The sequence below is a fragment of the Netta rufina genome, assembly GCF_964035555.1.
Source record: "Netta rufina genome assembly, chromosome: 19".
Taxonomy (NCBI): Eukaryota; Metazoa; Chordata; class Aves; order Anseriformes; family Anatidae; genus Netta; species Netta rufina.
This window is the reverse complement of record NC_140143.1, coordinates 657,663-1,209,122: the sequence shown is the minus strand read 5'-3', so window position 1 is coordinate 1,209,122 and position 551,460 is coordinate 657,663. Positions and strand designations below refer to the sequence as shown.

Here is a 551,460-nt window from a genome sequence, read left to right as displayed (position 1 = left end):
GGGACAGCTTCTTCTGGATGCGGCCCCCGGGGTTGGGGTCTTTCCGTCGGAAGGGGCTGATGCCGGCGGGCAGCCCCTTGCTCTTCACCTTCTGCTTCAGCTGCGACACCTTGTGGGCCACCTTGCAGGACAGCTTGCTCTGCGAGCCGCTCTTCTTGCACCGCACCTTGTCCTGGGGGGGCACGGCGAGGCTCGCCAAGGAGCCAACCCCCACCCCAAACCCCGACCCCAACCACCACCACCACCCGGCCGCCCGAGGAGGGGGCAGCACTCACCGAAGGGGGGCCCTTGATGCCTCCGTACGCCTCCTGGGCCAGTTTGCTCCGTTTCTTCTTGGGCTGGGGCTCGGCGCGCAGCCCAGCACACAGCAGGGACAGGCTGCTCTTCACCGCCCTGCGGGGAGCGCGGCGTGGGCACGGCGCGGGGCTGCTCCCACCCGCCGCCGGCCACCCCCCCCCCCTCCAGCTCCCCTCTTTTTTATTATTATTTTATTTTTTTCCCTGTAACCTTCACTCGCTCGCTAATGTTTTGTGACATAAAACCTAGAGATTAATTTTTTTTTTCTTTTTTTTTTTTTTTTTTTTTTTTCCTCCTCTCTGTCTTAATTGAAGGAACCATTTAGTGCAGATTTAACTATTATTACCAAATCATCGGGCCTGATGCCGCGCGCGCACACACACTCCAATCGTGTTTGGACTAGCTCGGAGGATTTATGCAAATGGGCCTGTCGGGAGAGGCAATTTGTAGCAGAGAAGGACAATTATACAGGGCCCGTGAGTGTGAAAACGACTGCGCCGGGCGGCTAATGGATAATAATAAAGCGCCAGCAGCAATGAACACCACTGCAGCGTGACCAATGACTTTATACAGCGCGGATAAAGAGGCTTTTATGCAACGCTGCTCCCGCGGCCGGGCACGGGGGGGTAGCCCCGGAACGGAGCCCCCCGCAGCCACCACAACACCGGGGACGCGGCCCAGCCACCCCCAAATCTCTTCCTCCCCCCTACCCCGGGCACGGGGACGGGCGGGCGCGCGCCCCCCGGTCACTCACTTGACCTTGCGGCTCTCGGCCCTGCCCAACGTGCTGGAGTGCTTGCGCTTCCTCGGCCGCCCCGGCCCGCGCCGCGCCGGGCTCCGCGAGCTCTCGTCGCGCCTGCAGCCGCGGCAAGACCGGGGGCAGCCTGAGACCGAGGGCTGAGCACGGCCCCAAACTCAGCGCACCGCTGACCCCCACCCTCGTGCCGACCCCGCAGCCACCCCACACAGCCCCCCTGCACCCCCAAAGCAGGACGGGGACGTACTCGTGGTCGTGCCGCCTCTGCAGCTTCACCAGCTCGCGCTGCTTCTCCTTGTAGCGCCGCTGCAGCTCGGCCAGCCGCATCCGCACCTCCACCTCCTGCGTGTTCAGCTGCTCGATGGCCGCCTTCAGGGGGCACACCTGGGGACAGGGACGGGGACAGGCGGCTCGCACAGGGCACGGCTCGGCCCCTGGCTGGCCACGGTGGCACGGGGACAAGGGGACACTCACGGCCTTGGTTTTGGGCGTCCAGGTGTACTTGCGGCGAGGCACGCGGGCGCGGGGCGGCGGCGAGGCGGGCAGGGGGCTGAGCGCCGGGGGGCTGCCCTCCCTGCTGGCCGCCTCCACCAGTGACCAGGCGGCCGCCACCGTGGCCAGGTTCTGCAGGTTGAAGGCCAGCAGGTCCTCGTCCTCCCCTGCCGAGACCAGAGGTCAGCGGGGGCGCCCCGGGACCCCTGCACCACCCCTGAACCCCGCTGCTCCTGTGCCACGACCCTGCACATGCACACATGAGCAGCACCCCCGGGTGGGGCCGGGCACCCCCGGGGCTATTTGGGGTGAAAAGGGGTCAGCGGGGACGTGCAGGGGGTGCTGCATGAGATGGGGCAGCACGCACAGGGTGCCCATGGGGCGCAGGGACAGCACACAGGGTGCTGCGTGCATGGCACGCCCGCTGTCCCCAGGGTGCCGCGGGGCCGCGGTGGCCAGCGATGAACTCATCGGGGCGCAGAGCCAAGGCCGGGGCGGGGAGGGACGCGGTGACGCGCCCCATCCGCGGGGGCTGTGGCGGGGGGAGCAGGACCCCCCCCCAAAGGGAATGGGGCCCCTCGGCCCCCGCACGGCACCGCCGCACGCAGCGGGGCTCGGCCAGAGGCAGCAGCGAGCACGCGGGGCCCTGCGCCCGCCCGCGGCAGCGCTGGGGAGGCGCCAGGGCCTTCCCTGCCGGGGCCCCCGGGATTCCCTGGGGAAGCCGAGCCGGGAGGGAATCCCGGCGCCTGCCTGGAGCCAGCGCTGGAGCAGAGCCCCGGAGACGGCCCCGGGCTGCGAGCAGGGCCCTGCAGCCGGGCACCGCGCTGCGAACGCGCACAGCCCCGCGCTGCAGGCGCACAGACACACGCTGCATGCCTTCCTGCAGCCCTGCGCTGCAAATACGGGGTGCAAACGTGCACAGCCCTGCAATGCACCTTGTCCACCAACATGCACGGCTCTGCATTGCACCTGCACGTCACAAACATGCTTGCAGCCCTGCACGCACGTGCCACGATCATGCACAGCTCTGCAGTGCAAATATCCGGCGCAAAGGCGCGCAGCCCTGCACTGCAAGCGTGCGGTGCAGACGTGCACCCAGCCCTGTGCTGCAAGGATGTGCTGCAGACGTGCACGCAGCACCGCAGCAGAAGCACGCACTGCAAATATCCACTGGAAACGTGCACAGCCCCTGCATCGGCACCCTGCATGCAGCCCCACGCTGTGACTGTGCTCAGCGCCCTGCGGTGCCGGCGTGCACGCAGCCCTGCACTGCGAACGCGCGCTGCAAGCGTGCACACAGCCCCCCCCCCGCTGCACACAACACGTGCACCGCCCGGCCCAGCCCCTGCGCGCATCGTGCAGCCCCCCCACTGCACCATCTCCGTGTCGCACGCACCGAGGGCACCAAGGGGTGTGACAACGGGGCAGGGAGCACCGCAGCACACGAGCAGGGGATGGGAGGCACCGCGGGGAGGGGGCCACGGGGGCCGCTCACCTTCCAGGGCCAGGTCGCAGCGGCGCCGGCGGAGCTCCAGGTCGGCCAGCTCGCTGAGCAGCGCGATGCCAGGCAGCCCCACGGCGCAGGGGGCGGGCGAAGGGGGAGCCGGGGGGGGCTCCTCGGGGGACCCCAGTGCTGGCAGCTCCCCCAGGTCGATGCCGGCAGCGATGAGAGCCTCCAGCCCGCCCTGGCAGCCCTGCCGCCCGCTGGGCATGTGGCTGGGGCCATCGCCCTCCTCCTCGTCACAGCTGCCCTCCGGCCCTGAGCCTTCGCTGTCGCCCTCCTCCTCCTCCTCTTCCTCCTCCTCCTCCTCCTCCTCGCCGCAGGGGGGGACCAGCGGCGAGGACCCCACCATGGGCACCGGGCGCTGCTGCTCCACCGAGCTCTGCTCCAGCACTGCCGGAGCCGCCTCCCGGCGCACCCCAAAGGGCTCCTCGGTGGCCACCGCAGCCGGGGCCGGCCCCGGGGCGAGGAGGAGGTGGTGGCGGTGCAGCAGCGCGCCGGGACCCTCGGCTGCAGCCCCCCCAGCCGGCGGCTCCCGCACGGGGGGGCCGGGCTCCCTCAGCACATCCTCGGCGGGGCTGAATGTCCGCGACTGCTCGGGCTCAGCCGGGGGGGAGCCCGCGTGCATCGTGTCGGGGTCGGCGGGCTCGGCAGAGTGCGCCTCCGAGAAGCCCATGCTGGCCGCGGGGTAGCTGTAGCCCGGGGGCAGGTCTGCGGGGAAGGGGGTGAGGCTCAGCGGGGGGACCCCAGCACCCCAAATCCACCCTCCTCCTCCTCGCCGCCGCGACCTTACCTGGCTCCAGGGATTTGGGGTAGTCGCGGGGCGGCTGGCCCTCCCCGCGCTTGTCCTCGCCGTCGCTGCCCTTGCTCTGGACGGGGACGGGGCTGTCGGCCGGGGAGCGGGGGGCCACGGCGGAGCTGGCGGCGGGGCAGACGGGTAAAGTGCAGGGGGCCGCGGGGAGAGCCACGGGGCACTTGGCCGGGTGCCGCAGGGCCGGGGAGTGGCAGCAAGGGGACAGCTTGGGGGGTCCGGGGGCTGCCGAGGACATGCCCTTGGCCGGGGGGTTTAAGGCAACTGCTTTGTGGGAGGGTTTGAGGGGCTTCTCGGGGCACACGTCCTCCAGCTCCAGGGGCTGCTCCTCCGGCTTGCGCTGCGGGGGGACACCGGGGTTGGAACACATCAGCACCACAGCACGGCCCCAGCCCCAAATCCAGCCCCAAATCCCACTGCCCCCATCCCCCTGCCCCACATCCTCCTGCCCCCCATCCAGCCCCAAATCCAGCCCCACATCCCACTGCCCCCCATCCCACTGCCCTGCATCCTCCTGCCCCCCTTCCAGCCCCACAATTAGCCCCACATCCCCCTGCCCCACATATCCCAGCCCTGCATCCAGCCCCATATCCCACAGCCCCCCATCCCACCGCCCCCCATCCCCCTGCCCCCCACCCAGCCCCATATCCCCCCCGCCCCGCATCCCACCCAGCATTACCTCGCACCACAGCCCCAGCCCAGCCCCACGGCCCCCCCCACTTTTCATCCCAGCCCCCCTAGTCCTGCCCCCCAACCACCACCCCCAGCCCCGCGGGCACCTGGACGTGCGCCTGCCGCTGGATCTCGAGGGCCTGAGCCGCCCGCTGCTGCTGCAGGGCGTAGAGCTCCTGCTGCCGCAGGAACTGCGAGCGCGAGTACACGGGCAGCTGCCCCGTGTGCTGCAGGTGGGCGCCGGGACCCCGGCCCGGGTACATCGGGGGCCACAGCGACGCCTGGTCCATCACGTCGGCTGTCGGCAGCGGGGGGGGGATCAGCGAGGGATCCGCGGTGGGGTCGCCCCGCAGCCCCCTGCATCCCATCTCCCACCCCTGCAGCCCAGCAGCACCCAAAGGGACCCCCCATCTCCCACCCCAGCACCTTCAGCATCACCTGTAGGGACCTCCCCATCTCACATCCCTGCACCCCAGCACCCCCAGGACCCCATCTCCCTCCCCACCCCCTTAGCACCTCCTGTAGGGCCCCCCCCATCTCCCCCTACCCCTTCATCATCACCTATAAGGAACCCCCATCTCCCCCCTGCACACTCAGCACCACCTGTAGGGCCCCCCCCCATCTCCCTCTACCCCCTCAGCATCACCTTTAGGGTCCCCCCATCTCCCATCCCTGCACCCCAGCACCCCCAAGACCCCATCTTCCCCCCCCCACCCCATCAGCATCACCAGCAGGGACCCCCATTTCCCACCCCAGCAGCACGACAACCCCTGGGTGGCCCCCCAGCCAGCCCCCCCCACCCCCCCCAGCCTCACCCAGCGTGTGGGGGGTGCTGTGGGCGGGGGGCTCGGTGGGCAGGATGACGAGCTGGGCGGGGGGCTCCTGGGAGAGGGGGAAGACGGGCTGCATGGTGCTGGGCATGGAGGCGGGGAAGGCGGGCGGCAGGTTCTGGTGCAGCGCGGGGTGGCCGATGCCTGGGGAGGGGGTAAAGGGGAAGAGGGGGGGGGCCCGTCAGCGCCGGGGCGGGGAGGGGAGGGGGGGACGAGCCCCCCCCTGCTCCCGCAGCCCCCCCCCCCCGCCGCCGGCACCGACCGTAGGAGTGTCCCCCCATCCAGATGGAGGGGCTGCGGGTGCGGGGCAGCCAGTGCGTGTGCGCCGGGTGCGCGTGGGCGGCCGGGTCCCCCCCGAGCTGTCCCGCCGGCAGCGAGGAGCCCCCCGCGATCATCAGGTGGGGGGTGAGGTCCCCGGGGCACCCCCCCGAGGGGTGCATCCGCGCGAACTCCACCAGCTCCTTGTTGTCCCTGCGGAGAGAGGAGCGGCGTGGGGCACCGCAACGTGCCCAAAGCGGCGGCACGGCGACGGGGCCCCCCCCCCCCACATCCATCCCCCCCAAAAAAACACCACCACCACCACGGCACTTACTGGAGAAGGAGCTCTCTCCCCGGCAGCCCCAGGCGCTCCTCGCAGAGCCGGCCCCGCTCCTCCTCTGCCTCCAGGTCGATGACGTGCATGGGCCGTGCCGTGCCGGCTGCGCGGGGCGAGAGGACGGCGCGGTGAGCGCGGCACCGCCGGCACCCCAAGGCCCCCCGCCGCCCCCCGCCGCCCCCAATCACCCCCTTACCTTTGATGCCGGTGGCCACCCGGCCCTGCCGGCCGGAGCCGCTGCCGTAGGAGGGCTCGGGGCGGCTGAGCGTGTCCTTCTGCCGCGCCACGGCCACGGCGATGCCCACGGGGGGCTGCCGCACCTCGCCCTCGCCGTGGCCCAGTTCGTGCTCCCGGCTGCGGGCGCAATCCGGCCGCTCCAGCTCCTGCTGCCCCTTGCCCGGGGGGAACTTGGCGTCCTGGTGGGCGCAGCTGCCCTTGATGCCGCCCAGCCCCACGAAGGGAGCCTTCTGGCCCACGATAAGTGCTTGGTTGCTGTACTTGAGAAGGTTCTTCATGGCCGAGACCTCGTCCGGGGGGGTCGGCATGTCCTGGCTCAGCACCGAGCCCTGAGTCATCAACGCAGCCTGCTGCAGACTCGTGCTGAAGGGGTCCAGGTAGGAACCCTTCCTCTCCTCCGCCATGGCCATGGGGGGGCCCTGGCCCTGCACGCCCCAGGGGGGCAGCGGGGGCCCGTTGTAGCCCAGGGAGTTCAGCTCCAGGGCTTTCCGCTTGCCTTCGGGGCCGCCGCCGGCCGGCTCCGCCTCGGGGCCGCCGTGCTGCTGGTGCCGGATCCGCGCCACCTTCTGCGGGGTCTGCCCGGGGGGCTCCTTGGGGCCCTTCTCTAAAGTGCAGCAGGACGGGCCCACCTTGGCACCCAGCGGGTCGGCGTGCGGGGCGCGGGAGCAGTCCGGGGCCGGCGGCACCTCGAAATAGCCCTTCTCCAGGCCGCCCTTGGGTGGGGGGCCGAGGCTGGCAAACGGGGGCCCCTCGGCCGCCCCGCCGCCCCCCAGGTACTCCAACCCCTTCAACCGGGAGCCGGGGCCGCCCCACTCGAGCCGCCGCTCCGCTTTGCCCTCCGCCTTGGCGTGGTGGTGGAAGGAGGCTCCGTAGGCGGCGGGGGGCTCGGCGCCCACCTCGCCGTGCCGCTCCTTGCCCTCGGCGCGCTCCAGCCCGCAGCTCTCGGCCGCCACCTGGAAGGAGCGGCTCTTGTCCGCCAGGTGTCCCACCGAAGGCACGAACGTGGCCCCGCTCAGCTTCAGCTCCCTCCCGGCTTTGTCCGGCAGCGGGCACAGCACGTCGGGGCCGGCGTGCAGCTGCAGGCAGGGGAAGGAACCGGCGGCGGCGGCGGCGGCAGCGCCGAGCGGGGCCGGCCCGGTGGGCACGGCATAGGAGACGGCGTGGTGCAGCATCTGCCGCCGCTCCAGGCACTCGCCGTAGGGCGGCGGAGCCTCGGGGGCTCCCGGCTCCCTCTCGCCGCGGCACGGCTCCTTGGCGCAGCGGCCGGCGCGGGGCAGGGCGCTGCCGGCACAGCTGGGCAGCGCCGCGCGGCCGCCCTCGCCCTCCAGCCCCTTGGCACCCAGCAGGCAGGAGGCGAGGTGCTTGGGGCGCCCGTCGCCCGCCGCCCGGGGGGGGAGCCCCTCTTTGCAGTGCCCCTCGGGCGGCACCGGCAGCACCGCCCGGTGCCTCTCCTTGGCGTCGTCCTCCGGCGGCCGCTCCTTGCCCTCCGCCTTGCTCGCCTTCTCCTTGGCCGCCAGGAAGCGGTCGTAGTCCTTGGGGGTCTTGGGCAGGGGCCCGGCATCGCGCTCCCGGCTGCAGGAACCGGCGGGGGGCCCGGGGGCGGCGCGGGCGATGCCGGGGAAGCCGTGGCCGGCGGAGAGCAGGGCGGGCTGGGCGGGCAGGTTGCGCAGGTAGAAGTTATCTGGAGGGGAGGGCCAGCGGGTCAGCCCCCACCCCGGGGAGCACCCGGCACCCCCCCCCTCCCGGCCCCGCGCCGAACAAAGGCGCGCGTTCGAGGCGCCCGGGGCCGCGTCCGTGCCAAGCGCCAGCTCCCCGCTAATGAGGGGAGGAGCGCGGGGGAAGGCACGGCCTAATTAGCTCCATTTCCCACCCAAACAATGTTCCCTATTAAGCGCCCGCCACAATATTGTGAAAAGCGACAGCGGCGGCGGCTGGGCCGGGTGCCCGCGACCCCGCTCCATCCCCGGGGACCCGGCACCTGCTCCATCGCCAGCCCCTCGTGCCGGGGACCCACCGCCGGGGATGGGCACCGGGGACGGGCACCGAGCCCCCCAGCAGCACCGCCGTGCCCGGCAGCCTCCCCTCTGCCCCCCCGTGAGCGCTGGGGACGTGCCCCCCAGCACCACCACGGGCACCCGGCGCGGTGCCGGCCCTGGTACCTGCCTTTCTGGCTCTCGTAGAAGCGGTGCTGGCTGTAGAGGACGTTGCTGTTGCCGTGGTGGTCCAGGTGGCTCATGGGCAGGAAGGTGGATGCCAGGCTCCCGGAGAAACGGGGGTACCCCGGGGCTGGGGGGGGGCGCACAGCAATCAGGCTTGCTCGCCCCATCACACCACGCACACGCGTTGTGTGTGCCATACCCCTCCTGGCCATGCAATATCTGCCCTCCTCTCACCACGCCGGGGCCGTGAGCCCCCCCGGTGCACCCCCATGAATGATGAGGGGGGGCTGGGGGGGCTGGGCACAGCGCTCACCGGGCCCCCCAGATGGCAAAACCGTGCGAGCCGCCCGTCGGCAGCGAGCGCTGCGCTGCCGGAGCCGCATGCGCTGCCCGTTCCCCCCCGCCCGTCCCCGTGTCCCCCCCGTCCCCCCCCCCGCCCTCCCCCACCCCCCCGACGCGGCGCGCAGGCCCCGGCACGCCGGGAGCCAACTGGCAGCCGGTCAAACTACCAGCTGGGCCGGCTGCCAGGGCCCCGCGCCAATACCACCGCCCCGCTCCTTAACTCTGTCGGCCCCCGCTCAGGTGGGGACGGGGACGGTGGCGGCGTGCCGTGGGGGCACTGCCGGGGCTGCCCCCCCCCCTCCTGCCACAGCCCAAAGCGATGGGGAAGCGGTGTCTGGTTAACAGGGCACCCTAGGGACACCCCGCACCCTGCAGCATGACCCAAATGGGGGCTGCAGCCCCGCACAGCCCCCCCCCAGCACCCTTTTTGCAGCGGGCTCAGCCTTGTCCTCGTGGATGCCCCCCCGTGCTGGGGATGGGGGGTGTCTGTGGGATGTGCTGCCCACCCCGCTGCCACCCCGAAGCTCTCCATGCGCCACCAGCGTGCCGCGGCCACCCGCGTGCCGTGGACATCCCCCCCCGCAGCCCGGCCACCCCGATGCCGTGGGGGCGGCCGCGACACCCGGCCCTCCTTCCCGGGGGGGGCTCCTGCCCAGCCCTGCCCCGGCGCCCACTCACCTTCGTGGGAGTGCGAGAACCAGATCTGGGAGGTGCCGGAGTGCGGCCCGCGGAACGCCGGCTCCGGGGGGGACGCGGCGGGGCCCGAGGGGTGGCTGGGGGCCCCCGAGCCCAGGCTGCTGCTCAGGAAGCTCCCCATGAAGGACGAGGCGGGCGCGCTCCCCATCAGTCCGCTCCCTGCTGCGGGGCGAGAGGAGAGAGTCAGGGGGAGCCCCCAGCCCCTGCCACGCACGCGCACCCCCGGCCCCCGCAGCACCGGCACGCTCGCTCGCCGTGCGCTCGCACGTTTGTGCACAGACACCTGCAGTGGGGCCGTGCACGCGCTTCCTGAGCACGTGTGCACGCTGCTTGTGCACACTGCTTGTGCGCACACACCACTGGCACGTGCACGCTCGGATACAGGCACACCTCATGGGATCGTGCCCCTCGTGGCCCCCCCAGCCCCATCTGGGGGTGTGCGAGGTGCAGCACAGACGCACGGGGAGCTCCCGTGTCCTGCCCTGACCCCGTGTGCACGTCGTGGGCACACACGTGTGCCAGCGCATGGGAGGCTTTGCACACGCGTGTGCCTCCCCGCACTGCTGCCCGGAGTGGCTGCAGGACACCGGCTGCCCCCGGGGCCTGTGCCGTGCCGTGCCGTGCCATGCTGTGCCATGCCATGCAGCCAGGGCACGCCGGGCCAGCCCGCTGCCAGCAGGGGCAGCTGCCAGCTGCAGCAGCCGGAGCCCTGCCAGTGCCCAGGGGCGGTGGCAGGAGGCTGGGGACATGGGGACAGCCAGCAGTGACCGGGGCAGCGGCTTCCCGGAGCAACGCCCTGCGGGGGCCGGCGCGCCGGGGGGGTGCCGTGCACAAATGTGCACAAAGGTGCACAGCACAGGGAAGGGCACACGACGCAAAGGGCAGGGGAGCAGCTCCCACACGGCCTTTCCCTGCACCTGGTGGGGGGGGGAGAGGGGCACGGAGCTCCTCTTTGGGGACGCCCCCACCCCGCAGGGCCGGGAGGGCTGAGCCGTGAGATCATGGTGGAAACATCGCAGCCGGTAGCCAGCGGCCGGGTGGGAACAGGAGGGGGGAGCGCGGCCGCCCCTCTGCGCTTGGCCTCGCTCCCTGTCTGCATGTGTTTGCCGACGTGGGCTGGCGGGGACCGCGGCCGCCTGGCCCCTCCGTGGCATGGCACGGCACGGCTCGGCACGGCTCGGCATGGCACAGCAGAGCCCAGGGCTGGCCGGCCGCCCGGCCGGGGCAGGAAGTGATGCTTTGCTCTCTAAGCCGGCCCACGCTCCCCGGCTAATCCCGCCGGGATGCCTCTGGGATGAGTGTCGGGGATGTGGTTTCAGGCAGCTCGCTCTCTTCCTGCGCTGGCCGGCTCGGGGGCCGAGCCCGGGCCGGGGCCGCGCGTGGGTTGGGGGCACGGCCGCGCCCTGCCCGCGGCCCTGGGAACCGGCACCGAGCGGGATGGGACCCGGCATCGCCCCCGGGCACCGTGCAGGAGAACGGAGCAGGGGAACCCTGGCACGGGGCGCCCCACGGAGCCGGGAGGCGTGAGCTGGGCAGGAAGCCGAGGTTTCCAGAAGGAGCCTTTTCTGGAAGCCGTGCACCGGGGCTGTACCAAAACCCGCGCGCACACGGCCCCGGGGCAGCGGCCGGGCCCCGCGCCGCTCTCTCGCGCACTCTCCTCTCCCCCCACGTCCCGTCCCAGCCGCTGACTCACGCCCCCTGGCACGGCCGGGTCCCCAGGCGCGCGCTGGCCCCCGCGCCGTTCCCACCCTGCTCGCACGCCCGCACGCACGCTCGCCCCAGCCGCTCGCACGCTCCGGCCCCAGCTCGGCTCCGCGCCCCCTTCCCACGGCCCCGGCTCTCCCCCACCGCGGGGGCTGCGGGCTGCGGGCGGCCCCCCAAGCAGGAGAGGACTTGGGGGGGGGGTCCTGAGGCCGTGCAGAACTCAGCTCATCCCCGAGCACGCGGCGACGGAGGAGCGGCACCGGGGAGGGCACGGTGCCATGGGACCCATCCTGCCCCCCGCAGCCCCTCGGCAGCGTCCGCCTGGGAACTCCCTGGCCCTGCTCCCTGCACCCGGGGGCCAGCGCCGTGACTCAGCCCCGCTGGGCACCGCTCCCGGCTCCAGCACGGCCTGGCCGGGCAGAAAATCCCCCCGCTGGGAGCCAGCACGGAGGGGACCGACCGCAGCCGTGCTTTGGGGAGCGCGGGGCTCCACCAGCGGTCATCGCTCGCGCCTGTGCTGGGAGCTCCCACACGGCCACGTGGGATCCGTGCCGGCCCCACAGCCACTCGTGTCCTGCTTCCCCCTAAGCTGAGCTGGCCTGGAAAGGGAAACTGAGGCACGGGAGGCGGCGGGGCCGTGCGGGTGGATGTGGGCGCTGACAGCACCCCGGGGCTCCCCCAAACGGGGCTGGGAGGAAGGCGCAGGGCTGGAGGAAGGGGTTAAAAGCGAAGCGAGCTGCGTTTTGTTCTGATCCCCTGCCAAACCGCGGGGGCCGGGAAGCCCAGGGTGGGATGTGGGGGGGGCAGGGGGAGCTCGGGGGCTTTTTGCCAGGGCAGCCCCGGCCCCAAACCCACCGGGGTCACGGCAGCGACGACCGCAGTGACGGGCACCGGTGGGACTGGGGGGGGGGCTGCGGGGCAGAGCAGGGCGTGAGCCCCCCCAAGGGCCACGTTTCGCCCCCGCGCCGGGCCCAGCGCGGATGGGAATGTGCTGGGAAGACGGAAAGTTTCCCCCGGCGGCGAGCGGGGCCGCGGGAGCGCTCCGGCCACATCTGCTCGGGCCGAGCTGTGTTCTGGGCGCCCGCCCGGAGCGGGGCGCGGGGCCACGGGCGCCCGACCAAGGCAGCGCTGCCGGGAAAGGGAGGGGGTCCCCGGCCCCGCTCCCACGCAGCATCCTCCCTGCCTCCCTCCCTGCCTCCCTCCCTCCCTCTCCGGGAAGGCCCCGGCTCTTCCCGCGCCCCACGGCCCCGCTGCTCCCAACCCCTGCTGTGCCCCCGCGATTTGGGGGCTCCTTTTTAAGCTCCAGGCTCCCCCCGCCCTGGGGATGCACAACAGGGACCCGGAGCAGCCAGAGCTGGGGGCTGGGAAGAGGGGCGACGGCCCCCCAGGGATGCCGCGGTCCCTGCTCCAAGCTCGGGCACGCGGCCCAGGCCAGGCACAGGGTCCCCACGTCACCACGGCCGTCCCCAGGGCTGTCCCGGGAGGAGCGGGGAGGCGGGCGGCCGGGACGTGCGCGGGGTGCGGGGTAGAGTTACTGCCTCGGCTATTTCGGGGCTGGAACATTCCTAGCGGGGCCGAGGCCGCACGCGGAGCCGCCGGAGCTGGCGGGGACCCTCCTGGCACCGCGGGCCGGCAGCAGCCGGTGGCACGCGGGGCGCACGGCGGTGGCACACAACGGGGACGAGGAGGCAGCAGAGCCCCAGGACCCCCCCCCAGCCCTGCCCGGGGACCCCCACAGCCCTGGGCGCGACCACATCCTCGGCCCGGCACAATAACGACATCCGCGGTCGTTAATAACCTCCCCCCCCCGCGTCCGCCAGCTGCTCCCCTGGATGTGCCACCTCCGGTCCCTGCTCCTCCCAGGCACGGTGCAGGATGCGGCCCCCGGCCCTGGGAACCCCCTCGGGGGAGGCACTGGGGCTGCCGGACCCCCCCCCCGCCAGCTCCCTCCCGGCCCCAGCCCCGCACGCCTCGTGCCGCGCTCCCCTCGGCGCACGGCGCTTTTTAACCCAACGTGGCCCCTTTAAATATTGGGCAAATAGGAAATAAGCGTAATATAATTTCCTCGGTGTTATAATTTAAGATTAATCCATATTGTTATGGCACTAAATAAATGCTGTAATATTGAAACGCAGTTCAAATTAGCTTGACAGAGTGCCAGAAGTACAATTAAAACGTTATCCGATGGGTAATCACCAGCCCGGCTCTCCGCGCTAAGTGCCACTTGCAATCTGTCGGCTGCTGACGGAGGGAAGGGGAGGCTGGAGGGGAGCAGGGGCTGCAGCGGGGCCGCGCGTGCAACACGCTGCTGGCTGCACGCTGCTGGCTGCACGCCGCTCGCACACGGCCGCTGCACGCACACCGCTCGCGTGGCCGCTGCTGAGGGCTCGCTGCGTGCCCCTTGCGCGCCTGACGCCCGCGGCTCCGCACGCAGCCCCCTTGCACGGCTGCTGGGGGCTCTTGTACAGCTTCTGGGGGCTCTTGCACGGCCGCCGGGGGCTCTTGCACAACCGCTGGGGGCTCTTGCACGGCCGGCAGCCGGTGCACGCCGCTCCGGGCACGCCGCTCCGCGCTGCCTGCTTGCACGGCCGCCGCGCGCCCCCGCCACAGGCAGCTTGCACAGCCCAGAGGCCATTTTGGGAGCAGCCGCCGGCCCCGCACAGGACGGGGCCGTGGAGCAGCCAGGAAGGGCCCAGGGGTCCCCCGTCCCTCGCCCCGCAGCCCCATGGGGCCCCCAAATCCCACCCGGCCCCGTGCAAAGCTCCGCACCCCCAAAGCGCCTTCAGCCCTCGCCCCGTGCGCACACGGGGGTCCCCGTGCACCCAACGGGAGGGGAAAGGAGCAAACCCCGAGGGGCTGCGGTGCTGTGCCCCCCCCCCAGGATCCCCCCCAGCACCGGGACACCCCAGTGCTCATCACGGGGACCCCGTTGGGGACCGGGTGCTGCCAGTGCGGCAGGGCTGGGCCGGGAGGCGCGCGCAGCGCTGTGCCCATCTGTTTCGTTTTACGGAGCGGATAAAGAAGAACTCCAAGAATGAGATTATTGGGTGAGTGTTTATTTACCCGCTATCGCGGGCGGGAGGGAGGGGCCGCAGTTCAAAGCCCGTGTGAATCTTTGCAAAGTCACTGAGTAGCCAAATCCTGCTATTTTTATTTTCTGCTATAATTACCAGCTCGGCTGTCGCGTAGCGCTGCCATCAGCGCCCGGCCCCACGCCGGGGAGACGAAGCGGCTGCACGGGGGCAGCTCCGGGGCCAGGGACGGGGCTGAGGAGCCCGGGGAAGCAAAGGGGAAACCGGGGGGGGGCACCCACACAAACCCCTTTGCCATCCTCTCTCCCCCACAGCCCCTCCTGGTGGGGTCAGTGCCAAGACCCCCGTGCGCACCGGTGCTTCGCCCCCGCAGCTCCGCGGAGCCCGGAGGCATCACAACCCACACGTCCCTCCCCGGGGCCGCCCAGCCCCGGCCCCCCCGAGACCCCCAACCCACGGGCGGGGGTCGCAGCCCTGAACACAGGAGGACAAAGGAGGGAAGGGGCCGTGCGGCCGCCCCCGCGTTGGGGCGATCGCGGCGCGGCGGTGCTGCGGCTCTCTGCCTCCCCCGGCACACACGCGCCCGGCCGCGGCTCTGCGCGGCTCCAAATAATAACTAATGAACAGATGAAACCACTCAGCTGTAATTCCACAAGATTTGGGTTTCTCAGCATTCTGCTTTTTTTCTCCCTGACACATGTGCGTTTACCTCCCGCCTCCCCCTCCCCCAGTAATCTGCAGCAGAAGTGTCACTAATAAGGAGTAGACAAGTTAATCTCAAAATCTGTTTTAACTTTGACACCTACTTTTTTTTTTTTTTCCCCCCCCTTTTTTTTTTTTTTTTTTTTTTTTAAATAAAAAACTCGGCGCACGTTGCAGGGAGGCCGGCGAGCCGCGGAGAAGCCCGAGCACCGCGGCCGTGCCGCCGCCGCCTCCCAGCCCCTCACCCGGATTAAATCCTTCGCGAGCACCAAGCCGGCGGCCGAGGTGCAGCGGCGCCAACGCCGGGGCTGGATGGGGAGCACCGCGTCCCCCCCTCCCCGCCAACAACCCCGGGGATGGAAGCCACGAGGCCGAGCGGGAGCCCCCCGAGGCCCCACCTGTTTTATGGCCCGTCCCTGCCCCAGCAACGCCGGGGTGAAAAAATGCAGCGCTGGGCCTGGAATTTAATCCAGCGAGGGAGGAGGACAGCTGCGGGGAGCCCAGCCCGGCTGCGCGCCGAGAGCGGCCGCCAGCGGGGAGCTGCACAGCGGCACCGGGGCCGTGCAGCGGAGGGAACACCGGCACCGTGCCACGGCCGGGCTGCACACCAGCACCGTGCTGCACACCGGCACCGTGCCGCAGAGCTGGAGCGGCACCGGCAGCACCCCGGGGCTCCCGGCGCAGCGCCGTGCCGCTGCGAGCCCCCCCGGTGCCGCGAGCCACCGCGGCGCGCCGAGGGCTCGGCGCGGTGACAAACAGCCCGGCGCGCTCTCAGCTATATTTTACTCCATAAAAACGTCAGGAGGGCAGAAATGGAGGCCCTGGGTAAAGCCGGCAGTCGGCAGAACCTGTTTGGCCGAGTTTCCCACCCTCCGGCCTCCCCCCGGCTCGCCAAACCCCCCCCCCCCTGCTGCGGCACGGGGGGCACCGCAGGCACGCCGGGAACCCCGCTCCCTGCCCTGCGGCACTCCTGGAGCGCGGCACCGGGCAGGGGGGCCCCGGCCTCCCGACCCCTCCAGCAGTGGGGCAGGACCCCCCCGAGCCCCCCGGCACCGGGCAGGGCCGCGGCTCCTCCGCGCTCGGGCCCCCAGCGCCGTCTCGCGCCGTCATTTGCATGGTCCCGGTGCCAAAAACAGATGCAAACCGAAGCATTTGTTTGTAATAACTGCGCAGCCCTGAATTATGGCTTTAATAAAATAAAGCTAAACATTTTTTATCTCCTTTTTTTCTCAGGGCTACTTCCAAGCCCCGAGCGCTCAGCAAAGGCTCCTGGGAGGTGTAGTCCGGCCGGGAGCCATTTGGGGAGCGGGACCGGGGGGCCTCCCCCCCCCACCCCACCCCCCAGAGCCGGCGCCGTGCCCCGGGGCGGCCGCGTGCCGTACGGCCCCGCCGCCGCCGCCCGGCGAACCGCGGGCTGGCTCCCGGTGCTGGGCGGGGTAATTATCAAAATTATCAATCATCGGCGGTAATTACCACCGCACGGCTCCCGGCCCCGTGGCGCGGCCGCCGGGTCCTGGCCCCGTTCGGGTTTGCCCGAGCGCCGTTCCCGTAGGCGCGGGAGCCTCCGAGCGCGGTCGCCGGGAACGTCTCCGGCTGCGGCGGCCCTGCCAAAGCCCGGAATATTTTTAGCTCTTTCTGTTGTTGGGTTTGGCTTCTCCTTTTTTTTTTTTTTTTTTTTTTTTTTAAGAAAAAAAAAAAAAAAAAAAAAGGCGAGTTTCTGCAGGGGTATTTTTAGCCCGATCCATGTTATTTTAACAGCCTCCTTTGCTTTCGGGCTCCCATGTGTCGCCCAGACCCCGGCGGCGGGCGCGAGGGGCCGCCGAGCTGCGGGAACCCGGGCGGCTCCGTCCCCGCCGGGGAGCCCCTCCCGGTTAACGGCAGCCGGGGGGGGGGACCCAGCCAGGGGCTGCCCCCCCCGGGAACCATCGGCACAAAGCGAAACCGCCCCGGTCGCGGGCCCAATCCTGCGCTGCGTCCCGGCACCCCGGTGTCCCCCGTTTTCCATCTCCTCGCGGGAACCCGAGCCGCCCCCCCCCTCGCACCCGACGCGGCCCGGCCGTGCCCCCCGCCCTAATCCATGCACTAATTGTAATCCCATTAAAGCAGATATAATTTTATTAGTATTCACAGCTCATCAAGGCGCTGCCGCCGTGCGACGGAGAGAAAAACGCCGGCGGGGAGCGGGAGGCCCCGGGCGGCACCGGCTGAGCAACGGATCCAGCCCCGGCTCCGTGCTCCCCAAACCCGGCCCCGCTCCACGCACCCCGCTGGGACCCCCCCCTTGCTTTGCAGCCCCCCCCGCAGCACCGCACGGCCGCGGCCGAGCGCTCCTCACCGCACACAAAGCCGCGGCAGCCGGCGGGGCCGCACCGAGGATGCACCGAGCCCAGCTCCGGTACCGGGCACCGGCTGCAGCCGGTAACGGGAAGGTGGGAGCTGCAAAGCCGTCCTCCCCCCGAGACGTGGGTGCAGGACCGGGATTTATTTGATTTTTATTTTTTTCGCTGCGCATAACGGCGCCGTTGTTCGCCCCGAGCGCGCCGCCTCGGCCCGGCGGGGAGCAGCGCTGGCACAGAGGGGGGGGTCCCCAGGAGACGCCGCCGTGCCAGCGACCCCCGTGCCGCCACCCCGAGCCCCTCATGCAGGATGCAACCACCAGGCCCCCCCCACCAGCCCCCCACCAGCCCGGTGCCGCTGACCTGAGTGCGTGGCCATGGAGATGGGCGCGGGGAAGAACTTGGCGGGCTGGAAGTGGCCGGGGGGCTGCACGGTGCTGTGCGCCGAGCCCGAGACGCGCCCCGTGCCGTGCCGGTGCCCGAGGCCGCCCCGCTCCGCCAGCAGCCGCGGCGGGGGCGCGAAGTCACGGCCGTCCATACCGGGGGCCGGGGGCAGGAGCCCACCCGGGGGGGGGCCCGGGGGGGAGCCCGGCGGCTGCTCGGCGATCCTCAGCGCCGCGGCGGGCCGGGCCGGGCGGCGTGCCGCGCTCGGGGCCGGGGCTGCCGGCTCATCCTCCGCTCCTGGAGCACGGGAGAGAGAAAAAAAAGCAAAGCGTGAGAGCACGGCCAGGCCCCCGGTAACCCCCCCCCGCGGTTCCCCAGCACCGCTTTTTTTTTTTTTTAATTTTTTTTTTTAATTTTTTTTGCATCACCCCCGGTGCACGGTTCCCCGGTTTCCCCCCGGTTCCCCGGGCCCTCTGCGCCCGCTCCCCCCCGGCGCTCGCTCCCCTCGGCTCCTCTCCCGTTTCCCCGCTCGGCGCCGCGGTTCCGCCGCCGCCGCCGCTGCTCCCGGTGCGCGGCCGGTTCCCCGGTTCCTCGGCCCCCGCTCCCCCCCGGTGCCCTGCCGCCGACCCACCTCCCCCTCCCGTTTTCCTGCCGCTCCCGGTGCCCGGCCGCTCGTTTCCCCGCCGCAATCCCCCTTCTCCCGGCCCCGTTCTCCCGGTGCGCAGCCGCCGGCATCGCCGCTGTCCCGGCGCACGGGGCCCCGGCCGCCCTCCGCGTCCCGGGCACGGCCCCCGGTGCTCGCCACGATCCCCGGTGCTCGGGTCCCGGCCTCCCTCCTCTTTCTCCCCCCCGCCTCCCGGGCTCCGTTTCCCGTCTCCCCCCGTCGCCTCCTTCCTTTCCCCGGCCTCCGCCACCGGGGCTCGGTTCTCCGGGCCGGCGGAGAGGCCGCACAAAGCGGCGGGGGAGGCCGCCCGGTGCTCCGGGCCCGCCGGGGCATTGTTCTCGGCAGCGCCGGGGCCGGAGGGCCCGATCCGGCGGGGTGCCCGCCGCCGCCTCCGGGGCCGGGGTGAACAAAGGGGAACGGAGCCGCGGAGCTCAACCGGGGGGGGGGGGCCCCGGGGCCCCCCTCCCGGTGCCACCGAGCCGAGCCGGGCCGGCGCCGTGCCGCGGGGCTCCGCGCGGTATTGTCCGCGGGCGGCCCCCGGCCCGAGCACGGCGGGGAGAGGAGCGAGAGCGCAGCCCCCCCCCCCCCCCCCCGGATGGCGAGGGAGGGGGGGGCAGAGGTTTGTTTGTTTTTATTTTTATTATTATTATTTTTTTTTTCAAATTCAAAATAAAAGGGAAAAATTATGAAATTTCAAAAATAAAATAAACGCGAGGGAGAAAAAAAATCGCGATTTTTATTATTTTTTTTCAAGGCGGAAAAAAAAAATAAATCCAAAATAGCGCAAAAAAAAAAAAGGGCAAAAACAATAAAAATTATATATATATAAAAAAAAAAAAAACGCTAAAAGCCGCTCGGCCCCCCCCCCAGCACCATACACACACACACACACACACACACACACAACCCCCCCCCTCCCATCCCATCCCATCCCCTCCCGCCCCGGCAGCAGCGCAAACAAAAAACCGCCCGCGCCCCAAGTGCACGGCACTCACCGGAGGGGCGTTCCGCGCGGCGAGGGCACGGCGAGAGCGGCGCGGGGCGGCCCCGGCGGGGTGCGCACGGTGGCGGTGGCGGCGGCGGCGGAGGCAGCAGCGGCGGAGCTCCGCCGGTCCCCGCGCACTGCCCATGCACCGGCTGCGCCTGCAGAAAGGGAGCGGGGGCCCCGCCGCGCCTCCCCGCCCGCCGCGCACTCCGCCGCGCGACGCGCCCCGCATGCTAATAAGCGCGTGCCGCGCGCGCGCCCCCTGATTGGCCGCCGCGCGGCGCTCGCGCCCCGCCGGCCCCTCTCCCTCTCCCTTCTCCCTCTCTCCCTTCCCTCCTCCTCCTCCTCCTCCCCCCCCCCCCCCTCCTTTCTCTCCCTTTCTCCCTCCTCCTCCTCCTTTCCCGCCCCCGCCCCCGCCGCGCCGGCAGCGCCGCCTCCCAATAGGCTGGCGGGGAGCCAGGCGCCTGCCAATCAGGGCGCGGCGGGGGTTGCTCCGCGGCCCGGCGGCGCCGAATTCAAGCCCGCGGCGGATGAATGGGGGGGAGCCGCTCGCGCGCGCGCGCGCGCGTGCGGGCGGCGCGCCGGCGCGCTCCTCCTCCCGGAGCGCGCGCGCGCGCGCTTTCTCGCTCCTGTCCCTCCCCTCCCCTCCTCGCTTCGTCTCTGCTCCCGCGCGTGCGCCGTGCGGCGCGGCGGGGGGGCTGCGTTGCAGCAGAGGTGCGGTGCGACCCCCCCCCCCACGCACCGCTGCAGAGCCCCCCCCACACCCCAGCACCCTCCTCCCCTCCCCTCCCCGGCCGCCCCCCCCGCGCCCTGCACGGAGCCCGGGGGGGGCGGGGAGCCCCCTCCAACCCCCCTCACCCCCCCCCGCATTGCTCCCCGTGCCCTCCCCAGCACACCCCAAGGCCGCGTGGGGACCCCCCCACGACCCCCCCGACCCCCACGACCCCCCCAAACCCCCCCCCACAGCACAGAGCCCGCCCCCTCCCGTGCCCACCCCCAGCGCCCTGCCCCGCTCCCTTTTTGCTCCGGCACTGCAAGGGTTAACCCCCGCCGCGCTCCCCTCCCCCCCCCCCCGCCCCCTCCCTTCTCCGCTCGGAAGCGCGCGCGCGCGCGCGCTCGGGTGACCGGCGCGCGCGCGCGCTATCCCCCCGCCCCCCCCCCACCTTTCCCCTCCCCGCGCCGTCGGGGTGGGCGCTGATTGGCTGGCCGCCCGCCAGCCCGCTGCCAATCACGCAGTGTAAACAAGGCGCCGATTGGCCGCCCGCCAGCCCGCACCGCGCCGCCCGCCCGCCGCGCTCACTGGCCGCGCCGTTTCAAGGCCCCCCGCGGCCGCGCCATGAAAGGGGAAGGAGGCGGCGGCGGTTTCTAGGCTCCCCCCCTCCCTTCTCACCCCCCCCCCCCCTTCCCCTCCCCGGTTCCGTCCCCGCTCCCCCCCCCCCCTCCCTCCCTCTCCTCCCCCCCCCCCCCCCGGGCGGACCCCGCGGCCCCGGGAGCGGCGCGGGGAGATCAAAGGCGGCGGCAGCGGGGAGCGGGACGGGGCCGTGCCGGGAGCCGCAGGTCTGAAGGGGGGGGGGATACGGGGCTGGGGGGGGGCCGGGGGAGGGCTGGGAGCTGCCGGGCACCGGAGCCGTACCGGGCCGGGAGCGGAGCGGAGCGCTCCGGAGGCGGCGGGGCCGGTGAGCGGCGGTGGGGATGGGTTTGGGGTTTGGGGGGTCTCGGGGATGCTGCTGGGAGTATAAAGGAGAGAGATGGGGGAGAGGGGGTGGGGGGGGGGGAGAGGGCTGGGTGCACCGGGATGTACCGGGAGAGCTCCGGGATGTACCGGGATGTACCGGGATATACTGGGATGTACCGGGAGAGCGCCGGGTTGCCGCGGCTCGGGGCTCCCGGGCGATGATCGCGTCGGGATGGAGCGCGGCACAGCCGGGACACGGGCACCGGCACCGGCACCGGGACCCCCGGACACGGGGACCTCCCCCCCCGGTCGCGGGGCCATGCACCGGAGCCGCAGGGGCGAAACCCACCGGGAGAACGGGCACGGGCACGGGCAGCGCACACAGCCCCGGCAGCCTCCCGGTGCGGGCAGCCCCGGGCTCGCTCCTCCAACCGGGTGGGGGGACGCGCTGGGACCCCCGGGCAAGGCTTTGGTGTCCTTCCCCTTCCCTGCATGCTGCTACCCCATTAAAAAATAATTATTATTATTATTAAAAAAAATAAAAAAAAAGCACAAACCGCAGATTTTTGTTTCCTTCTCGCCTGTTTCTGCCCCGCAGTGCCGCTGCCGGAGCCCCGCAGGATGCTGTAGGATGGGGCCGGGTCGCATCCTGCCGGCCCCGCATGGAGCTGCCACCGGGATCGGCCCCGTCTGGGAAGGAACCGGCACGGAAAGCACCGGGCAGGGCCGGGAGCAGCATGGACAGCACCGGGAGCAGCACCGGGACCAGGTACCGGAGCGCCGGGTGCCCGTGAGCAGCACGGTTGTTCGGGGCCACCCCATTGTTCCCGGCCACCCCTCGGCGTGGGGTGAGTTACCAACAATTTATTGGCTGGGAAGGAATTAAAAATGAAGAAAAAACCCCAAAGCCGACGGCCGGGCTTCCCGCACCGAGGTGGCTGACGCGGGGCCGTGCCGCCGAGCAGCCCCGGTGCTTCCCCGGCACCGGCGTAACGGTGAGGTCAGTGCTGAAACGAACCCGGCCCGGTTAATTAAAGGGGTTTTAATAACAGGCACCGGCCCCGTGCATCCTTCCTGGTGCCTCCTATGCGGCTCAGGGCCTGGGACCCCCCCCTCCTCGCCCTCGCCTTTGTCCGCACCCGGGGCGGCCCCGTGGGCACCGGAGACAAAGGGCGGCGGGAGGGGGTCCTGCGGGGCCGCCCTTTGTTGGGGCCGAGCCGAACCGGGCCAGACCCCGTGCTCCCGGCCCCGGGAACAAAGGCGGCAGCCCTGGGGTGAGCCCCCCGACCCCACTCCGGGTAGGGAAAGCGCGGGGCTGGGGGCTCAGCACCGGCACGGCACGGAGCGGGACGGGATGCACCGGGACCTGGCTCCTTTGTCCTCACTCCCACCCGCAGCACGCGGCGCTGAGCGTCCCGGGGGGCTCAGCACGGCTGGGGGGGGCGCAGGGCTTGGGCTGCTCCCCCGTGCTGTGCATCGCCGTGGCCGTGCGGAGCCGCCCCGAGCACCCAAGGGTGCTGCCTGGGGCTGTGCGGCAGGGGCACCCCGGGGACAGCCATCGGGGGGGGGGCTGCAGCGCCTGCGTTGGCCCCCGGGGTCCCAGCACGGCCTCGTGGCTCCTCTGGCAGCCCCCCCGGCCTCGTGCCCTTCTCCCGGCACGGCAGCGTGCGGCCGGCCTCGCCGTGCGGGCAGCCAGGAGCAGGCGCCTGCTTTGCGTGTTGTGTTTGGTGTTCATTTAAAAAAAAAAAATAAAAATTGTTGTCTTTTGGGTTTATTTATATTTTTTTAATTTTATTTTTGTTGTTTGTATTTTGCTTTTTTTTTTTTTTTTTTTTTTCCTGGAGTTTTTTTTTTCCCGGCTGGACCCCCCCTCAGCTGCCCCGGGGCTTTGCAGCTCTGCATGATTAAAGGGCAGCTTTGTGGACGTGGAGGCCGGGAGCAGCTCCGGGCTGCCGGGCTGCTGCCGTGGGACCGGCCCCGTGCCCGAGGGGGTGCCTGAACCACGCCACCCGTGACGGCACCCACAGTGCCCGCCGCACCCTGCCTGGCTCCGGCCCCATCCCAGGTGAGCGACCCCGGGCACGGGGACATTCCTGCCACCAGCCTGGGGACACCGCCACTGGGGGGACCTTGTCACCGAGCCCCCCGCCCACAGCAGCCCCTGCGGGCTCCCCGTGGCTCTGCAGACTCCTCAGGGGGCTCTGCACAAGCAGCACCCGAGGGTGTCACAGTCGGTGGCAGGGGACACGGGGACACCACGGTGGTGGCACGGCAGCAGCACCGTGAGGGCTGCGGGTTTGGGGTGCGTGGGTGTCCCCTGGCACCACGGGGAGGAGGACAGGAGGACAGGGGGCACCCGCTGGGGCTGGAGCTGCCTGGGACCAGCCCGATGTCCCCATCCCGCAGCCAGGCCGGGTGTCCCCTGTCCCCACCGGGGGCCTGGCCCAGCCCCACCGGTGCCCGGGAGGTGCTGGCAGCCGGGGGGGGAGCAGAGGGCGGCCTGCTTCACGGTGCCAAAAAATAAAAAAGAAGCAACTTCGCTCCTATTAAATGTCCCGGTGCACCGGACGTGGCAATAACCGGGTTTGCTCATGCAGTCGCTGCCGGGATGCGAAGCCAGCCCCATGAGGGGGGAGCACCCGGGCCCCTCCCCAGCCCCGCACACACCGGGGTCAGGGCACGGCCCCCCCCCGCGGAGCCGCCTCCTTTGTTCTCGCTCCCGGCCGGGGGGGGGGGGCACGCACCGGCGCTTCCCCGCTGCCTCCCCGGGGCTGCCCCTGCCCTGCTGCCCGCAGGGCTCCGGTGGAGGCCGCGGGGGGGGAGCCCCCGCCGTGACCCCGCAGCCCCGGGGCAACGGGAGCAGCCAGCGAGGGGGCGGGGGGCTGCGACCTGCCGGTACCGGGGGGGCCCTCCGCAGGCAGCCCCGCGGTGCTCGGGGCCGGCAGCCCTCGGGTAACCCCAGCGCGCACCGGGAACCCCGGGGGACCCTCGCCCGGTCCCGGGGGGTGCCCGGCGGGGCCGTTCCCGGAGCTCGGCGCAACCCCGGTGCCCGGTACCGGGCCCGTCCCCGGTACGAGCACAGCCCGGGGGGGGGGGGGCCTGACCCGGGCAGGACCCCGTTGGGGGGGGTTAGGGGGGGTCACGGGGACCCGAGGGCGCGGCCCCGCTCCCCGCCGCCGCCCCCGGCCCTGCCCCGCGGTGGCGGCGCCGCGCGCACGTGGCCGGGCAGGGGCATCCCCGGCCGCCCCGCGCCGCCCCTCCCCCCGCTCTCCCATTGGTCCGCGCTGCCCCCTCCCGCGCTCCCATTGGCCCCGGCGCCCCGCACAAACAAAGGCCGGCGCCCGCGGGGGGCTCGGCGCGCCGCCCTCATTGGCGGGGCCGGGGCTGGGGGCAAGCCCCGCCCACCGCGGCGCGCCTCGTGCCTTAAAAGGAGCGGGGCGGGGCCTGGGCGGGGCGGGGCGAGCCCATTCATGCGCGCGGGGCGGGGGCGGGCTCGGCTCGCGCGCGCGCCACGGGGGGCGGGGCCTGGAGGGGGCCGTGGCGCGCCGCAGGCACGTGGGGGCGCGCGTGGGGGGGGGGGGGGGGGGTCTCGTGGGTGCTGAGCCTGGCGCGTGGCCGGGGGTCGTGCACGCGCTGCACGGGAGCGAGCGGGGCCGCGCTCACGCGGGGTGCGCGCCCCAGGTCGCTGCGGGGCCGCGCGTGGGCGCCTGCGGGGCACGGGGGGTGCCCACGGGTGCCCACGGGTCTCGCACGGACGCGCGTGGGGGGCTGTGGGCACTGCTCGCCCCCACGCGTGGGGCTGGGGCCGGGGCCGGGGTTTTCCCTCCCCAGCCCTAATCCGCAGCCTCCCGGGGCTGCTGCCCCCCACGCACTGGCACCCACGCTCCCCACAGCCTTCACTTCCCCTGGTTCTGGTGGGGTCCCCCCGGTGGGGACATTGGGGTGACACCATGGGGATATCAGGGTGACAGTGGGAGGGCATCGGGGTGATATCACGGGGTTGTTTTGGGGACATCGGGGTGGCCCCACGGGGATGCTGCAGCCCCGCTGCCCCCCTTCCCTGGCCAGTTCACGCTGTTGGACTCGCGCCGCTTCCTTCCCGGATAAATAGCCTGGATAAATGGGGTCCCTCTCCTCCGTTTTCCTAATGGTGCCCATAAATTTATTTACATTTCCAAGCTGCCAGGTACTCGCATGACACACGGCGTCTTCCAGCCCGCGCCGGAGATATGGATTGAACTTTAGTCTCCGAGCAATTAAGGTGCCTGAAACTGCACTTCATTAATGGTTGTTATGCAATAAAACCGATAAAACTGCCCTTATTTGCAATATAAAAACGCAATTTGTTTTAATTTATGTTTTTAAATACTTGCCGTCTTCTTCCCGGGCTCTGCCAAGCATCTGTCTTCGGGGTGGCCACGGTCGCGTGGAGCAGGCGGCCCTGGCTGCTCCCTGCTGCTGGGGACGGGGCCGGGTGCCCCCCCTGAGCATCCTGCCCCCGGGGCTTCGGGCAGCAATGAGCCCCACGGAGCAGTTCTGCCACCACAGCAAAGCCCCCCCATGTCCCTGTCCTTGTGTTGGGGACATCCCCTGTGTCCCCGGTGTGGGGCACAAGCAGCTTCGGCGCTTTCTGCTCCCGGATGGGCACAAACGGAGGAGAAAGGCAGGAGGGGAGGAGAGGATGGGGCAGGTGCTGCTTGGGGCAGGACAAATAAAAGAAGAGAAGGCGAAGGAGGAAGGAGCAGCACGCGGCAGCCGCCGCAATATCGGGCGGTTATTGCCAGCAATAAATATTTCGGAGACCTTTGGGCCGGCAGCGATCGCCCTTCACGGGGCGGCCCCGCAGAGCCCCCTGCACAGTGGCCCCCTCGGCTTCGCTCCCTTTTATCCCGTATTTGCCTGCTTTATTTCATCTCTGCTGGCTGCACAGCGCCGTACTGAGCTCCTGCTGATTTTGGGGGGAGTTGCCCCAAAATGCAGGGGAGGAGCAGCTCCGGGGGCTGCCGGTGGCCCCCGCTGGCCCCCACTATTCAGTAGCCGGGTGCTGCTGGGTTGCAGGTGAGCGGCTGTAGGAAGTGGGATCCCAGCGGGGTTGGGGACACGGTGACTTGAAGCACGTTGTCCTGGGGGCCGGGGGCTTTGGGCCAGCCCTGGGTGCGCAGCCAGGGCCCCGGGGCGGTGAGCGAGCGGTGCCGGAGTGGCCGTGCCCTCTGCTCTGCCCCCTTTTACTAGGAGGGAAAACGGAGTTCGGATCCTCAGCTGGGCTTTAGAAATTGCCTCAAGGGGGGCTGCTCTGAAAAGCAAAAATCAGGGAGAAAAGAGAAAAAAGTCAGGGAGAAAAGAGGAACAGGGAAAGGGGCAGGAGAGGTGGAAGCGGATGGTTACCAAAACCGGAGCCATCAGCACCCTGAGCCCCCCAAAAACCCCCAGACTCAGCTCGCCCAGCACCCCAGGGGTGGGCACAGCGTGGGGACGGAGCCTCCCAACACCTCCCACAGGGCCCCCCGGGACGTCCCAGTGCCCCAGGGGTCCCACCTGCGGATGGGGACAGCGGGGACGGGGACACCAGCGACAGGGACAACGGTGACACGGCTGGGGCATCACCAGGATGGGTCGGGGTCCTTGTGGGGTCCCCATCCCCGTCCCGCAGTGTGGGGGCTTACAGGCAGCCAGCTCTCGCCGTGCTCCTGGCTGCCGGCGGCCGTCGAGCACGCGGAGCAGCCACCTGAGCCCTTTTTTCTGCCAGCGTTGAGTTAGAGGCCGTGTAAAACTAATTGGATAAACATGATTTCCCCTCTAACTCGCTGCAGATGTCTCCTCCTCGGCGCAGGAATAAGGTGAGCTCCCCTTCCCAGGCAGGCAGGGGGCTGCCGTGGGTGCCTGGGGGGGGGCTGAGACCCCTCGGGTAGGGGGTGCCTGGTGCCAGCCCCTCGCCTGGGGACAGGGGGGGGACGGGAATCCCCCAGAGTTGGGGTCACGGTGCTGCTTCTGCTCCCAGAGGGGTGGAGATGGTTTGGGAAGTGGGGGTCCCGTGTCCAGGTCCCTTGTCCCATGTCCCTGTACCACATCCCATATGCAGGTCACACATCCCATTTCCTTGTCCCATGTCCCTGTCCCATGTCCCATTTCCTTGTCCCTGTCCCATGTCCTGGCCCCACATCCCTCTTCCAGGCCCCACATCCCACATGTGGGTGCTGCAGCCCCCCCGTGACCCCAAGCCGAGCCCCCAGCACCGCAGGGAGAGGGGACGCAGGGGACCCATCCCATGGGGTCCCCTCCCGCCTGGCAGCCCTAAACCAGAGCAGGGGGCTGGGGCTGTGGGGAGGGGCACCCCACACGCTGCTGCTGGGACTTTTTGCTGGTCCCATGGGTGCTCCTGGCCCTAAGGAGCTGAGGATGCCTTGGGGACAGCGTGGAGCTGTGGGGACCCCGGGCCTCCCTGCGCCCAGCCCCATGGATCCCCAGCCCCACGGATCCCCAGCCCCACAGCCCCAGGACCCCACTGGCAGCAGGGCCAGCGACAGCCCCAAACTCAACCCAAAATCCTTCCTGGGACCTGGCGCTGCCTCGGGCAGCAGCAGGCACCAAAACTCAGCCGGCGCCGCGGCTCCAGCCCCCGGTAGCACCTGGAGGGAATTAGGCAGGCGCGCTCCACCTCCCCGCCAACCTTTTGTAGAGCAAATTCCTGCGGTTACCCAGTGCAATTGCTGCAAATTATACGAGCGCCGCGCGTTCGGGCGCATGGGAACCTTGGCTCGCGCCGCCCTGACCCTGACACCGCTGCTGCTTTGGTTTCCCCCCCTCTCCGAGGGTTGACCCTGGGGTTCGGGGGTTTTGGGGGGCTCCGGGTGCGCCCCCAGCCCCTCTGAGCCCATGCAAACCCCCAGGGTTTTTTTTTTTTGGGGGGTCCTGGCCATGGGGCTGTGCTCGGTGGGGAGTGTTGGGATGGGTCTGAGCGCCAGCCCTGCTGTGTGCATGGTGCACGTGGGTACACGAGGGGATGGTGCACGGCCAGGGGTGCACACGCGTGTGCAAGAGCACATGGGGAGGGCAGGGGCTGGGCAAAGGCAGCGCCTGGGGTGATGCTGCAGGGGGTGGTGTGTGTGGGCAGGGGTGTGCGTGGGTGTGCATTTGGGTGTGTGTGCATGTGTGTTTGGGTGTATTTGGGTGTGCATGGGTGTGTATTTGGGTGTCTGCAGGTGTGCATTTGGGTGCGTGCATCCATGTGCACGCGTGTGCAGCTGTGTGCACGTGTGTGCATGGCCGTGTGTGCACATACACGCGTGTACACTCGTGTGTATGCATTTAACCCCCTGTGTGAGCCCCTCGGGTGCCAGCCCTGGGTAGGGCCCCCCCATTTTGCCCCCCCCCATCCCCTTGGGGTGACGCTGGGGGGGCTTTGCCCCAGGATGAGGCCTCGTGGGGGGGTCCCAGCCCCCCTGCCCTGTGCCTGGGGCTGTGTAGGGGCTGTGGGGGTCCCATTCCCACCCCCACCCCACTGCCCTTGGGGGTCCCACAGATGGGGAGAGGGGGGTCGTGCCCCCCCCCCACCCCCCAGGCCCTGCATTAACCTCTGCATTTGGGGTTGGGGGAAGCAGGGACAGCCCCACACAGCCCCACACAGCCAGGATCGGGCCCTTGTCCCGGGGGGGGGCTCAGGAGGGTCCCAGGGGGGGCTCAGAGGGGTCCCAGGGGGGTCTCGCCCCCCCCCCTTCAGCCCCAGTCCTCCCAGGAGCAGCGAGCTCGGTCCTCCGAGGCGGCTAGAGCGTCGCCGGAAGCGCCAGCGGAGCAGCGGAAGCCGGAAGTGCCGCTGTGGCCGGTGCCGGCGCGGGGCGGGGCGGGGGCGCTGCCGCCATGGCGGGCGGCTGAGGAGGAGGGCGGCGGGGCCGGGACGGGCCGGGACGGGCCCTGAGGGGCGGGGAGGGGCCCTGCGGGGTGTGGGGGGAGCGGGGGGGGCAGCTCCGGTACCGGGCCTTTACCGGAGGGACCGGGGGACACCGGGTGTGGGTGTGTGTGTGGGGGGAGGGGGGGTGGGGGGGGCACCGGTTTAGGCCATGGCGGCGGCGGCGGCGGCGCCGGGCTCCAACTGGGGCCTGATCATGAACGTGGTGAACAGCATCGTGGGGGTCAGCGTGCTCACCGTGCCCTTCTGCTTCCGGCAGGTCGGTGAACGGGCACCGGCACCGGCACCGGCACCGGGACCGGGGGGGTGGGGGGGGGTACCCGGTGGGGGAGGCCCCGGGCGGGGGCCTGCAGGGGGTGGGGGAGGCCCTGGGGGGGCTGCACCGGGGATGATGCGGTCGGGGGGGGGGGGGCTGGCCCTGTGTTGAGGCGTCCGGTAAAAAAAACGGAGGGTAACGGACCCCCCCCCCGGTGCCCCCCCCCCCGGTGCCTCCGTAGCGAGCAGCCCGGTGCCGTGCCCGTGGTGTGAGGGGGGTGTGCGAAGGGCAGAGGCTGGGCCCTGGGGTCTGCAGCAGGTCCCGGTGCTCTGTAGGGCCCGGGGGGCACTGGGAGCGCTCACGGCCCTGGGGGGGGGTCACCGGGAGGAGCTGCGGGGCCATGTCCCGCCGAGCCCCCGGCCCCGTTCAGTGCTGGGAGCAACGGGGGGAGGCGAGGAGGAGGCTGAGACCCCCCCGGGCTGCGGGGTCTGGGGCTGGGGTCCCCTCGGGGCCGGCAGGAGTGGGGTTGGGGGTGCCTGAGGGGGGTCCTGAGGGGTCCGGGGGGTGCTGAGGTCGCTGATTTTTTTCCATTTTCTCCTTATTTCCCCCCCTCTGCCCCATTTTTCCCTTGCAGTGCGGCATCGTGCTGGGCGCCCTGCTCTTGGTTTTCTGCTCGTGGATGACCCACCAGTCCTGCATGTTCCTGGTGAAGGCGGCCAACCTCAGCAAGCGCAGGACCTACCCCGGCCTGGGTGAGCGCTGCAGGCTCCGGGCCTTCCTCTCGGCTTTCTCGATTTATTTTTAGGCGGCGGTTTTACCCCAAACTCTTAATTTACAGCTTGCAGCTTTCTTGGCACGCCCCGCGGCTTCTGGGGGCGGCTCTTAACCCGCGCCCTGTTCCCCCCGTCGCTCTCCGTCCCCGGGGAGGGGGGGAATTGGAGGCTTTAATTCTGCTCCTGGGGTTAACGAGCACCGAATTATTTGGACCCTGCGGGGCAGGGGAGGGGATGCAGGCGCTGAGTGATGAAACCCAAACGTTTTTGGGAGCCGCCTGCTGCCAATTATTTGGCCTTGCCCCCCCCCCCCCTCCTCCTCCTCCCCGCCCAGCGCGCTGCCGAGGACATCGGGTCCTGGCACGGAGCTGCCGCCGCCCCGCTCTGCGCCGGGAGCGTTTGTGGCAGAGCTGGGGGGGAGCCGGGGAGGAAAACCCTGCCAGCTTCCAGGCGGCCGGGAAAACAGAAACATCTGCGGGGGCCGTGGGGGGGGGTTGGCAGCGCCCGCCAGCTCCCTGCCTCGGCTCCTCGGCGCTGGCGCCAGCGCCCGGGCTCTGGTTGTGACCTCTCTGCCTGCCGCGGGGGGCGGGAGGGGGTGTTTGGGTTCCAGCCCCTCTCAGGTGGCATGTGGAAACCGCAGGGGAGGTGGTTTTTTCATCGTTTTCTCTTGGTTTTGTGTTTGTTTTTTTTTTTTTTGGGGTGGAGTTTTTTGGGTGGCGCCGCCGCCGGGGAAGGAGTTGAGGAGCTGCGTGGCTCGGGGTGCTGACAGCTGGGTTTCCTCCACGCTGGCGGTGCCCAAAGTGCTCGGCTGCTGCCGGGCTTTATCTGCTGGAAACTAAACAGGGCAAAAACTGCTGCGGCCTCTGAGGCCGTGCCTCTGGTCCTGGAGGGAAAACTGAGCCAGCCAGGAGCCCTCAGGCAGCACCCGGCTGCGGTGAAGCCAGCCCTGGTGTGTCACCTCTCCCAGGGAAAAGGGATCCTCGGCGCTTTCAGAGCCAAGGGGTTCGGGTACACAGAGGCTGGCGACGCTTCCAAGCTTCCTGGCACCTCCTGGCACCTCCTGGCACGCCGAAAGAAGCTTCTCCTCCCTCCCCGGGCGCTGGGAGAGGTGCCACGGGGCGCGGGCAGGGGAGGGGAGGGCGCTGGGAGGAAAAGGCAGCGGCTCCCCGCGCCGCATCGTAATGCAGCGAGGCCGGGCAGCTCCACACAGGCAGCCTTTGTCAGCGCCCGCCTGCGCCCCGCTGCATCCACAGCTGAGGCCGGGGGAGGCTTTGGCAGCACCGAGGGACAGGGGGGGAGGTTTTGCAAATGAATTTGAGGCACTCGAGGCCCTTCCGGAGGTGCTCTGAGAGCTGGGGGGGGGCACAAAAGAGCCGGGCTCGTACCGGGATGATGCTGGTCCCGTATGGCTGCGGGGCTGGGCTGCCCGGGGAGAGGAGAAGCAGCTCGGGCAGCTCCCTGCAGCAAGAAGTGCCCAAAAGCAGGCTGCTCCGTGCAGTGACCACAATTAAAAAAGGGTTTCTCTAATTACCGAGCGGGTTCGGCTCTGCCCAGCTTGAGATCCCCTCCCGAAGGTGCCTGACCTTACGGGGTGCTGTGTGGCCGCCGTCTCCTTCCTCCCCGAGCAGGTAAAGGACCCAATTTCCCCACATCTGACCTAACTTCTGAAGGCTGCTCTCAGCAGGGCGCCGAGGGGGCAGGCTGCTTGTCGCCACCAACGGGAGGCACCGAGGCTGCGTGGTGTCAGAAAGGAGCCCCGGGGTCCGTACCACAGCACCAGGCCTCTGCAGCAGCCCCTGGGGAGGACGTTTTTACCCCCTGCGTGTTCCCCTCCCTCGTGCCAGCCCCGTGGAGCCGGGCGCTGTCTCTGCGAGCTGCCGGGGGCGATGAGAGCTGGAGGCTGCTCCTCGCGCCGCCGGCTATTTTCGGTGCTGCCCGCTTTTGTTTTTCTGCTGCCGCCCTCCCGCTGAGCCTTTTTTTTTTTTTTTAATTTTCGTTCCGCGGGAGAACACGCTGTCTCCTTAATTTTTAACTCTAGCCGAGTCCAAAGGAACCGTCGATTGTAAGTTAATATTTAAAATAACAGGGGGAGCTTCCAGGAGGGAATAAATTCGCTCTCTGGCGGGCGCTGGGGAGCCGCTCTGCACCTCGGGGGGGGGCAAAGGGGAACCTTGGGGGGGTTTCGTGCTGGGTTTCTGCAGTGACACGGGCGGGCAGCGCGGTCCCTGCTTGGAACTGGAGGCCTCAATTCCCACTCTGCCCAGCGAGATCTAAAAATACGTGCGGCGGTTTCTGGGCTTTTTCTTTTGACGAAAAAAAACAATGGTTTGAAGAGTAGCGACCGTTCTGCGCTCCAGCCCCAGCGCGGGAGGGGGAGCCAAGCGTTGGCAGCAGCCCTTTGGTGTGGGCTGCGAGTGCCGGGGGTTCTGGGCGTGGGGTTGGACGTTCTGGGCAGCGGATCAGCTCTCCCATCCAGCAGCGTCAGGCGGCTCGCTTCGAGTGGGAAGACAAAAATAAAACGGGGGGAGCTTGGTTGCGATTCCGCACCGCGGTCGCTTCTCGCCACGCAGCATCTTCGACGTGCGCGTTCCCCCCGCCGCGCCGACTTGCCTTTAATGGTTGCCATGTGTGGCTGCTGCTTCGCGCTCCTTTTTTTTTAAAAATAGAATGGGGAAGAAGAAAAAAAAAAGGAAAAATAACCTGCTGTCTGTCTTCCCCTCGTCCCTCTTACCCGTCTGATGTGGTTCTCAGTTTGCGGAGGGAGTGGCTGAAAAGGAAAATGGGAGGGTGGGCAAGGGAAACCAGCCCCAAAACCCAGCCCTGGTGGGTTGCTGCCCTCTGCCACTGTTATTACTGAATTTCTGACTGATGTGTGCCATGTTCTGGGCTTTCCCTGCATTAACTGCAACTTTTTTTTTTTTTTTCCCCTCTTACACCAGCATTTCATGCCTATGGAAAAGCAGGAAAAATGTTGGTGGAAACAAGGTAACCTGCCCTCAAAGCTCGAACAGCTCAGCTTTCATGAGGAACACTCCTGTGGCCTTGCTGTGCTCATTTCCCGTGCTGCTGCCTCCCCTGCTCCCACCAGGCCTCCTTGGCAGCTAGAACTTGACCACGAAAGTGAGCGAGGTGCCCGAGCACAGCCCGTGTGCTTCATCCTCAGCGCTTTGTGCCTGCTTCTGAGCTCGTGAGCTCCTCCCCGGCTCTGCTGCGTGCTGGGAAACCGTGGGCAGGTCGCTCGTGGCTGTTTTCCAGGGGTGAGATCCCTGCCAAGGCTGCTGTGAGCTCGCAGGAGAGGTCAGGACCTCGGATCTGCCCTCTGGCTTCCCGGAGCTTCCCGCTCCTCCCCTCGGTGCTGCCTTGCCCCATGGGGCCACAGGCACTGGGAGGTGCCCTGGGGTGGAAGTCCTGTCCCCAGGGCTCGTGGTCCTGTTCCTTGGACAACCCTGACAAAAAATTGACCCCAGGCAATCCCTTGCAGCAGAAAATCCCTCGCAGGTTGTTCAGCAGCCCTGGCAGGCCATGCGGTGTTGTTACCACGCTGCCTTTTCCAGAAGAGATTCCCTGGTGAGGGCATCTTGCGCTCTGGCCAGGCTCTGGTGCCCTCTCTTTCTCTGATCCCTGCTGCAGAGCACCAAAAATACACAGAATCTTTCTCAAATGCTGCTGGTCCATGCGGGCAGCTGCTGTAATTGCCCCGGGGATGTTATCTGGTGGATGCAGTTGGGTTTATTTTGCTGGGGGTGGCCTCCCCCTCACAAACCCAAGGGTAAAGCGTGGTGCTCCCTCAGCTCCGGCAGCCGCAGGGCTCCCCCTGATGTACACACCGCTCGTGTGGCTCTGAGAGTGAGCACAGAGCCCCCGTCCCTGTGGATGGAGAACCTGCTTCATTGCTGGTCGCCAAATGTGTTTTTGGGGTGGGTTCTGCAAAATTTGGGGGTCGTCTCCATTGACGTGCCAAAAACTTGGGTTGAGTTGGGGCGTGGACGTGCTTCAGAGCAAGGCGCTCTGGGGCTGCTTCCCCACTGAAGACAAGCGAGCAGCTGGCTGCATGGATTTGAAGGCATTTTAAAGGTTCTCTGTTTGCTGTTTCCCTGTAAATCCTCTGGAAGCTTCTTGGGAGAGCGCGGGAGGGTTTTGAGCCACCTGTGGCTGTCGTGGTTGGGCGCAGAGAGAGGCCCCTGAGACCTCGCCTGTGCCGCAGCTGCGCTCCAGGGCTCCTGCTTCAGCCTCCTAACCTCTGTCCTCTTGTTTTGCAGCATGATCGGGCTGATGCTGGGAACTTGCATTGCTTTCTATGTTGTCATTGGTGACTTGGGCTCCAACTTCTTTGCTCGGCTGCTCGGATTCCAGGTAAATCAGTCCTCGCTGCGCTGCCTCTCCCGTGCAGGCGGCAGGCCACGGGCTGCTGTGGGGTCATCTCCTGGCAGGCTGTAACAGCACACCTTGTGAGCAGAATTTCCTTAGAATCATATAGGTTGGAGAAACCCTCTTAAGATCATCAAGTCCGATTCTTTTGCTCTGTGAGGTCCTGGAAGCTCAGACGTATGCCGAACAGTCAGATGTGCAGCACCTCCAGTGAGGCACGGCCAACAAAATGAATCCTTTTAATATTGCTCCCTATTAATTCTGAAGCAGATACGTGACAGAGATAACTCCTGTCCTAATTCTCGCCCCTACCAGGCAGTGCCAGCCAGTTCTGAGCTCACCCCTTTGCAGCCCCCTGGTTCAAGAGGAATTTTTGCCCTTTTCCCTCGGTGTTTTAGTGGCCAAAGCCACGGAGCACCTGCCTCCTCGGGGATGAAATCTGCCCCGTGGCAGCCCCGGTGTTGGTGCTGGAGGCTGCAGCAGCCCCCGGAGGCAGCCTCAGGCCGTGCTGGGGAGCAGAGAGGGGCTGTGGAGGGGGCTTTGGCGGGGCCGTTATCTGCTCCGCCTGCTGCTGCTAAGCTCTGATTAAGGGACTGCGAAGTTAAAAAGATGCATCGTGGCTGCAGCCAAATGAGGTATTAAATATTTCCGAGCGTTTCAGAGTGTTCTGCTATAATAAATACCAATGCGAGGTTTTGATTAATTTTCTGGATCAGAATTTTCAAGACTTCAATCTCCTGGTTCCCGAGTAAGTTCGGATTTGATTTAATTGCACGAAAATGCTCAGCTGGCTGGCGCTGGATTAGCATTTAAAGCTCCCCCCTCCCCACGTTTCCACTTCGGGGTGGACCTGTCGCACGCGGCGTAGAGCAACAGTGTCACCCAGTGACTGCGTGAGCTCCTCGCAGAGCTGGCTGTGGGAATGGCAGCAGCAGATCTTTAAATCCCTGCAGAATCACGGGCAGGAGTTGCTTTGCTGCTCCCCCGGGGTATTTCGAGCGTGCTTCAGTTCTCCCTGCTGGTCCCTTTCCAGGTGTCGGGCAGCTTCCGCATAGTCCTGCTCTTCGCCGTCTCCTTGTGCATCGTGCTTCCCCTGAGCCTGCAGAGGAACATGATGGCCTCCATCCAGTCCTTCAGCGCCATGGCGCTCATCTTCTACACTGTGTTCATGTTCGTGGTGGGTATCGGGGCTGGGAACGCCGTTTTCCCAGGGGGTTACCGCAGATGTTCCTGCTCGAGCCCTGCTGGGACAGCCTGCAGGTGCAGGGCTCAAGTTTAACGTGTCCTTCCTGATAAAGAGTGCTGAGAGTGCCTGGTGTAACGACCGGGCTGCATCACTCGGGCTTGTGAGGGCAGGAGCACAGCGAGCAGGAGCTGGCCAGCAGGTCTGCGCGCTCACAAACAGCGGATTACAGCAGCCGAGAGGATTTGTGGTTCATTCTCCTGTTGGTATCTCGTAATTTAGGGCTCCGAAGTTTAAATTGGAGGATGGGAGATGTGGGGGGAAAAGCGCCTGGAAGCAGGAGGGCTTTTATCAAATGTTAGTGCTTTGCCTTGAAACCTCAGCGCTTGCAGCGTGTCGTGGGAGGACGATTCCCGTTAACAACCGCGCGTCCTTCAGGCTTTTTGCAGCTGAGGGTTGAGACTTTGTTCGCCACCACTTCTGTTTCTTGTGCAGGGAAAGCTTCAAAACTCTCAGCCCCGGTACAAGGGCGTTTATTTGTTCACGGATTTTTCTCGAAGCATTCTCCTTTACTGAGATAAATGGATTCTTGACCATTTAGATCAAGTAGAGTAAGTGGAGGGTGATCCAAAGCTCGCTCTGTTTGGCTTGGCCAAGCTTCGTTACGCAGCACCATTCACTGAGAGGTGGGGACTTCATGTACCTTATAATGACTTCAGTTTGTGCTCCGTGGATGCTCGTGCAGCCTGATCTTGGAGCCCCAGCCTGATCTGCCCCAAATTTCAGTCCTGGAAGAGCTGAAACGAAAGAAATAGGAAGCAGTGCAGATTTCTTGTACTTAATGTTTTTTTTAGTAGGTCGGGCTGTGTCACACTTCTGAGCCTGGAAACTGTAAATGAGTGTTTTACAAAACTACTGTGTTCCAGAAGCTGTGCCTTTAAGAAAACCACAACATTTCATGAGACTTGGCTGCCCTAAAACGTAATCTCTGGGGATTAGAAAACCCCCATTCAGGCGATATTATAAACAGGCATTCAGACATATTTACCTTCTGTTTCCTGTGCAACCCAATGCCTGCCAGCTTCCCTGTCAATGGCCAAAGAGCTCCCCTGGCCTCAACCGGGTGCCTCACTCCCCTTTTTTTCATGAAATTTATCCTTGTCTTCAGTAAACCAGCGGTGTTAAGTGGTTCTGGAGTAGCAGTGGGCAGGTGGGGTCCTTTTCAAGGAACTTTTGTCGTTCTCTGTTGAACAGGATCTCCGAGGCAAACGCTGCTTCTCGTTTGGATGTAAAAAAACTGTTTTAAAAAAAGCGCAAAAGACATTCTGGGAACAATAACTCTCACAGTTAGATGTGTCAGTGGAAATTGTTCCACCCTGGTGCGTGCTGTGATGTCTGATGGCATCAAACAGGGGGGAATGCCATACATCTTGTAAAATACACCCAGGATCCGTGGTGGCAAGGGGCCAGTGAGGCTGTCGTGAGTGTTATTAAAGTGGGTGGGAGGGGTGGGGGGGCTGGGGAATTTGTCTCTCAGAGCTCAGGCTGTGGTCGGCAGCGCGAGCTGTTCTCCGTGAGCTGCCACGTGCTGCCTTTTACCCCAGCACTGGCGTTTTCTGTCAGTCTGGGGCTGGATCTTAACCCCTTTTTTCCTTCTCTTGGCTGCAGATCGTGCTGTCGTCCTTCAAGCACGGCCTCTTCAGCGGGCAGTGGCTGCAGCGAGTCAGCTACACTCGCTGGGAGGGCATCTTCCGCTGCATCCCCATCTTCGGCATGTCGTTTGCCTGCCAGTCGTAAGTACCTGCCCTTCCCTTCTGGCAGCTGGGGCGTGCGAGACGTCTTTGTGAGGGCAGGGGGGTTGTGAGGGATAGATGCCATCTGGTTTCCTTTTTTCTTCGAATCAAAAATATTTTCCAGCCCGCTGAAGTACGGCGCCTCGTTCAGACGTGCCCCTTTTGTTCCCTAGGTGGGGGAGGGAGTTGGATTTCACGGGGGAGTTACTGAGCGTGGGCAACGTAAAATCATTTGGGCCAAACAGACCCGCAGTGCAATGCACGTTGCTTCTGGTGCAGCCCCATAAGTGGGGAATTTCCCCCGTTTCTTGGAGGGAATGGCTGAGTACCAGGGAAGGCAGCAGGGCTGCGTGGCTCCTGATGGCTGCAGGGCCCTGTGCGGGGCAACGTGTGCTTGTGGCTGCTCCCCCGAACCTTTGAGAACACTCAGCAGATCGCAGTCCCTGACTCGGGATGGCTGTCTGCATGTTTGCAGCTACCTGCTTGCAGCGAGGGTTTCCTCTGGCTCACGGGAGGCCCTGATGGCAGAGCAGGCTATTTCCGTGCTTCTAACAGCATTACCTTCGGCACCAGAATGGCAAGTGAGCAATACGTGCTTGGCCAGAATAGAAACAGACTTTAAATAGAGGTGTAAATCCAAATGTGGACACGGAAAAGACCATCCTCATTTGGAAGGCTGGCAGAGTTGGGCTTTCCCCCCTGTAGCTCTAGCAAATGGGTAGCATGCCAGCAGTAAATGAATGTGACAGATAAAATTTGTTCAGACTGCTGTGTTTACACCCACACGCAAGATCCAAATCATCATTTTCCATTTATCGGCTCTCTTGGCAGCTTGGTTCCTACCCGAGCACGCTCCAGTCTTGCTGTTTAATGTCTCCATTACAACTGGCGAAGGGAGCTGTATTCTTCTACAGCTTTACCTTGTTAACATCTTAGAGTTTTTCAATTCCCATTTTTTTTTTCTTGTGGTAGCCACACGGTACCCAGCACGGTTTTGCTGGGAGCTGGAAACAGGGAAATCCTCTGCTCTGGGCCAGCGTGCACGTACCTCAATACAGAGTCCATCACAGCTCTTGTGTGGCAAGCCAAACCTAAAGCTGTGTGTTTTTTCCAAGCATCAGGGCAATACCCTGCCCCCAGGCCAAGCACTCTTTATAAGCATGTTATTCTCAGCTAGGTAGGCTTAATTTTGCTCACTTCTGAATCACCTTTAAAAAAAAAAATTCTAACATAAAACAAAAATCCCTTTCCTCCAGCACGTAAAGGCAGCATCCAGTAAGGAAAAATAAACCTTGAGGAACTGGTGGTTTACTTGGGAGTTTGATGCCTTTTGCTCTTTAAAAGCGATCCTTTTGGGGCTGAATTTGCAAAGTAGGTCGCTCCTCTCCCGTTGTGCAGCACGGAAATGTGCTGTGGGGCTGAGAACAGAGCACGAGGACTCGGGGCTCCCCTCTGCTCCCCTCAGCCTCCCTGCCTCACCTTGGTCGAGTCACTGAACCCATCGAGTGCCCAATTCACAGGAGTACCACAGGTCAGGGGGGTTCATTGCCTCTGAGCACCAGCTCCCTGCAGGCAGAGGTGTTGCTGTGTTTGGGGGGGCCACGACCCCGGGGTAAGGACAGCACGGTGGCTCCAACCCCTCCAAAGCAACGCCATCGTCTCCGAGTCAGGTCTTGGTGCTTCTGCTGGCTTGTGCCCGTGCTCAGGAGGAGAGGATACCTGCTCGCACCCTCTTTGAGGTGCTGCTGCTAGAACAGACAACGTGTGATGTGTTCATCAGGCCAGACCCCGATGCTTCGCTGCCTCCAGCGCTCTCCTGCTTAAAAGCAAACCCTGGGCGCACCAACACGCGCTGCCTGCTCCGTGCTCCCTCTCTTGCTTTGGCGGTCAGGAGGGCCCCACAGCACGCTTTCAGACCCCGAGCAGTTTCTCCAAGCCCAAGAAAACCAAACGTCTGCAGGCAGCTGACCCAGCTGAGGTCGCTGCACACCAGGCGGGGAAGGAGCCGAAGCCACGCGGCTCCCCGGGAAGCTTCGGTCCCTGCCGGTGGCTGCATCTCATCGCTTCCTCAAGCTGCTGCTCAGCTCCCTTTGTGCAGAGCCCTTTGAAGTTAGGGGATTAAGGGTTAAGGATTTTTCTGTTTGGCCTCGGCCCCGCACGCTCTGGGTTAATGGCTTTTTGCCCACTGGAGCTGGGGATGCCCCTTCCCCTCTGGCTGGATGCGCCCCCCTCCTCCTGAGAGCGACTTGGGTAACGCGAAGCCAGGATGGAGCCACTTGAATTCGAGTAGCAAGAGGTTAATGAGTTGCTAAAATATGCACCTGATGTCACAAAGTGCATTCCACATGCTTTCCAAGCCTGTAAATACCCCAAATCCGTGTAATTGGCGCTCCCAGCTTTCTATGAACTGAGCCCCAGCAGCAGCGCTGAAACACGCCGGGCGCTGCATTCAGCTTTGTTTGTTTAACTTCTCTTTTAGACAGTGCGATGCTCTAACCTTCTTCCTGCTTTTACTCTGTAAACACGGCGTTGCTTTAATTATCAGCACAGCCAGCTCCAAGAACAATAATCGCAGTGCGCTGCCTGGCCTGGTGCCACTGGTGTTGCAGTGGAACAAATGGTCATTCATTTTGCAACACTTCTGAACCAAAATGTTTACATCACACGTTTAGCTCCACGTGGTGGGGTGGGGAGAGCAGGAATATTTTTGCAACACTTAAAGTTATGAGTGTTCTGAAATCTCTTGGCATTGGCAGTATAAATTGTGGAATAGCAGCGAGTGTTTGTGCTCCATGGGGGGAAGGTGTCAGGGAGTCTTTGCTGCTGGGCTGAGGCAGGGAACGTGCTCGAGTTCATTTTTTTTTTCTCTCTCTGTAGAAAGTTTCCTCAAATAACTTGCCCCTTTTCCACAGTCAGGTCTTGCCTACCTATGATAGCTTGGATGAGCCGTCTGTTAAAATCATGAGCTCCATATTTGCTTCTTCCCTAAACGTGGTCACCACCTTTTACATTACGGTAAGAAACTTCCCCTTCTCTTCCCTTGCCAGAAGCTGTGCTGCGGAGGGGCAGCAGGGCCGATGGTTTATCTGCAGCTGGGGCTGGTTCCTGCTTATCTGTATTGATTCTGAAAGATGTTTCATGATCGCTGAAAGCAAAGTGAGCTGGGAGATGATGCAGGGAAAGGTGCAGGAGGCGTTTGGAGAGCCCCAGCTCTCAGCCCAGCACGCTTCCTTGGGTGGAAGCAGTGGGGACGCAGCTCCTCTGTGCACATCAGCCTGCTGCCTGCCTGCCGGGGCACAGCCTGAAGGCAGCCCTGAGTTTAGGAGAGCTTCTTTCAGCCCGTTGCAGCAGGAAAAATGTGGAGGGAGCAGTTAATAATCCCTGAGAGCAGCCTCCCCCGTGAGGCAGCCTGCTGCAGGAAATCCTCACGGCCCATCCTTTGTGGGACAGGGGCTGGCAGCAGGCACTGCGTTGCTGCCTGGTGTCGGAGGCCACGGCAGCTCTCCCTCGCTGCAGTGCTCTCCACGAAAGCCCCCTGTGCTTGGGGAGAAACTCGCCTCTGCTTTTTAGGGAGGGCCCGCTTCCCCTTTGTAGCGAGCGGGTGTGAATGTGCTTTGGAGTCAAACCCCCTCTGCTCACCTCCCCTCCTGCCGGACAGGTGGGGTTCTTTGGCTACGTGAGTTACACTGAAGCCATTGCTGGGAACGTCCTAATGAACTTCCCTTCCAACCTTGTGACGGAGATGATTCGCGTGGGATTCATGATGTCGGTAGCCGTGGGGTTTCCCATGATGATTCTCCCGTGCAGACAGGCGCTGAACACCCTTCTCTTTGAGCAGCAGGTAAGAGCCTCTTGCGCGGCCAGGAGCAGCTCCCTGCCTTGGCCTGCACCTTTGACACTTGCTTTTTGGAGGGCTGCTGTGGCTGTCTGCCTTCTGCTGCCGGCTGCTGCCTTGGATCTGCGAGGCTCCGCTGCCAGCCACGAATTTCTGAGTCGTGAGGGGCGCTCGCTACCCTAGGGGACAAACCCTCCATCACGGCGAAATCCCGAGTGGCAGCGGTGCGGCAGGAGCCCCGTGGCGGTCTCTAAATCCCGCTCTGCAGAACGGTTCATCCGTGGCACTCCGAGGATCCTTCCCTCCCTGCAGGGGAATTTTGTGGGCTGGGGGTGCGAGTCCGGATCCTGCCACGGCTCCGCTGCGCCCCAGCTCACGTGGCGGCCGCTGCCCCGCTCGGCTCTCCCGTCGGAGTGTCGCACGGTTCAGAGCTGAGCGGTTCTCCCCCTCACAAAGAGGGAGAAATGTGCTTGTGGAAACAGAGGAGCCTCCTTATTTCCTGCTGCTCCAGCTGGCACCCTTTTGCTGGCCAACTCGATCTTGCTTTGCATTTAGCTCCGGCTTCTGTTCCCGGCCTCAGAGCCCGGCCTCATTTCTTCTCTGCGTGCCTGCTCGTTTCTGCTCTTTTATTATTATTATTCTCATCTTTCCACCTCTGTCAATAGCTCCCTGAGCAGCCTTCTCCTCTGCGGGTTCAGATGTCCCCTTCTGCCGGTGCCTCGCGGGCTGTTTGGTGCCGATGTGGTGCAGAACCGTGCGGCGGAGCGCGCCCCTCTCCCACACGTTCACCTTTCCCAGGGTCAGATCTTCAGACAGCCTTTGTGGCTATAGCTGGGCTGTCTGATTTAGACTGTAAGTCCCTTGTGGCAGTAGCGTGTTCTCCTCTGTGTATTGTGCAGCACTAAGCATGCCGATGGTATTCAGTAAATAACAGTAAGAGATTGTGGGAATGTTCTGAGGCCTTTGTGTGTCTGCATAAATAGAAACCTCTTAGGGCAGGAAATAAAACTCGAGCAATTTATAGCTCTAAATCCTGCCACTTCTGCCTGTGAGAAGCCCCCGGCTCTTTTCTCACGTCGGGAGGGTCTGAGGATGAGGGAAGAGTGCAGGCGAAAGCCAGCAGGCGTGGAGGAGAGCAGCTCTGGGGACGCTCTGGGTTCTCCCCCGGGTCCCCGATGTGTCACTTCGCTTTTCTCTCCCACCCCTGCGGCCGGGAGCGCGGGGACCTGCCGGGTCCCTAGGGCCCGTGGCATCCTGTGCTTTCCTTCCACACCTCCTGCTCGGGGAGTGTGGGACGGGACGGGAAACGGGGGGGTGCCTGGAAGCCCTCCAGCACCAGCAGCTCCCCCGCAGCTCCGTCACGTCGAGGAGCCGACCCACGCGCCGCACCGTGCTGGGATTTAGCCCCGCTCCCGGAGGCGTTGGGGATGCCGTGGGGTGGCTGTGCCGGAGCTCTTCCCCCGTGCCCGTCCCCCCCCCTCCCCTCCTGCCTTCCCAGCTGCGCCTCTTTCTCATGCCCTTGGCCTTGGGGCCGCTCGCAGAGGCCGAGCAGCAGCAGCACTGGCAGAGGGATTCGGATACAGCTGTACGGTTCACGTTTGGGGCAGGATGGAAACTGCAGATTTGGCTCCTTGCCTCCCATCAGTCTTGTTCTGAAGGTTCCAGCGCAGTTGCATATTTAAAAGTGCTCAGCCACGTCTAGCTGCCCCCCACCCCACAGAAAGCACAGCGCTCAGCTCGTGAAACTGCCCCTGTCCTGTCCCCCGTGCCCCTCTTGTCCCCCCTGGAGCCATTTGGGTGTGCAGTGGGGTCTCGCTTCATCCTCTCCCCCTCCCGATGTTTCTCTTCCAGCAGAAGGATGGCACCTTCGCCGCGGGGGGCTACATGCCCCCGCTCCGCTTCAAAGCCCTGACGCTGGCCGTGGTGTTTGGAACCATGATCGGAGGCATCATGATCCCCAACGGTGAGCGGGGAGCTGGGGCAGGGGCTGCCTCCTGGTGTGGGATTGTCGGGCTTGGCCGCAGCCTGGGGGGGCTCAGGGAGCCGTGCTGCTGGAGGGGAAGGGCTCTGCTGACTTCTCTCCTTCTTCTTTGCCAGTGGAAACAGTCCTGGGCCTGACGGGTGCCACGATGGGAAGCCTCATTTGTTTCATCTGCCCGGCTCTGATTTACAAGAAGATCCACAAGAACGCGCTCTGCTCACAGGTCAGTGGCGACGCTGCTCCACATCCCCCTGAGCCCTCTGCGGAGCCTGGGAACGTAGGTCCTGGGGCTGCAGGAGGGAAACTGCTCAGCACCTCCTCCAGCACTCCCCTGCTGCCTCCCCCTGCTGCAGGTGGGAGCTGTCGTGGTCACTGCCCTGCACGGCACCGCTCGCGGGCACGCCGACAGCAGCAGAGGGGCTGGCTCCGTGCTTGCCCTGCCCCAGGCTGGAACACCGGCTCTTTTTGTCCCTCCGTGCTTAAAATGCTGCTTCCAGCCCGCCTTCTGGTGGGCTTTCAGGGTCTGTAGCCACAGAGGGGGGAAATCCAGGCAGCCTATAAAACCTGCCCGGGCCTTACAGCTCAACCTGCCCGGGCTGGGTAAAACAAACAAAACTTCCCAGCCATGCGGTTCTTGCTGCTGACCCTCAGCTTTCTGGTTTCAACCAAAATAATAATAAAAAGGAACACACACGTAGAGGTGTTGCTCCAGGAATTGATTCTGAAGCGATCGGGGTCGCTCAGAGGCTGGTAGGAGTTCAGCTTTTCCTCCTGCTCCGGGTTGAATTGGCCTCCTCGGGGACTGGAACAAAGTGGCTCTTTGCTGGGCTTGATCCTTCTGCCTCTGCAAATAGCCTGCTTTTATGGGGCTGAAATTCGCGTGTTTTGTTTCTTTCTAACAATAACTTAATCCGCTGCCTTTTAGCAGGCCTCTGCTCCAGCGTTACCCCTCACGACAGCGCTGGGCTGGGAGTAAGGCTTTCAGCAAACTGCGGAGTCAGCAGGGGGAGAGCAGGACATTTTTGTGGGTCCTACAGAGCTAATGGCTTTCTCTGCCTTTAATGACTTGTGGCTTTGCAAACATCCACGAAGTTTTTAAGCAGGGCGTGTTTTTTTTTTCTTTCTTTCTTTCTTTCTTTCCCCTTTCCCCACGCTTTCTCTGACACGAGGAAGTAGTCCAACTTTCCAGCTTTCACTCGGGATTCTGACACTCCGCTCCGAACTCCTTTGACTGAAACCCCGAGCAGGAGCCCGACTGCCAGCCGGGGTTTTTCAGGGGAACAAAGAGCACTTTCAGGAATCGCTTTCTGTTCCGGCCGAGCCTCAGCGTTTCTCTGCAGTGCCTGGAAGCTGCACTCAGGGCGTGCTGAGCTCTGCGACCGGCTGCCCAGAGGCAGCAGCCGGGGCTTGAGCACCGGGTTGAGCTCGCAGTGACCCCAAATGCTGCTCCCGAGGCTGCTGGGGGGGGGTTTGTCCCGCAGAAATCCCACAAAGGACTAAGGGCTTATCGCAGGCATCAGCCCCCGGGTTACCCTGGCGTTTCGGGGGGCTGGTAGCAAGCTGTCCAGCCTTTTCCTGAGTGATCCATGGCCTGTCAGGTTTGCATACTTGCTTTGACCGATGCTGCGAGGGCACACCTGTCCTCAGAGCTGTGTGAGCTGCTCAGCGCCTTCCTGCGCCTCTCCGGGAGCTGAGCGCGGGGCCCAGCCTCTCCTCGTGCCCCCAGGTCTTGTGCAAAGTCTCATTTATTCTTTCCCCGGAGCTCTGTCTGTGCTCTCCTCCTTCATTCCTGCTCGCTTTGATCAGGCGCCCTGCTCCATCCAAACCTGTGAGAGCAGCAGGCGGGGGGAGAAGGAGCCAGCCCTGGGCCTGAACAACTCACGTGAGTGTTCCCCTCCCACCCTGAGCCCCCTCCTCAAATCCAGCTCTGGTGCTGGCCTGAGCTCCCTGGGCTCTCCCAGTGCTGCTTTTATGGGGCCGCCTCCGATCCGTGCCGCTTCCCTTTCGGAGCTGGGAGGATGGAGCCTGGGCTGCGGGGTGGGAGCTGCACCCACAGCAGCACAGAGGGCTCCGGGGGAGGGATGGGGGCAGTCCCAGATCCTTGCTGGCCAGCAAAAAGTCCTGGCTTTGACAGCGAGCTGCTAATTAGAGTTGTTAATTGGCACAGCCGCTGGTCAGGCTGGGGCTGGGGGTGGCACGCCGGCTTTCCGAGAGGTGTTAGAGCAACTTGAGGAGGTGAAAAGCTTGAAAGCCAGGCAGCAGGGCTGGGAACGGGCTGGGGAGGAGCGTGCCCTCCCTAAAGGTGCAGCTCCCTCTCCTGCTGCCCCCCGGGGCCGGGCGAGGTTTGGCAGAGCCCTGCTGAGGTTTGCAAACAGCTCGGCTCCCAGCGAGGCTCCTGGTGCTGGAGCCTGGCTTCCTCGTCCTGCGTGGGGCAGAGGAGCCACCATGAGGCTGCTCGGGGTCGGGAAGTGGGGATGGGAAGAGTTCCCCTCGCCGTGGGCTCTCTGGGTCCGTCCAGCACCCCGAGCACCTCCCCTGTCCGAGGGTCCCCTGCTCTTCCTTCCTCCCCTCGGTGCCCAGAGCAGCCCCGGGGAGACAAACCCCCTTCTCGTGTCCCGCTGCTGGCTCAGGCGTGGTGAGAGGCTTTGGTTGATGACAGCGCTGTGCAAAAAGGTCGAGCTGTCTTCTGGGAGGAAGGACGGCCGAGGGAAAGCAACCAGCAGAGGAAACGGCCGCGTAAACTTCCTCCTGTGAGCTCCCGGGCTCGCGGCGCTGCTCTCCGGGGACTCCTGCTGTGCTGACGGCCCCTTAAGGAGCCCTGGAGAGGGGTCTCTGCTCTCAGCAGGTCCCCTTCTCACACGTGGGGGGCCGATTCTTCCCATGGGATCAGACATGGGATCACAGCAGCCCTGCAGTGCTGCTTCCCTTGCTCCCAGTTCTCTGCTCCAGCTGCTTTGGGTGGTTGCTGAGCTGTGCCCAGCTCCTGGGGCCACCGAGACCTCGCAGCTTTTGGTCCCCTGATTGCCAGAGCTTTCCCTGGGTGTCCCCCCGAGTACAAAGAGCCTGGTTTTGTGTGCCACGAGCATCTCTGTGGACCTGGTCCGAAGCACAGACCTCCTCCTCCTCCTCCTCCAGGTCCTGTGCCGCTCCCGGGGTGGCTGAGCACGGAGGCGCAGGACGGCCGCAGCTCCCCGGCCTCCCCCTGCCACGTGTGCCCCTACCCAGCGCCCTGGGAAGCTCGCAGATGATCTCCAAACCTTAAACAACCAGAGGGGGCTGAGTCCAAGGCATTCGAGCCCCTGGCTCCCTACGAAGATAAGAACCAACAACCCCCCCCCATTGGAAACGCTGGGTGTTCTCAGCCGTTTCCTACGGTTCCCTTCTCTCCCCCATCTCTCCCGGTTCCTGTGGCACCAGAATAGCTCCCCTTTGTGGGAACGCTCTTCCTCTCTGCTGTTGTTTCTGGAAGGGGCCGGGGCGGCCACCAGAAACCTTTCTGCTGGGGGGAGGAAGCGGAGGAGCCCCCGCGCCGAGGGCAGGGACCCGCTGAGCGCGCGGCGCGGGGCAGGCTGGCAGGATGTCTGCTCTTTGTGCAGCCGCCCGGCGAGGCAGGCAGCAGCCTGCGCTTCTGTTTCCTCTCCAGAGGCTCTCAGATCTGCCCTCTGCTCCCTGACCGTGCCTGTCCCCAGCCCGGAGCTGCTCCGTGTCCTGCCGGCCCCTTCCTTCCCAAGGCGTCTCCGTGGCGGGGGGGCCGCAGGCTCCCAGGGCGCTGACCCCGCTCCTGGGCAGCCCAGCAACGAGGGGAGCAAAGCCCCAGCCCCGTCCTTCCCTCAGGGCTGGCCCTGCTTGGCCTTTGCCTTTCAATCTCTGTCCCCCCCCCCCCCTTTTTTTATTTTCCATCTCCTGCCTCCCTCCGGCAGCCCACGGCAGCTCCCGGTTGCGTTAAAGGTCCCCAGCGGCCGCTGCTGGTTCCTCTCAGGCCGAGCCACGTCCCTTTTCTCCTGCCTTTTGTTAATTGTGCTGCAGGGTAAGGACTCCGGGGGGGGCGAGGCAGAGGATGAATCCCGTGGGACTCTCCCCGTCCCCTCGTGAGCTGCTGAGGTGGCAGCAGGAGGGGGATTTATTCACCTGAAGGGCCGGGCAGCTCCTGGAGGATGGAGCAGGGATGGGTACCCAGGAGGCAGGATTCCTTGGCAGAGGGAGACTTTGACACCATTGCCTGCTGAAGTGTGCAGGGGGGAAGTTGTTCTGCTCGGGCTTGGGGTGGAAAAAGTGGTGTCCTTGCCCCAGGAGCTGGAGGTGGGGACCCCGCAGCGGCCGTGAGGGGCACACAAAACGCTGCAGTTTGCAGGCTGGCAGCCTTGTCGGAGAAGTTCTTGGAGCCCTTCCCTGCACGGGACCCAGGTTCTGCCTTGCTGCGTTCCCCCCGTTTGCTCCCAGCTTTCTGGGGCTCGCTGATTTGCTTCTTGGCAGCTTCCTCTTAGCCCTGACCACGTGCCTGGAGCATTAACCTCCAGGGCTGGTGTGTGGAGGCCTTACTCAGAAATAAGACATTTTAAATGATTTAACTGGAACCCTTCCTAGCCCGTACACAGGTTGGGCACCTCTGCTCTTAGCCGGGCTGGATTTCGTGGTGCTCCAAAGTAGCTGCTGGAAGCAGCAGGCAGCGAGCCTCTGCAGCTGGGCTCCTGCCCACCGCGTGCATTTTTCTGTTCCTGTGCCCTGTCTGCTTCCTTCTGATGCAGGAGTTGTCATTTCTGCAGCTTCCAGCGTCCGAGGCTCTCACGTTGTGCCTCTGCATCCAAACACAACTTATTCGCCTCTTACCCTTTTCTCCTGTCTTACTGGCACGTGTGATTGCGCCGAGCTCCGAATTGTTTGGGGACCCATTTGCGTGACAAACGCCGTGCGGAGCAGTCCCGTTTGTTCTGTGCTAACCCTGGCTCTGCTCCCTGCAGATCATCCTGTGGATCGGGCTGGGAATGCTGGTTATCAGCACCTACACCACCTTGTCTGCCACCGAGGACGCCCCGGTGAGGACAGAAGCAGTGGGCTTGGAGCACCTGGAAAGAGAGGAGAGCAGAATGGAGCAGGACCCTGTCAAAATGCCAGGTACGTGCCTGCTCGGGTCGTGTCCCCCGCTCCACTTATTAAATTATTTTATTTTTTCAGTGTGGTGGGCGCAGGGTGGTTTCCAGGCAGCTCTCCGGTGCCCTTTGGGGTTGTTTTTTGGGGAAGGGGAGGGTGCGGGGCTGGGGACAGGGCACGGGTGTCCCCTCCCCGTGGGGGCAGTGAACTTGGGGACAGCTCAGCAGTGGCCACCTGTGCGAGGGCTGAGTGGCCAAACGGGGCAGCTCCCAGCACGTTGCCCCCGCTGCCAACAACCCCCACTCACCCTGCTCAGAGGTATGTAAATTTACGGGCACTGCCTTTTTTTCTTTTTTTCTTTTTTTCTTTTTTTTTTCGGTGGCGAGGATATAAATTTGGATTCGGTTTGAGCTCTGACAAAGCCTGTGATTATGCCTCGGCTTTGTTTACCGGTTCACGTTATTTATTATTTGTTTACTGTGCCCGCTGATGGAATTACGGCCGCTCCCTCCCTTCCCCAGCTGCGGGCTCGCCTCGCAAGGCCACCGCTAGCAGGTGTCGCCTGACCCCGCGCTCCCCCTCGGCTGCGTCCTGTTCCTTCAGCTTATTTTCCTTTGCTTCTCCTCGGGCTTTTTTTTTTTTTTTTGTTCTTCGGGGGCCTTGAAATCTCCTCGCGGAGATTGAGAGCGGAAGCCGGAGGAGGGCTGCCTCTCCTGGAGGTTATCCATCCTCCCTCCTGCTTCTTGGCCGTGTTCCTGCCCAGCGGCTCTGGGTGTCTCCCCGACGCCGGTGCTGCCGCCGATAACATTCACTCGGGGCTGCGCCGACCCTGCCAGTGCTGGTTTTTTTTTCTCCCTTCACCCTCAAAGCTCACCCCAGCGAGGCGTGAGCCTTCCCAGGCGCCGGGGTGCCCGCGAGCTGCAAGCAGAAGCTGCTCTCAATCCCTTAATGGTGCGCGCCCAGCAGGGCCGGGAGGGGGGGGATGCGATTGAATTTTTCCGCCTTGGTTAATTTGGGAGCGGTAACGGCCAAAGAACAGCTGCTCCTTTCGGGTGCTCGTGGCTGGGAAAATAAAAAAAAGGGCCCATAAACGGCGGTGTCCGTGGAGTTTGCTGAATTTCTTCACTTCTTCTCCACGTGAAGCAGGGTGGTAGCACAGGAGGCTTGGCTCGGGGGCTGCCCTGCTGTACTCTGTGTGCCCCCAGAGCTCATCAGCATCCTCCCAGTGGGGTGCTCACATCTGGACCAAATACCCCTACCCAGAAGGGATCCGTTTGGGGCACCCTCGCTTCCTAAACCTCCCCTGGGCCAAACCCCGGGGCTGGGCTCCCCGTGGAGGCTCGGCTTCCCCCCTGGCACGTCCCCATGGTGCTGGAGGAGGAGGACGGGAGGAGAAGCGGTGTCGGGGGGCTGCTGGGTGCTGCTCCTTGGAGCTGAGCCTCCCTGCGCCCCGATGAGGGGCACTAAACAGCTCCTTTCTTCGTGCTGCTGCTCCTCCTGGAGTGTTCTGCACAGCTCCGAGCCCACAGCCTGGATAAATGCTTCGGCAGCTGCGTCCTGCGCTCCGGAGCAGCCCGTGCCTGGTCCTGCTCCTGGCACGGGGCAGGGGTGGGGGCACAGGGGGTGCACGGCTCAGCAGGGCAGCCCCAGGAGGTGCTGAGCCCTCTCCCCTGGTCCTCAGCAGCGTGCGCTCGGCATTTATTGGCCTCTTTGATGGTGCACGGGGCAGAACTGTGCAGACTTTCATTAAAACCCTGCCCCGTGGGCCCGGGGATGATGAATATTAGAACATTGCCCTTTTATGTGAACGCGGCTTGACCAGCGAGCTCCGAGTGGTGTTTTTCCTAACGACACCCCAGCGCCCGGTGCAGCCCCAGCCTGGATGGCTTGAGGTTTGCTGTCAGCAGCTCCTCGGGAAAGGTATAAAACCCCTTTCAGAACCCTTCAGCCGCTCCGCGCCGTGCGCGCGCGCACGTTAAAAGGTTGCTAAGCTGCCCGTGAAAGCTCATGAAGGCAATTATCCATTTAAAAAAAAGAGAAAAAAAAAAAGAGAAAAAAAAAAAAAAGCTAATTAGGCAATTTCTCTCTGTATTTGAAAGCACCCCAGAGGGTCTCGTGGGGCGGATTAAGATTTTGTAATATTTTTCAGCTCCTTACTCGCTGCTTGCCGCTTCCTTTCCCTTCCCTGGCGTTGTGCAATCCCGGCTAACAAAGCCCCGATTCACGCCGTGAGGAGAGCACCCGCTGCCACGGGAAGCCCTCGACTTGGCCGTGCTCCCCGTGGCCGTGGGGTCCTCTGGCTGCAGGTGACACCGGGGTCCCCCTTCGGCTGCTCCGCGGGCACCAAGCCTCCTCGGGCAGGCGTTAACCCCGAGACGAGAGCCCTTCGGCTGCAGGCAGCGTCCCTGCGGGTTATTTTCTATTTATTAGGGCCGTGCTGTGTGCTGGAGGAGCCCCGTGCGTGGAGCCGAGGGCTCTGCACGCTTCCCGAGCGCCGCGGGAGCAGCTTGGCGCTGCCGCAGCTCTCCCTGGTGCCTTGTGCGAGCGAGCTTTTAATAGCGCCTGTGACACAGAAAAGGAACCGGCAGCCTCTGGTAATTGGGGTGGGTTTTTTTACTGCTGGTGCGTCAGGAGACAACTGTGAACTAATTTCAGGGATGCCATTCGATAACCTTGTGAAATCTGGAACCCTTGCGCCCGCCGGGGGGGAGCTCCCGGAGGCGCCGCTCGGGCTGGGGGGGGTGCTCTCTCCGTGTCCCCAGGGGGCTGCGGCCTTCCCCGGGAGTTTTGGGGGGGGCTGGTGTGCCCCTATCCCTTCCCCTCGCTTTCTGCAAGGGGTTTCCCATCCCGTACGGCCTTGCAAAACGGGGTCGCTCCATTTCGGGGGGCTCAAGCGGTTGAAGCTCGGCCGGGCTCGGCGCTCCTGCGGCGGACACAGCGCGGTGAGAGCCCCGCGGGGAGGGCTTTAAAACCTTCCCGGGCTCGCCGCTGCCGCCCCAACCGGGAGCGAGAGGGGGAAGGGAAGCTTTTAGGTTGCTAATCGTGAAATTTTATTGCAGCCTGGAGAGGCTGCTGGCAAACCACAAGACAGAGGCGCGCACACGCCCGCACAAACCAGCTGCAGAAAGCCTCGGCGAAGGCGAGCGGAGCCCCGGGAGCGGCGAGCCCTCGGCGGGGCGAGCGCCGGGGTTTTGTTGTTGTAAAGCCAAGAAGCTTTTACAGCCTCTCAGCCCCTGCCTGTAAAGTCCAGCGCCGCTCATAAAACATTAAGAGGCGCAGCATTACTGTAACGCGCTCCGAAGGGACCCGAAGGGCGACTAGACAGTCAGAGTGATTATTACACAGCCCGAGCAAAATTGTTCTCTGCAAACCGCACGCGGCCCCTTCTCGGTTTCCATGCCGCGCGCGAGGTCGTTAATTCACGCCCCGATGATGAACTTAATTTTGTTTCCCGCTGAGCAAATGACGGCTCAGAGGCAACTTTGGCTTATTATGGCGTTGGAGACTTTTTTGTTTTCGTCGCTGTTTTCTTTCTGCCTCCTCCTCGCATTGTTTGCCGGGCCGTGGAAGCCCGCCCGTGATTTCGGGCTGGCGCTCCTCGTGGCCTCCCCGGGCGGCGCTGGCACCGGCACCTGCCACAGCGCCGTGTGCCCAACGCGGGGCTCACTCCAGCCCCAGCTCCTCCGTTTGCCTGGAAAACTTCCTCTCCTGTTTGTTTTTTTTTTTTTTTCCCTTTTTTTTCCCCTTTTTTTTTTCCCAGGGCCCCCGGCCAGCAGCGGGCACCGCTTCCTGCGCTCGGATTATTCCTGAAAGGAGGAGCGTCCTGCCCTGACTCGCTGAACTTTGGGCACTCCCTCAAAGAGGGAGAGACCCCTGAGCACCAGGCTGGGGTTTCTCAGAAAACCCCAATCCTTTTTTTTTTTTTTTTCCCCTCCCAGCAGCAGCGCCGAGGCAGGGAGGTGCTGACCGCCAGCCAGCGCCGGCGCGCGGCCCTTCGCGCCCGGGGCCAAGGAGCCCGGGGTGTTCCTGGCACGGCTCCCTCTGGGCCACGATTTGTTCTTTTTTTTTTATTTTATTTTATTATTTTTTTTTCCTTTTCCCAACTTGGGTAAGGCCCACGCAGCTGAAGTTGTGGCAATCTCCTCTTTCCCATGAGTTCATCTCGTAATAAATCGCACCAGCCCTGCGGAGGGGGAGGAGAAAATTGAAAGATGTTTATAGAATTAATTCCCCAAAGGAAATCACAAGGGGGGGGGGGGGGTGGGCAAACGGAGGGGGGAGAGTTGGGAATTTTTTCTTACAGAAGACGATTTTTTTTTTTTTTTTGCTGTTTGTTGGATGGGAAAAAAAAAAAAAAAGCACAGTACAACTTCAATGCTGGGAAACAATCACGTTTCCTCCTCTGCTGCTCTTCCAGAGGAGAGCGAGTCCCGTGCTCACACGGCGCAGGTCTGGGGGCCAGCAGGGCCCCCTCGGACCCCAGGAGCTCCCACGGGGCTGCTCTGGTGCTGGGTCCCGTGTCCCAGGAGCCCCCCATCCCTTCGGGGAGGGGTGACAAGAGCCCCATGTCCCTCAGGACCCTGTCCTGATTGCGCTCCTGGCCGTGTGCCGCCTTCCCCGGGGTCTCACCGCTCCTCTCCCTCCTGCTCCTCGCGTCATCGGGAGGGCTACGGGAATGCTCTTGCAAAAAAAAAAGGGGAAAAAAGCAAACAAAATGAATAAAAAAAGGCTTGGAGCTGCTCTGCGGTGCGGGTGGGTGCTGGGGGCTCCCTGCGCTCGCGTGCCCCGCGGCGGGCAGCCGGGCGGATGCTACCATCTGGCGGCACGGGCTCGCAGCGGCAGCGGCTCCGCGCTCGTGGCTTCGTCGGAGAGGCTGCAGGGAGAGCAAACGGCGAGCGGAACAAAGCCCCCAGCCCCTCGGGGGGGCAGAACAAAGCCCCCAGCCCCTCCGTGGGGAAGCAGCTGCAGGCTCGTGCTGGCGGAAGGAAGGGGGTTGCGGCGGCGCGGCCGCGCGTAACCCGGCGCGATGAACCCTCCGTCCACAGAGCAGAACCCCGCGGTGGAGGAGGCGGAGGATGACCGCGATAAACCGAAGCTGCTGGATGAAAAGGAGGAGATGGAGCAGCCGCAGATCAAGGTGCCCATGGAGGTACCCAAGAGGGACGAGGAGAGAGGGAAGCTGGAGGAGAAAGTGCAGCTCGACCGGCCCGACCAAGGTGAGGAGGGAATTTGGGGCAGGGGCGTCAGCTTTGGGGCTGGGAGGTGCGTGAGAGCGCTTCGGTGAGGTGAAGGTCCTGATCTCAGCTGGCTGCCCCGGGGGCTGAAGGCGATTTAGTGTTTGGGGCTCGTTAGGGGCGCAGCCTCTCGGTGAGGAAGCAGAAGGGTGACGGGTACCGGGCACGGCTGCACGTGCTGGGAGCCTGCTGGCTGTTATTTTGTCCCCCTCTAACCCTGCCTGCTGTCTGCCCTAGGGATCGCCCTGCCCGTGGGGGAAGCGCACCGCCACGAGCCGCCCGTGCCGCGGGACGAGGTGCAGGTGGACACGGGCCGGGAGCGGGAGGAGTCCGACGAGAACAAGCTCGGGGCAGCCAAAGGCGCCGCCGCGCCGCAGGAGCCGGCCAAGCCCCAGCCCCAGCCCCAGGAAGAGGCGCTGGGCCCGAAAGAAGGGAAGGAAGCGATGGCTGAGAACCGACCGCGGGGAGGGACCGACGAGCCAGCGAAGAACCCCAAGCACGTCCCGGAGGGGAAGGTGCAGCAGGGCGGCAGGCCGCCCTACAAGGAGCAGCAGCCGGCCCAACCAGCGCCGGACGGGGAGCAGAAAGCTGAGGCTGGGGAGAAAACAAAGCTGCAGCCCCCCAGGAAAGCAGAGGAGGCTGCAAAGAAGGAAGCCGAGCCCGGTAAGCTCCCGCTGCAGCGGCTCACCCCAGCGGATTCCTCTCGCCCTGTAAGCTGCCCCTGGTTGCTCCTACCCGCGTCCCAGCCTTTCCTTTCCGCTGCACGAGATCAGCCCGGGAGCACGCACGGCCCCTGCGGCAGCTGCTGGGGAAAGGGAGGAATCTGGTGGCTTTGACAGCTCCTGGAATATCTGTCAAACAGTTGTTGGCTGGCCTACCAAATGTCAGGTGCCATGCTGTTCCCCTGCGTCTCCAAACTCGCTGGGGACGCGGAGCCGGGAGCTCTTGACAGGTAACACATTGCTAAGTGCCCGTCTAAAAGCTGCTCGGAACCCCTCTCGCATTTTAATTGGCCGAGGTAGTTAGCGCTGGCTCGCTGCCACCGCTCTATGAGGTTGTTAATTTATTTATTTATATATATATATATTTTTTTTATTGCTTCCCTCGCAGCCGCCGGGTTGAATGTAAACGGCGCTGCTTGGGCAGGCGGGGCCGGCACGGCGCGGAGTCCTTGCGGAGAACCTCTCCTGGGCAGCCTTTGCTGAGCGTGGGGCCTGTTTTTTTTTTTTTTTCTTTCTCCCCCAGGTGAGAATCAGGAGCTGCCCCTCCCGGATCGAGCTGCCCCAGCCCAGCCCCAGCAGCCGGAGCCGAGGGAGAGCAGGAATGTGGAGGAGAAACAACCCGAGAACGCGGAGAGCAAGCTGGAGGGTGAGTGCTTGGCCCCGGGACCTGGGACCTGGGCTGTGAGCACCGGATTCCTCTGCGGGAGGGACGTGCCAGCGCTGCCTGTCCTGGCTCTGGGGAGCACATAGCTTTGGGCTGTCGTCACCTCAGTGCTCGGTGCCTGTCTGCAGCGGGCTAACGCCTCCGGCGGAGGCTGGCATGCTCCCGGAGAGGTCCCTGGCAAGGCGAGGCCGGCTCCGGGACGTGAGTCACTGGAGGCCAGCCCCGGCTTCCTGCTCCAGTGCCAGCAGTGCTGACTCAACCTGAGCGCAGCCAGCCTGAAACCCTTTGGGTTCTGCAAAACTCAGAGCCCGGAGGCAGGGGGAGGTGCCTGGGCATCGCTCTGGGGTCGTTAGCACAGGGAGGGGGGAACCCGGCCTGCCCCGTCCTCGGGGTGCTGCTGCTGGGACCCCAAATTTGTGGTGCCGTGGGGGTTTTGGAGCCAGGGTGGCTCACGGCACCGTCCCCAGGCTGTGCAGTTCCCTCGGTGTGATGCCCTGGGGCTCTGCTCCAGACCCGATGGGACGTCCGTGGGCATTGCAGCCAGCAGGCTGTGCTCGTGGGGCGCCTCCCGCCCTCCTGGTTCGGTGGCCACGTCCTGGTTTTTAACTCATTTCTTGGTTTTTAACTCATTTCTTGCCTTTTTGCGTTGCAACGGGGCTGAAAAAGCTGAGCGTGAAAAGCTTGTAGCGGGTACTGGCTACGGGGACTCTGCACGTTTCGGGGAGGATTTGGGGTCGGAGTCTTTTTGGGGCTTCCACCTCTGCCTGGGGAACATGCCAGGGAGCTCTCCCATCTCCAAACCTCGGGGCTGCTCCTCGGAGCCGTGGCTGCAGCTGCCCTGGGCGGCGTGAACCCGAGAGCTTCCGCTGGGTGATTGTTGGGGATGTTTTTTATGAAGGACGCCTTTCAGATCCAGCCCGAGCGCTGGCCGGGGCCTTTCCGAGATCAAAGGAGGAGCGGGAGGCGGCACAGCCTGTTGTTTGCCTGGAAGAGGTGTGTCACGCACACACTCACACATGTTTGCGAAGCTCTCGGGGAGAAATCCTTTGAGTTGGCTGAAGCCTTTGCTGTGAAATTCTTTGATTTGGCTGAAACCTTCGCTGCGGGCCCGGCCCAAACGTTCCCATGCTGAGCCGGGACCCGCGGGCCTGGAGGACGAGGCAGAGGAGTGCCTGCTGCTCCCAGTGCTTATTGGGAGCAAAGTGTGAAAAATAAACAGATCTCGAGAAGTCAATTGCTCTCGGAAGGGGCCGAATTCCCCCTCCTCACCTCCTCACCCAGCTTTCGGCAGCGCAGTGAGAGGGGAATTCCAGAGGCCCTTGGCTAAGGGCTGTGATGGGGACTGGAAACGCTTCGCTGTGGTTATTAGCGGGACGGGGGAGGCAGCGTGTGCCGGGAAGGGATTAGCAGGCAGCATCCGTTTTTAATTTAAAGGGCGTTTCGCAGGAGATTGGTTTTGACACGATTTCCTCCGGGGCACGGCAGGCTGGAGACACCTCGAGCTGCTGCTGGGGGGAGGCGAGTGGCAGCGGCCCCGGCCCTCGGCTGGGATACGTCCGACTGTCCGGGAGGAGAGGAGGCAGCAGCGTTTCCGTGCAGACCCGGGGCTCATACTTTGGGCCTGACGTGGGGTTTGCAGCGAGTGAATCAGCCTGAGTCACTTCTGCTTGGCCTCGATCGCCCCCGGCTGCTCCCTGCAAGCCCAGGAGCCGCGTGTGGGCACCCTCAGCCCCTCCACTGCCTCCTTTTGCTTTCCGTTTGCAGGGCAGCACTGCCCCGCTGAGGAAAGGCGCCGCAGCCCCTCGAGTGCTGGGAGATGCTCAGTGAGGATTTGGGGTCAGGGATTTTTTTTTTCCTTATTTTTTTTCCTTTTTCTCTTCTAGATGCTGGGCAGGCGAAACTGCTCGATCACGCGGTGCTGCTGCAGGTGATCAAAGAGCAGCAAGTGCAGCAGAAGCAGCTGCTCGACCAGCAGGCGAAGCTGCTGGCCGTGATCGAAGAGCAGCACAAGGAGATCCACCAGCAGAGGCAGGAGGAGGGAGGAGAGGAGAAGCCAAAGCAAGGTGAGGAGAACACGGGGGGGAGCGTGAGCAGCGATCACTGCTCAGAGCAGCTCCGAAATCAGGCTGGGGGGGATCCGAGGCTCTTTGGCGCGCAGCAAAATTCCCTCTGCAGATCCCTGCCTGACTGTGGGGGAGCCCCTTTTGCAGGATGTGGTGGCAGGGGAAGGGAACCCGTCGCTTGCTGTAAGGAAAAGGTTTCACTGTCAGTTTTTCCTCCGCAGCAGAAATGCAGCAGGAGCCCGCCGCGCCTCTGGCCAAGAGCAAGGAGGAGGAGAGCCCGGGGGCTAAACAAGAAGCTGCTGCCAAGGCAGGGGGTAAGGAGCCCCCCGAGCCCCCCGTGGCGGGGCTGGGCAGGCAGCCTGCGGAGTCAGCCGAGCAGCGCAGGGGCACGGCAGGAAAGCTGGAAGAGGCCGGGCACAGGCGCGAGGTTCCTGGGGTTCCTCCCAGGGAGCGGAAGGCGCCGCAGCAGGAGAGCGACAGAGCTGCTAAAAAGGTCCCGGAGAACTGGGACGCCCAGGATGCCAGAAACCAGCTAGAAAAGAAGCCCTTGGCGGAGGATTTCGGAGGAGCCAAAGCTGGGAGAGACGTCCAGGAGAAGAATTCCCTGAAAGCCGTGGAAGCGGCCACAGCTCCCATCCAAAGAGAGCCGCCGGGGGCTGCCAAAGTTCCGAGAGCGGCAGGAAAAGGCCTGGAAAGAGACTCGGGAGCAGAGCTGAAAGCCAAAGCTCTGGGTCAGGTGGAGCCCAGAGAGCCAGCGGTTGCCCCGGGCTCCTCGAGCAAACTGAAGGTGGCCGGGAGCGAGCAGCACCCGCGGGAGCAGCGGGGAGCTGAGGGGGCCGAGGGGGCCAGCAAAGGGCAGGGGAAGGACGGGGACCCCGGGGAGAACGCGGTGGAATTGGCTCAGGATCCTCAGGGAAGCCTCCGGAGCAGGCAGAGGCGCGTGGAAGGGCGGCTCGTGAACGATGCTGAGAAGAAACCCAGCCCGGAGAACGCCGCCACCCGCGGGGACAGGAGCCGGCAGGAGCACGACCTCAAACCCAACCGCGACCTCAAGCTGCAGGCGGACCTCGACCTGCGCCGCCGCAGACGGGAGCTGCTCCCCCCCCAGGAGGAGGAGGAGAAGGAAGGGGAGGATGAGGATGAGGAGGAGGAGGAGGAGGCGCAGGGGGCGGGGGTTTTAATCGGCCTGAACCCCCTCCCTGATGTGAAGGTGAACGACCTCCGCAGCGCGCTGGAGACGCGCCTGAGCCAGGTGGCGGAGGGGGCGCAGCAAGTGGTGCGCAGCCGGCGGCTCCGGCAGCTGGGGGGGGCTGACAGCAGCGTGTGAGGGGGGCTGGGGGTGGCCGTGGGGGTCTGTGGGGAAGGCTCGAGGCGGGCAGTGGTAGCTCGGAGCCCGCAGCACCTTGCGGGACCCCCGGGGCCGTGCTCGGAGCCTGCTCGGGTGCTCTGCGGGCTCTGCGGGGGTGCCACCGCTCTGCGCGCACCCCGGGGGGCTGCGGGGATGGCAGCGAGGAAGGGCAGCACCCCTGGGTGCCCGCTGCCTGGCAGGGGCTGCCACCCAACCGGGCTCCCCCCCGGGTGGCTCTCGAGGGCCCTTTTTGCATCTCGTTGCTATCAAATCGTTCTCACATCTGGGTTCCTACCCGATCGCCTTCCCCCCCCGGCTCCCAGCTCCCCTTTCAGACCCGAGGGGCTCCCCCGTGAGGTTCCCCTGCCTGGAAAGGATTCCCTGCTCTGCCGGGACCCCCGCCCGGCCCCCCCCCTTGCCCCGCTCTAGGGGCAGATTCCTGCCTCGGGGAGCTTCCCTCCTGGAGCAGCACCGGGCCAGGCACAGCCAAGCGTTCGGCGTCCCTCCTGACGCTGGCACTGTCAGCCCTGCGTGGTCAGGAGGTGGCTGTGGCTTTGGAACCCCCCCGTGGAGCAGAAACGCTGCCTTAAACGGGCACAACCGCTGCCCTCGTGCTGCCTCTGCTCGCAGGGACCCAGCCGGGCGGCGGCGCGCTAGCAATACCGCCGAGCTTGGCTCTCCTCCCTCCCTGCGCTCTCCTCTCTTCTCCTGCTTCCTTTCTCCTCTCCAAAGTGCATTACAAAGCTCAACCCGGGGGCTGCAGCCTGCCCCCCGCCTTGATTTTTTTCTGCAAAAGAATGACTCGTTTAGGAGCAAAAAAAAAGGAAAAAGGGCAGTCTGGGGGGCTTGGCTCAAGCAAACCTACCTCTTCTCTGACTCGATGGAGCCGTTTGTGTCGTTGTGTTCCTCCCAGCCCCGTTCCGTGCCGTGTTTGCATCCCTACGTGTGGGTTCTGTGCCCCTGCGTTTTACGAGCAGGGGAAGGAGCTGCTCGCGGAGCCCTGGCTCGCTGCAGGCTCCCAGCCCGGTGATTCATCCCATTGTTGTTTTATTTTTACACCCTGACGCGCGAATGTAAGAAAGAAAAATCCCAAAGCTCTCGCTGGAACGGCGGAACCTCCGCAGCCCGCAGCCTGCAGACCTCATCACTGTGGTGGTTTTTTAGAGCCGGATCTCCGAGTGGTTTCGGTCATCGAGCCTCGGGGGGTTTTGTGCCTGGAGGGACCTGGTGGAGCCGGGGACGGGTTCTGAGCCGCGTGCCCGCTGCTGGAAGGAAATCCCCAGCCCCTGCTTTAAGGGGATTTGGCCCCCGCTTCTCCAGCAGGACCCCCCCGCGCCGCTCCCCCCGTGCGTGTCTCGGTTGTGACGGTCGTGGCCTTAACCCCCGGGACCTCGTTGTGCCAGCGAGCTTCTCCCTCGCGCCGCCCCGAAGCACAAACCCCGCTGCGGGGAGCTCTGAGCTGCAGCTTTTGGCAGGCCCGGGGCAGGTGGCAGCCTCCTGAGCGCGATCCTAAGCACGACCCCGCAGGCCTGGGGGTGGGTTTGTGCTTTGTCCCCCCCCCTGCAGCACCAAGGAGCCTTTCTACAGCAAAAAGGAGCTGGAGGGGGAGCTCCTGGCACCCTGCAGCAGGGAGAGGACGGGCTCCTGCCCTACCCGCAGCACCGACAGGGACACGTTGGTGTTTTCTGAGGACTTACTGGCGTTTTTGGGGACTCGTTGGCATTTTTGGGGTGACCACAAAGGACCAAAGAAGCTCCCGATGTTCCTCAGCGCCGCCAGGAGAAGAACCCAACCCCGCCGGGGCTGTGCTGCACATCAATAAAAAAAGCTGAAGCATTTTTATCCCAATCTTTATTTTTTTTTAAATAAATCGGGGAAAGAGCCGGGGGCGGGGGGAAGGAGCCCGGGAGCTGGGGCCGGCCGTTCTGGGAGCCCCGTGCTCCTTCCCTCTGCCTTGTTGTGCTGTCATGACTATCATCATGTCACGACTATCGTCGTGTCGTGACTATCGCCGCCGTTACGTTCTCGCTGCTGCCTGTGGAAACAACCGAGACGCTGCCGGTCACCGTGGGTGGCACCAACCGGGCCCCCCCCCGTTATCAGCCCCGTTATCTCCCCGTTATCTCCCCGTTTTCCCCACGTACCGCTCGGTTGAAGCACTCCCGCAGCGCCCTGAACTCCCTCAGGCAGCCGTCCCGCCGCACCTCCCCGCTGCCCGCCGAGGCCGCGGCCACGCAGCGCCCGTAGGCGGCGGCCTGGGGGGGACGGGGAGGGGGAGAACGGGGTTAAAAGGGGGTGGGGGGGGTTACCGGGGGGAACGGAGGGCACCGGGGGGGTAACGAGGGGGTAATGAGGGGACACCGGGGGGGGCTGCAGGGTACCGGGGGGATATGGGGGGGTATTGGGGGGTATGGGGGGGTCACCGGGGGGCTTTGGGGTACCGGGAGGGAAACGGGGGGTACCGGGGGGGGGTCGCGGGGGGGCTGTGGGGTACCGGAGGAATATGGGGGAGCATCGGGGGGACACCGGGGAGGGGCTGAGGGGCACCGGGGGGGTACCGAGGGTGTACGAAGGGTACCGGGGGGTTACCGGGGGGGGCTGTGGGGTACCGGGGGGGCACTGGGGGAGTACCGGGGGATACCGGGGCGGTAATGAGGGGGCACCGGGGGGCTACAGGGTAACGGGGGGATAGGGGGGGGTACCGGAGAGTGCCCGGGGAGTATCGGGGGGGCACCGCGGGGTACAGAGGGAGTACGGAGGGTACCGGGAGGGTACCGGGAGGGCACCGGGGGGGTACCGGGGGTCCGTGTGTCCCCCCCCGGCCCTCACCTGCTCCCCGCAGCCCCCCAGCAGCGCCGGGAAGCGCCGGAGCCGCGCCCGCGCCCGCAGCCACACGCCGCGGCCCGACATCGTCGCCGCCGCCGTCCCGTCACGGGCTGGGCGCCGCCATGTTGGCGCGGCGCTCATTGGCCGTCCGGGCTGTCCGTCACGCCGCCGCGCCCTCGCGTTGGGGGAAGGGGAAAGCCCCGCCTCCTCGGCGCTGTGATAGGTGGAGAGCCGTGCGCTGCTAAACGCTGATTGGTCGTCCCCGAGGCTTGCTCGGATTGGTCAGCCGTCCCGGGTGGCTCTGATTGGTGGAGGGATCGCTTGTTTACTTCCGGCCTCCCGCCCTGCTACCGCTGCCGTCAACCTCGGGGGCCGCTTCCGCCCGGAGCCCCGCCCCTTCTCTCTGCTGACTGGCTGAGCCGCGGCACCTCGCCCTCTCATTGGCGAGCATCCATTTCCGGGGGGGCGGAGCCGTGAGGCCGCGCCGGGGCCGGGCAGGGCCTGTACCGGGGCTGTCATGGCGGCGCCGCTGCGGGACCGGCTGTGCTTCCTCAGCCGGGTACGGGCCGGGACCGGAGGGGGGGGCCTCAGGGGGGGCGTGACGTCACCCTGCTACCCGTGACGTCACCACGACACCCGTGACGTCACGGCGAGAGCGGGCCGTGACATCCCCGGGGATTTGGGGTGGAACCGGGTAGGGGAAGAACCGGGGGGGGGGGGTCCCGGTACCGGGCCCTGACCCCCCCCCCTGCTCTCCCCCCCCCCCCCCTCAGCTCCCGGTGCTGCTGCGGGGCACGGCGGACGAGGACGGGCCCTGCCCCGGGTACGTGCTGGAGGAGATCGCCAGTATCCGGGGAACGGGGGGGGAAAGGGGGGGATGGGGGGGGCTCCGGGGGACCGGGGGGGTGAGGGGAGGAGCGGGGGGGACCGGGGCGGGGGGTGGCGGAGGGGAACGGAGCAGAGCAGGGCACGATCCCTAACGCACGGCCCAGAGATCTCCCGCGAGTCGCCCGGCAGCAGCCAGTGCCTGCTGGAGTACCTGCTGAAACGGCTGCAGAGCGGCTCCTGCCGCGTCAAGCTGAAGGTATGGGGCCGGGGGGGGCTGTGGGGGGCTCTATGGGGCCGTATGGGGCTCTATGGGGCTGTGGGGGGTGTGGGGGGCTCTGTGGGGCAGCCCCAGCCCCCCAGGATGGCTGCGGTGCGGCTGCCTGACCTCAGTCCCCCTTGGCAGGTGCTGAAGATCCTGCTACACACGTGCGCCCAGGGCTCCCCCCAGTTCGTCCTGCAGCTGAAGAGGAACGCCGTCTTCATCCGCGAGGCTGCAGGTAACGGGGCGAGGAGCGGGGCAGCGGGGGCAGCGAGCGGCTCTGCGGGGTGCTGGCAGGCTCAGCCCGGCCCTGCAGAGAGCCCAGCGCTGCTCCTGCCCCTGTGGCTGCTCTGGAGGCTGAGCTCTGCCCGAGTCTGAGTTTCTGCCCCGTTCTGGGAGCTGAACGTCTCCCAAAAATCTCGCCTTGTGCCTTGCAGCGTTCACTGGGCCCCCAGACCCCCTCCATGGCAACAGCTTGAACCAGAAGGTGCGGGCGGCTGCGCAGGTGAGTGCTGGTCCCGATCCTGCTGTGCCCGGGGCACTGCTCGGGGCCTGGGGCAGCTCTGGTGCTCCCCGGCCCCCTCTGCCCCTTCCCCTGTCTCTCCCGGCAGGATTTGGCCAGCGTTCTCTTCTCGGATGCTGCTCTCCCGACTCCTGCCCCGCTGCCTGCCCGTCCCCTGCCTCCCGCAGGTAAGTGCAGGGCCCTGCAGCCCCCACAGCCCCCATCCTGTCCAGGGGAGCTGGGAGATTTTGCCCTGAGGGCTCTCCAAGTGCCCTGCTCTGGGTCCCAAAAGCAGCCCCAAAAGCTCCCCTGGGGGACGAGCAGCAATGGGGGGACACCCCAACGTGCCCGTGCTCTCCCTGAACGTGCCCTGTACCCCCCCAGGCATGGGTTCCAAGCCCAGCCCCTGCAGCTCCTTGCAAGGATTCGGCTTCAGCAGCGAGAGGAGCGGCTCCGGTAGGTGCTGGCTGCTCACTGGGCTCTGCTCTCCCCCCTTTGCGAAACCCAAAGGCTCTGCCCTGCCCCGTCCCTGTGAAACCCAGCCCCTGGGCGCAGGCTCTCAGCTTCCCAAGCCTCTCTCCCAGGCTCTGCAGGTGAAGCCCTGCTCAGCACCATCCAGCGAGCGGCCGAAGCGGTGGCCAACGCCGTGCTCCCCCGCCCCGGAGGCTCCCCGGCCCCCCCTGCAGGGAGCTCCACGAGGATTCCTACCAGCCCGTGAGGGCTCCCTCTCCCTCCAGGAGCTCGCCCAGCTCCGCCAGGCCTCCAGCGACCACCACAGCTCACAGCACCCGAGGTTTGTCCCTCACTGCTTGTTTTAGGGTGGCTGCTGGGGGGGTCTGGCAGCGTCCCGGGGTGTTTTGGGCTCCCCCCAGGGCCCGTGGTGTCACCCCCCGGTTTGCCGTTGCTGTCCCTGCAGTGAGCCACCAGCCGGGGCTGGCCGGGGGCGGCTGGGAGGAGGCGGACAGCGGGCACAGCTCGCAGGATTCCTCGCAGGACAACGCTGACCTGAGCCGAGCCTCCGACTCCTACAGCAAATCGGGCAGCGACAGCCACTCCGGGGCCAGCAGGGACCTGGCAAACGTGGCCGAGAGGTGAGAAAAGGGGGTTCGGGGGGGGCTCCCCTTCCCCTGAACCTTTCCAAGGTGGCTCCGTCCTCTGCACGGTGCCCTGTTGACACTGCCAGGCTGAATTTCCCTTGGGGTCTGTCCCCTCTGAGCCCTGTTCCCGCTGTCCCCGTGCAGGGTGGACGCTGAGGGGCCGGGCGACTGCCTGCGGGAGGTGAGCCTGGTGGCGGCGCTCACCCAGGGCCCCAGGGTGTTCCTGAGCAGGGAGGAGGCGCAGCAATTCCTCAAGGAGTAAGTGCCCGAAGAGGGAGCTCCCCGTGAGCACGAGGGGGGCTGTGGTGGTTTAGGAGCTTGGGGGGGGGCTGCTCCCTCGGCTGGGGGGGCTCCGGGGGCTCACCCCTGCCCCTTTTCACCAAGGTGCGGGCTCCTGAACTGCGAGGTGGTGCTGGAGCTGCTCAGCCGGGCCCTGCAGGACCCCAGCGACAGCGTCCGCATGGTGAGAGCCTGTGCTGGCCGCCCCCAGCCCCTGGGGAGGGGGGGCTGCAGGAGCAGGGGAAGGAGCTGGGGGGTGGGGGGGGGTGTTTTCGGTGCCCTCCCCGCTCAGCTCTCCCCTCCCCGCAGCGCTCCATGTGCGCCATCTCGTCCCTCATGTGCTCCGACCTGCTGGCCCTCGACCAGATCTTCGCCGTGACGCAGCAGCACCTGCAGCAGCTCAGCCAAGGCAGCCCCGGCCCCGTGGCCAACCGAGCCACCAAGGTGACCACCACGATGTCCCCGTGGCCCCTTCCCAGCATGTGGCACTCCCAGGGACCGGGCTGTGCCCCCTGCCAGCCCCCTGGGAGCCGTTCCAGGTGTCACAGAGGGGCAGGAATTCTTTGCCTGCCCCCTGCCGCTGCCCCAGGAGCTGATTTTCCCCTCTCCCACCTCTTTTCCCCCAGCTCCTGCGCCAGTTCGAGGCTCTGTGCAGGGGCCGCCCGTCCCCGAAGAGCCCCCACCCCTCCGTCCTCCCCGAAGCTTCGGCCCCGTGCGCTGCGGACCTGCTGACGGACGTCCCCCCCCTGCCCAACGAGGGAATCCTCCAGCCCCTGAGCGCGGCCCCGCTCCCCCCTGCTGCTACCCCAGCCCCCGGGGGGGATCCTCGGCTGCAAACGGAGCCCTGGGGGGAGCCCGGCCCCACGGCAGCAGCCACCCCAAGCGAGCAGGAGGCGGCGAGCAGCAGACTGCAGGGGGACACATCCACCGTGGCTGCCCCCCCCCGCAGCCTGTCCCTTTTTGCTGGCATGGAGCTGGTGGCCCGGCCGGGCACGGTGCTGGCCCCCTTCTCCCCCCACGAGGAGCCGCGGACGCTGCCCCAGCCCGAGGATGGGGCTGGGCCCGCTCGGAGCGGCCGGGAGCCTTCTGCCTTCTCCTTCCTCAACGTGTAGCTGCTGTCACACCCGGCCCTGAGCCCCCCCCGTGCTGCCCAATCTTTGGGGGCTCTCTGGGGGCGCGTTCCTGAGCTCCCCCCGTGGCACTGGGGGGCAAATAAAGGAGCTGCCCCGCAGGGGAGAGCAAAACGGGGCTTTGGCAGGGAGCTGTGGGCGGCCGGGAGGGTCTGGGGTGTAGCAGGGGCTGGTGCTGGAGCTCAATAATTGGGCCGTGTCCCCCCCCAGTCCGTTTTGGGGAGCGATGTCCGGGCACCGTGGGGATGGGATCGGGGCTGCGGGGGGCTTTGGCTCCCTGGGGCCGGTGGGAGGGCAGGGAGGGGGCACGGGGCTGCCTCGGGGGTCTCTGCCCGGCCATGCTGGGGCCAAGCAGCCCCCGGTAACCGCTGATAACCCCCGGTGACCCCTAATAACCCCGGTGACCTCCAGTAACCCCCAGCCGGCGGCACCGGGAGGCGCCGGGATTCGAACCCGCGACTCCCCGGCCTGAGGCCACGCCCCTCACCCACCAAACCACGCCCCCTCCTTCTAGACCACGCCCCTCCCCTTTTCCCCCCCGCCCCCTTCTCTCCTCCACCAACCCCGCTCCCCGCCCCGCCCCTCCCCTGACCGGCAGCCTCCTCAACCAATGGGGCGGCCGCGGCCCGCTCGGCCTCCACCAATGGCGGCGCGGGGGCGGGGCCCCGGGGCGGTGCGGGGCCGCGGCGGCGGAGGCCCGGCCGGGTGAGGGGCGGCCCCGCGGCGGGGCGGGGGGGGGGCGCCCTGGGGGCCCCTTTGGGGTCTTTTTGGGGTCCGCGCTGGGTTCGACCCCTTTAGGGTCCCCTTTGGGTCCACTTTGGGGTGTTTTGGGGTCCCTCTGGGTCCCTTTTGGGTTCTTTTGGGGTCTCTTTGGGGTCTTTTGGGTTCTTTTGGGGACTCTTTGGGGTCCCCTTTGGGTTCTTTTTGGGTCCGCGCTGCGTTCGAGTCGGGTTCGCCATGGGACCCCTTTGGGGTCCCCTCTGGGTCCACTTTGGGTTGTTTTGGGGTACCTTTTGGGTCCTCACTGGGTCCCTTTAGGTGCCCTTTGGGTCCCCTTTGGGTTCTTTCGGGGTCCCTTTAGGGTCCCCTTTGGGTCCGCACTTGGTTTGCACCCCGATCCACATCGGGTCTGTGTTGGGTTTGAGCTGGGTCCCCTTTGGGGCTGCTTTGGGATCACATTGGGTCTGTATTGGGTCTCCCCTGGGTCCTTTTTGGGTCTGTACCAGGTTTGAGTTGGGTTCGTGATGGGATCCCATTGGGTCTGTGCTGGGTCTCCCTTGGGACCCCTTTAGAGTCCTCACTGGGTCCCCTCTGAGACCCTTTTGGGTCCGTGGTGGGTTCAGGTTGGGTTCCCTTTGGGTTCACACTGGGTTCGCACCGTGATCCACATCGGGTCTGCGTTGGCTTTGAGCTGGGTCCCCTTTGGGGCTGCTTTGGGACCACGTTGGGTCTCCCTCTCACATCTGGGTTTCCCTTGGGTCACCTTTGGGTCCACGTTTAGGGCCCCTTTGGGGTCTCTTTGGGTCTCCCTTAGATCCCCTTTGGGTCTGCGGTTGGGTCCCCTTTGGGCTCATGTTGGGTTCACATTGGGTTCTCTTTGGGTCTGTGTTGGGGCTCCCTTGGGTCCCCTTTAGGTTTGCTATGAGTCCCGTTTGGGTCCATTTTGGGTCCCCCTTGGGTCCGTGTTGGGTCTCCTTTGGGTTCACGTTGGGTTCGCACTGCAATCCACCTTGGGTCCATTTTGGGTCCCCTTTGGGTTCATTTTGGGTCTTCTTTGGGTCTCTCTTGGGTCCACTTCGTGTCCACATTGGGTCCCCTTTGGGTTCACGTTGGGTTTGCAATCCACGTTGGGTCCATGTTGGGTTCACTTTGGGTCCCTTTTGGTTCTATGTTGGGTCCATTTTGGGTCCCCATTGGGTCCATTTTGGGTCCACATTGGGTCCCCTTTGGGTCCACATTGGGTTCCCTTTGGGTTCATGTTGGGTTTGCGCTGCAATCCACCTTGGGTCCATTTTGGGTCCCCTTTGGGTCCATTTTGGGTCCCCTTTGGGTCCATTTTGGGTCCCCTTTATGTCTCCCTCATGTCCCCATTGCGCTCGCTCTGCTCTCCACCCCCCCGTCACCCACCTGCCCTCTCCCCGTGCAGGATGAGGAGCTCCCGGAGCAGCTCGTCGTGCCGCGGTGCCGGCTGTGGCGGCGTGGCCGTGGACCTGAGCCTGACGGGGCTGCCCGTGCCTGTCCTGCGGCGCCCCAGCAGTGCCTCCCCCGCCAAGCACGTCGCTCGCTCCCTCTCCGTCGTGGCCGATGGCAAACCCAAGAGGAACGCCCTGGTGGGTGCCGCGGGGGGACCCCTGGGTGCTCCCACACCCTCCTGCCTGGGGTCTGAGAGGCTGGGTGGGGGTCCCGGGGGGCTTCGTGTGCCCCCCCTGTTCTTTTTAGGATGAGCAGGGCTGCTGTGGGATCTGGGCACTGCGGTGCCGCGCTCCCAAACCTCATCCCCTGTAATTTTCTGCTCGCTGGGGCCCCCTCTCAGCTCTTCCCTGTGCCTTATGGGGCAGCATCAGCCTCTCCAGCCCCTTTTCTCCGTTCAGTGCTTTCCCTCTGGGAAGTTTTGGGGTCCTGGGGTCTCCTGCTGGGTTCTCCATGTTTTCTGAGCAATCCCCACTGCCTCGGCGGCTTCCCCCGCGCTCATCCCCTGCTCCGGGCACCCCAACCCTGCCCCTGTGGAACCTCGGCTGAGCTGAACTCTCTCCCCCCCAGGAGGATGCGGGGTCCCGGGCCATCAACAACCTCCGCAGGTCCAACAGCACCACACAGGTCGCCCAGCGGGCCAGCAGCGGGCACAGGTACGGCTCCCCTGGCACCACACCGGGATGGGACCACGAGGAACCCCCTGCTCCGTGTGCCCCCCGGCCCCGCGAGGGGACCAGAACCCAGCAGAGCGGTCACTGAGTCCTGTCCCACGCACCGGGGGCTCTGGAAAGGCACAGAGTGGGGTTTTTTTTTTTTGCAGGGGAGGGCACGTGGGTGGCATTTGGGGAGCCTCCTCTTAGCGCAGCCCCTCGGGGACCCGCCAGGCTGCGTTAGGGGACAAAACTTTAGGATCAAAACGTTAGGATCAGAGCCGCCTGCTGGGGCCCTGCACCCCGAGCAGGATGAGATCCCTGCTGCTGCTGCCTCATTGCTGTTTCTTAGCTCGATGTTAACCCCAGCACACGCATCCCTTTCTCCTCTCTGCCTTCCCCCTGCTGCAGCTCGGAGCAGGCAGGAGCCTTCCTGGCCTTTTTTGAGAGCGCTTCTGGTGGAAGAAAGAAAGGAACCACCCCGAGCACGGCGTCCCCGGAGCAGAAAACCACCTGGAACGTCCTGGTGAGGGCAAGGGCTCGGTGGGGACACGGGGCAGCTGGCTCCTGGCACGAGGAGCCGGGATTTTGGGTGGGATTCCCCTCCAGCAGGCGAAGCCGCGGGGCTGCGGGGCAAAACCTTCATGATGTGGGGCAGAAATGAGCTCTGGGGGAGGGATGGGGCACGGGGGAGGCATTTTTGGTGCTGGCTGAGCCTCGTGCCCGGCCCCACGCAGGACGATCAGCCGCGAGCCCTCCCGGCCCCATCCAGCTCCGAGCCAGCAGCGGGCATGAGGAAGAAGGAAGCGGCCGTGCTGCTGGCTGCCAACTTCACCGCCAACAACAGGTAGGGGGGCAGCCCCCCCGGGAGGAGCCCGCAGGGGAGGAAACAACCCAAAAAATACCCGGGCGGGAGAGCTGGGGCTGCGGGCAGCGTGCCGGTGGGGTTGGGTGCTCGAGGGAGGGTGGTTGGGGTCTGGGAGAGGCCAGAAAAGGGAGCAGCAAGGGGTGAAAAGCTCAGGGGCAGGAGTTTGGGGCTGCTCAGGCCGTGTCTGTCTGTCTGCCTGCCTGTCTGTGCGTCCGGCAGCGGCCCCAAGGAGCCAGCTCGGGGCTGGGGGTGCCGGCGAGGTCTCCCCTGCTCCTTACCCCGAGGGGTGCCCTCGTATGAGGGGTGGCGGCCACCACGCAGGGGGGGGTGCAGGGCACCCGCTGGCCCCATCCCCGTGGATCTGACGGGCCCTGACGGGTTCTATCCCCCCTACAACAACAAAAAAAAAGGAGCAACAAGGGCGCGATGGGGAACTGCGTCACCACCATGGTGCACAACAACTACACGGCCGACAGGGGCCCCGCGCCCAAAAGCTCCAACCAGGCTCCAAGCAGCAACCTCAAGTAAGTGCTGGTGAGGACACGGCCTTGGGAGGGGGCTTTGCTGCCCTCAGGGGGGTGCTGGGCCCCCCCCCCCGTGTGCCGTGCCGCAGCCACGTGGTGTCATTTTCTGCCCCAGCAATGTCGTCAAAGCCACCGCCAACGAGGAGAGCGAAAGCAGCAGCTTGGTGAGGTCGCAGAAGAATTTCTCCAGCAACAACAACGCCGCCCGCAACAACGCCGGCGGGCTGCCCCGCAGGAGGGAGGTGACCGAGGAGGAGGCGGAGAGGTGAGGCTGAGCGCGGGCTGCGCCCTGGCCCCTGGGACAGAAAGGAGCTGCCGGGGGGCTGTGTTGGCTTCCCCTGCCCCTGACTCCGCTCTGCACCCCCGGGTTGTCAAAGGAATGAGTTCCTGCTCCCCAAAACGGCTTCCCCGAGCCAGGGAGTGAGGATGAGGGTGCTGGGGGGGTGCTGTGGGGCTGACGCTGCTCCCTTTTTTTGCAGGTTCATCCAGCAGGTGAACCTCGCCGCCGTCACCATCCAGCGCTGGTACCGCCGCCACGCGCAGCGGCACAAGGCAGGAGCGGCGGCTCTGGGGCGCCTGCTGGCTTCCAGGAGGGAGGTTGGTCCCCGGGGGCAGGGGCACAAACCCTGCTGGGTGTCCCCGTTGTGATGGGCACCGTTCGTTCCCGGAGCCTGCAGACCTGCCAGCCAGGACCTGAGCTGTCAGTGCTGGGGGCTCTGCCCCTCGCAGCGGGGTGGGGAGGGTCCTGGCCCCGTTCCCCGCGGTGCCAGAGGGGTCCGGGAGTCCTGCAGCCCCTCCCCGTCCCTCTGGCTGCAGGGACGTGGCAGCAGCAGCACAAATCCTGCTGAATTCGCCCCATCCCAGACCCCCTCGTGGTCAGAGGGGGGAGCCCTCCCTCGGCTGGCTGCACAGCAGCGAGGTTTTGTCTCCTTGGAGAGCGCCGTGGCCTCGGCAGCTAATTGTGGGGCTTGGTGCTTAATTATTTATCCAAAAAACAGCGAGCGCCGCTGCTCCCGCGTGTGAGCTTCTATTTTTGAGCCCCGTCTCCGTGGTGGTTTCAGCCCCGGGTGCCCGATGGTTGCGTTTGGTGCCCGAGGAGAACCAGCAGAGTTCCCTGCCGGCTCCGTACCCGCGGGAGGGGATGGCCGGGGGTGCAGGGAGCCAGGGTTGGGGTGTTTTGGGGTGTTTGGGGTGCCTCCTTCCCCACTTTTCTGCCCCGGGTGGTGGCTGTGGGAGCTCTCACTCAGCTTTGAGCTTTTTTTCCTGGCAGGAGAGGCAGCGGCAGACGGAGGAGGGGAACATCCTGGGCCTGCAGGAGCGGAGGGACGAGGAGCGCAGGAAGACCCGAGAGGAGAAGGCGCGGCTGGCACGGCGTGCTGCCATCCAGGTAGGGACAGAGCCTGGGGAAATGTGCCTGCCCCTGAGCACTTGGCTGCCCGGCTCTGTGAGGCAGTGGCAGGGCCTCTCCTCCTCCTCCTCCTCTTTCCACAATTTGGAATTGGAGCGAGCCTTGGGGACGCAGTGCTCCCTGTGGAGACGGAGGTGCCACAGAGCAGTTCGCCTCTGTGCTCCTGCCAAGGTTTGGCAGCTCCTCCAGAGCTGGTTTTGGGCTGTTCTCGGGGAAAGGGGAGTTCCTACCATGGAACTGGGCACGGCCAGGGATGGGACTGGTCCCAGGAGGGGTCGGGGCCCTGCAGGGTGGCTGCGTGCCCCTCTGTGCCCTCCAGAGGCACCTCACCACCCCCGCCGTGCTCCTGCAGCTCCCTTGGGTGCTCCTGGGGTGAACCCGAGGGGCTGGGCCAGGGGGCAGAGCACGGGGAGGTGCCTGCTGGCTTGCAATGTGGTGGAAAAGGGTTTTTAAGAGCCCCAGCTCCCCTTTGGCCCAAATGGAGTCAGGTCTCGGCGGGGGTGCTGGCGGGAGGCACAGCAGCGAGCAGCTGGAGGGTGGCGAAATGCTGCAGCAGCCTCACAAACACGTGTGCCTGCGCCTGGAGCCACTTCCCAAAGCTCTGCCAAAGCCCCCCAAGGCCCAGCAGTGTCCCCCCACCCCGTGGTGCTCGGCTCCTCGAGCTGCAGCTCCTTCTCCCTCCCGCAGGAGCTGCACCAGAAAAGGGCCCAAAAGGCTTCAGGGGCGAAATGCTTGGCGGAAGAGGAGCTCGCGCTGGTGAAGGAGAGCAGGAGGGTAGCAAAGAAGAAGCCTGCCAGGCCTGCTGCTGCCACGAGGAACGATGGCCTCAAAGCCAACAACGCCGGTGCGTCCCCCTGCGTGTCCCCCAGCCCCTGCAGCCACGTGGGACGGGGACAGGAGGGTGGCAGAGGAGCAGTTCTCAGCCCGGGGTGAGGGTTGTGGTGTGTGAGAGCAGTCTGGTCCCTGCAGATGCCAATTTCCACGCTGTCACGGCAGAGCCAGAAGCAAGCAGCCCGGCGGAGCTCAGCGCCGTGCCCTCGCAGGGGCAGGGGGCAGAGGACAAGCTGCAGGTGGGTCTGGCGTCGGCTCGAGGGGCTCTCCCGGCACTCGAGGGGCTCTCCAAGCTTGGGTTTGTTTCTCTGGAGATTGGGCAAGCTTCGAGGTGCGTCTGCCTGTCCTCCAGGACGTGAGCTCCAGGGAGACGGGAGGCGAGGACCCGGGGACCACGGGGACGGCCGCCAGCAGGGCTCAGTCCAAGGTCACCCTCACCGAGCTGCTGGACACCCTCAGGCTGCTGGAGGAGGAGCCGGAGCTGCTGCCCCCCCCGAAGCTCTTCAAGAAGGAGAAATACGCCTGGATAGACGGGGTGAGCAGCGTGAGAGCAGGGTCCCCTGCGGGCTGCCTCCTTCTGGGGCGCGCTGGGTGGTGGAGGGTGAGAAAAGGCTGAGCTGCATCCCCGTGGAGGAGCAAAACCGTGTGAGGGCTGAGCACGGAGGAGGAGGCTGCCTACTGGGGTGCACTGGTGGCACTGGGAGCAGCCGGCACCTCCCCGGGCACCTCTGGGGCTCGCCGCCTTCCCCAGCAGCTCCGTCATGCCCCGCAGGAGCCCGGCTCCAACTCGCTGACCGCTGACAACTTGGAGAAGCTGGGGAAGCTGAACCATTCCCCCGGGGTCCCCGAGGACGGGGCGCTGCTCTCGGAGGCCAAGCTCCAAAGCATCATCAGCTTCCTGGACGAGATGGAGAAATCGGAGCAGGAGAGGCCGCGCTCCGCCGCCTCGGCCACGCAGCGGGAGGTGGGCGCTGAGCACCTTGTGCTTGCCAGGGTGCTGAGACCCCCCTGGGAAGGGGCTCTCCTTTTTTTTTTCAGAGCCTAGGCGCCCTCCAGCTCCTCTCACTCTTTTTTTTTTTTCCTTTCCCCACGTCCCAGGGGCTGCTCTCCGAGGAGGAGCTGGCGCACTTGGAGCAAGCGTCCGCTGTTGCCACGGAGGTGACGAGCTCCATCGTCAGGCTGAAGCTGGAAGTGGAGGAGAAGAAGCGAGCCATCAGCCTGCTGCAGACAGCTCTGGTGGGTGGCTCGGCTCCTCCTGCTCGCTGGGGAGCCAAGGAGCAGAGCCCTCAGCGCCCGTTCCCCTGGAGCAGAGGCTCTGGAGCGCGGGGGCGCGGCGCTGCGGGTTGGGGTTTCCATCCATCCTCCAGCAGGGCCAAGTCCTGCGGTGCTCCCCGAGCTCTCAGGGGAGCTGCAGGGCCATGGGGTGCTGGGTCATGCAGTGATCTTGGCTGTTGTTAGCATGGGAAGGATCCTCGAGGTCCTTCCCCGTCCTGTGGGCTCTCTCCGTGCTCCCTCGTGGTTTGGAAACCACCTCAGCCGGTACCTGGACAGCTCTCAGCGCGGAGCTGTGCTGAATTTTTTCCTTTCCTCCACCCCTGGGGGTTTGGGTGGCCCCGCTGACAGCAGGGTGGGAGCTTGGGGGACCAGGGGCTTTTGGTTTAGCTGCTCGGGGTGAGCTGACCCAGCAGGGCTTTCTGTATTTGTTCCGTTTTCGGTCTGCTGGTCACTTCTCACCCCCCGTGGCTGTTTCTTGCACCCGCCAGGCCCAGCAGAGGGAACTGACCGTCCGGCACGTCCAACAGACCGAGAAGGAGCTCGGCCACCAGCTGAGGCTGCAGAGGGAGCAGTACGAGGCGGCCATCCAGAGACACCTGGCCTTCATCGACCAGGTCATCCTCACCTTCCGCAGCTCGAAGCCCGCTGGCCGGGCTGGAGGCGCCCTCCTGGCTGCCTCACGCCTTCCCTTTTTCCCCCTTTTTTCCCCCCTTCCCCAGCTCATCGAGGACAAGAAGGTGCTGAGCGAGAGGTGTGAGGCTGTGGTGGCCGAGCTGAAGCAGGCGGACCAGAAGTACAGCAAGAAGATCAGCCAGATGCAGGAGCAGCACGAGCTGGTGAGGAACGGGGCCAGCGGGGTGCGGGGAGGTGACATTGGGACCCCCGGGGGCTCGCCTGGGGCCTGTGCCACCTTGGGGACCCCCTGCTGCTTGGTTTTTGGGGAGCTGGGCGCAGGAAATTGGTGTCACCCCCAGAGGTTTGCCCTGGCTGGGTGGGGGGCACTCTCTCAGTCACCCCAGCAGGGATTTTCCCAAGGGTTTTGCTTCCCCCCCGTGCTGGGGGTGGGCAGGCAGCAGCAGCCCCGTCCTGTACGGGGCGGGGGGCACTGGGAGAGGGTGGAACCGGGGCTGTGCGTGGCTGGGGTCGTCGGCTCCTGCCTGCACCTTGCTTTTCGGGCTCCCAGGGTAAGGAGGGATCTCCTCCCTGCCTTCCCTCTGACGGCTTCCCCTTGGCTGCCCACCAGGAGCTCAGGAAGCTGAAGGAGCTGATGAGCGCGACGGAGAAGATCAGGCGGGAGAAGTGGATTGATGAGAAAACCAAAAAGATCAAGGAGATCACCGTGAAAGGTGCCAGGCCCCAGCACGCCCCGCTCTGCCCTTCCCTTCCCAGCCTCTCTGTGCCGAGCCAACTCCTGCAGCTTCCCCACCAGCTGCCCGGCTCCCGGGGGCGCCTGTGCTGGCCCCAAATCTGCTGCTTTTACCCCCAACCGGCCCTGAGGCCGTGCTAACCGTCCTCTCCCCTTGCCACCCCAGGCCTGGAGCCGGAGATCCAGAAGCTGATGGCCAAGCACCGGCAGGACATACGGCAGCTGAAGATGCTGCACGAGGCCGAGCTGCTGCAGTCGGGCGAGCGGGCGGCGCGGCAGTACTGCCGGCAGGCCGAGGAGCTGCGCAGCCTGCTGCAGCGCGAGAAGGAGGAGCAGGGACAGAGGGAGAGGGAGCTGGCCCGGCAGCGGTGAGCGCTCCAGGGCACGGGGGTGGTGGCCAGGACCACCACCGGGGTGGATTCGTGGTGCTGACGGGTTTGCAGCACTCAGTGATCTCGTGGAGAGGTGTCGCGGAGCCTGGGGTGCGCACGGGGTGGGAAGGGGCAGGGAGCAGGGAAAACTATATAACACTGCCCTGCCCCAGGGGAATGGGTTGCTCCAAGCCTGGCAGCCCCCTGAGGCCGCTTATTCCCCCCCCTCCAAGGTGTGAGAAGCAGCTGGAGCAGGAGGAGCAGGCGCTGCAGCAGCAGCGGCGCCGGCTCTACGCGGAGGTCGCCGAGGAGAAGGAGAGGCTGAGCCAGCAGGCGGCCAGGTGAGAGCAGAGCCAGGAGCCGGCACTCCTGGCAGCCCTTGGGGGGCTGCTCGCCCTCGTGGGGGCTCCCTCGGGGCGCTGCGAGCTCCGCTCTGTCCTCGGGCAGGCAGAGGGCGGAGGTGGAGGAGCTGCGGAGGCAGCTGGAGGCGAGCAGCTCGGCCGTCACCGCCGCGCTCAAGGAGGAGCACGCCAAGGAGCAGGAGGAGAGGGAGAGGAGGCATCAGGTCCGTCGCTCCTTGCCCCCTTCCTGATGAGCAAGGCACGGCCCCGAGCTGTGTGCTGACAGGGCTGGGAGCCCTGGAGGCAGCAGTAGAGCTGAGCAGTTGTCCTGTCTCCCTGCAGGCAGAGGTGAAGGTGCTGAAGGAGCGGCTGGAGATGGAGAGGCAGGCGTGGGAGGCAAACTACGTGAAGAAGGAGGTAGGGCGAGGGCTGCTCTCCCCTCAAGGTGTTAACGCTGAGCTCCGAGAGGGCTCAGGGCAATGCTCAGCATCTTTGTGGCCGTCCCCAGGAAGCCTGGCTGCTCGCCCGGGAGCGGGAGCTGAGGGAGGAGGTGAGGAAGGAGAGGGACAAGGAGATCGAGCTGGTGATCCAGCGCCTGGAGGCCGACATGTCCTCCGCCAAGGAGGAGTGCGAGAGGGCAGCGGAAAACAGGTGAGGAGAGATGTGAGCCTGCTGAGTCCTTCCTCCCAGTTCCCTTTCCTGCCCCCGAGCTTTGTGCCTCCCCCACGAGCTCCAGGCACCACCTGCGTGGGCTCCTGAGCCACCTCTGCGTGTGCGAGGGCACGGGGAGCGTGCTCGGCGCTGTGCAGCACGAGCTTGGGACAGAGCAGCTGGTGGGGATGAACGTCCTTCCCTCCCTGGCACACCACAGGGTGTGTGCCCCTGCTCGCCCCCCCTGGAGAGGCATCCTCGGGGGTGTCAGAGCGCTGTGGCAGTGGGCAGCCTTCCCTAGGCAGACATCTGGGCTGGAAAGTGGCAGAGAAACCACTCCAAACATGGCCAGAAATCATCCTGCACCTCCTGAAACCATCCTGCACCTCCTGAAACCATCCTGCACCTCCCGTGGGGCTGATCCTGCGCTGGCTGCGGCGTCGTGGTCGCTGCTGCAGCCTTGGAGGGGGGGTGCTGGGGATGCTCCCAGCTCCGGGCTGAGCTCTCCGTCCTCTCCTCCAGGATTAAAAGGATCCGGGACAAGTACGAGGTGGAGCTGCAGGAGCTGGAGAGGTCGGAGCGCAAGCTGCAGGAGCGCTGCAACGAGCTGAAGGGGCGGCTGGCCGAGCTGGAGGGGGAGAGCAGCCGCCTGCAGGGGCTGCTGAAACACCGGGAGCAGGAGCTGGAGGAGATACGGAAGGTGAAGCCGAGAGCACGGCCGGGTCCCCGTTGGCATCCAGCACCCTGGGGTCACCCTTTTTCCCCCCCGTAGGTGCGGGACCAGCTGGCCCAGGAGCGGAGCAGCCTGGCGGAGGTGATCCGGGAGGAGTTCGCCACCAGGCTGGTGGGCACGGAGGAGGAGAACAAGAGGCTGAAGGCAGAGATGGTGGAGATGAGAGCCCGGCAGCGCCTGGAGCTGGACAGGGTGGCGCGGGAGAAGGACAGAGAGCTGGAGGAGGTGCACAGGAGGTGAGGCAGCCTGGCCGGGCTGGGTGGGCTCGCCGCCGGGGTGCGTTGCCAGGAGTTTGGCTGCGGTGACTCCTCGGGCATGGTTTCCCGTCCCGCTGGCACCAAACGGGCAGCTCTCACCCCTGCTTTGCCTCCACAAACCCTCTGCTCCTCGTGGTGCCTGCTGGGCTGCTCGGTGTCACCCAGTCCCCGGGGTTGCTGCTCCCCTGGGTGCCTGCAGGACGGAGGTGCCGGGAGATCCCCGTGCCGTGCAGCTCCACGTGCGAGCACCCGAGCACTCCGGGCTCTCTGTCCCCTGCTCTGGGCTCTTTTGGGGCACGTGGGGGTGTCACCGTGCCCTGCAGGCTCCCTGCTTTCAAGGGCCCAGGCCGATGATCCCAAGGAGCACCCCAGCACCGAAGGGGGGGGCAGGGGCTGCGCTCGCCTCTCCAGCAGGGCTCTGGCACCTCGGGGCTGTGCTGCGGGGGCTCAGCACCAGCAGGAGCCGGCGCTGGGCTCGGCACCAAGCAGCCAGCGCAGTGCTTCCTCGCTTCCCTCCCCGTCTGCCTGCGGGGGAGGAATTTTATCTCCCCGGGAAGGCATCGGCTGAGCTCTCTGCCAGCTGCCCCGCTGGTACAGCCAGACCCAGCCCTGCTGCCGGAGCCTGCAGGGAGGAATTTGGGGGAAAAAAGCTGCAGTGGGAGAGCTTCGCATCAGCACGCGGAGCTCAGCGGCTTTCCCAGAGCCAGCCCGAGCGCTTCCCGTTCCCTCTGAGTCACACCCTGAGGGTGAGCGAGAGGGGTTCCCCGTCAGTCCCATGTGCACAGCCTGGCAAAACGGGGCAGGTTTGGGGCTCCGAGAGCCGTGGGAGGGTCTGGCCACGGGGCAGCGACCGTGGGTGTGAGAAAAAGGAATATGTGTCCTTGTGGCCTTGTTAATAATTAGGTCTGGTGAGGCTGGTGTCCCCTTCGTCCTGCAGGGGACTTGATGCAAGCCATGTAATGCTCCCAAAGTGGCATGAAGGCATTTATAGCACACCCTGGCACCCCGAGCCCCATTTATAGCACGCCCTGGCACCCCTTTTAGCTGGGGGGTTGCAGAGGAGAGGGGCTGCCCATCCTGGGGCTGCCTTGAGCCGTGCCAAAATCACCGCCCTGAGACCCGGGGGTGCCTGGACCCCGTGCTCAGCCCCTCTCCATCCTCCTGCTCAGGGTGAAGACGGCCGTGGCGAGGAAGGAGGAGAACGTGAGCAGCCTTCGCAAGCAGTACGAGGTGAGCGAGGGGGGCTGCTGGGGGGGGGCTGCCCCTGCCCCTCTGCTGCAGCCCTGCCCCGGCCACAGCTCCCCGACCCTGCGCGCTCTTGCAGGCGGCGGTGCAGCGAGCCGAGCACCTGGAGGCCCTCCTGGAGCAGCAGCGCCAGCAGCTGCTGGCAGCCAAATAACCCCCCTCCCCACCCAGGATTTGTTTTTTTTTAATTTTAATTTTTATTTTTTTACGCCTCGGCAGCGCTCAGCTCCCTCTGAGGTTTTACCAATAAAAGCTCTGCTGGTTTCTACGGCCGTTTCTGTCGGATTTGTGGCCGGGGGGGGGCAGAGGGAAGCCTCGGTGCTGTTGGCATCCTCGTTTTTTGTGTTTATTTTTTTTTATTTGCTCTCCACGGGTGCGTTTATCCATCCCTTGTGTGGTGGTGGCGGGGCAGGAGCTGCGTTTGCTCGCGGTGTGTGCGGGCAGCAGTCGGTGGTGCTGGGTCCTGAGCCTCGTGGTGGGAGCTGCGGGGCTGAGCCACGGAGGCAGGGCTGGGGTTGAGGAGCCCCTTTTGGTGCTGCGGGAGCTCAGCACCTCTCCTCTTCCCAGCTGGCTGCCCCCAGGCTGGGTTAGGGCAGGGCTGGAGGGAAGAGCTGGGGCAGGATGTGATCCCACAGCCCCTGCTCCCTGCAAATCTCTCAGCACCCCCCCATAGTGACGGGAAACGCCTGGACCGAGCCCGGGGGCATCTGTTTCCTCCCAGCAGGGCGTGCTGATGGCTGCCTGCAGGCTCTGCTCTCCGAGGAGGCCGGGGTTTGGTGCTCGGGGCCAGCAGAGGCTTTGTCCTCGGCGTCCCAGGGCGTTTCTCATCCGTCCTGCCAGCCCCTGCGCCCCGCTGCGGCGTTGTGCCACGGGCTCTGCGCTCACAGCAGCGGGGTTGGGTGGGCTGCTGGGACCCCCGTCCTCTTGGGGGGCTGCCAGGAGTGTGTGTGGGGGGCTCCTGGCCCTGATATGGGGCCGGGGGGGGTGCTCGGGTGTTTCCTGTAGATCCTGATCTGCTCCTGCCCACGGCCGGGGCAGGGGGCTGCTGCCTGGCTGCGGGCACGAGGCAGGGGGGGTCCCAGCCCCCCAGGATTTGGTGTTTGCTGGCTGAGGCTGCGCCACCCGCTGTAAAATATTCCATTTTACCAGGTAAATGGCTGTCGGGTGCAGGTGGGCAGAGCGATCCTGCGGCAGCCCCTTCCCCTCTTCCCCCGTTTTGGTGCTGTGCTGTCTGCCCCCGGGTGTTCCCCGTGGTGCTGTCCCCAGAGTGCGACCAGCACCAAAACCGCTGTTGGGGGGCAAAAACCCGTGGCCAGGGGGGCACCTCCACCCCCTGCCTCCCCCGGGGACCGAGCGGCTCCGGGTCCAACTCCTGCTCCTGGAGGACGTTCGTTGTGCCGGGTGCCGCTGGCTGCGAGCTGGAGCTGATCTGCAGAGGGGGCAGGAGGGGCGCACGGCCCCATCCTGCGCCGGCAGCTGGCCCAGCCCCTGCTTCCACCATGGTTGCATCTCTGACGCCTGCTTCCTGACCCCGCTCCTACCTCCACCTCCCTATTGCGAGCTTCCGCCCCGGGGCTGCCCGCGGCCGTGCCCTGCGCCCCCGCTGCCCCTGTTGGCACGGCTGCACCCCGGTCCCTAGAGAACCGGCGGGGACGAGGCCGTGCCCGAGGGAGGCAGCGAGGCCGAGCAGCGTGGCCGGGAGCCTGGTGCAGGTCTGGGTGCTGGGGAAACGCAGCAGGGACGTGGGAGGCCTCAGCCTGGGAGCGGTGCCGGTGGAGGGGCTGTCCCCTGGTTTCCTGCCCAGTGTCACGGGCACCGTCCACCTTTCGTCCCTCAACGTGTGAGCGGAGGTCCTGCGGCCGTCTGGAGGAAGGCAGGGACGAGGAACGGCGCCGTGGGGGCCACCCGGAGCTTTGCGCATTGTTTCCGGGGTCTCCTGTCCCCTCTCCACCAGCAGCTGCCATGAGAAGACCCCCGGCACTCGGCTGCTGCCGCGCCGCCCTCGCGCCGTGCCCGGGGCGCTGTGGCCGCGGTGCCGGGCTGGCCCTCGCCCTCCTGGCCCTGCTGCTGCTGCTCCTGGCCACGCAGCGCAGGCTGGGGCTCGAGCTCTCCAGGTACCGTGGGGCTGGGAGGGTCGTGGGGCTGGGCTGGGGGCTGCGTGGCTGCCCCCTGGCCCCGGGGGGGGGTTCCCCAGAGCCATTTTTGCCCTGGGAAATGATTAACCCCGAGTCCACCTCTGTCTGTCTGCCCTCTCCGCGGGTGCCTGGCTGCAGCTCCCGGCCTTGGCTTGGACCTTGTCCTGCAGCCGGCTCCAAGCCTTGGCTCCTGCTTTCTGCTTTGCAACACGGGGGTGGCCGGGGAGGGGGGTGCTGAGCACCACCACGGGGCATCGTCACCTCCACAGTGCCCCGGTGGCACCGGCAGAGCCTCAGCAGCACTTCCTGCACCTCCCCGGGGCTCCTCTGCTGGTGCTTTCGTGGGCAGGAATGGGCTTGGGCATGGGGCACCCGCGTGCGCGCCACCCTGTGTCCCCCCCCAGCCGCCTCTCTCCTCCCAGCAGGACCCCCACCCGCCTGCAGGCACCCAGACCCCCTACGACAGAGGCCCCGGAGCTGGTGACACGGTCACCACACCTCACCCCTGCCCCCAGCCTGCCACCAAACCTCGGGGACACGTACGGGCGGGACGAGACCTCCCGCAGCTCGGTACGGGCGCTGCGGGGCTGGGGCAGGGACAAGGAGCCACCCGTGTCCCCCCGGCATGGGACACCCTGAGCCGCTGTCACACGCAGGGACTTGTCACCTGTGGTTTCAGGAGTGCCCCAGCAGCATCAGGAGGAGGATTACGGGCACCGAATTTGGGGCTGCCTTCCTGGCCACCGTGCCAGTGCTGCAGTGGGCGCAGCACGCGCAGGAGGACGAGTACCGGCGGCTCCGCAGATACGGGGGGGCTCACGGCTGGAAGGACGTCAGCTGGGACGGTGCGGGGGGTGTGGGGCTGTGGGGGGCACAGGGGGAGCCCTGCACAAAGGGGTGGGCACCGCAGGCACCGGGGCTGCGTCCCGGGGGCTGCTGTGCCATGGGGAGGGGGCGCGGGACCCCGGTGCGCGGGGCTCCCCCCGCTGCACCCTCCCCAAACTCACCATCCCGGGGCTGCCCCCAGTGCTGAAGGCGTCCCTGTCCCTCCTCAACACGTCGGCCAGCGGGCTCCTCGTGGACAGCCGGCAGGCAGCGGCACCCTGCGTGCGCTGCGCCGTGGTGGGCAACGGCGGCATCCTCAACGGGTCCCGCGTGGGGGCTGCCATCGACGCCCACCACCTCGTCTTCAGGTGAGGGCGCACGAGGGGGGCACGGCCCAGACCCAGCTGTGGCAGGGCCAGCGCCTGCCCTGCTCTCTGTTTCATCCTCCAGGGTGAACGGGGCCATCACGGCGGGCTTCGAGGGGGATGTTGGCAACAGGACGTCCTTCTACGTCTTCTCCACCAACACCATGGTGAACGCGCTCGGCAGCTACGCCGCGGATGGCTTCAAGCACCCACCTCAGAGTCCGGTGAGGGAGCTCACAGGGAGGGGAGATGCTGCGGGCACGGCACCGCCAGGGCCCCGTTTGTCACCTCCCGGATGGGGACAGTGCCGGTGTCACCGTGTCCCTTACAACAGGAGACGCGCTACGTCTTCCTCCCGGACCACGACCGCGATTACCTGCTGCTGCGGGCAGCCCTGACCCACCAGCGCGTGGACAGGGGCAGGGACAAGGGGGTCTGGTGAGCGGGGACATGGTGGGCGTGGGGGCTCGGGGGGGTGGGACAGGTGGGTCCCCTCCACCCCGCACCTCCGAGCAGCCGCTGAGACCTCCCCGCAGGCCCCAGGAGTTTTTCGGTGAGGACCTGCGTGCTGACAAGTTCAGGATGCTCCACCCGGATTTCATCCGCTACCTCCGGAACCGGTGAGGAGCCCCCCCAGGGGGGATTCCCCCTCCCCACAGCGCGGCGGGGGAGCCTTTAGCACTTAGCTCCTGCTCGCTGCCCGCAGCTTTCTCCGCTCTGACGTCTTGGCCACGCCGCACTGGCCGCTGTACCGGCCCTCCACCGGCGCCGTGATGCTCCTGGCCGCCATCCACACCTGCGACGAGGTGGGCAGCCCGTGCACGGCTCCGCCGCGGTGGTGCCCGGTGATTCAGGGCTTGGCACGTGGCACAGGGCACAAGGCACATGGCACAGCGCCGTGCCCGCAGCTGCTCCCTCCTGAGGCTCTGCCGAGGATGTTTTGCACCCGTGCATCCTCCCCATCGCCGTCTCTGCTCGTGTCCCCCCTCCTGGAGCAGCTGCGGTGTCCTCACCCCCGTGCCGGGCACCGGGGTCAGGCAGCAGCGTGCTCAGCGCCGCGTCCCGCAGGTGAGCGCCTTCGGGTTCATGACGCCGGGCTACCGGGCGTACTCGGACCACTACTTTGACCGCGGGCACAAGGAGGTGCAGTTCTACGTCAACCACGACCTGAAGCTGGAGATGAGGCTGTGGCAGCGGCTGCAGCGCAGCGGGCTCCTGCGCCTCTACACCGGCACGGAGGGGACGTGATGCCCGCGGCCACCGGGAGCCGGGAGCGCTGCTGGGACCTGAGTGAGGATCTGAGATGCCGGAGGAGGAAACCGTCCTCTGCCCTCCTGCGGGCTCCAAGAAGCCCCGGGGAGAGCTCCTGGGGCAGGGCTGGGCCCAAGCAAGGCGTGCGATGAGCTGCTGGGGCTGCCTGGGGCTGGGGATCAGGGGGTTCCTCCTGTCGCAGCCCTGCTCCCCGGGGGGGCTGTGCCATTGCCTCTGCCCCAGATAAGGATTTGCAGCATCCCCTGCAGAGCCCCGGGCCCTTTTTGCTGCCACAACCCCAGCACTCAGTGGGGAAGGCAGCCCCAATCCCCGTCCTGTGGCCACGGGTGGGTTCCCGTGCCCGGTCCCCCTTGGTGCCCCTCGTGCCCACCCCGTGCCCGCAGCCCTCCTGGAGGGCTCAGCCCCCTGCCCTGCCCCTCCCCAGCATCTCGGAGCCTGGTTTCTAGGCCAGTGCCCGGTTCAGGCATGAATAAACCGGCGGCGTTGCATAACCAGGGATGCAGATTTTCACCGGATGGCTGCTTGCGCCCCGCTGCTGCACGGCCCCCTCCCCGTGCCATGGGGTCCCCGGGCTGCCGGCTGCGTGGCACGAGCCCTGTCCCCATCCCCATCCCTGCCAGGCAGACTGAGCGAGGCTGTCACCGGCTCTGCCAAAGCTCCCCAATTAAGGAGCCTCCCCCCCCAGCTCCCGCCGTGGATTAGCCGGGATCAGTGGAGCCCGTTCGTTAGCTGCAAACGAGCCGAGCAGCTCGGTGGGGAAGGAGGTCAGGAGGGCTGGGTGCTTTTGGCAGCCGCCGCGCAGAGATCGCGGCTCAAGCTGGTGTCTGCCCGGGCAGGGATTAGCCCCGGCCCCAGACAAATCAGCCGGGGGGGGGCTGGAGCAAACGGGCAGGATGCGCGCGGGGTAATCTCCCCGGCTAATTGGGGCGTGCTGCTTGGCCGGGGGGGACGCTGCTCAGGGTGCTGGGGGGGCTCTGTGCCATGCCTGGTGCCGGCACAGCCCCAGGCACGGAGCTTGGAGGGGGTAGGTGCCGCGGGGGTGATGCCCGGGGGGATCCTTACCGGGGCTTCTGGCCTCCGTTTGGCATCTTCCCCGTGGAGGTGCAGAAAGCTGCAAGGAAATGAGGGGGGGGCAGGACGCTGGGCACGGAGGGGCCCAGGCCTGTGCTGGGTTGGGAAGGGCTCAGCCTGGGCATGGGGATCTGGGAGCCCAGAGCTCAAAGAGGAGTGCGGGGCAGAGCTGCCTGGCTGGGCAGGCCCCGTGCACCATCCTGTGCGCATCCCATCCCCAATTCCCATCCCATCACATCCCCAATTCCCATCCTATCTCCAATTCCCACCCCATCCTCACTTCGTCCCTTGGGGATGGATGCATGGCACCGATCGCGGTGTCTGGGTCACTTCATCCCCTTCCTCTCACCAAGGCCTTCGGGGGACGTGTCCAGGTGCCCGGCGCAGCCCGGTGGGTGCCCAGCACGAGTGCAGGCGCCCACCCCCGGTTGGGTTCAGCCTTGCTGTGACTCAACTGGAGCCAGCTCAGCAGCACGAGGAGCAGGACACAGCCACAGCATCCCTGTGGCACCGGCAGCATGGCCCCGAGTCCAGCTCCTGCCATCCCAGTGCATCCCAGTGCCTCGAACCCAACGTCTCCATCTCCGACCAGTGAGCCCAGTGCTGCTCCTGCGGTCGCACAGCAGAGCTGGTGCTGGCACGGCACGAGTGACAGCGGGGCCACCACCTCATGCCCAGGGGAACAGTGGCACAGGGTGGGGGCAGCGGGTCCAGATTGGGGTGCCGGAATGGATGTGGCCCCCAGGGATGTGTAGATGCCACCACAGCTTCGAGAGCGCCCAAATGTCACCCAAGGGTGCCTGGCACAACGCAGGGCTTGCACAGGGGTTGCTTGGCCGATTTGAGGCCTGGGCAGGGCGGATGGGGGACACGGGGGTGTCCCCAAGCTGCACCGAGGCAGTGCGTGGAGACGTGGCCTGAAGAGAGCCAGGGAGAGCAGAGCCCCGGGGGGGCTGCTGGGCAGTGGGGGGGTCACGGGGATGCTGGTGCCATGAAAGCAAAGCGAGCTGGGGGGGGGCTGCCCACTGCCCTGCCATGCAGATCGGGTCAGAGCTGCTCCGGAGCAGCGAGCGCGGAGGCTGGGGCGCAGCGAGCTGGCTCCAGCTGACGGAGGAATGTTTATTCGCCGAGCAGCCTGTAATTTTTCCAGCCCTGTATCTATTTGCGGCAACGTGACATGTGCAGCGTGGTGTTCTGTGCAGGCTTCGAGCCTTGTAAAAAATTAATTGTGTACGCCAAAAAAAAAATATATATATATAAAAAAAATTGGCTTTAAAATATTAAAACCGATCGCGGGGAAGCGAGAGCCCCGTGCACGCAGCCCGTGGTCCCCGTGGGGGGGTCAGGGGCCGGGGCAGGAGCATCCCAGCACGGACCCATTGCGATGTCCCTTGGGGGGGTCCCTGCAGCTGGCTGCTGGCTGGGGGGGGCGGTGACCGGGACCCCCCCGGGGGCTGTGGGGCTGGGAGCTGCCCGTGGTGGGGGTGATGCTTTGGGCTGTCCCCCCCCCCGTCTGTGTCTCAGGCACATTTTGGGGCTGCAGCCCCACGTGCAGGGGCTGCGGCATCGAGCGCCCGAGGCCGGGCTGCGCTCGGGGGGCACCCGATTGAGGGGAGCCCCCAGGGTGGGGGGCTGGTTTTGGGGGGGGGGGGCATGCTGCCAGAGGGGGTCTGGGGTTGGGGTCCTGGTCCTACAGGGGGTGAGGTGGAGATGGGGGGCATGAGGGGGGTGTAGGGACGGGGTGGGGGGGGCTGCGGACCCACAGTGTGCCCCATCCCACCCGTCCCATCCCACTGGTGTCGGGTGGGTCAGCGCGGCCACAGCTCCGCGGGGGGGGGCGCTGCCTGCACCGCCGATGGGGGGAGAGCTTCTGGGGCTCTTCCCCTCCTTAGGGGGGGGGCCCGCTGGGGGTCTTCCCCTCCCCGGGGGGGCCCCGTCGGGGCCTCGCGGGGGCGGCGGAGACGCGCCCCGACCTCTCTGCGTGCGGGGGGGACCGCGGGGAGCCTCCACCTGCCGCCCCCTTCCTCCTTCCCCGGTCCCTCTCCGGTGCCCCCCCCCTCCCCAAATCCCGCTGGGTGGGGGGGGCGGCGGCGGCGCGGCCCCTCCCCGGGGCAGGGGGCGCGGGGCCGCGGCCGCCATGGAGGAGGAGCCGCCGCCGCCGTGCCCAGCGCGGGGCCAGCGGCAGCCGGCGGCCGGGAGGCTCCCCCCGCCGAGCCATGGGCCGCCTCGCCGCCGCTGCCATGTCGGCCGCCTTCCTCAGCCCCAGCCTGGCCTTCAGCTCCCACTTCGATCCCGGTGAGTGCCGCAGCCCCCCCTCCGTCCCGTCCCCCCCCACCACCACCACACCGCGGGGCCACCCGCCCGCCCTTCGCGGGGCACCGGGAGCCGCGCTCCGTTGCGCATCGCCCCGCATCGCCCCGCATCGCCCCGCATCTCCCTGCATCGCTGCAGCCCCTCCGCATCCCCCCCCCCGAGCAGCCCCGGCTCCCTCCGGCTCCCTCCAGGCCCCCCCCGCATCCTTGCAGGGGTCCCCCCGCTCCCCTGCGCTACCCGCACCCCTCGTTCCCACCGTGTGTCCGACCCCCCCCGGGCACCTCCGCATCCCCCGGGCTCGGTTTGCCGGCACCCAGCACCCCGCATCCCGCACCCAGCACCCCGCATCCCTCACCCCGCACCCCCCCGGCCCCCCGGCCCCCCTCCCGTCCCCACTGCCCGGTGGGTGCCGCTGGGGGCCCCGCTGGGCGGCGATGAATGAAGCGTGTGCCCTCGCCTCCCTCGCCTCCAAATGTCAGTGCGCTGCCCTCCCCTCCCCTCCCCTCCCCTCCCTTCCCCTGGCTGTGCCGGATGGAACCGAGCCGCGGGGGCTGCTCCGCGGGGGCGCAGCTCGGCGCAGCTCCCCGAGCGCCGCCGCCGCCACCGGGCGCCGTTGCGGTCCGGGACCGGGGCGCACCGAGGGATCCCCGGGGCCGCGCCGCCCCCGGAGGCACCGGGCAGCTTCCCCACGCCGCCGCCCGCCCGGCCATGCTCGCAGGGAGGAGGAGGAGGAGGAGGACGGAGCCCGGGGCTCAACCCGCAGCCGCCGCCGTGCCGGCTCGGTGCCGGGTGCGCACCGGGAGCCCCCGCTGGCGTTAGGAGGCCGGTGAGGTGCGGGGGGTGTGCGGGGGGTGTGCGGGGCCGTTATGTAAGGCGTCGTGGCGCGGCCTCGCTCGCGCTGCAGCTGCAGGAAGGCTGCGCACAGCGCGGAGCGGGGCTGGCTTTTGTGTGCGCTCGGGGCTGCTGCGGCGCGGGGCTCCGGGAGCCGGGGCGCGCAGGCAGCCGGCCCCCGGCCTCGGAGCCCTCACCGGGGTGGCTCGCGCGTGCTGGGGGCACGGGGACACCTTCACGTGTGGGATCGGACCCCCGGGAGCAGGCAGCGGGGTGGCAGCGCCCCAAATCTGCGGTGACCCGCAGGTGCCAGCGCGTTGGCACCGTCCCTTTGTTTGCCAAAGCTGGGGAAGCGGTGCCAGGGCTCGGCACCGAGCACCCGCTGGCGGCACGACCCGTGCCCTCGTGCCTCCAGCAAGGTCCTCGTGCCAAGGAGACCGAGCGCTGCCCTCGCTGGACACGGCTCAGCTCTGGGTGTCAGCACCGGGCTGCACAACCCGGCCACACCGCGTCCCCCTCGTCCCCTCCTTGCATTTGGGCTGTGCACCCCCCTGCTCGCCGGGAGCGGGGTCCGGTGGCTGCCAGGGGCTGAGGCCGTGGAGGGATTTCATAGAATCCTCGAATCTCCTGAGCTGGAAGGGATATTTCGACGTGAAGCAGCCCGGGATTTACCCGGCCGGGTCTCTGCTGGCGGAGTCTTGGTTCTCAGCCTGCTCGGTATTGATTTGTGTTAGGGAGGAAACCTCTTTTATTTGCATCTAAAATGTGGCAGCGCTGGGAATGAAGATGTATTTACTGTCCTCGTCCTTCGGTATGATTTTTCTCCGGGTTTTCTCCAAGCGCCCAATTTGCCATGCTAATCCCGTCAACCTGGGGATTTGCAGGGCACGTTTGATTTAAAAATCCTCCTGCAGGAAGGTTTGCTGTGGCTGCCTATCGCCATGCTGCGGAGCGCGCTCCCGAATCCGGGACTCTGCTGCTGCTGCTACGACTGACACCCACGATTACCGTCAGGGAAAGAAATTAAAGGGGGGAAAAAACGTATCCTCTGCTTCACGGGCTTGTCATCTTGGGTGTTTGGCAGCACCTCCTGTCTGCGTGGCGGCCCTGATTTTCCTGCTGTTTGCTGGTGCCTGCATGGAGCAGGGGGAAGCGCTTGGCACAGCGGGCAGGGGACAGGGCCCTGAGGGGACCAGTGGGGACAGTGCGGGGACGGTGGTGGCACCTGCTCCATCCTCAGCTTGTGCCATCGGTGGGGCTGCTTGGCTGCGCCCCTGCCAGGCTGTGCCGGTGCCCGGTGCTGCTCTGGGGGCCAGATGCTCCCCCTCTTGTCCCAGTGCTGGGGGCTCAGGGAGGGGTCCCGGTCCCTCCTCCTGCTGGTTTCCCGTCTCTCTTCACCCATCCGCAGCCCAGAGCTGGGGATGCCCTCGCCTGGTGCCCGGGGAGCTGGATCAGGGCTGGTGCTGGAGCTGGGCTCCCACCAGGGTGACCACACCGTGGCCGGGAGCATCGCTGCACCCCTGCCTGCCCTGACCACCACGTCCCCGTTTGTTTTGAGGCCACAGAAGCTCCCACCCTCTCACCATGAAGTCTGTGGCAGCTCCGGCAGTGACGTGAGGATGTCCCCCCCCAGCTCCCCGCCTGCCCCCGGCTCTGCCGCTGCCCCGGCTCCCAGCCTGGACTTCCCCGTCTCAGACCGAGGAGCACGAAATTTTGAAATCGTGAGAAACCTCCTCTCTTCCCCTGCCCAGATCTCTTCTTCCCCTTTTCTTTCCGAGCAGCGCAGTGACGGCTTTTTAATAACGGAAGAGCAAGCGGAACCGCTGGGTGCAGGGCCCCAGTTGGCGTGCTGGGAGGCACTGGGCTGCTGTGGTGGGCAGTACCGGGGCTGTGCTGGGGCTGCTCCATGCCCATGGGGCTGCCGGCACCATCGGTGCCCCACGGCCGTGCCCTGGCACCGTGTGAGCCCTGGGATGGCTCTGTTTGCCCCCCACCCCCCTGGGAGCTGCGTGCCACCCGCGTGGGGATTCAGCGGGCGCTCCGAGCGTGGCCGTGCAACCCGAGGGGAGCAGGGCAATTGGGGTCCTGTTCCTGGACCCCACATGTGTCAGGGCAGCGAGGGTTCAGGGAGACTCTCCACAGCCCCTAAAACATGGGTGCGTGCTGCAGCCCCCTGCCCCAATGACAGGGGGCTGGGGCGGCACCAGGAGCCCCAAATCCCCCCTGGCTTTGCCCGATGCTGGGGGGTGAGGGCAGGAAGGGGGGTGCCTCTGGGGACGCCGGGGGGGACGTGGGGCAGGGAGCTGAGCCTTGGGGTGAAGGCAGCTGCTGCGGGGGCAGCGTGACACCCGGCGCAGCGCGGGGAGCTGCGCGCCCAACGGGCTGCACCTCTCCTCCAGGAGCCGGTGCGTGGAAGGTGTCAGCGGCACGGGGCCGTGTCCGTCCGTCCGTCCGTCCGTCTGTGGAGGCCAGGGTGAGGGGCTGGCAGCGAGGAGCCCCCTCCCGAGCCTCGCAGCTGGGCTGTCGCCGGCAATGGCGTTCGCGCAGCACCGCAGTGCAGCAGGGCAGCTGGGCCCCGCGCTGCGGGAGGACGGAGCCAGCCGGCAGCGCCGCTCCCCCGGGGGTGCCCGGTGGCTCTCAATCTCTCTCTCTCCCCCCCCCTGCCTCCCTTTCTTTCCCCTCCTTCCCTTTCTCGGCTTGCTGCTCCCTCCCCGCCCCGCGCGCTCGGGTGATTCCGTTCTGGATGGCGATACGGATCCCTGTCAAAGCCAATTAGGAGAAATTAATACGCCGAGGCTGAAAGGGCTCCGATCGCGGCGGTGACTCACGGGCTCCCTGCCCGGCTCTCCCCGTCCGGGGGACGCGAGGTGCCAGCACCGGGGACGTGGGGCAGAGCTGGCACCGAGCTGCAGGCACGGCTCCGGTGGTACCGGGGGGGGGGCTGCGTTTGGCTGGGGTCTCCTGGTGCTGTGCCGTGTCCTGCCCCGTGGCCGGGCTGTCAGAGCGGTGTCGTGCACCTCCCAGCCTTTGCCTCGTTTGTTTCCCTTGCTCCTTTTGAGCCCTCGCTGATTCCTGGGGCTGGAAAATCCCCGCCAGGTCGGGCTCCTCTTGTGCCTGGGTCCCAGCGTGTCATCACCGTGGGTGATGCTCATCCCACGTCTGAGCCTGCCCTTACCCCATGTGGCTCTGGAAGCCCAGCCCGAGCTTGTGAGGGTGCAGGGAGCTGTGGGGTGGGGGTCCCGGCCGTGCCCTGCAGCTGCTCGTGGTCTCTGCTCCCCTCTGGCAGCCCCATCCCCAAAAAGACCCCATCCTTTTGGGGCCAGGCTGAGCCGTGGGGACCCTGCGGGGCGCAGCCTGGAGCAGCTCCTGGACGGGGCAGCCCTGGGGAGGCCGGAGGGTGCCGGGGCTCACGAGGGAGGGAGGGCAGCCGTGCTGACACAGCGTGCCTGGGGACAGCAGAACAAATCTCCTCTGGGCATTAATCTCCCCGAAGGCCCTGAGGAAGCGTTTTCTGAGCGTGCTGCTCGGCTCTCGTAGGGCAATTACTGCTCCAACGGCGTTTGGCATCGCCAGAGCTCAGAACCAGGGACCAGCCTGAGCGTGCCGGGCTCCCTGGGGTGACCTGGAGGGGGGTCTCCATCCCAAAGGGCGGCTGCATGGGTAGCACAGGGTGCTGGGGGCTGCTGGAGCCGCTACTCAGTGGGGCTGGGGGCTTGGGGGGGCGTGCTGGGGCTGGCCGAGGGGACTGGGGTGTGTTGGGCAGCACTGTGAGGGTTTGGCCGCCGGAGGAAGCAGGAGCAGGTTCAGGATTTCCTGCAAGTGGCCGTGCCTGCAGCAGGGACGAGGGGAGCGAGCGCCGGGGGCCAGAGGCCCCGTTTCCGTCCCCTCGCCTCTCCCAGCCGTGGCCGCTGCCCTCCCTCGCCGCCTGCTGCTGTGTTTGTTTCAGTGCTGGAGCGAAGGAAAGTTCTGGTGTGGGGGCAGGCAGTGAGTGGGGTGCAGGGAGAGGGGGACCCTGGGGCTGCGGGGGCTGCGCACCCCCAGTTGGCCCTGAGTGGCCATCCTGCTCCTGCTCGCAGCATCCCCGACACCCCTCGGGGCACCTGGGGCTGCGTGATGCCAAAAATGCTTGCTAAAATCCCATCCTGTTAATTTTTGGGGTCTCTTCCCCTTGCCCGCTGCAGCCGGAGCTGTTTGGAGACCTGTGGGAAGGGGCTGGCGGAGCTGGGGGAGGCATCGCGCAGCCGAGGGCTCCGAAACTGGGGCAGGCAAAGGGAAGCTCCTCAGGGCCAGGCACAGCGCACGGCATCGGCCCTAAAAATCAGCAGGACCCTTCCCTGCGGCTGGGGGTGGGCAGAGACCCCCTGTGTGTGCCCCAGCCCCCAGCCCCTGCCTTTTTTGCCTGCCCCCAGGGCATCCCCGGATGTCCCCGAGCCATTGGGGCCGCCCGGTGCTGCTCCCAGCCAGAGAGGTCAGAGGCACGTGGGGATGCGCTCGGCTTCAGCCTCTTGCAGGAGCCCTGCTCGCCTCTGTCGCCCGTTTTTGGAGCCGAAGCTGCTTGTTTCATAACGTCGCCGAGCATTTCTGATAAAAATAGGCTGCCCCGCTCCACGCGGCTTCGCTCCCGCCGTTACGTAAAGGCTGCTTCGCCGGCTGCTGGGAGCCTGCTCCTGGCCTTGCTCGTGGTGCTGTGCCCGTGGTGCCGTGCTCATTGTGCCGTGCCCACGGTGCTGTGCCTGTGGTGCTGTGCCTTTGGTGCCGTGCTCATGGTGCTGTGCCCACGGTGCCGTGCCCATGGTGCCATGCCCATGGTGCTGTGCCCATGGTACCGTGCCCACGGTGCCATGCGCATTGTGCCATGCCCACGGTGCTGTGCCCATGGTGCTGTGCCCACAGTGCCATGCCCGTGGTGCCACACTCATTGTGCCATGCCCACGGTGCTGTGCCCACGGTGCTGTGCCCCTGGTGCCGTGCCATGGTGCCCCCCACCAGCACACCCACCCTCGTGGCACCGCGCAGCCCCCTTTGGGCACAGGGCATGGTGGCAGCGGGCACCCCCCGCGCTCTCCTCCCTCGGGGCAGCGCGGGTGCTGAGCTCTCTCTTGCCACCCATGGTGCAGGGCACGAGGAGCCCTCATCCTGTGCCATCCCCTGGGATTTTGCTTCAGCCACGGCCGAGGGTTTGCTGTGAGGGAGCCGGAGCCGGAGCGTCCCTGCCGGCGTGGGAGGCGTTCCAGTGATTGCCTTTAGGCCAGATCTAACACACGGAGCAAGGGAATGTGGTTTAAATCGTCAATTAATCTTGCTCCGTGTGCTTTTTATTTTTATTTTTTAATTATTATTTTCTCAGAAGAAGAAGGTGGAAGCTGCCCGTGGCTGGCGTGCACCCACTTGAAATGCGGGGCTGCAGCGGGAGCGGCTTTGATGGAGGAACTTGATTTTTTTGTTTCTAAGCACGCTGACGCGCTCGGTGTGTGCACAACAATGCTGCGGCTCGGCCTGCACTTATCGCAGCCCTAATTTTTATTTCATCACGTTAGAAAATGATGGATGATCTTCTTTTTATTTTCCATCTAATTATTTTTTACTGCTAATTCATCCCGAGCTGATAAAACCAGAATGAAGAGGCACGAATCAATCCTTTTAAAACCCTTCTGCGCTGGTTATCTGAGCCCGCGTTAGAAGACGCACACGGGGAGCAGCTCATCGAGGCATGCCTCGCATTTACAATTAAGATCTGGTAAACCCCGGCGATGCTGACGGGGTGGCACTGCTGGGAAAAGGTCTCTGGGGCTGTGTCGGGTGCTGCGCCCTCAATCCCTGGGTTTGGGAGCCAGGGGAGCACAGCCCTGCCTGTGGTTCCCGCGTGGCTGCTGCCGGATCCACGGCTCTGGTGGGTGACCCTGCCCCACCGTGCGCCCGGGTGCCTCAGTTTCCCTCCGGGGCTGCGAGGAGCAGCCTCGTGCCGGCGTGCTAAATGGCAGCGGACGGCTTCTTGCTGCCTGGATGCATGTGGGTGAGCAGAGCGCTCATCCTTTGAGGTGTAAAATTGCTTTCCTGGAAGCTGCCCACAGATCCGGGCCCTTCGTCTGGCCGGGGATTAAAATGTTACCAGGGCCGTGCTTGCGCCGGGAGAGCAGCTGGACGTGGTGCTGGGTCCTGAGAGTTTGAACCCAGCCCCGCACCCTGCCTGAATCCAGCTCCAAAACCTGCCCCCTGCCCAAATCCGGCCCCAGCACCTGCACCCTGCCCGAATTCAGCACCTGCACCCCACACCCTGCCCAAACCCGCACCCAGCCCTGTACCTTGCACCCTGCCCAAACCCACGCCCAGCCCAGCACCCTGCCCAAATCCAGCCCCAGCACCCGCACCCTGCTCCAACCCACACCCAACCCTATATCCTGCGATCCCACAAGGGCTCCTGCTCCCCGTTGGCTCTTGTCCCATTCCCTTACACCCAGTGCCGGGGAGGGTCCCTGGGGCAACGGTGGGCTGACAAAAGGGGTCTGAGTGCCGTGGGCAAGGGGTGTCCCCGTCGTTCTCCCTGAACATCCCCATCCTGCAGGCAGCAGGTCCTCATTCCATGCTGCAGGTGCCCAGTGGGGAAACTGAGGCACGATAAAGCAGCTCAAACAGCACCTCCAGCAAGGGGCTGGGGGATGGAGAGGGAAGGGGAGGGGGGGTCTTGGCTGTTTGCCCCAGCGGGAAGGGAAGGAGCGGGGTGGTGGCCGCTCGGGTGGGACCCCCCTGCTGCCCACGGGGCTGTGGGTGCGGGGCTTTGCGGGGAGCCCCGGGGCTCTCCCCTTCCGCACACGTCAGCCCCGTTCCTCGCCCGCTCTCGCCGGGCAGAGGCGAGCGGCGGCGGCGGCAGCATCCCCGCGCGATGGCTGGCGGAGCGGCCGCAGGCGCTGGGCGAACGTGAGTCAGCAAAGGAGCCGGGAAGGGCTGAGCCCTGGGCTGCGGGGCTCAAGGGCTCAAGGGGAGGGGGGCTGCAGGCTTTCCCGGTGCCTTTTAAGAAAGGGATTTTATTGTATTTTTATTTTTTTATTTTATTTTTTATTATTTTTTTTTTGGATAGGGGGGTGGGCGATGCAACAGGGCGCGGGGCGCAGCAGCGCGGGCAGAGCTGAGCCCCCACGGGTGCCGTGGAGAGGGGCTGGGGCTGGTGCCACGCTGGGGGCTCTGCTGAGTGTCACCCCCCTGTCCCCTGCTGTCCCCCCCCAGCTTGGGGTTGGGGGCTGTGTGTTGCCTGCCTTGTGGGCAGCCCTGGAGCATCCCCGCTCGGGGGCTGCCCCCCCAGTGATGCAGCAATTCCCGCTGCCTTTCCCGGCCAGGCTGGGGGTGCACCGAGCTGGCTGCTCTCAGCGTGACTCCACGGCGAGGCTGGGCTGTTTGGGGGGGGAGAGCTGTGGCTGGGAGGGTCCCGCGGGACCCCCGTGGCCTGGAGTGGTGAGGGGGGGTTCATGGAGGTGCCAGAAAGGTGTGCAGGGCTCCCAGCCCTCCTGGGGGGCTGGTGACCCCCCTCCTGCCCCTGAGTGGCCCCCCAGCCCCAGCTCTGCCCCCCCCCAGGCTGCTGGTGCCCGGCCTTGGTGCAGGGGCTGCGCGGTGCCAAGGCTGGGGAGGGATTGGTGCCGGTCACAGCTCCCACACCGCCAGTTGTGCAGGTGGGGAAACTGAGGCAGGAGCGGGCAGCACCCCCCGCGCCTTGTTTTTTGGGCTGGTTCATCCAAAAAGCTCCATTTCCCGAGCTGTGGCCTTGGGGCGGCTCAGCTGACGGTCCCTGCTGGACAGGCTTCTGTCGCTGCGCTCCGCTCCCCTGTCGGCGTTCAAAAGGCTCTGCTGGGTGAGTCATTTTCTCTCTCTCGCTGTCCCACTATCCAAGGAAAATGGTGACATTCGCTGTACAAAGTGTGTTCACCATGGAAACGGGCTGAAAGCAGAGAGAATGCCACCCCCGGCTCCTCCCAGGTTTCGGCTGTGCATCGCCGAGCCTCAGAAGATGGCTCTGGGGCTCCCTCGGCGAGCACCGACCCCGACACCAGCTCCGGGCCGGCCGCGCTGCGAGGGCACGGGGCCAGCCCTGGAGTGGCCGTGCGGGGCGAGCGGGGCCATCCCCAACCCTCCTGCCCTTCAGGTGCCTCCCCAAGGGCACGCGGTGCGGGGGCAGAGCTGTGCCGGTGGTGCCAGCCCCGCTCCCTGGCCGGCGTGGTGCTGAGCCCAGCACGGTGAAGGTTTGGGGTCGGTGATGGCACAGCCCCGGGGCACGGGGACGCGCTCGGTGGTGCCGCTGCGGGTTTTTTTTGCTTCCTCCTGCCACAATCCGCCGGTTGTTCGGGAGGCTCTGGGCAGAATAGTAATGTGGCAGCTGCCTGGCCGCGGGCGCACCGAGGGCTGGCAGCTGAGGGGACGTGGTGCGGGCTGAGCCCCGCGGGGTGGGAGGCAGGATTTGGGGTTTCTGTGCCGGGAGGTGTGCGGGGAGCATCCCCGTGCCCCGTTGGATGTGGTCTGGGGTTGGTGTGGGGTTTGGGGAGGTGGGGCTGGGGCTTGCCCGGTGGTGTTTGCCCCCTGATGGAGCCGGGTAGGGCGCAGGGAGCTGTTGGTGCCAGCAGGAGCAAGGGTTTGGGGACCTGGGACCCCCAGGCTGGTGCATGGGGTGTCATTGTCACCGTGCGGGTACCATGCATGGGGTCTCTGCCTTGTCCCCCTCCGTGCAGGCTGCCTGCGGGGTCCTGCCTCAGCCCTGGGTCCCCCCGTGCGCTCCCCTCCCTCTCCTGGCCCCGAGCTGGGGGCTCAGCAGTGCTGACCCGGCCTCCCTGATCCATCTCCTGACCCCACAAACCCCCCCTGTCCCCGCAGACGGCACCCCCCTTAGCGAGCTCTCCTGGTCCTCCTCGCTGGCCGTCGTGGCCGTTTCCTTCTCCGGGCTCTTCACCTTCATCTTCCTCATGTTGGCCTGCCTGTGCTGCAAGAAGGGAGACATCGGCTTCAAGGTGAGCACCGGGGGGGGGATTAGGGGTGGGCAGGGGGGGCCAGGCTGCTGTGCAGCCCCCGTGCATCCCCCCGGGCTCAGCATCACCGTGGGCCATATCCTGACCCTGTGCCGCACGGTGCCGGGATGCTGCAGGGCTCAGCATCTCCTCGGGTCATATCCTGACCCCCCCCCGGGCTCCCCGCTGCACGGGGCCAGGCCATGGCATGGTTAAGGGCCGGTCGCAGTCCCACCCGCACGCCCCCGGGGTGGGAGGCACCCTGACCTCACAGGCACAGAATGTGCCGAGAAACACTTTTCCCTAATTGCTGGCATTTTTGTGGAGGCTTGCGGGCGCCCGCGGCAGGAGGGGGGTCAGGCATGGAGGGAGGGGGGACGCACGCTGGGGCCCGTTGTGTAACCATCCCACACCGTCCGGAGCACCTCTCCGTGCCGCAGGGGAACAATGAGCCCCCTCGTGCCCCCCTGCCGGCTATATAGGGGCGCCGAGCCCCGGCCGGGCACTGCCCGTGCCCGGTGGGTTGTGGTGCACGGCACCCCGGGGTGCAGCGCTGCCGGCGGCATTGGCAGCACCATGAGAGGCTGTCGGGCAGGGGCAGGGCGATGCTCACCCTCGCCTACCTGCTCGCCAAGGCGGCTTTTGGGAGCCGGGCACTGGATGGGTGCCGCCACCAGGTATTGGGGCTGGGGGCTGGGGCAGCGCCTGGTGCTGGGGGAAGCTTCTTGGGGTCTCCGTGCACGGGGCTGTGCGATGTGCAGGGGGTGTGGGGCAGGCTGCGGGGAGCCCACAGGGTCAGTTGTCTCTGCTCGGTGTGTGTCCCCCCCATCCCCTGCGCGCCCCCCTCCGCCCCGGCCCAGGAGTTTGAGAACGCCGAGGGGGACGACTACGTGACGGAGTTCTCGGCCCAGGGCTCGCCCGCCCCGCAGCATGGCCCCGAGGTTTACATCCTGCCCCTCACCGAGGTCTCGCTGCCCATGGCCAAGCAGCCGGGGCGCTCAGGTAAGCCGAGGGGTGGGCACCGGGACCCCCCGCTGCACCCTGACCCTGCACCGCCGTGCCGTGGGGTGGGCACGGGAAGGGTGACCCCAGCCAAAGGGTTTGGCCAAAGGGTTTAACCAAAGGGTTTAGCCAAAGGGTTTGGCCAAAGGGTTTAACCAAAGGGTTTGGCCAAAGGGTTTAGCCAAAGGGTTTAGCCAAAGGGTTTAGCCAAAGCAGCTCCCGGGCGAGGGGGGGGGATTCCGAGGCCCCTCTGCACAAGGCAGCACCCCGAATCCTCTCCTGGCACCAAGGGGAGCAGCGTGCGTCCCCAGCGGGGTGCAGCGGGACACGGAGTGCCCCGTCCCATGCCATCCACCAGCCCCAGCCCTGCGTAAACAAGGCAGTGAGTGGGAGAGGAATCCAGGGGGGGACCAGGGGGGGCCGGGACCGCTGTGCCACAGCCCCCTCGCTCCCATTGTGGCGCTCCCCGGCTCGGAGAATGGCAGCAGTGTGATGGGGCCGGCGCGGTGCGGGGCGGCGCAGCGCGGCCCAACAATGGCCCCATTGCTGCACCCCTTGGCATGGGTGCCTGGGGGGGCAGGACCTGCACCGGGAGGGGGCCGGGAGCAGGGGGGGGGGCTAAATGCCAGCGCTGCAGCTCGGCTGCGCTCTGCTCTCCCCATCCCTGGGGAGGAGAAGGGGTCGGGGACGGTGCCCGGGCACACCGGTGCCCCACGTCCCGCAGCCTGCACGGCCCCAAGAGGATGCCCGGCAGGGAGAGCGCCCTGGCTGCGGGGTGCCTGGGGCTGCCCCCCCCCACGATGAGGGGACAGCAGCCGGGGACAGCGTGGGGTGGCACAGCGGGGGCACCGGGACTCGGCCGGCACCGGAGGGTAACGGGGAGCGGGCTGAGCGCGGGGGCGCAGGGGTTTGGGGGCGCACGGGCAGCTGGATGTGCCCCTTTACAGTGCAGCTCCTCAAGTCCGCGGACCTGGGGCGGCAGAGCCTGCTGTACCTGAAGGAGATTGGTCATGGATGGTTCGGAAAGGTGAGTGCCACCCTGGGGGGGCAGAGCCGGGGCCGTGGGGGCACGGGGACATCGGGACAGTGGGGTATCGGGGCAGTGGGATATCAGGATAGTGGGATATTGGGGCAGGGGGATGTCAGGACACCAGGGCACTGGAGCAGGGAGTGTGCCGGATCCAGGGCTGCTCCAGCTCTCGTGCCACGCCAGGACGGGGGCTGCAGGGGGCTGCGTGTGCCCGTCGGGATGCCAAATGTAGGGGTCAGGGCCGGGGATCGCTGGTGAGGATGGAGCGGGACGCCTCTGCCCCTTGCCCCGAGGTGTTCCTGGGGGAGGTGAACTCGGGCATCAGCAGCACCCAGGTGGTGGTGAAGGAGCTGAAGGCCAGCGCCAGCGTGCAGGACCAGATGCAGTTCCTGGAGGAAGCGCAGCCCTACAGGTGGGTGCGGGGTCGCTCCGTGGTGCCGATCCTGCGCCGGGCACATCCCCAAACTATGCGCTGTCCCCCCCGTGTCACAGCTGGCTGAGCAGAGCTGTCACGGGGAAGGTGCTGGGTGCCTGGATGAGCTCTCCATGCAGCACGGCTCCATCCCGGGGCTCGCTGGCTGCGGGGAGCTGCTGGTGCCCAGCCCCGGCTGCGCTGAGGTCATGGGCACGGAGGGAGGGGGGCACGGAGCCGGCCTGTGCCCTGCGAGAGCTGAACAAATGCCCCTTTGTGGCGTGTCCTGGGGTGCTGGGACACAGTGGTACCCGCTCCCAGCCCTTCCCGTCAGCCCTCGCGCCCCAGGGGGGCCCCCCCAATGCTGCCAACCCCCCCCCAGCTCCTGCTGGCTTGGTGGCAGCCCCGCGGTGCCGACGTGCCCCTCGCTCTGCCCCTCGCAGGGCTCTCCAGCACACCAACCTGCTGCAGTGCCTGGCCCAGTGCGCCGAGGTCACCCCGTACCTGCTGGTGATGGAGTTCTGCCCGCTGGTGAGTCCCCCCCATGTCCCCAGGGAGCCACCGTGGGGCCGTGGCTAGCCTCTTGTGGCCACTCGAGCTGCCGAACGGCGTGCCATGGTGGCGGGGAGGCACGAGGCACGGCTCTGCCAGGCTTGGCACGGCTCAGCCGAGAGCAGAGCCAGCCCCTGGGGCAGGAGGGCAGCGGGGTGACGGTGGCACCGCCCCGCAGGGTGACCTGAAGGGATACCTGCGGAGCTGCCGGGGGGCCGACACCATGGCCCCCGACCCGCTGACCCTGCAGAGGATGGCGTGCGAGGTGGCCTGCGGCGTCCTGCACCTGCACAGGAACAACTACATCCACAGGTAGGCTGCCTGGGGGGGGGGGGGGGATGGGCTTGGGCAGCCCCCCCAGGACGCCGGCGTCCCCCCAAACCTCTGCTCCTCCTGCCCAACAATATCCTGGTGCTGAGTGAGTTGCACACGGAGACTCCAGCATCAGTGATTTTGTTGAGGAAGGGGAGCGCTGCCGTCGGGGCCACCCCACCCGAGCCGGGCTGCTCGGGTGCAACCCTGCGAGCGATGCTGTGGCTGGAGGGAGGGTCGTGGGGGGCATGGCTGTGCTGGAGGGGGGGGGTCCTGTGGGCATCCCAGCCTCGGTGGGCCCTGCGGCACCTGGGGGGGGTCTCCCCATGCGGTCCTGGTGTGCGCCCCAGCTGCGCGCACCCTCTCCGGGGCTGGTGCCAGCAGGGGTAGGAGGTGCCCGGGCGTGCATTGCTCGGGGAACCTGCTTTCTGCTCGGCTCAGCGCCTGATGGATGGACGGATGGACAGAGGCGCAGCTGGGGCGCAGCGCAGGAATTCCTGCTGTGCATTTGCTGCCTGGTTTTATCGGCACGCCCGGCGCTTGGCCGCCGCGTAGCCACCCCGCTCCTGCTCCTGCTCCTGCTCCCGCTCCTGCTCCCTGCTCACGGTGCTGCTCGGGGTGCCCCGTGTCCCCCCCACTACCCCCCGGGGGTGGTGACAGCGCCGAGGTTTGCTTGGCAGCGACCTGGCCCTGCGGAACTGCCTGCTGACCGCCGACCTGACCGTCAAGATCGGGGACTACGGGCTCTCGCACTGCAAGTACAAAGTAAGGCTGGTTTGGGTGAGCAGGGGGCAGCTTGGGTGGGTGGGTGGGGGGCTCAGGGACCTGCTGTGCACACACACAGCTCTGCACACACACACACCCCTCTCCAACCCTTCCCTGCCATGCCAGGGCAGCCCCTGCCCCGTGCCCTTTGCTGGGGCAGCGGGTGGGTGCTTCCCTGGAGACCACCACCCTGTGAGCAATGCTCCAGGACCGAGCTGTCCTTGTTGGCTCGTCCCCAGGCAGCCCAAGCTCTGTGGCACGAGCTCCCAAAAAGTTCCTGGGCTGGATGTGTCCCGTGGCAGCTGCAGAAATGGCAGGGCTGGGGCTGGGAGGCAGAAGGCAAGCAGTGGGAGGAGGCTGGGGGTCTGCCAGGGGCTCAGGACGGGGAGACAGCGGGAGCAGGAGGAGAGGGAGGAGGCAGAAAGCGGGGTGGCCGGCCTGGAGGAACGGCACGGTGGGGCTGGGGGCTGCAGGGGGAGCAGAGCAGGCACCGAGGGGCTCGGGGTGAGGTTATGGGGTGGCATAGTGGGTCTGGGGGGGTGTGGGGAGGCTGGCGTGGTGCTGTGGCCGGTCCCTTACGCGTAGGTTTGACGTTCTCTTCTCGTACTGACCCTGCATACTTGGCAGGACGACTACTTCGTGACGGCCGACCAGCTCTGGGTGCCGCTGCGCTGGATCGCCCCCGAGCTCATCGACGAGGTGCACGGCAACCTGCTGATCGTGGACCAGACCAAGGCCAGCAACGTCTGGTGAGCAGGGCAGGGGGGGCACGGGGGGGCTGCTGCCGGCACGGCTCGGTCTAGAGGCGCACGGCACCCACTGACATAAGCAGGACACGTCGGGGTGCATCGTTTGTGGGGCTGCGGGACGGTGGTGGGATTTTTTTTGGGGGGGTCCCCGTGTGCTCAGCATCCCGCCGTGCCCGCAGGTCTCTGGGCGTCACCATCTGGGAGCTGTTCGAGCTGGGCAGCCAGCCCTACGACCACTACTCCGACCGCCAAGTGCTCGCCTACGCCATCAAGGAGCAGCAGCTGAAGCTGCCCAAGCCCCAGCTGAAGCTGTCGCTGGCGGAGCGCTGGTGAGCGCATCCTGCCCCCTTCCTCTCCGTATTTCCCCGGGGTGTGGGGGTCTTTCTCGGGGTCCACCCCGTGCCACGGCTCCGGCACGGCGAGGCGCTGCTGGGGCCGGAGCAGAGCGGCTGTGCTGAGCCCCCTGTTCGCCACGGCAGGTACGAGGTGATGCAGTTCTGCTGGCTGCAGCCCGAGCAGCGCCCCACGGCCGAGGAGGTGCACCTGCTGCTCTCCTACCTCTGCGCCAAAGGAGCCACGGAGGCCGAGGAGGAGTTCGAGAAGCGCTGGAACTCCATGAAGCCCAACAGCAGCGCCAGCGGCAGCCACCACGGCGCCGAGCTCTCCTCCTTCCCGCTGCTGGAGCAGTTCTCGGCCGACGGCTTCCCCTCGGACGGGGACGACATCCTCACCGTGATGGAGACCAGCCACGGCCTCAACTTCGAGTACAAGTGGGAGCACACCAAGACCGAGCACTTCCAGGCCCCCCTGGGGTCCCTGAGCCCCAGCAGCGCCGCCCGCTACCACGACCTCTACTACCCGGCCGCCTCGGCCGGGCGCCTCAGCCTGGGGGTCTCGCCCTCCTGCTACGAGTGCAAGCAGCCCGGCTGCCCCGGCCTCCCCGCCCCCGGCGTGGTGCCCATCCTGGGCGCCCACAGCCCCTCTCTCGGCAGCGAGTATTACATCCGCATCGAGGGGCCGGCCGAGGGCAGCGGCGAGCTGGACTACGCCATGTGCTCCTACAGCCCCGAGGGCGAGCGGGGCTCCCCGCGGCCCCCGTCCTGCTGGAGACCCCAGGGCACGCGGGGCGGCAGCACCTACGACTCCGACAGCAGCCCCACCGTCTCCCTCAGCATGGAGCCGCTGCTGGGCCACGCGCCGGCGGGCGAAGGCTCGTGGGAGTGCGCTGAGTACTACCCCTACGCCTGCCCGGGGCAGGAGCAGCGCGGCTACGAGCCGTCCCCCGGCCACGGGGCTGAGCGGTACCTGCTGGAGGATGAGCACAACGAGCCGGGCGGCAAGGACTGGCCCGTGCCCGGCTTCCAGCACAGCATCTTCGGCGACCCGCTGGGCGTCTCCCCCTCAGTGAACTGCGCCTACAGCCCCCGGGGGTACGGGCAGCCCCCGGGGCAGAGCGCAACCCGGCCGGACTGCGTGGCGCTGGAGCTGGGCGACGACAGCCCCCCGGGAGCCCCCCACCCGGAGGGTGCCAGCCCGCCGGCCCCGCAGCAACCCTGGGCCTCCAACAGCTCCTCCAACAACAACATCGGTGGCAGCCCGGCCGCCCGCGAGCCCGGGGACAGCTGGTGCTACCGCCGCATGATCACCTTCCGCGGGCTGATGGCCAAGCCGCTGGGCACCGTGCCGCGCGGCCAGCCCCAGCTCGGGGGGTCCCCTCCGGGCCTCGATTTTCGCCGCCCTCGGGGGCAGGAGCAGGCCCCCAGCACGGCCGGCGGCTCCTCCCCGTGCCGCTCGCCCTCCCCGCGGAGCCAGGCCTGGCAGAGCCGTGACTCATCAGCCTCTGGCTGCTCTCAGACGGTGGCGGTGGCGCTGGCTGGCGGCCCCAGCACGCCACGGGGCCCCGGCGCAGCCCCGGCAGCCGTAGCCGGGCCCCAGCCGTGCCCGCAGGATGCCCGCCCGGCCGAGGGCACGGAGGGGAGCAGCCCTGCCCGCAGCCCCGTGCCGTGCGCCACCGCTGCGCTGGGGCTGGGGGAGGCTGCCCCCATGGCTGGCACCGCAGCCCCAAACCCTGGGACCCCCACGGAGCCCGGTGTAGACGGTGCCCAGCCTGCAGCGGAGGCTGCTGAGGCACCGGTGCCCGGGGAGGCGGCTGCGGACAGCGGCACGTGTCCTGCCAGCGACACGGACAGGACCCCGGACAAGACGTTCTCCAGCGCCAGCTTCCCCGCTGGGGACGAGGGGAGCGACGAGGACACGGCGGAGCTGACCTCCGGCGTCTTCACCGATTTCTCCGGGGACTACATGGAGAGGGTGGACATGGCCCCGGCGTTCAAGTCCCTGCAAAAGCAGGTGGGGACGCCGGATTCCCTGGAGTCCCTGGACATCCCCTCCACAGCCAGCTCCTGCGAGGTGTTCAGCCCCACCGCCTTCGCGCCCGCGGGGCAGCCCAAGGCGCTCGACAGCGGCTACGACACCGAGAACAACGAGTCCCCCGAGTTCGTCCTCAAGGAGCCCCACGAGCCCCGAGAGCCAGAGGCTTTTGGCCAGCTGGGGAAGCCTCCCCCAGGGTTGCCGGGGGCTGAGGGCGAGGTCCCGGCCCCCGAGACGCGGCTCTCGGCGTCCTTCAGCGCCGAGCTGCACGGCCTCTCCGAGAAGAACCCGTACCGTGACTCTGCCTACTTCTCCGACTACGACACCGAGGCCGAGCGCGGCCCCAAGGAGGACGAGGACAGTGACGGGTCCGAGAGCCCGGAGGCAGAGAAGGAGGGATCCCAGCCCCACGCACAGGACCTGGGACAAGCCCCCGGGCTGGGCGAGGACCCGCTGCACCCCCCAGGAGCCCCCGGGAGCCCCCCGGCAGCGCCCAGCACAGCAGAGGCATCTGAAGCACCAGATATCGGGGTCTCTGCAGGGGACTGGAGGGGGGCAGAGGCTGGGGATGCCCCGGCTGGCCCCACAGCACAAGAGGCTGGCACCGACCCGCGAGCCATGGGGCCAGGCACAGATGGAGACACCCCAGGGGTCTGCAGCGTCCCCCCGGGCTCGGTGCCACCCAAGACTTTCTTCTTGTCCCCAGTGCCAGCGAGCCCCGAGGAGCCAGCACCGGGCAGAGGGACCCCCGAGGCTGAGGGCGTCCCCGGACTGGGGGGGGATGTGTCCGGGGGCGAACAGACTGTGTCCCCCACGCCAGGGCTGGGGGAAGCGGGGCTGTCCCCAGAGGGCACCGGGGTGGGCATCGCCCCCGGAGGGGACGCTCCAGGGGGTCCCAGCACGCCGCTATCGGGGGGTGAATCACCGGTGCGCTCCCCCCCGGGGCTCTCCCTGCTCCCATGCGCCCGGGAGCCACGGCCGGCCACCTCGGAGCGCCGAGAGGAGCCGGAGGAGGAGGAGGAGGACACGGAGGACAGCGACGAGTCGGACGAGGAGCTGCGTTGCTACAACATCCAGGAGCAGAGCGAGGAGAGCGAGGAGGAGCCGGCGGCCGTGCCCATCGTGGTGGCCGAGAGCCACAGCAGCAGGAACCTGCGCAGCCTCCTCAAGATGCCCAGCCTGCTCTCCGAGGCCTTCTGCGAGGACCTGGAGCGCAAGAAGAAGGCCGTGTCCTTCTACGACGATGTCACCATCTACCTCTTCGACCAGGTGAGGGCAGGGCCTGGGGAGGGCGCACGGTGGTGGGCACGGCACGGGGGGTCTTTGAGCCCCGGGCTTGCCACCAGCAAGCCACCAGCATCTCCTCCTTCCCAGGAAAGTCCCACGCGGGAGCTGGGCGAGCAGAGCTTCCCGGACGCCCCCGAGCCTTCAGGGCAGCCCCCGGCCAGCGGCAGCCCCACGAGCCCCACGAGCCCCGCCAGCCCCACGGACAGGCTGAGCGCCTCCGACGACTCCTCGGACGGCAACGCCTCGGAAGAGAGTAAGGGGGACCCGGTGGGGGCAGCGGGGTGGCGGTGGGGCCGGGCGGGTGACCCCCCCTGCGTGGTGGGCTCAGCCCCAGCCCCCTCGCTCTGCGTCACAGGCGGTGGCTTCGAGTGGGACGACGACTTTCCGCTCATGCCGGTGAAGCCGTCGCTGATGTCCTCGCTGTCGGGGACACCGGCCGAGCCCGACCCCTCCGTCCCCGCGCTGCTGCCGGCCCCCAAGCAGGTGCTGCCCCTCCAGTTCTCCCGTTTCACGGTCTCGCCTGCCCCGGTGTCCCGCTTCTCCATCACCCACGTCTCCGACTCGGACATGGACTCCATAGGAGGTGAGGCCCCGCCGCGTGCCCACCCTGGGGGTCCCCAAGCATCGGGGACCCCCTTCTCCCCCGCAGGGCCACCCCTTGCAGCCCGGACACTTGGTGCCCTGTGCCCCCTCGGGGACCAGTCACCCCCGGGCCACCTCATCCCTACGAGCACTGTACCCGGTGCCCTGCTCACGCCGCCTCTCTGCTCCTTTCCAGGCAGCAGCGAAGACGGTGACCGGGAGTGAGCCAGCCTGGGTGCTCAGCTGCTAGCGGCACCGGCACCGGCACCGGCCGGCGGCCACGGAGGACAGGGGCAGAGCCGGAGTGGGACCTGGCCCGGGCTCCCGGCACCGAGCTCCGATTTTTTTTTTTTTTTTAAAGGGGATTTGGTCGGAAGGAGTTTGGGTGCTGCTGCTGGTCGGAGCCGGGCACGGCCCGGGGCGAGGCGGTGGGTGCCGGCCGTGCGTGCGTGCGCGAGCAGATGGCTGCGCGTGTATACATAGATATATATATATAGACATATATATATATAAATTAGAGCATTCACGGGGTAGTGCCCTGACCTTGCTAACATTTGCGGAGTCCCCCCCACCCCAGTGAAGACCCCCACCCCTTTGGCTTCTCGCCCACGTGTGCTCCCGAGGCGGTGTTTGTCCCCACGTCCCCCCTGTGCCGTGCACCTCGATGTCCCCCCCGTGTCCCTCCCTGCCCGGGCTGGCGCTGGCTCTTGGTGGCTGGGGAGGGGCTGGGGGGGTTACAGGGGCTGCAGCACGGCTCGAGGGGGCCGGGGAGCTCCCAGCCCTCGCGTTTTGCCTGGTCCTTCTGGGGAGCAGCCCCCGGCGCGGGGAGGGACCCCCCCAGGGGGCTGAGAAGCTGGGGAGGGGGAGCGCCAACCCGACTATTTTTGTATTTAAAGAAAAGGAAAAAAAAATACTAAAAAAAAACAAAAACAAAAACAAAAACAAAAACAAAACTTGCTGTTGACAGAACTCACATTGACGCGGTTTTAAGTTATTGTTGCCAAAGAGATGTAAAGAGTTTGTGGAGGCATTTTGGGGGGGGGGGGGGTGGTCTTGCGGTTTGTTCGTTCAGGGTTTTTTTTGTTGTTGTTTTCTTTTTTTTTTTTTTTTTTTTTTTTTTAATTCATTTAAGGCTTAGGATAATTGTGCAATTCCAGCTTCCAGAAGGAAATGGGACTAAGCGGAGCTGAGCGAAACCTTGAAATCAGGGCTGTTTCCTTTGGGGCCAATAGACCAAACCCTGAGGTGAGAAATGTCCCCCCCCCCCAGACCCTCCCCAACCCCTCCCCGTGTCCTGCAGCCCGGGCTGGCTCCCGTGGGTGCGTGGGGTGAGTGCACACACGAACACACGCGTGCACACACACACACACATACGCACACGTGTGGCTACGTGCCATGGGATGGGATGGGGGCTGCTTTTGGCCCCGGGGGGGGGGCTCGGTGCTGCAGCACCAGCCCGTTCCCCAGCACGGCACAGTTAAAATGCCAGGGGGTGAGGCTCAGCCTCGCCGGGCACCGTGTCCCTCCCCACCCTCGCACCTTCTCCAGCCCACCCTGCGCTCGTGCCTGCTGCCGGTGCCACGTCCTTGTCCCCCCAGGGACAAGTGGGGTCCCCAAACCCCAGCCCCAGCCCCGAAGGCCGGGGAGGCTGCGCCTGCCCCGTGCCCTCCCTGCTGCACCTCCCGCAGCCTTCCTAATTTACCCAGCTCAATTAGTGCTTTAATTAAGCGCTTTATTTCAGCTCCAACCCAGCCCTAACCCCCTGTCCCCAGCCATGCCCTAGCACCGGGCTCCCTGCTTTGCAGCCAGGGGTGCTCAGCCCCTTGCCCACCCCCCCAGCCCTCCCGTGTCCCCCCCAGCCCAGGGTTTGGTCTATGGCGTGCGAGGCAGCTGCCTCTGGAGGGCAGCATGAGAACAGAGCTGTGTGCGGGATATTTTTTTTAAAACAGAAAGGCGATTATTACATTGTATATTTTACCAATACGGGTCATAACTGCTGTATTTTTTAATCAGTGCTGATTTCCATACAGCTCCCAGCATGCGTGTCAAACATCATCGGGCCAATAATAAAGTTTTTAAAATATCCTTAAGCCGTTTGCTGCCCGCATCATTCCCCGGCAAGCAGGAAGGGGCCACGCTGGGGGCCGTGGGGCCGGGGGCTGCTCTGGATTTGGATGAGGTGTGGGCACTGGAGGGCTCCGGAGCCCCCCAGCTAAGGAAAACACGGGGTACCTGGTGGTGTGTGTGTGGGGGGGTAAATTTTATTGCTCATAAATTACTTTTTTCATAAAAAATTCTTTCAGGTTACATCTTGCAGGTGCCACCAAGCCAGGAGGTGCAGCGAAGCCCCGGGGGGGGCGGCAGCCCCTGCTGTGGGGCTGGAAGAGGACGACGTGGGGCCGGCGGTGAGGTGGAACCTGGGGCTGACCCCTGCTTGGCCACGAGCCCCCAGCCCTATCCTGTGGCCCTGCGCCCCAGCAGAGCCCCTTCCCCTTGCCCCCATCTGCCTGTGGCTTTCACCTCAACTGGTGCCCCCCCAGCTCCTGCGGGACCCCAAGAAGGCACGGCGATGGCTGGCACCGCGTGGCTGCCCCCAGCTCCCAGCTGATCTCCCCCCACCTGTGGCACAGGCATGGACAGGAGGCTCTGCACAGCCCCGGCACTGCATTTTGGGGTGTTACTGGTTTGGACACACTTCGGGCCAAGGTGGTGGCAGCTTCCCACGCACGTGGGCTGGAGGTGAGCACCCCGGGGACGCGCAGCAGAGGAAGCAGGAGGTGGGCTCTGGTGAGCGGGGTGCCGGGGGCTGTGGTGGTGCACAGCCTTGCAGAAGACACAGCACCGTGCCCTGGGGAGCAGACAGAAGCCGGCTGGTCCCAGGAGAATGCGCCCTGTGCCGGGGAACTGCCGCACATCAGAGGGGCACAGCAGCAACCGAGCCTAACTGGGAAGCAGCCCTGAAGTGGAACCCGCAGACAGTGGCCGAGGCATCCGGGTCTCTTTGCTACCTGGGCTAAACCTACCGTCAAAGCAACCGCCGAGGGGGTCCTCTGAGCTCTAGCAATGAAAAAGTGCAAAAAGGCAACGAGAGCGGGAGGCAGGAGCGCAGGGCACTGCCCCGCTGGTGCCAGCCGCAGGCACCCGGCTGCAGGCACAGCGAAGATGCAAATCCTGCCTGGAAAACCCATTTGGGCAGCACACCCCGGTCCCACAGCGGCTCCTGCTCCTCCTGCGAGGAGGTTGGGGGCCGGGGGGGGTTCGGGGCAGGGTGCCCCCTCCTGCCGGCAGCTCTGCGCCGCCAGCGCCGTGCAGCGCTTTCACTCATGGGCGCGCACCCTAGCAGTAAGCTCAGCGAGTACACGTGTGTATATATCGGGCTCATGCAGCCTTGGAAGAGAGGAAGGGAAACCAGCAAAGCAAGAGGGCTTGAGGGGCGAGCCTGTAGGGGAGCGCTCCTTCAAACACCAGCTGCCCCATGGCTTGGGCACTGCAGCCACCCCAGGCACCCATCCGCAGAGCCCGCCCCTCCTCAAGTATTTTCCTAGCTTATATCTTTCAGCAGTACCGTGACACCCCCTGTGCACGCTGCCGTGGTGCTGCAGCAGCTCCAGGAGCAGAGGCCGGCCCCGTCCCCAGGCTGCAGCCCTGGCACCAGTGGCCGAGGTCCTGCAGGAGGCCGGGCACCGGCTGTGGGGCTCAGCTCCCCTTGGATTATGTGGGGCCGGGGCTCTCCTGCCTGCCTGAGGGCACCCACCCAGCCGGGGGGGCCCCATCTCCCCTCTGCCACTGCTGCTGCACCCCGGAGAGCAGGGAGCCCTCGGGGAGCTGCCAGCTGAGGCCGTTCTCCCCAGCCCTGCGATCTGCTGCTAATCCTAGAAGCAAACCTGGCTACGGGAGAGGTGCCGAGAGCGCCGCGCTCCCGTCTGCACAAGCAGGGGTCGGGGCAGGGGCTTAGGGTTGAACCCTCCACCCCCGCGAGGAGGAAGGATGTAGAGAAGGGCGAGAATCAGGGCACTAGCTTTAGCCTTTGGCTTTGGAAGCAGCAGGATTAAATAAACTCTGCCTAAAAGTGAAGTTCTGGGGAGGGCAGACATGCACCGGGCGATGAGGAGGCGGCGTGTGCCACCCGGCACGGCGGCAGCGCTCCCGGCATCAGCTGATGAGCGGAGCCGAGCGGTCGTTCGTCACGGTCGGCTTCAGCTGGACGTTGGCAAAGGGGTTTCTGCAGGGAGAGAGGAGGGCAGAGTTTAGCAGAGGCTCTCCCCGTGCAGGTAAGGGAGCCTGCGAGGACGGGGCAGCGAGCGGTGACCTTGGCGAGACCCCAAAAGCTCTGGCTGAGGAGGCGAGGCTGCAGCAGGCTCCGACGGCTGTGGCCGGAGCCCCGCGCACCCCCTGCGGCCGTGGGCGAGCCGTGTGTGCCTGTAGCCCTGCTCCCCTCCACCAGCCCGGCCTCGGGCAGCGTTTCTGAAGCGTTGAGGCTGGAACTGCTCTGCCCTGCCCAGCCCCTCGCCGAGATGTCCCCAAGACGAGCCGGCGAGGTCGGTCAGCGCGGGATTTTCTCCTACCTTGCTTTTCAGCAGTAACCAAGCCGGGCTCTTCCAAAGGGAAAAACCAGGGACGCGTGCAGGGAGCTGGGGGTGCTCAGCCCAGGGTGCACAGAAGCAGGAGAAGCTGCTCCAGCCCCTGGGCACCTCCTGTGCAGGGGAGCCCCGAGGCAGCTGCAACATGCACGGGGAAGGGCTCGCTGCCCCGTCTGCTCTAAGGTGTGCTGGGACACCCGGGCACGAGCAGAGCTTGCAGCTCCGTGCCAAGCTGGCTGCGAAACCTCAGAAGCAGCAAAACCTCCAAGGGGCAGAGAGCAGGGAGAGGGGAGGCTCCTGAGCTGGTTCCGCCCGAGCTGTCCCAGCACCATCCTGCACTCGCTGGCTCTGGGGGCCCCGTCTCCGGCAGGCAGATTGCCACACGCAGCATCTGCGACAGCGCACAGCCCTCGGCACACATCCTGCACGCCCAGCACAGCCCCCTGTGTCCCCTCCTGAGCACAAGCAGCCCCTCGTTGTCAGCCAGCCCCCAGCTTCTGCCCCCATCCCCTTCCAGGAGCCAAACCAGCTACAGCAAAACCTGCACACGCCTGCAGCAGGGAGCTGTCAGCAGCCTGGGGGCCCCTCGCACCCTCTCCCCCAGCCCCCTTCCATGGCCGAGCCGGCGCCGCGGGCACCCTGGTAGCAGGACAGGCATGAACATGGGGTAGGGGATGCTAGGAGCAGCCGTGGTTATCAGCTGCCTCCTCCTGGAGCACAGCCCGCGGCTTGGGAGACGTCTCCGACATCGGCAGAAGGAGCAGGAGGGGCCTGGTGCCCCCCCCGGCACTGCCCCCCCCGGCCCTCGCCATGCCTCACCTTTAGAAGCGTGCTTTTGCTTTCCTCAAAAGATAAAGGGCCTTTGCTTAAAAATAGGGTAATTAATTTCCCCACCTAATTAATGCAGGTTCTTAGATCACTTTTTCCCCTAGGATGCCAAAATAGATTCTCGAGACTGAAAGGATAGAAAAGGTTGCTTTGATGAGTCACCAGGGGTTATTATTTAACTGGTTTTGTTCTGGCGGAGAAGAGCACTTTGGCCAGGAGCCCACGGCTCAGAACCACGGGGAAATCATCGCGTGGCCCGCAGGGAGCAGCGAGGGGCTGCCGCAGGGACCAGGCACTGCACAAGCAGACCCCGGGGGGGGTCAGAACAAGGCGGCTCCGAGCTGCGTCCCCAGAGCCTGGGGGGCTGGCAACGACATCTACAAGCAAAAAGAAGCTGCTCAAAGAACTTCAAATTAGTGACAAGGTGTGGTCCTGCCCTGCCCCGGGGACGGTGCAGCAGCATCCAGGGGTGACCCGGCGACACGGTGCCGCTGGGGCAGCGACCACCGACGACCTACAACCAAAGGGATTCGTTATGGGGTCGGGAGCAGGGCGGGCAGCGGCAGGAGCGGGGCGAGAAGCCGGGGACCCCGCGGAGGCAGCGTGACACCAGCAGCGCCCGGCGATGCGAGGAGCCGTGCAGCGGCAGCGGGGTTGGATGAGGGGGGCTCCCGCCACCGGGACAGGGACACGGGGACGAGCGGTGCCCGGGTGGGTGCAGCGGCACCGCAGGCGTGCAGGGCGGGCGCAGGAAGCCGAGCGGTGGCAGCGTCCCCACGCACAGCCCCGCGGTGGCACCAGGTGCCCAGCGCCCAGCACAGCGAGGGGCAGACGGAGACCATCAACTTACTAACTACGGGCAGGGGCATCTCAAAACCTGGCCACTTCAACATCGGGGCTGCAAGGGAAAGAGAAGGCAGGTTGTAGGACACCGGCACGCTCCGCGCCGCCTTGACGGGAACAAAGGGTGGTGGTTAATGAGAGGAACCGGGCGGACACCGGCTGCGCCGCAGACATCTCCAGGAGGAGAAAGGAGGAAAAAAATAAAGGAGGAAAAAAACAAAGGCGGAAAAGTGGGATTTATGGAGAGCTGTGAGTCCCGGCAGCGCGTCGGGCACGGCCCCTCGGCACCATGCGCCCTGCGAGGACGGGAAGGAAACGCACGGCCACGGCCGGAGCCAACCTGCGGAGAGGAGCGGGCGGCACGGCGGCGGAGGAAGGGAGGAAGGGAGGGGGCTGCTTCCTTCCCGTGGCCCCTCCAGGAGCACCCCTGGAGCAGGAAGCAGGCGGGGGGCAGCCCCGCTCGCATGCAGCACGGCGCTCGCAGCGAGGCTCTCGGGGGACAGCCAAGGCGCAGCACAGAGGAGAGAGCAGAGAGCGAGCGGCTAAACAGCTTGAACGACTTAATTCGGCAGAGCTGTTTAAACAGAAACCGGGCAGGCTTGCAAAATGAGCGCAGGCATGTGGCATGGAGGGGCTGGTTTGGGCCCTGGTCATGGAAGGATGGAAAAGGGAAAAAAAAAATGGCATGGCAATGCAGGCTGTGATGGGCAGCGCACAGGCACGGCAGCCGAAAAAGACACCGAGGCCCAGCTCAATGCAATAAATAAAACTTTTATTCAAACAATAACTCAGTACAGGGCACATTTCTCTCTGGCTTTTAAAAAAGGTTTCAGCACTTTACAGTCTCCATACAAGTGTTACTAGGGTGGTTTTTTTTTTTTTTTTTTTTTTTCCCCCCTCGACATTCAGTCACTCGGCATGAAATATCCTGGGTTAAAAATCTTTAGCAAAATTATGACATCGCTGCGGGAGGGTCTCGGTACGGTATGCCCATAGTCTGGTATAGAAAACAAAAACTTGTCCGTGGGTATTGCCAGCAATGTCCTCGTAAACAGGCATGTCAGAAGGTTTTAAAAATCACATCAGAAAAAAAGGAAAGCGTGGAGAGCTCTGCAGCGCAGACGGGCGCTGGCGGTGCCGGCAGCCCCAGCCCTGCCTGGGACGGACACACAGACACGGCCGAGCCGCGCGGGGCTGCGAGCACGTCCCGGGACCCCCGCACTAAGGTGAGGTAACAATACCTTGCTACAAAAAAATATAGATATTTATAAAACAACAAGGAGGAACCCCTCGGGGGCTGCCGGCCGCCCCAGCGGAGAACCAGCCGTTCCCCGCGGCCGGGGGCTCGGCGCCATCCGCTTCTCCTAACACAGCCCTCGCGGCTCGGTTGGGGGGGAAGCGGATCCGAGGGGCAGGGGGGGACCCGTGCCCACCTCGTGGCCAGCCCCGGGGCTGCCCCGTAACAGTACGTACACCAGAGGCCATGCATGTGGGCTCCGTTCCGGGGAGCTCTGCCCGCGCACCGCGGCGTGCGAAAAGCCCCGGAGGAGGGATAGTGCATCTCTAACATTCACAAAGTAGTACAAAAACTGGGTCCCACTAAAAGTGTAAACTGCATCCAGGCTGCTTCAAAGCGAGCACAGACCGATCGGCAGTTTCTGCTCTGAAAAGGCTTCAGAAACAAGGGCACTGTGAACACCGGGGAGGGGTGGAGAAGCACCATGGTTTCCTTGAAGATCACGAGAGTTTAAAATCCGAAAGTAGAGAAAGAGAAACAGGGGGGGGGGTGGAAAAAAAGGGGGAGAAAGAAGCAGAAAGCTCTTCCGAGCAGCGCGGTGCCGCTGCGAGCCCGGTGTCCTCACACCGTTGATACCAGACTGCTGCTGCCGCTGCGGAACAAAGCAGAGGAGGCTGCCCGAGTGCCCGGCCCAGCCGGTGCCACTCTGCTCACCACCCAAACTTTCCATTTCTATCCCAAAAACCGAGCGCGTCCTGCCCTACCCAAGTGGCTCCAGGCCGGGACCAGGTTGTCCCATGGTGTGGGGCTGCCACCACCAAGGAGGGAGTGCGGGAACCCCGAGAGCGCCGCTGGCTGTGGCCTCGCTGCCCAGGTTTGACCCAAGAGGTGGCTGTGGAGATGTGATGCTCTCCAGAGGAGCACCAGCCCCATAGGGTGCGAGGTCAGGGACGGCTGGGGCTGGCCCCAGGACCTGCCCTGGGTCGTGCTGTGCCCCAGCAGGATGAGCGCACATCCTCGCACCTCCTCGCCACCGCCTGTCCCCAGGGCTGGCACAGCCTCCTCCCGGGGACACGGCTTCACCCAGAGCCAACACCACCACCACATTTTTGGGTAACGCCGCAGGAAGGTGGAATCTTACCTGCTAACCGACCTCGTCCCGTAGTCGTCGAGACCCTGCGGGGAGGAGAGGAAGAGCGGTGAGAGCTGGGCTGTGCCCCTTCAGCTGCCACCAGAGGGTCACGGGAACAGCCCAAAGTGCATCGGTGCCCGGGGATGCTTGGGCCAAGACCAATGCGTTTTGAGATGAAAAGGAGATGGAGATGGCTTCAATGGGATTTAGACAGTGGGGTGAAGTCACACCACTCTTTGGAGCGGGACAAGGGAAAGCAGCAGCTGAGCTTCCCAGCTCACTCTGCCCTGCCCCACCTTGGCTCAGAGCTCCAGTGACTTTCGAGATGTGAGACACTTGGAAAGGGAGCAAAACTCTGAGAAACACCAAGGAAATGCTCTGTGGAAGAAGGTGTTTGTGCTGTATTAACTCCCACCAGAAATCGCACAGGGTTTTGGAGCGTTTTCCCCTTCAGCTGGCGCTCAGTCTGGGACGTGTGGGAACGGGGCTGGGAGGTGATCCCATGAGGATGCTGTGCTCCAGATGAGGACATGCCCCGGGGTCTGGCTGTGAGCAGCTCTGCTCCCCGTGGCAAACGGGATCCTGCCAGGAAGGACCCGGAGCTGCTGCTCGCTGCTGCCCACGTTCCCACTGCCCTGGGAATGCTCCTGAAACCCCAAATCCATCAGCAAACCCCTGCCTGGCTTCCCCTGGCATGGAGTGGGGCTGTGTTTGTCCCATCCCTGCAGAGACAGCCGGGTTATGCTGCCCTCCTCACCACACACCATCCCTAACTCCTTATCCAGGTGCCCTGTGCTGGGTTTGGACACTGCTGGCGGGGGAAGCCCCAGCCAGGTCTGCCCCAACCCCGTGCCCCAGGTCCCCGTGGGACTGTCACCAATGTCCAGTGGCACTCGTGTCCCTGGAGCCACCAACTGAGCCAGCACGGCCAGGAGAAAACGCTTCCAGCTCCCTGTGAGCAGCTCGTTTCTGGTGGGAGGCTCCCACGGAGTTGGCAAGCGTTGGCCATTGGGGGCTCGCGGTGCCGTTTTGTGCCATCGCCCCTCGTGTCCTGCCCCGTTCTGTGCAGGCGAGCCAAACTGGCCCATCCTCTGCCCCCAGCTCCTCTCCTGCCACTTCCCCATCCCCTTCTCTTCCAGGGGAGAGGCTCAGAAGGGGCTGGGCACGAGGGGGCCAGGCGCAAGCTGCCCGCCAGCCCCAATGGCAACCTTGCGCACGTGCGGACTTACAGCTGTCGACCTAGCGTAAGGCTTGTAGTGGGCGGAGGGTGGTTGGCAGAGGCCACTGGAATAGTCTTTAATTGCACAACCATAGGGCATAAGGTAGTCCTACAAACAACGAACACAGGCCTGTTGGAGAGGAGCCCCCATTCACCGGCACACGCTCTGCACCACGCGAACACCAAGCGCGCGCGCGCTTCAACGCCTTTCCTTCTGCTTTAAAAACACGGCTAGGAACGAAAAGCTGCAGGCTCCAGCAGAGATCAAGGCTCTGGGGCTCGCTCAAGCGCCTCCCATTTTTAAAAAATCCCCCCCCCATCACTGGCAAAGCCCTGCAGGCAGTCAGGGCTCACCTGGGAGAAGGCGGGCACGGCCACGCTGTACGGCCTCTGCTTGAAGGTGTTGACGTTCTGCGACGGGAAGGCTTGCGAGGACATGCCGTAGTCGGGCGGCGGGATGGCGATGTCGTCTTTGTCGAGCAGGTTGCCCGTGCTGCTGCTCTTCCCCTGCTGCAGGCTGAAGGGGGGCAGAGCGGGGCCATCAGCAGCAGCACAGCCCGCGGGGGACGTGTCACCGAGCCACCTTGGCCAGCAAGCCCTCGGTGGCACCGAGCAGCGCCGCGGATGAGGGCGAAATGCACGGAGCCCTTCATGGGGATCCCTTCCCTCCCTGCTCCCCTTTGCTCCCCCATGCCTCCTGTGTGGGGCAAAGCAGAATATCCCTGTTCCGAGGCAGCACCCTGCTCTGATGAGGGCTGGGAGAAGCGGAGGGTCCCCGTCCCGCAAAGCCCCTGCAGCCCTGCCCGGTGCTGGCACGCGGTGCCCCTACCTCGTGTGCACCCGCTCGCTGCCATCGTTGTCGAGGACACGCGTGTAGGAGAAAGGAAACCAGCCCCTCCTGAAAGAAAAAGGCAGGGGATGAAGCCAACCTGACGCTTTTGGATGGAGGTGTCAGAAAAGGCTGAGCCCTCCTGGAGCCAGCCCCAGGGGCAGGGGGGTTTGGGGCGGCTGCGGCACTCACAGTTTGGTTTTCTCGCTCTCCCCGTAGTGCCACCCATCCCTGGCCTCCGGCACCAGCAGCGTGATGAGGTCGCCCTCCTTGAAGCTCAGGAGGGTGCTGTTATCTCCGGCAGCGTGAGAGAAAATGGCCTGCACCCTCGTCCTGCCGTTCCTCTCGAGCCCTGCGGCCATGGAGCTGGAGCGCGGCAGCGTCTTGTTTTCGGCTGGCAGGAGACAAGGACCAACAAGGGCCGAGTCCTTCACCCGTCACCGTGCCCGGGCACAGCCAGGTCTCTGGCTCCTTTACCCTACCACCGGTACCAACAACTCTTCTGGTGGCTGATTTGCACCCCTGACACCTCCCTGTGCAGAGGCTGCTCCCCAGGATGTACGCACATCGCCCACCCCTCTCCAGCATCCCCCACATCCCTTCTGCCTGCCTCCACCCGTGGCACCGAAACTATCCCACAGGGTTTTGGGCTCTCACCACATGGGGCAGTGCGCCCCCAGTCCCTCGGGACCTCACAGGTCCATGGATCCAGGCAGGATCCACCCACTGTTCTTGGCATCATCCAACAGCCCCATAAAGGAGCAGCCTCCCTGTACGAGCGTTCCCTACCCAACCCTTCCCTGCCCGCTCTCCTTCCCATTTTCTCAAGGTTTTCCTCCTGGAAATCCCACCCGGGGGCCGAGACACCGCTCTCCAGCACGCTGTGCCAGAGCCTGGCTCTGCTCAGCTCCAGGCACCACAACACTGGCACCCTGCTCGTCACCACCCTGCCACTAATGAAGGGACCCCACTGCTAACGAAGGGACCCCACCACCCATCAGGGTGACCCCCCGGGGCTGGGGGAGCCTCACCTGAGGCGTAGCTGTTTTTCGGCTGCACGTTTTTGCGAACTGGAAGCGTGTTCGAGTAAGAGTCGCTCAGCTGCTTCTGAGGCTGGGGAGGAGATAAAGATTTGGGCTGTGCTGGCTTCACCTCAGCCCAGTGGCCGTAATCGTCACTGTCTGTGCCCGAGGCTCCGTTCACCACCGGCATGGCCTCCTGCGCCGACATGCGCTAGGGAGAAAGGAGAGGAGGGGGGGGAAGACGGGAGATGCCTTCATCAGCAGGGCACCCCCAGCAGCTCCCCGGGCAGGGACGCGGTGCCAGGGAACGCGGCTGATGGCAAACCAGAGCCCGAGCCCCCTGGGTTCGGTTCCCTACTTGATATAAACTGCTCTGGGGAAGGGAGCGGGGGCACCTCTACGGCACTGCACCCCTCCGAGCCGCCTCACACCCCATAAATCCCTCCCGAGCCCTACTGCTCAGCTCACACCCCGACGTCGGGCAGGTGACCCCCTTCCGAAGGGTGTTTCCACCACGCGAGGCTCACCCCAAGCACCTTTCCCCCAAGGGTGCCTCAGCACGGCCCCACAGCTCCGCTCCCAGCCCGTGGGCTCCCCGCAGCCCCCCGACAGCCCCAGGCAGGATGGAGGCGCCCAGCCCCATGCACCCATCCATCCAAAAGCAACTTGCTGAGGACCACGGTGCTGCTGGCCTGGGCTCATCCCTCCGGCTTTGCTCGGAAGGGCAGGGCAACCTCCACCTCCCGGATACTTACTCCGACAAAAGGTGCCAGCTCCGGGGGGACAGGGAGAGGTTTGGCACCGGGGATGGGGTCAGAGATGATGAGGTTGGACTTGGATGTAGACAGAGGGCTGGGCATGATGGTGCCATTGCTGCTGGCAGCCATCTGCTGCATCAGCTGGATGGCGCGGTCCGGGATCTTGTTGGGATCGGAGCAGGACTGCTGCCACAGGGGGAGCTTCTGCGTCAGCATCTCCTTCCCCTGCCAGGGAGAGAGCGAGGTGAGAGGGTGCAGGGAGCCACGGCAGGGAAGGATCTGATGAGAGAGCGGCCACATTTGGGCAGCACGACTGATGCGCTCCTCCACGCAGGGCACAAACGAGGTGAAACACAGGGATTTGCTGCTTCCGGGCTCCAAAAATTTAAGAAATCACTCCGATCACAAAAAAATATAGAGGGAAGGGGGAGGTAACTCCATCCCCAGTTGATGGAGATCCCCAGTGTGCAGCAGCCTCAAGAACAGACGAGCTGCAGGGAGCGGGGCTGTGCAAGAAGCCAGTGGTCATGCAAGGCACCTCTGTGCCCATAGCCCCGTTCCCCACCAGTAAAACCCTGACCTAATAAAGCTGCGGGTCGGGAGGCCCAGGGACACTCACGTCACAAGCCATAGGGCAGATGGTCAAGGTGGCAGATGCCCGTGACACCTTTCCTGCACATGGAAGTGGGAAGATCACACCCGTGCTGTGTGCTGGCACCCAGACCCCAGAGATGAGCTTTTTGCTTGGGGCTGCTCGGCCCCTACAGCCCCTGGTGCTGCTGCAGGGCCCGGGGCAGCTCAGCACCCTGCTTCCAGCCAGGCAGAGGCAGTGCTGGCCTCATCCTTACCCAGATAACACAACCGTGGCTCAGGACAGCGCATCCCAGCTTGTGATTCCCCAGGAGCATAACCACGCCGCGGTCACTCCCCAGCCAAACGCACAGCACAGCCCCCGTGCATACACACCCGCAGCAGAGCTGAGCTGCAGGGGGGGGGGGGATGTTACACCTCCACACGGCTTTGTGGCTGCTCTCACAGACAGGATCAATCCTGACACATCACAACAGGCTCCCGAAGCCAGCGCAGAATCCCCAAGTTTCCCTGCCATCCACCACGGACCTCGCTGCTCGGTCACCTGCGGCAGCACCCGGGCAGGGTGGCAGCACCCAGGCAGGGTGGCAGCACCCAGGCAGGGTGGCAGCGCGGTGTTTCCAGCTCTCAAAGCCCATGTGTGGGATCTGCTGCCCACGCTGCACCCATGCAGCCCCCCCTGTGTACAACCACCCTCCCTGCCCTGCTGGAGGGAGCGTTGGGCTTGGCTACGCTGCGGCCACGCTGGTGCCGGTGCCACCGCATCTGCCAGCCCCCACCCGCTCCAGGGGGCAATTTCTCCCTCCTCCTGCACCTCTCGCTTGCAGTCAGCATATGCTGGGGATTGATTCAGCCCCTACCGCAGCCGGGGACAGTGCTGACTAAGCCCAACTCTTCCCATTGCTCCCCTGCGCCAGGCGTGGAGGCGACAGATGGGTGCTGCGAGTGCCGGGGGGCGGCAGCGGGGAGCGAGCAGGAGGGGAGCACGAGGCTGCCGGGAGCCACGCGCTCACAGCCCTCGGATGGGCTCAGCTCCAGCCCGGTGTCACAGCACCCCGGGGAACGGGGACCCAGCCCCGTGCAGGGGATGTGGGTGGGTGATTGGGGCAGCGCTTTCGGCTCCGTTCCCTCCTCCTCTGCTATGGGCAGGGGGGTGATGAGGGTGGGAGGGAGCCCTCCCCGCTGCCCCACAGGCACTAATTCTGCTCGGACTTGGAGCAGGAACGCTGCTGCTTGGTGTTTCTTCTGCTTCTGCAATCCTGGAGCTGATGCACGAGCAACTGGGTGAGCCCCCACCAGGGTGAAGCCCTCAAACTTCAGTGACCGAGTGCTCGATGGGCACAACGTGCGCAGGATGGGGAGCGTGGGGGGGCTGAATCTGGGTGACCTCCCCGAGGTCAGGCCATGGCTGGTGCTGCCCAGGAGAAGGCAGAGAGCAGCAGGACACCCTGCTGGGCTCTAGCCCTGGTCCCATCTACCCCACGCAGCCTGAAGCTGCCTCAAAACACAGAGCAGCACCCCTGGGACACACGCACCCATCGGAGCGAGGGCAGCTCTGTGCAAGTGAGGAGGGACGGGGGCACTGCTGGTGCATCCCCCTCCTTGGGCCCACTGCTCCCCCAGCCCCAGGGCACCCGTGGCTCTCAGGGCACGGCCCTGCTCCTGTGCTAGGGGCTGGTGACGGGGGCTGTTTGGGGAGCACGGCGGGGCCCCGCTGACTCACCTTGGCGTGGTAGGTGATGGCGCTCTTCGCCACCGCGCACTGCTTCTCCACCAGGAAGCAGAACCGTCTCCTCTCCTCCGTCAGAGCCGTCTTATACCCGTCCGAGACGTAGTTTTCCAGCTCCCCTTGCTTGTTGCTGATGGCTTCGATGTACTAGAGGGGGCAGAGAAGCACAGAGGGGGCTGGGGTTACCCCTTCGCCCTGCGAGCGCCCACAGCCCCGTTAGCAGGGGACCGAGACCCGCAGCATCCCGAGGGATGGGGTGAGTGGTGGGGCCAGCCCTGGGGGGTGCCCGTGGGAGGCCCCCAGCACAGGACACACACACACGTGTGCCTGCACGTCCCCCCCAGCCCGCCCTTACTCATCAGAGCCCCCCACGCAGAGGCGCTGACTCAGCACGGGGGCCGGGAGCGCGCGGGCGGGCGGGACGAGCTGTACCCGTGCAGCCGCCCTCTCACCAAACGGGTGCCTGAGCCCCAGCGGGGGCTGGCGAGGCTGCCCCCAGGCTTCCCCCCCAATCCCAAGCTAGCAGAAGGTTCCCGCAGCCCCCACCCATCTCCTGCACCCCCCCTGGGACAGCCTGGGTAAGCAAAGCACACGAAGCCAGGGCAGCGCTGCAGGTTGGTGCAGCACGGCGCACGGCATCACCCCCGGCACACGGGACCAGCACGGGGCTCCCTGCCTGCTGAGCACCGTTCCTCGATGCTGGTGCACCCCCGGGGGCCAGGCAGACGCCAGAGCACCGCCAGCAGCAGGCTGAGATGCTGCAGACGTGGCAGAAGGAGGCTCCTCTGCTGGCACGGCTCCTGCTCTACCTACGTGACTTCTGCCAGCTCGGCTGCGCCCGCACAGGCTGTGCCAGCAGGAACAGGGCACGTTCGTGTAGGTTTTTGTAGGGAGCAGGAAAGCAGCACGTGGGGCAGAGCCACGCAGCGCAAGCACGGCACAAGGGAGGGCTTCAGAGCAGCGGGGTGCCCTCCGTGGTCACATCCATCAGCACACCAGAGGACACGAAACGCCCCCATGTCCCTCAACCAGCCTCTTCCTCCCCACTCCCTGCCCTTGGTTTGTCTCAGCAAGGAGCTGCCGCCCTTGAAGTGGCCCAGAAGCAACCACCGAGCATCCCTGAGGGGCACCGTGCTCACCACGAGCTGTGCCCTGCCCTGCACGGAGCAGGCAGGACACCAGCACGGGGACACGTCGCTGCCACCACCTCCTCCTCCCAGCAGGGTGACACCACGGGACAGCCACGAGCAGCCCCGTGCAGCTCCAGCACCGCTAAACCTGCTGCAGGAAGTCTGAGCTTCCCTGGGAAGGGAATTAAACTGGAAATTCAGGGCCCAAAGCAGCTTTTCTCCTTTCTTCATGTTTAACAGTTATTTTTAGCAAGCTACGGTATTTATTAGCAGGCACAAAATGGAACAAACCTCAACAAAGCCGTGAGATTAAGTCACATCCCGGACTTCAAAGGGGGTTTGCGGCAGAGCTGGAGCCCCAGCGCCCCACACGCACAGCACCCTCCCTGGAGAGCAAACCCCCAACCTAAACCGAGCCGGTTTAATTCCCTAAATGGGCCATCAAGGAAGGTGAGGAGCTCAGGACGGGCGCACAGCACCTTGCCATGCCAGGCGGGCAGAACTTCCCAGCAACGGTAAACTTTCAAGTTCTAATTGTGACTGAACCGTGCACGGCGGCCTTATTTACATCCCTGATTTCAATCTTGTTTCGCAAGTATACTTTTAATTATTTAGCTAAAGAAAGGCTCGCCTTAATGGCTGCAGCCAGTTAGAACATGTTGATTTGCAAGCAGAGAGCTTGTGCTCTAAATTTAGGATTCTCACTGCTTTATATACTTTATGGAAATAAGCACGATGTGCCGTTGATTTATGCAGAGCCCTGGTTTTTTACACTTTATTACATTACAAAATGGCGAACGCCACTTCTTATTCACCAGCTAGCTTTCATTTTGGAGTTGTTCAAATGGAAATGGGCTTTCAGACAATGCACTGAAACACAATTTCAATAAAAACCTCACTAACTGTGCCAGACACACGGGAAAAAGTAAGGTGCAGAGCACAGCGCGTGCTCTCCATACCATACGTCAAGGAGAGCTCTATCTCTCGTTAGGGTTACCTGCTGCCACGTGCAGGAGTGACAGCTCTGCCTCCCAGCCTGGTTCCTGGGGTGTCCTTTGGGGCACCCCACGTCCCATGTCCCATCCATGCGTTTTGCAGCTGGAGGTGCACGCCTGGGCTCCTGCAGCGCAGCGGCACCACCACCACTTCCCAACAGGAGCCTGCCAGCATGCGCCTTTCCAGTTTGGAGTTTGTTTCAGAGCTTGATTTAGGCTGCCAGATTAAATTCAGATGCTAAGCATCACCTAAATAAAAATCCCAGCTTAAAGGGGAGAAGCCCCACCTGTGGCCGGGCCACCTGAGATGGTGCCAGCCCGGTCAGTGCTCATGGTGCCGGGAGCCAGCGCACGCACCGGCAGCTCCAGAAAGCTTTTCTGGGTTTCTAGGTTGGAGAGGCCTCAAATAACCCCCCCTTCCCCCGCTCCTGAGCACATCCACCTCGCCTTCAGCAGCTCTGCTGACCCAGTTAGCGAGGTGGCAGGAGCCAGCTCCTGGGGCTCACCCAGATGCCCAGGACAGCGAGGGGGGCGCAGGGCACGGGTCCAGCCAGCAGCACCACAAAGGGGCCGTGCACGGGAGCTGCTCCCAGTTACCCCCACATGTCAGGCAGTTTGGAACAAGGAAACACAAAAGGAGAGCAGATGCTGCAAAAGGACACAGCCGCTGCCATCGCTGCTGCAGGAAAGCCAGGGCGCACCGAGGTCCCGCTGCTCGGACTAACAGCATCCTCGCAGGGGGCTCACACCTGACAGCTGGAGGTGTGAAGGTGAAAGGGCTGCTAACAGATGTCAGGACCTGGGTTCTCTTCAAGCACACGCTGCAATCAGCGCTGGTAGTGCAGGCGAAGCAGCAGCATTTACTGAATTTCGCTCGAGTCTCTAATAACACGGCTGTGATGAAGAAAATTAGCTCCAACCATTCTATCCGAGGCAAGAACATGAAGATCAGTTATGAATATAAGCCAAGGGCAATGCTAATCACCTCAGCACTGTGAAAATCACCATTACAGATCTTTTATCAGCGCTGCCAACGTCTGTGAAATGGGCTGAGCGAAGGAACTGCTGCGAGGCCAAGGGGGACCAAACCAGGCGGGAGCCAGGCTCTGCTTAGGGCACGGCAACAAACCCAGGGACCACAAAATCAAAGCACTACGGGCACGTTTCGGGGCAGTGAGTGGCCCTGAGCCGAATGCAGAGCAGGGAGGGGACCGTGTCCTCATGGTATCCCAGACAAGAGCCTGATTTTGGGGACGAGAAGAGAGCAGAGCAGCAGTGCAGGGCAGCAGGGAGAAAAGGCTGAGGGAAGAGGAGAAGGGAGAGGAGCCTGCAAGCTGTGCTGGCCTGATAGGGGCAGGCTGGAACATCCAGAAGAAGTAAACACGAGAAATGGGGATTTATTTAAGGAACCACAAGGGAGAATAATTAGAAAGTAATGAGATAAAATAGGAAAGGAGCTAGGCTGATTAACAGAGGAAGAGCTTCTAAGCTGCCACAGCCTCAAGGAGGAGCAGCTCAAGCCCCAGCACAGCCCAGGGTCAAAGTTGAGAAGAGCTCTGGGGGTGCTCAGCCCCCTCGGCTCCTGGGGAGGGAAATGGGTGCCCTTGTCTCCAGAATTTGGTTCCTGCACGTGAGTTAAGCTCCTTGGCCTGGGTTTATGCAGAGCTGGGTAAAACCTGCCTCCAGCCGTGCCCCGCAGTGCAGGATGTGTGCCAGCCCCTCTGCAGGCTGCAACACCTCAGGCAGGGGTCGGCCTCGCATTGCACGCTGTGCTCAAAGCTGCTGCCTCGAAACAAGGTAGGAAAAAGCACTCAAGGGTACGTGGCATCAGGGTACACGGCATCACCGAAACAGCTCAAACCCCCTCCTCTCTGGGGGAGCTCACTGTTCCCATCCCAGACTGAGCCCCACGCTGGCTCCCCGCTGGGGAGCTGCTGTAAAACAGCTGCTCCCGTGCCCCGATGAGCCCGCAGACCTCTTCCAAAGAGAGAGAAAATGTTTTTTCCCTATGAGAAGCAGCTCGCTGGGCGAGCAGATGCCCAGAGAGCCACGGCATCAGCGGTTATCCGAGGTGAAACACGAGGCCAAGAAATGGCCCGCTGCCCATCCACCGGCCTCGCGTCCCTCTCCCCGAGGCACGCTGTCCTCCCCCGTTACTCTTCCTATCTCACATCTGTTCTGCGGGGCAGCAGCCTCATCCTTCTACTATTCCTGTACAGCTCCGCACACGTGGTGTTACATAAAACGTTCAGGGAATGAGCTGTGAGAGCCTCAGCGGGCTGTGCAGAGCTTCGCCAGCCACCACGAACATCCCCGCAGCCTGGGGACACCGCAGGGCAACCCCTGGTGTGTGGGATCTGTGGCCAAAATGCATGTCGGGCATGGCCCCAAAAGCTGCACATCGGGCTAGGAGATCAGCCTTCCAGAAGCAGCATGAGGCTTCTCAGCCAGAGAGGAGAAAAAAAAAAAAAAAAAAAAAAAAAAAAAAAAAAAAAGAGGTTTAACTTTATTTATATAGAAATCCACTCGGTTGAGGGGAGTTGTAGCAATTGCTTTAGGATGTGTAGGACCAGATCTTGAAGCCTCGGGGTTCCAGGGGTGCTGACAGCAGCCAGGGCAGTGCAGAGAGCCAGCCCCAGCCCTGGGAGGGACGGAGGCTTTCATCCCCTGGTGCTGCCTCCACCACAGAGCCTGGAAAAGGCACCGCAGGGCACGGTCCTTATGGCACCACGGCCACAGGGTTGGCAACTCCCAGAGCACGGTGCTGAGACCACACCAGCACCCCGAGCCTCCCGAGATGCTGAGTGCTGACAGCCACACGGCACAAAGGGATGACCCACCACCACAAAAGCTCCCAGCTAATTAGAGCAAATGACAAAGTAAATGACAAAATGCTGCAAGGGACGGGCTCTCCCACCAGGTCCTGAGCTGCGGGAGGTGAAGCTGCTGGGCTGTATGGAGTGCATGTGGGTAACCACTGCGTTGGGACTCAGCCTCGCCGGGCTGAAAGCTAGCAAAAAGCTGGAGCCGGTTATCTGGAGCCAGAGCTTTTACATAATTCTTCCCTATTTGACTTTTACATAAGCCCTCGTAACCTGGTTTGCACAAACTCCTCGTCAGTTAGTGCTTCTTGACCTATGGCTAAAATTACTTCTCCTGGTGGGAATATCAGAACGAGGTTCCAATTACACGAGTTTATAAAAACCTCTGGGCTATTTGGCACAGGGGCGTTTAACGCTTACAGCATCCCTGCAGGAGCAGAGGGGGACGGCAGGAGGGACGCAGGCAGGAGCCGAGCTCGGCCACGTGCCCGGCAGCTCTGTGCCCCCCCGTGTTACCCCAACACTGGGCTCTGTGCCCTCCTCTCCCCCCAAAAAAAATAAATCCAATTGCTCCACCGGCCTCACCAAGCAATCCAATTGCTCGCAGCACTACCAGGGGGTGAAGAACTGCTCGGGCCAGCGCAGCTCCCTTGGTGGCGTGCTGATTCAATCAAGGCCCTAAACCCAGCGTGACCTCGATTTCGTGCCTCAGCCGTAACCAGCCTGTAATGAAGTTAGAGCAGTTTGGGCTCCTTGATGACTGTTTAATCTTAATATGTGTTTTTGTTCTTCTTTTATAAGGGACACGAAGCGAATGGAATTGGTTTATTCTCCCGGATTTGAACACAGGTCAAGAAAATCTCAGCAACTACATAATTAGGGCAAGAGATCTGAGGCAGCGGCTGCCTCACTGCGGTCCAAGCTTTCATTCCTCGTGTACAACAGCAGCTCTGGACTGATTCACGAGAAATAAACCCCTGGCTTTCCTGCCACATTCAGCAGTAACAGCCCGTAACCGCAGCGTCTGCTGACCGTGACAGGCTGAAGCTTGGGAGGCTGCAAAAATCCCTACAGCAGCCTAACTGCGCTTGGGGCTGCTTTTAAGCCACAGGAGTGGTCTTCCTTGAAAACCACGAGGGGTTTCGGTTTGGAACTATCTTAGTGCTGTGAAGCCCCTTCTCATCGATTAAGCTCCACCAGGCAGTGCCTGCAGGACACGGGCACAATGTGGGACCTGGGGCCAAGCCCCATGCCCTCTCCACGCACCGCATTCACTGCAGCCCCGCAGGAGCCCTCGGTGCCTGCCCTGAGCAATCCCCAGCTCTGTCCCCCAGATAATAAGCAACGTGCAGCACTTGCTGAACATCAGCACCTTTTCCTGCCTTATAAAGGGAGAAATCTGCTGTGAAGAGAGAGAGGAGACAATCCAAGGCTTTTATTTTTTTTTAAGCAGCTCAGCACAGGCTGCAGCACCCGGGCCAGGCTGGTGCCCTGGCACCACTTCTCTGCCCCCTGCTCCCAAAAGCCCTGACCTCGCAGCAGGAGCTGGATGCTGGAGCTGCCACGTGGGGCTGGCCCCACCACGTCCCTCGCAGCGGGCACAAGCCGTGGTCACTCAGCAAGCAGCAGCGAGGCGGAGGGGAGCAGTTCTGCTTCCCGCAGCAGGAAGCGCAGAGACGATGACGGAGCAGCAGCCTCCCGGCTGCTGGGTGCTACGGTACCTTCAGTGGATGAGTCTTCAAAGGAAGAGCAAGATTTTATTGCTTTATTGAATGGGATGACTTCTGCAGCTACCAGGACGTTTCTGCCAGCCGCACCTCTCCCACTCCAGGCCAAAGCAATGCTCGTAGAGCTCCAGCTGGCTCTGCCCAGCTCCCCAGGCGCCAGCTCAAAGCTGACTCCAGCACCCCACGAGCCCAGGAGGTGCCTCCAGCAGCCTCCGAGGAGGCTCCTCCTGGCTGAGTTTCAGCAGTGGCCACGGGGATGGTTCCGTGCCAGGCGAACAAAGCCGCACACAGCTCCCTGCTGCAGAGATGCCGGAGAAGTTTTCACGCAGCACGACCCCATGCTGCGACACGAGCAGCTCCCCCAGCACCGGAGCTGCTGCAAGCGCCTGGCCCCAGCTCCTCCTGCTTTCCCTGCCCCAGCACATGGCATTTTCCAAGCCCCTGCCCAGCCTGCACATCGCTCCCTGGATCACCAGCACGGCCGAGCCCCTGCACGGGCAGGAGCCAACAGAGCTGGCACCTGCCAAAACCTGGGAACAGGCTCAATGCTGCCCCAAACGCTTTCCTCCTTCCTCCTCTTCTGCTTGAAGCGAGCAACAGCAGCATCCCAGCCAGCACACTGAGGGAGAACCACCCTCTTGACTGAATTCTGCAAATTAACTTATTTTGATCTGCGTGCTGAGGGGGGGGGCGGTGGAAGCAGTCGAGCAGTTTCATGGCTCTTTAAGCTAAAGCTCTTCATAAGGCTTTTTTTTTTTTTTTTTTTTGCAGAGATAAGCGCTTCCTAAATACTTACTGCTGAAAGATTAAGAGAATGAAAGCCTGATCCTGTTTTATTTTGCCTGAAGAAGCGGTGCTGGCACAACGACAGCCCTGCTGCTGCCGAGCCACGGCAGGAGCAAACCATCACCATCACCCCTCGGCCGTACACAGCCGATGGTCGGGGCAGGTTCTCTCCTACATGGGGGGATCCCTGCAGAAACACGGTGGCCCTGGGGACTCAGGTGGCCCCGGCAGCACTTCTGCTCATCCCTGCCAGCAGCTCCCTCGGGTGAGGGGGTCACAAACCGGGTGCTGATGCTCTGAGCATCCCCCTGCTGGGAGCCACCTCGCTGCTTAACGGGTGCGATCTCCCTCCGTGGAGATCTGGAGCAACAGCTTGCAGAGCCGCCGCCACCCCGAAGTGGTTTGAGCTGCTCAGCTTTCAAGAAAGTGCCAGCCTTCGCCGCAGCACGCAGGACACCTAAGTCACACTGCAGCAACACCTTCTGAGGATGCTCAAATTAACCGTGCCTCACACAAGCGGCTTCGGTACAGTCAGAGGAGCTGGGAGGCTGCAAATTAGCAGGAGCTCGATTCAGAGCACTCCAGCTCAGCACAGGAGCTGTGCTCAGAGCCTGGATGAGTGGTGAAATGTTTTTTCCCCCCCCCCTTCGGCGATTATCCTGATTCACGCTACCAGGAGAGTGACTGATTTCCCAAATTTTCGTACAATTAGCAATGTCACTTCCCCAGCTCCCTGCTGATTACTTAAATGCCACCCTGTGCACAGCCCCAGCCAGCGAGGTGCCATCGGCGTTTAGATCACTTTTGGCAGAGATGGATCACTTTGGTCGTGTTATCAGCCCACTGCACCTGAAGCATCAGGTTCTGGTCCCAACACGCCACCTTCTCCCTTCAGAAGTTAACCTTTCAGAGTTAACCTTTCCCTTTTACCTACGAGGTACGAGTCGGGCTGCAGTCACTGAATGCCTCTAACCCCAGCAGCAGCAGCAGCACTGAGCCAGGCAGGTTTGCAAACGGATGCATTCATCTCTCATTAAAATCTGCTCTGTTTGGACACGATCCAGGTGCGACTCAGACCACAGGTCAGGCTTCAGGAGACCTGAACTCATCCCGCACGTGCCTCAGCAACCCTGCACCTCAGCCCCCCACCACGACCCAGGCAGGGGCTGCACATGGGATGCTCCCCGACAAGACCTCGGTCCCGACCCGATCCCTGCCAGGAGCTGCATTGGGGGCCACCAGGGACCTGGTGCAGCCCAGCCCAAGCTCCCGCAGCAGGCGCAGGGCGCACGCAGCCCACGCCGCAGTCACGCTGCCGTGATTCACTCGCCAGCCTCCTCCAGCACGCGCTCGCCACCCGGGCGGGCTGGGGGAAGGGACTCCCCGTCAGAAGGCACGGAAAATATTTAAGCAAAACACCATCCAGAGGAAGATGGATCTGGCACAACAAACTAATGATCTTTTTGGGTTCATTCATTAAGCAGAGGGGGGGGATAAAAGAGCCGGCTACGGCGGACTCGGTGGGGTTAGTCACCAGCGCACCGCCCTGCACGGTACCTGCTGGGGGCTGAGCTCCAGCACAGCCCGGGCTGCCTCCCCTACCAGCCCCTCTGCTCTAAAACCTCCTGCATGATCCACCACGGGCACCAACACCTCCCTGCCTGCTCCTCCTGTCGTTATCCAAACGCTGGCACCCGGCGCGGAGCAGCCCCAGGCTGCACGGGGGCAGCAGCTCCTACCTGCAGCTCCTTGTCCGAGTACTTCTGGGGGTTTTTGCTTCCTTGGCTCTTCTTGCGGAGCTTCTTCAGCTCTGCCTGGCACTTGTCGAGCGAGTCGCCCTTGCTCCTTTGCTCTGTCTGGTATTTCTTCAGCGCAGCCTGGGGGCGAGAGGAGAAGGCTCTGAGCTGCTGGAGTGCTGCTGCCAGGGGCAGGTGCACAGCCACCAGGAGACAGGGAAAGAACAAGCGGGGCTGTGGCAGCCTAACACCGGGGGAAAAAACAGCAGTTTGTGTGGGTGACACGTCTGGTGGCCTGGGGACCCCTCCGAGCATGGCACAGCCGTGCCCTGTGCAGGGCAGAGAGGAGCAGGAGCAAACCATCGGGTCACTTACACTCAGGTAGCGCGAGTCCAGCTCCACCTTCTGCTCCAGCTGCGTCAGGAGCTCGTTGTGGAAGGACTTGAGCTGCAGAAAAAAAAGCAGAGGGGCTGTTTGCGTGGGCTGCCGAGCCCAGAAGTAGCTGAACGCTCCCCAAAACCCCTGCAATGCGAACCGAGGGGGCCCAGGGAGGTGCACAAAGAGGGGGCTGGGGCTGGAGGGGATGCTGCTGGCAGAGGGATGGACAAAGGGACCCGGCAGGACACCGCTCAGCCACAACGCCAGCAGCTTGGCTTTGATACGAGCAAACTCTGTGCATGAGCAGATCCACGTGGGGCTGGCTGAGATCAGATCTGGGGGCTCGGAGGAGCTGGGAGGGGGTTGCTGAGCCCAGGCTGAGGAGCAGCCCCCGTGCTGCAGCACCGATGCGTGCTCACCATCTCCTCCAGCTGGTTCTGGATCTGCCGGTGGACTTCTGCCATCTGGAAGAGCACGTCTCCTGGAAAGACAAGACGTGGGAGGGGGGCTCGAGGGGCTGAGCTGAGGGACACCCCCGGTCTGGGGGCACCCCACTGGTGGGAAGGGGTCTGCAGCCAGACTGTGGGGCTCCAGGAGCGCACAGGGTACCCCCGGTGCCCACCTCCCAGCCAAAGCAGAGACATTTCAGACTCTTGGACAAACATTTATCTCCTGTAGCACTGGGGAAACGGAAGGAGGACGTGCAGCAGCCTGGCCCTAATACACAATCACACCCCAGGCACGGCTCTGGCAGATGGAGATGGGAGAACACCAACCTCCCCGTCCCCACCGGGGTCACCATCCAGTCCTGTTATGAGCCCAGCTCACTGCAGCCACTGCAGGCAGATCTACACCCTGGGGCATTTTTGCCTTAACACCCCCTGACCCATCCAGCCCCAATGGCCAAGCCACAGCACCCAGGGCTGCGAGCCCAGCCCCGGGTCCCTGCCCTGCCACCACCATCCCCAGGCTGGGAACGGAGCTGCAGGAGGAAGGGCTGTCCTGGCAGAGGGACCCCAGCTCGGCTTTCACTCTTCCTTGAATTTTTCTTTTCGAATGCAAGACCATCAAGCTGTGCTCCCGCCTTGCTTTTCCCGGACAGGAAGGGCCACATCCTGCCTCAGCAAAACCCCGCGGCGGCTGGAGCCAGACGGCGGCCCCACGGAGCGTCTTTAGGAGAGGAGCCAGGGCTACTGCTCGGCTGAAAGCAGCGGCTCCAGCTCAGCTTTTAGGGAGAGCCAAGCGCCGTCAGCTGTCTGTGAAAGCCAAGCTTGGAAGCCCAAACCCCCAGCACAGCGTCTGGAGCTTCACAGGCAGTGATTTGAGAGTTTAAAGCCACGATTTGCCAGAGCTGCGCCCACCTCGGCCCCATGGTGCTGCCACCCAAAAGTGGCTAGGAGCGAGGAGCACCCAGAGCTCTCCCACCAGCAGCGTGAAACTCTAGGGCACAAAAGCAACTGGTTTGTACTGGGCCAGTCCCAGCCTGCCACTGGGTCACCCCGTCCCCAGCAGCGAGCCCCACGTGCTCGGGCACACGGGCAGCTCTCCAGCAGTGTCAACAGCGCTGGGTAACTGGGGACAGCCTGGTCCAGCGTCCCTTCGCTCCTGGGGGCTGAAGCAATTCGGACTTTGCACCCACACAGCGCGTCTCAAAACTCTCTGCAAACATTAAAATCTGAGCCCGTTGCGTCCTGGGCGGGCACCAGCCCCCCTCCGCTGCGGGTGCTGCGCTTTGAAAAGTGGAAAATTTGTCTCTGAGGGCTGAAGGTGCTCAGCCAGGCACAGGGAAGGAAGCGGAGCCGCCGTCCCCTGCCCGGCCCCGCGGGGAGCAGCGATGCACAGAGCAAGGTGACACCAGCACGCTGCGCTCCCACGCCGCGGAGCCGAGCCCCGAGATGCTCGGCGCAGCAGCGGGCAGGCAGTTAACTTTTACGGCCTCTTTGGAAGGTGCTGAACAAAGCAAAGCAGCCCACGGCGCTGAGGCGGAGCTGGCAGGGCTCTGGCAATTACGCACATCTGCGCTGAATAGCTCCACGCATGAATGGGAAGGCCTGGGCAAAAGGTCACCACTACAGAGACCTCCAGGAAATTGCTCTCCGGTTGGGCTGCGGCCGCTCAATCATGGGAAGTGCACAAATTCCCACTGCAAGGGGAGCAAGAAGAATGACGTAAGGAGGGGGCTGGGTCGAGGTTCCTTTTCCAAGAGGGTATCAGCACATCGGTGGCCTTATTTCCAAAGCTTGCACCATCCCCTCTCCTTTTCCCTTCCCATCTGACCAAAGCGGAGCCCCAGCTGACCACGTTGGGCAGCAGAAAGGGCCAGGCGAGGGCTGGCGGAGAGCTCTGGCCACTGGTGCAGTGCAAGGAACAATCCCAGAGCAGGGCCTGGGGTGATCAGAAATACCCCATGTGCCACCAGACCCAGCAGCGGGGTGCAGCAGCACCAGCACCGTGCGGCTCTGCCCCCCGCGCTCCCCTGCCTGGGGAAAAGCAGCCGGCTCCCGGCAGCAGGGGAGGTGGCTGGGACGCCTCCCAGGACACAGATAACCATCTCTGCTGATACTTTCTCTCCTCCACCATCCCCTTTGGCTGTTATCGCAGTGAGAGTGCGGGGAGTTCCAGCCCAGGCTGAAACCCACCCCACATCAAACCGGGCAGGGGCAGAGCTGTTCCCAGTTGCACCAGCACAGTGTGCCCCACTTCGAGCTGCCCCAGGTCCACCCTGGTGTGTTCCCAAGCACTGTGGTCAGTGCTGCTGTTTTCCCAGCTCAGGCATCAGGAAGCCTCGAGGGCTGCGGGGAGGTGGGGAAGGAGCACACACGGTGCTGAGCATGACACCGAGGGCAGCAGCCAGCACCTCACTGGTACGTCCCCACGGGGAACAGGCAGTGGCACGGATCCAGCCCCCAGCTCACAGCCCTGCTCCCATCCCAGTTTGCTGGAGGTGCAGCGGGACCTGCCCAGTGCCTGCAGCAGCTCCAGGCGAGCTCCCTGCGCCCAGGCTCCGGTGCAGGAAGGCTGCTGGATGCCTGCCCGGCGTCGAGTCAGAAGGGCTTCCTCTGAGGTTCCTCCCCAGGAGGAGCCAGGGCAGCCAGTCCCGAAGAAACCCAGCCCCAGGTTTCCCATGGCAGGCTCCGTAGCCGGGAGCCCACGCAGGGCAGCGGGATTGAAGCTATCTTTGGTGCTGTGCAAAGTCACACGCAGCACCTCCACCACCCTGCTGCCTTCGCACCACGAGGTGCCTTCACCGCTGCAGGAAGGGTACGGCCCTTGCGAGGCACAAACAGACACCTCGCCCTGACACCGCTTGGACTAACACGGCTTGGCAGCAGGGAAGAAGTTAAACTGTGACTAAGAGACACCACCGCGGCTGGGAAGCCTGAATATTTCAAGCCCTGGCTCAGAATAGGATCTGCAGCACTGCACCAGCGGCGCACGGTGCTAGGCGCTCGCGGCGGGGCCGGCAGCACCCGGGGGCTCCACATGGCACACCCCAGCACGGGGCCGTGCCGGGAGCTCCCTCCCACGCCACGAGCTGCCAGCACCATGCACAAGGGCTGTCTGCAGCTTAAACACCGTAATTACAGCCGTGCAGCAGGCCACAGACAGGGAAATGGTGTGGGACACGCTGCGAATTGCACAGAGCGCGAGCACCGGGTGAGCTCTGGTGCCAAAACACACATCCTACGGGTCAAGAAACCCAAAGTAAGTGCTTCACCCGAGGTCACACGCAAAGTCCCAGCAGGGTGGCAGGAGGGCAGTGGCAAGGGCTTTGTCCGTGCCAGGCTGGGCACAGCTCCCTGCAGGGACAGCCACGGCGGCGGCAGCGCACGCACACGGGCGAGAAGGCTGAGGAGGCAAAGGGAGCTGCTATTTACGTCTGTCTGACTCACAGTATCATTCTCGGAGAACTATAGGGGCTATTGTGGGCCCTTCCCCACCACACCCAGCGAGGAACAGCCGAACAGGTTGTTCCACATCCCTCAGATTGCAATCGGGCACCGCAAGCCCTGCAGGAGCCAGCTGCCCGGCCAGAAGGCAGAGCAGTAGGAGCCGGCTGGCAGCGTCTCGTTTCTCAGCCCTGAGCCTACCCAGCACCTTTTTCTTCGAGCTCGATGCAGGCCATTTCCAATAAAAGCACCAAAACGATGCACAGCTGCCCAGGCAGCGCCCCAGCAGCACCCAGCAGGGATGCTCAGTTTGCTCCCAAACTGAGCAAAAAGGGAGGCAAAACCAAGGGGTCCAGGGGCCCAGCCATCCCCAGCTCTTTCCCCCCTGCTTTAAGGGGGACCAGGCAAAGCAACAGCATTGGGATGGAAGTAGCCAAGCAGGCAGAGAGGAGAATTGGTTTGTTAAGTGGGAAAAGGTGAAGGAGTTAACAGGGCAACTCGTCTGAGCGCTGCCTCCTGAGCCATAGAGCCAAAGGTGTGCCGTGGACAGGGCTCCAGCAGTTATTTAAGGGGAGGTGTCAGCCTGGGCCCGTTCTGAACGGAGCATTTCCCACCACCACCAGTTACTGCTGGGACCAGCAGCGAGTCTGGCTGGAGCCCTGGGCTCCCACAGCAATAATTTGGCACCCGAGCTGTCGTGCGGATGCTTCCCAACCTGTCCTCAAAACGCACAGCCTGGCAGCAGCTCCAGCTGCTCGCAGAGATCTGCTGAAGGTCCCATCCAACCAGATTTACAACAGAAGCGTGCTACTGAAAGCTTCCACGATCTTATTTCTCCTCTGATATTAATGTGTCTTGATCCAAGCTCATGAGATGCTGCACAAGCCACAGACAAGCCCTTAAGCCACTGAGAAAAGCACTTCTGAACCCCTGATTCAGCCAAGAAGGCTCCAGAACCTGACTTTATCAGCTCTGACATTAAATTGCAAGGCAACGTGGAGGACGATTCGTGCATGTACAGTGGGAAGGATACAAGTATGGGAAAACAATCAGCTTCTCCTCACTGATTCATCTATTTCCTTTTCAAAAAGGTTTCATTTATTTATCGCAGCCCGAAAGGATCACACAGGATTTGTTGCTGTTATATTAGCAACTCATCAGCATTATAATGATCAGTTCTGTTTCCAGCCTGCGTTTCAACCCATCTTGGCAAAGCTTAAGACTTTTTTTTTTTTTTTTTTGAGATGAGGTAAAGAAAGAAGCGAAGGCTTCCCCAGACACCCTGACTCAAGAGAGGTGCAGGGCACGTTTCCAGCAGCAGGCCCTCGCTGGCTGAGCTTTTGCTGTGCCTCTGGCCTGGGGTTAATTCATGGGCACAGAGGGGCACGGACCCCCACGGGCACCCAGTGCCTCCAGGACCCAGGTCTGGGCAAGCAGTGGAGCCACCGACGCGCTGCTCCCCCTCACATCCCCATCTCCAGGTGGAGGAGGACTCACCCCTGCCTAAAAGGAGGTTGCACCCCTGCCAAAAACCCACGATCTCACAGCTCTGCTGCTGTTGGACAGCAGAGGCCAGCCCCTGGACATGGCTCATGGACCCCACCACAGCACCGGGGTCCTTGTCCCCATGGGGCTGGGCACCGGGGGCGCAGGCAGGTGGCACCCCCAGGAGATGTCACTGCCACGGCTGAAATCCCAGCATTAAACACAGGCTGTGAAGAGCCAGCAGCTGCAGCCAGACACCGAGCTCTTGGCAGCTGCTCACCTAGCAGCCTCCATCGCTTCCCCAGGCACAGGTGGTGAGAGCAACCCGGGGAGGGGGAGGCTGCTCCGACAGGGAAGGTTTCAGGCAGCGAAAAGGCAACGCAGACAGAGCAGTCCCCCCTGGGGCAGGCAGCTTTTAAAGGCGTTGTTTTATTCCTGCAGCTTGGATTTAATGAGCCCCTTTCTTATAGACCCCACTACATGAATTACCTGGATCTCACCAGGGTGTCCTCAAGCAGCTCAGTGATGCTCAGCGCAGGGTGCCCGGCGCTCACAGGACAGAGGTGAGGGGAGCACACTCACTGCTTGGGGCCATCGTGCCCCCCATGCTGGGAAGTTTCTGGCTAAGAACAACCTCGGAGGCAGAGTCCTGAATTTCAGGAACAATTCCTCTGGCAAATGAGGCCTTTCACAGAGCTGCAGGTGGGAGCACCCGGCTCCAGAGCACCCATCCCTTCTGGCAGTGCCAGATCGTTACCTGCAGAAGCGCATCGTTAAGTCCAACCTCAGAAGGGTGATGCCACGGGATTCCCACTGCTCCCCCACCCAGGGGCACTTTGCAGGGACACCACAAGCTGCAGATCGTGGGGGGAGACATCCTGAGAGCTGTGCTGGTTTCCCAGGCTCTGCTCTCACAGGGACGAGCAGGCACCGAGCACCACGGCCACCACCAGGCTGCTCCAGCACCTCAGGGCCCCCCCGGCTCACGTATTAAACACTTTGCTGCTACGATGACCTTTGGCGCTTGCGGGATCTCTATCTGCTGCAGGAAGCTCCTACCCAAAACAGCTGCAAATCCAATTAACAGATTAATCAACCTCCCCAGAGCATCGAGCGCAGCACAAAGCCTCCGCACCGCGCCAAGGCCACCGAGAGCCAAGCCAGGAGCTGGGACGTGCTTGGGCAGCCTGGGGTGTCCCACCAGGCTGCTCCCGTCCCCACCAGTAGCACCCCTTGGGCTGTCCCCACTGGGACCAGCCACAGAGCCCCTCCTGGGGCACCCTGCAAGGTGCAGGTCCAGCACCCCAGGTCCATAAGCCATGCACCACTCTTGGAGCCCGGTGTCCTCCTGCACTGGCACCGGGCAGCTCGGGAGCAGACTGGAGCTCAGAGGTGCCACGGGATACGATTTTATCGGGCAAACCGGGCATCAAAAGGCCCATTATCTCGGGGAGGCTCGCTGCAGTCGAACAATGGAAAACTAATTACTGCATTCCTTCCCCCTGTCGTGGCGCCGGGCTTCACTCAGCCTCTGGTCCAAGGGGACCTTGGAGAAAAAGCAGCCCCAAAACGAAACCCTCCCCCAGCCCAAGGAGCTCTCTGCAGGTGCTGCTCAGCCCCTGGAAGAAGCGCTTTGAGCAGCATCCAGGTGACCTCAGCGCTGCATTTCTGCTGGCAGCAGCAGCACAAGGGCCAAAGGTACCCGAGCACTTTGGGGGCAGACTCAGGCTCCTTAGGAGCTTCCCAGAGCAAGTTTCCACCGAGCAGACAGGCAGCGTTAACTGCAAAATTAACATTTGAGAGCCTCAAGATACAAAGCACAGCCCAGGCCAGCTCAGCACATGAACCCCCAGCATCGCCTCCTCCCAGGGCAGCACAGAGCAGCTCAGCCAGCACGGAGCTGCCTCAAGCAGCTGGTTTGGGGCACGCTGCTGCTGTGCAGGGCCTGAGGGAAGCTGCACGCCAAACCTAGCCAGGACATCACCTTTGGTCTGAAGAAAACCCGACCCTGAACATCCCAAACCCCGCAGTGGGGCTGACAGCACAACAGGGCCCCACCGGGTGCCTGCGCCCAAAAACCCAGGGCACAGAGCGGATTACAACTCAAGGGCTTCATGATTGCTAGGTTTCCCGTTATTGCGTGAGATTATCCCATCTACACGCCGCTCCGAAAATCTGGTGGGGAATTTGTGAGACGTGTGAAGCGCTGAGCACAGAGCCGGGCTGGAGGCAGCGGCCTGGCAGGCGCCAGGGGGGGGGCAGCAAGGTAAGCGTGCAGCATCTTTATTTTTTTTTAAATAAAGCAAATGCCAAGCAGAACCAGCCAGCGGGCTGTCCTGTGCCAGACACCCAGCATGTTTGCTGAGGAAGGGACCACCAACGGGCGGCTTTCCAGCACCCAGATTAAAGAACAAGCTCCTCAGAGCCGCACGTGCTGCTGTGGAGGGGCCACAGCAGGGTCAGCCCCAACCCTGCTCCGGGAGGGTGCAGAGCCAGGGCAGGCATCAGGAGCTGGGACAGATGCAGGCTTTCATCTCCTTTCGGAGAAGATCTGCCGTAGTTTTACTTTCTATTGATGCTTTGTCCCAGAAATGGCCCCAGAAAAATACCCATGCTCAGAGAAGTGTTAAGGAGGAAACAAATCCCCGATCCTCCTCTTGGAGCAGCATCCCCTGTGCTGCCCTTTGGGGAGGAACCCGCCCACAACGGGACCAGCTCAGGCCCATGAATGTGAGCGGTCATTACAAACAGCCCCATTTGCTACGGCCTTTGGTAAGGCATGAAACAACCCAGACCCCAGGGCTGGCTTCCAGCACTATCAACAGTTGCAGCAGAGGGCTGATAAGCTCAAGGTGTTCCCAGGCACTGCCTACCTTCGGCTGGCACAGCCCAGGCTGAAGCATTCCTCAGCCCGTTTGCACATCCCATTGGGACGGGGTGGCGTCCCTCCCTCTTATCAGCTCCGGGGAACCACAGCCAGAAATTTTATCTCCGCTTTCTTCTGCGTGTGGAGCAGCTGCCACAATAAATAACCAGCAAGATCACCGCAGCAGGAGGGCTGAGGAGCAGCCGCTGGGTGTGGGTCAGGGCTAACAGGGGCTGCCAGAAATCCCCTTCCACCGCCGAGCCCCCAAACTGCACACCACGGATGGGAAGCAGTCACCTGCGAGCATTTGAAACCAACCCCAAAATATCCTGTGCACACCGGGAGAGCCCTCGCAAAGCCTGCTTTCAGGCTGCTTTCCCCTGGGAAGCAGGGCCACCAGAAGCCACGCCAGGGCGAGCGGATCCTGCAGCTGCTCCAAAGGGGAAGCCGGGTTTGTGGCCCCAGCTCCTGCCCACGCGGCTGAACCGCTCTGGGGAACCTTCCCCAGACTTTCACTTCCAGGATGACAAAGCCACCGCGGCTTGCGGCCCCAAAGAGGCAGTGAAAGCCTCGCGAGCAGCAGAGGAAGCCCTCGAACGAGGTCTGCACAGCCTTCAGCCTCGCCTGCTGCACGCATCGTCGGCAGGGCTCTCGCTTTATTTATTAAACAGAAACAGATTGCTATAGGCAGCTTTAATCCGAGCGATAAAGCCGGTTTCCATAGACACCTCGTGCCTCTCCATAAAAACCCAGACTACGCCAACGAGCTGCGTGCAGCAGAGCCGGAGCTGGATCCGGCCGTGGCTCCGGCACCGCACAGCACCAGGAGCCCAAGGCCAGCCCTCCTGGGGGCTGCTCAGCACCCCGGGAGGCTTCACAGCCACCTCCTTGAAAATCCACTGCCTCGGATGGCAGTAAAGAGCACAACTTGTGCAGCATCTGGCCAGCGAGGTGGCAGGCGGGAGCGCAGCTGGGGCTGCACAGGGAGCCTGGAGCACAGAGCACGGCACCCCCGGGGGGGAACATGAGCTGCAGCAGAGCCCTGGGAACAGCAGCTCCCCAAAGAGCAAGTGCAAGAAGGGGAAAATGGGCACAGAGCAGCGGGACTCAACATGTCACAGCTCGGACATGAGCCCAAGCAGGTCACCAGTGGCACCGTGCTGGGACACAGCAGGCAGGGCACGAGCAGCCCCTGCAGTGGCTCTGCTGAGCTCAGCAGGGCGCTGGGTACGACCGCAGCTCCCACACGCTGCGATGCTGCCAGGAGCCCTGCTGCAGCACGCCCGACCTGCGTGTCCCCAGGCATCCCCACCTCCTGCTCTTTCTCAGGACCAAAGCCCACGGAGGTGCCCAGCAGTGCCACAGCTTCCCGGGGAGCTGGGGCTGCTCTGAGCTGAGACAAAGGCACCAGCGAAGCAGCTCTGTGCAAACACTTCCCCTCCGCCAGCACCACGAGCAGCTGACATCTCAGAACCCAGAGACTAAGATTAGCAGGATTTTTTTAAGCTACACTAACAGTGAAGAGAGGCACAGCCATCGTTTATATCAGGAGGATCAGCCCCACACCCAGCTCCTTCTCCCCACCAGCACGGAGCTGGTCCCATCCCCTGCTTTCAGCCTGCCCCGGACTGACCTCATCCAGCCGTGAGCAGGCGACTTACCCAGTTCCTTGGATCCTTGGCTTTCGCTGGCCAGCTCTCCCATCTTAACCAGAGCATCGAAATATCCTTTTGCTGCGTATGTCATACCTAAGAGCATCAAAAAAAGGCAGGTTATGGTCTCTTTCATGGCTATTACAACTTCCACGGCACTGAATAGGTGCTAGACACTAAAACAAAAAAGCTCTTACTTCAAAGGGCTTAACCCCACGGGGAGGGGTGAGACAACAAACAGGCAAAATTAGCGCAGAAAGAACACACCGAGGAGGAAAGCTAGCGCAGCAAGATTACAGAGCTATTTAGGAGAAAAAAAAGGTACGTGCAAGACCTCGGTGGTTTTCATTCCTGCGTAACCATCAGCCTGCTTAGCGCTGCTCAGAAGAAGCACCGTGGAATAATTGACTATCACAGACATTCATTAGGAGTTCAGTCTTGTTTGTTGACATTCCAGCTACACACTTCACTTTAATCAGATAAGCAGGGGGTTTCCTCTAATCACGAGAACGTGTTGTACAGCTCCACAGCTCAACGCCACCGGATCATGCACCACCGAAGCTCCTCCAGCATCGTTCGCTGATTAATGCGCTTCCTTCAGGTGCCCCCACAAGCTCCAGGATCCCAAATGAAGGATGAGCAGAGACAGCTTTAAAGATTGTGGGAAGATCTTGGCCTCAAAGCACACCCAGAGCAGGGACGTGAGGAAAACAGAAGCTGGATGATCACACCGGGTCTCCACACAGCACTGCAGTAACAGCGCGCCCAGCTCCAAACAAAACCCAGCACGCTGGAAGCAGCTGTGCCAGCCAAGTGGGTACACCATGCACCAGTGGAACATTTCAGAACATTTCTGCCCCCCAGGACTGCTTTTCCCCAGTGCCTGCACCAGTTTGGAGGCCAAGCATGAACCAAGTGGCAGCAGCACACCCAAAGCACGAGCCCCACTTCGTTAGCATCATTAGGGGCTGTGCAGTGCCAGCCCGCGGTGCCCCAGGAGGACACCACCCCCACCACAGCTTCTTCTCCCCCACAGCCCCAAAAACACCACTGGGTAGGGAGGCAGTGCAGCTTGGAGGGATGCCAAGGGGGCCTGCATCCACCAGACCCCCATGGAAATACCCAGGAGCCCAGCCTGGCTGCGGGGAACAAGACAGGCTCCAGGCACGAGGCAGGAACACACAGATCCTTCCCAGAGGTCGTGTTTCTAGCACCACCCTTTAAGAACATTAGACAAATATTTTTTTCTACCGAGTTAAGATCATGACAGCCTCCTCCCTCGAAGGCATCTTCACCGAACCAATTTAAAAAAATAAAATCCAGGAGACACGCAGTGCAATTTTCTGAAGCGAGCAGAGGCAGAGCAAGCTACCTCTGCACGGAGCTGCTGCAGAGCTGGGCATCCAAAGCCATCAAGTCAAAACAGTTGGGTTTTGGTTTTCATCAATTCAGTTTGCTCAGTTAAATCTACACTTCTCTAGTGGCTCCCAATGGGACCCTATATTCCCAGTTGAGAGCTGCCACCAATATTTCATTTTTTTTCCTTCTTTTCCAATGTATTGTTCTGGACAGTGTGAACATTTAAGCAACACTTTTAAAGAGAACTTAAATAATTTTAGAGATTCAACAACGTGTCACCTGCACAGGGCTCACACCCTCCAGTGTTTCAGCACTAAACACATCAGCAGTGTGGTTTCACTTACTTGCTAAGGCTTTTTCATAGGTCTTCCCCATAGAAATGAAATTCCTGAGGCTGGGATTGAACTGCTCCATGATCGTCTGGAAGAGAGGACAGCAAACGTTAGCAGAGGTGTCAGGAGCTGGGGGCAGCTCAGGGCTCACGCTGAACAGCCAGCTCTGTGCTCACGAAGGCAGAGACAGAGCAAAGCCCCCTGGAGCCCAGCACAAACCTCCCGACACCCCGAGCACGCTGGTTGCGCACCGAAGCCTTCGGCACAGCCACGTGTTGGCAGCACTGCTCCAAACCAGCGGCCCTAATGGCCCAGAAGGGCAAGTGGGGTAACTTGGGGTAACTTCCACTGTGGGTAACTGAATGCACAACACATGGAAGTGGCCCAATGCTAAATCTGACACGACAATTCTTGAACACAGCCAGGAACAACCCGAGCCATCCCTTGCCCAGCCCCACTGAGGGCACCGCTGCCTTCTGCTGAGCACAGCCACCCTGGAGCAGCTTCCCCAGGGGCCACTGATACCAGGGGCAGAGCCCAGGCACAGGAGGGGGGTGGGCAGACCTCTCAGGCACCCTCCCTTCACCAGGAGGGACCACATCCAGGTTTTGAACCCCATGGGGTGGATGGTGCACAGCAATGCGGCTCCGCAGCATGCTCGTTGGAGAGCAGCTGGGACCTACGGCCTCACATGAGAGCTTCAATGTAATTATTGCTCCAGCCCAGAACATCATCAGATATGGTGAAAGTGGCCATAATGTGGTGTAAATGACCATAACTGGCTGAGAGGGCAGCCCACAGCCCTCAGGCCAAGCAGTGCACTGGGAGGTGACCGCTGCTGAAAGCCCCGTCCTGGGACCAGCACGGCAGCAGCAGCCTGGTCTGCCACGGACAAGCAGGAGGGGCTGGAGGGCAGCATCCAAAGCAACTGCTAAACCAAGACAGCCCCAAGCAGCACATCATCCCCAGCAAGCTGGTGCCAGCTGTGGCTAAAGCTCCATGGGAAGAATTGCACCCCAGCGGCCGAGCGCTTGGTGTCACTTCCCAGCTGCCCAGAAATGCAGAAACGAGAACACGGCACACCAGAACCAGTCTGCGGGGCTTTCCCTCCTCCCTCCCTTTAAGATCCTTATTTAACCATGAGGCAGAGAAGGACTAATCGGATCACACACAAGAACAGCTCTTTGTACGTTTGTCACAGCAGCGACTGACCCTCTCCTGCCAAAGCGACTGACTCCCAGCACCGACAGCAGCTCTAGAACAAAGCTCGGACTCCCAGCTGGGCTGAGAAAAAGGCAGCGATGCCTCCATGCCCACTGCACCCTCCAGACCCTGCAGCAACCCTGGGTCCAGCCCCACATCCCTGCCCCGTCCCGTGGGCAGCTGCCCACACGTCCCCAGCTGTGGGTGCCCAGGGGACCGGGGCTCTGCCCCGCACCGCTGCCAGCAGCTCCCTGTGCTGGGAAGGCAGCAGACAGACACTTCTGTCAAATAAGCTGATTAAGCAGCTGTCACCTCATCTGAAGCTGGCCAAACACTATAAAGCTCATTTTCTGCCCGGGGTGTTTTTATCCCGAGTTCCTGCTGCCTGGCCTTTCCCGGGCACGGCGGTTTTCATTTTCTTCTGCGGGTGCCTGCGCGCAGGACGGATCGGCTGGGGCAGCCAAGCTGTCGCCTTCCCCTTGTTCAAAATTTAATTTCCATGAGCAGCAACCTGCGTAGGATGATGCTCTGACCCAGTCAATGCCGAGCACACCAAGGGCATCGCTTCAGTGCTGGCACAGGGGATCCCAAATCCCCCCCCGTAACGCAGCAGCAGCTGGGGGACAGGGGGCAGAGCCCCAGGACAGCCCCGAGCAAAGCTGCCAAGCCTCAGAGCCCACCATGCACAGCCCTGCAAGGGACAGGAGACGACCCAAGGGGATCTGACATGGCGAGCACGAGGCTAATGAGGACTCCAGGGCTAATTGGGGCTGTGGGCCAGGCCACGCAGCCTCCTACAGCACAGGAGGGCTCCTCCAGGGCAGCACGGAGCCGCTCAGCGAACGCGCTCGGCTTGAGAGGAGAAAATTAACCTGTAGCAACAAGCCACGTAGCGAGTTGTTTTCCCTAATTGTAGGAGGCAATTGCACAGGAGCTAATTAGCACCGGGGAGGGCTGCTCCGTCCTTCCCACGTCACGTTTGGCTTCGGTCGGACGCGTCCCCGCTGCCAGCAGCGTGCCACCGCCACGCAGAGCTCGGCCCCAGCCACCTGAGGCTGAGCAGCGCCCGTGCAGAAGGGAAATTGGCAGAATTTCTGCAGGGAAAGGATTTTTAAACAGTTTGCTGGGTTAAGCGCAGTAAGTGTTTGTGTATGTATGCGTGCGTGTGTGTATATAAATAAACCAGTTTTTGCAGCAGTGCCCAAGTAAACAAATCTTCCCCAAAGAACGAGGCTCCAAGAACCAGCACCCGAATGGGCTCAGCACCAGGGCACTGCTGCAGGTGGCAGCACCAGGGAGCAAAGCTCAGGGCTGAAAGCAGCTGAGCTCCTCTCGACCTGCAGGGACACAGCACGGCCGCACGGATTTGAGGAAATGCCCTCCCAAAATCCAGCACATCTTCCCTGGGCAGGGGGCTGGGGCACAAGAGGCACAGAGCCACGGAGCGACGCAGCCATCCTGAAGCAGCAAAAATCAAGAGGGAGAGCAAAGCAGAAAGGATCCCGCTAACCAAGGGGAGGGGAGGGGAGGGAGGCGACTTGTGCTGGCCAAATAAAACCCCTGAAACCCCTAAGAGGAAGTTTGCTGAAAGTGAATGTCTTTAAGACATGGCCTAGAGACTCCAACATAAACAGCCCCGCAGGATAAGGGCATTAAAAAAAAAAAGGGCTCTTCACTCCAGAGATAAAAATAGAGTTTTTCAGCCCTCATTTTCACTGCCACGGTGGGAAAGGAAGCCAACTCCAGAGCTAACACCTCCATATCCCCCAACACAGAGAAGCTGGAGAGCTACCAGCTGCCAGGAAGAAACAAACACTGGAAGATAAACACCTTTACATCAGGGACTGTGCTCAACAAGCAACTGCTTCTCGTGCCCAGGAGACCCAGCACAGCACCACAGCTGCCTGCTGGGGGAACTGGTGGGCCAGCAGCCCCCGGAGGGGCACACGGAGAGGGCAGGGAGCGGTCTGTGTGTGTCTGTGGGCTCCTGCAGGGGCTTCTGTGAGCTGGGAAGGTGAAGCCAGGTTTGCCAGACGCTACCCTGAAGCTGCTATTTGGAGCAATTCTGGTACTGAAAGCAAATCTCCCTCTCCCTCAAATTTTGCTCCATCAGCACCACCCCCAAGTTGTTTGCCTTCCACATGCCAGCCTGGGCAGAGTTTAGAAAAACACAGACAAAAAAGAAATCTGGCAGCCAAAGGTTGAAAGGGCTTTGCTTTGTTCCACTACGCTAAATTCCCTGGGTAATACCACTCAGCTCTCTGGGATTGGCATGGCTTTTTTCAGCTGCCAAAAACGAAACTAATGCAAAGCACGAGGCCTCCAGGACACAGCCCTGTGAGTTAGGGGGGGAGAAGAGTCCACAGAAAGTGAACTCAACACCTCTCCCCTCCGAGTGGGCTCCACTTTGTGCTACAGCCAGGATTCACCTGCTGCTCCAGTGCCATAATAACCAGCCCACAATTAAAAGTCAATTAAGAGTGCTCCCCAAGAACAAGCTGGAAGCGGAGCTGGCTCGCGTTGTATCAAGTTTCCCTTGCACAGGAGGCAGACCTTCACACCACCTCCCTGAAGTCTTTAAAAAAAATAAAATGAACAGGCTTCATGATTTCCCCAAAGCCCACCCCACACCCCCAAGGCACCCCACAGGGACACCGTGGCCGTGCCAAGCTCCGCGGGGGTCTCCTTACAGCAGAGCCACCCCGCGCTGGCAGCTCAGCTACGAGGAAGTTTTGTTTCTAAATGGGTCAGCCCTGCTTTGGGAACGCCTTCCATTATTTCTGTGTTAATATTTAATGTCCAAACAAACCCCGCTGCTGCCACCACCTCCGTGCGCCCTGCCCCGAGCTCGGTGGTGGGACGAGCCCCAGCTCTGGGACTGGCTGTGCTGGCCACAGGGATGCTCAGCGCCTTACAACACACCCCGCTGCTCTGCCCCAGGAATTCCCCCACCATCCCAAGTCCCTGGGGTCTCAGGTACCGTAACACACCACACGGCAGCCTTTCCCAAGCAGAGCTGCCGATAGCTCTTGTTCCGCATCCCTCCATTGCCAGCAGCAAGGCCACTGTGCCAAGAGATCCCAAAATTTGCTGTGAACGAGCAGGAAGGGCTCAGGGTGGTCTTCAGGGCAGGCTAAGCACAAGCCCCTGCCCCACAGCATGGCCAGGGCTCAGCACTGCCTGTACTGGAGAAGATGCTTGGAAGCAAGGGACTGCAGGGTAAGAGCAGGAACCCTTCTTTAAGCCTTAAACCACTGAATTTCACCAAGACACCACGTCAGAGGATGAAGGCACCCAAGTTTCAGGGCTAGAGCCTGGGTACAGGCTTGGAGGGAGCTGGAGCCCTGCAGGGTGCAGAGCACCAGCAGCACACTGGCTGGTGGCACCCCCTGGGAGCACCCCACAGGATCCCAAAAGCAGGAACACCGCAGGGCAGAGCCAGCCCCAGGGGCTCTGCTGTGAGCCGGGACAGCCACCAGGAGCTGGGGGCTGCGGGGCCACTCCTCCCAGTGCCAAAGGGCTCAGCTCTGCCAAGAGCTTTTGCAAGACCAGTGCCTGCGTGGGGGCTGCTTGCAACCAGCTGCCCTACGCCCTGCAACATGAGCAGCAGGGCTGCAAAACCTCAGCTGCGAGCAGGCGCAGCACAAGGAGCCACCCAAGGCAAAGCCAGCAGCACAGGGCGCATTTGGGGTACCTTGGGCAGCTTGTGAGCTACCTTCTGGATAAAACTTCGTGACCTGCACGTTTCAGCAGATTTGAGGGGTGCAGCAGGGCTCACAAACCCCTCTCCACACAGTGGCAGAGCCATGGGAAGGAGCAGCTTGGGCAGCCCTGCACCGCCAGAAGCGCCCGATCAGCACAAAGCTGCAAGTCAGCTCCGCCGCAGAGCCGAGACGCCCACAGAGGTGCAGCTCGGCAGAATTGGGCTGCCCCTGTGAAAACACCACAGCCCCGGGCCCTGCTCGCTAAGAGGCACCGATCCCGGTCTCCACACCCTGCACCCTCCTGCAGTCAGTGCTGGGCAGCAGCTCGGCACAGCACCCACAGAGGTGCTGCAGGGTGCACCTCGGAGCCCCAGAGCTCAGGGTGCAGGAAGCACCCGGCGCTCCGAGGGCCCGAGAGCTCAGCACACAAAATTTGGGGGTGGCACAGGCTGGGTTCTGGGGCCAGCTCTTTCATCTTCTGTCACAGCGCGTTTTCCCTCCGCTGCCAAACGCACCGAGCCACCCACCATTTCCCTTCTGATTCACTTGAGCAAGAATCTCCCCTTCCCTCTGGACTTGGAGATAATGAGGCAAGAGGCTGTTACGCTGGCAATAACATTTATTACATCTGATGTGGAGCAAGCGACTATCAGAAACTGTGTCTGTGTTTGTGCGAGACCACGAGGCTCCGAGTTTGGGGTGTTTTTAAGCAAACCCTTCTCCAAGCGCAGAGCTATTCACACACCATTGCAAAGCAATCTTCCACGCAAAGGAATGGCTCTAAAATGAAATGGAGGTTGGCCTGTAAACTGCAGTAATCTAATCTGTCGTAAGTGAGACAGATTTGTCTTCAGGGGGGAAGGAGGAATCATCCCTCCTTCCTTCCTGCAAGGCTCTGTGCGATGTGCGAAGGACGAAGCAGGGCTCGGGAGCTGCTGCACCAGGAGCAGCCCGGGCTCACGGGAGGGTGGCCAGAGCCTGATCCTACAGCAGGAGCTTTGCCCGGCCCCGTGCTTGCAGAGCCCTCGGAGCCAGCCCCGCAGCTGTGCTGCTCCAGCAAGGTCCACACAAGTGAATCAGCACCAGGGGAAGGTGGGATTACGTTGGTGGAAGGTGCCAGCATCCTCCGTCTCCCTCTGTAATTACTACACATGTGTAGGCAGCTGCCTGTAGTGGCAGCATCGGCAAGGGGGCGGCTGACAGCTCCTCCACCATCTCATTAGCACAGTCACTCCGAGGGTGAACACTGGTTCTGGAACATAATTACAATGGGCTTCCCAAGCAGAACGCCTCAGGAAAGCCTGCGCTGGGGGAGAAGGGTGCCGGGCACGGGGAGCGACTGCGAGAGCTGCTCCAGGCACCGCAGGGGAAGCGGCGCAGCCCCATGGCCCCACTGGGGCTGGAAGCTGGGGAGAGGATGGCAGCAGCTGGAAGGGAGGCACGGAGCTGCTGCCACCCCCACCCTGCGCCCTGGTTTGGGGGAGGCAGCACTCAGCCCCTGCCTCAGCCCCTTCCTCTGGCTCGGCTCCTCCTGGCCCCATTTTTGCCCCAGGTGCAGCTCAGGCTCCAGCAAAGGCCGGAAAAGCACGGGACAAAAACCACTTTGGCAATGGGGATGCGAAACACTGAGGGTTGAATTTGGACTGGGAGATTCCCAAGCTTCCAGAGCTCCGGGAGCTCGCAGCCAACACTGCCCTGAGCCACCAGCCCTGGTGCTGAGCTCCACGGGGCTGCACGAGTCCTCCAAGAAAGAGGCAAACGCCTGCTTCCTGCACGTACCCCATGCAACACCTCCGGAAGCCAAGAAAAGCACCATCATCTTCAGAGAAAAGGCACCTCATTGACTGAGGAAAATGCAAATACAGTCATCACTGTCTTCCTTCAGTCACCAGGGCTGAGAAGCTGGATGTCGCTGGGGAAAGCCACAAGATTTGCCTCCAGCTTCAAGCTCTCACCCTCTGCACCCCGGCTGCTCCCTCAAACAGATTCAGGTGCGACCTGACTGCAGCCTGTCACCTTCACGCTCCCTTTGCTTGCTTTTGGGACCCGGTGTGCTGGGACAACCCCACACCACCTTCAGCCAGGTCAGGTTTGGACACCGGCAGCGCAGCCGCTCGCTGCGAGCTCCTCACCAAGTTCCCAGCCCCGCGGCTCACACAGCTCAGGAGTGATAGAGCCAAGGGTCAGAGGCAAGCAAAGAGCACAACCAACGTCCACCCCTGGGTTCTCAGGGGACCAGCACTCCTAAGTGCAGTTGTTCTTAGGGCAGAACTTCTCAGCACTCCCCTCCAGCCACGACAAACGCCAAGGTGGGTTTGAAGCCACCCGAGAGCCACGCTGCGTGCTCGCTGCGCACAGAGTCCTGGAGAAATTGTTACCTGCCGCACCAAGCTGCCATCACCACAGCTCAACCAGGACAACACCCCTCAAACAACACCTGAGTCACCACCTGAAACCCTCTGAGCAGTTGCCCCTGGAGCCTGAGCACACCATGGGTGTGCAAAGCACCCTGCAAAGCACCGTGCGGTGCTCGCCCTGCTCCAGCACCTCCCGCCCAGCCCCGCTGATAAGAGCGCAGGAGAGGGGAGATTTTGGGTGCTTGGGGCCATTAAATCAGCACCCCAGGGTGATGGGCTCTGCCTGTGTGTGACAACGGCCCAGGGCCAGCAGCATTTAAAGGGTGAAATGGAGTCCCACGGATACCCAAATCCCATGTGCTGCTTGATGCCCGTGCACAACGCTCCAGCCGCAGCCCTGCCCTACACCAGCAGCCAAACAGCTCGGGTGCCACGAGCACTGCTCGAGCAGCTGCTGTGCCTGAGGTACCAGCAGGAGACTTTGGAACTTTCCTGCCTCGGTGGTTTTCATGCTAAATTTTTCTGTCGGTGTTTTTTTTTCCCCTGAATGCTCCCAAGTAACTCAGTCTGACCACTCAAGACACAGGGAACCACGCAAGCCTCCCAGTTTAATGAATGACACCCCCCACGCACGCCAGGACAGAAAGGTTCCCCTGGGCTCAGCACAGCACCCAGCAGAGCAGAAAGCTCTCCCTTCACGAGGGGAGACCACAGCACACGAAACATTTCCTTTTTCTCATGCCACTGAGAGAGACGGGGGGAAAAAAATGGGCAAATCGGGCAATGTGGAGATCCAGCAGCTCCTGGACACGAACTGCTCGCAGGTGCCCGAGGAGAGGCAGGGATCTCGCCCGTGCCGACCCGAGGTGACCCTGGACAGGGGGGTTAGGACGGGCCCCCCCCCGGGTTGGGGGCCGCTCCCTGCCCCCCCCGGCCCCGCTCCCACCTCGGCGCGCCCCGGGGCTGCGGAGGGACCGGGGGCGGCTCGGGCAGCGGCGCCCCCCCGGCGGGGCTCGGAGCGCTCCGTGCAGGCTCCGGGGGGGAGAGCGGGGGCGGCTCGCCCCCCCCTCCCCCGGCGGCGGCAGCACATCCTCCTCTTTCCTCCTCCTCCTCCTCTTCATCCACCTCCTCTCCTCCTACTCCAGCCGCCCCCGCAGCAGCCCCCGCGCCCGGCGGAGGAGGGGAGGAAAACGGGGAAAGGGAAAAAGAAAAAGAGCGGGGGGGTTGGAAAACCAACAAAAAACCAAAAACCTGTTGCCGGGCTCACCTTGTAGACATTCTCGGTGAGGCGGTGCACCTCCTCGGAGCGGGCCATGCCGGGCGGGCCGGGCAGCACCATGGGCAGGCGGTGCGGAGCGGTGCGGAGCGGGGCCGGGCGGTGCGGGGCGCAGCGGAGAGCAGCGCAGCGCAGCGGGGCCGCCGCTTTTATCAGCTCCCGGCCGCCGCCCGCACCGCCCCGCACCGCCCCGACCCGCCCGCAGGGAGGAGCTGAGCCCAGCCGAGCCGAGCCGAGCCGGGCAGGGCGCAGGGTGCGGGGTGCTGGGCGCTGTGGGGTCGGGGGCGGCCGGGGGTGGCCGGGGTTGGGGCTGGGGGCGGCACTGTGCTGTTCCCCGTCTGGTGCATGCCCCCTGGGTGGGCCATGGTGCCCCACCGCGCTCCTGTACTACACCCCATTCCCATCCCGTACCTCGTTCCCATCCTGTACCCCATTCCCACGCCGTACCCCATTCCCATCCCGTACCCTGTTCCCATCCTGTACCCCATTCCCATCCCATTCCCTATTCCTATCCCATACCCCATTCCCTATTTCCATCCCATTCCCCATTCCCTATTCCCATCCCGTAACCCCATTCCCCATTCCCATCCTGCACCCCATTCCCCATTCCCATCCCATTCCCCATTCCCATCCCATACTCAATTCCCATCCCACACCCCATTCCCTATTCCCATCCCGTACCCCATTCCCATCCTGCACCCCATTCCCACCCCATTCCCTATTCCCATTCCCCATCCACACCCCCCACTGCACCCCATAACCTATCCTACAGCCCCCACTCTTCCCCATCCCACACCCCGTGACACTCCATCCCGTACCCATCCTATACCTCGTGCCCCCGTAATACCCTGCACCGTGCCCCGCAGTCCCCGCTGTGCCGTGCACCCTCACTGCCCCCCGTGCTGCCCCCATTCCTGTGCCCACGCGGTGAGGAGCAGCCTGTGGCTGCACGGAGTTGCTGTTAGAAGGGGAAAGCTGTCAGACACCGTCCAGAAAGGACAGGAGGGTGCCACGGGTGGGCACGGCCACGGGGCCCTCAGTGTCTGTGCGCAGCCAGGAGCAGGGCTCGGCCTGGAGAGGGGAGGCAGCCCCTGCCTGCTGCCCCCCAGGCTCTCCCCTCCTCACCCCACCAGCACTGGGATGCTCTGGGCGTCCCCTCAGCCCTCCCGGCCATCGAGCTGTCCCACTGCTGTCCCTCGGATTGATGGCAGTGCCTTTTGTGTGGGTCCCGAGGGATGCGAGCAGTGTGTGCTTCCAGGGCCAGCACCAAACCATCCTCATCCTCATCCTCACGGCCGTCCCCACCACGCAGCCATCCCCTGCTGCTCCCTGCGGTGCTGTCCACGCTTGAACCAGAGCGTCAAGGGGCTTGTCCCTGTCCCTGTCCCTGTCCCTTTGTGCCCGTGGCCACACCAGCAAGGAGCATCTGGTGTCTGGAGGTGCCAGGGTGCAAAGCACCACCACGGGCAGCCTCTCCTGGCCCTTGGAGCAAGCATTTCCCTCCTTCCCCTCCTGCCCCTCGGCCATGGGGAGCAGTGAGGTAGTTCAGCAGCCTCGCCTGCCTTTCTGTCATCTCCATCGATTCCAAGCAGCAGCCTCAGGAGCAGCCCCAGCCAGTCCAGACCTCGGCCCCAAAGCCCAGCTCCTGCCCCCCCGCTGCCTCCCCTCCACCTCCCACAGGCGAGGAGCCGGGGGGCACCCAGGGGTGCTGCTCAGCCCGGGCACACCTGGCTCCCAGTTTGGCCTCTCAGAGGTTTCCCACACCAGAGGACAGAGAAGAATTTATGGCTGTGTACAGGCTTTTCTCGTTTTCTGGTGTGGCCGGTTAACCCTTTGCTGCTAGGGCTGGGGGACAGAAGGGGGGGGGGACATCCCCTTGAGTGGGACATCGCCATGGGTGGGACTTCGCCATGGGTGGGACATCGCCTTGGGGGGGACATCCCCATGGGTGGCAGGCCCCCGGCTGCCCACGCTCTGCTTCATGCTCCAGGCTGCTCCTGCCCAAGGTTTGGGGCTGCTCCCGTGGCCAAGGCACCGCTGGCTTTTTGCTGCTGGAGAGGGATTTCAGAGCAAGTGGCCGGGAGGAGAGTGCCTCCATACGCGTCTCCATCACCTTATTTTTAGTTGCGTTATGTAAGTTCTTCGCTACGTCACGAATGTGGGGGGTTCTTGCATCTAATTCCAGTGTGACAGCCCAGCAATTCAAACAAGCTGTTCTTCTGGTGGAGAAGATAAAAGGATTTGTAATTTCTCGTAATAAAAGAGGCCTTTTGGGACGACCCTCAGAGAATCTCGCTCATCTAGGCCTGCTCCCAGCCTCCGAACTGCTCTCCTTTCTTCCTGTCTTCTGCTTCTCTTTATCTCTATCCCCAGGAAATCTGAGTACTGAAAGCCTTTCTGCCTCGCACCCCCTCGCCCCCAAAGCAAATCCTCATCTGTAAGCACCCGCTGGTTTCTCAGGCGTACATTAAGGAAAGGATTTACCAAATTCCTTTTACCCCTGGCTTTTCCCATGTCCAAACACGCTGCCGGGCACCCAGTCGGTGCCTCTGGCCGTGTTTCTGCCGATCCCACCACGGGGCCGCCTGCCCTCAGCGCCCTGGGAATTCGTGGCAGGAAAAACCTGCCTGCGCCTCGTGCCCTACCATTTGCTTTGCTTTCTCCTTTTTTTTTTTTCCTGTTAGCTGTCTTTTTGTTACCGTGATTCACTCCCCGGGGAGCAGCGGCAGCTGGAGCGTGCCCAGGGTAACCATGGTGTTGGAGTCCCTGGGTTTGCTTACATCCAGGCAGCACCTCCAGCTGCTCCTCGCCCGCTGCCTCGCCAGGCGGGGACCGAGCAGGGGCCAGACTGGAGGAGCAGGACCCCAGGCAGGGACCTCACCCCCACGCCAGACCTCTGCCACCAGCCGGGTTCCCGTGCCCCAGAGGTCAGACCCAAGCCCCGGCCGTGGAGCCAGCCCTCCCCGTTGCCAAACCCCCTTTGCGCCCGGTCTCTCCCCAGGGTGACGGCGCATCCACGCACGCGGCACCGTCCACCTCCAGCCCCGGGTGGAGCGAAGTTGCTGTGGCAACACCAACTTATGTAATCCACCCAGTTCGACTGCAGGTGTGTGGAGGAAATGGTGCTATTTTAGAAGTTTCATTAGGCTCCTTCCTAATTATCAGCATGGCGTCACGCCAGCGCGCCCAGCCGGGTCACGCTCCCCGGCACCTGGGGCGAGCACCAAGTTGGGGTGTTGGTGGCCAAAGGCAGGGGCTCGGTGGCACAGCCGGGGTCCAACAGCACTCAGCAGGGCTGGGGAGGGTTCCTCTCATGCACCATGCACTTAGCCCATGGAAACTTGTTGCCTTGGGGCCCTGTTACAGCCGGCACCCCCTGGATTCGTGGTGAGGTGGAGATGCGCACGCCCGTCCGTGCAACCCGGTGTCCCTCTGGGGAGGTGGCTGCGGGGCCACATCGCTGCTCGGGGAGGGGACGGTGAGGCTGCGAGGTGTTGGTGGAGCTCCTGCGTCCTCGTGGCCTCAGGAAAGCCTCCTGTCATACACGAGAGAAAAAAAAACCTGAAGGCAGGTGATGATCCCTCGCACCTCTGGCCATGACGTGGCCCCAGCCGCTACCAAGAGGACGCCCGGCTCTCACCGCCCGGCTCTGCAGCCCTGGTGGTGTCTCTGCAGGGGCAGGAGAGGGGGCACGGAGGGAGGGGGCTGCTGGTGGCAGGGAGTGGGGCTCCCTTGGCTGGGTGAGGTGGCAGAAACCTTCTTTGTCACCAGCTTGCCTGGCTGGGACCGTGGGTGTGAGGGGCAGGGGCTGCCCACAATCGCTCTGCCAGCAGCAGTGCCCTGCTCATGGCGTGCAGAAACAAAAGGAGCCAGAAGGAAAAATCTCCTTCTCTACCCCTCTGCGCAGTGTGGCACAAGGCAGGAGTGTACCTGCAAGTGTCAACTTGTTAATGAGATTAACAGGAAATTTCCGGACTTTTTGTCTGGCGCAGATGGCTTCCCCATCACAGCCCCGCTGCTGCCGCGCGTGTTCTGCTGTGGGTCCTCTCCGCGCTCTGCCAGGAGTTATTTGTTTCCAAAGCAATTTTAATATGATTTTCCTGCCATCTGACATGGCACTTTGGGGAATCGGCCTAATGGGTCTGAGCAAACCCAGCCGAGCCCCCGGTGCAGGATGTGCTGTTCCCTGGGCCGTCTCGTCCCGCTCAGCCTCTTTGGCTGGGTACCGCTGATCGATGCGTGGTTCCCGTCCGCATGCGGCTGCAACCTGAGCCCTGACCTGTGCCATCGAGCTCCAGGCTGCTGCACTCCCTGCCTGCTGCCTTTCCCGTCCCCCTCCAGCAGCAGCAGCAGTGCAGGGGCTCCGTGGGGCTCTCCCCACCACCTGGGGCCGGTCGCTGCCCTCCGGCAGATGGAAACCTCCCTGGGGCCTTGCACAAGTGCACAGAAGCGCTGATGGCATCGGGATGCTGGCAGGGTGGCTGTGATGCCTCACAGTTTCCCTCGGTGCCCAGCTGGGTGCCTCCTGGTCCCACCACGGCCACAGGACCCCCGCATCCTTCCCGGCTGCGTCCCTCCCCTGTGCCACCGCCGGTGCGCTGCACGCACAAGATTTTGGGGTTCGGTTTTGGAGAGCTGGGGCTGAAAAGTTGCCATGAAATTGGAGATTCCCTGCGTGTGTCAGCAACTGTCAGCCAGTTAAACCCCCCAAAGCACAAATCAAGTAAAGCCATTTATGGAGGATTAGCAAAGGATGAACAATTCGGGCTCTTATTTTATTAGGTGGAAGCTGTGGCACTGAAATCCAGCAGAGAGGCTGAAACACTGGTGACAGCACTTTCGAGCCCTCATCTAGCTCTTTGCAGAGCAGGACTCCATCTGTGCCACCAAGTAGGTCGCTGGTACTTCACAGGGGAAGAGAGCAAGGCACAGCGAGCACCACAACTCACCCCACGTTAGCCTGAAGGGCAGGGGCAGGCAGAAGTGGGGCACGGAGCTGGGCCAGTGGGGCGCTGGGGGAGCAGCTCCCAGCCTGGACGCCTGCTCCTGGGGCACGGGGCTGGGCTGGGCACCACTGCCAGGATCGGTGCCCGTCCCCAGGGTCACTGACGGCAAATAAAAGTGGTGGCCCAGGATGCGGGCATGGGCTGGGGATGTGCTGGCAGAGGGCTCTCGTGGCACCGGTGCCGTGGTGCGGGGCCACATGTGCCGGGCTGGCAGCAGGATTCGGGGGAGCCTGCGTGGAGGAGCTGCTCCCGTGGGGCCGGGGGAGAGCAAGCGCAGGGAGGAGCCGGAGTGACGGAAGAAAGCAGGGAGTGGGTGGGAGAACAAAGCTCTGCGGAGAAGGAGAGCGCCGTGGCGGGGCCTGGGAGAGCGGTGGGGATGGAGGCACCGGGTGGGATGGGGGAGGCAGGACAGGGCATGGGGGGACCTGGGCTGGTAACAGTGCAGGGCCAGTGGCAGATCCCAGCAGGTTGCCTGCTGAGGCTGAGAGGTGGATGGATCAAAGCCCCACAGCAGCCCCAAGGCCTGCTAAGAGGGGCTGGGGGGCGGCAGGAGGGGATGCAGGGGGCTGGGGGCACCGCCAGGCTGCTGAGCCGGGCGCAGCCCCGCGCGCTCCTGGCTTGCCCCAGCGCCTGGTTTCGGCAGTGAGTAATGCTGAATTACAGCTCGCTAAGGAGATCTCTGGGGATACTTCTGAATAGCAGGCATAGTTTGTGCGATTTGCATAATTGGCACGATGGGATTTCGCATCACGTTGCTGCACCGGGCAGTGCCTCCCCTGGCGCCTCGGCCGGGGTCACCGGTCACCGTGCGCTGCGGAGCCCTCTGGGGCCGGGGCTGCTCTCCCAGACCTGTCGGTGCCAGGAGCCTTCTCGCTTCCCAACCCAGTGGCACAGGCACAGGCACCAGTCCCTGGGACTGGTCTCCACTTGTTCCCTCCCATGCAAACCGTGCCCGTGCGGGCCGTGACTCAGCGCAGCCCTGGGTGCAGCCCGCACCAGCCCCAGCCCCAGCGGTCGCTCCCTGGTGCCGCGGGTGGAGGTGTCGGGGTGGCAGCTGTCAGATGGGGACAAGAAATGACTTGGTCCTGACGGCCGTACAAAGGCACGGTGTGTGCCCGCAGCTTCACCCGCCACCCGAGGACCTGAGGAACCGCATTCCTCCGCAGAGCAGGGAAGGAGCAGGAGGGTGACCCGGGGCCAGCCGTCACCTCCCGGTGCTCCTCCCAAACCTGAAACCAGCCTGGAAGTGGGCCTGGCGACCCCAGAGGGTGAAATCCCGACTCTCTGCCATCAGAGCCGTCACTGCGGCAGTGTTTTGGCCGCTGCCAAGCACCGCCGTGCCCTGAGAGGCGCCGGGTGGCGCTCAGCGCTCGCAGAGGTCACATTCCTGCAGTGGGGCGCGCAGCTCGCTAACAAACCTGCTTTGTCCCCACCACTGCTCCAATTAGGAAATCGCGCTGATTTTCTTCCCACAGTCGAACTATCAAACCCCAGGCTTGTTCTCTGCCAACGGCTCCATCTTCCAGGATGTGCGTTAGCAGCAGGGGGGGAGCACAGAGCCATGGCCGGGGGGCTCAGGGCACTGCTGGGGGTCACCCCCTGCCCCAGGGACACAGCCCCGGGGCTGCGCAGAGCCCCGGTCACCTCCCTGTGCCCACCGATGCCAACGAGCAGCCGGAGCAGAGGCAGGAGCAAGGCCCACGGAGCAGCGGCCGCTCAGGTTTTCACCTCGCCGTGGTTTCCAGGGGTGCTTTTGGGAAATGTTTGCCTATTGGGGTCCGCAGCCCCAGCCGGCAGCGCTCCGGCCGTGTTGGCATAGAAACTGCCGCGGCTCCGCCGGCGTCGCTGCGGCTGCATGGAGAGGAAGGGCGGCTGCGAGCCGGGGAGAGGCTGCCAGGCCGTGAGGAGCCAGGGATGTCGCTGGCTCATGTGTAGGGTCGGGGTCTCGCACAGCCACCCGCCCCATTAAACACCGCGGGGATGGGATCAGGCACCCCTTGGTGCCACGGAAACACCCGGGGACTCCGGCAGCAGCTCTAGGAGGAGAGACAAATCAGCTCCTCCTGTGAATACAAAGGGACTGGACTTCACCCTCACCCTCACATGTGCTGGGTCCATGATGGACCCTTGGGGTGATGCCAGCCCGGTGGCCTGAGCCCCCCCTTTGGGGCACCAGGGGCTGCGTGGGGCTGGCGGAGGAAGCAGTGCGGGGCCGCCTGCATCCTGCGGGGTTTAATTAGCAGCAGCAAGGCTGCCACAGCAACACGCTCCGAGGGGGACAGCTCCATGGAGCTGCACATTTGGGCAGCCCCAGGCTCAGCCTGCACGGCCAGGGGACGGCTCCCACCCCGCTGCCGCAGCTGAGTGGGCACAGGGAGCGGTAATTAAACGCCGTGGAGCTGCACCCCCAGGGACGCAGCAACTCCGGGCACCTCCTCGTGCTGGCAGGAGGTGCAGGGGCTGAGAAGCAGCGTGGGGTCCAGGTGGTTGGGGCAGGAGAGACCCAGAGACATCCCACGGCCTCAGTCCCCAAAAGAGACCCGCATCCAGGATAACAGGGAGGCAGCAAAGGGCCAGGCAGCTCCGCCAGCCCCAGCTTGGGCCCGTTGAGCAGTTCCTTAAAAATTCCCAAACAGCCCAGCAGGACCCAGCCCAGCTTCCCTGCGACCCCCCAGGCAGGAGGGCTCTTCCCAAACATCCACCCCAATAATGCTGCTCCCCGTGAGCCCTTCCTGGTGCTTGTGCCTTCTCCAGGGAGCTCTGTGAGCGCTGTGCATGGCCTCGGGCCCCGTGCACCAGCCCTGGGGAGCCGCAGTGCCAAGCAGGGGGCAGGCACAGCCCCACGGCCCCACAGCAGCAGCTTTACCACCGCAGCAATAACCTGATGCCTGGTTTCTCTGAAACGCAGCTCCACCTCACCTAATTTTGCTCCCAGCCCGTGCCACGTCTGCCAGGGCACCGCTGCTGTCGTTACCCAAGAGGAGCGCTGCGGGGACGGGCAGGCAGGCGGGATTGTTTTCCTCTTACACACGGAGCCTGGACGGAAAACTTCCTGCCCGAGTCTCTCCCAGGAGCAGGGAGCTGGGCAGGGAGGAAGGCAGCTCCTGCTCGCTGCAAACATTTACTTTGAAAACATGAGACTGGAAGAGGAATCGGTGAAACCATTAGAAACCGTTTATTGTTCCAGCACCGCGCGGGGGGGGGCGCACACCACTCCTGGCTCTTCCTCCCCAGGAGGCTCAGCACAACGTTTGCTCCAGGGAGTAGAAGGGGAAGCTGCTGGCGATCTGCTCCCAGTGATCTGCTCCCAGTTTTCCAGTCGGAAGGTCAGCGTTCGGCCCCTTTTTGGCACCCACCGAGGCAGGGAGCAGCCTGAACCCCTCCAGCACTGCCCCAACGCGGCTCCTGCAGGGCAGGGGGCACAGCGGGAGCAGCTCAGCACCGCAGCCTCACGGCACAGCATCAGCACAGCTTCCTGGGGGGTGTTTTGCTCGTGCCTCCCTTGTTGCCAAGAAGTTCATAGGAGAGAAAAGGAGCAGGCAGACCACGATGTGTGCCAGCCCTGTGGAACAGGGCTCACTCTGAGCGCCAGCAGCAAGAGCTGTGCCCTGGGACAGGTCCCTTCGAGACCTTCGTGGGAGAGTCCAGCATTCACTCCTATGAGCCACAGATCAAACAGGGGGAAATCAAACAAGGAGACACCAGGCCGGCAACGCGCCGAAGGAGGCTGGAAGCAAAACGTCCCACCAGAGAGCTGCAGAAGCCACCGCGCTGGTGGGGACGAGGCTCTCTCTGGTGGAAAAAGTGGGCACTGCAACCCACCCCGGGTGGCGGCAGAGCAACAGGAGCCTTGCCTGCAGAAAAACCAGCACAGGAGTGTAAACCAGACACAGCTCTGCCCTATTTGAGCTTCAGCTCTGAAAGCTGAGAGGCAGGTGGCTGTACGAGGCTGTTCCAAACTCTGGCTGGGGTGACCGGCACAGGCACAGGGAGCGTTTGGAGCCCCCTCTGCCAATTTCAGGGAAAGTTTTGATTTTTGTTGCACTGCTCTGTAAACACCCGCAGCTTGTGGGGCAGCGGCTTTGTTACGCAACGTTAATTAAGAGAGACTGAAAATAGGGCAACTGCCAAGCACACGCTGCCTCTGCTCAAGGGATCGCACCCCACACCCTGCCCCGGGCAGGGGGCCGTGGATACCCCTCCAGTCCTTGGAACAGCACAAACTGAGACAAAACAGAGAGCATGACTTAAACACAACAGAACAGCGACAAGCAAACAAAAATCCAACACCCGCCAGCTGCTGCTGCCTCCACTGCTGGCTGTAGGGCAGCAGTCTCTGGGATTAGTCAGCGTTGTCTAGCACCAGGTCACGGAGCCCCTCGGGCAGTCACCCAACGTCTCAGAGGGCCCTCTGGGTCCTGCTGCTGTCACAGGGACAGGGATTAAGGGTTGTGGCTTCCAGACTGTAATAAATAAAGATCCGCAGTGTCCTGAAGAGCATCTGCAAGCTGGCAAGTACGCTTGCTTCCAAGAACAGCTAAATCTGCCCACCACCTGGCTGGCCAGGCAGCTCTCCAAGCAGCTCAGCAGCCACGCCAGCCCCAGCTACACCACGCCGAGCACCGGACCGTCCTCCACGGCCAGGTCTCAGGAGAAAACGGCCTCCCCTCTAACTCCTTCCTGAGCAGAGCCCTTAAAGACCTGCAAACTTCATGTCTGGTGCAGAATGAGCCTGACCTCTCCTGTCTCCTGCCCTGCGAGGAAATACCAGCCAGGAGCTGACAGCGGGCAGCAGCATCGAGCTCAGGCTGCCTGAACACTGCGAAGGTGAACTCGGACGCTGCTGAAGGTGCTGAGCCAACACGGGGTGACTTCTGGCTCGTAACAGCAGCAGAAGGCTCCTTGTTATAATTTTTAAGAGGCTCAGCAGATTTCTTAACTCCACTTCTGCATTCGGTGCCACGGATTGCCAGAGGCAGAGCGGGATCTGAATGGGAATCCTTACCAGCTGCCTCTGACTCACGCCCAGGGAGCAGCTCCTCACCTCACAGGGTGGTTTTGTCCCTCTCAAGGAGAGCTGCTGCAGGCAAAACAAGCAATCTCTCCTAGCTTCACCCCAGTGAAGCACCCTCACGTCTGCTGGTTTTGCACGAGCTGCCAGGACCATTTCCAGCTGCAGCACAGAGGATTTGCTGCCTCCCCCCGGCTGCCTGCGCCCAGCCCCTGCCTGCGGGGCCCCACGGGTCCCTGCTCGTCCCTGGCAGGTCTAGGGGAGGATGAGAAACACCGGCAGCACTTCCACAGACAGAACAGAAGGGGAGAAGCAGAGGGACAGAGGCATGCGGACACCAGAAAGGTCAGGAGGGCTCATTGGGGATTCTGTCCAGGCAAAGGCAGATTTACAACTGAAACCAAACCAAGCAAACCTAAGAAAGCATTTGGCTTTGGAAGTTTGAGAGTTGTTATTTAATCCCGAGACAGCGCAGCTGAGTGAGTTCAGAATTTAAGTTACAAAAAAAGAAAGCACTAGAAAATAATCTTGATACAAGAGCAATAATCAACCAGCTGAGGCTCCCCACCCTGCGCAGGGAATCCTGCTCCGCAATCCGCCCAGCACAGCTGGGATGCTGCCGAGGCAGTGCTTGTTCCCAGCACAGGCTGGGATGGCAAACTGTCCTGGGTGAAAGTGATGGGGGAATCCCCAGGAGTGGGAGTTAGGATGCTGCCACAAGCTCTGGTTTTGGCCTGTTCTTGATTGGTGTTGGTTCTGTGGAGGAAAAAAGAGACTTGGTACAGAAACAGAGAACACAAACAATCTCCAGAATCATCTCCCGAGGAAGAACTAAGGCTCTCATTCCACGTCTCAGCAGAGCAACAAATGCTCACAGTGCCTGGAAAGTTACTGAGCTGTAAGTGTTCATTATAAATGATTCTACATCCCCCGTTTGCCCCTCTTTTTCACAAAACTTCAAGAATTAAAAGTTTCAGAATGTACCCGACACAACCTCAGCTAGCTCCCAGCCCAGAGAAACAGATCTGGAACAGCAAGAGATTCCTCGGAGGGCAGGGGGTGGGCAAGCTCTGCCTCCCTCCCCTTTATCCCGACACCAACCTAAAGCAGGCTCAGCCAGCTGCACGCTGCAAGGGCAGCTCGTATTTTATTTGGCTGTCCTGTGGCCAACGTGCAGAGATGACAACTGAGCCGTGGTCAGTAAACAAGCACTACGACTAAACAACCCTGTCTGCAGAGCTCACGCTCCAGCAGGTCTGGAGTCCTGGGGCTCCAGCAACCCCCACCCAGCCAGCTCAGAACCACTGTGTTCAGCTGAAGGAAGGTCACCAGAGCTTCAAACCATCACGAATCTCACTGAGATCTTTTTTCCTCCTCCTTTTTTTCCCCCCAGTGTGAATGCTGCTATCCGTGGTCACCAAATGTTGTCCTTGCACGCTGTGTTGACGTGCAGGGAACCGGTCAAGTTTTGGATGAAGCAGAGGGTCAGGGAAGGAATCCCTCGTGGAGCTTCACACCGTGACACACCGCAGCTGGCAGCCCACCAGCGGGTCCAGAGCGTGACTTGGGAGCAGCAGGTGCAAGCCACACAAGGGGAAACCCTTCCAGAATGACTAAATGCTGACTAACAGAAAGGGACCGGGGCCTTGAGGCCTCTTAAGGCAAAGGTTCAGCAAGAAGGGGTTTGTCAGAGCCACTTAGAGTAAGGAGAGGGTCTCCAAGCATTGCACAGAACCAAAATGAAAGCGTACCTGCGACCTCTGTCGGGAGTGGCTCAGAAGGAACTTCTGGAAGCTCCAGCTGTTCCTGCAAGAACATGGAAGAGGACACATGGCACACACCCCACACACCAGGCGGTGGTCCCAGACCCCTGCACCCCAGTTCTGTGCCAAGACTGGGAACAGGACAGGAATAAAAGAGACTTCACAGACAAACTGACATCTGCCCCCAGAACTGCGGGAAGGGTTACGGGTTCCAGCACCGCCCAGTAAGTGAAGCCAAACCAAGCCAGTGTTTGGAGCCACGGGCAGCACAGAGATGGGTGGGAGTGATAACGGACACTGCTTTATCTGAGCACGACCCAGGACTTTCAAGATCTTCACCTACTGAAGTAGAATAGCTCTCCAGTAAGAATGGAGACCAGCTGACTGTAACAGTTAGCAAATGCAAGTACAACCCTTAAAATCAACCCATTTTAAATGACCCCTGCGTATGGAGCAATTAGCTTAGTCTTTGCTGACACAGGAATTAGGCACAAACGGGTATAACTGATCTGCAGCAGAAGACAAGCTGTCACGAGTGGTGAAAAGACATTCCCCTATTGCAAACAGCTGCCTGGAAACGCACGCTGCAAATAATTATAAGAACATCAGGTTAATCCTACCTGAGTAATAGTATTTAATTCTTCTAGAATGGCATCTTCATCCTCCTCAGTCAGGCTGCCAGCCAGTAGCTCGTCGATTTGCTACAAAAGTGAGGAAAAGACACGCTCCAGTCAAAAACGATGCACAGAAGCAGCTCTGTGGCTTAGAGCGGGACACGTGGATGTGGGAAATCAACACAAACACCGGCTGAAGGGGTACTCAGAAAACTAACAAGCCTAATTTTTCTGCAGGCAACTGAGATTCAATTCCCAGCCCGATTGCCTGTTAAATAAGGCTGGGAACACACCGCACGCCAGAGCAATTCTGTGTGGCAGGCTGCCTCTGCTCACAGCTGTTCATGCACACAGTACGTACCCTCTGGTACTCCACAGCATCTTGGGTTTCACCTATTATTCTTTCCACTTCTTCTATTGACATAACCTGAAGAGACAAAATTCGTGTGTAAACGAGGCCCGCAGGGAGACAGCTGCCAACACCCAGGACCCTGCCTAGTCCGAGGCAAGGCAACACTCAGCTGAGCTGCTCACACGTACCTGGTGCATCTTGTTCAGACACTCGTTGCCTATTTTCAGACCCTCGATGACCTTCATTTCGATCTGGGTGAACTCGATGTCCTGGACCTGAAACAGGAAGGAGAGGGGGATGCACCACCAGCTGTCACAGCCCAGGCACAGACTCCCAAGGTTCCCAGAGAAATGCAAGGAAAAGAGAGTCAAGAGCCCCAACAGAGACTTCAATTACACCAGCAGCATGAAACATGCACAGGAAAACTTTTAACACAGGCAGCTGCATATCCAGCAGGCCTTTTTCTGGCTCTCCAGCTGGCAACCTACGCTGAGGCTGTAGTTTCGCTGACCACACCAGAACAAATACATCTGTTCCTAAAACCAAGGTCCCAAGACAAGCCAGAGGAAGTTTCTACTACAGCTGCCTGCACTGTGCCTCAAGTTTTAGTAACTCACTACACTTGTATTTAACATGGAGCCTGCAATACAGACTCAAACCAAGCTCATGCTGATTCGTTAGAGAGGAGCTGTGACATGAGGCTGATCTCAGCGCGCTGTGCGTTGGGCACAGGACTCTGCCCCCAGCAGGAGGTGTTGGCTGGAGGCTGTCGCTCACCATGCGCTCCAAGTTGCTGATCTGGTTATCCGTCCTGTCCAGGAGCTGCTCTTGGTAGCGCTTCTTCTTCAGCAAGAGCAGGGCTTTTCTGGGGGACGAGAAGAGCAGGACAGCTCAGCACAGAGAGGAGCAAAGGGGATAAGAGCAGGGCTTTTCTGGGGGAAGGGAGAGCAGGACAACTCAGCACAGAAGGAAGCAGATGAGCCTAAAGAGGCCGCTTTAGGTGACGGTACTCATTTAAACACCACTCATTTTGTGTTATTTTTCCAAAGGAGGAGAAATAAACGTGAAAATTAAATGTGACCTCTGAGCTGTTCCCATGAATAAGGGTGAGCCAATTAATCGAGCATAAACTGGCGACTTAGCACCTGTGCTTGGTGGGGACGGGGGGTTTATTGTGCTGGGGGGGGGGGGGGGTCACCGTGCTGGGGGTGTCACCGTGCTGGGGGTGTCACCGTGAGGCCCCCCAGACCCCAGCCGGGCCCCCAGGGGCTGGGCCCAGCTGGAGAAGCACCCCCAAGCCCCCCCCCAGCGGCCCCACTCACTCCTTCTTGCCCTCCTTCAGCAGCTGCCGGGCCAGGGCTCGCTCCCGCTCCATGTTGAGGCTGATCCGCTTCTGGTACTGCCTCAGCTTGTCGCGCTGCTGCTTCAGCTGCTGCAGGGACACGGCGGGACGCGCCTCAGGGCCGGGCCCGGGGCAGGGGCAGGGGCAGCCGCCGCCGCCTCACCGGGCCCAGCCCTCACCGCCACCTCCCTCTCCCCGTTACCAGCACGGCCTTGTCCTGCTCCGTGACGCGGCTCCGCCGCTTCCTCCCGAACAGGTTCCCCATGGCCCCGGTCCCGGCCTCGGCCTCGGCCCGGCCCCGGGCGGCCCCGGCCCCGGCCTCCCCCTCGGCCTCCGCCCCCCGACGGCGGCCGCGCAGGGCCCGGCCCCGCGGAAAGCGAGAGGCGGAGAGGGGAGAGGGGGCCGCGGGGGGGCGGTAGCGGGGCGCGGAGGGAGCCGGGGGGGTGGGGGGGGCTGTAGGGGATGGGAGGGTGTAGGGGGGGCTGTAGGGGATGGGGGAGGGCTGTAGGAAATAGGGGATGCTGGGGAGGGGGTGTAGGGGATAGGGGTCTAATGGGGAGGTCTGTAGGGGATGGGGGGTGTTGGGGAGGGGGTATTGGGGATGGGGGTGTAAGGGGGGGCTGTAGGGGATGAGGGGGGTCTGTAGGAAATAGGGGGTGTTGGGGAGGGGCTGTAGGGGATGGGGGCGTGTGTGGGGGTCTGCAGGGGATGGGAGGGTGAGGGGGGGTCTGTAGGAAATTGGGGGTGTTGGGGAGGGGCTGTAGGGGATAGGGGTTTAATGGGGGGGGGTCTGTAGGAAATAGGGGGTGTTGGGGAGGGGCTGTAGGGGATAGGGGTTTAATGGGGGGGGTCTGTAGGGGATGGGGGCGGGGGGGCTCTGTAGGAAATAGGAGGTGTTGGGGAGGGGCTGTAGGGGATGGGGAGATGTAGGGAATGGGGGTGTAAGGGGGAGTCTGTAGGGGATGGGGGAGGTTATAGGGCACCGGGGTATGGGGCTTGTAGGAAATAGGGGGTGGGGGGGGGGTGTAGGGGATGGTGGGGGTATAGGGGATGGAGAGTGGAGAGGGGGGGGGTTATAAAAGAGGAAGGGGGTTATAGAGGGGGGGGTGTAGGGGTTGGTGGCCATAGGGGGTGGGGATATAGGGTTAGTGGCTATAGGGGATGGGGGGTTCTGGGAGAAGGGGTGCCCCCTTTATGGGGGGGTTATGGGACAAAGCATTCAGGGGGTGGTGGGGGTAAAGGGGAGGGATGGGGGAGGCTGTAGGGGATGGGGCAGCATTGGGGGGGCTGTAGGAAAAGGGGGCTATGGAGGATGGGGTGTATAGGGGATGGTGGTTGTAGGGGGTGGGGGAGTGGTGGGGAACGGGGGTATGTGGGATGGGGACGAAAGGGACGGGGGACTGCAGGGAATGGGGGCTGTAGGGCAGAGCATGGGGCAATAAAGGCACTGGGGGTGTGAGAGGAGGTGTGCTGGGGCAGGGGCAGCTGTGGGGAGAGTGGGGGGGTCCTGGGGTAGGGACAAAGGGGGCCCCATCCCCGTTCTCCGCCCAGAGCAGGCAGCGCCCTCCACGTGTGTCAGAGCCTCAGAGATCCACCAGCACGTCCCCGAGGCTCCACGTCCCCAAGGCACCACGTCCCCACGTCCGATCCCAGGGCTCTGCAATTCGGAGCCCCCCAGGGCGTGCACACCTCGGGGCCTGGTGCTGTGCCCCTCTCATGGCGCTGCCGTGCCGGCTGCGGTGGGTTTTGGTCGCGGGGTGCCCGCCGTACGGCGCTCCCCGAGGTGATCTGAGCTCAGTTAGACCACTGGGATTTGTGAGACAACACAGCACAAAATGCCCCTTTTTCGCCGCTGCATTTTCTCCCCAAATCATCCATCGGCTCGTTCTGCACCACCCGATGTTCCCAAAGACGTTTTCACCTCTGGAGGCCATGAGGATCCGGCTCTCGCTTCCCTGCTGCTGCAAGCCCAGAGCAGCAGCCAGAGGCAGTGACGTGAGCATCCCTCAAACATAAGGAGCGAAGCCCCCCCAAAACCTCCTGATGCTGCCCCCTGGCTCCACCACCAGCCCCAGCTGCAGGGATTTACACCGGCAAATCCCTAGCGGCTCAGAAGCAGGGACCTGGGCTTGTGCAAATCTCTTTTGCCCAGGATCTCGACGTGTAAGCGGCCTCTTTGTGTGCAAACAGCCCCAAATCACGCAGCGTGCCGCCTGAAAACATAACTCAGCTGTTGGACACGGCTCCCAGCCTCTCACCCCTGTGGCACTGCCCCTCCCCACCTCCGCCCCAGAAAGTGATCCTCAGACTGAAGTATTTCTGCATTTATTTTTTATTAACCATTTATTTGTTTGTAATTGTTTTACTCTCACATTACAATTGTGTTCTGTTTTTTATTTTTTTTTTTAATATTTTTTTGTTTTTGTAAAATAAATAGAGATAAGTGAACTTTTAGGTAGGATGCTCTCCAGATCCTTGGTTAAACTTCATGATTGAATCTCTGCGTCAGACCTGTGAAAATACAGCCCACACACACGCGCTTAGATGAAAGCTAAACAGGCCCAGTTAGTTAAAAACCCATCTCCTGGCTGCGCCGGCTGGCGGGGCACCCGGGAACGCTGGTGAGGAGCAGCAGCTTCCCACTGTGCACCCCCCCCATCTTGCCAGGTATTTCTTGTTCCTTTGACAAATACACTGATACAAGTTAAAAATCTATCGTTTGTTTTTTAAGCTGTGTATGTTAATCGGTTACGTGTAGATCCCAAACTGCCCCCACGCCTGCCCGAAGCCCGCTGCTGGCCCCGGTGGCGCGGGGCGCGCAGGGTGGCCGCAGGCTGGGGGCGCGTACCGCTGGGACAGGCTGGAGCAGCACAGGAGCAGCTCAGTGGGTCAGGAAGAGGCACAGCTCTGTTAGACCATAATTAACTTTTGGTAACTCAAAAGTGGACTTCTAGGTAGTATTTCCTCAAGTTTAAAGCCTTTGATCCATCATCCTGGTGGCCCTCTGCCTCCCTGCTACGGGGGGGACAGCAGCGGTGCTGACGGGTAAGGACGCAGCTCCCAGCTTTTGGCTTCTCTCTGCCTCCACTGTTCATGGAGCCTCGCCAAATGAATTTCCAGATGTGCACACGGCATTTCATAGTCAGCTTCCCTGCAGCAACGCTGGAATAGCAACCGGGCCAATTCCTCTAACCCTGCACGGCCCAGCTGCCTCGACGTGCAGGGAACGGGGTTATCTGGTACATGTGGAGCGGTGCTGGGTCAGATCCACTCCACAGGTGCCGTGGCAAAGGTAAAGCCACCATCCACACAGTATGAGAGCATTTCCCAGCCCTTCCCTCATTTGTATGTCCACCACCGTCAGCCTCGTTGCTGGCACAGTTTGCTGGGAGCCTGCAAACCCAGTGTCTTGGCCAGAAGAAAAACCGTGGACTTTAGGATTTCGGAAGCCTACCTTTGTCAATGCAGTGATTTTTGCACAAGCGCAAGTTCTGTTCTTGGGCAGCTAAATTGCACCACAGCAGCACTTGAAAGAAACCTGCCCTTTGGCTTTGCCTACCTCTCCCCCACAGTGACCTCCAGACACATCATGGACTTCAAGGGACAGAAACATTCATCACACAGACTCGGAAGGTGCCGATAATGGAGCTGCCTTTCCCCTGGGTAGCTGGGATAAAGCTGGTTTGCTCTAAGCAGGAAGACCTGCTGCCTGCCCCCTTTAGTGATTCTCTTGTGCTCAGATCACGTGTGGCTGGTTACACGCCCAGTCCTTGCAGGGACACACAGACAAGCCACAGCCACGCACGCAGTGTGTGTAGCTGCAGGCACCCAGCCACAAAGTGCACAAATACTCGTGTCCATCACCTTGCTGAATATTAGCACGTTGGAGCGAGATGAAAGCGTGTGGCTTGAACCCGCAGCCTCCCCTGCTGGCTGGGCAGTTTCCAGGTTATCAAACGTGTTTGCGGAGTTCACTGCGGGCAGGGCAGCGACTGCAGAAGTGACAGTGACAGAGACAGCCCAGCCTGCACCAGCACCACGTGCTTGGGTGGAAAGTGGTGACTTCAGCGACTTGCTGGGCTGACAGAGATGCTCACGCTCTTTCTTCCCTCTTTCCTCCACGTGCACCCTCATGGTATGGTGGCATCCAGCTCTGCTCCCGTCACCTCCTCGAGCCACTTTCCTCAGGATCCCTGCCATCCCTTGCCACCAAGTCGTCCTCTGTCTCTACTTCCACTGGAGGGGAAACTGCAGAGAGGATAAAGTTCACGCAGAGGGGACGTGTCCCTGCCTCCCCTGCCCACCTCAGGCGGTGCAGGAGCAGGCGCACGGTTCTGCAGGTGGGCAGCTTGAGTCTCGCTGCCCTGCCAGAGGAGTTGCTGTTTGGCACGGGGGAGGCAGCAGCTGGAGGGGTCCCGTGGTCAGCTCGGACGCACAGAGCTGTAGGCGAGTCCTGACTTCAGACCTCAAAGCAACCTACGCTCCAGCAAAACATGGAAACAAAGACTAAAACAAAAAGCCCTTTTCAAGGGTACCGCCTCATCCAGTCCAGAGCTCAGGAGCCGTGTTCCTAACAGAGAAGCCAACCACTGGAAACAAAAATAAAATGTTCCTTTTCTGTAGCTTTTAGAGGATACAGCTGAAAAAAAAAAAAAAATAGGAGATTGTCTCTCTTCCCCTTGTCAAAATCATCAGTAGCTAAGTCAGAAAAAAAAAAAGTTCAAGTTACGGGTTGCAGCAGCAGCCAACACTAAACATTCAAGTCGATAATTTCACTATGTACATTATAGGTGAGACACGGCCCTGCCCGCTGGGACTCCCTTCTCCGGTGACGCTGCCACGAGCCGTTATCTGATCCGCTTCTCCACTGAGTACACCGAGATGTAGTAGTCATTGCTTCCGACTGCCAGATGAGGCTGTGGAAAGAGCAAACCAGGGATAAACATCCAGGTGTTCTGCAGTAATGAGAGGCACGTCGCGGGGAAGATGGTAACGGGTGACATTTGCAGCAGTAACACCCAGATGCTGGAAAACTCCTAAGTGCATCTGCCAACGCAGCTCTGACGACATTTTGCCAGGACCTACACTGTCGCAGCGAGCTCTGTGCCCATTTCAGCCGGCGGAATAAATGATGGGGACTGTTCATTGCCAACACCTAGCGCAGTTTTTCCAAACAACTGCAGATCTGTAGTTAGGAACAGTCGCCTGGACTGAAAATTAACATTCCCTCTCCCAGGAGGCCCAGGCACGATCCCGGCCACGGAGACCCGGGCTGGATAGGGTTTGTGTGTTCATTTAAAGAACAAAACATTTCAAATCATCAGCCACTTCTTCCTTCGTCCCCCAAACTGTAGGACAGCAAAATCACTGCTGAGCTTTCTGCAAAGTGACCTTTCAACAGCAAAGGGGAGATAAGCTCCCCTTTAAACCCCATTACCTTTAGGATGTAAAACGTGTGCAACCTTTGCAGAAAACCAGCTTTTCTTCTGCCTGCCCAGCTAATACCACACCCGAAGATGGCACTGCTCTTCCCTGCTCTCCTCCAGGCCCTTCATCATTCCCACTGCTGTTCCCATCACATATGAAGTATTTGTGTTCTGATTGGCAGGTTTCTAATGAAACCCTCTCCCTAAATGCCTTCTCCTCCTGTTTTTCCTACCCATTCACATCAGTTTTCAATTGGTTTCTCAATCTCCTTTCTCTTATTCTCTTCTCTGTGTGAGCAGCAGTCTGTAATGCAAATGGGCACCCGCCTCCTAATTAAGTAGCAAACAGATTCTCTAATAACCGACTGCAGAGCCACCTCACCTATATTCAGAAATTTCCTTTTTACTCTGTTTTATCCCAGACTTCATCAGCTTGTAAGCTTTTAAGTTTTCTCTTTTTTTTTTTTTTTTTTTTGACAGTTTTTCTGCTGCACAGCATTAGGTCTTCCTACAGCCTTACATAAGCAACAGTGTAAAAGCAGCCCTGGAGACACAAGGGTGAGCCTACTGTCTGCAAGAACAGGGGCACGGGATAAATAAGCACACAACATTTGGCACGCTGGAAGTGAGAGACTGCACCTCTCCACTCAGCTCCAGGCAAATTCACCTTGGAGGATTTCTGTGGCAAGAGACAGGGCTACACCAGGCGGCAGACCCAGAGTGATGGGATCAGTATGCCAAGCTGCCCCACAGGTCAAAAGGGCTCAGCAGCTGGGACATCAGCACTGGTGGCACCCGGAACAGGCTGGAGGATGAGCAAGGAAGGACTCGGGCTAGAAAGCAGGCTCAAAGGGCCTTCAGAAAACTGAGCTGGGGCAGCTCCTCTCCGTGCTGGGGGAGTCTCTGCGCCTTTCCCTCGTCCAACACCACCTTTAACTGAGAAATGCAAATTCCAAAATCCCAAAAGAGAATACAGACCCAGTGAGGATGGAAAGCCAGGCAGCTGATGGCTCCAACTCTTTGTCCCATAAAACCATCGTAGTATTTGATATTGTTGATCAGCTCCCCATTTCCATTGTAGATTGCAGTGAACTGATTCATTGAGCCACTGGAAAGGAATGAAGAGAACACGATGTCATTGACAACGTTGTGGTAACACCGATATGGTTGCCCACAGCCCCTTTTTCAGCTGGGGAGACCTCAGCTCATCAGGCTGGTGTGCAAGGAGCTCTTACAAGCAGTGAGATCGACTTCAGCTGTACCATGGCAACCTCTGCACAGAGAGATTTGCAGAAAGGCTCGAACCACAGCCCCTGTTACAGTGTGTGACTGAGAGAGAAAACATGGAAAGCTGATGTAGGCGCTCCCTGGAAGCAGACCCCCTGCAACCTCCAGGACTCCTGGCTGCGGACGGGGTGCTGGTCCCCTGCTCTGTGCCCAAACACACACACGCTGAATTTATACAGGGACCTGACATGGGAGTGAGAGACAGCACGCCATCACTGCTGGCAGTGGGATGCCCTAAGGCATGGCAGGGCTAAAATACCCAAACTGCAAACATGGGAGCGAAACTGCACTTTTTGTGGTGAGGTTAAAACAACAAAAAACACGAACGATGTCTGCAGAGACAATTTGTCCTCTCTTTCCACTCCAGAGATGCAGGAGGTGAAACTGGAACTTACCACGCAAAGAGGTTGGCTTGTGGGTGAATGTCAAGAGCCGTCAGCCCTTTGACTATCTGAAGGACCTTCATGGACTCTGGCATCCGGGGGTCGAAGAACCGCACGTCTCCGTTCACACTGCCAACACAGGAGTTTCACAATGTCAGGCTGTACCCGGAGCAGATCCTAAAGCCCAGGGAACTGAGCCGTGTGCCTGTCTGCGAGCTGACCACCTGATTCAGGAAATTAGGGCAGAGAAGACACGCACCCTTGCCTTCTCTATCAGCGCAGCTGAATTTCCACTGATGTCACTTTTATTTGGTACCATCCACAAAGCGTTAAGAGCTGTGCAAACAGCCTGCCGCTGCCCTCAGGAGCGATCCATTAGTACTTTTATCACTTACAGCCCATCACTGAGTGCAAGTGCCTTTACTGCTATGTCATACCCAATACACTAAGCTACACGTCAGAACCAAATTCCTTCTCCTTTTCACAGTAGGAAATTGTGTTAGCGAACTGTAACCAGATGGGATCTGCTGGTGCGATCTATTATGCCGAATGCCTGGGCGCAGCCGCATGTTCTTGCTGTCCAAAGTACTCTGTGGACCAGGCGTAACAAATGTTGCTGAACACTCGGGCGATATGTCAATCCTATTAACGACTTTATCAGGGAAAAGACAGGGGGGAAGGCAATAATGGCAGTGACAAGATACCGCGCTTAGGAGATGAAGCACTTTTCAAAGTGCATTTCACAAATGACTCCTCGTTGTTAATTGATGTCTCTGAAATACATCAGCAGAATCACATCTGTTGGAAGAGAAGAGGATGCATCTTCCCCTATAGCCCTGGAACAGAGGGCTGAAGGTTTGCTGTGATACATCTGCTCTTCCGCGCTTCTTAGAAGAGACTGGTGTAGGGAAAGACCCAGAGAAATCTTACGGAAACTAAAGGCAGCATCAACTCATCTGACCTTACTCTACTGGCAGCAGAAGGAAGGCTTTTGGCAATACAACTTTAAAACGTTTTATCCAAGTAGTACGACAAGATGACCACGTCCAACTACAGAGTTAAGAACATCTGAAAGCATTAAGAAGCACATTGCCTTCCGTTTCTTCACCTCTGGAATATCTAATAGCAATCAAAAGGCTGTTATACAGGGTTACTTATATCATTATAAGAAGCTGCAACTCCAGCTGCCACATAATTAAATCCAAAACAAATTAAACTTTGGGCTGATTTCATTCCTAAAGACTGGATAGAAACATTATTTGAGAGAGATCAAATATACAGGAAATTCATTTAAAGTTCTGAACCTCAATACGATTGAAAATGGTTCAGAACATATCAGAAGACCACATAAGAGCTTTAAAATGGAAACAAAATTCTGTGACAAGGGGACTACTTATGAGAACATGGTTTTAAGAAAGCACAACCCAAATGAACAGTAACGGTCATCAACAAGTCAACAACAGCTAACTACTAAAGCAGGATATTCCGGTGTTTAAGGACCTTTTCAGACAATGCAGTGAACCACTGCTGAGCGATGGAGAGAAACAGAATCCGGGTCTGAGTCACCCAGCTTGTATTGCAAACTCCTATCCCTGGTCTGGATGAAAAGTTTCTCTAAGATTCAGAGAATTACTCCACAAGCAATACAACGCCTTGAAGTTCTTTTTTGGGAAATAGTTATGCCAGGCCCTCTTACATCCTAACATTTGTTGTTTTTTGTTTTTTTTGAACCTTGCTGTCAACCAAAGGACGGTGAACTGGGACAAACTGAGAGTGGTGTGGTTTGTCTTAAACACAGTTCCTCTGGGATGGGACCACACCTGCCTTTTGAGGTATAACCATTTTCTCAGACTTTTTCAATCCTGAGAAAAAGCATCATTTGCTCATGAGGGCACTGAGGAGAGGGAAAAAATGAGCCTTCAGATACAGGCTGGCCAAGTATACAAGCCTGACCCCTGGGATTGTTGAAAGAGATTACAGAAAGGAAGATTAAAAACTCTAATATGTGAGCTTGACAAATCTGTCAGCGGCATCACTTAAGCCCCTTTCTGAAAATCTTAATAATTTTTTGCTGGCCCATCCCCCACTCCAGGAATGTTCTGCACCCTAGAAAACTGTTTTGTTTTCATTTTGTAATCAAGAAAAAGGGCCTCTCTGTGTGCAAACAGCGGCTTTGTGACAATAAATTATATTCTGCTGTTCTTTAATGGCCAAATAAGTATATGCTGCTCTCTATGCAGTATTTACCAGGCAGCAGAAATGGATTTATGTGTAGAAAATTGCTAAACAGCAAAGTAATCCTGCACAGCAATATGCCCAACAGATGCAACATAAACCTCCTTCCTTCTCGTGTTCTATCTCAAATGACCCCAGAAAGATGCTGGCAATCAAGAAGAACAACCATAAGATATGCTATATCTAGCTTAGGTTTCTGGTTCACTTGATTCCTCCCTCACATGCCTCGTGATAGTGATTTCAGCACAGATACCTTCTTGTTTACTCTCAGACCTAACCAACAGGCTTCCAAGGAAAGCTTCACTTTTTTTTTTTTTGCCTTCTCTCTACCACGTTTGAGCAGGAGTTAATTACTGAAGTAAATGTCAACCTAAAAAGCTTTACACTCTTACCTTCTGAAATACCAGAGGTGGATTTTAAACTGAAAAGCAAGCCGTGTTTAAGAGAAAACAGCTCAAAGAGTAAAAGCTCTTTTACCTGACACTCATTATGTTGCCTTCAGGATGTTTCTGCAGGTATGCCTTCACCACCCAGGCTGTGTGCTCTCGGTAGGTCATGACACGGCTGGGGAACAAGCAGAGAGGAGAAACGTGAAGGGAAGGCGGAGGAAATGCGAGGATCTCACTGAAGCTGGGTAGTTACCATTCACTCAGAGCCATCCTCCTGTCAAACACGCGGATGGAGCCATCACCCAGCCCCGCCACGATGAGCGAACGATGAGAATCACACGAAAGGCTGGTCACACAGCTGTCTGCTCCGGTGGGGATGTCCTAAGGAGAAAGCAAAAAAAGCCCAGTTGAGACCATGATATGTCTTCAAGTCTGCAACCCCAAAGAAAAGGCACTACTGGAGTCAAGGAGCCAGAGGCTCCCTGCGCCCTCCTCCTCTCCCATTCACCATTCTGTACATCAGTCCAAAACTAAACCAGGGGTAAACCCTGATCTGCACTGGTGCAAAGCTTTTCTCCAGGCTCTCTGGACACGACCAGAAGTGAAGGAGTGGTGGCCCTGAGGATGACCGTCACTGCTGCTGTCCTGTGTCAGAGCCACGCAGCCCACAACTCGTCCCAAATTGCCCAGAGAGAGAATTCCAGCAAAACCAGCTTGTGGCCCTGGTTTAAAAACCAAAACCAAGGCAAGGTCTGTTTTGGGAAGGAAAAGTTAATGTTATCCTCTTCTAAAAATATCTAATTAGTTAAAGTAAATGGCCAGAGGAGTTATTTCTCCATAAACCATCCTTTTTGGCTATAAGTTTTGAATGCCATTGGAATGGCAATAAACCCAGATCTAATAAGGTTTTAATTTTTTAAATTTTTTATTTTAGCACTTAGCTCTCTTCCTCCTTTCACCATTAGGATCATCACTGCACCTCTGCAGTGCCCCGGTGTTTGCTGCAATGGGCCAAGTTGAGCAGGGGACAGCAGGACTGGCTGAGCGTGACCTCCCTGCCCTCCCAGCAAGGCAGCGAGTGCTGCTGCAGCAGCTCTGGTGCTCCTGAACAACGTCAGAGCCTTACAACACAATGAGCTGCCCAACTACAACGCGGGGCCACAAAATCTTTTACGCAAGATAAAGCCGGCCGGTGCTGTGCCACTTATCAATCCTTGCTTTAGGACCATGTGACAGGAAGATTCAGGTTATCTCATTAGATGCCAGGCACTGTGTGCATTAAAACAAACAAACAAAGATGGAGAAGGAAGACTGGAGCTTGCATGGCCAGCTGTGCTAGGAACATGTTGCACACTCTTATTCTGATGCTGCTGCTTTCCCCCTTTCTACTTGCCATGAACAAAAGAATTACTTGGAATTATGTCTATGAAGGGTATAAAGAAAAAAAAATCAATTGAAATAGGTATAAACTAAGTAATATTGCCAAAGTAGAATGACAATCAGGAGACACGTTAGAACTGCATTAGCTAATTTCACACTTCAATCCTATTTTTGCTTCTGTGCATATTCACCTTTCCTAGTTGCTATTCACAGCCTGGGCTGAGTGAAGAAGCTGTTGGCTGGAGGCACCAAACTTCAGGGGCTGTTTTCAGACAGCTATTCTAACTGCCTAAAAGCAGATTGTGTCTTTGAAGCAGAAACAAGCAGCAGAAGTGAAAATGAAGTACTTGCTTCTTCAGCTACATCCAAAGTGCTTCCAGAGGTTCACTTTTTTGCAGTTCAAAGAGTGGGAAGGCACCTTTATTAGCTTGGATTACACAGCTCTGCTGCTCTTTGTGCTGAGTTTCAGTTTCCCAGTGTTACTGAGTCAGGAAGTTTCAATCACTTGAATTTCAACACAACCAATCTTTGTAATTAAAAAAGAAACAACGTGTTTTCAGATACTTTCAATACAATCATTAATCCTCGTCATTTAAAAGATTTTCACCTCCTGAATTTTGATGTTCCCTGATTTACATAGAAAAAAAAAAACAGTATGTGAATGTAATTAAGATTAACATAGACTTAATTATCCGGCATTGCAGGGTCAAAGTGTCATAATTAATGTTCATCCACGGGTAATTAATTTCTAGCAGCTTTGAAAACTAGTCTTCTCTTTTTGTCTCCAGCATGGTGACTTCATTCTCACAGACCAGCTGCTTCTCCTTGTAATTCCTCAGAACCTTTTACTTGCTTACAATTGACACAAACGCTTGGATGGTCTGAGTGCTCTGCCACCCGGCCAGCTCACCGCGAAGCCTCCCGAAGGATTTTTGTGCTCTTTCACCTGTATGCTCACAGGAAATCCTGTCTGCATCCTGGTGACTGCCTCTGGATTTCAGAGACCTCCCCTTTCCCAGACGTTACCGCTCGCCATCCAGAGCAACAGCAGCAGCTTCCAGACCTGACACACTTCCTAAGCATGTGCTCAGTTTTATTTGTTTTGTAATGTGACTCTGAAGCAGGGAAGCAGCAGATCCAGAACCATGGGCCTGTCAGCTCTTCACAGACAAGTCTCAGACGCTTTGGCAGTGCACGAGGAGCTAGCTCAGTGTGTGGGATGCTCTGGGAGAGAAAAGGTTAGTGGGACAAACACGCAAATGTTACCTGCACTTTCATTTCCCGATCTGTGTCCCAGATCCGGATTATCCTCACGTCTCCTGAGGTCATGAGGAGCCCGGTTTCTTGTTCCCAGTCGACCACCATTCCTGCTCCTAGGAGAAAACACAGGCAGGGTGTGCAAATCACTCTCCTCGTCAGCACAGGCGCTAATTACAACACCAGTTTCTGTAGCACAAGGCCGTGAAACCTATTGTCATTAGAGAAAATTTACAATTGCATACACACACACCCATACATCCTCCAAATAGGATTAAATCAGCTGGTCATGGATTTGAGTCCAAAATATGTCTTTTACCTCTTTGCTAGCTTAAATGCTCAGAAAAGCCTAGGAGCAGATGGCCTCCATGGGCAGGAGTTACAGCCCTCCGGGGACTTTGGGAAGCTGCTGGGGTCTTCTAAGGGAGTCCGAGGAAGTTATCCACCACCTTACAGGATACCAGACTAAACAAGGACTGAACTGGTGACATTGTGAGAGGTGAGAGTCTCTGGATTGCCACGATTCCTCATTCTAATAGAAATCTGTCTGTTTCTAAACAAGGAACAGCAACATCATTGCTGCAAGGCACTGAATTAAACAGCTTGGTAGGAGTAAAAACTCATTTGCTACACTGACAAATAAGGAGGGAACATTCTGCAATTATACTGAGTAAAATACATTTATTAGAGCTTTTGATCCTCATCTTTAAGGGCCTAAACTGATTGCTCATTGAAGTTTACCAAAACGTCCCCTTGTAATTCTCTTGCAGCATGGATGGATTTTCTATCCCCCAAACACCTGACATCGGCATCTGCTTGCAGACAGGCTGGTAGACTGCATGAGATGAACTTCCCTGGCATGGCAATTTCCAGAGAAAAGTGTATTTCACCTCCTTTCCCAGCTGGGGGAATAAACTGACCAAAAGCTACAGCGCGAGCTCCCTCACCTGAGCACGGAGCACACAGCCAGCAGAACAGAAGAGAGATTTGGGCCAGGGAAGTAACTGGCAGTCAAACCCCTGATTCAGTGGTGGGAAATCTCCAAGGTACAATTTTTGTATCTTTAATTAGAAGAACGTTTGTAGCCCCTGTGTGCTGCCTCCCCAGCACGTAAATGTTTTGCTTGGAGCAGAGAGCTGTACACCAGCTACCTGTTGCTGTTCATACTGCAAAGGCTGACCGACCCCAAATCTAGGGGTTTTCCACAGAGACTTTTATTCATATGTAAAAAACAAAAAGAAAGAAACAACAAAAAATAAGCACGACATGAGTGAACCTGATGAGAACTCCAGTTTTTGCCTGCTTGCTTTTGCTCAGGCAGGGCTCTCCCTTTGCCAGAAGCAGCACCTCGTTTCCTCTCCAGCAGCAGCTCGCTGTCCTGTGCGTGCCCAGCTGGGACTGCTGCTGAGAGAAGTGCCCAACAGCCACACACAACACAAGCCAGAGCCCTGCACAACGTGTTAGGACTGGGGGCTCCTGCTCCTGAGCCTCCCCTGGTTGCCTTCAGGGGGATTCCTCTACTCCCCTCTGCACATATTCCAAAGACAAGTGCACACCTGGCTTGTCCAAAAGGGATAAGCATGATCAATGATGGTGCCACAATTCACTCCTAGGAATTAGCCCTAGCAGGATGCTAAAACACACTACAACATGCTTTTTGCCAGTTAAGGACCATAAGTACACTTTTTAGCAGACCAAGCACCTTTACAGGTGGAAACAACAGAAGCAAGTCATGAACTCTGAGCTTTTTTTGCAAAGATGATGAAATGACCTTGTTTTGTACAGACCCAAATAAAATGTTTTGCCCATCCCCTTCCTTAGCATCACATTCAAGCCGTTTCCTGATCTCGCTGCATACCATTGAGAAGATTACTGACGTTTATTGACGGTCTTTCATCTTACTGAAGGAAATTCAGGACTCCCAGCTAAGCTGGGCGCTTGTACCTTTATCTTGCGAGCCCAATTGATTGTTACTTCAGATTGCCTGGCAGGAGAGAGGGCTGCTCGAGAGCTGAGGCAAACAAGCAGGCAGTGATTTAGATGATAAACATCACTGAAGTGTTTTCATTTGTCATCTTGTTTATGGCCCATGCGACAAGATAAACCTGGCAGGCTGAGATAGATACCGCCATTACCATCGCTGATGGAGTTAAGTAAGCAACGTGCTCTTAGGCAGTTTTAAAGTTCCCAATTTTCCAGTTACGTTCCCCGCTTTGAAGACAACGATTTCCTTCAGTCTGATGGGTGCCAGCAGCCCCTGACCCGCTGAGGTCCCAGCATCCTGTGCCTGGGGACAGAGACGGTGAGTTCAGAGCCAGGGGTGGCAGCTTTTGTGCTGCCGCTGTCCAAGCTTCCCTTGGTGCACCTGCGGGGAATGCGATCACTGAAAATATTTCAGTGGGGAAGAAGCCCCAGAGCGGTCTCAGTTGATGTAAAAGCAGTACAGAGAGCTCCCAAGAGAGATCACTGGGTGCAAAGGACAAGGGTTTACCCCTGAAAGAGGAACTGAGGGAAGGAGAGGAGGGGGCGATGCACACAGGGCAGCTCTCTCTGCACCGGCTCCAAAACTTCACATGGGTGCGTGGTGGGGCTGGGGGGCTGGCATGGAGACAACGCAGCTCCTGCCTCCCTTACACAACGTCCCGAGCCTGTGTAACCCTAACCTCTGCTTGGGGAGAGGCGAGTGCTCCCTGAGCACTTCGCTCATCCTGTACCAAGCAATTTGATCTTCCTCTTGCCAGCCTTATTCTCTGAAGAAAATACCACCCTTGCTTCTCCTCAGCTTACAGGGTGCTCACATTGCCCCAAGCAACAGAAATACCGGGGTATTTGCATGAAGGCACAGGCAGGGAGGGCTCCTGGCTTCCTCAGGATGGGAAGGGAGCAGCTCTCCTGCAGCCCCCATCCTGCTGGGCTCTGTCTGCAGAGGTCGCGCGCGTGCCGGAGCTGCGGGGACTGCGGGGCCACGGCTGCAGCCCGGGGATGCGAGAGCCTCCGAGGCTGCCCCGTCACGTAGCCGGGTGAAATGCTGAACTGGAATTGAATGTCTGGAAAGAACAAAAGCCTTCGCATACTCCCTTATGCTGTTCGGAAGCGTGTAACGGGGAGAGATGTTAAATTCCAAGCTGCCACACGCAGTGTGAACCGAAACAGAAATAGCTGCACTATTCCTAGGTAAGGACAAATGTTTTCGTGGTGGAAATGATACAGCATTGGCTCATGTTTACACGTTAAATTCCTAGTATTTTGGGATGAGAAGCAAACGGGGACATACTACTAATTATCACTTCCTTTTTAATTAACAGAGGTCCTTCTCCAGGATGCTCCAACCGAGACCGCAGCTCACCTGCTGTGTTCTGGCTCGCAGGTGTGTCATGTAAGATGCTTCCCAGCCTTACTGTGGCAAAAGGGCAATAATATATTCCACAAACACGATCTCAGCTCCCTGTGAGCCACCTCATGAGGCTCGTGCATTACCTGCTGCCCTATTTCCAAGCTCCCCCCTACTTACAGACACAGTGCAGAGAGGCAGCGCTGACCCCACCGCTCCTGCCTGACACTGGCTGGGAGTGGGGCTGAGCCACAACCAGAGGCTGAGGAATTGCAGGGACGAGACCCTAACAAGACAGCTCCTTTAATGCATCATTAATTAAGGTTAACACTTTCCCGTAAGGAATGTTACGTTCTCAGATAGCAAGCAACAAATCTTCCACAATTCAGGGAAAAAAAAAAAACACAACACAACAGTATTTTTTTTGTTGTTGTCGAGTCTTTTAACACAAATACTTGCAGTTCTGCATGATGCGAGATGATATACAAAGCAACACATCAATAACCGTTCTTGAAGCTGTAACTTTCTATTGCTGTTCCCTCTGAATTCCCCCTGAGCATCAGATATTTGTCTCGATGGGATAGTTCCTTGTATAAATTTCAATAAATAACAGCGGTGTTGAAAGCAGCTGCATTCTGGGTGTCTGCACTTATTTTTATCATGACTGGAACGTGGCCAACTTGCACTGGGCATTTCAACGAGATCAGAAATACCTACACAGACCACAGAATAAAAAGCGTCTCCGATTCTGACTGATGATTTTTTAATCATGGGCCCTCCTGGTTGAGCAATGAGGCGCATCACTGTTTTAATTTCCAGGAAGCAGTGGGAGGGTTGTGTGACCTCACTCTTCATTAATTTCTACAACATCCTTTCAGTAAGTGTCACTCTTCTCCTGCCAAGGACTATGCACAGCAAGGGGAAAGAGTACCTGTGATGTTGGGAAGTCAATTGAAAGAACACAAACCCCTGGAGCTGCAACTTCTCCAATTATTTCATTTCTCTAAAAATATCTGACCAGAACTAAGGAGGTTCTCCCAAACTTCTTATTCCTAAAGGACGTGGTAGCGGCCCCTGGGAGGTGTGGGAAGACTCACTTTACCTTTCTCTCTCCCCCTCTTGTTCTCCAGCATAAGCCCCGTTTGATTTTGATCTGCTCCTCCTGCAGGTTAGAGCCTTCCCTCTGCTGAGGCTCTGGCACAGGCTGCCCCACGTGGCTCAGGAGCCCCGCAGCTCCCCGAGGCACCTCCTGCCAGGAGGCTAACTTTTATTTCTAAGAATGCTCGGGCTGCCTTTCCAGCCTCTCCCATCTGGATTGCTCACCAACTGCCAGAAGAGTCAGCATTATTCAAAGCAGAGCAGAGCCTCCAGAGGGTAAGGTCCTGTTTTTCTGCAGAGCAGGTATTTGACGTCTTTCATTTCGTATCGGAAACCCCAGGAGAGCAGGAAGCAAGCAGGGAACTGGCAAGTATGTGCTTATTCTTCCCTGCTTGGCATAAGTAGAAATTTTCTTGAGGTAGGTCAGAGTATGGCTGTTCACACATCACAACTAAAAGCCCCCACGAGGCAGCGATGGATAGAAGTGCACGCGGGTCAGATGCACGCCCTCCTGCTAACACCACCTCCTCCTCCTCTAGTCAGTGGTGTGCTGAGACACCCCGAGGAGCTCTGCTGCAACAGGAGGTGAAGCAGCCTGGGCACAGGGTCACACGAAGGCACCCCGAGACTCCTGCCGGCTCAGCTGCCTTGGGGACGTTGTACTTGCCGGCTGCAGGCTTTGCTCTGTGCTCACGTGAGCTTTAGGGATTTCTGTGCTGACTTGCACGAGTGGCCCAGTACGACCTGAACCTGAATTAAGCCCTTGGTCTTCCTGCAGCACATTGCTGATCTGCGGCACAGCAGCACCCAGTGATGCATGAACGGAGGCAGATCCTTACCTTCCATTCAGCAAAATGCCCGCAGAAGGCTAGGCAGCGAGAGCTGGATTTTGGTGCTTTAGTGACAAACTGAGTACACTTTACCTGAATACAGCTGGTTTTATTCTGCTGCCAGGCAAACGGCTAATCTGCTGTGTTTTTACGACTTCCTTTGGTGAGGGAGAAGGAATCCTTTTGCTGAATATTTCACCAGGAAAACACCTGGTCAGAAGATGCTAATGAGCGTTTTATATCGATTCACAGTTATTTGTGTGCTTGGGACAGAGTGCACTTGCTTGGCATTAGCAGCATTGATCTCACGAAGGAGTGCCTGGTGTTTCCTTAAGCTGCTCAGCCGCCTGCTTTACCCAGTGGGGAATTCCCCGCAGCCAACTCGAGGTAATTTTTGCCTTTCCATTGGCCGGTGGATTTTTGAGTGAAACACAGAGCCAGGATGCTGAAAGCAATGCATCAGCTTTGCTAATTTCTATCCTAGGCTCCAAGCAGTAAGAGATCTGCGCAGACCTCGAGCTGAAGAGCTTTGAACTGCACAGCACCGCAGTCACCTTTGCTCTGTTCATCACTACAGACACACTCAGCTCTTATCAGCCAGCAAATATTAACGACTGGGAAGGCTACGTCAACAGCCACATCCCTGTAGGTGCAGGCACACGAGGATGCCCTGACAGCAGCCATCTGTTTCCCCCAGAGCCCTCGGCAGCAGAGGAGGGGGCAGGCTCCGGGCAGCCCTGGCTTCTACAGCCACAGGCTGGGGAGTTCATTTGCCTTTCTTCCACGTGAAAGAACAGAACTCGTACAATGTATTGGGCATGTTCCTGCCGAAAGACTAAGCCCACTCTTCTAAGCCTCCTCGGTAAGATTCGTAAAAGATTCTTGAAAAGCTTCTCTTTTTCAGATGATATTTATAGCAGAAGTGCGTTACAAATAAACCCCAGCACCCATTAGCTTAACGGCCGCTCACGTTTGGAACCTGTCAAACTCCTCTGTCCAGGGATGCTTTGAAATCTTCCTAGAAATTGAGATCTCTACACCCCAGAAACCCACCCAGACTTCCTCTGACTGCAGACAGCTCCAAGAATGACACCAATCCTTGTCCTTCTCGTCGGTGGCTGGCTAAGCTCACCTAGAGAGCAGCGGCCCCCTCCCTGCACTGCTCCCAGCTGTTACAGACACATACACAAGGCAAGGAGTGGGAGAGGGAGCAGCAGCAAAGCTTTCCAGGAACCACGAGGACCCAACAATCATTCAAAAACAATGCCAAAAAAAACCACAACAGTCAACCAACCAGACGTCAGACGAGGAGCTCCTTCCCACCCCAGCTGGTCATAGGTAACAGGAAAGAAAGCACTCACCTCCCTGTTTACTTCTGTCAAGATAGATTGAAACCCTTCGGGCCAGACCTGTGAGAAGACAGGGATTAAGGGGTTGACGCTAAGGGTAAGTTGGTCAGCCAGAGCAAAAATAAATCTTAAAAAAGGATTAGAGAAAGCAACTCAAATCAAAGGAAAGGACATAAAAGAGAAGCAGAAGCACCAAGAGCAGCACATGCCTCCATCCAGAGAGCAGGCATTAGTTCAGTCACAGCATTTCCTGGGAGCCATCAACAGCGGCGCTGGTCGTGTGTGCAGTGAGTGCTCTGGCTGCCTGACAACAGCACAGATTTGACATTTCTTCTCGAACAAGGAGACTCCTTTGTATGATCTGGTCCCTGTTCTGAAGTGAAATGTATCAGGAAGTGACAGACAGAAATCCAAATCGCTCATGGCATCTGCACAAACCGAGCCACGCACCACGCACCAAGTGGCTCCGCGAAGGGCCTGGCTGCAGGCGGCTGCACCGCGGCTCCTTCACCGGGCAGCCGAGCTGCTCAGCACCCAGGGCACACACACACACATTACAAGAGCTCCATTTAAACGGCTCTTACGTGGGAAGCGAGCCACGGACACGGGTTAGCTCCCATCCACTGGCAGCTCCCAGGCAGTAAGAGAACACTGCAGCCAGCAGGGAATGGGAGGCAGATTGGGGTGGCCCTGGAAAGGGCACAGGAGCCCAGGCGTTTGGGAAGAGACCCTGAGAGGCGTCCTGGGCCCCCAAGGAGTGAGGCTCTGGCTCCCCTTGCTGAACCACAGCAGGGAGAACAACGCCAGCTCAGCAAGCAGCACACACGGAACTGGGGAGGGAGCAGCTGAGAGGCAGCGCTTGGCAACTGGGCAGCAGCCGGTTACACTTCTCTGCCCAAACTCCAGAGCTGTAGTGCTTCAAAGGGCAAAGCCATCATGACCAGGGGATCACACCTCGTTTCCCTTAGTCCCAAAGAAGCAGTACAAAAAAGCTGCAGAGGCACGTGCGTGACCACTTGTTGTAGGAGACAGCTGGAGAGAACAAAGTCAGAGCAACCCCGAACCGAGCTCTCATGCAGACAGGGCGGTGGGTTACTGTGCTGCTCTGCGAGCTCCCACCATCACAGGAACTCCAAAAGCTTCCTGCTGTGAAATCACAGCTTTGGAGCACGTCAGATTTACATTCTTCTTACACTGCTCACTAGAAGATGCTTAGCTTTTCCGACATCTTCTCTGCAAAACCTATCATGGCTTGAAACACTACAGCGATTAACAACGTGTTTTGCCTTTTTCTCTCCCCTCCCCTCTCTCATATTTGTCACGTCAGACAAAAAGTAACACTGCTACCATAAACATCCTGATTTTAAGGGACTTTCTTGGTGCATCATGAGTGCAGATCTAAGATCAAAATCAACAGATCTCATATTGGAAAAAAAAAAAAAAAGAGAGAAATAAAAAGAGTGCCCGCACGGCAGTTTGAGAATGGTTAATTAAAGGCTCCCCCACCCTGAGTCTGAGTCTCAGGTCAACTAAAGTGCAACGAACTGGGGCCAAGCTGCTGCTGGGTGAGCCCCACAGTGCAGACGGGTTAACACACTCACATCTCTGCATTACCTCATTTCTCTTACCTTGAGCTGCCTGACACAAGCAAGGCCCAAAGAGTGTGAGTTTCGGTTTTGTACCTCACTTTGCATCACTCCCCCATACCCAGCAGCCCCTCAGTGTCTGTTATTGTCAAATTCCCATTGCTTTGACAACACAGTGATGCTTTTCAAGCTTCCAGAGGATGTGTTTGGGCTTTGTATATCCCTCCCTCCTTTTATAAGAGGGACAATCGCCTAGAAAAGTCAGCATTCAGGTTGCGAGAAGATTATTAAATTCAGAAATGAGCATAACATGGGAGAAAAGGTTGGGAGAAGACAGAAGGAAATCAATAGTGAGAGCAAACAAGCCCCAGTAAAACTCCTGAGCTCTGCAGCTTCAAAGATGCATCCTCGGTTTTATGAGCCAGTGCTGGACCACAACTGTGGGCTTGGCAGCAAAAGATGACTGTTCAATAGAGCGTCTCATTTCCAAGGGGACTTGATCTACATAGCTCTTTTGAAGTGAGCACAGTTATTTCTCTCTCCACAAAAAACCTGCCCTTTTCTTCTTCTGAACCTAATTCTATCGCTCTGAAGGTGAAAGGCAAAGAGAACAGGGCCCAGACTTCCTAAGACCTTACCAGAAAGAAAAAGGCAAAAAAACAACTGAAAGAGAACAGGTTTAAAAGTTTCAACACACTTGTTTTGGCAAGTGTAACCATTCAACTCTTACAGCTAAATCAGTTCCTGCCTCAGCTCTTAACCTATTTTGCAACATCAAACATTGATGCTCTGGTACAACCCTTTCTTCTACGTTAAAGCCCTGGAGAAAGTAAGGTAAGATCAGCAAACGCTGTGCCTTTGGAAGGTGCACGTAGAAAGTAAGGCAGGAAAGGGAATTAGCCTGAAGGTTCGGTCTACAGCTGTCAGCATCTTCCCTGACCACAAGTGATGATGCAGCAAGAAGCTGGTGATAAGCTAAGAGCAGTCGGGGGGAGTTCCTGGGCATCGGCTCCTCGGCACCAAGGAAGCAGGATCCTGAACCCAGGCATGGCAAACATTAACCAACGTCCTTCACGAGAACTGCTGTTGACAAGAAAGCAACAGACACCAACGGAACGCTACCAAGGGCAACCTGAGATGACTGCTGATTGCTTTCCTCTTTCCTCTCTGCCTAAGGAGGAATGTTACTGCTGCTTTCGTCCTTTTACTGACATCGCTGCAAAGAGCAGGGTTTGACCACGGCAATTTTCACAGCATGCTGCAAACTTCCAGCAGCTTCTAATCAGTTTTGTGCACATACTTCAGCGAGGCACAGAGCCTAACATTGCCTCAAATACAGTTTCTCTTTGCTAAAACACCAGAGATGGACCATGAGGTATTAAGGAAAACACAACAGATAGGAGCTCAACAAGGCAGCACTGGTAAAATCCAATGAATAGCTAAAAGAGCTGTGTCAGACTCCTGTGATGAGCCCCGCAGGCTCCAAAATGAGAACTGTCAGATTTTAAGGTCAGAATGAATGATGATGGTCATCTCATCTGACCTCCTGCACAGCACAAGCCAGAGAACCTCACCCAGCAATTCCTGCATTAATCCCACAAGCACTGATTGAACTGGAGTGCACCTAGTAAAACTTGTAGCCTTGATTAAAAATATTCAAGTGACAGAGAATCACCATTAGAGCATCAGTACATTATCGGGTCTCAGGAGAATGAAATGTCCACCTCTTTTAATGTCTTTGAAAACAGACTTCAGGGTTACCTAAGCTAGTCTTCTGGTTTCATCCTGTGTACGGCTGGACATCAGTGCCCCTTTTTACACCTTTTTCTAAGTTTTCTAACATTCGATGCTGGTCAATGTTTAACTGTGCTGTCCTGTATGTCTCAGATTTAGCTTGCGTATTCTCTTGCCACCTCCTGACACACAATGAGCAGTGAAGAGTAAGTGCTAAAACTGAGCTAAATGAAGTCAGAGGTGCGACATGCAAAGCTGTGCAAAGGCTGAGCAGCCCATCAGAAAGAAAGAGGCAGTATGTGAGCCACTGTCCCACCGACAGGGAAGGAATAACCTCCTACCACCATGAGCGCAGAGCAGGACAGTGCCCAGTTCCACCGTTGTTCTACAGCTCTCTCCTTAGGAACAGCCTAGAGGAACGCTTGGCCAAAACAGCTGCTGTGAAGCTTGTGAAGGACAAGAACTTTGTGCCCTTTTGCTCCCCAGCAAGAGGCTGCTCTGGTTGTTTTTCAGCACGTATGTGAGGTTGTTGTGTTGGGCTTTTAGTTCTGTTGGTTCGTTTTGTGAGGACTGGAAAAGTAATTCCTCACCAAGTCTTGGCCAAAGGCCGTTCCAGAAAGGCAGAGACTGTTAAACAAGGATGTTACTGGTGGCTGAGGTTGAGAAACCCATTTTACTCTACCCATCCCTAGAAAACACCCTAACATTACAAATCGTTTTTACCCCCTCCGCCCCACCTCCCACAAGAAATCTTAGTGGGGACCTACCTCGTGTAGTTGGCAGCATGTCCGACAGCCCCTGCCAAGCCGTTACCATCTCTGGGTTCTTTTCCAGGTCTGCGAAGTTCTTCCATACTCTGATGGCACCATCATCTTGGGAAGCACAGAAAAGAGAACACAATGCAACGCCACTGCTGATGCCACCCTCACAATTACTCGTGCACAGTACAGAGAAGAAGAGAAGCAGAACTGGAGTCACACAAACTCCAAACCCGAGAGTGTCACTTGAATTTAATACTTTTTATTAGAGTTGTTTTTTCTTTAATCTTACATCCATAAAGTCTAAAGGATTGTTCCACGGGGAACTGTTCTGGAAGAGCTTTTCTCCTTCCCACAAACAACACCTGACATTAGATGTTGCTCTATGTCTTTGACCAATCCATTCTAACTAGGACTTTTCTCTGTCCTCCTTGCTACTGGTACTAAGTTCCACAAAAATACCCTCCTAAATACAAAATACAACCCCACAGAAGAAGCCGAATCAAAGCCCAGCCCATCAGCAGCAAATCTTTCAAGAACATGATGTGTTTTTTTCAATTTGCTCCCCACCTGTGAAACTTTTGTGCTACGAATCAATACATTGAAAGAAAAATGTCCTAAAGGCCCTCTCAAATCCTCTTCCACCTCTCTTAATTATACCCAACCCGTACGTTTCAGCATGAAGTCTGAAAAGCTATTGAAAACACTTAGACTGACAGGTTTAGAATGGTTCCTTGGGAGAGAAGCGTATCTTACTCACAGCTTTACAGACCAATGAACGGGAAAGAGCTCTTCATGCTACCTTACGTGATGCAACAGGGCATTCTAGGGAACTTTGTCCCCTGGGTGACATACAAGGAGCAGAGAGACTCACACAGAAGCTGTTTGAGAAGTGCTTAAAATAAGCCCTGTCTGCTCTAGACTTAAAACAGCGCAAGAACAAAATCTGATTTCTTACACATTGATTGCAGCATGATTTCCGTTCAGCCCTGGGCAGCAGCTTTTAACTAAGAGCACATTGCCCGAGCTGTTGTGTAGGAGCTTACCGTGACTTTGCAGGGATAGGTAGAGACTCAAAATGTCGTAACAAATAGAGCTGTGATGGGAAATGGCTTCAGCAAGTGTTTGATTTTTCAGTTAATTGAGAGCATTTGCAGCACTTACTTAAGTGGCTCAGATATTTCAGTATTGCCAGAAGCAATTTTCACGTTTGATCCTGGAAGTGCCTCCTCAGTTGAGACCACACAGGCAAGCCACAGGGGAGGGGAAGGGCCAAGTTGGGCCACATACAAAGTGGGGAGAGCAAGAGGTCCAAAACAGCTCACACAGACTTGAATTCTGCCACCATACACGGGAGCACGCATCACCTACCTGTGGCAGTGAGCAGCAAGGAGCAGTCCTGTCCGTTCAGGTACTCCATCGCGGTGATTCTGGTGTACCGAGGGTTCCCGTTGTGGAAGTAGTCCAGCTTTTCTCCTTTCTCCCAGTCCCAAAAACTGCGGGGAGAAAAAATATCAGGTCAGTTCTTGGTTCTCTGTGCAAGCTATAGAAGAGATCTACTCATAGCAGCTAAACTAAGAAGTGCACATGCTGCAATTCTACTTGTTTTCCTCCTTCAGCATCATTTTATTAGTAACATAGGTCCACCTTCTGCAAAAATGGAATAAAAGCCCAGTTGCAGGTAAATTGCAAGGCCCCAGTGCCATGCTGACGACTGTACCACCGACCCCCAGGACTTCGGCCCCGTCTCCCTGCCCTCCAGAAGGGAAGGCTGGCCCTTGAAGGGTGTGGGGAAAAGAACAACAGACCACAACCCTTCCCTGGGCAAATCCACGCACACTGGATGTGCCACATAACCACAGGGCACACACGTTCTGCCAGAACCCCCCAGAAGCTCTCACCAGATGCTGTCTTTGTCCGCTACCGCGATGCAGGGCGTGAAGGGGTGGAACTTCACCACGGAGGGGACGCCGGGGTTCCTGTTGAGGAAGATCTGGTCGTCCAGCCGGGAAATACCTGAAGGGGACGGGAGGCAGCCAGGGCTCAGCACCCGGGAGCTCCCCAGGGATGGACGAGGCTCAGCCCCCAGCAGCAGCCCCCTCCTCCTCCTGGGGGCTCCTCACCCAGGGCCCCCCCCCACCCTCCTGCAGGAGCCTTCTCAGCCTCCCGGTACCCAACAGCGCTGCCTCCTCCACATCATTTCGTCACCTAGCTTAAGGTACGAACTGAAAGTGGTGGGGACAAATCATGGGATCCCTTATTTTGGTCACTGAAGAGAACAAACAGAGCAAGCCCAACCAAGTCCAAAGAAATACTCGCTCGTGTTGCCCCCTCCCTTTTTTTTTTCCCCAAAAAATAAAACAAAACATACTTTATTCAACTTAAAGTATTTTGATTTAGCTTGCAAATTATTTATTTAATCTTTTGCTTCAGTTCTTTTAGATGCTAGGTTAACTTCCAAATGAAAAATGTATTTTCCACCGAGACATTAAAATGATAGCTAAATACCTTACCCTCCTCTCTTCAGAACAGTTTTTGATTCACAGTTTGGGGATCCCTGAAACTGCATTTTTGGCACAGTATGAATTCATCACACAAAACTGCAAGCTCAAGAGACGTTTACTCAGTTCTAGTTAGTTTCAAAATGCATCCATTTAATCTAATTTTCATTAAAGGATTCTAAGTCTATCTTAATTCTTTCTACTATTTCAGAATTTCATTTTTTTTAAATGAATGCTGGCACCGCAGTTGCTCAGGTCAAGCAACCAAATATGAACGCTGTCTAGAAAAAAAATGTAACTTCTTCAGGCAAGCATGAACAATCCTGTTTTTTGAATTCAGAAAGATCCCCCAAGCCATTTCCTGGGCTCCAGTTTCATTTCCTTATTATTCTGGTTTATGATGTGCTGCAGTTTCATGACATTACGCTGCCCACTGTGCCGACTGGAGCCCAGCAAACCTCCGGAGAACGAGGTTCCCCCAGCAGGCTGAGCCTCGAGCAGCACTTCATTCAGCAAAATTACTTTTCCAACTACGCCTGCCTCAGCTGGCGTCCCAGGGGAGGACCACGAGCCACCCGAACGGCTCTGCCCTCTGGGAACCCTCCAGGGAGGATGCGGGGAGCTCTTGCTGCTGCCACCACCCAGCCTGCGCCCCTCGAGGCACCAGGCAGGAGTCGTTTCGGTCACAGGGTGACTTGGAATTTGAATAAATTCCCACGTTAAAAGAATTCTGGCCCAGCCATTGCCTTGTAAAGGCATTATTAATGGGAATTGTGCTAGGAGCCCCAGAAGCATGGGAAAGAGGGAAGCTCACCCTTCTGGATGATCTTCTGGGCTTGCTTCCTGACCCGAGCGTTGCGCAGAAACCGCCACTCCCTCTCCTTGCGGATCTGGCTCTCCAAGTCATGTTCTTCTGGGATCTTTCAGTATATCAATACGTTCAACAAAACAAAACAACAGTAAATCAAAACTCCACGTATTACTCTTGATAACGGTTCATATGCATGCATGTCAGACCAAAAAAAAAACCTATTTTTAGCATCTCCAGGCAGTAAGTGGAGGAGCTCATGGGATCTTACGCTTTTAAATACTTAAGCATCTTTCTGATCTAAACCTTCCCATCATCTGTAAAATCTTCGCCTTTCCTTTTGCTGCCCTATATTTTGCTTTGTTGTTGAGCCACAGGCATTTCTCCGCAGTGAGTGACAGGGAGTTTCTAAAGAGCTACGCGCATTCAAATCATTCATCTGCCACCGCAGCACGCAGGGTGGGTTGGCGAGGAACCCCCTCCTGCTGCACAGTCATTACACTGCTTGGGGAGGGAAGGAGCTGTAAGTCTAATTTCAGTGCAATACAGATTACTCTGCATAAAACTTTTCAGCTGAAGGCACCACGCAGCAACCCTGAGATGAAAGAGGGCACACGGCTTTGATACAGGCAGAAAGCTAAGAACACATCTTAAAATCTGTCCTTACTAATAGACTGCTGCAGGCCAAAAACTGCATTGCTTTACTGTTGAATCCCTGAGATGCTCAAGTTACAAACATCACATTTACTAGTAACGACAACTGTTTCAGTTTCCCATACCAGAATTGTTTGCAAGAAAATGATTCCTCTGTGTGATCTGGGCTTGATTACACACACTCTTCCACCTGAAATTGGATAGAGGCCCTGAGCAGTATACAACCATTCTGACCTATTTTATTATATTTATTCACACTCCATAGCTCCAGGCTTCTGCCTGCTAACACGGCTTTCCTGCAAAATCTGTCCTCGAGCCAGAAGAGCTGGGGCTGCATTCTGCAGGCAGCGGCACCACCGGCAGCTCCTGCCAGGGCCTTGGCAGGCAAGGCAAGTCAAGATGCTGCACCGAGATCATGGGTTCTTGTGTCCTTAGCCAAAGTACAGGATCAAAAGGAATAAACTCACATGATTTCATCCCCCAAACCACTGCAGGAGATATAACAAGTCTTTTTTTTTTTAATGCTTAAAAAATATCTAGGACTAGTAATGTTACTGCTCTAGAAACATCCTTGGATCAATTAAGAAGATGAGCTAGCTTCCTTTGATAAAGGAAGCTACATCTGTTCCAAAAGGAGTAAGTCTTGGAGAAAAGACATAAAAGACCAAGTCTTTTGCTCCTTCCCTCTTCCCCACACACACGCACTTTTTTCCTGAACGGGAAAGCACTTATACCATCTGCCACTATTATACACACTATCTTCAAAATGTACTGTGCTCTAGAAAACAACTATTACTGAGCTGAATCGCTGCCTCTTTAAAATAAGAAGCCTACCGTACCTGCTAAAAAAAAAAAAAGGTACTGCTATTTCAGTTTTTCAAGAATACAAGATTTATTAGAAAGGCGATGACAGATGACCAATAATGTAAAGCAATAAACAAACCTAAGATAAAATACATCAAAGGAGATTTGAGAGTAGCGAGATTACAGCTACACCTTAATGAAAATCTGGCTTCTCTGGGAATAAATTAAAGGCAGACCTAAAGGGCCAGAGGAAGAGGAGGGCATGAAGAGAATGAAAAATCTTCCCAGAGGCACTCAGCAGCTTTCCCAGCTCAGGACTAAGAAACACACAGCCGTGCACCTGAGCAAGGAGCTCTTCTATTTTCTTGCAGATAAAGAATATCAGCTTAAAGAAGCTGCTGGGTGGAGAAAAAGAACTTTTCCGAGGAGCCTGAGCTGAAAGCTGGCTTTCTCACCTGATTTCAGTAATAACAAATCCTCCAGTGATGGGATCTCCCAGCACACGGCTCCCGGCTCACTGAGCCTGCGCACCGCAGTGTCAGTAGGCTGCACGTGGCAAGACTGGCCTCAGACACAAAGAGAAGCACACCCAGTGCAAACGTCCACACCTGAAATACTCTGATGAGAGGGAGACAGCCTGTGGGCCCCCAGGAACAGGAGCAGCAGTGCAGAAAGGCAGAGACACGGGCTGCGATGGCCAGGCCACGCTCCGGGAGCAGCAAGCGCTGCACTGCCCGGTCCCGGATGCACCCCTCGCTAGGGCAGCGTCTGCTGCTGAGAACTGGTGAGGGGCTTTTGGTGGCAGCACTGGCCTTTTTGTTCCAGAAAGCCTTGCCTGCCGTGTCCTGCATAACACCTGCAAGCAGCGGAGCAGACGGCCCTTAGCATGCCCTTAGACCAGCACTGCAGCGAGCAGGAGTTGGAGCAGGCAGGTAAATGCGAGCCCTTTCCTCCTGTTCCCCTGCAGGGTCTTGTCAGGACTGTGCCACAATCCGTGAGAATACAAACCCCACAGAACAGCCACAAGGGGACTTGTGGCAAAGCAGCACAAGACGTGTGTGTAACGGAGAGCAGTGACCTCCAGCCCAGCTGCTGCAGGCTGCAAAAGCAGAAATTATTCAGAGGAGCTAGCTGTTTAGGCTCATTATTCATGTCTTCGCCTCCCCTCCCCTCCACCTCGTATTTAGGCATTAGAAAGTCATTTTAGTAAACAACAGCCTGGCTCTGGCTGCTGCTCAGCTCTTCTCTAAGCAGAGCTCCCCGAGGTACGTGGGAGGCACAAGCAGCGCGGCCACGAGGATCGCGCCACGCCGCCCTTCCCAACATCTCTGAGCTCCCACCCAGACACAAACCCCACTACGCCTCTGAAACCTCCCACCAGGCAGTGTCATCTGAAAGCTAACCAAGTTTCTGTTTGTTTTTAACGCTTTGTCTCTCCCTCTCAATACGGAGGTCAGCGTTGGGAGGGGAGCAGGGAAAATTCAGCAGATTGCAGCTTTCCCCCCCTTAACGTGGCTGCGGCAAGGAAGGCTCGCCTCCCCAGCAGGACTTTGAACGATGGCCAAGACGTAGAGCAGTGAGAGTGCTGAGGGGAAGGCTGGGATTTTTCAGGAAGGATTTCTTATGTAATTCTCACCTTCCAGGCTCCTTACCAGCTCCTGCCTGCATGTTCTGCCAGTCCTGGAAATAACAGATGCTGGCTCCCGCTCCCCTTGACTCAGGGCTTCCTGACAGCTGGCAACACGGCTTTCCTGTGCCGCTCGGTCCAGGGCCGCCTGTGGTTAGCAGAACAGCCTTTTGCCACAACGGGCTTTTAGGAAGAGGAACGACTTCTGTAGCAATCGGGGCTGTGGTAGGTATTTGTTTTTCCTGGCACACCGAGAATTTACAATGCAGCATTTTCTTTCTCCATTTATTTGATTAGATAATCGATAAATCAAAATTGGTATCATGGCTTGAAACTCAGCCAGTGATTTACACTGGAAATTAATCCCTCAATCTTTCCAGTGAAAGCATTCTCAGAGCAAGGTCTATGAAGCAAAACTAAATTCATAAATTAAATATGACTAAGATGCACTCACAGTCATTTTATGTTTATTCATTACAGGAATAGTTGTCTTGTCTTTCCCTGTTTACGATGGGAGGCAGCATCTCCAAATGAAGCACTGAAATTGAACATCAGTGTCACCTTTTTCCATCAGGACTCGGTAGACTTTACTCTTTGCCTTTTTCATGAGCCTAAAGTTCCCCAAAGACAGCAGCCACAAGCCGGGGCTGTTTGTTCCTTCTTGCAGCAGGAACAGATTCTAGGAAAGGAGCACTCGATGGAAATCCAGCCAATACCCGAGTTACTGGATGGCCAGTCCTGCCTGATTACATAAGCAGCAATCAAGCAATGACAAAGGAAGCTCTAGCAGAGGGACTTCTCCCCGTCCCTTGCACACACACCTCCCACTCTAATTACCAAGTTGCACGCATTTCGCTATCAGTCAGCCTAACGTGCAAGATTTTCAGCAGGAAGAACTCTATGTGGCCTCTTAAAGCTGCTTTACAAAAGTAATGGGGAAATCAATTCTCTTCCTTGCTTCATCAGAAGACACAGCTTTGCTTTTGCTCAGACTTCACCTAAACCACACTGCTGCTGAGGACAGCCTGTGCTCAGAACGCACAACCCAAGGCAATGAACGTTACCAACCAAAAACACTTACAGGAACTAAGAGACCCTTTCATGTCACATATGCTGCTCCTCCTGCTGCTGTAGGAAAAGCTGAAGAGACAGATCGCTGCACACGTGGCAGGCGTGCAGATGTAGTCTGGGGCATCCAAATCCTCACGGTGACGCACGGAGCTGGCTGGGGCTCACCACGGAGCAGGGAAGCCCGAGGTCTCCATTGCCGTGATTCCCCCTCCCTGGATTGTTTGTATTAGGATGGAAACGCTCCATATGCTTTCTTTCCTCCCCCAAAGTAATTTTCTCAATTTTATGCACATGAAGTACTAAATCTACACACACAGCTCCCCATCTACGCATTGAGACTGCATTTTGATTGGCTGTCAGCCGTGATTTACTGTATTAATAAAGACACCCCTCTTTTTCCTTAGAAAGTAGACAAATGTTTTTAATAAGAACTAAGAGACGGAACAGCATCCTCCTCCTTTTCCTGTACTCTTTTCTGGACTTGAATAAAGACACCAAAACTCATCTTGATGAGAGAAAACCCTAGCGGAAAGCTTGACCGAGCCCCACAGGCCAGATGTATTTTTCTAATGAATTTTTCTGCTAATGGTATCAGAAGAAAGTGAATTTCAGCAGCAGCTGAGGAAGTATCAGGCAATCGCTTTACCGTCTAGTCTTCCCTTCTGGTGTTTCTCTAAAGAAATCAAAGCTACACAGAAAGCTGGCTGCCATGTCATCGCTTTCTGCTATCCTCAAACTTGGGGGCAATTACCTCACCTCATCACCAAACTATTTACATACCCAAAGGCTGGAAGGAGCAGTAACAGATGGCTCAGTGGCAATTCTTAGATGAGACAGCACATAAACGTACAATTTCTTTGTATATTCTGAAGATTTTATATGCAGCCACTGATATTTAACCTCCACTGCTGAGTTGCTCAGGTAGTGGCATTAATACAGGCTGTGCACTATTTTTCACATAAATAGCAACACCTCCAAAAAATTAAGCTGAAAGTTTGGTTACAGTTTGTGCTGCTTGAATCCTAAGGTACCTGCAGGTCTGTTTCATTGTATTTACTTATAATAAGGCAAGATTTACTGCTTGTTTTGATTTCATACTTAAGATTGAAACCTGATCTTTGGCTAAAAGATTCTGGGAATTTAAGTTTCTGTTTCCAGTCATTGACAATCTTTGCTCATCTCTGAAGAGCTCTGTTTTGTTTTATTGTTGTTTTTTTTTTTTTTTTTTTCCTAGAACAAGGCTTTAGTGCATCTCTCACTTCACATAAAACCACCTTAGAGTTATCAGAACACACTCGCTTTGAAAGAGATCTCAGTGGAGATTTGTCATTATCACCCTCATTCTTTGCTGTAACAGGATTCTTTTTAAACTTTAAAAAGAATAATGATGCTTCTAAAGTTTTTCTCAGACAGTCATGCAGACTCCCAATAACTATAATATTCTCAATTCTAAGCTAAAGGACTCAATATTTATACCACCAAAAAAATCAGTGATTTCTTTTTTTTCTCTTTTTTTTTTTTTTTTTTTTTTAAACTTAATACCATTTTCAATAGAAAGACAAGCATAACATCTAAAACGAGGCAACTCTGTAATGCAAATGTGCAAGACTAGCGGATCCGGACCAAGTACAAAACCTCTCCTCGTTTTTACATTTGTTCTTGAAAGTATTCCACAGGTGCAGAGTTTTAGCCCTGGGCTCTTTCCCTAGCAGTACATTGCTGTCCTGTCTGTCACTGCCTCTTCTTGCTACCTCTGATAGGGGCTGGCCATGCAGCTCACCAAAGTCCATTCCTTTCCCTCCCCGGACAGAAGAGAAAAGGAGGGGAAATAGGTTAAGCCACCAGCTGACATAAGGACACCAGCACCCCAATCTTTCCAGAGCTGCAGGGCCACGATTCAGAAAGCATGCACAGAGAGGATTACCTTCATGACTGGCTGAGCAAAATACTTCGCACTCCAGTCACAAAACCCCGTCTGCACTGTGGCTGAAATGAAACTTTTGTGTCCAACGGTATCATCAGCATCATCAGTAGTCTGGTCAGAAAGAGAACAGGATGTTATCTCACGTTCATCCCACTTACATGGGCAAAATGTATACACAATAATATCCCAATCGCCTTTGGCAGATCCCTGGGCAGAAAAAAAAAAGCTCAACCACACTGCCAAGGATATGAAATTTCCTACATAGCTTTAAGATCCCTGTAATTACATTGACTGTTCAGAATGCACAAACTACCTCATCTGCACAGCACACAACACAATCAGGCTACCATATAAATCAGGGCTGAAGCATTAGTGTATACATATCACTCCATTCACCCAGGTTTCTCCAGACCCATGATCCTGACTACTGCTGCCAAACCCCTTAGAACTGAAGGTGTTCCTACCAAGGCTTCACCAGGTTTTTTCTTGTAATCACAGAAGTGTTGACTCTGCACCTCTAGAAGCTTCTGTGAGATTGCTCATTAGAGAGAGGCAAAAATGCCAGTTTAAGGAAAGAACAGTTTGCTTCCCAGTAGTCAGAACATTTGAAATCTGTGCTGCCCACTTGGCCTGTAGATTGCAATACACACCCCTTACCACTTCAAATGGGAGCATCTTTCCCTTCTGTAGTTCCAGGAAAGGGAAACAGAGGGTCAGTGTCCTCCCTCCACCAGGCTTTGTGCATTAGGACACAGCAGAGCATACCTGCTGCCTTTTCCAGTTTCCTCTCATAGAGCAAGCACCAGAAAAAAACTGGAAATGCTCTGAGAGAGAGGTAAACACACAACTACTGTCAGACGGCTGAATCCTGAACACTGCCCACTGGTAAGTACAGCCTCTGCCTTTGAGTGGTGGCAACAAGCACACGAGTGTGCTTGGACTCAACCATACTCGTCTGAGATGAGTCATCTGAAGCCATCTGAAGGTGACATTCAGACTCCTTTGTGCACGCTACAGGACTGCTCTACTTGGCAGCACATCAGTCCTTCATGCTTCTGTAAGTGGAAAAATGCCCAGTACCCGATGACTGTCTTTGGAATGCTGAAATGGCTGCAACCCCCCTGCTGGCACGTGTGCTGAAAAAGTTCCTCCCAGAGGTTCCTGCAGCTCTCGGCTGATCAGCTGGCTTCCAGCAGAGTGACCTATAATAAGCTTTGGTCTTCCTAGTACTAGTCTGGGCTTACACAGGCCCTTGTGCACAGGGAAGAGGGGCTGCAAAGCATGGAGTGGGGTCAGGACTGCTGTAATGAAGGGGAATATTCTGGCACAAGGGCATCCAGCAGTATCTCAAGAGGAACGCTGATCTGTATGGTAAAGGAAGAGGAATCTCCCCTTTATCATCCTCTATTCCTGCTTTGCTGAGGTTGGAGAAAAAGCATCTGACGGTCACAGATCTGGCTGTGCGTTATCACTCAGGCAGACAAATGCTTATGAAAGAATAAACAATCAACTCAGATTAAACACTACTCGGTGGCAGCAGAAGTGAGTAATGCCCTATCACAGCCATAAAACAAAATTTACTCTGAAGAAAAAAATAATCAATTTTTATTTTCTTGGGTAGAGGAAGCTAACCTGGTGTAAGAAGGAGCTAGAAGCTAGGAGAAAAGATATGCAGAAATAAAACACAAAGAACAGAATGCGTAACAGAGCCCAGTGGAGTAAGGAAATAGAACTGAAAGGAAAGTCTCTTTACCTGTTCTGGTCCTTTGTCAAACATTTTCCTTGTTCTGGGGAATTGGTGGGAGTGGGGAGTATACTGAACCCCCATGTTGCCTACATTGGCAGGTCTTACGGATGTGATGTCCCGACTGACCGGCTGTTTTGTCACATCATTTGTCAAGCTGGAGCTGCTTGTACTAGTGGTTGGAGGTGACCCTCTACAAATGGAAAAAGAGTAAAAGGATTTAGATAGCAGTGGACGTGAGACTTGCCCTCATTTTCAGAACCTCTCTGATAGGTATCCTCCTGAAACCTGGCACGTCTCAGCAAACTGCAACCCTGACATGTTTCTCACCCTTGAGAATCAACCTGCTTTTCCACAAGCAGAAGGCAAATCAATGGTCTCTCGCAGGAGAAACAATGCTGACCCACCGAACATGGAGGGCAGAGGATAACACCAGCTACATTACCGTTACCTGCTTCACTGCCTTTACTCTTGCATGTGAATTAAGCTACTTTTTTGCTTTGTTTCTTTATTACACGATTTATACTTCCCTGCTGTGTTTCCTCTACAAAAGAAAAATAAAACCAACCAAACACAATCCTTCCCCCCCGCCCCCAAAACACATATAACCCCCAAGAGTGAATCTTGACCGAGCCAACTCCAGATTCAGGCTGAGAAAGTCAAAATTCTGGGAACCTGTAGATCCAAGAGGCTCGCAGCCACACGTGACGGTGTGCGACCCAAGGCACACTGACGAGCGATTTTATTTCAGTGTGCTGATTGGGAGCCCTGTCAGCCCAGGGGAAAGTATTTTAATTTACATGTAAAATAAGATTTCTGTTATTGCACGGTTGCATAATACTATCAGAAGACATTAAAAACATCACCGTGCAGTTCTGGGCTCTCCTTTACAACCGTGAACCTTCCTGGTACATGCTGATTGTGAAGCTGCTAGATCTTAAGCCAGGTGTTTTCTCTCGGACAGCACGTTTTGGGAAGCAATCAGATTTTCAAACCCTAGCATTGCTCGTACCATTATCGCACTGGATTTTAGGCATCGCTCACTGATCATCAGATAACCCTGGCTTTTATCAGCTGAACATGCAGAAACAGATCAGACTTCAACGGGAAATTTGGATACCTCGCAGGTCAGGCCAGAGTGTGTCAGTAAAATCAGCAACATTTAAATTTTCCTTTCAATTCATCTTTAGCCAATTAGTGTGGCTTGTTCCTCTTTGTCCTAAGAAGAATAACAGGAAGAGACACCCCACCTTTCCCTAGAGCCTTTGTTTCTGAACATCTCACCAGCACTAAAACAAGAAGCTACCGAGACCTTTGCAAAATTAATCTCTCTGGTGCAGCTAATGGGGACGGCTGCTCAAGCGGGGCCAGGGAGCACCTAACCCCACTGTGGCAAAAGCCCTCGAAAGCAGTGCTTGAGCTTACCCCACTTGGTGGATGTGCATGCCCTTGTTGGTGGGGCTGGCAGGGGCAGACTGCGTCAGCGAGGAGGTGTCGAGGATGCGCTGGGGGCGAGCATTTACCGTTGCCTAGAGGAAAAAAAAACACAACAGGGTTGTGAACAGCCAGGGCTACGAAATACCAACTGCAGTTATTTATTATGCAATACAATTGCACACCTGGGGTTAAATGAAGTTAAGCTCTCTGTCAGTGTCTGTGGGTGTTTAAAAATGCATATGAAAAGCCACTGCACAGTTCCCAACTCATAAGATGATTTTCCTACTCTTTTAGTCTGACAACACTTACCAGAAAGTCTCCTTCTGTTGCTTACGGGGAAATAACTGACTAACACATCAGCCTCTTCCTCGCATCAGTCACAGCCCAAAATCTGGACCAGAACTTCCAAACACTGAGCCCAGGGGCTCTCCTTCAGCAATGAGGCTTGCTCTCCTCCCTCGCAATGGAGGGCTGCATTTCTTACCGCAACAATATTTCACCAGCCCCAGCACCCGTTCTGACCCAGGTCTCGTGTTTGGGTCTGAGCTCTTCTTGTAAATCTGGCAGCTACGTAAAGCTGCCTCCCATTGCCTCTCCACCTCTCCTGAGCAGAGCCAAGCTTTACTGGAGGCCATCAGAAGATGCCCTTTCCAGGAACACCAGCTCCCATCTGCTCTCAGGAGGAAGGCAAGGGATTTGCAAGGTTGGGTCGCTCCAAGCTCTACAGAATACAGCCAGGCTCCTGCAAAATGGCACGCTCCCACCACCTACAAGAGACCTCTTTCTGCAAAAGCCTTACAAATTTATTGTCCTTTCTCCTAGGAATGGCCTCAAATGCAAGCCAGGGGAAGGCAGAAAGGAGTGAACAGACAGCTCCATCACCATCTTTCATTTCTCCAGGCTGAGCTGCCCGTGCTGCACAAACAAACCTCCCCTCTGCCAAGGGAGAAACCTTCCGTTGCTGTGGATTCCCTTCCTTCTCTTCCACATCACCCTGCCTTCTCTGATTTTTTTTTACATATTGAAATAACTTAAGGGAAACCCATACTGGCATAAAAAACCTGGAGGGACAATTACAGCTATCCCACGGGCAAGCTGACTTTTATCATCTCTTCAAGCGTCAGAGAAAATCCGCGTCTCACAGCACAAGAGCTGAGCAAGGCTCTGAGGTGCCGACACCGGGGCTTGCTTCCAGCTGAAGCTAATCCAGGCAAGATAAGACTAGCAGCTGCCGAAACACCGAGCATACAAGAAGAAAAAACTGCATGTGAGGTCTCGGGGAAGCCAGGCAGCTAACAGGCCCTCTACACGTCAGTGCCTTTACATCCCGTGCAAACAGCAGCATTTCCTCCGCGCTTTATGCCCCCCGCAGTGCTGCAGAGTGAAACGGGAGGTGTGTGTGCTGGGGCCACAGCCTGCCTGCTCCTCCTGAGGCCAAAAGGCCTTCTGAGACACCCTACACCTTTTTCCTCTAATGACCCAAGGAGTTTTTCCCCTCCCTGGCTTCAAGAGGATTTGAGCCCTCCTGGCCGTGGGTTTTTTGGCCCGGCACAGCACCCCTATGGCACGGCAAACACCGGCTGGCTGAGGCTGAGAAGGCAAATGCCACGACCTCCGGCTAGCCAGGCTGGTCCCTGAGCCAGCCTCCTCCTAAAAACAGGCTGATTTTGTGTTATTTCCTCCTCGCCGTATGGGGGTGAGGAGGGCCCTAAGGCCGCTCAGCTCGGTGAGTCAGGACTGCCGCGGGGTCTCCGGTGAGCAGCTGGTACCCCACGGGGCTGGCACCGGAGATCACGCAACGAGAACGGGAGGAAAGCTGAAGCAATTTAGCAACTAGTCACGGATTATTATTCATAACTAGTTTTAATTAGTCATAGGAGGCTCGGTTTGAAGATTCTTGCGGTCTCTGTCAGCTGAAAAGGGTCAGGTCACCTTGTTTCACAGCAGAGGGACAAGGTCAGCTGATGACAGCTTGTTGAAGGGGTAGACAGAGATGAATGTGACAGCCTTCCTTTTTACTGGGAAAAAAACGAAAAAATATTCTTTTCTGCAAGCAGTGAGCAGCGTGTGAGGGCTGCAGTTCGGTGACATGGCAGCATATTTTGCTCGAGGCTGCAGCTCCCCATTTCCCGGGGATTTGCTCCTCTGCCAGTCAAATCATCTCTTTTCAGGAAGGGAAATGGTAATTCATAATTTTTCAAATTGACTCCAGATAAAGAAAAGAGAAAAAAAGGGGGAGGGGAGCAGGGGGAGAGAGAGCACACCGTCAGAATTGCTTGCTTGTACTCAGAAAAGCCTGTACCAAGGGGTGATGTTGTTGGAGGAGCAACTTCTGGGATAGTTCAGCCTCAAGCCTTCCATTAAAAACAGCTGAATGAAGCAACCTGGGAGGAAGCAAACTTTCCTTAATTAATTTTGATTTCAAAAAGTCTTTAAAGGCCAACATTGCTTACTGGGTCCTTTGTGTTTGTTTGCTTTGGTACAGACAAAAACCACGTTTTGATTTTTTAAAAGATCAGGCTGGGAAGGAGAGTTGTACCCTTGCAATCTGCACCATAAATATAAATCACAACACAGCAGCAATCTGTATGAGAACCAGCAATGTCTAATGAGCCCATGAAATAAAACTGCACATTTCCAATCCAGGAAGCGTGCACGTCTGTGCAACCTACTCACCAGCTGCTCAGAAAGACATCGCCCTATTTAAAGACCACTGGAGCTCTCCTGTACATAAGGATCTATATTCATGGCTCCGTTACACTGAATAGAAGTTGCCTCATTTGAAAACAAAAATTCTGTTTTTAGTTCACAGAGTGTCTTGCAAATGCCTATTTTACAAATTCAGACTTAACCTGAGCTTCTGCAGTCACCAAACTCCCAGTACTGGCCCTGTCTTGGTGTGTGTCGATGCTGATTTCTGATGCTCTCACACCACGCCACTCTCCGTGTGTTGTCTGAACACCCGTCAGGGCAACCGAGTTGCATGACTAACACCTACCTTGTTCAAAATATGTTTAAAAATCGTAAGGATTTAAAGCGCAGAGCTTGGCAACATTTTGAGGCTAAATACTTAGTTAACCAAACACGAAGATGGAGTACTTCTGATACCTTTCAGAAGCATAAGCCCATGGCTAATTTGTTCAGGTCTTTCAGCTTAAAAAGCCAACACCAGTAACAGGCAATGCCATACAAATTGCAGGTGTTTTGTTAATACAAGAAACTCTCAGATGTCCAAGTTCCAAAATGAAGCCTCTCTTTCCCTGAATTTTGTGTCAGCTAAAACAAGAGGACGAAACCCCAAATACCCAAGTTCTTTACCTAGGCTGAAACTGTGCATGTCTCTCTCTATAAACCTATGTGTGTATATTTCAAGAAAATCAACTTCAATTTCTATTCAAAACTAAAGCAAACAACAAAATAGAAACGCATTGTTTGCATGTGCTTTACTTGGAAGGGGCAGTGGGCCTGTGGCCAAGCATTCACGCTGCTCCATTCATGTCCAACCAACACTCCATTAACACCAAGGAAAGATTGCAGTGTACAATTAACACAAATGTAATTGCTAATAATTTGCATTACATGACAGACAGCTCTTATAATCTATCTGAGCTCACAGCAGCAGAGACAGGCAGATTTCAGGCTGTGAATCCTGGCAGCACTGCTCACAGCGGGAGCTTTGTCCATGACGAAATGAACAGAGACCAGATCGTAACCCACGGCCTGAAGCCTTAACTTCCATTTTAGCGGGCTGTTAATAACATTTCTCAAAAAGAAACCATTTTAGAAGCTACCTAAGCCACGTAATACTTGCAACAGCAAATGCACACCACCACCGAGTGTGCAGGTTAAGCCCCCATGTATGCATCTGCCCGAAGTGCTGGACAAATCACACGTTTCAATGCTTTCCTTATGCACCTCCTGGCTCACACAGGAGCAAATACGGCTAATAAGAACAAGTTAATTTTGTTCACTGAAGCATCCCCAGATAAAAATCTTCATAACCAGGAACGCTTTTATTGTTTTGCAAAACCATTTGAGAAGCCATTGCCTTGTGGAGCAGCTGTCTGAGGAGCACAGCATAAGATGTGTGATATCCGTCCACCAGAGCTTTTGGACTCCTTTCGGTACCAACATACATGTATTTAGGTCCAGACGTGTCAGGATCAACACAGAATCTATGAAACCAGTCATAATATTCCTATGGACATCACAACACAATGATCAAAATTCCTGCTGGCTAAGCAGAACTACAGTGGTGCTAGTGAAGACACCTGCAGGGTACAACTGTGTTTTTATTAATATTTATACATCTCTTTCCACTAGAGCAAGGGAGTAAGTTCTGAAAAAACAGTTAAGGCAGGAAAAGCACATCCATTTCCTCTTTATAACCCTTTTAAACCCATAGTCAGACTAACACTTTATTTTGCAAAGAGCCTTCCAAAACACAATGCTGAAACAGCTTCATGCACCTAGAACAGAGAGATGGAAATCTTTTAACTTTTCCTTTCCTAATTCACCTTAGTTTGGAATCTCCAGCCTGACAGTAACATGCTGTACATCTGTATCACCAGGGAAGGCCAGACTTCATTGTCCCCACTCTCAAAATTATTCTCTATCCCAAAACACAGACTTTACCAACTCACTGACATGTATTATTAAAACAAATGGAAGAGTTTAAATAAGTAACTATTTTCTCCAGAGAAAAACCAGATTTCAAAGCAAGAAGTCTCTAACGCATTAAAATGGCAGTGCACAATGCTGGCATCTCTTACTGCAACTTTAGCTTAGAAGCTTAAGTCTGAAGATTTAGGATTATTCATTAGAAATCATCAGTAAGAGACGTCATCTTGCATTGGAATGGCTCATGGTATTGATGCTAGAGCAACTAGGAAGGTGGAATCGAAGCACGTGGGAAGGACTGCGTTCAGATAGCTTTCTGACACCATCGACTGGGGCGGACAAGGGGAAGGCAGTTGGTGAGAAGATGTTCTGGGGTGGCCTGGTGCCTCGTTTCAGGTGGAAAGTGAGGGTGCTGCTACAGCTCCCCAAGCTGGCAATTCTGAATCAGCAGTGATGGCAGCCTCCAGGGACATCTTGTCATCCTTGGAGGATGAAATGTGATGAGGATGGTGGTTTAGGCGGAGTAGGCCTGGGTTGAAGAGGTGAGTAGTGGCAGGGGTGTCTGCATGCTGACTCACATGTACTAGTTCACCTGGATTGGAGAGCCGTTGTGGCTTCAGTCTGCAGGCCAGTCCCACTTGCATAATCTAAATCAGTTTGCAAACGGATAATTTAATGAAGTATACTTAAGGTTTCTCCCAGGGACTGATCTAGACAAGTAGGCTTCTAAACAAGACCTACTGTCTAAGGTCCGTACCTAATTTATGTCCTAAAACAACCCCAGGCCCTCCCCCACTTGAAACATTAAAAGCTCCTTCTGAAATAGATTCAGACTGAACTAGGATCACTTACCAGAGCCCTCCAATGGACCTATTTAGTTCAGTCTACCTATGCTTTGCCTAGCCATAAAAAGAGCTGACAGAAAAGCCTCAGAGACACACGCACGCAGAAGGGCATACCTTGTAGGCAATACTATTGAGAACTTTCATAGCCAAGTCGGAGACATCAGGGTAGGGGTCCGCAGCTAGGTGAAGGAGTACTCTCCAAATTTGGGTATAAACACTGTTGAAACTCACACCTAAAATAGTAAAACAACAACAACAAAAAACAAAGCCCCAGAGCACATGACAATCCATCAACTCAAACTCTTTCATCTTATGTGAGAAAATTCATTAGAATGCTGAACATCACAATGACATCTAAGAAAACATCAAGGTAAGGTCTCAAAAATACTCTCCGTGGGCTTTTTGTCTTTCTTTGTGAACTCTGCAAGGGTTTGTAGAATGAGGGTGGGAGAAAGCAAAATAAATGCTACCTAAATAGGCCTTGAACTGCTAGTTTTCTATGCTCTTAAAGCAAATAATCTGAAAAAGCCAAATGGAAGACCAGATAGTGTCTTTGGAGTTCCTGAGCTAAAATACTAAATGCTAAACAAAGAAACAAACAAACAAAAACCAGTTACTGGCTTATATTTGGATGCTTACTTTTATTGCTGTTTTAAGGATTAGTACTCAGCTTGCCTGTTCAGGGTTCTGTGTATCCTACAAGTCTACTAAATGTTAAAATGAAGCTTTAAGAACTGCACCTTTGAGAAGCAGCAAGTCTAACTCAGCCTCTTCCACCAACATTTGTACCAATTCCTCAATCACCGATTTGTTATTTAATAAGAATATCTGCAGTTTGGTGCTCCAGCAGAAGGGCCTGACAGATTCAAAGTACAAATCAAATTAATAAGCTTTTGTAACAACTGACAGAATTCTGTGAATATTGCATTTTGCTGCTTTCAGGTGAATCTTTAATTTGTTATTCTTTCTTCTAACCCTTATAGCGTTTAATAGTTGCAACGCTGTCTTTTGGGAGTTGAGCCATTTGGACAATATTAAAGTGGTTGCACTAACAAAAAGGGAACTAAAATAGGGATTTCAGATGAGTCACAATCAATGGTAAATGACAGATCAAGCTGTTACTGCATTTCCTTTCATGTTTCTGTAGGCATCTAAATATAAAACGTTAAGTTACAAAGAAAGGGCCCTTGTTCAACAAGCACCTTGCATAGCTGCTACACCTGTTACTGAAACCGACATTAAATAGACACAATTCAGTTTGGATCTTTGGCTGAAGAATGCAAGTGGCGCGCAGTTACAAACTTCAGCCGTTCGCATGCTGTACTTCCATGCAGCTATCTGCATTAGACAATTCAATCTTTCTTCTGTCAGAAAAAATCCCCAACACATGACAAAGCATCCTGCAAAATGCAAAGGAAGTAATTAACTCCATCCCTTCATTTGGCCTGCAAGGCAAAGGTTCTCTTGCTCAGCTGACATCCAAAGAATTTTCCAAGGGGGCACCTACTTACAGAGTTTCATGCAGAAATCTCACAGAGAAGTCTTTATGGCAGTACCCCCCAGTGCTGCCCATTTGCTGGGGGTTACCTATACAACAGACTCCTACAGCTAATCCTAACCTTTCCTGTGCAGGTAAGACACGGGGCTTGACAACGTTAAATCTGCCCAGGGAAAATGATGAAGTTGATGACCCCAGAAAGCAATACCAACTGTCCAGATGCAGCAGAGTCAAAGGGCACTGATCTGTCATACGTGATTTATGCTAGCAGGGGACAGAGCTCACAGTGTATTATACTGAGGAACACGTGAATGCAGTGGGGGGTGAAGGGGGGGTTAACAGAGCTGACTTAGAACGGTGCTGATCCAACCTCAGGCTTTGCCCTTGGTCACAACTGGCCAAAGTCATCATCTTTTTCTGAATTTCTTTATCCATGTTTGAAAATGTCAACACACAATAAAGTAAGTCTCTGCTCAGAAGAGGGTCAGGACTCCCAGACTTAAAGGATGGTGATGTAACACTTGTCTGTCCTTTCTGGGCTTCTGACCATTTGGGTTTCACTTCTGCAATTGCCACGTTCCTCCTGGAAGCTATTACTACAAGGAAAAGAAAAGGGGGTGGGGGAAGGAGAGACACCAGGAGACACGCTGTGCTACGAGCTACGGCAGCAAAAAAACAGTCCCAGCCACTGAAGCGGTAGCCAGGTAAAGCCATCTGAGGTCTGTTTGGTGCTCTGCCTCCTACTTTTGGTCCAGAGCTAGCGGTTACATAAGGACCGATGGGAATCTGAGTGGTCTGATTTCTTTTAAAGCCTTTCAAAGACAGTAAGAGGAGAGGGGGAGAAAGGGGGAGCGAGAAGGTACCCATCAGTTTTTTCCAGTTTTTCTGATAACCAGCTCACTCATGACGCAGCCACGAAGAAAAAAAAAAAAACACAGCGACATTTTTTATACATCTAAGCGTCATGAAAAACAAATTTAAAACAGAACTGCGCCAATGCAATCCCTCACTCGCTCAGCAGCCTTTGAAAAGAACAGAGGGAATTTCTACAAAGGCTCAGAGCTGGAGCTCGGAGGACTGCTCCTTTCTTCTGCTGCACCCCCCCCCCACGTTCGGGCTGTTCATTACCCTGATTCAATCGGGTGACACATCTGACACAGCCCCTTGTAAAAACTTGAGCACTGGAGTCAGTGGGATAATGGAAGGCAGCAGAGGCGGCAGGAGGAACAGCAGCTTGATTTCATAGAATGGACTGAAATGAAAAAAATAGCCAGGAGATGCAAACAAAGAGCCGAGCAAGGGGGACGGGGTGTTAATTTAAGCAGACAGCTCCGTAATTAGTCAGACTGATTCAAAGGCAGTTAAATGGACCTTGCAGTATAGATTTACAAAATGATTTCTCTCAGCGAAGAATGTCAAAAGTAAATTGCATTTCTTCGCTGATGACTTTGATTTTGTTTGCATATGCATAACGCCTAGTCCAATTTAACAGGCAGCATCACGCCGTGGCCCCGAGGAAGGGACCCGACTGAGGTCGTGCAGCCTGGTCACCGAGTACACGAAGACCAGAACCACGCGGGATGCAAAAACGAATGCTAATGTTTTTTATTTACTCTTTCTGTTTTGACAGGACCTCTTTCTAATCCCCTTTAAAAATCACTGCAGTGATTTGAAGCCTTGATCTCCCGGAGCAGATGCAGTCCGCTCCCCACCCAGCACAGCAGCAAAAACTGACCAATAGCTGAACCGGCGCTGCTGCGCGCCTTGGACCGCAGACAGCTCTGCTTTCTGCGCGTTCTGCCTGCAGGGAAAAGCAAGTTTGGGACTGGCACGCAATGAAAACATAGAGCTGAAGTATTTCACACTGAACAGTACCCGAGGACTCGGCTACCTGCTTCCCATCGGTGCTAATCCCACCCGGTTTGTAAATCTGTATCCCGCAAGCCGCTCCTCTTCCCATGAGCCACACAGAAGGTCCTGCGAGAGCTACTCAGATGAAGAAAACATCTGAAATTCTGATGGCTCTCTGAACTCTACTTTGACAATGTGAAGAGCAGCTCGTTCCCTGGAGGAATGGCAAATTAATATTTCTTGCACAGACTTGACAGTCTGCAGGCTGGTCTCTTTGCACGGGGCCATGCAAAAGCGTTCCCGAGCATTGCAGCCAGCCCGAGACCAGCCGTTCCCTCGCTACTCCTTGCTACGATGAAGTTTGGTTTTCTATGAGCTGCTCCCAGTGAATATTAAGCATCTCCTGAGAAGTCAGGGCCCTGAGGAAGGCTGAAGTGAGAGCAGGAGTGACATGGGGTGGGAGGGATGTAATGCCTTTGTTTGCCAAGCCCCTAGCTGACATGAGCTGGGCATCCACAGTGCTGGCAAAAACCATTTCATGTGCCTCACCTTGCCACCCCTGGTGGTAACTCAAATGGCAAACCACGAGTTTTTAAATTATTTAACAGAAACCAGGAGCAGCCCATCAAGTAGAGGGCAGGAACTTCTCCGGGACCAGGGCTGTCCCAGCAAACAGGAAAGCCCACGCCACGTCTCCTTACCTTTTCCACAAAGGATGTCAGAGAGGCCAGGGCGAACAGTGGCACATCAGGGGAGAAGGAAAACCAAGGACAAAAAGCCAACCCTGCTGCTCTGATGCCTGCTGCCACACCCTGACATTTTTCTCCCCACGGCAAACATTTTCTATCCCCACCTTCTTCTGCTGGAAAAGAGAATTACTCCCCAGCGTTTCATTGCTCCAAGATCCTTTTCTTCCTCCTCCTTTGATCATTCCTTAATATAATCTTTCCAGTGATGGTCTCCATAGGACAAAGACTTTAATCATGCAATTTAGATATGAATAATCAGCCTCAAGGTACGCAAAACCCTCATCTTAATTCCTTTTCTTTTCCTATCCTAAAACTAAATGAAACTTAAATTTCAGGAGGCAAAGATAAATGACTTGTTTTATGGAAAAAGAAGCAAGGCTTATTTCCCAATCCAAACTGATGTTTTTGTTGACTACTCAAAAACTGGCCATTGCCAGCTGAGAGACACGTGGGCCAGAGATAAATCTCTGCTGGTTACTCAGGATTGCTTGGCCAAGGAACAGTCTGCCAGAAAACAGCATACCTAGACTAAAAGTACATGCTGCATTTTCTGGGGGCATACAAGGCGGCATTTTGCTGCTTAGCTAGGAAGTTGTTTATAAAGTGGCAGAAGAGAGAGTGCAGAGGTTTTCCTCAGGTTATGGGAAGAAGTACATTGCCACAATATCAAAAAGCTGGAGAGACTGATCCAGAATAACCCTTCTAGAACCATCTTCCTAAAATCACAGGAGGGGAAGAAAGCCCTGAGCATCTGTGAATCAACTTAGAGAATGTTGAATACGGAACACAGAATTAAACTGTGGTCTGTAATTTCTCCTTGTGTTATTACAGACTAGATTTCTGCTTTGGTTTGATTCGACTTGTGCCCAATGCACCCCTTTTACTGCTCTTCCTGTCTCAAGTACTTGGCATGGTCATTACCTTAGAGCCAAATCACCATTAATTCTCCCAGAAGACAGAGTAGAGCAAAATATTTCTACAGTCAAGGCAGGTCTATCATCTAGGTGACCCCGCTCTCAGTTACCCCATTCTTGCTAGCAGTATAGCAGTATTTATTGCATGCTAAAACTTGAAGAAAGGACTTCACCCACAAGGCAGAAGGGCATTTTTGGAAGGCTACAGGCCAGCTGCAGCTGCTACTTGCAAGTAAAAATTACCCACAACAGGGTTAATGTGAGCCCAGGCGAGCTGCACAGCAGCCACAGCGCTACTGAGGGTGGCTGGAGCTGATGGTATTTTGAAAACTCTTTCCTTGGGGACCAGGGGAGAACAGGCTGAAGGATGGTGATTCTTCGGTAGAAATGAAAAAAGCCCAGCTTTCAGCAAGCAAATGCTGAAAGTAATGGGATTCTCTGTGAGTTATGAATTTTAAACACTTCTATAAGCTCTGCTGTTTCCAGCTGGATATGAGCTCTTCCGATTGAATAGGAATGAGGGAGGCTTTGGAGAACTGCTCTTTTTGTTTTCCTAAGTTTCCCTCGCTCACCTCTAGCTCATCTTTAGATTCTTTTTCAAACGTGCTGAAAGCTCTTGTGAGTCTTGCACAAGCCATCAAGCAGATACCAGTTTGCACCAGTGGAAAGGAGAAAAACTCAAGCTCTAGCTTAAGACAAAGAGAAATTTCCTAACATTCCAGTCGTGCTTTAGAAGACCCAATTTCATTGCCTATAATCAAAAGGAAATTAATTGATCAAGGCACATTGATAGACCGAAAAGATACAGACTTCCCTCAACATTTGTTTCTCTGCTACATGCCACCTCCTCTTCTCCCTGGAAGAAGACTCTTCCAAAAGCTAACCCCCTTCTGCACGTTGTCTGTTACCATCCCAAAATGGTTTAGGCTGTTTGGAAAATGGCAGCCTGCAGCTAGTTAAAAGCAATGCTATTGTAGCAAGCAGACAGGATTGGGAAAGTTACTAAAAACAAACAAGCAAACAAAAAACACTGAACTAGTTCAATATAAACACACCAGCTTTGTTCTATAGAAGTGCAAATGAAGCATTACATGCAATTCAGCTGTGCACTGCATAAATGCAACCAAAATCTCCCTTCCTTCTGTGCTATAATACTTCACTCTGCAGAGGTCTGTACATTACCCAAAGAGTCAGATGTCTCAGGGAAAAAGGACTGTTGAGTAGTGTTAAGAAGTTCAGTGCAATTAGTGATGTTAGAGCTACCTATCCAGGAAGGAATAATGGACAGGGCCTGGAGGCAGTGGGATCAGCCATGGAACTTTTTGCACAAAAGGAAATTTCTGTGAAATAATTAGTCTCTGGTTATGAGACTCAGTCTGAGGTTTCTTCTCTATTAAGTCCTATTTTATCAATTTACATGTAAACGCACATGGCAATTAACTAGGTAAGGTTTCCTTGTATGAATAACACAATAAAATGGCTGTGCTGTACAGAAATACGACCTACATGAAAAATAACCAAGGGAAGGGGTTACTGCCAGAGAGCCCAGCTGCTACATCCATGGGATGGGGAGTGCTTGTTTTGATTATCCAACTAAATTGCAATGGATGTAAAATTCCTGTATGTGCTACATTTTTGTGCTCAAATTCCTAACAGGATTGCTGCCTGTCATGGTGAAGCACACAGCTGAAGCCAACAGCTCTCACTTCCAGTGCCATCTGAGCAGCAGGGACTCTTCTCTGCATATAGCTTACCCAGACACACGAGTAGCATTTCTACTGATATGAGAAGTCTTGCTGGAGGTCTAGGAGGAGCTAAGATCCAAACCTTCCACAAAAGCTGGTGCAAACATGTAAAGAAAGGTGACACCGAACAAAGGATGAGAGAGCCTTACTCACCTATCAGTGAATTCAGAGAAGAGTAAGAGCTGACTCGTCTCATCTTGTCAATAGTCTCGAACGACAGGATATACTCTTCATTTTCAGGGCTGCCCAAGGTGCTGCTAGCACTGCTGCTGGTGCTGAGATTCCCAGGAGAAAATGCAACAGAACTTCCCGCTGCCAAAAGAAAAAAGGACAGATGCTTAAACAGGAACTGGGGAGAGAACAATTTTTACCCAGGCATAACAGCATTTGCGAATTCTACAACCCTCTGTGAAAGTGTAGGCAAATCCACAAAGTCCCCTTTTAAAAACTGAATGTTTAAATACAGAGTAAGCACCAAGGGGTCATAAATGATTCAGTTAAAAATCCACATATGTCAGGAAGTCGGAAGACACCTTTTTAGTCACCAGACACTTCAAAAAAAGTCAAAAAAAATTGAAATAGGAGAGTGCTCCTCATCTAACCCCTTGGAGCTGTCAGCTAGATAATTTGGGCAAAAATGTTAGTTTCAGTTCATGTTGCTTTGCACATGGTAGCTTGCACGGTAGCACATGGGGGTGAAAAAAGAAGTGGTATAGGAAAATGACAGAATTTTCAAATCTCTCTTACATTCTTCATTCAGGCTGAGGTTCTGCAAGGACTTGTTCAGGTTCCTGGCTGTGGTAACTGCTCGGATGTTTCCGTAAGAGCTGACAGACCGCAGCCTCGGTGTACATGGACCATCTCGCACCGGGGTCAAACTCCCACCCTCTGCGGATGCAAAATTTAGCAATTACAAATGCAACCAGAGAGACCATAGACTGTTGGCAGATTCCCAGCAAATAAATTGCTCAAATATTACCAGTACAAACAGAACTTAGCCATTGCCTATTATGTTAAAACAGAACGAGGTACGACAGGCTCCTCCCTGAACATAATCAGTAAGGACCGTGTTTCTCTATTGTTTAGGCTGTGACTTTGTTACATCCAATAAAACCAGGTGAGCCAAGCCTTGCCAGTGCCTACAGACTACCCAGAGAGATACGACGACTCTTCTCTCCAGGTCGGTGCTGGGCCACTGCCCAGATACTGTGCTAGGACAGGCTGCTACAGCAGGCGCCATTTAGGAGATGGCATTTGCTTGCTTCTGCTCATTAAAACTCTGGAAAATGTTTTCATTATAAAGGGTTATGAAACTCCTGTTTTCCTGACCAAATTTCAGACCTGGTTTCAACCTGTATTTCATCCGTGACCTGGATAATTAAAATTTCCCAAACTTTTTCATTTTCATTCCTGAATACACACACAGTACCATGACTTCAGAACAGCTACTTCATTTCAATGCGGAGGTGGCTGCATTATGGTACTGAGGCAATGCTTCCAGTGCATCCTACTTATAAAGTACTTTGGGATCATTCTGGATAAGAAAAAGCACTATATAAACTATAAATAATGATTATTTCCTGCAGCAAAAAAAGATAAATGTGAAGAAGCTCATTTTCTAATACGTTTAATTTATTCAGACAATGTGGAGATTAAACTACTCCTTGCAGAGACAACACATGCTCGTCTCCAAGCTTCTGTTGCAACAGTCCCATTATCTTTGATGATTTCCAAGGTTAATATAAGAAAAATATGAAGTCAGCATTAACTTCACTTGGGCTTTTCATTTCCTACATAAAGCCATACACACAACAAAAGTTTGGGATCACAGACAGAAAACATGAAGTTCTTGACTGCTTCTCATCTGGTGCTTTAGAGTAGCAAGAAATACGTCTGGGTCGTTCTGTGCTGTGGCTTCTTATTAGCCCCATTAGGTCAACATGAAGCTGAAATTTCACATATAATTTGAGAGAAGTCTGGTAAGCCTGTGTACCAACCATACTTCAGTTTTGATCTGAAGGGAATCTCTTTGAATTTGGTAAGGTGTTCAGTCTCCACAACTTTTTAGTGAGCTCTAGGTATCTTTTAGCTGAGAGCACATTTCTCCAAGATATTACAGTGCTACGCACCATGTCATTCAAATTTGTAGCAATGGTGTTTTTTGACAATTCACCACCAGCAATAATTTCACTGTGTTGGGCAAACTACTCAGGTAACATTCTCAAGCACTAACAGGCTACAAGTTTCCTGTCCATAAAGACAAAACCCACAAACCTGTGGCAGCTGGAGAAGGGAGAGGGTAATTCTTCTCTTCTTCCATGAACTGCAAGGCAACGGTGCAGAAATTGCTCTCATACTGAACCACCAGGTGACTCAAAGCCACCACCAGCTCCTATGGAAAGAGCAGAAGAAAACAGGTATTTCATTGTTATATAAATCAGAAATAACACACGAAAGGAAAAGGCAGAACAATATGGTTATTACTACTGATATTATTGAATAGACCTCCAGACTAATATTAAGAAAATGTAGAAACAACCAACAGCAATTGCTATTTGCTGTTTGGCCCCACGCTGAATCCCACAGCCAGCTTTGCAATGACCTGCCATATCAGCAGCTAACGTGAGGACGATGCCGCGTACCCACAAAGGATCGAGACAATTCATTCTCATCAGTGCAATGCAGAAACCTTGAATTATTGGGGTAGGGAGGGTAGAGATGGTGAAGTTCAGGCCCTCCAATGGACAGCATTTGCTATGCTTTTGGAATGAGCAAACAGGAGAGGTGAAGATCTGGCATTGATTGCTGTTCTCTGTTCAGGAGACTAATCTCCAAAATAGAGATTTATGAATCTCAACGAGCGTATAGTGTGACATGCAGTTCTCTCTTTAATTAAACTGATAAATGCTGGAAAAGACAACCAAAATGAATCCTCATAATGCTGGTGACTACTTGTCAGGGTATTGATGTTCCACAGTTAAGCAAACGCAAGTTTTAGGACACCAAACTACATCCCATCAAAAACAACCTAAAACATCAAATGTACCATTGTTGTACAACGGTGTGGCAGAAAATAATTCTCCAGGACCTGAAGTATTACTTGTAGCCATTCTGTCATCCCTCCTTATGGTTTCTAAAAGCAAGAAGATCTTTTTACAAGCTCTCACATTCTCTCTGCAGTACTCTTACTTCCCTCTTCTCTTCCTCCCTAGGACTGTCACAAACTCCATGGTTCTAGCAACAGATTACCGTTTCATTTAAAACCTGAGATCCTGTAATGTAAGATTTTGCAATCAAAACAGAAACCAACAGAAGAGCATTAACAGAATAGTTGCTTAACCAGAATTCTCAGGGTTTTGTCCACCTGAAAAAGACTTCAGTGTAACTCCTCTCCTTCCATATCTCTGTTATTGCATTCCCTTTAAATTCAAAGAACAAACACCACCACACAATAACGTACAGCCAGGAAATAAAAATGCCCACAAAACTCTGAGATTGTTACTGCTGTGTTAGACATTTGTTTAATTGAATAAATGATCAAAATCAGAGATCCATTGTTAAAAAGCAGAAACACCTTGATCTGAATGACAATCTTGTCAGCTACTGGACACTGACTTAATACACACTAGTTATATTATTCCTTTCAGTGGACTCCTTAAATTGCATAGTAAATGAAACATCATAGTACATGCACTGAAAAAGGGCGAGCAGATGAACCAGCATCCCAGCGCGCTCCTGCATGCGGCCATCCTGCACTGAGCAGGCAGCCCAAACGCTGTGGTCAGCGTGCTTGTTGCTTCTCAGCAGGAACCAACGCTAAAAGCCTTCACAACGAACCAGATGCTTTGAAATGAGTCTGATTCATTAAAAAGTCCATTCAATAATGCACTCTGATTCAGCACGGTGCAGAGCTCACCAGCACAAACCCACCAAACTCCTGCACCGCCAGCCCCCTCCCTACCTTTCTAACCATGGGGCTGCCGTCGTTGATCAGCTGGGCCAGCATCATCGCCACGTTGTGGTCGATGGTGGTGGAGTGGTCGGTCCGCTCAGCTGAGTTGCCCACGAACGTTCCCAGTGCAAAGACTGCAGCACAGCGAACCTGCGAGACGCAAGCATTCATTATTATTTTTCTCTTGGTTCCAGCCTGGAGCTTACCATTGGGATGTTTTATCCTCACAAATGGCATCTCTGGAAACCGAGGCTACTGTGTCAGGTAAATAGTGAGGGCTAAACGGAAGCCCACAGAGACTAAGAACCAAAACAGGTTCATCAAAGCACTGACTTTTAAGTATTCACAGATGAAGGAGTACATTTTATTTCCCAGAATACTCAGTGACCTTCCCCTGGGTGATTTTTCCAGTTGACACTGCACAGAATATTAATTAATAGGAATAAGGTACACTGGGAGTTACTGTTGGCATGTGGATCTCTTTAATAACAGCGCTGAACTACAGTCTTCAGATAAGGGCATAGAAAAAGGTAGCAGAAAATGGGAAAAATGGGAAAAGGGAAAAGAGAAAAGACAGCAGCTCAAATCTGGGCAAATTTTGCCAGATCACACAAAGAACAGAGGGATCAGATGGCTTACAGCTTGCCTTGGCAGACTGAAAACAGTGGGGATACAGTATAACCAGTGAGTGCAGAATGTGCTTCACAAAGCAGAAACGATCACTCAGCTCCCCAAACAGAGCTGCAGATGTGTTGTAAAGACAGGTAAACCTGATCACCGAATAAATACGGTTTATAAAATGGGGGAAAGATTAGGCAAGAGAAAGGAGATAGAGGATACAGGACAGGAGACTGAATGTAAAAGGGAATCCAATCTTTAATCACTGCAAGTCAGCACTGGTGTTTATCTCCAGGCTTACTTCTCCCACATGCACTGTAATTTCACTGGGGTCTGACAGGCTCTGTCAATCACAGGCATGCTCTGCACAAGAATCTCTTCTCTCTTGAAGAGTTGGTCACAAGGGTAAAACACATTCAATTAAAGATGTACTTTCACACATACCGGGAGGAGAACAGTTTTCATACTCAGATAAAAAAGATTAGAGGTTTTTTTGAAACACACAGTGAGCTTTGGGACCACATTTTTAAAATGCCTCTGATATGCCAAGAAGCAAAAAAGGTGGTGTCTCCTATCGCCAGCTCCAAGACTTCGAGACTTTTGGGCTGTAGGAACAGCCCCTGCATTTCTTTAGTTGCTTCTCTCACAGGGCTTGTATGATTTGAACCATCTTGAAGAAGCAGTGATAAGATCTTTCTTTGAACCACACACAATCATGAAGCTCTTGAAGGCCCTGGTTTTATGAGTACTTCTGCAGCCTGCTTTCAGAGGTCTGACAACTTGGCTGTTGTTTATTTAAAAAGTTGGATTTTTACCTCTGGGATTGGATCAGAGAGGAGACTGTAGAGCTTTTCATGAGCGCTGTCTCTCACACCACACCACCTGGCTGAGTCAAAGTTCTGCCAAATCCGTCCTAAACAAATGGCTACCCATTGACGCAGAAGAGGATGTGGATCGTTTAACTGTTCCAGGCAAATAGCAATCAGGTTTCCTTGAAGGCAGGCTTCCTAAAACACAAATCAATGCAATTTATTTTGGTTGACATCTTCCCATCTCATCATCAGCAAAGAAGATTATTTCTGAAATAGACAGGAAAGCAAGAGAAAATAATTATTCCTTGGTCATATACTGATTTTGTTCCAAAATACCATTTGGAAGGAGCATAAAGGGAAGGTCAACTACACGCTGTTATAGCTAGCTAAACAGTTCAGCATTAGAAATACTTCCTGTATTATTTAAAGCTTGTTTTTTCCTCTTTGGAAATACTCCTTGCACCTGTCAGAGCCCTAAGGTTTATGGCTCATTCCATACACTCTTCCCAAGAACTTTATCACAGCCATCAAGTTTCCACTCGACAGGACCTAGGCACTATTTCTTTAGCAGCGTGTCAGTGTAGTGCCTGGAGGGCTGGTTGCTCAGTGACTTGTGTCCTTAACCTCCGCGTCCAGGTGCTGCGTCCATAATGTGTTTGTCACACCTCCAGGTCAATTTTTCTTTTATTCCACCAAAAAATAATGTAAAGCAACCTTCTATTTCAGCTCCCCTGTTCAGGGTTGTGCATTAATGCAAGCCGGGACATTTTTATCAAAGGAAAGGCACAAAGCAGAGAACAAATAGGAGAGACAATGAAAGGAAAAAGGATGTTGGGACTCACCTGTCCTGTGTTGTAGTTGTTAACAATTACAGCCAGAATAAAAGCAGTCATTGTCCTGTGTTCAGCCTTAAAACAATATACAACTAATTGTTATCTAGAAAACAGGTCAGAGAACAACTACATTCCTCGCTTTCTGAAACATGCGATAGAAACTGCACTCAGAATGATCTCATTAAAAGAGCAAGAGAGGAGAGAGAACTGGAATTTTCTTGTCACCCAGCCCTGTCATACGCCTCAGACACTTGATAAACTTGTATCCTCAGGCTGCCAATATGATCCTCCCAACCAACCTCCGTGTATTGTTCTGGAGGAGGCATACAAATATTCATTACAGGAAACCACACAAAAAAACTTCTGCAGAGTGAATTACGAAAGTTACAGGGAAATTGGACTGCCTCTGCACCCAGCCCCCAGAAGCCCACAGCTCCCATCTTCACCCCTGAGTAATCTGGGCTTAAATAGCTTCACACAAATTTGGCTGTCTCCATCACACAACTTGGCACTAGCATTTTTAATTCCCCGGTTGCTGACTCCATGGCTCAGCTCTGACTGCGGTAGAGCAGCAGGTCTCACTGTAGCTGGAGGTGGGAGGCAGCCCTACCTGAGCAGCAGCTGCATCAGAACAGCAACATTTAAGCCCCGACAAGCTAAGCAAATGCTAGAAGAGTCTGAATAAAGATGACTTGTCCTTACTGGCATATAAGGATCTGCCAAAACTGAAAGGAAATACTTGTGACCGTTGTCCTTCACAAGGTCAGCTTGGCATGACTGAAAAACGAGACAGAGACAAAGGAAAAAAAACAATGAGTACACCAACATAAAAGTATTTTTTCCTCCAACAATGTATGCATATTTCATGTCTTAACCATTTTTCTCAAGTCCAGTTTTCATGTGAGAAGCAAAGGAAAGAGCATCCCCTCCATCAGGGCCATGAGCAGAGCACCCCTCGGAAGGGACAGCAGGGAAGAGAGTAACCACAGCCACGTAAGTGACAGAAACAGTAACCAAAAATATGACTTTCTACTGAGGAAAAGAGTTAAATTTGACATTTCTGCCCCACATTATACCTCTACCAGTGTCCGAGAGCCATCAAAGACAAAACCAAGGAGGAATCTGATATATTTTTTTTTTCTCACATATAGCAAAATAAAGATGCTGTAAGACAAGGTCTTCCAAAAGCTTCTGGTCTACTTCTCCACCTGCTTTCCATTCCCAAGCCATGGCAATTAGCTTACCACAGATCAGATCTGCTGCTAATTGCTGCTCACTTTCTTCTAGCTGCACAGTTAGATATCTGCATAATGCGTGTAAAATCCTGGTCAAATCTGTAACAGTCCCCAGGTACGGGGGTAAAGGCCCTGAGCTTGCCTCTCAGAGGACATTATGGCTTCAGGCCAGCTACCAACGTCCCAGCAAGCAGCTTGCCTTGGTGGCCCCACCTGGCTGCCCAGCACTCGGATGCTGCACAAGCCCCCGGGTGCCTCTTCCCCCAGGCTGGCCCCGTCTGATCTGCAGGGCTGTGGAGCCAGGGAAGCTTCAAGGTGGGTCTGGCACCTCACCCTTCTCGTGTACCTCACCCCCTGCCCAGTTATGGAAGGTGCAGCCTTCCAGTTCAGCCCTGCAGCCAGGACGTGAGGTGTCTACGCGAATGTTAAAGCACCGTCTTTACAAGCAGGACAGCTCTCGGAGACGACAGCACTGAATAAACCTGGCACGTGTTCCTTTTACAGGGACCCACGTCACTGAGCTGTTACCAGTAAACCTGCAAGGGGATGGCGAAGGAATTATTCATCCCCCGTACTGTGCAATCCCCACCTGGGTGAGACTGTATTTTGGCAAGAAGATTTCGACTCATCGCACACACACGACTGATCTCTGCATTATTTGGTCAAATGCTGACGTGTACTGCACCGGTACCACAGCAGCACGTAACAACACGATTTCCTGCTACACGCAGTCGAAGCCTGCAGAGTAACTCCGCTGCCTGGTAAGCCCTGCAGGGAGGAGAATGCAGGTTTTCTAGGGCAGCATCAGCAGTGAAGCACACGGCCCCGATTCAACAGCTCAGCGTACACCAAGAACTTCTTCGTGCTAACATACCAGCTCGGGCTTCATGTATGACATATCAGGGTCAAACCGAGAGAATGCATACTACCAAAGTGAAAATTTAAGGGAGTAAAAACTGACTTGGCATTCAATTTCCCCTGTGACAGGGGTTCTATTGTATGCTTTATGCCAGAGACAGGATCATGTATTTTTTATCAGGCATAGGAGGTGAAGGAGGGAACTAACTGTTGAAAGGAGAGGGGATGGCAAGACAGAGATGCAAGAGAATATCTTATTGCTGAAGGGAGTAAAGACGCTGGTTTTGGCAGACCAAATAAGCAGAGGAAATGAATTGATGCCATGCTGCAGCTACGAGAGGCTTCCCTGACTTTTGTGTAATGCTGCACAAAAAATAGGCTTCCCCCCCCCTCCACCCTCCGTTCTCAGCAGGAACGCTTTTAACTCCTCAGAAAAAAAAAATAAAAACCTCTTAGCTGCAATGTAGACAGACACCAGCACAGAGAGGATGCCCATCTTTACACTACGTTATTGTGCTGCCACTGTTGCTCCATCACCCGAGGCTCAAGGGAGAGAGGCAGCTTTAATAAAGCCAACGCATTTACTCAAATCCTCCCTGTTTAGATCCTATTGAACAATATGGAAAGCCAACATCAGTAACACTTCTTCAAAGAATAAGCAGCTATTCTTGTGAATAACAACACAACGTGACCAAAACAAGCCACAGAGCACAGATTTCTTCTTCCTCCCTAAAACGACATGCATGCTGTGTAACTCGTCTCTAGAAATATCACAAGTTCCTGGAATTCAGCAGCACTGCCACAGCTGTGGGGATCCCGATCACTGCCCTACGTGGGCAGGGAATCATCTTCCTGGAACACCTAACTCGAATATTTGTGTTAAGCATAAGAGATGAGTTAGTAGTCACAATCCTGCTAACAAAGGTCACAAAATTTGTGTCATTATTCCTTCAAAAAGTAGGACAAATGCTTGTTTGCTATTGTCTTCAGACAATTATTTCAGGTGCTATTAAGTCTTTCTTTGCTATCCCACATCAGTAATATTTACTTCTTTCAGCATTGTTTTATGTATGTTTGCTTTTTTTTTTTTAGTCTTGCTTAAATTTCTGATTATAATCCTTAATCACAAGAGGGAAAATTTTTTCTGTTTAAATTCAAGTATTTCAAATTTCGATGGTGCTGTTTACCAAACGTTATCAATGTAGCATGTGGCAAAATCTTGACCTAAACTGCATTTGCCAGTTTTATGGCCATCTACGTGTGGCAGCACATAATGCTACTCCTACACCAACCTATACCTGCCAGATACCTACAGGAGGCAACTTTGAACCTTCCCTTGTTATGCAGCTCTGCAGGTGGACTGTCTAGAAATACTCCAGCAGGCTTCAGGCAGAGATGACTAAAGTCCTCATTGAATATCCTATGAAAAATCATCTGATTATACATGGAATTAAAGCAGATTAATCTAAATACCCCCGTGCTTATTTTCACCTACATATCACACAAACAATTCTGAGATGCGGTGGTGCTATAACGTCGCTGATTTGTCCTGTGATTCGTTAATGCTGAGGCACAACTCCTCGCAGGATACCACGAGGAGGGCCGGTGCTGTCCGAAGGGACGTGGGGCACACTGCGCTGCTGTCTCACCCCACAGCACCTTCCTTCTGCCTCCCTGTCTGAGCAGGAGGATCCAGAACAGAAGTATTATCTCAGCAGGATGTTCTGCTCTCCAGGGCACTTAGGAGTCTTACATAACTTGCTCTCACTCATACCCCAGGCAAAGAGGCGTGAGCAATCAGCTCAGCTCCAGTCCTAATGAAAGTAATTTCATCAGCTCCAGTCTCCTGGAACCAAACACAGTGCACCGTCAGGGGGTGGTGGATGAAGGAGACAGAGCTGCTCAGGTACTGTAGGGATGAAGACTACCTGGCAGAACACCTGGACACACACACACACGTCCCCTGATGCTGGGCGATGGCTTCTGCTTGGGTGACAGAGGTGGCCCCCACTCCCCCTGTGCTGACCCAGGCAGTGCAGCCCAGGGCAGGGCGAGAACCATGGCCCCGCAGCCTCCTGCTCACCCATGTGTGTGCTGCCACGCAATTACACCAGGCCCACAATTACACCATTTTTTAATCTTTGCAACGCTTTGTTTCAAATGTACACGGCCAAACCTCGTGTCAGCAGGGGAGGGAAGGGCACTGCTTTCTTCTCACTTGCCAGCTATCAATACAGCAGTCCTTTAGCTTCTGATACTAGGACGTATTTGCTCCCTTTACGGTGCAGCAATCCAAGCAGCTGCCTGTCCCCTGCCTTGGTGACGTTCATTCCCCTTTCTTGCTGCTGCTGCCCTCTCCTCCCATCTCACTTACACCACTTGTCTGAGGAGACAGGGAATTGAAACAATGGGAAGAAACCCAACACAGAACTGAAAAGCATTTTTGCTGTTCTGTTTTTTAAAGCGTGGCCTACCAAATGAACGGGGCAATAAAACAGAGCAAGGGAGCAATACTGATGCTGGCAGGAGAGGGCAGGGGGGAAAGAGAGCACTCTCAGATTGGCTCTGCCACCAGAGACAGTGAAGGATGGCGTGACACCCACGTAAATTATACATGAGCCTACTCCATAACATACCTGGGGCTGAAGTGTGAGCCATGGAGAGGCATGCATCAAAATAAGATTTTCAAGAGTAGCTCTAAGATGAATAGTTTTCATTTTCTTTGCTTTCCAAAATCCTCTTAGGATGTTAATGAAAATATATTTATAAAACTAAACCTGACAATGCTATATGAGCAGCAGGGAAAAATTCCAACAAATTCAGTATTATTCTCCAAACTGAAATGGAAGAGAGATAATAAAAATAAAAAGCAAAATAGGCAAGATCCAACTTATAAAGCTGTCTAAACTGCTTGTAGATCAGCTTATAATTGTGCCTACAATTAACTGTGTGTAGCATTCCTAATAATTTTCAAGTGCTCAACTAACTGCAACCACAAATCCTAGTCATGTATACGACTATACAAATGTATCTATAATTACTTATCTGCTCAATTATTTATTAAAAAAACAAAACAAAACAAAACAAAACACACACCACTAACAACAAAAAGCTAGAGCTCTGGTTAAGACCACCTTTAAAAAAACAGGGCTCATTTTTAAACCTTAACCCGAAAGTGACAAAATATTGTAGAGAAGACCAGAATCGTGGACCTGTGATAGGAATAAAATGTCTTCTGTGGGGGATAAATACTTCTACCCCAACCATGTTCACTGCAGCAATGCACCAAGATAGTATCACATTAGACTTGGGAGAGGACTCCTAAGTTAAAGTCACCAAAAAAATCAGTTTTGCATACAAGTGGGATAATCTAATGAGAAATACACTGGTCTTCAGATAATACAGCATCCTTTTGAAGTGCCTCAAGAGAAAATCTAAATTGTAAAGCAACTGGATTAAGCAAAGGGGAAAAAGGCACACTGCTGTAAAACACAGGAGCAGCTGTATTCGGAAGTACTCACACTGTCCACTGCGAGAATTTTGGCCCAGATGAAGACAAGAAGTGGTCTCAGCTCACGAGCTGAACTTTGAAGTAGCTTCAGCACGTATGGGAAGATGCCAACAGACAGGGCCTGCGGAGCCAGAGAGAAGAGCAAATCCTTAGAAACCCCTCAGCTCTGCAGCAGCAGCACTGCACAGAGGCAGAACTGAACATTTTGTGAAGATGTAGCACATTTAATAACACAGATGAGAAATCTGGTACAAAACAATTTCACACATTTCTAGTAAATTGGGGATCCCTGCGTATTTGCCTATTGCTCATTTTAATCCTGGATGTCACCAGGTATTTTCAGACTCATTTGGTCCGGTGAGACTCAGAGTTAATCTAGCACTAGCTTCTACTCGTTACAGCCTGTGCTATTTTATGCTTCATGATATGTCGTGTTCTTCTCTGATGGGGCCATTTGCTTTCACAAGTAAACATATTGCAAAAGCTCGATAATTACAGTCTTCCCACTGGAAATTAAACAGGCCTCTCACTTACACAGACTTCTTACCAAGCTTTTTGCTCACAGGAGGACACGCGATGTGCTAAATCTCTGAGAATCCCACTGTGACTGCGGTGGGATTCTTCCCAGACTGCCATGGAAAGAAACCGTACGGGGAGGATCGCACTTTCCCTCGGGGACATGCCAGCTGCATGCAGGGCACACTGCCAGGAGCCTGGGATCCTGGTGGGTCCCCCCCAACATGCAGAACAGCCACAGCAAGGGCAGCTGTGGCTTACCCACAGCTACGTTCTGATCCTCACAGAAGTTTATAATCCAGAGGGCTTCAAACCACCTTTAAAGCATACTTTCCTCTTACTGCTGTGGGATAAGCTGGCTGTGAAGAGCTGCAGGTGGTGTAGGAAGGAGTCTTGAGGATGGAAATGAAAGGTAAAGAAGGCCAATAAAAAGGCCCATCATAGAGGCATTTCTCTGCCAGCTGGTGGTTCGTCTTCATCACCGTTACCAACAAATAGCTCCATTTACAAGCGTGCTTTTAACTGCTCCTCTGTTTCATTCTTATTTATTATCTGCATTGTGCTAGCCACTTTCCAAAATGCAGAAGGCAGTTGCCTCCTCTCAGAGGAGCTTATACAAAGCTTATGCAACCCAGAGACCAAACTGATAAAGAAGAGAAGAAAATGATGCAGCTAGTAAGCTGAGAGAGGAGGATGATAAACATACGTGCTTTTTGTTGTTATTTATTTTACATGACAAACCTCCTTACTTGACCTGGATATTTCCTCCAGTTTTGTAGCTTCCAATATTTTACACTCAGCCGTGTCTAAGTAACTCCTCTTTGTAGTAACGCAAATGAAAAGCTATTTGGCCTCCTTGATTAATATAAACCACTTTTCTTTTAGGGATGCTTGCTCCATTTCATATGAGTGAAGAATACATAAAACGCAGTCATTTGTCAAATCCGTGGACTATCCTCCACACCTCCCTTCCATAAATCACTGTTTATATTTATCACCTACACTGAGGGTCTAATTGACTTTTACAAGACATCACGCAACACAAACGCACCAAGCTAACTGCCCAGGGCCCCAGGTCCAAAAATCTTCCCAGCAAATCGAGAGCTCGGAGCCGATGTACCTGGCTCAGAAGAACCTGTAGAGGAAAGGGACAACAGTTATTACTAGAAAAAAACAAAGCTCTTTGTGAACATAAAAGGACCTCGGGATCATCACGTAACTTTGAAAAAAATGACAATCTAAATGGAAAAAGTAGCAGGACAAACCCTGGCTGCTGAAAGCTTTCACCCCACTGAATAGCATCACCAGTGGGTTGCTCCCTTCCAGCAATGCTCCCCTCCACGAAGTTTCGGCAGACACTTGCAAATGTTTTCCATGGAATACAGGCACCCTCAGGCTCCCAGTTTTTGCTCCAGTTGCCCTCCCTGTTGATATTTCTCTGAAGTGCAATGGTACCTGTGCAGCACAGCTCTGCTAGCTGGAAGCAGCCACTACAGATTTGAAATACTCTCAGCTTTCTGCCTTTTCTCGGTAAAGCAGAAACAGGATTGAATTTGCAGGAAGGACTCAAAGGTGAGCAGCAGCACCAGCCTGCCAGTACTCAAAACAGCTCAGAAGAAGAAAAAGAGGCTTTGCTTTCCTTGGCAAATCAATATAAGAGACTTAAGGGGGAAGCAAAAGGTCACATTAGTCGTTAATAAAAATCTCATTAAAACGGAGTCTGACAACGATAATGAGGTGGTAGTTTACTGGCTTATACCTACCCTGGTGTGAAATATTAACAGACAGACTTTCAGTTCTTAATCTCCTTAACAGATGTAAGATATTGGAATGCAACATTTAATCCTCAGTTTAAAATGAGTAACATCCCTCAGCATGGGTCTTAGGGAAAGCAACTCGCTGATTTAGCTCCCCAATTCCATCCCCTTCTCAATGTTTTTCCACATTGCATATTCAAATTAAATTGTTTTTCATGTTTAATATTGAAAAATAACTGAATTACTTGGCTTACATCTCATATCATGGACAACTGACACTAGGTACTAAAGCTGTGCAGAGAAAGTCCAGATGAAAAAGATGCTTACATGGGAGGGCGTGTTAATTGCTCTAATTGTTTCACCTCTGAATATGCAAGCTCAGATCCCAAGATAGGTCATAAGAGAAAGCATTTTGGTCATCCTGCCCTAGTTGGCACCAGCCTATTCCATAAACTTACTACAGAACTTGGCACGATTAACAGTGTGCTTTAAAGATGCCCAGCACAGGAATAACAGGGCCAGCTGTTTAAGATTAAAGCAGTAATAGAAACCAGGGCATGGTAGAAGCTGGGGCAGAACTGAAATGACAGCAAAGAACATATCAGATGCAGGGTGCTTACGCAGACATGGGAGGCATACAGATTTGACAATGGTGTTATTATCTGACCTTCAAGAAAAAAAAAAAAAAGAAAAAGGAAAGAAAGAAAGAAAAGCCATAAATTCTATTGTAGCCGGGGGAAAAAAAAAAAAAAAAAAAAAAGCATGTAACTGAAAAGGATTTCCAGGTGAAAAATCCTATGACAGGAGGCACCTCCTCAAGCATCGAGCGCTTGCATATGCTGAGTGCTGTCTTCCATAACTCCTCTCCCCCCTGCACCAGGAGGCCACCTGTGTTCAACCTGCCCCATACACAGCAAGATTTGGAATGGAATTTGGAACTTCAAGAAGTGGAATCTGGAACTTCTTGAAGCCAACAGAAGGCCGTTTACAAAGGACCGTTTCCGTGCCCTTGAGAAAGCCAAGCTTTGCATGGCTGGCACCGTGCCCCTGGCACTCAAGTACTATCTTCCCCCAGGGGCACATCTAAAATGGGAAAACAGAATCAACCTTTGTCAGGCTGCAGCAGTGCAGTTTAAGCACTCTCAGGGGCTCAAAGCAAAAAGGCACTCAAAGGGGGGTCTGAAACACAGTTCCTCTCCTTTCCTAAGCTGTAGTTCTCTGATTCAAAGCATCTCCAAACTGTTAACAAGCCAACTTATCCCTCTCAACAACTACGTACACCTTAACTGTAAGAATAATTACCTTGTCCTAGCTCATTTTTGCTCCAGGAAGGAAAGCAGATTCCTTCGCCAGGTGACCTCTCAATTCCACTGCAAGGTTAAGCTACCTGCAGAGCCCTCTGGTGCCAAATAATTGACTGGAAAGCAGCAACGTTGGTGCTAGAGTAGAAGCCTGCCTTCTCCCATTGCAGTGACAGAGACAAACCTTACATTTGTTTATCCAGCTGATCTCTCGAGACTTGGGAGGCTTAGGGAAATTAAGATTTGGTCTCACAAAGATTGATGGTGCTGTCAGTCACAAAACAAGTTGGTAGCTAACAGAGGGAAGGTGAGTCTTCTCACATTTAGTGAAAGAAATCACACATCCTTGTAGAGATGACTGGAACCATGTACCTTTAAACAGGAAGAATTTAAATTTTGCTGCCTGATAGAAAAGATACCACAGCTACCTTAATGAGGGTTTATATTTCCGTCAATACAAACATCTGAGGAGAGGGCAAGAGCAGATGAACAACTGTCATATTTTCCTTGCTATAAAACATGATTTGAAATGAGGTGTTACGTTTCTGCTAGATTTACTTCTTCTTTCTACAAATGAACTTTGTGTAGTCTGAGCAAATGCCTACCAGAACTCTACGTTCCTTCCAGGCACAGTCTTCAGAGACTTGTTTCTGTTCTTGCAGTGAAATTTCACCATCGCATTAAAGGGAACACTTACCAGGCTGTACCAGCAGCACAGAAAAGGAAGCCGTTTCCAAACCATTTACACTGCAGCAATGCCCACTTTGAGAAAACATACAGGAGATAAAGTCTCTGCATGACAGAGCTAGCATATATGAGGAGATACTACAGGAGAAAACAAAGATGTGCTACTCTGTGAAAAAGTCTTGCTATTTCACAGCAAAATAGGAGGCAGCACAGCCTGATACTGTTGAAGCTGCAAATGGACGATACCAGGAAGTCGTGCTCAACAGAGTGAAGGTACGGGGGAAGAAAAGCACTTTATCTTCATCTGCACAGGTCTAGCAAACACGCAATCAGCTCTAATTATTCCTGAAGGAGCCCACGTAATCTCTGTACCCAAACGCCATCTGGTTGGCAGCGCAGCACTCAGCGGGCAGGGAGAGCTGTGCACAGAGGGGCCGGCGGCCGAGCTCACCTGCAGGACGATGGGGAGCTGCTCCGGAGGGTTGCGGTTCTCCACGCCCATCGTCAGCCACACCTGGAATGCCGTCAGCTGCTCCGCAAAGAAGGGACTGTGCTGTTAAAGCAAGAATATGGATGCAGGTTTGGCTTTAGAACAAGTGAAGCAGATAGTCTTGGAGCCTACGGACTCAAACGGTTTATTGTCTCCGAAAAGTATTCTATTTAATTTTTGTTTGGTCTGTTTTTTAATAAAGAAATTTTCCAAGGACTGATCAGATACAATTTCCTTTAAATATATTTGCATTTTCCAATATAAGTGTTTGAAAGAGGGGAAGGAAAGGCTAGAGAAACAGGAAAAGGTATCACAAAAGCTCCGGGGAAAATCTGGGTAACCCTTTCCACATGAGATGCAGACAAAGCAGTCAATTTATCAGCTCTGCAGAGGTACTTTCACTTCTTTAGCACACAGCGCTGCCTCTGCCCAGACCACAGTGAATGCAGTCCAACAGCAATGAAAAATGAATCCATCCACATCTCACTCCTCCTTGGCTGCCATAAACCTGTCCTCCAAACAGGTGGCCATTCAGATGTGCTGGCTTGGGTTGCAAGGTAGATGTCTTTTTTTTTTTTTTTTTTTTTTTTTTAATTCAAACCTTTTATTTAGCTATCCATCACTTCTGACCCCCATAACACAGTAAAATTACTTTCTAAAGACAAACAAAAAACCTGTAAGTGTACTTACAATACTGAACCCACACATTTAACTGGAGGTAACCCACTCACAGAGATATCCTGGATAAATGAACAGAGAAGTAACCTGCAGAGAGCTGCAGTATTTAATACCTTTAGCAGGGCATCAGGGGAACATATCAGGAGTGGGATGAACTCCCAATATCAGCTAATAGCTGTGCTTTGGTGCTTAGACATCAGCACAAAAAGTACTATGGAAAAACCTAAAATATTTAGGTTTATCTGTTCCCTTAACACCATCGGGGACTGGTCAATAACACAACACCCACTCCCAAAGCTCTGCTCCATGGACAGTCCTTGGGCACATCAGCCAGGGAGCACCCCCTTTCTTTTTGCCACCTAGCTTGCACAGCCCGTAGTACAAAACAGGTGTCAGAAAGTACTAACATCCAGTTAGAAATCCAGAGGAAACAAAAATCGAGGGCAGGGAAGAGACGGGAGGAGGGGGCCTGCACCCACCCAAACCCACAAGAAGCCCACCAGGCCCCCACCATCGTTAGACCCTGGGCTCTGCTCCCTTGGGTTATTGTCCAGGCCTGACTAGCAAAGAACACCAAGAGAATAAGCAGAAGCCAGGAGCACGTGGTTTATATCGTGCTGCTGCAACAGAACAGCCCTAAGGAGATTAGGGATTGCTTTATCCAGGGCCTGCCTGGACGCTCAGCCCCGAGCGGCCCGCGGGACCAGAGAAAGGCCGCAGGTGATCCTGGGCTCCCCGGGCATTTCGGGCCCAGCACCGCCGCTTCTGTCAGCCTCGGCAGGGAGCAGGCTGACTAACCCCAGGAACACAACGCCCCTTCCCCTGCCTGGCATTAAACAACCATCCCTTGCTGCATTACTGCCGGCCAGCAGCAAGCCTCCTCTGATATACACCACCTCCCGCCGGAATAAATCAAGAGGGTTGAGGGCGAAATTTTGATTAGAACACAAGGAGTAGATCAGAGATGTGCAATATCTGTCTTCCCCCACCATTTGTCACAGGACAAAGCTAAAACCTTCCCACTCCCTCCCAACCTAATAGCCAAGTTCTGTGCTATTTCGGTAGGTGTCTGAGAGAGACATTCAACAGGTTAGTAACTGTTCTCTACACAACAGGCACGGAGCTACACGGTATTAACTGGGCGGGATTTTAAATAAAAGTGTAAGGCCGAGCACAGATGAGGACTTGCTCCTGCCTTTACTTCTAGTGTCTAGGCCAGTTTGGGAACCTGCAGCACCCAGCTCCTCCAGCTGCGACTGCAGACTGAGAGTTCCACATACCCCGAGGTCTGGTCAAAATACATGAGAAATTACATTTGTCAGGATCAGAAACCTCCTCATAAATCATTACAACCCCACCTTGTGAATCTCTTCGGGTACACTTCCAGTAGCAAATCCAAACTGGGAGATAGGACATTGGCTATAACTGGATATGAATATCCCATATCTGGATATGGATTTTTCTAAGTGACTTTAATGGAATTCACAATCCAGAATCTGTGAGAACATCATAGTGGAATAGGCATGAGGTTCTACAGTAACTATTATTTAAAGGTTTCCATCCATAAAATATCAAAGGAATATCAAAAATCTATACTGACTAGAGGAACTTAAGCCAAATACAGTATTAAAAACTTTACCTTTCTGCTCTCTGCTAAAAAAAAACACAACAGACAGTGACTCATTAGTGGCACTATGAGTAAGAAAAGGCTTTGGACATATGCTCAGTCTCCTCTATTTTATGTTTACTTGAAAATATCTTCACTAAGACCTAATTTTTGCATTGTGTGAAGCTGAAGTCTTTCATTACAAAAATCATGCTGGCATTTTGTGTGTGTGTATGTATAACAATACTGTTAGTTGTGATTGAGTGCCCAGAAATTTTGAAAGTCAGGTCTCAAACACCATTTCTACTGGCAAGAATTTCTTCCTCACCAACTTTTAAAACCAGAAAACTATCATTTAGTAGATGTCCTTTTTATGGTATTTTACATCGAAAAGGCATCCTGGCACACACGATCTATATATATTTCATACAAATACACCTACAGAAACAGGTGTTTGAATTCAGTATGGGTTGAGTCAGACATATACAACAGTGAAGAGTGTGAAGTTTATGTTAAATCTATTCTTCTAAATGAGGTGAATCTAGATCTACAGTTTTCCAAAAATATAAACCACTAAATTGCAACAATTCAAATTTTAAAAAGCAAAAGTGAAGTGCTGAACTGAGGTTTCCAATAATGGGTTATGCTGGGACACAACATTTCAATATATTATGTAACTTACCCTAAATGCAGTTCCTTCCTCTATAATTGTAGGTAATTGGGAAAGGCAAATATCAACCGCAAGGTCCCATGCTTGCCTAGACAAAACAGTGAAAGAGGAAAAAGCCATTACTAGTTATCCGTAAGCAATATCATACAAGAATATGGACAAAGCAATGCTGTCAGAGTGGCTTAGCAATGCTTAATATTCCCTTTCTAAAGGCAGTTTTAACACCTGAAAACTATTCAGAGACACTGAGGAGGTCTAGTCCAGCATCACAGCACGCTGCCCCACCACTGTGAGCAAGGTAACAATATCTCTAGCTGAAGTTCACAGAAACTGCTCCTCTCTGTAATGCACAGAGAAGCAGGAGTGAATTGTTATTATATACCTGTTCTCATGCAAAAATTTATGACTTTTTTAAAATTAAAAAAATGAACTTAATCCTAGATTAGCTCCAAGCCATAATCCTTCAGGCACACACCTCCCTGTATGCATCCAAAGCCTTGCTTGCTCTGTATTCGAGTCACATCAGAACAGCTTGGGAAGATGTAGTCCTGCTGACAAGTCCTCCAACCCATACCGTGGGGATATACATGTACCTACACTGCTGCTCTAACTCTCCTTTTCAGCATCCTCAACACAGGCACTGTCATTGTACATATCACTGAGAAAAGGAACTCAGTCTCCATCAATCTAACTCCGGGCTGGTTTTGCACAGAGACCTTATTGACAAAGAGTTCTCTACGTGACTCACCCTAAGGATGGAGGGATGAACACTAAGCCAGAAGAACAGGAAACGTTTAAACAGTTCTGGTTTTACACTTATCCGCTGTGCTACGTAATAGGAAAGTATTGTGATCTATAATACTAACAGCACATAAACTACGCACAGTGGCCAGGGAAGCTGTTGTGGTAGACTGAGTGCAAATGCAACGTGGTACTGTCTGCTTCAAAATGCTCACACTAAACTAAAAGAGGGCCAAACTAAAATGAATGGATTTGGTCTCCAAAGTTCCCGAAACACCTCTAAAAATGTGAAATGGGTACTTTTCACCCAAGAAACCATTATCCCCGCTCTAACCATAGACATCCCATGCTCTTTTCATTTTAACATATGAATTTATGCACTCCGAGAGGCTAGCAAGTTAGCCCACCACCTCCTGGGTTTCTTAAACAAAAGAAACTAATTTACTCTCCAGACACATTTGTTCTTTAATGACTTGTGGCCATCATGGGTTTACCTCAATAGGCTTAAGCAGTTTTTCTTCTAGGAACGCCTACAGACATAAGGCCAGAGGTGATAATCGATACAGTGCATTTCAGTTACCTGCTCTAGTAAGTTCTTAAATCGCCCTGCTCCAAGTCAAACAAATCCTCCCATCAGAATTACCGAGCAAAATCTATCCCATTAGCCTAACTGGCAGCTGTTCTCAGCTAAAAACAACCTCTCCAATTAGATAGAAAAATAAACTACAAGGCTCTTGCATTTTTCTATGGATTCAGGAGATGCAGCTCGTTTTAGCTGTCCCAGACCTTGTCCCTCCGCTCCACAGCGTTTGCCTTCCACTTGACAATATGCTGCCAATATAATTAAGAGGTAGTCAAGAGACAATCAAAGCACAGGCAACAAATGCTTCCCACATGCTCAGTAAAGTCCCATGCTGGAGCCAAAATGTTTACACAGAACTGATGAGATATGTTTATGCCTCGTTGAGGAAAAGTCAATTAGTACAATTATAAAGATAATTTTGCTTCAAGCAAAGAATGAATATTCCTGACTACCAGGTGCTTGGAGGAATGGGCAGTATCACCTGAAGAAATTCTCTCAGACTTTAGAAAATGCCAATACACAATGCCTTTTGAGGTAAATGTTACTAGGAGGGAGGAAAAGGGCTTAGAGATCAGAGACAACTGGTCTTACCGTGGCTGCCTATAAAAGGATTCTGCGTGGGTCGTTATACTGCAGAGGCACAGAACTAAGATGCTGAGCTCCTCAAAGTCATTTTAGGTAAGAGGCACTAATACTGCTATAAAAATGTCTAAAGCAGCCCTGCAAGGTCAATTCTCAAAGGTTTTAAATGTTATCAGAAAGAACAAACTAAAATTTAAAAAGAGCTTTTAGTAGATTAAAACAAAATCTCTTTTTATGCTTCAAAAAACAGGCCATTAAAAATCAATGTGGCCACACAGCTGATGTTATTCAATCTTTTAAAAGAGTGTAACCACCGACATAAAACCTTAACGTTACTGCTCATCACAGACTAGAGAGCTACTGATTAACATCAACTGCTTAAGAGACTCTCATCAATTCAACTGCTTAAAATGATTCTCCAGCCTTTCCGAAGTAGCCCAACATGCCATTTCTGCTTCCTCTCCGTAAGAAACAAGACAGAAAACCTGCCCACCCAACGAGACACATGAGTAAACACCAGTTTTGCCCGAAGTACACACCACGCTATTTCCAACCCCTAGAAGAACAGCTACACGTTGCTTGCTAGACTTTGGGCTGCATAATTCATGAACGAGTTGTCACTCAGCTAACTCACTGCATTGGCAAAATAAATGACTGCTTTTAAATAGGCATTACGGTAATTAAAAGATTCAAAACAAGCCACAAAAGAATGGTAGAGGACTGGTGCCACTGAGTACATGGAGAAAAGCAGAGGGGGAAAACTGCTCGATACAGTCATGGTGAAAATAATGCCTGCTGGTGATGGGTAGTAGGAGAAGTGATTGACTGTTTCAATATGCCAAAGGGAACTAGAAAGGTAGGCAATTTGTAGATATGCTCTCTGAACTAATATTACGCTTTAGCACACAAACAGGAGATAAATTAGGGAGCAGCAGGGGAACAAGGATGGGTGGCACTGTGTCCTAGAAGTGATTTATGAAAGCCAGCCCAAGAGATTGCTACCTCTCTTCCTTCTTCGTGGAGATTACTATTTGCAAAGTGCTGTGGAAGATTTGTTTTCACTACATTAGCTCCAAGAGCTGGGTAATACCGCAGCATTGTCCTTCCCTCCCTCACTATTGCACTCTCCCAACAACCCCACGTCCCCGTTGCAGAGCAATAGAGGCAGCAGTCTGTACAGAACACAAACCAACAACGCCCTGCACCGACCCGTCAGTTCAACAAGGTCCTCAAAAGACAAGATGCCAGCTATCGTCTTGGGAAAGGATACAGCATTTCTGAATATATGAGAAGGAAAAATGAAAGAACATTGCTCTTTCATAATTCTACAATAAAAATTAAACAGTGAAAGAGCTCTCCTGAATCCAGTCACTCTCTCATTTTAAGATAGAAATATGTCTTCTTATTTCAGCTTCAGTATTTCTTAGCCCTTCAGCACAAAGTCCCCGTTCGCATGTCCCCAGGCTCCATCTCTCCCCCTTCCCCAATACCAATTTCATTACACTAGGACTGGTTAAACTTTTATTAACTTAATGTTAATTCATCCAGCTGCCTTTACTTTGTTTCCCCCAGGGTGCTGCAAAGTTTGGACTTGTACACAAGGAACAGAAGGCCGCGAATGCCAGCTCTGCTCAATGGCCGTTTTATTGTGTAAATCCATGAAACATTCAGAAATGAGAGCCCACAGTAATACTTCAGCAACATAAATGAAACATGGTTAGAGATGTGCTTTAGTCTTCCTTCACCCACATGTGCTATATTAGCTGGCAGAGCATGAAGGCAGATTTTCTCACATTCAACTAAAATTTTCTGAGTCAGTGTCTAATCCTTTTAACTCCCGTGTCACTTTTTTTTTTTTTTATTTAATAAAGTATTATTGACATCTTCTGGCATTCTGTCTTTTTCTGGGAGTAGCTTGTATTATATTGCACTGCACATAATATTAGTGAAAAATGGTATTTCTTACTGCTAAGCAGCAGCTAAGGAGAAGCTGAAGCCATCTGTAGTCTAGGGGCTCAGGCACCAGGGTACCTGCTCACAGTTTGTATTCCTGGAACTCTTAAATATTTCACTCTGTAGCAAATATGTCGGACAAGATTTTCTATGTTTTTCTGCAAGTACAACTCAACAACATAACCTGTTTGATGGAATTTTCAAATTTCAGCCTAAATTCACCTGCTTCGCAGTGACACTGTGAACTCCCTAAGCCTGCTTTAGGGGAAGACAGCTGGGGAGATGCTCAGACAGCTATTTTTGAAACACAGATATATTTATTGCTATGAATATTTGGCACAACTACAAAATCCTTCTACCAGTGCATTCCCTCACTGTAGCTGCAACTTAAAGCACACACTTTGCTGTGTTTGCCCTACATTTCCCTCCATTGAGCTATCTGTAGTTTTTAACATTTCTAGGAACCACCAATGGTCTAACACAGACACGCAAAATACCTGGTTAAATCAACAGTGTGATCTGAATTAACCTAATTCTTCAAATGCCAAACTGCTCCAAATACCCTTTCCAACCATCACTTCTTGCCGAGATGCTAAGACTTTTCTGTGCAGCCAAACTGAGGCTCATTACTCCATGAAATCAGCGAGCAGACCTGCATCTACTTGGCAACACCCCCACAAAGACTCTGGTTCCTCTCTCACCTGTAATTGGGTTGCTGTATTATGACTTCCCTTTCAGCTACCATTTCAAGTGTATTTTATTTGCACTATATTATGACTTTCTTTCAACTGGAATTTCATGCTTGGTTTATATACTATTGCAATATTTCTATTATGGACAAATCATAGTTCTTCCACAGTGTAATTAAGGTACTTCGTTCTTAATATATGTCCTATGTTAGGACATATTTCTAAATACATTATTGGGTCTATTCAAAGGCCATGAATATAACTTGCTGCCAACAGCAGTAATGTATAAACCATAATCCATCACAACTGAGACCAAGATGCTGACAGAGCATCAGGCCTCCTATTTGTACTGCACAACAGACAAAACAACTCTCGAAGTTGCATAGCTCAGCCAGTCAATCAATATATATTAATATTAATACAAGAACCTACAGCACCAGGCACCACACGGACACAACCAGCCCATGCCTGGAGGGGTTTACACCTAAAGCAGGTAAAACAGAGCAAGCCAACCAAGGACAGACACGGAGGAATGAAGCAGCACGTCACAATATACTGAGCAGGACTGGATCATAGCTCAGCTCTCCTGATTCCTAAATGTGATGCCCTTCTTGGTGAAATATAAGGACAGATAATTTGTGGGTCACATTTTCCCTCAAAAATTAAGCTTTCACTTTTCATCAGTTGTTTAAGTGAAAAGGACAATTAATAAAACAGGTAGCAGTGGTCTCCCAGAGCAATTGAGGAGAATGACGATTTAATTGGTCACAATTTAAAAAAATTGTTTTCAAAAGGACTCAAAAGGCAGACACTCATACCTCCAACAACCTTAGCGCTTCTGTTACACCTGTGCAAGACTCTCAAGACATGTGACTTTGGCAAAATTATCCAACAAGCCCAAAGGTAAGCAAAAACAGAGCAAATGGTCCAGATTTAACTTCAGAAGAGGGGCAGGCATAATTATTCATAAGGTAAACTGATGCTTCAGTCAAGCAGAAAAAAACATTTCATAGCAACTGCCAGTAACAGCAAGAATTGCAAGGCCAGCGCAGAGCATCACGAGGGCAGATTCTCTGCTGCTCCTGAGATAAGGAGGGAGATCAGGGCAGCTTATGGGAAGTTCAGAAGAGACCGTGTGTTACTGCTTCCAGTGAAATGCTGGCATTGACTTATGACTTTGCAAAACACAGTGAAAAAAAATATCCTAACACAACAGTAGTTTGCTTCTCCAGTCGGCCTTCTGCTGGGACACAAATCGGGTCCACATGCAGATCCCATTTTTATTCCGAGGAGAGAAACTCAGCAATCCTCTGCGAACACTGTGAATGGAGCAGCAAAGTCCAGGAAGCCAGACCGGCACCCAGAGGATAATGGAAGGGAGGATATATGCAAATATGTAGAGGAGAAGCTACACTTCAAACCACCGTTTAAGCTGCAAGCAGTAAAACAAAAACCAAGTCAGGAGCATGCACCCGGTGCACACAGGATCAGGGTTACAGGGGAGCAGTGAGGATACGAGGCACTAACACAAACACCACCCAGGAAGCACAGAAGAGAGGAGGAATGCCATGAGGGGTGGGGAAGCCCCTCAAAGTTTGAAGTCAGGTCCCTGAGGAGCACTGCCTGGTACTCTGCAGAGACGCTACCTGCATTCGTTATGCATCTGTAACGCCGAGGGAGAGAACCCTGGAGGCTCTTGCCTGCCTCTTGCAGATCAAACCTGCTGACAACTGCGGCCAGGACTCGCCTCACTCCCCAAAATATTCAGTCTGACACGTGGGGGGATGAGATGGAACACGACAAAATCCCTGTGGGAAGGTCTCCATAAAACAACAACCAGCAGAAAGTTGCTGCATCATCCACGCAGCCTCCACCACTTAACAAAGCAGCAACTTGCAAGGCGATGATCAAATCACTCCAAAGTTTCGGTTCTTTTCAACACCCATCTGGCCAAGTCTCCCCTCCTCCCAGCCACATTATCTGGTTTACCTAAATAACAAAATGGGTTTGGAGGTTTCAGATCTGGAATCCGATAGAAAAGTACTGAATGAAAGGTGATGGGTAAAGAGCAGAGGATTATTTTTAGAAAGTATTTAACTGAGGCCTAAATTACTTTCTAAATCTGTCTTCTCTGAACGTTCATAATAATGAACTGAGCCACATCTGAAAAAGTGGAATTTTCTCCTTTCCTGGATTTGATTCAAATGGCACCTTTTTTTTAGGACATAGAAAAAAATGTGTCAGGGGATTCTCTGCGCACTTGCTTTTTCCTTTGCTAGTGTTTGCTATTCACAAGAAGGAAAGCCTTGCACATGGGACCTTTCCTGAGGAATTTCTTCTTCCCAGAAATCCTAAAAATCAGCAACAATGCCATTATCCTGTGGTATGGTCTGAAGGGCTTTTCAAAGGCATTTTCAGCTCCATTTCTCACAAGGAAGAACTATGAGAGGAGAAGAACGCCTTTCTAGAATCTATCATGGTACCAAGCAGGTCTGTGAGAGACACAGAATGGGATCCAGGTCTTCTGAGCTCTATTCCTGTGTTTCAGCACCCAGAGAGCAACACCACATCAAGTTATACTCCATAGGAAACAACAAATACAGGCTTTTAGTATGCTGGCAATAAGCAGGACCTATATGCTCATTAGGAACCAGAAACATAGGTTTTTAATATGCTGGCAATAAGCAAACTAAAAATAACTCAGGAAATTTACTGTATTCATTTCAAAATTTCAGCAAAAACATGTCTCGTTCTACTGCAACTGCGAATGCACGGTTCCATGGCTCAAGCTCTGCCCAGTAGAGTTGTAAGGTCATCTGAAAGACACCACAGGAACTCTCAGGTTTTCTTCTACTCCTTTCACTCACAGATTTCCCAGTGCCTCATGCTGCACAATGATAAAACAACTCCCCATATTTATAAGTGACTGAAATGATTTTCCTCAGAAGTTGATAATTCAAAGCACTTAAGAACATTGCCATGTACAAACACACAATGCATTCAGCAAGGCTATCCAATTTGCAAAAAAAACATATCCAAAGTCTATCCTACCATCTCCATGTTTTTCAATTATTAAAACAACTTTGTGTTACCAGCAAATGCCTCCTTGTTGATTGCTTGCACCTGCAAATGCTACCGGGGCTCTCTGTTACCTTGCCTACATTTCTTAGAGAAAACATTCAATATAATTTAAATTGGTGATGTTGCTATCAGTTTTGCATTGATTGTCATCACTTCATATCTCCTCTACATTTATTTTCTCCCACATTTTTATGGAGGAAACTTATCAAAAGGATTTTGAAACCGCAGGCACATTAAGCCCACTCACCTAGACCTGTCATTTTATTAGCCTTTTAGCAAGTTACACAGCTATCATTTTCTCCTTCAAGAACTACATTAGCTTGACTCTACCAGTCTGTAGCTAGCCAAATTTTGTACTCTTCTAGCATCAAAGTAAGCTTTTAATTAATTTGTTTGATAGCCAAAACCACATTTAAGAGGTTTTCCATAACTGCACCATTGCAATCCATTTCTGTTAATCATCTTAAAAGCAACAGTGAGAGTAGATGAACTCCGCAGTAAAAAAAATTCTTCTACAATGGAAAGCAAGAATGTTTCCCTTGGACCCCAGCTCTTCCCACCCTTTGCAATTCCAGGTGACTAGCTTTGCTTTGTGAAAATAAAGGTAGCAGATGCCACACTTCCTTTCTATTTGGATAAAAGATTACATAGCTGAACTGAAGCTTCCATATTACAGAATTATATTACAATTATGTATGCACAAAGACATACATTTGGAGGTGGGTATTAACACTGCCACATGCTCTTTCATTTCTGATCCAGTAACTTAATCAGTAAAGCACTGTGTAGATTTAAGTAGTAACAATCTTTCCTGAGTACAGCTCCTGAAATCTCCTTAAGGCATCAGCACTCAGCCTTTGTAGCCGGGCTGTGCGACTTACCACATTGCGTGCATGTACGTTGGAGGTAGACGAGGGCTGCTGACCGGGGTACAGTTGTAAGATCTCATAATTCTTTCTGCCAAGAGAAAGTTACGAAATAAACTGGCCACAAGCAGGTCTTGCCGGAAGAGCTTCTGGAAAAGATCTGTCAAGAGATTGCATGAATTACTATATACATATCTTTATAACTCAAGTGCTCTAGGTAATAAGTAAAAATCATTTCAATGATAAAAACGTGTTAATATTTTATTCCAGTAACAAGAAATCTACAACTGTTTTTTAGTGATGCGATATCACAGCTATTAAAAGTACATCAGCACTCTGAGTTCCCTTAGAACATCACAGTTACTCTTCACTTTTCATTAAAAGAATTAAGCACTTCCTAGCTCAGGTTGGATTTGCCTTTTCTGGACAAAATTTCTCTTTCAGTGTTTCACTTACACTCATTTTCCCTAAGGTTTTGGAGATTCATAAGGGAGAAAAGGACTTGTGCATACTATTTAATGATGAATTAAACACCTGTTAACTGGCAGTTTGGTGTGCTTATGAAAAGCCAAAATGAATACTAAAAGATAACAAACACTATCTTCCAGAGGGGCAAAGAAGTGTTTATGCAGTAATGAGCATTAGTGAAAGTTGGAAAACTGTATACAAATTTGGCCACTTGTGCTCCAGAAGAATGAATTCAGAGCAGAACAGGTGGAGAAAAACGGGATGAAGTTACTCATGCTAAAGACAGACTGTCTTACCAGCAAAGAGGAAAAAACAACGTTATGCATGATACTAACAAAAGCTGGAAGAAAATAGATTGCTCTTTCCAAATACAGTAAGAAAATTATTCAAGGTAAAGGAATGTTAGCACTGGAAAAAGTCTTTCTTGTTTTTATTCATCGTGTTACCAAAGTTCTTCTGGTTGAGAAGAATGAACATAAAGAATTCAACTAGCCTTAAGATCACATCTGATCTGCTCTTTCAATATCAGGCTTTAATTTTCTCCTTATTTCAGCGTCTCATTTATCTAATTCTTCATCCTACTTTGAATAAGTAATGCTCAGTGCTGATGAAAACTTGATTCACCTGCCTGAGTCCTACCTCTAGGCAAGACGTTCCACGCAATGGTGTCTGTGATGGCTGTGAAGATCCAGTTCAGCTCTCCCAGGGGAGTTCTCCTGTCATTCAGTCTTCCAGGAATCCTATGGGGCAGGAGAAGAAGGGAGGGATAAGCAGCTTGCCTCTTTTTTTTTTGTTTAAATATACATACTTTTCACTGTTTGTTTAAATACACACACACACACACCTCTAAGCTTCAGTCAAGGCACTTGGAAGACCATATTCCAGAACCTTAATTCTCCTAGTGCTAAAAGGTTTCCCCCCCACCCTTTTATCACTTGAGAGGTTTTCTGAAGGGAGATGCTGCAACAAATGAAATCTTTATCTACTTCTTTCACAGAGCACCTATTTACTGTAATCAAGTAGGTAATAGTGGTATCATAACCAAAATAGTTAAAGCAAGAATTAATGTTGCTAGACAAACTGTCCTTTTTCAAAACATATTACGTACAAAGTGGCTTGTAAGATTAATTACTAGAGCTGGGGGGCACGCTTGCTGTTTCTTACAAAGCCACAGTCTGCCACCCAGTACGCTCCTTGAAAACCCGACATTGTGAATTTAGCTAGGGATTCATTGCTTGGCCATCAGCGCTGTACACAGATGCATACATAGTATCTCGATTAAAAGGTTGTTAAGCATGGAGTTATTAAGCATAATCAGCGGCTTTTCAGTTCAAATGGAAGACATTATCTGCAGCTAAGACCTTTCTGATGAACACCTTGGCATTCACAGAAATCAGTCAACTGAATGCCAGTTCCTTAACTGAATTTAAGGTTAACACAGCGCTTCACAGAAAGGTGCCAGCAAAAGGCACATTCTTTGTGAGCTCTGTAAACAGGCATCGCTGATATTTGAGTGAAAAAGATGCCATTGTCAAGCACCTCCTAACGAAGAAAGCAAAATGCTGCTTGAATGCTGCACTCTGGAGCCCTCCCATAGCAAAGCCACAGCAGAAACCAAGGCAGCACATTCTGCCCTCATGCTGGCTATATGCAAGGCTTGGTCCTTGTTTAGAGAAAGCTATTTATTTAGTCCAGGTTTCAGCATAGTGCTAGTCTAAATATCACAGTGTGCTATTAATATGCTGTGTACAGTCACTATAATTTAATCACTTTTGTCATGGCAGTACCTGCATGTCTAAACAATCTAACATAAGAAATTAACGTTTCTTTCTACTGTGCTCTATTTTTCTTTTCCTCCTGAGGAGGCTGAATTCCTTCTCCTAAGAGCCAGAGGCCTGTTTGCACAGCGTGCAGGGGAAGCAATCAGCAGGCACCGTCAGTGCTGCTGCGAGCGGCTCTGGCAGCTCGGCATCGCGCGGCCTTCCTCCTGCTGGTCAGCGGGCCTGCCGACACAGGCTGCAAACAGGGAGTGCAGTGTCAACACCAAAAATACCCAATTCTTGTCAGCAGTACAGATCTGGAGTCTATTTGTGGTGTAGCAAGGTACTAAAAATGCTGAGGAATCCAATGGCTAATTGTATTAAATATTTTTAAAGTAGAAAAAAAGTGGCACTAATCAATACTCGGGCTGGCGGCTTTCCAAGCAGCGATCTACTCTTGTCCCTGCAAACACATCGGACATTCACTGAAAATGTTCAAGGTGGTGTTTTTTTTTTGTTGTTCTTTCATATTTTTTATTTTTTTTTTAAGATTTTATGTAAAAACCTCAAATCCTGCGAAAGCTGAAATATTCATGCAGATATCCTCATTCTCAAAGCAAAAGCAGAGGACCAGCTGCTGATTCTACAGGGATAAAAGAGCTGCACATTGCGTGAACATCTAATAAATAATTACTTTTAAGTACACTCCCTGAAAGCCAGGGGCTGACTATAATGTACAGAAGTAGTACTGGGCTGAAATAACATTTTGGTGTGTCACAGCGAAGACCTTCACTGTGACTGTAGCAGCTAATGGCCCTTTGCTCTTCAGAAATGTACCAAAACAATTCTTTCAAGCATGTGTATTATATGTGAATATGTACGTATATATTTTGGCTATAAGATGACTTGCATATAAAAGAAGATTTTAAGAAAACCTAGTTCAAATGTTAACCTCTCTTCCAAAATCTCTAGCGTCAGTAGACGCCAAGCAGCGTGTTGTGATGGACAAGACAGAGCAGCGGAGGAGAGGTGATGCTGCCTGGTATTGCTGAGACTGATACGAGAATGCTGTGCCTAGTAGTCATACTTTGGCATTCATTTAAAATGGGACATACAAAACATATCAGGTGCAGGAAAAGCTAAAAAAAAACACGACATTAAATTGATGTCACACTGAGAAATTTAAGGTCATTCCTACACCAAGGAACAACTTGAACACTGTGGATGAACACCCACAAGAGGGAAAAATCCTGCTGCTAACAAATACTTTACACTAGGAGATGAAGAAAGAAGAGCATTTAACTGGTAAAAGAAAGGGAAGCAACTGAGCCTTCGTGTTTCAGAGGTTTAAGCTATACATAATTCAGAGGAGCATCAGCTATTTCGGCCCTGCTGAGGGGTAGCCAGGTAAATTCTGTAGCCTGAGACACGCAGAAGGGCAGAGCAGATAACGTGACTGTTCCCACTGGGATTAACATTTATTACTCCAAGCGTCAATACACCAGAGACAGCAGCCTGACAGGAGCACGTTTGGTGCAGGCAGAACAGCACAGACCTCTTCTGCAGCATCCCAACGACACACGATAGAAACTGAAGAGGTTCAGCCTGCAGTCCATGGAGAGACAGATTTGAATCTGAAAGCTTTCTGCAGTAGCCAAAATTAGCTGCTCACTTGTCAGTATGAACTGACGACGCGGTACAGCACTGCCTAGGCATGCTCCACGTCCAAAGGAGAGAAAGACACCAGTCTGGTTTGGCACTCATGAGGTGCTTGCTTTTGTAGACTGAAAAAAGGCACCCAAATTTATTTCATCCAGGAGCTGAACTCCTGCTGTATTTGCTCATCCTTAACAAGAGGCCTGAAGGAACTACAGGACCAATGCTCCTTCTGTGGTCTAAGAGACCAGACAAAAAAGCCTACCGTGACTCAAAATCCACACGTACAAGGTTACTCAAAGGAAGAGAAGTGGCTGCGAACTTCAGCATCTCACAGCTTCTGGCTCCATCCCGAGCACCTGTCTCAGATGTGTTTTCTAATGCTTTTGTGCTTCTCACAAGAAGTTTTTATGTATTAAAAATATCAAGACAATCTATATGAAGAGCAAGTGCTTTGTCTGTGGTAAGTTGTTCTGCTACGTATGGCGGCATTATTTCCCATGCAGGTTCAGATGAAGCATATTCCCTTGCATAAAGACAGCTCTGAAACTGCTAGACATGAACATATTATAAGAAAAATCCTGTCTGTCCTGATATCAGAGGAAAAATACACATCTCTGAAACAGTGTTTGTTAACTGATTCCCCCAGAGCAAGCAGAGGGAACACAAGGCCACACAACTGCTCTTATGAGGTTTTCACACAAATATTTGCATTGCAGAACACCCTCTGCAGCAAAATAACAGCATTTCCTAAGTTGGAATTTTATTAACCAGAAACCAAAGCATTCCTTGTTGAGATTCCCTAGCAAGCCAAATGCTGAGCTTAAACCTCTTGATGGCCACTTTCAAGCCAGTTTTCAGTGGAAATAGAAACAGCATTTTCATGGTGGAGTTCAAATCTTTACACCAGATGGAGAGTTCTGCTTACAGTTCATATTAGATTATCTTTATTAAATGCAAATTGTGCATTGATACTTATCTTACTGATCACACTAAGCAGAAATGACAGGCTGAAAGCCAAAGTTGTTTCTAGCAGCCCAGTCTTAGAAAGTCCTTGTGACTAGAATAATCTGCTTTCTTAGGAAACAAGGTATGCTTCGTATTTTTTCACTGAAAGGATTAAAATGACTACCTATTAGTATAGCATAGGTTTTATTTGGGATTTTAAAATGCATTTGGTATTTTTGCACTATGCAACAGTGCTTTCTAAGACTGGCTGCAAGATCTGTAGAAAATACAGCTAGCTACTAGGGACTGCAGTCAAGAAGCAGAAATTAACAGGATGTCATTCGCATATCTTACGTGGCATCAGGTGAGTTCATTTTCTCTCTGCTCTCATATATATTCAGGAAGATACTGATTTGGTACCCAGCTCCAGTAGTGTGAAGATTAATGCTGTTCAGTGCTTTAAAAACCTATGCATTAGGTGTTAATGGTGAGGGTAGAGAGAGTGAGGAATAACACAAGAATGAAAGGCAATACATTTCAATAACGGCACAAAACCCTACCAGAGCTTTCAGATTTTGGACTGGAACTAGAAAGCAGCCATTAGAAGGAAATTGGCAGCAGTGCTGTTCTCTGTGCTGCACACAGGAATCAATTAAAGTTGGAACAGTCAGCACTATAAATCGGCAGATGAAAATAAATACAATGTGTTTTCCGCTCCGAGATTGGACTACTCAAACTCTCATCCCAGAAACTAGAGGACAGCTTGTACTACTCAAATGAAAAATTGAATGATTGAAGGAGGGGATTTTAACACAGTACTATTCAATTACAGTAGATCTTGATCATCTTTGAGCATTACAAGTTTAAACTTCCACAGATCACGGAAGAATGATTCTTAACTCTCAGACTGCAAAAATACTCTAATGGTAGGGCAATGAATCAGCTGACCATCAGCTGAACACATCAGATGAATTCTGTTTCCCTGCACTGAAACTCAGAGGTTTCCCATATGTTAGGAGAGCTCCACCACAGCATGACATTAAAAAAACCTACCACATATACTAGAAGATCACAAGAAAGAAATACAGCAATCTGTTTCTGTACCATAGTTATAAGGAACTATTTGAAATTATTATTATTATTATTTAATCATCAGCTATACCTCTCCTAAAGAGCAGAGGTTGCTTTACTAATGCTATTTTGAGTTCCACTATAAAAATGCCATTTTCCAGATGAATTATGTCTGGGGGACTAAGTATATATCCCTTGCACAATGAACTCTTTCAAACTTGTCCTATGATTCTAAACTAAAGCTTCTTTTAATTTCTATTTGGACATGCGTCTACACAGCCAGAAAGTTGCAAAGGTCCACAAGTTGCAAAGGTCCACAACGTATTTCCCCGTTATGTCTCGGTACCACTTCTCCTGGTGCCTTTCACATTATGGTTTGACAATCACCAGAGAGCCTTTGACAGTAAGGACAAAGCAGGTTTCATTTGTAAAATCTATTTTTGAGGGAGAGTAAGAAAAGGAAAAAAGGGCAGGCTGTCTCAGCTGCTGGCTTCAATTTAACATCTCTGGACTCTCAATTGCTACTTCCATCAACTTCCTGACAGACGCCTTTACAAAGACCTAAATCACTGCAGTCTATTGTGAAAAGTGAAGACTACAAAATGTCAGGGTCACTAAAGAGCTTGTGCTAGGTGTAACATCAATGTCCTTGTCAGAAATTTAGCAAAATCCCATGAATCACTTTAATTACAGGGGAAGCATTTACTTCAAAGGATGCCAGATTTTCCCTGTGGATGGGTTCCATCATTACCTCCACTTTTGTAATGTAATACATATAACGTTGAGATATGCAATATGATACTTGGACTTCAGAAAACAAAATGCATCTGCATTGATTTGTACCTGCAGACATTCACAATAATTTTAGTTTGGGGAAAAAAATTGTAAGTAGATTTCACTTTTTATTCTTTCAGGAAAAAAATGAGAGAATGTATCATAGAGAACTGTAAAACAATAACACGCGCAGCGTATGTGCTTTGGCAATCTCTTGAACTGGCATGAACTGCTTAGAAATGCTCAACACAGCCACTGTGCTCAGAGACACGTTCTTGTCACAAATAACACAAATGGCACAGGCGTGCTGGGATTGGGCGCCTGAAACCTTGGCAAACTACTTGAGAAAGACAAAACATTTGAGCTTCTGAAATCATTCGTTCGAGAGGGCTGCAAGGCTTTGTATGCTACTTTTCAATCCCGTCATCTTTCCGTATAAAGATATGAAAGAGGTGTTGCCATGAAAACCATGCTGTTGAGTGTGATCTTCAGTTTGTATACACAATAGACTTTGCCTACACTAGAGACTGATAGCCTGTAACAATGGTGATAAAATTAAATACTCCATTTCAATAAAACCAGATTTATTAAAGAACAGAAACTTTTTGGAATAACATCTTCAAAAGCAAAGTTTTCCCTGAACTCATGTACTAATGAGCCACGTATTACAGACAGGTAGCGTGGCACACTATCCCTGTTACACCGTGACTAAACAGTACTTACCCAAACACTTACATTCTGAAATATGCACTCTAATGCCTTGCACTGAATTTTCCAGAAGAAAAAAGCAGCTGAAAGCTGCCTAAATTCGATCCAAAGGCAAGCTAAGAATTAGATTTCAAAGTATAAATCAAGTAATAATCAATCGAATCACATAAAAAAAATCAACTTTGAATTATTAAATCTATATTAAAAAACAGGTAGCAGTATTTCAGAAGTTGGACTATCGCATGGTTAATTAAATAATTCTAATTCCAAATTGCACATCAACTGGGATCACCTGGAAAAATATGATAGTAACCAGCTGCACTCCATCACCTGCCCTCAATTTACCATTCTGAAAGGCAACTGATTAGTTAAGTTCTGAGGGTATGCACAGAAGATATTTGTTACACTACAGCAAAATTTCTGCATTTTCTCCAATTACATTATTTTGGCTGTTGATATTTTGGGATTTTGCTTTTCCTACCTCTTTAAATTGGCTCCTACTCAATGATCACCCATCAGTAATCGATAAATGCTAAAACATCAGTAATGTTTAGTTCGTGGCAGTCCGTAATACCTAAATTAATTTTAGTCTCGAGTTTATTATTTCTAGTGATTTTTATAAATGGATATTCTGGTGGTGAGTGACAGCCCCAAGATGGGCTCTCTGCTTGCAGAGCAGGTAACAGCATGTGCTGCAGCAAGGCAAGTTTCTCCCGCGCTGCTCCTGCCTGCATGACTCAGAGCTGACATTCACAACAGGTCCTTTGTAACAAAACCCTGACAGCAAGGGACAACATTTCCCTCCCTTTGCCAAGTACCAAATGGGCCTGGGGATAAAATCCCAGGAAAGCAATATACGATGCTGTTCTCACTCTGTTGAGAATGTGATTTCGTGGGAGAGAGCCTGATGCAGCAATATAGAGTAACGTGTCCTCGTACACCCCGATTCTTGGTACCCAGCTTCATATCCCCACCCTACACCAAGTTACACCACTCCCTAGGACATTTCCCAAAAAAAAAATTAAAGGCAGAACAGAGCACCAGTTCCTTTGAGGAGCCCCGCAGTAAGTTACGCTGACACAGCTGACAAGACAACTTGCCATGGAGCAGAAAAGACCAACCCAGCCCGCAGGAATGCCTGACATCAGTGCTGCCACAGGAGATGGTCTCTTGAAGTGGCAGCCACAGCTTCCTAAATTCTTAGCACTCCACCAACATGAGATTTTCCTTCTTTTTTTTTTTTTTCTCTTTACATTTTACTGCCTGGCTCCAGCAAAGACCTTTATTTCTAAATTAGGGATTGTTTTGGCTTCATCTCAGCAGAACTGTAATATAAATGCACATCAGGATACACCACATATTTATTCATCAGGATGCTGCTTTAGCCTAGATAATTAGAAATTTGGGCCGCTCAAAGAAGGTGAAGACTAATTTCATCTCAAAGTCTGCAGCCTAATTAGAATATAAGCTCTTTCCCCAGTTTCAAAGACAACTAAACTATAAATTACTACATAAACATAGGCAATCCAGGAGGTATTTTAGGCCTATCTTGGGACTACAATAAAAAAACACATGCTTTCTACAACTGGTAATACGCAGCAGATTATGATGAGGAGGTTTAAATATCTGATACCCTACAGGAACTTACTTCCAGTAGTCTTTTCACGAAGACAGCTTTTAAAGCTTTAGACTTGGTGATTTTGAAGGTCTATTCCAACCTAGACCATGCTGTGATCCTAAAGAATCCATGCGTGCTGTGTATAATCAACAAGAATCCTGAATAATATTTATTTTCAGTAGCCTATTATTTAAAGAGTTTTTCCACCCTCAGCAGCACATCAAATGTTCTGAGAAGCTGATTCCTCAGCTACCTGGCTCAGACTTTCCCTGACCCTTACCATATGTTCTTTGAGTAGACACACTCTTGTAGCAATGCATTAATCATAATCAACATAATATAGCCATTGTTCTAGAACACATTTATTCAGTGACCTGAGGCGACCTCAGTCTGCATTGATAAGGAGCCCACTGCTTCAGGACGAACTTCTGCTTACCCGTGGTGTCCCACAGCCAGAGCTGGCCAAAACAACAGCCCCTTCACTCTGTGCGTTTAAACAATGGTCAGGGAACCACACACCTTTCTCCCATTAAATAACGAGTACGCAGGCAAAGCAAGCCCTTGGATTTCCTTCCTGCTTCTCATCTCCTTGACAGACAGTCAGACAAAAGCCACCACATTTTCACTCATGGCTTTCAGAGAAAATCCAGCAGTGGATCCCTTCCTAGACTGACACACAGCTGGAAACTGCTCTAACTTTCTCTGATAGCTGTGGTGGGCAATGCCAGCTTTATTTTTCTCAGAACAATCAGAAAACAAAACAGATGCATAGAAATATATCAACATGTCACCCAGCTTGCGGAGCATTACAGGACGCCTGTATTTCCAGATTCATTTATGCTCTAGAGATTATGTAAACACCTCTCATTTTTTCATTCTGCCAGTTGCATAATGTAACTTGGAGGAAAGTACCAAGCAGTAGAAACTCTTATGCCCCATGCAGACTGCACAAGTTCAAAGGCTGCACTGAACACTTTGGAAGCACGCAGCAACTGCGGGCAAGCCTTGCTGAGCAAACAGTGACAATCAGAAAGAACCTGAAAACTCAGCACAGCCCCGATATACAAGACATACAGAGAATGCTCGACAGCTCCAAAGAAACAAATTAATTCTTTTAGTTGTTTACTGAAATTCCTGACTTTTGTGCATTGTCCTTTTTATTACATAAAATGAGGTGAGGTCTTTTCTATTTCTTCAAGTAAGCTCCCTAAAATGGTTTCTAAAACAATCTGTTGTTGTGAGCGTGCTGGTCCAGACCTGGAAACAACTTCATCTAGATCCCAGTTCAGCAGCCTCTGGATACGTGGCCTGAATAACCAGGTACTGCATTAAGGCAACCAAAAACTGAACTCAATAAATAAATACCACCTATACCTATGCATCTGCTTGTCAGTGTTACAAGTCTTGTGTCTACCCCTGAAAGTTGAAAAAGATTTCTATTTTGGTAAGATTAGTGCCCTGAAATGCAGTTTTACAAGAATCAGTACTTAGTTTCCCCAACTGAGGTAAGATGATCACATTTTCACACATAAAATCAGCATGATTAAAGACCTAGATAATACTGATAAGCCTTCTCTAAAATACATGTTGTGGAAGAACTAATGGCATTAAGAAGCATCTTTAACCTCCTCTGAATGTAAAGCATGAAAGTTACTCAAGGGAATGATTTACTAAAGCAAAACCTGAACAAGAAATTTTAGCTAATGCAACCTTACCCTCATTATCTGCTGTAACAGATCATTTGCTATTGGCAGCACGACCAATGAATGATGGCTGTACTTTGCTACACCATACAGAAGCTTATTAGAAAAAACAAGAAAGTATGATAATGTATTTCTGTTTTGAATACACACTTATAATCCAGGTTCCTGCTCTCCTAACCCCTTTCAGGGTGCCCTTCAGTTCTACAGTTTTCATCTCAGACAAAAGATAACTGGACTGTGGGCATCCATGTGTCAGAAGTGTAGACATATGGCCTGTTCTAATTAATCCTGACAATGATATTTCTAGAGTCAAAATTCCTCAGAAATTGAACGATCTTGCATTAATCACTGCCAGTTTGTGTGTGCGTATCAAAGTTCCAAGAATAGGATATTCAAAAATAATCTGCAAGGAGTTAGAATGCCTGCATCTACTGCCCTGACTTTAAGAACATGCTTCCCATTAAAAAAATAAAAATCTTAAAACCCAGCAGGGATTACAGTGGCCAATTATTATTTCAGAGGCTAGCTTGTTGGTATAAACTGCAGTAGATTTAAGAACAGTTTTCTACCTAATTGGTTTGCCTCAGCTGCCTGAGAACCAGTAATTATGCTCAAATACTGTTTGGGTAAAAGGATTATAGCACATTTCAGTGGTGCTAAGTCTGAAACATAACACGATCAGACAAAGCATAATAGGACAGCACTGCGACGAAATGAGAAGTGGTAAGCGTTGTTCTGCTCATGTTGGGTTTGCTGATGTGGGGCGTACAGCTCGTGAGTGCATCTCTGCTGTCAGAGCACGCCAGGACCAGCCACGTGTGGCTGCTCAGCACAGGACCCCTGGGCTGTGACCCGTGCCCACAGCTCCCATTCCCCAGGCCGGATTGGGCCCAGTGCAGGAGAGCTGCGACCCCCGTGCCGTGCCCACCCTGGGGCCTAGGCCCCAATTGCATGCAGTAGGACAAGAAATGACAAATTTGGCACAGAGGGACTCTGCAGAAAGCTTTCCGAAGAAATTTCCTCTCAGACAAACAGGAGAAATGCTAGAAATAACCAGGAGATTGAGCAACGGGAAAAAAAAAATCATAAAATTTGGCTTACTTCTCTATCAAATCCAGTGTGACTCCTGGCACCAGTCTGACACTCTTCTGCATACAAAACCTGTGGAGGAGAGAATAAAAATAAAACATACAAATTGAATATTTAATGACAAGGTTCAGCGGAAAGAATGTGGAAGAAGGTTTCTTTATTACAATGCTTCTGCTTTTAAAATAGTGTTTGGGTAGAAAACTTTGCCACAGCATAATAGGAGTCGAACAAGGCCCTCAATTTTTGTCACACTCATGATTATGCGACGATTTCCATCATCAGGTGTCAAACCTGGGGTGTTGGAACTGTCACGGTGACAAGTTTTCCGAGGCACAGCGGAGGGAAAAGGGTTCACAGCCACCCAGCACGGTCTCTGGGGAGCGCCGAGGAGGCAGGAGCACGCTCCTGGAATAATGATCAGCGCGGGCCGGGCTTCCCTGGCACAGCACGCAGGGCAAGCAAGAGAGGCAGACACCAAGAGGGATGTGTCAAGTTCAAGCACCTCAGTTATTTAATTAAAAAAAAATGCTGACTCCACTTCCTCAGCATTGCAAATACTGCTACTTCAGAAACGCCAGCTCTGGAAGACACAAAGCCCGTTAGCAGGAGTGTTTGCTGCTCGAGAAATCCCATCAGCAGCTAACGCCAGGCACATGTGGGAAGGCAGCACGACCGCCAGCACGGCTTCCCACTGCTTGCCTCCCTCCTCCAAAGCTCCTGGGGATGTGTTTTGTGGCCCAGAGAGCAGAATCAGAAAGCAATTGTTCTGGGAAGAAAAAGCAGCTAATTCATTTGGGAAGTGACTTCGTTCCCAGCCCACTTCCCCAGCATTTCAGAAATCTATTATCTGCTGTTTAAGGAAGATGTGACCTGACCCACCAGCCTAACAAGTCGATGTTTAACCCCCACGCTTCAGCCTGTGCTGGAACACAAGGCTCTGCAGGCTGGGCGCTACTGGGGGGTTTGATGTCCTGGTAAACCTCTCCACATCCAGCAGGAGCTGGAATTATTGCAGCAAGTGTCCCTCCTTTCACCACCACATCCGCATCCAAAAGGCTCCTCCCTTGGAAAAGTTACAATTTACAGCGATTACTTCTTTAAAGATCAAGCTGTGCATAGCTCGTTCTTGAAACCTTGAGGACCCTCCAGTTTTCCTCGTGGTATCCACTGCCTGCAGGATATCCATTATTGCCAAGAACAGGGATGAGCTCTGAAAACCTAAGTGGTCTCTAGACTGCTTTACTGATGCACATGCTATCCCTCATTAAAAAAAGAAATCATAAAACTATCTATGAATGCTAGAGTGAAGCCTCTATAAAATCTTTTAAAACATAAAAATCCTGCGACATTGCATTACAGAACCACACAGGGAAACACTGCTCCCGAACAAAAACTGCAAGCAGATTTCAGCACAGCAGAATTAGGTTATTGGAATCAGATTGGAGTCTCCCTGTAGACTGTGGATGCCAAAACACTTTCTAACTTTTCTGCTCAATGCCTCTACATTATGACATATCTGAAAGGATTAAAACAGAGCCAGCACAACTTTGGGCTGTGAAACATTTGTTTTCTATAAAGAAAGAATGGTTCCACCTATCAACATGTCACACAGTATTTTGTATTTACTTTGGAAGCCTCTCATCTGAGTTATGATTTGACCTAACCTCACTCAGCGATATTTTACAAGCTCACAGATTAATAGGACAGAGCTGCAAGCTGTTGCAAGACGGTGTCAAAGAAGGATGAGCTTGCTAGCCCTGTGCAGCACTGCCAGCCTCCTCCGGGCCAGGCAGCAGGAGACCCACAGCTGATGAGCAGGATCTCGAGTGGCAGCAGAGTGCATTGGCCACAGGGCAAACAAATACGTTTGCCTCCTTTTTGCAAGGATTTCTCCTAACCACAAAGCTTTTGATTACAGCTGGTTGGATTAAGCAGCAGAAAGCTTCCCCCCTACATCCGGACATCCAGGATGCTTAAGAAACGCAGAAATTGTAGGAAATGCTTGGCACAGTGGCAACAGCGAGATGTGCACACCTTTGAGGGTCAAGTATAAACAGCCATTTTCAGATAGTAAATGTGTTGTACAGCTGTCACTTAGCACTTCCCTAGGGAGCTGCACTGTAGGCAAGATGTAAATAAGCTTAGATCTCAGCTATTTCGGTCAAGCCCTTGGATCCTCAAAGTTAAGGAAATAAAACCAAATCGCATTAGACTTAGCAAAAAACACCCTTTCTGCCCTCACCACAGATCTCTTTGGTATTTACCTGAATGAGAGTGAAGCAGCAAGTGCTTACTGCTTGTGTCTATACTTGACCGTTAAGAGGATTTCTTTTAAAAATCTCCACCACCGCTATGAACATTTTGAAAAAGATTAGTTCATTAAAATCCCATTTAACCAGTAACAGACTATCTGCATTTCCTCTCTAGCTACCAGCAATTGCCAAGAAAATGTACTTGTAAACAGAATGTTCCTCATCCTGTATCTGCAACCCCCCTTTCAACACTCCAAGGCTCTAAACGTGATGTCTCCAGTGAATGGTTGGTGTCCTCAGCACAACCATCAGGCAAGATATGCTAGAGCTGCGAGTAAACATACCAATAAATGCCAAGCAATAAAGAAGAAAAGCAGAAATACGCATAACAATATTCAACCAGATTCCGTGCAGAAAACAGGAATATTTTGAAACTCAATTTAGTTTCTTTAACTCTGAGACAGATTAGTCCAGTTAACCCCCAAAATATTATAGCAGAAATGCAAAATAAAGGCATTGGAAAAGGAATATTTACCTGACCCAACATAAAATCAGCTGTCACGAGTCAAGAGCTATCAAGAGCTATTCTCCAGGCACTTACAAACTTGTTATATTTGGGTTCCAATATACACAGCTGCATATCTAAAATTCCTAAGTCTGAGCCCCCAGTATATTTATTTATTTATTTATTTATTGGTTTGGGTGGGGTAGGGTGAGGGGTGTCCCAGCACTTTTCAGGAGCCCTGTAGCCTTTATACGAGTGGGTCCTTCAGACAATTTAGATGAGCACAGCCTTCTCCCCGATGCGTTAAATTGTGACAATATACATGCGGCTCGTTTACGTGATAAGGGACTGGCACTAACATAAGCATATGACACACCGCTGATCACAGCTCCCAACAGAGTTGCCTTTTTACTTTAGACAGTGCATGAGACATAGATCTGCTGCTCAAAACAATGCACCAACTGGATATTAATTTCTGCCTGTTTCTGCAACAGCTGGGTCTCCTTCCTGGATAGTTGGGTCAATATTAATGATCCATATGTCTTATCTTTAAGCTTACCTTATATATAGTTGCAACATACATTTGGAATGTCAGTACAAAGTTAACCTGAACTTATACACTACATTCCTGAAATTGTCAGACAGTTTTATTAAGAGTTTTGTGCTTTCCCTTCAGAAGGACACAATTGACCTGCATTTCTCTCACTGACATCAATTTTTCTTTCCCTGAAGTAAGGCTGAAGTGGATGAATCTGCAACCCCATTTAATAAGTGATTTTGTCTACCAGTTTTCTCAAAGCACAGAACACAAAATGGGATGTACAGGAATTTATTCACCCAGCTTTCATTTGCCCATAAATTCCGTACATGAAACCTCATTAGCCTGTCAGTCTGGAATTGCAAAAATGTTATATTTCAAAAGGAATTCTGTAGGGTTCTCGATCTACTTTAATAAAAGGGCCTGACTGAATTAAAAGAGTTTTAATTTTAATTGTCACTAAAATTGTCATTTTAATGACAAAGGCTTACATCTTTATTTTTGTTTCTCTGCCTGCTTCAGTGCACAGTTTGCCTCGAACAACTGGACTGTTGGAGTAGAGTCTGGCTTTGCCTCTGTTACGTTTAACAGCAGTGAATAACAATGCTCTGCAAGCAAGCTCTTCTTTACAGAATTTGCACGGATAAAAATACAACCGTAATAATGCCAATCAATAGGGAATATAAAGGGAGTGTAATCTGCAGAGTAAAGAGCAATTTTTTTTTTATGTGCAATAAGCAATACACATAATCATTAGGTTAGATGTAGTAGGAAATGTCTCACTAAGCAGGAGTTAGCATGGCACCCACCAGCATCAACACCAGGAACAGCTGAGGTTAACAGTTTTAAACCTGAACAGCATTTTTACATTTTCTGTCAAGCAAATGAGACAGCTCCAAATATCTCACCCTTCTGCCAAGAGCAGCTCTGCTCAGGAGCCTGCACTGATCCAGCCACATTCCCATGGAGATGAAGCAACAGAAAATGCCTGAACAGACCATAATATCCAAAACACCTCTCAATATATGTAAACTGTGCATTAAACACTGCAGCGTAAGCAGGTTTAATGTTTGGAGGAGACTTCCTTCCAACAGAAACAACCCTTACAGAGCCTTTGCATTTCCACATTAATGATGGCGTGAACTGAAACAGTTCTGTATCACAAGACAAGGAGGACACTGAACTCTCAGTACCAAGAGTTCTCATTTTTAACAAGTTTCAGTTTGCTACAAACCAGTTAAGTCTCAACAGGATCACAGCCCATGCTATGGATTCCCACAAAGACTTTATGAAATAGTTAAAACAACAAAAATTAAGCAATAACACTGCTTCTTCATGGTTCTGATTTAACTCACATGCACAATACTAAGTTATTCAGAATAATTACAAGCCTCAGTTCAGGCAACCTGTATAGCATTTAATTCTTCTCTCCACATCACCATGGAGTTTCGATGAAAACATTCTCCCTGGAACTTGAACTCAAACCTCTGTTGGCCGGATCCTTCACTGGTTTTTGTTTACTGGTTTTGCACTCCATTCAAATAATGTTTTTTTTCGTTAAAGAAAAAAGCTACAGTCATTGTATTTGCCAAGTCGCATTCATTGTCACCTGTGGCTAGCCTTGCACAATCTAGGTGGAACATTCACTTAGATTTCAAAGTCTCCATGGATTAAAACCAGCAGAAACAAACCTGTAATTCCTCCACATTGCACTGCTTGGACAGCAGTGATCTGACAGTGACCATATGACAAAAGTAGTTCCACGGTAGAACTGTATTTTCCTGTATATATATTTCTATATATATATAAATATAAATAAATAAATAAATATATATATATTTCCTGTATATATATAGATATATATATGTATTTTCCTGTATATATATGTAACACAGTATTTCTAAAAGTTCCCCTAAAGGAATTTTGCTGCATGGTGATTTCCTTAGCTTCTAAAAAGAAGAATTTACACAGGCAGCTCGAGAATTTTCACGCAGTGGAGTTGAGGACTGTCCTACCACCAGCACATCAGCACGGAGATGGGCGTACAAGCAAGGCTCCCAGTCACAGCAGTCACCTCGGCAGTGAAGAGCTGTCAGGTACAGGCTGGATTGGAAGGCAGCCTACTCCTTCCCTTCCCCTGTCCCAGAGGGGAAGCAACCATTCTCTCAGGATTTGAAGAGATTAAGTGTCTCTGCCTCATCAGGCTCAGTCCCTTGCATGTCTGGAAGTGCTCACTTGTGAGTTTTGATGAGTGACTAGTCTTGTAACTGGACTAGCTATTTTAGAAAAACAACATCATGATTCATTTTTACAGTAGAAAAAGCAAAAAAGTAATTCGAAAATGACTGTAAAGCTATGAGAGGAGTACATAGCTGCCTAACTTATTCAGAGGTTTGTCATTCCCTGGCACAAACTCTAGCCTAGGCTCCCGTAACGTCAGACGCCACGTCCCTGACGCCTGGGTTGGAAAACCATTTTCTCATTAGCTCTCCTAAAACCTTCCCTCTAAGCTATTCCTCATGTCTCTGAAGCTCTTTGCCATGAGTCACAGAAGACTTATCAAAGGCTTATTATTATCTACGACTTAAGCCTATGTTTTACAAGCAAAACGTACCTATCCAAAGGCACTATGTATCTACACCAGGAACTGGTCAAATTAACTCACTTTGCAGGAGTCAAAGCAAGCGTAAGCATTGTAAGTTACTACGAGTATCTCCAAAAGCCAAGTAACTCTTGAAGATGCAGTGACTCAGCTGTTTACCATTGTCTGCGACGTCTGTATGCTTCTGCCTGTTCTAACCGAGTCTAGCGAGTGACCTGGAGTTTTTTGTTCTGGACTACAAATAACTTTAAGAGGATCAAGTGAAATGTGCTGATAGGAATGAATCAACAGAGCCGTGTACCTGGGGGGACATCCCGCATATCTCACACCGTGTCCTCAGCCAGCACCACAACTCTTTGTGATCCTCCTGCTGTTGGGGAACAATATTGTTCTTTGAAAGCTCCTGCTATCTCCAGCAGGCTTTTGCATCTTTCTGCCCAATTAACTTGGTATGTCATTCTGTAACATCTTTCTTTGGTTTATCGCTCAATTTCTTTCACTACAGCATTATTTAATGCTGCTGCATTATTTACAGCAACAGCAATATTTGGAATATGATTTGTATGAAGGGCAATTTGCAAAGAGTTGTATTGTACTGTGTACTATTTCGGCTCTCTGAAGAAGCAGATATTTAATTCCCAGAACAGTAAATCCCTTAATCTGAGCAAACCTAGATATTGAGCTGGAATCTAAAATGTAATATGTAGAAGATAATTTTTTCACCTTTCTAGTTCTGATTAATAAAATGCTATCCCAAATGCGTAGTTCAAATCCTGTAATTGAATACTGCAGAGAAAATTTAGGTTAGATAAAGCACTTGGCTTAAGAAAAAAAATCTATTATTTCAACAGACAAAATACACAAATTATGCACTTGCCTTCAATAATGGGGAAGATACTTACCATCTCAGAGCGATTTTGATTGGCGTAGTAAGGCATGATGTGAAAAGGTCGGCTGGCAGATCGGGGATCATAGGTAGCAATTCATTAGCTTCACATGCTGCCAACTGAATGCAGTTTTTCATGGATGGAGGCAAAGGCATTTGAGCAAGTGGATGGTTTGGGTTAATTGCAGCCACCTGAACAGACCAAAGAAATTACGTGGTGAATTTGGTCATTCTGGAAAGTAAATTTCTGTACCATCTCAAAAATAAGCAGTGAAGAGGTATCCAAGTCCAGTATCTTTGGATTCAGAGAAAAACATCAATAATCTTTCCCATGCCTTTCTGAAACAGAACAAACAATTCAACCTCCTAATTTGATTTGTGGTACTCAAGGATTGTTAAATGAATAGGGCAAAGAAATTTTAACACCTGCAATACCTTTGCTGCCCCTTCATTCAGGATCTAGAAAACAAAGAGCTGTCACAGTGATCTCTATGTTGTGTTATCCAAGCAAACAGAATTAAATTCCTTTCAAAAACCAACAATTCGGGTTTTTTGCCAACCTATTAAGGTGATACAGTTGACTAATAAACTCATTCTTTACCATCCTCGTACATTCTGTCTTCAGAACACAAACATACGTTACATCTTCAAAATTCTGTCTCGAGGAAATTACTTTGGTGTCTCACAGGGGTTTATAGGGAACAGAATGCTTGTGTTACAGACCCAGAGCCTGGCACAACCATAAGCCTCTTGTCTAGCAAAACACCCAAGTGAGCTACAGAGAAGTTTCAGGTGATATTTCACAAGTTCTCCAACCTATTAGTTTTTCTGATTCTTTAAATATTCTTTTTTCCATTCTAATCCCAGAGGGAGCACTGACACACTTCGGCTTTCTCAAACTGCCCAGATTAGCTCAGACCCGCCCTTGCTTCTCGTTGAGCTGCAGTGCTTTCAGCAAGGATTGGTGCAATAGCTTTGGTGGAAACGAACCTATGCTCAAGTCATTACTTTTCCACTAGTGATATTTACTGCACTTCTCATTAAACTGAATCTGTACACTAATAACTAAAAAAAGATAATTACAATAACGAAAATATCTTTTATTTGAAGAGAGGCATGAGAGACTGTGAGAAAAAGCATTAGCTCTTTACCGATGTATAAATATAAAGCAGTCAACGTGCTTATAGCTATTAATTCCTTAAAGAAAGACTTGCTCTCTGGACATCCTCATAAATGGGCTCTGCAGGTGGGAAGCACATTTACATGAATTTTCTGCTTTCTGAGTCGTGCGAAGCCCTGCAGACTTGACATTTGTCATGCTCTGGTACTGCCCCTGTTCTGATGCAGAAGTAGCTCATACTCCAAGACGGGCTCAACTCGTGGCTTCTACACAGCAAGACAAACTAAAGGAGCTGCGACACGTGCAATGTAAATATTTGCCCATTAGGAGATGAACTACTGACAAGCAGAAAGTGAACATACAATACCAGCTAGCAGTTACAGACCCTCGGATTTCTAGGGATAATGATACAGCAAAAGTCTTTTACAAAGTAAGCGTGAAAGAGAGGGTAAAGCCCAGTAGGAACCTTTATTTTTGCATCCTCAGAACATCCACCAAAGTCAAATTTTCTAGATTGCTTAGTTCCCTACAAATGTAGCTCTTCATAGGGCAAGACACGGAATAAGTAGATGGCTGAAGAAGGTTAAATACAAATTGGTTAAAAACAAAATATACTAATTCACAACTGCAAGAACAGTAAATAAACCATGGGAAGCTACCATATGTGAAATGTTATCAAAATTAATATGTATTTATCTACAATCTTTAGTGTTTTTTTTTTTCATATGTCAACAGTTTCTAGAAGAAAGCAATTAGATGTAGATAGATCTTGCAGCAGCCTGACCTAACTCACAACTGTCAGCAGAAACGCCATCTCAAAGCAATGAGATGCATGCTTTCCTGTGCAAGCTTTGGGAGTAAAAATGTCCTTACTATCCACAAAGTACTTATTGCGTTGCTTGCTGTTATTTCAGGGCAACTGACAAGCCACAGCCTTTAAGACAACATAGTAGTGGTAATATTCATTTATCAGTTACACTGCAATCATTCCTGTAAAATGTAGTAGCTCATTTGTTCTGAAAACAAATTAAAGCTGCCCAAGGTAAGGAGCACTCCGTTTCGCTATTTGCAGGTGCTCTGCCACAAGAAGAGCTAATGAATTTGCAGGTATTACTGCTGGTAACTAACAGAAGGGGAAACAATACATATATTTTAAACCACTGCTACTGAAAACATTTATGTAAATGTAGTTACACTGAGAAGAAAACACTTGATGGGAAAAAAAAAAAAAAAAAGTGTTTTTGAATTAAAAGGCATGCTTATGTTAAACTTGGGAGAAACTCTGACCCAGCACAGACACTTGCTGCTGTTGTTACTTCAGGAGGCGACCTGCTAGCTTCCCACAACTCCTGCTGCGAGCATCCTCCCCCCGCAGAAGATTTTGATGCAACTCAGAAAAGATGTTCCTCTCCCAGCAGATGGTGGATTAGAAGAATTCTCCCCCCAGACACGATGCTAATGCCAGATAACAATCTGCAGTATTGTTGTTAAGCTAATTTTTTGAGAATTAATTTTGAAGATAGAAAAATAAAATCTGTGAGCTCCTCAGCTCCGATCAGGACTGTTTAGTCAGACGTGCTGCTGGAGGGGAGGAAGAACAGGAGCTCCCACTGTGACACCGAGTTCCCACTCAGCTAAATGCAGAACAAGCTAGTGTGTGGCTATGGGGTACACTGTCAGAAAATTCACACAGTGAAGTTGAAAACCAAAAGTTGCATTTCTTACAGCAACGCACATATCCGAGAGACATTTTCAGCTTTCATTTCTGTACATCTCACACGTGGCCTTAAGACTACAGACCTTTTCTGGAAGGAGCAACCCTGAGTTGGAGGAAGCACGATGTCACAATTACACAGAAAATTAATCAGAAATAACCAGCCTGCTGTTTTATCATTGTTAGCACAGCACACTTAAGACGCCTGCTTAATTTTCCAGAATTACACTGTATTTATAGACACTCACAGAATCATCAGAGCTAGCTAATGAGATGATTAAAAGCAACCATCACCTTCTCTTCCATTACAGGTTACAAGCAGAGTTCGAAGGCAGATACATGCAAAGAGTTTTCTAAAGAGGCTTCTGCCAGCCTTGTAGATATCATTTCCCTGCCATTTTCTTACAGTCAGGCCCTGTGAGACAGCCTCTGCTCCCTCTTTCACCACCAGTACCCCTGCTGGCTGCACTGCTGCTGTGCTGGGTGATGCCAAACAGGACACGGATCAGGAAAGCAACAGCAGGAACTCCAGTTTCAGAAAGCTGGGGTCAGTTTCCAGCTCTGAAAAATGTCTTTTCGGACAGGAAAACAATGGCTCTCTGTTACAAGTCTTAGGACAACACCCCACTGCCCCCCAGAAAGGGCAGGACCAACTGGAAAAATTAACTTTTAAACTAATATATCCCACTTCTTACTATGCCACCATATCCACATCATGCGGCCAAATGGATGTTTCTTATTTGCAAAATATGTACTTTTGTTTAGCTAGATTTTAACCGAGACCGTAAGTTAACTGCCCACACAGCTGGAAATTAAAACAAAACGCAGCTCTTTCTGTGACACAGCCAAGTCTAACACAGTCCTGGGAGACCGCCAGTCCCTGTATCAATGGCATTTAACTTAAAATTTGGAAACACTGTGACATACTATGAATGGTAGGGATTGGTAGACTTTATTAGCTTAACTGCTGTAGTATAATTACATGTGATGAAGCTATAATCAAGTGACAAACTTGCCTCTACATACACACACATTCCCATCCCACCAGAAAACAGTTGTATCTGTACTGGTTTTGGTATCCTCAGGGCCCTGAGCTCCATCTTTTGCCCTTCGCCCTCACTGCCCCCCGGAGAAGTAGCCTTGCTTAAGACAAAAAATATTTATAGTCGTAATGTGCCTACCAGGATAAGACACGACAGATTCCTGCCTCCGGTACACAAAGTCACCATCATCCTACTGGAACTGAGAGACTGGTTTCTATCTGCACAGCTCTCTGCTCACACAGATCAGCAATATCTTAGTTTTAACAAAGGCTTTTTATTTTTATTATTATTATTTACTATTCAAGTGCTATTTTGGAGGCAGCTCTCTAAAGAAGACGACATACCATGCAGTGCTACAACATTATCTTTTCTCAGGTATCTTCCAGAAGTGTTAACTGCTTTCCTATCACTCACAACTCATTTCTTTTTGTGCTTCCTCTCTTTGAAGGATGAACAAGATTTAGATTTCACATTAAGAAGGAATACTAGCCTTTATATTCCATGAACAATGAAAATTAAATATAATGGGATTGTAAGCATACCTGTAAGTATGCTGTAATTAATTTTTACATTTCTGGTGGAACTGCATGTTCTGATTGTGCCTGGCCAGTGCTCTGTGCCAGCCAGAAAAGGGATGCATAAAACAAACAAAAAAACAGCCATGGCTGGATCTGAGCCTGGTAAATAAACATCACGTACCAGACCTAACTGCTCAATGTGTATGTTAACTGTAACACTGCAAGATAAAACCATTAATCTGGCAGAAAATGGAGACTCACTGTTTTCCTAGAATGTCTCCGATACGTGCGTTGTCTGCCTGTCTCTCAACCTCACCTAAAGATTGCTTGACCATGCAAATCCAAAAACAAACAAAACCCAACTTACCGGAATAACAGAAAAAATATGAATTCAGACTGTTCTAAGTATGGTACGTATTTTATAAAAACCACGAAATAAAATTTGTGTGCTTAACGTGAAAGTTCAATCTCTCGGTTGGTAGTTTGTGTCACACGATTACCCATCTGCTGCAGCTGTACGGCGTGCAATCCCTTCCTCACATTCTCCATGCTTCATAGCCTTCTCCCTCCTTAATTAACTTCACCATCTAATTTCTAGGTATCTAATGGATATTAAGAAAATCACATTACTATCAGTATCTAAAAAAACGTGTATTGGTTGCGACTAGTGAATAGTTCATTTACTACGGCAGAAGTTTTCCTACGGCAGAGGGGCTGCGCTGTGTGAGAACCACAACACACGTCCTCGGGTGCGTACGGTTACACCTTGAAAACAGTTGGTTTCCATCCTCCCAGCTCACAGGTTGTTCTAGAACCTTATCCTTTCTTTCTTCTAAGCCTACCTATTTCCAGACTAAACTTATTCACGGACAAGAACCTATTTGTTCTTGTGTCAACATTATCCTATGAATACTTCTCCCTCCCGTAAGCTTATCCTTCAGTGAATTTGTACACGCAGCCACATCTTCCCCCTGCCTCCGCTCTATCAGATTAGGAAAACAGCAAGCTCCTCTAATCTCCTTTCAGTAAGATGGGCTAACAATTATCTTGATCACCCTAGCAGCCCCTCTGAGTACCACTTCCAGCTTGACTTCACTTGTCGTGAATTCAGCCAAGGCGATGATTTACAGCATTCCAAATTCATTGCCACCCACATTTTGTATGACTCCGCAAGCAGTCTTCCATCTCTGCTACCAAGTCTTCTATTTATTCTTTCTATTAATAATAAGCTGTTATCTCGGTGAGTTTTCAGTAGCTAATCAAGTCTAAAGACACAGAATGGAAAGTTGACATACAATCTGAAAGTATTTTCATAATCAAATTAACCAGTAGTTTTAATTTATGTTGCAAAGAGAATAAACACTGGAATAGTTCCCCTATGTAACCTCACATATTTTGACAAAATAAAAAAACTGAGCAAATAAAAATTTCTTACTTTTGTTGGAATCAAGCTTGACATTATTACTTGGGCTCATCCTTCTCATTGTAACCAACTGCCCTTGTACCTGCTTTGTTTGACTTACAGAGGGGAGCTTTTCCTGCACAAGCTTCACCTGAGCAATTTATCTGCCAGACAGCAGCCACCAGCAGCCACCTGCAGCCGCCTTCCTTCCGGAACAGCTGCAGTCCTTCTAGAGTCCAGCAAGAGCCAAGGAGAAAAGGGAACTCATACCAAAAGCAGGGAAAGGGAGAGTAAAAGTTTTTAACGTGCTTAGGAATAGAATGAGAAAAATCCTAAAGGGCTTAATTTTACAAACAGAAGAGACAGACTGCAAAAAATATTGCAATGAAAGTTGTAAGCTGATAGAAAATCTTAAAAAAGGAGAACAGAATATGAGCACCAGACATTTTCTTTGACCTTAAAGGACTGTAACCTTCAAAAGGCATCTATCACCAATACTATCGATCCGTGCACAGCAGTTTCATGTTCTTCCCAAGCCACAGACTTCGGGAAGATTCTTATCTTTACAACGTACAGTAAAGTCACTGATTGGAAAGAGAAGGACTGATGAAAAGACCTACATATCTCAGCCTATTGGACTGGTTTCTGTCAGCAGAAAAGTATTTCTACTTGCCAAAAAGTCACCACAAAAGCATCTTCAAAAACTGGAATTTAGAATGAGAGGAACTGGAGCCAGGGACACTGGTAACTGCTTGAAGGTCACACTCACGACAGTCAGTTACCTCATTAATTAATATTTCTTCAAGTGTTTTTTTTTAATTATTTTTAATTCAATGTCTTAGAACTACGAGAGCATTAAAAGTTAACCTTTAAAATATGTGCTTTCTCCAGGCTGAAGCTAGCAGAAGTATCTGGCACTGGAGAATCTTGCCATCCCCCAAGCTGCTGCACAATGAATCCTGACTTCTTACCTTCCACTCTGCATTTCAGATTTACTTTAATAAATTTATAAGTAATTACATTTGCAATTAAAGGCATCTTTCCATTAGAAACACATTCAGCTTATGAATTCTTTGATATTGAAACCATCAGTGACAACCCCTCTGTGCATCAGGTTTATTTAATTTGGTTTTATATTTGTACATTTCTCTCCACAGCACAAAACACCAAGTACATCCAAATACATACCCAGATACTAGACTTCTGCATCTAAAATAAAAATATTTAGTTCCCCTCAGCATTCATCTCAGCAGAAAAGGCCATTAGGGCACAAATTCATTCTATTAACATTATCATTTAGTTAGCACTTCTATTAAAAAATACTCAAACTTTAATAAGATAGCAAACCAAACCAGAAAGAGCAGAGTGGCAAAATTATTTGCAAATTAATGTTGCTTTCAACATGGTTTTAAACGTATTTTTTTCATCTGTACATAGCAAAACAAGCTTAAATTTAACCCTACAGCACAAACAGAAACAAAAACCCTTGCAATAGACTGTGATCTCACCTCCAACTCTTGCTCCCTCTGTAGTGCAAATTGTTTGAATGACTTGACAATAAGGCCAGCATTAGAGCAATCGTAGACAAAAATGGAAGGGCTGCCCATCCAAGTCTGCAGGTCATAGATGGATAGAGGAATATACTGAGTATAATTCTGTAAGAAGGAAAAAGAAACACCAGAGTTACACAGAGGCAGAGAAGCACCAGCACTTGCATTGGTTGGATAATAAAATACATACGAGAGTTCTGAAACCACAAAATAAAATTTTGATTGAACACAGGGAATATTGATCAAGAAAAAATACCGTCAACACCTACTAATAAGGACTATAAATCCAATTCCAATATGAAATGCACATCATATTTCATTGTGGTATTGTTTGAGATGCTAAAAACTTTAAAAGAAAATTCTAAAACTCGAAGAGCGCTTTGATACGCGCAACCAGTTCCAACCAGCATTTCATAGTCCAGTTTTATCTCAAATTTTTGCAACACTGATAAAGGATGTAAACCAGATGTCTTTAATTTAACCAGAACATCTTAAACTGAATATTCCATCAATAAATCAAGACTGATAATTAAGACTACGTAGCCCATCAGCAGCTGCCCCATCTTAGTTTCATGAGATGCTTCATGACTTTATTACAGCCCTTAACTTCTCTGCAACTTTCAGAATTATCCAATAAAATTAAAACCAACAAAGCCAGCCTTCAGCACAGTGAATCGCCAACAAATCAGTTTCTGGAAATATGAAGCGTTTTGTTCCTTCTCCTCCACTTCAACCCAACCAAATAATTGGAGGCAACAGCTTCTTGTCTAAAAAGAGGACCAAAAATCAGGCTTAGAATTAGCTATGAAGGGGCACACCCCAAACTCCGTGACAGAACTGAAAATGTAAACTAAAGGATTTTTCTGCCATTTGAGCCCATGAATAGTCACTGCCAAACGTACAGGGGCTGACTGCATAATCCTCCTTATCTGCAGCCAGAGGGCAACCTGTTCATGTTCATACAGCATTAAACTCTGCCCGAAACCAACAGTAAAAGCTGGGATGTTACTATTAACATCAGCAGGATGATGGATGGGATCATAACTCCCATTTAAATTCAAGAGACTTAAAATAGCTGTAATAAAACCAGTAAACTTTTACAAAAATCAAATTTTCAAGGACACATATTGGCGTATATAAAGACAGAAGTGATCATAAACTGTGCGTTAGGTAAGGTAGGCAATACTAAGTCACCTCAAAATACGGTTTTGCCCATATATAAAAGTTTGTGTTGTTTTACTAAAATTAATAGGAAAAAAATCATTGTAAAAGTTTTAAGGAGTTAGGAGCTTTGCATATTGTTACAGGAAAGAAAGATGCAGACACTGCACATTGCCATGGACCATTTCTAAGGACATCACTAGTTTTAAGCCCATTCCAATCACACTAAGTTGCATATAAAAAAATTAATTAAACAAAAACCTGCCAGTAGGAGAGAAGGCAGGTTTGGTTTTTAAAGACCAAGTTAATTCAGCCACTAGCTTTTCAAGTGCCTTATGCAAATTGCACCGCACTGCTTCCCCTTTTGCACTCCTTTCCAGAAGCATTTGAACTCTGTTTAACTAAACAAAGGGACAGGGATGGGAAGCCGAAGTGCATCAGGCTACATGATGCTTCCTGAAGGTTTTTTTATCTTTTTTAATCTACGTATCAGAATATACTGTTTAATCTCTACTGAACACAGTACTGCCATGCATGGAAGGCTTCCTACAACCCACTGAGATCAGCTGCAAATTCAGAGTCTCCCCTGGCAGGACAAGGAGGCGACCTGCTAATTCTGGGGCAGAGCAGGGGCACCCAGCCGGGGTGCTGTGCTCCTGGGACACCTCTGGCAGTCCATTAGCCCATCTGCCAGGCCCTGTGTCAATTAATTGCATCAGTTCCACAAGCAGATTCTTTTTCAGAAGAGTAGAGAATAAAGCGTGTGAGAGAAGCATTCTCCATATATTAACATTTTAAAACATCAGCCACAGAACCAACTGTGCAGGGGCAGAAGCTTAATTTGATTTTAACATACCAACTCTTGAGAAATTATGGAGAAGATATTAATGAAGATCTAACACTGTGTGACCTTTCTCCAGCATCTTTGCAAAGTGTTCCTATACCACTGCATCAATTTGCTGCCTCTGACCGACTGCCGGCACACGTTGGGAGCTTTAAATAATCTGTGGTGCTACAGGAAAGATGCTTACGAGCAGCCATGCCCTTCTCCCCCAGCTGCCACAGATGTCCCCAGCCCCAACCTGACTTGCTTGGGGCATTCAGACAACACCACGACCCTCACAGCACCGTGAGCTTTACCAGAGCTGGAAGCCACAGCCTTCAACAGAAGATGAGGAATAAAATTAAGCGATGTAACAGCAGAGACAGGATTTCCAAAGATGTGTTTGTTAGGGAGACAAGGGTGAAAAGAGGAACACCGATACTCAGTTCCTCTAGGTTTCTAGGCTCTCTGATGGTAGCTACGAACAGCACTGCAAAGCTGCTTTCACTTGTTCTTCCCTCACAGGAAACCAGCGTGAAAGAGGATCAGGTCTGCTAATCTGCACACCCCAGAAACCTCTGGGAGCTGATCTGCGCGGGTCTGCCAGCAGCACTGCACATGCACGGGCTGCAGGAGGGCACGGCAGGCAGTGCTGGCTGCTGGAAGGCACTGGGAGAAGCCTGGCATCGCCTGTCATCAGCCTGTAACGTGGCACGCTGATTATAAGGGGGAAAAAAGGAAAGGAAAAAGGAGTTCTACCAACAGAGAGCAAAAGTTTATTGAAATATTTGCACAGGCTCTTGGAGTTTCATTGCTGCCTTCCATCACTGAACAAAAACAGGCATTACACCCCCTTTGTCCCACTGCCCCACGCGTTCCTGCAGTGTTTGCATTAGTCCCGGCCATCGGCCCGACGCCTCCCACCAGCCCCAGAGCCCCAGGTTCTGGGAGCGTGAGCAAGATGCTCAGCTCGGCCCCACGGGAAGGCAGCATCAATCCAATAATCTTTATTTGCTTGCAAATTTTTATTTGTTCCCTAGCTGAGATGATCTCAAGGTCCCTTTCAGGTCTGCTTTCCTGCTATTATATCTGAGACTTCAAGTACGTGCACGAGCATTTTAAATCTATGTTTAAAATGTCAGCACAGTCATTTTTCAGTACATCCACTATTTCAATTCAAGCCGGCTGTAATACTGATCCTCACTTGGCCCTCTGCTGAGACTGAATTCCTCAGGACTGACTTCTAAATGCCGTTGTTTTATTTTTCCTTTATTTCCTTACATTTAATTATTTGCTTAAATGAAAAAAAAGTTCTATTTCTGATATTCTAAAAGTTCTATAAAACAACAATACTTGGTAACATGCTGCAAAAATTACTAAGCCTCAACCTTACCTGTCAATTTTTATGACAATTAGTTTTTTTTCCCCACAGCCTGTAAGATAAATCAGAGAGACCTCAGCTCCTAATCTCCAGCGGAGTCCACACCACACTCCCCCAGCTGATACTGCAGGCAAACTGGCAAATACCCAGTAAGCTCTTAATAAAGCATTTGGCACAACACACAACTTCATTGAGCAGTAATTTCCTCTTCTTCCATGTGTAACACATTCTGCCCGGCATTCTTACTGGCTTATTTATTACCCATTGGCTGTTAAGTAAGAAGAAGGTCACTCCTATTTGTTCTGAAACACCGAATTCAGCTTCAAAATAATCGTTTAGAATGGTGGTCTGAATACTAATCAAGTTTCCAATATAGACGCACCAGATTAAAGTGATGCCCTCTTGCACTTTCTCCTCTTCCCTTTCAAATTATTATTGAATGCTCATTCAATTAATACACGGGAAGTATGAGAAAAGAAGTTCTGTAAGTCCCCAAAATAAGATAGGAGCAAATCTGTGCAAGTCCTCTGTCAGCTGGATGTGCTTCCCAGCTACGAGCAGTACCTCACAATTTCTTAAGACTCCGCTCTAAATCAGTTACCCTTAATAGACACTAAATAGCTTAACTGGAGGGAAAGCAAAGCACATTTACGTCACACCTGGTAGCACCAGAAAGGTGTTGCACAGGTCCTACATGGCTGTACAAATCATGGCTAGCAGGAGCAGCAAAAGTCTTTAAGAAATGAAATATACACATTGCATTGTACTCAGAGGTTCCTCAGTACTCTTTGCTTCAGAACTAGAGCTGGCTGTATTATTTATGGTCCTTGTGAATTATCCCCATGGGGTTGGAGCAACGGCTATTCAGAGGTAGTTGAGATTTGAAGCAAACTTCATTGTAAGAACTTAATAATGAGTGATGTAAGGCAGCAAGCCAAGTCCATCATGCACCCTCCCTGCTTGCTCCAGGCATGGCAGCAGCAGCGTGCTATGTCTGAAAGCAGCTGGCTCTTCAGGGTTCTGCAGTGACCCTTGGGGCACCTGTGAGAACAGCTCTCCTGCCCGGCTGCAGGGCAGGGACAGCCCGTTTGGTCTCTGAGAACTTCAAGAACACGGAGAAAACAAAGAGCTGTCAGCACGGGACCCGATACCCGTGAACACAGTGAAACCTCGAAAATCCAATCGTTCTCTACCAGAACACTGCAAGGCTTTGCAGAGCCATCAGGAAGATTTAGCTGGTTTTAACGCTGCTGCTCAGAAACGCACCTTGTTGAAGACCCAGATCTCCCCGTTCACGGTTGGCCTGGGGACTCCATGTCCGTTGTAGTGGAAAAGGACCCGCTCTTCCTTGGCGTTCCGGCGCAGAGACGTGCACAGCTTCTTTACTTCATCCACCGTAGGATCCAGGCTCTGCTTGTACCTGGCCTAGTAACATAAAATACGAGAATCATTTTAAGCGTAAAACCAAAACTATTTAAGGTGCAGGTACTTACTTAAGGCAGAAGCATTTACATAAATAGGTAAACTGGAAAAAAAAAGAAAAAAAGAAAAAAACAACACATTTACTGGAAATCTGAATAAACAAAACATGCCTGCTCCGTGGTGTGTGGGAATACACAAACACAGAGTAACGGCTACGTGTGGGTGAGTGCATCACAGACCCGGGGTTCGATCCATTCCCCCAGGGTTTAACAACATGCAAGGTGTTTGGGGAAGGTCAGAGATGTTTTAAACATTCATCAGCCTCAAAAATAACCCTCTGCAGTTCTCTAATCATCACATTCATACCCTGTACATCTCCAACTGAAAAAAAATCACCCCTAAAGACAGAAAATTGTCTAAGCTGGGTACAATGTGAACCTCAAACCTCATACCGAAATGTTCCTTCTGTCCCACCTGGAAAAGGGATAAGGCTCTCACTTCGAGCCTTCCAGGGAAGGAAAAGACCAGAGCAAAGAGTAGAGGAGAAGTTTAGGTATCTACCCTGTGTGGAATAACAATCATAACAGCAGACCTGTGCTCTTCCTAAGCCCAGACTAGCTAGCTCTGTGGCATAAATACATCCCCTTTTAATAAAAGGGTAGATATAAAAGAAGGTTGACCAACATTTCTTCAAATATGTCAAACCTAAGCAGCATTCTGCCATGTCTAGGTGGAGCCACAGCAGATAAGAGGCTACAGCTCCTGGCAGGAGCCTTCTTGGGGACAGGTACGGGGCCACCGAGTGCTGAGCAGAGCAAGGAGCCCACGCAGTGTTCTGGGTGCTGGAGTTTCTCCTCCCAGCAGTTCAGCACCAACTCTAAGCAGAGCTGCCTGAAGGCAAAGAAAGTGAAACTGCAGCACGGCTCAAGCAGACAACTGAACAAGAACACAGGCGAAAAAGGGAAATGTAAATGAGCTCTGCTTTCCACTCCCTTCACTCTTCGCTTGTTAGCAGCGCTGACAGTAACGCAGAATTTCTATAGCTCATAATAAAATCTCCACACTTCAGTGCCCTTGCCTGTTTTTCTTGTATACCTGTACACATACATGTACATGCAATTAGCAAAGCACTGAAACTTCTAAGTTAACTTCTTAACTATTAACTGTTAAGATCAGGCACCAAGGTATTGCAGACTGCACGCACCTCCACGCTAATGAAGATTGATGAATATAATTGTTATTACATTTCATCATCTCACCTCTAATACTTTATGCCAACACCACTGTCTAGATGACAATGCATAAAGTTCCAGGAATTTGCTATTCACACAGCTGGGTAAGAAGAGGGCAAAATGATGGAGAGCCCTTGGTAACTGATGCTTGCTTTTTGAGAAAACCGATATTTGGTATTATCACAGCTTGGGCTGGGGACACTCCTTTACTGTTCCAAAGTACACAGCTCTGCAAGCTTGTAAATCACAGCACGCTGCTATGTTTGGTGTGGGGGGGGACATAACGACACCGTTAAACGAACCCAATACTTCAAAAACATTTTTACTCAACTAAGCTCAAGATGCTTCTGTAGTAAGCTAGTTTGTCATACTCAAAAGTGCATTTTTTTGAAGCAAGGCCAAATAATAAAAAGTCTTTCAACTGTCCTTTGAAAGATAAAAGCCTGTTTCTCCCTCTCTTCTCCAGACGTGCAGAGAGAGACTGAGAATCCAGAATCACAATGGCTTAAAAAATTAAAGCTGATGTATTAAATACAGAACCGGGTTTAAGAGCAGGACAACTGTCACAAACCTCTACAAAAACCTGCCATCGGGAGCCTGCCTCTAAATCAAGGTCTCAAAAGTTAATGCTTTTTAAGTTTTCTTTTGACATGCAAAGGTAAGGAAGTCTTGAAATATGATAGCAAAAGAGAATGAATAACTTTATTTAATATAAAACTGTTTTGCTTATCCGTGCAGCTTGAAAAATAGGTATCATGCTGTTCAATTAACATGCGGCATCTCGAGTCAATAGGCAAGATGGGTACAGAGAACGGTGTCATTTACATGATTACAGCCACGGAGCAAAGCAAGCACACGGAGAAAAAATATTAAGAAAGAGGCAGTGATCTGACACACTCATTCCTTTTGGGGACTTGCTCACTAAGTAAAGATAAGAGGCTGTATTAATCTTAGCACAGCCCTCCCCGGCCCCCATCTTTCTCTCGCCTTTCAGTGTTGTTATCAAGGTGCTGATGTGCAAAAACGTGCACCTTAAATCACGTTCCGCCTGCTGGCATCTTTACAAGACACTATAACCGGAGTGCTTGGTAGTTTTTCAGTTCCCCCTTTTTAAAGGGGAGCGGGCTCATTGGAACACTCCTCACGTTGCTTTAGCATAAATATTAAATGCAGCTCGCAATTAATGGAGGTGAATTCATACCCTAAAACTAAAGGCTGTAGATCTAAAGACCCAAACTATAAACATATCATTTTCACATTGAGAAACACACGGCCGAGAAGAACGAAAAGGAGAGGAAGGAGCCTGTAAATAAGCAGACAATCACCGACCTGTCAGCCGAGGACTTTCAGGCGTGACTTTATTACACAGCATTCACATGCATAATACAACAAATGGATAACCGAGTAACAAACTAGACCAGCTTTTATTTATTTATTTATTAAGTAACACCTTCCAAGGCTTTTTTCATTGCTACGGAAAAAATACCAGGCAAGCGCGTGCTGTGATTGCAAGAAAGGTTCGGGGTTTGTTCAGCTGATTGCGGTGTGGGATGTCAGCTGTGGGGGAAGAGGAGCAGCTCACTGTTTCGTTTGATGCTCCGTGGGACAGGGTGCTATTTTTAATAACTGCTAAAAACCAACGTAAGGTCTCTTTCCAGAACAAAATGACAGAAACCGAAGGTCCCCGAGAAGAACATGCAAGAGGAGCATGAAAACCTTCGCTGCGTGCCCACCGCCGCCTCCGATGGCTCCAGCTGGATGCCAGGCTGGCAAAGTGTGAGCTGCCACGACTCCATCCCATCGCCGGGGGCTTTCAGAGCTGATTTAAACTCTACTGACAGACAGACAGCTCACGGAGATACAGACCAAAGACATCATCCCAAAACTTATGGCTCAAGGCCTGGTTGTTTTCACAAACACGCTACTGTGTCGTCACACGCTTTGTACCTCGCACTTTGTTAAAAACATAACACAAATACATGTATGCCCATGCCTAGACAGCCTCAACTCCATTGCTGGGAATCCTGCTCATTTCTTCACAAAGGAAAGCTTTCAAAAGGGGAAGGCAGGCAGGCAAACAGAGACTGAAGCAGCATTAATCAACTCCAGAGAGTTCCCACCTCCAGGCACAGTCATCTGTAGCACAAAAGGCACGAGAGATTTTTCCCCTGCAACGTATATACATGTATGTCTTTTGATTTTTTATGACAAAGCAGGCTAAATAGCAAACTTGGAGAAGAAGCTACAGTTTGCACGAAAAGGACAAAAAATACTATTTTCCCCTGCAATGCTTTTATTCTTAATCTTTTATTTAGCAGAGGCTTTTCAAATGCTTACAGATTAAGGACAGTGGGCTACTTTCCTGGGGGAAAGGAAGGAGTGTTTTCAGCACGATGCACGTTCAGATCACGTTGGTCATTTACTGCTAAACAAGGACAACATGGTACTGTGCAACATTTCTAACCGGAAGATGTTAATATCATTAATTAATGAGTTTTGGGTAGTAAAAACTTAGAGAATATTTTATAACGCCATCAATATCAATGAATAAATAATAGCTAACCCCAGGATCCTTAAAATATGTAGAGCCCTCCCTACAGTAAAGTAAAATATTTTCCTTTTAAAACTACCAGACTCGAAGAGTTTCTTCCAGATCTCTCCACCCAGGCCCCTCCACTCGCTTTGTGCCTCACGGGGGATGCGCCGCACACCTCCACGTGCCCGTCTCCAGCAGGTCTGCACATCTTTTTCCAACTATCCCGTTCACTGTGCAGCTGACCAAAGCCCATTATCACCTCCAAAATTTGCTAAAGGAAGTGACAAAAAGATTCCTAGACCTTTGGTAGTGTTCAGATTAAGCAGACCAGAACACATCCCTCTGCACTCGCCAGCACGCTGCCACCGGCAGCCCTGCTGCCTCCCAGCCCCCTGAGCTGACACTGACCCAGGAATTTACCTTTCCTGCTGGAAAAGCCTTTTCAAACACAGTTTAAGCTGTCATGTGCACACTCCACATTTTAGAGTCATTGCCCCTTTGCTGAATATCCTCCTGTCGTCCCCCTCCTCTGCTTCCTCGGGCATCACTCACGGCTGTGTCCTGGGGACGTTCTGCTGCATCCGTCCCCTCCTTTCCTTCCCCAAACAGCTGCTTTCAAGCATTTTGTGCAGGAGGCAGCAGAAAGCCTAACCCACTGAACACTGTGTTGGGGTGACCCTCTGTAACTTGTTGATATCCCTCCCCACACAAAAAAAAGGCTTTATGCCTTGTTTTTCCCTCGTTTTCCAGCTATTGACCAGTTCCAGATGGTTCCTGCACCTGAAGGCCGTGCTGGCCCTCCCTGCCTTCTATCACGTGTCGATGAGAGAGATTTTGTGGTGTCTGGCAAGGAGTCCTTGCTCCCTGGCGCAATTACCAGACGAGACAATCTCGACTTCGATCCCCCTGCAGATGATGCCCAGCTGTAGCTGCTGCTCCCAGCTGCTGCTGCAGCCGTAGCGGGAGAGCTGCCAAAATGCCTGCCTGGAGAGCGTGATGGACGGGCCCGGAGCTGCTGACGGGGCTGTCAGCCGCCTCTCCGCCGGGGATTTGATTTTCTGATCACCTCCGTGTCTTGCTGAAGAGCTCCTGTCAAAAGCAATAACTTGGTGGAGGCCTGATCCAGACTACCCTCATTATTCTACTCATGAGCAAAATTGAAAGTTTTGCTTTCTTATGTAAGCTCGCCGCGCTGGAGACAGCGTGATGTCTTTTATGAAACACACATTGGTTTAGCCAGCCCTTTTCCCATACGCTTGTTTAAAAATTAACATCGTAATTGTATTTCCAACACATTGCAGTTTCCAACATACCGCAAACTCCCGGGCTGACAAAACACTGACAAAGTTGTGAGAAATAGGAGGAGTTTTCACAGAAAGACGTTGTGGCAAAACAGGCACAGCAGTTTGGGCTGAATACCAGAAGCATTAGCCAGATGTTTTGGCTAAGGACATCACTCAGTCCAGTGCTTAATGCCCAAGTTCAAAGTGAGACAGTTTTGCTCGGAAGCAGTGATGCTGATGACACACTCCCAGATTTACTTTCCAAATTCGCTTTAATTTTGTCATGATTGGAATCACCTTTAAGAGAGGAACCAGGCATCCTCTGCAGACGGGATCTACGGGAACCATGTACTTCCCTTATTCGAGGCAAGAGCAACATTCAGGGTGCGTTTAGGGTTTCAGAAGTAGTTAGGACCTACACCAGCCCCATCTTGTTTTCAACACGACACACGAGCGAGGTGCCAGCAGGGGTCTGGGAAAACAGCAGGGGAAAGCAGCTGGGGGCTGGAAAGCACCAGCCCGGTCCTAACCTGGCCTCTGCTAACGGGACCGCAGTGCCGACACCACAGCTCAAACCCAACATTAAAAGCAGTGACTCTAACACACAGGCTTTTTTGCTTCTCCCACCCTTGTCCCATCTGTTTCAGGAAGGATGTAGTTCTTTCAAAGGATAAATAAAACACCCACACGTTCACGGGTTAGCACGTGGTAACGGTACCCTCCCCGAGATGAGTCTGACTGGAGAGGAAAAACCAATTCACCGTGTTCATCAGCTCCTGTCCCACCGGGAAACGTCAGCAAGTATTGGCTGCAGGAAGCGATTCCCACAGCTCTATGGATTTTGTGCTTAAATGAATGGCTCTGCCTTGGAACCTTTGCCTAATTACAGGTTTTTCTTTTACCTTGAATGGGACGAAAACAAATCAAACAATGATGGAAAAAAAAAGTCTGAGGCCAAAGTCAGATGTCCCTTTCCCAGGGTATCAGCAAGTTACGCTTGAAAGAGCAAGAGCTGCAGAAGCTCAAGGAGTTTGTGACAAAGTGCTTTTGCCATCGTTTCAGACACTAGGACCTGACTCAGTATCTGCCTCGCAAACACCGGTGTGCTGAACGCTGCCAGGTGCTGAGGTCAGGAAACTCACCTCAGGCTTTGGTCCTCTCCAAGAAGAAACAGAGAGACCTAAGGCAGACAACTCGAGAGCGATTTAAGCTGCTGATGTGCTTACCATACATGATGCATGCTGAAGCACTGTGGCATTCTCCATCAGGGAGATTCATTTTTTCCTCCTTAAACCCAAAAAAGATGAATTTATTTCCTACCACAGTTACAAAATTCAAGTCCTGCTCCCTTTCCTTGCAGCCTAGGAGCTCAGTCGTTATTCCAGAAAGACTCCACACCACGGAGACCGCACTGTGTGTCTGCTGTGATTCAGTGCCAGAGTTCCTGCTACAGGTAAAATAAACAAACTACAATCACTGCCGTCGTAGCACTGGGGGCTTTAGAGTTCACTATAAAGCTGTCAGTCGATATGCAGGGTATGCATAATACAAAGAAGAGAGGGTTTTCTACACCTTGCCATCTCACTGCTCAGTCTGGTACAGCTGCAGAAAGCCAGGCTGGGCTCCACGAAGCCTTGGAGTGCCCTCCTGCCTGCTGCAGGACCAATTCCATCCGTACCCCTCCTGGTGACTGCCCATCTATCCCATGTTAAAGGCTTCCCACAGCTAGTGCCCCAAAATCGCAGTAAGTGCTGCATGTCCCTTGCTATAAAGATGCTTTTTCCTAACATAGCCTAATTCTTGCTTATAGCAATTTATAATAATCTTTTCTACGCTATTCTTCAAGGCAGCTCTGCTGCTCAAGGTGAACCTCTGCATAAATGGGGCATGGCAGGGTGTCGTGCAGCTGCTGCGCTGTGCCTTGGATCAGGCGTGAATGCCAGTTTCCAAACGCAGAAAATACATTAAACCTGAGACTTCGCCCCGCACACAGCCAGCCTACTTAACATGATTTAATTAAAAGGAATCAAAGCAATCTAATTATTCCAGGAGAATGTTTCTGGAACAATGCCCAATTTTGAAGAAGACAAATATAAAATGCTTCACAAAGAAAGAAGCTGCAAAGAAAGAAGTTACTAAGAAATCAGAGTAAGGAAACCGGCAGCTCCAGGGGTGAAGGCACACAGCCCCTGCCCAGGTGCTCAGCCCCACTCGTGCTGCTCAAGAGATGAAGGCTGTGGCTTGGTCCCTGCTGTTGCACGAGCTGGTTCAGCTCACACTGCCTGGAAGGACAGAGGGACCAAAAATAAAAATTAAAAAAAAAACAGAGGGGGAGATGCAACAGCAGGGTCTGAAGTGACAGGAAAATTGCTGCTAAACTTCGGGACTCGGCTTTATCAAAATAGGCAAGACAATTTGGAGATTACAAAAAAACAAAAAACAACCCACCTGCACCCTGAGATGTTTGAAGACCTGCTAATGATGAGCACTAAAAATACCGGATTTGGTTTTCCTAAAAGTGTAAAGAACAGAACTGAGTGAATGCAGACTGTGGGTTTTAGGGGGCAGCTGTCAGTCGGATGCAACATGTTCTCCAAACGGCTGGAACAAACTGGCTCAGACGTCCAACAGGCCCCTATCTGTCAAGCAATTTCACAGCCAGATAATTGGATGCCTGTTATGCCACAAAGCAAAGCAACACAATCGACATTTTACTCATGGGTTGCTGTGGTGGTTTCTGAGTTTTTAAATAAAAAACTATTTAACGCACTGCAAGCGCATAAAACACTGAAAAAGAAGATTACGAAAATGACGGCAAAGCATTTTTAGTTAGCTTAATATAAAAAATGTTGAGTCCTATAACAGTTTGGAAAATGGAAAGGGCCAACAAGAAGAACGCGCATGCATGTGTAAGGAAACAAATTATGGTGAAAATACTGGAGATTAGCAGAGACATTTAAACCAACAGCACCCCTACAAGCATGTGCTTTTGGCTTGATTTTCAGGCTTGCATAAAAATTCTGCCAACCTGCATCTCCATTACAAAAGCAAAGTGGAGAGACGAGCAATATTTCCTCTTTTTAGTACTTCAGAGCTAATTGCCACAGAGATTACCTCAATGTATCTGTATTTCACCAGTAATTACTGTGTAACTGTTGATGAAAAACATCTTGATGTTGATCAAAACATCTTCATTTGTGTTCCATTGTTTCTTTTCTATATTTTCATTAGATTATAACAATCAATTAAGGAGCACCAACGCATTTACTGTGCTTAGGCACAATACTCAGAGCCACAAATGACGACACACACAACTCAAACTACAAAATCAAAACCTTTGTCCCGTGCCAAGTATGGGCAGGGTTTTGACTTAGCTTTAAGATACAGGAACAGTCTGAACAGCCTGTGTGTACCGTACACACAAAACATAAGCATGTGTAAAGTTGTTAACGTAGCAGGCAGTAAGTAAAAGCTCTTGATAAATGCTGTTATTATTCTGTGACTTTCGCAGTGCAGAATTAAGCAGCTACAGATATGAAAAACTGAAAGGAGCCCTTTTTAATTCGTCGGCCAGTATGTTAAAGTCTGATCCTGAATTATGGTACAGGAAAAAGCAATTCTAACCTTTCAGCGTTGCTCTAGGCTTTAGTTACTACGTCAGGAATATCAGCGTGGTAACTGGCACACCAGTAATACAGGATAACAAAGTGGCTCAGGAGAACCTGAAAAAAAAAAAATCACCAACAATGTGACCCCAAACCTGCAAGAGCACGGGGTTTTTACGGTGATGGGCTGGGAACATTTCGTTACCATCGGCCCTTCTGAAGGCTTATTAAAAGACTTGCATGAAAAACTCTTCATAAGGACAGCAAAAATATAGAGCAGATAAGCCTAAAGAAAAATTACCCTCCGTGCCACTGACAGAAATAGAGATAATAACTTCTATGTATATCCAAATCACATGTCTGCCTCCCGCCAGCAGCGGCTGAGCGCGCAGGACGTGGCCAGGCTGCAGCCAGCTCCCGGCCACCCCTGGGCAGGTCAAAAACTGAACTGAGAGTGGTCAAAAAATGAACCGAGTGCATTTAATTTGCATGGCAGGGAATTCTTTTAGATCCTTGGTTACGTGACCTCAAAGAAAATCAACTGATTAAGAGCAAAAATTAGGAAAAAAATGCTATAACGCTATTTCAGTATTTACTACTTGTAATAGAGCAAAACGAAGGCAGGGCATCTTAAGTATTGATAAGCTTTTGTTTTATTTTAAAGCATTCCTTAAACAATAATCCATGCTTAAAGCAGGAGCAGGGGAATAGAAGGATTTATACTTGCATATTAACAAATACAACAGGAATAGCTTAGATAAATTAGAAGACTACGGCGCTCACATTTTTATTTGCTTATTTTAAAATCATTCTATAAAATCATAATGTAGTAATAGGCAGGAAAATAAAAAGGGATCAAAAAGTCAGTAAGCTTTACAAAAGGCTTAAATTATACACTGGTGAAGTAGAAAGGTAGAAAGGAAAAAAAAAAAGTAGAAAGGAAGCTCGCCTTGTGCCATTTTTTGGGTCTTTTTAAGGACTGGAACTTCGATTTTATTGTTCTTGACTGGATGCTGACACTCCCCCTGGTTTCCATTTCTCTAAATGTCAAGTTAGATTCCTTCTCTGAATATTCACAAGTTCTTTGTAATCACTTCCAGTCCTTTTTGTTAGGGAACTTCCTGATGACAAGTAGGAAGAAGAAAGGAAAAAAATCCCAGAACTCCAAAATGAGCTGGAGCACACAGGCAAGTTCAAGTACACACAGCAGTGGGGAAGTTAGCTGCAGATTGGGTAAACCACAGGTAATCTCTGCCTCCTCACTTCTTCCACAAAGCCTTTCAAAACACCCTAGCAGTTGATGTTCCTAATAACTTCCACTACTAACTGCTTTTCACCCATTAATTCCCTTAAAGTTACCTTCATTACTAGGGACTCTGATCCCGTAATTTCGATGCTTTTCCCCTCGCTCTGACACTGAGCTGGCAAACTCCCAAGTTGTGTGATGCTGGAGCTCTCTCAGCAACAAGCCACCTACCTCATTCCTAGCAAAAACACTCTGCTCCTTGGTTACTTCAAAACTGTGATTAATATCCTGGTCCTGTGAGCTACAGCGATGTAATTGTAATACTGATTCAAACACGTTTTCCCTTTATCAAAGAAAGATTTGAAATCCTCGATTTACACCGTCTTTGGAAACGCATCAAAGAGCCGACAGATTTAGAACTGTACAAGAATATTTGTTTGTTTTTTTTTTTTGCACAATTTCACAATAAACAAGCAATTTGTGTGGGAAAGAACTCTTTCATGAGAAGCAAAACCAAGTGCAGACCTTCCTTGACTCCGGTGCTCATTTTGGGGTTCCTGTACCATCTAACCAGGTGCAGTCTCTTTCTGGAGGCTTGGATGTTGATGGGGTTCTCCCCTCCCTCCCCATAAGCCGCTGTTAGTGCTCGGGCTCAGACTGCAGCCTGCTCCTTCAGTGCCCAAGAAGGTAACAAGAAGCAGTCTCTCCAGGCAGCTATTTTCACAAAATGTTTAGGACATTAACTTAAATCCTGAATTTTCAATCCTCAAGAAAGACACGGTGTGTGATGCATTAAGGTTGCTGAGCTACGTAGTAGATGCAAGACAACCGCACGCTGCATGGTTGTAAAACCCCACCTTCCTCTGGAAATCTGTCAGAAATACAGTCAGTCCTTGGAACTCATTAGCAGCATGTTCAGCACCAGCCCATTACAAGCATTTGTGTGAAATAACCCTTGCTACATCAGTACAAAGGATGCCTGGTAAGAAATCTGGATCCATTTCTCTAAAGGATCTCTGACAGTTTGTCCAAAACCCCTGTACTCATGCAGCTGTTTTCCACATCCACCCCAAAAAGGGAAACAGCAGCAAAACCTACATAAGACAAATCCCCTGCAGGCACCACAAGACCTCGCAGTCACCCATGGCTTACACAGAGCCCAGGAAGGCTTCTGCTACAACAAGTTTGTCCCAAACTATCTGGCAAAGTCTGTCTAGCAGGGAGCTTGGCAGGAAGCCTGCAGTCTCACTGAGGGTTTTCAGAATTTCACAACTTTTGCACTGATGCAACTTTGCTGGTCGTTCCCTTCTGCTTGCAAACACGAGTGCCTGCCCAGGACTCTGCTGCACCAGCTCAGAGTGCACAAAGCAGGTGGCAGAGAAGTAAACCACCACGGGAGCATGCTATGGATAACAGCAGAGATCGATTCAGCAATGCAAGAAGTGATCTCAAATGTATGCCTGCTACCCATCAACCAGAAATTGAATTGCCCGCAAGAACAACCTGATATGAGCACAGTAACTCTTACATCAGGTATACGCATGCAAATACAAGTTATGTTGAACCGTATCCACAGATTCCAGGCTTCTTAAAATAATAAAAACATCTTTTATTTTAGGTGATGGGCACATGAAGTTACCTTTATGTAAATTCATGAGGATAATCAGAGCACTACACACAGTTTTTTGTTGTAAGTAGAAGAGATTGTACTAGAAATCCCAACCCGGTATTAAAAACAACAGCTTAACTTGGTTAATACAAACAATGATTATTTTTTTTTCTGATTATTAGTTATTGATAGCTTGAAAAAATATTAATTACAGTGAAGAAATACCTTTACTTAAGTATACTTCAGTATAAAAGCTAAATTAAGCCAGAAGAAAGACTCGTTGAAGTCTTCGGGAAGCCCTCTGTAGATATCTGGCTGCATTTTAAAAATCCATCTCAATCTCCTAGAACATAATATATTTGCAAGCAGCCGAGACTTAAACAGCTTAATTTGCTAGATGTCTAGGACAAAATGCATTACTAGAGCTAAGCTGTACGGGTGGAACATTTATTCACTTGACTGGAGTCAGCACTGTAGTGACTTTACCTTTCCTCTGCAGAGTCTTTGACCTTGCTTTTAAGTCCAATGTGAAATGAATTCTAAAGTACCTAATCCACATTGTGTGGATTCAGTATTCAATAATACTTCCAAAAAATACCTTTGAGCAGTCTGTTCAGAAGAACTGATGTTGACAGGGAAGACAAAAACCAGGAGTGCTAACCTTGAGTATCTGCTGCAATGGATTCAGGACAGGCACAGGCGTGTTCCTCAGCAGTTACCAGCAGCTACATACCACCAGCTTGCTCCAGGACGTACAAAAAATTGACCTACCAGCCTACACGGTATGGGAAGAAGCCCTCCCTTTTTATTGAAATAAATAAACAGTTTGAGATGGCTGTGCAAACAATTGTGTGTTTATAAACAACAGGAATTGGTAAAAACTTCAGCCTGCTTCTCATGCCAGATGCCTTTCCTCCATCTGTGGTAGTTTGGTGGCTCTGACAGGTCACACCACAAAATACGCTAACAGGATTTTAAGTACAGACCAGGACACATCTTTAAAACCTACTTAGTCAACACAACTCCTAAGCGACAGTGTCATTTTAGTACTATTCCATCTTTATAACCTCTATTTTAAGAGCTCTTTAAAGTTTCAGGCTCTTCCTCTTCTTGTTTCTTAGATATTAAACCAGGACGTAACGCCGAGCCCAGTTTTGGCTGCAGGACCACAGTCGGGTGTGTGAATGAAAGCTCAAACCGGCTGGTTTTATATTCTGCTCAACGTGTATTGTCCTCAACAGGACGTTCAACAGGTGGGACTGCTATCCTGCGCTCCTGCTGGGATAAGAAGGTGATCTTCTCAAAACTAAATAATAATTTAGTAATTTCAGGTTTTCCTCTGACTACAATTGCTTCATGAAGCGATGTTCAGATTAGGGAACATCTTAATGGGTTAGGAGAAGGAAAAACAATCACCCAGAGCTCTATGCTTTAAGAGAGGAATTAAAATATTTCGGGCTTTTCTCATTCTGCCTGAGCTACGAACAAGAATACAAACGTAAATAGTTTTCTCTCTTAACGCTCTAAGTTTTGTGCTAAACAGATGTTTACGCAGTAAAAAGCTTCCATTGCCTAGTAAAGCACCATTTGCACATCCAAGTTTGCAATGCCAGAACCCTTGTCCAGTGGATCCCAGTGCTATTTACCAAAGAGCACCAGGGGCAATGTGAGTGGACCTGCAGAAGGCTCCCCCCGCCTGTAATCGCCAGCGATTCACCACTCTCCCGGGAACACAAAGAGAAGGTATTTTTAAATAGGTCACGCAGAGGCTGGGTGGTAATTACAGAAAAACGTTAATCAGATTTGAGCAGGCAGAGCTGCTTATCTCTGTCAAGAAGCCTTGCTAATATCAGGTCTTTCTTCACATCTTAGGACAAACAGACATTCAGAGCACAATGGATGTATGGAAATACTCCAGCATACAGAAGTCTTGCTTCTCCGCCAATTCGGGCCTCGCTTTGATGACAAAATACAAAACAAACCAGGAAATACACAGCACGTGGATGGGTCTCATTGTCAGAAGGCTATGGAAAGCAAAACAAGAGAAAGCCCAGTTGCTGAACTCTTGCATTCATATAAAGGATTCTGATATTGCTAGGAGGTCCTGGACCGTACCCCAGCACCTGAAAAGCATTTCAGAGGTAGTGTCAGGGAGTCCCACCCTGGCAAGGCGGGCCCAATGCTGCCCGAATGAAGTGTGTGGCAGGGGAAGGGAACAGGTAAAATAAGAGCCTGCTTCTTGTCCCTGTGCCCTCAGCAGTTCAGAGGTGTTTTTCACTATTTATCATACTCACAATTTGTGTTTTTCTGGCTAAACTACCCATTCTTTCAGAGGAGTATTTTATGAAATCAGCACAGGGCTAACAATCAACCTCAGAACGACACCACAACAACTTTTCAGACGGAATGAGAACTGCTTTTGGCCGTTATACTTGTTGGCCCCGGTTCTCTGACAAACTTTTTTTTTTCTGAAAAAAATGCTAGTTTTTGCTGAAGACAGTTGATCTTTAACAAGACAGCAAAGGATTGATACAGCAAAATTTTGCAGAGCCCAAAATAGCTGCCAAACTCAAGCAGCTCTTGGGAAATAAACACAACAAACATAGCCCCCTTAGGAAAACCTAGTTTTGTTAAACAAGGTCACAGCGTTGGGCTTCTTTCCCTTTTTTCCTTCTTCCGTTTTTGTTACCTGTTCCTATGTCTACTGAATAAGGAGACCAAGTACACATTTTTCCATTTCCCTCTTTGGAATTCTGTAATATTTCTTTTACAGGAGCAATTAGTATTTGTTGTTGTTTAACAAGAAAAACCCCACAGAAATAAAGGAAAAGTATGACTCAGAGAGAGACCAATAATTAGGTCATGTGTCCAATTAGTTTTTGTGCTTAAGTAGTTACTCTTTAGGAAATGCTCAACCTTTGATGTGCAGCAGGCAACCTACCAATTAATTAGGCAGAAGGAAGCAATGCAAGGAATGAAACCTCAGAAACCGTATCAAAGCCCAGAGATATCTAATGAGGGGAACAACAGCATCAACAACAGAAAACATGCACGAGGAGGTAGACGCTTCAAATGATCTTCAAGTATCTTGGCTGTGCTTCCTTTTAAATTAAGACAAAACTGTTGGGAAGCAGACGAGAAGAAAGAAGGAAGAAGCCTCTTCCTTCTGATGATCAGAAAAGCATCAGTTTTCTTGAAGACTTGCCAGAAAAAAAATATATATATAATTTCTCTCTATTCTATGAGACGTTTCCCCAGACATTGTCACTCACTGGTGGAAGCAAGCTGCAGGAAGCACCACACACCATATGATATTCAATTGGGGAAAAAAAAAAAAAAAAAAAAACAACACAGAAGAAAACAATGATACAGCCATAGCTCAACGAACATTTCTGTTAATGCTGCATGGGGAAGGGAAAGGGATGCCCACTGGGGACTGGCACCGAGTTCATCGTTCCCTTAGGCCAGGCTCCTGCCGTCGTGTCAGTGCAAGGTTGCTGCAGTCGCTGCTCCTCAGCTCCAGCTCGTCTTTGAGCTGAGGGAAAAATGGGTGCAGCCACATAGATTAACGGCGTGGAAACACCTAGGACATACCTTGATCTGCCAGACTAATGAGTTCAGATACGTTACTAATATGCGATGTTAATCTAGGTTATGCAGTTCTCTTATTGATGCTCCATCAGGAACAGAAGCCAGCTTGCTGCGTGACAGCGCCCACAACGTTTATTTACACACTGTCCTCAGTGCCAGGGAGGCTACAGATGCAGAAATTCTCAACTATCAATACCTGTTTTCAAGCCAACATTTCCAAAAGTTAACCAGAAATACATTTAGTCTGGCCTTCCAGACCTCTCTAGCCCTTCCCCTACCAGATATTTTCATTCCCCATCACAGGCCACTCTCCTTCACTCCCGTGAGGTCCATTCAGGTGGAGCTATAAGGAAATACTAACAAGAAGTCCCATTAGACAATCAAAACACAGCATTAGTGGAGATGATTGTCTTTGGGAAAGAGAAAAAAAAAAGGAAATGGAGAGAAGAAAGAGACAACAGTGTAGCACCTGAATTAGAAGAAAATCAATACTGTAATTGACCGACTCTTCCTTTGTTTTATTTAGGCAAGTGGCTGGGAGAAAACAAATTCTGTGGGATGGAACATTTGAAGCTCTTTGGCTTTGCTGGTGTTGGTTACTGCAAAGTAAAGAAGTCCCAGAGCTGCTGGCCTTAAAGGACAGGAGGGGGAATGGGAGAAATAGATGTTGCCCAGATGACAAACAGACCTTGCTGTGGCTACATCCTACAGAGGGGTACAGACCTCTCGTGCTCCATTAACTGACTTATCAGAGGGTGTAAAAATTTCTCTCACCAAAATCCTCTTTACGTCAGTTCGCTAGCTAATGATCCAAAACTCATTTAAAATTCCTTCTTGAGCATTTCAGAAGACTCTTACTTGCTCCCCAATTTTTGTTAAGAATTACAAAAAGCTCTACTGGTGCTCCTCCTCTCTGAAGCCTCCAAATCTTACTTCTTTCACTGATCTCATATACCAACAGAACTGACCTACGACCTTACGCTCCGGGCTCTTCCAAACCCATTTCCCTCAGTACATTCTCTTCCATCTGCTCATCACATCTTCAAAACTCCCCTGGAAGCACTTGCTGCTTGTTCCTGTCTCATACCATGCTGCAACATCTCCCAACACGCACACTTAGGCTTCTGGTACATTAAGACCCTATAACATTGATTGCTATTATTTTTTATTTTACGGTCCCTCTGTACCCTCCTATTTGTCTACCTCAGCCCTATTCGAAGAAATTCTTTATCCAGAGGGCGGCGAGGCACTGGCAGAGGCTGCCCAGAGCAGCTGTGGATGCCCCGTGCCTGGAAATGCTCGCGGCCGTGGGCAGCCTGGGCTGGTGCCCATGGCAGGGGGTTGGAGTTGGACAGGCTTCCAGGTTCTTTCCAACCCAAAGCGTTCTGTGATTCTCTGAATCTCTTTCAGGTCACAAGCTGTGCAGCACTGCTTCCATTTCATCTGTACAGCACCTTGCTTAAGCCAGCCTTCCTCCAGCAGCGGTGGTACCATTAACAACGAAATTAAGCCTTACCGAACCCCCCCTGTGGGAGACACAAACACCCACCCCTCATTTGTCTCACAGCTAGCTGTGCAAAGACAACCGCATGGCACAAACTCTCAAGAAAATAAAGGTTTTATAAAAATGGAGAACACCGATTTTAGATGAGACCAGCCCCCCGCCCCCCCTGTTAAGAAGGCACTTCACAAGCAACGGAGGTATGTAAGCGCCTCTGAGATGGCTTTCTTAACCTAACCTCTGCTCAGGAAGGATCACAAACAGCATTTTTTGACCTTCCAGTGGCAGGACTGGGAAAGTTTCTGTAAGGGAATAAAGAACAGTGTTGTAAAAAGCATTTGGTGTAGGAGGGCCACTGGGATTCCTCTGGACTAGTAGAAATCACAGCAGAAGTGTCAAAATTGAGTGTGGTAAGAGAAAGGGGAAAAATAACACCCTGTGTATTTTCTGGGCAGTTTTGAGTTAAAAAAGATGGTCAAAAGCCATAGCTGACAAAAAAAAAAAAAAAAAAAAAAGCTGTAATTCCATGCAAATTTAATGAGCATATGCTCCAGACTACTTCATACCAGGTCCTGAATTATGTAAGCCGCGCATCATTCAACCTGCAAGTCTGCCTTTGGCTGCACAGCCCCGCTCTCATTCAAAGGTAAATGCACAGGAATGGAAACAAAGGCAAGTAATGGTCCTGGAAAGCCAGAAAGCCAAGTAATGAGACTTTTATTACAAGAAGGGGGAAAAAAAATTGTCTGGCACCTTTCTAAGCACGAAGCCAGAAATCACAGGCCAACCTCATCTAGGAGCATTTTCCATGTTTACACGGGGTAATTGGTGCTTTTCATACAGAGGTACTGCAGCCTGGTTCAGACAGCTGCAGCCAAGAGGATGCAGAAAAAATTCTCTCAAACCAGCCTGCAGGAACAGCAGAAAGCTGAGCAGCACCTTCATCCTCTCCACTAACCCCTCTGCTCCAGCTCACAGCAAAGAGCTCCCAGTCCCAGGCTCTGCCCAGAAATGGATGTGAACTGGGACTTCAGCAACAGCTTCTGCTGATGAAATCCCACACTTGGCTACTGCATCACTGCAGGAACGCTCTGAACTCACGGAGCATTATTCCTAAGTTAAAAGTCATCAGACTCTAAAAACAGGGAAGTCCCTGTTTTTTGAATGGTGCAACACGTGATGCTGCCAAAACTAAATGTGCATACGAACACCACGGGAAATATTTGTTACTCACTGCCAGCACAGGCAAAGTATTGCCCTTGCTGGTTGTTCACTACAGCACCGCACCTGACCCAAGCAGAATTCTGCAAAGGGTAATGAAAGACCAGAAGCAGAGAAATACCATTTCCATGCGATCAATATCTTATCTAAATACTTTAAGTACTGAGCACATGAAGAATCTTCAAAAGAATCTCAACGCACATTTTATTGTAGGCAATTAAAGTGATGGAAGGCGCTGTCCGGCTAAAGGCTCTCCTTTTCCATGGGGTTCTCCTGGCACTGCCTGCCAAAACCTTCACCCTGGGTCCTGTAACCAGCAAGCCCCAGTTTTGCTCAGCTCCTCCAGCCATTCCCTAATCCAGGAGCCCGCAGATTCCCCCAAACACCCGAAGGGCAGCTGCAGGGAAGGCTTTCCCTGGAGCTGCACTATGGGGTCCTGTGCTCTGAGCCTCCCCTACCTTTTCCTCATTTCATTCTCAGCTGCTTAGGCAGCCCTCCTTATCCCCTATCACCGAGCCTCCCTTCCAGATTACCCTCAGGTTTAACCCCTTCCATGCCCAGTGGAACTCAAAGCCCATGGCAATACTGGAGAAGGGCTCTCATTTTTTTCTCCCCACTTTTTCAGTAGCTCCTCAATCATCTTTGCACCGAATTGCAAGGCCTCGTACTTGTTCAGACAAAAACCTTCAGAGATAAATTCTTCATTGTATGCCTGCAGCTTTGTCATCTCCTACTTGCTTCCCCCAGTAAAATTTTCATTTGAGAATTGCAGTGAAATGACTGAATATTGTTTAACTGCAGTATTTTGCAGATGAAAGAATGGCTGAAGTGTTTCTTACTCCTGCAGCACACAAATTTATGTAGCTACACAACAATAAAGCAAAGTCTTAAATTTAATCAGAAGAAATACTTCAAGCAATGGCAAGCTGATAAATTATTTAGAAAGGGGCTCAATAAGACCTAGAGGGAAATTGGCATCAGCTGTGCAGCCTGGGAGCTCCCAGAAACAAAGAATTTCCATCCTTGTCCCTTCTAAGGCTTTTTCACCTAAGCCATTTGTATTTAACAAAAATGGGAATTTATTCAAACATCATCTTACAATTACAAGCAGACAAGAGCTGCACTGGTAGTGGTGTTAAAGGACTTTTCACACAGCATTTATTATTGGGACAGTACTGGAAGGACTGACAAGCCATTTACCAGCAGATACCACTATTTGTGCATTCACAATACGATATTGATGCTAGGCACTTCCTAGCTTAAGGACCCACAGTAACAAGCCAGTAACACCGACTATTTCAGAAGATTTTAATGATTTGGTCTTTTTCCAGACTGCCTAGTCTTCCCAGAATTGTCTTCTTCCCATCAATTCTTCAACCATTCCAAAACACTGAGAACTAGACAAAACTAGATGTATTAGTATTTATATGAAAGGTCTAGGAAATTCAATAATGTTCCTATTGTTTTATTGCAGATGGCACATCAACTTCTCTTTATTACTGCAGAAAACTCAAGAGCCCTGTAGAGTGCAATAAAACGGTACGTGTTTAGCTTCGCAATGTTTCAAAGGGCTGTGATTTACTGCTACGAACCAGGCACCTTGCACACAAACATCTGAGTTCAGTAATTGCCTCATGTTTTGTGCAAACTCTACAAGGCAGCGTGAGGTCAGCCCACACACAGAGTACCTGCTGCTCCTCGATGCCTGTCCCTCATCCTCAGTAATACGGACTCTGTTATTAAAGAGCTGAGAAAGGTTTGTTGTCACCTTTGCATCAAGATGTTTTACTTCTCCCATTCGGTCGCAGGCACTGTTTATATTTTCTGCCAAATCTTTGGGCTGCCAGATAGATTAAAAAAATTGCCAATGCACCAAAAGGAAAAACACCAAAGTAAATTCTTCTGTCTTAAATATACACCGTACTTACACGCTTCAAGACAAACCCTTCTTATATAAGTATACTTCCAAACACTTCTGGAAAAAAGCATATCCACCGAATATTCACATTTGAAGTGTTATGTAGAAAGCTACCCACAGATTTAGCAATGTAAACATCTCGCCACTAAATACAGCACTTCTCCTTCAGGTAACACATCCAGCCTTCGCTGAACGATGAACTCAGTTCTCATCAGCCAACCCTGAACAAGGGGGTAGGGAAGTATCGCACACAGGCAAGAAATAAAGAACCTGCATTACATGTATTTCTTCTCAAACTGCTCTGCATATATTATTTCCATCAAGCTTGAGTTAAAAAGCAGAAGAGGGACTCAGAATACAATGAAGTCCTTCACCAGCATCCTTTATAAACCACATGCACCAACAACTCTTTTTTGGTGAAAAATATTCTCAGCATCTGGCAAAAGAAAAAATTGTTTACTGTTGCAAAGATAACCCCAAAGCCATTTATCTTTTATCTGAAAGTACTGGTCCTTTATGAAGGAATGGAAGACGTGGGGAAAGAAAACAAAATCACCCCCCCCCCCCCAGCTCTCCAGAAGGTGCAGCTCCCTGCAGGAACAGACCCTCAGAGCTGGTAAATTCCACGCTCACACAAAGCATTGGCAGCGGCGATCTATCTTTATTGATTTTATAAATTACGAAGAAACGAGTAAACAAACATAACCCAGCACAGTTTCAATAGGAAGATCGGTTGAAGATACCTAAGGACACGACTAACACAAACGCCTTCTCAACCACTCTTCCTATACTGAGGACAGGAACATGGGAATAACTTTGCCAGTTGCAGATCACACTCAAACCATCCACCAACAAACATTACAGAGACAGTCAGTTGGTCATACATTAAATAAGGTAGTGAGCAATGTTAGAAGCAGCAAATATAGTCCCAGTTCTGACAAAACTGCTCATTAATACTGAAGTCGATTTAAAATGAAGAGATCAAACAGCGTCCCCTCTAGAACATCTCCCTAAAATGAAGATCAGCTTAAGGTGCATCATAAGGGGAAAAAAATAAAGGCAAATCTACAAGTAGGTTCATGCAGTGAAGTTATTGTTTCTGTTTGGGTTACACATTACTTATAATCATAAATTTATGCTTTAGTAGCCAATAGTGTAGGTACTTTGAAGAGCAATATTTATCTGTATACCCTACAACACACCAATAAGGACAAGAATGCACCTGGAAATGTTAATAGCGAGGATGATTCTAGAGTTTGGTTTTTGTACCTATTTGAAAAATACTGCAGACTTCAAACATTATTTAGATCTTATGTAGCTTATTTACTGAGACATACAAAACTGTGGATATTGAAACACCCAGCAGTAACATACTTCCCTCAGAAGTGATACTGAAATGTTACAGAGCAGAAAATAAATAACCAGTAAGGAGCATATTTAACTTCTGCTTTGTTACTAGTATCCAAAGCAGTCACTTTCAAAAACTTATATACACATTGTATTAGTTCTATACAGATACAATTAGCAGTTACCAAAGGTCTCAAGTTACATTTTACAACCAAACCAACAGCCTTCCTTGGCTACTGAACATACAACATTTACTTCTTCCCATCACAAGATTAAGAAAATACCCATGAGTGCTGGGACACATACTTTTGAACTAGCTGAGGCCAAATATTTTTATTACAGATGAAACCACAAACTCAAAATGAAAAACCTGTGAACATCTCAAAAATAAAGACAGGAGAATAAAAATTAAGTTCTACAGCTGAGTTCTTATCTAAAACATCCCACACATGATTGAAGAAGTGCTAGCCAAGAAGTATCCGCTAGAAACCTTGGTATTTTGACAGCCTGCAAGAATGTGTTCATCCTGATGGATGACAGAAGCAACAAATGCTGCAAGAGCACCGTGCCACACAATAGCACACACCTCAGTTTTCTAAGTTGAAAGTCTACCATGAAGGGGTGTCGCGCCTATAGCTGCCGAGGGGGAGCCCAAGGAATACTTACTCTTGGCTGCCAGTTTTCATACTGCTTCTGTAAGTTCGCCCCAATGGTTTCCAGAGCTTTTTGAGGACCCATTGATAGGGGATCTAAGAAACAAAATACACATGAGTCTTTTTGACCACAATTGAGTCATTCAACTTACCAAAAAATAGTAAAAAAATGTTTCTTTAGTAAATAACAACAATTGAAATAGCTCACACAAACATTACAAATGGTGTAGTCTCTGAAGCAGTAAGCAATGGTAGTAAATGAAGCAAGATTTTGTTTTCATTAGAAAAAAATGTTTATCATCAAACATATAACCATTTTAATAAGTTAATTTTATCACTAGATAATTACCACAATCCATAGCAATACAATTTCAGCTTATGTACTCATTCAGAAAAGCATAGCCATATAATTGACACTTCAGTTTCAAAAAAAAAAATGTCTAGAAGCTAATATTTTGCAATTTAATACAAATCATTTTTAAAAGCAATTAACAGATTCCATTAAGTTTTTAAAATCAACTTTATGAATACTCTACCTTATACTGTTAGAAACAAAACCTAATAAAGCATGATGAAGGCAAGATTTTATGAGTTATTTTTCTCAAATGCACAAAAACTAGGATTTTGCTGAAGTTATCGTATTCTTTTGTAGAATGATTTAAGGTAATATATCATTCACATTTTTCCAGACAGACTGAAAACAAATAACCAGCAGTAGTAAATAGGCTTCTCGAAGTCTAAGCAGACAATCTATTCCCTTCAGCTTAGCTTCAGCTCTTGCTCCACAAGTGTAGCCAGGAGCATCACCAGACGAAAATGAGTTCTCCGGTCCTCTCTATAAAGCCTGCAGTTTCAGCACTCATTGACATACATTTCAGAAATGTTTCTACATACTGCAGTAATCTTTGTCACTCCGAACTGCACCAGTCCCCTTGCTTTTTAGGGCAAGTTTCACAAGAGACCCTTGAGCTGCAGGACAGCAGCATTGGCACTGATGCTACTAAAAGGATTCACACTGCCTTGTGAGACCTTTTGTTAGTTAATATGCCATTAGCTACTGCTCGAACAACAAAAATGCAGCATAAATACATCAGACATTTATTTATTGAGTCCTTCAAAAGGACCAAGCTGAATGTTAAAAAAAGAAATGTAAAATATTTCAGATCCACTCTGACAGCAGAGGAATACCGTTAGTGGACTTTGGAGTGCCTTCGGAGTACCGAGCACTACACAATGCCCTTCCTGCTATAAGGTGCCACTCCAAGAGGCAAACAAGAGAAGAAAATCTTCTGTTTCCCTTAAGACTCTTGTACAGCAGAAAAACCAGTGGGTGTTTTTGCAGATTACACAACTTTACATTTCTGAAAACAGTAGAAATGGAAACGAGTGCTTGTGTACACACACTAAAAATTTAATTTAAAAACTGCATTCAAAATTCTCTTTGTTGATGATAATCACTAATAACTTTAATGACTCTGCAACACTCCTCTCATTCTCTTTGCTCTCTACCCATGTATCAGTGAGAAATGAGAGCTGTTCTCTCCACTGAAGAGACATATTTGTTAGTGCATGCTCATGGCTTTTTAATTGCTTTAAAGTCATCAGCATTTTTTGGTTTAAAAAACAAAATGAGACACTGCAGATTCATAAAGCAGGTTAGAAACAAAATGTTCTGAAAGTTGTTTTTTTAAGAAGTTCAGTTTCTACAATGATTAATTTGCTACTGTAGCCCATTATAAGGCTCAGTATTTGGGATTACAGGGCTTTGCGTCTTACTCGCTGAAGACAGAACATTTTCAATTCCTAGATAAAACCCAAATCTCTTAGTTTTCTTACACAAGGTAATTCCTTTCAATATTATTTCAGATTTATCTCATCTTGAAAATCTGCAAAACCAAGGAAACTTTTCACTTCCTAATGAAAAAAATAGAAATTTAATCCAATGCTGCATCAAAGTATCAAGCCCTTGTGTTAGCACTGCTAGCAAGAGATTTTTGGGAATAATTCCAGGTTTTCTGAATTTATGTACCCAAGTCAAATAGCCTCAGAGCAGTCACCTCGAACTGCAGTGAAGTCCACGCATGTTAAAGACCTATTTCTCAACTGTATGAGGCAGGGTTATTTTAAACCTTTGCAGAGCAGTCTAAAGGTGTAACTGCTCAAAGGTTTCCTTAGATACATTTTTTAATATTTTTAATTCCTGTAGATTTATAAGTAAGTAGCTAATTAGCAGCCTTTTTTCCTCCATACTATCTCATTTTAGAATAGAGCAGGAGAGATGACCTATGGCAGCTGATACTGCTGGACACTTAATTAACTCGTATAGACATGGAAAAATCATAAACCAGATTTCCTTTTGTTCACCTTAGTTTTAAGTCCAGGAAACCGACAACTTTGCAATTACCATATATGCTACACCTCAGTATCTGTAAGACTAATGCAGTTATCTGGAGCTCAGAAGATTCAAGACTTACCTATCCAACACTCCAGACGGGCACACGGAGTTGTTTTCACCACATCAGGAGGGTCCACACCAACATTTAGGCACAAAACTAAGGCAACACTAACAGTCTTCATCTGGAAAGAAAAAACAGTAAAACGCTTACTTAGTGTAGAAGCTAAATAATTTGTGTGTTGAAGTCTACTATAACTTCTGAAGGGTTTCAACTAAGTTTCGTTATCTGCTCTTTAACACAAACTATTTTAAGCAAGGCATGACTGATTACATTTTTTTTTTTTAATAGAACAGTACTTAGAGATTTTACATTACTATTTTTATTATTATTTCCACAGCTCATTCTTCTTTTATACAGCATGGAAATGGATATCATTGGACTTCTATGCATCTTAAATTAGTCACTGTCCAACTGAAATGTATTATTAAAATATGGGAATATGCTACTCAGGGTCCCTGATCAATATTAGGATATAATATGTCCTTTCTAATACTGAAACCAAAAGCAATAAAAGGAAAAACATCCAAGTGACTAACTAAACCCTAACAAAATGTTTAGTCCTTGTTTTTTGTTTCCTTCACATGTCGCTAACCTGGATACATCTCGCAGACCTCTGAAATGACACAGCTCATAGAGACAAAAACCTTAGTGAGGTGCTTATAATTATCTGAAGAAGAGACTAAAGGATTTGGGTTTCATTTTTTTTATTTTTTTTTTCCATATTGCCACATTCAGAAGCCATCCTGCATTTTTCCACCTTTTATTCATTTTTCTAAAATTCTGCAGCGGGAGATGTTTTGGCAGGCAAAGCACGTGGTGTTGAGCACTCCCGGTACGTATACCCCAGGCAAACGGCCCACAGCTGGATGGGAAACACGTTACCTTGAAGCTTCTAATCAGAAGTTTCCCCTTCGATTCACCTTAAATATTGGCAAACCCGGGAGCGGCTACCAAAGCTGAAAGCCCTAACCAGCATTTCTGACAGCATTAATCCACCTCTAACTACGTTTATTACGTGGCCCCCAGAATTGCACAAACCGCCGCTTCATCATCCTTTAAATCAGCCTCCCTGTAAGGATGTACGCAAACCCAGCATGACCAAATATCATTTATATTATTCGGCTGCTTCATTCTCTCCTCTAAACTCCTTCAGCCCAATACCAATAAGCCCATATCCTGATGCCAAGAAGGAAAACAAGAGAAGCAGCGTGGCTCGCTGTACTTCCATCGAGCGCTCGGCTCTCGCTTGTCTGAAGCGAAGCCACCCGCGTCTCGCTTCCCCAGGGTGCTCGTTACGATTCAGAACAGCAGGAAAAAAAATCCAAAAGCGAGAGCCACACGACTGTATAATTTATACAGAAAGCAGAAAGTGGAGCAGGGAGGCTCGGTGAGCGGGCGGAGGAGCGCAGAGCCCCTTGGATGCACTGCCTGCCACGCGGGCGCTTGGCCCCCCAGGCTGTGACCTGGTCCCACTCAGCAGGGACTGGGAATTGAGCACTGCTCTTCCCTTTTTTAAACAGATCTTCCCTTTAGCAGACCAGCTACCAGGATACAAGAGGGGCACCAGGCCTGCCGAAACCTCTCCAGCTCCTTTGTAACGTTTACAAGGTGACATCTTCACCAAGAGCTTCCCATTGCAAGGAAGCTTTTATATGAAGTTTACAAGAAATACATTGTTATGAAAAAACATCCGTGTGCTTCTCCACGGTGATAAAAATAGCAGAAGGCAAAGAAAAACTTCAAGGTAACGTTAATAATGCAATACCTCTGCAGGCAGCCTCCACCATCTGTGGTCCGAAAGGTCGGTGCTTGCTGTGACAGCACGTACCAGGTTCCCAGCTCAACTCCTCCTTCGTGTTTGTGTCCCTTTTCTAGCCCGTCTCCCACACCAATACCACGAAATCTCCGCCGAGCTTCGCGCTGCCCAGCACGTTGCTTTAGCCGGTACAGCTCCACAAAGCAGGCCTCCACTGCCGGCTTCACTGCTTGCCTGACAAACACTTCTTAGCCCCAGGATTCATTGTCACTGTCAGACACCCAGGACACACACACACTGTCTGTTGACCTGCCCTGAGAACAGCACCAGGAGGGAACGCCATCCCGAGGTGTCCCCCGGGACTGGAGGTGACCACGCGTGGCAGAGCTGCTCTTCAGAATAAAACCGACGAAGTTGGCTGAGGCACCGGGATAGCAAAGCAGCAAAATACGGCAGAAAACCTGAGGACCCACAGCACGCAGCAACTTGCTGAAGAGCTCTGCTGCCTAGGATGATCAGGAAAATGTTCCTGAATGTATTTTGGCTAAAGAACCCTTCATTCTCCTTCCTAGGCAAGTCTGTCTCAAAACTGAGCCACAAGGAACGATCAATGACCTCCCTCGGTTATCAGTGGCCTTACTGTGCTAACAGTCACCATCACAAACACTCACAAGTAGAAGATCAGCGCAGCAGCAAGCCAATTAAAGCAAGGCAGCTGAGAAGAAACGAGAACACCCCCAAAACTCTCAAAAAAAAAAGACCCATGGAGAAAAACAGAAACGATGCTCCAAGGAAGGCTGCTGTCCTGGGACTTCTCTACCTGCACAAGGCAGAGAGAAGCTTAAGAACCAGAAACGCCCTAACAAAGCATCTCCTAAAGGTTCGCGTAACCCTCAGAAGCACTGCAACGTGTCCAGAGTTGCAGCACAGGAGTAGTTGTCAGCAGAACTGGTCCACAGCCTTCTCCACGAGAGCCTGGCTGCCACCTGGTCATCTCCTGCAGCACGAGGGCTCTGCCCACCCGCGGTAACACCTCTCTACCAGCAATAAAATGAACTGAGAGAGTCCAAATGTTGGCTTCAGTCTGTTAAAAAAACAAAACAAAAAAAAAAATAAAGCTTGATTTTAAGACATGTAGACAAATGTACCCCCACTACACATTCACTCTGCACATTGAACCATCACAAAAAGTTCCGTATCATCCTGCAAGAAGTTTGCAAAAACTCTTCAGAGCTGTTCAAGTCCTCTCTGCTTAGACAGAAAAGTGTCTGTAGACAGATGCAGTGCGAGCTTCCCAACTCGATTCAATCAATACCCAACGATCTTAATTCAAAACGAATCCTGCTCTGGGTAAGAGAAGACAAATCCGTAACTGGACGACAGCGCTCATTACTTACAGCAGGGGGTTCGGCGGTGGGAGAAGCCGAGTCGCTTTGTTTTGGTTTGTATTTCCAAAGCCATTTGTAAAGCAGCAGGTGCCCTACCCTGGCGTCAATTCGCACACCTCGCAGGGCAGCTGCTGCCCCTCTGAGTAACCATCAAGCCGCCACGGATTGCAGCCACAGCCTGGGGGGGGAGACGGAGCCACACCACCCCCAGCTCCAGGGGCCACTCCACAGCAATAAGCGGAGTGCTCCCAGCCAGCCCAGGAGCTCACCCACACACTGGAGGAAGAGCAGAAGGCACACATCGTTTGGTTTAGGCCCCAGACTAATTCCCAGGTTGTGAGTTTCTTACACACAAACACAGCCGACAGCCTGTGAAAATGCAAAAGCCAACACAAGACAAACGTTTAGGACGCAATAAGCAGAACTGAAGCAAAGGCTGCCACCAAAACGTGACCTCACACCCCGATGAGATTCATAAGACACCCCCTGAACTGGCCCTGGAGGAGAGGGAGGAGATCAGCGGGCAGCCAAGCTCCTTCCAGTGCAGGTGTGGTTGGGAAGTCCGAAACAACCGCCTGAAGCTGAAATAATGTGCACAAGCTCCCAGTGCTATCAGCCCCATTAACTTCCCTGCCATACGAAACACACACCGTGCAGGCAGGTGAGCTCTACTTCTCTGAAGCAAGGGCATTTGTATGCAGCACCGTTTTAATCTGCATTTCCATAGAAACCTAATTGTGCATTCCTCCTCTCATAAAAAGAGGATTTAATTCTCACTCAGCAAGTTATGAGGCAGCAAGAAAAAAATGCTACAGTAAAACTATTACAACTGGCTTTCTTGCTTGCCACTTATTTTAGAAATCAATGTAACTACGGCGTAGCCTCATTTAAATATTCTGAATTTGGTAGCAACTTGTCAGTAAAACCTGGTATCTTTGAAACCTCTTTATTTAAATCAAGTTTCACGACTTGACTGCTGCCGAGGCTGTGCGATTTAATTCAATACACAAAGCATAATTCCAAACCTCCTGTGTTAAAAATATACTTTAAATAAATAATAGATCAAAGCAGTGTCACTTTGATGGCATATGTAGTCCAGCAAAGCAGGAGACGAAAGATTAAATGTCTTCAGAGCAGTCCCTCCAGATGAAAGGGGGCGAGCGTGGTTCAGTTACTTTACCTAGATTTACTGCTGATTACTTTGCTTATTTGATTCTTCCTTCTTGTTGGATTCCTGCTTTCTAAAGAATCTTTAATTTTCTATAAACTCTGGGGTTTTTAGAGCAACGAAGAAAAAAAAAAAAAAGTCATTCCAAAAGTCATTCCCTTCCCAAACCTTAGTGGAATCATTTCCTGTAGCTATAGTTGAGTTAGGCTCACTCCTTAGCAGGGAGTGCTCAAGGTGATGTATAAGCGCAAAACCTGCCCCAGCCTGTGGTTTTTTCATGATTCACAGGGAAAAAATGCTACAGGTTTATCTGCATCTCTAGCAAATATACATTCTGGTTGGTAGACCTTTAAAAATTTCTTAGTTTAGATATAGGCTCAGCCTATGCTGGGACAAGCAAATTTATCAAATGCTTTCCACACTCGCAAATCATAGCAAGAGATGAGTTACACCCCTCCAGCCCTCAAGAAAATCCTTCAAGAGCACCTGGAGGAGAAGAACGCACATCTGGGGCAATGAGAGGTGGCTTTTGGAGCAAGGTAGCAGCAGACAAGTAAAGGAAGCTGAAGTCAGCTGGGAAGCACGACAAGCCAGCAGTCAAGTGGAGACGGAAGGGGAACCACTACGTGTTCTTAGTTTGATTAGCGGCTACAGAAAGGTATCAGAGGCCTTGAATGCTGACCAAAACAAGCACGGCTGCAACACAGAATTATGATCGGTGGGGAACAGTGCTCTAAAGAAACAGAAAACAAATGAGGAGAGTTCCTGAAGTCAGCTAAAACAACAAAAGGAGAGGAATTATTTATAAAGCAAGAGAGCGCAACTCAAATTAAGTGAAATCAGGAGGAGGGGGGAAAAAGTCTTGTTCTTAAGCAAAAAGTAATTATACATAATGGCAAATTTGTCCAAACAATACCTAATAAAGCTGTCCACACGCACAATGTGATCAGCACAACTCATCTTGCTCTGAAGTTACTTGTTTCAAGCTCACAGTGAAAGCAGAAAGAAGCAAATGTGAAGTCTTCAGTTTATTTCGTTCTCTTCATTTACAAAAATAAAACTCAATGTTCTTTGAGAATGAATTCTCTCAGGGCCTGATTTTGCTGAGCTCTGGGCCATGACGACTGCTGTAACCACCGCTCTCTTCATTAAAGAGATTCCCTTTTACTGTAACAGGCACGTGAAACGTGCTACAACAGAGAGAAGGCAGCTGATTACTACTACCCCTGTACTCACGTTTATGCTGTAACCTATTGATCATCAAGGCAAAGTCGCTCCCAATTTAGAAAAAGACAGCTTGCAGATCATCAAGTAAGCAAATAGGAAGCTTCACGGGAAGGCAGAGGGATCACTAAAATAGACAAGCGAGCTCATCACACCTCCACAGTCTAGTAGAGAAAATCGCTTTTTTGCCAAAACCCTTTAAAGAAGGCACACCACAAGACACTGTGTTCTACGGCTCATTTAAATTGGATCCTAAACCAAAAAACTCAATTCAGCCCATTAACGATCTGCCAAGTCAGATCCTTACTACATGGCTCTACTCAGACAATTCTGGCTCTGCCCGAGCCTTCCCCAGCACTTCTGAGCACAGGAACCATCGGGTGAACACCCCCAGGAACATCCAGATTACCACACAGCCCCCCCAGCCCTGCTCGTGGTGCCTTTGGGAAGAACTTTGAGGAAGGAGTTTCCAGCAGTTCCCAAGTTTAGGTCACAGCGTTACAAACAGGATCATAAATGTAACAGGAATTCGGTCAGACAAAGAAATCATACAGGTTATGTCCAAACTCCGAGACCTCGGGAACCCGGTAACACCTGAAAGCCAATTCCAAAACTGGAAGGTGTGGAGCTGATTATCCGCAGTGTTTGTTAGGTGTTTGCCTGTGTATTTGTTTTAGCTTAGCCTAACTAAGGCAGGACACAAACATAGCACAGGGTTCAAGACGCCCTGGCAGAGATCTTTGCTTGGCATTCTTGGCCCTACCAGTGCAATACACAACATACACATACAAGAGCGTCGCCTTGCTATAACACTCACTAGGTGCTTCATCTAATAATTGTTTTCTGCCTCCAAAATCATATAATCTCAGTTTCCTCTCAGACTGAGTCACACACACAAAGAGCGCCTTAATTTTGTATCCCACATAACGTGCTGGTGGCGAACTTCGAAACCACAAAGCTTCCGTGCACCTCCAGCAGCCGCCTGCAAGGGCATTTCCCATGCCTTGCTCCGGCGTCGTTACCTGCCGATCCGCAGCGCTGCTTTAGTCCTCGTTAATTTTATTGCCTGCACTGAAGAACACCAAGTACCAATTCCATTTAAAGAGCTTAAAGGAGGGAGCTATTTGAGGAGCGTGTTACGGTGAACTTGGAATTTGCATTTTCCATGCAATGCCCCGAGCTGGAAGGGGCCTTCAGGGATCTCCCAGCCCCACATTTTGGGACCCAGCCGCATCCCTCACACACGTGAGGGGCACCCAGGCTGAGGGTGCGTTGGGCGATCGGATCCCCCCGGGGTCCCTGCCCTGAACGCAGCCCCCAGCTGGGAGCCCTCAGGGCACCGACTCCTTCCCCCCTCACACCCCTCCAGCCCCTCAGCCTCACCCGGTCCTTCATCCTCCAGCTCTGCGCCAAGGACTTGGAGCCCTCGATCTTCTCGCAGTGCCTCTTCTTCATGAAGGCCAGGGGCAGGTTCCAGTCGCTCAGGTCGGACTCATCCTCCTCCCCCAGCCCCAGCAGAGGCGACTGCAGCAGCTCGGCCTCCATCGGGGCGGCGGCAGCGGCGGACAACGAGCGCCCGGCGGCCCCGGCCCCGAGGACGGCCAAGGGCAGCGGGGGGCGGCCAAGGACGAGCCCGGGGCAAGCGGCGCCTCACGCCCGGCTGCTCCGCGCCTCAGCCCCGGCAGGGCCCGGGGAGCGGCGGCGCCTCCCGGCCCCTCCGCGGGCCGAGCAGCGGCGGGGCCCGGCCCGGGGCCTCCCCTCGCCGCCTCTAGCCCCGCGGGCCCCGCGTTCGCTGCGGAGGGAGCCGCGCCCGGCCCATGGCGGCCCCGCGCTTCTCGCACACCGGAGACCGCGGAGCGGAGCGGATCGGCGGGGGGCGGAGGAGGGGACGGAGAGGGTGAGGGTGGGGGCGAAGGGGCGACGCGTCCCGCGGCACCGGCAGCCGCCTGGGCTCAGCACCGCGGCCAGGAGGCGGCCATCTTGGCTCGGCCCACGATGCACCGCGCTACGGGCCGCCGCCTGGGACACGCCGCGCCGCGCGCGCGGTCGCCATGGTGACGGCGGGGCCCGGCTGAGGGGAGCCCCCCCCACACCCCGCTCAGCTCCGGCCCTGAGGGGCGCCCCTCGCCCTCTGCTCAGCTGCGGGGGGAAGAGATGGGGAAGGGTGAAAGGGGCCCGCGGAGCCAGGGCTGGTGCCCCTGCCTCTGAGGAGCAAGAGCCTTGTCCTGAAAGTACCCTCCTGGCTATCGAATAAACAGGGGGTTAATTAAATCTAATAGTGCTCCTCAGGAAGGTCCTCTGGGTGTCTGCTCTTAGTTGTAGTCAAGTCCAACTGCGTTCATATCCGTACATAAACATTCATGTCTCTACATATACATCCATACGTCTCTACATATACATTCACATCCATACATATACATCCATATTTCTACATACACATTCACATCCCTGTGTCTCTACATATGCATTCATATCCATACATAGCATTTTAAAGCCATAAAAAGTATTTCAAAGTCTAGATCAAAGAATACACATATAATTTGAGTTACACAATCATATTAATCACTGACATTGTCAGTGTGCATGCACCCATGCGATAGGGCATACTCCAAAGACCTTTCTCCAGATGTCAAAAGGCCGCCCCACGAAGGCTCCGATCCTGGGGCAGCCAACGTTGGCTTTTTCCATTTGCTTGGCTGGCTGAGCCGGTTCATCATTTATGGGTGCTTTACACAAAGCGCTTGTGGCCATGGCTCTGCTCACCTTGAGCGAATTCCTAATGCCAACAGCAGCTGCACAAAACGGGAGCAGCAGTCCCAGCACTCTACCTGCAGCGCTGCCAGCAGCTGCCCGGCACAGATGGGCCCTGGCACGGGCAGTGCCGGTCGCTAATCCCGGCTCCCGACAGCATTAGGGAGCGTGTGCCGGCGCCCGTCCCGCCAGAACATGCTGCTGGGCAGTGCTGGAAGCCACAAATACCTCTGAAGGACACAGCTGGCAGAGGGCAGTGAGCACAGATGTGCTTCCCTTCACATAGGCAAAGCTTTAAAGCAGTGGCTGGTTAAGATATGGGCTGTGTGTTCTCACAGTGCCCCAGGCGAAGTCCATGGCCTGTGCCAGAAGAGCTGTGTTTGCCCCCTGTTCCTGCATAGACACATCCTTCCCCTTTATTTCAGGGACTCCTCCAAACCTCTGCTCTGCTCCCAAGGTTCCCAGTGCTCCCCATTCTGCCATCCCACCCACACCTGCATTGCTGCTCTGTTCCACTTGAACAGGGACAGGGAAGGTGGCAGGAGGAGGATGCCAGAGAGCTGAGCTGCAGCAATGGCTGGGCTGGGGGGACAAGGACGGGGGTGAGTGCAGGCTGTGCAATCCCTGGCTGCGGCTGCTCTGACCCACAGCGCTCCTATGCAGCTTCCAGGCAGACCTCAGGCCTGAGCTGTGCCCCTCCACCTCGCTGTTCTGCTTGCAGACCCACTCTGCCCTCCCTAATTGCATCCTTCCTTGTCATTGCTGGCCAGGATTCCTCACGCCGCCAGTTTCTCCATGCTGAAAGAAGCGTGTGATGCATGTCACAACTGTCAGGATTCCCCATTTCCTTGCAGAGTAAGCCCTCAGGCTGATTCTGAGAAAAAAAGGGGGAAGGGGAGAAAAGAAAAAAAAAAAATAGATTAATTTGATAGATGACAAGATCTTCTTGTCTTAGAATAACAGGCTGATAGGAGGGCCCTGCACATCACCAGTTCTTTATACCTCTGTGATAAAGAAGCGCAGAGTACAGGCTTAGCAGCCCTTTGCAACTAGAAATTTGCAAACTGACCAGAGCCCATAAATATCAAATGTATCTGCACTTTATCAGATCTCTGAATAAGCCTCACAAATATCCTTTTTTTTTAAAAAAAAAAAAAAAAAAAGGATATTTGTGAGGCTTTTTTTTTAAAAAAAAAAAAAAAAAAGACATGCTGCAGGTCAGCAGGAATCAGTCTCCATTTGAATTCCTAATTTTTCAAGTTTTGATGGAAATCAGAATGAGTTGATTTATTCAAATATAGCACTGCCAAGCAGGTGGTGGCATCTGCTCTCTGATAATGCAAATCTTCAGGACAGTGGTCATGGGCTCTCTTTGATCATTTGCAGCTTTATGCTTTAATCAAAGCTACTCACCTTATTTCAGTCTCCATAGGGCAAGAACCAGACAGAGACATGAATAATCTTCCATTTATACCTCCATAAAAAATAGTTATTAGAAGTGATGCCTTTCCCTGGGCTTCTTTCATTTCACTCCATAGTCTAGTGTCAGGTCCTGGTTTCCCTCATTCTGGAGAAAATTCTGCAGCTTTTAGTCAGACAAAATATTTCTCAGCTTCGATAGACCATGGCATGCCCCACACCGCTAGAGTGCATAATCTAGGCTACCTACGTGCTTATCCTGCTGGGCTACGCGTGGGCTTTCTTAATGTCCTGATTTATTTATTTATAATGTTTAGCTTATACTTCTACAGTATCATAGGCTCTTAAGACCTCCAGCGATCAAGTCTGCTTACCTTTTCCAGCTATGTGCTCGACAGCTATTTTCCAACTTAAAATTAAAGTGGGTTCTTCGTTCCTACCTTTAGTAGACAGAAAGAACAATTTATCCTCTTTCACCCTCTCTTATGTATGTGAAAGCTGTTTTCAAGTCATCTCAGCTACTTCTTCTCCAGACTAAATGATTCTTTTAGTCTTCGTTTTTGGATCCCATGTCTAGATCTCTCAACCTGCTGCTCCTCTCTGGACTCTCCCCAGTCATTTCACAGCTTTCCTGAGCTGTTCCCAGGCTGCTCACAGCATTCTGGGCACAGCCTTGTGGGCAGGGGACAATTATGTGTGTGTTTTACTGCCTGCCTACCTACACGCCCCAGTAGGGTCGTAGCTCTTTTTGAATCTGGATGGCATTGTTGACTCATTTTCAGTGGGTGATCCTCAGTAATCCACAGATTCGTTGTCACCATTGTCCTGTAGGTACTGTAACCTCTTCTCTCTTCTGCACCATTCATTAGTGTCACCACACATTGTGTGAGGAACATTGCGTTTTCCCGTAACGAAGCAAAACAAAATATTTTTGGGTGTTTCCAGTTTGTCCAGACCTTTCTTAATTGAAGTCCCATCCTCTGACATGCTTGAGGCATGCTCAGCTCCAGTCTGAAAATCTACTGTACAGTTCCCAGCCGCACAGCCAAGCCAGCCGTGGATGTTACCCAGGCAGCTGTGAGCCCCAGGCAGATCCCTGGAACACCTCGCTCCTTCCAGAGGCAGCAAGGCTCCAAAAACTCGCACCAAGCATCCAGCCTGCCTGGCGATCAAACAGCCAGCTCGCTGGGATTTCATCTACACTGCATTTGCTTGACCCCTGCGTGCCACATGATTTCGGGGGGTGGCCAGGTGTGTGTCTGTATCAGAGCAAGGCATCGAGGCCTCTGCGAGAGCAGACCGAGGTCCAGTCGATAGAGCCTGGCAGTGCAATTCATCAGCACAAGCACCAGGTGAAGTGAGCTGTGTCCTGAGCTTGGTTGGCTGTATTGACCGGGTCTCTGCCTGCTTAATGAAGGAAAACATGGCTATACTCAGTCTGGAATGCCAATTATGTTTCAGTGCTCTGAAAATACAACTGGGAGTCCCACAGTCAAACATCTGCCTGCCCGCAGGCTGAGTTTTTCCCTTTGAATTCTTTGTGGCACTTACTTATTGCTTTGCTGGGTCTGCACCCCCCTAAAACACGCACACGCTCACAGGCAAAACCTCACTTGCTGTGCTTCACGCTGGGGTCTCGCTGCATTTCAGATCACTCTGCTTCAGCTCCAGCTTTATCTTCTACAAAACTGAGCCCTGATTTAGCAAATCTGTTCTTGATTAGGGCAGCATAGTAAAACCCTTGTTCCTAGGGAATCTAGGGAATGGAAATGTCATGTCACGTAAGGCACATTAACTGAAGTCCTAAAGACCAAAACGCAGAAGGATTATCTTCCAGAAACACACTTTGACAAATTCTTCCACCTGCCACTCTTTTTAATGATAAATCCTCCTATCTTGGTCCCTGTCAGTGCCCATTGTTTTGCCCTATTCAGCCAGCTACTTCTAATTCCACTCTTGGGTGGGAAGAAAGAAAGATATGTAAAGAAGAACTATTCATAAATACCAAGAGAGATTTTATCTTTAATTTTCATTAGTCACATCCACAGGTCACCAAATGAGTCAAAGTCAGACTCAAAGGTCTGTGCCCTGAGCCAAAGGGCTATCCTTTTTAAGGCTCCAAGAGTAGGAATATTTTTGTGTCCTTATGCGTGAGAAGACATCCCTTCCCCACACGTGGACTCTCAGCCAAGTGTTATTTGTACAGCCATAGCCAGGGTTGTTTTAAGCATTTAGGGGCTAACAACAAGGTTTGTTTTAACACTTTAGTCAGGGAAGCTTTATATCCTGCAGACAGGAGGTAAAATATTTATTAGGAAGAATATCTATTTTTAACTAAGCATGATTTCATTTCTATTATTTATGCATGTGCAGCACATAGATTTCCCCGCTTCCCTCCGTGCAGGAAATGTGAGTCGGAGACTTGAGGCTGGGAGCGGGAATTGGAGCCGGGGGAGGATGGGATCAGGAGGCAGGTGAGAAGGGGGTGGTTGCTGTTACGTACCAAATCAAAAAAAATCAAGAAATGATTCATAGGATTGACCCTCAGTCTTGTAAAAGAATCCCAGTGACCTCCCTCTGCGAGGAAGAGAACCGGGGGTATATTCCCACCACAGGCATGCTTTTCCTCACTTGCTTCTCTGGATACACATGCACATGGGCAGAGAAATGCCTGAGTACTGTTGAGAACAAGCTGTGGTATCAAGCTTGCCAGATTTGGGGTCACAGAGTGCCCTCCTGCCTTCCCGCCAAAGGCCCTGTAGTACAAAGTACCCTCCTGTCACTACTGTTGCTGCAAAGCCTGCTTTCCGAGCAGCTTACCTACAGCACAGGACTCATGGTGGTGTCTTGGGAGAACAGCAAACCTGAAGCTTTCCCCTGCCAAGACAAGAAATGGGTGGAGAAAACAGAGGGCAGAAGAATCCAACCTGGAGCAGAGGAAACCACCGCTAAAAACCAGAGGCAAACTGAGTCTCACCATCTTGTGCTGCTCTCAGTGAGCAAATCCAGCTCCACGCACACAGCCCCGCTCTGCATGGACTCGGATCCTGCAGCACAGGCACCCCTTCAGCACCGTGAGGACAGATTTCCTTTTGGAAATCCACTCTCACAGCCTCTGAGCATCCCAGGGCTGACAGCTGGGAGGCAGCAGCCTTTTGGAGGAGACACAGAGGGGCCCTGGGGAGGGCTGGGGGGTGGTGGCCGCAGAGCTTCACCTGCCGGTCGTTCCCATGTTCCACCCCCCCCGATGCTGCAGCGATGTGCTGCTGTGGAGACACTCAGGTGGCCTTGAGATTATGGGAGACAGAAAATGGGCATAAACTGTGTCTTAGTCAGGGGTGCCCCATTAGGAGTGTGATGGGATTCTTCTCTTCCCTTGAAAAGGCCAGAATAAATGCTAGGTCAAAAATCTCTCCTTGCCCTTTTAGTGGAAGAAACGGTTTGCCATCAGGGGAAACTTTTCACCAAGGAAAAGGGGAGAGAGAAGAGGTGATGCAGTGATCATAGCAGAAAATTTGGGAGTTCTCTCTTTTCTCTTTGCCACCGCTAAGCTACAAAAGGACAAGTTTCCTGACGAATTAGTAGCTGTAGAGTTTAGCTAATGAGTGTATTTGACATCCTTGGATACAAGGTAGCGAAGACGTTAGAAGTAATTTGGACTGCGAAGCAATCGCTGCATTTCACCCCAAAGGTGGCTTCAGTTCACTCACAAATGTAAAGATTTCTGCATTCCTGCTTGCACTGTGGAGACTTAAATGACCACTCCAAAGACGGACAAAAATTGGTTGCTTAATGGAGGTGTTTTTCTCATAAAGCCTGAGTGAAGCTGCACTCAATACGTTTGGGGATACGATAGATTAGATAGTTTGTGGAATCCGTTAATAGAGTTCTCAGAGCACTTCACTATCCATCTCAATGAAAGGCGTTATATAAATGTAAGCTCATTTGTTATCATTATCTTTCTTTGTCTCTTCACAATCTGGATAATTTGCTAGGTTATCAGGCTATGTGTGTTTAAAAACACATGATAGATGTAACCTCAGCAGACAGTCGCTGGTTTTCTCATTCTTAAGAGCAGAAATCTCTCCTTAAACGCTCTGTACCCGCTATAGATCGGTATCAGCTCTGACTCAGCGGCAAAACAAACCCAACACACTAGAAATAGAAGCCAGTGAATTCTGCTGGACCCTTCTGAGCCTGTCAAAAGCATTCAGAGCAGACGTCCCATTTTCCAGGGTACCTTTCAGCACGTGCACCTTCCCACAGAGGGCAGGCTGGGCTCCACGTTCTCCTGAACCAGAACTGAGCCAGCTATTAAGGAGTAATTTGGCATTTTACTGGACATTGCTGAGAAGTTCTTGTACCGTCTTCTTGAGCTTGGGAATTGGAGAGTTCTTTCGTGGAGCAGCTTTTGGAAATGCCCGGCACAATGATGCAGAGATTGCTTCAGAAGCAGAACCGTGAGGGTCTGGTTTTAAGATGAGTGAAGAAGAGGCATCAACCAAGAGATTTGGATGAACCAGAACAAACCTGAATGGAACATACAGCCTGGGCTGCCCCATGCAGTGTTAACCACTAATGTCCTTTTAAATGGGGAAATCCAAAAATCTCTTCCCAAACCCAAGAAGTGTAACTGTCCATGGAAGCAGCACGCTTCTCTAGTCCTCTTTTTACCATTCCCCTGAAATAAACCGTCTGAGAACTTTTCCTTATGCCTAGGATATTTCAGACTCAGCTTCCTGATACAGAGTGACACAACGATCAGCATTTATTTTCTAAGTCCTGGTGGGCTTCATGGCTGATACGTTGGCTGCTGAAATTCCAGCAGGTTTCTAAGAAATAATGCGACCAGACTTATTATAATTAATGGAAACAAGATGAATATATACACGAACTTCTCATTTACACTGGGGAACATCCATACAGCAGGAAAGTAAAGGCTTTTCAACATGGTAAAATAAGCACTACATAAATCTAATGTGTGAATTTATAGTACGCTAATGACTTCCCATTAAGCTGCTGATTGAACAGTCAGGATGTGGCAAGCACGAGAAGCTTACTCCTCTTCCAGAGACCATGCCAAGAGTTTCTGTCCTTGGAAGCAGTGCAGCACAGCTCGCGTATTCTGGGTTCACAATTTAACTTCTTTTAGATTTCTCATGCAGAAAAGCCCTAAGAAGCGAGGCAACCAGACCCACAGACCACATACTGACAACATTATTACTACGCACCAGCCAAAGCCGGGCACTGCTGCTGTTCTCAAGTTTGGATGACATTCAGCTCTAGAAGCACAGTGCAAAGTACTGTAACAAACGCCAAAAGAAATGTGCACCCCTCCAGGTGTCCTGGAGCCCAGAGTTTTGCAAGACTTTCACCTCCAAAAGATGCTGTTTCTGCTGCCCATCCCGGTGCTGGTTGTAGCCTTCACTGGGCCTCTGCCACTCGCTGCACCTTCAGCTCAAGAAGCGCCAGCTCTGCTTACCAGCCAAAACGTCTCCAGCTCCACTTACTGCCTGGAAGCAGCTTCTGTGTCATTCCAGTTACACTCACTATCTGCTGCTTAAATCTTGGAAGAGGAATCAATAACGTACCCAGCCCTAATGGCATCCTTGCCAGCAGAGAATCTTCAATGTCATGAGAGCTCCTCTCCCCACTAAAAGCTACATTTTAGGTAAGGGTCACGCCTCGCAGCGGGCAAATGCAATGAATTCCTATTGCATTAGAGCATTTTTATCTCTACTGCCCTTACAACCTTGCTGTGTTTTAACCGAACCATCACCGACCAACACAAATTGACTTTGGCACTGGCAGCCAGTTCCCTCGCCCACCACCAAGGGAGTGCCCAGCTTCTCCTGGGGCATGAGCAGGCTGCAGGGCAGAGCTCCCTGCTCCAGGGCTGCTGTGTACCTGTGCCTGCATGGGGACTGGCACGACTCCGACAGGCTGCCCCTCTGCATCCCGTGCACTTGGAAGCCCCTCCAGAGCCATCCTGCTGCCTGTCCATCCGCCCTTCAAATCCCTCCCGAAGGCGCACACGGAGGCATGCCCAGCCTCCACACACATTAACATAATAAAGCAGAAAGCGTGGGAGAAAGAGAGCAGGAGACTGCGAAAAATGATAAATAATCACAGAAAAAAAAAACTGGGGCACAACAGTGTCTCTGGCTTTTGATGTTTTCCTCTCATCCTGCCCCGCCTTTTCTCCTGTGAAAATGGAGCGCTGCAAGGTGGGACGAAGCCCCGGAGCCACGGGGACACGGGGCTGTTTCTGGACGGCGGCAGCATCAGGATTACAGCTAAATATTGAAGCTATCAAAGCAGCTTAAGGGATTTAGGAACCCACTCCCCATTATTATCCTCTCGGTAGTGGGAGGGAAGCGATCTTTTGCAGAGACCTCAAGCAAACACCAGGATTGTGCTGGCTTCTGAAACACCCCGTGATGGTTAGGAATTTCTCCTCCTTTTATGGACAGAGAAAAAAAAATCACCAGTGTGGTTTCTTATGAGAGACGGAGTCACGGTTTGTCCCTGCCGGCAGCCCCACGCCCCCCAGGCAGCAGCAGCAGGGCCAGAGCCCAGCGGGGCCAGGAGCTCCACGTGTGGCCAAGGAACTGCATCCATCACCCGCTGCCACCTGCAGCAGGTAAATCCCAGAAAGCCAGAAATGACTTGAGGGATGGTCTTGGAGGACAAGCTGGTGGCTCTTCTGATGCGTGTGCGTATGCGCGGGTAGGGCTGGAAATTACTGTACAAATCAATTCCGAAACTGAGAGGCGGATGTGGGATGTTTTAAACCTGCCTCCATTCAAATCTGCTGCTGAAGAGTCACAACAAAACTTCATTAACAAAACATGATACTGGGCCCTGGTCCTCCTCCCGTCCCCCAGTTCCTGCAGCAGGACAGCTCCGCTGACGGGAAAGAGCTTTTTAATTTGCGCCAGCGTAAGGCGGTGGAGAAGGCTGGCTGTGATCTCTACAAAGGCATCAGCATCCTCTCCTTAGGGACTCCCGGGCTCACAGCTAATTCCCCAGCAGCCTGCACAAGAGGCAGACCAGCTCCTGTCCTACAGCCCCGGGGCCCAGCACACCTTTCTGACTGCTCCTCGGGAGTTACCACCTCCTTCCCAGACAAACCAGACCCCGGATCGGTAAATGGGGTGCCGTGAGAGCGGAGAACCTGGGAACCTGGCCCCTTTTTGTCTCATTTGTGGCTGCTAACCAGAGGCACAGGTTAACGCTCAGCTCTGCTCTCCAAAGAAGCCTCTCGCAGCTGGCAGGAGCCCAGCAGGAGCCCGGTATTGGCAGGCGCCAAGTGTGAGCTCCGCTCCTCTTCCAGCCCATCGCGCCCTGCGCAGGGAGCAGCACCCGGAATCCGAACCCCTTCTGCAGCTCTCCCTGCGATTTTGGCTAATGCAAGATCAGTCCTCAAGCAGCCAAAATGGTTTCTCTGCTACACTTTTAAGGGAATGCTGCAGTTTTAAACCACAAATTAAATTTTTAATGAAACTTCATAACTGTTGTACCCAAATGTAATGTAATATTGATAGGAGCTGTGCATCCAGCTAGCATGAGATTGCCCTAGAAAGCTTTTTAGGATGTTATGCAATATATAGCTAAATTAATTATTTGCAATGAAAGGACCTATGTCCCTATAGCATCACTGAGACATACCAGTACGGAGAACACACTTTTCATTCTCACTGGCTGTAAATGTCAGGCAATTTAGAAGGAAACTGACTTTTGAGATGGGAATAACAAAAGAAAGGGAAGGAAAAAAGGGGAGAGATCGAATGTGTGAGTGAGAGAGGGAGAGAAACAGAGAGGGAGAGATCTGCAAAGAAAGACTGCAGCAAAATGCAGCAAATTTCAGAACTCCAGTCCAAAGTGTTTGCCTGCTACAGGAGGGAATACTCTGCCTTACAAACAGTGCGTTTGCACTAGCTGCACACCATGCTCAGGCGGTTCTAATGAGATCTGTAAATTTTTGAAGGCATTAGAAAAAGCAAAAAATTTTGCATATATTCTCCAGACCTAACCCCGGAGCAGCTCAGAGGTGTGTGCTCATTTCAGGCGTCTCGTCTGGCTGCACAAGGCGAAGGGCTTTGGGAAGCACCCTGCTCCCGCGGCACCCACGCGGACAGCGGTGCTGCCGTGTGACCAGAGGTCCTGTCCTTGCTGTGCTCCCCACCCAAAAAAAAAAATAAGCTCTGGTATTAAAAACCAGCCTCATTCCACTGCCGTGTCCTGCCCTAAGCACGCTGGGGTTGGGGGTGCAGCCAGGAGTGGGGCTGCAGGGGGTGGCCCCCGGGGGCCCCAGAGGCACAGCCAGCGGCTTGGCTGCCCAGCAGCCGCAGGCACGAACGGGAGGAGCTGGGTTTCTCGCTCAGTGAAGTCTTCCCATTACTGTTTCCCATCGCAAAGCTGTCTCCATCCCATAATGGATCATATTGCTCCCACTGCACAGCGGAGACTTAACTGCGGAATCAGCATTCCCCACAGGAGAATGGTTTGTGTACAGCAGGCTTCAAAACAGGAGAAAGCTTCCACTCCCTGCTCCCCAGGGCTCCGGCTCCTGGGATTAAAGAGATTTGTCCACTTTAAAAATGTCCTTTACGCATTTGTAGCTCTGCCGTGCTTACACAAAGGTTAGCTTTGGACAGATTGAATATTTACGTACTGCACCTCTGCACTGGACAACTGGCCAAGGGCACTGGAGAGCCAGGGCTCCTGGTCCCTGGGGGGAGCACCCTGGGCCACCCAAAATTATACGTGTCCATCATGAATACAAATGCACCTGCTGGCTCCTGTTCAGAACTAAATCATCTCCAAGGGTCCCTGATAGCTGCGCTCAGCTCTTTTCATCTACAGAGCAATAAATCAGCCAGCTACAGAGAACGCTTTGGAAGAGGCGAGAAAGGAGTTAAAAATAATAGGGGCTCCATTATTCCATTATACCCATACAGCTCCTAAATCTGCAAAAGCAATAACAGATCCTACTGCATGATTCAGTGATTCTGGAAAAGCTGAAATCTCGATCATATTTTCTCGTTCTTTCTTCACATTAGGAGGCACGGGGGTTATTTTGCTTATCTATTATAGTGCAGCTTTGTTGTTTTTTCCTATCTAGGTATTTATACGGTCTCCATCACCATAGTATCGGAGTGTTTATTTTACTGCACCTGTCACCTTGGTCTCATCTCAGCATAATGTACTGTGGATGACAAAAGATTCCCAGTTAAATTGGTTCAGTGACACGAGCAGCTTTGTCAATACCATGCAGATGTTAACAGCAGTGGGTACCAATTCAGCTGCCTCTAAGACCAGTTTACACTGGTGTAATCGCATTGCCTGCAGTAACATTATTTTTAGTTTGCATTCCTGCCTGTGGCAGAAGAATTAGACCTGCAGTCTTTTCAGCCTTTTCCACAGCATCCCCTATTCCAAGGGAAAAAAAAAAAAAAAAAAAAAAAAAAAAGAAAAAAAAAAGAAAACAGCACAGAAAGGGAGAGCGGCCCAGAAAACCTCCCCTGCCTGTCCCCCTCCTTCACTCGCCTCTGCTCCAGTCTTGTTGCAGCCAAATGCTGTATGGCGCAGAGAGCAAAGAAGAGGAAAAGTAACCAGTGCAATAAAGGCAGAAGTGAAGAACCCGGGGGGAAATGCAGACTTCTCCCCAGCAGGTCCTGAATCAAAGCACACAGCACCAGAGGTGAGCTCCTCCCGGGCTTTATGGCCCTGAACTGCTGAGCAGGGGCAGGACCAGGTCACGAGCAGAAGCCTCAGGAAGGACAATGAGGCTCTGGGACCCCACAGTCCACAAAGCCATGAAAGCATTGAGACAGTTTTGACAATGAAAGTGCCCCAGGAGCCCAGTGCAGCCACTGCAGAACCGCTGGCGCCTTTCCAGGCTTCGTGGCCACTTTGTCCCAGTGCTGCACCCAGTTCCGCGGGCTGGGCATCACTTATCGTGCCCAACCGAGGCAGAGGAGGGGATTTGACAGCTTTGCCATACGCTTTCCTCTGTGCCCAGCAGCCTCAAGCCTCTGGGTTTGGCCATGAAATGCTGCTTTAGCTGTAACCTGCAGAGTCCTGCTGGAGGAGGAGCGCACCTCCCCAGGGCGGCTGAGAAAGCCTGCGAGAAGGAAGCGAAGGAAGCGCTGTGTGCCACGGTGGTGTGTCATAAAACTCTCGGGGCTAGGTAAACGCCTGCAACAGAAAAGGCACCAAACTGAGTCACCGGGCTGCAAACGGTGTGCGCCAGCTCCTGGGGAGCGCTCATCAGGTCTGAGCTCCAGGATGAAGAGGTGAAAGGGCCACAGAGGGGCTCCACTGCAGCTCCACGGCCAGACCTTGTGTTCTACCGACCCACCTCAATAGTAAATAAACTGCTTCACTTTTCGCAGGAGAACTTGGCGTTATGTAAATACTCCAGCCACACGGGCTGCTGCAGTGCAGAGCGTTGGGGCAGGCGGCGAGCTGGGCCGGGAGGTCCGAGGTCACGGCTGGTGGAGCAGCAGCACGCCGCCCCAGCACCTGCAACACCGCAGAGCGGGGGCACGGCTAAAACCAGCGGGGGGGACAGGGCCGGGGGCTGGGGCTGGGGGGCCCGCAGAGCTCAGAGTTTCCGGCCCCCCCCCGGCTCCAAGGGGCGAACCTCGAGCCGACGAGGGCCGTGCGCTGGAGGTGAGGAAGGCGGCGGTCCTGGTGGCAGCTGCGAGGACGGATCCAAACGGCACCTGCGGAGGATTTTTTCCTGCTTAAAACGAAGAGAAGCGAGCGCCTTCCCTCGCCCACAGGTCCCAGACCCACAGCAGCGCCGCGGCTCCAGCCCAGGACCGGGGGGGGTCGCAGCGCCCCGACCTCCCCCGGCGCCCTTCTGCCCCCCGAGCCCCCAGCACCGGGCACCGGGAGGGGGGGGGGGAAGGCGGCGAGGGGCCGCTTCGCCGAGCCGCGAGCAGCGGGGCCGGGGCCGTGCCGCTCCCCACGGCGGCCCCGAGGTCCGCGCTCCCCCAGCGCCTCCTCGCCACGGCCACGGCGAGCCCGCGGGGCCCCCCCGGCGGCGGCCCGGGGAAGCGCCGCTCCGGGCAGCCCCGACCCCGGGCGCGCTGCTCGCGGGGACGGGCGGCAACCGGGGACCCCCGGGCGGCAACCGGGCACCCCCGCAACACGGGCGGGCGCCCACGGCCGCGCACCCACGGCCCGGGAGCCCCCCGTACGCCCCCCCCCCGCACCCCCGCAGGTGCCCGCTGCGGCTCCTCCGTGCGCCCCCGCTCCGCTCTGGCCCCCGCACGCTGCCGCTGCCTCTCACACTCGCTCACACTCACACTCACGCTCAGTGCCACACTCACACGCTCCCACTCCCTCACGCCCACCCCCGCGGGACCCCCCCCCTCGCCGCGCGGCCGGGATTCCACGCGTCCTGACGTCAGGGCGCGCGGCCCCGCCCGGGCGCTATAAGAGGGGCCGCGTGCCGCAGTGGGCCCGGCGGAGAGCGGCGGAGCCGGCCCCGCACCAGCCCCGCACCCGGCCCCGCCATGGCCGCGGCGCTGCCCGCAGGGGTCCCGCTGCTGCTGGCGCTGCTGCTGGCGCCCCGCGGCCGGGCGCAGAGCTTCGGGCAGACCCGCTTCGTCTGCACCTCGGTGCCGCTGGACGGGGACGTGTGCGCCGCCACCGCGCCGGGCGCCGGTTCGGCCGAGGAGCTGAAGAGCACGGTGCTGCAGCTGCGGGAGACGGTGCTGCAGCAGAAGGAGACCATCATGAACCAGAAGGAGACGATCCGCGAGCTGACGGCCAAGCTGGGCAGGTGCGAGAGCCAGAGCGTGCTGGACGCGCTGCCCGGCGAGCCCAAGGGCGGCGGGGCCGGCAGGAGGCAGCCCGGCTTCAACAAGAACACCATGGGGGACCTGTCCCGGGCGTCGGCCGCGGAGACCCTGAGCCAGCTGGGGCAGACCCTGCAGTCCCTCAAGACCCGCCTGGAGAACCTGGAGGTACGCGGCCCGGCCCGGTCCGGCTCGTCCCCGTCCCGCCGGCGGCCCCCGGGGCGCGGAGCCGGGCGGTAAGTGCGGCGGTAACGGCCCCGCTCCCCTGTTCGCTCCTTGCAGCAGTTCAGCAGGATGAACTCCTCCGGCCAGACCACCAACCTGAAGGACATACTGCAGAACAAAATCGACGACCTGGAGAAGCAGGTCCTGTCCCGGGTGAACAGCCTGGAGGAAGGCAAGTTCAACCCCAAGAACGAGTCCGAGGAACGGGGCAAGATCGAGAGCACCCTCACGTCGCTGCACCAGCGCATCAGCGACCTGGAGAAAGGTACCGGCCGCTCCTCCGCCCCGAGCCCCCGGCCACTGCCCGCGGGACCCCCCCCCGGTGCCCACCCGGTGCCCACCCGGTGCCCGGCGGCAGGAGCCGGGGGCGCTGCGGGCGCTGCTGTGCCGGGGATTATGGCCCGAGCAGAGCCATGCCGGAGGGATTTGCTCCTTGCTGCTGTCTCAAGGCCCGTTGCATAACGGGGTGGGGAGGGGGGCAGATTTTTTCCCCCCCCCCTCAGCGGGTAGCGGGGGGTCCCAGCACGCCTCCGCCCCGCAGGCCAGAAGGACAACCGGCCCCCGGACAGGTTCCAGCTCACCTTCCCGCTGCGCACCAACTACATGTACGCCAAGGTGAAGAAGAGCCTGCCCGAGATGTACGCCTTCAGCGTCTGCATGTGGATCAAATCCAGCGCCTCCCCCGGCATGGGCACCCCCTTCTCCTACGCCGTGCCCGGGCAGGCCAACGAGCTGGTGCTCATCGAGTGGGGCAACAACCCCATGGAGATCCTCATCAATGACAAGGTACGGCACCTGGGGGGGGATATGGCACCGGGGGGCTGGCTAGGAGGGGAGGGGGAGGCTGGCATCGCAGGGAGGGGGGACCGCCACCACCCTGACCCCCACCCCTAGGTGGCCAAGCTGCCCTTTGTCATCAACGACGGCAAGTGGCACCACATCTGCGTCACCTGGACCACGCGGGACGGCGTGTGGGAGGCCTACCAGGACGGCACGCAGACGGGCAGCGGCGAGAACCTGGCTCCCTACCACCCCATCAAGCCCCAGGGCGTCCTGGTGCTGGGCCAGGAGCAGGTAAGGGCCCGGCGGAGGGGTGGGCGCGGGGCTCTGAGCCCTGCCGGGTACCCCCCCCCCCCCCTCCTCCAGCCCTGACAGCCGCCACCCCCGCAGGACACGCTGGGCGGCGGGTTCGACGCCACGCAGGCCTTCGTGGGGGAGCTGGCCCACTTCAACGTGTGGGACCGTAAGCTGAGCCCCGGCGAGGTGTACGGCCTGGCCACCTGCAGCAGCAAGGCTCTCTCGGGAAACGTCATCGCCTGGGCCGAGGCCAACATCGACATCTACGGCGGGGCCACCAAGTGGACTTTCGAGGCCTGCCGCCAGCTCAACTAGGGCCACGGACAAGCGAGAGAAGCCTCCTCATTGGGTTCTTTTATTTATTTTTGTTTTCCTCCTTTTTTTTTTTTTTTTTGTTTTTTTTTCTTCTTTTTTTTTTTGCGCAAAAACAACTGAGAACGAAGCCACGGGGCTGCCCGCCCCCGGAGCCCCACGACCGTCTGGTTTCTGTCTTGCCAACGTCCTTCAACGCCTGCGTGCCTTGGCCTGGCGCGGCTGCGCCCCGTCCTGCCCCTCATGTCCCCCCCCCCCCGAATCCAGCTCCCCGCTTCGCCCGGCCCCGCTCCAGCCCCGGGCATCATCGCCTTAAAGGCTGCGGCGGAGTGGGGCTCCTCTCCCTGCAGCCCCCCGGGGGGGGCAGCACTCCGGAGCCGGTGGAGGACAGCAAAACCCCCCAACCCGCTTGTGCTCCCCCCCAGGGCCCCTCGCCACCCCTGGAGCTGGGGCTCTGAGGTGGTGAGGACCCCCCCCCATTTTCCTTCCAGCCCCGGGAAGGGCAGAACCTGTGCCCCCCCTGGCTGTCACCGCTCCCCCAGCACCACAGCCATAGCCCCGGGCTGCGGGGGGCAGGAGCGGGGCCCCCCCAGCCCCCTCGCTCCCCGACCTGCCTCACTCAGGTACGTGCTCCCGGCCGCTGCCTGCAGCCCCCAAGGCCTCCTCCGCGCCGTAGCTGGTGAAAAAATAGCCTTTACCGTCCCCGGGAAGGTTAGCTACCACTGAGAAGTCTGAAGCCTTTCTGCTTTTGATAATACAATATATTGTTTCTCTTACTGTAAAAGGAAGTTTATTACCAATAATAAAAAAAAAAAAGGTATTTTTATGAAGAAAAAAAAAAAGATTATAGAATTAAGCAGTGCTCCCTGAGAAAAAGTACTTTGAGATTCTGCAGGAAAAAAAAAAAAGAGATAAAGAAGCGTATTTTGAAATAAATGCATTTTGTATGGTTTCCTTTTCTAAACTCCTGGTTTGTACTACAGATCGCAGAAATCACCCCGCAGCCCCCCCCGCTGAACCCTCCCCGGGGCAGTGGGGGACGAGGCCAAGAATTCCCACAGGGCTCCGGAGCCGCCCCGACCACCTCCAGCGACGGCAAAATCGGCGACGCGGACGGGGCCGAGGCTGACGCTGGTGAGGAGCACAGGGCAGCGACACGCACACCAGATCGAGTTCCCTTGGTACGAACTGCGGCTCAGGGCAGCGTCTTTTAACTGTGCTCTTTTTAACAAAAAAACCATCTCGAGTTAATTTGAGTTGCTCTCAAGAACCTGTTCCCGTCAGCAACGCGCCAAGCACAACCTGCTGAGAACGAGACCGCCGAAAGGGTTGAAGCTCGGGTCCCGCTCGCGTCTGATCTGCCAAAAAAAAAAAAGGGTGTGATACCAACGCAGTGTACATAGTGTATAGTAGGGGAGAGAGTAAGTGTATCTCAATCTGTCGTTATTTTGCTAACCAAAGCTGTAAAATTTCCTATTACTTGCTATTGTCTCCTTTGGATTTTGAATGGGTTACGATATACTACGCATCCAGTCCGCATCAGCAGTTCTGACAATGCACTGTTTCTACTGATACTCATGCTTTTTCCATTTTATTGCCGAGATTACATGAATTGTTGACTTTATTTTTACACAATAAAGAGTGAAGAAAGACAGTGGGCTCTCTGAGGTGCTCTGTCAGCTGCCTGGGCAGCCCCTGCTCGGCCCCCCTGGGCAGGTCCCCTCTCTCTGCAGGGAAGACTTTTGGTGTACGCAGGGATTTGCGCCTGCTCTGGAGCCGAGCCGTGCCCGGGGGGCTGCCTGCACCACCTGCAGCTCCACAGCTCATCCTTCCCTGCTGTGTGCAGCACCAGCGAGCACAGCAGTGTTTTTTTCTTTTTTTTTCCTCATTGCTGGAAGACTCGGGCTGGAAGCCAAAGTTCCTCAGGCTCTCCGTGAAGGCGACACCCGTGTCCTGCAGCGAGTGCTCCTGCAGCCCCACTGCCAGCGACCCTGGCCCTAGGGGAACCCTACAAGGCACCTGGGGTGTGGGGTGATGCTGGGGCACAGCCCCACAGCGGCTGCCCCCGTGCCACTGAGGCTGGGACATGGCTGTGCGGGGTAGGTGGCATTATTTCCTGCTATTGCTGCCCATTCCCACTTGTTGCACACCCGCTGCACAACAGGCTTGCCAGATGAGTTGCTTTTAGCACCGAAGATACAAGTAGGAAGGCTGCGGCGTGCTCCTAATAACCAGGCAGGAACAATTCCCCCCACAGCCCATTGCAGATGGAAGGGGAGATGGATGGTGCTGCAGCCCCGGGCACCGCCAGCCCCTGGGGACACCGGCGCTCCCTTCCTTGCCCCGTAAGAGCAAGGAGGAGGTGGCACAGCCCCAGGGGCTGCAGCTGGCTGGAGAGTGGAGCTGTAACCACAGGAACAGATCCGTCAGCGAGGGGGAAGCGTCCCAGCATCACATCCCGACGTGCTGACAGTCGCCACGTGGAAGGGACGGGGAAGGCAGCGAGCCAGGACCCAGGCATGGATGCGGGGCTCGAGGGGCCGGGGGGATGCCACGGTCCCAGCTCCGTGGGGCTGGTGAGGGCACAGCTGTGGTGAGAATCCTGCAGGCTTTTGGGCTGCATCTGCACAAGCGATGGCTGCAGGCATTGCAGCCTCTGCTGCAGACTCCCCTGACCATGCACCTGGGTTCCCCGATCCCCCCTCCTCTCCCAGTGGGTGCCCCCCCGACCATAAAACCTGCATTCCCTTGGCACGCTGGCTCCTGTGGCTGCTCCGGGTCCTTTTAAGGATGCCTCAATGTTTCAATACAGCCAGCAATAAAAAAGGTGAGGGAGTGGGAGGCTGCCTCGAACCACGCTGCAGGTCTGAGGGCATTTCTGGAGACCCAGCGTGCGTCCTGCGCCTCCAGCCAGGGCCAGAAGCAGATGCGGAATTACAGGCGCTCGGTACCCTTGGCAGGAGACCGTCAGCCTCAGGAATCCTCCTGGGGCAAAAGGTAAAATGATCCATCAAAACTGTTTTAGGGCAATTTACTGAGCCCCACGGGGGAGAGGCTGGGAGCGTAACACGCCACTCACCAGTCGCTCTTGCAGGTGATTAAAAAGAAGGCACAGATGGGCTGCCAAGGGAGCCTCAGCCAAGGCTCGTAGGTGGACAGGAGGGGGATCAACGCGGGCACAGGAATTAAATCAGAGGAGTGATGCCAGAGGACACAGAAGGGGTGCTGAGAGCGGTGCAACCAAGGGTTTTCCCCTCCCCAGTTCCTCAGATCCCTCTGGGTGTAGAAGCGATTCGGATCAGCAGCCTGACAGCCTCACCACCACGCAGTGCCGCCACAAGCCCCCCCTCTCCTCTGCCCCCAGCAGCCGCCCCCCAACCCCCGGTTCCTGGAGCTGTGCCGATGCAGACCCCGCACCTCTCCCCCCCTCCTGGGACCCAGCTGCTCCAAGGACAGGCTGCTTGGTGCCGTGGCACCGGGAGCAGCCTACATCTCTGCGAGGCGAATGCTATTTTTACTCGGCGAACAGGCGGCAGCTCCGGCATTGTTCTCCATCGCTGCCAACCCCCCCAGCTCCGAGCAGGGATGTGCAGGGGGGGTGACAATCACCCCCCAGTCACCCCCCGGCCACCCCCCAGTCACTCCAGCCACCGGGATGAAACGCCAGCGCCCGCCTGCTCCTGCAGGAGAGGGGAGCGATGCTGTCAGCTGGAGCGCATGCTGCAGCGCAATTCAAACTGCAATAAAAAACCTACACTAACAGGATTTTTTTTTTTCCTGCCACTGCTGTGCCTGAAGTAGGGCTGCCTGGCTCGCGGGGGGGGCAGCAGACGGGGAGGCTGCGTGTGCGAGAGGGGCTGGTGCAGGGGTGATGCTCACAAAGGACCGGGTGCTGGCAGAGCAGAGGCTTCCACATCGGGGGGTGACAACCCCTGCTCATCGCCTCGAGACCCCACAGAAAGCCGTAGGCACTGCCCCCCCTCCATGGGGACACAGTGGCTGGAGTCACCCCTGCCCAGCCCCCCCCAGCACAGCCCAGCAGCTCCGGGTGCATCCTGCACACCCCGGTGCCCCCCGGCACCGCTGCAGCAATGCTGGGAACAGGCAGGGAGGATCCTGCGAGATGAAAGGAGCAGCACAGACCCATCAGTAGGATGGATGCACCAAGCCTGACGCCTCACCCTGCAACTGCAAGCTGCTGCTGTTGGGCTCGGAGCTGTTTAACGGCCCCAGGAGCCAGCCCTGCCTCCGGGGTGCTGGTGACAGCCAGCCCAGCATCCCCCAGCGCTGAGTGCAGTAAATCCAGGAGGCTTTGAGAGCAGCGGAGCAGATGGAGATCTTGGGCTGCGTGAGGACAGGCCCCACGACGTGGGGAGGTGGCTCAGAAATATTGACGGGGGCGAGGGAGAGTTCTTAAGGGCAGGATACAGCCGGGATTTACAGCTCTGATCCGACTTCTCGCTGGCAGCTCACATGGGAGGGAAACCACTCTCACGCACAGGCGCCTCGCGCCCCTCCGCCCGGCCTTTTCTCCCCACACCGTGGGCACAGCTCAGCTTTAGAGGGGTGAGAGGAGGTGATGGGCTATGTGCAGTTATATCAGAGGTGTTTCATAGCAAAACTGAACACGAGCAAGGAGGCACAGCCCAAGGCAGCCCCTTCTGCATCCAGACTGGGGACGCGCAGTGCCCCTTCTGGGGTCTTCCCCCACACCCCTCAGTGCCACCTGAGGCTTCTGCTGAGATCCCAGCCCCTCTGGAAACCATCAGGGATGGGGTGGGAAGGGTGGAAAGAAGAAGAATCCCTGGCTGAGGGTGCAGGGCAGCCACCTGCAGCAAAACTCTGCTTCTCCAGAGGTACCCCAGAGCATCACCATTACGCAGTGCCAACGGCACACACTTAATAACACGTCGTTAAATTAATTAGTGCCGAGTGTGTCAGACCGTATGCCTGCTCCGTGCCGGTGTGCTGAGACACAGGGCTCCGTGAAGCCTGCATTAAACACGCCCGAGCCCCAGCTCAGGGAGCACAGCCCCAGGAGCCATGGGGGGGCTCAGCCCCATGCACAGCCCCCCTGATAAGAGCCAGGCTTGCCCCCCAGCCATCAGCCTGTCCCTGGGCAGCTGAAGTGAGGCGTTTGCCCTGCCCTGGGCAAGCAGAGCTCCTCGGTCCCGCAGCAAGGAGCTGGACAAGCTGTGAGCAGCCCCCGCAGGCAGGGGCAGGACCCCTCCTCCTTCACCACGAAGGGGTGAGCCCAGCCTACCCCCCACATCAGGGGCACAGAGCTGGCCCTGCCGTCTCCCCTTCTGCATCCTTTTTCCTGGGCTTCTCCCATGACACTACCAGCCCCTGCTGAACGCCACCTTGGCGGAGCTGAGCCAATTTCTTCCACCCTTCCCATCCATCCCTGATGGTTTCCAGAGGGGCCGGGAGCTCAGCAGAAGCCTCAGGCGGCACCGAGGGGTGTGGGGGAAGCTCCTCGTGCGGGGACCCCAGGAGGGGCAGCCCCAGCTCAGACACACAGAGGGGGGGGGGGGAACAGCAGCCAGGCTCCCGCAGGAGGGTCCCCAGTGAAGCCGCGAACAGCGGAAGGAAGAACATGTCCCACAGCTGATTAAAAATAGATGCAGCATCACACTAATTATGCTGTGTAATTAGCATTTGTTTTCTGCTTATCAGAAATCCACAGGGAGCGGAGCTGGACCCCAAGCATCCCGTGGGCACCAGCCCGGGCCCCAGGCAGGGTCGGGCTGCAGCAGGGCCGGGGCTGTGCCCTGCGCTCAGCCCACCCCCAGCCCCCTGCATCGCTCCCCCCCTTGGGACCCCAGCCCCAGCAGCACGGGTCCCCGCGCCCCCTCTCCTGCCTGCGCCCGCCTGCACCCAGGCTGCCAGCAACAGATGCCGGGATTCACAGCGGGACTGGAAATCAGGTCAGCGATCGCCTGCAGCAGATTTTAACATTTATCATCCTGGCTGCTCTGCTGCAAGGCTCTTATGCAAGCCAGCGCGGCCACAGGGCCGCCCCCAGCCAGGTGCACCCCCAGTCCCCGGCGTCCTTCCCTCCTCTACCCCCCACCTGAGAGGGGAGAGCAGAAGCGCAGGGCTCCGGCAGGAGGAAAGCTGGGAATGAGCAGCCCCCGGGGAGCGCAGCCGAGCACAAGCAGCCCTTGGCCACCCCCCAGGACATCACCCCGAGCTGGCCGAGCCGGGCAGCATCCCACGCCCGAGCTGTGCCGATGCGAGGTTTGGAGGGGGCCGTGCCTGGCAGTTGGCAGCACCCCCAGATCCTCTCTGCTGCTGCCCCGGATCACCCATATGTCGGCGCTGTCAGCGGCCGTGAGCTCTGCCAAGGCGTGCGGGGCCGAGAGGAGCCCCCGGTGCCAGCCCCCCCAGCAGGGCCCTGTGCCCCCACCAGCCCCAATGCTGCTGGAACTCACAATTAAAGCCCCCAGCCCCCGGGGCCGTGCTGGCTCACAGCCACAGCCCTTCCTTTGCCCCATCCTTGCTCCATCCACCCGGCAGAGCTGTCACGCACCCAAAAACTGGGGCCCTTCCCACAGGCTGGAGAGGGCATCAGCATCCCGCACATGCTGCGGCCTCCTCTACCCCACTGCTCCTGGGATTTGGGAGCAGCTCCAGCATCCTCAGCTGCTTCCCCTGCTCCGGGTGCTGCAGCCACAGGGCCCGAACACCACTCGGGAGATCCCGCAGAAGGATGCGAGTGAGCAGCCAGCCACACGGCGGGGGGGGGGCTATTTCCAGCAAAATAAAACCCTGTCTGCCTGCAGCCAGAAGGCAGGAGGTGGCTCCGGCCGGCTGTGGGCACAGCTTCAGGGGGGGGCTGCAGCACCTGGTGCCGCCCGGCTGCGGGGGCGAGGCCGTAGCTCCGATCCCCCAGGCCTGGCACTGCCCCTGCCCCACCACGGCGGGTTAATGGGATGCCAGCTCAGCGCAAACAGAGGGAAAGCAGGTGACATTTACCTAGCAAACTAATTGATATCCAAGTAATTTGTGGGAGAAACCTCGTTACACACCAGCTGGATTCCCCAAACCCTCCCAACCCCGCTCGTTACAAACAAGGTTTGTGTGTTAATCAGAGAGCTTTAATCGCATTGCTACCCACTGTAATTTTGAGCAACCTACAAAGCTCCCAGATTTATCACAGGCTTTCAGATCCTAAGCACTCTCTAAAGAATTTGTTTGATATTTTATTAGCTGGCATTAATGCTCTTCACGAAGATGACGGACATTTCTCTTTCAAGCAGCGACGCGGGAGCAGAGCAGGCTCACGGCACGACCTCTCCTCCCTTTCATCTCCTTCCCCAGCCTGTGGCGGGGCAGGCGTGCAGCCCTCCCTCCAGACGTGCCACTGCCCCAGTTAATCGCATCCCCGGACCTGGCATGCAGAAGAAGCTGGTTCCACACAAGAGAAACTGCTCCAGACAAAACATCAGCCGGGAGCTGCTCACCCCCCCGGCAGAGCTGCCCACGCCAGGCAGGGTGAGAGGCAACGTCCCTGCGCTCACCAGGGGCCTCCCATGCACGAGGCTCTCAGGAGCGCTCCATGAAAACAACATCAAACCCATAAAAATCAGTGCACCGGCTCACAGGCAGCAGCGGAGTGCGAACAGCTGGGGGTTCGCAGGCAGAGGCACAACAAGCCAAGCAGCGAGTCCAAGAAAAGCAAGAAAAAGCATGTTCCTAAGGAAACATTCCGCACAGAGCCCTTGTGTTGGGAGCTAAACCAAGAATTATTTCCAGGCGGATCGTGCGGCCTTCAGCTCGTGTTCCTGAAGCGAGCTGCTCAGGCCTCCAGAAGGGGCAGGTGCATGCAGAGCACAAAGGGGAGCCGGCACCTGGGGGCTCCACCACCCTCACCATGCAGCTCATAATCACCTCACTTGCTATCAGTTCGGATGTCAAGAGAAATTCCGCTCGTTTGCTTTTAATTAATATGGCCTTGACATTAAGGCAGGGGTGATGTTACCAGTTTACAGCTGGGCCCTGGTTTTGGGAAGCACGAGTGCAATCGCCCCTCCTAGATCTACCTGACCAGCACAAGTTGGAGGGGAAGAGCAATGAGGACTGAGAGGGGGAGAGGAAATCCTTAAAATCCACTTTCCCTGTCCTCAGTGCTCACTCCTCTGGAGTACAAGCCTTGAGTCACCAGAGCTCAGTCCCTGCAGCACTCGTGGTGCAGGCAGCATCCAGCCTACCACCAGCTCCAGACACGGAGGTGGGAATTCATCTCACCCAGCCTCAGACATCTGCGGCTGAGTTACTCATCTCAACTCCCTCGATAATCGGAGGAGAAGCACAGACCTGCATCCTAAAGCATCCCCTCTCCCTTACCAAGGGATCCCAGATAAGCTGCGTATGAGGTGGGCATCTACAGACCGGGAAGGAAGATCTCCCAAAAAAAACAAATCCAAAGGCACTGTAGCAGAGCAAGTCATCCAGCATCTGCCTGGCACGAGTCTTCCACCTCTCCTCATATCCCCAGGGCACAAAGCAAGCTGTAAAACACATGCCCGTAAGAGCTCTCGGGAGGCAGGTGAGAGGCTCCTGCCTGGAAGGAGCCAGCGCTGGATTCTTCTGAACCAACACCAGGTTCAGAAGGGGAATGGGTTTGCTTTAGTTAGCTCAGCTCAACTTTGCCCGGGAAAGCTCTAAAGCAGCCTTTGAGCTGCCTCTAACCATGTGCAGGGCTGAGCCCAAGCCGCAGAAGCCAAGCCTATGGGCAGGAGGCTCCGCACAGGGTGGCTCAGCTTTAATTAAGCCCAGTCAGGCTGTGCCTGGTGGCGAGCGTAAGGACACCAGCCAGAAAGGGCTCTCCAACACGAGTCTCAGCAGGGTGAGCAGCTCCCTCCAGCCTCCCCCTGCTTAGTGAAGCCCAGGAACGGCCCCAGCTTCAATTTCCAGCCGAAGGAGCCAGCGCAGCAGCTGGGGACCGCGGGGGACATGGAGCCTGCTCCCCATGGCACGGCTTGGGAAGCCACCTGGCCACGTGCCCAGCACGGGAGGGGAACGGGCCAGGCAGAGCCAAGTGTTCTCCGGGAACAGGCAGCTCCGTGAGGCTTTCCTGCTCACACCTCCGCTCCCTGCAGCGTGTCCTCCTGCAGAGGGACTGGGCTTGCTCCATACCCTCAGCACAGCTCCAGCAGGAATCGCAGCTCCAGCAGGAATCACAGCTCCAGCAGGAGTGGCTGCGCGGAGCTGTCTGGGTGCCACGTTCCTCCGGGAGCACAACAGGTTTTTGCTGTGGATGGAGTTATCAGCCCTGCTGTCCAATTCTGCCCCAGCTCACAGTCCCTGCTCGCCGCCCGGGAGGGATGGCAGCACAGCCACGTCCCTGCCTGCAGAGCCAGCACTGGGGTTCGTAGCACGCAGCCAGCCCAGCTGCTGCTGTTTTGCAGCTCCAGCCCAACGCCCTGCTCACCGACAGCACCGAGAAGACACCAAGCAACGGGACCCACTTGGAGGCTCACGACCAGTTACATACAAATGTTAAAGAGAAAAGTGCCTTTGGAGATAACAAGCCAGGCTTTGTACCAAGTCACTAATAGATCATTGAGAACTCAAGAACAAGTACTTAACATCCAAAAAAAAAAAAAGCTAATTTTTTCAGCAGTTAAAGAAGAGATATGCATGAGTTTACATAGCAAGGACACTCAAGCTCTGGTCTCTGAGTTTCCATTAAGAGGAGGTTTCATGCATTACAAAGCGATTTTCCCTTCCCTGGTTTATAAGCCAATTAGATAAAGACCAAGTTAATCCCTTATTGTGTTCAGAGAGCCTCAAGTAGACACCAAACACAGGGATTAGTCAATTTGTTTAACCGACTCCCCAGGTCCCAGCAGCTAAGAGAGCATCGCGCAGCGCGGGGGCTCCCCAAACCCAGCAGAGCTCTCAGCCGCGGGCCTCCGGCCTCACCACGTCCACAAGGCCCCCTCCCCACCACGGCAGCCCCCAAGGCCATGAAGTTGAGGCAACTCCGACCCAAAGCAGTCAGATTTCAGAGAAGTTACCTCAGGACACGACGAGTGTAGAGCCGTCCATCCATGCTGGGGCTGCTGCGATAGCTTGGGGTGCCCTGCGGCTCCTTCCACGTTCTGCTCCCGGGCGGCCCCCTTGTACTTGCACCCCTCCAGGCTGCCCCTGGCACAGCTGATCCGAGGGCACCGAGCCCACCCTAGCGAGCCTGCAGGCAGAGCTGTGTGACCCCAAATGGGGGATGAGTCTGGGGTGGTCCCAGCTGCTGTGGTACCCAGCACAGGGAGGCTGCTCTCCACACCAGGCCGTGGCAATCGGCAGCAAGAGAGTGATTTCTTTGGTGGCCGGCCCCTGGGATCTCAGGCACAGCCATTCCCTGGTTCTTGGCACGTCAGCTGGGCCTAAATCCCGGACAGGCCTTGCAAGACCCTGCTGCTGGGGTCTGTGGAAATTTCTGCCTCACACATGGCTGGAAGGAGAAATGGACAAACCGCTTGCTGCTGGCAGAGGCCCAGGGGCTTGTGTAAAGAGCTGGGAATGGCCCTGACCAGTTCCTCCCCCAGAGAACTCCCTAATTAACACCCCCACCCCTCCCAGATGCAGAGGGGTGGCAGGGCTGCCTCCAGGTAATGATTTTGGCTGGCAGCGTGTGGATGCGGGCAGTGGGGGGCTCCCACCCCACCAGGCCCCTGCCTGCAGGCAGCTGTGTGCAGCAAGCGCGTTCTTGTTAAGCCAGATTGGGTTTGCTGCTGCTAATTACACTGCTCGTGCTCCTCCCTCACGAGAGGATCCAGTAAGGCCTAACAGCAAGACACGGCCAGGCCCCAGCTCCTCCCCATCCCACCTGTGAAGGGCATTTTGGCTGGGTCAAGGGAGCTCTCTGATAGCTCTGGGCATCCTCACAAGGCATTGGGAGGCCAAGCGAGGCGGGGGCAGCAGGGCAGGCTGCTCCCAGGGCACTCGGTTATTCCACTCATTTCTCAAGCTGGCATCAGCTTGTCAAGAAGCTCTGCCTCCATGCCACTCCCTTGGGATGGGCAGACGGTGGCATTGAAGGGGCATCGCCTCTGCGGTGCTGGGAGCAACACGAGAGCAGTGCCTTCGTCCCGCCAGCTGGGAAGGATTGCCCCCCAGATGCTGCTCCTCTGCCCCCTGCCAAAGTTGGGGTCAGACACAGCCCCAAATGCTTCCTCTCACCCCTCCCCGCTGGGCACAGGGATCCCTCTGATCCTACACACACCACGGGGATCAAAGGAGCAGTTTCGCTGTGTCTTTTTCTTCCCTTCACGGTCTCTGTCCACCCACGTAACAAACTCCCATGTGAAAAAGGCTTTGAGGCTTCCCAGGAGACAGCACGCTCCTTCTCAAGGTTTGGAAACTTCAGCTGCTTGTGTCTTTCAAACACATGAATCAGCACGGTTTTTTGTTGTTTTTTTTTTGGGGGGTGGGTGGGTGAAGGGACCAGAACCCTGTCAGAGACTGAGTGCTGCCAATCCCCCTTTTCAACACTCCTGGTGACCGGTCCAACAGAGCTTCCCAAAGCAGGCACTGGCTACCCAGCCCATTACCTCCCCCCTTTTTCCCACCCAGGTTAGAGGTGACTCAGGTGTACTCTGATCTAGCAGAAGCTGCACAGATGTGCCACACAGGCTGAATGTCCTCTGTCCCCAGAACAACACCGAGACGGAGGCGGAGGTGAGACACGAGCAACAAAAGCTGCAAGATGAATTTATGCAAAAGCGAAGTGCTCGGCAGCATTTAACACCAACCACGGGAGTCCTGACCCTGAGCAGCCCCAGGAAAATGGCCTTTTTTCTCTTTAGGCTGGAATCTCACACAGGCATGGTTTTCTACATCCACATACCACAGTTTTGGCCGTGTTCAAGTGCTGATATACTTGCTCCTATTGTTCTTCAGATATGGTCAAAAATAAACTGCTGAATACAACCAAGAACCCACACCTCTGGAGGAAAAGCTTTAGCCTGGCAAATTGGACTAGGCCAGCTGTATTGATCCAGGGATAGAAGCTGTTTGTTCTGTGCTCTGCTGTTAATGCAAAGCTTCACAAAGGGCTTAACTGGTGGGTGCTGGTCCAAGTGTGCTGGCCACAGAGAGCTTTCCCTCCTGACCTGACACGAGTGCTCCTGGTCCACTCAGGCTGCTAAAATCCAGGCTGGGGATCTGGCCACCCTGACTGATTTGTGTATGAGAAGCTCTCCGTTCCCCTGAGACGGTCTTTTCTTCGGGAAGCGCTCGTCTGCACCGTGAGCCCTGTCTCAGGCACTGTGGGGAGGCTCACAGTAACACCAAGCAAGTCTGCGTCTCATAATGCCCTTGTGTCTGAATTGTGCTTCAGCAGCAATGCAGAGCGATTTCACAGCACGACCAGCAACACTCGAGCACCATGTGCCCAGCACAAACAATGATTCGCACACAGCCACCAAGGTCTGGTACTGCTGCGTAGATAGCACCGAGGCAGCAGGCACGCAGAAGCCACTGACACCAAACAGACAGAAAGCTTCTCAGGTACTGGAGCTCAGACCTCCAAGCCTCTTCCAAAATATACACCAGACTGTTGGCTCCGTCCCCTCCCTCGTGAGTCACACGCCCACCCGAAACACAGAGTCCTCTGCCCGTCTGTCAGGACCAGCCGGAGCTGCACACCGGGCTTCTGTTCCCCAGAGACGTGCAAAGTGAGGGTGAGAGAACAGGCTGCAGGGACTGGGTGGAAGCTGTTCCAAAAATGTCAGGAAGGGAAGTCCCTGTCCCAGAGGAGTGGTGGGAGCCAAAGGCCAGCTCTGGAGCTTGGTTGTAACTATGTTAAGCACCACAACATCAGCTTGTAAATCACCTCCTGCAACTACCCGAGTACTCAAGGAAGTTGTAGAAAAATTACAAGTGAACGGATGTATTTACAATGCTTCAAAACCGACCATAAGAAATATGCTCTAAACACCGAGCAACATCCTTAACAGAGGCTGGTTTTCCTGTCTACCAGAGGAGTGCACAGTGGCTGGTGTTGTCCCGACCAACACAGTCTTGTGTTGCTCTGCCCATGGGTGGCACGCAGCTGCTGCACTCTGCAGAACCACAGTCTTGCATTCAGTGAAGAAGGGGCCCTGCAGTTGCTTCTGGCATGAGATTAATCATCCACTTCAGCCTTCTCTTCTCTGCAAGGAGCAAAAACCAAGAAGGATTACAGACTTGAAATGAATAAATAAATAAATAAATAAAACCAAAAAGACCAACTACGATGTCACATAAATGGGATGACTTTGGTGTTTCTGCTTTGTGTAAGTCAGCATCAGCATGAAGCACCAGCACAAATGGGGGACACGCTGCCTGGAACCGCACAGGGCCGTCCCCCAATAGCCTGGCCACAATGTGCAACACTGCTACAAGAACAGACTCGTCTTTTGTTTCTGGATGAATTTTTCAGGATACAGGAGTTGAGCAGAGCACGATGAGTTTCACTGGCCAAGTGTCCTAACGAATCTGTAAGAGCTGCCTCGAGTCAGTGCAAGCAATCCCTGACTGCTGCCACCAGCAACCTTCATTCTTCGCTCTTTCTGATCCAGCATGACCCTCAGAGCAGAGTGGGTTTTGAGTACTGACACACTTCATTCGTCCTGAAGGAGCTCTTCAAGCAGTGCTATCTGCTACCTGTCCAACCTGGTATCAGTGGGTCTGAGGGAACTCAACAACAAACTCCCATGAACAGTGCTGAAAAGGCAGCGCAGCCTTTCCATGACATGAGGAACTCCTACGCGCCAGTGGACTTGCCATGGATTTGTACCGTTTAGGAGCAGCCATTGGCCCACATTACGTAAGAGTGGGGCAGTCTGACCCTCCCCTCGTCTTCTGGGAACAGAAACCAGCTCCCTGCAGGATATTTCTGTTCACCCTCATGTCACACCTGTGGGCGTTAGTTCTTTGCTTATCACAGGCGCCGGAAACAGATCAAATCCCCAGTGACCTTCCCCAGCCTAGGACACGGTGCTCTGCAGAAAAAACGTGTGAAGTAGCATGGCTACAACCACCAGAAATCACCCTTTATGGAGGCAACGGGTCCTGATGTCACTTCAGCTCACCTTGTTACCCGGCCTGTCCCTTTAATGCCATTACTGAAGATCATTACATGAGCAGATCCCATTTGGAGAGGCAGCTGCTCGGGCTGCCCACACACCTACCTCTCTGGCCCAGAAGACGGGACCTTCACTGGTGAGCACATCTGCTTCCGAATATACTCCCTCGATCTAATGTCAGCCTGGAATAAAGGAGGAAAATGAGTGAAAAAGGACTGATCAGGCTGTTTGTTGTCTCCCCACAGTTGTCTCAGTATGCCCCTGCACATCCTAATGCCAGTGCATCGTAACTAGCCCTTCTGTGACTGCCTGGCAAAAAGCGACCTGTGTGCTTCTGTCCTTGGTTGGTTTTGTGCCTCACTGTAAGCTGCTAGGGAGGGTAAAGACTTGAGACAAAGAAATAGAGGGTCCTGGACCGAGCAGCCCTACTGGAGTACAGTCCATTTCAGAGAGAGAAATGAGTCTCTGAACCCTTCCTGTCTGCCCCTTCACTTCTCAGAGGAGCAAGGACGTGCTGCTGAGCATGCAGGAGACACTGGGTTCAGACAGCTCCTGCCAGCCCATGCCTAAGGTCTGCTCAGCTCTCTCCTTACCACAAGCATGGCAGGAAGAACAGCCAGAGCAGGAACCAGACTGAGCTTCCTCCGTAAATCCCTACTGCAGCTCAGTGAGTGCAGTCATCCCTCTCCAAAGGCCTCTACAAGCCCCAAGGGATGCATTAGCACGGGTTTCCAGCTCACACTGCAGTGAGCCTTCCTGCAGCAAGCACTGACCCAGCAGGAATCCCTCACCTTCCACCTACACTGAACGGCTCCTAAGATGCCCTCCTGGTCATCCAGGGATGTGGCAGGCCAGTAAGAATTTCCAGAGGTTAAGTAAGAATTGTTCACTAGCAAAGGGAGAGCTGCTGAGGTGATGGGCTGCTTTCCATTGTGTCTTGTCTCTGTGCCAGAGCTGCAACTCCCCTTTCATGAGCCCTGGCAGGAGAGCCAGGCTGAAGGAGACACAGGAGACTGAGAGTGCTCTGGTGTTTTCGTCCCGTGAACCAACCTAAATGTCTTCTTCCACATGCAGGTACCTCTGAATGCAATGCAGGAAATTGTAATAAGCAGCCAGGCTCCTCCGTGGGCCTTTTCCAGCAATAGCTTGGAACCTGGAGTCCAAGCCCACCGATGAGAGATGGAATAGACTTGGTAGAAATTTAAGAGTACGGTCTCCTCAAAAGTTAGGGAAATACTGGAGCATTTTATTGACTTGTCCTGGGGCTGCAGAATGCCTCACGGACTCTGCTGCAATGACCTTCTCTGTCTACACAGTGAAACAGAAGCTGTGTCCTGGGACTATGCTAACAGGGACTCCCGCTGGCATTTCAGGCAGGTCAGGCTGCAGCCTTCAGGCTCGGAGCATTGCAAGATCATCCATGGTCTTTACAGCTGTGACACTGTGATGTTCCCAAAGAATTAGCTTTTCTGGTCACTAATCAGCTGAGAAATGTGGCTGTCCCCTCCACAGGAAACTGTAAATTAAGAGGGGGAACAAGGCTACAGAGAGAGCTGTGAAGAGTTGGGAATATACATGTAGCAATACAGCAGGCAAGTTGTCGAGATGACACGGGATGAAGAGAAGCTGGCACTGCCCATTCTTGTACCCATCCCTTTCCTTCCTCTGTTCCAGCAGTTGTATCACGAAGCAACAGATGGAGCAGCACACCACTTGTCTGCTGCATATCCTTTTCCCTAGGCATGAGCTTGGCTCATCCTGCCTTTGCGCCTGGTGGGCTGGCTGTGTGATGGTAATTACGCGGCTAAAGCAGGTAAAAACATCCTGTAAAAGCAAACAGAGACGAGGCACAAGCATGCTCGGCTCCACCACTCCTTGGCAGCAGATGCAAGGCAAGTGACTGACACACCTTTGACACTGTCCTAGCTTGTGAGTCCAAAAGCAAGGCTGCCAAGGAGGACAACAGGAGCAGTTTACACACCAAATCACATCAGTGCTATGTGCTCTGCTTTCCAGTACCACCTCTCTTGGTGCCACAGATGAAAGATGTAACGTCAAGACTCTACCAAATTCATGGTTTCATGGTTTACTGCCCTCTTCCTTGAAGTTGATCTCAGATCCACCACCAAACCTCATCAAGCCCCTCCTCAAGGATCCAGTTCCTCCTTTCCATTTCTGATGCAGTCTCCTGTGACATGAACCCCCTGAGCTCACCTGGAGAACCAGACTGCTGTGTCTTATCAGCACTGCAAGACAGCACGTGGTCAGAGCTGGGCAAGAACACCGAGAGAAATCCCAAGAGCTATAGGAAGTGTTGCTGGACATTTAGAAAATGTTGTTGAACATTTACTGGATGTTCTTGTTGCCTTGAAGTATTACTGTTCAGCTTTCCGGTGCTACTCCGTATCAGTGGAAGACTCTTGGATGCCAATACAAGCACCCGGATCCTAGTTTCTTGGTAACTTTGATTTTAACATTCCCTCAACGTTGTTTTTTTTCTTTTTCAGAAACTTCATTTCTCAAAAACACTGCTAGCCTGTGACATTTTAGAACAGCCGCTGTGCCCCATCTCAAAGACAGAGCATCTCTCCCCACTTAAAAAGCAGTCTGTGACCTTCCCAGCTGGAAAAGCTTCACAGAAAATGATGATCATGCTAATAAAGTGGGTTAGCGCATCCCCAGTGGCTGTCCTTGAAGCATTTTCTACTCTCATCACTATGCTATACTTCTGAAGAGTCTCCCCCATGCCCCCAACGAGCTCCCCATCCTTCCCTCCCTGCAGCTCCCAGTCAGGCGTCTCAGGTGGAGACTCTGCCAGCTTACTGCTGGAAATGCAGCTCCACAACCACTTAACAAATCTGCAAGCTCGAGAATGAAAAATGGTTACATAAGGGGTGGTTTGTTTGGGAGATTTTTTTCCCTTCTCTCTATAATTGGACAGTTTCATAACTGAACTGACAAATAACTTTGATCACTCTTCAGGATAAGAGATTACGTGATGTATTTTATAACGAGAGAAAGAGGTTGTTCAATAAGAGTTCCTACTGGGAGACCAAGGTAGCAAAAGTCAGATCTACAAACTATTTTTCTAGGGAAGAAAACCCCCTGAATTCATTCTACTGATAACATAAGCTAATGCTTGATTAGGTGGCAAGTTACTGGCCAGTCCTCACTCCTAACACAGTGCTGAGAGACAGCTTAACCCAGCGCATTAACCAAGAGGCTAATCAATAAGATGGATAACTGTCCCGTAATAATCCTCACAGATTGTTTCTATTTTCAGCGGGGACTAGTGTTGGCATTACGGTCTGGAATTGTTGCTTTGCCTATTTTATGAGGGGCAGTGGTGAGCAGCAAGCTTGTATTGGGGGGATACATCTCAGGGGAGTAAAAATTTCAGGTTATCAGCGACTGATTTCCCTGCAGGGCACCAGGAGCTGTTCACACAGAGAAAGAGGGGTGATGGCTTATTTTTCAGTTTTGCATTAGTAAGAATTTAATACTGCACATGACGTGACCTGCAGAAATTCACAGCTGTGGTCAGGCTGATTTCTGTCCTCCTTGGTGGGCTGGAGTAACATCAGGCTGCCCCATCAGCCACATCCTGAGCCAGCAGGAACCAGCTGGGCAGGACGCCAGCTGGAGCTAAAAGGATCATCAAGTGAGCTGGAGGCTGGTGTGCAGCCAGCCAGGAAGCTGAGGAAGCAAGAGCAGAAGAATCTGTCCCAGAGCAATCCTCATCAGGTGGAGTCTTAAAAGCTTCTGATTCTACACTGTGCATTGTGGATCCTGGGTCTGAGCAGGCTCGGAGTGTGGGCAAACACTGGAGAGGGCTTCTGACCTCTGCCAGAAGTAGGCAAAAGCAGTTGCTCTCAGGAGGGCTTGCTGTTGGTTCCAGTGCCATGCAGTTTAAATGCTTTGTTTATTTTTCTGGGGTGACAGCTTCTGCCTATCTCAATACCCTTGTCTGGTTAGCTTGAAAGGACCAAGTCTGCCTCAAAACCTCACCAGCTGGCTGGGTGGAGGGATCGCCCCTCTGCAAATGATATTCTCCCAGTTCAGCCTTGCACATGGAAGAAGTACGAAACAGAAGTAAATACGTACGTAGGTGATAATGAACTTCCCTCTGCTTTCTCTGAAAGATCACCCCTCTCACCTGCATCACAGCCACAGCTCCTTTGGCAACACAACCATGTTGTGGGCTGAATGCAAATCCAACTGCTTCTGATTACTGTGAAGATGCAGTTTCATGCCCAAGAAGCACAACACACCCTATACAGACCGGCCAGCCATAACCCTCAGAAAGTGAAAGGTTTAAGTTCCCACAGCAGTCAGCAGTATTCCACATGCTGCAGCGCAGCACTGCGTTCATCCAAGCTGTAAACACAGCCTCAAAAAGGTACTGCCAGCTGAGCTGTCTGGAGAGCATTACACTTCTAGGGCTACCAGAACTTACCAGCTAAGGGCTATTATTCCAGAAGTCTTTCACTGGACACTGGGAAAGCTGTAAGCACATCACCCACCAGATCTGCAAGGCTGTCGTGGAGAGTTCCCGTAGCAAAAAGATCTAGGAATTCACCCAAGCCAGAACTCCCTGCTGCCCTGCATCAGGATCTCTAACAGCTATCACACAGAAGTGTGGTGGGAAAAGTCCCATGGAAAGGTTTACACACCATAACTTCCTGCCACTCCTCTCTCTACAGTAAACACACATCCTTCTCAATTTCTAGCCTCTCCATAAGGAACGTGACAACACCTCATTCCATCACTTTAAATAGAGGTCATAGAGGATTGGAGGAGTCTCGGAACATAGACAAACACTGGAGAAAGCTGGAAATGAAATGAAGGTGATGAAAACCTCCAAGACACCTTTTTGTTTCCAAAGGGAATGCTTTTCCCCTTTCCTCTGAGCATGCCGAACTGCAGAGCTAGCTTACAGCTCTGCGGAGGCATCTGTCCCTTGCTGGAAGAGGTTACATAAGAAGATCTATCAGCCTACTCCCGTCTGGCAGGTAGTGGTTTATGAGATCAGAAACTCCAGTTCTGGAATGCATGCTTCAAGGTTTGTTTTGCTTTAAGGTGTTGGATTTTTGTCTGTTTTATAACTCGATACTCTGCTTTCGGAAAACACTGCAGTGCCAAGGAGAAGACCCCTTGTGCAGAGACTGCGTAACAGCCCTCAGCAGGATCTGCTCAGTGCTGCTCTGAGGAGCTGCAGAGCAAAGGTGGCCAGACGCCTGACAAGCACGGAGGTTTAGCAACTTGAACTGCGTGTTCCAGGGCAACATTACAAACAGGGACATCTGAAGAGGCCCCGCTCCCTGAGCAGCCGCTGGGTCAGGCCCACCTGAGCCGCTAACAGCAGGGTGACCCTGAGAAGGGAAGCACTTGTCAGGCTAGAAGTCCCAGAGGCTTTACGCTTCTCCAGATCCCTTTCTCAAGCCCTGCTGTGATTTAATTAGTCTGAAGCAGAGCCTTGGTGGCAGCTGCGGCTCACTGAATGCGATCCAGTGCTGTCACCTACTGGCTGCCCGCTGTCCCAGAGCCCGCAGTTCCTTGTGGAGTGCGGTAGCGAGGAAAAGCCCAGAGGAGCAGCACTGCAGTCTGTGCTAGGCTCAAAGCACCAGGAAAGCTGCGTTTCCAGCTCCTCTGTATTAACATCAGCATCACAGAAGTTGCCTGCAGAGAGGAACCAAGAAATCTGTCAAGCGAGGTCTGCAGTGAGGGTTGTGTGCACTTCTCAGCACTGCGTCAGAAGAACAAGCAAAGAAGAAAGAAGGATGATCACTTCACCACCACATAAACAGCAGTACAACAGGCTGGGGAGGACAGGCCAGCGAGAAGGGTGCCCACTGCAGAATTGTGACAGATGGGTGGCAAACTGAGGCTCTGAAACATCACCACGGGCTTGGCACTTGCAGCTATCATGTCCCCTGCTACCTACCTGCCTGCCTGCTCCCCTACCCCAGGTCTGCACTCCCCTTCCTCAGCTCCCCTGCTTCTGTACCTGGCGGATGGGCTCCGGGATCCGGTACCTGCAGCAGGACTGGACGAGGCGCACGGCTGTCTCCAGGCACACCCTGTGGCCCACAGAGACATAAAGGGGCTTAGAGCTGTTGCAGCTACGCAGGGCCTGTGCATTCAGAAACAAGAGAGATCAAATACTTAAGAGGCTTATTTCAAACAAATACAACGTGGCAGATGAATTCTAAGCCAGCCAGTTGTCTTCAGAGGGTGGGCTGGTGGGTCTGTACTTGCTAACTCCCAACTTCCTTGATCCTCTGCTTCAGTTATCTCCTCACAGGGACTGTTTGCCCTTTTGGACACCCGTGACCCTTCCCCAGATGCCCCACACAGCTCTGGGAAGCACTGAGACTTGCTAATACAGACTATGTTAATGTAACACCAGATGAAGCAAGTTTCTTACACCTGCCCATTTCCTGTGCAGCACTCTTCTAAGTCAAATGCTTTTGTATCGCGCCCTGGTAAGCTGCTACAAGAGTGGCACCTCTCCTCGACCGTGGTTCATGAACAGGTTGCCATAGCCATGTGCATGAATATAGCCAACACCTGAACCACCAACTCTTTCCACTGATATCTGAGCTGACAGAAAAGGGAAATCGGTGCTACTGGTCACCTGTTCAGACCTCGTCTTCCTGAACTAACGTCACCAAGACCAGTCCCACTACAGCGACAACATCCTCCAGTGCTCAGTTACACGAAGCTGGAAGACCTGATGGCCAAGCAGAACTCCCTGCAGCTTACCATACCAAGGACACTCCCTGAAGTGCCTGTCAGTGGGAATGTATCTCCTTCCCTCTGCAAGGAACGAATCTAGGGCACAAAAACACACAATCAGTTGGTGAGAAATTACTTGCACGTGACTGTGCTAATTGTCTAGGGATATTAAAGAGTGGAAACAATTCCCAACCTAGCCTCACCTGCTCTCTGTGCAGCTCATCCCTGGCCAAGCCATCCACCTGCAGGAGGTTCTTGGCCACTCCAATGCATGGTAGATCTGTCAGGACTCCCAGGTGACAGGCCACACCAAACCCTGTCAGCAACAAGGCACTGTAACTGCAGGACACCAGACAGGAACCTCAAGTGGCAGCATGGGGAGAGCAGGGCTCTCCAGGGCAGTCCTACCTCTGTGATGGAGCAGGCCGTTCCCATCTACAAGAAGCACCTGAAAAGAAAAAAATCATTATTTTCTGTGCACTGAGAGCCTCCAATATGCAGCGATGCTAGCCCTCTGAGGAAGAAGTCTGTCTCACTACTTCTACTCCTCCACATAAGGATCTTCCTTCCTTCAGTGCTGCTTACATACGACTTTAAATGACCAGAGTCCCACAGCCACAAGCTCTTAATGGCTGGCAGCACTCTTCACTGGTGCTACACACAGAATAGCATCCCTGGTCCCCAAAAGAAGTGGAATAGCTGCCTCAATAAGACTTCAACACTGTGCTTTCTGCTCTGCCAGCAGAAAACTGCTAGCAGTACTCTGAGCCTTTCAACTTAGGACAAAGAAATAAGCCACACCTGAGGTTTGAGCCTGGGCTCCTCCTGCTGAAGTCTCTGAACAGCTTCCACCAGGAAAGGGACCTCTCGGAAGGCCAAGAATCCTGCCACATACGGGGCACTCACAGCCACCATCCGGCAGTCCTCATACAGCACCTAGGAGTACAGTGGGACAGTGCAGAGACAGTGACCTCCAGGACTTCTCTGGGTAGCTCCTGGCTCTTTCAGACATCTCTTCTAGTTTATGTCTTTTACTCTTTTTTGTTGTTGTCATTTTCCAAATACTTTGCTTCTGGATCTCTCCTACAAAGCTAAGGGCATCAGGTTGTGTCAGTCCATTAGAGAAAGGGGTGGATAACAGACTGCTGACAGAAGACGGCCAGACATCACCCTACCATACCCTGCTTGAGAGTGAAGTCCTGGAAAGAAATGAGAGCGGCTATTCACATACACAGCAGGGACCCCAAAGCTCACACAAAGCGTTATCAAATGGTGTTTGTGTTAAGGGATACCAAAAGGAACCCTTTAAGACAGGACAAAAAGTGTACACACAGTTTAAGTCAAGAATCAAGGAAGGATTTGGAATTCAGTTCATACAAATGCCAGTGGCCAATATCAAACTTTATTTCTGTTTGTTATAGGTTTTAAAGGTAGCTTTTACATCATTTTGAAAGTTAGGAAACAGGCAAGTAACTTTATTAATGCAAAGTAAATGACTATGGGACGTGGAATTTGTGGCAGTCTTAGGAATGCTTCTGTAAATTACACCCCGTATTACGAGTTGATTCCAAGCAAGAACTCACAAAGAGGACAGCTGCTGCTTCTGAGTGCTGCAAATGCTTTCATTTCTTCTCTTGATCGGCAATGAGTAACAACGGTGCTTTGTGTCTCCTGGGTAGTGGCTGACACCGGCTGTTCCTAATACCTACCCAAACCAGCTAAAGTCACCTGTGCCTGGCTGCACCCTACATCTCACCCCTATGTTTTCTGACTTTGTGACTTGTACCCAGACCGAAACCATCCTCCAGTGCCTCTGAAGCTCCCAGTAACCCCACGAACCTCCTGCAGCTGGGAGCAGTTTGCCTCACGTCTTCCCAGACACATCTCTAAAACTTTACTTAGTTGTTCCTCTTTTTATCTTTTTCTCGCACAATGCGGGGCGGGAGGCTTCGTGAAGCACACACGGCAACTCGCCGAGGCCCGGCGGACAGCGGCTTTTTGTGCAAACCTCCCGAGGAAAACCTCCCCCCACCGGCAGGCCCGGGCACCCCGCAGCCGGTTGCTCGCCGTTACCTCGAGCCCCGGGTAGCTGAGAACCACGAGGGAAGCGCAGGCCCTCGAGTCGTCGCCTTTGATGTAAGACAAATCCACGCCTCCCACTCTCTCCAGCCCCGCGAAGCTCGGCTCCTTCTGCCACTCCTCGGTGTCCTCCCGCACCACGCCGCCCTTCAGCCGAGCCTGCTCGCTGCCGGAGGAGCGCAGAGCCGGGGGGGTGAGCACCGCCTCCCTCCCGACCCGCAGCCCACCAGGACGCACAAACCCCGGCTCCAGGGGACAGAGGAGCCTAACGAGCGGCCCCCGGGGGCTGGGCGGGGAAAGGGATCCCCTCGGTGTCCCACCCCGAGCGGCAGCGCAGCAAGACCCCACCGCTCCGGCCCAGGCCCTCGGCCTGGGCCTACCCCGCCCCGGAGCCCCCCGGCTCCGTAGCCCCTCGCGGTTGCCATGGCCACCGCGGCCCCCCTCCCCCCCCAGGGCGCATGCGCAGGGCGCCCCCCGCGCCGTTACCGTGCCCAGCGGCTGAGGATGGCGGCCGGCGGCGGCCCCGTCATGGCGGCCGGGCGGGGAGGGAGGCGGAGGCGGGAGGAGCTGCAGCGGGGCTTTATTGAGCAGCGCCGCGGGGAGGGGCCGGCCCGGGGCAAGGAGAAAGGCCGCAGCTTCTGGGGAAAGGGGGTGAGGTGAAGGCAGGGAGGGAGCGGTTCGTTTTGGGGCAGTTTTCGCTTTTTCTCGCTTTCCGCCTCAATCTCGGCGCTCCGGGGGGGCGGAGGGGCCGGCGACAGCACAGTGAGGGCCCGGAGCTGGCAGGTAGCAAGAAACAGGCAGCAAAAAAAGTGCCTAGTAGACGCACACATTATTTCCCAGTGTTAACAAGTAATGCTTCTTAAAAAGTCAGTTATTTTTTTTTTCCAGAAAAAGCTGCAATCTAGGCACCCTTCTCTTTCTACTCTATTCTGCTGCTGCGTAGAGGCATCCAAACTTCACCCCGTTGGCGTAAAAAGTGGCGTGGGGTGGGAGAGGTAACACACACAACACACAACCAGCACCGCTTCAGCCCTGACCTCCCTGAATCTCACTTGTACCCAGTGTTTGAGGCAGTAAAATGCTCGGTGTAAGAGGAAAAATCACTAGTGGCCACAGGCAGGCACCACGTCGCCAGTGGCCTTAGCTTTCTCTACGCTCTCTTTTGAAGAGAGCAGCCGCTTTCCAGGTAGCAGTAGCATGGGAGAGGAGAATCTCATCTGGGAATGCATCTTGCAGCTCTGCAGCCAACTCCGACTCTTTTTCATCAAGTAGAGGAATGAGTGATTCCTTGAGGCTGGAAAGCAGAGAGCAAAGTAGTATTATTAGGACGTAATCAAGTTGTCGGGGCCAAGCTTGTGTATGTAGAAAACTAAGCATGCTCCTTTGAGTGACTAGGGAAGTGGCTGTGTTTAGCTATGAAGAACAACACAAGCAGTGTTTCCAAAAGCTTGTGTAAGATGCAGAGGAGTCATACATGCCAGAAACATGGAGGGTGCCCTACAAATAGCCACATATCCTTAATATCAATGCTTGTGCTTTGTGTCCAGCAGAGCAGTCATTTGCTAACAGAACTGTTTCTATCACAAGCGTTTTCAAAGAGACAAAGAAGCTTAAGTCAGTAATGACTGTGGGTTGTTCTGGGCTGCAAAAGCCCATTACCTCCATAGGGGTCGGAATTCATCCACACTTTTGACACGTTTCAGCTTCAGGATGATCATTTCATGGAGCTCCTGGAGGAATGTTTCAAGCCTTGAGTGAACGAGGTAGGTGTTGAGGAGCTTGGCAATCTCTGGAGTGAGACTAACTTTGTACTTTTCATTGATGTCTACAAAAGGATCCTAAAAAATGCAATGAGAAAAAAAAAAAAAAAAAGAACCAAGCATGTTTGAGCAACTTCATCTTAGAGATGAGGAAATACCTGAGCAGACCCTGAGGTTGCCAGTGTATCTTACCCTTTTGATGCGCAGAAGCTGCTCAGATTTGCGGGTAGAGAGAAGTTGCCAAAGGGCTATGCTGTGCTTTATACAGCATCGTCCGAGGGCCTGAAAGAAAACCAAAGCGTGAAACTGGATGCAAGGAACATATTTTGGAGCCTGTTCATCCCCCTGCAGAAGAAGGAACAGAGAGAAGCCCACTAAAATAGAAGCCACGTTAACTGGCAGGGCGACACAGCAACCTGATCACGTGGGAGATGTCCCTGCCCATGGTAGAGGGGGTTGGAATTAAACGACCCTTAAGGTCGCTTCCCACCCAAACCATTCAATGATTCTATGATGGCACTGATAAACAGTCTTACTATGACAAAGTGGTATATAGAAAAGCTTCATCCAGCAGTTGGGAGTTTATCAAGCCTTTTCAACATGGGCATAAAAGCCTACATGCTTATACCTCCTGATTCCCCATTTTGCCTTCAGTAATCCAGCTTTCTTGGCCATTAGGAAAGCTCTGTCATTTTCCGTATGTCACACATAGTTGTCATAGCATAGTGCCTTTGCCCCCTATCAGTAAAAAGCCTCTTTTCACACACCATTAGGAGATAAAACCTTTCCCTACCACCCCTTTTGAGAAGTAAAGTGCTATTTTCAATCCCATTTAGCACTAGGGTAAGCCAGTGTCACTAAAAGTTGACTCATTATTGAAAGTTTTCCCTTTTCGCAGTTTTAGCATTGCAAGTAATTATTCTGGCACCCAACTAAGTATTCTCCTTCCTGGTGGTGATGGCAGAAAAGCAGGGATCTGCAGAGAGGAGTTTGACCTTCCACACATCCTCCACTTGACCTTTCTTTAGGGTTTTGCAAGAACCTGCTGAGCATCATGAGCTATTGGATGCTCCCACCTGGTAAACACTGGTTGCAGTGGAAGTGAAAATTGTTTTCTCTCCTGCTGTCAAGTATGGTGGGGAGGAAATTCTAACACATTCTAATTCAGCTTGAATTAGAACTTTTGCTGGGCTTGGAGGTCAAACTGTCAGGATTTAGTATAAACTGGTACAGATATAATCCTTTAAGAATACAAGCTTTGCTCTCAGGACTCACCTGCAGTACATGAGGGTTTGTCTGATCACCCATCTGCAGAATGTTTACAATGTAGTCAGTCAGAAGCATTTCTGCATTCTCTCCAGCCATGGCCAGGAATCCCAAGGTAATTTCAATGACAGACAGAGCATCACAGACATCACTGTAAGACTGTAGTTCCCCGCTGATTGTGTTCATAACAGAACTGGGAAGAGCACTCTGAAAACCATGAAGTCAAAGCAGTTCCTAGTATTAGTTTAGAACCCTTTCTTACTGCTGCTCAATCTGCAGAAGTCAGGAATAAGGGCATAGCCCCAGATTTAGAAAACTGGAAGTACTTAACTACATCTCTTTTCTTTGTAAACCCTGACTGACAAAAGACAACCAATGTGTACATATTCAAGGCATGCTAACAGATCAGCGAGCAGGCCCTCATAGCAGATGAGCAAGGCAAGTGAGAAGATGGGCCTGACGCTTCTTTGCGTGTCAGGGGACACGTGCCCTGTTTCTCCAGCACAGAAACCCACCTGATCCAGCTTATTCCTGACATCATTAAACAGCTCTTCGTAATTTCGATCGTGTCTGTACACGAGGGTAGGTATTCCCTGTCAGGAGAGAAACCCAGGGTTGTAGAATTTCATTGCTAACCCTGCTACAGTGTCTGTTTGGCTGCAGCAAAGACTGCAGGGGTTCAGACACCAGCCAATAAGTTGATAAGCCTGCAGTTGTCTGCTAGCTATGTTTTCTAGCTGCCTAGAAACATAGCTAGCTGCCTCGTCCTACCGTTAGGGTGATGAGCGGCTTCCCCTGCAAGAACTTGCTGATGACTTGCTGCTGGATTCTCTCCAGGTCGAAGTGCTGCAATGTCTCCCCACCCTTCTCCATGCTGTACTGGCAGTTGGATAAGATCAGAGGAATCAGGTCTCTCTCAACCTCGTAACTGATCAAGTGCAGGTCAGCTACTTCTGATGGACTGATCAAGTACCTTCAGAAGAGGAAACAAGTTGTCTCCATGTAGAGTGACAAGCCTTTCTGAAGCAGGGAAAGCAGATTGGGAGCAGGTAATACAACAGAGACAAAAAGTGCCTGGCTGGAATAGCAACATACCTATCATCTTCTTTGGTATGTTTGTTCACCAAATAGATAAAGTCGTTGTGCAGACTAATGAGATAACTGGCTAAGGCTGTGGAGCAGAGGCCCAGTCCCTGTCGACGTGGCAGAAGGACTTCAAGCTTGCTGTCCATGGTCAAGTCAGCATCACAGTAGCCTTTAGGAAGCTTAATTTCCCCTAAAATAAAAAGCGTAGAAGATTGCTTGTGGTGTCCCAGAGTTTGCCCCATGATGAATAGCCTCTCTCGAGCCAACCCAGGTCAGGAGAAAGTACAGCAGGATAAATTGACAAAAAGGTCACACTTTCTGTGCCTTGTAGGTGCTAAAGGAAGCAGGTTCAGGTGAGTAGGAAACATTCTTCCATTTGCACCTACATCTTTTTAACCTTTAACAGCCAAGGTCAGTTTGGAGGATATTTTCAGCATCTGACAGAAGAAACCTGTACTGTCAAAGGGTACTGAAGGACCCGTCTGACAGGGGGCAATCTCTCATTTCCATCACACAAAACAATGCTGTGAGGGAAGGGTACTCACCATTGGTATCCAGTGATCTTCTCAGCTTGTTCCAGACAGACAGGAACATGTTAACTCTCCTCTGTAACAGGTCCCTCATCACATCTGAGCAATACCAGAAACAGGAATCCTTGAAATGCCTTTTACTGGCAACACCATGAAACTCAATAATATAAGAATTTTCAAAGCACACCACATAACCTTAGATAACTGTTCAAACAGACCAGAAATGTTTAAATGTACATTAAACAGTTTTCCAACATTATCAAATTGTGTAATTTGCTGTTTGTTTATATCTTCCATTATTGAGTGCTTTTGGCACACGCTACAAGGCTGCATGGATCCTTGGTCTGCGTGACCTTTAAGAAATCTTCCATAAGTACTTCAGAACAGAAGTAATTGCACTTAAGTGCAATTAAAGGAGTTGTCGCCTGTTTCTGACTTAACAGAAGGGCTGGATACCTATTACACATTTTAGGAAGGCCCTACTCTAGAGCACAGCTCAGAAATTCAACATACCCACAGCTGCGTTCAGGGATTTATCTTGCCTATCTCTGAGCAGAGTCCCTACCTCTTGTGCTTAAATTCTCTTAAAACCACTTTACCTTTTTTAAGAAAAACTCTAACATCAAGGCCTCCAGTATATTTGGATAGGAGTTGAAAGGAAAAATAAGGACTTAAGATTGCGAGTTTAAGAGAAGTTTTCACCTTCATTTTTATCTGCACTATCTAAGCAATCTTTCTAAAGCACTTTTTGTTTCACTAATTTACAGTTTTGGCGGAATCTTCTCACCTGAGCGGGGTTCATTGAGGAAGTCTCTGATCGTGCAGCGCTTAACATCAGTAGTGTTCTGAAATTGCCTCACTAATTCTCTCTGAAGAGCCAGAATCTCTGGTAAAGTTTTAACCAGCCTCAGTTCTGTTTCCTGGAAGAGGAAAGGGGATTTATGAGTACAGCTGCCCTTGGACAAACCAGTTTTGAATACTTCTATTGAATTACTTTTCAAACGTTTAAAAGAAAAAATACTTTATATATACAGTTCTCAAGATTGAGACTGCATGGGAGTTGAGCCAAACGTACCCAGAGGTCCCTTTCAACCTCAACCAGGTGGTGAGGCACAGAAGCAGGTTGGCCAGAGAGGTTTTAGATGCCCCATCCCTGGAGGTGTTCAAAACCAGGATGGATGAGGCCCTGGGCATCCAGATCTAGTGGGTGGCATCCCTGCCCATGGCGGGGGGGGTTGGAACTAGTTGATCTTTAATGCCCCTTCCAACCCAAGCCATTCTATGATTCTGTTCTTCTGTGGAGTATTATCTGAACATTGTGGGGTCTCATCCCTGTATTGCACTCACCTTCTGCAGAAACTTCCACAAGAGAGGGACAGTGTCCTTGGCATTATTTTGCTGGACTATGTGGCCCAGGTTCTCCACTGAAATCCTCTTTCGGCAGCTCCACATCTTGGAATGATGGATGTGACTGTCCTTGGGCAGCTGGGACAGGAAATTGACTGGGTCGCCATACACCATTTTCACTACTGGGTTGGAAGATATTCTCTCATCCTCTTGAATTTCTTTATTTAACTTCAGAAGTTTTTTATCCAAACCCTGCAAAAAATAACGGTATTCTATCAGCATTGGCAGCTTCATGCAATGTTGAACCTCCATGGGAGTATATTTCCCTAACAGCTTGATGACCAAGTCACACAAAAGTATGTCAAAACAGAAGATGAACTTCTAGGGAATGCATATAAAAAAACACACACTGCAGAACAGCTGTTTATGCTCTAAAACTGTTGTTTTTTTTGTTTTTGTTTTTTTGTTTTTTCCCCCACCAACTCATCCAGCCCTCAGGTCTTCCATTCTTTAAATAATGCACATGAAGAAAAAAGGCAAACAGGATTAATTTGGGTCACCCTTATGCTCACTTGGGCAAGTACTTTCAACTGAACAAAGATAATTTTACTTTTACATCTGCACAAAATCCTCATAACATAACTCAAGTCTGATTCTCATTTCCACAGGTATAATAAAGTCGGCTGACCCTCTCTCACATACAGTTTCCACGTTTCACATAAAAGAGTCACAGAATAACTGATGCTGGGTGGGACTCCAGAGATCACCCAGTCCAAACCCCCTGTTGAAAGCAAGGTCATCTACAGCAGGGTGTCTATAATCTAGAGATGGAAGTGACTAGCTGACGACAGATTAATGTGGACCTGCAGTTGTATCATAAATAGCTTGCATTTAGGAATAGCCAGGTGAAAAGAGTAGCACAGGTATCACAGCAGGTCAGGTTTCCAAAGTTGCTTTGAACTGCTCAACTGATTATTATTATTTTTATTTTTTTTAAACAGCTAATTTCTCACCTCCAACTCAGGAGCAATAACTGTGTCTGCAACAATTCTTTCCCACTTGTTTCTTTTCTCCTTGGTGGAAAGCGTACCATCAAATTGAACTGGCCCTGCAACAGAAATTTAAGAGTCTTATGTTCACAATATTTCAGTTACAAGATAGCTCAGATTCTCTTAGCTTTTAGATGTGACATCCTTGCAAGTTCATATGATGAGCTAAGAGCAACTATAGAGGTTATAGAGGCTAAATGAGTATCTCAGCCTAGTTGGAGAGTGTCATCCAAAACTGCACACCCTACTTCAAGTAGCACCTCTGCTTGTGAGCTGTCAATGTATCGTGAAGTCATTTTTTCATTAATTTCTTTCCAGAACTATGTACCAAACCTTGCAAACCCCATATATTTGACCAGAGAAGAAGTAAGCAGAGAAAAATTCTTCACTACCTACAGTGAGAAACAAACCGCAAATTTCTGGATCTCCCTCATCAGCTCAGCTATCACCTGTTGCAAGTGGTCTGTTAGCAAAAATACTAATTGCTGCCCATAAAACACCGATACAGCTCGTAGATGTGATATGGCTAGTAGTTTTCCTTACACTGGCTTGAGTGCTGATGGGGGTCCTTGAGGAGGCTGCTTAGGACAAGATGAAGGATGTTGATAGTCTCATCTATACTCTTTCCCAAAGTTTTTGTCATCTGTGCCAAGTCCTCCTGAATATGCTGCTGCAGGAAAGTTACTGAGTTGTGCACTGGTGGCTTGATAATCTTTTGCAGTGACTGAAGAGCAACAAAAGGAAAAAATGAGTGTAATCAGTAACATCCAGTTCTAGCACAAGGCATGCAAAACTAGTCTAATCAGATAGTCTCTACTCCGTCCTACAGGACTCTTACCACTTGTACACATAATGGCAACTGCATAAAGAAACCAAAAACATTCCCGGGCAAGTGGAGAAGTGAATTTGGGTTTTGCATCTTGAAAGACTTCACTAGTCACTAGGCAACACGATGAGAAGGACCAGTATCATATAAAGGCAGATTTCAAGTGGCCACTTGGGACTATGATTGGAAGATACCTGAGGATCCTTTGTGGCTCCCAGAAACATTGCCAGATGTGTGAGCAAGCGTATCAGAATGAAGACAACTTGGGACATGGGTCGGTCAGACACTTCCATCATTTCTTTTCTGCGTTGTGCATCTCCAAGTATGTGGCCAGTTTGAGTTCTGTCTTCAGTATTCCTGCCAGAAAGTATGCATAGCGATTTTTGCTTTGACAGAAAACACGGAAGTAGTCTTTGATACCCAATAATGTCTTTCGGATCTTAAGTTCTCTGAATGCTATAAAAAGATGATGATTAAAAGTGCTACAGGGGATTGAAGACTTTCAGAAAGTTTGGTACACAAATAAGCAAACTTCCTTGGTTTTGCTGGTTGACTACTTTTTGTTGGACATCTCTTCCAATTACATTTGCTATGAAAAATGCAATGGCCAACCCTGTGGGGCAAGATTAGCCGACTTCATGCTGGACAGATGAGAAGCCACTGCCTTTAGACTTCATAACTTGAACATTCTTTATGCAAGGGCTGAAAGTGCGAATCCAGAGAATCAAAGAGGAGGGAGCACAAGTCATAAATCCTGGAGTTTTGGTAGAAGTTCTTCAGTCATGATGAGCCCTCTAAGAAAATGCAGCCTGCTACTGTATGTTAATATAGAACCACATAACAGGTATCTGCCTAGATGAGCAGAAACATGGAAAACCTAAAACTAGAAGCTTGACAAGGTCTTTTTTAAGGCAGCTTCTGCAAATTCAGTTACACCAGCACTCCCCATTGCCAAACCTCTTCCCCCTCCCAGAGGGGAATGTGTGACATAATGGGGAATTCCAAGTGCCACCTTTCAGGTAGCAGCATGAGGTAACACCTTTTACCCTGAAACCACAACAGGCAAGTACTGTAAAATTTTGCACTGAGAAGGTTGATGGATCAAAGCATACCCAATGGTTTGAAAGCCTGGCAGCGATCTGTGTTGTTCCCCGCCAACTTGGGCATGACAGTCAAGACAGTAGCTAATTTCCATGGGCCTGCCACACTAGCAAAAAGAAAGAATGAAAACACTGAATTCCAGAATAGTAACAGAGACAATGAAACAAAAATCCATGCTGTAGCTGGTTAATTTGAATGCTGCTATATACTGGACAAATGATGTCTGCCTGCCTTATTTACTAGGCTTTTTGGTACAATCTGTGTTACAGCAATTCTAAATTTTACATTGCAACGGCAGAATGATTAGTAATCTAGAGTTTATAAAATGAACTGCTGTGCAGTAGAACTAAAATATAAAACAGTTTATTGTTGAAAACACCACCTGCTTAAGAAAAAACACCACCAATCTCAAATTCTTACCTCTCCTACAGTGCAGGGGTGGCCATTTGGACATGCTATGAAGACGGAGAAACAAACAGGACAGTATTAGAAGACAGCCATTTATGAAGCCCCTATTATTTCCTTTCAGAGGCATCATCATCTTGAAGAAAGAAATACGCTTCAAGGCCTAATGGCAAGCACTGAAATTCCTGAAGGAGTCATAGGCTCACACAACAACCAGAGGAAGCTTTTAGTGCTTCTCTCCTTGAAAGAAACATGGAATGAAAACCTGAAAAATTCTGCTACCAAGTGCCATATAGGCTAGTAAGCATAAATGTTCCCATGCCCCCAGCTTCCTAGTTTACAGTTAAATTCTGCCATGAAAAGCAGAGAACTGAAAACTAGCCAGGAAGATGGCAAAGTGCTGCTCTCCTGCTTACACCTCTCTAACTGCCCGAAGTAAACTCCACGAACAGCTATAAGCTTGAGACTAAACAGAAACTCAGTGCACTTTGGTGCGTTACCCAATACAGATAACTCATGCTGAGGAGTGTGTCTGTCCTCACATTAGGAGTCATCTCATTCAAAAACAAGGATTCTCCTTCAATCTCTTTCAAAGCCAGTCAGAAGCACTTACTGTACCAGTGCAGAACAGACATTCCTTCCCAGGCCCTTGCCTGAGCCATTATATCTTCTGGCATTGTAGGCAGAAAAGAGTGCTAAGGAAGAAAAAATATGACAACAATATATGAATCAGTTCTTTTTTGTAGCAGTTGCTCCTTGTTCTCCATCATAATAAGTAACTAATGACATCTAAACCAGTCCAGAGCCTGGTTCTGTGCTAATTAATCCCAACAATACTGAACTAATCATACATCAGTAATTCACAATTGAAACAATGAGTTGGTGTCTTTTGACATTACGGTTATGTTATAGAGGACCCAGCAGACGCGTGAAAGAACTATCAGTGTGCTGAACTACCGTGAGTTAAATCTCTTTACCTTCATGGTATTTGGAGCGAATGCCAGATTCCTCAGGGGCTGCAGGATGGGGTTCTGCCCACACAGCAAGACAGCTGAAGTATGAACAGCCATCTCAATTAGCGCTCCGTTGTGGCTGAAGCTTTGAGGATCCACTGTCAGAAGAGACGGCAGCTTATTCGTCACAAGACAAGCTGCAAAGTTCTGCATGTCTGGAGAATTCAGGACTCCGGAGTTCTGGATGAACTCAGTCATAGCACTTATTTGCTGAAAACACACATTTAAAGAAATAAAACCAGCATGATATCATCCATCAAACTGAGGAGAACTAGCAGCTGCTTCCGATGCTATGCTATCCTCTGCTCTGAAAACTTTTTCCCTTTGCTCGGGTCAGGGCATAATCAGAACAAAAAGCTCTTTCACCAATGATTTAAATCTCACTTATCCTTATCAATGAAGAATGTTTATCATAAGCCCCCAGAATCAAGCATCTTACCTGCTGTTTGGGATGAAGATTTGAGTCATTAACTCCATACAGGACAGTGACCTCTCTGAAAATAGCAAGGAGCAGATGAACAGCCTGTACAGCTGGGGAGCTGCTGGATGCCTGAAAAAGAAGAACCAATGATACAGTGGAGAAGAGGTGACAGTTGTCACAGATGAACTCTTACAAGGTTTCAGTTTGTTATTGGTCTGTCTTAGCAGTCTTAGCAGCAGACTTCAGCAGGTCTGCATTAAAGATGTCCCCACACATGAAGGGGAATAACGCAGAAATCACTGTTCAAGCCACATGTAAATGAGTAATCTGACAGCCTTCAAGCTGATTATGTGTTTTACATCAGAAATTTCTCAATTATTTTACTTATAGCACCTGTATATGCCTGCCTTCAAACCAAGCCAACATACAAGTGAAGAAAAAGTCACAGTGTATTCATGGTACAGAGAAATTCAAACAGGCATTTTTTGTCAAACTTCTTCCTGAACATTTTCATACACAAAATACATACTGGAAGAAGGTTAGTTGCACAGAAATCACCTGATTGATTTTGTACAGTAAGACACAAGGCTAGGCAGATATGGGCAGGCAGGGAGGAGGCATAAAGCTTCACCAATTACCTGCCTACTCTTCAGTTAGTTGGTCACAAGGTGCCTGTAATACTTGCTTGTAAAACAAACTGCTATGATTTATTAGAAGGTAGAGGAGCAAGTATAACCTCAACGTTACATATACTAGAACACACACAACAAAAGCACAGACATCTGTGTCTCAGACAGGATAAGCCACAGCAGCTTTCAAAATCAAAATCAACCCAGGTATCTCCACTAGAGACACTGGCAAAACAAATGTATAAAGCTTAATCACTAGCCACCCAGAAACCATGACAGGATTTTGTTGAGGAGAGCATGCCCTACCTTCTCTGCCTCTAGAAGATCCTCAGTCTTGCACTCAATCATGGCTTTCCCCACAGCGTCACGCAGGACTCTGTAATTCTTGCCACATGCCAGGTAACGATCAATGTGATTAGACTGGCTGCTCTGTACCTGCAAAGGGAAAAGCCCACAGTGAGCATCGTGAGAACCATTTCTTCTGAGAACTCTGTCATTTCAGCCTTGAAAAGAGGCAGCAGGCAGGCACATCAACCTAAATGGCTTCTTACAACCATTCCCACTGCAGTAAGTCCCCCAAAGCCATGCAGCACTAAAGCACCCCAAAGCAGCACCAACTGAAAACTAAGAGGAGAGAACCATCTTCAAGGAGACACCTCTTCCTTACCTGTTGCAGAATTTCTGCTGGGAACACCCAGTTAAACTGTGCGTCTGTGACAAGCTTCTGAGCAAATTCCATCCCATACTGGTTAGCAATTTTCCGAACCAGGTAAACACGATGCCAGTTGTTCTTGGTGAGGCTACAGAATGCATTCACATTTGCCAAGTAACGCTGCTTCTCCTCTGCCTGGTCTTGCACTGAAGAAGAGAAAGCAAAAACACATCCTACCTTGGAAAACTTTTGCTGCCTACACCAGCTGTAGCACCAAGCTCCTTTCACTTGTACTTGCTGGCCATGCAGGAGAACCTGAAAGCTCTGTCTTCCTCAGCTGTTTACCCAGAATGTTCCCTCAGCACCACATTTTGATGCTTCATGGACTGTGTTAGCATCTCAGACTATTCTCCACATGCTGATCTTCTTTACTGAGTCAGTGATTCAGCTCAGTACTTTAATTTTTGTTTGTTCTTTTAAAAAGCATCTCTTCCTCCTTTTCAGCTGCCTAGATCTTCCACTTATATAAAACAAGCAGCCTTAAAGCAATTGTATTTCTGAAGCATCACTTAAACTTCAGTTAATAAAGCGTAATGTAGGATGTCCTTCCCACAGTGACTTTACTCTGTCTACAACATTTCCATTTGACAGCACAATTATCACTTACCTGGGAGCTCATGCAAGTCAAAGAGCAGCTCTGCAGCCTTACTCAGGTACAAGCGAACCTTGGCTACTGCCTGCAGATATTCAACGGACAATTCCTGAGGAGCTTCTTGATTGCTTTTTGGGAGATAGTTATCTGGAAAGCCTCTGTCTCCAGGCCGATAGCTGATATGCTCATATCCAAGACTGCCTTCAGACTTTTCACACATAGAGTCCTAAAGATGGGCCAGAACATTGCATGAGCAGCAGAACTACTGAAGTTAGATATTCTCTGCATTGGTACTTTAAACCCCCAGTGCATCCTCACTGCAATAAGCACACTGAACTTGCACGTTTTTCACAACTCTCTCCACTCCACTGCTATCAGCTCCTTCCTGTGATCTCTCTGGTGCTTATCTTAAACTTCTGCTGCATCAGCAAACACCTTCAGCAATATGCCCAAGCTCTCTCCATATTTCCTAAATGCGTAGATGAGCAAGAGTTGTAAGCATGCCGACAGGCCACACTTGCTGAATCACACGTTCCAAGATGCAAAACTCTCCCTTTTCCTTAGGGAAAATACACACATGGATCTTACCTTTGAAGTCAGAAATTTAACAAAAACTGTAAGAAATGAAACCCCTACCCTGCTGTCAAGTTCTTTTGAAGCTGTCCGAAGCATTTAAAGTTAGGCAAGGAGAGGAAAGGTAGACAACTCAAACAGCATAGTAATCCAAAGCTTTGCAAACATGAAAGCATCCATTTTCCACTGCTACAGCTAGAAATTCCCCTGCTTGCTGCACTCCTGTGCTGGAAGTTGAGTCTTATCAGGACTCACTTAATTCTTCAACACTTGTGTGATGTGTCCAAAGGGAAGAAGAATTTATGTAATGCAGCAAACACAAGCCTTACCTAGAGAAAGCAAGCCTTGTTACTGGATAGCAGGCTCTGAACAGGTGATTTGATACAACTCTTTTGGGGGCTAAGTGGGCAGCTAGTTACGTGCACAAGAAACTTGCATAAAATTGCAGAACTTCTATTCTTAACTTTTTCTGTTGTTGTTTTGTTTTCTGTAATAGTTTTGTTGCCCAGGTCTTACTTATCCAACAATCTTACCTCCAAGCAGTTGACAAAAAGCAAGCAGAGTTCTTTTTTATCACTTTTCTCCAGGATCCGGCTGTGCTCTACCCGGGACAGATAATCTTGCACATCATTTTTCACTTCACTGAAGCTACAGGAGAGAAAAAACACTTCCTTACCACAACTGCAATGCTGGTGGCTACTGCTTGTATTCTAAATCATGATCAAACTACCAGTTAAGTCCATGTGACAGGTAAGGATTTCTTTAGATCTGTTTGTAAGATGGAAAAGCAATTATGCTGTTTTTTACCAGCTATCACCTAGCTTCATACTCTGAAATAGGCTTTTATCAAAAAATGACAAATAAGCATTTCTAGAGCATAAATCTTCTGCTCTGTTCTACGAATTTGATTTAGAAGACTATCACACTAGAGGCATGGCTCTTTTACACATACTGTCTGCAAAGAGATGCTGAAGGAACTTTTGTGAATGAAGAGGTCTGTGTAAACATCCAAAAGATCACTCTTGATTAAATGGCCATGGATCAGGGATCGGGAGCATTACTTCGCTCATCTAGAATATATCAGTTAGTCAGCTATCGTTAAGGCCTCCCAAACCATCCATGTTCAGCACAGGTTTAGGTTGAGAAATGCTCAGTGGAACAGACTGGTCAGATAGTTCATACAAGCCACATGCAAGTCAGCCAAGTTGCTTGACTAATACAAAGGCACAAGTTAAATTTCACCTTTACTGATCTAAATTCACTGAATAGCGTGGAAGTGAGAACAAACAGGTTGGTTTTGATGATGTCATGAAAAAAGCTGAAACACCCCCCCTGTACAACATCCATTAATTGACTGTGCTCACCTGTACTTCAAGAGGAGCTTCAACATTACTGAGCGAATGATGGGAGTTTCATCTACTTCTTCATCAAATGGGGACAGAAATTTTGTGTAGGTAGTAGGCTGAACTGTGGAGATATGGAAAAGATAGGATTGGAAAAGATTGGAAAGAAACCGGCAAGAGAATCAACTCCACGAGGCCGAGCATCAGATGAAAAGAGCTCACCTGAACCTTTCAGTAGGTCCTTGTGAACAAACAGCAGATTAAGGAGCTCTTGGATCACATCTGTCTCAGGGGGCTCATTGTCCTTGAAACACATGGTGGTAACCACATCTATGAAGAAACTATTGCACCTCTGGCGGAACAGGGCATTTTTTGCTATGGCAGCACTAGGTAAAGGGTAAAAAGCATTAGGAAAATATTCAAATACAGAACCAGTTAAATGATGGATGAAGCACAAGTCTGGAACTAAAGTCTTATATGGGGAGCGGCTGAGGGAACTGGGGCTGTTTAGTCTGGAAAAGAGGCTCAGGGGAGACCTCATTGCTCTCTACAGCTACCTGAAAGGGAGGTGTCGGGGGTTCAGGGTCAGCCTCTTCTCACGGGTAACTAGTGATAGGGCTAGAGGGAATGGCCTCACGTTTCAATAGGGGAGGTTCAGTTTGGAAATTAGGAGACAGTTCTTTCTCAGAAGGAGCAGTCAGGCGTTGGGACGGGTTGCCCTGGGAGGTGTTGGAGTCACCGTCCCTGGGGGTGTTTAAGGAAAGGTTGGACGTGGTGCTTAGGGACATGGTTTAGTGGGTGATATTGGCGGTAGAAGGATGGTTGGAGCAGATTATCTAGGAGGTCTTTTCCAACCTTAATGATTCTGTGATTCTGTGAAGCAAAGCAGACAGGAAAAAAAAAAAAAATCACTCGTGCATGAGTTGACAACTTCAGACATGCGAATCAGGATTTCCTTACACAGCCAGGCCCACTGCAATGCTTCCACCTTGGACAGGAAAAAGTACCTGATTTCCTCGGAAACTGTTAAATTAACATCCTCAACAGCAACTCTGCAGACTGGACAATGCATCTGTGCTGGTATTAGCCATGTAGTGATGCACTTTTGACAAAACACATGGTAGCAATGCAAGCAAACTGGATCCTTTGGCTCTCCTAGGCAGATCGGACACTCCTTCAAACCATGTCTGTAATTCAGGAACAACAGTGACCATGATTGCTTCAATGCTGTCCTACCAAAAATCTTTAATAAGATATTCACCTGCAACTTTAGTCAGAGGATATAACGTAAGACCTGTTGACTAACCACTCAGTTTCAGGGTGTGGAATAAAATAGAAGATATTGTTCTTCATTTGGCTTTCATTGTGTCAAATGCAACACTTTTTATGTCCAGAAATAGAGGCAATACAGACAATATTCCTACTTGACCCTGTGACTTGTCTCAATGTCACTACCTGTAGAGCCTGTGGCTGACTTCCTCCTTACATTCACACAGTACTTTCATCACTGCAACAAAAGTCGGATGAGTCTTCATGTCTGAATCCCGTTGAAAACACTGCAGAAGAAAAGGGCAAAGCTAAATGACTCAGCTCTACTACCACAGACAAGAATACACATGATCAGCAGAAGCACACAAGAAAGGGATAAAAATCACATCTTGGCTTACCTTGGCAAGAAGCAAAGTATATTTTTTCACTAAATTCTCAAACTCTGGTAGCAAAGTATTGATACCAAATAACACGTGTTCTACAAACAGAGACATGGAGAAAACCCGGTTCCAGTAGACTCTGTGGGAAGGAGAGAGTGATTTCAAAAAGTACAATTATGAGATGAGAGCTGACACTTGACTGTGCAATGAGTACGAATGAAAGCACAATCAGGTCAGTCTAACGATCTCACTGCTTTTCATGCTCACCACTACACTTCTCATGCAACTTTTTATGTATGTCCTGTGGTTATCAACCTCTGAACCACAGCCTGGCTTCTTGTCAAGGACAAAACATGTAACAGTACCTCACACAGTGAGCTTATGGCATATGATTCTGTCCTGTAGCAGAACAGAGACCTCCTGCAGCTGTCTTTTTGCTGCAGAGCAAAGGCCACCACAATGACCTCACTCTTCTACACTTTAAACTTCTATTAAAATAGAAAGTATGTTGTTTTGTTTTTTTTTGTGAGTTAACTAAATTTTCTTCACTTAGGTTAAACTAAACAAGGTCTGTGAGAAATTGGTGTAGTTGCCTTGGCCCATCTTGCAAGAGACAAGACTCCTGTCTTAGATGCAAAGTTCCCCATCTCTTAGGCTTTATGCACATGGGATGAAGTGGGACAATATTGCTGATTAATGGCAATTTAATGAGTGCTTTAAATAAGCACTAAACTTAGCTGGAGTGTATGGGATAACACTGCTAGATTTAGGGGGAGCATCTGTGTAAGGACAGAAATAAAGATATGGCTCTCAGTGCTTAATAACTAACTGAGCCAAGCTGGAACCTGGAAAGGTTTGCAAAGTATTCATCTGAGAAAAGCAGCATCAGAGCAGCTTTCAGCCTGTACCGATACCCTTATTAACAGCAAGGCAAAGATCAAGATTGTGAGCAGATATGCAGTACTTACTTGAGTTCTTTTAGCAGTTGATGGCACTGACTCCCACTCCTCTGTAAATCATTTTCTTTACAAAGAAATTCAATTGGCATTTGAAGATTTTTCACTTTCTGCAGCCAGGTGGCTGGAATTGCTGTCTGCACTTGATTCTCCAGCTCTTCAGCACTCACTATTGCAGCTAACACATCTGAAACCTAGTTGCACACACAGGATGTAAGTATAATGCAGCAGCAGCATGTCAGAATTATTTATAAACTCTGTATTGGGCTCTCAATCTGGTTTGCTATGGCAGGTGTTATACTGAATAATGTTCTACTTGATCATCTTAAGCTCTGGAATTTTCATATGCTCGTGGCTCAGATCATTAGCACACCCTATTAAGCTGATGTGAAAACATAGCAAATGGTTTTAAACCCTACTAATAAAAATGATAATATCACAGGCTATGCTTAATACCGAGAATTCTGACTGAGCTTGTGCTTCCCACTTTATTTTATCTGAAATCAAATGGAGACTGAACACAAGCTAATTCAGTGAAGACAGCTCTTTGTTAGGGTTGAGGATCACAAAATGTCTGGTAATGACTCTACCATCTCTGAACGTTGCATTCTTTGTCCTTTCAGCTTCATAAGGGGGCCAACCACACTGGGGTGTACAGCCAGGATCCTAGAGAAGTTCTGCAGACGGCTCTTGAACTGATTGTATCCAAGGTGGACCCAAGGCAAGCATGGCACTGTATCCTCTCTTCTGGGAGATGTTGCTTTCCATTCATTTATACAGGATAAGAAGGCAATTTGCAGACACTGAAAGGTTAGGAAAAAAATGAATCAAAATTAAAAATATATATACTTTCATAATTAATTTTGGATTAGAAACCCTGACAAAATTATCTGGAAAAAAATAAAATCAGTACTTTACAAAGACAGCCTCAAATAATGTGGCCATTTCTATAGCTGCTCCTATGGAAGCGCTTTTCTGAGTAGGGCCTCAGCAATTTCAGCAGCTACTCGGTGTCAAACATCTGCTTTGTGGCTAGCTTGCTGTTAGTCTGAGAGGAGGATTTAGCCCAAGGAGGAGAGATTGACACAAAAGAGAATGTTCACAGCCATCACACCCATCCCTCTATACAGAGTTTCCAGTTTTTGTTCCAGACACTGACCTGCAGTTCCTCTTGGGAGGACACATTAATGGTCAAGACAATGAAGTCTGTGATATAACACTGGAACAGCATCTGCCTTTCTTCCTCAGTCAGAGAAGAGATAAATTTTCCCAGTGCAGTTTTCTGGAAGATATCCACAAACTTCTCAGCCTGGTCTGGAAAACGAGAATACAGAGAAAAGCTGAATATTAGGAGGAAGCTGGGTTTGATACGCTTCTATTCTAAGGAAACTGACACCTAATCAGTCACTGGTTCAGTGCATGCAGCGTTCCCCTCATTCAGAAGGCTAACAAGGAATTTGAGGCCAGGCCTTCTCTGCCCAGGCATCATCGCCATATTTATTGGATCTCAATCTTGTCTTCAAAATGCTGTGGAAATACCAAAAGTTGGTGACAAGGGCACAGAATATGCAAGAAATACTAATACTGAGAAGCACAAAGAAAAGCTAGTTGCACAAAGCTCTCCTGGCTTGTATGAGTACGGAGGGACTGAAGGTGATTCCAGGGTCATGGAAAGGTAGAGGTGTGTTAGTGATAGCCCAGAGTTTACGAGGCAGACGGATGGAGCTGTTCTGCATTGTGAGCTCATGCCAAGCACTCACCTTCGATGTTTTGGATGTATTGAGTTTCCAGCCACATCTCGTCCAAATACTCCTTTATCCTCCAGCTGAAGGGCATCCCATTCCCAGCATCAGCAGACACCATCATGCTGTTCTGCACCAGGATTATCTCTGTCTGAGAGCTATGAGATCAAAAGGTCAGTAACATACCAGGCTTTTGCCAGGGAAATGCATTCAGACAACAGAGACAGGAAGCTTCAGAAAGCAAGAAATCAGCCCTAGAAGGGGAAAAGAACAGAAGGACTCATTAACAGACCTCATCTTGCCAATTGCATAGCATTAGGACTTACTGAGTAAGCATTCCCTAGCAAAAAGACTGTAATGGCAGGACATGCAGGCTTCAAGGGATGGGTAAGAAGTGTGAGCAAGCCAGGAGCTAGAGAGCAAAGCCCAGGAGTACTGGAGATAAGATAGAAAGAAGAGACTTCTGAAGTCCCTGAGAACAGCCCTGCCACCTTCAGAACAGCACAGGAGAGCAACCAAGAGTGTTAATCTCCCACATGGATTTAAAGCCAGTGGAGGACTGGGTCTCAGTGCTGCCAGCCAATTCCTCCTGCTGCTCTCTCCAGGAGCTCACCTGTTTTTACCCACATTGTAAGGGATAGTCAGAAGTTTTGTATCACTGAAGATGAACATCCACAGCTTTGTCACCCATTCAGGTGTCGGCCTGACCAACAGCTCCAGATTGCCATTTCTGTCTATGACAGCAATCAGGAGAGCCAGGAATGGAATGATCGCGTTCTGGACTCGCTTCCACAAGGTGTGCCTTTGGGGGCAGAAAGAGACCAAGAAACCAAGAGGGAAGATGAACAATAATATCTGCAAATCAGGACGTGGTTGTGCTGAAAAACTGCTGACATCAGTGTGTGAGAGTCCTAATGCTACCTTTACAAGGGGGGAGAAGAAAACCCCTACACTTCTCTCGCTCATAGCTCGCCTGTAATCCCACTGTTTAATTCAGAGCACTTGTGCACACCAGCATTTCTCTTCCAGTACAGCCCATTCAGCTGTAAGTCACCCTCCTTCAGAAGCCAAGAGAAATTCCACCACAAACTGGAGATTGACACTGCAAATATTAAGATTCCACAAAACTGCTGTCTCTGCTGCACTGTTGCCATTTGCAAACTTTCCTTGGAAACCTGCAGGTTACAAGATATTGCTGCCGTCCTCACCTGAAGGTGCCAGCCTCCTGAAGAGCACTTAGGTTGGAAGCCTCCCGAAGCACCCAATTTTTGTGGTACAAGGAATTTTCTTCTTGTTTCTTCAAAAGGTTGGAGAGACGAGCCTTTGTTATCTTCAGGAAAGAGGCTAGAAAACAACAAGAAACTTGCATTTTTTCTTCAACTGGCCTTGGATCAGAACACAAATATCACACCGAGAACAGCATTTTACAGTTGTTTCACTAATCAACCAGTGGTGAACAGCCAGCTACCAGCCACAGAGTGAAATCCAGCTGGCCACCGGTCATAAGTGTGTTTCCCCAGGGGCGGGTGTTGGGTCTTTAATTAGCTCTTTAATATCTTTACTGATGACTTGGATGAGGGAACGGAGCGTGCCCTCAGTAAGTTTGCAGATGACACCAAGCTGGGGGGAAGTGTCGGTCTGCCAGAGGGTAGGAAGGCCCTGCAGAGGGACCTGGACAGGTTGGGTCGATGGGCAGAAGCCAAGGGATGAGGTTCAACATGGCCAAGTGCTGGGTCCTGCACTGTGGTCACAACAACCCCATGCAATGCTACAGGCTTGGGGCAGAGAGGTTGGAAAGCTGTGGAGAAGAAAAGGATCTGGGGGGTGCTGATTGCTGCTTGCCTGAACACGAGCCAGCAGTGTGTCCAAGAAGGCCAACGGCATCCTGGTGTCAGGAATAGTGCAGCCAGCAGGACCAGGGAGGTGATTGTCCCCCTGTGCTCTGCTCTGGTGAGGCTGCACCTCGAGTGCTGGGTTCAGCTTTGAGCCCCTCACTACCAGAAGGACATCGAGGCCCTGGGGCGTGCCCACAGAAGGGCTACGAAGCTGGTGAAGGGCCTGGTGAAGCCCTACAACCAGAAAAGGAGTGACAGACTGGAGCACAGATGCTCTGAGAAGAGCACCGGGGAGTTCTGCCATGTCTACACTACAGCAAGGACCACTGTCCTTTGTGTTCCCAGTGAATTAACTTACATGTATCGGTGGTCCCCTAGATCAGTGTTCAGGGACACCACCAGCTGCAGCCAGGGAGCACATACCTTTCAAGACATCCTCTTTGGATAGAAGGCTAAGGAGAATCTCAATTCGCTTTCTGCTGCGACTAAGATCTTCATTTTGGTCCCGTAGCATTCCCACTGCACTTTGTACACAGCTCCTCAGCAGTACAGTGGTGTCCAGGACTCCATCCTTCCCAGAAGCAGTGTGAAAAAAGTTTATCATCATTTGGTTTTATACTCTTGCCCACAACACATCCATCTGAAATATTACAGTGCTCTCTAGAAAACGCTTGGTGCTTCTCGTGTCACAGTTCTTCTAACATCTCTGGAGGCAAATCTAAGTTCTTAATTTGCAATCAAGTACACATTTTGACTTTTGTGGCCCTTTTAAAATGTCTTTTAAATTAAATTAAATGCTATTTTAAATAGCATTTTCTATTTTAATTTGCTATTATTATTTGCTATTTTAAATAGCATTTGTATGAAGATTAGATTCCTACAGGGAAAAAAATCAGCAGTTCAGAAGTGGAAGCTATAAACCCTACTGGAATGGGGGCATATATGCATTCCCTGTGAGATGCTTAGGCACTAGGGGGGTCAAAAGCCCCATGCAGTTACTGGGCATCCTCTGGCATCACATTGACCTGGGGAGCACAAGCCAGTCTTAACACAACTGTAGCACAGCAGAGTCCACAGCCAACTCCAGAACAGTTTCAAATGCACATCCCAAACAGAAAGCAAACAGCTGACGTAGCAGGCTCAGAATCACAGTTCTCAGATTCAAGGTCCACAGAGACAGCAGAAGCTTCTAAACCTGGTTTTCAAGAATTAGGAATATGAATCAGCTAAGGAATTATAGGGCCCTTAGAATGGTTTGTTTCTTTAGTGATGACAATTTTGATTGGATGGCAGGGGAGGATAAATCTGTGTCCCATCAACATTCATGATTCAAATACTAGTCCTGATGGATTTCAAGTGAGTGTGGATGCAAACGGTATGTTGCACCTATGGATGACAAAGAGCCGAGCCACACTGACAGCTGAGAAGCAAACAAATACTCAGAACTGACCTCAAAGCGCTCTGTTTCCGGCACCGATGCTTCAGCCTCCATCTCATTTTCTTCCTCTTCTCCATTAGCAGGTAGAGCTGCAACCAAGGTGTAGAATTGTTATTAGAAAGAAGCAGTACATTGTTGTATCAGTTAGGTAAGAGTTTGTTTAGTAACTGCATCCAAGAGCGGCAGAACATCTGTCAGATCCATCGTCACCTACACGAATAGGTGAGATCCATCTCTAAACACACCACTGCTAGGGTTGTCAAACTTCATGCAGCAAGAACTGAAAGAAATGTGACACTGAGCTAATGTACTAGGCTGTAACAGAGTCCTTGCGCTACTGTGAATTAGTCTGGTGAAAGGAAAAAGAATGTAAGAAAAAAATAAGGGGAAAGAGAAAGTCTCTTCTAATCTTCCTATTAGTTTAGGTGAGCAGATTTATACTGATGCAAGTGAGATACTCTCTGGGTGACGCCTTGTCAATAGTCTCTGCCATGTGCAGTGTTAGCACTCCTTTTCGAGTTGCTGCACATCCACTGGCTGCATTTTGGGCCTCACTGTTCTGAGACGTAACAGCCAGGGTGCTGAGCAGTGCAAATATTGCATTTTTCTCAAAAGAAAATGGGAAAACTATCAAATTGACTGTCAAATCTATCAGATTTGATGACGAAAACCTTGCAGCAATAAACTAAGTAGAAACACAAGTTGATAGTCACGTAGTGATCCCTACAAAACCTAAGACACTGAGCAGTGAAAATACCTAGATATGTTGTACCCAGCACAGGATCTACTAGTACCAAGTCTGGGCTGGCATCTCTCCATTTTTCCCTGCTAGCATATTGACACCACTGGCTAGCACAGCTTGCACACAGCTCACCCTTGGTTTTACCTGAATCCTCACAGAGCATCTGGCTGATGGTAAGGTTCTGCAGGGCAGCCATATCAGAGATCATGTCCTTAGATCTGCGGAGATCATCTATATGCACTGACTGCCACAGACCTAAAGACACAGGACAAAAAAAAAAAAATCATTGTGCATGCAGCATGCTTTTCTCTAAGAGCTTCCCAACAAGCTTCCTTTACCTGTAAACTAGGAGTTCAGATTCAGAGTTTGCTTATTCTCACTGCTTGATGTAGAAAGGTAAAGCAGTGATTTGCTCTGGACATAACAACACACACAGCCCTGACAGGGCATGTATGCTACAGGGGCTTTGAGGCTCTTAGAGCCCTCCACACACAGCAGAGAGCTTGCTGCTGAAAGCGAACACCAGCACATGCTCAAGAGACTCCTGTAGGACAGTAATGCAAATGCAGTTTGACTCATGTTTGTTTGCTGTTCTCCAGCTGACTAGAAAGATGATTCATCTGTCAATGGGCAAGGCAAAATGCTCTCACAATGGGGACCAGGACTTCAAGGCCCTGTCCCCTCCCATGGAATCCAGTCCCCATGAATAAGGGAAGCATTTCTGATAAGCCAGAGGCCACACTGATTACAGATTTTAAGCATTAAAAAGAGGTGAATTGGAGAAATCTTGCTCTGGTATGTTTGTCTGCAACCAGCTGAGAGTGAGGAGCCACATGCAGCAAAACCCACCTCCGTGGAATCCTACGTAGGACGTTCCTCCTTCCACCCGAGAAAGCTTCATAATAAAGTAAACAAAGACAGAGGCTTCTCCTAAGTCCACCTTGTTGATTTCATTAACAACAGTGTATCTACAACAAAGAGGAAATACTGTTGACAGACCACAGGCAGACAAAAGTCAAGGCCACAATCCCTTCCTCTGTCAGCGAGGGCACACTCCTTCCCCTGTACAGACATAAGTCGCTCCGTTCCTCTACTCAGTTACACAGCCAACAGCGAGAGCTCTCACTTCACAGGGGACTGGCTGATGGCTTCAGCCAGCCCAGTACTAGTTTATTTTGACTTCAGTTATGAATTGTTATTCCATGTATAATTAATGCTTGCAGTTTCACTCTACTGCAGCAGTAACAGAGGATTATACGTTCCTGATCCTGAAGTCCCCCCCAAAATGGCACTAATAATCAAATGGGGGTGAGGAGCCTCCACGTAGAACAGCTCGCTGGGAATCACTTCACACTTGACTTACTTGGCTGAGGCGATGAGCTGGGCATTTTGAGAGCCATCTTCAAAGTCTGCCTGAATAATAAGAATTTTATTTCCTGATGTAGCCTCAAGGAAATCTCTAAAAAGTGAAAGGGGAGTTAAAATAAGTCACTAAGTGTAACACCAAAACATAAGAGACTAGACGTTGCTAATTCAGATTGCCTTTGGCTGCTGCAACCAGAAAGAAATTAAAACATCCATCCTGTACGGATGGCATAGCTTTAAAAACAAATCTCACGCTCCAGTATGATGGAAGTAATACAGTTTTGCATTGAGCCCATCCACAGTTCAGTGCTGCATGGCCTCTCGCCTCCCGTTTCAGTATGTTACTCCAAACGTCCCACCAATGTGTCTTCCACCCAGGTGACACGCTACTCAGAGCGAGACAATGCAAGCCCTGACTTACCGGATCCCTTTTAGGAACGAGTACTCCGTGTCAAACTGCTGCAGGAACAGGATCTTAGGCCTTTGTGCTTTATCCTGCACTTCTCTCTCCAGACAAGCAGAGTCAGCACTAGTGAGAAGCCTCGAGAAGGTGGTGACCTGGGAGTGCAAGACACAGGTTTGGAAGCTTAGGAAGGCAGCAGAGACTCAACTGCCTGTGCTCCCAGACGCTGCTAACTTGCTGCAGAGCTGGACTGCACCCAAACAGCCATTTATTTGACCTGCTAGTACACAAAGGGACAACAGGCACTGTTCCACCAAGCTAGGGCCATTGCTGGGCAGGTGCACGCAGTCTCGTGGTGCTGTTGGTGCAGGGCTGTGGAGCAGCTAAGAGGCAGTGCTCTCAAGGAGCAGCACGTCCAGCCCCAGGAAATAGAGCATTGCCTCCCTCTCTGAGGGCTGAAGAGGGAGAAATTCTCCAGCCAGCATTAGCTGAAGTTCTTTAGCTCTGGCATGAGGCAAAAAAGTAAACCAGAACTAGCCCAGTAAGAGCCCATGGGATCTCTGGCCCCCTGCAGCTCAGCTGGGTTAAAGCCTTTTGTAGCATTATGATGAGAGGCAGACATAGACATACTCAAAGGCTCCCGGTGATTATTCTGCAGCCAGCAGCCTGTTTTGCTGGCTGTGCACATGGAGAACTACACTAATTTCAAAGAACTACTTCTGAAATACAAAGACACTTAGCCGCTCAAATTCCTTGAGAACTCCCGCTTGTCAGGAAGCATCCTATGCTGCTTCGCACACTGAATTCTTGGAGATGTAACAACAGCTGCTGAGATACCCAGCTCATACATCTGGGCACTGAGTAGCAAGACTTATCAAGTTTACTCACATGGCCGTAGTGCAGCACCAGCAATACCAACTAAAAGCCTCAGCGCAGGCTGAGGCTGCTTTGAGGACTCTGCAGGACGCTCACCTCTGTAAAGAGTGTTTGGCACTGAGACCCGCTGTGGACATGAGCTCGGAGGAAGTCTGCAAAAGACATGTGCTGCTGTTGTTTGAAGTACGTATCTGCCAGAGAATTGGCCATATGCAAATTCACGGAGTTGCAGAAACGGATCACCGAGTCTGGGGTGGCACAATTGAGCAGCGCCAGCTGCGCCTCTGCCTTCACACGCGACATGAGCTGCTCGGGGGGACACGCTGCCTTCAGCCGCTCTGTTGTCTGCAGGACCACCGAGGCACAGGTGTCTGAGTGGTAGCCCACAAACACGTCAGAAGGGCTGTATTTCTGCTTGCTCATGAAGTGCTCTTCTGTGTTGACGGTGGTAAAGTCATGCACCCACTTCTTCAGCTCTCTCACGGCTTCTCTTTGTTCCTTGTCCAGGACCGTACTGATATCCACATAGTGCTTCTCCAGCCGGTTGATCAGTGGGATGGGGAAGTGCTTGTATACCACGTCTTTCTCCTCGATGACTATCAAGCGGAACTTGGGATGCACTCGGCACTTCACCCGGTGGGTGCCCAGTCCCAAATCAACATACTTCTGGCCAGCGAGGTACACGTAGTATTGGTTAAGGGCATCGTAGAGGCTTTCATAAAGGTTCTGCAAGTTGAGAAGCACTACCATTTGGCCAGTTTCCATGCAAACCTTCACACGGTTGATATTCCTGCATATCTGGGTATACTCTTGGTCCTTCGGGAAACTGGAGCCAAAGATAATTTCTGGCTGTTGCCGGGCAGTAAAAAAGGCCTGCTGAAGGATCTGCAGTGCTGCATAATTCTCAGTCAGCACAAGCAGGTACCTGCAATCCCCATCCTCTCCACTGCTGTAAACATTTTGTCGCACCAGCTCAATCCTACTGATATCACGAGCATTTATTTCTCCTTTTTCTGGTAGCTGCGAAGTGAATATTTCCAAGGCGTTGATATCGTCTTTGCCACTGAAGTTACGAAGAATAACTTCAGCTATGTCTCGAGGTGTCAGCTCACTTTCAGAGTTTTTAGCCAACGCAAAGAACATCTTTATGAGGCTGTAGTAGTCACGCAGACCAAAGAATTCCCTGTCCTGGACCTTGCAAATGTTTTCAAATGCATCTGCAAAGTGATGAAAATACTGTTCAACCTTCTGCAGAGCCCCTCGTGCTGAGCAACAAATCCCCTTTGCACTTTCTATGAGCTCCTCTTTGCTGGGGTCACCACGTGAGACAAAAATGCCTCGATTCATTTTAGCAGGGTCCAAAGCCCAGTTGGAAATTCCAATGAAGCCAACCTTCTTGTGAGGAAGAGGGACATCATCTATGCAGCCATCTTCCAAAAGCGGATGTAAAGTCTTCAAGGGCATTTTGGGAGAATCTTCTGCCAGCCCAATCTCATCCAAAACCACCACAGAGGCATACTCATCCAGGTTCTTGCCATCCTGGAATCGAGCACATTGCTTGAAAGTGCCTATGATTCCCTCTGGAGTGGAGAGAGGACTGCACTGAAAAGACACCAAGTGGATCTGCTTCAGGTCCTTGAACAGATCTGAATGAGCAGCTTGGCCCTGCATAGCATCAGCCACAATGGTTTTTGCGAGGGACTTGGAGCTCCCAGGCTTACCAACAAGAAAAAGAGGGATTTTCAGCTCAATGCAGATGACCATCATAAAGACATTTTCCTTTAAGGCCAAGTTTCTTGCTATGGTGTCTCGGAGGTACACGCCACTCAGGAACAAGTCCTGCATCAGGGTGATTTCTTCCAAAATCTTTTTCTGAGCATCATAAGGCTTTGGAAGGATCTGGCTAATAGCATTCCTATATGCCTCCTTCCTTTCCAAGGACGCATGATAGCAAACTCCGACTGCCAGCACTAAGGACCAGATAACGGTGTTTCTCTCAGTGCTCTTTGAAGCTCTCTCTTCTGCAAGGTACTTCTCCAGCTCCTTCAGCAGTAATTTACTGTGCTTATGAAACCACTTGAAAACTTCCATGCAGCGCTCCACATCCCGCAGGCTGACGAAGCTACATTCATCATCCCTCTGCCTCATGTACTGCTGAGAAGCAAAAAGCACTTCTGTAATTACCTCCGCTTCAGACTTGCTCATCGGGATGCATTCAGTAACTCTCTGTACAATCTGTTGTATGTACATTTTTTCAGTTAAGTCATTCAGCTGCCCAAAATCCCACACTAATGGGATCATGCTAGGTGGGAGTGCATGGACCCGGTACACAAGCTGTCTCAGTGGAATGGATCCAAGCTTATCCTTTGTCTCATCTGCTTTGACACGGTAGCCCAACCCAGCTAATTCCAAGCGCTGAATCATCTTTGGTGTGTGCTTACGGTAAGGGTTGCAGGCTGCTATGATCTTCAAACCAGAGCAAGACACCAAAGGCTTCCCTTCTACTGTGCGGTCACACAGAACTTCCTTGATGCTGCTCACAGCCTCTGTTGTGTTGGCTTCATCGAAAAAAAGGACCGTGTCCAAACCATGCTGTTTCTTATTGGCTATAGCAAGGGCTTCTGCTTCTTTAATCCTGGCATAAATCATCTCTGCAGTAGTACCTCCGTGAACTTTTACAAGCTTCATGTTCTCTACTTCTATGTAGCTTCTGCGTAACTGGCACAGAAACTTGACAAGCCTTGTTTTCCCACAGCCTGTTTCTCCCATGATGACAACTGGGATGTTGCATCTGAATCGCATCTCAATAGCCAAGATTTTTAGCACGTTGTCTGTTGTGAGTTCATATGTCTCATCAGGGTCTGTTACCCAGGAGATTCCCAAAACCATGCAAAGCCTCTCTAGCTTCTCATGACGGGACAAGGTATCAAATGGAATATCAAAGGGAACTCTTTGGAGTAACAAACCACTATACAACTGTGAAGTCATGACATTTCTCTTGATTATTTCGCCATTCAAAGGATTAATTGCATCAACACCCCTACTGTGGTTGGGCCGAAAGTGGAAGCCAATGAAAGTCATGGACACGCGATCATCATTGAAAAACAAATATGGATGAGGCTCTGACTCCCACTTCTTCCGAATGCGGAAAGGAAGAAGATCATCTTCTGCAACATTCTCCAGGCTGGAGGATTGCCTTCCTGAACTTTGATCAGAAATGTGTAGGGAGGGTGTTGCAAAATCTCTTGCCATCAAAATCATGAAGGCAACAACAAAGCTTTTGAAACCTTGCAGCGTGTCCTGGACAAAGTCAGGGTTGCAAAATACAGAAGCCTCACAGTCCCTCAGCTGGATGTTGAGAAACCATGCGAAGTTCCGGATTTCTGACCAGGAGGGATCCAGGATCCCGCAGTGCAGGAGGAACTGTTGCAGGCATTCTGCAGGGCTCCCTTCCACAGAGTGTGCTTCGTAACAGAATGTGTCCAAATTGCACCCACTGTCAAATCTTTTCAGATACTGGAAAGGTCTCTGGAAAGCCTCACTATAAAATTCTTCCTCATCCATTCCTGGGTCTGAAACACCCCTGGACCGGTTCCCAAGTGTCTCCATTTCTAGCACCTCCTTGGGAGACTTGCATGTTATTTTAGGGAACACATCAAGGAAATTATACTTCTGGCTCAATGGTATCTGGAAGTAGAAGAAGAAAAAATGTCATCACAAATCTGTAGCCTTAACCTTCACCTGTTTCAATCTGCTCTCGCACTACTCTTGCCTAAGATAACAGACCTAACTGAATAACAGCAGCTAGCCTGTATAACCATGACATTTTTTTCCCGTGTTTTTGATGATACACTTGAAGTGTATCACAACAATTAAACCTATTTTTTAGAGTCCCCTTCCTGTAATATTAGTGCTTTGTTGTCCCCAACCCCTTCTCAGTGCTACCTCAAGAAAAAAACAAAATTAAATCCAAGAAACTTGTTATTTATCCCTCTCACTTCTACATTCTGGTCTTATAAACATTTTAGTACTTTCAGACATGCAAACTAACACGAGGGAGGTTAGATTTTACACTTTTATCTTTCCGATAAATGTTAGCAGAGTTTGGACTAACAGGCCTTCAAATATGAATAATCCCCCCCCCCCCAAAAAAAAAAAAAAAAAAAAAAAACAGGTATAATTTACTGTTGGGTTTTAATGCCACTTTGTACAACACCAGACACCACTTCGCAATGGAGATGCACAGTACACCCTGATACAAACAGGGAATCCCTACGCTATGTTTACTGTTGTATTCTCTACAACTCATTTCTAACTATATACAAACATTTGTGCAAAGTGACTGAGAAATTCAAAAGAGATCAAGTATTGCTGTGTACATACACGTCTTCCTCCTTCCTTTGGCAGCGGTGACACCTCAAGGATTTCAATGATATACAAATGGCACTTCTGTCGTAGCCACATATTGCCATTAATATCTGTCAGGTACTGCAAAACCAACAGCTTGAATAGAAATTCAGGAACTCCACTTTGTACCTATTATTAGAAAAAGACAAAGTCATTTCCTTTTTATTTACTCATGATGACTTCACAGAATCACAGAACAGCTGAAGCTGGAAGGGAAGTCTGGAGATCACCTTGTCCAACCCCACTGCCCAAAGCAGACTCAGCTAGAGCAGGTAGTCCAAGAAGATATTCAGTCAGGTTTTCAGTATCTCCAGAGACTGGAGATTCTATAACTTCTCTGGGCAACCTGTTCTATTGTTCAGCCACCTCGGCAGTAAAAAGAGTTCTTTAGGTTACATCCTTACACAATGATTAGAAAACATGTCCTGTGAAATGGCTTACTAAGAAAAAAAAAAAAAAACTTTAAAGAAAACTTCTGCAAGAACCCACACAGGACTTCTAGTCAAGTCACCTGTGGAAAGGATGTACTTACTGAAGAGGTGATATCAAAATGGAATATCATGGGTTTTGTCTGTTGTTGCCTCTTCAGAAAAGGCAGAAGATATTTTAGCACTTTATCTTCATCCACTGCTGGTTCAATCAGTCTGATGGTTTTCAGAAGTTCTGTGCAGTCAGGCTGCTGGGCTTGCAGTCTCTCATGTAGCCGCCTCACATAGAGAGATTTCCCTGTTATCATAAAAGCACCAATAGAATTAAACCACTAATATCAAATACATCATACCACAGCCATAATATAAGTAAGCCAAATGCTTAAGTGCCAGCCTTGTTAGAACAGTAGCAAATTGCAGCCTGGAATCAAAGCCATCGCTGTTGTTGGCTACTGAAGGCTGTCATTATTCACATGGATTTGTTTCACTTGGACTACCTGAAAAACGTTTTACTTTTCGCTTTTCTATTATGTGACTGTTTCCAAAGTCAAAATGGTTAAAAAATTGCATTCAAAGAGAAAAGCATCCTCAAATTTCCTATCTTGTAGGAATTAATTTTGCCAGTGTTAAGGCAATGCCAACAGCTTTGGTTTGTTGTTTGCCAACTCCGCATCTGCTGTTCCCCAGATTAATGCATGGAATGGAAAGATCATTTGATGTTCACTGGCTACAGCTGTGGTGCTGTGCATCCCATTTATGCCGCAGGTAGCACAGGAACTGGCTATGATAGGACCATTCCTCAGATACTTCCCCATTATGGACATATCTGGGTAAAGCATTGAATGTCTTCCAATCTTTTAGAAGCCCCAAAGCCACTCTCATCACATTACAAACCTCTCAGCAGTATGAAAGCTTTCAGCAGTGTGAAAGATTTGTAAAACAACAACAAAGATAGGTTTATAGCTTTCCAGACTGAAACCATGGCAGCAGTCATCCACAGGTGATAGCCAAGACCTGCCCTGGATTTATGAGGTTTAACACAGGATCCAATTTGTTAACAAAACTATTTTGCATTTTCTCTCTAATCCCTTGAAAATAATGTATCACACTTCCACTTTTGGGCCTGATCTTTTTCATCACAGGTGGTGCTGTACTAAAGCCCAAGAAAGGCTGCTGTAAGGAAAAAAGCAAGGTCTGATAATGCTCCTACGAAGCACTTCTAGTGTACACAAAGTTTATACAGGACAGAGGCACAGCTGGACAGCTGAAACCCTAACTAGACCACCAGTCACTAACAGGCGTCATCAGCGAAGGAACACAGCAAGAATGCAGCTGACATACAGCAACTCTTTCCCAGTATTTTTTCAGTGATTTGCAGCTGGGAAACTCCTATGCCAGAGATAGCATTTTTGTGTTTAGTAGCCCTTGATGAATGTTTCTCTCATGGCTATCTAGCACGTGTAAAGCTTTGTGTTCCAAAACATCATGCAAATTCCACAAATTAACTAAGCATTGTTTGAAGAACCACGTTTTGTTTGCTTTTCTGCCTGCCAAGTAGTTTCACTTAATGCCCTCTAGCTTTTTACATTAAGACACAGCCAGCAATCAATCACACCCTGTAAGAGAAAAACACAGGCTTACAACTCATGCCATCTCACGCACATTTTCCTGCAGGAATATTTTAACCTCAGGAGGTCAGATTCACCTTATCCAGCTATCTAGTTTATGTTAATGATCTAAGTCAGTAGAAAGGTGTCAGATCAGCAAGATAAACCACCCCTAGAGATGCCTATCACCTCACTCCAGTCTGAATCATTCTTTTTAGCTACATACTTATGAATTAAGCAGAAAACCAGGCAAGACAAATCTCACTCTGGTTTTCAATACTCAGCAGAGCCTGCTTTGCATGTGACAACTTACCTACACCAGCTCTTCTGGAGGATACAATCCCAACACACATGTTGCCCTTGAACACAGAAGCAGCTGAGTTTGAAGGCTGAGTGACTCTGTAGTGGTGCTGAAGGTATTGCTGGATTTCAGTTAGCGACCTCTGGGGTATCATGTGCACTTTGTACTGGCTGAAGACAGACGGGATGTAGCTGTGCTCCCTCTCGCAGTTGCACAGAATGATGAGGCGATAGCTGCTGTTGAACCGCTGCAGGCGCTGGAACAGCGCCTCTGCTCTGCAGCTGACATCGTAACTAAGCTCATCTGCATACAGCATGGTATAAATTTTCTCTACTCCTCTGCAGTGAATGAGGCATCTCCTGAGGAAGAGCCCCACTTGCTCAGCAGTGGTCTGAGGAGTGCACAGAAGAACTTCATCAAAAGTGGGAAGGGGCTGGTTGGGGCTATTCATGTAAATAGCCAGAGCAGAAGTGAGCACCTCAGAGCGAGGGCAGGTGATGAGGTTGGGCTGACCGACATGCAGAAGATCCTGGGGGAAATCTCTGGTGATGTGTTCTCTCTCCCATCTGGCCAGGCTTTTCAGGCACCTACCAAGTGTATCGACATCCAGGCAGTTTGAAAGGAAGGAGCCCATGTTGCTCATGTAGCACTCCCAGATGCACTCCAGACGAGTGGTCAGGTCCCTCTCTCCATCCAGCAGCACAGGTAAGTTGGAAACAACCTTGTCTGAGCTGGGGGGTACCTCACTGCTGGAGGCTCTAAGGACATCCTCCACGGTGCAGTTATGTTTTAGGAATGAAAGCATCATCAGGGCATTCTGGCTGGGCTCTCCCCGTCCCAGTTCTGTGCTCAGATAGACCAGCTGCTCAGCAGTGTAGTAGTTCAAGTAGAAGTGTTGTAATCGCTTTTCACACATGAAGCTTTTCCACCTCTCCAGGAAGCTCTCCATTGTTTTGCAGAGGCCTGGGAGCACAGCTGCCATCTCTCCTTTCCCTTCTAGCACTGGGATCAGTCCCAAAGAAAAGTCTATAAAAACACACGTCTTGTTTTTTGGTGAGCAATACACTTGGGCAAACCAGGAGCGGAAGAGCATGTTCCCAGCTGAATAAAGGTCTATAAAGGCCTGTGCAAGTCTTTGGACATTGGAAAAGGTCTGTGTGAGAACAGAATGAAAAAATAAATAAGCTGATATTACCAAGACAAGTCCCAGTCACAATACCAGAGGGAATGCTTTCAGTCCCAAAGGCTTTGGTCTCAGGCCAGGTGCATCAGGCCCTGTAGAGTAACAAAAGGCTCCCTGGGAGATTTTAATAGCAGTATCCCAAAAAAAGCTTGTAAGGAATCCCCAGGTTCCTACACAATCACAGCAACTGTGCCAGCCAGGAGCATTCCCCATGTGGCCAAAGGATGAGGGTACCAGGCCCCTACCAAGTCTCCAGCTTAGAGCCGTTCTAACAGGGAACCAAAGAGGTAGGGATATCTGTCTTCTACCATCCATCCCCAGCAACTCAGCTGTAAACTAGTCTTAAAAGCTGATATTGAAGCAAAATGCAAGCCCAGCATCAACACCAGTAAGCCATTGGGTTTGAAATCTGACCTCAGAGAACTTCTCCACCTCCAGGCCTTGCTCTCCCTTTGCTGACATGAGCATCAGTTTGTTCTGCAGTTCACGAAGCTCTGCCAGAGAATATTTCCGTGATGGCTTGTTATCCTCAGAGCTCTCGGGGATGATGAGATGCAGGACATTGTCTAAAGAAACCTGCCAGAGAGTAAGTCGTCAGTGCTGATGCATGGTGAGGTTCCCCTCCCAAGGTAGAGCTGTGCCTGGCAAGGAGAGCGCTTAAGAGACAGACTCCAGAAAGGGACTACACAAAGTTACAGCACATTTCTGACAGTCGCTGACATGCCAGCAGTGTTACCTGCAGGAGATATTTGTCAGGAAAGAGCAGTCTGACAGGAGAACAGTTCAAGTGGAGAGAAAGCCAAGTAGCCTCACCTTTTGGCCATCAGACGGTGCTCTGAGGACGTACACCCCTCTGCTGTTGATGGTGGCTGCCAGTGACAGCGACGAGAGCTCCACAGACCCATGGCTCTCTTTCACCGTTTTCAGCCACTCTAGGTGTTGAGCTGAAGCTCGCTGTGGAGAGAGAAGACATGGCACTGCCCTTATCTCCCTGACTTTGTGTTCCTTTCCAAAATTATATTGGTGTTCAGGACAAACAGTCGGCTGGCATTAGAGAGTTTCAGGATGGGGAAGGATGAAAGGAATGACTACTGGCCACAGCCTGAGCCTTCAGCACAGCTGTTCTTTACCAACACCCTGTGCTGCTACTGTGCTTCAGAGCCTCTTGCTATAGAAACATGTCCTGCTGCAAAGAATAAGATGGAGTTCCCAGTCATTTGTCTTCCATCTTCTGTATTATTTAAACTATTTAGAAGAGCAAAGCTACACCATGGCACATCTGAAAGCCTCAGCAGTGCTCTGGAGAAATCTGTGCTATACCATTAACAGTTGCTGCTGTGAATTTTCATACCACAAAAACAAAACATTTCTCTTCCAATAACAAGAGCAGCTGTGATGCCCCCACACAACCGGAATCTGCCCTGTGCAGTCAATCTTCCATCCACTGTTGGAAGGCAGAAATAAGAGGATGCAGAGATGACCTGTTTCAGCAGAACTCACCAGTTTTTTGGGAAGATTCTCATCAGTGTCCAGGGCTCGCCACAGCTTTCTCAAGCTGTACATGAAGTCCTCAAACCCTGACTCTTGCTTCAGCTCATAGAGCAGGGAAGAGTAGCCATGTACAGCATCGTGGAAACAAGCCACACGATCCACATCCATGTCATTCTCCCCAGCAGAGATAGAAGCCAAGTCTACAAATACTTTCAGCTCATTTATATCTTAAATGAGATAAATGCATGAAAAAACAATGGATGAGGCAGTATTAATGCAATTCCACATCACCCCCTTTTACAGAAGATGCATAAAAATGCCACTGAACAAGATCCCCATTGCAACTTCTGTCTACCCATACCACCACCAACTTTCCTGAGGAATTCATCTACGTTAATGGCATCCTTAGCCCTGGCTTTTCTCTGCATTGCCGTGAACAGCACAGGCTCACAGCCTGGACGGAAGCCATTCAAAGGGTGCGTGTCTGTGTGCATGTAAGAAAGCTGAGCTGACATGCACAGAAGTAATCTTACTGCTGCTATCCTGCTAAATGGATGGCCTCTGTTCTCTTAAAAGACCAACCTGAACTGAGTAGCAGCAGCAGTTACAACCCTTCCAGGCAGGGTAGCAGCTGTGTGCAGCACAAGACTACAGTGGCACATTTAAAGGGGATACTTTATAGTGTGTTCCATGCTGAAACCCATAAGAAATGCTAGCAACTGTAATACCAGAAGCTGTGAACGCATAAAGCCGATAGGTCAGGAACATGGCATTCCTCCTGCCCCCAAACAAATCAGCATCCCTTCTGGTACCATCCGCCTAATTCTCAGGTGAGCAGCACTCACCTTTCAGTGCTTCTCTGACCCAGCAGACAAACTCCTTCTGCTTGGCCAGCTCCCCCAGGCACCCACGACGGTTCACAGTGATCCCCTCCAGCAGTTTCTTGGCATGCATAAGCTCAGGGCTGATGGATTCCAGCTTTTGTGTCTTGTATAATTCAAGCTTTTCTGCCTACAAAGCAAGCAATACAAACATGCAGTCTGGAAATGAGAAATACAGCCTGTCTTGCAAGGGAAAGAAAAGCCCTCTGTGAAGCCACACCTCAAACACCAGAGGAATATACCTTCCCTCTTATGAAAGATTACACACAAGCACTTTATTTGAACACTTAGTTTTATCTCAAATAAGCATTTTGGGGCAGGGAACGGCTCTTGACAGGCTAGGATAGGCTTCCTAGAAGGTTCAGATCTACCAAGCTTTCCAGCCAACACCCTGACAGTACAGGGCTGAAGAAGTGGATACTTACTATGTACAACAAGTTTGCCAGGACGCTGAAGTCACCAGAGAGGTTTAAATTCTCTTTGACATGGGCAATAATCTTTGCAGCATCTAAAATTAGATGCATTTCATGATATTGCTGGATCTGCTGAAATCGCTGATCAACCCAGTCTCTCTCTTCTCCAGGTTTAAGTTCACATATGATCCTTAGCTCAGATTTGATAATTTCAGAATGATTTCTGAATTCTTTAAAAATTTTATCAATTGCAGACAGAGTGAGACTTCCAGATCTGAGATCTTCATACAACCTTTCGTAACTCATAAAACAAGGGGAGATTAGATGACTGGAAACATTATCAAGGTCCAATACAGGAACAACCTCCTCCTCCAAAACGTCCTCCTGTCTCATCTTCTTGGCGGCTTCCTCCCAAAACTGCTGGAAGATCAGGCTATCTTTAAAAGAGTGCATTTTCTGGGCAAATTGTTTCAGCTCTTGGCTCAGACTGTAGTAAGTCTCTATAGGTCTTTCTCCCACATTCACAACTTTATTTAGTTTCTTTAAGCGAAGATCTTCTGAGTGTTGAAGCTCCACCTCACCTACAGCCACTTTAAAATAGAGAGATAGGTCACATCAGAGGTTAAATATCTAGTCTGTGGTCCAGTTTACTTCATCTAATCAGCTGCGTTGCAAAATTTGACACATGTAGGGTCATGTGGATCCCTACAAATACCATTTGATTCATTAGTACTCACTCTTTGCCCCCGGACACTCCAGATTTCCCCCCAGTCCCATCCTTACTATAGTTTAGAACAAAACCTGTTTATAAAAAGTCAGCAGTTTTCAAAGAAAAATACGTTTTCTGGAGTTCCCATTTTAAAATTGCTCCCCCAAAACACTACCTTTCACAGATGCCTGCACCTTCCTGCACATGTTCAGAAAGGTTCCTATTGCTTTTTTCTGTCCTTTGATGAATGTTACTTCTTCTTGACTCCTCTGCAGCACTTCTTTCAGTTCTCTCATGAGTACTTCTTTGTTCCCTTGTGGCAGCTGGTTGTGCTCTGAAAGAAAAACCATCTGCAGTCAGTCACAAGGCAGATACTTCCCACCTTCTGCATCCATAACTCAGGTTTGGATTGGCGCAGTCAGGAACAGCAAAATGCAGACAACGTAACTTCGAGTTGCAAGCTCCACATAAAGTACATTGACAAGGACAGGACTTAACTGATGAGGCATCTAATTAGTATTACTAATCAATGAAGTAGGTTTAACATAGTAAGCCATCAATCACTACAATGATGCCATAAGCCAACAAGGCTCTTACTTAGCTCCCAGATACAGATGAACTGTTTCTCATGCTGCAAAATCTCTTCCAGGTGTTTCACAAGGATACTCCCTTGCTGGATGCCATCAGTGATACTCATGAACAAAGAATCTGCTGTGGCCATTATATTTTTTGCTTCATCTGTAAGTTGTTCTAGGAGCTTTGTGTTTCTTCCTGTTCAATAAACAAAGCATGTATAACCTAGATCAGTCTGGCTTCACAAGAACTAGGCAGAAGAAATAATTATTCAACATCATAAAACAGAGTCTTTCCATTTCCCACCTGAATCCCTACCCAAAAGTGTCTAACTTATCACACCATCCTCCAATCCTTCATGTTTTCCTGAACAGAAACCACCAGGATCCCAGGACAGCAGTTCAGACACCTTCCCATGGATAGGCCATACCCAAAACTCATGGAGAAAACACAAGCCATTTCAACCCACTCGCACGACAAACACTTGCATTTTTATGTAGCAATGACTTGTTAGAACTTTGGAGAGTAAGAAGCTATGTTCTACAAATCCACGATCTACAGGTTCAGTACAAATTCTGAAGAGGCTGCAGTGAATTAGCACAAGAGGAATACTGGCTCCCTCTCCTTACCCTTTCCCCTCCATCAACAGGCTGAATAGTCTGAGTTTTGTTCCATTCCTCACCTCAACAGCAGAAAAAGTTTATGTATTCCTTTCCTTCTCAGCAAAGAAACACAGGCATACATACAGACATACCACTAAAGCTGAAGACATGCTTGATGTCAGGCCACGTAAGCATGTGGTGCAAAGTCTCATCAATATCATCCTTGGACTGCTCACTCGCTCTCGGCCATGATTTCACAATAATAGTTGATATAAGCTGGCCAAATTGGTCCATGTTGTAGGAAGGTATCCTATCAAGGAGATTGCTCTGAGTCTGCACAATATATACATGACAGAAGGGAAGAATGCATCAGTGTTTTGGATTACACTGGGTCAATCTCAGAAACAGGCACTGATGTCAAGAGTCACAATTCCAGCACTTAGGCATGTTCCAAAGTCACCATACAACATGCGACACAAGAGCCACAATGTGACAAGCATTACAAGTATTTCTCATGGACCCTGTCTAAACAGATCTCTATTTGTCAATACTTTTTTGTTAATTTAACAAACTAAAAAAATCCACAGCAATTCAAGTAATCAGAGACTGAATGTGCTACTCTTCTTCCATAACAATGTACATCCCTATACAAGATTTCTGTGCAAAATGAAATTAGACTTTTCCTTTCCCACTCTGAGGGAAAATACAATACCTGGCAAGCTGCAGTTACGGCCTCTATGGCACAATTTTTGAAACACCAACCAATGGAACTGTTAAGATCTTGAATTAGGCGATACTGACAGCAGTAAACTAAGATTTGGTTAACTGGAGGCTCCTACAGGGTAAAAGAGAAGAGATCTCTTATCAGCCTTAAATTTCCAAAACGTTTTCAGAAAGCATGCAAGAGTGCTATTAAGACAATAAAAGTACTAAGCCAAAAATTTAAGTCCCCTAGTGAAGCCAAGCATTGTACCTGCACCACTTACCAAAAACTGGAAGAATAACGAAGCACAGATAAGTGCTGGAAAAAATTTGGAGATGTTTCCCTCTAAGATGTACAATTACTAAATAAGTATCCCTCCTATCCAAGTTGCCACCAGGAGTTACTTTTTTTTTTTTTTTTTCTGATTACACTAGGAAAACCAACAGCTTAAAGAATTTTTCAGCTGATGTAAAAAGCAGATGAGATAAATAAGCTGATATTGGAAGGGACCTACACAGTGTGTTTGGGATCCCAGACAACAATTTCTACACAATGAATGAGACGAGACATGCGCAAACTCTGTTTCTTTAAGTCCCTGGGTGCTTACTTTGCACCCACCATTCCTTAAAACTGAAGAGGTGGTAATTGCTCAAAGGATGCAATTTCCTTTAAAGCACCAGGTCGTCAGTCACTGCTAGAAACAGAGAAGCATTGCAGCCAGGCTAACAGGCCACTGGAGTCTGACACCAAGAATACAGCACGGTTACAGTTTCACGTCTAATTTTGAACCTCCAGAACATGTTTTATAACAGCAGTGGCAACTTTTATGACCACAGTATTTTCATGTGCCCGTTCAGGCTCAAGACATTATTCTAGAAGCATAGCAGAAGACTGTCCATTTCCTCTGATCTTGGCCCACTGGCATGCACTGATTTCCCACAGCTCCCCATACCGCCTGAATTCTTCTTTCCAAATCTGCAAGTAAAGTCCTCTTCCACTTCTCATTGAATTGTTCATCTGGAAAGCTGATATTCACAAATTCATTCCAGGCCTGCAGGTGAGAAGCAAACAAATCCAGAATGCCAAGTGTCAAGATTTAAAACCAAAATAAGAAAGAACACTGCTGTGCTGAAGAGAGACCCCATGCTCCTCAAATAATCTGCAGTCCTTTCAAATGTTTCCATCCAAAAGAGAAAGAGCACTCCAGAGCTGCAAAATGTTTTTTAAACAGCTCCAATATGTCCCTGATACTAAAGGAGACATGCATAAACCACTTCCACCTCGATGCTGGGAATTGCCCGAGGGAGGTCTTGGAGCACCAGACTGAGGCAGGCTGTAAGGAGCTGCTCTGTGCTTGCGTGCTGAAGGCCTGATGGGCAGCCTGTAACACATACAGGGTGAGCATGACAATATCTCCAGCTAAACACCTAGAAGGCAGCTCATCATTCCAGCCCTGCCTTTCAGAGCAGCAAAGAACCAGCAGGAACAAGATGAGATGCAAAGCACCAAGTATAGCCTTTTGCTTTTCAGCCCAAGTGTTTAAAACAATGCAGCCTCTCAGCTCGTGGTCTGCACTGCCTCTCTCCACCTCATTCCTTACCCAGCCACAGCAGCTACGGTCTCCAGCAAAGAACCATTAGACCCAGACTATATACAGTTAAGGTACAGTAAAAGACATTTTTATTCTGATGACAAACCTCAGGTTCCTTATAAATAGAGAACGCCACATGCCCTACACGTTCTTCCAGTAAGTTCCGGCTTAAAGCATTTCTGAACCAGGCTCGAGTGTGTTCTAGAGCTTTGTTGAATACTTCTACCACTGAAGCTTCCTGTATGGTTTCATCTCTCACAACCTGATGCACACAGGTGGAAAAATAAAGATCAGTTCAAGCAGGATAGCAGCATACAACAGATTTAAAATAAGTATTTCTAAAAGACAAGGCCTAAATGCATCAGACATCCAAATGTGCTGGGCGCAAACCAGCCCAGCAACAGAGCCCCATCAATACCTGAATAAAAGGACAAAGAGGCTGGAAAAATGCAAAACTCACAAACAGCCTTTGCTTAAGAATTTTCTTTCCAGGAAAGAAAGACAAAATATAATGGGGAAAAAAAAAAAAAAAAAAAGACAAAACAGAGCCCATTACAGTAAAACTAAGCATTTGACCTCGCTTTCAACAATAAGATTCAAAATCATTAAGTGATTTCAAAAGTTTTTCAACATACCACATTTTTGGCTAATTCAGAATATTAAGCTTTCCAACACGAGAACAATCTATAAATCAGTCTGTCGTACCATTTCTGTCATATTTCTAGATACCCCACTCATGTCAACCCAAGAACAGTTGCTCAGTACTCACTGCTGTGGGCTGAAGTCTGGCAACCTTTGAAATCATCCAGGCCATAGTGGCAGGAATCTTGAACTCTAACACCAGCTTTGTGCGCTTGCAGACGCTCTCGTGAAGCTTGAGGCAGAGGGTCAAGCACGACTGCCAAGAGCGAGCTTCCAGAGCTCTGAAGAACAGCAACAGAGAGGGAGAATTTCTTTTTTGTTCAAAGGAAAAAAAAGAAGCCATTTTAATACAGTGTGGCAACCAACCATTGTTCTCCCAGATGGATTTTTTAAAAATGTTTCTATCTGACAGAGATATAGAAATACAGGATCCTTTTATATGAATAAAAACAGTATTTCAAATTTCAACACACATTTAAGCTACAAGCATAACCCCACATAACAGGCATGATATAAATAAAAATAAAAAGGAGATAACTCTCACAACAGTGTACTTCAGTTACCTTGTCTGTCTGTTCTCCAAGGTACACAGCAGTGTCGTAACAAGACTCTCAACTGCCTAAGAATGGAAAGTAAAATATTACTGTGGAATGAATTTTGTGTCCTGGTTTCTCATGAGTTGAAAAAGATACAGTGAAAGAGGGAATTCAGTACTCTTCCACATGCTTTCTTCAATGTTGTTATACAAATAATATAAAATTGCAAAAATGCTTTACTGGATGCTAGAGTCAACATATAGGATGCCATTATTCGTCCAAACAACAGCCACACTTCTTACAATTTAGGGTTTTAAAATTGATTATTTCTAGTAATTGCAATGTGTAATTCCTATTGTCTTCACACAAATAGAAGTGTTTTCACAACAGGCACAAAAATATCTCAAAAAAAGTTTCAGGCAGCCATCTGAGAATTAAAATATTTGCTATAAGTGACAAAGAGCAAACCCAGATAAGCAGGCCCTTCTCTCATCTATTCCAGTAAAACTTTGTGCTACAGACACACCCTTGCCTCTCTCCCTTCGGAATCCCTTACTTCAGAGCAACTGTTTTTGCTTTTAGCTAAATTAAGCTTTTTGTGCTCTAACTTGTTACCAACCACATTTCCTTCAGTGACAGGCAGTTCTGCTAAAAGACACACTACTGCCCAATTTCAGCCTTTATCCCTTAGCTGGGTAAAGCTGCCAGAAGACAAACCTTGCTGTTCCAATGGCCAGTGTTCTTTAATCTGTAATAAACACCTTGAAGGGAAACTAACAAATCACAGGAGAAATCTTCTATGAATTCAGCCAGGTTTTCCGTGGGCAGCACACAGATCCAGGACTTGACCAGAGTCCTGTCAAACTCCATCAAGTATTTCTTTTCTTTCATTAGTTGCAGTATGTTCATCCTGAATGGAAGGCAAAACAAACTCTTCAAGTTAAAGGTACAAAGGGGCTTACTGAGCCCAGAGAAAGGCTCTTAGTCTGACTTGAGTACTTCTCTCATTTACAGCTGAAGATGGGTAAAAAAACTCCGACACCCAGTAATTGCAGAAGCGGTATCAAACTACAGAGCAGAAATAAATGTTCAAAAAAAGTGTATTCCAAGTCCAGCTCATATTCTGTACCATACATACTATAAACTGCTTTAACTCACAGCAGACATGACCAATCAGGTGAGCAGTTCCACAGCTTGCAGAATTAAGAACTGTGTTTGAAAAGTAATATGCTGCACAGCTTCACTGTACACCACAATCTATGAGCAACCAATACAGTCTGTGTTCAAATACCCCAAATACGCACCATCAACATGTTACATTTGTCGTTTGTTTTTTTTTTTTTTTTTTTTGGTTGGTTGGTTGTTGTTTTGTTTGCTTGTTTAAAAAAAAAAATAATAATAAGAGATGAAGTAAGGCAACCACCACCAATTACAACGTCAAGGCATTGGACATAACCAGTGATTCTGGAAAACTTACCTATGACGTTTCCTTGTTTCAACAAATGGAATTCCTTCTAGCCCTGCCCAGATATCTTCTTCTATTGATAAGGAGTCACACTGCGCAGAAGCAGCAAGTAAATGCAGAAGAGGAAGAATCCACACCAAGTGGTCTACTTCTTTATCAATGCATCTCAGATACAAGTTTATCAGTTGAGGCCTCAAACTAGAAAAATACCAAAACAAACAAAATAGTATGAGAATAGCTTCTTATGGGACTGAAGAACGCCCTTGCGTGATAAGGAAAAAAAAAAAAAAAAAACAGCTACACCTCCATCTTGCTATGTACCCTCAAATTACTTCTTGTAATTATTTTGGTTCAATCTTATCTTCCTTGAAGAGTATATTCAGTAAAAGTTTAAGACTCAAAGCTGTACTCTTACCTGATTCTCCCTGCTAAAAACCCTACTAATCAAGGGCTAAGAAGTGGTGACAATAGCTTACAGTTTTCATGTGAGCCCCTCCAAGTTGAGTCAGGGAATGCGTGAAGCAAATATATAGAGCTATAAATATATACAGGCATCTTAGTGACAGTTCTTGGAGTTTGTAAGGATGAATAGCAAAGAAGAAGCTAGTATTCAACCTACTACTCAATAGGCAACAGGGAAAAGCTGCAATAAGGGAAATACTGTTTGGACAGAAGGAAAACCTTTTTCACATCAAGAAAGGTATGTGACTGTAAGAGGGCCCCTGAGAAGTTGTGCCATCTTCATCCCTGGATTTTTTCAGAACTTGACTGAAACCTTGCCTGCATGCTAGCCCTACTTTGAGCAGGAAGTTGAACAGGCCTCTGTGGAAATCCCTTCAAACCTGATTTTTTCTGTAATTCTCTGAAACTAGAAAGCTGGATCTCTTGCTGTTTTTTCACAGCATGCTGTGCTTGCTACCTACCACACTGCAGTAAAAACACTCCAGTTAGTTACTAGACCAGCAGCATACATACCTTTCTTTAAAACCCGCTTTAATCTGATTAATTTCATCCTGTATGGCTTTTTCTGACTTCTTCTCCAAGCACAAGAGGCAACACAGGGCAGCCAGATCCTCTTTCGTTGTTGGTAGATTGAACAACTCAACTACTCCAAGAAGGGTGAGCCCTAGAGCTAGTTTACTTTTTATTGTTATATCCTTCTGCGATGCTTCTGCACCTTCCGGAAGAAAGTAAGGGTGAGCTATTTTCCTAATATATTCTAGCAGCAACTCATTCACCTAAGACAAAGAAGGGAAGAAACAAAGCAACCACAGCATTAGTTCCCCAATTAGTCTTTTCCTCTTGAAGCTATCATCTTCTGTCACAGCTGGGACACTCAATAGCCTCATATACAATATGACACCATGGTGGTACCAGGATATAAGCACATACAGCACAAAACATCACTAGAACATCAGGCGTGGTACCCCAGTTCCTGTGACGTTCCATGTCCATCCCTGTGGGACTGGGTCCCACTGCTCCGGGACTGCCTCACTCAGCACAGCAGAGCTGGGCAGGTCTCAAAGGGGACTGGTGAGCCAGGCAGTCTAACACCCAAGACTGCCCATACAGCCACCGCCTGCCACAGCCTTGATCAGTAAGCAGACCAGTTTCCCAGTGGACTTGGGCTTGGTTGGGAGTCAGTAAAAGAGAGGGTTCATGTCCAAGGGGTTTCGCAACGTTGTGCTGTTTGGTGGTACCATACTACCAAAATCACCCTTCACAGGCAGTCACGTGAAATTCAGCTGTTAGCTGAGCCTGGGCAGCCAGGATGTACTGCTAGGACAGTATGCCACCTTGTGGCCTCTCCCGAGTAATCAGAAAGTTAGAAATAAACACCCATTACAGCGGTGTGAAGCCCCAGAAGCAAAGATGTGATGTTTCTGCCGCATTTCGTAACTATGACAGGTAAGAGACTTAGAATTTAGGACTCTGGAGGTCCTGTCTACATTCATACCAAACCCACTCCTTAAGAAGTCCCCAGGTTTCTACTTCTCACCAAGCTGAGATATTCAGAACTGCAACTGCAAAAGTTAACAGAAAGTTCGCAAGGTTGATAGTGGCAGACACCATGAAAGGATCCCTGCTGGTTCTGCCACATGAACTTTTTGATTGGAAAACCAAAAATCAATCCCAACAAGGTCAACAGCAAAAATAAAGCTCTGTTATCAAACTTCTCTTTTCTAGCACCTGCTAAAAGTAAACAGATTACCTGCTGTTCTCCAAAGTCTAACTCATTCCATGCCAATTTCTTGCCACTATACACACATGGTTCCTTTGTAACACAGTGAAATTGTTTCAGCTGAGAGAAGAAGTTCATCAGGTTGACGGGGCTCCAGGTTCCAAGAATGCTGAAGATATTTTCTAACATAATATTTGCAGCTATTATCTTCCCATTCACAATATCTTTCTTTTTATCTTGAAAAAGAATACGATTCTTAAAGTTTTTAAACATGGAAGGCTTTGCACAGACAATGTCATCATACTGGTGCCATTCTGGAATAAACAGAGATGAGAACACAAGAAAACAATAACTTGAGAAGCAAACACACATTTGCATATGCCTTTGTTCTTTCAGCTGTACACAGAAATACCCCACCGACACATAAAGTTTCCAACTTGAGACAGTGCTGTCTAATAAAGTTATTCCATATGAAGTTAGAAATCATACCACTAAAAGACAAGAGAAAATAACAATTTGCAGATCCAATCAAAAAAGCTCACCTCCATTGCTGATCAACGTGCTGTTTATGTATAAACAGCGATTCACATGATTATTTGGTTCTGGATCCTTGTAAATAAATTCATATTGTCCTTCACCACAGGAAACCCAGTATTTGTAAGGAATGCATTTATTCATACTTTCCTTTGCAAGAGCTACACAGCCCTCAATGAGGTATCCATGTTCTCCTAGTTGCCTAAATAACACAAAACACAGCAAAGGAGGCAAAGGACAAGATATCAGCTGGTCAACATACTTCCTCTCCATGCATCGCTCAATTTTCAACAGGAATTGTGATTATTCTTTCATAATGAGAATTTTGGAATACTTATAAAAACACTTGGTATCAATATCCACCCCATGGACAAATAGCTGTAGTCTTAAGTATTAAAGGAAGTATCACATTGCTTTCTGCTCTCCAAAGCTAAAGCACTCCTGTACCTGTGTGACCCAGAGTACTCACTTGGTGCAGATCAGCTCACAAACGTGGTCCTTCCAGTCTACGTAGCCAGGAACGCCTTGAGCCTTAATGAACACTTTATGGGTCTCAGGGTTTAGCTTGAAGTCTTTAGACAATACTGCATGGAAGTACACTGCAACATACTCACTTTGGTTCACAGAACTACAGAAAATAAATAGAAAGAATATAGAAAGAATTACTTTTTTTTACATTTATAGCACAAATCATTATAAATGACAAAACATTTCTGAGCTGCTAGCTTACTGGAGGCAAGACTAACGAGCTCTGTTACCAGTTCACTAAAACTGATGCTACATAGCAGACCTAATGTAAAACCTATTGCCAAAAGAAAAAAGGAATTCCTAAAGTATGAAATGCTCCAGTCGCATCTGGCTGGGTCGCTGCATTAGTAAGCCAACAGAAATACCTCACCCAGCAGATTCACCTGAAATGACAATGATTTATCCCTCTTCCAGCTCACACCCACCATGCAAAACAAGTTACACTAATCACAACAGCTCATCCCATCAATAATCCAAAAAAAAAAATAAAAAATAAAACAATGTGTGAAGCACAGTCCTGGTTGCTCATAAGAGTAAAAGAAAAAGACTGCATTTATTTCTACTTTTTATTTTATTCAGCAGATACCTCAAAAAAAAGCTCAAGTGTATCACTTTAACCAATGCATGACCTGTGCTGCAACTCCTGATTAAACAGTGACCACCTTGCATGAGTAGTAGTTTATCTCAGTTGTAAGTCCAATTTTATTTCCACAGACCCATGATACACACACACACCAAACCTTAGTCCTTCATTCCCCTGCCTCAGTCTGGTGTCCTCTGCTCTACCTCACACCAAATCCTGCGAATGGAGAACGCTGGGGAGGCAGCCGTGTTATTCTCACCTTTCTTTACTCTTATCCACAGGCTTCTGGTTCCTCTGTTGGTTTTCATTCTTGCTACTGTTTGTTACAGCTGAAGCGCCATTCTTTCTATCAATCTCAGGTCCCTTGGTCTGTTTTGTCTTCTCAGTTGCTTCATGAGCTTTCTCATTTTGGGTCTTCTCTTTCTTCACGTCTTCCTTCTGTGTTAGGATGACAAACAATATCAAATGAAACAGAAGACCCTGGAAGTACAACACCTGCAGAAATGCCCAGCACCTCTTCAGACAGAAGGGGATACCCAGAAGTCATATCATATCAGCTAGTTTTGTACTTCTGGAAACACTAATCCCTCACTAAGTCAAATACAGTAAGGAGAAGCTACTGGTTATGGGAAATAGTGCATGGATTGCAAAAGGAATGAAATCCACACACATTTGTAAAAAGTCAGGCCAGTAAGCCACAGGTCCCCAAAGAAAGAAAATAAAAGAAAACCAACAGCAATTTACAGTTTGACAGGTCTGTCCCCAACTAGAGCACAGACACCTAAAAAGCATGAGGATGTCCTAGTCAAAGGAGATACGAAGGCATCACCAGAGAACACACCTGGAAGAGCCTCCTGGAGAAGAGATGTGTTCACAGCTCCTAGTGGCAACTGACCAGCCACTCAGAGAGCTATGCTAGAACACATTCCCAGTCTCATGGTCTTCAGCTTTATTGACAGCACAAGAGAATCATAGTGAAAAAGGAGAAACTTTTCCCAACACAACCATATACTCACAGGAGTTCTCACTCACACGCTTACCTTGGTAGTCGAACAGCTTACTTCCTGGCTGGTGTCTTGTTTGCCTTTACCAGCCTCTAAACTTTTGGCCACAGGAGGAGTCTTCGTGTCTTGACTTTCACGTTCAGCACAAGAAGTTGCAATCTTATTTTCAGACACCCCTGAACCAGAGGAAGACCCAGAGGAAGTGTCTGTTCTTCCTCCCGTTGAAGTAATTTTGTTTCTGCTACCCAAAGACTGGGAATCTGGTTCGGATTCCAGAAGCTGGACGGTGTCAGACACAGCGCTGCTCTCTTCCATGTTACTCCTGATCACTTCTCCGCTCTGTGTGGTACTTCCACCTCTCACCTCCTCCAGGGCTGTAGAGCCTGGAGATGGGGCAGACACATTATTAACAGTGCTCTCCTTTGACGGGGTCATCACAGCTACGCTGCTGTGACTGCCTTCTGCAACCATTTCCAGACTTTGAGCTTCCTTTCCCAACTGGCCCGAGACACCACCATTTTCAAGTGCACCTCTGTTGTCACCAGCAAGTAAGTCAGCACTTGGTTTGGCTACTTCACTGGCTGATGTTTGGATTTTCTGTGCATCAGACAACTCTGCAGTTTGAGCTGGTGCTGTGCTTAGAGAAGGCAGAGACTTCTCTTCCTCAGAGCCAGAAGGAATTTTGTTTGCTTTATTCCTCTTTTTCTGTAATAATAACAATAAAAAGAAATAAGACAATAAAATACCAGTTGCTTCATTACTGAGGAGAAGTTGTCACCCCCTCCACAGCAACTAGTATATGACCATGAAGAGAAAGGACAAAACCAGCTACAATATTATACATTTGATGAAACAGCTCTTGAGAATTCTGTATTTTTAATTTACAAAACTTTTTCAACAGGAATGCAGAGCAGCTCTGAGCATGATGCTCACTAACAAGATTAGACCAGTTAGTAATGAGAATTTTATGCTGTTACCCTCAATGTAGCAAAGGTACTGCTGAGGAAGCTGTACTGCTCAGCACACCAGCTGTCTGCATATGCAATGCAATGTAAGCAAATACATCTACAGTTTGCCTCGGAACAGACTGCCAGTGGTATTTAGATACAGGCCAAAGGGACTGGTGATGATGCAGGACAATCTCTTACTTCAGGAAAGAGAGCACAACAAGGTTGTTGTGCCAAGGAGGAGGACTGATAAAAGCCTTACCTTCTTCTGTGATTTTTTGGAAGAAACGTCTGCCGTTCCCTGAGGTGAGGTCTCTGAGATGTCACTTGGAGCTGCTTTGCCCTCCAGCAGTGATGCTCCCTCTTCCTTCTCATCCTCCGTTGTTTCAGTAATGGAAGTGCCATCAGCACCGCATTCAGACGCAGTCTCTGAGGTATTGCTCAGAGCTGAAACGTCCTCCAGCAGCAGTCCTCCCTCCTCCTCCTTTGTTTCAGGAGTAGAAGGCCCATCGGCACCTTCTCCCTTCACCTCTCCTTTAGGCTCTGCTCCTGTATCAGAGTCTGGAGTGAGCTTCACGTCTCCTCTTTCTGCAATGGAGGTAAAGTTCATTGTTAAATTAGAGTCAGGAAGGAAAACAATTCTTGGCCACTGGTGAGCAAGCAGGGTCTACCACTGAATAAACGCATCAGTGGAAGACACAAGAGCTGCTTTGTTCCATGTTTAAGAACTACCACTAGCAATAACACCATCCTCCTTCCATAGCAGGCCTGTCTCCAAAGGCCCTGCAATTGGTAGGCAAATAAATAAAGTAAGAAAACATTGTGTTGAGCTCGTGGTCTATCTCTATCCAGCCTCCAGCTAACACGCTACTGGCTGAAGCAGCAGGCACTGGGAACCTCAGCTGCCTGTCAAGATACGTCAGGATCCTTGAGATGCGTGGTGACAGTGCACTGGCATTTCTCAGCTTTCTTAACCTTCTCATGACTGGCTGCGTGACCTCCATCACACAGCTGAGCATCGCATCCAGGAAGGAATGGGAAAACTCACCTTTCATCTTCAAAAGCTTAATCCAGTCCTTAAAAGCTTCTGTGAAAAGGTATCTCAGACCTGAATAAGTCATCAGAGTAGATCTCTCCTGTCTATAAAATCGTTTCGCAAGCTCTTCAGCACTGCTTCCACACTTAGTTTGAGAGGAGATCAACTAATACCAAACAATACTGATTTCCTCAGGGTATTTTTGGAAGTATGAGCACAAAAATCAAGGTGAAGGTCAGTTCACTGTCCCTTTGAGTACTACAGACCAAAGGTTGCACCACGTTTAATGACAGAAGGTTATCTTTTGCCTGAAGCAGGCACCACCCTTTGCAATACTGTTTCACATCCAATTTACTGTCACGTCATTATGTGAAGTCTTTAAACTCTTCTCTGAGCTTTTCCTGCTCCTCAGTGACTCCTCTATTGTTTGCAGGTCAAGCTCCATCATTTAGTTTGCTGAACTCTCTGGTGATACACTAGAACTCTTTCCACCACCTTCAGTCATTTACAGAAGCAGGTACAAAGCTTTGGAACGAACAGAACAGATACTCTGGGCATTTTGTCTGACAGCATTTAAGACCTGGAGGTCTGGGGTTTGTTACTTTGACTTTCTGGATTGCAGAGGGATTGGCAAAGAACTGATCTTGTCAGGACTACAGCAGGCTGATTCTGATTTAGCATCTTCTTTGCACCCAGCCCAATGCGTTTCTGGTGGCCTGGGTCGTTCTCTAGGCAAATAAAGGATTTGGGAGTATTTCCTCTGCACTAAGTCTGCGCGCGTGGTTCTGTCACTGCTTGTAGGGGCAAAATCAGCGTGTGATCAAACCGATTCTGACAAACCTAACAACAAGCTACAGAGAGGAAGTTCTGGTTCAAAAAGGACTTGATTGCTTGGTGTAACAGAGCGTTGCATAAAAACGGCACCGGATCCTTGGGGAAACGAAAACCGGAGACATGAGCATGTGAGATGTGCACGGGGGATGCCAGGGGTGCCCCGCTTCTCCCCACCTTGTGGCTGGGTGTCACAAGGGCTGCACGGACAGCTCACCCCAGCCCGCAGCCCCCTACCTCAGCGTTACCCTCCTGTGCCCGCAGCCCCCTACCTGTGCCCGCAGCCCCCGCGCCCAGCCGGGCCCCGCACCCGCTGCAGGCACCGGATCCGTCCCCAGAGCCCTGTGGGCACGCGTGGCGCTCCATGCCGCCGGGAGCTTCTGGGGGGCAGAGAAAAGGACGGGGCAAGAGGAGAAACGCAGGCGTTAACGGCCAATAACGGATACTAACGGCCAATAACGGTCCCGTAGCCCCCCCCCCCCCCCCCCACTGAAGGTGCGAGGGTTTCGCACCCCTACCCGCAGCCCGCACCCTCCGGGCGGAGAAGGGGGCCATCCCCTGGGCGGGGCTTATATGCAAATGAGGCGCCGCTCGCCCCGCCTCCCCGGGTAGGTAGTCCCTCCCCCCCCCATCCCGTCCCGCCAAGATATGCAAACGAGGCGGGAGGACGGGCCAATGGCGTAGCGAGGAACCGCCTCTATGCAAATGAGGCTGGTAGGAGGCGGGGCCGAAGAGGGGCGGGGGGTCACTGGGGGGTCACTGGGGGGTCACTGGGGGGGGCACCGGGGGGGCACCGGGGGGGCACCGGGAGGGCACCGGGGGGGAGGCACCGGGGGGGGGGCACCGGGGGGGAGGCACCGGGGGGGAGGCACCGGGGGGGGGGCACCGGGGGGGGCACCGGAGGGGAGGCACCGGGGGGGGGGGGCACCGGGGGGGGGGGCACCGGGGGGGGACACCGGGGGGTACCGGGGGGGTACGGGGGGGGGTACGGGGGGAGTTGTGTACAGGCCGATCCGGGTGCTCGGGGGCGGGCACCGGAGCTGAGTGCCGGGACAGAGCGGGTGCATCGTGGGGGGGGGGGGAGCACCGGAGGGGGGAACGGGGGGGGGGGCACCGGCGAAGATGGAAGAACGGGGGTCGGGGGGGACCGCGAGCACCGGGGGAGTCACCGGAGGAGCCGGGGGACGTGGGGGGCCGGGCACTGCGATGCCGGGGGACCGGGGGACGCTGGGGGTGCAGCCGGGGGGCACCGGGGGGGGGGAACCGGGATGAGCAAGAATAGGGGCGCCCCGAGCGTCCCGGGAGGAGACGGGAGGGATGCCCGGGGACGAGCGGGGTCGGGGCGCACCGGGGACCCCCCTCCCGCAGCCTCCCGCCCGCACGGGGCCGCGCTGCCCCGACCCAGCCCGGATCGCCGCCCCTCTGCCACCCCCCACCTCCCCGCCCCGCCAGCAACGCAGCTCCGCGGCCGCGCTCACCGACGGCACCGGGGCCGGGACCGGGACCCGCTGCGCACCCGCTCCGCCGCCGCCGCCTCCCGGTGAAGTTTCGATTTTCCGCCGAGCAGCCGAGGTTCCCCCGGGGGACGTCACCGCCACCGCCCCCGGCCCGGTGCGGCCAATCCTCGCCGCGGGATACGGGGGGGGGCACGGAGCTCCGGTCAGCGCCTCCCCATCCCCGGGGCGGCTCCTGCCTGGCTCCCGCCCCGCCGCCGGCCGCGCATCACCCGCGGCACCGGAACACCGGGCCCGGGGGTGCCGCCGGGGGCGCGGCTGCAACCGGGAGCTGTGCGCGCTGCCGTCGGGGGGCTCCGGGGGGGACCGGGCCGTGCCCCGCCGCAGCCCCGCGCCCTCCGCTTCGGCCCGGGCCCGGCCGTAGCCGTCCCCGGTCCGCTCCCGGCCGCCCGTGCTGGGGGCACGGCGGGGCTGGGCTGCGGCACCGGAACGGGGCCGGGATTTGGGAGGGCTCCGAGGGGGGGCACCGCGGGACGGGCACGGGGAGCTGCCAGGCCGCCGGCCCTGCTCATCCTCTTCCAGCCCCGTTTCCTCGCTCTTGTTCCTCCCTGCCCTTTGCCCACCTCCGTGTTCCCCCCCCCGCCGGCCCCCTGCAGGTCCCGCTGCTCCCGAGCTGCTCTCCCCCCACGCCCCGGGACATGCGGCCCCTCAGCGGGCTGCGAGGCGCTCGGGGGAGCCGCTCAGTGAGGGGTGCTCGACCCTGGGGCTGGGGCTCTGCAGGCACAGCCCCGGCCATGGCATCCCTCCTCCCTCTGTGCCTGAAATTTGGGGCATCCCTCCTCCCTCTGTGCCTGAAATTTGGGGCATCCCTCCTCCCTCTGTGCCTGAAATTTGGGGCATCCTTCCTCCCTCTGTGCCTGAAATTTGGGGTCTGCCTGCCATCGTGGCCCCGAGCTCCCCCTCCCTGCCCCGATCCTCTCCAAGCTCCCGTCGGGGTGTGTGGAGCAGCACAACCAAAGGGCCAGGCTGGGTGAGGTGAAACACCCCAAACCCACTCCTCCGGGGTGCTCCCTCCTCATCTGAGGGAGATGGGCAGGCAGGCGGCATGCGAGCCCTTCCAGTGCTGCTGGAAAAGGCTCCTGTGCTGCTGCTGCGGGGACAAACTAACTCCCTGCCCAGCACTGCTCTGCTGCACAAACGCTGCTCTGGCCACCAGCAGGACCCCCTCTGCCTTCCCAGGCACTGCTGCCATCACCGCACAACCTTTGACCGTGCGGGAGCACAGCAGGAACTGCAGAATTGGTTTCAGTTTCATTTCTTTGGTTTGTGCTCAGCTGCACCAAGAAATTAGAGCTTAATTTTTCCTCCCCCCACAAAAGCGTCTTTTCTGAAGGAAGACAGAGATGCACACCAAGTCCTTTGTTACTGTTTTATTATGCCCTCCGTACGGGAGGGGGTCAGCCAACTGCAGCACAGGAAATCTGCTTTGCTGTGGACCCTGGCCCCATACCCCACTGTCTGGCAGCACCCATTTCACAGCAAGGCAGAGACCGATGGCACAGCAGCTGTCCCCTGGCAGGGCTGGCAGAAGTCTGGCGAGAGGTGGGAGGACAGCCATAGCCCTGCTGAAGGGCAGAGTCCGGCAGAAAATCCCACAAACCAAGGGGGATGAGTAAGAAGCAAAATAATCAATGTTTTCTTTATTTCCTGGCAGCCTGAGCTTGAGAGCTGCAGCACGGCCTTGGGCGTGCAGGGCAGCTCCAGCATCCTTGAAACTCACGGTGACAAGAGCACGCTCTGTGTCAGAGCTCGAAACAGATCTGAGTAAGAAAAGTTTCCAAAAATAAAACACCCGATTTAAAAAGGCAGCTGCTCCCAGGACAGAGCCAGCCTGGAATGGAGGGGGAGTGACTCCCGGTGGCAGCGATAGGAACCCTCCCGGTCACTCCCCCACCCCTGCCATCTCTCCCCCACACTGTGGTCCTGAGAAAGCCCCACGCAGCTCCTCTGCCTCACTGGATGAGCCCTGTGGGCAGCAGCGAGCTCTCGCTGGTGCTGGTGCTGTCGAACGGGGCTGCCCCGCTGCCCCCCGGCTCCGCTCCGCCGCACCGCTCTGAGCACGGAAGGGGGAAAGAAGAGCAGAGTTAATGCAGTGCTAGTCTCAAACCCAACTGCCCGCAGGCTGGGCTCCTGCTTGCCAGCAGCCCCGAGAGCATCCTGCCGCAGCCGGGCAGCCCGAAGCCTCACCTGCCTCCTCCCAGCTGGGGAAATGTCGGAATCCTTCCAGGTCTGCAGCCAGCAGGGCTCGGAGAACCTGGTCCTGAGGGCAGAGAAACTGCAGCTGGGGAGCCCGGAGCTGGCAGGTTCCCCTCTGCCAGGGGCTCGGAGCCCTCCGGGCAGCCCAGGGCAGCGTGTGCTGTGCAGGACCTGCAGCCTTTGCCCCCACCCCGCATCCCACAGCTGCACTCGGATGCTGCAGCCTCCACCTCCGTGAGCTGAAGGTGCTACCAAGGGGTGGCCGCATCCTTGCTTTGCACAGGAGATGGGAGCAGTGGCCCTGCTGGCTGGTGCCACCCGAGGGCTTTCCCTGGTGTGGGGAGGGCTGAGCCCACCCGCGCAGACCCTTTTGGGGCTGCACGTGGCCGCCCCGTACCTGCAGGCTGCAGAAGGCCAGCGAGATGCCGTGCTTGCGCAGCTCCTGCAGCAGCTCTGCCAGCCCCACCACCACCGTGTAATCGATGCTGCTGATGCGGTGGCAGTCCAGGATGATGGAGCACGGTGAGGGTGCTGCTGAAAGCAGAGCATGCGGTCGTTTCCCATTACGAGCACAGAATTAACAAGCACGGGGGACGCAGCTCTTAGGGCAGGACTCAGCCCTGCGGATCAGGCAGCCCAAAGCTGCATTTGACCTCAGCCAGGCCACCACAGGTCCCATCCCTAGCGAGCCACACATGGCTGGAAGGGCTGAGACAACCTCAGGAGTCCCTGCTGCAGGGAAGCCGGTCAGTGCCTGCTTACAGCCGCAGCCTGCAGGGTTCAGCCCGTGCTTGCCTCCCCCAGAAGTGCTCTGGGTGGGCACCAGAGCCCTGACCAGTCCCCAGCTCATACGGGTGGCTGGGGGCACGGTACCTGACAGAGCGCGGCTGCAGATGACATCCCGGAGGTGCTCGATGGCTGGGAAGTGCAGGCTGCTCCCCGGCTGCACCAGCAGCGTGCCCTGCCCCGACACCTGCACAAGACCCCCGGGATGAGCCACAGGGAGCTCCCCACTCCTGGCCGGCCCCAGCGCACCCACGCGAGGTGAGCAGCCCACCTTCAGCGGGGGCCTGGCGATGGAGTAGAGCAGCAGGATCCCCGAGACCAGCACCCCGGCCACAATGCCGTACTGCACCTCCCAGAAGCAGAAGAGGAACGTCACGCAGAGGGGAACAAGGTCCAGCCCTGCAAGAGAGACAGCCCCAAGCTCGGCCGTGCACAAAAACCTCTGTGTGCCTGGCTGGTAAAAGGCTGGTAAAATTGGGCCTTCTGCACCCATTTCTGCACCCCCAGGACCCAAGGCCAGCACAGCTGAGTGGGGAACAGTAATCAGAGTAAGGGCAGAGCTCTTCTGCTTGGGTCCGCAAAGGCAGAAACCCCAGGCCAGAGGTGCTGGGTGTGCAGCCCCCCAGAAAAGGCTTGGGCTTGGTATTTCTGGGGTCCTGGCCAACCCCCTCTTGCCATCCCTCACGGGCCCAGGCAGTGTGGGGGCTCGCAGGGAGAGCCGAGGCATGGCCACCCCGCTTGTGCCCTCACTCTTAACCCTCCAGAGCGTCCTGAAGATCCCAGCGTCGAACATGGGGACCACGGCAGAGATGATGACGGCAGCCAGCGCCGCTTTGGGGATGTAGTAGAAGAGCGAGGTGAGGTACGCCAGCGAGAGCAGCACCAGGGCGCCTGCGGGAGGGCGGCAGCACCTGAACCAGGGGGCCCCGAGTACAGGGGGGGGTCACCGAGGCCGGGAGCAGGCACTGGGGCTGGGGGAGGAGGAGGCGCAGCCCTACCTGTGACCAGCCCCCCTGCCGGGGTGCAGACGCCCGTCTGTGCATTCACTGCTGTCCTGGAACACAAGGCGGGCACGCTGTCCCCTCTGCTACCCGCAGACCCCAGGGACTGCAGCACATGGGTGGCAGGAGGGAAGCGGCCACGTGAGCACGGCCCAGGCCCAGTGCGAGGAGCTGGGGACCAGGACGCAGCCTCCAGGACCCACCGGGCCCTTGCCACCCTTAGCACGAGGTCTCGTGCAGCCCCCCTGATGGCACAGCCCCACGAGCATCTCGCAGGCCAGGCCCCGCTCCCCAGCCTGCTACCCACCGGCCAAAGCTTCCCGTGATGGGATACGATGAGAAGAAGGAGCCCAGGACGTTGGCAAAGCCTGCAGTGGGGAAAAGGAGGCGCTGGGGATGCGGCAGCTCCAGGAGGCACCACCCAGGGCCGTGAGACCAACGTGTGTCACCGCTGCCACCTCCATCCCACGTGGGAAATGGGGAGCGGGGCCTGTCCTGCTGCATGCACTGGGCTCAGGCTGCTGAGGAAACCCCAGCTAATTTTTGTGCCTGTGATTGCTTCGCACTCGAGCTCTGCTCGTCCTGCTTGAGGAGTCCCCTTGCACACAGAGGAGGTCCCCGAGCAGTGACCTTGCGGGGACAGCTCCCAGGGCTGGTCTGCAGCACCCAGCAGGAAGGGCTGCAGGACACCGCGGTGCTGGGGCCGGATCCCCACCCCCTGCCCTGCTGCTCCGAGTGGCCTCTTACCCATGGCCAGCAGCTCCTGGTTGGGGTCGATCCTGTAGTCGTTCTGTGAGGCTGGAAGAAGGGGCACAGCATCACCCAGTGCCTCCTGCAGGCTCAGCCCACCATGAACACGGAGCGGGGGCAGCACCGGGGGCAAAAATGGGGCCCCATCTGGCACCCCAGGGTGCAGCAGCCCTGGGACAGTGCTCAGCTCCTGCCCAAACCCTGGCCATGTCCGACGCAGGGACCCTCCTGCCCCCCTCCACCGCTGCCCCCATGGGAAGAGCAATGCCCCCAGCCCCTCCAGCCCCTTGCATCCCCCCCCCTCCCTCCAGCAGAATTGCAGGAGCTGTACCGAAAGCCTTGGCAATCGCAACGGTCTCCACCAGGCCCATGAGTGGGACCACAGCCAGCCCGACTCCCATGTCCTGGAGGGGAGGACAGCAAGTGCTATAGCAGCGGGACAGGGTGCGACCCGCACCGCAGCCCCCTCCTGGGCGAATGCAGGTGGAGGGGCTGCCCCTTCCCCGGGGCACTCAGGTATTTACAGGGATGCTGAGCACCAAGGAAGCAGCCCTGGGGAGGCCAGCATCGCCCGGCCATCCTGGCACCCACCTCCACCATCCTCCCGAAGGGCACGGTGCCGTTGGGCTCAGCCTTGGAGAAGGGCGGCAGCCTGCAGGGGGGGAGGCCTTGGGGGATGCTGCCGGTGAGCGTCAGCGGCTGGGAGCCCCTGAGCTGGAAGCAGTAAGCCACCAGGCCAGCAAACAGGACCACGAGGGCGTTGCGTGCTGCAGCGGAGAGAACAACCCTGACAACGTGCCAGGAGCCTGGGGCGGTGGGCGAGCATGGAGCAGGTGGGTACCCGGGCAGCGAGGTCTTCCAGCCTTAGGAAGGGGCAGGCAGGGCGGCAGGACCCCCCCGGGAGGCTTCGACCTCCCCAGCCCCAGAGGAGGCCGAGGCTGCAGGAGAGGCTGCCCGGGGAAGGCAGGGGACGGAGGCCAACGCACCGGTGGCGCAGGTCCAGACGATCAGGTAGCTGGCCCTGGTGGCCAGCGGCTCCGTGTGGCTGGCGGGGGGCAGGCGGCTCTTCATCTCCCGCAGCCCTGCGAGTGCTGCCAGGCAGGCCAGCCCCAGGATGGCATCCCCAGGCCTGCAACAGCAACGTCAGTGGCAGCCCCTCGCAGGGACGCTGCCTGCAGAACCAGCAAAATGCATCACCTCGCTCCCGATGGTCCCCTTGCAGGGTACCCGAGCTGCCCTTGGACTGCCAAAAACTGGAAGAGGGCTTGTGGCACACAGACAGTCCCAAGGATGTGCCTTTGGGCTGTAAAAATCCTGATTTAGCTAACTGGGAGCAGAACATAAGACAAGTCTGCCCCATCCTTCTCCTCTAGCCACTTGGGAGCCCAAGCGCTTTGACACTTTGAATTCCCAGAACAAACAGAAAAGGCAGAGGACGGGTTCTCATGTCACAGTGCTGGGCAGAGACCGAGACACCAGCCCAAGTGTGCCCAGAGATGTGCTGCAAAGCATCAGAGCCCGAGAGCCTGCAGCTGCAGGGGGCATGGAGCAGGGAAGGCACTGGGCCAATGCTGACCTGGTCTCCCCAATCCTCCTCAGCGTTTCATACACCTGCAGGAAAAACTGCCGAGGGATCCCGTGCAGCCCCAGGATGTTCTGTGCGGGGAGACAAAGCCTCGTGAGAGCCCTGCAGTGCTGGTGCTGGGACAGCTCGCAGCGACCCCCCCGAGTTCCCATGCACACATAGGGACAGCCATTCCCTGGTGCAGCTCCACATGGGCAGACCCCAGCAATGCTCTGATTTTCTCCCAGCTCCCTGAGATGCCTCAGCTTGTCCTGCCCCCCCAAGCACGCCCTCGGCTGGGAGGGAGCTCCAGTAAGGTCCTGGCTGCGACCACAGACCTCAGCCAACGCCAAGCCTCTGGTTTCTCACACATCGCCCTGAGTCTGTCTGATTTAGGTTAACCACAAAGGAAGCATTGCAGCTCCAGAAGAGCCAGAGTGCTGCAGGCACTGGAGGCCAGGGAGGGCTCAGCAGAGCTGCAAGCCCATCACAGCTCCCATCCCGCTCGCCCAGCACCTCCTGCCAGCAGCCAAATCAACCCCCTGCCACGGTTTCATCACTGTCCCCATGGCCACCAGCTCTCACCCCTTGCTGGTCGCAGGAGGAGGCCATGTTCAGCTTGGTCTGCTCCGAGCAGAGCGCTTGGAGCTGGGGCTCACCAGGGCTGGCAGGGGGACCCTGTCCCCTTCATGGCTCCTTCCCCTCGCTCCCAGCCCATCGCTAAGCACCTCGGCTCTGCAGCTCAGCCAGCTCTACAAGAGAGCATGCAAGGAGTGTGGAGCAGATCAGCAGCCCCTACCTTGACCTGGTTGAAGCTAATGGTGATGGACGCAGCCGATGTAAAGCCTTTTATGACCGGGCAGGAGATGAAGTCCAGCAGGAAGCCTGCACAGGACAAGGGGCAGTAAGTATGCTGCTGGCCCTGCTGGGGACCGTGGGGGGGTTGCAACACACAGAGCTGTCACAAGTGTTAGCAGGACAACCCCAGCATCTCAGTGAGCACAGAGCAGGGAACAACTCCAGGGCGTATCCCCAAAACATGACAGCGTGCAGCAGCAGCATCTCACCGAGGTGCAGGAGCCCCATGGCCAGCTGGATGCAGCCAGACAGGAAGGTGAGCAGCACGGCATAGACAGGGTCGTGGAAGGCGTAAGAGGAGACGAGCAGCGACATGATGGCCGTGGGACCCAGCGTCACGTCCTTGGCGGTGCCCAGGAAGCAGTAGACAAAGCAGCCCACGAAGGAGGAGTAGAGGCCATACTGTGCGGGGACAAAGGTGCTCAGCACGGCACTGGGAGCACGGCCTGAGCTGCCCCCAGCCCATGCACACACGGCACATCCCCACGCGTGGGGCTGCCCCCTGCACCTCCCCGGACACCCACCTGCGGGGGCAGCCCGGCCACCTCGGCGTACGCCAGCGCCTGCGGCACCACCGTGAGGCCCACGGTCACACCGGCGATCAGGTCGAGCTGCAGCCAGCCCGGCGAGTAGCGGGGCAGCCAGCCCAGCACCGGCAGCCGCCTCCGCAGCGCCCGGAGCCAGCGGCGCCGCCGGGGCTCGGGGGGCCCCCGCGCCCACATGGCTCAGGGCAGGAGCGGCCCCGGCCGGGCTCGGCGGGGGGCTGGCGGCATCCCGGGGGGGCCCGTCCGGTGCCGCTCGGTGCCGCCGTCCCCAGGCTCCCGGCCCCGGGGGCAGGGTTCACCGGAGCGAGCAGCCCGCGGGGCTGTGCGGGGCCGTGCGGGGCCGTGCGGGACCCCGGGCGATCCCCGCTCCCTGCGCGCTGCCGGCAGCTCCCGGTGCATCCGGGAGGGCCCCTCCCGGGCCGGATCTGAGCCGCCCGGGCAGCCTCATGTGACGGGCAGAGGAGGAGCCGGGGCCGCCGAGCCCCGCCGCTACCGGGGCCGCTGCCGGGGCCGCTACCGGGGCCGGTGCCATGCGGCCCTGGGCGCTGCTGCTGCTTCTGCTGGGCGCGCTCCGGCTCGGCGCAGCCCCCGCCCGCAACGCGCTGCTGCTGCTGGGTGAGCTCGGACCCCCCCGGACCTCCCCTCCTCCCGATCCTCCCCCCCGACCCCGCAGCGCCCCGGGGTCCCGCGCCCCGGTCCCCGCTCACCCCGCGCCCCTTCCCCGCAGCGGACGACGGCGGCTTCGAGAGCGGCGCCTACAACAACTCCGCCATCCGCACGCCCGCCCTGGACGCGCTGGCTCGCCGCAGCCTCCTCTTCCAAAACGCCTTCACCGCCGTCAGCAGCTGCTCCCCCAGCCGGGCCAGCATCCTCACCGGGCTGCCCCAGGTGGGCGCACCCCAGCCGCCCCCCCCCACACCCCTACCCCTATCCCAGACCCGCTCCCCGCACCGCAGCCACGGTCCAGGCACGGCTGGGTGCTCGGGGGCTGGCATCGCCCAGCTCTGTGGTCTTCCCCCCGTCTGCAGCACCAGAATGGGATGTACGGGCTGCACCAGGACGTGCACCACTTCAACTCCTTCGACGGCGTGCGGAGCCTGCCCCAGCTGCTCAGCCAGGCAAACGTCCGCACGGGTACGGAGCCCCCGGGATGGTGAAATGGGAAGGGAAACCTCCCCTCCGTGCCCCAGCACCCACTGGGCAAGAAGATGGCCCGTGGGCTACACAGCACCAGCTGGGCCCCTGCCCCTGCTCGGTGCTGCCGGCCGGGTTCTCCTGGCACACCGCGTGGCTGCGTCCCTGCAGGAATAATTGGGAAGAAGCACGTTGGGCCTGGGGCCGTCTACCCCTTTGACTTCGCCTACACGGAGGAGAACAGTTCGGTCCTGCAGGTGGGGAGGAACATCACCCGAATCAAAGAGCTCGTCCGGCGCTTCCTCCAGAGCCAGGACACGAGGTGAGACCGGCCGTGTGTCCCTGGGATGGGGTTGAGCCACCACAGGGCTCTGAGCACCCTGCCAGGGGACACAGGGGGTGTCTCTGACCAGGGATAATCTGGAGGGGGCAAGGGCAGCCCCTCACTACACCCCCTCCACCTCCCCCCGATCCCCAGGCCTTTCTTCCTTTACGTTGCCTTCCACGACCCCCACCGCTGCGGGCACTCCCAGCCCCAATACGGGGCCTTCTGTGAGAAATTCGGCAATGGAGAGAGTGGCATGGGCCGGATCCCCGACTGGAAGCCACAGCTCTACCGCCCGGAGGAAGTGCAGGTGGGAGCCTGTGGGGCTGCAGGGGGCCGTGGGGGGGTCCTCGGGGGCCGCACAAACCTCCATCGCTGCTGTCAGCATCAACGTTATGGACAAAGGCTGCCTGGCGTGCCTGTGACATCCCCCCCCAGGGTCACCATGTGCCACTTCCCCTTTTTCCACGTAGGTCCCTCCCTTTGTTCCAGACACGCCGGCTGCCCGGGCGGACCTGGCAGCCCAGTACACGACCATCGGGCGCATGGACCAAGGTAGGAGCTGCCGAAATTGGGCCGGCACCCGTGCACACAGAGGGCCCTCCCGCAGCCACCCAGCTCTGCTCTGCCATCCGCAGGGATCGGGCTGGTCCTGGAGGAGCTGCGGCGCGCTGGTTTCCTCAACAGCACACTGGTGATCTACACCTCTGACAACGGCATCCCCTTCCCCAGCGGCAGGACCAACCTCTACCGGTCAGGCACGGCCGAGCCCCTGCTGATCTCCTCCCCGGAGCACACCGGGCGCTGGGGCCAGGTCAGCTCGGCCTTCGCCAGCCTCCTGGGTAAGAGCCCTCGGGGAGGGAGCAGAGCTGTGCCCAAGGGGCACGGCCAATTCCCCGCTCTGCCTGGGCTGGAACTCGGGGTCCCCTCCCCGAGGGCAGCCCGCAGCTCTCAGCATCGCCATGCCAGGCTGTGGGAAGGGAGAGGGCAGAGCACAGAGCCACTGTGCCCTGCGGGGATATCCCACCAGGGTTGTGCTGCATTCCCTGCACTGCAGCAGCCCCCAGCCCCATGTGGCTGTCGTGTCCCTCCTGCCTCCCGAGCAGCCACAGCAGGAGGGAGCAGCGTGGCCACCGCAGCCCTGGTGGCAGCCCCCGGAGATCTTTCAGCCCCTTTTCAGGCTTGAGTTTGCTCCCATGGGCAGCAGCCCCCTCCTCTCACTCTTCTCTTCCCCTCCAGATGTCACGCCAACCATTCTGGACTGGTTCTCCATCCCCTACCCTTCCTACAGCATATTTGGCTCGAAGCGGGTGCAGCTCACAGGGAAATCTCTCCTGCCGGCACTGGAGAAGGAGCAGCCCTGGGCCACCACCTTCAGCAGCCAGAGCCACCACGAGGTGACCATGTACTACCCCATGCGGGCCATCCAGCACCACCAATTCCGCCTCATCCACAACCTCAACTACAAGATGCCCTTTCCCATCGACCAGGACTTCTACGTCTCGCCCACTTTCCAAGACCTGCTCAGCCGCACGAAGGCCGGGCAGCCCACCCACTGGAACAAGACGCTGCACCAGTACTACTACAGGGACCGCTGGGAGCTCTTTGACCACAGCCAGGACCCCACCGAGAGCCACAACCTGGCCCCCGATCCCCGGTACGCTGCCGTCTTCCAGATGCTTCGCACGCAGCTACTCAAGTGGCAGTGGGACACCGGGGACCCCTGGGTGTGCGCCCCCGATGCTGTGCTGGAGGAGAAGCTGAGCCCGCGGTGCCAGCCGCTGCACAACGAGCTGTGAGCACCCCGTGCAACCCGGTGCTGCCCCAGGACCGACCTCGCTGCGCTTTGTGCATCACACAGTGCCTGTCCCCGGAGCATTAAGGGATCCTCGTGGCTTTACTCTTAGCCAGAGAAGCTGTGAAGCCAAATTGCTCCTCAATAAAGCCTCTGGAGGAGGTCTCTGTTTGTACCTGGAGTTCAGCACGTGCCTGCCAGCACCCTTCCCCTGCTGCAGCTCTCAGCGCTGCGGTCTCTGTGAACCCTTCTGGAGAGCTGTGTGCTCGCTGCTCTCTGGGGAAACGGGCCAGCAGGTCCCAGTGAGCACACCCAAGTGGCAGGGTTTAATTTGGCAAAACACACAGAGCCTACAGTCTCCTTGGTGTGCTCGCCCAGGGGCTGGCACACCGCAGTGACCCAGAACTGGGGGTGTGCAGGGGCCTGGGGACGTGGCCCCAGCTCTGGGGTGGCCACGCCAGGCACCCAGCCGAGGCGAGGGCTGAGCCAGAGGCCAGCACTGATTTTAGGACAGGTCTGAGGCTGGCAGAGAATGGCACAGATGCCGTGTGTCCTGAAGCAACAGGACTGCAGCAACACCATCTGCTTGTAGCAAACAGCCGCTTTTTATTCACAGCACTTCTCCCCCAGCCCTGCTCCCAGCCCTTGCAGAGGCAGCTCCAGGCTTCCCCGGGGCGCAGCCACGAGGGGCTCCCCCCACCCACACCCCCTGAGTATGAAACCACCCCGCAGACACCAAACAGCAGAGCCCAGCACACAGAAGGGATTCATCTCTCCTGTGTCCATCCCCAAACCACAAGAAGAATCCCCACAGGCTTTCGGCAGGGTGCCAGTTTGGCACGCTGACAGGTTTGCTGTCTCACAAGGCACTTGGGTCTTTTTTCCCCGTCTTGAAGGAGATGAAGGTTTCTCCCCATCCCTTAAGGGTTTTTTGAGCTCACCAGTGCGAGTCCAGTTTCTACACCTCAAGGTAAGGCATTTCAGCACGAAGGACAGCCGAGCTCACAGCACAGCCGTGTTCCGTGCTGATTTTCAAAAGAGATGGATGGATCTGGCCGCAGGGCACAGCAGCATCAGCTGCTTGTAGAGACGGTCACCAGCTCAGGACCAAGTGATCACAAACTGCTCCCACATCGGCAGCGACACGGGGACATTCAGCACCTGAGGAGGCAAAGGAAGGGTCAGTGGTCAGTGCCCAATTTTTCTGCATGTTCATCCCCTTGCACAGATGAATCCTGCCAGGGCAGGTGACCCAGCCTTACTGGGCAGCCCTTTACTCCTCGGTGCAAACAAAGCAGAGCTGGTACCATCACTGGGGCCAAACCCCACCAGCCCTGCAGCCACCCTCTTGTGCAGGCTCAGAGCTGCTCACAGGCAGCCCCCGCACTCACCTGGGTGTCACTGCGGTAGGAGAAGTCATCCACACGGGCACCGTTGGCCAGGACCTGCCGGGGAGGGCTGGTGACCCCCAGGACGGTCACGGCCTCCAGCAGGATCCCGTCGAGGTGGCTGCGAGCCTGCAGGATCTGGCTGAGCACGGCGCCCTGCGGGGACAGCGGGGACGGTCACCCTGTGCCACCAGGCCCCAGGGCTTCTCCAAGCGCCTGCCACTGCCCCGTGCCCTAAACACGCCAAGAGCAGCCCACAGGGACACTGGTGCCAGCGAGGCTGGGGCTCATTCTGGTTATTTCGCCATGATAGGTGCTTGCAGCGGCAGGGCAGGGGGCTGCCCAGCACCGCGTGTGCCCCAGGGGACAGCAGCTGCAGGTGGCTGCAGAGCCGTGCCCAAACGCCCCCCACCAAGCCCCCTGCCACGCTCACGTGTGCAGCCAGGAAGAGGGTCTCGGTGTAGTCCCCCTTCTCGAAGCTGTGCCAGCTCTCCCCATCGTCCCAGAACAGCTCTCCCCGGGCAAAGCCATCTGGTGTCAGGGCCACCACCAAGGCCATCCCCTTCTTGCGGGACTCGGCAGTGCTGAACGCAGGCTCCTGGGGGCACGGGGGGTGCAGGATCAGCCACTGCAACCCCCCTGCTGTGTCCCCAGGCCTGGCTGAACACCCGCAGCTCGGCCGGGCACGCACGGGGTCAGGCTGCCAGCGGGGGGGACTCACCTGCAGGGGCAGGATGTGCCCTGCTCGGACGTGCACGTTAATGGTGTCCAGGGGAGCTGGCAAGAGGATCCACTGGCCTTTGCTGTGGATGGTCGAGTCCTAAAGAAGAAAAAGAAAGGACGGGTCTCAGGGGTCAGCACGCCCACAGGGGATCCCAGCTGAGCACCGCAGCCCTCACCCTAGGACAAGTAAAGCCTCACAGGAGGCAGAAGTCCTCAAAGCTGATTTGGGGAAAGCCCAATGGGCCCGCTACCTGGGAGGGATGGGATGCAGGAGCGGGGTGGCTGTTCCCAGGAGCCCAGCGGCAGCACCTACCCCTGCGAGGCTGTACCACGTCCCGGCCGGGAAGTAGCCGCTGACTTTGGTCTGTCCTGCCTCCAGCACCGGCGTGACGAGCAGCCCCCCGCCCCACAGGAGCTGGCGGTCCACAGTCCAGGTGTTGGGGTCTTTGGGGAACCTGGGGAGGGACGGCGGGCGGCAGTGCAGCCCCAGAGCATCGCCCCCCTGCCCGCCCCCGCCGCAGCACTCACTCGAGGAAGAGCGGCCGCGCCACCGTCTCCCCAGCGGCGTGAGCCCGGTGGAAGAGGGTGTAGAGGTAGGGCAGGAGGGAGTAGCGGAGGCGAAGGGCTTTCCTCATGGCATCCTGGGCGGCCAGGCTGAAGGCGTACGGCTCCTGTGGCTGCAGGGGAGAAGGCGAAGTGGGATGCTCAGGCAGCACGGGGATGGTCGGTGAGCGCTTGGCCCCATGAGCACGGCCCAGCCCGAGGCTCAGAGCCGCCCCCAGCCCACCCAGCGCGGTGCCCACCAGGGTGAGGGCTCCCGGCCCCGCGCTCACCCGGTTGCCGTGGTCGTTGTGGTTCCTCATGAAGGGGTAGAAGGCGCCCAGCTGGGTCCAGCGCACGCACAGCTCCTCGGATGTGTCGCCCAAAAACCCGCAGATGTCGGCACCCACCAGTGGCACCCCGAAGAGGTTGAAGAGCAGCACCTCTGCGGAGGGGACACGAAGAAAATGGGGGCTCAGCGGTGCTGGGCCAGCCCCCAGAGAAGCCCCAAAGGGAGCAGGGGCTGGATGCGGCCCCACAGCCTACCTGGCACGGAGTAGGACAGCTGCTCCCAGTTGCTCTTGACGTCCCCCGTCCAGTGCCCAGCGTAGCGGCCGTGCCCAGCGAAGGTGGAGCGTGAGATGACGAAGGGACGCTTGCCCCGGATCCTCAGCAGAGCGCTGCGGGGAGGAGGCGGCTCAGCCCGGCTGTGGAAGGGGCTCCCAAAAGCAACACAAAGCACGCTGTGCTACCAACGGGAGCTGATGGGCTCCTCGGGGCCCCTGGGGCTGTCTCCTTTCAGGGAGAAGCTTTCCTGCAGGAGCTGCAGCAGGAGCCCAGGCTTACTCGTGGGAAGCGATGGCCTCGGTCAGCCCGTACAGGCTGTGCAGGTTGTAGTGCGAGGAGAGGAACTGCTGGCTGGAGGCACAAATGGTTCCTGCCTGGAGGCGTCCCCCGAACACACCTGCAGGGGAGAGGAGGCGGCGAGGGCGAGCTCAGGGCATCCGGGCAGAGCCTCACCCGCTGCAGCATCCTCCGTGCCCCCAGCCCCGCTCACCGGGCACGTACGGGGGCTTCTCCAGGCTGTTGTCGGGGCAGCCGTCCTGGGAGCCCTCCACGAAGTTGGACGGCTCATTCATGTCCTGGGGAGAAGGGGAGCCCTCGCTTCTGGGGGGGATGCGGCAGAGGGGTGGGGAAGGAGCTGGGAGCCGCATCCCGGAGCTCTGCCGGCGGGGGAAAGGCCACTCACAATCCACATGCCATCGAAGGGCACCTGGTCGTGGAAGTCCTTCACCATGTCGTGCCACCACTCGTGCGTCTCGGGGTTGGTGAAGTCTGGGAAAGCCGTCGGGCCCGGCCACACCTGCAGGAGGGAGGCAGTGCTGGGCAGAGCCACGCCACCACTGTCCCTGTCCCCGTCCCTGTCCCCGTCCCTGTCCCCTCCACCCACTTTCCAGCAGCCCCTGCGTGTTTCTCTCCCCCTTGCAGCCGCTGCCCCACTGACCCTAAGCCCCCAGCCACAGGGACAGGGGCCGATGGCACCACGCACCTTCCCGATGAGGGGCTGCCCCGTGGCATTTCGGATGAACACCCCTCGCTTCAGTCCATCGTCGTAGGGCTTGTAGGTGCCAGGAGGCCCCGAGCTGCTGATCCCGGGGTCCTGCCGGGGTACAAAGCTGGGGTTTCACCGGCAAGGACAGGGAACAGCATCCTGCGCGCCCAGCCCTGCTCCTGCTGGTTGCCTGCCAGAAATCCTGCAAAACCCTGGGGCAGCAAAGGGCGAGGACACAGCCCGAGGACACGGCCTGCGGGTGAAGCCCAGGACCCAGCTGGAGCTGTCACCACCCTGGGGCAAACTGGAGGCATTGCTCACCACGATCATCACGTAGCGCAGGCCTCGCTGGTGGAAATCCCGCACCATGTCCGGGTAGTCCTTAAAGGTCTCCTTGTTGAAGGTGAAATCCCTCTTAGCATCCATGTAGTCCAGGTCGTTCCACTGCACGTCCTGCAGAGCCGGCGGCAGCGCTCAGGAAGGAGACGGCCTCCAGCTCACCGCTGTGCCCCAAAAACAGGGACGGGTGCCCCCCTGCACCCACCAGCCGCCCCCACCGGGCTCACCAGGCCCTGGCCACCACCTACCAGGGGGAAGCGTGCGGCTGACATGTTGGCCACGGCCTGCCGGGTGGTGGTGGTGGAGGAGTAGCCCCAGCGGCAGAGGTGGAAGCCCAGGCCCCAGTACGGGGGCATGAACGGGAACCCTGCAAGTCAGGAGGGAGGGCGGCTTCGCTCTGCCCGGCTCGCAGCCGTGGCGCTGCAAGGAGCCGGGGGTCTTCTGGGGGGGGACCACAATCTGCATCTACCCATCCTCCCAGATTCATGCCGCAGCACCCACTCCTTGCCAGCAGCACCCGGCACCCCAGGAGCGCCCGCACCCCAGGTCCTGCTGCAGACCCCTACCCACGACGTCCAGGTACTGCCGCACCACGCTCTTAGGGTCGGGGCCCAGAAAGACGTAGAAGTCCAGGATCCCGCCCGTCGTGCGCCACGTCAGGGCTGGACTCGGCTGCAGGACCACGTCTGGGGGAGGTGCGAGCACCGGAGAAGCGAGGTGAGGATCGGGTCTTGGTCCAGCCCCGTGCCCCGGTGCCTCCACAGCACTCACCCATGGCGTTGCTGTTCAGCAGGAAGACACCGTGGGCCGACCCGCCGTCCTCTATCACCAGGTAGAAGGGGTGGGAGCCGTACAGGTTGACCTGGGGCTGGAGCAGAGCACAGCGCGGTGCCGGTGGGGCTCAGCCGAGACCCCAGCACGGTGCCCGCTGTGGTGTTTTACCCAGTACACCCACCTGCCCCTCGCCTCTGCTCGGCTCAGGGTGTGAACCTGAATGCTGCCCAGGCTGCACAGCTCTGCCCCGGGCTGCTGGGCCGGGCCCCTTCCCCTGGGGGCTCAGCCCCTGGTACTGTGGAGCCCCCCGATGCCCCCCTCCCCCCAGCCCCATCCATACCACTGGTGCCATGTCCCGGTTCCAGAGGGTGACCTTGGTCCAGGCCGTGTTGAGAATGAGCGGTGCCAGGTGCTCCCCCAGCCCCGAGATGAACCGAGAGGGCAAGGAGGTGGAGATCTGCAGGAACTGGTCTGCGAAGAACAGGGGCGCGACGGTGGTGTTCAGCCTGCCGGGGAGAAACGGGGCCGCTGCCAACAGCCCTGGCGTGGGGGCTGGAGGAGCCGGAGACCCTCCAGCTCCATAACCGGGTGCTGCGGTCACAGCACGAAACAGAACCAGGCTTTGGCAGAGCCCTGGGATTGCAGCTTCCCTAATGCCTGCTGCTGAGCCGTGCTTATGGCAAAGCTTGGGGCAGAGACCCCACTGCTGCGGGGTCCCATGGGGCGCAGCGGGGCAGTACAGGGAGCCTTCAGCCCCGCTCGGTGCCGGACATCACTTACAGGACCTGGCCGCCAGGCCACCGGGAGACGACGAGGCCGAAGGGATCCTCGAGGACCTGCACCCCGTAGAGCGTGGAAGCTGCCCGGGTGCTCACCCGCGGCGTGGGCAGGGGCACCTCGTAGCGCTGCCGGGCCGGGTCCCGGAGCTGCAGGAGGGAGGACAAGGGCTCAGCCGGGGTCGGGGGCTTTGGGGGGGCACAGCCGGGAGGGGACCCGGGCGCACCGTGAAGCGCAGGCGGCTCTCGGTCTCCAGCGCCACGTCCAGCCGCAGGGTGCCCACGTCCCCCGGGAGGAAGCTGGGGGCGACGCGGCGGAGCCGAGCCGAGTAGCCGCGGGCGGTGGTCGTCAGGTTCTCCGCCCGGTAGCTGCGGTAGCCGCGGGGGAAGAAGCACCAGGGCGGACCCCCGCCGGCACCGGAGGGGACGGGGGCGTAGCAGCAGCCCCGCGCCTCGCAGCCCGCCCGTGCCAGCAGCCGCTCGGGGCCGCAGTCGAAGCGGTGGCTCGGGGGCACCTCGCAGCCGGCGGCCGCGGAGCCGCAGGCAGCGGGGAGCAGCAGCGCCAGCACCGCGATCACGGCCCCGATCCGCGGCCCCGGCCCCACCATGGCTCCCCCCGGCCCGGCTCCGAGCAGGCGCGGCGGGGAGGGAGCCGCAGCCCGGCCCCCGCGCACCGCCCCGGTGCTGCCGGGTCCTTTCCGGGCTCCGCTGCCTCCCTCCCGGAGCCTCCGCCGGGCAGCGCGGTTCCGCGGCTGTGCTCCTCTGCCGGGGGGCGACGGGGGGGAGAAAGGGGCCGCTGCTCCCCTCCTGCCCGTCCCGGGAAACTGACGAGTCCGCAGCGACTACAAGGAAGTGAAAGAGACAAAGGTGTTGCAATAGTCTTTGCAGCACTACTGCTTCAGTGAGTATTTAATGCAGATGTATAGCTGACGCAGGTTTATTCAATTTATTTACAAATGCCAGTGCTAGAAGAGGGAGAGCAGTTGGTTATATTTATTCACAGGTGGTTTCCTGTGTCTCTAACATGCTTCCTGGGAACCGAGCCTGGATTCCAAACACTGGCTGAGCCACTGGAGAGCCCGGTGGTACTGAGGCTGTTCCTGCTGGACCCTGTGGACAATGCCACTAATAGTATGAATCCGCTCCTGCAGCTTCTGCTGCTCATTTCTCCAGGCTTGTTCAGTGCTGCACAGGGGTGTGTACTTCCCCTCCTTCACTGCCTGCAGCTGCTTCTGGCGTGTCTGATAGGACACAAGCTCCAAAAGGTTCTGAGAAAAGCAGTAACGGAAATTACTCTGATAGCAGATTGCACACAGAAAAGAACTAAGTAAACAACGCCATTCATTGCATGGAGGTACTGTAACCATAGTTTGAAAAAGAAGGGGTTCTTAAGGAAGAGTTTGATGAAGTTCCATGGATTTGGACTTGTGTCACAGCATTCCATAAATTAGAGAAAAAAACATGCATACAAGGCAACCCAGGCCAGGACAAAAGGCTTAAAATTTAAATTTTAAAATTTAAACTTAACATTTCATAGAAGGTTACTGAAGGCCATGAGCTGGCTTTCAAATTTGTAGTGTCCTCACAATAGCCAGCTGGTCCTCACAAAGGACAGTTTCTACTCAGTGTTTTCAAGTAAGATCCTGCGGGATGATGTTTCCAGGTGAATGCTGCCTCACTAAGAACGAAACTGCAGCATCAATTCAGTTCCACTTCAGCCATCAAAATGTGCTCAGTTAACTTGAACTGCTGCTACAATCACATGCCAAGTGTTCCCAGTTCAAGATAGTAGTGAGACAAGGGAGCTGGCAAGAGGAGAAAGTAGCAGGTTCTAACTCACTCGCACACTGCAGGAAGTGGACATACTCACCCATCGTTTCACGTTCCGAAGATATTCTGTGTCTGAATCAAGGCTGTCAGACTCAGTCTGCAGTGTGCACATTTCTTGTTGCTTTTCCAAGCAGGTGGCACTAAGGGATGCTTGCGTGCTTTCCAGCTCCAGGACAATTTTGTTACAGTCTTGAGCGTTCTAGTAAATGGAAAAGAAGGAAACGTGAGATTCTGTCTCTTTTGTTCAGCTGCATTCCCAGTGTCCTAGTTTTGGCTGGGATAGTGTTACTTTCCTTCATTGGAGCTGGTATGGTGCTATGTTTTGGATTTCGGACGAAAATAACATTGATAACATACCAGTGTTTTAGTTGTTGCTGAGCAGCACTTCCACTGAGTGAAGGACTTTTTCTGCTTCTCATGCTGCCCTGCCAGCGAGTGGGCTATCTTCCCAGAACTATTTTTTGGTTTTTAACGGTTTCCAAAGCCTGCCCACTGTGCAGTGCCATACCTACATAGTGCAGGGTCTGCATATTGACATCCCATGCATCTGTGCTAAGTGCACACTGGTGCTAATTACAAGGCAAATGATAGTCACGGCAACTCTCATGGCCCCGCTTTACTTGCTCACCTTCTGGGTTTCAGTGATCTTCTTTCTCAGCTCCTGTTTCTTGCGGTGGAAATCACTCTTGGTGAAATGTTTCTTATCTGTTTTGTTCTGACCTTCTCCACGAATTGCTATGGCCTCTCTACGAGAAACAGATGCCTCCATATCACGAATCATCTTCTCCTGCTGCTTCATCAGCTGGCCATAGCGGACCTGCCGTTTGTCAAAATAAAAAACAGTTTGAAAATAACAAATGGTTACAAATGGCCCCTAATTGAAGTCTTCTGTGTGGCACATCCCATCAACATAAATCAGATGTGTGTGACACATGACCTTTTGTCTGCCAAATTTGTTCTAAATCCAAATGTAGTTTGCCCTGCGTGGATCTGGAAGGCAGAGGATAGGATTAGTCATCAACTCTGTATTGACTTGTTGAAAGTAATCTTCAAAATATTTCACTGGAACTCATTAACAATAGCAAAAGCAGAAGAGCAGAAATATCCTGAGAACAAAAGCAAAGAGCTGTGTTGCCAGAAGATAGAAGACTTCTGTAGCCAGTGATTAAGATGATGCAGTATTTAGTAATCCATATTTATTTCCTTACAAATTGGGGTCACAAAATAAGGTGGTAGACATACTGCATTTAAAAAATTCCTCAGGTATATCTTAATGTGCTGCAGCATATTACATAGCTTGCATAAGAAATGCATAAAGTGCATACATGCTGAATGTATTTAATTCAATCTAGCTGCAGGGTGATACAATTTCTAGTACTGTTACGGCCTTGAAGATGCTACTTCTCCATCCTGTTTCTCATCTCCTGCCTTATGTTTCATCAACTCCAAAGGTAAATACATTGTGTGCAGTTCCCCCTCCTCAGTCCTCTTTCTCAGTGACTTACTTGCATTCTGTGAATCTCTGCTCTCATGGCTCGGATTTCACCTTGTCCTGTCTCAGAATCCACTGCTGAACGCATCTCTTTTGTCAGCTGGATCTTTTTCTCCCATAGCATGATTTGATGCCTTCAGTGACAGAAAAGGAAAGGAGTGCCTCCATAAACAGAGAACGTTCTCTCTGTGTGTCAATGGCACCACTCTCCTGAGGCTGATTCTGAACACAAAACTGAATGGTTTGACAGAAACTAGAAGGTTGCATACAGGACATGTAAAGAGGCAGCAACAGAACAGCATGAAGTCATACAGGAAGCTTCACGATTCATACAGGAAGCTTCACGAGAAATGGCATGACGACTGAAAGCAAGCAAGCCTAGACTGATAGGACTCGATTAATTGCCCAGTACAGCATGCTTGCTCTGGGTTACTGGCATGGGAGATAGCATACGCAGTCTTCCCATACAGGTCTCGGTGACATTCAGCACAAGCAAGTACGCTGGAATCATTAAAACCAGTATCATGTTGTCTCTTGCTGGTTCCAGAGATAGCTAAACCACTTTTCAGCTTCTGCATTCCAAAAATTCATTAACCTCCTTTAATCTTCTCCAAGGACAGAAGTGCATTTGCTGGTGCTGGCTGAGTTTGGTGAGTGGAGAAAAAAGGTAACATGGGTGTATATACCCAAAAGAGCTAAGACTGTGGCATAAAGCAAGAATCACTCTGGTACCTACTCTGCTTCCACCAGGCTGTTTAAGAGTCTCTCCTTCTCCTCAGTCAATCGACTGTGCTTCTCCTGCATCTCAATTGATTCTTTTTCTGCTGCCTAGATTTGGGAAGCATAAAACAATGCGAAGTTGTCAGACTGAGAAAGACTTACAGCATCACTGTTTGCCTCTGATCTATACATCCTTTTCGGTCTCTAATACTCCACAAATGGCATACCTGACCTGTTTCTGCTGTGTAATAAAAGTCATTAAGCAATAAAGAAATGCACTTTTTTTGTGTGTGTGTGAATAACTATATAATTTCCATTTGGCCATACTGTTTTATACCACAAAGCTATTTTCTTCTAGGCTACCTGCAGTACAAATCTCTCAAAAGCCCAGTCATGGAATGGCCTGGGAGTCTGTGACCTAGAAATGAGAAGCTGAGCCTCTGTACCTTGAGAGAGCGTATGAACTCATTCTCTGTGATAATGTTGCCATATTGCAGCTCCGTGAAGCTGCTGTTGTTCTTGTTGATCAACACATTCAGCTTTATCAAGTCATTTGACATGCTCTTCATGTGACGTTCAATATTTTTCTGCTCTTTTATTTCCTGCTGAATTTCATCTACAGGTGATCAGAAAAAAGAAAGATTTTAAATTCCCAAGAGCACTGGGTTGAATACAACCAAGTTGTACCGAATTGCTGTTAGACCAGGTAACATTGCACACCTGTGTCCCACAAACCCAGCCAAAACATTTTTCCAGAAAGCCCCAAAATCAAATTAAGGTTTTGAAAGAGACTACCACTATGTAAAAGAGTTGGTTTTGGCCAAGGAAATTGCTATCATTTGTGGGAATATTTGCCTACCCACTATTTGCAAACTTATTTAAAGGCATGTAACAGATGACAAGGTCACTTATAGGTCATCTGTATCAGTTAAGACAGCAGGATCGATCATGACAGGACATAATGACCACCAAAACAGCAGAAGGTGCCTGGCTCTTAGTCCCAGAGAGTAGTACTGGGGCCATATGCATTCTTGCTTACACATATATCAAACACCGAGGGCATTCTTTGGTGAAGAATTAACATAACCTGTCTGTAAGCCTTTGCTCCCCTTTTTTTCCTCCATTCATAGATGAATGTTTTAAAAAAGAGTTAGGGAATGACTTACTTTCAGTGCGCACTTTCTTCTGCTGCATTATTGTGATCTGTTTCTTTAACGTATCCAAGGAGGTTATTTGATCCTCCCGTTCCTCGGTTAGCTTGACCAGCTCTTTCTGCAGATTGAGCCAGTACTTCTGTAGTGTCAACACCTCAGAATTACATTCTTCTATCTGCTTGGTCAGCCTCTTGGCCTCGATTTCCAATGGTCCTAATTCTTGCCCCTAGATGAGGGCAAGATTTGGGATCAATCAGATGGAAGCTGCTGGAGCACTTGTTTATAGCATCACTGCAGAAGGCCATTTCAACTGCTGAAATGCCTACTGAACACTTCAACAATATTGTTATTTTGTCACTTAGTTATTCTCTGCCTCTGTTTCCCATGGTTGAATAGGACTAATAGGACTGCCTGACCTCACGGGAATCAATGCAACAGAAGCCCACAAGGTCCTCAAATTCTGTGATGAAAGGGCCACCTAAGTGCCAACAACAGGTTCAACTGGACTTCCAAAAGTGTGCCAAGTGTATGCCACAGTACTCATTTTAACATTGGTATCCATAATGGTCTTCCAGTTCATAGTGCGAGGGACAAAGTGCTGGGTATCATGCGAAGAGGGCCAACTACCAAATAAATTGAGTCGCTCAGCCTGTTCTATTCTCCCCTTGTCAGTCTTTCTAGATTTTATAATGTTATCCTATTTACTCCCAGAGTACTGATGTCATTTGATATTTTCATCAGGTACAGACAACTCCCTGCAGACTTCTGCATTAGGCACACCCTCGTTTCACAGCAGTTCCCTGTGCCAGCTCCTCTTTGCATGCATTAAGAACTGCTTGACAAATATAAACAGTTACATTAATTACAGCAGCTTCTCAATCACCATACTGATTCCTGAAGTTTTAACTGACACTTACGCGACTACAATTATCAAGGACATCTGTGGCCACCACAAAGATTAAAATCAAATTTGGGACAGAAATGCAAAAGTACATACCCCCTGCTGAGAAAGAAGCACCTCCAACTTCTTGTTGTACTGCCTGATGACCCCTTGCTTGTTCTCAATCAGAAGACTGCACTTCGCAATCTCACTTTCACTACGACTGATCAGATCATGGATATTTTTTATTTCCTTGTCCAGCTCACAAAGCGTTTTTTGGAGAATTGTCAGCCTGCAGTTAGTGTGTGTTGTATTCATAATAACCTGGGTTGTGTCATTCTCAACCTTGGAAAACTGCAGTTCCTAATAATAGACAGACAGAAGGCATACCAACGAGTTACTGCTGGTGACACTGTTTTGTAATGCCCACTTACCAAGGAACAGGAATCAAGGACTTGAGATTCTACCCCCTGGTCTGTGCTACAAGCTGTAAGAAATCTACGTACCATTGCAGTGCCTTTGTTTCCCCATCTACTGGCAGGGGATAGCTATAGTTACCCCTGTCATAAGGTTGTTGGAAAGTATTAAGAAGTCTAAACATCCCAAAACCCTGTAATAGACCATGCTTTTCTCACAATGGAAACCAACCCTTGCAGTCCTCCAGCCACTTAAGACATGCACCTGATTTAAAAACACCAGTGCAGAGGCGTGAGCATGAAGTATTAGTGCCAGCCCACACAACTCAGTGTGATAAATACTGTGCTGCATCTTCTTATCTGTTCACACTCTCAAAGAGAGCAAAACTTGAGCAACTTATTAAGCCATAAAGAACCACGAGTCTGTTTTGACTGTTCCTTAGACTGGAAGCCTTATTTAGAAGCTGAGAGTATACATGTATCACGTGCCTTTAACAGTGCACATGTGGTACTTCTGTCTATCTTCTTCAAAGATGTAAGAACTTGTAACACATTATAGTAAATATTCCAAGGATTCACCATTCTGCCCTGTTTTCTTTTCTTCTTTAAGTAAAGAAATGATGGTAGTTATGTGTCAGGCTTTTCTGATAAACTCTTTTGCATACACCAGTATTCTGCAATGAGATCACCGGAGGAGCTAAAATGGGATCAAAACCCAGCACAGCTTCAATTGTAGAGCTAAAGATGAGAAGCAAAAAGACACTGACAGAACACACTTGACAAACACTACTCTAGGCCATGACTGCAACCTGTTTCCTTCCCCTGCTCTCCCAAGTGGACAAGATACCATACCAGATCTATTTTTCTCTGATGAAGTCTTGCAACCAGCTGTGAGGTTTGCTTTTCTGCTTTGCTGGACATCATCTGGTCCTGAAGCTTTGCCATGATCTCACTCTCCATCTGCTCTTTGGTTTCAGTTCCTTTCTCTATATCCTTACTGATGGTTAACAACTCATTCAGACAAGCAGCTTGATCCTAAAAGGTAGGGAAGACTCAGGAGAGCATCACTACAACTGTTTGGGGAAGGGTATTAAATACTTATGTACAGTTCAAAAGGTTTCTTCTTCCAAGTGACTCTTCTCACCATCTTGATCCTTCTGATGGTCTGCTCTGTCTCATGGAGAACGCGAGAATAGGTGCTAGTTTCTACCTTCAAGGCCTCCTGCTTTGAAACACACCGTGCAATCAGTTTCTTTGTTGTGTTGTTATCATTCTGTGAACGGCTCAGGGTGGTGACAAGCATCTCATTCCTCTCCTCCTCCTTCCTGATTGACTTTCTACAGATATCGATGTCTGTTTCTAGGGACTTGAGGTCATGTCTGTGCTTGCTGAAGAGGCAAAGAGGATGGAAAATCATCACATGGATTGGTTCACGTGCTGAACAGTCATCTAGTATTGCTCTTTTCAAACATGCTATTGCAGCAACAAATGAACAGAGAAGGAAGTCTTTATAAAGGCTATTCTACTCTGATAGTGCAGAGTTCTCACAAGATTGATGGAGATATTAAGATTTAAAAGGAAATATACATAGGAAAATTATTTGCTTCTTTCATTTCCTCTCATGCTGCTCTTTCCCATGCTTTTCCTGGTGGATGACAACATTTAAAATGTATTGTTTGGTCTCAGAGAATAACTCAGGTTCTAAGACTCCAAGATAAATAAAACCTTTTTTTTTTTTTTTTTTTTTTGGCAACAGTAGGATGGCTTTCCTGAAAACTTCTAAAGGCATCACAAAATCCTAACCAAAAGTGATAGATAAATCCTTCTTGATGTCTATGTCTTTGGACTGTGAGATAGTGCAAAAGCGAAGTAACTTTTTGAAGGAATAAAATACAAACAGAAGAAATTTTAAGCAGCTTTAAAGAAGAAAAACTACTTCAAGTGTCAGTTGTGTTGTGGGGTAAAAAATAGTAACAAAGAAGTGTACTTCTTAGCCATTAAACATATTATGTGCTTCAGAGCAACAGACTTGTTCTAACATATTCTGCACATACAGTAACAAACTTGTCAGAAGACATACTGTCCCTTTTAGAATCTCTCCTACCCAAATTATTTGAGGTCTTTCCTGGGATGGTTCTCAAATGCCATACCTCAGCATCTCCTGTGTGGCAACATAGACCTCATCTCTTTGCTTCATTCCAGCCAAGCTATTAGTCCAGTTGTTCATCAGTCGCTTCTTCTCCACGTTAATAGCCTGTACCTCCATACAAGCCTAGGGAAGAGAGAATTTGTAAACAGGCTAACCCTGTACTGAGCTGCAAAACCAAATTCACATTACAATGCAATGCTTTTTTCTATAAAAAATATGCTGGTCAGGAACAGCTTCAATTTATATGTCTGGTTTATTGTCACACCAGAGAACAGAAAAGTTATAGTTCTCAAAGAAAAAAAAATGCTAAGAAAGTGGAGGAGGAAGTGATTTACAGACAATTCTTAAAGACAAAGGGAAAAAAAGTCTTCGTGCCAGCAAACAGGAACAAACTATAAAACTCTGGCCCATACTGTATGTATCATGTGAGCATAAGCCAACAGGGGCTGTCTCTCCAGAGGGAAATATTAACCAGAAGCAAAAAAAAAAAAAAAAAAAAAAAAAAAAAAGCACTTCCTACCTCATTCACTGCTTGTCGAGTTACTTTTGTGTCCTCTGCCTGGGCCACAAACTGAGCTTCAAACAAAGCAATCTGTTCTTCCAGTTCATAAGCTTTTCTTGTCAAGCGGTCCACTAGGAGATCCTAAAGAGTTAGGATCATCAGTTCTGGAGTAATGTGATCTTGGTCTTAATCAACTGTGTTCAACAAGAATAACATAACATAGGCTAGAAACAGGATTAAATTAGCAACTGGATTAGAACCTTTAGTGAACCTTTTCCGTTCAAGTATGAATGACTGTCATAAATGCAGCAGAAAACTTATAGAAGAACGAGTCCTCCTTTGCTGATTTTTTTTTATTATTCCATTTACATTAGTAAATCGATACTTTAGATCTGAATTAGCATTCATTCCTGTCACTATATATTATATTGCAACATCTCTGCAATAGCTGGGAATCTTAATAATTTATGCTTTAAAATGCTTTGTTAAAAAACATCTAAATCTATTCTACTTCAAATGCTTATTTTTTAATGCAGAATTGTAAGCAAAGTCTGCATCCTGCTGCAAAGGGAAGGCAGCAGAGGGAGCTCCAGCACACCAACAGATTCATTCCATTTTCAAAGTTTGCTTTTCATTGTGAAACTCGTTGTGACTCAGAATAATTCTTGAAACTTGAACATAATTCTTCACTAAATAGCTTTCTGCTTTCATCTCCCTTTGCTTACATGAAGAGCGATTTACTATTCAAAGGCTTGACAAAAAAAAAAAATTGGCAGTACATGCCACTACCTTGGTAGTGTTTTTTCTCCTCATTTTTAGAGAAGACTGCCTTGTTTTGTGTGTCTTTTGTTTGTTTTTTTTTTTTTTTCCTCCAATTATTTGGGAAAAAATCCCCACACACCTTCCCTAAGTCTGTCCTTATAGCCTTTCTCCTAACAAGGTAGCACCTCCTCCAAGGCTCACCACTGCCACCTGTATTTATTTATTAAAAGGCAGACAATTTTAATTGATACCTGTTTTTTCTTTTCCACCTCAGCCTGGACCTTCTGTGCCTCAGCCTTCTTTGCTGACTGTTTCATCATTAAGATACTACGATACATATCCTCATCCATATTCTGCATGTAGAAGAGGTGTAAGGCCAAGTTTTCCACTTCGGTCTGCATTGCAGAAACTGGGGTGGCAGGAGAAAGAGTATTTACCAAAAAGTATGTCTGTAGGACACACTTCAAGCAGAGATAAAAGGGAAAGAAACACAGAAGCATCCAAGCAAAATCCAGGTGCCCACCAGGTAAATTAGCCCTCCCTCAAGTGAGAATTGACATCAGATATGAATTATAGCTCTATAGGCTAATTTAAAGGTCTTGGTAAGTGGCTCCTCAGTTCTCAGCAAACAGATACCAAGGAAATCAAAGGAAGGGCTTCAGTAGGCTGTGAACGCATTCCTCCACCCCAAAACAGAACTGTATCTCTCTCAGACTTGAATGCTTCTTTGATATTTTTATTTTTAAAATAAACTGCAAAAATATCTAGGCTATTTTAATTCTTTACGAGCCTCACTATTGAAATCATTTACTGTAACCTATCCAAATGCCTGCAACAAAGAAAAACTGAATTAAGTTCATTTATTTGACTGGAATAGGCTGCCACATGGATGGTGCTCTCATGCTCGTAGATGCTCCTAAACGCCTACAATCCTTGCATTTTAAGCACACTCTTACAGAGACCCAGACATCACATGATGGCCATTTTCCTTCTGCTAAATCACAGAACAGCCTACCCGCCAGGACGAGTTTTAGTTTCAGCCCTGAAGTCCTTCTCAGCAGTAGAACATAGCAATATAAATTGTATGGCAACCAGAAATCTCTATAAAATTTCTCAGTGGGTGCATCAATCCCTGTGAAATTTACCGTACTCTAGAATCTAATGGTTGGCTTGTATTCAAATTCATTTCTTCATATAGGGCTAGAATGAGGGCAATATTACAAGGACTGCCTCAGTCACCTTTCTTGCGTTCATCATCTGTGTTCTGACACACTTTCCTGTAAGTCAGCTTGAGGCCCTTCAGTTCCTCTTCTAGCTGCAAACGTGCTGCGGCTGCCTGAGAACGACGGTCATGGCTCTTCTCCAGCTCCATCTGCAGCTGGGCCAGCTGCTGCTGCACTCCATAAAGAATCACCCCAAGCTCTTCTCTCTGTACTTGGCTCTTCTTCGTTGCTGTCCTCTGCAAACACAAGAGGAAGTTGGTTATCTCACTTCACTTGGCCAGGGATGGGATGCAATGAGAAGGCAAAGAAAGAGTGCTATATACCAGTTCCCGAAGCTCTAGGTTCACTTTTTCCATCTGCTTAATAAGGTAATTCTTTAGGGCAGCTTGGAATCTTCTCATCAGAGGCTGTAAAAGAAGTATGACGTTGATAGTTTTAACACACTCATGTAAATAAAATATGAAGGAATCTTAGTACTACTCCCACTATTGCTTAAACATTGTATTCTGTCCCATGGAGGCTTGGATTCCCATTCTAGCTACACTCACTGCAGGAGTTATACTGCGGGTGTTTCTTGAAATCAGAAGACGACTGCTGAGAATATTTAAAAATCAGAAACATCAGGAGAGCTATGCCTGAGAAGCCCTCTACTCACTCTTGTTGCAAGTATTTCTTTCAGGAGTAAGTGATAAGCCCACTACGTTGCTCGTTTTTGAAACTACAACTTCGAATTTAATATTGAGGAGTTAGCCATTTTGCAAAAGCTATTATAAGAAAGTAGTTTTAGCATACAGCTAAGCCACTGCCTACAGTTTGCCTCATGTTTTAAATAGCTATGAATACAAATAACACGTCTGCAGTAACAAATGGCAAGATCTGGAGACTTCTCACATGTTCTGGATCCAAGACAACCAGTTGTGTTTCTTCTGCTGGTTCCTCACTTCTTCCACTTATTTCATTTTCCTCAGTTCCAGGCTGCTGGCCTTCCTGTTCCTGTCTTTGGCCACCATGCTCATTAGCAAGCTGACCTAATTGCTCAAAGACAGATTCTGAATAGAAAGGGGAAAATAAATAAATAAATAAAATAAAATAATATTTTATAGTACTGTGCCTAAGGCTATATTCACAATGATGACAAAGGGAGAAAGCCAGACACTGCTTGTTAGATGGTATCAAGTATTGCGACGTTACTAAGGAACTGAATTGTACCTGGTTCTGTGCTCAACTCCCCTGAAAACGCAGGCACTTGCATAGGAGCTCCTGACGACGTCTGGGAAGGGCTGTCTGTCTCAGCTGTGGGCTGCTCCATCTCTCCCAGGTCAGGAGGGTTACTGTCAGACTGCATTTTGGCTGAGAAAGCCTCAGGAGATTTTTCCTAGGCCATGAAATAGAACACCAGAATCAGCTTTTCACTCTATCTGCCCCTAAAAATCTGCTCATTTTTGTTGTTATGAGATATGAACGATACAGACAAAGAATCAACAAAAAAGCCTTGTTGTAAAGTCAGCCCACAGATACACTGGCAAACCTGTGTCAATCCTGACAAAAGAACATTACAAGGATGTAACACAGCAAAGGAACCTCTCCGTTTTTTTCAGAGCTTTTGTATACTTCACATCAGACCAGTTCACTTCCCTCTCTTTTAGTTCTGATCTTACAGTTACATCAGTAAAACTGCTCCTGCAATGGGAGAGCTTGAGTGTACAAACAGTGGTCATGCATTCTGTGAATAAGATTTCGTCCTCTTCATTGTCATTCCCATTCTCTGCCTGCGGTGTCTAGCACACAGCACAGGCTAAAAGCAGCACAGTGGGGTGATAACAGGCAGCGCACTTCACTTAACGTTAACAGGACGGTATTCAAAGGACTGGTTTCTGTCACAGCGCACACAAGTTTCATTTATAAGTTTAATCTCATTTGCAAAAAAGTTCACTAAGCTAGTATTAAGACAGCAAAGATCCTAAGAAAAATCTTACAAGCCACTTTAAAGCTTCAGGCATTTTTAAGTCAGAACTAAAGAAAAAAAATTCTCTTAGGGATTCATTAAGGAATGCAGGGCCAAACTATTCACTTTTCTCTCTTTTTAAAGAGACGCTGTTTTATCCGCTATCATCAGTTGTCAAATCCAAACTTTGTGCAGCACCCAGAAGGCATCTGCGGTTCGTTACCACTAACAAACCTAAAAAAAAATAAATTAAGAAGCGCACGTGTGCACACCTGCAGCACTCGGATACCTTCCTTTCTAATTGGCCTATGGCAAAAAGCACTAAGAGCCGTACGAGAAACAAAGACAAGGTGACAAAACAAGGTGACAGGACGGACTTTTCAGCGGACACGGTGACAGGATGGGCTTTTTTTGCGGCCTGCGCTGGGTGCGGACCAGGACCGCGGGCACCGCCGGTTGACTTCTTCCACCGACAACGCCTCCGGGCGGACAGCGGCCCGCAGGGAACACGCGGGGAGCCTTGCCCAGCCCTTCACCGCCCCGGCACGGGGCCCGGAGCCGGGCGGGGGCGTCCGGGCTCCCCCCGCCGCCCTCAGGCCGAGCCCCGCGGCGGGGCCGGGCCCGCACTCACCGCCGGCTCCGCCATCTTCCCGTTGCCAGGCAACGCGTCAACACCCGGTCACGTGACGGCGGCGGGCCGCACCACTGCACCCCAGCCGGGAGGGGGGGGAAGGGGTGTGTGTGTATGTGGGGGGGGTGCCTCGGGCCGCACCACTGCGGAGCGGCGGGGGGGGGGGGGGGCCGCCTCCGGGCCCGGCCCCGCCGCAGGTAACGGCACCGGGAGGGGGGGGGGGGGGGGAGGGGTTCGGCCGTTCCCGGAGCTCCTCAGAGGGCGGGGCCGGCACCGGGCGGGGCGGGGCGGGGCGGGGCGGGCACACCCCGGCGGGCCGTGGCGGCAGGAGGCGGCCGGCGGGCCCCGCGCAGGACCCGGTGGGTGCGGGACGGGACCGGGGGGGGGAGGGGGCGGGGACCGGGGGGGGAGGGGGCGGGGACCGGGGGGGTCCCCGGTGGGTCCCCGGGGGTAATGGGGACGGGGACGGTGTCCCCGCCCCGACACGCGGACACGAGCCGGGTCCGTGCCCTCCCACCCCGGGCTCGGCTCTGCCGGGACCAAACGGGGCTGGGGGCGGCCGGGCCCGGTGCTGGCCCTGTTGGGGGGGGGGGGGCACGGGCTCCCCGGTGCCCCCCGGTGCCCCCCGGTGCTCCCCCCGCTCCGCTCCGCACCCCCGCTCTTTGTCTCCCCTCCTGCCCCTCTCCCCCCCCCCAACCCCCGGACCCCCCCCGAGTCCCGGAGCGCCCCCCCCGGACCCCTCCGAGCCCCCCCCGGCCCGGGCAGGCCCCGCTCGAGCCCCCCCCTCGCTGCCCACCCAGCCTGGGGGCTCCCCGGGCAGGGGCCGGGTGCTGCCGGTGGGGGCTGTGACCCCCCCCCCATCCCCATCCCCATCCCCTCCCGGCTCTGCCCGTAGAGGTGCCGGGTTATTCATCGGTGCGGTGGGGGGGAGGCGATAAAAAGGAGAAATCCGAGAGAAAACGGAAAAATCGTGAGGGGCGGCCGCTGCCCGGGGCTTCTGGAGCTGGTCCTCAGCCTGGCGAGAACCGGGCTGCAGACGGGGAAGTTCGTGGCGGCCGCTTCTCCCAGCCTTTGTGGGATGTGCAGAGTTAGCAGCCTTTGTGGTGTATTGGGGGGGGGGGGGGGAGAAAAATCTTTGCAATTACTTTGTCAGGCTGTCTGTCAAACAGGGCTCCGGGGATCCTTTAGCCGCTCTTTGGGCGTTTAGTGCGGCGAGAGTTATCAGGCCGTGGCTACAGGGCATAGTAAATAAAAAGCCATTAAAGCGTTAGCTGCTGCGCTTAAGTAATATGAAATGATGGTTAATCTCGGGACACGGGGACATATGGCGCAAATAAGCTCCTCGCACTACAGCGTATGTCGCAGTTTGACTTTTAGCGCTGGAGGAGCGGAAAGCTTTTTGTTTGCTTTTTTTATGCCTAAGCAGGTGTGGCTGGGAGCAGCCAGCAGGCTCCAATGATCGTATTTCATTTCCCTTTTTATCTCTGAGTCACAACTTGCGGTATTTAGTCTGCTGTCCCTTTTTTTTTTTTTTTTTTTTTTTCTTTTACCTTCTCAGCTGAGATGCATCTGAGCAAAATCTGCTCCACTGAAGTGACTGGAAGCCGAGTACCGTGAGCGTCGGGATCTCAGCCTGCACTGGTGGCTGCTGTTACTTTTCCCTTTGCTCTGCACTCGGCGTGCCACACGGCTGCACCTGCAGGTCAGAAATGAAAGAGTTTTTGGTGACCTACATAATTCTCCCTGTGAAACGGGATGACTTCAGAGTGGCTCCCTGCGGTAAACGTTTTTTCCTTGATTTGGCTAGGTCATCCTAAATAGCTCTAGCTAATAGCTGGCAGTTTTGAAAGCTTTTTTTTTTTTTTTTTTCCTAATGTAGAGGTATTCCAATACAAAGGGAAGGTCGCTGCAACTGCTCTCGTGTATACCTAGAGGAGTGCTGATCAAGTGAGTGCCCAGCCGAGGGGTGTGCAGAAAGCCCTGAAGAGGGCTGGCGAGCTGCTGAGCCCTGACTCCCAGCGCTTCTGCTGCGGGTTGCCAGAAATGCAAGCTTAGCATTTGCTCTTCCCAACGTGAGGAGGAAGCAGCAACTTCTGCGGGTTTTGAGACCTCTGCTGTGCAGTGAATCTGTATCCCTTTAATGTGTGAAATTAAATGCAAGATACTAAGAGAAAAGAAGGGGGGAGGGGGAAACGCCTGCTGCGCTTTTCTTTTTTATGGTGTTTCAAGCTCAAATTTGGTGGTGATTTTGACAGCTCTCGTTTCTTCTTTGTGTCCAGACATGCTGTGGGTCACATGTTTCACTTCAAGAGCCCTGTAGTTTGGCTTATTTTGCTTGTAAATTTATCAAACTCTTGCAAAGAAAATTTGCCCTTGGAGCCATGAGGTCTGCTGCCAGACACAGTGTCCAGCCGGCATCGTGACTTTTAGGCTGCTGCCCTCCCTGGAGCACAGCCCCCCTAGGCAAAGCCTTTTGTGAGAGGAGCCTTGTGGCTTCTCTCCAGTGTCCGTGCACACTGCGCAGCCCATGAGTAATGCGCTGGAGCCGGTGTCAGCCTGGGCAGGAGCCCTGCGTTGCCCTCCTTTCCCAGAGACAGGAATCCTGTGCAACCGGAGGCAGCAACATTTGGTCCGGCAGCGTCTGCCAAGGTGAGGGTGCAATCTGCCAAGCCAAACAGGATTTTGCTGTTTATGAGAAGGGGAAGGGCATTTCCAAGCAAGGCGAGAAGCCAGCGCTACTTGAGATGCTGCTGGCTGGAACTGGTCAAGCTCTTGTGAAGAGGGCATCGGGGTGACTTCAGGAGCTGGCTGCCCAGCGCGTTTCTGAGATCTCGTGTAGCTGAGAAGTGCTGGCACCGACTGGGAGAGCAGCCAGGGGCTGTGAGAACAGACTTGCTAGCTGTAGCAAGGATTTTAGTGACAACAGTTGATGTGTGGGAGAAGAGAATGTATATGTGCTTAATAAATATTGGCACTGAGCAAGAGCTGATCAGCTAATTCAGTGCTTCAGCTTCTGGAGAACTGGGTTGGCTCTGCCACATTGAAAAGAATCCCTTCAGATCAGGGATAAATAGAAAATTAATATGTAAAGTATGTTTTTAACAGCGTGAATTTCATGCTGACTTAGCTGTAGGGCAGAGTCCCTGCCTGCCTCCCAAGCCATACAAGAGGCAGCGGCAGCACCTGCTTCCCACAACCCAGGCCCCGTGGACCCTGCATGCAGGCGCTGTCCCGCATGGGAGAGGGCTCAGTATGGAGCAAAACCTGCAGATTGGGAGGGTTTGGTACTTGCTGGTGTGTGGTGCGTGAGCTCAGGGAAAGGAGAGGCAGATTCACAGGCTGTGTTTCAGAGTTGTGGGGTTGCACAAGGAGACTAGGTGACCCTCAGAGGTGCAGTCCATCAGCTCGTCCTAGCTAGGACCGACTGCCTGAATAGTGCCTCGTGGCCATCTGTTTCTGAACACTGTTTCTGAAACCCCCAGTGATGTAAATGGTTTCTTCAGGTTGCTTTATCCAGGTACACCGTTATCTCCCTGCTGTGAGAAAGACTGTGCCAAGGAATGTTTCGTTTAGTCAAGTTGCCTTACTACCTCTCCTATCCTCCATAGACAGCTCTTCCCTCCTTTGGCAGTGACAATTCAGGTGTACGAAGATTTTTAATGCATTTCCCTTTTATCTTTCCTTGTCAATCTCTTCCCATGCCCCAGATTGCTCCTGTCACTCTTCTGAAACTGTCCAGTGACTTGCATCTGATCTCCTTTAATGTTGTGACCAAAGCTAGACAGAATTCCCTAGCCTGTGGCGATGGTGGAAGGATTAATTTGAGTCATGCGGATGGAATTCATATATCCCAGGAAGTTTGGCTGTTTGTTTGCAGCATCGTAGTGGACTTCTGTTTGATCTCTGATGGATAGCTCTTCAGCAGAGAAGACAAATGTAACACGTTAAATTTCCATACTGGCAAGGTGCCGTATTCTGGACCTCCTGGCTTTTTTTTCCCCTTTCCAACCTGCTTACGTGTGTGTGTACCTGCAGCGCCTTCCACCTGCACATCAGGGCAGCGCTGAAGCAACAGGTGTTCTGCAGGATCAAAGGGATATTTACCTTCAAATTCCTCCTGCTTTCCAGGGAGCAGCTTTTGATCTTTACCTGTTGCTTTGTTCTTTCTGTACAAGGTAAAAGCTAATTAAATGTTGCCTCTCTTGGCAGAGAAGCTCTTTACTTCTTCCTGCATTCCTGAGCACCCCTGGAGAGCTGCAGCAGGCCATCATACAAGCTCTTGTTTCGTGCCTGCATCTCCATCTGCTGTCCTTTGCAGGAAAAGCTCACTTTTGTTTTCTGAGTAAGCATTCCCTGGTCAACAGCTGCAGCACCTTGATACCACCTTCCTTCCTTGCTTAGGCAGGTTTTGCCTTTTTAGAGTTCAGATGAAATTGCTGGCATAGCTAAAGGTCTGGATATTCGGGCTGGTTTCAGCTTTGGCAGCAGGGGAGCAGAGATGGGCAGACTGCGCTGCCTACGAAACGCAGTAAGAGCTCCTGTGATGACCTCCTCAGGTGCCTGGGAGGTGCAGGGCCCCCAGTGCCATGCAGGTTGCTCCACATCACTGCTTCGGACTCCCTCAGCAGTGTCGAAATGGTGTGTTGTAACGTGGTGGTAGGAAGGAGGAATTGCAGCAGAGTTTACTGGTTGTATTCTTGCAGGGTGCAATAAGAGGAAAGGCGACTCGTTCTGTAGCAAATAACTTTCTCCAAGATACGACCTACAGCATGAAACATTACTGTATTTTTTTGATTGTCTGGACAAGACCGAGCACATGGCTCCCTCCGTGTTTGTTTCTCAGGGCTGAGACATGAACACACACGTTGTGTTTGGTGCTGGAAGGAGACAGTGGCGTGTAGGACTTGCAAAGTAAATCTCTTCTCCTAAACACATGATGAACGCAGTACAGGGTTGAGGCTTCTCCATCAAGTTCCAGCAAATACTGAAAAGCAAAAACTGCTCCTGCTGTGGTCCAACCTGACGAATCTAGCAAGGGCCAGATAAACCAGGACCTTGTCCTTTCATGAAGTCTCTGTCAACTACTCAGCGGTCTCCATTGCTGTCTTCTGTATGCAAAACCCAATCCGAACTGGGACAGCTGTTTTCCTCCCCTGCAGCTTTCACTCTGCGTTTTGGGAAGTGCTGGTTTCCGTTTGCTCTCCCTGCCTCCTCCCTTCCTTGTTTATCCGGAGATATTGTTAAAACCCGGTTTAAAGAAATCAGAGCTATCCAGCGTTAAACAGAGCTTGCCTCTCACCCCTAAATATTTGCTGCGCACATTGCCCCTGACAGAACAAGTCCGAGCCTGTCTGCTTTTCTTTCTCTTTCTGGCTGCCCTCGTGCTCTGCGGACCGTGGCGTGCGACTCGTCCGGAGGAACGCGCAGCGCTGATCTCCGCGTGCCGCAGCTGTGTGCAGCGCCTGCTAGGTCAGGCCGGCCCGTTCACTAGCAAGCAAGGCCCTGCAAATCCAGAGGAACAAGAGGAGACGTTTCTTCTCCTCGTGTACTTTTGGCAGAACAGAAACAGCAGCGCTGCTGACACTGTGCTCCCCAGCTGGGGGTGGGAGCAGGAGGTAGAGCCCGCTCTGCTTCACCTTGCGTTGGGCTACCTGCGGTGCTGCTTTGTGTGAGACCCACTTGCCCTTCCTCCACATCAAGTCATCTTCCTGATTCATCTGCTAAATAGTTTGTGGCTTGAGGGACCCCTCGGGATTCACTGTAGAGCTCCTTGTCTGCCCCGATGAAGAGCATCTCTCATTTGTGTACTAAGCTTACTGGGTGGTTAGCTGGGGGTTGAATGCTACAGATAGCAAAAGTTACTACTATTGATAGATGAACTATGCCTTGAGTTGGCATGCTCAATTACTGAATTACTGGAGTCTGCCTGCTCTGTTGAACATAGCTTTTTCAGAGATAAGTGGCCAAAGAGCCCTTTTTAACCCTCAGCACTCAAAAAAAAAAAAAAAAAAAATCCTCCAAACCCCCCAGCAGGATTATGCTAAAAATCGGTAAGCACCAGATGAACGTGTTTTAATTAACATTCACTGGGAGATCGCTGGTTACTGTGCTGTGGATGAAGCAGCAGCCCCACATTTAGTGTTCTTGTGGCTGTGCAGTAGTTACTCTGTGCTGAAGGAATCCTCTAGGGTGTACTCTGATTCTCTTTGACATCCCCAGGACAGTGATACATGGGGCAGCTCTGCACCTCGGAGCTATTCCCTTAATGGGCAATTTTCAGTGACAAGCATTATTTTTCTGTTTCTTCCCCGCAGTAACTATTAAAATGTGTTTTGTGGTGTTGGTTTTTTCTCCTTCACAGCCAAGAAAAAGGATTCTGCACTTTAGCATCTTTAAAATATAGAGGTGATGTTAGACTCTGGATCTCTCTTGCTTGAGTTGTAGAAATGACGCAGCTGTCAATGGGAGACTTCTTCCTTCTCAGACAGCAGTAGGCATATGCTGCGCCATCCTTGTATTTGTTCTAACGCTATTCTTTCCTCCTTCTTGACAGATCTTCTGAATTGGGCTCCTGATTAAAGCTGACAGATAATGGAAACATTTCCTTGGCAATGTCTCTGGGGCGACTCCTCCGACGTGCCTCTTCTAAAGCTTCTGACCTCCTGACCCTGAATCCTGGTGGCAGCAGCAGTTCATCTTCCATACTTGACGGGGAGATTATCTACTCCAAGAACAATGTCTGCGTCCACCCACCTGAGCTGCTGCAAGGCATCGGGGAGCACCATCCAGGTGATGGCGAGTTGCAGGCACTGCCTGCTCACCCTTTTTTTTTTCTCTCTCCTGGGGAGTTTCTACGCCTTGGGCTCTAAAGAATAAAGAGGTGCTGGTGGGGTATGGGGCAAAGCAGTCTTACGGGGGCCTGAGGAAAGCCATCCCCACAGGCTGATTCATCAGCTGTCTTTTTAATAGAAAAATTGATGATGTTCCTCCTTTCTCTTCTGGGCTAGTGTGGATTTACCTGTTTCAATACATCCTTTTGTGTTGCCAGAAGAGGAACAGTTGTCATTTGAGGGCAGTAACTTCTGTTGCTCTTTCAAATACGTGTATGGGTCAGGGAAACCAAGTATCATCTTGTAACTGTCATTGCTGGAGCGGCCTCATCACCCACTGGTAAAGGGAAAATAAAACCTGATTGTGGCTGCATGCACTGGAGTAAATGAAGATGAATACTGTCCCTGTCCCTTTCTTCTCTTCTGTTACTGTGTTCTTTCATGTTCTCATCAAAGAGAGCCATGGCTACTGGCTTAACTTCACAAAACTAATTATTCTGTGAACATTGACCCACGCTTCCCCTTTCGTGCGTGACTCTTTTCTATTGGCTTTCCATGAGAATTGTAGCCCTTTGGCCATATGAAGGTAAATATTCTTGAAAAAGAAATGTTTAGCTGGCACTTGACATTGTTTAACTAACAAACAGTAAAAGCTTTTCATGTGGCAACATATTGCGGAATTTACTCTTGATTAGTAATCCGTCCAGGAAGTTGAAAGAATTGTATGTAATTTCTACATTCACTTAGGCCAGAGGGAATTTAGACTATTTAAAAGCCATATGTAGACTTGAAGTTATTTGTAAATACTGAATGATGTTGAGAACTCCACAATTCATTTAGCAAAATCCTCTCCTGGTAAATAAAAGGGGTTGTTTTGTCCCAATGTAATGGTGGTGAAGTGGTGGAGAGCAAATTTCTGGCTTACGTGGTTTCTTAGGAATAAATGTGCATTCTAACAGATCGCTGCTCTGCTCTCTTGAAGGCTATTTGTGCTTGTACATGGAGAAGGATGAGCTGCTCGGCACCACGCTTATCCTCGCCTGGGTCCCAAACTCCCGCATTCAGAGGCAGGATGAAGAAGCCCTGCGCTACATCACTCCCGAGAGTTCCCCTGTCCGGAAAGCTCCCCGCAAGCGTGGTCGCCACACTCAGGGTTTCGGCATTGTCCAGCAGGCTTCTCCCCCCGAGCAGAAAGGGGCAGTGATCCTGAAAGAAGACATCTTGACTGCATCGCAGCTCGTAAAAGATGGGGCTTACATCAGTTCCCCTTCTTCGGAAGGGGAGAAGCTGTCCCAGTGCTGCCCGGCTGCAGACGGCGCCCGCAGCTCCCCGCAGCCTGCCCACAGTGACTCAGGAATCCTCTCGACAATCAGTTCTCAGGACGAGCAGAACAGGTCGGAGCTGTCGGTGGAGGGGACAGAGGAAGGTCTGGACTGCAGGCCGGAGCTGGGGGAGGATGAGGGCTCCTTGGAGCTGTCTGCTGATGATGTGAGCAGGGACAGTACTTTTGACTCTGATTCTGATGCCTTCTCTTCCCCGTTCTGCCTCTCTCCCATTAGCGAAGCCCTTGGGAAAAGCAGTAGTTCAGTATTTCTGGATAATGAAAGCAGGTGAGTTCATCCTTTACTCCAGTTTCTGGGTGAATAGTTCGGGTGCTGGCTGCTGAGCCTGGGGATGCTGGAGGAAATGGAGAAGTTTGACACTGGCATTGAGCTGAACGCCGTGTCTGGCTTCAGACTTGCTTTAATTCCTCCTCTACTACGACACCTGTGTAATTTACAGGAAATTGCTTGTTGGCTGGTCCTGCTTCTGCTCGGTGAACCTTCGCCTTGTCCATCGCGCAGGGCTGTGCATGTGTGGGTCTTTCAGATGAACTGTCTTCAGCCCTGGCAGCAGCATTACTAAATTAGAACGGTCCTTTGTTGGTCTAATTGGCTCTGCTGAGGAGATGTGCTAGTTGCTTCTTGTGGAGAGCCACATCAAAGCGTCTGTTTGACTTCCTGCGAGCCTTGGCTATCTGTAAGGCACTGTGGTGACACCGAGTCTGCGTGTGGTAGCTTGTTGTGCTGGTGCTCACAAGGTCCCACTTACGACAGAAATATTAATTCTGACATGTTCAACCTGGATATTTTAGGCAACACTGGTATATCAAAATATCAACGCTTCTCAATGGTATCTGCAGTAAGCTCCATGAAGGGGAAAGAGGGCATCTTGGCAAAGCAGGAGTTCATCATAATGCACCTTATTACTTACAGTATTACTTACTGTACTGATCCGCAGTGTTTCTGGCTTTCTGGTCTGTGGGCTCTGGAGCGTGTCACTCAGTTCCATCTTGGAGAGGACACGTGTGTTTATGAAGTACCATAGGGCTGATCTTAAGGATGGAGCTGAACTTTGAAGCTACACCTGAAATTAGGAAAAACAAGTTCTCCTTTGTGTGTGTCAGCAACGTTGTCTGCATGGAAACTTGACACTGGAAGAGGTTTTGCCTCTATTCTACGGGCTAATCGCAAAGCCAGGGGGTGCCAGTCAGAGGCTTGTGAAGGAGGTATTGTAACTGATTTACCTCTTTCTGATTATTTTAAAACACTTCAGTGCAATCAATCTCAGAAATCTTACTAGCTTTGCATTTGGTACGTGTCCTAGCAGCATGCTTAAAACAAGCTGCAAGCCCACAGGGTGTCTGGGGCTGGGTGGGCAGCAGTTTGAGCAGCGTTGTCCTGTCCTGTCCCATCCCACTGCAGCTCTCCCAGGCTGCGGAACGGCATCGCAAGCAGCTGCAGCGTGCTCACGAGGGGCGTCTGGTTTCCAAATTGTGTTGAGCATCATCAGTTTGAAAGCATCCCTTTTAGCCTGCAAAGTGTGGTGTCGGTCTTTTTTTTTTTTTTTTAAAAAAAAAAAAAAAAAAAAAAAAAACAACAACAACTGTGGATAGGATTGTTACAACTGTGGATAGGATTGTTATAAGATTTTGGGAACACTAGACAAATGTTATCAAACATACCTTGAAAAATTTGAGAGAGGACTTTGAGTGCTTAAATATCTTTTCTATGAACTATCCTTATTTTCTTCCATTCTTTGTGGGCTGATTGACTCAGGGAAATACATTTTGCAGTTTTGCTTCTGTTTGCTCCTAGGTGTGTTTTCTGATTCAAATTTTATTCTAGCTCTGGGCTACTCTTGGGTGGTTGAACCTTTAATTGCACGTGCCTTTGGAGCACATTGTGTCAGCCTTGGTTTTAAAAACAGAAAGCTGTAAGATCCATTGCCACCAATGCCTTGGTTTGTTTAAGAAACATTTTTTTTCCTTGAAGCACCACTGACACTGAGCATGTTTGACCTGCTTCTCCCACTGTAAGAAAAAAAAAAAAAAAAAAAAGCTGATTATTTTTTTAAAAAAAGTATTGCAATCTGAACTTTTGTAAGTGATCATTAGTCAGGATAATGTTTTGAATTAACTCAGAGAAGCTCCTATTCCTTTCACTTTTTGGTGATAATATCTGTGTTCTTAGCCATACACTCATTGCCAAGGAGTGTATTGCAAGGCGGTTGTGATACTGACCTATGGTATAAAGGGTAGTTGACTTTTTTTGTAAATAAAACACAATTAAAGTGCTTCTGTGAACGCTTCAGAGTTCCAGCAATAAGCTTCCTAACGGAGGACTGTTCCTCCCTCTCGCCGTGTGTGGGAGGGAGGCTGTGGCCTCCTCTGCGGCCGGGTCCATCCCACACGCTGGGCAGGGGATCGTTATCCCCGCTGTAGTGGTTGGAAGGAGGGCTGCTGAGGGATGTGCTTGGAATCCTTTCCCAGCTGCTGAAGACCAGGAGCTCGAGCTCCTCTCAGGAGATCCCAGCCACGAGGCCACGTGCAGCATCCGGGCCCTTGACCTTGAGGGCGCGCGGCGTTGGGAGGCAAGGAACGCTGCGGTTTTGCCATTTGGCAGCACGGATGCCCTGAGCTGCTGGCAGCTGCAGGGAGGGAAGGAAATGCAGCTTGCTGCATCTCCTGCCTGCAGCCCTTCCCTGCTGCCTTCCCAGCCCAGCTCGGGCGAGCCCTCTGCCGGCTCTGCCCGGCTGCTGCTGGCGGCTGCAGCGCTGCAGTGGCTGCCTTCAAAATGCACCGCCGATGGTTGCGGGAGGCTGCTCTTCCTCTTTTTCACTTATTTATTTATATATATAATTTTAACCTCCCCTGGCAGCAGTCTGGGAGCCTGTTACAGTGGATGTGGCACTCCTCATTTGCAGCAGATTAATAAAACAGACCTTTCATTGTTTGGGACCTCAGACTTGAAAGGCTTTTGTCCACTGTGTCCATTTTTTTGTGCCAGTTTGTTCTTCCCTATAGAGTCCCGTGCATGATATCTGCGGATCCATGTGCTGCTTACAAACTGTTGGAGTAAGATTTTGTGTAGAATACCCTGCAAAAATCTTGTCAAAAAGCATGCTCTGATTTCCTGCGTTCATCCCAGCTTTTTAGGGGGCAGGGGCTGCTGTTTCAGAAGTCACTACCAGCTTGGAAACAGCTTCCTTGTTTCTTAAGGGTGGTGTTTTTTTTGTTTTGTTTTGTTTTATTTTTTTTCTCTGCTGGCAGCTTCCCATCTGAGGCAGAATTGGAGTGCGAACAAAGTTTGTGCTGCTGGCAGCTTGTTTCAGCTCCTCTCCCTCCCTACCCTCCAGTCACCGCCCCCTCCCTCCAAAGAGGAACGAATGTTTCTGGTTATTTCCCTCAGCTTTGGGGAGTTGTTAGGACGAGAACTCTGCTTTTCTCTGTGATTGTTTCAAAAGCTGAGGCAACACATTGCACGGGTGTTTCGGTTCAGCCATCCTTTCTGTGCGGTTAGACACGGTCAGGAATGGAAAAAGGTGATGCTGGGGAAGAATCGGGATGTACGTTTAGGCTTGGATCAGCTGAGATCAAGATGGGCATGGCTCAGCTACGTGCCCAGACCTCTGTGTGTCCATGAGTCCATCTGTCCTCCTGAACCTGCCTCGTGGAGCACCCTCGGAGCACTATCAGGGATGGCCCGGCAGTGGGAGGGAGCTTGAGGAGGGTGCCGGTGTGTGCAAGGCAGGGACGGCAAGGGAGGAGGGGGGCACAGGCTTGGAAGCGTTCAGGCTGCACAATGAGTCAGTCATGTTAAGTCAACAACTCGCTTTTTAGAACATAAGGAAATAAAAACATATCCATTGTTATTTTTTTTTTTCTCTTTGCTTCCCAGTTTGAAAGGCTGCCAGGGCTCCCAAGCAGCGATCAATGCTTTCCCTCCACTTACCCAGTTCCTAAGGCTAAGAGCGGAGGGAATGTCACATCACCAGCCTGCACGTTCTTGCTTCTCTGTGTAGATGAGCCTGGCGTTTCTGGACCGTGCACTCTGCTCTCGTGGAACTGTGGCTTTGCTCTCTTGGCTTTTGTGTCTTTGTCAGTTCCAGCACCGTGGTTCCTGTGGGCAGGTAGCTAACGCAGGAAATGGCCGCAATGGTAGCGGCTTTGCACAGGCTGCATTTGTGTAGGAAAGGAGGCACACTGGAAGTAAAATTGTTTTTCTCTTTCATTCTCCTTTATCACTTATTTTTTGCTATGCTGCCTGTCAGGAAACATTTGCCATGATCTGAAGGGCACTAATTGAGGACAACAGGACTCCATACCCAGCATAGGTTTGTTGCTGCCCTGCTAAATTACTCGGCATCCATTTCCCCATCAGTAAAGTGAAACTAAAAGCCTTTCTTTACATCCTGGTGACCAAATAGCATCTGACACCCATACAGTGTCTTTCAACCAGTACTTCTGAAGTTATTTTAACTGGCCATGACATCAGATCTATAGCAATCGGCTGCTGAAGCACTTAGTGCTCTGGAAGTGATGGTTTTAATTTTTTGTGATCTCTGGTTAACAGGAGCTTTCCCTAACAGTGGGTGGTAGAGCTGCAAAAGGCATTTCACTGCAGCAGCTAACCACACTTGTTACCTGATTTGTTACCATACAAAAACACTGAAGAGGACAAATTCTGGCACCGGTGTGCTTCACTGACCAGAGGCTGGGGCGTCAGTCTGTGGTCAGGGCCTGGGAGATGAATGAGCCACGGCTGGAGCTGTGCCAGCACAGCCACGGTGATGGAGCGGCCGCCAGCCCGTGCTCCATGGCTGTTGCTGCAAGAAATGAGTAGAAGCAAAGAGCAACGTGGGCAGCGTGGTCACGGGTACCAGTAGGCCTATCCCTGATTCAAAGAGCAAACGTCCTTCATAAGAAAGGAATCGTTTTAGTAGCTAGTAGCAAAAGTAATGAAACCTCTTCGTAACGGAGCTAAACTGTGGCATGGTTCTCATGCTCCTAAGCTGACATGAATTCACATGAACAACTATTACAGAGAGTTTAGGCAAAGCACATGCCACAAGAAGAAAGCCCTTTGGTGCACTTGATGCAATTTCTGCAGATGTGTTGCACATCCTGTTGTTCAGCCTCTTCCCAGGGAGCTAATCAATAAATTACCTCCTCAGGAGGGAGCGGAGGCGCAGAGCTGCGGAGGGTGGCAGCAGCTGCAGGAGCGGGTGGTGACAGAGCGGGCGGTGTTGCATCATGTTGTTTTGGCAGCTCACCTTTGTGCTTTTCAGACCTCTGCAGAATAAACGGGAGGCAGCATTACAGGGGAAATGAGCTGAAATTAGCGTGAGCTGGCAGGAGCTCTGGAGTCATCAAGAGGCTGGGAATTCATCGCTGTCGTAACAGAGGTGATTATGTTCTTAGGACCAGGGGAATTGGTCAGTGACTTCAACACCTCCTGTAGGGCCATGCAGCACCTTGTGTCATGCTGTCTTACTTCTGATGACTTCAGCCTCGGGGATGCGCACAGGGAATGCCACTCTACCCCTCACTCAGGCCCTGGGTTAGGGCGATTGATCGGTGATGTAGCGCTGAAGTACCTCATTCCATTCACACCCAAACCACTGCCCAGCAGGAATATCCCCAAATCCTTCTTCCCTGGATCTGTGGGGGCAGGCTCAAGCCCCGTGCAAGGGGGGAATTTCAGGGCCACTGAGCTGGGATGTGGGAGGACAGCCTGCCTTGGCTACTTGCTGTCAGCGCACCGGGTAATCCATTCAAGTCCTTACCAGCTGCAGAGCTGAGGAGGTTGGACAGATCCAAGAGATTGCGGAGGCATACGGCTCTATCTTGCTTTATATAAATATTTGAACAGCAAGAACATTAATTATGGCAGGTTTGGTTTTTTTCTCCTCCGTTGGTTGGCTGCCAGCTTTCTGGGGAAGAAAATAGTGACAGCTAACTGGAGAGCTAGAGTTACAGCTAGAGGGATTGTGCAGCTATTTATTTCGGGTTTTAATTGAGGAACAGGCAGCGACCGGGCTGAAGACGGAGGTTCCCTCAGCTCGCTGCTATGGAGGGGGAACAGCTTGGCCCGGAGCGGCCCCCGAAGGCTGCGGGGGGCTGCGGGGCTCCGGCACGGGGCAGGCAGGAGCCGAGACCCCCGGGGCCGGGGGCTGGGGGCCGGGGGGAGCCTCGGGGCTGCCTCCTCGGGCCGGGCTGGGCGCTGCGAGGCCGCCAGGGGGCGGGCGCCGATCGGCCGCGGGGCCGGGGCCTGAGGGCTGGCGGCCGGGGCCTGGCTCGGGGCCTGGCGGCGGCACCGGGCGAGAGGCCGGGGCCGAGCCGAGAGCGGCGGCTGCTGGCTCGGGAAGGCACCGAGCCCCGCAGCCTGTTCCCAGGGTGTCCCCGCGTTGCTGCTGTTACTTATTGATGGCATCGCAACGGCCAGAAACCCTGAGCGAGAGCGGAGATAAATCCTGCTGGCGGGTCTCCATCGCTTTGTGAGGGAAGAATTGCTTTAACTGGATCGGAATAAAGAGCACGGCCCCTCGAAAAGTGCAACAACACTATATGCAAATAAATCTGCGTGGTCTCTGTCTTCTTGGCTCGGTCCGTGCAATTATACCAGCATTAAGCATTTACAATAACTCCGAAACATGCTTTTAGCCAGCTCGCCTTTTTCCTCTCCCTTTTCTGCTACTTGAAGAAAGCTTTCCCCTTGGGAAATCCTCATTGTCTTGTGGCAGCAGTGAAACTCTCGCTGGGTGGTGTTGGCTGTGCTAATACTGGGTCAGCGGCAGTGCAGAGTCCGGGGAGTTGGTTAACTTTGCCTGTCAGTAGAAAGTTCCCCCTGAAATTCCCAATTCATTGCTTAGAGCCAAGTGTACGAGAACAAAGGTAATCTTCGGGGCTTTCAAGGGACCGAGGTTTTGAAGGCTTGATTGTAATTAGCATAATTAGTGTAGAATTTTATTTTTGCATGGATAGAACTGAAAGAGAAAAGCAAAATAATCCATTGATTTTAAATATAAAATAAACACTGGTAAGAAAGGTCCCCTTTTCTCGTCTGGAATAGGCTGAAAAGCAAACATTCTTTTGGGGGCTTTGCTGAGAAATCACTTTTTCCATCTAAGGAATTTTTTTAAGTGTTGCGTTTCGATTGATTTATTAATGAGCTAAAGCCTAGGCACGAGGTGCCCCTTCTCTGTATGGATTGTAAAACTCTGCCGTTCAGCTTTCGGAATATTTTCCTTCCGTAACGTGAAGGTAACATTTGCATCATTGAGCAGTGAATGCTCGGCTCTAAATGATTTGTTGTGTTTGGCTTCTCGGGAGCTGTGTGTATTTTATTCATAAGCATCGAACTGCTATTTCTGCCCTTGCCACCTAACTGCAACAAAAAGTCACAGAGAAAAACTTGCTCGGGTTTTACCTAAGCAGCCTACACCTGTCCAGAAGTCTGAGCTGTGAAAAAAAGATTGCTTGTCTTGTAGCTGAACGAACGCATATATCGCATTGCAGACTTTGGCTGGATAAAAGAGATTAAAGCACACATTAATTCACTACAACCCTCTGATTTTTTTTTTCCCTTCCCATTTACATTCAAAATAATCAACTCGAGAATTCTCCATTTATTTTGTTTTCCTTTCGGTTTAATTTACAGTGGTTCGGGGCAACCCTTCGGAGGTGAGCTGAGCTGCTTTAATAACGCTCCCCTATTGCTGCCTAAAATTGCTTGGCTTCCCTTCATGCCCCAGGGATGTGGAGGAAGGGGCCGGGAGGCAGCAAAGCGAGGAAAAGGGCACGGGCAGGGTGGGGGCACAAGGGCTGGCGGCCTGGAGACGGGGTGTCATAAGCACGGGTGGCAGGAGCCCTGTAAAACAGCAAATTGTTTTGATCTTTATTTCTCAAGGACAAACCAATTACGCCTATCAGAAGGCAAAGCTGCATAATCGGGTTTCCTTGAGTCCCTCGTTGCTTTTCTGTTAAAATGTTTTATTTGTCAGGCTGGCGTTCGTGGAGTTGATGTTAGTCCAGAGCCCCGTCCGTGGTCGTGAACTTGCTGTTCCAGCCCAAGGTCAGAGGACGGATGCTGGGGCTGCTGCTCTGGCACGGTGAGCACCGATTAGGTGGCCGTGTGTCTGCAGCTGGAGCCACCGACCTGCTTCGAGCTCCTTCCCCAAACCGGGGCGGCAATGGATCCCAGTACATTTGAGATGAAACCAGCTTGTTCTTTGAATATCCGTAATAACATTAATGATGAGTAACTAGCAATAATACTCTGACTTTTAGAACTGCTGTTGAATCTGCTTGCTGGTGCTGGGCATGAAAGGATACAATTATTTTTCATAACCTTTTATTTTCCCTTTACGGCAAGCTAAGCAAAGCAAGTTTGTCAGAGGCAGAGTGCTCCTAATTTGGTCTCCAGTGACCTCTGGCACGGTGATTGGCAGTCGGCTGTCAGGAAGGAACTTGTGCCTGTGAGATAGAAATGAGCAGAACAAATGCCGTAGGACAGCTCCAGTTCCCTCGAGGACACGGGCTAAAAAAGGTGAAAGAAGTGCAATTACAGGAGGTTTTCAGCACAGAAAGTTAATTAGCTACTAAATAGCGTTTAGTGCAGTTCAACGTGGGGAAATTTATGTTTTGAAAGCAAACAGATCAATGGCAAGCCTGTGGAACAAGCTTTTGGAAAGTCCATGTTGACATTCATGTACTTTGTACCCTAACGTCCTGTGCAGTTTTTCACAGGTTTCCCTAACAAATAGAGTTGGGTTTGTTTCCTTGGGTTGGCAGATGTGTAGGTACACTTCCACACCAGGATGTTTTGACATTTAATGTCAGGGATTCTGGTCGGGCTTTCATCCGGGCTCAGTACCTTCATGCCTTTTTCCCTGTTCACTGAGGTCAGCATAAATTGATTCTGTTTGGGGTCTCTAAGGCAGAGGAACTTCAAATTCCAAATATTTTCAGTCAGATGGTGAATTTAACATAGTTCTTAGCCTAGTTACCAGTTCACACTGATCAGAGGCGAGTAGCTGGTGTGACTGCAGGGTTTTGTTGTCGACTTTGGGTTTGCGTGGCCGTGCTGCCCTGTGCGTGTCCTTCCATCCCTTCTCTGCAGCGTCATGAGCAGAAATATTTTGACAAAATGTTTCATTCTAAATTACCAATCCATTTTCTTTTGCACTTCTTTCATATATTGCTGAAATCAGCATGTTTCACAAATCGTTATACATGCATATTGTCAAGGACACTCTCTTGTTTATCAGAACAATAGATTTGGGTTCCAGCTACCCAGCACAGCCTCACTGGGTGCAATTGCTACACTAAATTTTTAGGCATTTCAGGATAGCTTTGAACTTTTATTGATGGATTATTTATTTGGAGCTATCTGTCATGGGCGGTTTAGGCAGCTGATGCTGCCGTGAGCTGTTTCACCTTGCTGGAAAGAAGAGGAACCTGGAAGGTCAGTGCCTGTGCGGAATAGTGGAGAAACAGAGAAACGCTAACCCCTGGGGAGGAAAAGGGGCATGTAATTCCCATTACACGGACGCTCATACATTATGATGATACTTATTGTCTGTAAACGACGCTTCACAAGCCGGCATGCAGGAATAGACGGGGCTGTTAAGGGAAAGCTGTTATTACTGAAGGCGTGCTTTAGTACCGTGGTGCTGGAGAGCCAACTGGTGAGGGTTTGGCTCTTGCAAGAGGCTCTGGGAGTCGGCTGGTGGACGCCGACAGCTTAGATAACAGCCACATCCCTGCCGAGATCTTCAGCCCCTTTCCCTCTTATAATTACATTTGTCACATCTTGTCATAAAATGAGTTATTAGATCTTTGTTGCTGAAATAGCCTTCCCGTGTAATGGGTGCAGGTCTCTGCCCTGGTTCTGTAACAGGAATAATAATTGGTTTCGTGTCTCTTTATGCCGTAGGAGCACAGAAATGCTTTGACCGAGCAGTAAGTCAGCCCTGCTGCTGCTCGCCGACCCGTGCGGGGCCGGAGCAGGATCCTGCCCCAGCAGGAGGACGGCACTGGTGGCACCTGGACGTTTTCCTTCTCAGGGGCAGCCAAATATCCTGGAATGTAGCTGAGGTAGTTTGCTGCAGCTGATTGTTGAGAAAATACATCACCGCCGGATCTTGCTCACCGGCAAGCACGAGATGTATTTAGTGACAAGAGAGTAATGGGGCTTAAGCAAGGAGGAAGGTGGAATTGGAACCATGCCTATGGCCGTGGGGTTCCTGCCTCAGGGTTTGCTAATCCTCCTTGTAATTTTGTTCCCTGTCCCTTCTGTTCCCGTGGGGCCTTGCACTTGTTCTCCCGTGTTGCTGAGCGGTGCTGCCCGCTAGCTGGTGGTCTGCTTTTCCTGGATGCTGCGACCCAAAGTCTCCCTGAACTGTTCCTCCAGCTATTTGCCTTGCCATGCTTCAGCTCCCTTCTTTTGCAGGGCGCTGGTGTAAATCCCTCATCTACCAGATATAATAGTCTGGCCTTCATAAATAATAAATTGGAAAATTCTTCCCCTGTGTCTGCATATCTTGTGTGCCTGGATAGAGGACTCCCCAGCAACCACAGAATTAGCATTGAGCATACTACTTGTTGCTACTTAGGAACAGAATGATCTCAATATTAAAATTCTTTTAAGAATAAGGCCAACAGTTTTGAATATTTTCATTACTTTTTTTCTCCAATGATTATATACAGGAAAAAGTGATGCTGCACACTGAGTTTTTTCCTCAATTCCCACAGTGACTAAATACACACAGCGTATGAGGTGGCGCTCTCTGCATCTCTGCTAAATATGGACGGACGTGTTTGTAGATCTCTCCAAAGGGCATGGTGTGCACAGGTGTCTCTTTCAGATTTTGTACTCTACATCAGTGAAAGCACTGGAGTTTCCCTGAGCTGCACATCCGAAGGCACTGCGCTCGTGCTTGTTGGCTTTTTGCTGTCCAGAAGGGGTAAATCCAGGCACACGTGTTGCTTCAGATGGCTTCTCTGTGTGTCAATGCCTGCACGAGCTTGTAACTAGTGACTAAAAGCAAACTGTAAATATTTGTCTGGAAGAAACATTTCCAGAAAGTAGAACAGTGCCAGCACCTTTGTGCCTGGGCTCTGCAGCCTCTGAGCTACAGGTAGGTAACGGCGCGCCTGGAGCAGGTTTTGGTTGCGCAGCTGGCAATGCCCTCCTGTCTTCAGGAGATGCACGGTGTCCCAGCTCCAAGCAAGCCCACCCAGCTCTATCCCTAAATACCATTTCTATCCCTAAACACCACTTCTTGGCCGTTCCCTCCCTGCTGGTAGCTCAAGGTGATGCTCTCAAACCGTGGGCTCGCTGCCTGCTGCAAGGAGGGAACCGCACGACAGCGCTCCCGCAGAGTCCTCCAGCTCCTTGTCACACCGACCAGTGCATCTTTGCAAGAGTTTTAGAAAATTGGTTGCCTCTGCTTGGTCTTTAAGCTCCTTTGAGTCATCTCTTCCAGGAAAATCCTGTGTAACCAGCTGTGGCTGTTCCTGAGCGTTGCTTCACAAATACCAGCTGCTTACAGCCAGCCGGCCAGCACGGGTGTCTTGCACCGGGGCTCCTATTGCTTTTGCATTACCATGAGATACAGAGTGGTTTAGGAGTGTTATGGTTTGCAGCTTTATCTGAAAATAACGCTTGATTTTTCACGAAGGCGGGTACAGTTTTCAAGGAAAAGTTCACAAGTTGCAGGTGATGGCGTGTGGCTGTGTGAGACTGGATGTCTCCCAGCATCTTACCTACATAAACTGCTGTCACTCTTCTTTGAGTGAGTTCGTGTCTGTCCCGTGATCTCCACTCACACGGCAATACTGCAGTGTCACTTCTCAGACCTCCACCCTCGCATGGCTTGAATGCCATTTTGCTTTGATGCTTCCTGAAAAAACGGAGTAGCAGAACCTCACGAGCAGGGCCACGAGGCTGCTCTTTTAGCTGAAAGTGAGACAGCCTTGGTCTCATCTACATAATGCTGCAGACCTCGAGAAGGGGGCTTGGGGATTTATTTCCCATGCGTGTGGGCGCTGAGGTTTCGAGCCAACCATTTGAACTAGGCTGCTCGCAGGGGCTCTGTTAAAAATGTAACCCACAACTAACTGGGATGTCCGGGAACCTGGCCATTGGAATGCAATGACCTGAACCATGGGGAGATGCTGCAAAGGGGGCTCGTCCCCGTGGAAGAGGCACTGCAGCCAGGCTTGGAAGGCATACTGATGTGGTGTGCTGCAGATGCATGCTGAGTGTGTGATTTTCAGCGTTCAGTGCCTACATTGTTAGATAAGCGGATTAGAAAACATTGCATAAAGTGGCATTGCAGGGGGCTGTCTTTATACCTGCTACTCGCCTTGTTTTGCAAACCCTGATTTCACAGCGGAACCCATTCAGAGCTTGCGCTGAGATTGTTCACATGTATTGGCCTTTTTAAGAATCAAGGGGTCACAGTTTCAGATTCACTTAATTCTCAAAGCAGTGATATTTTTCTTTTGGGATTGGGGCTGGTGGCAGGCATGTGTTTTTTTTTAATCTAGACTCAGTTTATTCATAAAGATAGGTGTCTGGGGCTCTGTGGGCTCCTGGCTTACTGGAGCATGGATGGATTCCCTTTCTCTGCTTTGTGGTGGGCGAAAGAGCTCACGTGTGATTTCCCACTCCGTAACTCTCCAAAGTTCCAAGTTTTCAAATGGAAAGCATTTGTCTGAAGGTCACACTCATGAATCCAGGCTTGTTGGGCCCATTTGCAATGGGGAAGTTCAGGGGAAGCACCTTTGGATCTCACTGGGTTCGGAGAGCGTTTGCCAAACGTGGATGTACCTGTCCCTCCGTGCCCATGCCAAGCGGCTGAGCTGCGTGCTAAGGGCTTGCTTCAGCTGGGGGCGAGCTGATGCTCACATCTTGCCCTCTCAGAAGTGTTTTCTGGGGTGGTTTTCACTCTCCCCAGTTCTGTTGACAACAGACCAAAGCTAGGACCGTTTGCTGGGACAGTAGGGAGTTGATTTAAATAAAAATAATTTAATCGCTCTCGTAGGCTGTCTGTTATTGATTCCTTAGACCTGCGCTGAATTCTAATCTCAGAGCTCTGCCAGAAGATTTGTAGCTTGTAGCACCCGTGGTTGTTGCGTGTAACTGCAGTCTCTGGCTGCTCTTTTCTCCTCCACGCTCTCGTCTGCAGGGACACGTGTGACAACCGCACCACCTGCTCCACCAGCTCCGCGTCCAGCCTCGACACCAGTGCCCAGTCCCAGGAGAACAACGGGCAAACGCAGAGCGCCAGGTGGGATGAGCAGCAGAAGGTCTTTGCCCTCGAGCAGATCTGCGGTGTCTTCAGAGTGGACCTGGGACAGATGAGATCCCTGCGCCTTTTCTTTAGGTAACGTCTTGTTTTTCTCTGCGGTGTCTGTGCGTGCCCTGGAGCAGTGTGCAGCGGGCTCGGTGGAGGCAGGTGGCTTCTGCAGTCCTCGCTGGAAGGCTTTCCCTAGTGGTCGTCTCCAGGAAAGCGAGTGTCAGCCTCCCCCAGGAGAGTTCTGGGTTACAGTAATAGGGCCTAAAGGATTTTTTTTTTCCCGAGCAAGGTGAAGGTGCTGATGCTTCTTTCAGCTGTCTCAACAAAACATGTTTAAAATAGCCTGGAGGTGTGGAGAACATCTCTTTGCCTGTGGTACCTTTTCTCTTGGCTGCCCCTCACTGGTGCTCCCCTAGAGTCTAACTGCTCTTAGTCTCTTCAATGAGCTTCCAAATTATTACAGCAGTTAAAACGTTTTTCAATGTTTCAACATTTCAAAACATTTTTACTCTCTCTTGTTGCTCTCACTCTCTGCTTCCTTAGAGTGCTGTGCACGACCAAGTCCACGCATCTCTAGGAGCTGACTTTGGGAGCTGGCTTAATGTTGCTGGGACAGATTCCTTGTGTTTTGTTTTTTTTTTTGTTCTCTGGGGAAGACAAAACGTAATTCCGTGATGTGGTGGAAGGGTAGAAGTTGCCAGGCACAAGTGAAGCTCCTTGAGGAAATGAACTTGCAACAGTCCTCTAGTCACTATGGCCACATCCAGAGCTGTAAAATGGTTTCTGCCCCATTTGAAGGGACAACTTCTTTGTAATTGCTTTCCTCTCTCTGTCATCTGATGTCTCCCCTTCCTGCTGGGCCTCTCCCTGTCCTGGGAAACGAACGTGGGTTGTTCTCCCTGCTTGTTTTGTCCCACAGCGATGAGGCCTGCACCTGTGGACAACTGGTTGTTGCAAGCCGGGAGAGTCAGTACAAGATCTTCCATTTTCACCATGGTGGCCTGGATAAGCTGTCGGAGGTGTTCCAGCAGTGGAAGTACTGCACAGAGACCCATCTCAAGGACCAGGTACCTGGCCAGGTTCACGAGGCGAAGAGCTTCTTTACTGCAGGTGTTTCACGCTCAGGTTCTCAGCCAGCAGAAGGTGTTGGAGAAACAAAGCTGCGAGTTCGCGTCACCGAGTCGGGCAGAAAGCTACAACGTGCTGGAGATTGTTAGGACGCAGCTGCAAGTCAGATGTGAGATCTCTCTTGTACTCACTTATCCTCCTCCATTCCTGTTCTGCCTGTGGAATATGGGGGAAGATAAGCCAGAAAACTCGCTTAGGTAGTTATTTTGCTAGATATGGCAACCAGACAGGTCAGCGTTGTGCTTTAGGCATGTAAGGTGGTTGGGAATCTGCAGTGGTAGGTCTGAAATTCTGTCAGAGTCTTTCATCCATTTTGTGAAGCATAGCACACTGCATTTGAAAATGTTTTGACAAGGCATCTTGCCATATTTTGTTCAATCTACATACAAATGTGATAAGAGCTCTTTAATTATCTGTTTAAGATACTGTATGTGCTTATTAGAAACAGTGATTTTTAAATTTCCATCCTTCCCACAGAGCCCCCTGCTGCTTTTCTTATTATGGTCGCATGGGCTCACTTTTTGCATTGAACAACCTTTGATTTTTAAATTAAATGTCAGCTGCAGTCTTGCACTGGGATCATGAGTGCCCTTAGAGAGCCTGGCAGTGCAGTTCCCTGCTTGCCTAACAGCAATCCCTTTGTATATGGCCAATCATATGTAATTTATTGCAGGCATTCCTGGCAGGGTGAAGTTTTGCTGTAAGCAGCATTAATTCAGTTTCAGGTCAGGGATAAGACTGGGGGAGGAATGGAAACAGTTTTTTTGAAAGATGAAGCTGTTTTGTGGTACTCGGATTTTTAATTATTCTAATCACTCTCGCTATTGTAATGATTGGAATTAAAAAAAAAAAAAACTCTCTCCAAGTACTGCGCCTCAGTGCTTAATCCTACAAGAACCATGCAAAAAGGTTTTCCTGGTCTGAAAATGGCTGGGTTTCATACTCTGCTGCTATCTCTGGCTCTTGCCTCCATTTTTTGTTTTGTTTTGTTTCGTTTTCCCCCATTCAGCAGCTTACTGATGAGAAAACGTGCATGCAATTCTCCATCCGTCGTCCTAAGCTGCCCTCCTCGGAGACCCACCCGGAGGAGAACACGTACAGGCGTCTGGACGTGTCTGCCTGGCTCAATCACCTGAACGAATCCGGGCAGGTGGAGGAGGAGTACAAGCTGCAGAAGGTGAGAGGGGTGGCTGCTGCTGCTGCTCTTTTGATCTGCTCTCTCCTGCCATGGAGTGTGAGTCCCCAGGTGGAAGCTGCGATCGTTTGCTTTCATGCTGGGGGCATGCGCTGGGTGTTTGAGAGCATAAGGACTTGCTCCCAGTGCTTGGCTGGAGGTCTTGCTGGGACCACAGCTGGGCCTGCTGCAGGGCAGTGGAGCACCTCTGTGATGGAGGAGGGTGTGCTGTCGGCTCCTGCAGCCCGCTGGAATGAGCAAACCAAAGTGTTGGGTGGTTGGCACCTCTGCAACAGTGGCGTGGACAAATCAGAGAAAGAAAAATTGAGATTCCTGTATGAAATAATGCAGGGCTTGCAGGGGAGCACTGGGTCCAGGTCCTGAGAGAGGAGTTTGCAGTGAAATGCAGTGTCTCCAAGATTGGGGATTAAGCCGTGACATGAGAACGACACGTTAATCATAGAGCCTCTCCAGGGGGGGTTATTGACATTGAAATGAGCCCGATTTGTGTCTCGTCTGGGAATAGAAGGCCAGCACTTTCCCTCTAAACATGTGCAAATTGCAGGAGCTTGAATCAAGGCGTCACTTGTCAGGAAAGAACTGCAAAGCCACCAAAGCATAGTAGCAGGCAGTTTCTTGTTGCTGTTTTTGGGAATGTTAAAACTGAGCCAGTCATAACTTTTGCTCCTTCTTCCAGGCCATTTTCTTCGGTGGGATTGATATTTCCATCCGTGGGGAGGTGTGGCCCTTCCTGCTGCACTACTACAGCTATGAGTCCACCTCTGAAGAGAGGGAGGCGCTGAGAGTACAGAAGAGGAAAGAATACTTTGAGATCCAGGAGAAAAGGTAATAGATCAGCTTCAGCCTCTGCTGCTCATCTCTCCTTAGGTCTGAAGTCAAATGGCACCACAAGTGACTTAGAGTCTCTGCCTGGACAGAAGTGCTGGGTGCAGGAGGTGTTGGCATGCACAGCTGACCTTGTGCGGATCTGGAGCTAATACCATACAGCTCAAGTATTATCTTACCTGGGTTCTTGAAACAGGCTCACCACTACCACGTAGGGAAGCTTATTTCAGACTACAAGCTTGACGTGCTTGGTTTAGCACACTAGAGGTGAAAATGGGAGTGCGTGTTTCTTTATAGATATATCTGTATGTAAAAATAGGGACGAAGTTATATCTAATTCAAGGAAGTAATTTCTGCAATAACCGTACATTGTAAACTACTTGTGTAAATTTAAGCTGGAGAGAGACAGTCAAAATATTAATTAGGAGTCAGTCAAAACAGAGTGGTGAGTTCTGGTGTGCCACCCACAAGGAGCAGTGGAGAGCATTTTCAGCTGCTCCTGAAGTGGAGTTTATCACAGTAAACATGTCGTGTCATCCCATTCATAACTCAAGAAGCTCCTTCTAGTAATCCCTTTGGACAGAAAATGTGCTCTTCCAGGCAGACCTCTTGTCTCTTTTTCAGCTGGTGAGAAAACTCTGCACAGAAATAGTTTTTCTCTTAAAATTGAAGCTGAAATAAATCCGTTTGTTCCTTGTGGCAATCATATTCCTATTGTGTCAACATACTCCTGTTGCTGTTCAATTTTCAGGCTTTCAATGACTCCAGATGAGCAGAAGGATTTCTGGCGTAAAGTACAGTTCACGGTAGACAAAGATGTTGTGAGGACTGATCGCAGCAACCAGTTCTTTCGAGGGGAGGACAACCCAAATGTGGAAACAATGAGGTGAAGTGGCTGATCCTAGTGTAGAAAACCCATTAATCCCCCTGGCCCAGGTTGCCTCAGTTGCTGCTTTGGGAATGCTGAAAAGCATCATACATATAGTGGCTGGTACCAAACAATGCAAAACCACTTTTTACCTGGTACTTTCACTGCTTCTTTAGCCATTTACTTGACAATATAACCCTGCTCCTATCACCTTGCTTCCATTCATACGTAGGCATATAAGAGGTGTGAGCCTTCTGTGGCTGTGGGGGGTAGTGAGTGCTGTAGTGGGGTCATGGGCAGTTGCTTTGGTCTGTGGTTCTCCTGATGGGGTGGAGGACCAGCACAGACTGCCTCATGGCTGTGTGACTTGTAAATGTGTGCCTATGAAACCGCTGGATTTTATCGAACAGGATGGCTCGGAGCCTCATGATTTGAAGTGTAGGCATCACCTCTCCTTCTCCATGGCTCCTTCATTTTTGTCATCTTAGTCTATGTAAATTCTCATTTTCTGTTTATACTCTGGTGTCTGTGTACACAAAGCCTTCTGCTGGAGTTTTTTTCACCACGCTGATGTTTGCAGCAGGGGTTATCCGTACGTGTTACAGCACCTTACAATAGTGTTGTGTGCCTTTGTAGCTGAGATAAACTGTGGTGCTTGTTCCTTCTGCACTGCTCCCAGTGGGCTTGCCTCCAGCTGGAAAACAAGAGCCTAAGGCGTTCTGTTCAAATCCACTGCCTCAAACTGCTGTATGCTGTTCAGAGTCCTTGTCATTCAGCAAGGAGTCCCTCTGAATTAATCCAAAATGCTGTAATCCTGGTGTTTGCGTATCTTTGCTATGCTTCTGGATACATTTCTTGTAGGGAAAGCAGTTCTGCAGGATGCAAGATGCTGTACAGGTGCTCAAAAAGCCTCCAGGTGGAATTGCAAGATAATCTTTTAGACAGCAGGAGTGATCTGTTACCCTTTTGCACTTGGCCTGACTCAGACTGTATTATAGGAGCTGGGGTGGAAGGGCCGGGCACACGCCAAGCTGTGATGAGCCTTCTCCACATCTCACCTCTCCGTTTGCATGTCTTCTCCAGGAGGATCTTGCTGAACTATGCAGTGTTTAACCCAACAATTGGATATTCCCAAGGAATGTCTGACCTGGTAGCCCCAATCCTGGCAGAGGTCCTAGATGAGTCGGATACGTTCTGGTGCTTTGTGGGATTGATGCAGAACACGATCTTCATCAGCTCACCCCGGGATGAGGATATGGAGAAACAACTGGTGAGGCTGAGTGCTGAGCTGTTTAGTCCTTTCTTTAACTTCTCCTTTCCCAGTCAGATTAGAAGAATGCCCACCATAAAGCAGTTGTCTGGGCTGTTGGTTCGAGCATGCAGAATCACACTCCAAGGCTACAAAATACCTGATGGATAAAATTAATCCCAGGTGACTGAGGCACTCCAGGAGCAGTTACAGCCAATAAATTGTCAGAGTAAAATTGCCTCGGCTACACTGAAGGATGCTGATTCAAGGAATCTTTTATGATCAAATGTATTTAGGATGGTGCTTTCTTTTTCTCTGCACTGCTCTCAGGCAGACAGAAGGCTCACTGGTTTGTTTCTTTCCTGCTTTAGGGGCGTTTGGTGTGAATGAGGCAGAGCAGTTGAACTACAGCCCTCTTCATGGGCTTTTATGAAGCCCATTTTGAAGCCTGTTTTTAATAAATTATTTTAATGATGTCCAAATGAAAAGCCTTGTGCATCTGACAGAATTACTTGAAGTAATGTCACCTTACTCAAAAATGGGAACTTTTTAGTTTAATATTAATTCCAGTAGTTTACTGGTTAAAAACCTGGAAAATACATTTTACATCTGAACAATCCTGTCCAGGTCACGATGGCACCAATTTAAAGTGGTAAACCTGTGGTGGAAACCTCATGGGACGCTGCTGGTGAGGTGCAGTTAGTTAACGTACAGATTTATCTCTGTAATGTGCCTGTAACAGTCAGCCTTTCTAAAATCATTTCCACATTGCTCAGCTTCTGCTGAAATGAAATATTGTAGATAGCTGCGTCCTTTCTTTTCTCAAGTTTTTAAGGCTCTAGCTTCATGCTGCTTCCCTCAGCCTGACTCTCTCCCCTTCTTTCTTTTCACAATGTAGCTGTCATGGGATTTTCTTTTCACCCTCCCTCCTTCCTTGTGAAATAGCTGCAGTGGCCTGGGAGCTCCAGCCACTAATGACAGACCCAAGCGTGCTCCTGGCTGTGCTGTAACAAGCTGGCTGCGAACAGGCCTGTGTGCAAGCTGGAGCTTTTTGTCAGAAGGGAGAGCCGGGGCCAGCCCTGCTGGAGCCCAGGTCTGGCACACGGTGGGGGGCTCGCGGGGTGGCGAGGGCGCCGCGAGGCAGCGGCTGAGCTGAGAGCATCTTTTCCAGATGTACCTGCGGGAGCTGCTGCGGCTCATGCACCCACGCTTCTACCAGCACCTTTCTTCCTTGGGAGAGGATGGTCTGCAGATGCTTTTCTGTCACCGCTGGATCCTGCTCTGTTTTAAACGGGAGTTTCCCGATGCTGAGGCGTTGCGCATGTGGGAGGCGTGCTGGGCTCACTACCAGGTTAGACACTGGGAGGGGGGTACGGCTCACGCCGGGCAGCAGCCTGCCCTTTGCTGGGTCCTCACCCTCTCATTGAGTGTTGCAGGATTTCCCTAAAGGCTCGTAGTACCAAAGCATCCAAAATAAGTTTGATTGCAAGCATTCCCTCTTCTACAACACTTTCCTGCCTGGGACTATGACATGTTTTAGTCTTAGCCGTGCTCTAGTTTGATTTGCTGTGGCTCACCTTGAAAGAAACCAAAAGTGATGCAAACTGCAATGGAGCTGCCTCATTAAGGAATTGGGGGGCTCCTTTTACTGCCCACAGACCGATCAGCTCAGATGGTCCCCACTTCATTTAAAATGCAGTTTGTTTGCCATAGTACTGAATTCCATAAGTATTCTGACCATTTGCAGCCATGACACCTGAGAAGTCTTTCTCAGCAGCTTTAATTCCCTCTGGGCATTTTCCAGCAACCTGTGAGATGTCTCGGGGAGATTTGGAGTAGATACATTCGTGTTTGTAGATGTTACAGAGGGCCTGTAACTGTCAGAGGTGTATATTTGTCGAGCAGAAGGACGGATGCCTGCTTCTTTTACTTGGGAATGTCTGGGCTTTAAAAGGAGGCTTTCCAGAAAGTGCTGAGCATCCACTTCTGAGGTTCAGACTTCTCTTTAACAGCTGGACAGTGTTTGCTTTGAAAGCTGTGGTCCAAGCCATGCTCCCACACTTTAAAGGCAAGAGACTTTGACTCAGCCGTGATTCAGAATCCACCAGCAACTCACTTTCTGAGTACCACTAGGCAGAAAAACTGCCAGGAGCAGAAAATCCCTGCTAAGGACACGCTTGTGAAGGGTGGGGAGCTCTCTGCCAGGTCTCTGCCTCCACCTGCTGTAATCCAGCCCCTGTTTTCTCCTTGCAGACAGACTACTTCCACCTCTTCATCTGCGTGGCCATCGTGGTGATTTACGGGGACGATGTCATTGAGCAGCAGCTGGCCACTGACCAGATGCTGCTGCACTTCAGCAACCTGGCTATGCACATGAACGGAGAACTCGTACTCAGGAAGGTAAACGCCTGCATGCTGATGGGGGCCAAGTCTCAGGTCCAGGAGATGAATCAGAGCATCGAGAAAATGAGGGACTGATGCTTAATCTTCTGTATGCCCCTTCCTGTCTGGAGCCTGGAAGAACAGGATGCTGCTATTTGCTTGGAAGCAGTTTTGCAGAAAAAAAAAAAAAAGAAAAGAAAAAAAAAGAAAAAAAAAGAGGTAGTTATAGAGTGCCTAGGAGGTCACAGCACGGTTGGGGTGACCCTTGCACAGGCTCAGGGAATCAGCAGACAGAGCTGGTCATCTTTGTGCCAGGGTCCCCAGTCCATCTGGGGCCGGGGGTGACCACAGAACACGCAGGGTGCTGCAGTGGGCACAGCACCACCTCTCCCCGTGCTGCTCTCTGTGCAGGGAGGCCAGGGGCTGAGTTTGCAGTGGGGCTGGGCAGCAGAACAACCTTACAGGCACTGAGACGCACTGCAAGCAGCAGCACTGAGCCTGGACTGCTGCAGCTGAGCAGCAAATCCACATGTTGTGCTGCTGAGAGGCAGGAATCCGGTGCTGAGAGCAGCTGCTTCTAAATTCACCTGCTGGCAGCATCTCCAGCTTTGAGTTCAGGAGGAAGTTTTGGCTCCTGTAGCATAGCTGAGCTGCAGCATAGACAGGAGCATGCTGGCAACCCCTGTGCTTTGGACTCGCCCTCTGGTGACGAGGAAATGACTTTGTCTCTCTCCTCTCTAGGCGAGGAGCCTGCTCTATCAGTTCCACCTGTTACCCCGCATCCCCTGCAGCCTGCACGACCTGTGCAAGCTGTGCGGGACAGGAATGTGGGACAGCGGCTTCATCCCCGCCGTGGAGTGCTCTGGCCATCACCCAGAGTCTGAGAGCTGCCCGTACGGGGGACTGGCGGAAGAATCTTCTCCTAAACCAGGAAGCGAAGGCAAGAGAGGCTCGAGAACACGGGACGTCTTCGCCTTCCGAAAATAGCCGGAGAGGAACAGGGCGAGACAGCGGAAGAGGGAAGGGCAGGAAGGATGTTCATAGGAAAATATGCTGAAGAGAAAAATGGAGAGATGGCTTGGTGAGGCTCCTGGGAGGACTGAAAGGTGAAGAATGGAAGAGGAGTGGGTTCGGTCTACAGGAGAAGCAAACGTCAGTGCACGGTGGTGCAACCTGAGCGAAACGCAGCAAACCAGGAGCAGCGCCTGCGCGAGTTTGGATTTGGTTTTCTTAGAAACATGAAGTGTTTCTAGATCTTAACAAGGACTTTTTATTCTGCCTCTGGGATTCGACTGGTTAGCAACCAGAATTTGTTACTTGCTGATGAGAAATGAGAACACTAAAGAGGGCCAAGTACAACCAGCAGCATTTGTGGGTCAGGTGGAAGGAGCAGAGCTGTGGCAAAGCCTCTCTGCAGTGTCCCTTCATCAGAGCACACATGCACTCTTGCTTCAACCAAAACAATGCAGCTTAGTGGCTTCTCTCTAAAGCCATGACGATCATTTTAATTATAATCTGCCAAAAATAAACCTGCAAACTGTTGGGATTGCAGGGAAGGTATCTGCTCTGTTGGCGAGGAAGAACTGGTCACCTAAAGGTCTTGCCTCTTGTTCTTTCTTTTTTTATACAGTATGCCTGTCGGCATGTTGTTGCTTTTTAGTGTGTTTTGTGTTTTTTTTTTCCATTTGTACAGAAAGTGTACAGCCACAGGTCTTAAAGCACTGCTGTTCTGTAGGCAGGGGATTTCACAGCCACCTTTCCAAGGTTACTTCTTCATGACATTACAGCAAAGCTGCTTCTTTATGCTGACAGCCACAGACTTCAGACACTTGTTTATGGAATTCTGTTCTTCCCAGTGTATTTCCCAATCTGTTCCCTTTGGCTCTTCTCAATTACAGCATTTTTTCTGTCCTTATTTATCTTTGCTATAGGCTGTAGCAAATGTGCTCCGACTGGACTCTGGGCTCCTCAGCTGGTGCCAGTGGTACATACTCTTCCCCATACTGAAATGAAAACAAAACTTGGTTTGTTGTAGCCATGTTTGCTGAGCTGTCTTTGATAAACGTTTCCCTTGAAGTATTTTTGAAAGGACAGCACGTTTCCACTACTGTCTTCTATAAAACTTGCCACCACGAAGTGGAGCGGGGGGCCTTGAGCGCAGCTGTGTTGCCAAACACGGAACGACCTTACCAAACCCAGTGGCATCCAAAGGTGTGTCCTGAGCTTGTGCTTGTGCCAAACAGCCTGGACAATTGCTTCCTTTAGGAATGAAAACAGGTGAGGTGGCCGTGGGCTGTGCTGCCTCCGCTGCTTCCTTCTGCACAGCGTATGAAGCCTCGCAGTCTTTTCTTTTCCCTCACACGGCGGTGCCGCCCCGGCAGGGTGGGCAGCACGTGCTCACCTTTCAGCTCTGCCTGTCGGGTGTGTTTGTTTGTTTGCAGCACCCGTGGAAAACCCCGTGCCCACACCATGCTGCGGCAGACACCTGCACTGGACAAGCAGATTTCTCTAAAAGTCGTGCTGCTGGGTCTTCTCCCCAGGCTGCTCTGCGCCCCTGCGGGAGGTGAGGCTGCCAGCGGGGACCCTTCAGGTGAGACCAGGACATCCCCCGTGCTTTTGGAAGGGCACCAAGTCCTGACCCTGGGCAGGCACCACGCCAAAGAGCCGCTGTGAAGGAGGGAGTTCTTGGAGATTTATGACATTTCAGTGAATAATAAAAGTCTGTGTGAGGCATTTGTGTGCACGTTGCTGGGCAGGCTGGGTGCTGCTCCGGGTGGTCAGGTACAGGGCTTGGCTGGGGCTGGGGCTGGGCTGCTCCCACCAGGCCCCACTGCTTTCAGCCTGGGGATGCCCGGAGCTCTCCAAATAACTCGTGTAAATGTAGGCTGTAAGCAGGCTGCTGGGAGGCACCAGCAAACACCGACCAGAAGATCCAGAGCTGGTTTTGCTGCAGCAGCCGTGCCCAGCCAGTAGAAGACAATGGGAAGAGATGAAGTAGATAATTTCGGGCATTATTTTTCCACTATTAAAATGTCATTCAGCAATGTGGAAATCACTCAGGATTTGTTTAGTTAAAGGCTGCTGCAGTTCTCCCACACGTGGAAAAGCTGGCTTTGTGTTGGAAGCAGCGCTCGACTGCGTGGGAGCACTGCCATGGGATCGGTGTGCCACCCCTCCGACGGCTCCCCTGAGCCTGGTGCCACCCCTGGGTCCCTCCAGGTGTCCGTGTGCTCCCTGCTGCGAGCTTCCCTCCTGCAGTGCCCTGTGCTCCGCTCCCCAGGTCGGAGAAACCCTGCAGAGCTGATGGCTCGCTGGGACTGCTCCTGCCCTGGGTAACCTGGTTCCAAGCCCAGCCTGGTCGGTTGTTGTGATGCTGTTATTAATTCATGCTCCGTGTCCACTTTAAATCTTATGTCAGAGGGCAGTGGGGAGCTCTAAGAGCAGCTCAGCCCCGTCCCAGCTGGGCACAGCATCTCTCCTGGGCAGCCCGTCTTGCACAGGGGCATCCTCCAGCAGCAGCCAGGGCTTGGGAGCACCGCTTGTCCCTAGCCCTGCCCCAGCCTCTCACAAGAAATTTCTCAAATTTCACGCAACCTGGGCAGGCTCCGACAGCAGTGAGCAAGAACAAGAGAGAGACAAAATGAGTGGTGGGAGTCGATGGCTCTGTGAAGGATGGGGCGAGAGGGTTTGCCAGCACGTCGTGGTCCCCTCTGGCTGTGTCACCCAGCGGTGGCACAGAGGGAAGGAGCCGTGTCCTGCTTTGGGTGAGGCCGGAGCTGGGGCTGCAGCACCCGTCTGTGTTGGGTGGAAGAGAAGAGAGAAAAGAGAAAAGGAAAGAAAAAAAAAAAAAAAAAAAGGAAAGAAAAAAGATGAATCTGGGCCTTGCAAAGTAGTGAAGTGAATCTGAGAAACAATGACCCTCGTGTGGCTTCTCTCCTGAATTGCTGCCCTGTTCATTGCATTAGCTGCAGCCAGCAGCCAAAAATAGACCCTTGCAAAGGTAAATAGTCAGCATAAGCCTCTTTAGGCAGCCTTGAGCCGATACGTCCCCCTGCCTCCTGGTGCTGGGGAGCAGGGAAAAAGGGAAAACGGAGCCGTGGCTGGCAGGGATGGGGCTGTGGAGCCCAGGGCAAGGGCAGCACCGAGCAGGGGGCAGTGAGAGGCTTCACTTCCCCACGGCTTTAAGCTTTAACCGGGCTGCAGACCAAGGCCCTGGGCCGGCACCGGGGCAGCGGTGTTGAGCCAAACTGCTCCCGGAGCCTCCTGCGGGGAAAAACACTTCCATCTGTGAACTGGGGCAAGGAGGCGGCGGGGTGAGCTCGGTCTCGTTTTAGGGTGAGCGATGTGTTTGGACGCGGCCGTTTTGTTCAAGGGACGCTGTCTGTCAAGTGAGAAATTACAGCTCAGGAGAACAAAGAGACTCACCTGAGTTATTACGAGCACCAAAGAATTTAGAACCCAGCTTAGCTTTCCCCCCATGGGCTGGCTGATTAATCTTCGTGTCTCTCTGCTTGGGTCATAAAAATAGCCCAGCCTGGCTGCCTTCCGCTCGTGGTCACATCCTGCTCCGGGCGCTGGCCCAGCCCTGTCCTGTTTGTGCTCAGCGCCGCGGGGAGAGGTCCACGCACCTCCCGTTGCTCACATTTAGGAACTAAATGCGTGGTGAGGGCTCACGGCGCCGTGGAAGAAGAGGTGCCAGTGCCCGAGGTGTGCACCGAGGCCACCAAAGCCGGGAGGGTTTGGGGAGGCTCCACTGGGAGGCTCGGGGCCAGCAGCGAGGCTGCTCCTGGGCTGCCCACGATGTCCTGGTCGTCACCGCCGGCCACTTTCTGGCCATTTTCTCTCCCTGGATTTACTGCAATGAAGCACATCCGTAACAAACCATGCTCCGGCAGCTGTTACACCTGACGAGGTGCAATGGGGTTCTCCTTGCACTTCACCAAGGAATTGCCTCTTCCCAGTGGCAGCTGAGGACCAGCCTGCCCCAGGACAGGGCCGCCAGCCCCCAGCCCCACTGCAGTTGTAGGGTTCTTCTTTTTGGGGCTGGGCTTCTGGGCTGGGGGCAGCGTCTGTGGACCAGCACCAGCGCAACATCCCTCTGTAACACTGCCCTCCTGCTCCAAACGGGGACACTTGAAATAAATACTGTGCTTGAAACTGATAAAGGAAATGCAGTTGTTAGAAATACGCAGTGCTAGAGAGGCTCTGCAGAGAGGAGCCGGCCATGGGCTGCCCTTCCTGGCCCCTCAGCAGCACGCTAGGCATGGAGAGCACGGCTTGGCCAGCGGAGTGCCGGGCTGTGCAGCTCCCACTGCGGCACCAGGAAGGGCAGTGCCCAGGGCAGGGGCTGCCCCAGCCGTCCTCGGGCTCCTGGGCTCCTTCGTGCAGCCTGGAGGGATGGAGGGATGGAGGGATGGAGGGATGGAGGGATGGAGCAATGGGGATGGAGCGATGCAGGGATGCTGCGACCGACCAGGCGGCGTGGCCACGTGCAGCTCCTCCAGGCTTCTCTCCCCCAGACCAGGGCATCCCTGCCCACCCCTGAGGCTCTGCTGTTTTTTTTTCAAACCTGTCATTGTCTGCAGGCTGTTCTCATTTAAAATGATCTTTCGCAGCTCACCTTTAAAACAAAGCCCGAGTCTTCCCATGGGAAGGGAATATCAAAGAGGTTTTTCTCTTTTCCTCTGTTTCCCCTTGCAAGCCTGGTGCTGTTTTGTTCACAAGCTTGCACGCCTGCAAATAAATAAATAAACAGAGACATACCATGGTGCGGTGGTACAAAAAGCAGGAAAACAAAACAAAGCTAAAGCAAAACGCCTCCTCCTTGTAAACTCCTCAGGGCCATCCTCGGGCCGTGGCGTGCCAGCAGTGAACACCCAGGGTTAGGATCTGTTTTCCAGCAGGAACCTGCTCCACCCCATTGCTGCTCCGGCTGCGGGCCACCAAATGCCCACATCTGTGTTTTGCTGGACTCATGGAGTTGCGCCCCAACGATGTCATCACAACTCTAATAAAGGTGCTTTTTAAGCAGAATTCACCGAGGTGCTGTCCTTGTGCGAGGTCTTCAGCACCCAGAATTGCCTTTGAGGAAGCCGCAGGCTGCGGCCGGGCCGGGTGCGCTGAGCTGTCCGCGCCCCTGGGGCCTGTGACTAACCCGGCCACATCAGGGGTACCCCAAAAACACATCAATGAGCACAGGGACAAAGCCAGATGAGGTAACCCCATGAAAAGGACCTGGTCTGAACCAGCATTTTTGGTGATTTTGATTGACCAGAGTTTTTTCCTGAATGGCAGAGGTTCCCCAAGCACCCCCAGCCCTGCGCCAGAGCCAGGTCCCATGGACTCAGCCAGCTGAAATTCAGTCCCTGCAGAGCTCCTGCTTGAGCAGCAGGAGGATCCAGAGGAGGAGCAGCCCAAATCTGCTCCTGGGATTTCTGTTTCTGTTTGGGTTTGTCTTTTAGGAACCACAAACGAGTTCGTCCGCTTCTGCCTCTGCCCGCTGCTTGCCCAACGTCGGCGGTGGCACCGGAGCCCAGGGCGGGGGCTCAGCGGCAGCGCGGCCGGACTGCCGGCATCCTGCAAACCTCAGGCTTCTCAGGTGCTGTCGCGTTGCAGAGCTCAGCATCCTACAGGCGTGCAGGGCCGAGGACCTCTGCCTTGAGCTCTGGCTGAGCTCAGCAAGGAGCTGCGGGTGCTGCGGCGCGTCCAGGCTGTGTTCGCACACAAGCGCACCTCCCCTGGCCCCGCTGGTGTGATACCGCCCGGCTCCTCCCAGCCCCGGGAGATGGAGGCAGTGCTGCTTTGCCAAAACATTTGGGGTTGGGGGCGATGGCTCCTGCAGGACATGGTGCCAGCACCATGCCCGCAGCCTGTGCGTACCCCTCCCGGGGCTCTGCTGAGCCCCACCAGCCCTGCTTTGGGCAACAACCCCAACCAGCCACGGCACAGCCCTCCCACCCATCCCAGCCACCCCATGCCAGCCAGGGCTGTGTACAGCTGTGCCTCCTCCTCCTCCTGCACCCTGAGGTGCTCCACAGGTGCCAAAGCCACCTCCAAGGCCTCCAGAGCCCAGAGTTTCCCTCCGGCTGCCTGCAGCCTCGGGGTGCAGGGCGGCCATGCAGGAGTCCCAGGCACGCAGCACCCTGCTCAGGCAGCACCCGGCTTTGTGGGGTGACTGCAAACCCTTCCGTGTGGTCCCAGCCCCGAGCAGAGCCCGTGCTGCGGGTGAAGGCAGAGCCCTTGGGCATCGCCAGCAGCAGGGAGCAAGAGCACCGCAGTGGGTGGGCAGCCCCCGGGTGGCTCCAGCAGCCGGGTCCCGTCCCAGGAACCCAATTCCCACATATTGCATGGGGAGGGGGGCGGGCGATGAAGAACTTCCAGCGGTGACTGGAAACCTTGGAAACGGCCCAAACACCAGCTGGCCTTTAGGCCTTCTGCCAAGGGTAATAAATCTGCCCCAGAGGCTGCGCGGCTGCACTCAGTGCTGGGCGGGCGCTGGCGGAGCAGCCGTGCCGACGGCTCTCTCCTGGGGCTGGGGGCCAGCAGGGAGCGCGAGCCCCGGCCTCGGCGGCCCCAGCACAGCCCCACGGGGTGCAGGGGGATGTGGCACAGCTGGGGCTCGGCTGCAGAGAGGAGCCAAGCAGGGGCCGAGCCCCGCTGCTGGGAACGCCGCGCCAGCAGCTGTTGGCAGCGGCACCGCGTGCAGCCACGGCGCTGCGCTTCGTGCGGGAGAGCTGGATGCAGGAGCAGGGTGAGGGGCAGCCTCCCCAGGCTGGAAAACCTCTTCGTCCCTTCCCACAGGCGTGTAGGAAGAGGGTCGGGCCCAGCTGCCGCAGCCGCCTGCACCGGGAGGTCACAGACACGGTGACGCAAGCTGCCGGCAGCGCGCCGTCTCCGTGCGCTCAGCCCTGCCTGCTCCCAGCACAGCGGCGGGAGGAAAGGGTTAAGAAGCTGCCAGCCCGGGGATGAGGCGAGGGAATTCAGCTGCTGACGCAGGTAGGAGATCTGCAGGCGAAGCATCCCTGGTACAGACACAGCAGCGTCACCACCTCGCCGCCAGCTCCCCCCGCGCAGCACGCGCCGTGCACGGGGCAGCGGCCGACCGGCAGCCCCGCAGCGCAGCAGAGCAGGGGCCCCTCCTTGGGATGCTCCTCCCCACCAAAGACCCCGAATTCCGGGTGCTGCCCAAGGTCCTGCGGAGGCAGGAGCATGCTGGGGGGTCGAGAGCGCTCCCACCCCTCTCCTTGCTGCCTGGCTCAGCCCTTCTCCTGCGATCTGCCACCGTGAACGTGCGCTGGGCACCACCACGCACCCGGGCACCACAGGGCTGTGGAAGCGCCCTGCACAGAGCCCTGCTTGCAGACCCCAAAAGGGCGAGTGCCGCGGGGCAGTCGATGAGGACCCGCACGTGCTGACCTTTCTGTTCTTGAAAAATCACTCGTCAGCAGCTCAGGCAATAAAAAGATTCAGAAGGAGCAAGGCTGGAATTGGTGACATGGGAAGAAACGGCCGGTGGAGACGTGGTGCTCTCAGGGTGTCCGGGATGGGATAGGATGCGATGGGATATGATGGGATGTAATGGCATGGGGGTGGCCTGCTGGGGGCAGCCAGCTTGTCCATGGCACCTCATCATTTGGCTTCTCCTGAGCTTCTCCTGAGCACAGTGACAACACAGCACCCCCCAGGCCCATGCAAATGGCTGGAGCAAGCCTCGAGCTTGCCAAATGTGGGACAGTCCCAATGAGCCCCACGGGACCAGGGTGATCCTGAAATGGGAGCCTTTCCCCTTGCAGATGTATCAGCTGCTTGCACATGAGCTCTGCAGAGCCGTTGCTGTCAGAGAAGGGGGCAGTGGCTGCCGTGGTGCTGGGACTCAGCACTCACCTGGGGCACCAGGCTCTGAGAGCGGGCACGAGCCAGGGGCTGCTTGCACCGAGCCACTGCCACGGCCACCTTGCTGCCCCCCAGGAGCCAGCCATGAAGTCAGGCCCTATGGAAATATAATAGGATAATCGATGGCCCATTGTTGCTGGGCTTAATTTAGCCATTCAGGCGGGGAGCGAACAATGTGAATGTGCGTAAGCAGAAGCCGAGGCAAGAGATGAATCAGCCCCGAGTCCTCGGCGGCGCAGGGGCTGAGCGGGGGCAGGCAGAGAGGCTCACCTGCAGCCCCCGAGCCCTGTGGCCGCAGCACGTGGGGTGCCAGCAGTGCAGGTAACGGGGATTTACTTTGCTTTGTGCAATGCCAGCTCTAAAATGGCTGTGCTTAGTGTAAAATGCCTGCACTGCCAAAACACCCTTGCAGGCGGACGCAGGAGCAGGGAAGCTGCTGGAGGAGCAGCCCATGGCCATGAGCAGGGCACCATCTCAGGTCGGTTTTCCAGCTTGCACCCAACCCAACTCGAAAGGTCCCCAAAGTGGCATCTGCGGAGAGCCCCAGCACCCATCCAGCTCTCCCACTGCAAGCCCAGCCCAGCACACGGCCCTCATCTTCGCAGCTCTCATGCTGTGCCCTGCTGCTCGGCAGTGCCCACCCCGATACCTGGGGAATCGCCCTTCCTTCCCTCTCACTGTTTATCTTCTGCACATTCCTCCGGGCTGGCTCACACCCCACCCTGGCCAACCGGCAGGTATGCGGCACATTCAGGCTTTCCTTGTAAATTAGTCACTCTGCCGTGGTTATCTGCTCTCCCTGTTGTTCTCTCTGGGTTTTGGTCAGCGTTTCAACCCCTGCCAAGGAAATCCTTGGGGTCAATCAGAGCAAGACCCCAAAGGGATCTTTGCATCACCCCACAACGTCACCAACTCCACTTTTTTCTCCATTTTGCCTTCTGGAGCTGGCAGGTTGGACTGCACCCACCCCACATCTGCTGGAGCTCAGCTCGCTGACACCTCCAGCTCTGGTCTCCAGCTTGAGCCCCAGGAGGTCCTGCCCCAGCTGGGTTCAGCCAAAACACTGGCACCAAGCTCACCACTGCTGTTTCTGCCACCTCTGCGTGCACCCAGCTCCTGCTCCGTCCCCCACCTCAGCTCCTGCCCCAACATCTCCCCCTTGAGCCCCCCGGAGCCCAAGCATCCCCTGGGATGGATTAGCAGCACGGCTTCAGCCCAGAATTCATCCTCGTGTCTCCAATTTCCCCATCTCAGCATCTGCAGTGCCTCCTGGGCTGGTCTCAGCCACAGACACCCCAGGTGCTGCGCAGCATCACTGCCCGTGGGTGAGGACGGTGCCGGAGGAGGGCACCCCCGGCTCCCCAGCCCCACAGGGCGCATTTGGGACCGTGACAGCGAGCCCCAACCCAGGGCTCCAACAGCCAGGGCGCTGCAGGGGGCCCAGCCTGACCCACCAGGACCACGCTCCCCAGCACCCATGGGTGCAGGGAGCAGCCGGGCCCTTTCCAGGGACGGCTGAGTTTGGGCAGGGCTCGGCCGGGGCCCCGAGCATCCCCCGCCGGGGGGCCCCAGCCCCGGGGGGAGCGCCCCGAGCCCGGCCCCCGGCCCGACGCCAGCGCCCTCCCCACGCCGCCTTTTATGGCCCTGCTGCAGCCGCGGCCCAAACATGGGCTGCGGGAACGGCGGGGCCGGGAGCCGCCCCGAGCCCCCCCCCCAGCCTGGGGGCCGGGGCTGAGCCGCCGAGGGTCCGCACCTGGGGGCCCCCCGAGCACCCCGCAGCTCTGCACGCCCGCCCCTCGGCCCCTCGCAGCCCCCATCCCTTATCCATCCAGCCCCCATGCAGCCCCCATCCCTTCCCCAACCAGCCCCCATCCCTGTCCCATGCAGCCCCCATGAAGCCCCCATCCTTTCCCCATTCAGCCCCTATCCCTTCCCCATCAAGCCCCCATCCCTGTCCCATGCAGCCCCCATGCAGCCCCCATCCTTTCCCCATTCAGCCCCTATCCCTGCCCCACTTAACCCCATCCCTTCCCTATCCAACCCTCATCCTTTCCCCATCCAACCCCCGTCCCTTCCCCAGGCAGCCCCCATCCTTTCCCCATCCAACCCCCATCCAGCCCCATCCTTTCCCTATCCATTCCCTATCCCTTCCCCACGCAGCCCCCATCCTTTCCCCGTGCAGCTCTGCCTTTTGCCCCACCCTGTCCCCATGTCCCGTTGCACAGTGTCACTTTGCACACACCCTGTCCCCCCCCCAGGCTGCAGGGCCCCATCAGCCTCACAGTGCCTGGGCACGGCTTGCACTGCAGCGGGGCAGAGGCACGGCCGCGGTGCTGCTCGAGCTGGGGCTGGGGCAGGGTGCTGGGTAACCACAGCCCAGCTCCCCACTTGGCCCTGGGGAGGGGACAGCTGGCACCGCCACCAGCCATGGGGACCCTGCTGCCACCTGGCACCCGGGCAGGGCTTGGGGGACCTGCGGCTGGGCTCGGGGGACGCCCGTCCGGAGGAAAGGGTGTGCCCCCGCGAGCACCACGGGCGTGTGTCAGAAACGAAACGGCCTCCGCCGGCCCCAAAGTGTCACCCCCGGGAGCAGGGCTGCTGCCTGTCACCGCAGGGGCTCCCTCATGAGGTTGTCCCATGTCCCCGCCACCAGGACTTGGCACCCCGTGGGTGCAGGCAGCGGGGTTCAGCGGGGACGTCGGGGCAGAAAGGGGAGCGGGAGCAGGGCTGGGGGCTGGTGCCACGAGGGGCAGAGCTGGGAAAGGTCTGCGTGTGGGCTCTCAAGTGTGAGCAAGGCGAGGAGGCTGTATTTCCTGGCTGAGGGCAGTAAATCCTCGGGGACTAGGACAGGGGCTGTGTTTTTAATGACAGACCTCCATGAATCAGTGTTACAGTCGCCTGCGGTCCCCGGCTGCCTGGCGGATCCTGCGTGTCGGCATCCTTTCCTGGAGCCCCCAGGCCGAGGGGCTGTAGCAGCAGACCTCTGTAGGGCTGACACTCCCGTGTGTCCTCTGGGCTCTTACACATGCCCCTGAGGCTCTTTTCTGTCCAAAGTGGCAGAGCTGCTTTGCTTTGGCTCCTTCTGCAGAAGCGCTCGCCCAAACAGGGCGGCAGCGCCCGGCCGGCTCTGGGGCTGGGGCCAGGGCAGGGCCAGATACAGAACACAAAGGGAGCGTGGCACAGGTAGGAAACGGGGTGTGTGGGAAGGGCACGTGAGCATGGCTGCGGTTCGGGGATGTGTCACCTCAGCAGAGGGCTGTGATGAGTTTTCCCATCCTTTTCCTTCTGCAGCCAGGTCAGCCCAGCCCCGTGGAACGGTGCAGGGTTTGTCAGTGCCCTGTGAGATGGTCCCAGGCTTCCCAGCACCGTGATTCCAGTTACGTTTTGGAACGGGGCTTCCGAAGTCTGGAAAGCTCAACAGGAACAGCAAAACTTTGGAGAAATGTCTAAAATGCCCTTCTGCTTTGGGCTCAGACCAAGAGCTTGGGGAGGCTCCTGCAGCCCCCGGAGCATCCTGCACCGGGGCTGATCCCAGCCAGCCCAGGAGCAGGAGAAGGGCCAGTGGCCCCAAAAGTGGCTGCACACCACAGGGCGAGCTCCTTAATCCAACAGGGAAACCCAACCAGCCCCAACAGCTGGAAGTGGAGCTGGTCCCCGCTGTGACTACAAACAAAGCATGTTTTCGACAACAACTCTCGACCTCTTTCACTGGCCTGGGTGGAGCTCCCCACTGCATGAAGTTCCCGTGTGAAGACCCGTCGTTAACCTAAATGCTGCTCAGCTCAGGTTTGGGGCCGGTGCTGGATCCGTGGGGTCACAGGTGACACAGAAGTGATGTGATGTCCCCTTTGGGTCCCTGGGGCTCCCTGGGCACCATGGGGGGCATTCAGGTGCTGCCCCATGGCAGCCAGTGCGCACGCAGCACTGAGAGCTGGCCCCAGCAGCGTCCCCATCCCCCATTCACCCACCCTGGTGGGAAATGCCTTTGGGGTGAAGCTCAGCCGTGCTGCACATCCTGGGAGTACTGGCGAGGCACTGGGCCATGCCCGGGCAGCTGCAGGAGCGCGGGCAGAGCCCAGGAAGCGAAGCATCTCTCACACTGCCCGAGAGACAGCTGGAGTTCCCAGAACCTGCTCAGCATCCCCAGGGGAAAACAGACAGCGAGCAGCAGCCTAAAAATAGCTGCCCAGGGCATAGGCACTCACCCGAGAGAAGGAGAAGTGAGAAGGGAGCAGGTCTGCAGCTTTCCCTGGAGCAGCCCCCAGCCCGGCCGTGGCACCACGCAGCCAAGCACAAGGACCTGTCCCTCCTTTTGAGGAAAGGCAGCTCTGCCCCTTCCTGCATTCACCGCTCCCTTGGGCTACATGGAGGTCTCCCTTTGCTCCTCCTTGCTGCCCTTGTGCCAAGGGGTGACCCTCAGCAGCGCAGGGTGGTTGGGGCTGGGCACCTCTCAGCACTGCTGCTGCTGCCTGGATGCTCCCAGCAGCTCCTGCTGGGCTCCCGTCCTCCATCCCGGGGCTGCTCATGCTTTGGTGAAACAGTGTCCCCAATATGTGAGATGGCACTTGTGCCATCCCAGCATCTCACACGGTGACACCACGCACAGAGGGACCCACCTCCCCGTGGAGCTGCCATCCCTCTGGTGAGGAGACCTTGTCCCCATTAAAATATCCCGTGGAATAAGCAAAAGGGGAGGGCTCAGCTGCGAGGTTCCCCTGCCCAGCAAGGTCCCCTCTGGGGGGGGGTTCTCAGGTTTCTCTGCAAGGCAGTGCCCTGTTCTCAGAGTGCTGCTTTGCCATCTCGTGTGTGAGCTGCAGTTTGTTCCCGCAGCACCTTCACCCAACTGCTGGGCACCAGGGGACGAGGCAGAGCCATCACCCGGAGCCCAGGTCAGCGGCACCCCAGGCACGGGGACAGGACTGTTCCGCCAGGGGGATGTAGTGCAGAATCCCCAGGAGTCCAGTTTGGGTCTGTCAGCAAACACTCGGCTTTACACAACCAAACACAGGCATTGCCAGCAGGGCCGAGGCCGGAGGAGCCAGTCAAACCAGTTGGAGCCCAGTGTGCTACTGGTGCTGCTCACCCGGCCCCATGCACGGCACGGCTGCTGCAGCAGGGTGGGAGCCGCGCACGGGCAGCTTGCCCTATTTAAGGCACACAGAGGACTCGGGGATTATTAACCTTGTCATGCAAGGAGTTTTTACACTGTGAAAATCCCATCCAGGCCCAGGGCTGAGCTTTTTTTTTTTTGCCACGGCAGTGCCCTGCGCTGGGTGTGGGTGCTGAAGCACCAGGCAAGCCCTGCGCTTTGGAAGAAGCAAGCAGGTGAAGCGTGCACGTGCAGCTGCAGGCCTGGCGGGGTGCAGAAGCCCCCAGTCTCTGGATTCTGCCCTGAAAGCACAAGCAGTCTCCCACCCCCATGCAAACCTGTGCGCTTTCCAAAGGGTTTAATGCAGCTCGACTCCGTTGGACTAAGCAGCTTTATGGAAGAGAGCTCTCTGCTGCCAGTGTAATGCACGGAGGGCGGACAGCATGCCCAGTAAATCTTTCCGAAACCTTTGAAAACATAAATACTTGGTGTAATCCGCTGAAGGGATAAAGTGTCAGGGCAGTGGCTGGGCTGGTGAAATCGCGTTGCAATCAGCCACGGGCAGGCTCCGGCTAAACTTGCAGGGGCGATGCTGCGCGGAGCAGAGCGGGGCGGGCGGAAGGAAGGCGGCCGGAGGGAAGGCTGCCGGGGAGCTGCTGCAGCTCAGGTGCAGGGAGGATGGAAACTGCCTGACCACAGAGCTGCACGCTCGCTTCCTCCCGCTGCCTGCACGGAGCAGCAGCGTGCACGGCCCAGCTCCGCTGCTCGGGCGTGCGGCAGGGCCCGGCCACGGCCAGATGGCGAGAAGCAGCCGCGCCATTCTGAAACCCAGACCTCTCTGCCAAGGGCTGCGTTCGGTGGCTGCTGGATCCTGGTGATGGTTTTGGCAAAGGGAAGAAGCCCGGGAGCTGTAGCACTTTGCGCCCACGCAGCAGCACCGGGTTGCACTGTGGCTGCTCACCGTGCTGTGGCCACGCGCCCACCCCTGCAGGAGCAAGGATGCTGCTGCTGGCTAAGCACCAACCCAAGCCCCCACTCTGCATGGCCACGGTGCTGTGTGACGGCTGCTCCACGGTGCCACCGCCCCAAGCCCCTGGCCCCAGAGGCACTGACAGTGTCCCTGTCACAGCACCCAGTGCCCCAGGGTCCCCAGGGCCACAGCACCCTGGTGGCTGTGCGGCTGCCATTGTACAGGGGTGGGATGGGAGCGAACGGTGCAGGGCTCAGCCCCACAGCACTGGACAAGGGCTGGGGACGCTGCTGTGACCTCAAGGGCTTTGCCTGCACACCAGCCAGCACTCGGCAGTCCCACACTGCAAGAGGAGATGCTGCTGACGGGTCCCTGGCCTGCACCTGCGGCTCATGAAGACTCACACTCCTCTGTATCCAACCCGTCCCACTGCCATCAGGCGGCTCGTGGCAGCGCTGGGGTGCAGGCACAATGGCAAAATTTCATCAATATCTGCCCGTGAGCAGCTTGGGGTGAGCAACTCGGCCTCCTCCTCAGCCTGGGAGGCTGCATGGAGGCTGATCCCTCGCAGGAGGATTTGCTGTGTTGGGAGCTGAAGCGGCCGGGCTGCCCCTCCCCGGGGAGCACCGAGGGGCAGCAGCACCGAGAGCAGCGGGCGCGGGGCCAGGGCTGCCGATCCTGCCAGACCCTGCCAGCACGGGCAGCCCGAGCCTGCTCTGCAGCCACGTGAGCAGAGGAGTCAGCTTGTGCTGCAGACGGCGATTCCAGCAGCACCCATAATTGCTGAGGTTTAGGTGGTGGTTTTTTTTTCCCCAGGATGGGTTCGGGACCGGTTTTCCCTGTGTTTAATGCTCTCAGAAAGATGATGCTTTTAAAAGAAACTCCAGGTCGAGGTCGTCCAATCTTCTTTGAGTCCAGTTACCAGAACGTCAAAATGATGCTTGTGTTTCTCAGAACCCAGATCCTTCCCAGGAAGCTGCCTCCCTGGCTCCCACGTGGAGCTGGAGCCATCTGAGAAGCTCTGGCGAGGCTCAGCGGGGAGCTGTGGTTAGCTGTCCACCAGCACAGCTGCATCGCCCGCCCTTATCCTGCCATCAGACCACACGGGGCAACCACTGGGCCCGGCGATGGCTTCGCAAGGTCAGGACTTTGTTTGTGCTAGATGGAAATCTTAGCCCGCCTTCCTAGAAAAGGACAGGACCCCGGAGGTATGTGCTTTGACCCGCTATTAGAAGTCGTTTGGTGGTTTTGTTCATTAAGAAGCGTGATGGGAGGCCGGGCTTCTCCTTGCGGTGCTGGTGGAAGGCTCTGCCCGGAGGGGTTTGTCCTTGCCCTCCGCTACGAAACGAGCTGCAGCCTCTCAGCACGGCTCCTGGCTCGTGGCTGGGACTCTGGTGCTCCCCGCCTGCCTCTTGGTGCAGGAGAATCCTTGCTCGGAGTGTTTTCCTTGGGGCTTTCTGTCCAAAATGAAATCTGCCTCCAGCAGCTCCTCGTCTGATTTTATGGAGTGGCTCAGAAAGTTGAGCTCTCTGCGGCTTGCAGCGTGTTGGCGCTGTTTATCGTTTGATGGAAGTTTTCTGTGATTCCAGTGGATGGAGATGACTGGAAAAGCTCGCACAAAACACCCCAGCCCTTCCAGAACTCGCTGGGCAGCTGAGCAGCTCCTCGCTGCTGCCACCAGCGGATTGCAGCCTTGGCGGGAGACACATGCGCAGACACATTTCTGACGGAGAAAATCTCATAATTATACTCAGCTGCCAAGAACAGCAGCAGCTTAAGTGATAAGAGGCAGAAGAGAGCTCAGCCCTCTCCAGGGCTGCTCGAGGAGCCGAGAGGAACCACGGAGAAGGTGCAGGATGAGGCCGCTCACACTGCACCAGGGGAGATTTCCATCTCCCCCTGCCACAGACCTACAGCCCCTCCTCTGCACGGGGATTCCTCATGGGTGGTAGCACTGCTCTGGTGCTGGCGTGCCCCGGGCCCGGTGTCCCAGGTGTTGCAGACTGGGCTGGGGGATGCGGGGCAGGCGGGATCCATTCGGCCAGGTCGATGCTGAGCCCCACACAGGGGCAGGAGGGGCACAACCAGGGACAGCAGGGCCACAGCGCCTCTTTCCTCTGCATTCCTCCCGACTTCCCTGACTCTAAGAGGATTAAGGGCAGATGGTCTCAGAGCCTCCCTTGCCAGCACCCATCCGTGAGGCTCTGGGGAAGGGCGCTTATTGCCACCCAGGTTCCCAGGGATGGATCCTCCCCGGACCCTGCTGCTCGGCGCTGCCTCTCCCAGGGGGTGTGGATGGGTGGGGGGGCCTCACCATGCCCCCAACCGCGTGCCCACCACAACTGCTTCTGCCAACGGTGCCACGTGTGTGCTGCGTCCAGCCCCTCCAGCAGCCCCGTGAAAGCAGGCTCCAGGGTGCTTCGTGGAGCGGCCGTGAACGTGCACTGAGCACTTGGCCACGTCTCATTCTCAGGGGTCCTGCATGCAGCCTCCCTCCTGGTCCGTGCTGGAAGCAGCTCAGGAAAAAAAAAGATATCCCCTGACACAGCCCTGCGTGCGCCAGAAGGAGCCACAGTGCCATGTTGGTGAAGCCAGTTGGGTTTCCACATGGTGCCCCGCTTCACGGAGGTTTTGCCCCCCGATTTTCCCACTGCTGCTGCCTCTGTGTGGGCACTGAGGGCTCCTGCGACAGCCCCCACCACTGTGCCTGGTTTTAAGCCGCTGGGTGCTCTATGCATTGATTTTCTTCCTGAAGCAGCGTCTGAAAACACTCCTGCATGTCCCATGGCCCTGTACATTTTGCTAAAAGCCTTGAAGAGCTAAATTTGTTGCAAAGGGGTCTTGGCTGCCTCAGAAAGCCTGTTACGCTGGGAGCAGAGCATGCAGCACTTCAGCTACAGGAGCAAAGGTGGTGGGGATGCTCCCGGGGTTTTCAGAGCTCACATTGGAATAAATTCCAGCCCCAGTTCCAGCTGAGCTGACTCTTCCCTCACTGTTTTGAAACAACCCTGGCCAGCAATAGCTGAGCTGCTCAGCACTAGCACTGGGTTTGAACCGCGAGGCAAAGGGGCAGCTTGTATTTAGAAGGAGACAATAATTGCAAGTCAGATTTGCTTGTTCAATACTCTATTGACAGATTTGCCTTGGCAACCTGGAACAGGGTTTCATTGTGTGCATCTTACCTCATGGCATCCTATTGATTGTTGGGTGGGTGGGTTTTTTCTTTTTTTTTTTTCCCTAGCCTACCTACTCATCCTTTTCTTGTCTTTCTCCAGCGCAGTGTTGACCTCAGCAAGGGCTATATTATGAGCTGGTTTTCAGAGTGGCCACAACTTCACATGTAAGCCAGGCCTGACAAAAGCAGAAGGGCGCAGCCACAAGCCCAGCTGGCCAAGGCTGCGGGCAGCCAGGTAGGAATGAATGGGGCCAGTGCCCTCCCCCCCCTCCAAGGACACCATTATGCAAGAGAGTTGCAAAGTCCGTGCCTGGCCGCCTACGAGCACGGCCTTGAAGGAAATGCTGCAACTATCCATGAATTAACTTTCTGTTATTATTTAGTGCTCAGCCCGCCGTGCTCCTGGCTGGTTTGGGCTGCAGGAGGTGCCGCTGGCCCTTCTGGGGCAGGCGGGAGGGAAAGCTGAGAGCCCAAACTGCAGCCTTGGAGTCTTCTTGGTGGAATTAGAGGATTACAGCTGAAAAAAGAATTGCTGGTTTGAATTGCTAATAATGATATAGACTAATGAGCAACATCAGAAATGATGGTGTGTGTAATCAGTGCAGCTCAATAGCAAACATACAGCAGGCCTGCAGGAGCTACTGGCATAAGAGGAGAGGGGAAACGGAGCATCTTGCATTTTAGAGGCAGAACTCAGCCCCAAGTGAGGCACTGCCACAGAGCTGGCTCTGTCTCCAGGGTAAGAAGTTTATAAATAATGATGGAAAGAATAAACCGAGACAGACATCAGCTCTGGGTAGGAGGAGGGAACATGGCCAGCAAATATTTGAGGGGAAATTGCCTTGGTATGCTTCCTAGCACCTGCAGGAAGCCCATCTGTCTCAGGCTGTTAGAGGTTTTGTCTTACAGCTGCACCCAGGCAGTTCCCCACCCAGGACCAGGCCTTGCAGCAACGTGCACTGCACACGCGTGTGCACGGCTGTGCCCGGCTGCCAGCCCCCATCACCTGCCCGGGACTGGGGTCCTGCTGCCCGAAGGAACAGGGTCAGAAGGAAGAAGGAGCAGAGGAAGGAACAGTGCATGCACTGACGATGCTCTGCCCATAAAGAGAAATCTGAATTCTTGTACAGGTGTGTGGCAGAGGGAAAAAATATCCACCGAATGTTCATCTGCACCTCATACCTGCCTTATAAGCAGTCACATAATAAACAAATGCATGGTATTAACAACTGTTCTCCCTGGCTTCCACAGGCAGCAGTTGGCTCTCATCTCTTCTGGTTGGAAACCCTTTTTCTTTTCTCATCCCTGTGATGTGCCCCGGCCAGCCAGGAAGAAGCAGCAGTTAGAAACGTTTCCTGCTTTCTTTATTTAGGATATTTTATGTGGTTCAAATAAGGTGTCCTCTTTCGAATTGACAAAGGGAAAGATGTATCAGTTCATGAACCACTGCTATCTGAGCAAGGTAAGAGATAGAAAATCACCACCATTACAATCATTACCGTGAATCATGTGCAATCAGCCCGGTAACAGAAAGCAGATGAACATCCTGCAGAAACCTACAGGACGGGGACTGGTGCTGAGCTGCAGGAGCCACAAGCCAGGCAATGATTAAAATGCTTTTAATAATGGTTTTCAGTGTTGCTTTCACCTTAATGCTCTTTCTTTTTATTTTCTTTTCTTCTCTTGTCTTTTTTTCTTTTATTTTCTCTCTTTTCTCTCTTTTCTCTCTTTTCCCTCTCCTTTTCCCTCTCCCTTTCCTTCTTTTTTCTTTTCCTTTCTTTTCTTTTCTTTTCTTTTCTTTTCTTTTCTTTTCTTTTCTTTTCTTTTCTTTTCTTTTCTTTTCTTTTCTTTTCTTTTCTTTTCTTTTCTTTTCTTTTCTCTTCAATATATTTCGTCAACGGCTTCTCATACTCCTCTAAAGGCAGGTTCTACAAGGATGCAAAGGATATCTGGTCACACCTTTACAAAAATACACACATCTGTGCGTGCAGCCAGCCAGCTCCTGCCCTCCTTATCTCCTTTCGGGCTGCGTGCCGGGAGATGCCGAGCTTTCCCCGCCGCGCCCGGCCCGGGGCCGCCCGGTGCGCGCCTGGAGCACGTTTCGCCGTTTACCCAGATTGGAGCGGAATTGCACCAAATCGCGCTCGTCCCTGGGCATTTAGTTTTATTGCAAGCATTAGTGGTTTGTGCTCGGCTTGTCTCCTCTGGCAACAGGAGAAGCTTGAAATGTCAAAGGGGAGGGTTAACAAACTCCGCTGGCATAAATTTCAATGAATATACGTTTCTTAGGAAAACCGCTAAGTTAAAAAAAATTTAAATCTTCCTGTCTGTGCTTTCTTTCGGCTGCTGTTCACAATGGATAATAATTCTTACATTAAGCCCCTTCGGCCCTCCAGGGAAATCAAAATTGTAATATCAGTTTGCTTTTTATTGGCTCGGCTCTGCGATCTCGGCGGCTGCGTCTTTGTTATGGTCTCCGGCGCGGTGACATTCAGCGGAGCCTCCGCGGTGCCCTCGCACCTCCGGGCCGGGAAGGGCCCCCGAAAGCCGCCGGCTGCCGCCGCCGGGGCCGCCCCGCCGGGGGGCGGCGGCTCGGGGAGCCCGCGGGCACGGAGAGGGTGGCACCGGGCTGCGGGCGGGGGGCACGGGGACCCTCCTCGGGGCGCTCCCGGCCCGGGGGAGGCTCCGGCCGCGGCTGCGGCCGCTTGGCAGCGGAGCCGCTTCGGGCCCCGGCGCCGCTCGGGCTCGGCCCCTCCGCTCCCGCACCCCGGGGAAAGTTGCCGGGGGCGCCGCGCTCCGCCGCCGCGGGCACCGTGGGCAGCACCGGCACAGCCCTGGGGGGCCGCCGCCGCCGCCCACTCCGGCCCCGGTAGTCGGCCGCGCCGCCAGGCTGCCTAGAACCGGGGGCCGAGCCCCGCCGGGCCGGAGGCTGCCCGGCGGCTCCTCTCGGCGGCCCCCACCCTGGCAGCGCCGCCCGGGAGGGGCCCCACGCGTGTCCTGCCCCGCGCGGTGCCGTGGCGCGGGGAAGGCCCGGAGCCGCCGCGCTCCACCTGCCTGGGGAAGGCCGCCCGCGGCGCACGGAGCGCTCCAGGCAGGGGCCGCGGCACCGACACGCGGGGGCCGGGGCTGCCCTGCGCGGCGGGACACACGCGGGGCCACGCGTGCCGCTCCACGCCCCCCCCCCCCCCAACCCGCCACGCTGCGCTCTTCTCAACCCGCTCACGCCAGCGGTGGCAGCGCGGAGCCGCCCCGGGCTGTCCGCGGAGGCCCCCTCGGGATGTGCCCCCCACCCCGCAGGGACCCTCGGAGCACCCAGCGTGGGGTGGGATCGTCCTCCCCCCTCCGGCCCCGCGGCCGCTCCCTCGCCCCCGGCTCCCGCTGCGGGCCGGGACCCCCGGGACGAGGCGGTGAGCCCCGAGCCTGGGCCGGGGGGGTACGGAGGGGAGGGTGCTGCCGCCCCCGGGCACATGGGCAGCCCGCGGCGTGGAGGGGCGCGGAGCCTTCCGGGGGGCTCGTCCCCACACGTGGGGACCCCCGACCACCGGCCGGGTGGGTTGGGTGCCCGCATCCCGGACCCCTCCGGTGCACCCCCCCCAGCCCCGGCCCGCCCCCCCCGGGCGGCGCGGGGCGCGCACCTGCCCCGCGGGCTCTGCCGCCCCCCGCCGGCCGCGGGGCCCGTGGGGGCCGTGCTGAGTCACGCGTGGGGCGGGGGCCGGGCCGTTCGCGGCCCCCCCCCCCCCTTCCCACCGCCCCGCGGCCGCCCGGCCCCCGCCCGCCCCCTCCCCGCCTCGCTCCCCGGCAGGGCTGCGCCAATCCCCCGGCCCCGCCGTTGACGGGCAGCCGGGCCCGGGAGGCGCCGCCTCCCTGACGTCTCGCTCCGGGATTTGCACGGGTTGCGGTGCCGCGGCGGCCGCCGCTCAGTGTCTGTCGGGCCGGCGGCGGGAGCTGCCGGAGCCGGAGCGCGGCTCGGCTGCAGCGGGCAGCGCGGACCCCCCCCGGCCCGGCCCGGCCCGGCCCCTCCCGGGCGCAGCATGGAGCTGCCGGCGGTGGGGGAGCACGTCTTCGCCGTGGAGAGCATCGAGAAGAAGCGGATCCGAAAGGTGAGGAGGGAGGGAGGGAGGGAGAGAAGGAAGGAGGGAGGGGAGGGGGCGGTGGGGGGCGGCCGGGGGGCAGCGGGGGGGCAGCGGGGCCAGCTGACGCCGTGTCTTTGCCTCCCGCGCTCCGCAGGGCAGAGTGGAGTACCTGGTGAAATGGAGGGGCTGGTCGCCCAAGTGAGTACCGAGCGGCGGCGGGGCAGGGGCGGCGGGCAGGGGGGCTGCCGGCCCGGCCCGCCCGTGGGGTCTCCCCCCGGCCCCGCCGCGCTCCGCGCCCCGGCGAGGCCCCGGCGAGGGCGGCGGGAGGCGGCGGCGGGGCCCGGCGGCGGCGGCGGGCGCGGAGCGAGGCAGGCAGGCGGCGGCTGATGTGCACCAGAAAATGGCTCCTTCCCCCTTTCCCTCCTCGGGAGCCAGGCTCCATATTGCAGAAGCGAGCGGGGGGGGCAAGGGGGGGGGCGGGGGGGAAGGGGGAATAATCGCCAAAACCAAAGGCGCAGCCCCGCAGCCCCGGGGCGGGCGGGCGGGCGGTGGCGGGGCTGCCCCGGGAGCCGCCGCCGAGGCGGAGGCACCGGCCGCCGGAGCGAGGGCGGCCGCTGCGGGCTGCGGAGTATTTGGGGTTTGCATGACAGTGCCCGGGGGGGGCGGCGGGGGAGGGGGCGCGCTGCTCGCCCGGACTCCGCCGCCGGGTCCCTCCTCCGCGCCGGGGCCGCTTTAATGGGTCCAGGAAAGGGGATTTGGAAAATTTCATCATGACATGCTTAGAATTCCTCCGGAATAATAACTGCGCTAAATAAACAGTTCCGTCCCCGTGCCCCCCCCACACACACACCCCCTCCTCCCCCGCCCATCCCCCTCCCCGGGGACCCGGGCCCTGGGCGCGAGCCCCGAAACGGGCCCGGGGCTCCGGCAGGGACCGGCCCCGGTCGCTGCGCCCCTGCCCGGGACCCCGGCCCCCGCCCGGCGGGCCCCGCGGCTGACGGCTGCCCTTCTCCCCTCCCGCAAGATACAACACGTGGGAGCCCGAGGAGAACATCCTGGACCCCCGGCTGCTGATCGCCTTCCAGAACAGGTGAGCCGCGGGAGGGGGGGGGGGGGCTCGGTGGGGGCTGCGGGCACCCGCGCCCCGTGCCCGCCCGTGCAATTGCAGATGCGTCACGGAGCCGACCGGGGGCCGCGGCAGGGGCGGGCAGCGGCGGGCGCGGGACGGGCCCGGGGGCGCGGCCCCGGCGGGGCGGGCGGGCGGCGCGGGGCCGCCGGGAGCCGCCTCCGGTTCAAGGTCCCCCCGCGCCGCGCTCCCCCCACGCCGCGCCTTGCGCTCCTGCCTGCCCGGGGATTTGATGCCTGCGAGCGAAGGAGGCGGCGCTGCTGCTGCTGCTGCTGCTGCGCTTGAACTGGCTTTTTTTTTTGCTTTTTTTTTTTTTTTTTTTTTTTTTCTTTCCGTGCATTTATTTCCTGTAGTATTTTGGCGCAAACTGTAAACTTCAGCCCCTTGCTGCAGCGGGGGGAGGAGGCAGCGGGGAAGTCGCCTCGCGAGGCGCGTCCTGCCCCAGCAGCCCAGCCCGGCTGTGCCCCTGTCCCACCGCATCCTGCAGGACCCCGTGCAGCAGCCCTGCACCTGCAGATCCCGGTTCCACCCCCTTCCCCTTCACACCCACTCGCTGTGCCCATATGGGGTCCTTGGCACCGCAGGAGCTGCATGCATGGGGCACAGGTGAGCACGTCCTGGGGGTCTGTGGGGTCTGTGGGCCTCACCGTGGCTCTGTGTTCCTGCAGAGAGCGGCAGGAGCAGCTGATGGGATACCGCAAGCGGGGGCCCAAGCCAAAGCCGCTCGTCATGCAGGTAAGTGCAGGGGGAGCCCAGCCCCACACTCCTGGGCAGCCTGTTTGCAGTGCCACGTGTCCCCAGGGAGCCGCTTGCAGCGGGTTTCATCATGCAGAGGAGCTGTTGTGTGCAGCCTGGCGCTTGGCAGTGCCGTGGGGACGCGTGTCCCCAGCGCTGAGCTCATCAGGAGCTCCCAGCCCCAGGGGTGGACGATGCAGCCCTCCACCCCCCCCCCCTCCCCAGGGCTGCAGGGCAGACCCACGGCACCAGCAGCTGGGCGGCATTAGCAGGCTGCTCGCAAGCTGTGCAGCAGCAGCCCTGTTTGGTCCCCGTTCCCAGACAGCTGATTGAAGGGTGCTTTTCTTCTTTTCATTGCTTCATTAATCTGGAGCAATGCACGGCCTGTAAGTGGGAGCGGGCTGGGGCTCTGCGGCGCACCGAGCGTGCCGTGCTGCAGCCCAGCGAGAGGAGCCACGGGAGGGGTGGGCGCTGCACAGCAGCCCCCGGTGCCTGCCGGAGCACCGGGGCCCTGCTCTGGGTCCCTGGCTGACCTCAGCCCTTGGCTTTGCGTTGCAGCTTCCCTCCTTTGCCCGCCGCTCGAACATCCTGACGGGGCTGCAGGACCCTGCTGTGGACACCAGGCCAAAGCTGGACCTCGGCTCCTCCGGCAAGAGCCAGCAGCACCAGTATGAACTCAACAGCAAGAAGCACCACCAGTACCAGCCCAATGGCAAGGAGAGCAGCATGAAGCACCAGTCCCACAGCAAAGGCAAGTATTACTACCAGCTGAACAGCAAGAAGCACCACCACTACCAGCCGGACCCCAAGATGTACGAGCCCCATTACCAGCCCAGCAGCAAGGAGCCACAGAGCCAGGCCTGCTTGGACAGTAACAAGAGCCCCTTGGTCGCCCATCCGGACAAGTGGGCGCACGGCCCTGCCAAAAACTTGCTGGGCCCAGTCAAGAACCTCACTGCCGAGAGCAAGAACGGGGCTGAGAAGAACATGTCCAGTGGTACCGGGCCCCCCCCTCGGGACAGGGTGACGAGCAACGGCCTCGGGGGCAAGATGAAGATCGTCAAGAACAAAAACAAGAACGGGCGCATCGTGATCGTCATGAGCAAGTACATGGAGAACGGCATGCAGGCGGTGAAGATCAAGTCCGGGGAGGCGCCCCGGAAGCGGGCCACGGAGGAGAGGACTCCTAAGAAGGGTGGGGAAGAGAAGCTGGAGGCTTGGAGGAAGCCGGGGGAGGAGAGGGTGGTGGGCAGCAATGCCCTGGGCGCTGCAGAGGCCGAGGGCAGGCAGCCCCCCGTGGAGCTGGAGGAGAGCCCCAGGAAGCCTCCCCCGGCCAAGGAGCTGCCCCTTCCTCCGGCGGAGCAGCCCCTGCAGCTCACCACCAAGCCGGACCTCGTGCCCTGGTCCCTGAGCCCCGGGCAGGAGCACAGCCCGTCCTCCATGGGACTGAACCTCTCCAGCCCGGGCGCCCGCAAGCGCTGCCTGTCGGAGCCGCACGGGGACCGGGAGCCAGGCAAGAAGCGCCTGACGTCCCGGAGCATCAGTGCCCCCACCTGCCTCAGCCCTCCCGGCCCCGAGCGGCCGGAGGCGCCCGCCGCTGCCCAGCCAGAGGTCATCCTGCTGGATTCGGACCTGGACGAGCCCATAGACTTGCGCTGCGTGAAGCCGCGGGCGGAGGGCGAGCCGGCCCTGGCGCAGGTGAAGCCGGAGGTGCCACCGGTGCCGGCCGAGAAGCCGGCTGCGGAGCCACCGCAGCCCCGGGAGGCTGCGGAGGAGGAGGAGGAGGCCGAGTCCCTGCAGGAATTCAAGCCCTTCTTTGGGAATATAATTATCACAGACGTGACCGCAAACTGCCTGACCGTGACCTTCAAGGAGTACGTGACGGTGTGAGGTGGCCGGTGGCTGCTCCCCATGGGAGCCGCCTGCCCGCCCCGGGGCCACCGGCCCCACCGCCTCCCTTCAAGGTACTGGTGCCCCCTCCCCGGAGCCCGTGCGGGGCGGCTGAGCCTGCCCTGGCTGCGGGGACACCGGGGTACGGTGCGGTGGCCGTCCCTGCCACGCGGGGTGTCCTCTGCTGCTGCTCCCGCCCCGGGTCGTGGGGCTGCCGCTGGGACCTGCAAGCACCGGGACTGGCGAGGACGGGGCCTGCCAGTTCCTCAGAGTTATAGTATTATATTTTAACAGTGCTAACTTGTCGAGTGATTCTTGCTCCCGTTTGTACGTGGTGTTATTGAAATGTATTGTTTGAGCTGAAAGCTGGTCGCCCTCCGACCGTGCTAATATATTTATTTGTAGGTATTTATATAATGAAATATAAAGCCTAGATTTATGGAGTCCCTAGATCACCTTATAAACTATATCAAACGAATATTTTCTGTTTTCCTTTTTAACCATTCAGCATTTGTTAGTCTCGTCCCCTTGCCCTCCTTACGACCCGCAGGACCATCCCTGGTATATATTTTTTGATACTGTACACATGTGGTGTTTCTATGTGCAAAAAAAAAAAATCGTTATCTAAAGCTAAACAAGCTATTATAGAAATTGCTGCTATTAGAAATGTCTAAACTATAAGCTTCCAATTATTAATTGCTTGAATGTAAATATTAAATGGAGATGTTGAAAGTGCATTTGATGTTCTGCAGCTAGTGTAGATCGGATTGCAAAGCCCAGCTGCTCGTAGGTGGAGCGCGAGCTGCCAGCAGCGCTTCCTGGTCCGAGGGCTGTGTCATGGGGGGAGAAATGTATCATGCAATCATTGCAAAGGACTATAAACCTTTACAAAAACTACAAGGATTTGGAGTGCATTTGTTACTGCATACAAACAGCACGGCAGCTTGCTTGGGGTGGGGGGTAGGCTGTGCCCGGGGGACCTGGAGGCACTCACAGGTTGACATCAGGGCTGAGGCACAGCGCTGGCTTCGTCTCTCTCAGGACAGGAGCAGCACATCCAACAGCTCCGTCTTTTCCCCAAAAGCACAGAGATGAATGCTTGCAGCCTGTGGTATGTAAAGGGCACCCTGTTTTCTCCTGGTGCCCCCCAGGAGGACCACGAGGTCACAGGAGCACGTGGCTCCGTGCCTGGCCTGGTGCTGGGCTTCCCTCCCTGCCAGCGGGGCAGGGGGAGGCCTGCGCTGTGCCAAGGCAAAAGGGGCTGGGCAGAGCTTGCAGCAGCGAATCTGCAAGGCTTCTGGAAATGGGGGCCAGGAAGGTGGCTGCAGGGGATGGGCAGGCGCTGGCTGTTAGCCTGACGGTGCCACTCCAGCAGAATTATCCCCAGTTTTGGGCAGGGTTGTGATTAGAGGAGGAACTGAACTTCTCCAGAAAGCAGGATGGTCCAGATTTCATCAGTAGGCCTGCAGGCATCTCTGAACTAGATTAACAGTTGCTGGAGTCTGCTGAAAATACAGCACAGGGCTAACATTTTACAAAATGGCAACGTCTGCATGAGGCACAGTGCATGGTCCTTGGCCTTATCCTGCTCCTACCCCACCAGGGCTGCTTACAGCATCTCCAGGCAGGGTCGGGTGTTGATGGGGAGGCTTCCCTCTGAACCTTGTGCTCACAGACGTGGTGTGGTGGCCTTGCTCATCTTAGGCTGTTGCTTGAAGTTGATTTGGAGGAACAGTGACTGTTCAGCTTGTGGATGCCATTTTCTCTAGCTTGGACAGCCGTTGGGGTCTGTGTGGAAGTGGAACAATCGTGAATGTAGGCACCATTGCTGAGATGTGCCGGTTAGTTTTGCTCTTCTGCATGCTCTTATGGTGGTGGAAATGGCTTCTGGGAGCTTACACCATAAAAATGGTTTCATCGTGGCTATTTTGTTAAACTTCCAAGTGTGGGCAAGGTCAAAACTGGTATCTGGGTTCATCTTGTTTCAGCTGATGCTTCAAAGTTGATGGAAACTCATGCAATGTTTCAAGATTTTCACCTGCCTCCATGGAGAGGACAGGGGACCCCAGAATCTCATCACGTGCATGCAGACAGCAAGTGGAAATAGGTGAACTGTGATTAAAATCAATGTTTTGCCTGTTAGCTGTGCTGAATCTTAAGAGGGCTTTGATCAGCACCACACATCGCCAGGAGGGCGCGAGGGCTGGGCAGAGGCAGCGGCGCTGGGGCTGGTGGAGCTCAGGCGTCGGGGCAGGAGCACACAGGGTGAGCCCCGCATGGGGACGGCTTGGTCGGAGGCATCTCCCCGCCATCCCAGCCTAGCTGGTAGAGCAGACAATCAGAAGTGATGCATTTCCCTTGATTAATTAAGCTAATGGTTATCTGAAAACAAAAATGGCATGGAAGAGGAGACGCATGCTCAGAATGCGAAATGTGATTTATGAAAGAGGAAGTGCTGCTCGACAGGCAGCGGCAGGAGCCAGTCCAGCAGCAGGGGCTGGGCAGGCGGGCTCTCTTCTGGGGCAGCTTGTGTGCAAAAGGAGAACTTTGCTTTACCCAGACAATGGTAGATGAAACCAAAGAGGTTTCTCACAACTACTAGGATGTGTCTTCTAAGCGCGGGCTTGCAGACGCCTGCCCAAAGCCTGAGCATCGCTGCTCCTCTCACGAGCAGCTCCCTTCTGTAGTGTGCAGGTGTGTGAGACGCAGCAGCTAACAACTGTTTGCAGGTTTACGGTTAGCTTTACTCTTAAACGTTCAAACAAATGGATTGTACTGTGTTTGCCAGTTTTTAAGGAAATAATGGTCCTCTGAGTGTGTGCTCTCTGCAGCTTCCTTTCCCTACACCCACCACCGCTCCATTAGCTGTAGAAGCACCTAAAATATTGTCTCTGTTGGCAGTAGCTGTGGTTTGTTTGAGGCACCATTTCCCGGAAACCACATAGCCAGATATTTCTTAGTTTAATAGTTTGATCATGTTTATCACAACTCCAGCAGCTTCCTGTGCATTGAAAGGTGTGATAAGTAGTTACTGGTTTAAAAGATACGCTCTCCACTTGGTTTGTGCCAATTGGCTGAGAAAGATGAGTGTTGAGGGTATAAATTACTTATTCATACTGCTCTCTTGCCATATTAAGTGCATCAAACCTAAATGTCTCTTACTGAGAAAATTAATGGGAGGTCCGCTATGACTTCCAATGGTTATCAAAACGATCCAGGACGAGATGGAGCATCACCACTCTCCATTAGGAAGACTGGTGTGCGCTACATTTAATGCATTTCCCAGGAACACGTTAACCTCTGTTTGGTTTGGATTTATTCCAGAGAAACATTTGCTGATTTAAAAGGAGAATTTGTATTCGTATTTGAGCTCTTCTAAAAGGGTCTGATGCATCCATCCATACATGGCCACTGCAGCTCTGAGACTGTAAATTCGTGCTGTAAAGCTGGTTTCACATTCTTCCCTCCCCAGCAGCAGTGAGACCTGTGCTGGCTCCAGCGCCGCTGTTGGTGTCCAGCCGCCTGCCTTCGCTCCCTGGCTCTGTCGCTGGTTGCACGGGCAAGAGGGTTCACTCAGGGGCTGAGGATGCTGTCGAGGAGCAGGATGTTAAATAAACAGGCGACGTGGATCTCGCCTCTTTTACTCAAAAGAAGAAATGGCCTCGCAGGGACTGGGAGAATCCCAGATCTGAACTGGGAATGAGAGAGGGATTTTCCCCCAGGGAAGGGAGCAGGGGTGTGAGGGTGGTGGGGAGGTGGAGGATTTCCCAGGCAGGCAGTGCACGCTGTGCTTTTGCTCCCGGGGGGAGCTCCTCCTGGCACTTTGTGTTTCTTTTTTTTTTTTTTTCCCTGTATTTTTCCCATCCTCTGTCATCTTGCTATGCGACGTGGTGAGCTGACTGTGACTTCGCTGCTGAGTGCGGTGACCCCAGTATCGCTCCCCTGCCGGAGGAGCTGGCAACAAGGTAAAGTATTCATGGTCACGCTGGGGAAAAAACAAGCCCGCTGTTGAGGCTGCATGTTTTCCAGGCCAGTCCCCTCCAGCACAGCACAGGCTGCACAGCGTGGCCTTGCACGTGTTGGCTGCCATCGACTGGTTTAAGTAAGGCTGTATCTAATCGGACCGAGTGCTCTGACCTAGGGTAAAGCCTTCCAAACCCTCCAGTTTTGGTCTGGCAGCAAGGCTTGCAGCAGGCGAATTTTGCCCCGTGTTGCTGCATTTTCTGCGGGGTGGGTGCCCCTTGGCCCAGCAGAGGGCTGTGAATGATGGTGGCCAAAATGCAGCCCCTGCACGAGGGGGGCAGCTTGGGGGTCCCCAGTCCTGCCCCGTCCACTGGCCCCCTCGCCTCTCCCAGCCCGCGGGGCCACCCCTGGCTGAGCAGTTGTAAATGCCTTGCAGTAGGAAATCCTCAGTCTCCTCCGCAGATAAGATCATTTGGATTCAGCCCAGATTCATACAAGATCCGTGTCGGGAAGAGACGACCACAAGGACACTGCTCTGTTTACATTTTCACCAGAAGAGGAAAAAGGCTCCGCAGTGACAGGCACTGCCCAAACTGGCCCCAAACGCACCCAGGACCTCAGTGAGCGGGTCTGGGGGTTCCTCTGCCAGGGAAAACACTCCTGCCTGCGCCGTGACGTGGGCAGAATTCAGTTAAACACAAAACAAAGCAGGCACACTCGCTAATGAGGTGCCTGCCACCAGCGCTATCTGAGCACAACGTGGCTCTGCTGCAGATCCCTGGCTTTGGCAGCACAGGGGCAGAGAAGGGGACCGGTGGGGCAGCGAGGTGTGTGTCCAGGCAGAGGGGATGGGGCTCAGTGCTGGGATCCTCACCCAGTGCTGCCGGGGGGTCCCTGCCTGCCGGGCAGGGGACATGACAGGGAAGGAGGCTGAGGAAGGATGGTGCTGGCTGAGCTTCTGCTCCTAGGAGCTGTGCCGGCGTGGGAAGCCCTGTGAGCGCTGAAGTGGTGTTAGCGCGTGGTGGACCTCTGGGTGCAAACGGGTGAAAAGAGGCTGTCTCGGTAACAAGGACAGTTGGGGGCAGGTGCTGGCGGGGGTGATGGTAGGCGGGGGTCTCCTCCCCCTGGGACCCATCGGTGCCTCCCTTCAGCAGGCCAAGACCCCCGGTCACCCGGGGAGCCGTTTGCTGGCACCCACTGAAGTCATTTCTCAGCGTGAGCCGCCAGCTCAGCTGACACCTTGATGTAGTTTAAAGTAAACTGCAAACATGAAGATTTATTTTTATCGAAGGAGCAGGCATATAAACCATGCTGTGCGACACAGCGCAGCCTGGTAGGAAGTGCCCTGAATTTCAGGAGTTGTGACTTCGGCATGCTCGGCCATGTGTTGTCCCTTGCTGGCCCTGCTAATAGCAGGCACATGGTGTTTTAAGGGGTGAGCAGAGAGAAAAATTAATCACCAACTGCCAGACCCCCGGGGTGTCCATTGAACACCAGCACCCCCTGTGCAAGGGGCAGCCCTGGCACCTTTTGGAGTGGTGCTTCCTGACCTGGGCAAGCTGCTGAGATGCGGCACAGCCAGCGTTGGAGGCTCTGTGCCCCAGAGAGGCCCTGGGAAGGGAGGCACGGCTGCACCCCTGCTCTCCGTGGGCTGTAAAACACTGCCACGGCCCCAGAGGGGATGCAGCCTCTGTGGCATGGGCATGCTTCAGGCAGAAGCACCTATTTGAGGTAAGAAAGGGAATAAGCTAAGCCTTTGAGAAGTGTTGCTGTTGTACTGCAGCATACGGGGCAGAAAAATATCACTGATACAGAAAGTAAATTAAACAGACAGTTATTATTATAAAATGCATTAGCAGGCAGTGTGAACGGAGGGGCTGAAGCTTTAACAAGTGTGTATTTAATACTGGGCACCAAGACTGTGCTGAGCAGGAATTACTGCGCTGGTGTGGAGCCACATCTCCTTGTCTCCTGGAGCTATTGGTTGCTCATCTTCTTCTGCAGTGGGGACAAGACCAAGATTTATATCACCAGGAAACAAGGCATTTGGTAACAGCCATGAGACGAGCCACAGCTAGCTCTTGCAGGAGCACCCCGTCCCACCTGGAGCTGCACCAGAAGGGCCCTGGGCCAGCCTCGGTTGCTCCCTTCCCCTCTTGCTGCGCAGCACAGGGAGCGCTTTTCTCTCACGAAACACAAGAATAGGAAAACCAAGATGACTCAGACTTCAAAAGTTACCTCTTGGCTGAAACTAAAGATGGAAAATTGCAGACCACAAGCTGGTCTGAGAGAGTTGTGAGCACCAGAGGCTGGCGTGGAAAGTAGGACTCAGCGTTTCCCTTCTGTCAGGTGCTGGCGGTGGCTGGCGAGCGTGGCATGCACTAGCCCCAGGGCAGGCAGGTGGGACACAGCCAGACGATGCTTCACGGTGCTGTGCTGCACTGGGATAATCTCCACAGGACCCACAAGGGGATCACCAGCCCCAAGGTAGGAATGGCTCCAAGCAGCATGAGAGACTGCAAAGCTCTTCTCAGGACCCGGGCGCACATGGCCCACGCTGCAGAAAGGACCAGCTTCTGCAGGAAGGAAAGAAGAGTGTGGTGTGTGGGCTCTGCCATGCTGCCAGGGCCACCCCCAAAAAGGCTGGGGATGGGGAACGCAGCACTGCACAGGGAACCTGCTCAGGAGGGGGCTCCCCTGGACTGTGGGGGTCCTGCTGGGGCACTGGGAGCCCCCGCGCTGCCCCCAGGCAGGGCAGGTGGTGCTGGTGGCCCATGAGGAGATCCCAGAGATGCCCCTTGTGGAAGTCTAGGCGTTGGGATTTCAGAGGTTGGGGGCTGGGAGGGTTCTCTGTCTCTCAGCAGTGAATTTTTGTTACCTGCCCTGATATTTCTCTTGCTTTCTGAGGGGAGGATGCCTGCTGGCATGGCTGCTGCAGTAGAGGGGAATGCACTTTGCACATCACCATCCATGGAGCTGTTCAGAGCTCCCGATATTAGTGCCTTGAGGAAAGAAACCATTTATATTTTGGTTAAAAAATGAGAGCATCAGGTTCTTTTAACTGCCCAAGATGAACTTTGGAGAGGGATGTTTTTTTAGGCATCATGGAGCCAACAAAGCACCTGAAAGCACAAAATAAATGTTAATTTTCACTTATGTTAGCAATTCCACATGGCTTGAAAAAAATACAGGATGAAGCAGTGTCCCTGATTGTACCCATCCATTTGCAGTGTGGTGCGAGCCGGGCTGTCATTTTAACATCAGGAATGTATTTTATAGCCACTGCCCTCTGTGTCTGTTGGGTCCAGCCGTGACACTGTCCTTCCTCTGCTTGTTTCCTTTTGGCACATGAAGTCACCAGCGACAGATAAAATAGGGAGATTCATTGTGGGTTGTGCAAGGAAGACGATGTGGTGGCCAGACACCAGAGGTGCCTTGAATCTTCCTGACTGCCTGTTGGAATGATGCCTTATCTTGAGTTTAAGGGCTCAACCTGACCCTGAGCCATTTTTAACCCGAGGTGGGAAGAGCCTGCCCCTGGGTGTCCTTCTCTGCTTTGAAAAATTCTTCACTCACTCCACAGTGTCTGCTCTCCTGTTGTTTTTCATTGCTGTACCTCTGAAACCTGAGGCAGACCCACTTTTTGAGCGTTTGATGCTCTATTTCTTGAAGATGCTTTAACTCTCAGGACTCAGAAATAACTCTTAGCAAATGCAGTGCAGAGAGACCCAACAAGAAGACATCTAATCTAACGTATCACATTTCCATAGTTTGTGCTGCAAGCAGCAATTTGTGGTTCAGCAGCAACGGCTGAGTAGAGACAAGCATTATCACAGGAATTTCTTCCATCTCTCGCCTGAGTGTGTGACAAATAAGTCTTGGCTGTGGCATTGTCTTTTCTGGTTTCAGACTAACAGGCTTAACTCCTTTCTGCTTCCCTAGGAAGGCAATTTTATCGTTGCCGTGTGCACCTTCGTCCCCCCTCACCGACAATTTGCTGCGGGGGGCAGCAACCCGTGCACCCGGCCAGCACAGCACCGAGAGGAAGGGGCAATAGAAGGAACCTCGAGGGCGCGGGCTCCGGGAGCAGCCAGCCGGGGTGGCCCAGGGCGGCTCGGCCGAGGGGGCTTTTGGGGAACGGGGGGGTCTGGGGCTGCGTCCCGTGAACCGCAGAACCCCAAAGGGGCTCCTGCAGGAGGGCGGGGGGCCGGGGGGGGGCAGCGGCCGCCTGCTGGGGGTCCTTCGGCTGGCCCGGGACAGGAGGCGACCGCCCCGCTGGCAGCGGCCCGAGCCGAGCCGAGCCGAGCCGAGCCGTGCCGTGCCGGGCCGAGCCGTGCCGGGCCGGGCCGAGCCGTGCCGGGCCGGGCCGGGCCGAGCCGAACCGGGCCGGGCCGGGCCGAGCCGAACCGGGCCGGGCCAAGCCGCGCCACGGGGCAGCAGCAGGACCGTGGACAACGAGGATTTCCCGTGTTAGCGGGGGAAGTGCAAGGCAGAGCAGGCTGGCGGAATTGCCTCAGTATGGCACTGGTGAGCCCGCTTTCGCGTCTAGCACAGCCTCCGGTATCTCCAAAGCGATACGGAAACGTTGGAGGGAGCCGGGAAACAGGTAGAGGGATGCCGTGAGGCCGCGGGGAGCCTGAGCGGCAGGAGGCAGCGGGCTGGTTTGGCACCTCAAAGAGCAGGTTAAGGACATTTTGATCAGCCCGTAAACCTCCGCACGGGGAGGAAATCCGTGGACTCGGATGAGCTTTCATCTAGTAAATGAAGACACAACAGGATCCAGCGGCTGAAGTCCGCAGCAGCAGCAGCGGGGACTGGAATGCGGTGCCATTTTAGTACTGAATGAAAGCCAGCGGCAGAAAAAAATCCAGGTGGAAAGACAAAAATCTGCGCTGCCTGGCATATGTGTAACAGATCTGCTGCCATCCAGCCACCGGCTGTTACGGGCAGGATGTACAAATGCTGGGGATGGGAACCCACAGCCTGCGGTACGGGGACGGCTCCCCTCGTTCAAGCGCCCCGCCCGCCCCCCGGGATTTTGTGCACTCCTGTGAGCCGCCTTCCTCCCCCGGGGCGGCTCACCACTCAGGTGGTGCCCTCACCACCTTTGGCTTTTATAGGATTAATTCCTTCTCTCCGGGGCGTTCTCGTATTGCACGGCCGCCGTGCCCGCACACCCGGCACCTCCGGGTGGCAGCCGGGGGGAGCGGGCTGCGGGCAGGCTGCGGCGCCCCCCCCCTCCCGGGCGCTCCCACGCGTGTCCCCACGCTGCGTGTCCCCAAGCTATGTGTCCGCACGCTGCGTGTCCCCGCCATGCGTGGCCAAGGGTCAAATCGGAAGCGGCAGCGGGAGCCCGGCTGGGACAGACGCGGTGCTGTTTGCCGGGGGGCTGCGGGGGGAAAACCCCCGCTTAGACACGGGCAGGCAGCCGGGGGGGGGCGGCCCGAAGGTAGGGCTGCGGGATGGGGTGGGGGGGATGTTCCCCCGAGGAGAAGCCAGAGCGGATCAGAGCCGAGCTCGGGGACTTGCCCCGGGTCTGTGCAGCACCGGGGACTTCGCAGCGGTCCCGGCGTCGGGGGGAGCCGCAATGAGAGGCGGGGGGGTGAGGGGTAGAAGGGGGGTGTCAGGACAGCCAGGGTCGTCCGTGGCCCGGGCGGCGGGCGTCCGGCGCTGGGGGCAGGATGAGACCCCACCTCGGCAAACGCAGGGCGATTGGGGGGGGCGCATCCCGCCGCGGGAGGAAACGTCCCGCGGTCCCGGCAGGAGCGGGAGGAAAACGAAACCGGGACGAGAAAGCCGAGGAGGGCCGAGGCGCGGGGTGGTGCCGGCGGCTGGAGGCCCGGCGGCTCCCGGGCTGCCCAGCCCGGTTCGGCCCGGTTCGGCCCGGCCGGCCGGGGGCGGCGCGGCGCTCACACCTGCATTGCAGCAGTGGCGGGCGGCGGAGCGCTCCCGGGCCGCCGGGCTGGGCTCTCTCCGCAGCGCTGCATTGCAGCACTGCAGGAGCCCCCTCCTTCCCCGCGCCCTTCTCCTCCCGCCGCCGCCGTTCGGCTCCGGGAGCGCAGCCCGGGGCGCGGGACGGCCCCGCCGAGCTCCGCTCCTGCTCGCACGGGTCACCGGGCCGGGCAACGACCGAGCCGTCCCGGGAACGCTGACGTGGGGCGGGGGACACGCAGAGACCGTGCTGTGCCCCCTGCCGACCGGGGAGGTGTCTGTCACCGGTTACCCCCACGCGAGTGGAAGGAGCGGCCCGTCCCGTCGGGGCAGCCGCCGTCCCGCCCGCCTGTCCCCGAGCCCCCCGGTGCGGCCCCAGCGCCTCGTCCCGACACCAGAAATCTGCCCCGTCCCCGCGGGGCAGGCGGAGCTGTCCGCCCCGCCGGGCCGCCGGTTTTGCGTGGACCAGGCACTGCCCGGCCTCGTCCTCCCGGGCTTCCCGGAACCACTTCGGGAGCGTGGGCCGGTCCCGCGGAGACTCGGTAACGCCACCGGGACCGGCAGAGCTGCCGGGCGTTGTGCCGGGCCGGCCGGGCTCCCGGGGCTGCCCCTCCGGCCGCTGCCCGACGGGACGGTCCCCGCGCCGTCGGGGCACTTGCGCTGCCCGCGGGGCGGGCGGAGAAGGGCGGCCAGCCTCGAGCCCCGGGCGCACCGGGCAGGGAGGCTGGCGGCCGCGCTCCGGGCTCCCTCGCCCGGGGACAGCGACCCGGGGGCCAGCGCCAGCCCGGCGTGCCCAGGTCCTGCGTGGTCCCCGCCAGCCGCGACCGGCGGCTGCTGCGCGCACGGGGCGCGGAGGGGACCGGGGCGACCCCGGTGGGAAGCAGCCCGGCGGCGGGCGGGCGTCCCGGGACCTGCCCCGCCGGCGGGTGCGGGGCGCGGGGGGGGTGCCGGGTCCCCGGCCGGGGGGAGCGCCCGCCCCGGCCCACCGGGGGCCCGTTCCCAAGGCTCCCGCTCTGTGTCTGCTTTGGGAAAACGCCAGCACGGTAACAAAATGGCGGGGAAAGGGTGGGATTGTCACGGCAAGCCCTGCGGCGCTGCCCGCCCGCCCCCCGCCAGCGCCCGGCCGGCCCCGGGGCGCCCATTCCGGCGCAGGCAGCGAGGCGGGGTCCCCCCCCCCGGGCCACCGGGCCGCCCGGTCTCGCCGCCCGGCCCCGCTCCGGTGCAGCCGCAGCTGCAGAAAATGGCTGCTCGGCGGAGCCCGCTGAATCCTGCCGTGTGTGTGTGTGCCTGTGTGTGTGCGCAGGGGGGGCGGCGGGGGGGGGAACGGCGAGGAAGCGCCGAGGCTCTCCCCGGCGGCCGCGCCCCCCCGGTGCCCCGCGGCGGGGGGCGGCCGAGGGTCCCGCGGGGCGGCGGCGGCGGGGCTCGGGGGTCGGCACGGTGCCGCCCGCCGGGGTCTCACCTGCGGCGGGGCTCGGGGGGGGCGCGGGGCTCCGAGCCCCGCCGGGCAGCACGTGCCGGCCGCCCCCGGTGCCCGCCGCGGCGGAGGGGCTGGGGACGCGGCGGGGCGGGCCGGCAGCTCCCGCAGGGCGCCTCGCCGAAGGTGCCCGCTCCCGCAGGCGGTCCTGCAGCGGCCGCGCTCCGGCTTGGTTGAAAATAAATAAAATAAAATAAATACAATTAAATAAAATAAAACAGAAGCCGGGGCGGGAGCGGCGCTGCGAGAACGCGGCTCAGCCACGGCTCGGTGGCGAAGCCGCAACGAAAACTCGGCCCCGCGGCCCCGCGCCCAGCCGCTGCCCCCCACCCGTCGCGGCGGCCGCCCCCCGCCGCCTGCCCGCGGGGCCGGAGCGGACACGCGTGGGAGCGGGGCCGCCGCCTCCCCGCCTCCCTCGCAGCCGGGGTCCCGCTCCCGGCGGGTGTGCGCGGCGCCTTTCGCGCGTGTCCGCGTTTCGAGGGGACGTTCCTGAAAGGCGCCTGGGGAAACGGCGGTGGGGTGAGCCTGTCCCCCCGGGGCACCGGCCGCCGGGGGCTGCGGCTGGCGGTGCATTTCGGGGCCGGGGCACGGTGCAAAGGACGCGTCCCGCCCCCTGCCCGCAGCGTTGCCCGGCCCGAGACGCTCGGCAGCCGCCCCGTGACGGCTCGGCGGAGCGGAGCGTGGGGCTCCCCCGTGCCGCGCCTTGCCCGCCCCGTCGGCGGTCCCTTCCCCGCAGCCCACACCCGGAGAGCGCGGCCGGAGGGAGCGGGTCCCGGCCGCGGCAGCGGGACGGGGCAAGGCCCGGGGGGTTCCCGCAGCCCGCGCCGGTCCCCTCCCGCCCGGGGCTCCGTCGGGGCCCACGTTAGACGGCGCCGCCGCCCCCTCCCGCGACGCTCCCCGCGGCGTCGGGGCAGCGCTGCCCGCCGGGGCCGGACAGGGGCAGCGGGGCGGCCCCGGGGGGGCGGGCGGGGTGGGGACAGGGGGCAAGGGGCTTCCAAGCGGGGGTCCCGTCGGGGGGCACCGGGATGGGATGGGGAGGGGGGGCAGCTCCCGGCCCCGCGGGCGCGGGGGGGGGGCGCGGGCCCGTTCCACTCGCGCGAGCCCGGTTGCTGCGATACGGGCGGGCCAATGAGCGCGCACCACCTCACCGCGGGCTCGGGCACCGCTTCCTTATATGGTGCGCGCCGTCCGCGGGGCGCCGCGCTCATCGCCATATAAGGGCATGAACCTAAATACTGCCGCCACCTTGGGCGGGGCGCGGCGGGGCGGGGCGCGCCGGGGGGGGGCCGGGGCAGAGCCGCCAGCGCGCCCCGGGGGCCGGGATCCCACCCGGGACCCCACCCGGGACCGTACCCAGGACCCCGCCGTCCCACCCGGGACCCCGGCTCTTCCCCGCCGCCCCCGCCCCGGTGCAGCCGCCGGCGGTCATTGAGAGCAATGCAAATGGGCCGTGCTTCCCCTCTAATTGCTTTTGTTAAACGCGGCGCCGCGCGCGGCCGCGGGCACGGGCACGGGAACGGGGCAGGGACCACCCCTGGGTGACCCCTTCGGTTCCCTGCCCGGAGCCGGCGTTCCCACGCGGGGCCGTGGGCATATCGCCGGGAGCCGCCCCCGCCCCGTCGAGGGGCTCCCCCGCTGCTCCCGCTCGTGCCCGGCCGCGGTGGAGCGGGGCCGTGGGCTCTGCCCACGCGTGGCGCTGCGGTGGAAGCCGCGGCTGCTGCAGCCCGAGCCGGGAGCGAGCAGCGGCCAAACCGGAGCCGCGCCGGTTAGACGGGGGGGACACGAGGGGGGGATTCCGGAGCCGTCCCGGCTTCCCTGCCCGCTGCGGGTGCTGGGGTCGGCTCCTGCTTCCCCGGCCTCTGCAAACACCTCGCGTTGGTGTTCCTACAAATAAGCAGCGAATTCAGAACCCCCCAAACAAAAGATCTTTTGTGCAAAGTGCTCGCGGCCCGGCGAGCTGCGATAAAGCCCCCCCGCCGCGGCCGCCCCACCCCCAGGAGCAGCACCTTGCTCGGTGCGAGCCCGCGGAGCGCCGCGGCCGCGACTTGGGCACCCCGGGACCGGGATCGGGGGGGGGGGGGGGGGCTCCGGCTCCCCTTAGCACGCCTGAACCGGGCCGGCGGCGCTGCCCCGCGGGCGCTCCCCGTGAGAAGGCCGGGCCGGGCCCCCCCCCACCCCTCCACCACCTTGACCGCCATCAGCCGGAGCGGGGGCTGCGCTCGGGGCACGCCGCCCCCACGGGCCGGGCTGTGGAGGCTGCGGGGACACGCGTGGAGAGGTTCCCACGCAAAAGGACGACGCAGGAGGCTCCCCCCGACGGGTGGAGGGGTTGTGCTGCGAGGATGGGGGACGGCAGCTCTCCCCCGGGGGGTCGCGGAGGGGAGCCCCCCCGCACGGCCCCGGGGCCGCGGGGCCTGGCACAGCTCCCGGGCCTCCCGCCGACACGCACCGGGCACAAACCGGGCAGCAACCGGCGGCGCTGCGGCGGCCGGGGCCGCCTGCCCCGTGCTCCTCGGATCGGTGGGGGCAGCCCTGCCCCCCCGGGGCGGCCGGAGCTCCTCTGGCTGCGCGGCGGCCGCAGCCGCGATTTTCAGGAGGACGGTGCCACCTATGGAGAGCACCTGGAATTAATCGCGCCGGCGGGGCCGCGCCGGGAAGCGTCGCCTTTCCCTGCAGAACCTCCAGGGACGAGCCCGGGCCGCCTCCGCCGCCGCGCCCGCCGCCTGCCCCGGCCCCGCAGCGGCCGCCCCAAGGCCGGGCCGGGCCGAGCCGGGCCAAAGGGCGACGGACGGGGCTCGGCCACGGCTGCCCGCCCCGGGCGGGGGGGCCGCCGCTGTCCTTCAGCACCGCCGGCCCGCGCCGAGCTGCCCCGGGGAGGAGGCTCCCGGGCGGCGGGGAAGGCCTCGGGGGGGGCGGCCGCAGCGCCGGGCTGCACCTCGTCGGGGTCACTCCCTTGCCCGCTCGCCGAGGCCCCGGTAACCGGGGATAACGATCGATCGGGCAGAGTGAAGGGGCCCTCTCCAGGCGCTGCCCCCCCGAGCCGGGCTGCTCGGCGCGGAAGCTCCGCGGAGCGCGCACCGCAGGGACCGAGCCCCGTGGCAGCGGCTCCGTGCCGAGTCCCGGCGGAGTGGGAGCAGCGCGGGGCAGGGGGAGCCGCCGCGCCCGCTGCCCTCCCGGAGCCTCCCGGGCAGAGCTGTGCCCGCCGGGGTGCGCTGCCCCCCCGCCGGCCCTGGGCACCAGCGTCTCGGGAGCTGCCAGGAAAGCTGTGCCCGGGCCTGAATTCGATGTCAAAACCACGAACACGTCCTCGCACGGGGATTTCTGGGCTGCAGAGTGGGAGGCAGCCGCTCCGCGCCGCCTGTCCTCCGCGGGGGCTGCCCGGCCATTCCCGGTAATCTCCCTCCCCACCACCGATCCTCCTGGACCGGCCGCTCCATTGCTCGGGTGGACGGCAGCCCCGGGACCGGCCGGCTGCAGCCCCGGAGGATGCCATGGGGGAGGTTGGCCCAGGGGGGAAGAGGGGCGAAACGGGGGCGCCGGGGGGCGGCACAGCCCCGCCTGCAGCGCTGCCGCGTGTAAACGCAGCCCCGTTTATTGGCCCGGTCTCCGAACCCGCCCTCGCCTTCCGTCCCGGGGCCGGTCCCGTCTGTGCCTACGGCGCCGCTGGGGGGCCCCGGCCGCCTCCGTCCCGCGGGACCGGGGCGGGGGTAGGTCGGGGGGGGGGGCAGGTGCCGCGGCCCGGGGCCGGTCGCTGCCTCCCCGCTTCGCCCCGAGGTGCTCGGAAACGAAAGTGCAGCGTCCCGGCGGCCGGGCTCCTCCCGCTCCCGGGGCAGAGCTGCGGCGGCCGGCGGGGACCGCGGCAGCACCGCAAAGTCCCCGGTGCCCCGCCCGCACCACCGAGCCCGCCCGGCACCGGCCCGGGGGGCAGGAGTCTGCCCCGGTGCTCGTCGCGGCTCCGCTCAGCCGCTGGCAGGGGAAATCGTTTTCTCGCCCGGGTCCTGGGTGGGAGCGGGCCGGGCTAAGCCCGGAGCCGAACCGGGCGGCGGCGTGGGCCGGGTTGCCGGGGGCGGCAGCTCCGACGGGCGGCCCCGAGGGGCCGGGAATCTCGGCTCTTTCCGGGAGCTCGTCCAGAACGGAGCTCCGGGGCTGGGCTCTGCCCTGCCCGGCGGTACCCACGGCTCGGGCGGGCTGCGGGATGCTTCTGCCGGGACACAAGGGCCGAACCGGCCGCGGTGTCCGTGCGGGCACTCGAAGCCGCTCGGGCTCTACGAAGGGGCGAGTGGCTCTGCCTCCGGTTTCCCGCGGGGTCTCGGCGCTGGGGCTGTTCTCGGACCGCCCAGGAGAACGGGACGCGGGGCAGCGCGACCTCGGTCCGGCCGGGACTCCCACCGGCACCGGCAGCCTCGGCCGCCCGGGGAACCGGGCTGGGCCGGGGCCTGGGTTGGATGCGAACCGTCCCGGGCGCCGGTGCCGGGGGGGGCGGAGCAGCACGATCGCAGGAGCTCCCGGGGAGCTGCGGGGAAGAGCCGGGCTGTGGCTCGGGGATCGCCGAGCCGGCGGCTGGGTCGGTGCCAGCTCCCTCCCGCCCCACTGCGGCCCCGGGCTCGGACACGCGTGCTCGCCTCGGTGCCCCCACGCGCGGCCCCAGGAGGAGCCGCAGACCCCCGGTTTCGTTGCAAAGCTCGCGGCCGTGGAAGCCCCCACACAGCGAAAAACGAGGGGGGAGCCGGAGACGCTGCGCCGGGGTGGCTCGCTGAGACCCCGAGCGCTCCTTACGCGAGTCCGAGCGGGGCGTGGGGATAAAGGGCAACCGAGGGGCGGATTTGGGGTCAAATGGGCGGAAACTGGGTCCACGTTTGCCTGCGCAGCGGCAGACGCTCGAATCGGCCGGGAGCAGTCCACGAGTGAGCTCCGAGCGCCGGCCCCTCGGGGCAAAGTTGGGGGGGCGGCAGGGCCGGCAGGGGCGGGAGGGGCGCGGGGCCGGGCTCCCCCCCCGGAGCCGGGAGTCCGTGCTGCGCCACGGCAGCTTTTGCCGTTGACCTCCGGAGCGTGGAGGGCAGCCCCTGCCCGGGCTCCGTTCCTGTTCCCGGTACCCCTACCGAGCACCAGGCCACCCCCCCCGCAGCTCTGCACGCCCCGGGCGGGGGCTCCCCGGGCCCCCTCCGGCAGGAGGAGGAACTGCCCGGGAGAACCGGGCACGCTCCCGCCCGCGGTCTCGTCCCGCAGCGCCGGAGCGGCTCCGTCCCGCTTCTCTGTCCCGGCCAAGACGCCGTCGAGCCGCCGCAGCCCCGCTCCTGGCTCGCCCACGGCCCCGGCGGCTCCGGCTGGGTCCCCCCCCGGCAGCGATCGCTTCCCGCTGCCTTCTCCGAGCCGTTCTCGTTTGTGTCTCGCCTTCTCTCTGCCCCCCCCCCCCCCGCACCGCAATCGGGGACTGAGCTCCTGTCCCCGTACCCGCGTGGGTCCAGCGTGGGTCCGTGCTGGTGCCTCGAGCTATTTCCCCCGCGGATGGGCGTGCAGGAGGCAGCGGGAACCGTGGGCTCTTTCCTCTCCGCGGCCACGCGTGGCTGTGGGGCTCCGAGAATCCGCGTGGCTCTGCGGAGGCTACGGGGCAGAGGCGGCTGCTCGGCCGGAGCTCCGCAGCCCCTCGAGGCATCTTCGGGACGGTGCCTCCCGCCTGCACCGGGGACATCAGGAGCGAAGGTGTGGGGCTCACGCCCAGTTCCCTGGGCTGCGGCCCCCCCGCGGACACTGGGCACGGCCCCTCACGGCCCCGCATGGCCCCGCTGCGCCGCCGCAGTCGCTGTCCCGAAAGCCCCAAGAAGCGGAGCGAGGCGGCGGCGGCATCGGTTCGGCCCCGCTGGGGAGCACGACCGGCCCCCCGAGCCCCCTCCCCACGTCTGGGAGCTGCGCCCGCCCCCAATTCCCCTTCCCCGTCCCCCAGGGACTCTCTGCGCGGCATCTTGGGGGTGCAGAATCCGGTCCGGTGCGTCCACGCGAGTTAACGAGCCGCCCTGCCGCCCTGCCTTAATTAACAACGATTAATTCGACATTAACGAAAATCTCCCCAGGACGCCGCTGGCCGGGGACCGGGGAGGGCGCGGAGGCTGCGCTGCCCCCCCCCGCCCGCCTCCCTCCGCACCAGCGCTGCGCAGCGCCCCGGGCACTGCGCGCAAATCCCGCGCAGCGCGGGGACCCCCGGCACGGGGCGGGCCAAGGGGGGGGGCGCGGCAGCGGCAGCCGCGGCTCGGAAACCTCCCCCCTGCGTCCGGGAGCGGGATTCCACCGGGCCCCGCCGGCCTCCCCCACGCCACGCGTGTTCCCCTTCGCGCGGGACGGGGCACGGCGTGGACCCTGCCCCCGCTTTGCCCACGGAGCCGCTCCACGCCCCGGGTCCGGCAGCGAGAGGCAGCCGCGGGCTCCTCCACTCGCGTCCCGCGAGCCCCCCCGTGGGGCCGCGAGTCTGCCGTTCCCGCGTGACCCCCGTGGGAGGCCGGAGCCCGGCCGGCGGGAGCGGGCAGTGCTCCGTGGCGGCGAGCAGGAGCCCCGGGAGAAAACGATCCCCGGGATGGGGACGACACCGGAGCCTTGTGGCTGCCGCTCCCGGTGCACCCGCGGCCCCGCAGCCGCGACCCACGAAGGGGACAGGCGGTGCCGAGCAGTCCCCTCGCCGAGGGGGCACGGAGGGTCGTGTCCCCCCCCCCCCCCCACCGGCCCGCAGTGCCCGCAGCCCCGGAGGCGAGCAGCCGCCGGCCCCGAGCCCCGCTCCGGGGAAGCCGCCGCCTCGTTTACGGAGCCGAGGCTGAGCCGATGCCTTTAGAGACCGGCGCGTGGATCCCCCACGCGTGAGCGCGGCCGCCGCCGAGGCTCGCTCCCCTTCGGCTTCTAGCCCCTTAGTGTAGGAGAGCAGAGGGGGAGAGAGGCCAAGCCGTGGGAGGCCCCGTCCACCCTCGCCCCGCGTGGGCCAGGCGGCAGCTGCCCACCCGCGGGGTGGCCCCGGCCCGAGCTGCTCCGGGGCTCGGGAACGGTTCCGCTCGATGGGACGGAGCCGAGGCGCTGCCGGGCACCCCCGAACCTCCCCCCGACGGCCCCGGGGGGGACATCGCGGCTGGGCCCCCCGTTCCTCCGCGCCCACCGGGGGCAGGACCCGTCCCGGGGGCTCGCGGGGCCCGGTCTCCCGTGGCCGCCTCGGCCTCGGACTCACGCGGGGGGAGCGGCAGCGGTCCCGCGGGGCTACCGGGGCGACCGGGCCCCGGAGCTCTGCCGAAATGTGATGGGGGGCGGGGGGGGGGCAGCCCCTCCGGTGGCCCCGGGGACACCCCCGCACCCCGAGCGAGCCGGGGAAGGCAGCCGCGGGCTGCCGGAGCGAGGAAACCAGAAACTCGTATTATGGGCTGTTGAGGTCTACTTTATTTTTACTACCCGAACTGTTGGAAAGTATTTAAACTTAACCAGAACCAGCTGCCCCGCTGGCACGGCTCGGCGCGGCCATTTGTTCCCGGGAAGGGCTTTTGCCGACGCCGAGCTGTGCCGGCCGCCGGCTCCCGGCGCGGCAGCGATGCGGTGATTTCTACGCAAGCCTCCAGCGCTTCGGTCCCCAATTCCGCCGGCTTTGTCACCAAAAACCCGCGGGGCGCGGTGGTGGCTGGGGAGGGGACGAGGGGCCCGGCCGCCCCCTCGGGTTCGCCCCGTCCAGGTGTGCTCGGAGCGGTGATGCCCGGAGGTGGGGGGGGGGGAGGTGATGGAAGGGGGGGGGGGGCGGTCCGCCCCGCCCCGCTCCGCCCCGTCCCGGGGCCGGCGGCTGCCGGTGGCGGCGGCTCCTTTGTGCTGCGCTGGGCTATTGGAAGGGAGGGGGGGGGATGACTCGACGGGGAGGGTGGGGGTGGGCGCCCCCCTCGGAGCGGGCGGGGCGGCCGCGGGGAGAGAGGGGGGGGGAGCGGGGGGGGGGGCGCGGCCGCGCCCCCCCCCCCGCTCCCCCCCCCTCTCTCCCCGCGGCCGCCCCGCCCCGCGCTCATCGGGACGCGGCTCACGTCGGGGGGCGGCGCGGCGGCGGGGGCGGGCGCCGGGCCCGGGCCAATGCGGCGCGGGCGGAATATTCCACCCGGCTCCGCCAGCAACAAGTGCGGGGGGGGGGCCCGGAGGGAGGGAGGGAGGGGGGGGGGGGGGCCGCGGCGCTGACGTCAGCGGGCGGAGTATTATGGTCTGGGCTGCGCTGGCGGCTGCCTGTGTGCTGCGAGCGGCCGCGTAAACATGGAGCTCTCGGCCGTCGGGGAGCGCGTCTTCGCGGCCGAGGCCCTGCTCAAGCGCCGCATCCGCAAAGTAGGTGCCCCCCCCCACGGTATCCCCGACGGCCCCCCCCCCTTGCCGCGCCGCGCCGCGCCGCGCCCCGCCGCCGCGCAGCCCCGCGCCAGGCCGCGCCGCCCGCCCCGCGCCCTCCCCCGGCCGCGCGGCGCTGCGGCGGCTCCGGCGGCGGCGGCGGCGGCGGCGGTCGGCGGCCCGGCTGCGGCTCGGGCGCCCGCTGGGGGCGGCCCCGTCCTCCCCGCCGCATGCACGGGTTCCTCCGAGCGAGCGGGGCGGGCTCCGCCGCCGCCGCCGCTGCTGCTGTTGCGAGCCGGGCGTTGTGCGCGCCGGCCTCCCCGCTGCATGCTGCTGGGGGGCTGCGCGGGGTGGCTGCACGCGCATTTGTGTGATTTTTTTTTTTTTTTAATTTGAATTTATTTTTTTTGGTGCATTTTTCCTCCCCCCCCCCTCCCTCCCTCCCTCCCGCCCCGCGTCCCTCCCCCCTTGCATATTTTTGACACACGCCTTGGGTGCAGGCGTGTATTTGTTGCATGCATGTAATTGCATGTGTAGCTTTGTTGCAAGCGCTTATCGTGATTTCCCTCCATGCATATTTATTTTTTCTCTTTGCATCTGCAGGGGCGCATGGAATATCTCGTAAAATGGAAGGGCTGGTCTCAGAAGTAAGTCGGCTGTTTATACAATTTTGCAGGCTAGGAACTGTTGGGGGAGATGGCTCATTGTAGCTATTATTTCCCATTGTAGCAGAAAGGAAAGTTGGATCCCTTTCTCTAGGTCACGTATTTTTTGTTTCTTTTTTTCCTTCCCCTGTTACTCGTTCCCGATGCCTTTCCCTCTCTGTGTGCCCCCGCCCCCCCCCCCCCCCAGGTACAGCACTTGGGAGCCCGAGGAAAACATTCTGGATGCCCGGCTGCTTGCAGCCTTTGAGGAAAGGTACAAGGCCTTTGCTAGTCGTAGCCATTGCACTTGTAAATATGTTGCTGTCTTGTAGCTATGCTGAATTGAAGCTTTGGTTTTTTTAACACCTCTAGGGAGCGAGAAATGGAGCTATACGGGCCTAAAAAGCGAGGCCCCAAGCCCAAAACCTTCCTGTTAAAGGTAAGGAGGCAGGAGCCCCGCGTGCGTCGGTGCCGCTGCGCCGGAGAGCGGCGAGGGCTGCAGGGAGCGTGCACGGGCGGCGTGCGGGGAGCTGGTCCCTCTCCGGCTCGGATGGAGAGCGCTCGGTGCAAAGGCAGCCCCTCGTCGTGTAAGTCGTAATTACGCACCCGGGTGGCAGGACAATAAAGTCACCGGTTGATTTATCTTCTTTGCAGGCCCAGGCAAAAGCGAAAGCCAAAACCTATGAATTTCGCAGTGACTCTTCCAGGGGGATCCGGGTGCCGTATCCCGGCCGCTCCCCCCAGGACCTGGGCTCCACGTCCCGGGCTAGGGAAGGACTGAGAAACATAGCCCTGGCTCCGCAGGGCGGCAGCAGCAGCAGCAGCACCCCCAAGGGAGACAGCATCCGGGACCGGGTTATCAGGGTGGAAGAGAAACCCGGGGAAACCCCCAAAAAGAGAGGCCCGAAGCCTAGGAAAGAGCTTTACAAGGACCTGGCGGAGACTCTGGATGCCTCCAAGAGGAAACTGGGGGAGCCGGGGGACAAGGTGGGGGACTACCTCAAGGCCAGGAAGATGGAGGAGGCGGCGGCGGGGGCGGCCAAGTTCAGCTCGGGACACAGCGTCATCCAGCTCGCCCGGCGGCCGGACCCCGACCTCTCCGGCACCATGTCCAGCCCCAACCGCGTCGAGGTGGGTATGAAGCTGGGGGCCGCCGAGAGCTACGCGCCCCGGGTCGCCAAGCACCGGGCGGACTTTCTGGACCCCAAGGGGCAAGGAGGGCTGGATCCCGGCGGGCCCAAGATCCTGCACAGCGCCGTGAGCCCCGGCTCCGTGGGCAGCCTGTACCGCGACGGCGTGGGCGGCCAGGCGGGGCGGCCCTCCCTCATCGCCAGGATCCCCGTCTCCAGGATCCTGGGGGACCCCGAGGAGGAGTCCTGGAGCCCGTCCCTCAACAACCTGGAGAAAGTGGTGGTAACTGACGTGACCTCTAACTTTTTGACCGTCACAATTAAGGAGAGCAGCACGGACCAAGGATTCTTTAAGGAGAAGCGATGAGTTTCTGTCAGTGGTGGTGCTGGGGATTTTCTTCGGTCTAGATCCAGACAAAAGCTTGGTTAGAGCTTGGTGGGCTTTTTTTTTTTTCCTTTTTCTTTATTTTTTTAAATTTTTTTTTAATTTCCTGGAGAGGATTTAGAAACTGTCCTAAATTCATTAACTCATTCTTTTTTTTTTTTTTTTTTTTCACGTCTTACATTTCGTTGGAAAAATTATCTCTAGAGTTATATTTTCTATTAGATGTAAATATGTTATTTAAGAAAAAATGCTTATATATATCTATATATATATATTTCAACTCTGAGTTGTTTTATTTAAATGGAGACAACAGTGACTGCTCAGTTGCTCTTAGAAAGGACAATAAAACTGAGAACTAACGGAATTCATGCATCTGTTGCAGGAGCCGGTGTACATAATGAGTGATGTTCATAGCTAATTATGTTCTGGGTTTTTTTAACTATTATTTTTCATATGATGCTATGGATGGTGAAGGGGGAAGTGTTACTCCCTCGGAGGGCAAAGTGCCCAGATTTCTTGATTGTGATATAAGGTGTTGCTTGTACAATCAAGTGTGCTGTATCCAGAACTGTTGCCCTTGACAGTTGAAGTAAGCACTTGAATTTACAGTATTGTTGGGGAGGGGGCGTTGCCAGTTTAAAAAAAAAAAAAAGTTGCTACAAAATTGGGGCGGGGAAAAGCAGAAGTCCATAAAAAGGTTAAAACTGTTCTAGTGGAGTATTAACTTGAATTACCTTTTCTTGTGAAGGAAGAGGAGGTTTGTGTGTGTAAGATTCCTGAAAGGGGTGATACTGAAATGCACTTTAATAGAATTGTCATAGCAGTTGTGGGAGACAGAACTGAGCTGAGAATCTGTTTTCATTTTGTCTGGTCGCTTGATTCTTTTCCCCCACCCACTTCAAAAAAAAACAACAACTCTGTTTACATTCCTGAAATGCCAGAGAGGTTTGGGAGGGTAGCATGTCACTGCCCATATTTAGATGCTTTATACTGCTATAGAAAGTGGATTTTTTTTTTCCAGACACAGATCACTTTAGACTGTTGGAAGACTCCAGATAAAGCATTTTCTAATATCCACATCTCTGACAAATCCCAGAGCCACCTTTATGCATTCAGAGACAATAAATATTTCCCTTTTCTTATGCTAGTTAAACAATAGCCAAGAGGCTAAATATTCCTGTGCGCAGAGCAGCTCCTGCTGACTCTGGTGGCTTTTTGTATTTTTATTTGCCTGCATATTTCTTCTGGCTCTGAAGGACTGTGCAGCTTTCTCCCAGGGCTCAGGCAGGGCATAGCAGCGGGATTTAATGGCTCTGAACAAAATGCAGCAGCTTCCCTCCGCCAGCATTGACCAGAAACCCTCGGCTGCCTTGCAGAAAGCCCGTGGCAGTGTCTCGCAGGAGGCGTGGGATGCTGCAGCCCTCTGCCCGCCCGCTCCTCCGCTCGCTCTTTCTCTCTAAACTCCATTGCAGCTTAACCAAGGTGAGGAGAGGTCGGGGTCTTTTAGCCCTCCCTAGGAAGGAGGAGAAGCGTTTCGTTGTTTTTAGTTGATGTAGAGCAGGTGTCCTCATGTCCTAACGCATTGATTTGAGCATCTCTGTCGGTTCAAAAGCACAAATCTGTCCAGCAGCCCCCGAGGGCCAGGGCTGGGAGAGATTGGCCTTTTCCATCCTTTCTGATTGGCCCGGTGAAGCTCTTAAACGCTTTCTAATTTGGGGACTGCACATAAGATGAAAGCACATGGGGCCTGACGGGGGGAGGAAGGGGCTCGGGCGAGGAGCAGCCTTTGCCTCTGGTAGGCCCATCTGGATAACTGCGGCTCCACCTTGCTTAGCCCCTTTCCCCTTCCATCTTTTGGGACCTTTGCCTTTGTCAGATGACCTAGCAAGAGGATGCTGTATTGACTGTACAAAGGGAGCCATTTCTGTGATTTATTTTTTTTGTTGTTTTCGTTTTTTTTTTTTTTTTTGTTGTTGTTGTACGGCATATTTTGTAAAATTGAGATTTTTTAACTTGGTTTGTACGAAGAGCCGAGGCAAGCAGCGTGCTGGTTTCAGTGCTAGTGCTTGGGCAGCTGACACGGGAGGTGGTGTCGGATGGACGATGGTGGGATGTAGCTGCCCTTCCTCCCCCTGCTGGGATGCTGAAGGCAGAAACCCACCTCCCTTTGCGGAACAGCCCAGAGCAGAGAGCTCCTGCCTCGCTCCACTGCCGGGGCCCGGTGGAGGCTCGGTGTGCTTCACTCCAGCCCTGTGTACCTGTATATGTGTGCGGCCACCACACACGTATATAAAGCAAGACATACATGTGGGTGTATATGTGTGTATGTATATAGCGACGTATATACTGAGTGTGTGCGTGGGGGTGTGTGTGTGTGTGAATTATTTAAATCTAAGACTTGTATAAAAAAGATTTGGCTAAATCTCAGTCTCAGAAGTGAAGCTTAACTACGTGTCTTCTGCCAGCCGTGAATGTCCATATGAGACCTGCTTTTTATGTGAGTTTAAATATATACTTTGTAAATAGAAACGTGTCTTTCTCCCGTTTGTGGCTGGGGGGCGAGGAGAGGAGGGGGCTGGGGCGGTCGAGGGGCGCCGGGCCGGGGGTGCCCAGCGGCAGCGCGGGGCGGGCGGCGGGGCCCCGACGGGGAAGGGGGGGCGGCCCCGCTCCCTCCCTAGGCGCAGGGGGGCCGGGAGCCGCGGCCGTGCGGGACAGGGGGCGGCCCCCAGGAGCCGCCGGGGAAGGAAGGGTCCGAGCCGGCACCGGGGCGCCCCCCCGAGCACGGAGGCCGCCGGGCCGGGCTGTCCCGCGGTGCCCGGACGGGGCGGCGGCGGCGGCGGGCGCCGTGCGCGGCTCCGCTCCGTACCCAGAAAAGCCCCGGGGCCGCCGCTGCGCCCCGCTGAAGGCGTTCGGGTGCCGGGCTGGGTACGGGAACTGCTCCGGGCCGCTCCGCTCCATCCTTGAGCCGCTCCGGCCGGCGGGGGGCCACGGCGCGGCCTTCCGACGGCGCGGGGCCGGGGCCCCGGTGCGCGGCGGCCGCCCCTGCCCGGCGAGCCCGGCCTTTGTATTCAAATCTCCCTCGGCCGCGCAGCCGGGGGGAAGCGAGGGGGTTTTATTGTGATTTTTTTTTTCTTTTTCTTTTTTTTTTAAGCTGTGTCCTCATTAACCTCCTTTTTCTGCTCCGCTGGGTGAAAGGCGCAGACCCCCTTATTATCAGAGCTGTCAGCATCTGTGCGCGGAAAATGAGTGTCAAGTAGGCGCGGGAGAAAGGGCCGCACAATGGCGCCTTTCTCCCCCGGCCCCAGCGGGGGGGACCCTTTCACACGGGCGCGGCGGGGCCCCAGGCCGGGGCGGTGCGGAGGGGGTGGGGACGGCCCGCGGGGGGGGCGGGGGCCCGGCTGCCGGAGCCCCGGGACGCGGCCCGAGGAGCCCACCCCCCCCGCCCCCAGGGCGTTTCGGACGCCCCCCGCTTCTCCCCCTTCGCCCCCCGCCCCGGAGGCTCCGTTCCCCACCGCCCCCTCCGCCTCGGGAACCTCCGTTCCGCGGCCGCCCCGACGGGAGCCCCGACGGCGGAGCCCAGGCTCCGGGAACCGGCCCGGCTCGGGGCCGTTTCGCCCCCAGCCCAGCCGCGGCGGCCGGGCCCGGGAAGGCGCCGTCGCCCGGGCCCGTCCGCGGCCGCGCAGCGCCCTCCCCAGGCCGGCCGTGCCCGCTGCGCGCCCCGCGGCTCCCGGCGGCCGCCGCCCCCGGCCCGGCTCCATCCAGCACGTGCGGGGCGGCTCCCGGGGCCGGGCGGGCGCGGAGCGGAGCGGAGGCACCTGAGAGCCAGGGGCCAGAGCAGCCTCCCCCCGGCCGGTAGGAGCCGGAGCCCGGGCTCGGGAAGGAGCTGGGGGGGCGGTTTCACGGCTCTGCTTCCCCTCAGCCTTCCCTCGCCCGACCCCGGTCCCCGCGGGGTTGGGGAGCACCGGGCCGGGGCTCCCCGCAGCCTCCCGGAGCGGGGAGGGAACGCGGGGCCCCGGGGGATGCGTGGTCGCAAGGCAGCAGCGGGGCTCGCGCGTTGCCTCCCCCTGCTCGGGCTGGCACAGTGAGCACAGCAGGCTGAAAAGTTAAAAAAAATATTTATTGATATACTAAAAAAAAAAAGAGCAGTGGAAAAGTTATACAAAAAAAAAACCCGCCCGACGTAGCATCTCCTAGTGTTTTCCTGCAAATAAATTAAAAGTAGCCTAGAGGTCTAAACTAGCACTAGTGTCCAGCAGTACCAGGAACCACACAGCACGGAACGCGAGCGAGCTGGCGTGAGGGTGACCGCGGCCCAGGGAGCCCCGCGTCGCTCCGCGGGCCGGGCGGCTGTCCTGCTCCAGCAAAGCACTTAAGCTTTCCCAGGGTAATAACATCTCCAACTTTTGTTCTCTGAAAATAAAAGCAAACAAACAGCTGTAGTTTAAAGCAATTATAAGTGTCATACAGGAACGATTTGGCTCTCTCTTTAATTAAAACATACAAATCAGACCAGTGACTGGCGCAAGTTACAAGAACAATTGTTTGTTTTCACCCAATTTCTTTCAGTAAAAACCTCTCCCTCTCTGGAGTCCTTCACACTCAGATCAGAAACTCAAAGCAAACTGAACGCCCTGAAACCATCCCCGTCCTTCCACAAGCTCCATTTTTTTTTTTTTTTGGTACAAATATATATATATAAAAATATACTAGGCTTCTAGGGAAGATGGCTGAATTGGCCACCTCTTCCAGTCCAATGGAAAACAACAAGTATACTTAACCAGATTATGCCTGGAGAAAATATCCATTCAATATACAAATACTGCAGGACTTTCCACATCGGAAACCCCTTAGAAAATGACAAGTGACAAACCTTTAATTGGTTGTTTGACTCACAACTGAACACTCAAACCCATAGCAGCAAACTTAAAATAAAAAATAAAAAGGTAGACCTTGAATACTAATGGCACTGACTGGTAAACACGGTCTGCATCAGCTTTCAACCTCTGTCCACAAAAGATTACCGTAAATCACTCACATAATGTGCCTTTGAGAGGCAAACTTCAACACAAACCTTTCACTCAGACGCACGCCAGCGCCGCTGGGAGAGTCAAGGTCCTGAAACACGAGGTCAGGAGGGGCTGGGGAAGGGGGGAGGGATGAGATGAAGTTTAGAAAAATTTCTGGATTATCATTTTCACCACTCTTAAACCTTTGGAATCGAACCAGCTGGTGAGCAGAAAGGCACAATAGCTAAAGCGGTGACAGCAGAGTCCTGCCGCTACCTAGGGCAATGCCTGGGGACGCTGGGTGAAGCCGCTGTGGGGCCGCTCGCCCTCCCAGGAGGGTGTCAGCCTGGGGGGGCGTCAGCCTGGCCCGGGGCAGGAGCAAGCTGCCAGAAGGAGAAAGGCATTGGGGCTGTGATGGGGCACTCTGGAGGGAGCAGCCTTCTCGGAGCCGGTGAGCAATGACCACGCCATCTGCCCTCCTGTCTCATGCACCTTCTGGGGATGCTGAGTGCCTGACCCCTTCTCAGACCATCCTCAAATGCTTTTCCCCTTCAGCAGCCAGCTTGGGACACCAGCCCCAACATCCCATCCTAGGCAAGAGCATCCCTGCCGGGCCGGCTTCCCCTTGGGAGCATTCATCAGCCACCTCCAGCACTCGGGGCTGGGCGTCCTGCGGGGTCGCGGCTGTCCCCAGCACCCTGTGACCACCCCAGCTTTGCATAGGCACAAACCTGTCGTAGGACCGGTGTCACGGACAAGGCTGAAATAAGGACAGTTGCAAAAGGCACATTGTTGTGTAGTTTGGATCTGCAAAGGCCAACTAGCAAACATTTGGTGTGTGGGGAAGAGAGCCGGGCATTACCTCGGAGGTCCCACAAACCCCTCGGTTACCCCCCCAGAACGCGAGGCTGCGCCTGGAGCACTCGTTTCTTCTAACACAGGCTGATGTTTCCTTGGACTTTTCAAAGCAACCGTATGTCGTTTGGCAACGTTAAAGACTACAAGGTAAACATAACAGACTGACATTTTGGCATTGTGGAGCTCCACGGACACTGTCCTTTGGGAACCCCATCTGTGGACGAGGATCACCTGAGGCTCACCTCTTCCCTGGGGCCCTTTGCCTCATGGAGCAGAGCCCAGCCCGCTGCAGGCCTGGGGCTGCACGAGGCCTTCTGCAGGCGGCTTGCAGCAAATCCCCCTGGTCCCCAGCTGCCCAGCACTGTGGCGAAGTGACATTCAAGGCAGCGTGGCTGCGCACGGGGACAACTGCACAGGAGCTACAGGGATACCCCTCGGCCCCCCCCAGCTCGCCATCAGCTCCTGCAGGATGCTGCACTCAGGCTCTAGAACAAAACCAGCTCAAAGCCATGACCAGCGGGACGGCTGTGGATTAAATAACAAGCTAAGGGAATCCGTTTCTAGCCCACAGGAGCTTTTTCTGGAGAAGATGGCAGCCACTACGCAGGGAACAACGTCCCTTTCGCACCCAGGCAGCAAGCGCTGCCATCGCTGGTTTTTCATTTCACCTGAGAATTGCACCACCGGCAGCCAACGCAGCTGTGGTGGTCTGATGCATTGGGGCTTCAGAAATGTGTACCCCTTGTTTGGTCTCTTTTCCTCTCTGCGCTCCTGTGGGTACCGATGCTGCAAGTGCCCCCGTCTGTGGCAAAATAAGATGCTCGGCCCCGTGGCAGGGCACTGTGGTCCGGCGAGCGATGAGCCGTACCGATGCCGTGCCTGCAGCCACCCCGAGCCACGGCGCAGACCCTGGAGGCACTTCCTACTAACGTACCCAGAGACCTGGCAGACGGCAGGCTTTGCATCTTCTCCAGAGAAGGAGTTCAGCATTAACAGAACTAAAATGACCTCAAATGCTATTAAACTCTGCCTGAACTACTGCTGTTAATTTTGGCTTGTAAGAGTAATCTATAGCAGGGAAAAAGACCTCAGTAAAAAAGCCATTATTGGTTGCAATTACAAGCCAGAATTAACAACCCAGCTGCTGGCTCGGGACGGGAGGGCGAGGTGGCCGCAGAAGATGCCGCAGCCTGGGGGGCCAGCAGCAGAGGGTGCCTGCTGCTGACTGCTCTGGGCAACCCGGGCAGGTGTTGTCCTCCACCAGCCCCCGAGCCCTCCAGCTGGAGAAAAATGGGGATGCTGAGCACAATTCAACACTGATGAGCATCCAAGGCACGGGGCTTGACAGCAGTACTGGGTCCAGTTGGTTTTTAACCCAACTCCAGCACCAACCTCAGCCAACTGGGAGCCATAGCACCAACCTGCCTGCTGTCAAGAGAGTTTGAATGTTCTGCAAGACTTAACAAATATTCCCCAGCTTGGTCCCTGCAAGTGCCTGGATGCCGCTGAGTGTGAGGCTGAGGTGCTGGGAGGCCAGGAGGAGGCAGAGGAGCGGCTCTGGGCTCCCTGGGCTGTACGACTGGACTCGGTGCCTGCTGCCCGTCACCCCTTGCTCTCAAAGAGGCATCTTTGCCACCCTGTCTCATCAGTGTCTCACCATTCAGCCTTTGCTAGACTGGGTTTATTCCCCTCCCTCTAAAAAAAGGTTTTTCCCTTAATAAAAAATGTAAACAGTATTTCCTTATCAGCTGGAAACCACAACGGAGACATCGTGGACTTCACCATCATTGGAACTGACCTAGCCCAGGGGGGTGGCTGGACTTAATGTACCCTGAAAAACCCCCGTACCACAGCCATCCCCCAGCCCTCGGGTGCTGGAAGCATCAGCTGTCTATTTGGATTGACTTGTGACTGTCCTTGTAGCTTGTAGGTGGATTCATGGGGCGCCCAGAGGAGAGAAGAGGCTCTCCTTTCCTCTCCTTTCCTCTCCCGAGCATCAGCCTGGCCCATGGCCCCTCCACCCCTTCTCCCTGCCACCAGAGCCCTGCGCTGTGTTCTGCCATCTCAAGCTGCCAAGCAGGGAGAGCCGTGTACGGTGAAGCCTGGCTCAGAACTTGCCAGCCCGTCCCCTCCCAGCAGCACAACGCCTCCGCTCCCGGCCCGCGGCGCTGGCCCCTCTGCGCGGGGCCCCGGCTCTGGCAGGACGAAGGGCAGCAGGGAGGGACTCCCTCATGTGCTGGCACTTCTGAGCGGGTTTCACCGTACGTTTCCCTGGCCCTCTGAGCACAAGTCTCAACAGGTCTCACGGGGTGCACGTGGGTGCTGCAGACAGTGTCCGAGCTGGCACTGCCTGCAGCACTGGGCGCCGCGCTGCAGGGAACGGAGGCAGCCGCTGGCAGGGGCGGACGGTCACCATGCGAGTCCCTGCCACGGGGCGTTCACCTAAAGAAAGAAAAACCTGACGGGAGAGCTGGGCAAGGCTACGGGAGAGGCCCGGGGACCGCCTCCCTCCTCTCCTGCTCCCTGGCTCAGTATTGCCGCAGGTTGAAGAACCCGACGCTGGTGGGGGACTCCTTGACCGTCACCGTGATCAGGTTAGCGGTGACGTCCGTGACGAAGACGTGCTCGATCAGGCTGCGGGTGGGCTTCCAGTCCTGGCTGGTCTGGATGGAGACGGACATGTTCTGACCCACGCCGGGGAAGGAAGCAGAATCCCGATCCGAGTCCGAGCTGGTCTCTTCGCCTGTGCTCACTTCGGAGAGGGCGGCTGGCTTGCGGCTCTCGGGGGCCACGTGCCCCTCTTGCGTGCCGGCCGTGCCACCCTTGGCCAAGTCCCTCTCGCCAGTGACCGCCCTGTGCGCCTGCTTCTCGCTCTTGCTGCTGTCCCCCACGCTGGCAGCATTCGATCCAGCACCGGCTCCACCGCTCTTCGTGACGGCGGCACCCGCGCTCGCCGCTGCCCCGGCGCTTTTGGACAGGGCGCTGCACACGTGGCGAGGGAGGCTGCTCCCCCCGGCTGCGTTCTGCCCGTTTTTGACGCTCTGCAAGTTTAAAGCTTGGAGGTTCAGCTCCTGACTGGATGCCAGCTGGCTCCCGGGCACAGCCGAGCTCGCAGGCGTCTTGCTGCCGTTGTGCAGCATTTGGGCTCCTGCAGCGAACCCAGACTTCGGGTCCCCTCCAGCACCACCGCCGGGAACCTTGGCAGTCTTGGCTCCCTGCATGGTCAGCCCAAGCTCCCCAGATCCTTTCTGGTTCCTCATTTTTAGGTCCAGCCCTAAGCCGCTCTTGCTCGATGCCTGCGACTTCAGCGCGAGCCTGCTCAGGGGCGAGGTCTCTGCCGAGCTCTGGTTTTGGGACATCCTGTTCATGTAGTGCACGATGGAGCTCTGCCAGCTGATGGCCCGGTTCGGGCTGGTGGAGCCGCTCTTCATCATGCTGGGGAGGTTTTCTGCCGACGACCCTCCGGAGCTGAGCCCAGCCAAGGTGCCCGGCGCTTCCTTCAGCACAGCCATCCCTGAGCCCTGCGTGCTGTGCTGGGGCTGCAGCTTCCCCATCAGCTTGGCACTGCTCCCCACCTCCTTGCGGGACGTTTTCAGCACCTTTGTCAAGTTCACGGTCCTCCGAGCTGCCTTCTGCTCTGGGGGGAGAGGTTTCCGCCCACGCTTCTTTCTGGAAGTGTCTTTCATTTCTGGCTTTGCCACCAGGATCTGAGCTTTCTTCTGGGGCACCGGGTGAGTCTCTCTGCTGCGGGGACCTCTCTTTGCTTCCAGGTCACTTTCATCCTCTTCATCGGAGGAGGAAGAAGAGGAGGATGTTGAGGAAGAGGAACTACTTGACTTACTTTTTGAGGGCATCTCTGGTTCCTACGAAGCAATGAGGAGGGACAGGGAAAGAGTGAAGACAAATTATCAAAGAACAGCCAGGGACACTGCAAATCTTCCAGCGTGGCCTGGCTGGGTGCCCTGGACAAGCACACAGGTTCTTTCCCTATGTTTCTGAGCTTCTCTCCCTAGATGACACGCGGCCTCTGCCATAAAATGAGCCAGGGAACACGCAATAAAGCACCGGCAAGGCACAAACACCAGGCAGGACCCGGTGCTTGGGAACTGCTCTGTCTCTTTCTACACCACCACCAGACCAGCGACAAAGAGAAGTCCTCCTGCAGGCATCCCTGTCCAGCTGCCCATCCTGCACTCTGCAGTGCCTCTACCACAGGGTCTGCAGGCACTGCCGTGTCCTCGCCACCCTCCGTGGGCTCAGCACCCATGACACCGTGTTGTGGGACAGACACCCGCTGGTGCCCCTCAGGGTCAGAGACTCATCAGGGCTGTCTCTGCTGTGGGTTTCCACCACCTCCAGGACTTACCACGTGTTTCCTGGGCCTGCCCCTGGGCCGTTTGCCTTTCTTGCGGTTCTGCACTTCTTTCTCGTGTTCCCTGGAAAAAAAAAAATCACAAAAAAACGATTAAGGACAAAGCTTGAATAAAAAAAATAATAATAAAAAAATAACAAGCCCACCCTGATTCTTCCATTTCTTCTGTCATTAAAAAAAAATCCTGCTCTGATGCTGTGGGCTCAGCTCCGCTCTGAGCAGCAGCTGGAAGGTGTCCCACAACCTGCAGCCTCCCCGTGGGGTACCTGGGCCAGGCTAGGTAGCAGCACCCTTCCCTTCCACAACCATTTCCAACACTTGGGGGCCACACGTTGCTATCAGTATTTAAAATATGTCAGGCTGCTGTGCACCTCAGCAGCAGCTTTGGAATGAAAACACCACGAGCCTTTCTGCCAGCTGACCTACAGCATCTGGAAGACTTGGGCCAAGAATGTGAAGAAAAAAGAACTACAAACGGAGAAAAGGGCTACAAAAATGGTGGACAAAGATGGCTGTCCAGACAGCAGGATATTCAGCTGGCTCAGCAAGAAAGCATTTGCCCTGCTATACTGGCGGAGAGATGAAAAGAAAAAGTCTCTTGCATAAAACATGGGACTGAACTGCATGGATGGCTGAAATGCGTTTACCAAACAGCTCCATCCGCCGTGCAACACCGTCCTGATGGCTGCCCTAGTCCTGGTACCTTTGTTCCACTGTTTGTCTCCTCGTTTGCTACGAGAACACTCCCACACTCCCACAGCAAGGATCTTCCAGTGCTCAGCGACGCACCACAGCGTTGCCCATCCCAAGCCAGCGACCTTTCCAATTCGCAGCAAAATTTGCTGCTTTGCCGGCAGAATGGGAACAGAACAACGGATGCATCTGAATGGTCTCTGCTGAGCCCTTCCTTATTTACACACCCGCAGAGCTGCGCTTCCCCTTCCCGGCGAGAAGCAGGCCAGCCCCTGTGCAGAGGGGCAGCGATGGCACTCCCTGGGGTCCCAGCCTTCTCTCTTTCACCGGGCTCATTTTACCTCTGCTGCATCCTTGGCGGGGAGGTGGTGGCCCGGGCCAACAGCCATGCAAAGCCCGGGGTGACCGTACTGAGAATGTGTTCAGGTCACGATACTACTTGGTGTTTCTCCATTTAAAAGGGACAGTGTTAAGCTGTATCACATACGGCTGATTAAACTCCGTGCTGCCTGCAATAACCACCAGCTTCCATTCTTGAAAAAAATGGCTCCAGAAACGAGTTATAATTAAATCCTATCGTAAACTTTAATGATTTTTATTAATATGGAGCCAAAATATTTGGCAGCACTGTGCTTAATGTAGCCAGCTGGCTACTTTTCTATCTCCATGCCTGACTCCCGGTGTATAATAGCTGCAGAACAATTGCAGCTCACAGCTCGGCTCTGTGTCGTAGCCCGGCTCTGGCAGAGGACACCATTTTCTCCCACCCATTCCTTCCTCACCCCTCTCGCAGCTATGCCCTCCGTAAATACACGCTGGTGCCTTTCCGAGTCCACCATTTCCGTAGCCGTAGGAGCGGTCTCCCCACCTGGGCGTGCAGTCACCCCCCGAGCACAGCCGAGGCCCTGGCTGCTGGTCGGGGAACAAGAGCTAAAGGTCTCTGCTGGGTGCTGCTGTGCGCCCATTGTGCGGCGCGAGCACAAACAGATTGTGCACAGGGCCATAAATTCTCCGTGTTTACCCAGCCTGGGGAGAGCCGTCCTAGGTGGACCTGAACTGTAATTTCAGGAGATGAACAAAAGAGCTGTGCCACAGAAGGCACGGAGAGCCCCGGTCTGTTGTTTCCACAACTTCCACCGCACGCGCGGCCAATTAGAAGTTAATTGACTTTATCGTTCGTTTAGAAATATTTACGGTTTGCTCACTTCTTTTGGAAAGCGAGGAGCAGTCTCGGATCAAGGATGTTCTCCTCGGGTTCCCAGCTGTTGTGCCTGGAACAGAAGACGGGACTGGGCGAGAGCACGGGATCACCGCTCGCCGCCCCCCCCTCCCCGTTACCGGCCGGGCCCCGGGGAGTTCAGCCGAGGACACCCGGGCCCTCCGCGAGCCCCGGACCGAGGACCCGGCGCCGGGCCCCGCGCTTCCCACAACGGCGGCGATGGGGACGGAGGTGGCCGGGCTCGGGGCGCCGTCGGGGCCCGGGGCGTCCCAGCACCGACGGCTGGGGCCGAGGGGCCGAGGGGGGCGCAGGCCGGGGGCGGCCACGGCGGCGCCGCTCGAGGCGAGCCCCGCGCATCCCGGGGGAGCAGGAGGGGGACGCGCGGCCGGTGCCTGCCCGCCGGGGGGGCGCCGGAGGGGGGGCGGCCCGGCCCGTCGGGGGGGGGCTCAGCCCCACGCGGCGGCGGGGAGGGCCGGGCCGCGGCCGCGCTTATTTGTAAACAAAAGGAGCGGCGCGGCCCGAACAAAAGCGGCCGGGCGGGCGGCCCCCCGCGCCCCGCACCGCCCCGCGCCCCCCCCCGGCCCCGCGCCCCGCTCACTTGGAGGACCAGCCCCGCCACTTGACCAGGTACTCCAGCTTGCCCTGCGGAGAGAGGCACAGAGAGGCGCGTTAGCGGAGGTGGCGGCGGGGCCGGGGCGCTGGGGGGGGCGCGGCGGGGGCCCACCTTGCGGAGCCGCTTGCTGAGGATGCACTCGGCGGCGAAGACCTGCTCTCCCACGCTGCTCAGCTCCTCCATGGCGCCGGCCGGCCCCGCTGCGGCCCCGGCCCCGGCCGCGGCCCCGCACGCACGCACACACAAGGGGAGCCCCCGGGCGCGCCCCCGACGGCGGCCGCGCGCGCCCCCGCCCCCCCATCCCCGCGCGCCCCCCGGCACAATGCGACGCGCGCGCCCCCGGCGGGGGGGGAGAAGGGGGGCTCCCCAAATTCCCCGCCGGCCAATGGGGAGCGGAGGGCGGGCCGTGACGGCGCGGGGGGGGGGGGAGGCATTGTCTGCCGCGACCCCTCCCCTTCCTGCCCGCGCGGGGGGCGGCCCGGCCCGGCCCGGCCCGGCCCGGGGACAATGGGCAGGGGCTGGCCCGGTTCGGCCCGGCCCGGTTCGGCCCGGTGCGGGCGCGCAGAGCCGCAGCGCGGCGCTTTGTTCCCTGGGCGCGGGGCCGGCTGGCGGCGTGTGCGGCACGGCCCGGCACGGCTCGGCACGGCCCGCACGGTGCAGGGCTGCTGCGGGGCTCCCGGCACAGCACGGGGGGAGCCTAGACCCGGCCCGGTCCCGCCCGGTGTCCGCTCGGTGTCCGCCCGGTGCCGGCGCTATCCCGCCCCGAGCATCCCGGTCCCGGCCGGGCTCGGCCACCGGCTCCGGGCCGCGGCGTGGCCGGGGACAAAGCGGCGCGGGGCAGCCCCGGGGCACGGGGACTCAGCCCCCACGCAGCCCCCGGTCGGTGCCGGAGCCGGGGCTGTGGTTCTGAAGCGGTTGGCGAGCGAATAAAGGCCGGCGGGGCGGGGGGGGCCACCCGGCGGGGCCATCCGTGTCGCGGTGCCACCCGCGGGCTGGCGGCCAGGTAGCGCCCGGCTCGGAATCGCTTTCCCCGGCGCCCAGCCCAGCCCAGCCGAGCCGAGCCAAGGAGCGCGCCGCGGCCCCGCGCACCGGGGCGGGCAGGGCAGCGGGAGCGGCCGGCGCACGGCGGCTGTGGGCGTGGAGCGCCGGGCTCGGTGCTTCACGGGCATGAAGAAGATGAGTCAGCACCGCGGGGAGTTCGCAACCGCGGGCCCGGAGCCTGCGAGCAACCGCGCGGCAGCCGCAGGGCAATGAATTCCCGTAGCCCGAACGCTTCGGTGCCCGCGGCGTGCGCGGACTGAGCGGGCCCCCCCCCCGGGCGATGGGGTGTCCTGCACGCGGGGCTGCCGCTCAGACCCCCCCCGGGACCGCTGCCTCCGGTAAGCACCGCTGGGCTGGGCAAAGCCGCTCTGCGCCTCCGTGCGCTGCAGCCGGGCGTTGCGGCGTCCCCGCTGCGGGCGGCGGCGTGGATGGGGGGAGCCCCTGCATGGCGGGGGAGGGCGGCGGGGGGCCGCTGCCCCGGGCACAGGAGAGGTGTTGGGGCGCCGAGTCCTTCCTAGGAGCTCCTCTGGTGTCGAGCGGTGCCCCATTTTATTGTTTTCTTTTCACTGGTTTTGTTCACCGACGAGAAGAATAGTTGGAACTGGTTTATTTAAGCCAAAGGTGACATGGAAATGTAACCCAGCGCTGCGCTTTTTTCATCCTTTAAAGTTCATTTAGCTTTCATCAGCTCTGGTCTTTGTGTGCAGCACGTCTTAAATTTTAGTAAAAAAAAACGTGCGAGACTTTCCATCCCCGCACACACCAGCCGTGTGCGCGCACAATACGGCATTCACGGCGTTTATGTGGCAGCTCAAGTGACCGGCCGCGCCGCGCGGGGTGAGGAATGTCGGGCTCGAGCTGCCTCCATCTGGCTCGCAGGCACGGCGAGAAAAGTACCCGAGGAAATAACCCCGGGTTCCTGCAGCACTGGGTGGGCTCCTCTCCTGGGCGTTCGGCTGCCCCTTGGTGTTGCAGAGCTCGCCGGGAGGATGCAGAAATGCAGTGACTGTTTGCTTCTTTCCCTGAGCAGCGAGGAGAAGGCTGGGCTGGGTGCAGGTGCTTTGTTCTCCTGCTCGCTGAGCCTCGGAGAAGCGAGGGTAGGAGGTGGCGGCAGACCTCTGGCACTGGGGTCTCGCCGGGGACCGAGCGGGCAGCGTTTGGATGTGTCTGAGGTGCAGTTGTATCAGCAGCTTCATGTGTGACCCCTCGTGGCCAGCACAGTCCACTTCATTTCCAGAATAAGCGGGTTTCCCCAACGCCGTGCATCCAGCGCGCCACGCGTGTGCCGCCTCCGTGGTGCTGCTGCCCCAGGTTCCCATTGCGAGCGGGGGGAAAAGCTCTGCCGTGCGCCCCGGTCACCTTCTGCAGGCTGAGCTGGAGATCTGCTCCCCATCCCATCCCCAGGGCTTTACTGGGAATGTGCGAGTGAGCTGTCTGCTCTGCACCCGGGCTGCGGTGTGTGCTGTGCTCGCTTCCATTTGGAGCCGCAGTTATTTTGCATAGTTTAAAAGCCACGTTGGGTGTCCGAGGGCAGAGCGAGTGTCTCCTCGGAGCACAAAGGCACTCTGAGCCATGGCTGCAGTCCGGGGTGCTGTGGCAGCTTTTTCATGGGTTTCCCATCATTTGATGTCTTTAATAAAGCTCCAGGTCCTCGAGCCGTGTGGTTAAATGAAAAATTTCAGTTGTTTCTCCGAAAATAAAAAGAAAAGAAAGGAAAAGAAAGAACAAATCAATATAAGCACTGACAGACTGAACTTGTGGCTTTAAAGAGTAGCAAAAACAGGAAGTGAATAAAAAAGCTCCCACTTTTGTATATGTTAAAATCTCATGAGTTTTTACATTGCTATTCTGATCTTTTGTTGTGGGCTCAGCAATGGAAGCATAGCTGCCTGCCCCTCCCTGGTGCCGGGGTGCTGGCCCAGCACAGCCCACCTTTGTCTTTGTCATTTCGGGATGTTTTAATGACAAAACAAAACAAAACAAACAAACAAAAAAACCTGTGCTCGAGTGCCTGGCAGGGGGGTCCCAGCCTCTTGCCCAGGGGGACGTTCCCCCCTCCTGGCTCTGCCAGGTCCCAGTGGCAGCGCCTTCCTGGGCAGCACTGGCCAGCCCCCCCCCCGAGGCCATAAGGGCTCCGTGCCTCTGTCTTCTGCTGGGGGCAGAGCTGCAGGGGGTGCAGGAGGAAATGCCCGGAGCCCTCCCCAGGCTGCCTCTGTGCTGGGTTCAGATTCCTCATCCCTGAAGGAGGCTTCACCTCTGAGGGGTTCAGGAGCGCGCAGTAATGTTGTGGTAGCACCAGCAGGGCTAAGTGGCAGCAAAGCCAATAACCTCGGCAGTCACCGAGAAAACTTCTGGCGTCTTAAAAATGCGATTCTGACCCCTTCAGTAGTCTGGTGGAATATAATGCTGTAGCTCTTCCCAAGCATGTCAGACATCCCAGGAATGCCGTGTATCGTGTGGTGCCGGTAGCGGGGGCGTGCCACGCTCAGGTGCAGGAGGGAGCATTTCTTGCCAGAGGAAGGTGATGCACCCAAAGAGCAGGACCTTTGGATGCAGTGAATGATGCTTCTGGTGGACTGGAGGACTTTGGAACGGGCACAGCAAGCGGGGCTTTAGTAGAGAGCGTGGGGGTCTCTGGCCAGGTAAATTTTCACCCAATAGTTTCCAAGAGGTGAAGCAGGGCAGGATTTCGGTCTTTTTGCTCCCCAGCCCTGCCACAGGACTACATGGCCCGCTGTGGCAAGCAGAAGTTGAAGCTGCAGTTAAATCCCTATTGGTAAAATACTGAATAAGTCAGCTTGGCTTTCTGTGCGTCTCTTCTCCTGGTGGCAGTGTAGGGTTGTGCCCACAGCCCGTGGCTTCCAGGCGCAGACCGAGCAGTTCCTTGCTGCACGGAGCGGGGATGCTGCCGGCCTTTTGGGGCAGGGGCTGGGGCTTGCCTGGGCTGCAGCCCTTGGTGGCTGTGCTGCGAGAGGAGGGTGCTTCCTGCACGCTTTGCTGCCGGCTGGAATGGGATTTCTTCTGGGCGATGGCCCCTCTGCTCAGCAGGGACGTGCCGTGTTGCCCCTTGGAGCTGACACCCCAAGATATAGCAGCTGGGGGCAGTGGTGTGATGACTGCAGCATGTCCTGGGTGTGCTCGGTGTGAGCGTGCAGAGCCGCGGAGCACGGTGTGGAGCAGCAGAAGCCTGCTGCTGGTGTGGTGGCCGTGGCCAGGCTGTGCGTCCGTGCTGTGCTCCAGCGCCCGGCGGCACCGCCTGCAGCTTGCGAAGCACGGACCTGGGGCAGTGCGGTGCGAGGAGCCCGAGGGCAGGCTGTGGGGCCGGGGTGGTGTCCGCGGGGACACCTGGCCTCTGTCTTTGTGTTGGAGCCACCGGGAAAACAGCGGTGCCCTGTGCTCCGCTCCTGCGCTGTGGGCTCGGAGGTGCCCGGGTGGTGCCCGGGTGGTGCCCGGGGGGTGCCGAGGAGCCGCAATATTCCTGGCTGCAGGGGAGGAAGCTGGAGCCAGCTTAGGGGGGCGGGGGTGCCACGGTGGCCATGTTTGTTGTGGGCAAATGGTGGCTGCTTTCCCGAGGCACGAGCCAATTGAAGCGCAGAGATCTGCATATCATTTGGGCACAGGGCTGGGGACGGAACCGCGGGACACGGGACAGCAGAGAGCCCCTCGCCTCCGGGCACGCTGCCCCCAGCACGGGCACTTCAGGAGGCAGAAGCTTTCCTGCAAGCTGCGTGTGCGCTGTAAATAAATAAATATCTGTATGGAGATGTTTGTTGTTATGCTACCGTCTTGGAGCAGTTTGGACCCCTGGGTAGTGAGCATCTTTCTAGTGCAGGAAAAAGAAAGGGAAGCAAATGGTGTGGAAATGCATAGCAAATTGGGATGCAATACGCAACAGGCCTCTCCCTGCTGCGTGACCCCCAGCCCTGGGGAGGGGGGGCGGTGGGGAATGAATTACGTGGGGATGGGAGGCGGGGGAGGCACAGCACTCAGAGCAGGAATGTTGGTGAGCCCGGCTGCAGGCAGCCACGGCTGAGCAGTGCCGACCAGCACCAGGTTTGCCAGCGGGGCTGGGCAGGGGTTTGTCTGCTGGCTGAGTGGTTGAAATGTCGCGTGGTAAATGTACATGGTGTGAGATGCGAAGGGAAAGGCTGGAAGCACTCAAAGAAGGACAGCAATTGGAGTTTGGCTTTCTGCATTTTGGAGTTTGCATGGGGAGAGGGAGGGGCTGGGCTGGAAACTTCCTGGGCTGGGGAGCAGGGGGTCACCGGATGGCTTGGGCTGAGCCCGCTCTGGGTGTCTGCGGGGTGGCACCGCTCTACACCCCTGCAGAGGGGGAGAATCGGCCTCACCCTGTGACATGAAGCATCTGTAACCCTGGGGCTGCACAGTCAGAGGGATGGGGAGGGCTGGAAGATTTGAACAAGTGCACGATGTGAATCTCCAGGGCATCCCTTGAAGCGAGCCCATGCATCGTGCTGCAACCAGGGCTGGAATTTGGGCTGAGCACTTGGTGGGCTCCCAGGCTGCAGCGGCCACAGGAGTGGGGCTGCATGACCCCGTCTTGTTCCGCGTAAAGCTCCAGCTCCGTGTTGTCCCCGAGCAGCTCTGCAGAGGGCAGCCCTCCCCGTGCCAGGCAAGCTGAAGCCTTGCAGAAGCTCAGCACCAGCAGCCACCCAGCCCACAGCCATCACTGGCTGCTGCCCGGTGAGCACAGTGCGGGAGCCATGGCCCACGGCTCGGTACGGCAGCGGCACGGCCGGCACAGCCATCGCAGCCCAGGGCACTGTTTGCACTGACCTGTGCAGAAAGTCCCAAGATCACCAGCAGGATGACTGGGAAAGTCGCTGAGCTCTTATCATTATTAATATTATTTTAAATGATATTTGCAGTGCTGGCCCATGTGGCTCCCCTTTTGGAGCCTCCCCGTAGTTTGCCTAATGGACCATTTACTCTGCGTGCTGCTGGCCTGACCCCCACCCCCAATATGGTTTCAAGCCAAACATTTTCTTCCTGTTTTTCTGAGTGGAGTGTGCGTCTCTTGTTTCATCTTGTTGGGTGAAACCAATGCAGGGAAGGCAGCTCGAGCAAGTCTCTATGGCAACAGATGTTTATCGAGCCCCTGAGATGAGGCACGGGGTTGGGGAGAGGCGCTTCAGCATCTGGGATGGGGGCCGGGGCAGCTGCCCTGCTGGTGCCCACTGGGAGGGCAGGGACCAGGCTCTGGGATGGTGGGATTGTCCTGCTCCCTGTCCTGAGCCCCAGCCAAGGGATCCCGGGCTGCTTTTGGCCTCATACAAGGGCCTTCTGCATCCGAGGTGCATCAGCCCTGCGGCACAGGAGGGGGACGGGGTGCCACAAGGCCCAGGTGGGCCCAGGCCGTGTCGCTGCCCCATCCCTCTGCCTCTCCAAAATAAAGCAGGGATTAAGGCCCCCTCCCACAGCTCCGAGGAGGAGGATCTACAGCCCAGGATCAGGGCTGCAGGTGGGTGACATTTCCTGAGCGCTGCCTGGAGTACAGCAGCCACAACTTCTCCTGTCTTCTGTGGGTTCTGAGCTTGGGTGGGTGCTGTTTGCCCCTTTTTGTCCACAGCCATAAGGGACAGAAAATTTTGGCTGGACAAACAGAACCACATTCAAGGCACCCAGGGCTCAGGGCAGGGGCAGGAGACACTGAGCGATGCTGGGATCTCTCTGAGGCTGCTGCTCCTGGTCACTGCCTTTGCCAAAACTGAGCTTGTTCTGACCCCGCTGCCACAGCCAGGGGCCCTTGGGCAGCCCGAGCAGCTCCTGCGGCCAGCAGAGACAGGACGAGACCCCTGCCTTCTCCATGTACCCTGTGCTGGAGTCCAGCACCAATTACAGAAGGCTTCTTGGCACATGCAGAACTTAGAAATGCTTTTAATTGCTTTAGAAGCTCATCATGTAATAACTGTCCCCCGTCCGAACCAAGCTGGAGTTTTTCTCCCTTCAGCACATGGGGAAGTTGGGGCAGCACCGACAGGATGCTTTTGTCAGGGTCACACTGAGCATCAGTGTCAGCTTCCACAGCCGTGCATCCCTGGTGCACACCAGAGCTGGGGAGGGCTTCCCCACCCTGGGAGTCAGTAATGCTGGAGGAATGTGGATGAGAAAACCGGGGAGGTTTTGGAGCGGGGTCTCCGTACACTTCTCTGGCTGTCTTCTTCAGACACATTCTTCCTCACCTCCCCACACATTTCTGGTAGAGCTGCCTGGAACCTGGAGGCTGTCAAGAGAGGAAAGCACAGTGCTGTTGGTGCTTATTTCTTGTGTGTCCAGCCTGTGGATGTTGGCTGTGCATGCACAGTGCTGGAAGTGCCAGGAAATGAGACCGAGAATTGCTCGTCCTGCTAGGTCTCCAGGCATATATGTACATTAAAGGCAAACAGCAAACTTTTATCCTTCTTTTTCTTGCAGCCAACACACAGGCACATGCCAGGCACTGCCTAGACAAGGCAGCACCTCCACAGAGCTTTCTGGCTATCCTTGGAATACGTTACCTCTGCTAGGGGGGGTTAGTATATTCCTCCCCAGCATCGCAGAGTGAGAGCAATCCCCAGCATCACTGACAGCTTCGTGGCAGCAAGGAGAGGAGCGCTTGAACCTGCAACGGCGAAAGTTCAGCATTAAAGCAGGGAGCCGGGCTCTGCCCAGGGGAGCAGCAGCAGCCCCCTCCTGCAGCATGGAGCTCGTGCAGGGGGCTGGGCACGGCAAGCAGCCGCTCTGCATCCCCTGCTCCCTGCGGGAATGATGCTCCGCTGGCCGCAGCACCGCCCGTTTCCAACCTCTACCGGCTGCGCAAAGCCTGGCTGGGCGTTTTGGGGACGTTTAGACGTCCTTACAGCGGGAGCTGCCCGGCTGCCGGCTGGCTCAGGGCCGGCCCGGGGTCCGCTGTGCCGTTTGGGGGGGAGCGGAGGGAGCCCCCCGCGAGGCTCCGGCCCCGCAGCAGCCCCGCAGCGGCTGCGGCCGTCGGGCGGCCGCCGCTAGATGTCGGTGTTCCCGCAGCCATCCGCGGGGCACTCACGCAGCAGGGGCCTGAGGACCTCCAGGGAGCCGTCGTGGGGCTCGGGCACGATGCCCAGCAGCTCGCAGAGCAGCGCGTAGACGTTGACGCTTTCGAAGGGCTCGGCCAGCAGCCCCTGCTTGAAGGCCGGCCCCACGGCGCGGAAGATGGTTTTCATGTTCATGGCCTCGTTGTCAAAGCCGTGCTCCCCCTTGTTGAACTGCACCTTGAAGCGCTGAAAGGGGTGGCAGGGGGTGAGCGCCCCGACCCCTCGGCCCCCGGCTCAGCTCCCCAGAGGCGGCGTGAGGAGAGAAAGAAAGAGGCAGAGCCAAGAAAAGACAGTAACATGCATCTGTGCACGCATCTTACCCCGTGGATCACATATCCCGGATCGCTGTACATCAGGAGCGGGGTGATCCGGGGGTTGTTGGCATAGTGGAATCTCTTTGGAAACTCTTCTTTTTTGTACACATGTAGCTTTGGGTGGGCATTTTTCAGGACTGAATACACGTGCTCCAATTTCCCTTCTTTCGGTATCAGTAGTCCGTTTGGTCCGTAGTCTAAGAGTTCAAACTGGATGTCGCTGAACGTGAAGTTCTCTACTGTCCCGATGTGAACCTCATTGTTCTTTATGACCGTCTCCATGCCGTGGTCAGACGTGATGATGAGGTTGAGGTTTGGTTCCAAGCCACTTTCCCTGATACGTTGCCTTAAGTAGCCGATGGTTCTGTCCACCTGGCTGACCATGGCTTTCCTCTGCTCGGACTCGGGGCCGTACTTGTGTCCTGTTGAGTCTGGCTCACCGAAGTAGAGGGCGATGAAGTCGAGGTTGTTCACCGTGAACCATTCCATCACAGTGTCGATGTTCTGTCTCCAATTGACTTCATTGCTGTAGTTGAATATGGGGGGCTCCACTAGCTTCATATACACTTCTTCCCCTTGATATTTTGCTTTCCCCCCAGGGAAATAGATAGAGCCTGTCTTTAAACCCTGTTAGGGAAGACATTGCATAAACCCACCTGAACTCACTCTGCAGCATCTCTCCATCTGTCAGTACAACAACTACCTACTAATGCGGTTAGTTCATTCAGCCCCCTAATGTCTACCTCTGCCTCTAATGAGGTTTTCTTGCTCATTGCCAATTAAAAGTGATTAATTGAAAGCTCTGCCCTTCCCAGAACCCCTATGTGCTGGTTTTCTCGCTGTGTTCCTAATATTAGTTATCACTTTAGAAAGTGACTTGTGTGTACGTTGCATGGCCCCTCTGGCTCCTGACCACCAGGGCATTATGGTGTGCCGTGCTGCCGTCATACAAGCACTCACACTGAAGTCAATAGGGCCAATTTGGCAGGTAAATACAGGCAAAGGTATGTGTCTGGGGCAAGGTCTCGTGTCCTGTCTTAAAGCCAGATTCAAAGCCTAAAGCCAGATTCAAAGCCTGCTGAGATTTGAGGAAGTGCTCAGTGAAGTGCTGCAGTGCTCAGTGAAGAGGGGACCAGCCCCCTACACCAGTCCCCCGAAGGTGCTGGGTGAGGCCAAGGAAATGAGGTACGTGCTTTGGAGCACACAGCGCTTGGGCTCGTTATGCTCCCTAAAGAACTGGCTGGGGTTTCCTTGAACAGGAAATGCATAACCTGTTTCATTAATATCTTAATAAAGCTGAAATGCATCTTTTATTTTTTGCTATTTTTAATAGAATGATCATAATTATTCCTGCCAGTGTCCGGGGATTTAATTTTTTTGCTGCTCTAATTAGCCTGTCATTTGCAAGGAGGATGTTAGCTCATGGCCACTAGAGATCGTGGCTTGCCTGTAGCTTTTACTGCACGAATGCAAGCAGGAGACGCCTCTGTCTCGGGGTCTGCGTGCGAGAGGAGCCTGCCCCACTTGCCTGTCTCTGAGCTGTGATCCAGATGGGCAGGCTGCCGTTGTCCCACCAGCTGTCAATGCCTTGCGTGACGTAATAGGGCATCTTCACCCCTGTGCTGGTGTTGAACCACATGTTGTGTATCACCCCGTGGTTCTCGAGGTATTTCCCTGTCAGAAGAGATGGACGAGGCGGGTGTGAGCCAGGCTCCCGCCGGACTCCCAGCTCCGTGTCTGTTTCTCTGTCTCTCCTTCCCCTTTCCCAGCTGTCCTTTTTTGCTTTTGCCTCGTTCCTCCACCTGGCTCATTCCACGTTGGGTGGCCAGGAGCAGAGCGTGAGAGGCTGCAGGGGGATGCTGTGAGTCCCAGGGGCCCACGGTGCGGGTGGCTCTCGCCCTGACCCCCCCTCGCCCCTGGAAGCACAGCTGCCTCCTGCAGTTGCTCCTGCCCTTTTCATCACATTTAGGGTTCACCGTTATGCTGCATTTAACTAATTGCTTTGGTGTTTCGTTTTCTGTTGTTCACAATGATTAAGGTCAGCATAAAGCAGAAATTCCCCTTACAAATGAAAGGCTGGCACTTTGCACTGTCACATTTCATGCTATTTTTTATTATTCTAGTCCTCAAGACTGCACAGTTACTTCTGCATGATATCCCAGTCCTCCTTTGTATTGACGCCGCCTCCCTGCCTTTTCTCATCAGCAGATTTCATTAGCATGCACCACTCTTTTATGCCAAGGTTATTAATGAAAATCTTAAATAAGATTGGCTCCAGAATCGATTCCCCAGGAATTCCCCTGTTACCCTCCCTAGCTTGTCAGTCTCCTTTCAGTATTACCTGCTGTTGCCTTCCCTGCAGCCGGTTACTTACCCACATTAGAGATTTTGTACTAATCTTCATCTTCTCTGTCTTAACTAATGATTTCCCATGCGGCACTGTATCAAATACATTGCTGAAGTCCAGAAAGATGAGATTTACTGCATCTCCCTTATTTAAAAAATCGTTTATCTTATCAAATGAGGCTATCAGGTTAGTCTGATGCTATTTACCTTTGATGAATACAGGTTCAGCTTCTGCAACTATTGCCATGTCTCTGGCTCTTTTGCCAAAATACATATGTGCTAAAGCTTACCATGCTATTGAGGCCAGTCCTTGGGTAGTCTTAGCTTGACTTAGCTTCCCTTAAACCTAAGACTTGAATTTGCTCTTTCAACATCGCACTGCACCCCCCTTTGGGTCTCTGCTTGCTCTGGCAGGTGGGGACTCACCGGTCAGCAGCGTGAAGTGGCACGGGCTGGTGAGGGTGACAAAGGCAGGAGTCATGTACCGTGCCTTCACTCCCTCTGCAGCCATGGCATCGAGGTTGGGGGTGTCCACGTCCTGGTCATAGTTCCACCGAAAGCCATCGAAGGACACCAGGAGGACTTTGTCGCGGCTGGCTGCTTGCTGCACGGGGACACATCTTGCTATAGAGAGGATGGCAAATAGGAACCCCAGAGAAGCAAACATCTTCTTGCCCTTGAACTGGAGTAGCCCAGACGTCCAGAGAGCTCGTGTTAATATATGCTGGAAGGGACTAAGTTCAGTCCTTATCTAATCTTGCAAATGCTGACCAGGTGCAGGGCTTTAGCCAGAACTTTGTATCAGTATGATCCTCTTTGTTTTTGTCTAACTGAGCTGGATTAGCTGGGATTTCCTTCTGACTCCAACGCCAAACCTGCCTCCTTCCTCTGTGGGGCTGGGTGCTGCTTTATGGCATTCATGAACATGAAGTATTGTTGGTGTGGCTGAGGCCGCTGTCTGCAGGCAGCCCCGTCCTTCCACAGCCTCCCTGCTCCCTGTGCTGTCCCCCTGTCCCCTGGTGCCGTGCCCTCTCCCTGCTCTGTGCCCTGCGAGCAGCAGCCTGAAGTGCTGCAGGGCACACAGTGGTTGGGGTGAGCACTGGCAGGAGGTCCCCAGCAAGTGATCAAAGCCTCTTCCTACTGGTGAAGGGGAAATGAGTTCTCTGCCACCAACAGGAAAGGGTGTTGGAGTGTGTTAAAATGGATAGGGCAGCCTTGGAGGAGGAGGTTGTAAGAAGGACTGAGCTCAATGATTTTTCCTGTTACATGACAAGGTCTGAGCTGGAGGAAGGTCTTGAGGCAACTTGCCTTGCATCCAGAGCTGTTTGTCCATCCTGGGAGGTGCTCAGAGGTTCACAAAGGGGCTTGGTTTCCCTGAGGCACCACAACGTGGTTCCGTGGAGCTGCACGGTGAGGAAGGGGGCTCTTTCCTGGGCCTGATCACACCGGCAGCCTCCAGATGTGCTCCAGAGGTTGAGCCCGTGGCCAGCCCTCTGGCAGCATCTTGTCCTCAGCCCCGTGGGGACCTCATCGCCTCCCTCGCTGCCGTGGGCGCTGAGCCCTGCTCTGCTTCATGGCCATGGGGCGGTGGCCCTCATCCGTTCACCATGCTGCTGAGCTTTGCTGTATTGATATCCCGTTTTATCAATGTCTGTAATTTTTATGACATCTCTAGGGTTTTATCATTGCTGGTGACTCATTTATCAGCAAAACCAAGTTTAAGGTTTTTCTAGACTTATGTAACAGAGGTTGACATGGGTCCCCAGGGTCTGAACTCTCAACCTTCATGCCTTTGCTCATCTCCCTCTCTGCTTGAGTTCCAGATTTATTCCTTATCTGCCTCGCTCCCGAATTGCAGAGCCATTCCCCTGCCTCACCACGCACAACGATCTCTTGGGGCCTCCTCAGCTCTGCCTGGGCTCGTTCCTTGGCATTTCGTGCGTGCCCGTGGCTCTTCCTTCCTGGCCTGCGACAGTCCCTTTGTAGTCCCGAGCACCCCGAGCACTCCCGCCTGGACCCCTCAGTACCCCACCATCCACTGCCGCCCCATCCTCCGTGCCTGTTTCCCATATGTGGCATGGGACAAGAGTGCAAGGGCATTGCAGGAGGCTTGGGCCTTCCCACCATGGCTGACATGAGTCAGGAGCAGCGTCGGGCCCTGTGTTTGCAGGCCGTGACCGTGAACCCAGGCTGTGATGGAGGCCGGGCCCTGGCTCCGCCGCTGCTGCTATCTGAGGGCAGGGGCAGGCCCGGGGCTGGAGGCAGCTCTGCGGGCCCCAGCCCTGCGTTTGCCGAAGGAACTCTTTTGTTATCAGCATTCGCTGCCTGTCCCCTGGGTCTAATTTGTCCTCTCAGTGAGGATGGAGGGGCCTGCCAGGCGCTGAGGGTTTAAAGGGTTCGCACGATAAAGATCTTATCGCCTGCCCAGCTCAGGAGAAGTCCTAAATATTCCGCTTGTTGTTCTGAGGTGGGTCAGTAAGTCCCCATGCCATTACTGCCTAACAGCACATGGGAAGGTCCTGATAAGTTATCGTGTTCATCTGCTCTACTGGGAAAGTAAAAGGATAGCGAGAAGTAAGCACTGCTCTAATCTCTGAGGAATACTTAATAATAGGAGTGTTTCAAGGCACATTTTGATATTCAGTATCTGTGGAGCATGAAGCACAGATAAAGAACATTACCTTTGGCCTCCCTACCTGGAGACACTGTTAAAAAGGCTGATGCAGTTGATCTTGCAGCAGCAGCACCCCAGCTCTCGCCCCACAAGTGGCCGCATCTGAGGCCGGTGGTCACTGCGGGGCCATCATCTCCCTGCTGGGCTTGTTGTGGATCAGAGACCCCTTGTTGACACCACTGGTCCTGCCAGGGCCCTGAAGGCAACCAAGGGTGCTGCCCTTGGACAGCACGGGTCGTTAGTCCCACACCTAATGGGGTTGGAGGCTCCTCTGGAGGCGCTGGGCGCAGGGATGCTCGGTGCCCGCAGGTTGGAGCCCTGCAGCAGAACCTCGCTGGCTGCAGCACTGGGGGGACACAGGGGACACAGGATGTCCCCGTGCCTGGCTGGGGGCTGCCTCTGTCCCCGTGCTGCCCACAGAAGCTGCACGATCCACCACCACGTGCCAGGGCTTTGCTTCTTCCTCCCTGTTCCTTGCGGCTGTAAATGCCTTGCAGGCTGAGATTATCCTTCCCCACGTTTTTGTGCTAATTAACTCAGAAAATACAGATTAAGGTGCTATAAAATAAAAATTATGAGCACAGACAAGTCACTGCCAGTGGAACAACCCAAGTTTGAAGCATGCTGGTTGGGGCCAAGCCTCTGTTTCCAGCTTGTACAAAACCAGATGTACCCAGCACCCTTGGGTGAAAATGCAGCTTCCCCACTCGGTCAGGGCATTGCTGCTTTGCAGCACCCAGGCAGTGCCGGGCTGATCAGGGTGAAAGTTGAGCATGTGCTGGGCACTTGGGTCGGGAAGGCAGGGGATGGATTTCTTTCCTTCCTTCTTTATTTTTTAATGGAAAATAAAATTGCAAAATTCTCAGAGATGCAGTACAAAAGCTGCCACTTGAATTTCCCTCAGGAATTTCACACTTTCTCCCGCAGAGCAGTCACTTGGCTCTGCAGGGCTCATGTCAGAGGGGATTTGTTACTGGCACAGCTGGAGCTGTTTGCTGCTAACGGGATTAAGGAGCTGGGCAGAGCCCCACAGGTGAGATTCGCCAGCTGCTGGGGGGGGGAGGGAGGGGGGATTCCGGGGCACTTTATAAATGCCCTCTGTGGCCCAAGAGCCCTTTTGGTGTTTCCTTGCCTGAGCCCAGAGGGAAGAACCCCCAGGAAGGGGAACAAGGATGCAGACCCAACCACGTGCCATTTTGGAAGAGGTATGGGGCAGGGGTTGGGGGGGGGGGGGGTTCTGCTGTCCTCTGCGGGATGGTGAGTTGGGACCCTGGGGCAGGGGGTGGGCTGGTGGGAAGCAGGGAGCTGATTCCTTCTGTTTGCCTGGCTGCCCAGTCCCAAAGAGCTCTGTCCTGTAGAGCAGTTGGCTTACCCCAGGGGTAAAGGCATTGTGTGTGCAGCCTGCTGGAAAGAGGGCAGGAAGGAAAGGGGAGAAGGTGGCTCTGAGAGTGAGAAACAAATTGAGCCAAGTGCTCCTGTGTGCACCTGCTCACCCTGCTTCCTTCGTTGGTTTGGTGCAGCTCAGACACACAGGGTAAACATCTGCAGTGCTCCTCGTGGCTCCTGGCACATAATTACATGTGTACCAATGGCCTAGATAAGCTCATTAGTGCCATAAAGTACCTAGTGCCAGGACCTCGTGTGATGCTGCCCCAGTGAGCAAGACCAGGAGGAGCTCTGCAGCTCAGTGGGCCAGGACTGAGAGCAAGGAGAGGCTTGTGGAGCTGCTGGGGGTCAGTAGGGGCTGTGCCTGGGGCAGCCAGGTGGAGGTGATGGCTTGGTGCCTTACCCCTGTGACACCACTCCCTTGGTGCTCACAGCATCACCTGGAGAGCCCTGGGGCCAGCAGAAGCAAGTGTGGGTGCTGTGATCTGCAGTGTCACCTCCAGCCTGGCTGCAGAGCTGGCCCCAGGGGGCTGAAAGAGCGTGGTGTGGGGTCTGCGGGCAGCCCTGCGAATCCCCCAAACTGTGCCTTCCCCAGGTGAGTGCAGCACCAGGCTGGTCAGGACTTGGCTTCAGCTGCTCGGGAGCCTTGCACACCCAGGTGCAGGGATTCGGCTCCCCCTGTGTGCCCGTACCACGATGACCCCTGGGCAGTGCCGTGCCCGCTGCGGGGCAGGGATGCGCTAAAGCCCCGCAGGATGCCCGGCAGCCCCCAGCGAGACCCCCCTGCCCTGCAGGACGGCCCCTGGCGGTGCCTCCCAGCCGAAGGGGGTCCCACGGAGGGCGCAGACCCCCCCGGGACCGGGGACCCCGGCGCGGCCGTGCCCGGCCTGGCCGCCAGGTGCTGCTGTTCGGCCGCCGGCGGGACCGGGCCGGGGGCTCCGCTCGGCCGCCGATGCTTGAGAGGGGGCACAGGACCCCCACCGGGACTGGGTTCCCCTCCGGGGGTCCGCCCGCTGCCCTTATCGGCTGGGCTGGGGACGTGCTGTCCCCTTCCTCCGGGAGGGACCGCGCTGCTGAGCGCCTTTGGTCTGCAGGGAAGGGGCAGAGCTGCTGGCATCTACCCCGAATCGGTGTTCGAGACCCCCCAAAAATGTGTGTGTCCCCCCCCCAGTCCTTGCCTGGGCCACAAGGCAGCTGGCCCTGTAGGGCTGGGAGGGGGCAGCGGCAGCAGCGTGCCCTGCACAGGGTGGGCACAGAGTGGTGGGGGCCAGGAGCAGCCCCCTGGGATCAGGGCTTTGATTTCAGCCCCAGCGGGAGGCAAGAGCCCACCCCTGGGAGGGACCTCAGGGGACAGCCGCTTGTCTGATGTTCTCTTCACGTGCATGCACAGAAATCTGCCTTCAGCACAACCCCCTGCTCTGATGCTCTGGAGACACCACCGGTTGTGCCTGGTCCCTGAGGGCTCACCTGCAGAGATCGGTGCTGCTGCTCTCCGTAGCTTGGGTCGGGTCAGGCCCTGGCCATTGGGATTTAGGGAGGTGGGAAGCAGGGTAATGGGTCAGGGTTGTGGGTGACAGCCTCAGGGGGTGTGCAAAGGGAGCGTGGAGCTGGAGTTAGGGATGGGGTCAGGACGCTGTGAGTAGCTGGGTGTTTGGTGGAGCACGAGGCAGGGTCTCAGTGCCAGGGCTGAGTCAGCTGCAGCGCTGTCAGCAGGACCTGGAGGGGGGCCCACACGCTGTCTGGGGCTGTCGGCTTTCCTGAGCTCTGAATTTGCTCAGGGGGTGAAAATGAAGACTCTCTCCTGAGGAAGCCCCGTGTGTGGTGGCTCAGCCAAGTGCTGGCACCACCCAGACGGGCTCCAAGCATGGGGGGCACTGGGGCATCTTTTTTCAAGGCTGGGCCTGGGTAAGCCCTGACTCTGCAGGAGCTCTCTGTGCTTGGGCCTGATGCAAAGCCTTGGAGGGTGACTTTTCCATCTAGTTTGTGTGTCTTCTGTGTGGCAGACTTTGGGGAGTGATGCAGCACAACGCTCAAGGTGAGGAGAGCCAAGGGACCAGCGCGGTGAGGAAACCTCTGCCCTCCCCGGGCAGGCAGCTCTGGCAGCGTGGGTGTGAGCAAGCAGCAGGGTGGGTGAGGCTCTGTGCACCTTCCCCAAACACCCATCGCCTCCTGCACTGCTCAGCTGCTCCCCTCCTTGGCTGGCCCTGCAGCCTTCGGTCCCCAGGTGGAAGGGTAAAGCTGTGCCTCTTGCTCTCCCCAGCTAGGTGATGTCCCTGGATGATGACAAGGGGCTGAAGCTCCTTCTCTTTCCCCTGCCAGCTGTGGTCCTGTTCCCTCTCCCATGGCTTCTGCTGTTGCTGCCAAACCCTAGTCTGCTCCAGGGTTTTTTTGGCTGCTTCTGGGGCTTCTCATCCAGCCGTGCTCTGGGCTCTTTCTGCTGGGTTTGGGCCCTGAGGAGTGGGGCAGGGTCAGCCCCGTCTCTCCTGGCTCTGCCCCAGCTCTGCCCCCACCTGGGACCCTTCCTCGGCTGCTCGGTTAAACCCCGTATCGATCACTGCATCAGAGCCCGGGGCTCTTTCTCAGCTTTCTTAGCTAATGGCTGTGTCTGCCTCCCATTGATCCTCAGCTGTAGAGCTCATTGATTAAGTACATTTCTTATTACGCTTAATGGTATTTTACTCCTTTATGTGCTTACCTCATGCCAGATGCTTGTCCTGTGCTTCTGCCTGCAAGTGGGAGAATTCCTCTGCTCGGAGGCCGTGTCCCTGGCTGTGCCAGCCCTGCTTCCCCTGCCTCTGCCTGCCCGGCCTTCCTTCTGCTTTCCCCATCTTCCTTTTCTTCCTGGGCTGGGACAATCCCCCTGCTCCTGTCCTCCAATTCCTTGCCCTGAGTCCCTGCTCCTGCGCCCTCCTCAGAGATTTGTTTTTCTCCCTGTGCCACCAGAAAGAGGACGAGCAACAAGGCAGCCACTGTGCCCAAAGCACCACGGGGGCTGTGCCTGCCCTGCCTCTGCACAGCTCTGAGTGCATCGTGCTAATGTCTGCGCTTATCTCCTGCAGGGGACCTTGCACTGAGCTCCTTTTTTTTGCTTGGTTCTGCCTTGTTCCTTGCTGCTTACCGCAGGCTGGCCCTCCCTTTCCGGAGCATCTTGGCCAGCAGGGCTGCAGCTCTTGCTAGGATCTTTCTCCTGGTTGCATCTTACAAACCCCACAGAGCCTCCTGAGAGCTGGGAAGGCTTTACTTTGTCTTGGCCTCCAGGAGTCTGGTGCCAGACACAGGAGGAGGTGGGTACACATGTCAGCAGGTGTCATCCAACAGGGCAAAAAACATCTCCCCATAAGGTCAGCCCTAATTCTTCTGCAGCAAAAGGCCATTGCCAGTCCAGCAGCCGGAGCAGCCCTGCCCTGCTGCCTGACCCAGCTGGGGGGATGCAGCAGCCAGGATGCTGGGTTTCCTTTTGCCTGCCCTCACACAAACACCTTCACACTCCACACGCACTGTGTGTTGCCTCGCTCTGTGCCTCACCTCCTTTCAACTCTCTTGCATGCATCATTCAAAAGCCATAACATTATTGGGCATAAAATATTTACTTAACTGAGCTTTTTGCAAATATTCCCCTCCATTATTTTTCCTCCTTTTGGGAGCAGACACCGCTTCTCCTGTGCTCTCAAATGGCTTCTCTTAAATAATACAACAAGAACATATGAACACCCACTAGCCTTTTTCTTTCTCTTGAAATACCCATAAATAAATGGTGTCACCAACCCATTTACGGCTGCCCCAGGACCGCGGCTCAGGCACACCCAGTAATAGCCCCTCCTGTGCGATCGCCTCCCTGCCAGGAGAGGGGCAGGCAGGGAAATGCCTGGGGAGGGAGCATAAATACATGAGGAGATCTGATGTGATGCAGGGTATTAATATTAAGAAACCCTCCTTTCAGAAGGGGCATCTGAAGTTTAGCGGAGGGAACGCAGGACTGAGCTCGGATGCTGCCTGACTGCTCAGAGCAAAATTCCCTGCGGCAGGGACGTGGCTCAGTGCTGGGGGGCTGCCCGAGGCATGGCGATGCTGGGGGGGCTGCTCCTGCTGCTGGCAGCAGAGCTGGCAGGCCTGGACAGCTTTTAGACAGCAGGCTAAAATATCCTGTGAGCCTGAGGCAGCCGGGGTGGGTGGTGGTGCTTGTAGAAGAGCTGGGTGCTGAGGATGCTCTCCCTGTGTATGAAGGCATCAGGCTGCCTGCTGCTGCTGCTGCTTGGGGAAGGGGGGCTGTGGGGGGACCCCAGGGGGTGCAGGGGGCCTGGCCGTGGGGTGCTGTGCTGGCTCAGGTGCCCCGTGGGGTGTCCCATGGGGTGTCCGTGTGCCAGCCCCAGGCGTGGGGCGCGCTGTGCCGCTGCTGTCCGTGGTGCTGAGGCCGGCGGCGCCCAGCCCCGGGCGTGCTCCTGCTGGGGAGGTGTGAAGGCAGCTCCTGGGGGGGGGAAAACTTCAAATAGTATGGAAAAGCCTCCGCAGCCCCTATTCACCATGTTCACCTGTATGTGAGTTGTGAGCAGAGCCTCTGGGGGATCGCTGCCTGCAAAGAAACAGGGAGGGAAATAAGAAACAGGGAGGGAGGGGAAATGTGCTGGGGGGAGGCCGTGGGGATCCATGTGAAATTGTCCCCCCAGGAGAGCTGGCCTAGGGACCCATGAATTTAACCTCGTCTGCCTGTATCAGCCTCATCTGCTGGGAGTTAGCAGCGATAGCTGGGGTAGTTTAATGCTGGTTGGGCTGGGCTGTGTGCAGTTCTTGTTGCCCAAGCACAGAAAGGAGATAGCTGAACTAGAAAAGGATGACAAGGCTGATCAAAGGCACAGAACAGCTTCTGTATGAGAAGAGACTAATAAATTGGGACTCTCTTGGTTAGAGAGACAATTGAGGTGATATATGATACAGTTCTGTAAACTCAGGAGTGGTATAAAGGTGAGTACAGGAAATGAATATTCACTATTTCTCATAAATATGTGTGGGATCAAATGAAACAGACAACAGACTTAAAACAGAAGAGAAAGCTGTTTTCTTTCTTCATGCAGGACTTAATTACGTTGTGGAGCTCGGCACTACAGGGTGGTTCAGGGACCGCCAGCCCCTGGTTCAGAAAGCAATTAGAGAAGTTCATGGGAGATGGATGCATTAGCAGCTCCTCCACACGGCGATGCAGACGCAGTGCCCGGCTCGAGGAGCACTCTGCAGTAGCTGGGTGCCGGGGCTGTTTTCATCTGGGTGGTGGTGTCTTGGCAGAGCCCTGCTCCACACCTGTGGCTGGGGTTCCCTTGGCTCCCCCTTCCTCTCCTGGGGTGGAAAGCAGGCCAAGGACTGGGAAACATGGGCTGGGTGAGCCCGTGGGGTATGCAGAGCCTGAAGCAGAGCGGTGCCTGGCAGGGACCTGGCTGTGGGTAGCTCAGGGCATGCTGCTGCTGCTTTATCTGGTGCTCCCCCGTCTGCAGCAACCTGCTGTAACCATCTCCATCCCTAACTGGAGCTTAGCTGGCCACGGCAGCAGCTCGTCTCGGCTTGGGACATGCCTTTGTGTCATCGAGGAGCATTTAAGTGTTTTCCTGTTACAGCGAGGCGAACAGACCTTTCCCTGTAATGCTGGCAAATCCCTGCTCCTGAGGAGCAGTTAATTGATTTCCCTTTTCATTGCGCCTCTTCTCCCTGTGGCTGTGCTGACACCCGGGCTGCCCGGAGATCTCTGCCTGAGCTCCGAGTCAGTGGCTGCGACAGGCAGATCCTGAAATTATTGATAAACACTCATTGGGGCTGGAGCCTGGTAAATTGCCAGCAACCCCAGCGGATTTCTCTCTTGCCAGCATCATTTTTCTTGATGACAGCATGTTCAGAAGTTTGTCAGGGAGGGGGCAGGGCCTCCTGGTAACTTTTTTTTTTTTTTTTTTTTTTAAGCATCAGTTGTTTTTAAAGATCCCTGCCTAAGAGAAGAGGGGACGGTGATCAGTGCCTGTGGCTCTGTCCTCCTGCCTGTTCCCAAAGAGCACCGGGCTGGGCTTGCAATCACAGGCTGGCCCCTGGCCATGCCTCTCAGGGCTGTTTGTTGGATCCTGGCTGCTGCTTCGCTGCCCTGACCTCTTCTTGGGGGCACCCCCTGCACACCAGCAGGGTTGCACCACGCCAGCCGTGCTCCAGGCAGGGAAGAACCAGCGGGGACTCGTGGCTGGGGCAGGGCGACCCCGCTTCAGGGATGGGAAGGAGATGGGGTGATGTGAAGGGCTGGCTGGGCTGGGGAGCCTGCCCTCCCCACGGCTGCAAAAATCAACTCCAGCATCTCTCGTGGCAAGTTCCTAGCAGGCCAGTGTGCAATTTTGCAAGCCTGTCGCTGTGTGCCCGGCTTACGCAGCGCATACAAATGCGGCTGCATGTGGCAGGAGCTGTGTTGTCTCTAGCTGTTGCTCTCTCTAGAGCTTGGAGCATTTTTCTCTCTGCTAGGTCTGCTAATTAGTGGGAGGTTGTGGATCAGGAACAGAGGGAAATGTCCTTCTGTGGTTCTGGCACTAGAAATAATTGAGCCATTTTTCACCTATGGCCAATCTAATTCTGTCCACATCTTGATTTTTCTCTTAATAGCTTGGGGATACTGTTGGCAGCAACAGGATTCACAGCCATGTCCAAGCTTTTCAGTAATCGCTTGGATTTTGCTCTCTTGCTAACTGGTTGCTGGTTTCTTCTTACTTCTTGCCTGGGCTCCTCCGGGGAAGGGAAAGGAGCTCATTTCCACCGAGCTGTGCTGGCCCTGGCACCGAGAGCCCTCGGTCCCTTCCCAGGGCAGCAGCACAGGACCCTGCACCCAGCAGCGAGCAGCCACGCGTCCTGGCAGAGTTTGCTCATCTCTGGTTCGGGTCCCTCTGCTCCCTGGTCCTGCTGGCCCCTCTGCTGCCCCTCTTGGTGCTGCGGGTGCTCACAGCACCTCTCGCAGTGGGAAGAGGCAGCGATGCAGCTCCTTGGGCTGCCAAGGGGGGAGACAGCCACAGCCTGGGCGCCCCAGCATCACCATCCCTCTGCCTTCCCGGGCTGTGCACCCCAGCTTTGCCATCCCTCTGCCTTCCTGGCCGGGCTCCCCAGGAGGGGCTTTGGGACAGGCAGGGCTGGCAGCATCCATCCTGCCCCGCCGACCCACGCCGGGGCTCTGCAGCAGCAGCTCGCCTCGCTCTGCGCCTAATGAGCGCATTCCTGCACACCCAGGCTCTCCCAAACCGAGCAAATACCCTATTACAGTTGTCATGGAAATTAGAAAGTGTGTCTGTTTGAGTTTCCTCAGCGCAGGGCTCCGTGTTCCCAGCGGTTTGTACATCAGAAAGCCTCTCGCAGCGCTAATGCGGGAGCAGCTCTCATTAGGTGGCTGGGACTCTCGGTGGGCAGCCGCCACTTTCCCCAGACAAGCCAGTGCTGAGGGCTGAGTGCCACAATTTAACGTGTCAGGCTTCTTTAAGCCTGGGAAAGTGAAGATGTTCACGGCAAACTGAAAGGTGCGATTTATCAATGCTGCTCCCCAGAGGCTCGGGGCCTGTCAGGCACCAAAAAATCACATACATCACTGGGGGGGGGGGGAGCTGCTGCCTTCTTCTTTTTTTTTTTTTTTTTTTTTTTTTTTTTTTTTTTGCCATTTCATTTCATGGAAGTGCCAGAGCTCTGAGGCCAGGGGCAGCAGCCCTCTGCACGTGGATCTCGGGGCCGGTGAGCCGCCGAGATGGATGGATGCAGCTCGTGGCTCCCTGCGCTGCCTGGAAATCTCTCCTCTTCGCACATGTTTTTGGAGGCTGGGAGGCTGAGGGGGGGGTGTGAGGATGTCTCCAGCCTTTGACACGAGTGACATTGTCCCCGGCTTCACCCCCTGTCCTCCACAGATTTCCCTCTGTGCGTGTGTGTGCATGCAGATTTCATTGCTTTTTTCTTTATAACATTTTATTTTTCCATTGTTTATGGGCCATGGGATTGGAAGCGAAGCATTTGCTTAATTGCTGTCAGGCAAGGAAATGGGTTATAAAGTTGCCAAGGGAAGAAATAAATGACTCTAGGGTGAGCGGAAGGGAGTGGGGCTGATAGCAAGGGGAAGGGGAGAAAGGCTGGGGATAAGAAGGGCTGAAAGGGAAAGGAGGAGAAAGAACAGGAAGGGATCGGGGGGGGGGTGGCAAAGGGAGCTGCCTCGGGGGGATGTGGGGAGGCCTCTCCCTGCCCCTGAGCTGGAACCGCACCTCCTGCGCTGGGCACCTTCCTGGCAAGGGGTGGTGAAACGTGTCCAGAGGGGAAAGTGTGCTGGGAACAGCCTGGGCTGAGGCGCCTCCTCCCTGCATTGCTCCTCTGCCTTCAGCCATCCCATTTCACCCAGTTGGCTTCTCCAGGCATGCCCTGGGTGCCTGGGGCAGCCCCGCTGCTCATGTCCCCCAGGGCAGGGGGTCCCCGAGTGCTCCCCACCCTACTTCTGGGGCCATTTGTGTCCCTGGGGCTCTGGGAGAGAGGCAGCGAGGGGGGACACCCATGGGTGGTGTCTGTGCTGGGGCAGGGGGAGCGGGGTCGGGCTCTGCCCGGTGCATTTTGTGGAGGGAAATTGGGGTGAGCTGAACCCCCTTGTCCTGGCTGCTGCTGCTCCGGTCTGTTAGCCCGGCAGTGGGCTTTTTATCTGCATGGCTTTCTTGTTTCCTTCATCATTTCCCCGGGTCTCACCCTCCACCATGTCATCCCCATTGCACGGCTCCTCCCTCTCCCCGTTCGCCACATTACTGCAGCAAGGACTCACTTTCCCATCTTTTAGTCTCAGCGCCATACATAAAAGCGCTCTGATGGCCATGGCGTGATAGCAAAGACAGAACTTAATTTCACAGCATTTTCATGTAATACTCCATAAAACCGAACAAATTTGCTGGAGTCCAAATCCATCTCATTATGCAGAGTCATTGAAAGAGGCTTTTAGATTCTGGGACTCGGCGCTCAACTAGGGGATGTTACAGAAGAAGAGAAAAATAATTAATTAGGTGCTGCTCTGTATCTTTGATCCTGCATGGCAAGGCACATTAAATAAAATGCCTGGCTCATGAATAAATGCTGCACGGAGTCCTGTTTTTTTTTTTTTCGACCTCACTCAGAAAATTTTAACGCTGAGATGGAGGAGGGGAAATTCCTGTCCCGAGCCCTCTGTGCCTTCCTTGGGAGCAGAGCAGAGATGAGAGAAGAAGCTGGAGCCGTGCAGGGCATCTCCTGGGGTGAGAGCAGCCCTGGTGCAGTGCAGCAGCAGGGTGCTGGGGATAGGGACGGGGTGCCGGGGCACCCAGTTCCTCCAGAGCCCTGCTGAGGTCCCTGCTCCTCCCAGGGGTCCTGCAGTGCACAGCCAGGGCCAGATCCAGCCCTGCTGGGAGAGGCTTGGAGGTGAGGAGCTGAGGCTGTGGTGGTCTGGGTGCGGTGCTGCGTGCCCGGACCCTGCAGCAACCCCTGGTCCTCCCCCCAGCCCAGGCATTTAGCTCTGTTCTCTGTACGCAGCTGCTGTTGGTCTCGACCTGTGTAAGAGAGCTTGAAATTAATGCGTGGCTTGTATTTTTTTTGAGTGATGTGGTTGGTGAGATGCAAGGACTGAGGGTCCGGCCTGGGTGTGTGGGTTTGGGTGGGCGCTGTGCGAGGTGAGGGCAGCCTGGTGGGATGGGGGTTGCCCCAGTGCCCCTGAATGGTTTGGAAATGAGCCTGCGTGGGCTTGGCGTGCTTCCTCGCACAGCAAGGACGTGCTCTCCATCACACCCACCACTTGGCCAGGGGAGCTGATTTGAGCAGCCAGCACTAACCCAGGCTGGGGAGCGGGAGGTGCCCGGAAGCCTCGAAGCCTGGCGTCGTTCTTGGACATCTCCCGGTGTCCTGGTACGGGAACGAATCCTGGTCAGGGCTCCTGCACCTGACTGATTGGGGCTGCTGCTGCCCGGCTGTGGCGCGGGTGCTCCGTCCCCTGGGGTGAGCCGCAGTGCGAGGCAGGTGGATTAAAAATGTACCAGCAAAGCAATCCTGCAGGGGAGAGAGCTCGCTTCACCTCGTGGTGTTAATTAATCTCCAAGCCAATGAGGACGCTCTCATCTGGTCTTTACTTAATCCATAACCCAGAAATCCTCAAATTATGTCATTTGTTCAATACAGATGAAATTAATTACTCTGGGAAATAGGCAACAAGTTGCATTTCTGATGCCCCTTATCGCATAATCAAATCTACAAAGTGCTTTCTGTGCAGCCGCAGTGGCAGCAGTGGGATTGCCTGCAGCAGTCATGAAATACTGAGCAGCATCCTCTATAAATCTGGCACGGTGCTGACTCTTACAGGAAACCTATGGCTGAGCGAGGGCTGCGAAGGCTCTGCAGAAGTGCTTGCGGTGGAGCAGCACACGGCGCCGGGGGAGCAGGGCAGGGATGCTCCTGCTCCTGCCTCTGCTCTGCGTGTGGAGCAGCTCTGCAAAGTGCACAGTGCCCCAGCACCCACTGCTAGCCCCCCTTGTGTTTATTGCCTCCTTCTGGGCTCCTAAATGTGCCCCGTTTAAGGAGGGCTGGGGTGTGGGAGGCTGCTGGGCGCGTGCTGGCCCCACGGGTTCTCACCTCTGTCGTGGGCTCTGTGGTGCCCCCAATCCCTGCCTGTCCTGGGTGCTTCTCACCCCTGCTGGGAAAATCCTTGGAGGTGCTCACTGGAGCCTGCAGCAGGAGAGCCTGCATGCTACGGCACAGCACAGAGCTCGCAGAGAGCCCTAAAGACGATTCCCAAAGGCTGAGGAGCAGAATTTGCAGCCCAGGTATGCTCCCTCCTTCAGACGCTCAGCTGCAGAGCGCTGTTTGTGCATCTGAACTGCAGATTGGCTTCAGTGCAAGCAGCAAATCCCCGCAAACGGGAATTAGCAGGAAGGAGCCTGCAGCGGGACGAGGCCTCGGGGCTGCCTGTCCCTGCTCTCCCTGCCCGGAGCCCAAAGGCATCGCTGCTACCTGGCGGGGTGCTGGCAAGGCCTCCAGCAAGGGGCTGGGGCAGGTACCAGCGCGCCCACGACTAACACGTTAAGAGCTGCTGTAACAAAAAAAATCTATAGCAGTTGTTTGCTAAAATGGCAGTAATGAATTGAAAAATATTACGGGCTGATACAGGCAGCTTTTGCAGAGGCATGTTAGGGCCTTTAACCCAGCTCTCGAGCCTGCCTGGGTCACCAGACACTGTAAAATCTATTCAGAGAAAATAGAAATGTAATTTCTCTCTGCCCTATCAATTTAAATAAATTAACTATTAGATTAGCTGCACTTAAAACAAAACAAGAAATCAATCCCACCAGCCTTGGCTGCTATTAAACTCTGCTTTGCACCGCTAAACCTGTAATTGCCGCCGGGCCCCAGGAAAGGGGGGCAGGCTGGCTGCGAGGCGCCCCGGGCTGCCCGAGGTGTCTGGGGGCAGGCAGCTGGGGCTCAGCGAGCTCCTGGGGGGCTGCTTGGTGCTGCTGCACCCGCTGCTGCTCTGGGCTTCTCCCAGCGGGTGCCGGGACGGGGCAGGTGGCGGTGCTGGTGCTGGGAGGGCTGCTGCATGCACTGGGTTTCTGAAGCAGCACTTCAGACATGGCTGGTCCTTTTTTATTTTTTTTTTTTTTTACCTTCTTTCTGCTGAAGCTGCCTTCTTGTGCAGACCTGCTTGAGCTCCTCAGATAAATTAGCATCTAGGGGATTTTTTTTTTTTTTTTTCCCCCTCTCCGTTTTGTGCAGTTGCGTAAGAGGGAAGCGGAGAGGAGCCCAAGCAGCAGATTGCTTTGTGGAGGAGCACGGAGCAGCCGTAGCCAGGGCTGCCGCCTCTCCCCGCTGCTGGCACAGCTCAGACATTTCGGCTGGATGAAGCGCACGCGTTGTGGGCTCCGCGGCGTTCCTGGGAGCGTCTCGGTGAGCGTGTGGAGGGCGGGGGAGCCCGGGGGGGCGTGCAGGCACCGCATGCTCTTCCTCATGGGCCTGCTCCTCTGCGGGCTCCAGCGGGGAGCTCCCAGCCGTCCCCGTTCGTGGGATGGATGGGGTGGTTGGGGGGAGCTGCCCGGTCTGATCCCTCCTGGATCTTGGGGAGCTGCGTGTTGGGAGCGCAGGTGCCAGCCCCCGGCTGCTCCCTGCCCTGCTCCTCTCCCAGGGGCTGAAGCCGCCTTGCAAAGAGAGCTGGGGGCAGGCGGGGGGCTGCCAGCACCCCCCTCTGCAGCAGCCAGGGGAGCTCCGGGGGCTCCCCTGCTGATGCTGTTCTGGGGAGAGGAGGAGGAGGAGGAGGAGGGTGGCACCCACTGGGCTGCCTCTCCCGCTGCCCTAACCCCATCGATCTGTGCCGATCCCGGGCTGATGAGATGTGTGAGCCGATCGATATACCTGCAGCGCTGCGAGCGCACGCGGGCGGGCAGGGTTTAACCCCTTGTGCCCTCCCCACCGTGGGTCCCCCCAGTGCCTCTTGGGGTGCTCGCAGGGCACTCGGGTCTGGCTGCTCAGGCTGAGGTCTGTGCACCACCGCCGCCTGCTAGCGGGCACGGGGGGCTCAGATCACAGCCCTACCACTGACCGTGTGTCCCGCCTTGTCCCCTGCTGTGCCTGTCCCTGCTGGGTGCACCACCAGCCTGCCTGGCCCCAGCCTTCGAGCTGCCTGCTTCCTTGGGGAGGCTTTAGCCTTGTTTTGCCTCCTCGGAAAACTCCAGAGAGGGGCATGGGAAGAGTGGGGAGAGGAAGGGGAGGGAGGGGGGAAAGGGGCGATGACTCCAAAGGCTCAAATATGCAGAAGGGTCAAGAAAACTGTGGTTGGAGGAGGGAGGGCACAAGGCTGCTGGTGCAGTCGCCCTGTGGCTGTGCACACCTCGGGAGCTGCTGGTGAGCAGGGGCCGTGGGGATCCTCGAGCAGCCACGCGCTGCTGCCAGCACGTTCACAGCCTTCACCAGAAGTGGTTCTTCCAAGGGATAGGTAACGTAGGTAAATGGGAGCACCTCACAAAAGGGAACGGCAAAATGAGAAACATCCCTGTAGCAGCAACGCCCTGGTGCGTGCTGGAGCCGGGGAGCTGCAGGGGCGAGTGGAGCGGGGTCGGAGCCGTGCTGCCAAGGGGCCCCTTGGCACGTGGGGAAGCTGCTTTTTGGGACCTGACTCTGTCTCCTTGTAAGTACAAAGCTGTTCAGGGTTGAGCACCCTGAGGGTCTTCAGGGTGAAACAAACTCAGTGTCCCCACCGGTGGCACCGCCGTGCCCCTGTTCTGCCGCTAGGCACTGTCCTGTGGTGCTGTGGCCTGAGGGGGTGTTTGCAGGCAGTGTGTGGACCCGGCTGCCTGCGTCCTCCGGACACTGCAGGAGGAAATGCACAGAAATTCCCCAGCTGACTTGGGTATGGCGACAGAGACTAATTCCGCTGATGGTGGGGAAAGGCTCTTTAGCTGCATTAACGAGCAGAAATCTGATGGATAAAGGGGAAGAAAATCAGTCTTCTCTGCATCACTCACTGGAGACTTTATCAGACTTGCCACAATTAGGAAAATTCACATTGAAGGCATCATTTATAAAGGACTAGAATAAGAGAAAACATTTGGCCCAGAGGGAAGCAGCGAAGGAATCTAAGTTGCCTCTCATCTTTCATCATTTGCCTTCTCCCTCTCCTATCTTGGCAGATCCAGTATTTTGCTTTGTCTCCTTCAGGTGACTAATCATTAGACTAATTAGTAGTTAATCAATGTTTAATTAAAACATAGCTGTTAATTACTGGAGGTGCTACTGTAGGTTGGATGTGAAATGTTATGAAGATGTTTTTAAGGGCAGTTTGGATGAAAGTGGCCTCTCTCCCTCATCTCTGCTTGGCCGGGTGCTCTCCCCTGGGAGCCTTCTGGCCCAGCTGAGCCACGGGGACGTTTGGTGCTCCCTGGACGGATGCTGCCCCACTCTGTGCTTCCCAGTGAGCATCCAGCCAACAGCAAAGTGCAGTGGTGCCGCTGCTGTTCCTTCATCTCCCTGCTCAGCCTTGGTCTGCTCACCTAAATCGTGCTTCAGGCCGGGGCCAGGCAGCGGGGTCTGGCTCCAGAGATGGAGGCTTCGTCTGCACCTTCCTCTGCGTGCAGGAGCCTGGAAGGTTTCTGTGCACAACCCACTGAAAAAAAAACACTGAGCCTGTTCCGTATTCCCCCCCCGATGGGTGCCTGGTCACCCAGGCATGCTGCTGCCTGCAGGTCCCAGCTCACGCCACCCCCATGGGGAGCCCTCGCCTGCTCCGTAATTCTGCTGCTCCCTCCCCGCTCAGCCCCGTGCCCTTTGGGGCTGCAGGGACTGGGGTCACTGTGCCTTGTCCGAGGTCTCCAAAGCCTTTATGGATACACACAGCGGGTGCCTAGGAGAGGCTGGGGCTGGGGAGCACCCCCAGGCAGAAATCCCCTCTGCCTCCCCCCGGGGCTGCCCGGCCTCCCTCCTGCAGCCTGGGCACTGACCCGGTGGCGAACAGGCGCTCTGCAAGTGCTGTACATATGCTAATCGCACCATTTACATTCTCTCTGCTCTTTACATCCCTTATTCCACTTTACTTGTCATTTTATGGCTCATTTTAATTTCTTGAGAGCAGGCCCGTAGGATAATCAGGCCTGGTGCTGCAGAGGGTCCCGAGGCAGACAGCGTGTCTCCAGCCAGACGCAGAGGCGGGCAGCGCAGCCAAGGTGCCTGCCTCTGCCTCGGGTGGGTGCCGCGCTCCTCACCTGGGGAAGGTGCAGGGGCTTCGCTGCTGCAGTGGTGATTTTGGGGCCCCTGGGGAGCCAGCTGCCTGCCTCCGTGCTTCCCCTGCTCCTCCTCTGGCTGTGGTTTCTGTGGGAAGGGGCAGCCTTCGCAGGGGTCACTAATCCCTGTGGGTTTCTGTTGCATCCAGGGTGTTTGCTGCGAGGCCACGGGGAGGCTCCGGAGCTCTCCCCATGGAGGCACTGGGGAATCTCAGCCCTTGTCCTGAGCATCCCACCCAGGGCTCTGTTCTTGTGTCACCTCTGAGCTGGCGTGGGGGCTGCAGGAAGGTGATGGTGCCGTGTTGGTTTGCTTGCTTTGTGCCAATGGATATGTTATTTTTTGGGAAAAAAAAATAAAAATCATTTTTTCCCCTGCTAGTTAGAGAAAGATGCTGACAACAGACCAGGATTTTAGTGATTTAGATGGTGACAATGCAAGGAAAGGGAGCTATGTTTAGAAATAATTGCTTTGTCTTTTGCAGAGGTATTAGTGCTTCCATGCTGGCAGTTACAGGAATTAGCTGAAGGTATTGGTGACATAAATACAGAAGCGAAATTATTGCTACTTATAATCACTTTCATGTGTGTGAGAGGGTGGTGGAAAGGATGGAGGGAGGAGAAGGAAGCCCCCAGAAGGGCCGGCACTGCTCGGCGCTCCCAGTGAAGTCGGCGCTTCCCTGCGGCTGGCTCTGGTGCTGCGGGGAGCTGCGTGGGCAGCGGCTCAGCGGGCTGGGAGCTGGGGCAGACGGGGCTCCCCCACCCAAACAGGGCCCTGGGGGGCTGCAGGAGCCCCCGGCTGCTGGCTCGGAGTGAGAGCCCCCCCCCCACCGCCCACCTCTGTGGGGCTGCCTGTCCCGGGGACCAGCGCCAGCCCTTGGGGAGCGATCTGGGAAGCGATCACTGCGCTTTTTTTATATTTTTTTTTCTTAACAGTAGCGAGCGGAGCCTGACATTTTGCTTCTAAAAAATCATTAAACAGCCAAGGAAGGAGCCAGGGTGTAGTGAAGAGAACAAAACGGTTCCAGATGAGCAGCTGCGAGCGGCGCGGTGCAGCTGCAGCGGGGAAACTCGCGGCGTGGGGGTTTTGTGGCCGTGGTGTCCCTGGGGGCTTTCTGGCCGTGGTGTCCCTGGTCACCACCCGCGTGGCAGGGAAGGGCTTGCTTGGGTCCTGGTGGGCACGCACATGGCACCGAGGTGGTGGGGATGGGATGGGGATGGTCCCTGCAGCCGGGTGAAGCTGGAGAGCTGCAGGCATGAAGTGCATGGAATGGGAACGGTCGGATCCTGCTGCAGTGCGGAGGTGCACGGCCAGGGAGAGCGTTCGCTCCCTGTCCTCCTGATCCCAGAACCTGGAGCACCCTGCCCGGGCTGCAACTTGGGCTGAGCAGCAAAATGGGGGGGGTTAAGCTGCTGCAACGTTTTGGCTGTCAGAATGGGGCTGGGTGATGGTGTTTAAGGTCAGTGCTGATGGCCCCGTGTGGGTGTGGGTGCTCACCTGAGACAAGGCAGCCCCGTACCCCATGGGTGCCCAGCGTGGCAGCAGTCAGGAGCATGGAGGGTGCCCTGGCAGCACAGAGGGTGCTCTTGCAGCAGCAGCCCATGGGTGCTGCTCCCCAGCCCAGGTTCTCATGGCCAGCCAGCTCTGCTGTACTGCCCCTGGCTTGCGGCAGGGCTGGGTGTGCAGTGTGAACTCGGGTGTGGGAAGGAACCGATCTCTGATGGAACAAGGCCCTTCATGCTTTCCGATATTAAATTCCATGCAGAATATTAAATAATTTCCTCTTCAATGATCCCAGTAAATTTAATTAGCTCTTGTTCCCCCGATAGAGTTGTCTCTCCGTTCCTGAAGCACTGCATTTGGAATGAAGGGGGACTCGACTCATGGTTTAAATGCTGTCTTCCTGCAGCGCATGCAGCAATCACCACAAGGTGAGGGCAGCCCCTCGATCACTGCTGCGTTTCTCTTCCCACCGCCATCTCCCAGCCTCGGCCATTCACCACTGGAGACGAGCTGCATCCAAACCGCGGGAGTTTTGTCCCAACCCTCACTTGGGAAAGCACGCAGGCAGAGAAACCAAGTGCAGGAGTGCTTGCTTTGAGGCAGCAAAACACTGGTGCCGAGGAGCAGACCCAGCTCAGGAGGTGCAGGCTGTGCATGGAGCTGCTGCTGCAGGTGTGGGGGCACAGAGCGGGCTCTGCATGGCACCGCCACCTCGGTGGTGCTGCACTGGGGGCACCTCCAGAGCAGGGTCCCCAGCACCGGCCCCAGGATGGGCTCGGCAGCTGCCTTCCTTCTCTGCCTTCTGTGCACTGAGGCTGCTGCTTGAGGAAGTTTGTAAATGGTGCTCAGAAAGCAGCCCGAGCTCTGCTCGGCTGGGCGTAGGGAATCGGTGGGGTTTGGGTGACTTATCCCGGGCTGCTTCACGTGAGCTGCATCACGTCAAAGCCACATCCCGAGGTGGGAGCGGTGGCAGCCACAGGAGTGTCTGAGTTCCAGTAACGTCTGCTGCTGCTTCTGGTTCCGGTGCTTTGTTTGGTCGGTTTTTGATTTATTTTGTTTTGTAACTTTCAGAACCTCAGAACAAGGAGGGGAAAAAAAAAATCCCTTCCTGATGGAAGAGGCTAATAGAGGGTTATAAATGTGTCCCTGGCATGGTTCATTAGCTGCGATGACATATTGAGAGCTATGAACGGTATGATACCAGCAAATCAATTTAGAATTTAATCTGAAAAAGAACGTGGGGAGGTTGGATCATGCAACATGTTACCAAACATTTCTTATCAGAATAAATAGAGCAGCTTTTCTTTCACAACACTCCTCCTGCCTGGTTGCTGTGCAAAACGCAAAATAAATAAGTAAACACGTACCTGATTTACCAATGATTAATTTGCATAATTAGTGCTGTGTCAAATCACTACACCAAGGTGCAAAGCACACTTCGCTTTAGATGTTTGCGTGGATGCCTTTCCAAGATCGGCTTACCCCGTGCTTACCAACCTCGCGAGGAGGGAGCGCTGCTGGGGACGGGGTCTCAGCAGCGGATGGGCACTGAGCAGCGGGGGGCACGCGGCCGAGTTCGTGCCAGCCTTCACGTGCTCTGTCCTGCTGTTGCAGCAAATGCCCTTTGCTGAAAACGTGTGGCCCTGGCGGGTGTCCGCCAGCCCGCCCTGGAGCCAGGGATGATCTCAGATCTGTGCCTGCCCCAGGGGGTCCAAGGCCTGCAGGCTCCCTGGCAAACTTCAGGCTCCTCGGAGAAGGCAGCGTTGTGAGGCTGGATCCCGGCCCTTTTCCCATCGAGTGCATGCGCAGCACAGCGGCACTCTAGGGATGCGTTGGGAACAGGGGAAGTGGCAGCAAAACATCCCGCAGGTGCAGCACTGCATCAAAAGCGTAAAGACATTGAGTGTTTTAAAACATGTCACCCCGTGGGCAGCTCCAGTGATGTGCTCCCCTCCTTCTGCCTGTCTAATGGATATCAGATTGTTCCAGTGATCTGAGCATCGGTTTAGTAATTGACTGATGCAATGCAATGTTCACTGATTTAATAAGTTTGTTAGTATAATAGAGGTTCAGGATTTTGCTGTTAATGCGCAGTGACAATTACATTTTAGATTTGCTCATTATGTTGCATAACTTAGCTATGAAATCTATCATAAATTGTATTTAAAAAAGCATTATTTCAGAGCACATTATCATGGCTCTCGACTCTCCGGTGCTGGAGAATGCTTTGTAGGCTGAGCTCGTCCATGACCAGGCACGCATTCACTTTCTGGTCGGGTGTTACACGTTCTGCTTTGGGTTTTTTGGGTCAGGGCTTCTGACACATGCCAAAAAAAAATCTGAGTGCTGCCTTGTCATTGCCCCGTCCATGCTGTGGCTGTGCGGGCAACCAGTGTTCTTCCCCACACCTCTGGGGAGGCTCCTGAAGCGCGGTGCCTCCGGGCCTTTGATCTGAGGCAGGGCTCGGTGCGCTCACCCCTGCGCAGGGCTGGGCTCAGCTGTGCCACCTCGGAGCCAAACGAGCACGGAGCATCACCTGCGCAGGCAGTGCCTCCTTGGGTGTTTGGCACCAGGTGAGCAAAGGGCTGGGAGAGCGAGCAAAGCTTTAGAGGGGGGGGTGAGCCTGGTCTGGGCACCTGCAGGTCGAGGGTCCCCAGGAGCCTCTGAGGGTGACCCGGGGGGGCTGCTGCAGCCTTCTGCTCTGCTCTGCTCTGCTCTGCTCTCCTCGGGCTGAGCACCATCTGTTGCATCGCAGAGATGATTTCTGCAGATCTGGAACTGGCTGCTTGGCACTCTCCTTGTTTGGGTTCTGCAGAGGGAAAACCAGGGATGAGACGTTCAGTGCTGGGGACGAGGAGGGTCCCCTCGTGCCGTGGTTCTGCTGTGGCCCCTGCTCATAGCATCTGCATGCAAGAAAACCCCCAGGCAGAGCCGCAACAGGTCTCTTCCCCAGCCACAGCTATGAAAAGGAAAACCTCATCGTTACAGCTAAAAAAGCAGCAGCGATTTAACAACTCTGCCTTCCTCCAAACTGAGGCTCTAAGTGGCAAATAGGCTGTGAAAAAAAGCTAAGAAAAACAAATATTTTTTTCCAGATTAATACTCGTTCCTTCTGGTTCACATAACAACCTTGCCAAAAGGCAGGGTTTTGTTGACTCGTGTTTTCCTAACTGCTTCTCTTCCCTCAACTGCCGCTCTCGCGCATTCTCCGTTCCCGTCCCCTCGCCGCTCCTCCTCCTCCTCCTCCTCTCCCTGGCCAGGCCTCGGCGCTGCTCCTGGCCCCGCAGCGAGGCTCCTCAGTGGGCTGCGCTCCCCCTGCCCGCTTTTCCCTGCCGGGGAGCGGGTGCGAGCCCCGGCTGCGTGCTGCTCCCTGGCCCCTTGCTGCTGGCAGCGTGGGGTTGCCTAGCAATCCCGCAGCATCGCCCCGCTGCACGCGTGCCTCCCGAGCGGCACCAGCTTCCAGGAACAGATGTCGGCAGGGACCCAGCTCGGGGGCTCGAATGCGGAGAAATTTTGCAGAGCTTCTCTCTCCCGCGTTCCCGCTTCCCCCTTCTCCAAATCTGCTGCCTAAAGCATCTTCGGCCTCAATGAACCGTGAGAAAATAGCACAGCGGGGCATAGCAAGGAGCCATCCTGGCTGAGCGCTCCCATTGTTTGGCAGGGCGTGAGAACAAGGCTGCTGCCTCCCTGACAGGGCGGCGAGGCTGGGCTCTGGGCTGCTGCTGCATCCCCGAGGGCTAAAAATATACACGTTCATCATACAGAATGGATGTTTGGATGGATGAGGTGCGCTCGGTGCATTTCATCGTCCGCACTCACATTGCTGCTCTGCGTAACCCCGAGGGTTCTCTCCAGAGGGTTCCTCAGAGCGCTTGGAGGCAGGAGCAAACGGGTCAGGAGGGGAAGGGGGAGTGGGGCCTGTTCCCGGAGTGCCACACGTGGACTCTGCAGGACAGGAATAACGCCTTGGGACAGCCCCTGCGCTGAGTTCAGGGGAAGTCACTGACTCCAGCAGGCTGCGGGTGTTCCAGATGTTTCCCAGGCAATGTAACTGGGGAAGCTTTGCCACAACCTTCACTGCTGGAAACCACAAACGGATCACTCGAGCCAGAAAAAGCTCTGAGGTGCTTACGGTGACTCTGGCAGGGCCGTGAGGACCTGATTGCTGCATCTGTGTTGTGTAACCTCTCCCAGGTTCAGGAGAGGGGACACGACCGTCCGGCCACACCTGATTAAATGGAGCTGTGCTGCTCAAACAGATGGTGCTCATTACTATTTTAGCGAGCTTGCACAGCCGCTGGTGAGCCAGAGGAGAAAGGGCAGAACAACAGGGCCTCTAGCAGCCAGTGGCTCGCAAAACATTGCACTGCGGGTCTGCACCAGTGCTCAGCCGGCTGCCTGAGAGAGGAGGCAAACAGCAGGAGGATGGGAGGGCTGGGGGAGCCAGAGGTCTGCTCCTGCAGAAAGCTCGGGGGAGGACGATCACCTCCAGCTGCTGAGGGAACGCCAAGATCAGCGCCCAGAGGTCCTTGCCTTCGAGTTGAAGAGAAGGAAGGGTAAGGGGCTGAGGCACGCAGTGAGGTTTTATTAACCCTGGCTGTGTTGTGAGCCTGCACCCCGTGGGCTCCGTGCACCAACTTGGTTTTCACAATGTTTGCAGCGAGGAACCAAAACCTCGCTCCTTGCTGCCGCCCTGCAGCGGGCCTGGGTGCCCATCCCCGGGGCGTTGGGTGCAGGGGTAGCAATGGGTGCTGCACTGAGCCGGGGGGGCTCCCTCCTCGCTGTGCTGCCGGGGGGGGTCACCCCTCGCTGTGCTGTCACAGCCGGTGCCACCGAACGCGCCGGGAGAAGCCCCCGGGGGCAGCCCCTCGCCCACCCGCAGGCAGCAGCGACCTCCCCTCGGGGGGGGGGGGGCAGGACCGGTCCGCACCCCCCCCCCTCCTAATCCCGAGCCGGGAGCGCGCCTCGTGCCGCGGGAACGCGCCCGGGGCGCACCGGAGGTGCGGGAGGAGCAGGAGGTGGGCGCGCGGCTCCGCGGGGGCAGCTCGGGGCCGGGGAGGAGGAAGAGGAGGAGGAGGAGGCGGGGGCCGGGGGGGAGCCGGGGGGCGGCGCGGCCGCACGTGCCCCCGCCCGCGGCTCTCGGTGGCGGTGGCGGCGGCCGGGGGCGGGCGCGTTGGTTGCCGTTGGTTCCCGTTGGTTCCAGCCGTTCCCGTTGGTTCCAGCGCCGCTTCTCTCGCTCGGCGGCTCCGGGGGCGGCGGCGCGGGCGCAGCCGCGTGCGAGGCGAGCCCAGGCGGGGCCAGCCCAGGCGGTGCCGCGCCGCCCCCCCCAGCCGCCGCCGGGCTGCCCCGGTCGCCGCTGCTCGGGAGATGCCGCTCGGCGGGCGGGGACCCGCGGCTGCCCTGCGCCTCCGCCGCCGCGGCGGGGACCTCTGAGAGTGAGTCACCGGGGGGGGGGGAACGGAGAAGGGGGGGGGGCGGCTCGCCCCGGTGCTGCGCCGGGGGCGGCGGGGAAGCTCCGTCGGGGCATCCCCGGGGCCGTCGGGGCCGGGGTTTGGGGGAGCCCCGCGGGGCTGGGGGTAGCGGGGGGGGGGGTGCAGAGCGGCATCGCCGTGCCCGGGGCCGCCGGGGGGGGGGAGGTTTTCCCTCGGGGGTGCGGCGCCTTCCCGAAGCTGCCGGTGCTCGGGGCCGGGCGCTGCTCGGCGATGCGTTCCCGGCGGCGGCTGCCGAAGTTGGCGGCTGCAGCCTGCCTGGTGCCCGCGGAGGAAGCCTCGGCACAACTTCTCGTTAAGTTCGCGTTACGGGTGCTTAGCGGATGGCTTAATTAGCTGCTGTTGTTAGCAGGGGTGTTGCGCTAATTAAAATGACGCCCTCCAGGTGAAGGGAAAACGTAAGGAAAAGTTGGGCGAGGTGGAGCCTGGATCGGTGGGGTGAGGAGGAGGAGGAGGAGGAGGAAGAGAGGCTCCCGCTGGGGCCAGCAGCCTCCACGAGCGGGCGAAGCTGCAGGGCAGAGCTCGGCCCCGCCGGGAAGGGGCAGAGCGAGGCGAGGAGCGCAGCTTGGGCAGCTCTCCCCGGGTTTTTCCCCTCCCGAAGCGGGTGCCGTCTCCAGGAATTTGGCTGCGAGGCTGTGCTGGCGTGCCCAGGGCTTCCTGCACGGGGAGGGAGGGAGGGAGGGAGCCGAGGCCTTCCAGAGTCACCTGCTTTATTTGTGTTGCGTGTGTAAATGCACAGCGCCGTTGTTCAGCCGCCCATATGCTGTCGATCCTCCATCGGTGTGCATGCCAGGATGCTGCACGGCGTGCGGCACCGCGTCCAAGTGTTCCAACGCAGATGTTTGAAGTAAACAAGCATGGCATGGGGGCCTGGAGCTGCCGAGGTGCTGGGCAGGCCTGCGGGGGGCACGGACAGACCGTGCCCCTCTCCCCACAGCACCCAGAGCCAGCGCAGCTCCTGCCTAGGGGGCTGGAGAGGCTTCGCTAGCATCGGTGTGCGCAGGCGGGGTTGGCGAGGGGGGAGAGCAGGGATGCGGGGATTTCTCAGCTTCTCACTCCAGTAAGCATGACATTAACAGCACCGACTGTTTTTGGTTGCTTTTTGTGAGGGTTTGGAACTTGCTCGCTGCCTCCACGGAAACCTGGCTGTGAGCAGGGGTGTTCCCTGCTGCGTGCTTTTCTGTCCCGGTGCCAGCCTGCCCCTGGGTCCCTCGTGGGGCTCGGGGCATGGCCGGGGGTGGCCGCACCATGCTGTGTGCTTCGGGGGGCTGCAGCCTTGCTCCTGCTCCTTCTGCCTGGCATTCTCCAGCATGTCCGGAGGCTTGTGGTTCATCTTGCAGCCTTTGAAAGGTGTATTCTGCTGCTGCTGTTTTATTTGTATTACAACAGTACCCGAAGGCTGCAGTCAGGCTGGAGGCCTTGTTCTGTTGGGTGCTGTGCAAATGCAGATTAAGACAGTCCGTTCCCCAAAGAGCTTCCTGGCTTCAGGCTAAAATGGTTGAGGCGTGATAAAGCCGCACAAAGCGAGAAACGAAGGCTATTTTTTCTGTATAATAGATGGAGAAAGTGCTTGGAGTTTATAATTTTTGTCGAGGGATGATTGCAGCGGGTTGGGGCTGGCAGGGCTGCCCAAATCTGGCCAGTCGTTGGGAACTTGTTCTTGGCTCTGGGGAGCCGTGAAGAGGCTCTGTTTGTTATTCCAGAGAAAATACACGAGAGGTTTTTTTTTTCCTCCTTTGAAGTGATCTGGAGGATTGTTCAGCACCACAGAAAGCCTTGGCACAAGGGCACATAAATGCTTTGCTGCAGCGGTCGGTACACTCCTGCCAGGGTTACAGCTATCGCTTCTGGGGCATGGCTATAGGATTCTCTCACATGGATCAGAGGGTCACAAATTCTGTGTAGGGAGCTGAGCTGGTACTTCTGGGGCACCAGATAAGGGGGCCCAGGCATGCAAGCCTGCTGGCTGGTGCTGCGGCTGTGATCTGAACTGCACCAGATCCTCAAGGGGCACAGAGGGTACCGGGGCAGGGCAGCGCCCTGCAGCCGTGGCTCTTGCTCATTCGTGGCAGTTTGGGAAGCAGCCAGGGACTGACTTCCAGAGCTGGAGGTGCTGAAGGAGGCACCACGGGCAGCCGTCTCCTCCTGGAGCCCAGTTGGTGCGAGGCAACGCTGTTGGAAACGCGAGGCTGGCATCCCCCCGTGGGGTACCCTGCGCCT

The 551,460-nt window shown here is 54.8% G+C and overlaps 22 protein-coding genes across 38 annotated transcripts in view; 10 read left to right on the top strand and 12 right to left on the bottom strand.

Annotated features, from left to right (window-relative positions):
• BAHCC1 (BAH domain and coiled-coil containing 1) overlaps window positions 1–19,397 on the bottom strand; it is a 25,932-nt gene extending 6,535 nt beyond the window's left edge. Inside the window, exons 1-16 of one of the 4 annotated variants that reach the window (XM_084298489.1) lie at window positions 19,207–19,397; window positions 17,527–17,844; window positions 9,372–9,551; window positions 8,356–8,478; window positions 6,152–7,873; window positions 5,953–6,058; window positions 5,623–5,831; window positions 5,346–5,504; window positions 4,638–4,828; window positions 3,841–4,198; window positions 3,042–3,758; window positions 1,529–1,713; window positions 1,302–1,438; window positions 1,052–1,153; window positions 276–393; window positions 1–172 (exon numbers count right to left, since the gene is read on the bottom strand). The exon at window positions 1–172 is cut by the window's left edge and continues 78 nt beyond it. In XM_084298489.1, coding sequence (XP_084154615.1) covers window positions 1–172; window positions 276–393; window positions 1,052–1,153; window positions 1,302–1,438; window positions 1,529–1,713; window positions 3,042–3,758; window positions 3,841–4,198; window positions 4,638–4,828; window positions 5,346–5,504; window positions 5,623–5,831; window positions 5,953–6,058; window positions 6,152–7,873; window positions 8,356–8,478; window positions 9,372–9,551; window positions 17,527–17,701 — 4,654 coding nt within the window. In that variant the 5' untranslated portion in view covers window positions 17,702–17,844; window positions 19,207–19,397. Of the gene's footprint in view, window positions 173–275; window positions 394–1,051; window positions 1,154–1,301; window positions 1,439–1,528; window positions 1,714–3,041; window positions 3,759–3,840; window positions 4,199–4,637; window positions 4,829–5,345; window positions 5,505–5,622; window positions 5,832–5,952; window positions 7,874–8,355; window positions 8,479–9,371; window positions 9,552–17,526; window positions 17,845–19,206 lie in introns of all 4 variants that reach the window. The other 3 variants (XM_084298487.1, XM_084298488.1, XM_084298490.1) reach the window with 3 other exon arrangements.
• A 9,506-nt stretch (window positions 19,398–28,903) lies between these two features.
• Window positions 28,904–58,061, top strand: SLC38A10 (solute carrier family 38 member 10; the record flags this gene model as incomplete). The annotated part of the gene is made up of 16 exons (XM_084298315.1): window positions 28,904–29,033; window positions 29,665–29,782; window positions 32,743–32,788; window positions 34,063–34,156; window positions 35,205–35,348; window positions 37,023–37,147; window positions 40,060–40,162; window positions 40,806–40,988; window positions 42,834–42,945; window positions 43,080–43,186; window positions 47,922–48,075; window positions 53,097–53,267; window positions 53,523–53,948; window positions 54,531–54,653; window positions 56,555–56,734; window positions 56,956–58,061. The coding sequence occupies exons 1-16, from the start codon at window positions 28,926–28,928 to the stop codon at window positions 58,059–58,061; spliced, it is 3,300 nt and encodes a 1,099-aa protein (XP_084154441.1). The 5' UTR covers window positions 28,904–28,925.
• Window positions 58,062–59,916: 1,855 nt separating this feature from the next.
• Window positions 59,917–61,045, bottom strand: NDUFAF8 (NADH:ubiquinone oxidoreductase complex assembly factor 8). Its single transcript, XM_084298219.1, has 3 exons — window positions 60,912–61,045; window positions 60,227–60,337; window positions 59,917–60,117 (listed from the first exon to the last, which is right to left on the bottom strand). The coding sequence occupies exons 1-3, from the start codon at window positions 60,990–60,992 to the stop codon at window positions 60,100–60,102; spliced, it is 210 nt and encodes a 69-aa protein (XP_084154345.1). The 5' UTR covers window positions 60,993–61,045; the 3' UTR covers window positions 59,917–60,099.
• A 356-nt stretch (window positions 61,046–61,401) lies between these two features.
• On the top strand, window positions 61,402–65,104 carry TEPSIN (TEPSIN adaptor related protein complex 4 accessory protein). The gene is given in 14 exon segments (XM_084298727.1): window positions 61,402–61,467; window positions 61,682–61,754; window positions 61,901–61,992; window positions 62,140–62,233; window positions 62,433–62,500; window positions 62,607–62,685; window positions 62,882–62,953; window positions 63,082–63,173; window positions 63,176–63,290; window positions 63,414–63,588; window positions 63,739–63,852; window positions 63,979–64,057; window positions 64,183–64,317; window positions 64,500–65,104. Coding segments are annotated over 14 exon segments (1,716 nt in total). The 5' UTR covers window positions 61,402–61,425; the 3' UTR covers window positions 64,986–65,104.
• A 579-nt stretch (window positions 65,105–65,683) lies between these two features.
• On the top strand, window positions 65,684–77,933 carry CEP131 (centrosomal protein 131). Of its 3 annotated transcripts, XM_084298691.1 has the most exons (26): window positions 65,684–65,708; window positions 67,150–67,333; window positions 67,764–67,849; window positions 68,258–68,372; window positions 68,584–68,693; window positions 69,125–69,238; window positions 69,354–69,503; window positions 69,718–69,835; window positions 70,509–70,625; window positions 71,334–71,490; window positions 71,616–71,716; window positions 71,830–72,012; window positions 72,250–72,441; window positions 72,576–72,713; window positions 73,241–73,366; window positions 73,472–73,588; window positions 73,996–74,098; window positions 74,285–74,486; window positions 74,723–74,830; window positions 74,937–75,054; window positions 75,173–75,247; window positions 75,339–75,481; window positions 76,004–76,181; window positions 76,254–76,450; window positions 77,641–77,701; window positions 77,796–77,933. In XM_084298691.1, the coding sequence occupies exons 2-26, from the start codon at window positions 67,151–67,153 to the stop codon at window positions 77,868–77,870; spliced, it is 3,267 nt and encodes a 1,088-aa protein (XP_084154817.1). In that variant the 5' UTR covers window positions 65,684–65,708; window position 67,150; the 3' UTR covers window positions 77,871–77,933. The 3 variants fall into 3 exon arrangements, 2 of the variants coding, with proteins under 2 accessions (XP_084154817.1, XP_084154816.1); XM_084298690.1 differs by having other exon boundaries at window positions 73,241–73,588; XR_014618993.1 differs by lacking the exons at window positions 76,004–76,181; window positions 76,254–76,450; window positions 77,641–77,701; window positions 77,796–77,933 and having other exon boundaries at window positions 73,241–73,588; window positions 74,941–75,054; window positions 75,339–75,413.
• Window positions 77,934–79,372: 1,439 nt separating this feature from the next.
• LOC311216902 (alpha-N-acetylgalactosaminide alpha-2,6-sialyltransferase 2-like) lies at window positions 79,373–82,729 on the top strand. Its single transcript, XM_084298523.1, has 9 exons — window positions 79,373–79,830; window positions 80,277–80,421; window positions 80,531–80,696; window positions 80,879–81,044; window positions 81,127–81,265; window positions 81,376–81,479; window positions 81,578–81,661; window positions 81,748–81,847; window positions 82,110–82,729. The coding sequence occupies exons 1-9, from the start codon at window positions 79,679–79,681 to the stop codon at window positions 82,287–82,289; spliced, it is 1,236 nt and encodes a 411-aa protein (XP_084154649.1). The 5' UTR covers window positions 79,373–79,678; the 3' UTR covers window positions 82,290–82,729.
• Window positions 82,730–85,600: 2,871 nt separating this feature from the next.
• Window positions 85,601–104,968, top strand: AATK (apoptosis associated tyrosine kinase; the record flags this gene model as incomplete). Its single annotated transcript, XM_084298414.1, has 14 exons — window positions 85,601–85,679; window positions 95,382–95,515; window positions 96,373–96,514; window positions 97,462–97,541; window positions 97,838–97,956; window positions 98,400–98,487; window positions 98,687–98,820; window positions 99,501–99,585; window positions 100,213–100,334; window positions 100,514–100,663; window positions 100,814–103,973; window positions 104,079–104,244; window positions 104,347–104,574; window positions 104,770–104,968. The coding sequence occupies 14 exons, from the start codon at window positions 85,601–85,603 to the stop codon at window positions 104,796–104,798; spliced, it is 4,716 nt and encodes a 1,571-aa protein (XP_084154540.1). The 3' UTR covers window positions 104,799–104,968.
• A 1,667-nt stretch (window positions 104,969–106,635) lies between these two features.
• On the bottom strand, window positions 106,636–149,151 carry BAIAP2 (BAR/IMD domain containing adaptor protein 2; the record flags this gene model as incomplete). Of its 4 annotated transcripts, XM_084298586.1 has the most annotated exons (15): window positions 149,031–149,151; window positions 140,512–140,587; window positions 138,818–138,904; window positions 129,335–129,396; window positions 128,913–128,984; window positions 128,541–128,678; window positions 119,336–119,488; window positions 117,019–117,246; window positions 116,273–116,474; window positions 115,434–115,635; window positions 115,242–115,310; window positions 114,767–114,929; window positions 113,203–113,237; window positions 110,832–110,879; window positions 106,636–108,795 (listed from the first exon to the last, which is right to left on the bottom strand). In XM_084298586.1, exons 1-14 carry the CDS (start codon window positions 149,100–149,102, stop codon window positions 110,852–110,854), a joined length of 1,587 nt encoding a protein of 528 aa, XP_084154712.1. In that variant the 5' UTR covers window positions 149,103–149,151. The 4 variants fall into 4 exon arrangements, with proteins under 4 accessions (XP_084154712.1, XP_084154711.1, XP_084154713.1 ...); XM_084298585.1 differs by lacking the exons at window positions 106,636–108,795; window positions 110,832–110,879 and adding an exon at window positions 111,841–112,713; XM_084298587.1 differs by lacking the exons at window positions 106,636–108,795; window positions 110,832–110,879 and adding an exon at window positions 111,841–112,713 and having other exon boundaries at window positions 116,273–116,354.
• Window positions 149,152–159,482: 10,331 nt separating this feature from the next.
• On the bottom strand, window positions 159,483–163,461 carry CHMP6 (charged multivesicular body protein 6). The gene is made up of 8 exons (XM_084298384.1): window positions 163,330–163,461; window positions 163,108–163,217; window positions 162,563–162,650; window positions 161,974–162,060; window positions 161,795–161,860; window positions 161,440–161,520; window positions 160,808–160,862; window positions 159,483–159,812 (listed from the first exon to the last, which is right to left on the bottom strand). The coding sequence occupies exons 1-8, from the start codon at window positions 163,390–163,392 to the stop codon at window positions 159,760–159,762; spliced, it is 603 nt and encodes a 200-aa protein (XP_084154510.1). The 5' UTR covers window positions 163,393–163,461; the 3' UTR covers window positions 159,483–159,759.
• Window positions 163,462–165,441: 1,980 nt separating this feature from the next.
• On the bottom strand, window positions 165,442–301,414 carry RPTOR (regulatory associated protein of MTOR complex 1). Of its 2 annotated transcripts, XM_084298491.1 has the most exons (35): window positions 300,811–301,414; window positions 293,910–294,012; window positions 291,449–291,531; window positions 269,538–269,696; window positions 264,865–265,011; window positions 257,576–257,751; window positions 250,789–250,848; window positions 240,089–240,189; window positions 238,997–239,141; window positions 230,499–230,574; window positions 227,494–227,595; window positions 224,349–224,432; window positions 222,792–222,902; window positions 217,880–217,954; window positions 217,187–217,252; window positions 216,348–216,539; window positions 214,924–215,064; window positions 213,237–213,354; window positions 211,710–211,850; window positions 211,116–211,274; window positions 204,320–204,438; window positions 198,729–198,832; window positions 197,313–197,496; window positions 195,560–195,670; window positions 189,486–189,591; window positions 188,072–188,186; window positions 187,542–187,666; window positions 186,180–186,284; window positions 182,105–182,152; window positions 175,494–175,600; window positions 173,101–173,228; window positions 172,936–173,022; window positions 170,236–170,352; window positions 169,532–169,661; window positions 165,442–168,043 (listed from the first exon to the last, which is right to left on the bottom strand). In XM_084298491.1, the coding sequence occupies exons 1-35, from the start codon at window positions 300,970–300,972 to the stop codon at window positions 167,975–167,977; spliced, it is 4,056 nt and encodes a 1,351-aa protein (XP_084154617.1). In that variant the 5' UTR covers window positions 300,973–301,414; the 3' UTR covers window positions 165,442–167,974. The 2 variants fall into 2 exon arrangements, with proteins under 2 accessions (XP_084154617.1, XP_084154618.1); XM_084298492.1 differs by lacking the exon at window positions 182,105–182,152.
• Window positions 301,415–315,128: 13,714 nt separating this feature from the next.
• On the top strand, window positions 315,129–317,328 carry NPTX1 (neuronal pentraxin 1; the record flags this gene model as incomplete). The annotated part of the gene is made up of 5 exons (XM_084298314.1): window positions 315,129–315,581; window positions 315,696–315,903; window positions 316,180–316,424; window positions 316,533–316,712; window positions 316,809–317,328. 5 exons carry the CDS (start codon window positions 315,129–315,131, stop codon window positions 317,028–317,030), a joined length of 1,308 nt encoding a protein of 435 aa, XP_084154440.1. The 3' UTR covers window positions 317,031–317,328.
• Window positions 317,329–329,999: 12,671 nt separating this feature from the next.
• On the bottom strand, window positions 330,000–340,455 carry ENDOV (endonuclease V). 2 transcript variants are annotated; one of them, XM_084298302.1, is made up of 9 exons: window positions 340,409–340,455; window positions 339,917–340,088; window positions 338,645–338,779; window positions 338,252–338,291; window positions 338,047–338,159; window positions 337,871–337,939; window positions 337,113–337,238; window positions 331,211–331,287; window positions 330,000–330,190 (listed from the first exon to the last, which is right to left on the bottom strand). In XM_084298302.1, the coding sequence occupies exons 1-9, from the start codon at window positions 340,450–340,452 to the stop codon at window positions 330,163–330,165; spliced, it is 804 nt and encodes a 267-aa protein (XP_084154428.1). In that variant the 5' UTR covers window positions 340,453–340,455; the 3' UTR covers window positions 330,000–330,162. The 2 variants fall into 2 exon arrangements, with proteins under 2 accessions (XP_084154428.1, XP_084154429.1); XM_084298303.1 differs by lacking the exon at window positions 338,645–338,779.
• Window positions 340,456–340,673: 218 nt separating this feature from the next.
• RNF213 (ring finger protein 213) lies at window positions 340,674–392,261 on the bottom strand. The gene is made up of 67 exons (XM_084298313.1): window positions 392,237–392,261; window positions 391,031–391,138; window positions 389,154–389,479; window positions 387,981–388,649; window positions 387,200–387,378; window positions 386,299–386,457; window positions 385,838–386,031; window positions 385,326–385,609; window positions 384,089–384,351; window positions 383,126–383,311; window positions 382,366–382,558; window positions 381,676–381,731; window positions 381,240–381,393; window positions 380,616–380,732; window positions 379,832–379,930; window positions 378,889–379,011; window positions 378,329–378,509; window positions 377,599–377,772; window positions 377,177–377,335; window positions 376,305–376,882; window positions 375,844–376,009; window positions 375,008–375,225; window positions 374,321–374,461; window positions 373,922–374,083; window positions 372,337–373,477; window positions 370,521–370,714; window positions 369,965–370,117; window positions 365,678–369,268; window positions 364,724–364,860; window positions 364,301–364,396; window positions 363,787–363,905; window positions 363,070–363,192; window positions 362,208–362,284; window positions 361,181–361,328; window positions 360,131–360,266; window positions 359,536–359,724; window positions 358,941–359,080; window positions 358,340–358,494; window positions 357,771–357,983; window positions 357,193–357,374; window positions 356,243–356,363; window positions 356,031–356,131; window positions 355,583–355,762; window positions 354,798–354,961; window positions 354,597–354,699; window positions 353,766–353,880; window positions 352,675–352,885; window positions 352,023–352,213; window positions 351,662–351,790; window positions 350,745–350,855; window positions 350,270–350,515; window positions 349,906–349,987; window positions 349,308–349,342; window positions 348,899–348,993; window positions 347,981–348,143; window positions 347,504–347,684; window positions 346,925–347,019; window positions 345,912–346,163; window positions 345,352–345,484; window positions 344,580–344,663; window positions 344,044–344,224; window positions 343,720–343,921; window positions 343,464–343,541; window positions 342,958–343,155; window positions 341,875–341,964; window positions 341,582–341,760; window positions 340,674–341,216 (listed from the first exon to the last, which is right to left on the bottom strand). The coding sequence occupies exons 2-67, from the start codon at window positions 391,122–391,124 to the stop codon at window positions 341,063–341,065; spliced, it is 15,543 nt and encodes a 5,180-aa protein (XP_084154439.1). The 5' UTR covers window positions 391,125–391,138; window positions 392,237–392,261; the 3' UTR covers window positions 340,674–341,062.
• A 1,412-nt stretch (window positions 392,262–393,673) lies between these two features.
• SLC26A11 (solute carrier family 26 member 11) lies at window positions 393,674–400,383 on the bottom strand. Of its 2 annotated transcripts, none has more exons than XM_084298268.1 (16): window positions 399,952–400,383; window positions 399,637–399,829; window positions 399,369–399,454; window positions 398,582–398,661; window positions 397,992–398,134; window positions 397,597–397,772; window positions 397,337–397,409; window positions 397,003–397,053; window positions 396,563–396,623; window positions 396,253–396,308; window positions 396,005–396,145; window positions 395,526–395,653; window positions 395,342–395,441; window positions 394,866–395,002; window positions 394,460–394,532; window positions 393,674–394,325 (listed from the first exon to the last, which is right to left on the bottom strand). In XM_084298268.1, exons 1-16 carry the CDS (start codon window positions 400,147–400,149, stop codon window positions 394,225–394,227), a joined length of 1,797 nt encoding a protein of 598 aa, XP_084154394.1. In that variant the 5' UTR covers window positions 400,150–400,383; the 3' UTR covers window positions 393,674–394,224. The 2 variants fall into 2 exon arrangements, with proteins under 2 accessions (XP_084154394.1, XP_084154395.1); XM_084298269.1 differs by having other exon boundaries at window positions 394,866–394,999.
• Window positions 400,384–400,425: 42 nt separating this feature from the next.
• On the top strand, window positions 400,426–403,388 carry SGSH (N-sulfoglucosamine sulfohydrolase). Its single transcript, XM_084298271.1, has 8 exons — window positions 400,426–400,587; window positions 400,700–400,860; window positions 401,001–401,106; window positions 401,278–401,428; window positions 401,585–401,741; window positions 401,905–401,986; window positions 402,070–402,273; window positions 402,671–403,388. Exons 1-8 carry the CDS (start codon window positions 400,503–400,505, stop codon window positions 403,228–403,230), a joined length of 1,506 nt encoding a protein of 501 aa, XP_084154397.1. The 5' UTR covers window positions 400,426–400,502; the 3' UTR covers window positions 403,231–403,388.
• A 497-nt stretch (window positions 403,389–403,885) lies between these two features.
• GAA (alpha glucosidase) lies at window positions 403,886–410,124 on the bottom strand. Its single transcript, XM_084298277.1, has 19 exons — window positions 409,546–410,124; window positions 409,323–409,468; window positions 408,883–409,048; window positions 408,540–408,636; window positions 408,335–408,454; window positions 408,017–408,135; window positions 407,751–407,882; window positions 407,427–407,537; window positions 407,127–407,240; window positions 406,935–407,019; window positions 406,724–406,841; window positions 406,424–406,557; window positions 406,171–406,322; window positions 405,866–406,014; window positions 405,651–405,792; window positions 405,336–405,434; window positions 405,048–405,212; window positions 404,618–404,770; window positions 403,886–404,387 (listed from the first exon to the last, which is right to left on the bottom strand). The coding sequence occupies exons 1-19, from the start codon at window positions 409,924–409,926 to the stop codon at window positions 404,328–404,330; spliced, it is 2,643 nt and encodes an 880-aa protein (XP_084154403.1). The 5' UTR covers window positions 409,927–410,124; the 3' UTR covers window positions 403,886–404,327.
• Window positions 410,125–410,337: 213 nt separating this feature from the next.
• Window positions 410,338–423,037, bottom strand: CCDC40 (coiled-coil domain 40 molecular ruler complex subunit; the record flags this gene model as incomplete). The annotated part of the gene is made up of 18 exons (XM_084298312.1): window positions 410,338–410,586; window positions 411,189–411,347; window positions 411,777–411,965; window positions 412,654–412,774; window positions 413,377–413,468; window positions 413,807–413,976; window positions 414,527–414,740; window positions 415,512–415,757; window positions 416,663–416,845; window positions 416,955–417,198; window positions 417,961–418,082; window positions 418,480–418,602; window positions 419,475–419,632; window positions 420,463–420,682; window positions 420,770–420,853; window positions 421,338–421,495; window positions 421,656–421,821; window positions 423,023–423,037. The coding sequence occupies 18 exons, from the start codon at window positions 423,035–423,037 to the stop codon at window positions 410,338–410,340; spliced, it is 2,913 nt and encodes a 970-aa protein (XP_084154438.1).
• Window positions 423,038–423,194: 157 nt separating this feature from the next.
• On the top strand, window positions 423,195–454,860 carry TBC1D16 (TBC1 domain family member 16). 6 transcript variants are annotated; one of them, XM_084298405.1, is made up of 14 exons: window positions 423,319–423,381; window positions 424,581–424,801; window positions 424,902–424,969; window positions 429,576–429,811; window positions 430,835–431,462; window positions 444,370–444,567; window positions 445,400–445,547; window positions 446,618–446,785; window positions 447,480–447,628; window positions 448,380–448,514; window positions 449,580–449,766; window positions 450,917–451,096; window positions 451,999–452,145; window positions 452,869–454,860. In XM_084298405.1, the coding sequence occupies exons 4-14, from the start codon at window positions 429,634–429,636 to the stop codon at window positions 453,112–453,114; spliced, it is 2,364 nt and encodes a 787-aa protein (XP_084154531.1). In that variant the 5' UTR covers window positions 423,319–423,381; window positions 424,581–424,801; window positions 424,902–424,969; window positions 429,576–429,633; the 3' UTR covers window positions 453,115–454,860. The 6 variants fall into 6 exon arrangements, with proteins under 6 accessions (XP_084154533.1, XP_084154531.1, XP_084154530.1 ...); XM_084298407.1 differs by lacking the exons at window positions 423,319–423,381; window positions 424,902–424,969 and adding an exon at window positions 423,195–423,219; XM_084298404.1 differs by lacking the exon at window positions 424,902–424,969 and having other exon boundaries at window positions 424,581–424,724.
• A 19,334-nt stretch (window positions 454,861–474,194) lies between these two features.
• Window positions 474,195–478,909, top strand: CBX4 (chromobox 4). The gene is made up of 5 exons (XM_084298761.1): window positions 474,195–474,353; window positions 474,481–474,524; window positions 475,351–475,416; window positions 476,121–476,187; window positions 476,746–478,909. Exons 1-5 carry the CDS (start codon window positions 474,285–474,287, stop codon window positions 478,075–478,077), a joined length of 1,578 nt encoding a protein of 525 aa, XP_084154887.1. The 5' UTR covers window positions 474,195–474,284; the 3' UTR covers window positions 478,078–478,909.
• An 18,783-nt stretch (window positions 478,910–497,692) lies between these two features.
• CBX8 (chromobox 8) lies at window positions 497,693–500,107 on the top strand (the record flags this gene model as incomplete). Its single annotated transcript, XM_084298684.1, has 5 exons — window positions 497,693–497,761; window positions 498,362–498,405; window positions 498,611–498,676; window positions 498,775–498,841; window positions 499,057–500,107. The coding sequence occupies 5 exons, from the start codon at window positions 497,693–497,695 to the stop codon at window positions 499,897–499,899; spliced, it is 1,089 nt and encodes a 362-aa protein (XP_084154810.1). The 3' UTR covers window positions 499,900–500,107.
• An 8,202-nt stretch (window positions 500,108–508,309) lies between these two features.
• On the bottom strand, window positions 508,310–512,867 carry CBX2 (chromobox 2; the record flags this gene model as incomplete). Its single annotated transcript, XM_084298638.1, has 5 exons — window positions 512,790–512,867; window positions 512,664–512,707; window positions 512,052–512,117; window positions 510,148–510,217; window positions 508,310–509,644 (listed from the first exon to the last, which is right to left on the bottom strand). Exons 1-5 carry the CDS (start codon window positions 512,859–512,861, stop codon window positions 508,310–508,312), a joined length of 1,587 nt encoding a protein of 528 aa, XP_084154764.1. The 5' UTR covers window positions 512,862–512,867.
• A 7,385-nt stretch (window positions 512,868–520,252) lies between these two features.
• Window positions 520,253–550,573, bottom strand: ENPP7 (ectonucleotide pyrophosphatase/phosphodiesterase 7; the record flags this gene model as incomplete). Its single annotated transcript, XM_084298310.1, has 8 exons — window positions 520,253–520,341; window positions 520,762–520,975; window positions 521,110–521,730; window positions 522,632–522,777; window positions 523,876–524,073; window positions 548,872–549,180; window positions 549,365–549,528; window positions 550,488–550,573. 8 exons carry the CDS (start codon window positions 550,571–550,573, stop codon window positions 520,253–520,255), a joined length of 1,827 nt encoding a protein of 608 aa, XP_084154436.1.
• Window positions 550,574–551,460: the final 887 nt, after the last annotated feature.

Excerpts from the sequence above, each read along its gene's own strand:
- NDUFAF8 (XM_084298219.1), bottom strand. The coding sequence starts at position 60,992 with ATGTCGGGCCGCGGCGTGTGGCTGCGGGCGCGGGCGCGGCTCCGGCGC. Across the intron at positions 60,338-60,911 it reads TGGGGGGCTGCGGGGAGCAG|GCCGCCGCCTACGGGCGCTG; the intron begins GTGAGGGCCGGG and ends CGTCCCCCCCAG.
- CEP131 (XM_084298690.1), top strand. The coding sequence starts at position 67,151 with ATGAGGAGCTCCCGGAGCAGCTCGTCGTGCCGCGGTGCCGGCTGTGGC. Across the intron at positions 68,694-69,124 it reads AACTTCACCGCCAACAACAG|GAGCAACAAGGGCGCGATGG; the intron begins GTAGGGGGGCAG and ends ACAAAAAAAAAG. Across the intron at positions 71,491-71,615 it reads CCTCAAAGCCAACAACGCCG|ATGCCAATTTCCACGCTGTC; the intron begins GTGCGTCCCCCT and ends TGGTCCCTGCAG.
- LOC311216902 (XM_084298523.1), top strand. The coding sequence starts at position 79,679 with ATGAGAAGACCCCCGGCACTCGGCTGCTGCCGCGCCGCCCTCGCGCCG. Across the intron at positions 80,422-80,530 it reads ACGAGACCTCCCGCAGCTCG|GAGTGCCCCAGCAGCATCAG; the intron begins GTACGGGCGCTG and ends CTGTGGTTTCAG. Across the intron at positions 81,480-81,577 it reads GGCAGGGACAAGGGGGTCTG|GCCCCAGGAGTTTTTCGGTG; the intron begins GTGAGCGGGGAC and ends ACCTCCCCGCAG.
- CHMP6 (XM_084298384.1), bottom strand. The coding sequence starts at position 163,392 with ATGGGGAACCTGTTCGGGAGGAAGCGGCGGAGCCGCGTCACGGAGCAG. Across the intron at positions 163,218-163,329 it reads AGCAGGACAAGGCCGTGCTG|CAGCTGAAGCAGCAGCGCGA; the intron begins GTAACGGGGAGA and ends GTGTCCCTGCAG. Across the intron at positions 162,061-162,562 it reads TCAGCAACTTGGAGCGCATG|GTCCAGGACATCGAGTTCAC; the intron begins GTGAGCGACAGC and ends TTCCTGTTTCAG.
- RPTOR (XM_084298491.1), bottom strand. The coding sequence starts at position 300,972 with ATGGAGGCCGAGCTGCTGCAGTCGCCTCTGCTGGGGCTGGGGGAGGAG. Across the intron at positions 291,532-293,909 it reads CCGTCTGGAGTGTTGGATAG|ATCCCCTATCAATGGGTCCT; the intron begins GTAAGTCTTGAA and ends TTTGTTTCTTAG. Across the intron at positions 211,275-211,709 it reads CCTCAGCCTGAATGAAGAAT|CGGGAAGTTCTGTTGCATTT; the intron begins GTAAGAGAGATT and ends TTCTTTTGGCAG.
- ENDOV (XM_084298302.1), bottom strand. The coding sequence starts at position 340,452 with ATGACGGGGCCGCCGCCGGCCGCCATCCTCAGCCGCTGGGCACG. Across the intron at positions 340,089-340,408 it reads ATCCTCAGCCGCTGGGCACG|CGAGCAGGCTCGGCTGAAGG; the intron begins GTAACGGCGCGG and ends CTCCTCCGGCAG. Across the intron at positions 330,191-331,210 it reads CCGTCTTCTGGGCCAGAGAG|AGAAGAGAAGGCTGAAGTGG; the intron begins GTAGGTGTGTGG and ends TGCTCCTTGCAG.
- RNF213 (XM_084298313.1), bottom strand. The coding sequence starts at position 391,124 with ATGGAGCGCCACGCGTGCCCACAGGGCTCTGGGGACGGATCCGGTGCC. Across the intron at positions 379,012-379,831 it reads TGGAAAGAAGAATTCAGGCG|GAGCCTCCAGTTAACCAAAT; the intron begins GTATGGGGAGCT and ends TTTACCCTGTAG. Across the intron at positions 347,685-347,980 it reads GAGCCACAAAGGATCCTCAG|TCACTGCAAAAGATTATCAA; the intron begins GTATCTTCCAAT and ends GTTGCTCTTCAG.
- SLC26A11 (XM_084298268.1), bottom strand. The coding sequence starts at position 400,149 with ATGTGGGCGCGGGGGCCCCCCGAGCCCCGGCGGCGCCGCTGGCTCCGG. Across the intron at positions 397,054-397,336 it reads TGCGATTGCCAAGGCTTTCG|CCTCACAGAACGACTACAGG; the intron begins GTACAGCTCCTG and ends CCCTTCTTCCAG. Across the intron at positions 395,003-395,341 it reads CTGCAGCCGCGCTCTGTCAG|CAGCACCCTCACCGTGCTCC; the intron begins GTACCGTGCCCC and ends CTCTGCTTTCAG.
- SGSH (XM_084298271.1), top strand. The coding sequence starts at position 400,503 with ATGCGGCCCTGGGCGCTGCTGCTGCTTCTGCTGGGCGCGCTCCGGCTC. Across the intron at positions 400,861-401,000 it reads TCCTCACCGGGCTGCCCCAG|CACCAGAATGGGATGTACGG; the intron begins GTGGGCGCACCC and ends CCCCGTCTGCAG. Across the intron at positions 401,429-401,584 it reads CTCCAGAGCCAGGACACGAG|GCCTTTCTTCCTTTACGTTG; the intron begins GTGAGACCGGCC and ends CCCGATCCCCAG.
- GAA (XM_084298277.1), bottom strand. The coding sequence starts at position 409,926 with ATGGTGGGGCCGGGGCCGCGGATCGGGGCCGTGATCGCGGTGCTGGCG. Across the intron at positions 409,469-409,545 it reads AGAGCCGCCTGCGCTTCACG|CTCCGGGACCCGGCCCGGCA; the intron begins GTGCGCCCGGGT and ends TCCCTCCTGCAG. Across the intron at positions 404,771-405,047 it reads CCCTCTTCCTGGCTGCACAC|GGCGCCGTGCTCAGCCAGAT; the intron begins GTGAGCGTGGCA and ends CTGTCCCCGCAG.
- TBC1D16 (XM_084298407.1), top strand. The coding sequence starts at position 429,634 with ATGTCTCTGGGGCGACTCCTCCGACGTGCCTCTTCTAAAGCTTCTGAC. Across the intron at positions 445,548-446,617 it reads AGACCCATCTCAAGGACCAG|CAGCTTACTGATGAGAAAAC; the intron begins GTACCTGGCCAG and ends TCCCCCATTCAG. Across the intron at positions 451,097-451,998 it reads CGTGCTGGGCTCACTACCAG|ACAGACTACTTCCACCTCTT; the intron begins GTTAGACACTGG and ends TTCTCCTTGCAG.
- CBX4 (XM_084298761.1), top strand. The coding sequence starts at position 474,285 with ATGGAGCTGCCGGCGGTGGGGGAGCACGTCTTCGCCGTGGAGAGCATC. Across the intron at positions 474,354-474,480 it reads AGAAGAAGCGGATCCGAAAG|GGCAGAGTGGAGTACCTGGT; the intron begins GTGAGGAGGGAG and ends CGCGCTCCGCAG. Across the intron at positions 474,525-475,350 it reads TGGAGGGGCTGGTCGCCCAA|ATACAACACGTGGGAGCCCG; the intron begins GTGAGTACCGAG and ends CCCTCCCGCAAG.